Raw genomic sequence first — 576,716 nt, 5'->3', positions numbered from 1 at the left:
AGCCCACAAGAACACCACGGGACCTGTGTGGAAGCTCTGCTGAGAATATCCAGTGTGACTCTACACTGAGCAGACAGACACATCGGAATAAAGGATGTGAGCTTCCATGAAGATCACAAGTGAGGGGTCCAAAAGTGTTAATATTGTGCAGGGTAAGAAAGGAAAGAGCCAAACAATGCTCCTAGTTTAAAGAAGATTAAAGAAAAAAAAATATATATATATACACACACACACACACACACACATATATATTTAATAATATGTATAACATATATAATTCTTTAATTATATATAATTATATATACATGCATACATACATACAGAGTATGTATATACATATAGAATAACTCCAGTTTTGATATATCCTTCAATTAAGTTTTAAAAGAGGTAAACATTTGTGAATTCTTTACGATGCCCATGGGAACACTCCAAAGCTCTGGTATTATGCCTGTGTCCTCTCTGATCTTACTGGAATCATTAACTAGTTTTCAGCTCCATATTAAGGTTAGAGGTCATGAAAAACAATAAGAGAAGCATAGTGAGAAAAATGTCTTTAATAAGAAAATGAACCATGAATTGCTGCTTGGGGAATGGGATGTGGACTGCCATCATTTTAAGTTTGTCTCCGAATGTTTAAAATTAAATAAACTAGCATAACTATGTAAATTTTGGAATTAAAAGGTAATCATAGGAAAGCATGAGTATATACTGAGGCATATTGGCAAACTACAGATGGAATAACATGTATTTTCATTCTTTGCACTCTTAGTAATAGTAAGAGAAAGCTTCCTTAGATGGTATTTGTGAAAAAATATTCTACCTGAGGGAAGATATCAAAAGTAAAAGTGTGAAGTTCATAACAGTTATATGATTAGTAATTATTAGTGGTTTAGCCTATCAAATTAAATGTAATATATGGTTATTAATTAGTCATCTTTGTCCCAAGAAAGGAAAACTATAAAGGTCACTCACTCTATTAAGGAAGGTGATATGTGAACTTTGGTAATTACAAAAAAAAAAAATCTTAAACGTGGACTTATGTAATAGGAATGATAGAATTGATCCACAGATACATGTATTAACTAATGCTTAATCTTTGTACTAATTTAGAATTATTGTGAACTTGTGCCATGACACTCACATTGAAATTGGAAAAAGCTTCATAGAGTATGTACCTCCTGGACCCTACAGATTGAACTTGGGACATTGGGTACATGACAAACTCTTTTACTTGATGAGCAATCTCACCAGCCTCCAGTGTTCAATCCTGTATACATTGACTTTGCAACACCATCTCTGAATTATTACTGCCTTAAGGATTTTTTTGTTTTTATTTTAAATTTATAAGCATTTGTCTGCATGTAAGTATGTGTACTATATGTATGCAGTGCCTGTGATAGCCAGAAGGGGGCACTGATTCTCTGCAAATGGAGCTACAGATAAGCCTCCATGTGGGTGCTGAGGACCAAACTTAGTCCTTCTGCAGTCAGTCCTTTTAACCACCAAGCCATCTCTCCAGCCTCAGCTTCTCTCTGAAATATTTTAAAACAAATCACAGACATCCTTTTTATTTTTTATTTTTTTTTTTTGGTTTTTCGAGACAGGGTTTCTCTGTGGTTTTGGAGCCTGTCCTGGAACTAGCTCTTGTAGACCAGGCTGGTCTCGAACTCACAGAGATCCGCCTGCCTCTGCCTCCCAAGTGCTGGGATTAAAGGCGTGCACCACCACTGCCCGGCCAGACATCCTTTTTAAATATTTATTCTTACAGTTTACATCTAAAGCTTTGGAGACTTTGTAAGCATCAGTAAAATATTTAGAAACCGTATTTCTACATTTATTTACCACAATGTCCTGGTACCGGTGGCATGTTCCCTAGGGCTTTAAACAGTCTCTTAGTACTTAAAAGCTTTTCTAATATGGTACTCAGAGATAATACCAATGGTAATTCTGAAAATGTTTTCTAAAGAAATATGCCTGTTTGAGAAAATCTAACCCTTTTGTACTGATTAGATTTATGTCAACTTTACACAAGCTAAAGCCATCTGAGAGAAGGAACCCTCAACTGAGAAAATGCCTTCATAAGACCAGACTTTACTGAAGAAAGATGCTAAAAAGTAATCCCACACTAGCTCAGAATTGAGTATAATAAAAGTTTATTTATTTAGGGGTAGACTCACAGATCACAATCCTCTGCTGGAACCGGGAACAGCAACTGAATCCGCAGCCAGAAAAGAAGCCGATGAATGTTTTACATCCACATATATAGTATAAGAGGCCACACCCAAGTGGGCAGGTAACTTAAAGTCTACTGGTGGTAGGAAATTCCTACAGCACTTCATAAGTTTGCAGGACCTTTTCTTAACCAGAGATTGATGGGGGAGGCTCCAGCCCATTGTGGGTGGTGCCATCCCTTAGCTTGTGGTCCTGAGTTCTATAAGAAAGTAGGTTGCACAAGCCATGATGAGCAAGCTAGTAGACCGCACCCACTCCGTGGTCTCCACATTAGCCCCTGTGTCCAGGTTCCTGAATTGTGTCAGTTCCTGCCCTGATTTCCTTTGTTGGTGAGATAGAAGTATAAGCCAAATAAACTCTTCTCCAACCTGCCCTTTGGTTATGATGTTTCATTGCAGTACAAACACGATACCTATGAACCAACATTTTACAAAACAAAACGAACCCCCCCCCCAGAACTATGGTGTTATGAAACATGCAGGGGTAGAAATATATATTATATTTAACTGCTTGTTGAGCCATAATGTCCAAAGCATGGTTAGAAGGATGAAAAGAAAGGCACACACTAAACAAATTCAGCTTCTTCACAAATACTTTCCATCTGCCATTGATTGATGCAGTGGTTTAATGAAAATCCCATCCTCACCATAGATTCATATATTTAAATGCTTGGTCCCCAGTTGGAGGATCTGTCTGTGAAGATTAGGAGGTGTAGCCTTGTTGAAGGAGGTGTGTCCATGGAGGAGGCTTTAAGGTTTTAAATGCCCACACCATTCCCAGGTAACTCTGCCTCATGCTTGTGGATCAAGATGTAATCTCAGCTACAGCCCTCTTAACATGCCTGCCTGCCTGCCTGCTGCCAAGCTCCCTGCCACGATGGTCATGGACTCTAACTCTCTGGAACCACGAGCCTCAAATTCAACATTTTCTTTTATAAACTGCTTTGGCCATGGTGTCTTGTCATAACAATATAAAAGTAACTGTGACAGTTGAGTTCTGGGTACAAAGCTTGTATATCTGGAGGGTTGAGGGTCCATTATTATTCCTTAATAATTAAAAAGATTGAATTCCTTTGCTTCCTTACTTTATTCCTTTACAGTAATTGTTATTGTTTATGTCTTGAAACTGTTTATCTTTGCTATAAATGGCATACATCTAGTATAGGCTGATGATTGTGTGTTTGAGGCTAGACTGGACTTCATAACAAAATCTTACTCCAAACAGAGAAAACCACAAGCCAAGAAGAATAAAGCAAGTCTGGCTGAGACAGTGACATCAGTGAATATTCTGGAAATCTCTCTTCTCTTGACTCCTGCTCTTCTTTGCTCTGCTGGGTTTCTTCCCCTGCTGTGGATGCCACCTTTATCTCTTTATCAGCCCTTCCTCGTCTGCTTGACCCTGACTGGCAGCAGCATCTGGATGGAGCAGATGTTGTCTTTTCAGTCATTCTCTTCATCTCTCCAAGTCCTAAGGAATTAAATGCTACTGGCTAATTAATATGATTGTATGTCTTAGATGAGATGCGCTCTCCCTTGAGCCCCAGCATTTTACACCCTGTAGACTACTTGAAAGCATATGAAGCATCTGATAGCCCGTGTCCAGAAACAGCGAGCTAGAAATGCTAATGTCCCCAACAAGCTTACCAGGCTGCTTACCTGAGTAAATGTGATTATTATCTATTCACTTCTGATTACAACACAAGATGAAACAACATAAAATGACAAAGAGAAAATCTAGGAGTCACCAACTTACGGGGGCCATAGCAAGCTCTGTTGGTTTTCACACAAAATTCTCCATCTTCCTCTTCCTCTCTCTGGCCTTTAGTCACCTCCTTATTCCAAACCTCCATTCCCTCTCAAGAAGATGACAAATACCTTGTAACAAAGCTCTATTTCCCCTATAAAGCCTCTTCCTTACTCCATATGTCAATCATCCCATTTAAAAAGAAACCATGACTCTTTATAACTCAAAAATTGTAATATAAAGTTTTAAAACTTTTCTAACAACTCAGAATAAAATTAAAAGCACTGACTGGAATCTTCTTCACACTTTTGGTTCTAATGCCCCAGACATTAAAAATGGTCAACTAAGAAATGTTGAAAGAAAGTTCCTTGCCTTAAAAATTATTAATATTAGCTGGGCGGTGGTGGCGCACGCCTTTAATCCCAGCACTCGGGAGGCAGAGGCAGGCGGATCTCTGTGAGTTCGAGGCCAGCCTGGTCTACAAGACCTAGTTCCAGGACAGGAACCAAAAGCTACGGAGAAACCCTGTCTCGAAAAATCCAAAAAAATATTAAAAAAATTATCAATATTTTAAAATAAAAAGTTTTTATTTTTCTTCTACACTTATTAGATTAATTATTAAATATGGTAGGCAAAGCTATTTTGCAAAATCATCTCCTAGTGAATTAAACCGAATTTAAAAAACTAGGCTCCATTAACAATTTTATACCTAGAACAAGTCAGGGTTTTAGGATTAGCACACTTTCAGTTGACACTGCACATTTTAGAGTTGTTTTATTTGCTTTTTTGTTTGTATTGTATAACCAAACTCTAATTATATCAGTTCTTCAGATATATCTCGATAGGATTACTATGGAGGTAAACTTTAGGGGATTACTTTATATGACTGTTTTTAATTATGTTTTATTGGTAAATTCTATTAAATGTACAATAGCGCACAGCAGCACAGTCTAAGTGAAATGGAGAAGCTTGCCATTACTTGCATGGGCTTTAGGCATTACATACTAGGTGGTGTTTGGAAATCAAATCCACACCCACTTCTCTATTTATTATTTAAACACAGAGAGACTTTTATAAAAAGAATCAAAAGTGGACAAAATACATAGAAGTGCCTTGTGGGTGCCTGCTGAGGCGTTATTCTGTGTGACATTTCCTGTACAATGAAGTTACATAAGTTTAGCAATTTCTTATGCACTGAAGCTTGCACCTGAATTAATGAAGATTAATGAGCTGGTCCTGAAAATACTAAGGGATGTAGGTTCCTAATGTGGGTTCCTAATGAATGCCAGTTGAATTGGATGTATATTCAATAATAATCTATCCATTAAATGAATGGCACAATTATTGAGAAAGGCCACTTGTGTATCTGCTTCATAATTTGTTCATCTGTGAGCAGACAGAAAGGTCCTCATGGATTCCTAATGACAGCAATATAGGCATTACACTCTTTCTAAAAGGGAAAAATGGAAGAGTACTTAAAGGGTCCTTAAATCCCAACAGGTCTAAATAAAAACCTACAACTATCAGTTATCGGTTGTATAAAGTAAATTTAATTTCATTAGGGACCAATTACCACTTATAAAATGTTCATAGTAATTGATACTTCTTTGCAACTTTGACTGAGGTCTGCCCTGGCCCCTGCCCCAAACCTTTCTGCCTGTGCCTGTCCATGACTCAGAGTTAGCAGAGCTGAGGAGTCCTTGGGTGCCTTCCTCAGGTTCTAGGATCAGGACTGCAGCCCCTGAAATGAAAATTCCGGATTTCAGATTCTCCAGTCTGGCTTGTAGGCAGGGGATCTTCTAACTGCTTGGTGGGTGCATCTCTTTGCCCCTGATAAATCTTTGATTTTTCTGGGAGAGGTCTCCCTCACAGTGGTCTTTAGCAAAGGAGCCTGTGGGAGTGGACTTCAGTAGACTGCAGGGAGGGCTATGCTGAAGATTCCTGCCTCTTGTTTCTGGAACAGGCTGATTGTCTGCCCCTGTACTGCTCTATGTCCACCTTTACATATTGTCTGCTTAGGTCTTCTGTGCCTACTGTTTCTTAGTCTATGTTTATAAACGCAGGAAAACTAACTCTGAAGTAAGCTACATATATTAACAAAGCCCCTAAGCAGCCTGGATAGCCATGGAGTTCACTGGCAGGTGGAAGGCATGATGTTAATCTCAGGAATCTCTAGAGATGTCTTGGACTCTCCTATGGGGACAGATGGCCTGGGTCAAGGAGGCTAACAGTTGTTAGCAGGAGTTGCTGACCAGGTCGAATGAAATGTTAGAACCTGTTAATAATAGGCAATATTAAAGAAGGACATGAAGCCATAGAAAGTATCGTGGGTGGGGTATCCAGTGCTGAGACATCCATGGGGTATCATCAAACTAAAAGAATAGCAGTGGAGACAGAGGATGCAGATCTAGACCAGCCTCACATCTGTGCCTCCCGTAGCTTCCCGCAGATGTTTGTGGCCCACTCTGGGCTCTATGGCACAAGTAATGCTCTGCCTCCTTCACCTGCACACGGCTGCTCAGCTGGTGACAGGGCTGGCTCATATGTAAGTGCGTCTTTTCCAGTCTTCTGGCTTCTAGATCTCTGTGTTTTCACTAGTTGGTTGACTCCTTGCAGAAACCCAGATCTAAGCTGGGAAGAAAGCCAAATGCAGAGAAATTGTGAAAATAAATCCAACCTGGCTCTAAAGATGGCAATGCTTATGCAATATCATAGGCCTGACTGTTCATTGATTTGGGTTCGTATTTTTGATATAGACATGTTGGTTATATATTTTTAAGTTGTTATTAAATAAATGGCAAAACCTCCAAATTTAACACAATGATTGCAAACACGTTGTGTATATTTAATGAGAACATCATTTTTAGGAGCATAATTATGTGGAATGGAAGGAAACCAGAGTCATGAAATCATATTAAGAGCAGTTAATCCATTCTACTTCAGCTCTGGAAAGCTTTTGATAGTGTGGCTTCTTAAAAGAGATTTATTCATTGCTATTTTTTAGTATTTTTATGTGTACATGCCTGTCCCTGCTTGTTTGCCCGTGCCCTGAGTATATACAGTCCCCATGCTGGCTAGGAGACCATGATGGACCCTCTGAGACTGGAGTCACAGACCCTTGCGCGTCTCCCTGAGGGTTCCGAAGGCTGAAGCTGGGTCTCCCATTATGGCCGTCACTGCCCTTATCCACTGAGGCAGTTGGTCTCAGCCTTCCTAATGCTCTGACCCGTTAGCACAGTTCCCCATGTTGTGAAACTATTTTTGTTGCTACTTTGTAATGGTAATTTTGTTCCTGTTATGAATTATAATGTAGGCATCTGATATACAGGGTATCTGTCATCCCACTGCTGTGAAAGGATGGTTCGAACCCCAAATGGGTCGAGACCCACAGGTTGAGAACCCCTACGCTGGCATCTCTCCAGCCCTTAACTGCCTGACTCTTTAAAACAAATAAATATAATAAATAAATTAAATCAGTATTTTATTCTGCAGAGAAAATTCACAATTGATTGTTTGAACTAATTTCAAGAATTTTATCTGTATATTTCCAACAAATTCTATTTATAAGTATTTGAAAGTATTATATAATAATTATAGAATACATGAAAAAAGGGCCGGGGCCGGGCGGTGGTGGCGCACGCCTTTAATCCCAGCACTCGGGAGGCAGAGGCAGGTGGATCTCTGTGAGTTCGAGGCCAGCGTGGTCTACAAGAGCTAGTGCCAGGACAGGCTCCAAAGCCACAGAGAAACCCTGTCTCGAAAAACTAAAAAAAAAAAAAAAAAAAAAAAAAAAAAAAGAATACATGAAAAAATCAAAACTAGAAAGTTAAAAACACCTGTGATCCTCCTGCCTCTAACATTACCACCTGCATTTTTTGGTGGATTCTTCTAGACGATGTATATGTATGCATCTTCCATCAAAACATGTTTGATGCATGTTTTCTCTCCCCAAATCAAGATTATAGTGACTACGTATTCTGCCTTTTCTAAGTAATATACATATGATATACTGAATACTTCCATACCTTAATAAAACAGAAGGTTCAATGATTAAATACTATCCCTTCATCTAAGTGTACAGTGATTGTCCACACAGCTGCCTGCTTGGGTTATTTAAGTGGGTTCTTACCACAGTGAAACAGGAACTGGCAGTGACTTGGGCCTCTGCTCTTGGTGTCAGATGGCACTGCTAAATACGTCTCTTCAGCTTGTCTGCAGCTTCCTGCACCTGCTGGTCCTGGGCTTCAGTGCATCAATTTTCTCACTTTTCCTCTGAGAATGTGGATCTCAGTATGAGGCGAACATCCTATGAGCTGAGACCGTGTCTGCAGCAAGGACAGGCAGACCTGAGTTCAAATCTTAGCTTTTGGGTCTTCCAGCTCACACACACTCCTTTCATAGGAGTTTAACATGGGGTTGTTGCCCGAGAGAACTGAGTTCAATCCATCTGCTATTTTGTGGATAACAGTCTTGTCAAGGGTTGGTTTTGTTTCCCACATATAGTTGGTGAGCACTGTAGTATGGGAGGCTCTGTGCAAGATACTGAAGACAGAAGCCAGTCTAGTGGTGTCCATGACATCAGGTTTGAAGACAGTTATCACTACAGCCAGTGCTAGGGAGGAGAGAGGTCTGCTCCCATGCGAGCTGCTGTAGGTGACAGCATGTCACAACAGGGGGCTCTGGCATTCTCATAGACAATAAGTGTCTTTGCTTATGATTCAAGGAAAGCAGACAGGGCTGTAGGGAGATTGCTGTCGACCCCAAAACACAGTACATGCTCAAATCTATCTTCTCTCCCAAATGAATAGAAACTACATGAATGAGGCTTTGCAATAAAATGCTAAGGCTTAAGATGAGCAGGGAGTGTCTTTAACTCCTTCCTGCCCACTCTATGTAACTTTGCTGTGCTTTCTTATTTATAACAGCTTTGCTCCCTAGTCTTTCATGGAGTCATCATGGCTATCTCTTTTCCCAAGTGTCCATAGATTCCCATATTTATTCTCTGTCACCTTGGTGCTATCCGGATTTAGCAGGGCACAGGGCATACAGAACTTCATCATATGCAGAGCTGAATAACTTGAAAACACACTTAACACTTCAGGACAGAGAGGGCAACACTGGCTAGACAGAGGCAGATGGGAAGGAAGGAGGAACCTCAGAAAGACTGAGCAGGAAGGAAATGGCCCCAGGAAGATCTAGGGAGGAAGGATGGGGCCACAAACCAGATCACTTTCAATATTTTTAATTGTCCCTGAAAAGGGAAGACAGCATCCCAGATAAAGGAGACATTGTGTGCAAAGAGAAGACAGGATGGAGGGCATTTCTGGAACAGAAAGTGTCAAGACATGGCCCAGCGAGTGGCTGGAGTAAGGCTGTAGATGGGAGAGTAGAAGATACCACGCAGGTTGTGAGAGGCGAATCTGGAAATTCTTTCCTGCAATAACAGAAGATTTCTAATAGTAGAGATAAATATAAAACCATGCAAGCCAAGATAAAGAATAAGGCTTCAGAGATTGGAATGCTGGAAACATGTGGTAGCTCTGGAAAAACCAGAGAGCAAATCAAACCCTCCTGGTGGAGATAACGACATTTTAGAACCTTGATCTTCCCAAGTCTCCTCAAAGGAAAGGAAATCCCGTGTCCTGGGGCACACTGACCATAGAGCACAGAGCTTTCACCTTCTGTCTGAAACTAGACAACCCTTTGCACACAAAAGTATGGCATCTTTTAAAAAAATTGACTTTAGCTTTTCATTCATGTTTATGTGTGCACATTTCTCTGTATGTACCTGTGTCAGCTAGAAAAGAGTGTGGATCCCTGGATGGAGTTACAACACTGTGAGCTACCTGATGTGGGTGCTGGGAACCAAACACTGGTCCTCTCTAAGAGCAAGAAGTGCTCTTGACTGCAAAGCCATGTCTCCAGGGCCAAGTACAGCATCTTATTATTAAAAACAAAAGCAAAACAAAAATCCCACAAACTAGTTTTATTATTCATTTTAAAACACATGTTAATAATAAAATTTTAATAACTTTCTTCTATAAATAAATTTTCTCATTAACGAAGCTCTTTACATACAAACAAACTAAAAATTTTATTTGCAGAGACTATCAAGTTTATGCACGATAGTAAAAAATTTGCTACAATAACAAACGGGTGTTGTGATGGTTAATATCGACGGTCAGTGTGCCAGGGTCTGCCGACCCCTTGGAGACAAACTTCCTGGCATGTTTGTGAAGGAGTTTGTAGATTGGACTAATTGAAGTGAGAGGACCCACCCTAAAAGTGGGTGACACCATTTCACAAGCTGGGGCCTGGGTACCTGCCTCTGCTTCCCTGCTGAGGAGGCTCTGGGACCTCTTTCTGTCGCCACGCCTTCTCACCGTGATGAATTGCATCCTTATACTGTGTGTCAAGAGAACCCATTCCTTTCTTAGGTCGCTTTTGTCGGCTGTTTCATTATAGCGATGAGAAAGCGGAATTAATACAGATGCCTAGTTACCTGTTTTCATTTTGTAATCTGTGGACTCTAGAGCAGTCTTGGGTGGACCACCTGTTCTGCCGCTTCATGTTCACCTGACCCTCATCTTCCAAGATGATTCAGTATGCTAGGATTTCTTTGGCTAAGTTGAATGTTTGAATGTTGATGTGAGTTCTGCAGGTGTGTTAAGTGATTGTCGCCTGGCAGTCTGAGCGAGAACACGGGCTGCAGTGGAAGATCTCAGGAGAAAAAGGTAAAGTCTATGCTGAGATTTTAATGCTTCATTTTGTTGATATTCTTTACAGAGCTGGAGTTTGTTCCAGTCTGCAGTGTGAGGGAGAGATAAGATTTTGCTTTTTAAAACTTTGGTGACCCCTACTCCCTACAGCATTTAGAAGACGAACCAGGCTTTTCCCATTGGCTTACATTCCCTCCAGCTAGCCACCATGTTAACTAACCAACATGTGTCGGTGAGATTCTAAGCTCCCTAATGTTGGTCTATTAGAAATCAGTGCAATATTTGAAATACATCGCTTCACAACCAACTTTGGGGACTGTGTTAGCTTCATAAATCTGTCTATTTTGTTGGTAAATAATCTCTTGTTTACTCATCAACTTGATCTAGTTTTAGAAGTTGTATAATAAAAATGAACTTATAATTCTCCATGAAAGAAATAAAACTTGTTACAATTTTGCCTGATGTTGGATGAATTTATAGGCCAGTTTGGAAAGGACTGACATTTTTATCTTTCTACATAAAAATTAAATTTGTTCATTAGTTACATCTTTTTTAATTCTTTTAAAATTGTCATGATTCTAGCTTATAAAATCACTACATATATTTTGCTTCATTCACTGATTTATTATTTTATTTGGAAGGCTTTATAAAATTAGTAGTTTATATTAAGAAACATCTCTATTTTAAGGGAACAATTTTACATAATTAACTATTACATTTAAATTTTTGTAAATGTATTTTAAGGGGTTGAACAAGCTTTTCAGATGTATCTCTTACTGTGAATAGATATCCAACTTATTGAATTTTTATTCATCTGTTGAAGGTTACACAATGTGGGATTTACACCAATTATTGTTCTGATATTAAGTATCCTCGTATCTCCAATATGCATTCAATGTGAAATATATCTTAGTACATTTAAATTTGGCTTAACAATCTCTTGTTTAGGATATATGTGTCATTTTTTCAGATACAGGATAGATACTAGATGCTTGATTGATAGAAAGATAGGTGAGTGATAGATAGAAGACATATGTTAGATGACAGTTGATGGGAGATAGTTGATATATAGATAATGGATGGACAGATGGATATATATACATATATATATAATCTATAGAAGACTGAAGGTGATGATTGATAGGTAGGTAGGTAGGTAGAGAGAGAGATAGATGATAGACTTGTTAGATGATAGATAGATAGATAGATAGATAGATAGATAGATAGATAGATAGATAAGAATAGAAATGGACACAAGTGATGTGGATAGAGATGAAATCTCATCTTCCTTTAGATTGGCAGCAGTTACTGTATCCTTTTCCTCTCCACATCCAACTCCCTCATCTGAAATGTGCATCTCCCAGCTTTTGAAAACGGCAGATATTTCAAAGGATTTGTTATCTGTAACCAAATCAATTTTAACAAGATTCAAAAAGCAATGTCTCCAACTTCATAATTAGGCACTCACACTAAATATTCCACTTTTTCAGCAATATACGAATTAAAAATCGCCAATATCATTTATTAGTGACAAAGAATTGCTGCCTGTAATGAAATTACACCCCTGAGAAGAATCCACTGCCATAGTTTAGTTGTGAAGAACCTGCTTGAGAGTGCCTGAAAATGTCTCATTTTGCGTTTCTCAGAATTGTTCCTTAACGGAATCTCAGCTCTATTAAAGAGAGATAATGCTCTATGGTAAATAACTCATTGCAAACCTTTGGTGAAGAAACTTGTCAGTCTTCTGTAGGAAGCCATAGTGCTGAGATCTCTACTATCCCAGGGGAATTCAAGTTACAGTTGGGAAAAACATGAGCAATAGAAAAGACCTGGAGAAGAGGCCTACAGGGGCTGAGGAGGACAAAAATTGAGGCTCTGTGCTGAAGCCCCAGGACAGCATTGAAACAACACAGAGCAGCAAACGGGGAACCGTGGCATCCCTTTGGCCTGATGCCTGAGTCTCATGGCCCCTATGTAATTTGTTGGCCAGCCTTAAGGGCTCCTCCCATTTTATCCTCGAAAAGAGGGATAGAGGGGTGCAATGTGAGTCTGAAGACTGGGGTAGGGAGACAGAGATATCCACCTGAGAACAGTCACTAACATGGGCAAAGCAGAACTATGAGACTGGGCATGCCAGGAGATCCTGAAACTAGGTACCAGGATTCTGGACGTTAAGTGCTAAGTGTCCTATTCAGAAGGGTGGTCCAGCTCAGAGCCACCAGGAGGAAGTGAAAGTCTGAAGTTCCAGTATTTTAAGTAGTGCGTGGTCCTTTGGGTCTCTCTTTTGTTGTTATTGTATAAGAAATTCATATGCATTTTCTGTAATGTTCTTAAGCTATCCTGAAAATATGAAGTGTTTGGTGAGTGTAATTTTTATGTTTAAAAATTAAATTAAATTGAATTGTATTTTTTTTTTTTTTGGTTTTCGAGACAGGGTTTCTCTGTGGCTTTGGAGCCTGTCCTGGAACTAGCTCTGTAGACCAGGCTGGTCTCGAACTCACAGAGAATTGAATTGTATTTTAAAAACTTGATCATTTTAAAACTAACAACCAGTGCAGCTAAGATTCAAAACCCAGTTTATTTGAGAAGCCTGAGTCTGCTTTCTCCTCTGCAGATGACTTTCCCGTTTGAGTCTTAAGAGAGACAGCCACAGAAAAGGCTGAGAAACACACATTTTCTTTTCTAGAAAAATAGTTTGGGTGGATTTTCTTTCTTGCTTTCTTATTTCTCATACTCTTTTTCAAGATACATGGTATTTGTTGAGCACAACAGACATCTAATAGACACTTAAGGAGTGCAATCAAAATTTAGGATAAATTAGCTAAGGACTAATGTATAAGTAATTCCCTACCCAATGTAATTACAAAAATGGTGTCTCATGTGGTACAGGGATACTGCCCCTGAAGGAGCTTAGGAACTGAGAATTTGTGATTGGTTGAGGGGAAAAAATGTTTTCTTTCCATAGATGAGCAGTTTTATTTACTGAAAATGGGTTTGGAGATTGTCAAGGGTCATATCTGGATATAAACAATTTGCCACAGATAGGAAAAGCAATTGTCACTACTGTGGATTAATTTTCAGGACAAAGTTTGCATCTCTTTCCTCTAGGGTTAGCGTTGCCATGGTGATGTCATGGCATCAGGTTTTGCACAGAGTGTTACAGCTTCTTACCTGTCAACTTTTCTGTGAGCTGGGTGGGAAGAATTCCTGGACCATTCCCGGGAAGAACTCTGTGTGTTTCAGTCAGTGTAAAGGCTCAGCGGTGGGTTGGAGTATCAGACTCTACCATCCCCTCTATTTTAATGTTCATTCTAATATTGTGAACATGAACGGAAAAGGGGTCACTAAGGAATGGAGCCTGGGATCCCCATCATTTGGAATGAGCAATCCATCCTTTACATTTACCTGGTAGCGCTGGCAGCATCAAGTTTTCTCAGGCAGGCATGTTACAGGGCCAGGGGCATCAGAGGAGGGGTCCAACCTTGGGCCAATGGAAGCTGTGTTAATATTTGCTAAGGAACATGTGTTTGTTGCCAGTTTTATGCAATTTTTTCATGATCATACCAATGATACATGCAATTGATGATGCTTGAGTCTGAATTATGGGCTAAAGCTTAAGTAACCTTGGAGAAAACTGTAAATCAACTGTATAAAAATATAATGGATTGTTCAGTTTAGAGCAATGTGAAAACAATTGACCCCAATATCTTAAAAAAATACACAACCACAAAAGTAGATGGCATCTGAATCAAACTCAGGCAGAGCCCACCCATTCCACCCACAGCTTTTAACACAACCCACTGGCAGTAAATCAGGAACCTGCTTCATTACTCATAAAATTTATTGAATGTGTGTGGTGTGCTGAGCACTGGTTTGGGGATTCAAAGCTCAGTGTGAGCCTCGTGGTAGATGATTAACTGTGCACTGTATGGGCCTATGCCTCCTTGAACCTCCAGGAACTTGTCTGTGAGTTAGTGCATGAAGTAGTATGTTCTGTTAACCAGTTGTTTTGTTTCCCCAATTTTATAAATTTGGGGCAGTTTTACTAGTGAGGTATATTTGTACTAGGGCAGACCCAACACCCCATTTCTATTGCTATGCAGAACCTTTATCATCAGGCTTGCTGATTTGTGTTGTATAAGATGAAGTTTGCAACACCTGACTAGTGAGTCTTAGAAATTAGGACTGCTCCATGCTTTCTTTTCCAAAAAACAAAAATCTGTGTGTGTGTGTGTGTGTGTGTGTGTGTGCGCGCGCTCGAGCATATGTGTGTGTGTTACATGCTTTGGGCTGTTGTTTTATTTTACTTAGTTTAAAAGTAACTAATGTAACTAATGGGCTCATGAGCTTAGGGACACCACAGCCTTCTTTGATTTGAATTTCAGTTATCTCTGTACTTTGGTATGTGGCTCGGTTTCTAGAGTTATATCAAGTTTTAGTATTTATTTGAGGAGTCTTGTGGATGTTAAATAAAATAGGTGTTAAGTCACCCACAGCCACGAAGCTGAGCATCTGTATCTAGACCAATGTGATATTGATTTGCCTTAAGACATTCCAGATAGTTATAAATGACTGACAAATATTTGAGAATATTAAATGGTATGGTACAGAAAAGATATTTTATCTTAATACAGTTTATTTTCTGGAATGGTATATCTGGGGAGGTAAGATATTTTAAAGAACTGTTAGTTATCTCTAGGTGCTGTGTAAAAGCCAATCATAAAGAAGAGTTGGCCTGTAATAGACTCACAGTGGTATCCAGCTCATAGTCTAATAGCTATGGATGTTGCCCCAAACATCATCATCATCATCATCATCATCCTCCTCCTCCTCCTCCTTCTTCTTCTTCTCCTTCTCCTTCTCCTCCTCCTCCTCCTTCTCCTTCTTCTCCTTCTTCTCTTATAATAATCTTGTGATTCTCAAATGTGAAATTTATGGATGACAGTGTGCCGAAGAGAAGCTAAAAGGTTGGCTTTCCCTGTAAGCAAGCCAACAGAAGGATTGTGAGAGTAACTTCAGAGACTCTCGGGCCCAGCAGGTAGATCTCTGGGTTGAGAAAAGGAGTCCTGAAGAGCTCAAGGTAGAGCTGTGATCCTAACTCATGCTCAGGCATGTGTGGAGAATGGGATCATGATGTCAAGAACAATAAAAATACCCAAGAAACAAACTTGGCTCATTGATCAGAAAGACAAATACCTGGAGAGCATTTTGCTTATATTTTATAAAATTCTTAATTTTCAACTGGCCAAGTTCAGGATTGATCCTAGAATTCATTCAAGAGCTTAACTGTCAGGTGTTCACTATCAAGATTTATTAATTTGTGTATAAAATTTATAGATGTCAACCTACCTTGGCATAGAAGAAGAAAAGGATGATGGGATGTGACCAAGACAAGATCATTAGCTGACTTCTATGTTTGTCCTAAGCGAAAGACATGACCTTTAGACTCAAGAGATTTGACTTCAGGACCATCATCACTCAATAGTATAAGTAAATACCGGTGATGAAATAGTAAGCTTAAACTCAGGCTATATAATGCAGCAGGCATCTCTTTCCTTTGCCCAGTCACAATCTTTCATTAATAGTTAACAATGTCAGGGTGAATTTGAACTTCTAAAACAAAGATAAATATGTGTTCAAACTTTCAGTTATCAAAGCCCTCCAGAATCTTGGCATGATTAGTCAAGATGAGCACACACATTTCACCTATTGGTCATTTAATGGCCACAGTTTGCCCTATTCACTTGCCCCTCTTTCAATACCGGTAGAGTCTATAGTAATGACTCCTCTTTTGTTCTAGGCGTTGGTGGCTTGCTGGTATCCCTTCTCCTAGCCCCACACTGCCTTTTCTTGGTTATCCTAGATACTGGCTTATATATTTAATTAATCTTTTCAGATAATTAATTTGGAAGGATTTTCTCTACTGTTTTTCAGTTTCTAGGATTTATACTTTTGTTTTATTGTTTCCTTCTAATTAACTTCCATTCATCTTGTTCCTCATTTAAGAGCTTCTTTATATAGAAAGTTAGATTATTGCTTTTAGCACATATGGCTATGCCTATCAAATAAGGTATTTGATTGGTTTACATTTTCATTTATTAAAAATGCTTTTAATTTTACTTACAATTTCTTTTTCAGAACTACTCTAAAGAACCTCAAATATTCAGAGGTTTTCCAGATCACATTCTTCGCTATTGTTAGCTTTGATTATATTTAATTACATTTGCTTAGATAACATACTTTTGATAATTTTGCCCATTTTATGCTTATTAAGATTTGCTGTGTAAATCAGCATATGGTATTTATTAGTGGAAATTTGGTGCTTATTTGAAAAGAAAATATATTTCTACAACATTTGGTTGAGTGTTTGCTGCATCAATTAGGGCTTCTTGGTATTTTTATGACTTGTTTATCTCTCTTCTTTTTTCTACTCTGTTCTGTCAACTGTTATAAGCATTAAATATAAATGCCACTAAATATAATTATAGTTTTAACGTAATTATGGTGTTATGCATTTCCTCAGTAGGACTTTGACATTATACCACTAATTTATGAATTTTTGTATTCTCATATCTTTTGATAAGTCAATGCTAACTTTCTTATAGAGTTTTATAATAAACATTCCCTTTTGTACCTGTGCCTTTAGATTTAACATTAATTTACTGTGCCTAACATGCTAGCTATGGCTTAGAGATGGTTAGACTACTCTTTAGGGGCTCATGTTGTAGAAGCTCTGTCTCTAGTGTGTCAATGAATTGGTGTGGAAATTTTAAAAAGGGAGACTCCGGAGAGAAGTGATTAGTATGGCCCTTTAAGACATAGAGGGAAGCAGTTGGTTTGGAACCTTTAAGAAGCAGGTTATTTCTGCCAGATAGTTCTTGTTTTGGACCCTTTAAGAGAGTCCCTGAAGGGAAGTGCTTGATATGGAACCATTAGCAGGTACCATGGAGGGAGTGGTTATGTCATTAGGCTACTATTCTTGGAGGAAATTCATGATTAGTTCTTGAAAGGGTTACTGTGAAGGAGCAGGTTTGCTCTCTCCTTTTTATAAGACCTTCACACCTTGTGCTGTCTGCCTTGATAAGTATGATTAAAGAGCCCTGGCAAAGCTAGCATCGTGACCTTTGGTCATACTACTCCTTAAAAGTTATATAAGCAAATTTCTTTCTTCATGTATGGCACAGCCAAAGAATTTTCTAGAATAACAAAATATAGACTAATATATGACACATAGTTGAATCTTTAATTTTCCATACTGATAGTTTCTGTCTTGTAGTTTGAGCATTTAAAATTTTTGTGATGACCTGTGTGACCCAAGGCAGTTCTTAATTTAATGGGGTGCAGGGAAGCCAAAAGGTTGAACACCCCTGATGACTTAGTGTTAAGTCTCCCATGTGGTTCAGTTTTCATGTATAGTATTAATTATGCATGCTTGGTCTGTATTTTCTGTCTCTTTTTAAAATGAATATTTATTATTATTATTATATTTATCTCCAATATTCATAGTTATTTTATTGACAACTAGGATTTGGAGTATGAAATATTTAACTTTGATATAACTATTCAAATGTTATTGTAAACTCTACATAAAATATGACTCCTACAATATCCAGTCTGTTTTCAAATATTTTTTTCAAATATTTCACATGCATTGTGACTATTACTATTTTCACTTTTAATAAATTCCAAGAGAACAACAATCATGAGCAGCACGTACATGCTTACCTGTGTGGACTCAGGCAGGAGCAGTGATGAGGAGTATCACATGCTTTAGAAAGATTAATGATGAATTCAGTGCACACTTCAATCATTTACCACTTGCACTCTCTCGTCAGACACTAGGTCCTCCTTAGCATCCTTAACATGATGTTTCCTGTCTCATGAGAAACTTCCTTCAAAATTTCTTCCAGCAGAGTTCTAGCTTAATTTTCTATTTGTTTTTAGTTTTGAAAGATTTTTTTTCTAGATTGAATGGCAAAACTCGATCCACTTTAGTTCTTTTTTTCCCATATTTACGTGGTTTATTTTTCATTTTTTTAAATCTATAATTGTCTGTACTCTCTTTAAAGACTTTATCTCTTTTTAAAACCATTTACTTCTTTTTATAATTATCTATACTCTTTTTCTTCTCTCTCACAAGCCTACGTATATTTATCCAACATTGTGACTCATTTAGAGTTTTTTTTTTATCTGAATCTGTTTTCATTGTGTATCTGTAGTTATTTTCTTTTTTTATTAATTAATTTATTTAATTATTAAAGATTTCTGCCTCTTCCCCGCCACCACCTTCCATTCCCCCCCTCCCCCAATCAATCCACTTTAGTTCTTAAAAGAAGTTTCTAGTTCTTATTAGACTGCTGTGACTCCAACTCTAAGGGTGTCTGGCTCCCTCTTCTGGCCTTTTTGGAACCTGCACTCAAGCATACATACACATGTTCACATGAAATTTTAAAAATTGTCTGATGAAAGAATGTTTTAGTTATCTGCCTTTTATGTTGCAAAGTCATTTATGTAAATCAGTAGCTGTTTGTTATGCTGAAATAATTTTTACTGTTTTGTATGTTTTCTCATCACTGTTTTTTAGAATTAATTTGTCTGTCCTTGATGTTGCTTTATTTATGATCATTCTACTTGAAATTCACACAAACCATTTTTTCTGTGGCATTATCATATTTATCAAATTTGAATAAATTTTGCCATTGGTTTTTATCTGTGTTCTCCATTTTTTCTGTATGGTTTCCCCATATAATAAATATTGATATTTCCCACAGAATTTGTAACACAGACTTATGTTTAATTATATGTGTATGTGTGTGTGTAAATAGATATGTCCATATGTGAGTGCAGGTACAGGTCAAGGCCAGAAGAAGCTCATCAGGGCCTCTTAACTGGCATTACAAGTGGTTGTGAACGACTCTATTTGGATGTTTGGAAATGAACTAGGGTCCTCTACAAAAGTAGCAAGCCATTTCAGTCTTATGATATAACATCTTTAAAATCACAGATCTTCCAGGTGTCCAATAATCTATTGATTTTATCCTGTGTTTGTTGTGTCTTTGCTGTGTTGAGCATTGCATCCAGGTCCTTGTGTATAGTTCTGAGTTCTGCACTGAGTTACATTTGCAACCCACCAAGCTGGGCGGTGGTGGCGCACGCCTTTAATCCCAGCGCTTGGGAGGCAGAGGCAGGCGGATCTCTGTGAGTTCGAGGCCTGCCTGGTCTACATGATCTAGTTCCAGGACAGGAACCAAAAAGCTACGGAGAAACCCTGTCTCGAAAATCCAAAAAAAAAAAAAAAAAAAAAATTGCAACCCACCAGAGATGTTTTTTATTTCAGATCATTTATTTTTGTATCTCTTTAGGCTGTTTGATAGGCCCCAATTCTCTGATTATTTTCATTTTTATAACTTCCCTGAGTAAATAGAACATTTATGCAAAATGTTTTGGCATCCTTGCCTATTTATCTCATCACTGTCGTGTCTCTGTATGTTTCCGTGGCCTGAATTCTTTCCTCTAGCTATTGCCTATGGCTCTCCCGCTTACATTACCTATCTAGCTATTTTAGTGTGAATGCCAGGCGTTTTCAGTCTTCTGTTTGTGGCACTTCGTTGTTGTCCTATGAAGAGCACAGGATTTTGTTCTGGGTGACTGTTGGGACCATTTGGAGTCCTGGGCTCCAGCTGCTCTTCCCTGCTAAAGATCTTTACTTTCCTTCTGATTTGAGTCACTGAAAGCTGTGTCAAAGTTGTTTACCAGCTCTGCTTCACGAGCACGTGTTGCCTTGAGGATCAGAGGATAAGGTTTTTCACCTGTTGGCCCACCTGGCCGTGTTGGATATCTAAGACTCCGTGGTGTTATCCAATAAAGGGCTTCTTACCAATGACTAGAAGTCCGTGTCTCTGTCTCTCTGTCTGTGTGTCTTTGTGTTTTTCAATCTCCAGCTCCTTGCCCGAAGCTTGCGAACTGTGTGGTAGCGCATAGAACGCAGACAGGCGTCGTGCGATGCAGGTGACAGTGCATTTTACAGACATCATCACTGTGATTGTTTTGAAACTCCTTTTAAAGCTCTCTTGGTTAGGGTAAATATGAAGTAACCTTCATATTATCTGCAATTCTAATGCCTGTCTTTTGTGTAGTTTTTAATTAACACGGTTTGTGATCACTGAGGCTTTTTACTCTGACTCCTGGGAACTTGATAGTTTCTAGGCCATATGCTTCTCTTGAATTTTTCATTTTCCAGTTTTCTGGAATTGTTATTTACATAGACATTTTCCTCTAGACTGTCCTGTTAGGATTTATACATGCACAGATTGGTATTGACCACAAGTTCTCAGTTCCTGCTAGACACATTCCCTTAGACTCTGTGCATTCTCCATCTCAGGGTCTCTGCTCTGGAAAGTGTGTATATCCCTGAAATCTGTATACTTTCTCTGGATTCAGAGTAGAAAATACAAGGAATCTTAAGGTTTGTGACATCCACTTTCTCTCTGCATCGTATTGGAGCTGTACTGCCCACACTTTGATACACAAAAAGGATTTTTATTTTCTGCAGTATTTTTATGAGAGTAGTTTGATCCTAAGTGCTCTTTCTCTTTTGCAGTTGGAAGTCTTCCAAACCAACTGCATTTTCATCAGATCATGGTAATTTTTACAATTATTATATAGCTGAGTAAATTTCTGTAGAATTCACTGGAACATTGAAGGGATTTCCTAATAAAGGAAAGCTGAAGGTGTTTGTTTCAGATAAACACACACACACCACAGAGCATAAGCACATTTAGCTAAGAAACCTTGACTTCTGCCTGCACACCGTGCTGTGCCTGGGTGGAACCCTCCCAGTCTCTATGACAGGACCTGCTTAACCATCCAAGTCATCTTTGGGAAGCCCTTCCCCACCATGGCCTATCAGCAGGAAGCATTTGGGCCACCTATAGCTTAAAGGGTACCACCCAGATAATTTCATATTTTACATGGAAAGCTTTGGTTTGAGAAACTCCTATGAATCCCAACACAGCAACACTTTGATGTTGTTATGGGCACAGTGAGAAGCAGTGTTGTTACGAGTTCATAGTTTACTTTCACAAACTGTTCTTGACTGGAGAGAAGACTCGGTAATTAAGCGTGTTGGCCTCTCTTGTCGAGGCCCTGAGTTCAGTCCCCAGCACCCACATAGTAGCTCACAACCCCTTGTAAGTCCAGTTCCACCTCTTATAGCTTTAGTTCCAGGGATCCAGCACCCTCCTCTGTCCTCCACGGCTACTGAACATGAATGGCTAACATATGCACATGCAAACAAATACTTATATACATAAAATAAAAATAAATATTTTATGAAAGTGACCTACTTAGAGTTTACTCCCCTTAGGAGCAAATGGACTAAGGATAAAACATAGATTACAGAGTAGGATGCTAAAGTAGAGGATGAGAGAGCTTGGAAGGAGTGGATATAAGTAGATAACCAGTAATATGAGTAAATATGCTATAGCAGTTCTATAAATAGATAACTAGTAATAATAATAATAATAGACAATAATAAGCAATGAGGAGATTTAAAGTATGCAATTCACGGCATAAAGATTTCTAACATCTCAAATTTTGAGCGTGTTAAGATGGAAAATTGGCTGTAAAGCAAGCTAGTATGAAGAGAGATGCTGAGAGTCAGACATGGAACTGTAAACTCCTGGAGATTTCCAGAAATATTAGGGAAGACATTTAAAAACACTCAAAGCCCAAGGAATAGAGATTTAGCAAAAGTTGACTGCAGCTCTACCCAGCTAAATGTGTTAACCCCAGCTCTATGCTGCCGACACCATAACCACTGTGCCAGTCACGGGGAACCAACCGTTATTAACTTGGGCTTCTGGCAGTGATAGACTTCTGCAGGTAAATTGTATAGATAAAAGATCCCATTTTCCCCTTGACTCTTTTTTGGGCAAAGGATTAGGAAGAAAATTATCTTGAGCAGATTTCATATGAATGTGTTGACTAACTAATGTCTCTTCAGTGTGTTCACTCTGTGAGAATGGAACGGTTGTGAGCAGGAGCTAAGCTTTTTATTGCTTAAAATAATGAACACGCTCTTATTTTTAAAACAATTCAGCCACCCAAGTTCTATTTTATTCCCCAAGCATTAAGATTCATGCTGCACACACTGCTTTCCTAATTCGGAAAATCTGAGTATTAAGAAAATGTCTTTGTGCAGATTATGAGAAAGCTCCTGCAGAAGTAGTATTTCTCCATTCCATATTGAATGTTTTGTGTTGTGTTTAATTTCTTCAGTAGTTAGATATACACCTGTAATAATGGTGGCTAGACATAAATGTGGGCAGACAGTATGTTATCCAGCATCCTGTCCAGTCAACAGGTGCTTTTATCCTCCAGCACATTTACATGGTAAAAATGAAATCAATAATGCACATACCTAGAAGGTATTAATAAATGTTCTGAACCATTTGCTGGTATGTGATTAATTTATATCTGGTCTTTTGTAAGAAAGGGGATGTGATTAATGCAATTTTCAACAATAGTATCTTATCATTGCATCTACTGTCTCATTTTAACCCTAACAATGAAATTTAGGAACAGGCTTAAAATCCTTGGCTGCCTCTTAAAATGTCATAACTGTAAATATACATAGAATTAATATGCATGATTTGATTTAATTTTCCAAAGAATTGACACATAGATTATTTGAACAGTGAAGCAGAACACAGACAAAATTATATGATTATCATTTTAACTTATAGACATATTTTAGGATTGAAATATTTTAGGAATCTTCCCGTGGCCTAAAGATACCATTGGATAATGATGCTTAAACTTTGAAATCTGCTAAAGTTAAATATTGTAAATCATTGTCTTTGATGTCTCATTTTAAATTTACTTTTTATATTTATTCATTTTTATATATGTGTATTTTCCTACCTGTATGGTTGTGCACATGCATGCAGGAGGTTCCAGAAGAGGCAAGAAGAGGGCACTGCATCCCCTAGAACTAGAGTTACAGATCTTTGTGAGCCATCACGTGGTTGCTGGGAACCAAACCCAGGTCCTGGAATGGCAGCTAGTGCACTTAACAACTGGGCTGTCTCTCCAGGCCCTGAAGTTTCCCTTTTGTTTGCATTTGAAAATGATCACACAGAGCTCAGAATTAGTTATCTGGCATTCAGTAAAATCCAGTAAATGACATAAAGTCAATCAAAGCAAAAGATACCACATACTTTGTAATGTTACAATGGGGTATTCATTGGTTGCTTTTTCTCATTGCTAAGCAAAGCACCTGGCAAAAGCAACTTAAAGGAAGAAGGACTTCTCGTGGCTCACAGCCCATCATGGCAGGGAAGGCATGGCAGCAGGAGGGGGAGATGGCTGGTCATACCGCATCCTCAGTCAGCAAGCAGGGAGAGACATGCTCAGCTTGATTTCTCCTTCTCATTCAGTTCAGAGACTCAGATCACGAGTTGGTGCCATCAACATTCAGGGTGTGCGGTACCACCTCAGTTATTCCAGTCAAGATTCCCCCTTACAGGTATGCCCTGAAGTGTGTCTCCTAGGAGATGTTAGGTCCAGTAAAGACTAAAATCATGATTAACCGTCATGTGGTAGAAGAATGGCTTGGTGAATAAACACTGCCGGTCCTGGAGATCAGGATTTGATCCTTGGAAACACATGGCAGAAAGAGAGGATGGCCTCTCAATAAGTTGATCTCTGACCTCTACATACAAACCCTTCGCACATGGGTGCAAGCACTATCCCCCCACACACACAAATAAATGCAAAGCATGAACTATTAAACATGGCTACATGTGTTAATATCATGTAAATTTAACTTATTTAATTACTGATATTTTTATAATTTGAGTCTATTTTTGAAATAGCGTCTCTCTATACAGTGTAGGCTGGCTTAGGACACAATATGTAACCTGGGCTCTGAATTAATTCTTTACACTGTTTTCTTTTCCTAAATTTGTCTTGACTATCATGCAAAAGAAAATTATACATGTGGTGGGAAATTCTGGGCTAATTGTTTCAAGACTTTTAAATTTCACAGACTAGCGATATTAGAAAGAAAATGAATGTTGGGATTGTTTGGGGCATTTGGTATTTACTATTGCCAGTGAGATCATTAAACCAAACAAACTTATTTGGAGTTATTTCAAAAACAAAAGAGAAGAGGGCCATACACACTCTGAAGGGGTCTTCTATAGACAGACTTTATAACACAGAGGCACACATTTTTTTTTTATTTTATATTCTATGTGATGAGCTTCCAACCAAGATTTCAAATGGGCACCCAGAGAACAGAGTTCTCAGCCCTTACCCAGGCCTCACCTTTATCTCCCTGGCCAGATTCTTGCCTCTGACACCTGATTCTGCTGTCTTTCTATTGTTTAATCCTTCTCAGTCCACTCCTGGCTCCAGCAATGGAGGTTGGCTGTGATGGTTGAGGGAATGCACTTAGCCCTTTGCTTCTGTCTGTCTCTGGAGCTTCACAGTGATTGGCCCATGAACCTTACTTACAAATCCTCACTGTGACTGTGATAGATCCAAAATTGAGAAAACATAGACGCATTTTCCTCCAGCCGACTTCAGAGATGCTGGTTCCAGCAGTATCTGGTACCTTTTGCCTTCTGGGTGTCAATGTACCCTTGTTGCTGCTGGCATTTAAATAAGAATGCACTATTCAGTAGTGTAACATGGTTGTCTAAAGTGATGTATGGAAGAATAATTAATGCATTTGCCTTGTGTCCATAGAGGCCCGAGAAGGTTTTATTAAAAATCCTCAAGAACTTGATCTACAAACAGTTGTGAGCTGTCATGTGGGTCCTGGGAATCAAACCTGGCTCCTCTGGAAAAGCAGCAAGTGTTATCAATGGCTTAGCCATCACTATGGCCCTGAATGAAAATTTTTAACTTAAATAATATAATGGGGCTTGGGGAGTAGCTTAGTGGGAGAGCACCTACCTAGCATGTGCATAGAGTTGTACTTCCATGAATAACACCACAAAAAGAAAATTAGGTGTTAACTAAAATGTTATTAAGGTGGATTTGGAGAATAATGTATTTCTAACAGATACATTTACAGTTTGTTTCATAATCTGAAATTTTCAATATTTTATGAATGAAGAAGCCCTCTGAGTATTCTCTCTGTGGGAGGACAGCAGTCCCTGTTCCGTTATCCTAGCTGTCAGGTGTGGAGTGATGGCAGACGATACGGGTAGCCACCCAGCCTTGGCTCTGTGGTCATGGCTGCAGGGTTTCTCTTTCTGTTATTGCCCATCAATGTTGGCAGATTTTGTACATGTGTAAGTGTGTGTGTATGTGTGTATGTAGGTCGGAGAACAAATTTTTGGAAGTATTTTTTTTCATCATGTGGGTTTCAGGGATTGAACTCAGGTTATCAGGTTTGGTAGCAAGTGCCTTTACCTGATGAGCCATCTCTGAGTCATCTCGTTGACCTGAGAGGCAATTTTATTAAAATTATTTTCTATGTATGGGTATCTTGCCTGCATGTATATCAGTACTCTATGTGTGTGCCTGATAGAGGCCAGAAGATGGTATTGGGTTCCCCGGAAATGGAGTTACAGATGGTTGTGAGCCACCATGTGAGGGCTAGAAATGAAACCTGGATCCAATGCAAGAGCTGGGTCATCTCTCCATGCCTCAAGTTGATTATGTTCATATAGCTCCTCACTTTTCCTACTGGTTGACTCAACGTTCTTAAAGTGTTTAAAAAACCAAACATAGGTTGTTGCTTTTGGCAGATCATTTAGGAAACCAACTCTTCTTAAGACATGGATTCTGTGATCAAATAATATCCCATGATTTGTTGTTGAAGTCAGTTCTTTCTACATAATTATCAAACATTTGAATTTCTCAACCAAAATGTGGGGTTTCAGATTGATAAGAGCAACAGTCAATAAATATCAGTATGTGTGTGGAGACAATGAAAATTATTACGAAGGGGATAATTTAGACCTCCTTTTCCAATATATGTATTTATGCTAACATTTGCACAGTATATTTTCTTGGTAATTTTTATCTTCTGTGTTTGTGTGAGTGTGTATGTATGATGCATGTGTGTATGTTGTCTTGGTGTGGAGATCAGAGGACACTTCGGTGTACTCAGTTCTCCTACCACTACCACAATGGGTTCTTCGGATTCAAGTTGTGTCATGTGGCTTGTGGACCAAGTCCCTTTACCTGCTGAGTCATCTTTCTGTGCCCTGTTGACAAGTTTTCTGTCCCACCAGGTCCCACATCCGCTTAGTCCCACATAAACACACACAGGACTGCATTAATTATAAATTGCTTGGCCTAGTAGCTCAGGCTTCTTATTAATTAATTCTTATAACTTATATTAGCCCATAATTCTTATCTATGTTAGTCATGTGGCTTGATACCTTTTTTTAGCAAGGCAGACACATCTTGCTTGCTCTGTGTCTGGCTTCCTCTGTGTCTGGGTGACGACTGCAGACTGGAACTTTCCTCTTCCAATAATTCTCATTGCCATGCCTCTACTTCTTGCCTGGTCAGAGTCACCCCACCTATACTTCCTGCCTGGCTATTGGCCAATCAGCATTTTATTAAAAGTAATACAAGTGATAAAAGACCATTGTCCCACAGCATGCTCCTATATATTTAGTTTTTAAATGATTCTATGTCAATGTTAAGCCTTAAAATGAATGCATGGAAGGACTGTCTATTTGAGACTTGCTGTCAAGGCAAACTGCCATTAAATCTTATCATTTTGTTATAGTTGTTGAAAGACATAAACCCCATCAAGCATGTTTCATTATTTGGCATATGATTTTCTACAAGGATATTACTGAGAAATCTGTTACTTTAAAATATGTAACAGAGTCTGAAATAACACATCAAACATAAAGGACTCAGCTTTAACCTGTCATTTTGCTTTCTGCATGCCTATTAGAATTTCTCTATCATAATAAAAAAATAATATCCTGGAGTTGAAATAGTGGTAGAGCACTTGCCTGGCATGGGAAGGGCTTTGTGTTCCGTCCTCATCACACACACACACACACACACACATGCACGCACACACACACAATGGGATGGGATGTGAGTATTGTCTGTTTATAATAAAGTTTCTTGGGCTGGATCTGTAGGAAGCAGAACCTTGGGTAATAAGTAAATTGTTAATACCTGGAGAAGTGTAAACACATGTTGTTACCGTGCTTGGAAAGGTAGAAGAACAATACACACAAGAGATGGGGGAGTGGACAGGTCCAGCAGGCTGCTTGGAGGCACGCCACCTGGAAGCTGGAGGATCTGCAGAGGGTTGTGAGAGGAGCCATACCTCCAAGTCGTCCGTGGAGAAATGTTAAAATGGATACAGATCCCTGCCTTCCTCCCTTGTTTCTCATCAGTCACGGTTCACCTAGGCTGACTTCCCGTATGCCCATCATCCCCGCTCTCCTTCCTCTTAGCTTAGACCTTGCCTGGGATATTGGTACTGGCCTTGTACATAGTTATGCATGTTCAAAATGCAAATGTGTAGTTGCACCAGGCATAGTCATCTGCTTTAGCAGCAAAGCTTACTTCCTACAGTTGTAGTGGCTAGCACCCACCACACCAAGGCAGAGCCTGGCCAGGTTTGGCTGAGAGCTTTATTTTTTCCTTGCAGGAGGATCACTTTATTTCTTCTTCTTATAAAGTCATCAGTTCCTTCCTGGTGGTTTGTCCTTATGACCCTATCTTATGCCCAATTATCAAAGATCTCAACTTCAAACACTACCACATTGGGGATTAGAACATGAAATTTGAAATAATCTTGGTCACGCGTTCCTTCTCCACATTCACATCATCCGTGCATGTAAAATACATCAGTTCATTTCCAATAGTCTCCCTATTATAATTCAATCTAGTATCAAGTCTAAAGCCCAAAATACTGCCAGTTGTAGTGGTGCATGGCTATAATCCTAACATCCAAGAGGCTGAGGCAGGAGAATCATGAGTTTGACCAGCTTGGGGCACACAACAAGACTCGATCTTATAGAAAAAAATTCCAAAGTGGCCTCATATAAATATAAATCAGACATGGGTGAGAGTAGAGGTAAGAATCACACAGAAGCAAAAGTACATTTTTGCTGAGAATCTGTGAAACCAGACAAGGGCCCCCAATATCATCAACAAGCCTAAGGGATATTCCCATGCCACCGTGGGACATCACATAGAGACAGCTTAGACTAAGCAGGTCCAAATTCTAGTTGAGCAATTCCCATTAGATGTAAGACTTAAGAACATCTACTGGCTCCATGCTCTGCCACCTGGCATGCCTCTGGTAGTCGCCTCCCTTCAAAGTCACTGCACCACGTTTTGTTCTTCTGCTCAATATCATAAAGGATGAGACAGAAATGGTACATGCAGCTAGCTGTATAAATTAATACAATCTGGTGAGCAGCTTGGCAATGCAAATTCAAAGCCATAAAATAGTACATATCCTGTGACTCGATATTTTGAGTGTTGGTTGTTCATCATTATGCTGCAGCCACGGGTGCACAGGTAATTGCACAGAAGAATGTGCATTCTGATCTGGATCTTATAACACAGAAGCTGAGATGCTGAAGGTCAGAAATCAGAGTTTTATGTTAACAGTCAATAAACTGGTGTGCAGCCAGGAGTGGGAATACCTGCTTAAAGAGCTCAATAGCCCAGGGAAAGTTCAAGGTATATTAAAGAAAGAGAGCAAGGCACCAAACCGTGGATGCATGTGCTTAACCTACCCAGACCAGAGGCACCTTCTTCTCTTGATCTAATGTTTCTTTAAAGGGTAGAGGGGCTGGACAATTCTGCCTATTCGATAAGCACTTGCTATGCGAGCTACATGGACTAGCACGCAAGGGCATTCACCCCTACACTGAGATAACTTTGAGGTCCAACTTTGGTACTGGCTCTCACTGGGAGTACCTCCAGCTACCAACTGTAAACATTTCCCCAGGACTTTCCATTTTTATCTGCCTTTCTGTTTGTACATCTTCTCTGCCCCCCAGCTGTGACTCCTGACATCACCTAATTAAACTTGAATCTTGATGCATTTGAATCTTTCTCTCAAGTCTCTTCCTCTTTCCAGAAAATTCAACTTGGCACTCTGATTCCAACAGAATCCCATTTAATGTTTCTACTCATGGAAAATTGATGGAAATGGGCATCTGAATTAACTATGTCTACTTCTACTGGGGGTGGTTGTTAGAGTTGATTATTTTCTTCCTCTTTGTTTATATTATATTAATTATCTTTAATGAGAAGTCAATTCACGCTTTTTCCCCAATCATCCCCCCTTTCAAGCCCACCCTCCTCTCAGTTTCTTTGAAGGAAAACTACTTGAAATGACTCCCATGATTTATGTCCCAAACCATATTGCATAATTATGTAATGGTATCCGTGAAAGGAATATTCAAGGAAGTACAGGCCCAGGGCAGTTCCTACCTCATGTGAATTTCAGTTTAAACTCCAATATTCTTTCTGCCTTGTCTGCATTCTTAAATATTTTAGACCTAAGAATGTTTTTTAACCAGTAAAATATTGGCCCGAGGAAAACAATGCTGTCCCTAGACTCCCGTATAGATTTCTTTGAGGAAATTCCTTTAAAATAAATAAGGGTATAGAAAGCCTGCTTGGTAGTTAAGAGTACTTACACCCACTGCTTTGGCAGAGGACCCAGGTCCAGATTCCAGTGCTCACATGGTGTCTCACCGTTGTCTGTTACTACAGTTCCGGGAGATCCAACATACTCTCCCACCTCTGTGAGCACTGCATGAGAACAAAGCAAAGGAGTGGGTGAGTGACATGTTTGGGGAAGAAACAGGGATGTGGTGTGGAGAGCGGTCTCATTGGATCATCTCTTATCATCAGTTTTTGGTGAAGACTCAGAGGCTGAGTCTTTTTCAGCCTGATAGGCATGTCGGGTGAGCAGTTGCATGGCTGCCTGTGCTGGTCTGAAAGAAAGGCTGGTGTCCACAAAATGTCACAGCCTGGCTGGCTTAAGAGAATAAACCTGTTTTCTCATGGTTCTGGAAGTTGAAAACCTATGTTGAAGTCTCTCCAGGCTTCGTTTCCCCTAGTACCATCCTTTGTCTTTTTGATGGCCACCTTCTCACGGTGTCTGCCAGGCCTTTGTTTCGTGTAAACCCATGTGTTTCCCTGGTGTCTCCTCTTCTTGTCAGGGCCCCAGCTAATGTTCTGTTACAGCCTCACCCTAAAGACCTCAACTGAATTCAATCACCTTCTAAAATGCTTTCAAAATTCACTTTCTCTCTCTCTCTCTCTCTCTCTCTCTCTCTCTCTCTCTCTCTCCCCCTTTCTCTCTCTCTGTCTTTCCGTGTGTGTGTGTGTGTGTGTGTGTGTGTGTATTTGTGCATCTGAATGCAATGCCTGAGGAGGCCAGAGGAGGGTGTTGAATCCCCTGGAACTGAAATTACAGGCAGTTGTGAGCTGTCATATGTGGGTGCTGGGCAACTGATCTCAGTTCCTCTGCAAGAGCAGTTCTTGCTTTAAACCACTGAGCCATCTCTCCTGTCCCTCAATCACTTTTTAGAGACCATCTCTCTTAAAGATTTATGTAGAAAAATACAGGGACTTCTTGCAAACTTAGGGGAGGACAATTCAGCCCCCAGATAACAGAAGTTAGAAAGTATAATGTCCTGGAGGCTGAAGTGGCAAGAGCCACTGAGCATCATAACTTGATCAAGAAAATTTATTTGAATCTCAGGGCTTCTTTATCTTCACATGTCTTTGATGATATTTATCCACAGTCATGTTCTAGTTGTGCTTATTTTTTTTTTGAATTACAAATGCTGGTTTACTAAAATATTGTCCCATCTGAAAGTAACTTGACTATGAAACAATCACACACAACATTGATTCCTGCATATTAGGCCGGAATAAAATTGTCAATAAACTTCCATAGGAAAAGTTATGATCCTAGAATTGAAAATTTAGAAATCTGTACATAAAAGGTAATTTTTTAAAAAGCAAAAAAGACAAGGAAACATCATTTTTACTTGTTTTGTTGTTAGTGGTGGTATTTGTTTGTTCATTTGCTTGTTTAGAGACAGGTCTCTGTTGTTCAGATTGGCCATATCCACTATGTAATCGAAGATAACCTTGGAACCCTGGTCCTTCTGGCTCCACCTCCCACACAAGGAATATTGACCTGGGTCACTATGACTTGAAGAGAAAAAATTTAGAAGATACTTCTAATAATTCAAGTCAATGAAACATGTAGATCTGTATATAGACAGGAGTAGTAAAGGAAAAAAATCAACTCTATTTTTTCAGTACAGAAATTAATTTTAAAAGATTTATTTTTTTATTTTAAATATTTATTTGATTTATATGCATGTCTTAGCTATGATTTCCATTGTTGTGATGAAACATCATGGCTGACATCCAGTTGACGAAGAAAGGTTTCATTTCATCTTACACTTGTGGTTCATTATCCAGGAAGTCAGGGCAGGATCTCAAGGCAGGAACCTGAAGGCAGGAACTGACGTCAGCCATGGAGGGGTGCTGCTTACTGACTTGCTCCTCATGGCTCATTCAGCCAGCCTTCATCTACCATCCAGGACCACCAGCCCAATGGTAGCACCACACACAGTTAGCTGACCCCTCCTACATCATCCATCAATTAAGAAAATGCTCCACAGACTTGCCTGCAGGCCCCATCTTGTGCAGGCATTTTCTCAATTGAGGCGCCCTCTTTTCAAATGACTAGCTTGTGTCAACTCGTCATAAAGCTGGCCAGTACAGTGTATGAGTGTCCACCCACATATATGTCTGGGCACTGTAGGCAAGCAGTGCCCACGGTGGGTCGGAGAGGACATCAGATCTCCTGAGACTGGAGTTAGGGATAGTTATGAGTTGCCATGAGGGTGCTGGGAATTGAACCTGGTTTCTCCAAAAGAGCAGTAAGAGCTCTAAATACCTGAAGCAGCTGGAGAAGTCATCATATTACTATGCTAAATCAGTAATAGATGCAGGCCATAGACAAGCCATGAAAGTTAACATAAAAACATAAAGCTAATTGTTTATTAGTTCTAATTCTATCATGGATTTTTTGGTTTGGGTTGTGTATAAGACACATTCAGTGTTGAAAGCATGAAATACTGAACACATGATGTCTAATGTGAAGTTCCACTGCTTTCATCCCAAATGCCAAAGCTAACTCTACAGAAGTTCACTGAACTGCATAGACTTTGAGTCTTAATTTTGGTGTGTGACTTTTTTTTAAAAAAAAATCTATTTGCGAGGCTTTATAAATAAAGATTATACAATTAAAAAAGTAATGAATATTTAAACTGTATGGCATTGAAAATTCATTGTTTTCAAAAGAAGGTGATTTGAAAGTCCATGCTATCCATCTCACTTCAGAAGTCTGATAAATTGCAAAATAAAGAGATAAAAACATATATGCAAGTAGGGATAAATAAAACAGAATGAGAATGCTGTCTCAAGAGCGGTTACTTTGAAAAACATCCCGTCCCATTTCCCCTTTGCCCCATGCCACATCACCCGCAAGTTCCCAGTTTTTGCCCTGCAATCTTGTCTACTTCCCTTCTCCATGCGGATGACTATATGATTTTCTTTGGGTTCACTTTCTTATTTAACTTCTCTAGGATCACAAATTATATGCTTAATGTCTTTTATTTATGGCTAGAAACCGATTATGAGTGAGTACATCCCATGTTCCTCTTTTTGGGTCTGATTAGACGCTCACCTTCCTGGACGTAGATAGAAGACCTTCGTCTTCCCGCAGGGCAGAGAATTTGGACTGCTCTTCAGTATCGAGAGGGAGGGGGAATGGTGTGGGGGGAGGAGAAGAGGAGTGGGGATAGGGGGAGGGGAGTGGGGGGAGGGGGCAATATTTGGGAGGAGGGGAGGGAAATGGGAAACGGGGAGCAGGTGGAAATTTTAATTAAAAAAGAATAAAAAAAAATAAAAAATAAAAAAAGAAAAACATCCCGTAGGCAATGCAAATGCACACCTCACTAAAGAGTATGGATTGTATGAGTGTATCAGTCAATTTCAAAAGGAAGGTAAAATAGCTTGCCTGAAAAAGCAATTTGAATTGATGAATAGTAACCAAAGCATTTTGTCCCCTGCTTCACCCATGACCTACAAGCCCTAGCCCCAATATCTGACCCATAAATTCAAAGCAATCTGAGATACACACAGGAAATTAAGAACTATAAGCTCAGGGAAGATATGAATTGATTATTAGCAATTTAGCCAGTTCACACAAATTATCAGTTCAGTCATAAAAGTGGCATGGTACAAGTTCTGGGTATTTCAGAAGAAATTCATATGAATAGACAACCCAAGGAAATTTATTTATCTGTCTTGATATATACAGTAGGCAGCTGAGGCCACACTAAAATGTGAGGTTTCCCATCACATAAAATATTTACAACATTTTGTTTTGATGAAAAACTCTTATGTATAGAAGGCCTTCTCTCCATATTATGACTTCCCTCTTGCTCCTCACTTTCTCTATGGATCACTGAAAGACACCTTATATCCAACTTTTTATTGATTTTGGCGCCTGGAGCCACTCACTGGAAATCAATGGCTTTCTCTTCAGTAGGTGTGAAAGGGCTGAGTAATTGACAGGATGCGCCAGGGTTGGGGGAGAATGTTGGCTTTGGGGACAGGCTCTTTTTCTTAACTATCTCAGATGTCAAACTGTCTTGCCACTCTGAGGGTCAATCTTCCTGCCTGGCTGGATCCTTCAGATTCTGTTTCCTATAAAGCAATGATGTCTGCATCCTTCTAAGGCAGTGGTCCTTGGATACAGTTCCTCATGTGGTGGTGACTCCCCAACCATAAAATTATTTCATTGCTACTTCATAACTGTAATTTTGCTACTGTTGTGAGTCATAATGTAAATATATGATATGCAGGCGATCTGAAATGAGACCCCTGTGAAAAGGTCATTTGACCTCCCCAAAGGGGTCACAACGCACATGTTGAGAACCACTGTTCTAAAGTGTAGTCATAATCTTCATAGTTATATTGCAAAGCTTTGTTACATCCTATTACCAAGGAGTACAAAAAGAGCCAGGATACTACTCTCTCTTCCAGAGAAGTTTCTTTCTTTTCTTTTCTTTCTTTCTTTCTTTCTTTCTTTCTTTCTTTCTTTCTTTCTTTCTTTCTTTTGATTTTCAAGACAGGGTTTCTCCGTAGCTTTTTGGTTCCTGTCCTGGAACTAGCTTTTCTAGACCAGGCTGGCCTTCCAGAGAAGTTTCTACTGATCCCTGCATCTATTTCCAGGTAGAGAGAGGGGCATGGAGGTCATTGCCATAGGCTTTGAGCTCATGGCATGAGAAGGTGATAATCCAATCCCTGGGTAAGTCAACAGAAAACACAGCCAAGGGCCACTTGAAATGGTGCCTGCCTGTGGGGCTTTAAAAATTTACAAAGACTACTTTAAAGCAAGGAAATATGAACTGATCTACTTAAATTACTCCTGGGTTGTCTTTCTTAGATAGAGGGTGACTGCTGGACTGTGGTACCTGCCACACTGCTACAAGGATGGAAAGAGGGCACTATGAGACCTGGCACCTTTGCAGCTTGTCAAAAAAAAAAAAGAATTTTTTCTTTTTTGTACCCCTTAATGTACAAGACTTCCCTACATGGAAAAATGTTACATATGCAGAAACCACACATCTCTTTTTGTTTATACCTAGGGAATGTAATCTTTCTTTTGGCCAATCCCTGAAAAGATTTAAACACTAACATGGTGTGGATGGATGGAAGTAACCTGGATGCTTTGACAAAACCCCATCGTTGGGATTGCGGGTTTGCTATTGAGAGTTTTATAGCGTTCCTACTAGAAAACCTGTTTCCAAAACAAGAGTTATACGGATGAGGGCTGGAGAGACAGCTCAGTGGTTATCAGAACTTACCTTTCTAACAAAAGATGCAGGCTTGATTCCCAACACCCACAACCCTCCCTGTGACAGCAGTTCCAGGGAATCTAATGTCTTCTTCTGACCTCCACGGGCACCAGGCATGCACAAACACACATGCAGGAAAAACACAAATACACATAAAATAAAATTCATAAATATAATAAAAATAAAAAACAGTCGTTATGAAGATGAAAATCAAGTTCTGTTAGGTTGGCGAATTAACGGCCTGAAATTAAAAAGATGACCACATGGGGGCAGCACTCAGCTGTGCTCAGTGCCACTTGCTTCAAAAGTAACAAAGTAATTCACACTATCCTAAGGCAAGTATTTGTACACCAGTATATTGGTTTCCAAATTTTTTTCATAAAATTTCATGACTGCGAAAAAATCATTAATATTTATCCCCATAGGGTCAAGTCAATAAAAAGGGGAATTCATCAATACTCCCTGCCAGCTTAATTATTTCCCCTCAATATTAGAATATATATATCCCTTCATAACGTTTAGGAGTCCATGTAGATTTTTCTAAATTTCTTATTTACACAATATCTCTAGTTTTATGAAGATAAATACTTTTGTTTTTTTTTTTTATTATTTTTGTATGATTTTTTTCTCCTAAATTCTTTTACTTTAGAAATATTGGGAAAATTTTAAACTCAAAATTTCATGAGTTGGGGCCTGGATAAATGGTTTCGTGGTTAAGAGCTGGTACTCTGCCCTTTCAGAGGGCCCTAGTTCAGTTCCGAACATAGACCACCTGTAACGCCAGCCCAGGAGATCCGATGCCCTCATCTGGCCTCACGTACTCGGACCTACACATACCCATAAATGAAAATAAAAGAAATCTTAAGTAAAGAAAACACTTCATGAATGGGTTGTGGGTTACCAAATCTCACCTACTAAAAATACAGTTATTTTTCTTCTCTCCTTCCAGCAATGTCTGCCGTTATGCAATAGTAACACATGGGTGGGCTTTGCTATACGGTTGCAGTTCTGCATCTTTCTATTTTCCATTGACTCTGGTAGAGATGTCCTGGCCACGTGTCTAAGGGCCAGGTGTCTCTCCGAAGGTGACAGCAAGAAGCAGAGTCCTTAGCCACCCAGGCCTACCTTCCAGGGACCGTTCATTCCTGGTTATAAACACAACACGTCTCTCTTATTCCATGCCTGCAATTGCAGCTTTCTGAAACAGCAGGAACTTGTCCTGGCAGAAGCTCCTGTTATATTCTGGGCAGGAATTCAGTACCTTCTACACTGCATCACGTGCAATCTGCACAAACCCTCTGTGTGAGGTAGATCTGATTGTTATTTCCATCTGATAATGAGTTACCCCAAAAGAGGTTTAATACGTGGCCAAGGTCACACAAGATAGAGGCCGGCATCGCTCTCAGCCGTAGTCTTGAAGGCTCCATTTCTCCGAACACTGATGCTACAAGCCACTTGAATTCCCCTTCATTAACCAGCTGCCCACAATGTTCCATTCTAATTCTCATTTTTATTAGCACTGAAAATTTCCTCCCCCACATATACAGTTGCTCTGCTTTTCCTTTGATTTCCCTTTCAAATCCTTTTATACAAACCTTTATTTATGATAAGACCTTAATGTCTTTTCTTTCTCTTCACTCTTCTCTCTTATCCTCTGTCAATCTGGTTCAGGACCTCCAGGCTCCTGTGGCACTAACTGAGCCTCCATCTCCATGCCTTGGATCCCCATATTCTTAGTGCTCTTTGGATGTTTCTGGGATGTGTTCTCACTTCCTAGTTACACCTGACCACCTCTCTGTCTATAGAGCATTCTCTATCCCTATCTTGGCCACGCTCCCCACAACAGCAAGCAACTTGATCTCCTAAAATAGCAGTGGTCTCGTGAGCAGAGATGGTCCTGCTTCTTGTGCGGCTGTGTTTCATCTGGACTGGTGATGCTCCCAGAGTAGGTCTTCCATAAATGCATTATCAATGAGAAAATAAAGAAACGAGGTGGAGAGGAGAGCTCCAAAGGCCAGAGCCTCACTTGGTTCAGCTCTAAAGATATGAATTCTAGAAAAGGAAAGAATGCATTTGTTGTGACTTCTTTAAGTTCCCCTAGCATGCCCATTCATCAAGGAGAAATTGGTCCATCCCAAAACGGCATGATGTCTGGGAGAGGCATGGCGGCAGCAGGCCGTTGTGGAGGCAGGTGCTTGCGTCTGAAGACTTGAGCTTTCAATACACATCTGCTCCTTCGCACATGGTATCAGTTTTTATAAGAAACAGGTCTTTCACAGCTGTTTTCTGTGAGTAGGGACATGGGGTGATGCGGGGGTGCTTGCAGAGTGGATGTACAGAGTGGGTGGGCACAAAGACTCCTAATATAGGCAAATTTACAGTGTGTGTTAGGATGAGTTAGGATGACTTCCAAGAGATTGTGGGAACCTGGCTCACTGTGCATGTTTTCAGACTGAAGGCCAAGTCCCTGAGGACCCCCCCCCCATGCATCTCTTTGTCTCTGAGCTCAGTGTGGAAGAGCAGGAATCACAGCAGTAACAGTGTTAGGGAAGAAGACCAAGGCTGACTGGGGGAGGGGGTGGGAGGAGGTGCAAAAGGGAGTTTTTAATGAGTTATAAGGGAGAAACAAGGGGAGTCATGCCAATCTCTCTGAACCTTTTTGAAAAATGACTTTGCTTCACAAGTATTTTTAATTTATTTGCTAAACCAACACAGAAAGTAATGGCTTCCATGATAGAAATTTCATGTGTGTATGCCATTATGCCTTAAACACTTTTTCTTCTGGGAAATGGGCTGAAGGAGTGCGGAAGTGGTAGCCCATGGCAAGGAAGAAGTGGGTTTAAGAACTTCAAAGTGGGTTAGTGTCCTTCTTCATTCTTGCTTCCTGGATGCAGACTGCTGTCAAGATCTTTAAATCCGTCATGGAAAGCTCTCTGCTATCTGTCACTATATTCTGTTTCAGTGGTCATCACTGCGGTGTGAGCTCCTGTGAGCACGAGTCATCAAACTTAGTGTGACAACTTCCTCTCCAAACTCCATGCCTTTAGGCTCAGCATCATCTAACCTGCCCTGCACGGTACAGCTTCTTAAACATCTCTATTTGAGCTGGCCTCCAGTTCTTCATCCTCCCCTGTCTTTCAGAGTGTTCACTGGGTTCTAATAGGTACAGATTCTCAGTATGGGCTCAGTTTTCCTTCCTCACGTTGTCTTATCTGTTCCAGTCAGTTAACGTTCCTGTGACTGTGTCAAGGGGACACATGGAAACTTTTCTTTCTCTGATCACTTTCTTCATCTGGTCAGACTTTTAGAAATGACATCTTTCTCAGCCTTCTGGCCTTTGGCTTGCTCAAGATTTGTAGTGTGGTGTTTTACTCTTTTGGGGGCTCACCACCCAGCTTCTAAATAAATACAAGGAGGCTTATTATTATTTATGGATGCCCGGCCTTAGCTTGACTTGTTCTCACCAGCTTTTCTTAAATTACCCCAACTACCTTTACCCTCTGTCCTTTTCCCTTTTCTTCATGCACCTCACTTTCCCTCTTGCTCCCTGGCTAGCTGGGTGGCTGGATGCCTGCTCCCCGACATCCTCCTCTCCTTCTTCTCTCGTTGCTCCTGTTCTTCCTCATTGTTCCTTCTCTTTATCCTCTCTGCCTGGCATCCTTGCCTATCCTTGCTCCTACCTTGCCATTTGCCATTAAGCTATTATTAGGACCATCAGGTGTTCTAGACAGGCACAGAGTCACAGTTTCACAGAGTTAAACAAATACAGCATGAACAAAAGCAAAACACCTTAAAATACCACTCCCCAACAAAGATTCTTCAAGTATCTCATTCAGTTTTAATCTTTCCTCCCTTCCTTTCTGCAGGTCTCAACTCTTCCTGGCTTCTTGTAGGCATGGTGGTCAATGCTGCCTGGTGTCTCCTCCTCTGGCTCTGTATGCTTTGGTGTGTGGAGGAGGAGGAACACAGTCCAGCTTCTCTTCCTTGAGTCACCAATGTTGTCATCTTCTCTTTTTTTTTTTATTTTTTATTTTTTTTGAATTCTTTTTTTTATTCTTTTTTAATTAAAATTTCCAACTGCTCCCCGTTTCCCATTTCCCTCCCCCTCCTCCCACATATTGCCCCCTCCCCCCGCTCCCCTCCCCCTATCCCCACTCCTCTTCTCCTCCCCCCACTCCATTCCCCCTCCCTCTCCATACTGAAGAGCAGTCCAAATTCCCTGCTCTACAGGAAGACCAAGGTCCTCCCACTTCTATCTAGGTCCAGGAAGGTGAGCATCCAAACAGGCTACGCTCCCACAGAGCCAGTTCATGTATTAGGATCGAAACCTAGTGCCATTGTCCTTGGCTTCTCATCAGCCTTCATTGGTCGCCTTGTTCAGAGAGTCCAGTTTCAACCCATGCTTATTCAGTCCCAGTCCAGCTGGCCTTGGAGAGCTCCCAATAGATCAGTTCCACTGTCACAGTGGGTGGGTGCACGCCTCGTGGTCCTGATTTCCTTGCTCATGTTCTCCCTCCTTCTGCTCCTCATTTGGACCTTAAGAGCTCAGACGGTTGCTCCAAATTGGGTCTCTGTCTCTCTCTCGATCCATCGCCAGATGAAAGTTCCTGTGCCATTCTCCTTGGCCTCTCGTCAGCTCTCATTGTCCGCCACATTCAGAGAGTCCGGTTTTATCCCATGTTTTTTTTCAGTAGCAGTCCAGCTGGCCTTGGTGAGCTCCCAATAGATCGGCCCCCCCTGTCTCAGTGGTTGGGTGCACCCCTCATGGTCCCGACTTCCTTGTTCATGTTCTCTCTCCTTCTGCTCCTCCTTATAACCTTGGGAGCTCAGTCCAGTGTTCCAGTGTGGCTCTCTGTCTCTATCTCCATCCATCGCTAGATGAAGGTAGCAGCATTATTTGTAATAGCCAGAACCTGGAAGCAACCTAGATGCCCTTCAATAGAAGAATGGATGAAGAAAGTGTGGAATATATATACATTAGAGTACTACTCTGCCGTAAAAAACAATGACTTCTCGAATTTTGCATGCAAATGGATGGAAATAGAAAATACGATCCTGAGTGAGGTAACCCAGACCCAAAAAGAAGAGCATGGGATGTACTCACTCATAATTGGTTTCTAGCCATGGATAGGGGCCACTGAGTCTATAATTTGTGATCCTAAAGAAGCTAAACAAGAGGGTAAACCCAAGGAAAAACATATAGATATCCTCCCAGCTATGGGAAATAGACAAGATTGATGGGCAAAAAATTGGAATCTTGGGGGGTGGGGTGGGATGGGGATGAGGGGTGATGGGGAGCGAAAAGTGTGAAGGAGAGGATGAGGGGAACTGGGGGAATCGGGGTGATTGGGGTTAAAGGAAGGTTGGATTGGGGAGCAGGGAAACTCATACCTTAGTTAAGGGAGCCACCTAAGGGTTGGCAAGAGGCTTGAACCTGGAATGGCTACCAGATGCCCAGGGCAATGTCCCCAGTTAGTTCATTGGGGCACCTGAGGATAGGGAACCTAAAATGAACCTATCCTATAATCATGCTGATGAATATCTTGCATGTCATCTTCTCTTGGAGGTATTCTCTGTCTCAGTGTGTAGCATCTGTTGTTAATTATAACCTCTGGAGTACAAGCCCCCAAGTGTTTGTTCTGAAGAAAGTGTGTGAGGCTCCGGGGTGCGCAGGGGAGAGATGTGGGTCCCTGTGGAGGATGTGAGGTCCTGGGGTACTCCACAGGGGGATGCAGGTTCCCCGGGTGCCCTCTGGAGGCTTGTGTTTCTACCTGGGTCCATTCTGAACATCTAGCTGCCTTCCTTTTCTATCAAGCCCCACTCATTGCTACTCTAGTGTCACTCCCTGTCACCTTCAAGATGACTCAGTACATGTCCCTCCAGAATGTCCACGTGACTAGCAGGAACCTCAAGGACAGGAGGCACACTGTGGCAGTCTTGGGAGCTGACCCAGACCGCTTAGTCCTGTACTCCTCTCTCTTTGTCCTTTTATTCTGCCTCAAAACATCCACAAGGCAAATACACTCACCGTTTGCATTACATCCCTCGACTCATGTATTGCAGTGTCCCTTACCCTGTTGAAGGTGAGACCTTTGTGTCCTGAGTTACTTAGTTGAAGGTGCCCTCATTTGCCTTGAGTTGGCTCAGGCACACACTCCTCCATGGAGATGAAAGATGCTCAGAATTCTCCTACTGATGCCTGTTTCCCTGGGACGGAGTGAGAGTTGCAGGGCAGCTGAGGTGCTCAGCTAACACATACCTCTTCAGTGCTGGCTGCCTGACCTTCCAGTTGATAGACTGTGCTGTGGTCAATTGTTGACTTTTAGCTTTAAATTTTAATTCTCACATTGGTGAAATGGTAAAAATTCCAACCTGGCATTCTTAAACGTTCTAGAACAGCATATTCTTATAACAAGAACAGTTAGACTTCAGTACACATTCCAAGGGAGTTAGTGCACAAAGCCCCTGACTACATCTTGATCTGACCCTCCCATCAGCCAGGAGGGTGTACCTGGTTACCTCATTTTATGAGTGAAAGTGACTAAGGCTAGATAAACTATCAGCTGTCCCAAGGCCATAGCACACATGACTTCTACCTGTGCACTCTCAGCCACTGGTGAAGACAGTTCTCCCCCCACCACCACCACCAAATATACCACATAGTTTACTTCTACCCACGATGTTGAAATTGGTCTTAAGAGTTTGTCCAATCGGATATGTCCATCCCATACATGAGAAAACTTATGCCTACAAATGACCGGTAAATACCAACGTGTTTTTCTCAGCACTTCCCAGAAATGTGCCTCCCATCTTTCTACACACATCCAAAGCCTACACAGCCTACTTCCAGTCTCCTTCCGTCCAAGCCCTCGTTCTCTGTGGTGTCATGCCCGCTTGAATTTTATACCAGTGCTGCCAGCACAGCTGCTCAGCACTTCCCCGTCCCCCACCTTGGCATTTCTTTAATCACCTGTGGCTAATTTAAAAGGCAATTTTACAGGCATGTGGCTTTACCCATCTTCTATCTTAAGTGCCCAGAGGAACACTTAATGGTATTTTCTCACGTGGCATTTCAACTCAGTTTAGCATCTGCTGTTGCTATCCTTTCATTTGCAAGAAGGTAACCCATTAAATGGATGGAAAGAGGAGGCCAGAATTCAAACATAGAGAGTGGAGAGGTTGTGCAATACTCTCCTCAGCCGGTAGAACGTCTGTGAGTGATCGAGTGAGCACCTTGGATGAAGGAGAATTTTGGTCAGGTCTGAGAACTGGAATAGCCCGAGACAGCTGTATTATAAAGACAGAGGGAACTGGACGGCAAATCAATACTCTCATGGAACAAGATGGCCACTTCATTTCCAAAGGAGTTAATTTGGATTGCAGCAATTTTGCAGTTGTTTCCCCACATGACTGAAGAAATGGCCCGGCACTGTCTAAATGACATTCTTGGTTGCCAGAAGTGATTTTGTGTGTGTTTCGGGGCACAACCTTCTGCCACCTCTGGTGACAGAGGGAGAAGTTCAGCTCAGGAACCTTCCCGAGAGGCCCACGTGGAGCTCCCATGGGACAAAACCCATCTAGGGTCAGGAAAATCCACACTGCTCCTGATGTGAAAGGATTGCTAACACGAATTAACCAAAATGTCTTTCTGTTCTCATTAAAGGCAAGCCAACGCCTCTCCTTCTCCTCTCTCTCCTCCTTCTCCTCCTCCCCCTCTTTACTTTTCAAAGACATCATCACAAGGGGAGAGTCTGGGAGTTAATGGTTCTGATGAAATGCTGCAGCAGATCCAGAACTTTGCTCCCTACCCTCTCCAATACTGCCCTTACACGTCACTTACAGGATGCCCAAGTGAGTTTTAGGACAACAATGGCTCATGTTTTATATTCATGAATAAAACAAATAACTTGTGATAATCTCAGCATGAAAATTGAAAATGACATATGAAGGGCTGGCGAGATGGGTCAACAGGTAAAGGTGACTGTGGCCAGCCTCATTATTTAAATTTGACCCCTGAGCTCCACTTGGTGGATGGAGAGAACTGACCGTCACAAAGTTTTCCTCTGGGCTAATGTACACTAACGTGGTATATGTGCACCCATGCATGTATATACACTCATGCAAAACAAGTCAAGGGAAAGTTCAGATAAAGAACATATGGAGAGTGAAAATCTCTGAATCGGATAGGGAACAGAAAATTTGCATTTTTCTTCCTATGTGGCCCCAAAGAATACTGGCGTTATCAAACGCTTCCCAGGGTCGGCTGTGTCCTGTAGGGCCTGAGCACAGTGAGATTGTGTCACCAAAGGGTGATGGCAAACCCTCTAAGACCACAAAGAAGTTGTGAGTGTGTGTGAGTGTGTATGATTGTGTGTGTGTGTGTAAAAGAGACGGTGTATGAGTGGGTGCTTATTTATATCCAGTTTGCTTCTAGTGGTGAAGAAGCACAATACTGAAGTTTTGTGTTGAGAGCCTTGTAACAGCCACACCATTGGGTGAAATCAGTTTTAACTCAAGTTGCTGTGAGCTACCTGCTCACCATAGAACCAGCAACCTCTGCTGCATGGACAGAAAGGCAGTGCCACACAGTTATAAGGAAAACAAATGCTAGCAATGAGGATCATGGGAGGTAGGGTAAGACCCTTAGATCCGAGGAGGTTAGGAACATAAAGGATAATGAGGCATTAAGCTTGGCCAAATGTGTATAAACATCCCGCTGCGTGGGCTGCGTACAGATTAGCTAGGGGACGTTTTGGGATATTGAGAGTAATGTCTGGCTCTTATGTTCGGCTACTGTTATTATGACACCAGTATTAAAATTCAACATAATTGAATCTTGATTTGTGAACAGTGTCCAGAATCTTCCATTAGCTCAAGGCTCTTCTTTTATTCTTTTTCTTTTGCATGTGTGTGTGTGTGTGTACGTGTGTGTGTGTGCATTTACAAGCAAGGTACTTTAATTTTTACTATACATTTCAATAAAAAAATAAATGATTATCTTTATGATTTATGCATCTAGAAGTAATTTTTTTCATGTTACCTTTGCTTAGAGTCGTATTATGCTGTCCACAGCTTGGGGTTGTTGTATTATAATCAATCTGAGATACTTCCTGTGGCCCAGTCTTCTTTTTGAGTCTGCATGAATATTCATGTACGTGCTTCATTCTGTAATATCAGAATCCTGACAGAGCATGGGAAGTATTTATATTAGCAGGGCTTAATCACTCGTGTGCTCCTTGAAGGAGAGTCATTTAAACAGTTCTCTGATGCCTCCTGAGAGGATAGATGTAGCAAAAACTCTCGTTGGTTGAAGATGTTTAGTAATGCCCTCCTGTCTTTACAAACTTACTCCTATCATTAAATCAAGGAAACCATTTTGGTTTCTTCCCGAAAAATCTTCCCGAGCTCTGACTGACCGTTTCTACGGAGGTAACTGGGAATTGAAGAGCTTACAACAGTAGGAAAAACACTATTCTGCTGTGGACGATGCATCATCTGTAATACTAGGTGTCTAGCCATTTGCTTTTTATTGCCAATTGAATTTCAGAGCAACTATACAGCTACGACACACAAGAAAACTAACCTGTAAGGGGAAAAAATGAGATCCAGCAAATTACTATTTTAAAAAACTCAAAATGACCGGAATTTAATATACTGCTATGATGCTGCAACATCAGCCTTGGATAAAAGCAGAACAGCTAGAGGGAGGTTATTTCAGGTCATCACTCTGGGAGCCTCAAATAAGAGTGGTCAGCTTTAGCGTATAGCTGTGACTTTTGGCTGCAAACGTTGGTCATGGTGCTGGTCACCCTGCTGAAAATGCTGAGGGGTGGGAAACGGATTGTCTAGGTTTTTCAGTGTAGTTACAAGACCCTTCCTGAAAACTGCCTCTTCACGTCATGCACGAGAGTTACTTTAATTTTCTTATCCTAGAAAGAGTGAGCTGAGTGACAGTTCTGGTCTATCACTTGCCCTCCCATAGAACTGTTGGTAACGCAATGAAATGCCGAGGTGACAGACATGCTAGATGCTGGCTACATTGCTGCTATTTAATGAGGCAAACTAAGCGATTCTCCAAGATTAGATTTTTATGACAAGCTGCCCCGCATCATATCATACAGAACTATTTGTCAAAGAAACCATATTTGATTTTGACTGTTGCAGAAATCTGAGAGGGAAAATCCCCAGATTCTGTTCCATGTTTAAGAAGCACATAAGCCTGAGCACTAGAAAGTTTTAGTATAGGTGTTTGTTCTGATGAGAAAGTCTGACTTCCTCCAAGTATTCTATTATTTGGAGTGAGTATATAAAACTTCAAGATATCTACATTTGTCTTCCAAAAAAATTTTGGGAACTATCTCTAGGTAAAGTCTTTCTATAGGTTTTTGTTTTGTTTTGTTTTGTTTTTCAGTTTTATAATTTTCTGTAATGTTGGGATTCAGAGAAGCAATCATCTAACTACCGAACTATGAAAATAACCCTGAATGTAAATGGTTTTAACCTTCTAATTGAAATACTCAGATTGGCTAAATGACTTAAATACAACACCCAAGAATTTGTGTTTGAAAGAAATATGTCTCACCAACAAAGATACATACAACTAGAAGTAAAATATGGAAGGTGATTTTCTAAAAAAATTAAAAGTAAGCAGGAATATTCTACTAGAAAGACTTCAAGTCAAAACTAGTCAGAAAAGATAGAGGCAGAACATTCTAAAAGGAAAACATCCCTCCAAAGAGTATTCAATGATTGTTTGTTTGTGTATAAATTTCTGTGTAAATGTGTGTATGCATATGCATATATATGTGTATGCATGCATGTGCATATGTGTATCTATAGATGTATGTGTATGTATGCTTATACACGCATATTTCATGACTATATGTGTACATGTTTTTATGTTTGTGTGTGTGAATATTTATGTGTAAACAGAAGTTTCTTGTCCCAGCTGCCTGTTCCCACATAACCAGTCTGAGGCTTATATTAGTGTAAATGCTCAGCCAATAGCTCAGGTTTATTACTAACTCCTTTTTAAATTTACCCATATTCCTTTATTTATGCTCTGCCACATCGTGGTATCTTTATTAGCATGATACTTTTATCCCCTACTCTCTCTGCATCTGACTGGTGACTCCTGCCTCTGCCCTTCTCCTTCCAGTTCATCCTTAGTTTGGTCACCCCACCTATACTTCCTGCCTGGCTACTGGCCAGTCAACATTTTTATTAAACCAATTTGAGTGACAGATATTTACAGCATGCAAGAGAATTATTCCACAGCAATATGTTGTATGTGTGTTTACATGTGTGCATGTGTGTGCATATATGTTTATTTATGTGAGTATGTGTGTATGCATGTGTGTATAAATATATGAGGACAGATCCCCTAATATATAAACAATTCAATAAATTAATACATGGAAATAGAGAAGTCACCAGATATTAGCAGACTCTCTACAGCAGACTTCTGCTCCTCACTGTGGGCTTCACAGTGACTTCCTTTCAAAGAATGAAATATTGAAAAAAGAGGGGAGAGGCAATTTTTCCAGGGGAAAAAGTAGATAAATAATAATCCAGCCAGGTGATAAAGGTGAATACCACCAGTCATAAATCATACTGAGACTCTGTGCCTTTGATGACACCTGATGAAACCGACAGCTCACCTTGGTGACTTTCCTTGCCCAAGATCATAATGCCAATGTATGAAACCCAGATAAGTTACAAAAAGAATAAATTCATCCACAGTATACCTCAACACTGCTTCTCCAAATCCTCAAGGTCAATAAAAAGCCAGAAAAGTGAGATAAATTGCCACAGCTAAAATGAGACCACTGAGTTATATAAATGAAATACCTCTCTATCCTGCATGGAATCCTGGGGCAGAAGACAGACGTCGTGTGGTTAATACAGCTTGCCAACTTGACAGGATCCAGAATCACCTAGAAGATAAACCTCTGGGTGTATCTCTGAGGATTTCCCTGATGGGGTTCATGGCAGTGACGCATCCTACACTAATTGCAGGTGGCATTGCCTCATGGCTTGAGATCCTGGGGAGAAGGGAGATGAGAATGCCAGCTGAGCGTTCGGCTTTCTCTGCTTCCTGAATCCCCGACGCTGACTCCAGGTGCCTCGAGCTTCTACTGCTATGGCCCCTCCTGATGATGCCTGAACTCTCAAACCAGGAGTCAAAAGAAACCTTTCCTTTCTCAAGTCACATTTGCCAGGTATTTTGCCATAGCAACAAGAGAACTAATAAACTATTGACCAACACTGAGAAATCTGAGAAATGAATGGACCTCAGTTACTAACTCTATCCAACATTTGCTCATTCATTTCAACACATGTGGTATTCTATTGGAAGCTATAATAATGGACAGGGATGCAGGCAAGGCCAGTTCCAGAGGAACAGATTTCAATTGTCATCATTCACATCTGGCAGCCACAACTGTCTGTAGTTACATTCCAGGGAGTTTATTGTTCTCTTCTGGCCTCTGTGGACACTCACACAAATGCGGCACACATTAATACAGACATACACATGTATACATAAAAAAGTTTTAAAAATGCAGAATAATGGAAGAAGTTATAGAAAGAAAAAGTTACAGGGATCTTTTTGTACTATCTTCCCAACTTTGTAAATCTAAAACCTGTGTAATGATACAGTTTATTTAAATACTCCTTAAAATCATCTAGAGCCATATATTACTTTACTATGGAATATGATTCTTTATATAATTGGAAATGTGAGGAAATAATAAATTTATGATGACATAATCACTCAGTCTGTTATATTAAACAGCACACTGGTAGAAAGATAATCAGTTGAACAAATGTACCAACTGTTTTATCAAATATAACTTTAATATGTGTTTTTATTGTGTATAAGCATTTTGCCAGCATGTATGTGCACCACATGCATGCAGTACTTGAAGAGATCAGAATAGGGATTTGGATTCCCTGAACCTAGAATTACAGGTGGTTACAAGCTGCCATGTGGATGTTGGGAACCAAACCCAGATCTTCAGAAAGAGCTGCAAGTGTGCACAGTCACTAAACCACTTCTCCACCCCCCCCACTTAAATATTTTTAGTATTTTTTGACAAATATCATAGGTTGACTCACCTATAATCCAAACCTAAGTTCTTTCTCTTTTTCCTTACTATGACAGAGAGCACAAACTTCAAAAAGGCTCCATTCCACAATTTTCCTTATAGCAAGGGTGTGACTATGTGTTTGACCTGGAGCTGTGAGCACAGTGTATTCATTGTTTTCTTATGCTTGCAGTAAGAATATGGCAGCCAAAATGTTTCAACTCTCCCAGACAGCTAGGAAGAAAGTGCTGGACCTCTGGATGTCCTGAGATAGACTCCAGTTACAGAAACAGACTTCCCTTTGTTTAAATCGCTGGGCTATGCTTTGTTTTATCACTAGAAGACCCCTTTCTAAAAGCATTGGATATTTATCATTCATATGTTTGATTGCAATTATTTGTAAACTCTTTATGTTAGAAAACCAATACTTGTCAAAGAGATTAGTACAAATTAACCCAAGAACCCATCACCAGACTTAGTGATAACCAACTTGCAGCGATCTGGTTTCATTTAAGTACGTTTTTGAACCTTGAGTCTTGGGGCGATGGTGTTGCTACTGAAAAATGTAAGGAGTGTGTGCTTCAGGAATTGATGTGGAAAGATAGAGAACTGAAGGAAGCCACTGCAGACAGGACAGCCACGTGTGAGTAACGGCACAAATCTACCCATCGGCACATGCTTACAGAACAGTCATCAAGAAAAGCTGACCACACAACACTGGGGACCACAAAAAGCAAATTCGTTGACTTTAAAAGAGCTGTGCTCCAGCAGGCACAGAGAGTAAGAAGGGTAGAATGGCCTTCAGACACAAGACAGGACACAGAATTCTAATGGGTCAACAAGGTGAGGGACCCCAAATGAGAATTTGTCTTTCTGTTCAGGGGTAAGGCTGCTGTATGACACAGGGATCTCTCAGAACTTTAATGAATTTGAAATTGATATTATAAAACTGGTGGAAAAATTGAATATCATCACGAGTTCAGAGATGGATGAATCCTTCTTGTCTTAGCTCCCAAGAAAAACAAAGGCATCATTGGTTTCTGAGCTGTCTTCATACATTCAATCTTACCAACAGCTGCAGAATGCCAAACTCATTTATACAGGATTATGTGGATTGTGAGTTAGATTTACAGTTTGCACACACTGCGTATACTTTAATTATGTTTATAAAAGATTTCTGAACTCTACATATCATATAAAGTCTGTTTGGTTCTGGCAATTCAATTATCTCTAACCTGAGGGTTCAACAGGATGAGATAATGCCCGAGTCTTTTACAGCCTATTTTCCAAAAAGGCACTCGCCACTACTTATTGATTTAATAATTTAATAGATAAGGAATAATCTTAATGAGGAAAAGCATTATTCATCAGACACCTGTGCATCTGTGATGCTAAATATCTATATGCAACAGTCATACTTGGAAGTAGTATTATGTCATTATAATGCTTGGTGGAGAAGAATGCAAGAATGTATATTCCTTGACTGCATTTTTTTTTTTTTTTTTTTTTTGGTTTTTCGAGACAGGGTTTCTCTGTGGTTTTTGGAGCCTGTCCTGGAACTAGCTCTTGTAGACCAGGCTGGTCTCGAACTCACAGAGATCCGCCTGCCTCTGCCTCTGCCTCCCGAGTGCTGGGATTAAAGGCGTGCGCCACCATCGCCTGGCCTCCTTGACTGCATTTTAAGGTGGCCATGTTTCTCCACACACTCTTCTCACATCAACTGTGGAGCCTTTTCCTCAACTGTAGCTTTCCTAGTTGTCACACTCTTTTTCAATTGTGTTAGTAGGTTTTTATTTTTAAAAATAGCAGACAGAGAAGTGAGTATTGTTATGGAATTTCCATAATCTGTCTGATGTTGGTCCTCACCCCTCCTCTTCCTCTCCTCCCTATGTTACTCTCCAATCTCCGCCTTTCCCACAGCAGCCCCAGCTTTGATGTCTCATGCGCTCTCTTTGTTCCTTACAGCCCTGAGGCTTTCCCTTCTCATGGAAAAGAAACCTTTCTAGCCTTTTAGCTTCATGGCATGTACTCCCTCATATATGCATATAAACACACACATACACTAAAATTCTGGATTCAGACATGAACAAAATATATGGCATTGGTTTTTCTAAGTCTGGGTTACTTCCCTTAATATAGTAATTTCTAGCTGCATCCATTTTCCTTCAATGTCAATGCATCATTTCTCCATACAGCCAAACAAAATTCCATCGTACCGTGCTCTTTTCCTCGTCTATTGGTGGACATGGACGGATGACCGCCTTTCTTCTAGTAAAAATCCTTTTAGCAACTCTGGCCTTTGCTGCCAATCGTCCTGCTAGGGAATCTCACAAAATCTCACCAGGTCCAACTTCCCTCGGTTTCTACTTGGGGATAGTGCTTCATCTTCCCCCATACACAACTTAAATTGTATATAGCTATGTAATATGCGGCATAGATATGCATAACTTATTTCATCTGAGGATAGGAAAGCCTGAAAATAAAGATGAACACTAATATTAAAATGCTCCTAAGTCTAGCACAGTGTTCCGACATATTGCACGTAAATCTGACTCACTATGGGAGCTGCACAGATACCTATGAAACCAGTTGTAATTTGTTATTTTATGTTGTATCAGCCACGCTTATTTATGGTATTGGTAAAAATATCCCATATGGTCTATTTGCATGCATAGATGATGTATGGGCGTTTTGCAATTTAGAGTATGCTTTGTTTGTAAATATCCATCAGGGAGAAATGCTCTAAAGATAGCTATGGTCTCTGCTTTTTCTCAAAACCGATCTTTTTGGTAATGTTTTTAAATGTAGTAAACTTAGCGACCAATGTGTATTTTCTGTGAATATGAGAAAGCAAGGGTTCTGATGCGGAGAACTGACCTTTGTCTCATGGCTGAGTGATGGGAATTGATGATTTCATTGTCAGGAGAATGCAGATTGTGGAGGTAATGCTCTCCAGAAGTCACAGTCTATCTCAGGGGTCCCTCAAAGCCTATGCCTGGGTTGGTGCTGTATGAGAAAGGAGGCCATGGATCACTGAGCTTGTATTTGTCTTCAAGATGGTCCAGGGAAATGTATGATCTGTGTTGTCAGTCAGTTTTAAGATGCTTAACATACCCAGAAAAATCTTCAGCTTTGACTTTGGGCCTTTGCAAAGCTCACTCTGAACACCTCCTTCCGTGAACTGAAGGAGCAGCCGGTGTCAACACCTTCATCTCTCACATTACCTCTGTTTCTGCCCACCAACTCTTTCCTTTTGGCTCCTCTCCAACATTAGCCTATAAAAAACATTCATGAGGCGCTTGAGAAGACTGTCATGGCTTTTCTGATAACAAACACTATATATACTGCTAGGGCCTTAGAAGCTGCTGAAAACCAAGAATTAGAACAGACAGAAAACTCCATCATTGTGAATGTAAGCAATGGCATATTTAATAAATATAATGAAAAAGTTATTTTGCTTTGACAGAAAGACCAGCATGAAATTACACACTCTTGGCAAGCCTCATTGGAATGCAACTTTTGGGTAGCTGTACTGTGCTGCATTTACTACACAGGTGGCTTCTGATGTTTGCTTTTTTCTCATAACGAATGGTCTAACATTTTTCTATGTTCACTTCTGCCTGAATTTTGAATTATTTTCTTAGAAATAGAGCCATATATTTCAATTTATGTATATTTGTACTGACAAAGTGGTTTTGCAAAACATTTTACTAGTTTCCAATAGTGCCAGAAATTTGAGAGTATGTGATTACTGCATGTAGAGTGTCTCAAAATTCTCATGTAAAACTAGCTGTAACTGGATCTCCCATGTCTTCCCCGTCTTACCTTCTCCTTTTCCTTTATCTCAGCTGGTAAGCCTCATTTCTGTGTAAAGGGGGAAACCCAAATTCAATCTGTCTATCTACAAAATTATTCAGAACTATTGTCATTTTGTCTCCTTCCCATTGGCCTTAGTGCTTGAGATCACCATGTGCTGTTGGCTCTCACCACATCTGAATTTCAAATGCAGGCTGCTTCTCCAGTTTCATAACTGTCTCCCACTCTTTGTTTTTTCCTCTTTGCTTATAATGATGCTTTCTTATAAAGAATTTGATCACTAAAATTCTAATCTAGAGCCAGGGAGATGTCTCAGTGGGTAAAGGCACTTGTAGCCAAACTTGGTGACTTCAGTTTGCTCTCTAGAACCTACATAGAGTAAGGAGAGAATTGGCTCACAAGCTGTTCTCTGCCATCCACCTGTGTGCAGGCACGTGCACGCACGCATGTGCGCACACACACACACAAATGTAATTATAGTAGGGGAAATAATGTTATATAGGGAAGAGTGGAGAGAGCAGCTGACTGTGATGACTGTTGATCACCAGCAAGTATCAGATACTAAGTCTCCTTTTTAGTTAATTTTTTAAGTTAGCTTTTAGGAGGAGAGCCCACTTGTTTGTCCTGGCCGCCCAGCTAACTTAACCCCAAAATAACCACATAGAAACTGTATTAATTAAATCACTGTTTGGCCCATTGGGTCTAGTTTCTTATTGGTTAATTATTACATCTTAATTTAACCCATTTCTATTTATCTGTCTATCGCCACATAGCAATGGCTTACCAGGTAAAATTCCCAGTGTCTATCCCTGGCAGATCCTTGGTGTCTTTCCCTGGCTCCGCCCTTCTTTCTTCCAGTATTTAGTTTTGTCTTTCCTGCATACCTAAGTTTTGTCCTATCAACAGGCCAAGGCAGGTTTTTATTCATTACCCAAGAAAAGCAACACACAGACAGACCTCCCACATCCTTAGCTCACATCAAACACCCTTGTGTGTTGAAGTCAACATGGTTGATGAGATGGATGATACATCATTATCAGCAGAAGCCAAAGACTTATGACAGGAAAAGCCAGGTCTGAAAAGGTAGACAAAGGGTCTTCATGAGGTTTAAGGGCAACAGTGTGTTGTGGCTATGGCATCAAATAATATCAAAAGCAGCAGAAGCTTCAAAAAGTTGGTTCCTAACACAGGGAGGCAACATGGCTGGGGCAGAGTCTTGGCAAGACATGAGTGATGGTCCCAGAGTCAACAGAAATTCTGATTATGTTTTTGATACTTAAAAATAAGGCTCATATAATAGTTTGTCTAAATAGTATCTGTCAACATAGGATAAAATATTCCTCCAAACACCATAATTTGTCAATCTATAAATACTAGTCTGTTTATATTGGAGCTGTATAGCCAATGGAAACTGAATGACGTCAGATCAATTCAGGTTTCAAGTGGTCTTGACCCCAACAGATGTAATCATCACAATTTCCTGGAATAATAAAATGACTCAGCCACTGTTCTCCATCCTTTGAGGACCTCATGGGAAGAAATCAGAAGCACATCTATCAAACACTTTCTAAACATTGCAGAGGATAGTCTCTAAAGAGAAAATTACTTCCATTCTAATTAAGTTGCCAGAATCTGAAATCCAGACAGAGCAAGACAAACCCAAAGAGAACTTTCTTCATTAGTGTAAGATTATCATGACAGCCCCCATGGAACTGGCAGCCACAAGACTGACCACGTTATGTTCTTTTTGTACCAGCACTCTCAACCAAATCAATACAGCACTGAATCCTATCTGTCTGCAAGCTGTCCTTAATAATCGGGCCAGCACGTCTTCTCCGGAAATGTGGGTGGAGAGCAGGTATAAAGAGAACAGGCAGCAGACGGGATCAAATGTCTAAAAATTGCAAGTTTCAGTGGGCCTGAGTTTGGGCAGGAAGTCATGTGTGTGACCTACTTTGGTACGAGTGATGAGCAGCTCTAAGAGGGACCTTGAAGTGTGTGTTTAGGAAAGAAACACTGGAGCTTCCAATCAGGAAAGCTTGGTGTTAAGCTCCTGGGAGCACATCAAGGAAAGAAAATATGATGTACAGTGGAGATGGCGAGATGGAAGAAAAAGAAAGATGAAAACAAACCTTGAACTCAGTGTGTCTTTATCATGAATATCACACATTCCTAATAATCCTGTCTTGGGTGAATGGTTAATTCAGATGGTCAGATACAGTCTTTGGAGTTATGGGTTCACTAGAGAAGTCTTTTCTCTGAAAGGAAACTGAACTCTCCCACCGAGACAAGGAATCAGCTTGTTTCTGCCTCCATTTGACAGCAGTTCCTCCAGCCAGCATTTCAGGAACGGATGGACTCATAGTTTTCTATTTGACTTTTAAGATTAAGAATATTTAATTATTTTCATGTATATAAGTGCTTCATTGGTATGTATGGTATGTCTATGAACCATTTGTGTGTCTGGTGCCCAATGGGGCCTGAAGAGGATGTCAGCTCCTCTGAAACTGGCTTTTAGAGGGTTATGAGCCGTCATGTAGGTGCTAAACCTGTGTCTTCTGCAAGAATGGTTCAGCACTCTTAAGCACTGAGACATCTCTCCAGCTTTGCTTTTCTCACTTATACATGATGTGACATAGACAAAATAATTTTTATAAACATTTATTATAAAAATTTAGAAATCTAATATAACAGAACAATCTCATTCTCCGTTCCATTAATGTATAATATGCTCTTGAAATACTATGGATGAAAAACGAGCAAGATCACCACTGTAGTTCACACCTCGAGTCTGAAGTCCCTTTTGTTTGCCCTCAGTCTATGAGGCTTGCCACCTGCTACATTCAGTAGGTGATATTCTAATTCTGTGGCACTCTACATATATTTGCAAAGTAAGTTATTCTGAACTTGGCAGTAAAGCAGATAATCCTGACATTCAAGGTCTTACGTAAGACCTAAAGTGATCACAAAGTCATGACCGTAAATTCTGAAGTGAACTTTTGCTCTTTATTGGTTATACTTTTGCTCTTTATTGGTTATACTTAGGAACATTACATAACTCTTGTGATGCCTCATTCAGTTCATTCAAAGAAAGAGTGTTTAGAATAATAGTTCTGTGACAATAATGTGGCAATCAGATAAATAAGTTAAACAGTAATTTACATATTGTTAAATTATTTTTTGAACTAATTTTTAATGGTTTTACTTTTATTTTTCTGTATGTGTGTCTGTCTGTGTGTGAGTAAGCTCATATGTGTGCCAGTTCCTATGAAGACCAGAAGTGCATCTCAGATCCCCAGGAGCTGAGTTTACAAATTATCTGTTGTGGTAACTCAGGTCCTCTGCAAGAGCTCTTAATCTCTGTGCCATTTTTCCAGCACTAATTTAAAAACTGGGGGTGAGGGGGGTGGATGTTCATATGCACAGATGTGCATGTGGAGGCCAGAGACTAAGGCTGGATATCTTATTCAGTTGTTCTTCACCTTACTTTCTGGCCTGGATCTCTCACTGGCCTGGGACTGAGCTGACTGACTGAGCTAGGTTGGCTGGCCAGCAAACTCCAGGGATTTTGAGGTCTCTGGCTTCCTATCTTTGGGATTACAGGGGCGTGCTGCTGGGCTCAGATTTTAATGAGGGTTCTATGGACATAATATGAATTCTTGTGCTGGCATGGTAAGTAATTCACAGCCTGTGCCATCTCCCACGTCCTCCAAAGTCTCTTTAATGGCAATAGATTTTTCCAAAGTCTTTGGGATTGGTGCATTTTCAGAAAGGAAATTGTTAACAGATTTTTTTATAGTTTTGGGGAAATTAATGCATTTAATGTGAAGCTTCTTGTTTCAATGTAGGTGTTAAAAATCAAGTACACATAGCACAAACATTACGGAATCAGGATGGAGTTTCCGTTAAAACAGAGCCATCCTGCAAACCAGTCCCACAGTAGCTGAACACTATACAGATACTACTTTGTCAAATATGTGGAGAAGATTCCGTTTTCTGTTATTTTAGACCAAGAAAATGCACCATGCTTTGCAAGTTCTGCCTGGAAACTTATAACTGTTTCCCACAAAGCAGCCAAACTTCTCATCAGCGGGCAGTCAGAACTATTGTTAACACAACACATTTATGTGAGCTGCACACTCCTGTGAGCACAGACATATGCCACTCTGACAATGCAATGCTATATTTATTGAAATTATCAATACATTAGGAGCAGATAGTAAAGCTAGTAGATCATAGCTTCCACTCTGAAAATATGGTTTTGAGCTCATGCTCAGCATATGTAAGCCATTCTAGACTCTTCTATTACTATTTTCTGAAATGCCCAGTCCAATCTGTTTCTCCTTGACACCACAATCAACCCTGCCCAATCTATCAAGTTTAGCGGTGTGATTGGGCAGGGCAAGTGGTCAGCATAATGTAGTCCCACCCACACTCAAAGAGCAATAGCACAGGGTGAATGTACCTTATCACTATTTATGCCTTGTGAGTTTGAGAAGGGGTGAGAAGACAAGGAGAGAAAGATTCCCCAGATTACATGAGCTGAAAGAGAAGCTGGAGACAAGCAGCTATGATTCTAACTTACACTTTAGGAAATTCGATCTGGGGAGATGTTAAATGGGTAAGAAGGAGGACCTGAGCTGCATCGCCAGTACCCATGGAAAAGGTTGGTGTGGTGATCACATCTGTAATCCCAATACTGAAAGGTAGAAACAAGAGGTGCCTGGGGACTCACTGGCCAGACAGTCTATCTCGTCAGTGAACACCATGTTCAGGGAAAGCTGTATCTCAAAAGAGGAGGCTGCTGAGCATCCTTCTACGGCTCCACACACAGTGGTGCATGCACACACATGCACATGCATAGACAACGAAAGAGAACTAACTCTAGTAACTTAGATAGTTATTTAACACTGTAGCAATTGTAACCAATGAACTATCAATGATTTGACATATTAACTTTTCATATTAATAGCTCAAAAGACAAATGACAGATTGACAACAGACGACAACAGATTTGAGGGAACATTTCACAAGTAAATGAATATAACAGATATTTGAAAAACATGTCCAACTTACTAGCAAAAAGTTGGACAAATGAAACAGGCTTGTATCCTGCTTGGCTTACTACATCATTAAATGAATTGCAGAAATGTCCTGAAAAATAACACCTCATAAGTGTGAATAATTATTGTGTATCTATTTAAAATAAAGCAAAGCTAAAGTTAAAAATAAAAATCAATTATGATCTAATATGTCATACTAATAAGTACTTTTTGAATAAAAAGTAGATAGGTTTATGACTATTAGAAAAATACACACATTATTTTATACCATAACTGGAACCTAGGCTATGCCAATTTCTCTTTATTTAGACTTCTTAACTGTCCAGTGGAAAATGGGCCCTCTGTTTAAGATCCTTTTTAAAAATGTTATTCCCCAAATTGTTTTTCACCAAATAGTCATTACAGTATTGTGTTTCTTATAATTCTAAAACAAACATCTGTTATATATTTATACAGAAAAACAGAGATATCTTGGTGGTGGGAAAATTAGCTTTCCATCAGGAAAACATTTAGTAGCATAGGTTAGGCACTATGAAGGTGGAGGCAGGAAGATTAAGTTCAAGGTTAGCATGGAGACCTTATTTCAAACAAACAGAACAATGGAGTTCTCAAGCAGGGGACCATGGCACGGTCCCTTATCCATACATTCTCGTTCCATTTAGAGGGCAGGCTGCAAGGACTTGCCCAAAGACAAGTCTGGTACCAAGGCCAATCCAGTCTACCTCCTCATCGTCTACTTGAAAGGGACCTTCAGTGCTATGAGAGCTCTAGGTCCCTATTTCTGAAACACATTTAATCTTGGGGTTTCTTCCTGCACTTCTTGAGTATCGTTGGAGAACATGTTTACACATCATTTGCTACCTCTGCCGCACTGGCTGTGACTGCTTGCTGGAGTCAGGCACAGCCTTGGAGTCCATCCTGGAGCACCTGCTGCTCCTCAGTCATGGAGGCAAAGATTTGCACTTTTAAGTTGTATTGTGGTTGTGTGTGTGTGTGTGTGCATGCATACATATATGTATGTTGTGTGTGTCTGCCCACAGAGGTGAGAAGAGGGTGTCAGATGCCCTGGAACCAGAGTGACAGGTGGCTATGAATCTCCAGGGTGTGGGTGCTGAGAACTGAAATCTGTTCTTCTGCAGGAGCGCTTACAATTGCTGAGCCCTCCCTAGAGCTCCAAGAAGCTGAATTTTACACTAGCTCCTTGGGTCTTCAAGACAAAGTGTCCACAAACTAAGTTAAACACAATGTTGTCACTTCTTTGAATGGCATGAAATATTTGAGAGAAAACAAAGACTCTCGTGGCCACTCTGTGGTTAGACTAAGGACAATGTGGGTAGGGGTGTAGAGATTCCTCTTCCATTCATTAATTTTTATAATCGCCCAGTCAACAAAAACGGGACCTCAGTGATAGAATCTTGGCTCTTTCTACACCCCACACGATCACTACCTGTTCTAAGACAGTCAGAAAATTGGAACTGAAAGATTTTCGGATTTCATCTTGTGTAATTAGAGTGACCTTGTCTGTGAAACCTCCCAGAATTCCTTAGCAATTGGTTGCAGTTGAAGCCTGAGCTATGAGATGCCTCCCATGCAGCAGGTTCATTGGCAGCGAGGCACTGGGCTCCTGAGAGAAGGCAGCTGGGTTGCATTGCTGGCTCCAGAAGAAATGTGTGAGTGTGAACATATCAGTTCTTGGAGGGACCATGTTGTTATCAATGGTTGCTTGATAAAACCTTGATATTGCTGGCAAAACAGAAACAGGTACCCAAGAACTCATGAGAGAAAGGGTTAGATTAAGAGATGTATGACCCAGGGGTAAAGAGGCCACAGAAGGGATTGACACAGTAAAGGACTCATCCTGTCCGTCTTCCATCCGATGTCACTCCTCCACACACTAACCATTCTTCCGTATTTCCCTAGAGGGTAAAACAGGGGATCAACAGAGCATATTCAAAACAAAACTAGTATTTGGTAAACTTGGCTGTTTTCACTGACTTTGAGAAAGAGTACTTTTAAAAATTATTTTCGCTATTAAAGGAAGTCACCGGTGCTGCTCTGAGATCATGTACAGAAGGAAAGGTTCTTGTCCAAGGTTGATCAGCTTGGCATGTTTTAAGTAAGTTATCGTCGTTTCTAAGCAGTAGGAGCAGCTGGGCCAGGAGACTTCCTGATGCAAACTGGGACTCCAGGGGAAAAACTCTCCAGTAGGATTTTATTTTCTCAAGGTGGAGATAGTTTTTACATTATTTTTATAAGAACCATGGATGTCTTGCTTTCAATGCTGACTTTTGTTTGTTTATTTGCTTGTTTTGTTTTGCTTCTCAAAGGCCCTCAGGTGCAGAGGCAACAGGGATTTCAGGATCTGAGCACGGGGCTGTGCATGCGGTCTCCCTGGCTAAGCAGCAGCTCCAGGGAGACCTGCAGGTATTTGGCTGCAAGCCCAGTTGTCTCCCTTGCTGTCAACAAACTCAACAAACTGCTTATTTCTCTACCTAGTTTTTTTTTTTATCATCGTCTTGTCACAAGTCACACATAGTCGCAGTTTTTAACAGTAGTTTCGGTTAAATCAGAGCTAGGATATTAAGCCCACCTACACCCACACGTTGTTGCTTTGAAATTCTACCCCCTCTCTCTCTCTGCGGAGCATCAGTCCATGACCTTGATATTTTTGTCCCTGCCTGGGTGAGTCATCTTATGTCTGTCCTCTGAAATGACAGCCAAGTCAAGGCTGAGCTCGGGGAAGGTCTCTGTCCTTGTAGCTGATGTTATACAAGGACTGGGGCTCTAGGAAGCCCTGCACTCGTGTGGCCTAGTGACTGCTGGTCTCTCGGGAACTCCAGAACTGGCTGTTCTCCCAGGCACAACTGGTGCAGTATGGATGGAGACACTGGAGGCTCTCCCTACACATGCCTGCAGCGGGAGTGCTCTCTACCCCACATTGCGGAGTCTATCTGGTACTGTTTGTTCATCAGGGGCTTGGAAATGGCGGTAGGTGCATGGCAACGAGCTGCAGTGCATTTTATAGAGATGAGATGTGAGCAGATTTTCGAGTCACAGAACAAGCATCTCCTCTGCTCTGAAGAAGGGACGGGCAGACAATGGCTGTCTTTCTGCCGCTTGTTTGTTCTGATATACAGAAGCAGAAGAACTTAGTTGTGCAAACGCTCCAATGCTGGCCGGGTGTTAGTGTTTGTTCATTTGCCAACTTCCCTCTGAGGTTTTACAAATCCCGCATTCTCAAAGCAGCCTAGTGTGATGATTAAATGTTTAAGTCCCAGGCTGATTTCCATGCTTTGGACATAGGCTCCGTAGTCACTTTTCCTCCATTTCCTTCACTAAAACTTGGGGCTAGTATCACAGTTTCACCAGGGGGGCAATGTGAGGATGAACTGGAGTGGACTGTCGGTGAGCGTTGGGTGTCCTTCACACATCATCAGTGAGTGTGTCGGGCATGGGAATGGAGAGAAGAAGCCTGCGAGGGTTCCTGGGGACCACGTGGGTCTCAGCGAAACCCAGCTCTGTGGGCGGGTTAAGAATTAACTCCCTGATAGGATCCAGAGCAGAGCCCTCACAAGGCAAGTTCTTGGTGCTAGGACAGTGTTAATTCCCAAACCTAAGGAAACTGAATCCCCTTAACTCTAGGTCCACAGATGCCACGATGGATCGAGGCATGGCGGACTGTTCAAGAACCTACTTAGTTGTTAACCGTGGTTTCCCAGTCCTCAAGTAGGGCTCTATGACTCGCTTTTATTTCAAAGGACAACCCAGTAGGTCTGTACACAGGAAAGCATGCTACGTGTAGCAGGGTCCTGTGTTCTCAAGGTAGAAAATTCAAGTTTAATTTCAGAAGATTCTGTATCGGGCTGGGGAGATGGCTCCGTGGGTAAGGACACTTAAGGTACAGGCACAAGGGTACCTTAAGTACAGCTTACGTCTAGGTAGACCTCTCACCCTAGCACGGGGGTCAAAGAATCATGGGTTCAGAAAACTTGCTGGCAGCCAGCCTCACCCAAACTCCAAGCTTCCTGTTCAGTGAGCAAGCCTCTCCCAAGGAAATTGGCAAAAGTCTGTCTATGGAAGACAGGCTTCCTGCTCTGGTCTCTGCAGATGTGTGCATGGGTATATACAGCTGTATGTTCTAGTGCAGCGCACACATCACACACAAGTGAATTCAGCATTCGAGTACCACTCTATAGAATGGCAACAGAAGGTTGAAATACTCAATGTCTTTCTAATACACTACGTTGTCAAGCAAGTTTTCTGTTTCTGGGCGATCCATGTTCATGGGGCCCCAGGTGCCTTTGTGTTAGAAGGCCGGAATAGTTTTGTTCTTACCCATTTTGTCTTAATTTAGTACATTTTCTTTTTGTAACAAAACTTGTTCATTTATTCATCTTGATGCATATGTAGAATTCTACCTGCTGATAGAGGTCTGAGCACGTGTGGCTTCTCTCCTACTTACCTATCCCAGCCACTGGGTTCTCTTCCTGTAACATACATTTCTTATTCATTCATATTACAGATTAGATAACATTCTATAAAAAGCATTCCCCTCGTCTTTTTCATTTTTTCTCTGGCTTCTGAGTTGTTTCTGTATTATAATCCCACTAATGCCTGAAACTTGGCAAGGAATTCCTTTATATTTTCTTAGATTCTTTCCTTAGGCAATTTTTTTTTCTTATTGCATTTTTCTTTCATTTCTTTTTTGCTTTTCCTGTTTTTTTCTTTTATTTACTCTTTTTAATATTTCTTTGTTGTCCTTTTTCGTTTTTCAATGTCTAAAAATAATTCTAAAGCTTAATTCGAGAGCACACCAGCTGTCAGTAGCTGTTTTACAGTAGAGTTTCTAACTGTTGGGCTCACCACACTTTTCTATTAGACCACTGGTATTTATGGCACTTTAAGTGTCGTAGCCTCAGAAATGAAACTCAAAGGAGGTCATGCATGACACATGATAATCTAGTGGGTGGAGTTTTCACCAGAGCGGGATTCTGAAGCATTGACTGCACCTTTGACTTAGCCTGCACTACATACTCCAGGCCCCGTACACGGGAAAATGAGCAACAGGGCGTGGCTCCTGTGCTCTTAGAGTTTGATTCTTGAGATGGGGTATTTTAGTGAGCATATAAAGAGATAAATCACACTTTTAACAGTAAAGCAACACAAACTCTGCATATGCCAGAAATAGGTAACCACGGGAGGGAGGAGGTGAGAAGTCCAAAGAGTGTTTCTGATTGTGATTTATGTATAGTTTAAATAAATAGTTTGTTTTTTCTGTAGTTTTTGTTCGTTTGATTGTTTTCTGTGTCTTGCGGGTGCATTTTTGCCTTTTAGGCAGAAAAATCAAAATGCAACAGTTATCTTCCTAATTACCTAAACAGTGCACATCATGATTGAAATCAGGGCCCTCATGATGCCATCACCTGGCTACGGTCAAAATCAAAAGTCACTTGCTCGTGGAAAACAAAACAAAACAAACAAACGAACAAAATCCTTCCGCTGATTTTGAATGTCAGTGCACCTGGAGCGAGTCTCATAAACTGTGCTCAGAGTTGGGCTTTCCACCCTTTTAGCCTGCCTGTAGTGTAGAACCCCAGGTGAGAGGAGAAGGGAGCTGTCCTTTGGAAATGGTGTTTTTACAGCTGTTCTGAGCCAGACGTTGAATCGGAATACGGCTTCAGTTAATAGTTTTTTACAAAGAAAGAGTAACATTTAGTTTCAAGAGACAAGGTTCCAGAAACAGGGGAAATTGTTTGCACTCTGCCTTTCTTTCAGTGCAGGGCCTAAATGTCACCAGGGGATGGGGAGGATCCACAGCTGTTCAGGTGGCTTGAGCCATTTCGTTCTGATCTCTGTCCTGTGCAGCTTTCTAATAACAAAAAAAAAACATATATACCTTGCCCCAGCAATTCTGTTTATGGTGCAAAGGGTAAGACACATAAGCTACATCAAGGAAAAGTACTCTAGACACTTTCGTTTGGGCTCTGTCAAGATTTCAAATCCCCAAAGGGTCTGTGTTTGGCACTCAGTCTCCTTCCCCAGAGAGAGGCCTGTTTTCAAGGTGGTTGTTAGAGCAGCTGAACAGCCGGCTTTGGGAGGAGTCTGGCGGTGAGAGGAATCACACTCGAGAGGCTGGGCGTAAAGCCCCTTGCTTGTGTCACCCAGAAACACACCTGCTTTCTGTCTGCTTTCTGTTCTTTAAGTTCCTGTGCAGGCAGGTAAGGCCTTTTGTCTGTTGTTTTAAGACATACACCTTTCCCAGCCTATGCTGTCGCAGGCTCTGGGAGTCTGGCTGTCTCATTTAATTTACCGCGTCAGGAGAAACAGTCCCCAGCGCACCATGAACGGCAGACTATTATTTACCAGGGACTCTGGCTCAGTGCCTAATAGTCAGATGTTTCTAAAAACTATTTTGTAAGGGAGGATTTTCCTTGTTCAGTCTCATGAAAAAAAATCTTCAGACCTGGACAGACACTTTGTATTCACGGATGTTCCTGTGTCTCTAAAAAATGGTGTCTCAGGTAAGGCCTGGCTAAGTGGCCCCAAGGTTCTGGTACCCTTGAATAGTGTGTGTGTTGTGTCCAGTGGGACAGTTGACTGAGAGTTTTCGAGACACTTGCAAGTAATGATGTGTTGGATCAGGGACGATGCTATGCTGTGATTGTTAGTTCAAACTAGACAACTTAGTTGTCTTTCCCTGCCTCTTCTGAGAGAAGCTATGGCAAACAGTGCTGCCATGGGAGAAGCATGCATTTTTCAAAAATATTGAAGTACAGATGCTTATTCAAGATGAGGGGATGCAATGTCACCCATTTTCTTGTGTAATATAAAATTATATGTTTGGAAAAGAGCGTCTGTGGAGATGAAAAATGTATTACATGCCATTTGCATTTGAACGCTTTAATAACGTCTGTGTTATCCTAGCGAGGGGACCAGTCAAGTACTTACAATGTTTTTCTTTTATTTTGTGAATCAAAATAAAAGTGTATGTATTTCATAGTACTCCCTATTCATTGGAGCAATGCGGTATGGTCACTACCAACCTCATTAGGAGAAGACAGAAAGGATGGTATATTTACATATACATAATTATATATGATTATCTGTTGTAGGGTCAGAATATAGCTCAGTGGTAAACACTTGCCTCAAATAAGTCCCAGCACTGAAGAACAAAAGGGAGAATAGTCACTGTGTTTTACCTTCTCTGGTAGACAACATACTTAAGATATAGGAATACAGAAAATAGCCCTGCCCTCATAAAGCACGTCTGATGGAGAGGGTAAAGCTTCTCAATCACAGACATGGGGGAATGTGGTGGCTGGAACACAGACCTCAAAGCACCAGGAACAGGGAGGGGTAGCCTGGCTTGAGTGAGCCCAGAAGGACTTTATCAAGAAGAGGCTCCTTGCCATTCTGTGGCTTGAAGGAGTGAGGAGCATTCAGCCTGCACTCCAAGGGGAAGGGCAGCATGCATGGAATGGCATGGCAGGGAGAGTGGACCAGTAGCCACTGGGTACTGCTTTGCTGTGTGGGGTAAGGAACCCCAAAAGCTTAGGGAAACAGCTTCCTTGGTCTGGAGGGTTGGTTGGGTGAGCAGTGTTCCCTGGAGAAATGATGCTAAGCAGACACCACAGCCCTTCAACACACACTTATGCTCCGCCTTCTGTGGTTCAGATCTCAGCTTTAGCTGCATTACTGCTGACTCATCTTATCGCTATAACAACCAGGTCAGGTCGATTATAGCTCTTTATCTTGAGAGGAAGATGAGGCAGGGAGATGAACCAGCACTCACGAGCATGCACAGCTGCCAGGGAGGGAACCAGGGTTCAACCCAGAGTCTGGATTTCATGTTCTGAACCACACAGAGGTTCTGTATTCCAGATCAGTCCTTACTTGCAAAGATTGTGCTGGCTAACAGGCAGAGAATGAATCTGAGAAGAGAGAAGGATCCCTGCAGTCAGGGAAAAAGGAGAAGTGAGGGCAAGAGTCAGAGAAGAAACAAAGAATCAGAGAGGTGGGAGGGAAAGGAGAGGTGTGAAGAAAAGTTAATATGGATATTAGTGTGCCGACTGACTGCAGATCCAGGAAGAGGAGGGACTGGGAGTCTTGCGTCAGAATGTGGAGACTCAGGAAAAGAGGGGCTGAGGGCCTCAGTTTTCAGGGTCGCTAATGATTCCATTAGTGAGGCAAGAAGAGTTGAGTAAAAATGAAAAAGAAGCAGAGGGAATTTTGATGTGGCTGTGGAGAGACATTATACAGTTATGTAGTTCAAAGGTAGCGCCTGAGCCTGGCACTTACTTCGGAGAGTCCAGTCTAGAAGCCATGGTCCCGTGTGTGATCCACCAGAGAAACAAACTCTTATTGGTTTAGGCCATTTTAAAAACACAGACATTGGATTCGCATCATTTAGCATAAAGTGAGAGGTTTGAAGAGAACTCCAGAGAAACCAGCTGCCCAGGCAGTCTTTAGGAGTAGAGCAGGAAGAAGCACAATAAAGGAGAAAATGGGTGGAATCTCCTTCGCCTGTCTGCAACCAATAAGCTAAGACAATCAAGTGCAACCAGCTAAGGATGGAGAAACTCGGTGGAGAATTTTATAAGCTGTAAGGATAAAGGCTGCCCATGAACTTAGAACTTGAGCATCTAGAGAACAAAGGGACATTAATTGTGGGGTAAGGGTACGTAGGGACAGGGTACATTATGTAAGTACACACAAGTTACCTCATGCAACCCTGTGTTATAAGTTTATAAATTGCTTAGAAAAGTACATAAACACAGAGAACAATGGGAGGAGCCATAGATATGAGTTTCGAAGCTTGGACATGTGCTCTTAGTTTGGGGTTTATCCTGCAGGAAAGGCCATGGGTTAAAGTCCTTTTCCAATCATTCCTATCTACTTCTTGTGCTATGGGCTACTCTAGGTAGCAGGTACATGGCAATTGGCGAGACCCAGGGCTTTCCCTCAGGGGACACTACAGTGGGGTGGGCAGTCAAGAGCAATGGAATCAGCACTTCACCACTGACTACCAGGCAGAGGGTTGGTCTTTTGCTAAAGAGTTTCCAGTGCTTTAGCTTGGTGACTCTTGGTTCAGTTTGGGGGATGGCCACAGGCTGTCTTAATATGAGATCCTTTAGTTGGGTTATAAGCTAACATTTGTCCATCTTTCCAAATTCTGGGCCACTTCCTTCTTGTCGGAAGGGAAGATAGACATGTTTTAAAAATATTCTCTGAAGTGATTAAGAAATCTTTAAAAGTTTCCCTTGGATTTTTGATACGTTTACTGTTTTAGGAAGAAATGGAAATCAAGACATAAATGACTGTAGTTTTGTAGAATAGTTTCTCAGCTTTGCTAATTATGATCTAGGAAACCTTGTCCATATTCCCCACCACACCCCTGTGGATACCATTAGTGCTTCTCCCTGTGCAGTAGCCATCAGCTCATACAGCTCAGGCTTGCAGGCCTGTGAGGACTCCTTATTCTGAACTAAATCCTGAGCAGAGGGCTTGGGGCATTGGGACATTTATACATTAGCATATATTGTACAAAATAAAGGCTCTTATGCAGGTACCTCATGTATTTGACATACACCCCATAATTTTTTTCTCAAAGCACCCTCTCAAGCTAAATCAGTTTGTGAAAATCCCAGAACTGTGCTCCAAGTATATCTAATCAGATTGCATTTAGAGGGCTTGAGAACTGCATGTAAGTCCACTCCTCGAAGGATTTTTATGTACTCCAAAACCTAACAAGTATGTAATGAAGACTAGGTAGAAGATCCTTTGTTGACCTCACATCAAGAACTTAATTATTATTATTTTTGGTGGAGACAGCATTACAACAAAGTTAGGTTTAACAAACATTGTGTTTGACTTTAAAAGATCCCTGCAATCTATTTTTGTTCTTTTTGTATTTTTGGAAATCCTCTCCTCAATGTCAAAAGCACAAGCAGGAAGAAGATGGAAATGTCAACACACAGGAAATGTGTCTAAGGAAACACTGGCTGTGCTCTAACCCTGCCACATCATCTCAGAATACACCAGGGAAAGAAATTCAGGCTAACTCAGGAAGGTGACTCAAAGCAAGCAAGACTGTTTCTTGTCAGTTAAACTTAGACTGTTCACACAGTAGCAAGCACATTATATCCTTAGTCAGTGGTTCTCAATCTGTGGGTCACAACCCCTTTGGGGGCTGAATGATTCTTTTTCACAGGAGTGCCTAAGGCTACCAGAAAACACAGCTATTTACGTTAAAATTCACAACAGTAGTAAAATTATAGGTATGAAATGGCAGCAAAAATAATTATATGGCTGGGGGCCACTACAACATGAGGAAATGTACTAAAGGGATACAGCATTAGGAAGGCTGAGAACCACTGTCCTGATTTCAAGGCTTATTAACCTGGCTGTGAGGTCCAGAAAAAGCTCGGTCTCTAAATACAGGAGATATTTTTATAAAATTGTATTGCTGAAACTTCTAGCCTTCACACATATGAGTACGCACATGCATGCACTCCCCATGCATACACACACACACACACACACACAGTATCAGCAGTAACAAAAACCAAAGCTAACAAAGTTTTCTGTGTCTGTGGATAGTATTGATGCTTGCTAGATGATTAGTATCTAATTCAATGCTTGTTTTTTGAAGCATAATTCTTCACTATTCTACTTTTGTAGTAATTTCTCACCTCTAGCAAGCAAAGACAATAGTTCGGAAATCAAAGATGTGATTGACATTCCACAGATGTTTTTAAGATTAAAAAGATATGTACATGCGTGTGAAAGTGTTTATAGGAGTGTACACCACATGCGTGCAGATGACCTTGCAAGCCAGAAAAGGGCTTCTGATTCCCCTTCAACAAGGCCACACCTACTCCAACAAGGCCACATCTCCTGCTTGTGTTGCTCCTTCTGCGCCTACGAGGACCGTTTTTATTCAAGTCACCACAGATACTAATGCAGTTAGTAAATAGCCCAGCCATTTCTTGGATGCTCAGCATGTAAGCTACCTTGAGTTACTTGACAGATCTAGTAATCTCCATTATAGAATCACCAAAAAGTGTTCGTTGTAATGCTGTTATAATTGTTCTCACAGAAATGTTCTGGTTAGAGGAACAAATTCATTCCCCTACAAAGCCATTTTGAAGTGTGCATTCATCTTTCCATCCTGCAGATAAGTCATTGTCTCTTACGGGTTAATCACCTGCTTCAAGTAGCACATAGCAAAGCCAGGATGCAAGCTCTCAGTTCCATTTGATGCCCAAACCCATGTACTTGTTCTGAAGATCCAACCTGGATCCTCAGGCTTGGTTGTAAGCACATTGACTTCTTGGTCCATCTCACCAACCACAACTTCAGTTCTTTTATCTTTAACGTAGTTTTTAATTTAATGTGTATGAATATTTTGCCTGCATGTATGTATGTGTACCACATGCTTACAGTGTGTTTGGAGACCGGAAGAGGACATCAATTCTCTTAGAACTGAAGTTTATAGTAACGAGACGCTGTGTGTTTTCTGGGACTGAGACTTGGGTCCTCTGGAATAGCAGCTGTTAAACTTAACCACTGAACAACCACTCCAACACGTCACAGACTTAATTTTTTTAGATTTATTTATTTATTATGTATACAGCATTCTGTCTGCATGGATGTCTGCAGGTCTGAAGAGGGCTCCAGATCTCGTTACAGATGGTTGTAAGCCACCATGTGGTTACTAGGAATTGAACTCAGGACCTTTGGAAGAGCAGCCAGTGCTATTAACCTCTGAGACATCTCTCCAGCCCAACGACTTAATTTTTTAAATATCTATGACACCTTATTTTTTAAATGCAGATACCCTTCAATCCTAGGACACCGTCTTTATGCTAACTCAAACCTATCGTGTTGCAAGTCAAAGTGATTCCTTTGGCTCTGTCCCAGCTGAGCTAGAGACCAGCTGGTCACAAGATTTTTATTTTTGTTTAAGGTATGCTCATCCCCTAAGACTCTGCAAATGGAAAACCTTGACTACAAAGGACAAAATCTGGAGGCTGCACAGGACAGTGAGTGTCTCTGGCTTCTCTGGGTCCTGCTGAAGGGTGTGAGAGTTCACCGATGCTGAGCCTTTTGTGGTGGAGTCAGATGGTGTCTTAGGTAAATGACACGGGGATCACTTATTGAGAAATAACTAAACTGGGAAGACAGCGGGACTCTTTTTTAGAGAATAGGGGCTCTAGAAAGATGGTTCATTGGTTAAGAGTATTTCCTGCTCTTTCAGAGGACCCAACTTCAGTTCCCATAACCCATGTCAGGAGGATCATAACAGCCTGTAACTCCAGCCACAGGGGACCTGACACCCTCTTCTGGCTTCCCTAGGCACCTGCTTTTGATGTGCATACCCTTCTTTCACATATATAATTATAAAGGAAAATAAATATATCTTAGCTTCTCATGATGGCACACTCCTCCAATCCCAACTCTCAGGAGTTTGAGGCTGGCAGATCTTTGTGAGTTCGAGGCCAGCTCGGTATATGTAATGAGTTCTAGGATAGCCAGATCTAAATAGGAAGACCCTGTGTCAAAAGCCCAAATTTTTAAAAGGGGGAATTCTTAAGAGCCTGGACTTGTAGTCTGGAGCTGTAGAGTCAGTGGACTTGTTAAGAAACGAAGGTAGCCCTGCTGGGAAAGACAGCCATGTTGCTTGTTATGTCAGCCATGTCTTTATTGCACAGCCAAGAGACCATCCATGCAGTGTTTGCCTTTCGTGTTCATTGTCACACAGGAGTCAGCTAGACCTTGACCTCGGAGTTCTAAGTGAACATAAGCCACTCATTGAGATCAATTTGACTAGGCTAGTAGTTTCCAAATGTAGATGCCCACTTGAAAGACCTCGAAACCTTAAAACACCAGCCTAGATATTGTGGTTTAACTGGCCCCGCCTATCACCTGGGCTTCCAGAAGGGTTCAGAGTGTAACAACGTCAGTAGTATAGGATGCTAGCTCTTGGTAGGAGCTAGAAGATCAAAGCAAAATTATGCCCTTTAAAGTTGGCAATGAAAAGCTGGAGAGATAGATCAGCAGTTATGGACTCTTACTTACTTACTTTGGATCCCAGCACCCACAAGTAGGGGCTCCCAAAGGCCTGTAGCTCCAGTTACAAGGGATCCAATGCTCTCTCCTGGCAGCTGTGGGTACCCACACATGCGTGCATACAGTACAGACAGGGCATGCACACACACAAAAGAATAATTGGTTGAGCGTTGGCAGCGAAACCAAGGACCTAAAGTCCATCCAAAAGAAACAAAATAACCCACAATATTCAGGTGTCCAGGGACTATGCAATAAAAAATTTCTAAGAATTGCTAAATTTTAGAGTTTGGACGTCTGAATTTTTGAGAGGATTAGGAAAAACCATGGCAAAATAGAATAAGTTTTTCCCCCCTGGGGTACCTTGCGTTTCTCTGAAGGATAACATATGGAATGCAGGCCTCCTTATGTTTATACGTTAAGCAAAAAGTGGCTATGAGCAGCCAGGCTGTCACTAAATTAGCTCCTCCCCAGGCTTCCCGTTATATCATGCTTCAGGCTCAGATTTAGGAGAGAACCTGAAGATGTGCTTTGAGAATTTTTCTTTCTCCTTGATGTCTGTGTCTAATTGACCACAGATTGTAATTTAGGTCTACACAGAGAGGTAGACAGGTATCTATTAGCTTGCTACAGAACAGAGGCCCCTGACTCCCAGGGGACTAGGGAACTGATGTTTTCCTCTAAGCCTGTGGTAAGTGAGATCGAGTTAGGTTTTTCTGGAAGGTAACTCTGTCTGGCATTCTGTGTGTCTTCCCTCAGGGGTGCCCCCAAAAGTCAAGGCACATTAGCATTGGTCCCTGACTTCTGTCCTCAACCTTAAGGAATATTTAGACCTGGATATATTTATGGAACATCAAAATGAAAGCATCACCCGAGAGTATCACAAGACAAGCAAAATAAAGATCTCTCCCAAGGACTCACATAAAGCCTAAATAAATTTGCTCTAAAAATGGATGCATTATAAATTGAGGACAGTTGCCCAGTGGCAACAACCAGAGGCAATGACTCAGAGGCAGAGCTGATATTTGGATGGAGTTTGCATGTCCAATGACATTTGTCATTATGCATGCCACCACATTATGTATTAATATTATCTGGGAAAACATCATTGAATGGAATTTGGAGAGACCCCAGGGCTTTCCACTAAATTGCCAGTAAGTCATGTAGGATTGACCAGCCTGATCATCACATGTCTGTTTTCATTCTTAGATTCCCTGGAAAGGGTGTCAGTGCAGTGTCCACAGATGCTTAGCAGTACACAGATGCTATGACACAAGTAGACTTGCATGGTGGACACACTGCAGCCAGATGAGAGTGTGTGGCTCTGGAGTCCAACGGACTGAGCCACTAGGCAGCACAGCTCTCTTGTCTCCATGTCCATCCTTTCTCTTTCTGCATTTCCTACCAAAACTTGAAAAATCTTAGATTTCTCCTAATCATGTTTTGGGAGAAGTGACTGGCATATGACTTATACACATACATCTTACGTAACTAAGCCATCATCACCCTGTAGCCACTGCCTGCCCTATATATGTGACTGCTTCACGCTTATACTGTATGCTATGCCTGAATTTACAATGAGCCTATATGTTGCCCTTAAACTGTGGATTTCTCGAGTCAAAGAGTGTTTTCTTTGAATTGTAACTACTTATCATCTATTTTCACACACCAGAGACTATTATTAAGAATTTGTTTAGACATGTAATGTGTCATGCTTGCCAAGGGAGTAAATACTGAGAGATGCTGAAGTTAGTTCACATATGACACACACACATTTATAAGTTGTCCAGCCTGGCAGTCTATACTCAAGGCTCTAACTTCAGACCCAGGGCTGTTCCTATCATCACAGTCTCTTCAGATGGTGAAGACTGGATGCCACATTACATGCTGGCATACTTATTCACAGCTTGCTATTGATAGCTAAAATCTATCTTCTTGCTATAAGGTTCAAATGAAAGTTACAGATTTAATTTGTCTGTGGCGGAGCTAATAATTTGTATAGTTCCTCAAAACAAGTTTAGGTTAGATTAGGAGATTTCCCATCTGGTTGGTTTATTTGAGAGAGGGAATTCTCAGTGTGAAACTCAGAGGAATGCTATATGAATAATTATAAAAATGTAATGGATATGTTCACGATTCACAGTTGTAATAAAAAGCATACTCGCAGTGCAGTCACATACAGAAAGACTGTAACCATATTCTTTGTCGTATTCATAATTCATGTTGATAGTAAAGTTAAGATTAAAGGCCATATTAATATTATCAGTTAATATTATTGAGAAACTAGCTCAGTTATAGTGCTAAGAGCTGATCAGGCTGAAGCATTTGACAGTTAAGTTATGGTTTTGTTTACAATAATTTGGTGAGTATGTGATTAAACTGGGAACATGTATATATATATATATATATATATATATATATATATATATATATATTTGGATTTTTTCGAGACAGGGTTTCTCTGTAGCTTTTGGTTCCTGTCCTGGAACTAGCTCTTGTAGACCAGGCTGGCCTCCAACTCACAGAGATCCGCCTGCCTCTGCCTCCCGAGTGCTGGGATTAAAGGCGTGCACCACCACCGCCCGGCCCATATGTTTTATATGAATGTATATCCAGGTACAAATAAACCAAAATATTAGTCCACTCAAGAAAAGATAACATTTAGATAGTTGTATGAATGCGAGTTGTTTAAATAGTGTCTTTGAACTCTCTGGGTAGCGCAGATAAATGGTACTGAATGGCATTTGAGGATTTCTGCCTTTTGGTCTGCATCTCAAAGGAACGAATTTTCTACGAAAGGTATACATATGCTTATATATTCATCCTCACTAGTAGAAAAGTCATAATGAGGAAAGAAACCTATAAATAATTTTAAATGAGAATCTCAAGATAGCACACAATTCTAGGAGAAAAGTTTATTAAGAGGCACAACTTTTCAGATGGCATATTCTTGTTATTTTATTACAATGAAGGGAAATAGAAAACAGGGAAAATTCCTGTGGTAATAGGAGCAAGGACATTTGGCCAAAGCACAGAGTAACGTGCCTCTGGAATCCCAGCCTCAGGATATCTAGGCACACCCAGAGAATCCTGTGCAAAAGTCTAGCGAAGGCATGGCGTGACATTGGCAACAGTTCCACATGACTACAGGGGTGTAGAGGGCAAGACAGAGGGGATGCTTTGGGCCTTAAAGATCCAGAGGCTTTACGTGCTTAATCAGTAGTGGCTGGCTCCTTTCCCACCCTGACATGCCTCATGCTGGTCCCTGTGATTGGATTTCACCCATTACAGAACATAGTAGAGAACTGGGGAGGGAGGTCAGGTGTAGGGACTTGTAATCCCAGTTCTGGGGAGATGGAGACACAGAGGGCTCCTTGGTAGTCAACATAAAAAAATAAGCATGTACTAGGCCAGTGAGAGGCTATCTCAAAAGCAAGATAGACAATGCCTGAGGAATGATGCCTAAGGCTGCCCTCTGGCCTCCGCATGCTTGTACATTCCCACCATACAGACCCACCCACACAAAAGAATCTAGAGGAGTGGATTAAGAGCAAGCAAGGATTTGATGCTTACAATACTAGGTGCTCAGTATGGTATGTGATGAAAACTAGATGTGTACCATCATGATCAAATTAAATACTATGTGATGATGACTTAGGTGGGCCGGGGAGATGAAGAATGGGTGATGTCAATGATGCTACTAGGATAAATATGTTTGAAACCTCTGCTGTATATGCTGGTAGGTTGAAGACAAAGTAAGTGTATGAATTGGGATAAAGTATGGGGTTCAAGAGGTGAGAAGTTTATTGAGTCTGCAAATTTACCATACAGGACCCTTCTGCATGTTCAGAGATGTAGGTCTAGTGAGAAGAGACATCAATAAATACCTTCTTGTGAAGCAAACCATAGCAATAATTATACCTTGACTCAAACAGTTTGTTTTGGTGAAGGAGGTAGACTAAGGAAGATCTTGTTACTCATTCTCAAGAAACATGAAGAGGCAGGCCATTGAATGGGACTAAGGGACATACTTAATATAAATTAGGGGCAAGAGACTATGGAGACACCTTTGAACAATAGTCAGCCAATTATCTTTCTTCACCTTCAGTTTAAAAATGTTTGAAGAATTGTGGTCAAGTGGATTGAGTGAGAGTGGCCTCATCTGAGAACGTTCTGCAGATATATTGCAATGTCTTCCTTCTCCAAATATTGTTTTCTGACTCAGTTTGCTTTCTATTGCTGTGATAAAGACTTTGACCCCAAGCAACTTGGGAAAGAAGAGGTTTATTTCAGCTTGTAGTTATAACCCATCACAAAAGGAAGTCAGGACGGGAATTAAAGGCAGGAACTGAATTAGAAGCCATGGAGGAATGCTGCTTGCTTGCTTGCTCTCCATAGCTTGCTTAGTGATGAAGAGGTAGAGGTCTCAAGGCACTCAGGGCTATCTCACCTTGCTATGGCAAGGTAATGACATGGTTCAGACTTTCCAATATCCAGATTTTCCTAGCTTCTTCTGCCTCCTGCCCGACCTTTGCTGGTGCTCATGCGAGTGGCCTAGTTAGTTCAACTGGTATTCCTCTCAGACACTCTAGCTTCGTCAGTTCTGTAAGTCTCTGTTTCATTTGGTTGAGGGGACTCAGATGAAGATTTTCTAGGTTTGATCATTTATTGTTTGCAGGATTACTTGACAGATTGAATGGAAATGTTTGTGAATTAAGTTTTATGATGAGAAACAGATACAGGGTGCAATAGCAGAGTGACTCAATAATATACAGGAGATCATGGTTAATAGAATACATTCTGTGGTCTTTTTCCATAAAGTGAATTTCTATTTACGTTTTCCCGTGGACGGTTTTTGCAATATCTGAGCTTGATATCATTGTAATAAAATAAAGCTAAAGAAGAAAATCTTTACAAATTATGTTTTAGAAGGAAAAAAAAAGCTTATGACATTTTAATAAACGGAGTAGAGTTGCTGGAAGGCAACACTTGGGACTCTCTGGGTATGTATTAGTTTTCTGCTTTAAAAACTTTGCAGTTTATACTTAAAGAGAACAATGAAGTCACTCTGTTACCCTGGTTCCTGTGGACACCTAGGAAGGGTACAGCCTCTGAGGACTTGGCCATCATGTCCCATTTCATTCAGGGACTAGAGTCTCACTTTCATCTTCCTGTGTTCTTAGACAGTGTAATGGTTAAGATGTTAGTTTTAATTGTCAACTTGACCCAATGTAGAACCACCTGGGAAGAGTGCTAATGAAGCAATATCTAGACTTGGTTGTGTTGCATGGAGAGCAGGCCCTTGTTCCTTCCTGGCTGCCTGGCTAGCTTATACTGAAATAACCACACAGAAACTGTATGAATTAAATCACTGCCTGGCCCATTATCTCTAGCCTCTTACTGGCTAACTCTCACATCTTAGTTTAACCCATTTCTATTAATCTGTATATCACCACAAGGCCATGGCTTACTGGGAAAGATTCAGCATGTCTGATTCTGGCGGCTCCATGGTGGCTCTCTCACTCTGCTTTCTTTCTCCCAGGTTTCAGTTCTGTCTTCTCCACCTACCTAAGTTCTGCCCTATCAAGTAGGCCAAGGCAGTTTCTTTATTCATTATCCAATGAAAGCAACACATAAACAGAAGGAACTCCTACACCATGGTTGGCCTGTGAGGAATTTCCTGTCAGAGTATCAGGAAATTGAGAGTATCGCCCACTCTAGGAAGCACCATTTCCTAGGCTTGGGATTCCTAGGCTTATACTGTGTAAGGGTGGAGCAAGGAGCTGAGACTAACTAACCCATGGGAATTCTTTTCTCTCTGTTCTTAACTATGGATGAAATGTACATAGCTGCTTCAAATTCCTTCCACCTTGTCTACCCCACAGTGATGGATGATAACCTGGAATAGTGAGCCAAATAAATTCTTCCTTCCTCCCTTACATTGCTTCAGTCTGGGTATTTTATCAATGTTAAATGAAACCAAGAACAGCAGAGGTGAAGTCTCTAAGTCTTGGTTTCTTTATTTGTGTAACATTATACTCCTGCCTTTAAGACTTGTGTGAGAGCCTTATATGACTCTCTAGCAGGCTAACCAAGGGCAGAGCACAATTCACTATTTCTTTCCTCTAAATGGTACCTTTAGTTCTACAGGATCCCAAGAATGGAACCAAACATCATTATTCTCCAAGAGACTGTACTTTTTTTGTTGTGTTTATTGTTTAGCTTATCTTTTAAGTTTGTTAGTTCACCGTTTAATAGAAGGCTTTTAAAACCATATGCCCAAAGCTTTCTTGGAACTTTTTATAAAGTAACACCAATACAATTTCTTATTTAAAATTATCAAGAGCACGTGCTGTGCAAATATGAAGTAAGAATGTGGCCTAGAAATGATAGTTTAGTTACTCAATACCAGCTAATCACTCTGACAGTCTCATTGCTGTGTAGACTGTCTTTGGAGGGCAGAATATAAGTTGGTCACTATAAACATCTAAGTATTCAACTCTCTGACATGACATTATTTAACCCTAATATACCAGATTCCCCATCAAATTACAGTTGATACTTTTGTCTTCTTAACAGTGCCCTTTATTTTCTCTGCGTATTGAATTTCCATTCCCATATATGATCTCCTCAATTCACATACTATATAATTAGCAAAAATAATTGCTAAAATAATAACAATGCATATTGAGTGATAAATTACAATATGACAGTTTTAAAAATGTGTTTACAATGTGTGCTCAAGGCTCTATGTGTGTTCTTATACAATGAAAAGATGTGTAGAAATCTACCCTCTGAGTAACTGCCTGTTTTTTATATTGTCTGGGTCCCTTTTCAATGCCTGAAGATTCCATGCAGATGAAAAATTGCCTAGAACTCTCAATGATCACCCCAGGCAATGGGGCATCAAGGGCTAAAAGATCTACTCAGCCTAAGCCTTGAATTTCCCAGCTCCCAGCCATCCTTGGTAAGGTCACCAATTCTCCAGGAAATTCCTCCTTCCCTACATGAGGAAAGGCCCTATTTTCAGAGGACTGCACAAGACCTTAACTTCATGATGAAGGATAAACTATCCCAGCACTTTAGAGCATTGGAGTCACTGTGCACAGTTGTTAAGAGCAGGTTTGAATCAAAATGAGCAGCAGGCAGTTTAGAAGCTTGTCTATCATCTCGAATCCCTCATTTTCCTAACAGTAAAAGCAGAAAAAAGTGAGGTTATTAAGAATATATTAAGTCATTTGGTATATGTGAATATGTGAAGGGTGGTTTTTATCTTTAGTGGTCTTACTGCCATAATAAAATAGACATCCCTGGAAAAAAGAACTTATCTCTACTCCCTGTCTTTCATATACATGAGGCATTCCATCTGCTGAAATGCCTGCCCAAGTACTTGCTATTTGCAGAGCCTTTCTCCTAGATCAGCAGCACAAGAAACCTACATCCAACCCAATACCGAGAATAGGTATGTCAGATTTCTTACATATCATTTAGTTTTTTCTTAAATGCTTTATTAAACTTTCTGTGTATGTTTTCAAATTTTTGGAGTTACTGGAATATTAAGCTGTAGGTTCCTAGAAGACAGCTCTTTAATTTTTTTCTCCCTTTAGAAATTTAGGAACTTGGACTTAGAAGGCTTAAATTATTTTAATCTCTGACATTGATATATCAGTAAATTAGATTTCCGCTCATATTTTCATTAAATTCTTTGTTAATACTGGACAAAGTGCAGCAATTTTCTGGCTTAATGAATTTTATTTTTTCACACTGACAACTTTAATGAAAACATTAGACTAGCTGATGTGCCTCTCTTTGAAAAATAGAAGATGAAGTATGCATTTAATGATACTACTTTGGTAATAATTTTCAGCTTTTGCAGTTTTAATATCCTGGCCATATTGTATTAACTGATATTTTATACATTCTCTCTCATTATAAAATTATTTGTTCAAATCAATTTGGAATATATATATATGCCAAACCTATATATATATACACAATGCACATGCATATATATATATATATAGTCATATATATGTATATGTGTATGTGTGTATGTATCCACAAACATGATCCCCTTAGCTCCAGTGGACCTGTAAATGACAGTGACATTCTTTCTGTGTCAGGAAGCAGGTGGACCAATGTGCTGAAACTCTTCTTCTCCTTGTTGTACAGGCATCTGGCTGTGGAGGAGAGTCCCACACCGTCAAAAAGGAGAGGGGCATAGTCTGCCAAAAATGTCAAGGTTTTCAGTGTCTTTTTCCCCTTAAGACATAAGATGCAATCACAGAGGTAGAACTTCTGCTCCATTTAATTCTTTTTTTTTAAGATTTATTTATTTATTAAAGATTTCTGCCTCCTCCCCGCCACCGCCTCCCATTTCCCTCCCCTCCCCCAATCAAGTCCCCCTCCCTCATCAGCCCTAAGAGCAATCAAGGTTCCCTGCCCTATGGGAAGTCCAAGGACCACCCACCTCAATCCAGGTCTAGTAAGGTGAACATCCAAACTGCCTAGGCTCCCACAAAGCCAGTACGTACAGTAGGATCAAAACCCAGTGCCATTGTTCTTAAGTTCTCAGTAGTCCTCATTGTCCACTATGTTCAGCGAGTCTGGATTTATCCCATGCTTTTTCAGATGCAGGCCAGCTGGCCTTGGTGAGTTCCCAATAGAACATCCCCATTGTCTCAGTGTGTGGGAGCACCCCTCGCAGTCCTGAGTTCCTTGCTTGTGCTCTCTCTCCTTCTGCTCCTGATTTGGACCTTGAGATTTCAGTCCAGTGCTCCAATGTGGGTCTCTGTCTCTGTCTCCTTTCATTGCCTGATGAAGGTTAATATTCAGGAGGATGCCTATATGTTTTTCTTTGGGTTCACCTTCTTATTTAGCTTCTCTAGGATCACAAATTATAGGCTCAATGTCCTTTATTTATGGCTAGAAACCAAATATGAGTGAGTACATCCCATGTTTCTCTTTTTGGGTCTGGCTTACCTCACTCAGGATAGTGTTTTCTATTTCCATCCATTTGCATGCAAAATTCAAGAAGTCATTGTTTTTTACTGCTGAGTAGTACTCTAATATGTATATATTCCATACTTTCTTCATCCATTTAATTCTTTTCTCTGCTAGAATGCCATTGTTCTCCCCTGCCTTCCTCAGAACCACCTGGTCACAAACAACCAGCACTCACCTGCCTACTCTTGTACATGATACAACCCCAAGTCTTTAGGAATCACACCCAGTTGGAAAGAAAGCATGACAGGTGTAGTTGTATCTTTCTTGGTATTGCATTTTCCAATGCTGTCTTATGGATGTCTGGAAGTCTATTTTCTTTTTTAAATTGATTTTTTTTATTAAGCTCTACATTTTTTTCTGCTCTCCCTGCTTATCCCCTCCTCCTTCAACCCTCCCCCAAGGTCCCCATGCTCCCAGTTTACTCAGGAGATCTTGTCTTTTTTTAGGAAGTCTATTTTCTAAAGAAACGTCTTACATTTCTATTGTGATGAAGTGGTGTGGGAGGTCCTTCTGTCCATGTTCAGCTTTCATTGGTTAATAAATAAAGAAACTGCCCTGGCCTATTGATAGGGCAGAACTTAGGTAGGCGGGGAAGATGAAATTGAATTCTGGGAGGAAGAAACCAGAGACAGAGAAATGCCATGGATCCGCCATCAAAGTAAGACATGCTGCCTGCCGAAACTTAGCCAGTAAGCCACTGCCATGTGGCGATACACAGATTAATAGAAATGGGTTAAACTAAGATGCAAGAGTTAGCCAATAAGAAGTTAGTGCTAATGAGCCAAGCAGTGATTTAATTAATACAGTTTCTGTGTGATTATTTTGGGGCTAAACTAGCCGGGTGTCTGGGACAAATAAGCAGGTCCTCCTCCTACAGTGAAGAGACACCATGGCCAAGGAAACTTATACCAGAAAAATTTAGCTGGGGTCTTGTTTACAATTCCAGACAGGGGGTCCATGGCCATCATGGTGAGAAGCATGGCAGCAGGCAGGCAGGCAAGCATGGCTGGAGCAGTATCTGATCCCATCTCCTTCAACAAGGCCACATTTCCTAATCCTTCCCAAACAGTTCCACCAAGGGGAGGACAAAGAATTTAAGTCTATGATCCTGTGAGGGTCATCCTCATTCAAATCATAAGAACAAAAATGAGTTATGTTTCAATCATTCTACAATAGGTTCTTGGCCTTGGACAGAATGTGTCCTTGTAACTTTGATGACTTGACACATAAAATTGTTTACATGTAATGAGTACAACACAATGTTATTCAGTATAGAGAACAGTACAATCCACACATTCCACACTGCTGAAGTCAAACTATCGCAAACTGCAAATATTTAGGAGAAAAATAATCAATAATTGAAAATATTTGAGGGGAAAAATAAGAAACTGTCTATATAAATATCTTCACACCCTTTCTCCTAATTATCCCATAAGCAATACAATATGATGCCTATTTTTATATCATTCCATTGTGTGAAGTGTGATAAGTCAACCAGAGATGTTTTCAATAAAGCATAAGAGCATCAGGTAAGCATAGGTCCTATGAAATACTGAGCCATGCTATCTCTAAGAAATTGGAGCAAATGAAACTTTTGGTGCCTGTGTGATGCTGTTCTGACCCCGGCCCTGGACATGTGTGCAGGATGTGCCCACATATGTACTACAGGCTGAATAAATACAGTCAGTAAACGATACACTTTGCCTGGATTAGCTGTAATTTTTGTCAGTAACACCTTGCTTATGATATTTTTCAAAAGCAAAATAAATTATTTGCTGCAGTCAAGCTATAAAACAATTTTCTTGAGCTTATTTCTTCTAATGATCATACTGTATTCTTTGGTTTCAAATGTCCTGACCTTTCCCACCAGTGTTCTCAGTCCTTGATAATCACCATTTAACTCTCTCGTTCTGGGCTCAGATTTCTTAGATTCTGGATCTGAATGACATCGTGCAGCCTTTGTTTTTCTGTGCCAGGGTTATTTTATTGCATGTCAGGTCCACCCATGTGGTGACAGAGGACAGGATTTTATTCAGAAGCACCAATTAGATTTACCAGCAGGGGGCAGGCTTTAGCCACAAGAAAGGATTAGTCTTACAGATCCTGCATAGAAGAAAGCACACATCCACCCCATGGGAATATATTTTAAGTTCTCAAAATGATCATGTGTATAGGTCTTCTGTTACATATAGACCCTCAAAACTCTCTTCATGACTTATTGATATTACAATCAGACTTCTTTTGTTGAAAAAGAAGAAAGAAAAGAAAAGATAACTTTCAGCTCAGGAAAGGCAACATGTTGTAATGCAGTGGGTTCACTTTTGCCCTGAGTCCATCCTTCTTAGGTTTGAACCCATGGAGATGAATGACATGATGTATGAAGTGAACTTGAACTTCATTAGTGAATTGGGAAGGTGGAGGGTGGTCCCTACCTCATGCTGCTGTAGAGACGGCTTTAGGAGATGGCATGCTATCCACAGGCAACAGGCAGAGAGAGAGATTGGGCCTCAACTACTGCTCTAGAGCCATGTCTGCCCCATGCTCCCCACAATGATGGTTATGGACTTACCCTCTAAAGTTATAAGAAACTCCCCAATTAAATACTTTATTTTATTAAAATAGTAATAATAATATCACATAGACTAAACTGGTTTACTGACAGCCATATGGTAAATGTGATTATACTGTCACCTATTACTAACTCTTACAACAAATCCTAGGGAAGAATATGCATTCAGGCAGGAACCATGCTTGGGTGGATTCATAGCCCCTTATAAGAAGACCGTGAGGAGATGAAGGGTATGAGACTCAGAAGGGGTGCTGCTCATTCAGACAGTGGAGGTGAGCCTGTGAAAGATGAAGCCAATGGCTGAAGCTCATGGTTCACAACCTTAAAATAGCTAAAAAATAAATAAAAAATCAGGGGAACTGACTGTCTCACTTGGGACTGGAAATAAAATAAAACAAGGTGGATAGCTTTATATCCAGAAGCATGACTTAGAGTCAAGCAAAGGAGAGGCTTCTCTACATCTGTCTGGTACATATGTCCCAGTGGTTTGATTTGGGAAAGATCCTGCCTACAGGGTCTGCAGGCTCATGTATGAAGAAAAGTAGTCTTGAGCCAGTGTGTATAACTTGGAGGCTTGGAGATTTGAGCTTGGTTGAGCAAAACACAGGTTACAATTTGAGGAAAGAAAGGATGCCGGGGGTTAGAATAAGTACTGAGAAGACTTGTGGGGAAGGCTGTCTGTTTCCACTTACAGAACTGTCTATCGAGGGACTTTCAAATCAAACAGCTTGGCAAAAAGGCTTGCACAACACACCAACAGCACAAGGGAGTCCTCTGGATAGTAAGAAGAGTCAGTGTGACTGTGCTGATTTCGAAATAAATCCCAAGACACTGTGGAGACAGTGTTTTTACAGATTTATTTATTATTTTATATGTATATTTAGTTTGCACACATAAAAGTGTAATGAGTGCATGCCTGATGCCAACATCAGATATTCGGGGCCCAGAAGAGACATCAGATCCTTTGGAACTAGAGCTGCACAGGGTTGTGGACCACCGTGTGCTGCTGGGAGTTGAGCCAGGGTCCTCTGGAAGAGTAACCAGGGCTCTTAGCAGTGGCGCCATCTCTTCAGCCCCAAGAGAAGAGCTTTAAAGCTAAGACTGTCACCCAGGAAAACATTGTGGACTTTAGAGAGCTCCTCCTGTGAGTATCTGTCAAAAGTAAGCGAGAATGGCCTCTTTTTCGAAGTGCATATTTCTCATTCTCCAAGGACACAAGGGTACTTACTACATCTGAGTAGGGCAGATTCTAAAATGATGCTCATGTATAAAAGTGAGGTGTTTAAATCGGCATAGAAGATGACCAGTGACACTGTCATCTAACCCAGAACTCCATCACCCCTGGCCAAGACTGTACCTTCATTGTTAAAGATGATTTATGAGGTGCCATATAGAAAAAGGAAATTCTGAGGAAGGTGGAGGGAATTGCATCTGAGCAAACAATCTTAGCCTTTTGGCACCTTAAGGGGATGACAGCAGCTGCTGTCAGTGGAGAGAGTCATGCTGCCAACCACAATCAGCTATGTACAAGACACATAGAGATGCTTCTGAGTTCCATGGGTTCTGTGAAGGGATTTTCTTGCAAAAGATATTCTCCTCAATCAATGGTAAAAACACACCGATCCTTAACAATGTAGCTGTCATTGCAGAGTCCGCAAGATTTGTGGTTGGTTGGCTTGGTAAACTACATTCACCATCAGTCATGACTTGGTAGACATATTTAGAAATAGTCTCTAATATTTTTTCATGTGTGTGTACCTGCACACATGGAGAGATTATCTGTGTATGTGTTCATGTATTGCATGCTAATGTTATGATAGCTAGAGGTCAATGTATTATTTCTCTATCACTGTACACCTTATGTATTTTAGACAGAGTCTCTCACTAAACCTGAAATTCATGGATTTTGGTAGACTGGTCAACCAATAAGCTCCAGGGATCCTCCTTTCCCTGCTTCCCCAGTGTTGGGGGATCAAACTCGGGTCCTCATGAGTATGCAGCAAGCACTTTACTGACTGAGTCACCTCCCCAGCCAGTCTCTGATCCTTTAAAGGCTGAGATGGCTTTGGCTCAGCTCTGCTCCCTAGTTGTACAGTCTTTTAGGTAAGAAAACTCGACTGTAAAGGAAAGTGATGTTAATAGGATAAGCTTTCTTCTTGGAGTCTGCTATGGAACCCAGATAATTTATATTTATAATGGCTTAGAAATAGCTGTGCACTACAATTCCAGGCAGCACAGCATAAGATGATCTGATTTATTATATACAGCATGATGCATAGAGGAGGTAGACAGATTATTATAAGGAAGTTGGGAGATTTTTGAGATGATTACCCCAATACCAACCATTCCTCTGTACCTCTCTTTTCTTCTCCATACCCTGTGCTAATTTGAAAGCAAACTGCAATTACCATTTCACTAGTAAATACTTCAGCATGCGTTTTTAAATATTTCATTATTTAATGGAACCTTCTACACAATTACTTCATAATCAGCAATGATTCTATAATCCTTAGATATCCATTTGAATACACAATTACTTGATAATCAGCAATGATTCTATAATTCTTAAAGAGCCATCTGAATGTTTACCTTCCCAGGATCTCATCACAATACCTCCACCCCCTTAATGAGATTTCAGATAATTTCTGTGATGTGTTCTTTAAGTGTATTTTTATTGTAAGGTTTCCACTCATCCCTTACTCATATCCATCCCCAGGTCTCTCTGTCTCTGTCTTGCACCTTTGTCTCTCCTGAAATGCTGGTGGAGGACCTGGAAGGGTCACCTATTGTATAAAGTCCCCGCATTCTGGGCTTTGCTGACCAGACTCCTATGGAGTCAGCACATTCTCTTAGATAACTTTTGTGGCTCAGGCATTGGACTCCACCACTGAGTTAGATTTGACCTCGATATTCTTTGACTACGTCCCCTGTAGCTCTATGTTCTGGTCAGAAGGCACATGATGTCTGACCGCTTCTCTTCCTTGTGACGTTGACAGCCATCGGCTCTCAAAGCGACCAGCTTTCAGGCCAGTGTGCCCTCACAGCACTGACTTCTGAATTTTTATAGTATAATAATCCCCAGGAAAATATTGCAGGAAACATCTGTATATTTAAAACTGGTTCTATTTGCAATCCTTTGACGTCTGGTCATGTGAAGTCATTTTTCTTTAAGTAACTACATTAATATTGTCATGTTCTTGCCTTCAGGCATCAACATTGTGAAAAATCTGAAAACTGGTTTTTCACCCCTTCTCAACAGCTTCATCTTCATTCAGCTGTCCAGATGACTGGAGCGACCGTGGCACTGCTGTGTATTCCCAGGCGTGCAGGGCACTCTCTCACAGACTCTTTCAAAGACTTCGTTTTTTTGTTTTGTCTTAATTTTAGTAAATGTCCCCTGAATGAAAATTTCCATATTTCTTTCTCCCTGAGAGTTTTCATTTGTTTTGTTTTCTTTGCCTAGTGTCCAGAGCTGTCGTTTTATTATAAAATATTTTAACTACTTTCTGTGTTTTCCATTTAAATATTTTACTTAATTTCTTCTAAAGTACTGTTATTTTTATAAACCATTTTTTTGCTTCTGAATCAATGTTCTTTTTATTTGTAATTTCTTTCTGAATTCTCTCATTTTCTAAGTTTTTAATTTGAGTCATTACAATACTTACTTTTATTTATTTATTATTTATTTTATTACAATGTTTGCTTTTAATTTAAGCTATTAAAATATTTATTATATTTTATCTTTCATCTTTAAAAATTGTAATATATATTTGAAAGAGTAGGTACAGTGTCTTAGAACTCTATTCCATGAACTTGCCTTTATGTTGTTTTTTTTTTTTCACGATGTTATGGTACACCTTTTGTTTCTGTTAATAACTTTGCATGTAATTTGAACACATTCCTCTCTTTTTCTCTCTCTATATATAATGTAATTCAGCAAAATATATAAATTTAGGCAATATATAATTCAGTTGTGTATTATATATTTGTGTAATATGTTATGCAAATGTCAATATTTATAGATATTATTTATAAATATTATATATATATATTCATTGATATATAGACTCCCTGAAAGTGCTCCCAAACTGAAGTATCTGTTGTTGTTCTCCAGGCTTCTTGGTGACTGTTGTTAACTTGGGGCTAACCAGTTCAAGTCTTTCCCTTACTGATTTCTCTTTCCTCTTTCTAGTCTTCATCAGTTTAGATACTGCGGTCTTGTAGGTTCTTTGTATGTTGCTCTCATCAGGAATCCTGTCAGGTACTTCCATGTGCTGTCTGTGGGCAACTGGTGTTGCTCCCCCACTTTATCTACCCAGCTCTGCAGATGTTTCCTCAAGCTGTGCAAGACAGTTCTTCACACAGGTCAACATATGTGGAGAAGTGCCTTCCCCTGTTTGCGAAGAAACAATTACACAAACATGTCTTGATCTAGGCCATGGATGATTTTTTAAATTTCTCAGTATTAATGCATTTCTTAAAATAACCTAGGTTAGCATTAGAAGCTCAGTATGAAAGCAATGACCACCTCCAATTACAGTGTCGAATCACTGATTGTCTGGACGCTAGAACTGGCCTGGGGGGAATAAACTGATAGATCTCTTTTGACATTATATGTGGAATATTATTTCAAAAAAGTAATTTAAAAGATATTAAAGGCTTCCAAGCAAGCACATTTGCCAAATACTCCATAGATCATGGGTCTAATATCTTTCAAAGTATGGAAAAAGATAATCCAAGCTTGATTGACATCATTCATACTGACACTGCAGGTGAGAACACGAGACAGGAAATTAGGCAATTAGTTCTTTGCCTTGAGGGTAAGTTAGCAATATGAGGCTGGGGTTGGTTTTAGTTCATTATAATTTCTTCCTTTCTAAACCGGTTGTGGGAGATGGAGGCTGTCTTTAAATCCTGCACCCAAGCTTCATATTTCCATATGAAAATGGAAATAAGCTTGGTCTCTTGCAAGGACCCTGGGAATCTTATTTTGATACATGGAAGTTTTGCCTTCAAATTGATTCTTATTTACCAAAGCAGTCATTAGCTATCAGGTCATGATGCAACTGAGATCATTACAAACATTTAGCTGCTCAACAGATTTGCAGGGATGCCATGTCTAATGTTCTTTGATTATATCTTTTGTTGGACAGAAAGGGGGTAGAGGTTTATCCTTTGTTAAGAATCCAGAGGCTTGGGAGAGGTAGGTGGATAGATGCTTCAGTCTATCTAAAGATTTAGAGTCTTTCTTGCTCCTGCAGAAGACCAGAGTTAGTTAGTTAGTTAGTTTGTTTATTTGAGAGAATATCTCACTGTGCAGACATGGCTGCCCTGGAACTTCTTATGTAGATCAGGCTGGTCTCAAATTCAGAGTTCTGCATGCTCTGTCTCCTGAGTGCTAGTATTAAAGGCTCTACACCACTACATCTGACCCACTGTTCTAATTTTCACTTCTTTACTAACTAATCATAACCGTAGTACTAACTAATCATTTTCACATTACTGTTGGCTATTAGTGAATCTTTGCAGAAATATGTATTTGAATCCCTTGTCCACTTTATTCAATTATCATAGCTGTTTTGCTGTAGTCTTATTTGTTCCTCTGTTTTCTAGACACTGATTCCCATCCTAAAGAGTGCCTATGGGAGAGCCAGCAGTGTAAGAAAAGCAAAACCTAGTGCCCACACCATCCAATGAATGCCTTAGTATTCAAAAAAAAAAAAAAAAAAAAAAAAACAAGATGTCATTGTTCATTTTGGAAGGAAAGAAAACCCAGGGACCATTTATCTCCCATTGTGTCGAAATTTTATCTGAGACATTGATTCCTTTCCTTCCTGGACAAAATAGCTCAGTTTATAAATGAGCTTTATTTTCAAGTATGTTAAATGTCTGCTGCGGGGACATCTCATGAGCAAATCTCAAACCATTAAGATTATAGATTTTTTTTCTCCAGAAGTGGTGCCAAAAATGACACAAAACAAAAAGCAAAACACAAGATCCTGTCGTTAGGCAACAGGAAAGGCCTTGGATGAAGTTCACTGTCCTTTGAGTACATCAAGATCCATCACATCAGCCTACAGTACTCTCCATCAACTCAGGAGGTCTGTGAATCCTTAAGTCATTGCACCAATAACATTAGAAAAGCTAGGAAGAATGGCTTACCCTTAGCTTAAAAAGCAACCAGACCTAACTTTCCAGGTTGGGTTGTTTCACCCCCCACTTGTTAAGAGTTGAAGACTTTGATCTCTTCCACAACTAGGGGTTTTGATGAGTGAGTCTCGGGGGTTTGATGAGTGAGTCTTGATGACTTGATGACTTTGATGACTTGAGCCCATTACTAGTAGAACCATCACATGTGCTTAACTCAACCCAAATATTATCAGATATCCAGTGATGAAAGGCATGCCCTCTGCCAAAGATCCAGCAGAAATGCTAGAAAAGGACCCTTAGAACTTCACCTTTCGTCCAGGTACCAATCTTCCTTCCCCATATCATACTTTGGCTCTAGGCCCAGAAACACAACTATCTTGTGGGGGATGAGTGGTGACTTCCTTGTGGGGCAAGGGGTCTGAGCATTACTGTTGAAGAAGAGAGGTTCTCAGGGAAGTTGAGAACTAAGAGACAGTTCTCTCAAGGGTAGAACTAAGTGATGTTATGTTCCTGTTGTTTCTGTGGGTGTTGTGGATGCGATCCTTTGGAGAATGCAGAATAGGAAGTGATTATTGCCAAGCCTAAGGATTAAATCCCCCACATTCTGTATGTCAGTGATATGAGCAGGTGAGAAACCCGTGCTTGGGATTAGACTGCACAGCAATCATTTTGAGTGATCTGTATGTGATATGAGTTTAGTGTTTCTATTCTCCCGTTCTTGGAGTCTGGATGGTTTCTCCAAATTTGTCACCAGCAGTAGATAATGAACGGAGGCAGTTTGAATGTGTATGAATGACTTCATTTTCACATTTGGATTCCACTCAAAGAGTCACCATTTACTTTCAAGTGTTTCTGTGTGCCTGAAGTATGAAAAGAAAATATAATAACTTAAAAGAATACAGAGAAAGTTTTGGTTAGTTTGATTAGAAAGTAATAATTATAATAGATAACTATCTTTTTCTGGTTTTCAGAAATATACAATATAAGGAAATTAGTAACAGAGAACTGATTACAACATACCTAGCTGGGGACAAAGGTATAGTTTTTATTTTTGTCATAACTAATTGAAATTCATGCTTGAAAACTCCCTGGATGACCTAAAAGAGAACATACTACTGAGTCTACAGCACATTCAAACACAGAGCACTAAGACAAAGTGAAGTTACACCCATGGAGTTGGCCATGTAGGGACCCTGAGAGCTGTGAAAGGGAGAGACGCCACTTGCTACTATAAAATTGCTTAAATTAAGACATAAAATATTAAATTAGCTCCTGACTACATCATAATTACATACAGAAAGCAGAAGTGGCAGTGACATTTGGCTGGAAGGCTGGATTATGGTTAGCCGATGTTTGTTAATTAAAAACTCCTGCAGGTAAGCCATTGTTGCCTGACGGAAATCATCTCACTTCAGCATTAATGAACAACAGCATTAATAATAGCGATCATCTTTTCTTTCCATTTTGCTTTAAGCTTAAAACAACTAAGCTCAGAGAGGATAAGAAACATGACCCATGTCAGAAGGAGGTGTAGAACCCAAACTGGAAACCAGCCTCTGCCTCCATGTCATAGCCAAATGCTGCAGCTACAATATCAAGAAACAAACTTCCCTGGATCAACAAGAGCCTAAGTTATCAGAGAATGGAGGGTTTTAACTTATTAACTTGGTAGTGTCCAAATGTTCTTTGTAAAAACTCAGAAGCTCTTGCTAAATACCTGGCAATTTTCTGAAATATAGTGCGGATGCTAATTTTATAAAGGGAAATATGAGAGAGTGAAGAGTGCAGATGCTGTCAACCAAGAGCATTGACTACCTAATGACCAGTACTCAAAATCTCATGGCCATTTCCCAAGGAGAAAAATGTTTTAGAAGAGTATCTTCCTTCATAAACTCACTACTTTTAATCATTAATTTTAAAACTTTTAGATTCTGCCATCTAGAATGATGCCAGCCTCATAATGGAACCAGTTTAGAAGTGGAGGTTGAAGTCCCAATTTTTAATAGCGTCTCCAGTGTCCCTAGTTCTGAGAATCAGGCTCACCAAGTAGCCTTCCTATGTTTATTTGTTTAATAAGGGGATAGTGATCTTCAAGGATTGATAGGTAAATATCGGATAAAATCTCCCTAATAACCCTTAGATGAAAGTTTGACATTGGTCACTGTGATGCAGGCACAGCTTTTGGAATACCAATGCTAGAGGGTTTATTTATACAGACCTTAGTGGAGCTGGTTTTGAGGATCAAGTGGTACCATTTGAACTAAGAAATAGAACTGATTAGTCACAAGGAGACTCAAATTGGGTCTAAAGCTTATTAGCTATGTACTTTGCTAAGCACACTGATAATCATTCAAACATCCTTCCCCCACTGAGGCAGGGTTTCTTTGTGTAACAGCTCTGGCTATCCTGGAGCCCACTTTGTAGACCAGCTGTCCTCGAACTCACAGAGATCCTCCTGCCTCCCAAGTACTGGGAACATCCTTTGATGAGCCTGGCCTTCAGCAGGACACTAGTGACATAAAGATGATGTGTTCTCTGCTCTCAAAAGGATCACTGTCTAGCAAAAGCAGGTAGGCGGATGGGCAAGCTAGCTACACTTATTGATAAGCCAATGCTACAGTAAAGACTGCACAAAACAGCTGAGAGTACAGATGATCTTACTGCCGTCGTTGGCAGACTTACCTTGTGACTGGATTGGTTGAGCCTAAGATTTTTCTACTTAAAACAAATTGATCCATTGAAATTACAAAGTTTAATAACAGAGGATGTAATTGCCGCTTTTAGATTTTGAAAGGTTTATTAATTTATCTAATTTATCTTCCGATGCTCAGAAATTCAGGCATAGCATACTGAGGCGTTTAGCAAAGGGTTCAGGCAGTTCGTGGAGCCTGATAGTCATGGTTGTAGTCCTTGGACCATGGTCAAGTTTCAACATGGCTCCTTTGGGTACGAGGTCCCCATTTCTGCCCAGATGTGGCAGAAACCTTATTTTCTAGCCAGTCACTTCCTTCTGGGCTGCTTGAGTGTCCCCAGGACATGGTAGCATGCTTGGCTCACAGTAAAACCAAGAATGAGGGTGAAAATGGAGTTGCAGTATTTCTTGACTCCAGCTCTGCGGTTATACTCCCAATCCGGCTCAGAGTTCACTGTTGCAATGACCCAGACTCTTTTGAGAAGTGTCAAGAACAGAATTTAATGTATGCATTAATTGCCACCATGCAACTTACACCAAGCAAATCTTTTTAAATTATGCCTTTTCAGGTTGTTCTTCCAAACACTTATTTTTCTCTACATTATTCTCTTGCTTAGAGCTAGAAACATCAACTTCCTACTTTAAAATTGCTTTTGCCCTCAATCAGCTTGCCAATAAATCATTTTGCAAATTCATTTGTGTAGACACCAAATGCCATTACCTGGCCTTGAGGACTAGTTGTACATGTGTGCTTTGTTTTTTTACTTTTTGGCAGCTCTGATTGGTTTACTGTTCCCCAAATGGGGAGCTTCTAGACAGGTGAAGGCATGATTCAGTGTGCACAGGGCCTATTGATGCTTTCTCTAGACTTCCTCTTTTAAGATGTGCCCCATGCCTGTAATCCCAACTATTTGGGAATCTGAGACAGGAGGATCACAAGTTAGTGAATAGCCTGGGCAACTTCCCAGGTCCCTGCCTTAGAGATACAGCTCCTTGCAGAGCCCTTGTCTATTATGTGTGAGGTCTGTGGTTCCGTCTTTGTTCCACAATCAATCAATAATTGTCACAATGAGATAAATAATCCAGGTACCTAGGAGGGAAGACTCTTATCCCAGAATATCTTCATTTTTGATTTAGTGAAGTTTTCTTGCTAATAAAAAAAATAGTTAATAACTAGGCATCTTGTCTTTTATACCTCCCAAACCATAAATAAAATCAATCAGTTGGTTCCACATGTCTTAGAAGATGGGAATTTCTTGGTGCCTTAAAGGTTTTATCCCTGAAATCTCTTGAGAGCAGAAAGAGCTTCATTATTGAATCAATTTGGGGGTAAGTTTGGGGTTATGTACCCGTTGATCAACCATCTGGCAGTTAGTCATTTCCTGTGCTGTAGTAGTATTCCATTTAACTTCTCTCAGGGCCTAAAAGGCACGTTGCAAACTTGGAATACATGTTAATAAGACTTTTTAGGACTCTAAACTTACCATTGGACTCACATTCTTGTTACATTTATTCAAAGCAGACATTCAGCAGGTTTAAACTGCCCAGTAAGAGCCAAGGAAGTTCTGCTAGGGAATCCCTGCAGACCAATAAAGTCATGGAACACCAACCACTCTTTGTATAAGTTATATAGTTTATTAATATACTATGTCCATCAAATCCATGATTCCTGCCACATGTAGAGATGTGAACCATTTCCATTTTGACTTTGGCCTGGCATCACGATCAGGCCAAATATATATTTGGTCAGGATATATATATCAGCTTTTCAACAGCCTCAAATTCTAACTTCTTCCCACCACCGAAGACTGATAGTCAGTACATCCTGTAGGAGTAAATTTGCGGTGTAGCAGTATTTTCTGGGCTCTTCACTGCACAGGCATGTACATTCTATAGACCACACACAGTCAGCATCATTTTAATATTTCCAGGTTTAAATGCTTAATGGCATCGTGTCGCAATTGGCCGAGGACATGCATTCATTATATCATGTTGGGTGCTGAGTGTTCTCAGCTCAGCTTAACTGCAGCATTTTGGTTTGGTTATTGTTCAAAGAAGAAAGTAGTCTGGACACATGTTTCTCCTTTGTGTCAAAGGACAACTTTCAAGACAATGTGTTGTCAAGCTTGGCTGCTTAGATATTAAAAAATCAGGTTTTGCCCTGTCATGCATGCACGGTTAGAATTCACCAGCTTCCCCTTGCTGCTCTCAAGTGCTTACAGCCGAGGGCAGCAGAGCTTTGTCCTGTCCGCCTCTCCGATGAGCGCTGCTGGAGGAGAGTCCAAGGCCCCCGCGTTTGCCCCTTCTGCGGTTCATTAGACCTTGAGCAGCTGCTCGTGTCCATTAACAGTCACTTAAGCAGCAGGTTGGGGAAGCTGTGCTACTATGAGCTAGCGCTGAGGCTGAGAGCTAAGAAGAGAGAGGGCCACCTGCCAAGACCTGGCATAATACTATGTCAAACATTTGTTTTCAAATCACACAGTGTTATTTACTGGCTGTTATATACAGTAGGGGCAATATGCATGATTATCTATGTGTTTGTTTCTGTGTGCTGGTGTATGTGCGGCTGTGGGTGGGTGCATTACATGTTTGCATGTGCATGAGGAAGTCAGAGGACATCCTGGGATGCTGTTCTTCAAATTCCTTCCAAAATTTGTTTGAGGTAGGTTCTCTCAGTGGCTTGGAACTTCACCAAACAGACTAGGCCTATTGGTCAGTGAGTTCCAGGGATTCTCCTGTCTCTACTTTCTATATTACCTTTCCTGGGATCACGAGACTACATTACCAGTCCTGGCCTTCTGTGTGGATTCAGAGGATCTGAACTCAGGTCCTAAAGCTTGTAAGGCCTTTTTCTGCACTGTGCCACTTTCACAGCCAAGAGTGTCCCTTTATACATTTTTCTGGTCCAAAATTGTTTAAATAGGCTTAACTGTTCCCTTTGCTGCCGCTATTGCATGTCAGATGTTGTTGGGAGAGTCTCGTCTAGGGTTCTCCACCTTCCCTTACATGGACTGAAATAATGGCTTGTAATCAGATAGGCACTTCCTACACTACATCTCAGCCACTGGCGGATAGGTTCATCGGTTGGAAAACATCATCCTATTCTCCTTTGTGTGCATGGCTGTTCACATCTGTGTACCCACCCCTGAAAATGTGTGCCCTTATGTGTGTGCGTGTGCGGACCAGAGATTGATGACAGGTGTCTCTGTCTTACTCTTCACTCAGCACGGAACTAGGAGATTCAGCTAGACTGACTGGCCTGTGAGCTTCAGGAACTCTCCTACCTCTGAGTCCCCTGCACTGAGGTTGCAAATACATGCATTCTTTGTGTGAAAGTGCCAGGGATCTGACCTTAAGTCCCAGTGCATGTGTGGCCAATACTTTAGGGATTTAGTCATCTCCCAGCTCCCACCCTCCCATTTTCTACAAAGCAAAGAAAATAAAATAAGTAAGCCAGAACACCAGATGCAGCTTAAAGCCTACAAATTATTCCCAGACTTGAGCTTCTTTCAGGCTCTATTTTAAGACGCAGCACTTTTTATATTTGTTTCAACAGGAGGGTTAGAGGATTAAAAAATGCTTAATTGATGGAAAGTAGGAGTGGTTACTCCCCCCACCTCCTCTACTCAGCTAAGCTAAGAAGGAAAGCAAGCCCATTCAATCCTCAGTCAGATCTGGAAGACATTATTGCCTGGGAAAGAAAATCCTTCGAGCCATCATGTTCCTCCCTTGCCTACTTTGAAATGTGTATCTAATTCTAATGTGAATCAGCCTTCAAATCTACAGCACCACTTATTTAAGAAAAAAAAAACAAAACAGAACAAACAAACAAACCAAACAAACACAAAACGCTGGGACAAGGCCAGCATATTGCCTCTCTCTAAACAAGGGTCCTATTAAGGGTCTCTTGTTGCCTGCTAGGACAAGGGACTTTGTATGATTCCAAGCACAGCCAACAGCATCTGAAATAATAATAATTAAATAGAATAATTAGTGTAATAATTGTCTGTTATACTAAGGCAAGTAGCAACTTGACCCTACAATGGTCACCAGTGTTGCCCCCCCAGGGATGCAGGGAACACGGGTTGCGGGAGGTGGGGCATCCTCAACCATGCATTTCTTCGGCAGGAAGCTGTGACCCTGCTAGTGAGGTGTGGGTGAGGTGGTGATGACCACACCTGGCAGCAGAACATCTCCAGGGGACCAGGGCTGAGGAGCTTTCTCACAGAGCGGCTCTATGCAGCTGGCACAGCAGAGGGAGCCTGGACTCCAAAGGAGGAGGCTGGGAGCTCAGGTCTCTGCTGCAATCAGAGAAGCCCAGGCTGCAGCCGCTATGTGAAGTTCCCAGCACACACTCAGCCGCCACTCTGCACCGCCAATTGTGGGTGAGCCAGGACAACAAGGAGAGAGATCCCATTTTGCTTTCTTAGAGAAAGGGCTGAGAAATGAGCCGCCCAAAAAAATCTGGCAAGGAGAAGAGTGAAAGGCAGATTCCTGCCAGCAGCTAAGTTGTAAAATTGCTTTGGAGGCTGCCCAGGGAGCATGATAGAATTGATAAGAGCAGCGCAAGCCGGGTTGCTGAGCAAAGGCATGCCCGGCTGCACTTGAGTCCGGGCGCAGGAACGCTGCCTGTGCCTTCAGCAACTATCTGTAGCTGAATGAAGGAATAAAGCCTAGAAAGACAATTGCAAGGGGGATTCCTGAAAGGAAAACACATCCACCCCTAAAGAAGGGGAACAACAACCCAGCTGGCCTGTGCATCTTAAAAAGGAGACTCCCTCAGGTATGTTTTCTCTACCTCCCGCTGAGCTGCCTCATCTGCATGAGATTTAGCCTCTGCCTTTATTTCCGTGGTTCTTTCTCTCTGCACTTTGAATCACGATCGTGCGGTTCTCTCAACTGGAAGATGCCCCTGTAAAGGCTCGCTTTTCTAGGTTCATAATCGATATGATTATTCGGGAATCATGGTCTTCTCGAGTCTTACTTTATTTTGAATGCAGCATGATAACTGTTTGTTTACTTCGCGGTCAACTTTCAGAGGAATTACTGCATAGCAACAAACAAGGTTGGGATAAAAGTCGGGGTTCCCTTTAGTACCTTGAGGCTTGGGGCTGGGTGAAAATGAAATTCAAATAGAGGTGAAAAGTTGATAGCTACTAGGAAAGGGTTAAAAGCTAAGCCTGGTGTCACCTAAAGTGTCAGGTCGGGGCCAATTGAGCTTTGGGATGGTTCTGCCTATCCAAGGCTCCCTTGGGTGATGATCCCAAGGATTTACTATCAAGAGGTGAGACTGCTCGGTTCTGTTTTACAACTGTTCTATGGCACTGAATGAGGCAGTCTTAAAAAAAAAAAATAATCCTGAGATCCAGCTGCATGAGTAGAACCAACTTCTGCAATTACGTCATCAGAGACTTGTATAATAAGGAGAAAGACCCAGCACCAATCACACCTAGGCGATGTGGCAAAGCTGAAATTCTTCTTTCCCGGGAGGGTTTTAGAGAACAACACGAAAGAGGTGGGTGGAAAATGTGGAGAAAGATGAGTTTTTAAAAACCTTCTGTGTTTTGGAGTTCATAAATGAAATGTTCCTAAGGAAAGAATTTGCCGGTTTTGGCTCTTCAATACTTTCAAAAGAAGTGGCTGAAACTGGCAGCAAATTGTATGTGTGCATGTGCCTTTAAATGAGCTTTTCCAAAGAGAAGGGGAAAAAAGAATGAAAAGTTTTATCATGGGTATATAAAATGTTTTCTAGATTTTCTGCGTCCTTCTGTTAATGTGACTATTTTCTTCTAAAGCTTGAGGGTGTTGACTTTGAATTGCTGTTTCTATTTTTTTATGATATGTCAGCTGCTGTGGATTAGAGTCAAGTAGGACTTAAATGATCCGTTATGTACCCTTTGCTGTTAAGGAAATCATCGCTCGGCTTTTGTGAAACTCAAAGATCCTCTTGCTGAATGGCAGTGGTCTGGGTTACTGAGCTGAGCTCCACACCCAGGTAATGAGTTGTTGTGAGGTGCTCGTGGCTTTACTAGAATATACTAGAATAGGGTGGATATCTACAGGCAGTCATTGAGATAATAAAGACAGAAAACAGACAAAGTGTTCATGTGTGGGAGTGAAAAGCACAGTGCATTTCTTCTATGTTGACATGTGTGTGGCACAGGTTACCCATCTGTAGATGAGCTGTACCAGAAGAAATGTAATACCATGTAGAGCATCCTATGAAGAACTATTTTCGAAACTAATGAACTGATGTCAAAATGGATAAAGATTGTTTGAATCTCATAGGTAAATGAGAACTGCCTTCCCAAACTAAAAAAGTTAATTTGCTTTCAAACTACATGGAATTTGGTGGGGGACTCATTTCAGTAGAATTATGGGCTTAGACCTGACGGTGGCTAAGAAGATGAAAGTTTGTCCTCTCGGTAGTTCTTTGTTGTTGGGCTTTCATTAAAGAAATTTGGAAACGTTGCTCACAAGCGTTTACCCCTGTACACCAGGACAAACTGGTAAGCAGGCAAGTAAAGAGGAGACGTGTGTGTTAAGTAAGCCTCAGGAAGTCGCTTTTCATTGTTTCTTATTAACCACATCAAACAATTTCTTCCTACACCCTATGATACCCTTGAAGGTTGCTATTCTTCCAGTATCTAACAATGAACTATACAGCAAACAGAATGAGTTGCTTAAAAGCCCATGGATCATTGCAGACAGGAGCAAGTGTGGAGGTTCCTCTTGCAAAGACAAATTGCTCTGAGCATGTTTGTGTGGGGCGAGGAGTGATGGATGGTGGGGTCAGTGGAGGAGAGAACATGTGGATGTTTCTGCTCATTTAGCGCCAGCCAGTGTCTTTGAACACCAGCACACGATGCTCCAGCACCTTCACCTCCTTCCTCCTCCTCAGCCAATGTAGTACACACAAGCTCCCTGAGTTCTCAGAAGCATGGGGCTCTCTGTATTTTGTGTTCTAGTTTTAATACCCTCTGCTTCTGGTGTGTATTTAGTGTTTGCTATACAAGGACGTTCCCAAAATTATTAAAAGTATTGAAATTGCCTTGCCACGTGATGATATGTGTGTGGGATCCTTGATTTTGAAGTGGGAATTTGGGGAACTTTAAGAACATGCTCATTTTATTCCTAGGATACACTTTTACAGAGAGGAAGCTGCTGTCTGACTGTACTGTAGCTGACACCAATACCAACTTACTCGGTCATGTCTGTCTATAACACTATCACTCAACACTATCACTCAACACTATCACTCAAGTGCTGATTGTGAATTCACCAGCTTGAATTTGTATCTTTTGCTACCGTTATAAATCATTTCTGGACCCCCAGTTGGCTGTGTTTGGATGAAAAAGCTCTAATTCTTTTCCAGCTGTTTTTAAAAGCAGGTTTATTAATAGCCCCATCAGCCTGTAGCTTTGGAGCCTGCAGAAGCCTGAGTACCTGGTGCAGGAGCTCCACAGATAACAAATAGCCCAGCAGTGTTTGTTCTGCTAAGAACCATCATGATGGCTCTGCAGGTACACGTGCTTGCCAGAAGCCTGAAGACTTGCATTTGATCCCTGAAACTCACATGATGGAAGGAAAGAACTGACTCCCAGAAGCTGTCCCCTATGGACATGCCACATTATACACAAGTCCCTCCTCCCGCACACAAATAAAGAAAATGAAAGCTGTTATATAAAAAATAGTGAGGAAGACAGGAGAAAGTCTCCTAACCTCTAGAGTAGAAGTTTCCCAAAGGAAACGGAAGCACCGTGAGGACACCCAACGCCATCCCTCCTTTACTTGTAAAGCTGACTGTGAGTCAAGAGACATATATACTTCCTGCCTCCTGCATATTTTAATTATGGTGCATGTGTTAGGCTCAGCAAGCAAAAGCTCATTATAGGCTACATACACAACATGCTTTATATTGCTGTTCCTGCATAGAGTTAGAAACTGTTTTGTAGGGATAAATCCCAGATTATAAGATCAATTCAATATAATAAATCATAGTGTGTTTTATGTTCAAAGGTAACTGTGTAATGTGAGTTGGCTTCTCACATGGTTTCTTTGCCCCTGGGAAATCTGAAGACTCACCTTGTGTCTCACAGTCAGTCTCTGCTGGCTCCTATCCTGTTCTGATAAAACACAATTTATTTCTTAGCATTGAGAATCCTGGAATCTGGATGCAATCTGTCTTTTTTTTTTTTTTTGATAGAGAAAATGTGATTTGCATGAAACTATTTTGCTTAGCTTGTTTATACCAAGAAACAATATTCTCTAGGAATAGTTTTTCTAGACACATGCACGTACACAACACTCACACACAGGCACACACCCACACACGGTGGGGGCCAGTATTGACAGAGATGGCTGTGGGTGTTAAATTTTATTTATTTATTTTTATTTACATGTATACAAGTACCTGTTTGTCCTGGTGTGTACCAAATGAAAGCAAGAACAGCCCAGAGAAGGTATCAGATCCCTTGACCTGAAGTTATAGGTGGGTTTTGATCAGGCTGCTGTGGGTCCTGGGAGCTGATCTTGAGTTCTTTGCAAGAGCAGTAAATGCTCCTAACTGCTGGGCGATCTCCAGCCCCAGCTGTATTGTTTTACATGTAGGAAAAGCTGATAACTTAGGTGTGGCCAGCAAGGGCAGTTTTCAAGGGGGACACAGCCTCAGGACTGCTGGCAGATGGTCAGTTGTGTTTTGAATTCTGCCATTGTTAACTAGCAGATACTTTTAAAAACTAATAAAAGAAAATTGTGTTATTTATCAATAAGAAATCTCCCATAGCGGTTTCAAGTGGGGTATTCTTAGATGACTAATTACAAACTGTTTGACCTATTACTTATTACTAGCTAGCTCTTCCAGCTCAAATTAACCCATAATTCTTATCTATGATATGGTACCTTTTCTCAGTAAGGAAGTTTTATCCTGCTTCCTGTGTCTGTTGGCAACTTCTGATTCTGCTCTTCCTTTTCTCAGAATTTTGCTAGTCTGGTCTTCCTACCTATAAACTTCTTGCCTGGGTACTGGCAAATCCGCATTTTATTAAACAAGTGACTGTACAAGTGATAGATCTTTACAGTGTAAAGAGCATTCTTCCACCGCAGGGGGTTTTATAAGCTCATCATTGTGGAGGTTCTGTAAGGTGGACTCCATAGGATCAGGTAGCTATGGAGTTTCTTGGCTCTGGTTTGAGCTTCCTAATAGGCTGGAGATAGGTAACTAGCACATGCTTGTCAGGTAGAATAAGAAAATGCTATTCTTTCATTGAGGTTTGGGTTGAAAGTTTATCAAATTATTTTCCTTCAAACAACTGGGCAAAAATTAGTGGATTATAATATAATAAACCACATGAGGTTAGTGTCTGAGGAGGAGAGTTTCAGTGACCCAGCTGGCTCCACCAAATCTACAGGTGTGCAATCTCCTCATGTAAAATGCTGTTGTATTTTTCTATAACCAAAATACATCACAAGACTGTCATCATCGGTAGTTTTATAATATGAATATAAATGTTATAGGAACTGTGGTCACACAAGATTGTTTAGGGAACAATGACAGGAAATCAGTTGTGCCTGCTCATTCCAGGCAAAAAGTTGAAATGCTTTTGGTCTGTAGTCAGTTGAGTCTATTGACAGAGAAGCTGTTGATGCAGAGAGCCAGCTGGGTTTGGGAGAAAACTCTGGATCTGTGAGTCAGAACACATTTGCTACATCTTCAGCCGATGCTGAAATGAGTCTTCTGGCCAACAAATGAACGGTAAGCCTGGTGTGCTGGTGCATGCTGTGATCTCAGCACAGGGTGTTGGGGTCAGTAAGATCAGGAGTTCAAAGTCAGTCTCAGTTATATCGTGAGTCCATGGGTTGTGAAAATAAAAAAGAAATATTGGTAGGACATTTTGCTACTTTGTATTTGTATACTTTGTATACTAAGTAAAATGACACTTTACATTTAGAATCATTCATAAAAAATGACTTCTAAAGCTGAGATATAATAATGTATACTCTGTATAGTCTTCCTCCTGGGTGTGCACACTCCACGATAGAACACAAGAAAAACCACGTTGCAGAGTCTTGTTGCTAAGGAGGCAAACTTAGCTAAGAGAGCACCTGAAATCTAAGGAGAATTCATATTTCCTATCAGTTTTATAGGGGGTCGATGGCAGGACACAAAATACATCGATCACTTTATACAGGTAAAAACTAAAATACAACTCTTGGAGAATAGTCTGAGAAATAGGAAAGTGTGCTTAGTTATCCAGTAACATGCTGATGTGTCCTCGGAAGATAATTGATGGCTATAACGGCACAAGTATTAACTACCAAATATCCTGTTTAGTTACACAGAACTTAGAGTCACTGCATTTGTTTTCTGTCTGTGTCCATTTCATCTTGAACCTCGTCCAAGCATTCCCTGCTTGTCCCTTCTTCTAGACTGGGTGGCCTGAATTTCAAAATTGGCCACTCCATTTCTTTCTACTGACAGTATCTTAAGAAGTGAAGAGACGCGGCTGCTTCTCCTCAATGATTCCTTTTCCTGGTTTCCTCCTTTCTGCAGGCTCCAGTTTCCTTGTTCTCGGGACACTGTTCTTCCTTGTGGCTCACGAATCCTCATCAACTTGTACTTTCCCTGCTATGCTTCATTTTTGCTGTCACCACCCTGGACCATGTCCTCATCACTTTATTCTTAGAACACTGTCCCGATCTCCCAGTCTTTCTGTCTGCAACGACACCTCTTTTGAGCATCTGCTCTGTGTGTGCCTGCCAAGTTCATTGTCCTAAAAAAATGTCATGACACACATCACTGTCCTCAAAAGTTTCCATGGACGCCTCTGTGTCTTTAAAATCAATCTTGAAGGCTAGATAAAAGGCACAGCGATTAAAGTACTTGGTGCAAAGTCATGGGGATGGGAGTTCAGATCCACAGAGCCTAGGTAAATGCTGCATGAACATGGAAGTTTACCTGTAATTACAGACTTCAAGGAGGAGACAAGGGATCCCCAAGTCTGGATTTTATGGAAAGATCTTCCCTCATTCACTAATGTGGAAGAGTAAAGAAAGATGTTTCTGGGCAGCTCCCTGGGGCCTCTAAATACAGAGAAACACTTTGCCCACACACACACACACAAATGCTCTCTCTCTCTGTCTCTCTCTCTCTCTGTGTGTGTGTGTGTGTGAGAGAGAGAGAGAGAGAGAGAGAGAAGAGAGAGAGAGAGAGAGAGAGAGAGAGAAGAGAGAGAGAGAAGAGAGAGAGAGAGAATAGAAAAATGGAATAAATCTAAAATCCTTAGTTTTTCAAGAAACCCCTTTTACAAGCATTTCCCAGCTTGCCCTCCCAGACTGATTTTCTTCCATTCTTCCCCTAATCTCTGCCTCAATTATACAGATTATCCCAGCTTCCAAATACTGGTATGCTGTAAAATTTCATGCTACTAAGTAACTCATCTAATTTATAACAAATCAAATACTTTATCATGAGGTTTTTATATGGTTTTGACTTGAAGTTCAAACTTGTATGTATTCATGTAGTCTTCATAAAAATAGTAGTGGCTTTATTGCAGACCTCTTCAGTTTAGAGTTTATGGAAAATTTGGTCATTGGTTTGTTTGTTTGCCAACATAAAGATCATTGCTCCCCAGAGTGTTCATGAGAAACAATTAAAATAAATAGTCAGTGTTCAATGAATACCAGCCAGAATTCACTTTTCTTCATGCCTTTAAACATCTTTATATAGAATGGTCTACTCAAAGATGTGTTTGATTTCCTATTTAATTTACATTATGTATTATTATCTGTTATTAGCAAGAAAAAGCAGTAAAGAAAGGAGAACCCTGATACAAAGAGTAGGAGATGGTAAGACATGAAGTCAGCAGTAAAACTCAAGCTCTACTGTGTCCCAAGATAGTCATGACCTCAGAAGCTGCAGTTAGGCCAAATTGGAATAGTTTTGAACAGCCTGCTTTTGAGGAAATCTATGGCCCTGAGATCCTTACAGAAGTTTCTATATGCTTTTCATATGGAATCAGCAAATCCCAATGGCAGTATAGAAGCAGCTGATGGGGAAAAGTCAATCCTGTAAGCTGCCTTTGAAAACCGGAAGGCTATGAACAGCAATCCTGATCGGATCACATTGTTTGGAGCACCCGACTTCAGGAGGCACAAAGTAACAATGGTCTCCTGAATACAGCTGCTGAACCCCAAAGTGGTACAGCCGTGTGATGGGTGGAAGCTGAATGGGTAATGAGGGGTGCTTACTTAGCTCTGTCTAGCTCAGAACCATGTCACCTTAGAGACCCACTACCCCTATGGTGTTCATTCTCCTCTTCTTTCATTTTCAGTTTGATTTTTATAGTAGTAGTGTTTTCCTAACGATTCCATCCTGAATGCCCCACCACCTCTGGCTCTAGCTGATGATGTCAGCTGTAGTCTAACTACTGTTCTGTTTACTTTCACCTCACACCTTCCCTCCATGTCTCCTGCTTCACAGCACACATTTCCCTGTGTGTCCATCAAGAGCCACAGTTGCAAAAAAACATGCAGGAGCCCCCAGTATTCTGCTTTATTTTTCTGGAAGAAATTCTGAGAGCATCTGCTTATTCTAAAATAGAAGGCAGTGGTCCTTATAACAAATATATGAAGTTTGCTCTGGTATTTCCATTTGGGAAGAATTTTTTTTTTAAAAGGCAGCTGAAGAGGTTGAGAAAAATGAGGTCTGAATTCCTCACTGGAGCTTGAATTCCAGTCAGAAAGATCTAGGACTAGAAGCTACTGGGACAAAACTCGTTCGCATCATTCAAAAATTTTTCTTGTATCTGAATTTCAGAGTCCTTGTGTCTCAGATACTTGGCCATGCTGACCCTCAGGTCCTCTAATGGTTGGTTGTTTTTGCCTCTATTTCTGCCTTTACCTACAGCATACACCTTGCTGGTTGTTTATGTTCAGAATCTGAAATCTATTTCTATGAGAGTAAAAAGTATACTTTTCCTTTTAGAATGCAGAAAAGAGGAAATTCCACAAAATGTGGAACAAATTTCAAATCCTGTTAGAATTATAAAATTCTAGACACAGTGTTTAAATTTTTCAGGTAATTTGAAATTTAATGAAAAATGTTGTGAACTAATAAGGAATTCAGACTCAGTGAACTGCTAACCAATTTGCCCCAGGAGCTTTAAAAGAAAGATAAAATTAATAGGTATTTATGGGGAGGTTACTATTAATAAAATAAGACCCAAGGATTGCCTATATGGCTCAGTGGGTAACAGTGTTTGTTGCTAAGCCTGTTGTTATAAGTTGGATCCCCAGATCCCACATGTAATAGGAGAGAAATGATTCCTTCAAGTTGTTTTCTGACCTCTGTGCACATGCACAAACAGCAAAAAATGTTTAAAAAAGATTTGGCAGCTTACATGTAATGTAACATTGAGCTCTCTGTATGTACGTGTTTACATACATATATATATATATATATATATTGGTTTAATGGCGTAGTTTATTCTCAAGACTTCTCCTTAGTGCTACATTGTAAAATATCACTTTATTCAAAATTAATAACAGTCTGCTCAATATTTCTGGTGCTCAGAAATTGATTAGCATATACATTGGATAAGTTAAGCATTCCCTATACTGTTTAGTAATACGTTGTCAGTGATCAGGGATTGTTGGGTGGCGGTGGCAATTCTATTTCATTTGGGAGCTAATAGAGATGATCCTTTGGAAAGTAATTTATCATGTATGGATTGGATGTCAGCACAGAGGAAAATACTCTGTCTAAGAACCCACAGCTGGGTTCACACATATCCTTAAAGTAGATTGTAGTCATGCCAAATTCATCATTTTCCCCGAAAAGCAATTCATAACGAGTGTACTACTTAGGGGAAACTGGAGCTGAAAGCCTTCACTTCTCATAGTCTTGAGTGGCAGCAGTTCTGAGAATTCAGCAGCTGGCTTAGGGAGTAGATGTGGCAGATCTATCATGGACCACGGTAGGAAGTCATGGGTGTGAAACATGACCACGCAATCTATAGAGTGTAGACCCCAGCAAGTTAAAGGGACGGTATTCAAATTTCCTCTTGCTATAAGCCTTAGGTTGTTAGAGGGGCATCTCTATACCTTTCTGACTGAGAAATGTACCTCTGGTCTCCAGGAAATGAAGTACTCTGTTCTAACCCAGAAGCTTATAGTCACATGGGAAGAAGAAGACACAGATATCAGGTCTGGCCTCAGTGAAGCATCACAAGATAAACTGAGCTGTTTCTGCAATCAAAAACTGCTCAGTATTTTGGAATCTGTTAAATTCACTATCTCCAAATTGTCATTAGATATTTCCTATCTGAATGCTGGATCTTGGTTTGCACTCATCAATAAAGGCAAGGTTATATGACCTCAATTACAATCCTGAAAAACTGTCTGCAGCATCTGATTGATGAGCGTTGCTTAATAGCCTAGGAAAAAAAAGATCTATGCAATCATTCTTGGTTCTACCCAAAAGAATAACTCGATAGGAAATTCAGAAATAGAATAGGGGAAATACCCCCCAAGAAGTCTTAAATGTACCCAGTAGTTGCGTAGCCTTTTTGTCCTTGGTTCATGATGCTTTGCAGAGCCAGCTTTTTTTTTTTTTCTGTTTGGTATGAAATAGTCAACTACACATCGGACAGTGAGAGAGTTTTGTTGTTATTATTGGGACATTTCTTAATTTATATTAAGAATTTATATTAAGAATTTATATTAATAATTTATATTAAGAAATGCATTATCAATTTATTTCTTAACTGCAAAGATTTGCAAAACATCTCCAACTTAACACTGTTGTCAAATTCCCTGGAAATATGTCTTCTTCCAAATTGGGTAAAATGCATTTTTAAGTCGGTAACCTTATGTTAATTTACAAGTTTGCAAAAATATAACCTTTCTCAGATTAGTTCATAGCTGGACAGGTCAGTCCCGCATGGCTTCACTGTTAGGTGCCTGGTGAGAGAGCTGTCCTTGGTGCTGATAAGAAGCACTGTGGTGGTCTTTGACTTCATCTTCTATGGCTGTGATAAAATACCATGACTATAATAACAGCTTGGGGGATAAAGAAGATTTATTTGGCCTATATAGGAAGTCCACTGAGGGCAGCCATAATAGGATCTTGAAGAGGGCAGAAACCTGGAGACAGGAGCTGATGTGGAGACCATGGGGGAGTGCTAGTTATTGGCTTGTTCATCATGACATGCTGAGCCTGCTTCCTGATAGAATCCAGAACCAACAGCCCTATTAAGAAATGTCCTACATGCTTGCCTACAGCCTGATCTCATAGAGGAATTTTCTATGGAGAGTCCCTCCTCTCTGATGATTCTGGATTGTGTCAAGTTGACATTAAGACTAATCAGAATGATTTCATATCAGAATTGTGGCAAATATGACTTGCCTTTTGCCAATAAGGAACTCAGAGGGAGCACTGGGCTTCAGAGTTTAGCCACATTCTTTCTCTATTTATGTGTCATTCTGTGAGCAGGGAAATAAGGCAATGGTTACTTAGCCGTGGTGGAACTCATTCAAAAGTTTAGCAGACATGACAGCCGTGATATGGTTGGTCCTCATGTAGACTTAACCCTCATATAGACTTGTCTTTTCATCTTAAAGCAATTCTCTATGCTTTACAAAAGTTATTTTTCTACTAAAGTGCTTCATTAAGCCTTCTATCCCCATGCCAGTGTGCTGCTACTCTCAAAATCTTACATAAATCTCAGAAAAGTAGCAGACCATGTTGTAGTAGCAGGGCTCATGGGCTGTTTGCATGCCATTAATCACATTCTTGCCTTACTTTGGCAGTAGACTGGTTAATACCTGAGTACCCTGAGCACTTGGGGCAAAGAAAAAAGTTACTAAGTAGGACAGGAAAAGCATACCTGGGAGATGAAGGTTTGGAGATGAAATGTCTTGAAATGTGTTTTGAGAACCCATCCCCTTCACTTCCAACTTTTAGATCAATGAATAGGAGCACCACTAGTGACTTGTGGGCATTTTATTCAAGATGTTCACCCACAGGTACAGCACAGCTGTGAGTTGGTGGGTCCACAATGGAGAAATAATTTTTAATAGATATTTAAGAATGCTGAAAACTGAATAGAGAGGGTATAACTAAGAATTAAATAAAATGATACATTTGCATGAAAATATAATAATGAAACTCATTACTTTGTATGGTGATTTTAAAAAAAACACTGGAGCTAGAGAGATGGGCCAGTGGTTAAGAGTGCTTCCTGCTCTTGTGGAGGACCTGGGTTCCATTCCCAGAACTTACATCTGAGGCAGCTCACAACTGTCTATAACTGCAGTACCAGAAGATCTAAAACTCTTTTCTGGCATTCACATGCACATGTACTCATGTGCATATACCCACTCACAGGCACATAAGTACACACATAATTGAAATTAATATTAAAAATTAAAAGGTTATAAATTTATAAAATAAAGAATTTTTAAATTAAAGCTTGATAATATCTACTCACAATATGAAGAGCCTTTTCATTATGATATTTATTACGTTTATACTTCATGATTTAATAGTCTATAAAGTGGAGAATTAGGCATTTTAGAGTCACTTTTTCATTTGTAGATAATACCAGTTAACTCATCTTTGGAAATAGGTATTATCATGTTAGTGCTGGGGAAGGTGTTTAACGATGCCTGGCCACAGTTCCTTGCTGTCCACAACCGGAATAACTATAGCATACTCCCCTACACTTCTACACACTACATACACATAGACTTTACTGTTAGGGGTAGGGTTATGTAGCACAATCAGCAAATATACCATGGCAGCTTCCAAGTCTACTTCATCAGCCTGGAGTCAAACAGCCTCAATCGCAAACTAGGATATGATCAATACTGAGAATGTAGAAGCTATGAACTAAGTCTGTGCTTGGTGGGGAATGAAAATTCACCCAGAGAAATGACCCAGAAGAGTGAGTTCTGTTCTCTCTCTCTCTCTCTCTCTCTCTCTCTCTCTCTCTCTCTCTCTCTGTGTGTGTGTGTGTGTGTATGGTTTCTTGAACTCTCTGCCTCATTTCTGCAAAATTTGTTGAACTGGATTAAAGACTCTATAATTACAGTTGCCATCATAGCCACAACTTATAGACACCCTGTGCACACATGTGGCTTTCATCTTTATTGAGCTGCATGGCCTTCCCAATGGAGTGACACAATCTACAAACCCTGTAGGATCTCAACCTTGGGTTATCCTGCTGGTTTTTTTTTTTTGGTTAAAATTAGGCAAGGGGAGTATAGAGTTAATGGCTGATCTGAGTATGCACTTTCCTGTGTTATTTTGCTATTCCAACATTCTCCAAATGAGCAGAGCCAATACTTCCTGTAATAAGTCCAAAATGAAGAGGTCCAAACATCCCAAGACAGCATGGGATGTTCTCTGTGTCTCCTGGTAGAAGCAGTTTGTCCCTGGAATCCAAGTTCTGTGTAATCACAAGAATGAGAGTTGTGGGTCTGTGAAATGCAAATAAATGTGAGATACTGAGGGTAGTAGTGAATAGGGTGAACCTTGTTTCTGTTTATGGTTCCTTGACTGTCATTCTATCTACTGGATATATCATGGTCACACTCTTAGAGAATGAGCTGCATTCTTAGCTATGAGACTCCATGCTAGCAGGGTGTCTGCAGTAAAGTTCCTCCCTTGGGTGCACCTGCAAAGGTTGTTTGTTTAGCAACCTGGTCTCTGACATCATGTGACCTGTGTTAGAGGTCCAAGACCATACCTCCACTACTATAAAGTAGACTCCCAGATCCAAACTGAAACTTTGTGGCTGGAGAAGGGGGCAAACTCATATTTGGAATTAGGCTTGTCTAAATTTTAATGATACAGTGTCTTTATCTGAGTAGATATTGTCCAATGTGGCAAATGTCTTACCAAATAGCTGGAAATCTTCTGGAAGTCTATGGTTGGGTCTCAGTTTCTGCAGGCTGGATATTTGGCAGTAGCATGGATATCTAAGACTGCTTTATGAATTCTATTAGAAAAGCTATTTTTATTTACTCATTTATTTATTGAGTATTTATTTTCGTGTTGAAGATTGAAGTTATAGCTTCACACATGCTAAGCAAGTATTCTATTCCTAGTTCAAGGCGGCTGCTCTCGATCATCTATTATTTCTTGTGCTTCTATACATTAAATAATATAAACCAATATAGAAATAAATTTTTCAGTATTTAAACTTATATCCTTTCCCATTCAGAAACAACTGAATTCATTTTCCCTTTCCACGCATGTTGGTGAGACACTAAAACTTTTTTTGTGTTGTCTCTTACCTCAATTAACAGGCCCTGTGAATTGTTGAATAATTATGGGTTCAAAAAAGCAAGTACAATCAGTAGGGATAAATCCTGGTCTCATTGCCAGTGGCCCCACATACATCCCCAGCTACATCCACATTCAGAGGGCCTAGTTTGGTTCTATGCTGGTTTCCCCGTTGTCAGGCCAGAGTTAGTGAGCTCCATTAGCTCAGGTAAGCTGTTTTAGTGGGTATTCCCACCATGGTCTTGACCACTTTGTTCATATTATTGTTCTCTCTTTTCGACTGGATTTGGGGAGCTCAACCCAGGGCTCTGCTGTGGATCTCTACCTCTCCTTCCATCAGTTGCTGGATGAAGGTTCTATGATGATATTAAGGTAGTCATCACTATAACTACAAGGCAAGGCCAGTTCAGGCACCCTCTCCACAATTGCTTAGGGTTTTAGCTGGAATTCTTGTGGATTCCTGGGAATTTCTCTAGTGCCAGATTTCTTGCTAGCCCAATAAAAACTCCTTCAGTCAAGATATCACTTTCCTTGGGAGTGAAAGCTATTGAATTGGACTAAAGTCTCTATAATTATAGCTGCCCTCAAACGTAGAAAATTGAAATTAATTAACAGAAATGTTTACTCCCATGACTAAGAACCCACCTGTGGCATGGTCAAACTGCTTAAGTTGAGAATTAAACCTTACCTGAGGTCTTATCTTTCCTAATGGTGAATTACTTTGCTGGATACTTAGCCTCTCCAATATCTGCTGCAAGAAGTGGAGATTTGTTTATTTGGTGACAAAGATGGTTTTAGAATTTCCCTTTAATTAGAAAGAAATTGCTTCTAGCTATTCATTGTCTTTCTGCTCTGTATCAAGAGACTCCAGCAATAGTCATTCTATCTCACAGTGCCAATCACTGATTCCCTTGAGCCTTTCAAACAGTCAGGATACTGTGTGTACTGGATAACTCCCTCCTGCTGATGGAACATTGATGTCTATAGCTGTGAGAATGGTAATTTTGCCTGTGATATACCATGGGGTGTGTTATTTTGCAAAGAATCAGTTGTTGGATCCTTATAGATGTATACTATCTCATGCAGAGTCATCCCTTCAGAGCTCCCTTGGTACCAACCTTCTATAGCTAGATTCCCTGGGACACAGACTATGAAACAGAAAAGTACAGAGTAGCTTTTGGCTTGTACACATGAAAAGCTAATCTGCAAAGTGTTTACAAGAGAGGTCTAAACAATTCTATAGAGGTGCTGATGTAGGGAGTTTCCCTGTATTGAAGAAAGAGAGCCAGGCATATGAACCCCCACAATCGTTAGTCACTGGCAACAAGCAACCTAAAGGAGGGAGAATGACCACCCCATACAACCCATGCCAGGAGGCAACATTCTCAGAGAGTGACTCAGATGAGCCTAGGGGCTCATCCAGCAGACTGGAAAGCAAGAGAGAGGAGTAACAATCTTGAAGGACTGTTTGAGTGACCCAACTTGATGCCAGGCATCCCTACAGTGATTCTGGGGGACGGGTGGGTAGAGGCTGGACTGAAAATGATTGACTCTATCATAACAGTGTTCAGAAAGTGTCTGTGCTCAAGGATGCCACTTGTCTATGCTTCCTTCAGAACCAGAGAAATTTACTCAGAGGATAGTCTGATATGCCTGTGAAAATCTGGGGTGTTCAGAAGATTATCACGTTGTGGTCCCTCAGGAAAAATACTGTGTTGGCTGTGGTTATTCTCAGGTATCTCCGAGGCAACATTTGGCTGATGCTAAGTGTGTCTTAGTTTTGGACTGAAGAAACGTTGCCTGTATATCCAAGTAGTCCATAATAAGAGTACTACCAGTTCCCAAACATCTGGATTGGATGCTTGAATTCTTCATCGGGAATTTGTATTAATCATCTTCTATAGAATCTGGTATCTTCACTGAAAATTTTAAAGGAAGTCTTGCTACTAGGCATTTTGAAGTAATGTCTTTGGGGATTTACTTTAAAAGCATCTCGTAATTTAGGAAAATAGTGAAATTGCCACTTTGTGTAGTGACACTAATCTAAATTTTCATAATGAGTGGCACACCCATTTTTGCTTGAGTGCTTTGAAGCATAAATATTTGGCTTTCAGCCAAGAACTAGAACCAATTGAAGTTCCTCTGTGTGAAGAGAATTGCAGTGGACTTAATACTCTAAAGAGGAATCTGGGAGTGGACAATGTGATTATGCAAGCCTTTAAATTCTGTGCTGTGCAACCATCATTAAAAATTTAAAATTCTTACTTTTAATACAGAACAGGCCACATCCAGAGCTACACACGGGAAGGTGGGAGGAGCCTTAGGAAGCCACATCAGAGCCAAGGGCGGAAGCCTGTGATGATGATCAAATGAACTTAGGGTTTTCTGTTAAGTCTTCATTTAGTATCACTTATTCATCCTAACCAATGTGTTTTTCTGGCTCACAATCCTAAATTACAGCAATTACTGTGGGGAAATCAGGCAGGAGCTCAAGGCAGAGAGTCACATCACATCTGAGCAGGGAGAGAACCAAAGCATGGTAAGTTTAGGGCTTAGCTAGCTTTCTCTAACTATCTCTACTCCTAGATGGTTCATGGTCTCTTGCCTAGGCAGGGGTGTCACCCTCACTACATGGGTCTGCTTAAACCAATTAACAATCAAGACTGTCCCTCCCAGACATGTCCGTAAGGACAGCCTGAGTCAGACAATTCCCTCACTGAATCTCTCTGCCAGGAGATTCTAGACCGTGTGAAGTAGGTGATTAAAACCAACTTTCACACCCTTCTAGTCCCATTCCTGTTTGATCATTTTAGTATCTATCATCTATTGATTGTGATTTTAGAAAGACACAAAGCCGGCTGGGTGGTGGTGGCGCACGCCTTTAATCCCAGCACTTGGGAGGCAGAGGCAGGCGGATCTCTGTGAGTTCGAGACCAGCCTGGTCTACAAGAGCTAGTTCAGGACAGGCTCCAAAGCCACAGAGAAACCCTGTCTCGAAAAACCAAAAAAAAAAAAAGGCACAAAGCCAGTAGCTTCCTAAGCATGTGATACTGTGGAGGGTCATCAAGGTTTCTGTTACTATAACAAAGCAATTGAAATAGTCAAGTTTATAAAGAGAAAAGATCTGTTTTGGCTTGTGTCTTTTGGCTCTTTCATTCTATGATGGCTGTTCCCTGGGCTTTGGGTCTATGAGAAAGTGCTTTTTGTCAGGAAGACATGGAGAAACACAACAGGCAAAGACAGAGGAAGGGATTAGGCCTCGTAATTCCATTCAAGATCATACGTTGAATGACCCTCTACTATACATCACCCTTTCCAGTAATGTCACCCCAGGGACCAAGCCTGAAACACGTGGGCCTTGGGGGCATTGATATAAGCCACAGCACAGTGTTCTATGCTCTCCCCATGGTTGTCCCTGTTACTTGATCACTTCACACACATAGTTCTTTTGCCCATTCTTATGAAAGCATTTTTTAAACCTATAAATCCTCATCAACTATGTAAAAACATTCTAGACTGTTTGGACACTTGCTCTTTGATTTTATCCTATTTACTCACCATCTGCCTTTTCCCGGCTTATGCAAGCTATGCTTCCTCTCTGTTCAACTCATGTGGCTCTTTTTTGCTATTGGCAATGCTAGCTCACATTCCCATCTTCAGACTCCCTGTTTTTCTCCTATGTAGTGATTCAAGGACCCTACTTATGAAGTTACCTAGGCAACACACTGGTTAAGTTTACCTCTTCATGGAGATTTCTCTTTAGATGGACTTGGTAAAAGTCCCCTCTCCTCAACTCTGCCATTCTACCAGACAGGAAGTGCCTTTGAGTCAACTACTTTCTAAGTCACCCCAAACTTTACTGTTAAACAGATATTTGTAGGAGAATGCTAGTTAGTTCCTGGTCACTTAGCCCTGAAATAATCACACAGAAACTGTATTATTTAAATCACTGCTTGGTCCATTAGCTCTAGCTTCTTATTGGCTAACTCTTACATATTTATTTAACCCATCACCTACCAGCAAAGTTTCAGCACATTTGTCTCTGGTGGTGGCTCATGGCTTCTCTCTAACTCCTCCTCCTTTCTCCCAGTATTCCATTTAGTTTTTCATGCCTAGCTCTGTTCCCCTATAGCTCTGCTATAGGCCCAAAGCAGTTCCTTTATTAACCAATGATATTCACAGCATACAGAAGGGAATCCCATATCACCTCTCTTTTCTGTTTAAATGAAAAGGCCGGTTTTAACTTTAGAATAGTAAAATTACATGTATCTACTTTATCTTTTTATCATAACTAAGGAAACCTACATTATTACTATCTATTCTTCAACTCCAGCAAAGACTCCAGAAGGGTATAATATTACCTAAGAAAACAGGAAGTGCATTGTAAGCTACTTCTAGAACTCTAGAATTGACAGAGATATCTCAATGCCTGGACAGTCACCCAAAGTTGTTTTGTACCATTGGGGCATCCGTCTTCAGCCTATAGGCCCATATTATACAGCAGACTTTTCCGTGAAGCAGGAAATTTCAAAGACAGTTTTGCCTATATTGGCAGTTTGTCAGTCACATTTTTCTGTGTCCTGCAGAATGTCTAGCAGACTCTTTCATGAAGAAGGAAAATTTCACCTTTAGGCAAGTTCAGCAGTCATTTCTCTGTGGGTCCTGCATGTCCACTTTATGCAGTAATCTATAAGCCAGACCAGGCAAGAGCAATTTCTTGCCCAAATTGCTAACAAACTCCATAAGGAGCTTCTTCGATGCTCATCTTCCTCTTGAATTATCTTGGTGCTGCCAGGATGTATCTCGCTGTCATGAAAAGTCCTAAATTCTTAAAACACTTTAAATGGCATATTCTGAAGGTCTCCAAAAGATATGAAGAATATGTATCCATTTGAAATACAGCTCTGTATATATAGAAAATCTAACTAACATGACGACAAGCTTGACTATTATAGATGATTATCTATTAACCTGTATTTCTTAATTATACATTACATTTTAAATGAAGTGCATAAACACAATACCTTAATCAAGAGCAGAAATAAACAATACACAGTGTAACGGGTCCTTAAATTTGTATCAATAAACCAAAATCCACACCAATGCAAATCTCTATAGTGTACCCCCTTTTAAATGTAAACAAACATAAGCAATATTTAGGAACACGGGCCTGGCTCTTTTCCAAACTGCTTCCTGATGTTTATTGGGCAAAGTAATTTTTTGAGGGGTGTTCAAGGCAACCTTTCAGGGGTTCTTGGTCCATCAAACCATATTAGTCTGGAAGCAATCCACAGGTTTTTATCCTCTGTGGAAACATGAGAAGAACCTCTTTTCCAAAGCAACATATCCTTAGACCCAAATTCTGAAGTCAAGATACCTTTATAATATACATACTGGTTTAATTTAGCAATCCTCAGAATCAAATGTCTCTCTGTAGCCAAAAAAATTAAAGAAAACATTATAGTATACATAATCCAGACTCTTTTTGCACATTATATCTTTACATGGCCTATTTTTCTTTATTCCTTTTAATCCATGACTGTCTGTACTCTGTCTCTTTAAAGACTTTGTTTTATTTTTTTATAAACCATTTACTTCTTTTTATAACTCTCTATACTCTTTTTCTTTTTTTTCCTCCCAAGCCTATGTACATTTATTCAACACTGTGACCCATTTTGAGGATTTTTATGTCTGAATCTGTCCTATTGTTTATCTGTAATTCTTTACTGTCTTGAAGAGCTTTTAAAATGGTAAGCAGCTTGGTTGCAGTGGCTCTGGATGTTGGTTCCACTTCTCTCTACTTTAAGAATGGTGGATGTACCATTACCACCAGCTCTGGGACCACCAAGTAGGAGCTGTGCCCAGCACTCTAACTATGAGAATGAGCATGCAGCACATAAACCCTTTTTATTTGAGTAATAGCTAACTATGCCGTGCAGAGCATTACACAGCCTTGAAATATTTCTGTGTATGGTGGCAGGAATCTGCCATGCTCTCCTGCCTATGCACTCCTAGCAGTCCTGATCCTGCCACCTGCCTGGCTATAGGGGGTGGTAGTGCTGAGCTGTGGGAATGGTCTCAGCTACTTTCCCAAGTGGGCATACAAGCACCCCAGCCCACAAAACCCATTTAAGGGCTCCATAGCCAGACCTCCAGAAAGAGTCAGAGTTCGTGCCAGCAGCACGAAACAGAAATAAAATCAACATATCTGTCTAAAATTAAGCAGATAATAGAATAGTAAATAGAATATCTGAAAATCAGGTGATATGCTTGAGATTCCTAAGCCAGGGTCAGGGTCATAACTGAGTCATCTTTATGTTGAAACCCTGAGGCTGGGACTTGTGGAGGCAGCTGGTCTGCATCATGACCAACCCCACCTCTTTGTCTTCCCTCATGCCTATGAAAGTTAACTCTGAATTCTCAGTTCTCTGATTTGAATGCTTTTGGTAAGAACCATAAAATCATGTCTTGACCAGAAACTGCTGAACTCAGTTGAGGTAATACTCTAACAGTGAATTGCTATTTTTTAAAAAACGTTGATTAACTTTTTAGTCCACTAGGATTATCCAACTTGAATCACATTGAACAGTTCTCTTAAAAAATGACTGTATTAACCAATAAAAATGATTTCTTATTTATTATTAAGGCTAGTTTCAGAGCTTTCATATCTTAATCTAAATCTGGGGCTCAGAGCCAAATGGGATATTTCTTATTAATTGCATGGTCTAGCACAAAGTTCCCAAAGCTCAACACCTCAGCTTCCTTAATACAAATATTATACAGATGAAAAATAAGATAAATTTTCTAGTGGTTGGTATATAGTAAGTAATAATTAAATGTTATCATTAAGACCTTTCACAGCAACAGTCCAGTATTTTAATCTTTAAAGGCTTGCCTTCCTAAATCTTAATTCTTACTCTCAAATTTTATTATATAATATAATGTGTGCTGCAAAATTAAACATAACAAAGGCAGAGACTATAGGGGAGCCCTTAAATAGCAGTAACTGAGAATTAGATAACTACATGCTGGCTTTGTTCCCTGATACCCAGCTTCCCTCTCCCTCTGTTGATTTTTGTCCTGACCGGAATGTATTTTCATTTTGCCATTAAACTTCAAAACACACATATACACATACATACATACATACATACATACATACATACATACACTCTAACCTGTTGAGCCATCTGTCCACCACACACACACACACACACACACACACACACACATATGGGACTAGAGAGATGGCTCAGTGGTTAAGAGCACTGCCTGTTTTTCTAAAGGTCCTGAGTTCAATTCCCAGAAACAACATGGTGGCTCACAATCATCTATAATGAGATCTGGTCCCCTCTTAAGGAAGAGACACATACATACAGTGGTCACTGGTCATCATCAACTTAGACCATGAAACTCAATATGTACAAGTTTGACAGAACCAGCGTATATACAGGTTGCCCATGCGTGCTTCAGCATTGGCAGAGCATAAATTTAATTTCATTCATATATGTGTGTGTGTGTGTGTTGATCCTAAGGGCTGGGTCAGCACCACAGGTACTGCTTATATTAGCTGCAAAGTGTATCTAGTATGGATTACTGTGCTCATTTAAGTTTCTAGAGCATAACATATGGTAAAGATCAGCTTTCTTTCCTACCCTGGTCCCATGTCTCAAATGAGTCTCATGGTTGGTATGTTGGATTCAGCAGCACGATCCTGATGGACTGTGATGGGCTTGTGACAGAAAAAAGTAGAGGAGAGGGAGAGGGAACGTAGTAACTGGGAAGCTGAAACCTCCGGAACCAGAACGGACACTGGCAGAAGAAGGTGTAAGGATTTCCTTCCATTTGCTCAGCTGGAGTGTCTATCCTTCATATTGTTTTTTAATCGAGAAGGACTCTGGAGCTGCATCTCACCCCTGCCTCAGTCTCCGTGGATACCCACGTAATCTGGTTGTTTCTCTCTCTCGTCACCACCCTTCATTCTCTGGGTCGGGCTATGTGTCAGACACCATTCTCAGAACTCCACCTTACAGTTCCCCCAGAGATGATGTTTCCACCCCAATATCCTAAATGGATAAACTCAGGCAAAGAAGCCTGGCCACTTTCTCAGGATCAAATAGTAGGGTGTCTAAACAGGGATAACCGTGCTGGAAATATCTATCTAGGGCAGTACAGGAAGCAATTGACAATTAGCACCTCCTCACCAAGTGGAACTTAACCTACATTTAAGACTATCAAGATCCTGGCTCGGTTTCTCCACCCACTGGTCCCTGTTATAAGCGTTTCTCCCAGGCCAAGGGAAATATTCTTCCATCTTTGGACATAGCTTATGTTTCTCTGGTAATTGGGCTTCAGATCAAAGTTGGTGACTTTTTTTTTTTTTTTTACTTTTACTATCATACTGGTTGCTTTTTAAATTTTGACAGTTTCTCACTTGTGTACAATATAATGTTTTTATACCCCCATTATCTCATTGCCCTTCCGTTCCTACTGACCCCGTTCTTCTTCCTAATCTAGTCCCCATCCAGCTCTCAAGTCTCTCTGTGTGTATGCATGCACACACACGTGCTTTCATGGCAGTCTTATACAATAGGTCACAGCTGCTGTGTGTTCATGATTGTAACAACCACATCACACCCAGAAGACAGAATTTCTTAGTACTCTCCTGATGTTCCTGCTTATAGTCCTGCTACCCTATCTTCTACAAAGTCCTGTGGACCTTAGAGTGAGTAACAGAGATATCACATTTTGTACTGAGCACAGACAATTTTCAAATCAGTGACTCTGGAGCCATCAAAATGCTTTTATTTTTTAGACTGATTCTCACTTCTTTCTAGGCTTTCATGGATGGAGATCATTATGTATCACAGCCTGGCTTCATACAGTGATTCTACTGTCTCATCCTTCCATGTTCTGGAGTTATAGGCATGACCCACCATGACCGTCTTTCACATTGCATCTTCTCTGGATTGTCTGGGTCAAGTTCAGTCACTTCTACCTTCTTTGAACCTTTATTCAACTTATGAGTTTTTTTTTTATTAGTGAATGAGTTTTCCTATTTATGTTTTCATTCAACTGATAAGTATTGGGAAATATATTGTGGCAAGCAATATGAATATTTAAAGCTAAATAGAACATGGCCCTTGCTTGCCAGCAGTTCACAGTCAAATTGGAAAGGCAGATACATAGGTAAAATAATTCATGTAAGTTGTTGTTGAGAGACTCTCTTATTGATAATGCAGTCAAGGTATCATGGGAGAATAGAGGACAAAGTGTCAAAGTCCAGGGATAAACCAGACTGAAGCTGAACTTTTTCAGGTTTAAGAAACATGGGGAAAGTGTAGATATTCACAAGAATGTGGTGGGAAGTGCAAGGGGAAGGAATTGAGGACAATTTAATGTTAGGAAGATATATTAGAGTGTTGTAGGAGGCCACTTGTTTGTTTCCCAGCTGCCCAGACTCCCAAAATAATCACACAGAAACTATATTAATTAAATCACTGCTCAGCCCATTAGCTCTAGCTTCTTATTGGCTAGCTTTTACACCTTAACTTAGCCCATTTCTAATAATCTGTGTATCGCCTGATGGCTGTGGCTTACCAGGTAAAATTCCCAGCATCTGTCTCATGGCGGAGGCTACATGGTTTCTTTCTGACTCTTTCTCCTTTCTCCCAGCATTCAGTTTAGTTTTCCCCATCTACCGCTATTCCCTGTGTAGGCCCAAGACAGTTTCTTTATTCACCAATGGTAATCACAGCATACAAAGGGAAATCCCACATCATTAGAAGTTTGTACCACTGGGATAAATATCTGACATCAAAAACTGAATGGCAGACGCATTAGCGGTTTAGTCTATGGTTACTTGGCTCTGTTTCTAGCCTTGTAAGTGAGGCATGACACCATAGAGGTGGGAGCTGAGGGAGGAAGAAGGGGGCTCATATCATGACTGCCAGGAAATGGTACTCAGAGGAAGCCAGGAAACCAGATAGTACCAAAATTTTATTTCCCACTGACCTGCTTTCTCCTGCCAAGTCCTACCTCCCATTATGCTAACATGCAATTATGCAAGCTTTGTGTCCATCAATAGATTACACTGTGTATTAGGTCTGAGCCCTCAGAGCATTGAATTCCTAAGGTACAGATGAATGTTAGTTAGGCTATAGCAACTAAGCCACTCTCTGTGGGTGGAATGCAGAGCAAGGGGACTCCTCTGGGAAGTTCCAAACTCTTGCTCTTGGGTTGTGTCTGGTGGGACAGAACTTTTCTTTGGCGAGTACTTCTTCTATGTATTCTCATCCATAATGACAATTTGGAACTAGCAATGAAGGTCATGCAGACCAAACGTGAGAACATCAGGCACATTCACAGAACTACTGCTTTTATTTCAGCAAAACACAGACATCCATGTGTGGGCTTAGAAAGCAATATTTTAGATTGACAAAATTGGTAGAACACTTCATTCTACTGAAACTCACTGAAAATGATTCATCTACCCAAGTATAGTTTAACTTTCCAAAGTCTTTCTTTATAAGGAAGGATCACAGACATGCATGATAAAGTTTTTAGCACATTTAATTCAGGAGTCAACTGCTCAGCCCCATTTATTAGTAAAATAAGGAGTCCTGGCTTGTAATTGTGAATGAGTCAGAAATCTTCTCAGAGAAGAGCACCTGCATTCTCAAGGCGGGAGTCCTGTAAGGCTTGGACATTTATGGCTTCTTTTGCTGCATCTGTTCTCCTGCCTTGCTCAATTCCATACCCCTTCCCTTGAGAAGCTTGGCTTCCTGCCACAGTGTGTATTCCCAAGTCCCTGCAGAGCCTGAATGAAGTGAGACTGGCAGGTTTCCAAGTGGAGGGAGACAGACAAAGAGTCAGTAGACTCCGAAAACTACACGAAGATTATGATGTATCCTTTGGTGAATTATGGAGACTGTTTATCCACCCAAATACATTCTTCAAAAACAGCAAAGGCTTTGGTGTTACTGTTGTCCTGAGATGAATTCCAGTGATAAAATAGTTCACAAATCATTTGAGTGTCTACCATATACAAGTCAGTGTGCCATGCAGGCAGTGGCTCGAAATACAAACCTTGTCTTCCTGTTGTCTAAGAAGGAATGTCATGAAGGTGCCATGGTTGTCTGTCAGTCCTACTTCAACAAATCGCAGGAATAACTCTGGCCCATCATTTGTTGATTATCTGTATGCTTGCTCCATCTGTGGTACATTTTGATTTGGTTATTTGAGAGTTCATCTCTGGTGATATTCCTAATAAATCCCAATGATGATTTTTCAGTCATGTGTCGGCAAGCTACACCAGTTGTTTAAGCTGGTGCTGCTCTTTCAAGCCATGAACATTTACATTTTGCTTTTGTCATTTCTAGTTTTAAAGCTATTTTACCATTCTTTTTATTGTTTTCTACTTCTTAATCTAATACAACCTCAAAATGTGTTTCAACCCATGAGAGTCCATTTGATGTCTACATTGATCTCTTAGCTTTCATTCGTCATTGGGAATATTTATTAATTTTGACCATTTTAATCTTTGTTTAAGGAATGCCCAATCATTGAATTCCTACAAGAGCAAGAGGCTATTTCTAGTGAAAAAAAAGAATGGGCTCCATGGAAAAAGTCTTAACACACATGGATTATATGAATGTGGTGAATTCAGAGAGTCTAGGGAGAATATACTTATATCCTCATAGTTCTGTTAGTAAATAAGAATTTAGAAAAAGATATAGCGTGGGAATGACATAATGACCATGTTTAAGTTGTCATTTTATCAATGCTTAAAAGTAATCTTACCACCCTCTGTCACTATTTCAATAGAAACAAGTGATTTAGGAAAAGGCATTATAATTCGTAATGAATACATTTTTATTTAGACTCAGAGAATCACATTTCTCTTCTGCAATTCTGCACACTTCGTATATCACAAATGCCTTGGGATATGTAAATGGGGGGAGTAGGGACCTGCATTCTGTTGCTCATTATAGCATTCCTTTCTTTTCAGACACGCCATGAAGTTAGATGGACATGATGCAGTCATGAAATCCTCTTTCCAGAAAAGAATGCCTTTCACAAGTGGAAGTGCTTGGCTAGTGGATTCCACAGAACCTTGACTCCCAGGTGGGGCATCATCTGCCTTTGTGGCTCTGTCTGGTGGTGGGTGGCGCCTCTGAACAGTGATGCTGGCCTCGGCTTTACAGGCTGCCATCCCAGTGCCTTGTCAACTCCCTTGGATTAGAAAAGCTCTCACTCATTGCTCTCCATGGTGGCCAGCCTCTTCAAGAGCTTGATTTTAGCTTATCTACATAAGCTTTGCAAAGGAATGTTTACAAAGAAACTGGGAAATACAACCAAAAAGAAAGAGAATTGTCAGCAGAAAAAAGATCAAGATTTTTCTACCGCTGGCCACACGAAACCCCCTAAATTGTCTAATGCCCTGAAAAGCACTGTAAAAAAAATTGCAAAGTGCTCATCCTCTCGTAACTTCTCCATAGAAGACGACGAAGGTCAAAAAGACTTCTCCCTGTCACCCACATTCAGTTACCGAGTTGCTATCGCCAATGGCCTGCAAACAGCTGTGACCAACAGTGATGAGGACCTGCCGCAGGAGCTATCCTCCGTTGAGAGCTCCTACTCTGAATCCTTCAATGAGCTAAGGAGCAGCGCCGAAAACCAGGCCCAGTCAACATACACCATGCCTGTCAGACGTAACAGGAAGAGCTCAAGCAGCTTGGCACCCTCCGAGGGCAGCTCAGATGGGGAGCGCACCCTCCACACCTTAAAACTGGGGGCTTTACGGAAACTGAGGAAATGGAAGAAGAGCCAAGAGTGTGTCTCCTCAGACTCTGAGTTGAGCACCGTGAAGAAAACCTGGGGCATAAGAAGCAAATCTTTAGATAGAACTGCCCGCAACCCAAAGACCAATGTCTTGGAGCCAGGGTTCAGCTCCTCTGGGTGCATTAGCCAAACCCATGATGTCATGGAAATGATCTTTAAAGAGCTTCAGGGAATAAGTCAGATCGAAAGCGAACTTTCCGAACTCCGAGGGCACGTGAATGCTCTCAAGTACTCTATCGATGAAATCTCCAGCAGCGTGGAGGTTGTCCAGAGTGAGATCGAGCAGTTGCGTACAGGCTTCGTCCAGGCGCGGAGGGAAACTAGGGACATCCACGATTACATTAAGCATTTGGGTCACATGGGGAGTAAGGTAAGCCTGAGATTTTTAAACGTGCCCGAAGAAAGATTTGAATACGTTGAAAGTGTGGTGTACCAAATTCTTGTAGATAAAATGGGTTTCTCGGATGTACCGAATGCTATTAAAATCGAATTTGCCCAGAGGATAGGACAGCAAAGGGATTGCCCAAACGCAAAGCCTCGGCCCATCCTAGTGTACTTTGAAACCCCTCAGCAAAGGGATTCTGTCTTAAAGAAATCGTATAAGCTCAAAGGCACGGGCATTGGGATCTCCACAGATATTCTGACTTATGACGTCAGAGAAAGGAAAGAGAAAGGGGGCTTACCTTCTTCCCAGACATACGAGAGCATGGACATGAAGTTATCCATGCCAGAGCCCAAAGCCAAGAAGAATGCTTGGCTGTCACCCAACGACAGTGACAGAGATCTGGAGTCTGACGCCAGCAGAAGCAGCTATGCAGACTCTCCTGCAAAAGGAAGCACTTCTAAGTCCAGCTCAAAGTCACACAGTGCTCGTTCTAAGAACAAAGCGACCAACAACAGAACATCACATAAGTCAGACTCGGATAAACGGCCCTCACAGCTGCCGGCCTCAAACACCCCTGAAAAGCAAACAGCCCACTATGTGGAAGCCACGCCACTCTGGCACTCACAGAGTGACTTTTTCACGCCTAAACTTAGTCGTTCTGAATCAGACTTTTCCAAATTGTGCCAGTCTTATTCAGAGGATTTTTCTGAAAGCCAGTTTTTCTGTAGAACTAATGGGAGCTCCCTCCTTTCCTCTTCCGATCGGGAACTTTGGCAGAGGAAGCAGGAGGGCATGTCTGCCTTGTACCACAGTCCTCAGGACCAGGGCGTGGACGGGAGGATCTCAACAGTGCAAGGGCAGAGTGAAATCGAGAACACGGAAACAGTGGAGAGTGGGATGAGTAACAGCATGGTGTGTGCATCTGGAGACCGCAGCAATTACAGCGGCTCCCAGCTGTCGCTGCATGAGGACCTGTCTCCGTGGAAGGAATGGAATCAAGCCGAACAAGCCACTGATGTTGGTTTAGATTCCTCCACTCAGGAAGCTTTGGACTATGACACCAACAGTTTGTCTGACCAACAGCTGGATGGCTTCAGCAAAGACCTAGATGACCTGGGAAAGTGCCACAGTGACCTGCAAGATGACTCGGAAAGCTATGATTTAACCCAGGATGACAACTCTTCTCCGTGCCCTGGGTTGGACAATGAACCCCAAGGCCAGTGGATTGGCCCATACGATTCTTATGAAAAATCCAATTCAAATGAGCCGTACCCCAACCAAAGCCAGCCATCTATGATGTACCGAAGCCAAAGTGAATTGCAAAGTGATGATTCGGAGGGCGCCCCGCCCAAGTCCTGGCACAGTCGGTTAAGCATTGACCTTTCTGATAAGACCTTCAAGTTCCCCAAGTTTGGATCTACACTTCAGAGAGCGAAGTCAGCCCTGGAGGTGGTGTGGAATAAGAGCACACAGAGTCTCAGTGGGTGTGAGGACAGCGGCTCTTCCTTAATGGGGAGATTTCGGACACTATCTCAATCCACGGCAAATGAGTCGAGTACTACCCTTGACTCTGATATCTACACAGAGCCTTATTACTACAAAGCTGAGGAAGAGGAGGACTACAGTGAGCCAGTGGCAGACAGTGAGACGGATTATGTGGAAGTGATGGAGCAAGTCCTAGCTAAACTAGAAAACAGGACTAGCATCATGGAAGTCGATGAATGCATGAAAGACTATGACCACCCTTCCTATGAAACTCCTTATGAGACCCCGCAAGACGAGGGCTATGATGGGCAGGCAGATGACATCATTAGTGAAGGAGAACTAGAAACCTTGAATGAACCAGCAGTTGAAATGGAATTAGCGGAAGATGAAAACCAAAACCTCCCTGTAGACCCCCCGGAGGTCATGAAGCCAAAGAGAATCCGACCTTCCTTCAAAGAAGCAGCTCTAAGGGCCTATAAGAAGCAGATGGCAGAGTTGGAAGAGAAGATCCTGGCTGGAGGTACTCGAGTTTAAATGCTAAGTTATGCGCTATGTCTTAACTCTTATTGTAGCTGTTGGACAGGATGGTCTCGGTTTTCCTGGGAGAAGGAATTTACCTAGAGTGAATTTGTGAGTGTGTGTGTATGTGTGTGTGTGCTCTGAGAAGAATTTCATTTTGTTCAGGTAGCTCTCTCAACAAGGTGGGAGTCACAAGGAAAGGAAAAATAGATTTCAGATAGTTCATATTGAAATGAGCTCAACTCTAGCCCTGTACATGGTGGATCAAGATTCTTGTCCTAGGTGCAGGATTCATTGGGGGGAAAAATAGACAGGCTCTTGACCAAGCAGCCTGGCACCCATGCCCTGGTTCCACTAGGTTCACAGGGTAGAGGTGAAAGTAGTATTTCATTTTAAAATTTGGAGAAGATAGATGGTCATATATAAGCATTCCTTTGTAGAGTTATGATTTGAAGCCTGGTGGTAGGAAAAGGTGGGGCTACACAGCTAATCTCAGCCAGACCTGTGGATGACTGCTTGGTGTTATCAAGAAGTGAGAGTGGGGGAGCTTCCTCAGGAGTGGTTGAGAAGTTGCTTCTCTAGTGTGAAAATCAGAAGAATTGATCTAGTTTTCTTTTTTTTTTATTTTTATTTTTTATTTTTATTTTTTTTTTGATCTAGTTTTCTTAATTTCCTAGGGGAACAAATTTAGATGCGAGATTTAGTAACTGTGTATAGATATGAGTTCAATGACTTTGCTTATTAACTAAACCTCATTTGTACTCACTTCAATTATTTACTTTATTTGCATGTCTATAGTATCTTGTGATAGTATTTTAAAATCTCTTTTTAATGCAATTATGATATTTTCATGTGGTCTCAGATTAGTTTCGGCATCTTTCATTAAAATACATTCTGTATAATATTTTTAGAGGCATATGTGTATGTGATTGAGATTAATCTGCTATTCTGAAATTCTATTATAGAATAATTTGTGTAATTGGTAGCTTATTGTGGCTTCCTTGCCTCAAACCCTCCTAAGTCCCACTTTCTCACTGAAAGGACAGGCTGCTGAGTCAGCAGCCATCTTACCATCCAACGGCAGACCTAAGACTATTAGCCCTCTCTCCTCCTAAAATCTTACCCATAGGAAACAATGCAGCCTGTGTACTTAAAGGAGAGAAGTCTTGGGAGGAGGGTGCTGGTACATTGCCTGTGATTCTGTAATGAGTTAGATTGAGAGCTCTCAACTACTTAGAATTGATTTGAAAATGCCGAACAGTTTACTGGTATTGTTACGTGAATATAATTATATTAGAATAATAATATCCCCCATCAAAGTAAGGTTTGGAAGTCCTTGTCAGTGACATTCAGCTGACAGTTTTTTATGTAGAATCTGGAAATCAGACTTTTTTTTTTAATTTACTGTAGATTCAGCTAGTTACTTAAAAGATTAAACTGGTTTGTGTGTGTGTGTGTGTGTGTAGTGCGTTGTAGAATATTATTTTAAGATGTGTTGCAGTTGTTTATGCTGTGGAATGTTTGATGATGCAGAGATGTGTTGCCTTCCTTTATGTTGCATTTGTTTAACTCTGTGAAGTGGTGTTACTGGGCCTGTTTAAAACACCTGATTGGTCTAATAAAGAGCTGACAACCAATAACAAGGCAGGAGAAAGGATAGGTGGGACTGGCAGGCAGAGAGGATAAATAGAAGAAGATTAGAAGGATCAGAAGAAGGAGCAAGAGAACAGGTAGAGAAGGAGAACGCTAGTGGGCAGTCACCTAGCCACACAGTCGCCATGGGAATAAGGGTGAAAGTAAGATACACAGAAGAAAAGGAAAAAACCCAGAGGTAAAAGGTAGTCAGGGTAATTAAAGGTAGGGAAAGTTGGCTAGAAACAAGGCAAGCTAAGGCCGGGCACGTATAAGAAAGAATAAGCCCCAGTCTGTATTTATTTGGGAACTGAGTGGCAGGCACCCCAAAGAGTAAAGAGTAGAAAAACAGCCAACTACGTGTGTGTGTGTGTGTTTAATGTGATATAATGGATATTTGTTTATAGTCAACACATTAAAGGTATCAGTTTGAAATATTAGACAACAAAAACACGGCAAGTCCTTATATTTCAGAAGCAAAATGTGGATCTTCAATGTAAAAACTAATGTTACTTATATGTTTATCAGTGATATTCATGCCCATACATTTGTGTACCACCCGTGTGTCTTGTGTCCTCAGAAGCCGGAAGAGAGCATTTACATGGGTTGTGAGCTGTCATGATGCCAGGAACCAAATCTGGGTCCTCTGCAAGAGCAGTCGGTGCCTCTAGTTTTTAAAGAAGGAAACTGATATATATATATAAACAGGGAATATTGTTTGGCTTTCTGAAGGGATATCTTTCCATTTGTTACAGCATGGATGGGCCTTTAGGTTATCATTTATCAAGTGATGTAAGACACAAGAATATCACAGGATACAATTTATATGAAACATCCTAACAAAAGCAGTCAGGGCTTGAGTATAGCTCATTGCTACAGCAATAAACTACCATGTGGGAGAAGCTCTGGGTTCCCTCTTGAGTACTTAGAAAGGAAATCAAATTTGAAGAGAAAGACAGTAAAACAGTGGTAAACAGGAGCGGGGAGTGTGGAGGAGGAAACAAGAATATGAGGGAAAGGAAACAATGATAGACACATGGGATGAACCAACTCTGGAGCCAATGGCCCAGTGATGACTAAAGACGACTATAGTTATTATATTCTGTATTTGTGTTCTTGACACACACCAAGGCAGGACCATGTGAGGTAATGAATATGCCGATTTGTTTCACTATAATCATTTTACTATCAACACCTATCTCATTATATTTTAGAAATATATATATATATATATATACAGTTATTTTAAAATTAACTTTAAAATGAAAAGTCTACATTAGCTGGGTTCTACAGGTTAGATTGCTATGATAATGACCCTTTCATCCCATCATCAGTGGTACTTTTCAGAAAACAGATTGGTGTGCCTGCAATGATAAATAAAAAAGTAAGATGAAGTGGATACCTGGGTACCTTTCATTATGCCCTGCCAAGGTATGCCACTAAGCAAACACGCCAAGGCAACAGAGTTAGTGTAAGAGGTTTACTGGCGAGCAGGGAGGGGGAGAGTGAAAGGCCATGTTGGAGTGGGTACATGAAAGAGGGAGAGAGAGAGAGAGAGAGAGAGAGAGAGAGAGAGAGAGAGAGAGAGAGAGAGAGAGAGAGAGAGAGAGAAAGAGAGAGAGAGAGAGAGAGAGAGAGAGCAGGAAAGAGACAGGAGGAAGAAGAGAGGCAATAAAGGTGCAAGAAGCAAGAGAGGCAAGTGCCTGGCGGACACTTTTAAAGCGTGCACATATCCCGTAGTTGACAATGGAAAGGCACCTGGCACCCGGTGATGATGTAACTTAAAGCTGCTTTGGCGGCAGAGGCAGGCTGCTGCACGGGCGGAAGCTAACAGTGCCTCAATCACCAACATGAGAATTCTGAATCGGAGAAAGCGGGGCCATGTACTGCAGGCGGATCTGCAGATGACTCAGAACCCTCTGTAATCTTGTCTTAGTGTCATCCTGTGAGGCGGCTTTGAATGGAACCTGAGGGGACGCACTATACCACAGGAAATCGGCACGCTCTTCCTTAAGTTCCAGTCTGGTTCTGAGAGGCAGCAGCTTGATGCCCCCAGGAGGCTGCAGTAGCCTAGATTTCAAAGGGCAGCTCAGCTCTGCTTGGCAGTGACCAGGCATTTTCCCCATCCTGTGCTCCCAATATGCTTCTGAGGGAAGGGCAGCCAGAGAAGGACTTTTCCAGGCCCTTTCCTGCTCCAGGCAACCAACAAGGTGCCAATCATGATGGTGGTTTTGTGCCCGTGGCCATCTGCTCGCTGAGCCTTGGGCAGGTGCCTGCAGGCTTGCTCTCCATGGCTGCCTGGTTCCCATTAGGCAGCTGCTCTGTCTTTTTTATTACAAACCAGGCCAGAAGGATCTTGCTGGACATCTCTGTGGAATGTAGAACCCTAAACATAGTATTATAAAATTACACATCCAGACATTTGAATGATTTCAAGCTTTCTCCTCATAGCCTAGAGGACAAGAAACCTTTAATGATTGTGGCTACATGGTGATGATATTGTGAAGAAAAAAAAAAAAAACTTCATCCCATCAACATTCCGATAGTATAAGTTGTCTTAGACTCTATATGGCAAAAGAAACAAACAAACAAACAAATAACCTGGCCCCATGGAATTCAAATCATCCCTACCATTGGGCCCTGCTGGGTGGTGTCATTTGCACAGCTCACTCAAACTCAGTGTTATACTACGAACGTTTTGATTTCTCCCTCCAGCCCAGGACTAGCCAGATTCACTCCAGTTTCCTTTAAATTCCGGTCTATCTATCTCTGTGGTCCTAGAGTGCACCTTGGATTTGTGCATGCTTCTTGTTTCTCTTCCTAACCCTAATCCAGAATCCCAACTGTGCTCTTTACACAGAAAGACATGAGTTAGGTGTTGGCTTCATGCTTACATAAAAAAGAGAAAACTGAATGACAAGCACCATCTCCAAAGTAGAGCTTGATTTCAAACCTCCATGGCGGTCAATGGCTAAGGTCATGACTTTATGAACACTCACCACCCCATATTACTGCATGTATGTATGTATGTTTCTATGGATAAACACATGCATACACCTATATAAATATCTAACTTGGGCCAGTGAGATGAAGTCTTACAAACTCATTTTTTTTAATTATTCAATAAAATTAGTATTTCTTGGTCATATAAACTTCAAGATAGTGAAAAACAATTATTTGGCTTCTACTGTGAAAACTACAAGCAAGTGACAAGTCTCCATTTTGGCTTGAGACCTCTTATCTTTGAGAAGACTGAGTGTGTGGGATGCTCTTTCAGTGATGACCTGGCTCACAGATCACCAAAACTATGCTATTTTACCTAAAGCCCAGCTTAGTATCTAAAAAGAATTAGTATTTCTGTCTTATTTCCAGGACTTTCTGTCCCCAGTTATTAAGTCACCAAGGCCCCACCATGGAGTCCAGGCTAGGACTGGGTCTCACATCTCACCCACAGAGTCCAGGCCAGAGCTGGGACTCACATCTCACCCATAGAGTCCAGGCCAGAGCTGGACTTTTAATAAGCTCTTGCTGATTGTGAGGCAGGTGGTTATCAGGCCCATGTGAAGAGCACCACTGGATGCGGTCCTACAGTACTTACACATAGTATGCGCTCTAGTTTCCTGTTCCTTTTAAACTAGTAGAGAATCATCTAAAGAAATATGTTAATGGTTTTCTAAACTTATAAAGAAAAGAAACACAGCAAAACAAGTGATTTTTCTAGAGTAACAGATTTTTAAATTTCATGAAAAGCATTTGGTAATATCTATACACTAAACTATAGAGAAGTAAAAGGAGTGCTCCTTAAAATTGTGTGTAAATTGAGAAGTTTAGAAATTATCTACTTTGGGAGCTGGAGAGTTGGCTTGGTTGTTAAGAGCACTTGCTGTTCTTGCTTAGGACCTGGGTTCAGTTCCCAGTGCACACATAGCAACTCACAACTTCTCATAACTCCAGTTTCAGGGACTCCTATACCCTCTTCTTGCTTCTTCAGACACTGCATACATACAGTACACATACATACACTCAGAGATACCAATATGTATAAATAATAAATGTTTTTTAATAAATTGTTTACTTAAAAATACTGTAAAACTTTTCTTTAGAATGGAGTGAAAACTTGTACAGCCACTTTGGAAATCAGTATGGCAGTTTCTCAGAAAACTGGGAATCAATCTACTTCAAGCAATACTGTGCTTTGGCATATACCCAAAGGATGCACACTCACACTACAAGGACATTTATTCAACTATGTTCTAGTAGCATTATTCTCAATAGACAGAACCTGGAAACAATGTAGGTGCCATTCAACTAAAGAATGGATAAAGATAATGTGGCACATTTACACAGTGGAGTACTCAGTAGAAAGGAAAACAATGGCATTTTGAAATTTGAAGGCAAATGGATAGAACTAGAAAAAAAATATTCTGAGTGAGGTAACCAAAACACAGAAAGACAAACATGATATGTACTCACTCATAAGTGGTTATTAGACATAAAGCCACAGATAACCAGTCTTCTGTTCACAACCCCAGGGAAAACAGGAAACTAGGCGAAACCTAAGAGGGTCATACATGGATCCCCCAGTGAAGGGAAAGTAGACAAGATCTCCTTAGTAAATTGGCAGCATGGGGGAGGGAGAGGGCAGTAGGGCAATGGGGAGGGGAAAAGGGGAGCAGCAAGAAGAACATGAGAGATTGAAAAGGTTGAGTTTGGTGAAGGACAGAGAGGAAGAGTAAGAAAAAAGATACCTTGAAAGGGGGAGGCATTATGGGGTAGCCAGAAACCAGGCAGTAGGGAAATTCCCAGAAATCTGCAAGGATGAACCCAGCTAAGAATCTAAGCAATAATGGAGAGGTTACCTTTACTGTCCCTCCCCTGTAATCAGATTGATGACTATCTTAATTGTTATCATAGAACCTTCATCCTGTAACTGATGGAAGCAGATGCAGAGATCTACAGCCAAGCACTGGGCCCAGCTCCCAGATTCCAGTCATAGAGAGGGAGGAGTGATAATATAAGCAAAGGAACAAAGACCATGATGGGGACACCCACAAAAACAGCAGAATGTGGGCACTCACTGACTGACGTGGGAGGTGATGTATGCTGTGAATATGTTTTATTGCCATTGGTTAATAAAGAAGCTGCTTTCTGCCAATGGCTTAACAGAGTAAAGTCAGGCAGGAAATACAAACAGAGATGTAGAGAAAGTGTAGGCAGAGTCAGAGAGATGCCACATAGCCATTGAAGGAGACAGATGCCGCTGGAACCTTACCAGTAAACCATGAAACTTGCGGTAATATAAAAATAATAGGAATGGGTTAATTTAAGATATAAGAGTTAGCTAATAAGAAGCCTGAACTAATAGGCCAAGCAGTGTTTTAATTAATATAGTTTCTGTGTGATTATTTCAGGTCTGGGCAGCTGGGAAATGAACAAGCAGCCTTAGCCTACAACTGACTCCAGACTGACAACTGGGGAACCTGTATAAGACCAAACGAGGCCCCTCTGAATGTGGGTGACAGTTCTGTGACTTGGACAGTTTGTGGGGCCACTAGCAGTGAAACTAGTATTTATCCCTAGTGCATGAACTGGCGCTTTGAAGCCCATTCCCTATGGAAGGATACTTTGCTCAACCTAGATACAGAGAGAAGGGCCTTGGTCCTGTCTCAAGTGATGTCACAGACTTTGTTGACTCCCTCTGGGAGGCTTCACCCGCTCTGAGGAGTAGATGGGAGGTGGGGTGGGGAGAAGGTGGAGGTAGCAGGAAGATGAGAGGGAGAGGGAACTGGGATCAATATGTAAAACAAAATTGTTTTAAAAATAAATCATTTAGTACATAATTTTGCCCAAAAATACCTCCTATTATCTGTTATCTGAAAACTCAAGGAAGTTTCTAGTCCTTCCCTCCCCTTCTTACATACATATACACTTGCATCTCTCTCTCCATTCTCTCCTTTCCTCCATTCCCTGAATCCTCCTCCAAATCAAGCATCTCCATATTGGGAACAGTAGATGTCAACTAACTCCAGGTATGAAATATAGAATGAATTTTGGCCTAGAAGGACTTGCTCTTAATATTTTAGAATTGTCTATAGTGTAATTATCCTTTCAAATGTTTCTAGTTAACAGCACTGTATTTATGAAATTCATCATGATATTTTGATCTAGACACAGCAGTCAAGCTAATTAGCATATCATTCATCCTATTGACTTACCCTCTCTGTTAGAAGAATATTAAAAATACATTCCTTTAACATCCTTGAAATTCACACTGTCACTGTGGTCATCTTGTAACATCACATTCCTGAAACATCCTACCCTTTTGCAACATCTGTTCTCTGTTGTTTTTCCTCCTTGGTCCTGTCAGCATCTGATCACCTGCTTTCTGCTCTCTGTCTCTATGAGATATACATTTGTGGAGTTCAAATACATGGAACAATACAGCTCTCATTTTTCTGTACCTGGTTTATTTTACTCTGTACAATGTCCCCAACATCAACTCATCTTACCACCATTGACTGAATTTGATTTTTATGGTAATTGATGTTCAATTTTATAGATTTAGTATAGTGTATTTCTTTTAAGTTTTCCTTTGATTTTTAATTTCTCTCTCTCTCACTCTCCCTCTCTCTCTCTCTCTGTGTGTGTGTGTGTGTGTGTGTGTGTGTGTGTGATTGCCACCAGAAGAGGGTATTAGATCCTCTGGAAATTGAGCTACAGGCAGTTGTGAGTGGAAGGCTGCTTGTCTGAACACAGGGCTTCAAATAATTTTTAATATGCTGGTTTAAATTTTTTTGCATGTCTCCAGAATGGGACTACTGGATGCCAAACTCGTCCATTTGATGTTTTTGCTGCTCTTTTCCAATGTGGCTACCCATTTCCCACTGGTAATGGACAATGTGCTTTTTCTCCTTGTCCTCCTTAGTGCTTATCATTCATCTTTCTGATAACAGACCCTGTAACAAGCAGAGGTTTCAGCGGATCTTGTGCTGGTTGTTAGGGTATTGAGCAGTGTAACTTTTGGCCATTTGTATCTTTTCTTTTTTTAAGTGTGTGTGTGTGTGTGTGTGTGTGTGTGTGAATGTAGTTGAGTGCGTATGTGCTTGTACATGTGGAGACTAGAGACTGATGGACAGGTGTTCTCCTCTATCATTTCCTGCCTTTCTTTTCTGAGGCAGGGTCTCTACTAAACCTGGAGCTCACCGTATGTGCTAAACTGCTTAGCCAGCAAGCTCCCAGGACTTGCCATCTCTACCTCTGTGCTGGGATTAGAGGCATACACTACTGACATGGCTTCTACATGGGTTGTGGAGATTCAAACTCAGGTGCTCATGCTCATATGGCAATTACTTTATCCACTGATTGATCTCCCCAGCTACCTAGGACAAGCATTTGTTAAAGGAAATAGTATGTACAGCAGAGGAGCTTGTTGAATGTTCCATTCATCAAGACTAGTTCTTTCTCGATGTTAGCTAATCTAAAGGAAGTCCTCAAAATGAAAAAACCCTGCATATTAAAAATCCACTCTTATGTCTCTGGAGGTAGGTATTACCAACAGGCCCAAAGAAGGCATAAGAAATGTTATTCTCTCTCTGGCTTCAACTGTCTTCCCTACCCTCATCTTATCATTTAGTTTTTTCTAGCTTGGACTTGGTGTGATCCACTCAACTTCCTGTCTCTACACCTTGCCCTTTCCCAATCTGCCACTTCTCTGTAGTAGAGGTTAGAGATGCAAACAAATTTGCAAAACTATCAAGATATCAGTTTTTTGTACTATTTTTAGCATGGGGCCCACAGTACTGGCAAAACAACCATCCCTGCTCCCTGCTGCCTCTCTAATCAGGCTGCAAGGCCCTGTCCCTTTATCATTTTTCCTAGTGATCCCCAGTAGCCAACACTGAGGCAACCATATATGTTGGTTAAGGGCACAGTGCCTGCAATCACCCTACAAGTTGTGTGATCGTTGGCAAGATGATTAACTTCTGTGTAGCCCAGGCTCCATATTTTAAATGCAGATAAACCACGTTTTCTGAGAAATAAAGAAAATACGTACTTAACAGCGAGATAAGCTTTGTTCAGACCACAAATTAGCAGCAGAAGCCAGCCTACCTAACAGGCATGATGATTTCTATTTCAGATCATAAACTTTTTCTGAGAACTATGAGGCAGAAGCCAAATGCTCTGGTTATCTTCCAGTGAATTCTCCTAGAAGCTAAAATAATGGCCCAGAATGCATTTGGGAAAGTGATCAATTGTATGATTGCTTCCGGTATTTCAATCTCAGAACAGAGCTGTGTTCAGGCAGCTGTGGGGACATAGACTGGGCCTAATAGCTGTATTTCTTAATGTTTTCATAAGACACAGGAGTACACACCTGCCTGAACCATCCAGGTTGTTAATATCTCTGGGGGTGGAGGGTGCAGTAACAACAAAGATAAACCAAGGCAAATGATGCACTATTCAGTGAGTCTCCAGGAGTGCATTGAACTCTGGGTAGGTGAACGGGGAAAGACAAGACAAAAGAATATGCATCCTGAGCTAGGGAGGTGGCTCAGCCAGGAGAGAGCTTGCTTCACAAACCTGTGGGGCTGAGTTGGGATCCTCAACACTCATTTAATATCTGGACATGGTGGTTTGCACCACTGTAAGCTCAAAACCAGGGAGACAGAGGATGGGGGATGGTTGGGTCTTGGTGGCCAGCCAGTCTAGCTGGATCAGCAAGCTCTGTGTGCAGTAAGAGATCCTGTGTCAAAAAAAAAAAAAAGGTTAAAAGTAGTTGAGAAGACACCTGATACTGGCCTCTGGCCTTCACAATACATACCCATGCATGTATGCATTTGAACACATGCACACACACAAACTTATACTCGGAATATAATATGAATTCTTTACTTGATACAATCAAAGTCCAAGTAAAGGTTATTCAAAATAATTTCCCGGGCTTCCTGTTATGGGAAACAAGTGGCTCTTCAAACTGTAATTCAACGGTCTCAAAAGCCGTTTGTTAGTACCAAGCTGAATGTATAATGTGGTGATATTGTGGTTAGAAATAAAAAAAAAAAATCACAGGAAAAAAGTTATTATCTAACTGGATGACTTAGAATATAGTCATTTAATTATTTTTGTTTAATAATTAGATATTACTAAAAAGAGGTCATAATAAAAAGTCATAAAATCACTTACAATTAATTCACTCTGAACTCTGCAACAGTGTCAGGTACTTACAATTCTGTGACCCAACTCTGTGCCCCAGCTCAGGAGGTGCTGAAGATGTCTCCAGAACCCCAAGAGGGTTCCTCACACCTCAGCCCTCAGCCCTCCTCAGCCCTCCTCCACCCTCCTTAGTCCCTCCTCAGCCCTCCTCATCTTCTCCTCAGCCTTCCTCATCCTTCCTCAGCCCTCCTCAGCTCTTCTCAGCTCTTCTCAGCCCTCCTCAGCCCTCCTCAGCCTCTCCTCAGCCCTCCTCAGCCATCCTCATCTTCTCCTCAGCCTTCCTCAGCCTTCCTCAGCCTTCCTCAGCCTTCCTCAGCCCTCCTCAGCCCTCCTCAGCCCTCCTCTGACTGCAGCCATAACTGCAGTGTACCTTACCCCACGTCCATACTCCACCCTGCCTTTCACTCAGGTAGGCACCTTCATCCTTGCGGAGTTCTGCTTCAGTCTCTCCAATGTCAGGCAGACCCCTTGGCCCTATTCATTCAGCAAAGGTCAGCAGATTCTGCGTGTCTGCAGCTCCCCACCCTTCATTGCTATCTGGGCTGGTTGGGAACCCTGAGCAGTCATGGCCAGGCCAGCAACACTGTCTGCTACAGCCGTCCCAGGAACACTACTTACCTCATGCTTTGTACCCCAACTTCCCACACCTCCTCACCCCCTTATCTCTGCTTCCAGGAACTATGTACACACACACACACACACACACACACACACGCACCAAAAAAGCCTAATTAATATCATGCCCGTGCCTTATTACTGTCTTTGCTGTATAACAGGACCAAAATTAAGGTCACTCGCCAAGACTATCAATGCCCTCATTTTACTGATAAGAAAGCAGATCCTTGGGCTGTGAAGCAGAGTGTAGCCTGTCTGGTGACCTCACCTAAAGGGGAGCGAGGGTGCAAATATCTCTCCCTGCTGTGGTTTTTATACAGCCTCTCCTGAACAATGGAAATATGACTAAAATGATGAAGCTAATTGCAGTCTGGATCAAAGCGGACTTTAAACTGGTCTAAGACACGAAGGTGAGTCGAATTAGAAATTATTAGTGGGCCTAGAGGGATGGTTCAGCAGGGTTCTGGAGAGAGGGAGGTGACTCAGCAGTTAATGAAGAGCACTTACTGCATGGAGGGTTACAACCACTTGTAATTCTATGAGACCCAGAGTCCTCTTCTGACCTCCGTAGGCACTACATGCATATGGTGTACAGACACATGTAGGAAAGACATTCATACACACAAAATAAATATAACAAATAAATTAGTAGCAGTAGCAGTAATGAGAAAATCCCCATTTGTTTGTATCAAAAACACTAGGCAAAAGGAGTGGTTGTAAATGGGGTTTCTAGCATCTTATCCTTGGGCTTAGTCTTTTACATTGCTAAGAATAAAAAGTCCTTGAGTCTGGTTAATTTATAAGGAGCAGATATTAATTTCTCTCGATTCCAAGGCTTGGCATGCAAAGAAAAGGTGCCAGAAGATTTCAGTGCCTGGGGAAGGCTACGTTTTATTTCCATGATAGAAATGGATGCATCCACCAGACAACAGGATTACTCACTTATCACATGGCAAAGGGGCAGGATGAGAGAGGAGAAAGCCAATCTTTGGAAGTCTTTAGTAAAGGTGACTAATGCCACACTTAGGCAGATCCCTCATGGTCCAATTACACATTGACGACTACACCTTAGTCTTGTTTCCTTGGGAATGAAGTCCCAATATGAATTTTATTGTTTTAATATACTTACTTGGTTTTTGTGTTTATTTGCATGGCTATTTTGCCATGTATGTCTGTGTACCACATGCATTCAGTACCTGAGGAGGCCAGAAGTGGGACTAGAGTTAACTGGCATTTATAAGCTTCCATATGGGTGCTGGGAATTGAATGTGGGTCCTCTGGAAGGGCAACCAGTGCTTTCAACCACAGAGGCATTTCCCCAGCACCCCCCACCCCAACACAGACTTTAAAGGAGCCAAAGACACATGCTAATAGCATCTCTTAGATATGATCCCTTTGACCAAAGTGCCGTGTCTGGTATTGTCGACTACATTGTTCACCCCTAGAAAGCAACACTCTTTTCAGTGTTGTTGGCTAAACTGTTTCTCTCTCTTTCTGCTGTCCCCTGCCACATCAGACTTCTCACCCTTGCTTTGTAGAATATATGGTATTTGTCATAGTTACCTTCTGTTTATAAGCTGCATTTCCTTGGGGATTCTTTCCGCTTTATGCTTTCTTTCTTCCTGTGTGGAATAAAGGGTTTCCTGTGGTACAGCCATGTTAGACCTGGAGGAATCTTTAGGGTATGGTTTTTGGATGTCTGACCTTGTCCAGATACCCCCAAATCACCCCATTTTAGCAGATGAATGCACATAAGAGTAGGATTGAATGAAATGTGAATTGAACAATTTGAAGTCTCTACATTCTGGGGCATAGTGGGGCACAGAAATAAGCAGAATGTTGGGTCTGTACCATATATTCAGAAAGAGCTCCAAGAGATGTGCCCCCTGTATGTGTTCATAATAACCTAAATCTGCAGGGATCTTAGGCTAATGGTTTTCCTTGATGTTTCTAGAAACAAGAGTAACAATACCATGAAACTGATTATTTTAATTTAAAACTAGCCATAATTCAGTCATGTGTATTATGTGGTTGACCTAGTCACATTATTATTAAAACCAGTTACTATTAAAAATAATTGTATGTAATAAGTGAACTTTTTATGTGCGCTATAACATAAATGCTGACTCCTGTTTAATAAAATACCTCAGTTCTCTTTATCTCCAGGTCTGTTCACTAGAAGTATTTGCTTTTCTCTTGACAAAGACTTGAATGTGTGAATCACAGAGACTCATAATGATTATAGAATTTTTAAAAAATGCATCTACTTCCCAGTTCAGGTTCACGTGGTTGCTATATCTTGCCTGCTATTATGCTATTATGAGTGTAATTGCTCTTAATGTAATTTAATTCTACGGTTTGTTTCCTTCTCTGTCATGGTTCAGTTTTAGTATATATATAATTTAGAAAGAAGTGCAGTTTGTATGGAAAGCAATCATGTTTATGTCAAGAAACAACCAAGTCAACTGATCAGAAGGCAGTCTGTTGGTTACAGGACCAACCAACACGAGGGAAGCTGGAATGGGCAACTCTCAAAGGAGGGTTTCCCATGTTCTTGATGTCCTCCTTGCAAGGAGGAACTCAAGCTCAAGTGTGGTGTGTGGATAACTATTAGGGAACTATTTGTTCTTCATAAGTTGATACTTGTCAGAAGACTCCTGTAAAAGGGCAGAAACAGACCGCAAGGGGCTACATGTGCATTCCATGTTGAATGACTTCAGGTCAGGGCTTCTTAGGGAGCATGGATCTTATATTAACTGTTGAGGGAGATGAGGACCTGGAGGGTGAATATTGCACAGGTCTTTGTTCTGGACAATTTACTAGTAAAGGATTGCTGAGCAGGAAGCTGGGGGCTGGAGGGTGATTCAACAGTAAGGAGCATTTGCTGCTCTTGCAGAGGGCATGAGTTTGGTTCTCAGCACTGACACTCAATGGTTCACAATCTCTTATAACTCCAGCTCCTAGGAATAAGACGCCTCTGACTTCCTGTCTTTGTTAGGTTTTAGTCACTAGGATAAACCCTGTAACCAAAAGCAACTTGAGGATAAAAGAGCTTACTTGTCTTACACGCCCCAGGTCACAGTCCATCTCTAAAGAAAGTCAGGGCACCAACCTGGAGGCAGGGACTGAAGCATAGACTATAGAAGAATGATGTTTAATGACGTACTCCCCAGACTCATATTCACCTACCTTTCATATACCTGCCAGAACCAACTGCTGGGGTGGGGGGGCACTGCCCACCGTGGGATGGGTCCTCCTGCATTCATCATAGACTTGAAAATTCCACCATAGACTTGCTTACAGGCCAACGTGAAGGAGGCATTTTCTCAATTGAGATATTCTCTAGCTTGTGTCAAGCTGACATAAACTAAACTATTACACCCCCATAGGCATTGCATTCATATTAATACACACACACACACTGAAAAAAATTTAAAAGAATCTTTAAAAATATAAGGGTTACTGGCACAAAATAGCATTCTTAATGATAGTATAAAAGTGATGGATAAAAGAGCTTGCTTTCTCAGAATCCAGCTTCTAATATGAACAAAGAAACACAAGTTCAAAATATTTTGTCTATTTCTGCTTCCTCACACTGGCTTGAAAACACAAAAATAAAGGACTAAGGTTAAATTTTTTTGCAAAAGGTTAGCAAGTCACTATGGCCAGATGATGGGACCATAATTATTTAAGCCATCTTCCACCTTTCTTTCATTATCTTGCATTGTGTAGGTGGGATGGGTCTTAGTAGTCAAGAAGACTTGCTGTATTTGCTGCTCTTGCAGAGGGCATAAGTTTGGTTCTCAGCACTGATGTTGGATGGTTCATAATCTCATATAACTCCAGCTCCAAGGAATAAGATGCATCAATCAGTTAGGTGAGGACTTCTGTGAGAATGTTCTGTGTTCTGAAGATTGAGATATTGAGGACCCAAGAACACATGTGGCTGGTAGGATCTCTGGGATTTCTGCCAACTGGCAAAACTGGAGACTTCAATCTAACGCACTCCTACCATTTCACAAGTAAGAAAAGCCATAACCCAGAGATACCTCATTCCCAAGCTCCCATTGCTTTTATTTATGTAACAGCATATAAAGAGGGAGGTTGCACACCTTAGGAAATATATCCCAGTGCCAACTTTGTAAAGACTTTTCCTGATCACTTGGTTGAATACAGACACTTGTATGCCCTTCCGGTCTTTATTTTCTGTATGCTCAGAACAGCATGCAACTACAGCAAGCATTCTAGCATGACCCTTCTTTATGCTGTGGAATCTCATCAAAAGGTCCTGGAATTTAGTCGAACTCTACTGGAAGAGAAGGAAAGACACAGAGAATAATTGAGACAGTGCCACCAACTCCTCCCCAATGCATTCGCCGAGCTTTTGTTCCAGAGTGTGCTTGTCTGGTTTACTCTCTGCCCCTGCAGACTGACCTTTGCCATGCTTATTATGTTGTCCAGGTTCCTATGCCAGCAGGCTGCCAGTGCATTTGCAGGTGTTATCTGTCAGAGCAGGGTGATCAGGGTGTCTTTCCTCACTCCCTGTTTTGCTGCTTGCTGTAACTTTAATGCTGTCTTTCTTGCAGCCACTAAAGTAGCTTGTCCTGAGTGCATAGTCTTTTTCTCTTTGTCCTTAAGTGCTAAGCACAGTGATTATTCCTGGGTAAAAGCTCTGAATCTTGCAATCCCTTTTGAATTTCCTTCCTTCTTTCCTTTCTTGTTTTTTTGTGTTTCTTTTCCTAGGGGTGGATCTTTTTTTGGTTTTTGTTTTTTCTTTCAAAACAGGGTTTCTTTGTGTAGCCCCCACTGTCCTGGAACTTGCTCTGTAGACCAGGCTGACTTTGAACTCACAGAGATCCACCTGCCTCTGACTTCCAAGTGCTGGGATTAAAGGTGTGCACCACCACTACCCAGCTCCTTTTGGGTTTCTTACTGCAACTCACACTTCTGCAGTTTGCCGCTTTCTTAAGAAAATCCTTCTGAACTCTGCTTTAATTCTGGTTCATTTGAGCATCAATATTGCAACAAGGAATGTTATTATTTGTCTCAGTAATTTTAAACTCTCTAGGTCTTTTTAAGAGCCAGCATCTCTTTGAGCCAAAGAAACCACTGGTTTCTCAGGATACAGTGATACAAAATTTCATTCTTTGTGGTCACATGGTTTGCATTGCATATTACCATATGCCTAATCAATTTTATATAGAACTGGATATGTGCATTTGATATATAAAACTATATACAATGTAGTTTCTGAGCAACTTAAGACATTCTCTAATGTAATTTGACTGTATGGGCTTTCACTCCATAAAAACTGACTTCAAAATCTTATTTTGTAATGTCTGAGTACAGCCTGTATTTCTCACAAAAGATGTTAAAGTTAGGAGAGAGACTTAGGACAGTGAGAACAAACTAGAAAAAAGTTCAATTGATCTAGTTCCTGTGATGTAAAATTTGCTATGACCTAGGAGTCTGAAACTTTTCTTCATGACTACTTCAAAATGCCCCAAAGAATATAAATTGCTGTAACTGTCTTTAAGAACAGTGTAATGGTAATGACCAGTTTTAATTGGAAACACCTTTGCTCTCACATACCGATGGATGTGGCTCTTCTTACTACAGTGTCCTGAGAATTATACACTGTGCTCTAAATCCACAAAGAACACTTGCTAAAAGTGCATAAGAGGACTGAGGGGATGGCTTAGTCAGTTAAGTGCTTGCCTTGCAAGCATGAGAACCTAGGTTTAAGACCCACAACCCTCATTAAAGGGGTCAGCATGACCCTTGCCTTCCTGCATCCTTCCCAGTCAGACTGATCCAGACCTGGTTCCCCATCCACTACACTGCCTAGTCTGGACCACCCTACCTTTGCTACAACCAACCTCTAGGCTTCTGCCAGGATCTTTCCTCCATACACACAGACCACTTCCAACCTCTACACCCGGTCAGAGCAAGCTTGGACCTGGATGCATATCCAGCATACCTGCCCAGTCCCTTTATCTACTGTATTCTACCTAAGCCATTTCCAATCTTGAGTCCCAACCTGCCCAAATATCCCCATTTCTGCTTCAATCATAAGAAGAGTAAACCTCTGAGTTAAAGGCATAGATAAGAGAGAATTCCCAAATCAGTGGCATAAACCAGATATTCAACAAGATCATAGAAAAAAAAAAAACCTCCTCAAACTAAGGAAATAATGCCTATACAAATAAAGAAGAACACAGAACATCAAATAGACAAAACCAGAAAAGAAAATCCCTGCAATATATCCTAATTAAAACACTAAAAATACAGAACAAAGAGAGAATATTGAAAGCTACAAGAGTAAAAACAGAAGTCACTTATAAAGAAAAACCCGTCAGAATTATAACTGATTTCTCAGTGGAAACTTTCAAAGACAGAGGGCCTGGAGCAGTGCGTTCCAAGCCCTCAGAGACCAAGATGACCAACTTAGGCTACTATACCCAGCAGAATTACCTACCATAATCAGAGGAAGAAGAAAAACTTCCCATGACATAAACAGCCTAAAAAATTATATTCAACTACTCAAATCTAAAGAAAATACAAAACACAGTATATTGGACTGGAGAGCACAACACAAGAGAATGTGGAAAGAAATTCAAAGCCACAATTATGAAAACACAAAGTACTACTGAGAACACAAACAAATGCACTAAATGAAAATGAAAACACAGCCCAGCAAAACCTCCAGGACATAATGAAAGCAGTCCTACGAGGGAAATTTATAGCTCTAAGGGCATGCGTTAAAAAAAAAAATCAGAAAGAACACAAATAAATGACTTAATGGTGCAATTCAACAATTTGGAAAAGCCAGAACAACCTAAATCCAAACCCAGTCAATAGTAATAAGAAATAAAAATCAGAGCAGAAATTAATAAAATAGAAACAAAGAAAAAAAATGCCAAGAGTCAACAAATCTAAGAAGCGATCCTTCGAGGCAATGAACAAGATTGACATACTCTTGGCCCAACTGATCAGAACAAAAAAGAGAGCAGATCCAAATTAACAGAAGCAGAAATGACAGAGAAGTGTTACAATAGACACAAAGCAAAACAAATTCAGAATATTATATAAAAAACCGGTACTGCCATAAACCAGAAAGCATGAAAGACCTGGGTAGATTTCTAGTTTCAATCAAACCACCAAAAATAAACCAAGAAGTCAGTCATCTAAACAGACCCATAACTGAGAAGATTAAAATAGTAAAAACAAACAAACAAAAAAGCCTTCCAACTTTAAAAATTCTTTCAAAGATCAACATTCAATCCTTCTTCAACTACACAACAGAAGCAACACTCGCTCCCAAACTCCTTCTATGGAGACAATATCACTTTAATACCGAAACCCAGTAAAGACACAATTGTTGTGGGAGGTCCTTCTGCTCCTCCAGCCAATAGCCACTGAGATACCAGCCCATTGGGGCATGGTCTCTCTCTTTAAAAAAGTGGCCACTTCCCTCCTCACTCTCTCTTTGCTTCCTGCTCCATTTCCGGAGACTAGACTCCTTCCTGGTTGCACAGAGGGCTGTTGTCTGGGACGGTGATCTGTAAGTTTTTTCCCCTTTAAATAAATACCACCCTATTAATCATAATTCCAAACTGCTGTGGGATTGTTTGTGACTTACCCCTTCACACAACACCAAGAGAAAACTACTGCAGGCCAATATCACTAGTGAACAAAGATTAGAAGTGCTCAATAAAATAATTTCAAACAGAATAAATACATATATCAAAAAGATTATTCACTGTCACTGAGTCGGCTTTATCCCTGAAATGCATGGCTGGTTCAACATATGCAAGTCAATAAATGTATCAATCCTCATACATGGATTGAAAGACAAAAGTCATATGATCATCTCAATAGGCACAGAAAAATCCTTTGACAAAATCTAACATGCTTTCATGATAAAAGTCTAGAGAATGTAGGACTAGCGGGAACCCATCTCAACAAAATAAAAACTGTATCTGAGAAATTCACTGCCAACATCATCCTAAATGGAAAAATCTTGAAGCAATCAGACTGAAGTCACAAATGAGACAGAACTGTCGACTATCACCACTCATTTTCAAAGCTCTGCTCAAGGCATTGGCTGGAGAAATAATGCAAGAGAAGGAAATTAAAGGGATTCAAATAGGAAAAGAGAAAGTCAAACTATCCCTATTTGCAGATGACATTATATTACACATTAGGGATCCCAAATTCTACTACAAAACTCCTAGAAATGATGAACAAAGAAAGATCTAGAGAAGGACACTAGAAAATGGAAAGCCCCCCCTAAGCTCATGGATGGGCAGAATAAGTTCTGTGACCCATGTACCAAAGCTTTTTTACTGATTCGGTGGGGTCCCCGTTAAAATTACCATCTCTTTCTTCACAGGAATTGAGAGAGCTATCCTAACACTCACATGAAACCATAAAAGACTCCAGAGAGCCAAAACAATCGTGAGCAGACAAAACAGTGGAGGAATTAACATTTATGGGGCCATAGTAATAAAACCAAAGCAGCACAAAAACAGACACATAGACCAATGTAACAAAAACGAAAACCCAAACACGAGCACATGTGACTTCGGCCATTTAATAATTGAGAAAGATGCCAGAAATATATGCTAGAAAAAACAAAACACCTTCAACAAAAGGTGGGAGGGGGACTGGATGTGCACATGCAAAAAAAATGTAGATAGACCATATTTATCACCTTGCATAAAAACTGACTCCAAATAGATCAAAGACCTAAACATTAAACCTGCAACACTGAGACTGCTGGAAGCAAACATGGGCAGTGCCCTTCATGGTGTGTGTAGGAAAGGACTTCTGAAAAAGACTCCATCTGCCCAAGAATTAAGACCAACAATTGACAACTGAAATTTCATAGAACTATAAAACTTCTGTACACCTAATGAAACAACAATTGGATGAAAAGGAAGCTCACAAAATGGAAGATAGTCTTTGTCAGTTATATATGTCTCTGACAGGGGAATTAATATCCAGAATATATAAAGAGCTCAAAAGCAATAAAAAATGTAATAGAAAACAAATGACCCATTCAAAAAAAAAAATGGACCTGAGACCTAAACAGAGAGTTCTCAAGAAAAGGAAAAACTGACTATGAAATATCTCAAAAAAAATTAATCATCTCTAGCTGGGAAAAGGGAAATCACAACTTTGAAAATTTATCTTACTGTAGTCAGAATGCCAAAGTTCAGCAAAACAACTGGTAACCAATGTTGCAAGGGATGTGAAGAAAACAGAACCTTCATTCGCTGTTGGTGGAATCGCAAACTGGTATGGTTGCTCTGGAAACCACTGAAGAGACTTCTCAAGAAGCTAAAGCCAAATTTATCATGTGACCCAGCTAGAGCTCTCCTTGGTGTTTGCCAAAGGACCCCGCATCAAACTCTACAGACACTTGCTTAGCCACCTTCATTGTTGCTCGATTCCCACTAACTAGGAAATGGAAACAACCTACATGTCCTTCAGCTGACCAATGGATAATGAAAATGCGGTACATAAACTATTCAACAGTAAAGAAAAATGGAATGGGTGGAACTAGAAAAGATTATACTGATTGAGGTAACCCAGACCCAGAAGGACAGATGTCACACTTTTTTTCCCATGAGGCTCCCATATCCAAGTCGTGAGATGTGAGTTCATATCCTGGGGTAACAGCGGAAACCAAGAAAATAAAAAGGGACCATTGTTGGGGGGCAGTGGGAGAGCAATAGAGAGGAGAACAGCAGGGTTACAAGTGACCTGATGGCAGAAACAGGAAACAGACAGATGCTAACTAGAGAGGGAGGGGGAGAAATGCAGAATTAGGGTAAAATGACAGTAAGGATGTCTGAAAAAGTCATGGGATCATACTATTAGCAACCTACCTAGAAATGCCTATAATACACATTAGTCTGTGTTTAAGCATACATATATAGTTTAAATGAATATTTCTTATGTGGGCTGACAAGGCTCTCTCTAAGACCTAAAATCCATCTAAAGAAAATCTCAACACCAGGTGTGAGAACACCTCTTTTTAATTGTTGTTAAGTATTGTTCAAGAGACTCTCAAAACATTATAGACTATTGCAATTGCTCTGGGTTGTCTCCAAAGGTGGAAGGCAGTCCTTATCCCTGAAGACACCATGTACTTCAAGCACAGGATTCAAACCCCACTGAGCTGGACATGACTTGAAAGTCTCTTCCCTGAGTACTAACATTCATGGTTCCAGAAGGCACCACGCAAACTTCTAAAAGAAGACAGCAGCCAATAGTCCTACCCAGCTTTGATGCCTATGAACCAAAACAATGACTACCACAGTATAAGCCCAAGGGAGTAGTAGTAGCATGTATACCCTGGCAGTAACCAATAGCTCTCCAACTGGACTTAAGATCTGCTCAACAAAAGAGAAACCATGAACTAGTGGAGTCATGGAACTTGGAAGAAAAGCCACAACTGCTTCTTTACCAAACCAGTATAATCCTTGATTGCATTCTAAATATATTTATTCTTATATCCACAAGTAAGAGTAGTCCTCACCCTAAGCAAAAACAAAACAAAACAACAAAACCCTTTTCTTTTACAACAGACAGAAACGATTACAGAAAACCACAAACAATCAAAATTTAGAGTTGTATAGCCCTGTCTCAGAGGATACATTGACAATACAACCTCTGCACTTAAGGCTCAGGGAACACTGATTGTAAAGGAAATGGCAGAAAGATTGTAAGAGCCAGAGGAACAGGGAGTTTGCTCTGAGATTGTGTCTCCTAAGAATGACAGAAACTACATGCATAACATCTCACCAACATAATTGCCTAAACATGAGCTGAACAGGGATAGCAACAATAGACATGAAAACTTGGATTTGGACAAGCTTAGGAAGCCTAAACCTCACACAAAGAATACAGGCAAGTAAGGAATGCTGAGAGCGAGAAGGAGAAATAGTTTTCCCTGGGTAAGTCAGCCAATTGGTTAGCAGAACCAGCCCTGAAAGTATACTACAAATGATATTACGCAGACTAACAAGGTTAACATTATTTTTTTAGTAATATATATGCATATACATATACATCATATGCACACGTAACAAAAAGTAATAAAAAAATATGCCATGAGTTTGACAAAGAACAAGGAAGGGTATAGGGAAAGGCTTAGAGGGAAGAAAGGGAAGGAGAAAATTATGTAATTCCATCATAATCTCAAAAAATACAGGAAATATTTTTTTCAAAATAATGTCTTACATAGTGGTGCACACAGGTAATCACAGCACCAGGGAGGTGGAGACAGGTAGAGCCCTGGCGCATTTTGGTCTGTCAGTCAGTAGGAGACCATGTCTCAAAAAAAGAAGAATGGATAGACAGCAGCATAACACCCAAGGTTATCCTCTGGCCTCCACACACACTCACACGAAATGAATGAATGGATAAAAAAGTATAGGGAATTCATTCACACAGTGAGTCACTCCATTGTCATCACCAAGAGTAAGCAGTATCTACCGAGAGGTTGCTTTGAAATGAAGTCAAGGAGTTCAGTAGAAATGTCTTGTTGCCACAGTATCGCATGTACACACATACACACACATGTATACACACATGTTCTATATCTAAGCAAATTTTCATTCTTTCTTTCAGTTTCTTTTTAAAAAAATGTAGGCTCTGATGACGTGCATAACAACAGCAAACCATATCCTCTAGTGGGTTGGGGGAAGAGAAACTGTATAGTCATAGTAAAGGAACTGACTTCCCAGGGCTCAGCCCCACCCCCTGAAACTTCTATGTGGGGTGCCCCCTTCAAATGCTACTGAAATTCTCCCAAACAACTTTAAATCTTAAGCCAACTGCTGGATGAATGCATCTTTGTCACTTGGTGATATTCCATGCTCTGACATTATTATAGAGAGATAAATGTGGGTTCCCTAGCACCATCGCTCAGAGAGGAATGTGGAGCCAATTTCCACAACTGATGGATATTTGAGATCTGGTGGGCTGGAGAGAAACCTCCAGTTAAATTCATGTTCCAGGGTGCCTGTGATATCTGGTCAGCTAGCCTCACTTTAAATTCTAGTTTCCACACATGTAAGAAAAGGAATGCAAAGGATGTTTAGTCACACTGTCTTGCTCTGGGCTAGGCCAACTTCTTGCTTCTCTGGTCTATTGCAACTCTCTTTGACACTCACAATATGAGTTAATCCCATCTATCAGGCTTAAGATGGCTGTCCTTTGATGGAGTTAGAAAAGTTTACTAACCTGTAGTGAAGTTAGGACTGCTAGAAATTCAGAGCAATCCAGAGGACTCCCATGCTTGATACTTACACTTTGAGTTTCTGTGACAGTTTGGACTTGGACAGTCTCCAGTGACTCTTTTAACAAGACCCTGGGTACAGTATGCAGAGATGGGAAGATAATGAGGCATCTGTCTTAAGTTATCAGGCTCTGGCCACTTAGGAACTAGAACTGCAAGAAACAGAATGTATGAACTCTTACTTAACTTTATCATTCTGATATCAGTTGTCATAATTCTTTATTTCAAGCTGTCCAAAGTAGTAGGGCCGTCATGACATAGAGAACAAGTCATTGAGGCTGAATGTCCCATGGGTCTTTAACTCAACAGGCATAATGCTAATGACAGGAAACACAATTGCAAAGACTTGAAATCTCTGGATGTGGACACAGATACTGTTGACTTCAAGCATAATCAGCTTCTAGTTTCATATGGTTGACCCAGTCTAGGACCGAGTACTTAGATTTTTTCTTTCGTTTGCACTTAAACTTCTAATGGATTTCTTGGACTTTACACATGGCATATACATGTGCTGATGACCACATTTATATTTCCCAGCATCTTCTCCAAGCTGCTGTAATACAACTGTCCACTTCATAGTTTCACTGATATATATATATATATATACATACATACATATACACACACACACACACACACACACATATATATATATATGTAGAGAGAGAGAGAGAGAGAGAGAGAGAGAGAGAGAGAGAGAGAGAGAGAGAGAGAGTCTGAGTCCTTTTTGGAGTTAACAAATCTGATTCCTTCCAATCCTTGACAATGTTCCTCTATCATCAGTGTCCTGTGTCTGCATTGACCTCTGATTGATTGCTCTGTTTCTGTCATTAACCCTATCAACACCCAGAAAAATCATTAATTTACCTGTGCATATTATTCTCCACTCAAGACTATAAACACCTTTAAGTTTTTTAATTTTATTCTGAGAATAAATCTGATACCACAGAGTATTTTTGTATGCTCTTCCTATCTCTGAAATATTTTCCTTCTCCTCTACTGACCTCATCTGTTGTAAGGAGGCCACTTGTTGGTTCCCAGCTGCTCAGCCCTGAAATAATCACACAGAAACTGTATTAATTAAAACACTGCTTGGCCCATTGGCTCTAGCTTCTTATTCACTAACCCTTATATTTTACTTTACCACATTTCTAGTAATCTGTGTATCACCACATGGCTGTGGTTTATGGGGTAAAGTTCTGTCTGGCTCCAGCAGGGCTACAAGGCTTCTCTCTTGACTGAGTCTTCCTTCTCCCAGCATTCAGTTTAGTTTTCCCCGCCTACTTAAGTTCTGCCTTATCAACAGGACAATGTACTTTCTTTATTCACCAATGGTATTCACAGCATACAGAGAGGAATCCCACATCACCCATGCATTCTGGCACAGGCAAAATAGTATCCACTGATTTGAACAAGCTCAACACACATGTTGCTATGATGAGGTCTCTGCCAGAAGCAGATCCTCAGCTTCCATGAATGGAACTAGTTTATTTTATGGGAAACTCTGGAATTGCACTGTGTGGACAAGAGGAAATGAGTCATTGATCCCCCCAGGAAACTGGTCGATGCACAGGATGCTGTGCGTGGGTGGTACCAATCCCACAGAACAATTCTACAACCTTGCTATTTAAGGTATAGCCTAAAAGTCCCCTGCATTGGCTTTGCCTAGGAGTTTGTTAGAGAATCCCAAGACTCCCCTGAGACTTACCAGCTCAAAATGTGCACCTGATCAAGCATTACAGAGGTTCCTTGCCCTAGTCAGTATTTGAGAAGCATGCTCCCACAGCAATGAAAAATCTGAGTAGACAGCCCAGGGTGCTTGCTCAATGATTCCTTAGCTGATTAGGTGATTCCTGTTTGGGGGGGCCATTAAAGGATGCAAAATGTAGGGCTTAGTGTGATCTCTGGTCCAGAAACAAAGGCCTGCAGGAATTGGGCCACAGGTGTTGCAGCAGCCACCTTCAGAGCTGTGGAGGTTTTATACTCAGGACCAATAGTATTTACTGCTGAGCCTTAACTCTCTTTCATTGGCTGATCTTCTCAATTAAACTACTCTTCCCTCTGGTATTCATGTAGTAAATCTCACCTCTTTTCAGTCTTTCTGAAATCTCACAGTCTCAGTGAGATTTACCAGTACTTGATTTTGTTAGCAAACTGCATGAACCAACTCAGCGTTCCCCAGTCCTCATCACCTTGCTCTTCATTTGCCTTACTTAATTGTACTTGGACTTTCTGATTCATGTATAATCCGTTTACTTAATGTGCTAGCTACCTGCCACAGAGTAAGTTTAGCTTTCTCTGCATCAGAAGGGAATACAGATAACCAGAGTTTGTTTTCCAGCACATGTATGCTAGCTCACAACCGCCTGTAACTCTAGTTCCAGGGGATCTGATGCCCTCTTATGGCACCCATTAGTACTATACTTATATGTACCCCCACACACAGACACACACACACACACACACACACGTACACAATCAATAAATTTTTAAATAAATACATATTTCCATGTCATGAATGTCTTACCTGTGATTTTTTTAATGCAAAGTATGTCTTTACTTACAAACATAGTTAACATGTACTTGGTATTTAGATTGCTTTCTGGTTTTGACTTATGATTATAGATAATGAGGACATAAGCTTTTCTCTTTAAGTCAGTTTTATTTGAAATATTTTAAGATATATTCCTAAAAATTAAAATGCCTAAATATGGACTCAAAATACAACTGCCAGGACTCTTTTAGTAAGATGTTTCTCATTCTTTGAGAATTTTGACTGCATAGGTGATAAGTTCATCTTTCACTTCTCACTTCCACATCTTCTGGAGTTTGCTCTCTCCATCCCCACTCCATGTTATCCTTTTTTTCTTTATAACCCACCAAGTCCAATTGGTGCTCATATAGTGAGAGGGAGCATCTACTGCAACATGTCAACATACCAGTGGCTAAACTCCTAAGGACAACTTACTCTCCCAACTCTAGCAGCCATCGACTGTCAACTACTCCTCTCATGTAGGTGGAGAAACATGAGATCCTCCCTCTCCATGCTGAAATGTCAACTGGCTTGATCTTGTGCAGACTTTGTGCAAGCAACCATAACTGCTGCGAGTTCTTCACAGATACATACAGTATATGTTCAACAGATTTTGCAAGTCCGTACCTCTAGCCAGCCATGAGCAAATCTCCCTGACCTTCCCTTAACTAGAACACTGCTGCAAAGATAGAGAGTGGTTCTACAGCAAACTATCCACAATGCTGCAAAGATAGAGAGTGGTTCTACAGCGAACTATCCACAGTCATGGCTTTTGAACACGTAATTCTGTAACTGTGGAGGGGATACTTACTGCATTTCTTCTTCTTTATTTGTTAAGTGGGATGACTACAGTAATAGTTAATGTTATAGGGTTATTTTGAGGGTACAGTTACTTAATATAGATTGAAAATTAAGATGGGAAAATGTGATTTAATAAATACCCTACAACTTCTAGTTCTTAAGCTATTGAGATCATTTTTATTATGGTGAGTGAGTAAAGGGTACCTTGACTTTCTTTTACTTTTCATTCTTAAATTTTCTTTTTTTTAAATTAATTAATTTATTTATTTATTAAAGATTTCTGCCTACTTGTTGAAATTTTCTCTTTGTATTTGACCTTTGTATTTTATCTTGGACAATTTTTTCTATTTGAGTTTTCTCATTGAACAATATAATAGTAATTCTTTATTTTGTAGAAATATTTTCCTAAGTTAATGCTTTCTATTTATTTATTATTGTGCCTTTAAATTATTTGTTCTATTTAAATTCTATGTATTATGTTTATATTATATATACATCTATATAATACTTTACTGTAAATTATTTTCATTTAGAAGATTTTTTATTTAAAAGGAGTTTATCATAATAAGGTATATATCAGAACATCATATGCCAGTAATATACCTCACTATTTTAAGTAAGTAATACATGTTTTTAAAAAATTCTGGATATATATATATATATATATATATATATATATATATCCAATCAGAATGAGAAATGAGTTGTTACCTTTGGCATTTTATACATGGGTCATGGGTCATGGATAGCTTGTACACATTTAAAATAAATATTAGTGGCATTGAATAAAATTAAGCTTTGTTTTTGGAAGTTTGAAGACTTTTTTAAACATTGCTAACTATTCTTCTTTATTTTTGAATTTTTTTATTCATTTTTATTTTTTAATTTCATTTTACATTCCAATCACAGTTCTCCCTCCCACCCCTCCTTCCACCCACCCCTATCTACTCCTCCCAGAGGGTAAGAGCTCCCATAGGGAATCAACAAAGCTAGGTAGCAAGGAGGACCCGAAGAGGGACACATGGATTGCTGTGGGAAGGGGAATTAGATGAGATCTCCTGGGTAAACTGGGGGTGGGGGAAGTGGTAAAGGGGAGGGGATGGGGATGAAAATATGAAGAAATGGGATAGTCAAGTTGGGGGGAGGGATAGGATTTAGAAGATTTTTTATTAAGATAATCAGAGAGAAGGTTCCCTATGTTTTAGATTTTGTTTTTATTTTGATGGTTTATTTTGCTGCTTTATCTCCTTAAAATGGATTATGGTATATGTGGAGGCCCAAAATATGAGCCCATCCCCACCTTTTATGAAGGTCAGAGAGTTTCAGCTTGCTCAAAGTTGTTAGCATTCTACCCAGACCAAAGGTCAGTGAGTTGGAACTTACTTCAATTCCTTCAAGGTTAGTATCTGTTTCTACCTCAAACAAAGGTCCAACCTAGATTTAGGTCAGAGTTCTGCTTTTTCAAGGTTATTGTCAACAGGTGTGGCTAATATCCAGACCTTGTATTTCAGGTATAGAGAAGTAGACATACAAAATCTAAGGATCCAGCTAAGTTCTTACTCTCTTAGGGAGATAACAAAGGATTCCACCCAGGCAGTGGTTTGCCTCCAGAATGTTTTGAGCATTACTTGTCTTGTTATCACAACAGAATGTTTAACTAAGAATGTAGCCCACAATCTTCAACTGGTCTGTTCAATTTCCTTGTATCATGTTAATGCAGTTTTTTATCTTGCTTCTGCCTTTTGGGGTCAGGGTATTTTAAGCAACTAGAAATTAAATGCAGGCAATTTCAGTATTCGCTGGAACTCCCTCCTGGTACAGTCCTGGGCTTTCTGTTTTATTATTTTCACTTGCATCTTCATTTTCTACTTACTTTTCTAATCTCCATGCCCCTACCCTGGTAAAGTGGTATTTTAATCAAAGCTGATCTCTGATAGGTATACTTCTGATTTTTATTTTCTGTACATGATATCTTGCCTACATATATGTAACCACATACCATGTATATACCTGATGCTTGAGGTCAGAAGAGGGCATCAGATACCCTTGAAGTTACAGTTGCTTGTTAGATGCCATGTGGTTCGGGGACCCAAACCCTGGTGCTATTAACCACTGAGCAATCTCCCCAGCTCCTGTATAGAACAATTATAATACCTAAATTCTAACTCAGTCTATGCCTCTACATTAGTCTGTGCTTTTTTTTTTTTTTTTTTTTTTTTTTTTTTTTTTTTTTTTGGTTTTTCAAGACAGGGTTTCTCTGTAGCTTTGGTGCCTGTCCTGGAACTAGCTCTTATAGACCAGGCTGGCCTCGAACTCACAGAGATCCGCCTGCCTCTGCCTCCCAAGTGCTGGGTTTAAAGGCGTGCACCACCACCGCCGGCTAGCCTGTGCTTTTGAGGGAAATTTTACTGAGAGAGAAAAAGAAATCAGATGAATTTTCTAAGACAGCCAGCAGAGCTGTGGAGACTCAGGAAGCGCATCTCAAAATGCTTTTCAAGAGTACTATGATGCTGCACAGAGTTCCTCCAGACGGTTCTAATTGCCAGGGGGATTATCTCTGGCTCCTAATATAGTTTTTACTTTGAAGGCAGGCTATGAGGGAGGATGTGCAATAAGTGTCTCAAATAAGCAAGCAACATCTGCTCCATGTGAATTACTTGATGTCATCTGTGGAGGGAGGCTGTGCTGGGCACAACATTTCTAGCACTTATTCTCGCCGGAGCATGTCTGTGTCTGTCCTGAGGGTATACCACTGTCAGTATGAAGAGGACTAGCCAGCAAGATTTATGGACACGGTGATGTTTTCACAGCCCGATCTTGTACATGTCAATTTAGCGTGATGGAACTGAGGCTGAGCATAGGAAGAAACACGGTACTGCTGCCATGTGTTGAAGCCCTGGATCCAGATCTTTCCCAGAACATTTTTCTTATTTTCTGAAATTTTTATTTTTTGACAGTAAAACACCCAATGGAAATAAACTTGAATTTTTCATGGCCAAGTTCTGAACTTGCCACTGAAAACTGCCATTTTGTAGGCTTGAGTCTAACCATGATTGTTGAATCTCAGAATACCGGCTTTAACCAAGGGGTTAAATATGCTATGAAACTAGGGACCAGAGTTATTATTTTTTTTTTTGGAAGCAGAAAGATACAAATATATTATATCCCAGCATGTCCCAATAGGTGCATCTCCTCCATCCTCCCTTCATTCATTGACTGATAAGCTGCTTAGTGAGAATCCCACTGCAGGGGGTAGGGCATCAGCCCCACAGTGAGCCTTCAAGGCCTTGCCCCAGAGAGACCCCCTGGACTCTGCCCCTTTAGTCTGGGAGGCTGACTCTTCCTTCTCTCTGTATGGAAAAAGCTTGCAGCTTGCGTTTGCTTCTCCTGGCTCCCCAGCTGCTGCTAGAGAGTAAGCCTTTGGGGAATTCACTTTATATGTGCAGCAACACACAGTCAGTCTCTTTCTCTTTTTATTTTTCAGTTTCATTCAGCTTCTAACTGTTGAGTTGTAACTGGTTTCTGTCTATTTTAATTAGAAGTCCTTTTTCAAAGATTCACGATTTGAACTATTTTCTCCCAGTGTGTGAGTTATTTCGCCTTTTGGACGGTGTCCTTGGAGACAGGGGAACTTTAATTTTGATAACATCTGATTTATCTTCCAGCCTGCCTTTTGTTGGTGCTTTGTACTCTGTTGTTTAGTCCGCTCTGCATCTTATTTAGGGGTGTTACCTATTCTTGATGAACTTTGAATGTGGTGTAAGATACTGGTCCAACTTCATTCTTTGGCATATGAATACCTTATTTTCTCTACACCAGTCTTAGTTATGTTTTATTTTATTTTATTTTTTATTTACTGTGTGTTTGCGCCTGCTTGTCCATATGGACACCAAATGCATGCAGACATCTGAGCAAGTCAGAAGAGGGTTTAGTAACCCTGGAACTGGAGTGTTACAAGTGGTTGTGAGTTGTGTCCTGTGGGTACAGGGAAGCAAAACCAAGGCCTCTGCAATAGTAGCAAGCACTCTGAATCACCAGACCATCTTCTCAACCCTGCATCTATGTAATTTTTAAAGAAATTTGTCCCCCCTGCCTCATTTAATTCTCTTGGGAACTTTATTGAAAGCACAGAATGTTTTAACCTTGCATTCTTTCAGAACAGATATTTATGGGTAAATTTTTATCTCTTTCCAATTGGCTGACCCATTGTTTTCTCTACTACGAATTTTCTATGCAAGCATTCATACTAATAAAAAATATCTTCAGGACACTGCTTCAGAAGGCATAGTAGAGAACATAGACCAACAAAAGGCTGTGCTGGCTTCCTTCCTACACTCCAGCTGAACTGACAATTCTGCAGTGAGTCACACTAAGGATGAGGGGTGTCATAAAATGTTGAGCCAAGGCAACCCAATTTCCTAGCTAAGCACACACATGAGCCTTTCCCTGGAACAAAAGCAAAAAAACTGTCCCTAATAAATAATCTCTGGAGAAATATTCTGAGCTTCCGAAACTATCCTATTTTGCTCCTAAACTGTTTATCATCCATTGGGAATTCTCCCTTGAATTGCTCAGTACCATCATGGTTGCAGCTCATCTTTCTTGTCATTTTTTTCACATCTCACCTTTTCCTCCATACACATGACTTGTTTTTCTAACTCCTTTTTTTTTTTAAAAAAAAAAAAGCAATTCAACTATCAATACGGACATTAGATCTAATTTTTATTTAGTGTTATTATTCTTCTTCATTTCCCTTATCCCTTGCTTTGATTTTTGTCCCAAGTTTGGAGTGTTTGTTTGTTTTGGCTTTTTCTCTTCTTTTTACCTAATAGTCTTCCTTGGAGACTCCCAGGTTCTGTTTCATAGTTCAGTGCTCTTCTCAGAGAGATGTGCTACAGGGAATGTCTGCCAGTTTCTCACATGTGGGTGTCTTGGTTATTTCCTGCATTTACTATTATGAGGGAAGCATGGCATTGCGGGTGTGTTTTTCTACCATAGAACGTAAATCTTCTTGGTAATTCCTTGAGGAGGGATTTGGAGATCTTTCTGGTAAGTTACCCTTCTTATGGCTAGTATCACATTGGACTCCTTGAATGTTATATTAATATGTCTGCTTATCCTGAGCCTCGCCAATAGTGTATGTAGTCAAACTTTTATTTCTCTGTCAATCAGTGGGTATATGTCAATATATTTTTATGTAAGAAAAACAAGTAAATATTCATTCAACTTATTGTCAGCTACCCACTCATGGTTTTTGGTCATTTGACTAGTAGGATTTTTTTCCAAAACAATCTTATTTTACATACCAATCCTAGTTCCCTCTCCCTCCTGTCTTTTTTTTTTTTTTTTTTTTTTTTTTTTTTTTTTTTTGTCTCCCTCCTGTTATTTTGGGTCTGAGCTTCTGGGTGGTAGGGAAATGAACTAGCGGCCTCCTACAACACATCTAGGCTGAGCAAGGTGTCCCTCCATAGAGAATGGACACAAAAGAGCCAGTTCATGCACTCGGGGTAAATACTGCCGGTGGCCTCACAAGCTGCCCAAGTCATACAACTGTCGCCCATATTCAGAGGACCTAGGTCTGTCTTATGCTGGTTCCCTTTATCTAATAGTTGGAATTTTAAATATTATGAGGGTTTTTATATTGTTTATTAGACCTTTGGTTAATTGAAAAGATCCATCTCTTAGCCTTTTTACCAGTGATTTTAAAAAATTACATTTACATTTTTGTGTGTGTGCACGTGTTCATGCATGTGCGCATAATATGCATTTCTGAGTACACCATTACTATGTGTGAAGGTCAGAAGACAACTGAAAGAGTCAGTTCTGTCCTTCTGCTCTCCAGGACTGAACTCAGGTTATCACCAGTCCCCCCCCCCCACTTTTTGAGGGGAGGGAGAGTGGTGTTTCTTGCTTTTGAAGTCATGAAAAACCTTTGTACTCAGATACTCCCACATACCAATATCTCCCTGCACCTGGACTTCCCTCATAGAAAGTTTGCTCACACTGAATCTGTTCCCCTAAGGAAAAAGACTCCTTTCCTCTAAGCTTTTATGATTTCATGTGGTTCATTGGTAATCTTGACTTGTTTGCAGTTTACTGCACTGTGTGGCAGGAAATCCAATTTTATCGTTTTCCAAGTGACTCTCCAATGTGCTGGCACTATTAAAACCCTAGTTTTCACTCCACGAATTGAGCTGACACTGTTATAGCACAGTAAGTTTTCATACCTTATATTTTTTTCTGGACTTTTCCACACTGCTTCTCTGTCTATTATAGAAAGCTGTATCCCTGTTTTTCAAATGCAGACCTTCACAGGTGTTGTAGCATCCAGGGAAGCCGGAAGTTAGGGTTTCGTTTTCTCTACCCATTCACAGTACAATACATCAATTCATCAAATAGTTTTACATACTCATTTTGCTTAGTTAGGATTATAGTCTACCTAGGGACAGATACTGGGCTTGGTTTGTTTTGTTTTGTTTTGTTTTGTTGAGACAGGGTTTCTCTGTATAGCCCTGACTGTCTTGTAACTCACTTTGTATATTAAGGCTTGTTTTGAACTCATAAAGATCAGCCTGCCTCCGCCTTCCAAGTGCTGGGATTAATGGTGGGCACCACCGCTGCTGGCCAGATATTGTTTTAAATGTGGATTTTCTTTATGCCCCTATAGTAATGCCTCTGTGTACGAGGGCAAACTGAAGTGGAGAATGGCACGAATGATAACAAAATGTAGTGAACCATGTGAATGGAAACGCCACAGGGAGAGCAGTTACTATGATTGCTAACTTTAAAAATGGGGGAAAAAACTTTGAAGAATTTTTCAAAAGCAGAATTATTTCATTAATCTTAGTACGGACCAATGCCACATAATAGTTTTTTGTTTTGTTTTGTTTCATAAGCAAGAAAAGTTTATTAGAATGTAAGAGAAACAGCTACCTGAAGTAGGGAGGGGTCTCAAAAGTGAGTTGCCTGATAACACATTCATGATAATAAAACATTCAGTGCCTCATTTAGAAAATGATTCTAGAAACTCATTTGTGGCATGGGAACATGCTCCTGGTGACATCACCCCTCATTCCCGACTTTGCATGAACCACTCCCCTTTGATGGTCCAGTTTGGTCCTGTCTTTGCTTCTGGTAGACGTCTAGAACTAACCCTTGACATGTACTTCCGTGAACACTCATTTCTAAGATCCCATTTTCATTGTGATGCCCATTCCTGATGTGACCTGCTACACAGCACACAAACAAGTGCTATTGTGTGTTGTCTGAGATTTACTCCATGCCTTCAGCTAAGCAGCGAGGGAGTTTTGGTGCGAAACAGTGTCTACGCTAAATGCAAACATGAGAGTCTGGTTTATTTCCTGTCGATGTTTATTTGTGAAATTTTCAGCATAGCCCTATGAAGTCCTGTTTCAAAGAACTAATTATGGAGACTTTGTGTTGTAATAAAAGCGGCAGGGCTGCGTCTCCGGCACCCGGCCGCCCACAATGGCTAGCTTATGCCCCGAAATAATTACACGGAAACTGTATTCTTTTAATCACTGCCTGGCCCATTAGTTCCGGCCTCTTATTGGCTAGCTCTTACATATTGATCTAACCCATTTCTAATATTCTGTGTAGCCCCACGAGCTGGCTTACCAGGGAGGATCTTAACCTGAGTCTGTCTGGAGTGGGAGAATCATGGCGACTCAGTGACTCAGCTTCTTTCTCCCAGCATTCTCTTCTGTTTACTCCACCCACCTAAGGGTTGGCCAATCAAATGGGCCAAGGCAGTTTCTTTATTAGTTAACCAATGACCTTCCTCCATCATTTCCCCTTTTTCTGTTTAAACAAAAAAGAAAGGCTTTCACTTTAACATAGTAAGATTACATATAGCAAAACAGTTATCAGGCAAGAATTACAGTTATAATATTTATATCTATTTTATCATAACTAAGGAAAACTATAACTATCTATCCATTCTTCAACTCCATCAAAGACTCCAGAAGGATATAATATTACCTAAGCAAACAAGAGATCCAAAACTCTAGAAATGACAGAGACATCTCACTGCCTGGACAGTCACCCAAAGTTCTTTTGTACCGTTGGGGCATCCATCTTCAGCCTACAGGCCCATAGTATCCAGCAGACATTTTCATGAAGCAGGAAATTCCAAAGACAGTTCAGTCACTTTTTGCTGTGTCCTGCAGAATGTCTCGCAGACTCTTTCATGAGTCAGGAACCCCGAAAGACCATCTCACCTTCAGGCAAGTTCAGTAGTCCTCTCTCTGCGGGTTCTCTGTGTCGTTTATGCATCAGTCCAGGCAAGAGCAGTTTCTTGCCCAAATGGCTATCAAACTCCATAAGGAGCCTCTTCGATGCCCATCTTCCTCTTGAAGTAGATTGGTGCTCTCAGGAGCAGATGTGTCTCATTGTCATGAAAAGTCCTAAGTTATTAAAATATTAAATGCCATATTCTGCAGTCTTTGAAAGATATGAAGAATGCCTATCTGAAATATATCTCTATATATCTAGAAAATCTAACTAACATGACTACAAATTTGACTATTATTGATGATTATCCATTAGCAACCTACATTTCCTAATTATACATTACATTTTTAAATGAACTACACAATCACAATACCTTAATCAAGATCAGAAATACATATAACAAAATTGACCTTAAAATCCATACCAATGCAAATTAGTCACATCTATATCATATCCCCCTTTAAATGTAAAAGAACATTTATAACCCATATTTGGGAACATGGGCGCAGTTTTTCTCTCCAAACTGCTTCCTGCTGAATGGGGGCGTCGTTAATTAGGTCTTTCATGGTGTAACCTGTGTGCCAGGGTCATCTCAGTTGGCAGTTGAGTGAAGTAATTTTCTGAAGGTGTTCACAGCAACCTTTCAGGAGGGCGTGGTCTATCATACCATATCGGGATAGACGCAATCCACAGAGTCTCATCCTCTGTGAAAACAAAAGAAGACCTTCTCCAAAGCATCATATCCTTAGACCCATATTCTGAAATCATAATACCCTTATATCCATTCTGGTTTAGCTTGGCAGCCCATATAATGAAATGTCTCTCTGTACTTAGCTCCTTTACAGTCAAAAATTTTAAAGAAAACACAATAATACAAAGAATCCAGACTCTCTGTGAATTTTCCATTTTTACGTGGCTTATTTTTCTTTATTTCTTTTAATCTATAACTATCTGTACTCTGTCTCTTTAAAGACTTTACCCTCTTTTTAAGACATTAACTTTATTCTTTATATATATTGTTTTCTTTCTCTCAAGCCTACGTACATTCATCCACCAGTGTCTGAATCAGTTCTATTGTGAATCTGTAATTTTTTTACTATCCAGGAGCACTTTGTTTTGCGCTTTTAAATCGCTAAGCGCTTATCAATCTAAGCTGTGTCATTCCTAGGTCAAAAACAGGCACTGCCTGCTTGCCCCGCCCAGTCCAACATGGCGGAGCCGCTCGTGCCTCTGATTCTTGCACATTGCAACAGTAGCATGGTGGAGCTGTTTGTGCCTCTGAGCCGCAGCACAAAATGACTTCCTTTTAGGCACACAGTGAGTCTAGTTGCCATCAAACAAATCGTAGCACTTTACTCCAAATGCTCCATTCAAAAGCTCTGTCTCCTGCAGGAGCCAGACAGAGATCGCGATGGCGGCACAGCCCAGAAAGCCGGCATTTTAAAACAGCCAGTTTTTTCCTGTTGCTGAGTCAGGACAATTTCTTTGTGGCATGCAACCCACAAACAGCAAAAAGCTGTCTTAAATTCTCTCTGTGTCCTTTTTAAGCCCTCTCAGGTTTTACGTGGAGTTCATTAGCACGTTGGGTGCCACTCTGTAGTAATAAGAGCAGCGGGGCTGCGTCTCCGGCACCCGGCCGCCCACAATGGCTAGCTTATGCCCCGAAATAATTACACGGAAACTGTATTCTTTTAATCACTGCCTGGCCCATTAGTTCCGGCCTCTTATTGGCTAGCTCTTACATATTGATCTAACCCATTTCTAATATTCTGTGTAGCCCCACGAGCTGGCTTACCAGGGAGGATCTTAACCTGAGTCTGTCTGGAGTGGGAGAATCATGGCGACTCAGTGACTCAGCTTCTTTCTCCCAGCATTCTCTTCTGTTTACTCCACCCACCTAAGGGTTGGCCAATCAAATGGGCCAAGGCAGTTTCTTTATTAGTTAACCAATGACCTTCCTCCATCAACTTTGGAAGGGATTTTGGATGATACCTCTCAAATTTATGACAGGTCTTTGCTTGTGTTTAATTCTCTCCAGACAGGCTGTAACAGACACACCCAGAAATGTGAAATATGAATCCCCCAGGGGCTCTTTAATCAGATGAAGCTGACAAGCAGGACTAAGTAGCATGGGACTAATATTTTGGGAATAGTGTATCACTATGTCTTCTAGGAAGATACTGCCAGGGTTTGTCTTCTCAGATGGATCAGAATGAATGAATGTGATAGGAACAGAAAGTGAAAGCGCATGTGACTTGAACCACGTATTGCTTCTAGTGGGTTCCATTCTTACCGACACCTTTGAATTTTATTAGGACAACTAAATAAACAGTTGAAGAGCAGTCCCCAAGATCTCTGTCAGAGAGCTGTGAGTACTCTCCCCATAGACACAAGACATCCCTAGCTTCTGGTTGTATGATGTCACCTGCTAAGGATAGCTCAGAAATGCCGAGAAAGGGAGTGCTCCACCAGCATCTGCTAACTGATGACTAGAGAGAAATAGTTGGTTCTCTACACCTAGCGAGAGCAAGTCAAGGTGTACTCTGGGATATTTCCCACGGTGCAGCCCCCAGCTCCCCGTGGGGGCAGTTTTTCTTCCCTGTCTTCCTTTTCCTCTCTTCCCAACACCTTTAGCTATCTGCCTCCTTTCTCTCGAGTAAACTAACTGTATTACAACCTGTTTCTAAATCTGATTCTGGAGGAATACAATCTAAAATGGTGATCAATGAGTGCAGTCTCCCAGAATTTAGGTCACTAGAAAGAAGTCCTCTGTTCAGTGTGGTTTGGAACACATCATTGCTCTTGGAAACCCGCCTACCCAATCTTCCTTCAGCCATGCTCCCCACCCGCTTTGGTTGGATTATTGCCTAAATATGCTTCAAACGGAGCTTGTAGTTGCTCGCAGAGCATTAAAGTCTTCGTGGAAAAGTTCAGTGTGTGGCTCTCTGGGGCTCTCTGGGACTTGAACTAAAGTCAGGTAAAAAGAATTGAGGAAGTACATCAAGCTCATCCCCTGCCACAATTTTTCTCCTGTCTAGATTTTTTAGATATGTGACTTTTTGTGTTCAACACCATCTTTTGGCTTCACCCCTCTATTTCTGTCTACAAAGAGACGAGTTGGATTTGCATGCACATAGTCAATTTTTACTTAAAAGTTTATAAAGAAATGGTCACAACTTTAAAACGTGAGTAATATCCATAGTTCCTTCGAGGGGACAGGATGATAAAATTGTCCCTCATGGTATGAGACTAGTATACCAATATCTCAGATTTTCACCATTCCTCTTAGGACCAAAAGATAATAAATGCATACTGCATCTACACAGCTCTGTTCGGGATGCAGATGGGAGCAGAGACACCAGTGCAGAGTTGCTGATTTCCTAGGAGAGTCTGCTAATGAGCAGGAACTCATTCTAAAGAATCAAATGGATATCTTCAAATATGTATCTGTTCACACCCGTCCTTCCCCTTCCCAACTTTCTGTCCTTCTCCCTCCTCAGCACTCAAACATCAGGAGCCACTACATAAAAGTTTGTGGGGGACATTTAAGTGATGTGAGATGGCTCAGCAGGAAGACACCTGTCACACAAACCTGGCCACTTGCGTTCTATCCTCTGAACCCACATAAAATGAAAGGAGAGAACCATCTCCACAAAGTTGTCCCCTGAATTCCATACACCTACCCTGGTGCGCACACACACACACGCACATGCACACACACATACGCACACGCACACACACACGCAATGCACACACATCACTTATTAATAAAAGAATACTTAAGAGGGAAGTAGATACTGTTCAGTGGAGCTTCAGAAAATGAGCGTTCATGAAGAAACCCCTATCTTTTGATGTCATTTGCCAAAATGGAGATTTTTAGTTGCCCTTGCTGAACATTTTTAAGAATTTTGGAGACTCCTGTGTTTAGTTATGAAAATTGGAGTGGGCGGGCAGACAGTAAAGTGAAGTTTTGTTCTTCAAAGATTTCTTGCTGACTCCTATAACCTTAGTGTCTCTCTCTCTCTCTCTCTCTCTCTCTCTCTCTCACACACACACACACACACATACACACACACACATACACACACACACATACACACAGTAGTCTAGATCAGTGGTTCTCAACCTTCCTAATGCTGCTACCCTTTAATACAGTTCCTCATATTACGGTGACTCCCAACAATAAACTTATTTTCCGTGCTACTTTATACTGTAATTTTGCTACTGTTATAAGTCATAATGTAAATATCTATATATTTGGATGGTCTTTTTACACGCCCCCCCCCCAAAAAAGGTTTACCACCCACAGGTTGAGAACTGCTCGTCTAGATAGACAATTCATTTGCTCCAGCTCCTTGGTACCTTTGGAGTGACTATCTAGATTCCAAATTAGATATGCGGTTCACACAGCTTGTCTCAGAGCCCCTACTGCACTATGCATTCCAAGAAGTCTGGCTAGTCGGAGCTCAGCTTCTAACCTGGAGCCGAGAGATAAGCACAGGTGCAGCCTGGGAGCTCCTCCAGGCCTTCCTCCCTGATGGTGGCCTTCCTTGCCACCCTAAGGAAGGAGCCAGCTCCGGTTCTGTTTTTGCCCTCTGCTGCCCCTGTAATTGCAGGCACTTTCTGTTTTCCTTGACTGTATTGTACTCTGCCGCCTCCCCTAGTTCCCTGTGGGATCGGAGACTGTCTTCCAGGGAGAATGAGCCAGGCTAAAGGACTGGGTCCTTTTTTATGTCAGGGTAACGCTGGCACGTTCTTAACAAAAGACTACAATCACATGAGCTTTCTACAACAAAGATTTCCCGACTGCACAATAGCCCAGTGCAGGCTCGGGGGCTGTCTCCCACATGAGGGTGTGAGCATGTAGGCGTCTGGATTTTCTTTAGGATGGCGTTGTTCATCTTAGAGTTCCTTATTTGCTTCAAGCTAGTGAGGTAAACGTCAGTACCTAAGTGGAAGTCTAGAAGGTCAGGTCTCTGCATTGGCTGGACTGAGTCCTATAGCGCTAATCTTGTTGCCGTCGTCATGTGTTGGAGAACACCTGGTCTGCTTCATACCATATATCATTAAATGACAAATCGGACTGGCTTCCAGTAAAGGTGGTAATTATAGTCTCTACACTGGGCCTTTAACATGTCCCCCCAAAAACTCAAATGTTGGGACTATAATCCTCAAGTTCATATATGGGTGGTGTTTGAAGGTGGGGCCTTTGGCTTGTTAATAAGGTTAAGGTGATCATGAGGCTACCATCACTGGTAGCTTTAGGGAAGGATTGAGGGAGACCTGCTTTTGCTCTCTCTCACTCCCCCCCCACACCATGAGTCGTCTCCCTGTGTCTGGATGCAATGCCAAGGCCTCTATAGATACCAATGCCTTAATACTTTATAGCTCTAGAACTTTAAGATAGGTACTGTTTTGTAAAATCCACCAGTCTTTGGTGTTTGGTTATAGCAACACAAAATACACTTAGGCACCTGACACAGAGAAATCAAAGCAAGCGTGAATTCTTCAATAAGTAATTCACCACACCACGTGTCACCCTCTGTCAGCGGCAACACTCCCACAATTCTGAACGGCTAAGTTGCTTTATTCTTCAGTGTGGCGCTCTGATGTTCTCTCTCGGTGCTGTTTGAGCAGATTTAAGCAAATAGAAAGTAAACACTCTCTTAGTCCAATTAGCAAACTCAAATCTTAAGTATCTTCTAGGAAGAGTTTATCTTACTTACACAATTGGTGCAAAAGAAAAATACTTGTGGGCCATCTAAATTAATCAGTGTGCAATTGTAGATGAATTAGGGCTCTTTCTGGGGTGCTTTCTGTCTCCTATCATTATGGTAGCTTAGCACCTACTGGGGTTTGAATAAAAGTTTGTCTTTGTCCCAGATCCAGTGAGTCATTTCTCTGTGAGTCTGAAGATGGGCTTTTAAATCCTTTCTTAGTGATTTCAGGGTTGATGTTTGTTTGGTGGTGGCCCATATTGCACTGATGTTTTGAGACATTTTTCTAGGCTTAGAAATCTACCTACACTTGAGGTCCTCTGCTCATTTCTTTAAAAAGTCACAAATCAGATTTGTGAGCCCAGATTTCACTTAGCCTCAGGCCCTAGTCTTCCAGGGTTCTTAGAGTGCTCCTCCGTGGAGGAAACCGAGGCTCCTCTGGAGTTATTCTTCATTGCAAGTTGTAATTTATCTAGAACTCACTTTTTTTCTGTTTTTAGCATTTTGAATTACATACATTTACTAATTTAATGTGGTTTGTGAGGAACATGTTCTATGGTGCACATCTGAGAGAATAACTTGTAGGGGTTGGTACTCTCCTTCACCCTGTGGGTCCCAGAGATCAAACTCCGGTCATCCAGTCTGGCAGCAAGTGCATTTGTTCACTGAGCCATCTTGTCCTCTCCATGAACTTTCAACGGACCATTTCTAGGAAGTAAATGACTAAACTCAAGAGAGCACATCCCCCCTTCAGAATAGAAACCAGACATGAAGCCAGTGGGTTGGGAATCAAGGGCAACAGTCCTAGGAAGGGCCAACTAATGTGCTTGTGGGATTTGTTGAAAACTGCCCAGGAAACAAAGCCCTCAACATGGAAGTGCCCAGAGCTGGCTAGCTTTTAGGGTCAGTGCTGACATGGAAACAGGAGCTGGGCTTGTTGGTTTTAAGTGCAGCCAGGTTGGTCCCTATGCCAGTGTGAGTGCTGACACACTAGGTCTTCCTCGAGCTTGGCTGGCTTTGACAGTCATTGAGCCTGAAGTCTTTGGCTAATGCTGGCATTTTTCAAACTAAATGAATTTCTTAGATTGTCAGGGTGGCAATTCCTCCCAACCCCCTGCCTAGTTCAACTTGATGGCTATTTTCTTGATTGCGCTGGAGGATTCCTGGAAGCGACACTATCTTCAGGAACACTGGGCTGTTTCACTAAAGACACTATTGTGTATTTAGACCAATGTCAAGTATAATGCACTTTTTTTACTCCTTTGCTTTCCCTCCCAAAAGCACAATTGGATCTCTTACACAGTCTTTCAGGAAAAATCACTTTTTCCCTATCTCTAGACTTTATGCTCTCATATTTAATTGGTGTCCTTATAAAATTGTTAATTATTTAACCTCACGTTGATATTTTTAAGGCCTCTTTCTCTGGAGGAAGACTCGTTGCTTCCACCGGTAAGTCGTTCGGTGGCTGCTGAAGACGCCTTTACAATCCGTTCGAATGACTGGGCGATAGCTGTAAATAGAACAGCGTGTAAATAAAACAGAATGGCAGCGGGGAGTTCAGACTTGTGATGTGTATATCTTTCTTTATGAGTGATGGTTGTAGAACACAGATAGCACTTCCACAATGAACTCGGCATTAAATATCGCTCCGGTGTGACTGCTGAACATTTAGGGCCATTTATCAGCGATCTGCTAGGCTTGAATAATTCATAAATCCTGGAAGTCCAGCCTTTTCGTGATCCAAAGGAAAGCAATGCATTCTGTGCTCAACCAACATAACGCCATGCAACAATGAAGTCAACGTGTGGCAAACCCTTGTGTGAAGATGCACGCAGTCTGACTTCCTTTAATTCAGAAGCTAGACAAGTATTTTCCATAAGATAAAGCATTGAACCACAGGTGACTCATATTTGGTACATCTAGGATTTGTACATTGGGGTTCTTGGCAGTCTCTGTTATTTTCCAAAGTAACCTACATTGGTTGCATTTTTTAGGAGGCATTTTTGAAAGCCCATTAATTCCATATTCTTCCAAAAATCCTTGATTAACATTTCCAAACAGAATGTTGGTGTGGTCTGATGAGCACACCCATAGTCACGAGAGGTTCCCAGTGTTGACTCACAGATGTGGAAGATCAACTAAAGACTGTGCAGTCTACGTAGCGAGGAGGAGTCTGGGGCAACATTGTGATGTGACTTGTTGCTGCCATAGAGTTAGGCAAGCGAGAGCCTCATTCTCCCTACCTCCTTTGCTGTGCTGTTCCTGGGAAATATATCAGGTTGTCTCCTGCTTCTGTTGTTGAGATGTTATTGGGAACACAGCCATGCTCCTCTATTTATGTATTGTCTAAGGCTGCCTTGAGTGTACAGTGGCAACACTCAGTTGCATAAGAGACAGTGAGATTGGCAAAACCTATACTTACCATCTGAGAAGTTATTAAAAGCATCTTTCATCCACCGCTGTTTCCCTTCATAGTTGTGGGGTCATGACTGGCTTCCCTCCTCTCATTGTCACAGCCAGAACTGGGCTAAATATATAATTTCCTTTTCAGAAATGACAAAGCATGAAATGCACAAAACCAAGAATGAGTTTGTAGATCACCATGAATGAACCAGTCATTGACAGTGTCGTGAATGAACATGTAAATCACCACGAATGAAAACAGTTACTGGAAACCAGCAATCATCAGGACGGATTATCTCTTCCCTTTACATTCTCCGTCCCATAATGAGAGTGAATTCTACAATTAGAGCACAGTGTTTATTCAGAGAACATGTTGCCGAGCATTCTGCCTGCTTTAGATAGTCTCAAATAAGGTCCCACGCATGGGTCCATCGGATACATTCTGTATTGCCTAGTATTTATCAAATAATTCCAGAAAACTGGGGAGATGTTTAGTACTTACCGATGCAGGTGGGAAGCTTATACACCAGCCTGTTTGAAAACAATGAAGCAGCTCCTGCATGAGGAGGAAGCTGCAGAGGTAAGGGCAGGACCGGGTGGCATTTAGGCGCTTTCTGCTACACGAGTCTGTGATTGGCAGTGTGATATGTTGTGAGACCTGTTCCCAAGCTTGGAGCCGACGTTTCTAACATCACAAGTATGCTGGTGAACACTGGATCCCAGAACGTTCTTCCTTAATGAGTTTGTTTGTTTCATGAATTTAGTGCCTTCCATATAAAATAATCTTGGGGGACCACACTCTGAACTACAGTGTTCAGATACAGATATAATTCTGCATTTTGCTTAATTTGCTTCTATCTCTCTTTAGTTTGTGTTTTATTTCTTATATTATTTACTGCAAGAGTCCGTTTTCTTTCCTTGACTAGAGAAGCAAGGAAGAGAATCTGTGGTGGCCAACATCCATGCCATAAAGTGCATTTAATCTAGACAGGAGCTGAGTGTTGATACTCTTCCATTTTACAAGTAAGGTCATTTGTTCACATTGTTTGAAGCAAAAGAGCTGACCTTCCTGCTCAGATATGTTGAATTTCAAAGTCTCTTGTTGGGAAATTTTTCCACAGCATCTCTCATTGATAAAGGAGACTCTAAGGAATCAGGGTGTGAGCGTTCTGATACATCGGAGCTCTTTATAGCCCATGAGTACAGGACTCAAAAGTTTTTATTAGCCCTTCCTGTGCTCAAGGCTCTGTGAGGATAGTTGCAGAAACTCAGAGCTAATTCTCCACTCTCCAGAGCCCTCAAGGATCTTCTATTCTAGTTAACAACAAAGGACATAAAGAATGAAGAGACAACCAAATATAGACTCTAGCTGCTCTGATGGCTGACAGCTTAGCATGTCAGCTCTGCAGGGGTTTCAAGAAGGTAGGTCCAGTTGGGAACATGGTTAAGTGGATAAATCACTTGCTCCACAAGCCAGAGGACCAGAGTTTAAATACACACATACACACACACACACACACACACACACACACCACACAAACACACTCACAAAAAAAAATGTAAAATCTGGCATGCATGGTAACCTCTTGTAATCCCATCATTCAGAAAGCAGCGATTGAATCCCAGGGCAAGCCAGATAGCTAGACTAGCTGGAATATGAAAACTCTAGGATCACGGAGAGACCCTGACTCAATTAATAAAGTGTAAAGTGATAGAGGATGCTATCCAATATTAACTTCAGGCCTCTATATTTCCACATATGCACACATCCCTCAACATACGCATGTGCCCACACATGTGAACATGCATGCATGTACACCATGTACATACACACAATAAGTGAACAGTTTGTGTCCCACATATATACCTGGAAGGGAGCAAGTGTGTAAACAGTATTACAGCCCACCATTCAGGTGAGTCTTGTAGCTGCTATATGGCAGTTAGTTTACAGACTATCTTCACTATCTTACTTTTCTGTTTTCTTAAATTTAGGTCAGTGCACATGGAACCATATTTTGCTTTGCTCAAGTATAATTATACCTAAGGAATGTGTGCTCACCTGGCAAAAATCAAGACCTGTTCTTTCCAGTGTCTACAGCTTCTGTCTTTCCTGGGTTATCTCTGCACTGACCCATAGTGTATGACTCTTACCTGACACAACGCGCATTGGCAGTCACTATCCCCAAAGGAAGAAACTGAGATCCAGGCATAAAGAAGTTCTGTGTCTGTGTGTCTGTGTGTGTGTAGGACAAAAGTCAATCTCAAGTGCTGTTCCTCAGTATACTATACATCTTGTTTGTTCCAAAAAACAAGAGTCACTAGCCTACAACTGACTAAGAGGTTCAGGTCAGCCACTTGGCCAGAATTCCCCAGAGGTCATCCTGTCCTCATGTCCACAATCCTAAGATGACAAGTGAGATCTTTGGATTTTGGAATTAAATTATTTTTAAAGATTTGAGTTAATTAGTAAGAAGCTGAACTGGACCCAAGAATCCTGATCAGTAAGCTAGCTTTTTTCATAGAAAACAATACTCTCACTCATGAAGGCATGTTCAAACTTCCACAGAAAATGTGGAGTTAAAATAGGTATGTAATCCATTATCCAACACCCATAGACCTTGAAGGATTTGAAACTTGGAGAATTTTAAAGTTTAGAAGATGAACATTATTCATATATAAATTATTATAGCATGAAGCCAGACCACACTTGATAATCAAGCTAGTATTTATGCAGTGGGGTTTGAAAACACCCCTCATAGTGAGAGAATTAAAGACTATGCATTCCCATCAACCTAGGACATACTTTGCTGTAAATCTGGAATGATTTTGTTGGTGAACTTTCAGAAAGTGGCTGGCTATAGATCTGAACACCCTGTGTCTGAACAACCGATGACCCCAGTTCTCTTATCAGTAAATTGAGGGAATAATGCTTTATGCTTTGTAGATTTTTAATTACAGTAATTACAATTTTAAAAAAGGTCCCAGAGGATACTATCATCTGTGTACGTTGTAGTAATTATTTTTATTTTTTCCTTGGTATTTGGTTGTACAGTATGCCATTCTATAAGTCAGATCTTTGAATTTTTCTTTAACAACCACTTCCTAAGTATCCTTTTGTGTTTTTGTTTGTTTGCTTATTGAGACAGGGTTTCTCTGTGTAGCCCTGGCTGTCTTGGAACTCACACTGTGGACCAGGCTGACCTTAAACTCAGAGATCTGCCCGTGTCTGTCTTCTGACTGTTGGGATTAAAGGTGTGTGCCGCCACCAGTGCCAGGCCTAAGTATCCACTTTTAAGTGCATGAACCACAAAACAGGAGGCACAGGGAAGTGAAGGAAGTTGGAAGGAATGATTATGAATAGCCCACCCTGAGCCAGGCTTCTGAAAACAAACAACAAACAGTCTGTTGCTCAAACCTGGCCTGTCATCCCTTGTAGAAACAGCAAACTAAATAAGCATTTTGCACTGAAATGAATGATGACAATATTTCATAACAACTTAAAACTTCACATAAAACTCATATTTTGGTGTGCATGCATAGAATTGGAAGCAAGACCACAGCCACCAATATGCTGAGTTTGAAGGATAAATGGCAGAAGTGAATAGTCACCAAGGAGGTCACCGTCCTGCAAGGACAAGTCACCTTCCTGTGCTAGCCTGCCAAAGTTAGGTCACACAGCCCCTGCTGCTCTCGACATCTCTGGCTTCTGACTTAATTGCTGTATGCCTTTCAAACCCGGCCTTGCTAAGGAAATCCATTCTCCTATCTCCCAAGATGACATTGGACTTGTTGGACTATTTTGGCTCTCCCTTCTTTATTGCAGAATTTGACCTTCTCTGCTTCCCTTATTACTTCTTCAATACATGCTATCTTCCACTTTTCCCAGTTCCAGGCTTGGAAGCCAGGTGCCCAATTTGTGGCTGATGTTGTAACCCGAGGGAGACAGGGCTGTTGGAAACTCATTTCCTTTCCGTTGTTATTTTAGCCATGTCAAAGGTGCCAAAATCCGGCAGAAATAAGGTCTGCCATACCTGTGTCAAAATCTATTTTTGGATTATATGCCCCTCACCTCACTTTACTGTGCATAGATAAATCTGGGAATGACTCTGAGGCAGCCCGAATTCTTCCAGAGCTACTGGATTCTGGTGGAAAGGTACAGAGTGCCCAAACTGGGAGTCTGTCACCGCCCTATCACAAAGGTCTTGATTTACATGCACAAAACTAGGTCTCTTTATCTCCCCTGCCCTGAAAGATACTAAGTTTTTCTTTCACCCCACGGTTATTTTAATGGGAAGTTCAGCTTGGGGTAGGGAGAGGTACATTGAGAAAAGATTTGAGTTATCTGAGAACTTATAACAAAAGAACATTGTTCTTGATTCTCTTGGGTAATACACACTTTGGAGTCTTTCAGAATGGTATATAGAAAGGAAACATATTTCCACTTGTGAGCATAATTATATAATTAAACAATTAATTGTCTAGTCACACCTTGACCTTGGCAACTGCTTAAGCTGCAGCTCCATGGACTCTTATTATTCTTATTCTCTGATACTGATCACCTTAAACACTCATCAGTGCAGTGTAGGCTAACATGCGTTGTTGCGGTCTTTGCTGGTCTGAGGCACAGCTTCCTCGTCACTAAGGGATCACCTCAGAGCAGTGACAGTAAAGGAAGAGTGTGGAAACTCTTTGATCCACCGCCTCCAAGCTGCTGAGCATTCCCCAATGAGGACGGTTGGAGCTTTCCCAAGTATCAGGCAGCTAGTCAGACCCATCAGCTGTGCTACACTCTACTATAAAAGAGTGCCCACCCAAGGGCTGGAGAGAAGGCTGCTCACTAGTCAAAAGCACTGGCTGCTTATGCAGAGTACTGGAGATTGGTTCCCAGCACCCATGTCAGACAGTTCACAACCTCCTATAACTCCAGCTCCAGGTGATCTAACACCTTTTGGCTCTATGACCCATAAGTAAACACACACACACAATCGCACACACACACACGGTAAAATCTTTTTTAAAAAAAAACCCTCACCAATAATGTAGATATGTTCAAGAAAGTCTCTAGCAGTATATTATTGATGCATCCATGACTACACATGTCTTTAAACAGGTATCTGCAGACATAATAGTATCATAAAGTAACTTTCACACATTACATACCAAAGCATGCTAATGAAAACTGGTTTAAATCTGAAGGTTTGTGGGAGTCTTAGAGACTTGGAGCTGATTGTCTAGTTTTGTAGATGACAGGACTGGGCCATTTATTTACTCTCACAGCCAGCATGACTGCAACATCCAGGTCAAATGGGGTCTGCAGCACTTTTGACTCCCTCACCTGATTCTTCTATCTCTGTAATTTCCACTAAAATACTCCTCGCTACCACACCACCCTTTCAAATTTGTAAATACAGAAAACATTTAGGGAGATAATTTCCAAATGCCTACAGCTCTCTGGAAAACTCCACTCCTGATAAGTGGTTAAACTAGGTCAGTGGTCTGCTGATGGCGCAGACTCTACGTCCACCCCTAGATGGATACAGGGAAGCTGGGAATGAAAGATGCTGTCTTTACCTGTGTTCCCACTCACATGACCCAGCACACAGAACTTGAACTCTCAGGTTGTGTGTTGTAGGTCTAGACTTTATGGAAATATTCATGGCTATAGAATCTGGTTCAAGAAGAAAGTCTGTGCATCTGAGCCTGGGGTAGGGAGGGAGAGTTTGGGGGGTTGGAGAACTGGGGAGGCTGGGGGTTAGGGAGTGTTTCTATTCCTTTTCTTTCCCTGAGAGCTGATCATTGAGTCATGGTACTTATAGATTATGCTAATGTATTGTTCTAACCTGAATGACCAGCATCGTGATTTGCATAATAAAACACGATCTGAGAGATAGATGGGTTAAGGTAGCCATCTGGTTAAAGCGAAACTCAGGTTCTGAATTCATCATCCTAACACCCACCGGGAGTCTGTTTCCTTTGTCCTGGGGTCTGAAGCAACCTTCTAGTCAACAGGGAAGAAAGGAAGAGAACTACCTCCTGGAATGACTATTTTTTGCTAAATTTCTTAATTTTCATTTTTAAAATGAATTTTTAAATTTTATTTTATGTGTGTGATTTCCCTGCACATTTAGCTATCCACTATATGGATGCAGTTCTCACAAGAACCGGAAGGGGACATTATATCCCCTGGGACTAGAGTTATGCATAATTGTTAGCTGCCATATGAGTTCTGGAAATCTAACCGGTTTCCTCTGGAAGAGCAGCCAATGCTGTTTACCACTGAGCCATCTAAATATACATTTTAAATACATACTATTAAATATTTTTCTAATGGTGCATCTTAATGTATTTCTCATTGCAAATTTTATTTCTTCAGCAAGAGTCTCCTTCCTAAAATATCTAATTCTATAATTGTCGCTGCTTTATTGGTCCCATAACATCTAATTAAATTAAATACAATAGTTACAGACTAACTGGCTAAATCAAAAATTGCTACCTAAACAAGTAAGCCTGTGTCATTCCCTTTCCCCATCACCTTTATGCTGTGGTTTATTTCATGGACTTTCAATTCTGTTTCTTAACTAACGACAATTTTAGATTCTCTCAAAATGTGTGTGTGTGTACATGTCTGTGTATGTGTTATGTGTATATTCATGAGCATGTATGTGGTCAATATTTGTGGTGACCTCTTCAACTATTCTCTACCTCATTTTGATTGATGGATGCAGGGTCTCTCAGTGAACCTGGATCCAGCTGATTTGGCTAGACTAGCTGACCAGCACACTCACGGGATCTCTTCTTTCTGTTCTTCCTGTGCTGGGGTAGAGGCACGTGCTGCCGCTTCAAACTCAGGCCCTCATGCCTGTGTAGTGTAACGGCCCGTGTTCAACTTGCCACAGTCTAGATTCCCTGGAGAAGAGAGGATCAGCGAGGGCTTTCCTCTATCAGGCTGGTCTGTGGGCATGCCTGTGAGCAGGACCGTCTTGATTATTAATGTACATAGAAGAGCCCAGCCCACTGTGAGCACCGCCATTCCCTGGGTTTGTGTCCTGGACTGTGTAGGAATGGAGAAAGTGAGCTGAGCAGTAGGCATGAGTGCATTCATTCTCTAACTTCTCTTGCCTGTGGGTGTCACTAGATACTTCAAGCTCTTACCTTGAGATCCCCATAATGATGGACAGTCAGCCAAATAAGCCCTTTCTCCCCGCTTCAAGGGGTTTAGTCAGGATGTTCTATCACGTCACCATCACAGAAACCAGGACCCTCAGCCAGCACTTTGCTCACGGAGTCATCTTTCCAAACATTTCTGCAATTGAGTGTTAAGGTTTATGACGTCTACAGCTCAGGGGAAATGGAAGTAGAGGTGTACTCACCTTCTGTCCATCTCGAATAACTTCAAATGAATTACGTCTTTCCGAGTCCTCAGGCTGGAATCTGAATTCTTTTCCACCTGGGTTTAAAAGCTGGGTTTTTTGGTTTGATCTTCTCTCTATTACCTGTTTCTAGGAATGGGTTATACTAATTCTCTGAGCCTCATACATCAATGTTAAAGACATCCTGTGTGATTGGTTGGTCTGTGCCACCATTTTATTGAGATACAGCAACCTGGAATCCTTGGACTCCCAGCTGCAAGCTTTTGTATCTTGAAGTGTCCTATAATTGGATGGCTGGTGTCTAGCTGTCCCTAGGTAGTTTTTAAACAGAAGCTAATCCTAGAAAAAAAAAACCTAAGAGGCTGAGACTTTTAACCTCAAGCTCCACATCTGTCAAAGGAGAGGGATGAAGATTCAATTAGTGCCTTACCTTTCAGCTTTTCTAGGTCACATTGTCCCGTGCAAGGTTTGTACTCAGGAAACAAATAGCTATCTTACAATAGAATCACTGAGAAGAAGGGAGTCTTTTAATGTTCTAGTATGTTTGTGATTTTGTTCTGGGCTGTGTGTGGACCAGAATCTGTCAGCCTCTTTAAACAAAACTCACATAAACCTCAGAGGAGCATCTGAATAGCTGAGCATCTGACAGTTCACAGTGAATGCTGCACCTAGACCCGAGGGCTCTGTCTCTTCCCCATTCTCCCTGTGAGTCTCTTCCATCACCTGCTTGTATGCACCCTTTGTAACAGCTTTTGCAATACAGCAGTTTTTTTGAGTCACTTGAAGACATTTTTCAAACCAAGAAATGGATCGTGGGCACCTTGATTTATGCTCTTAGTCAGGAAAGTTCCCAAGGTCTAGATTTAGCCTGCCATCTAAGGTAGGCAGTAGTTTCATGGCCCTGAGCTCAGGACATTAGAGGTCTTATTCCATCTCCAATGGATAAACAGAGCTCAGTGGAATTAGAAAACCCTCAGCTGCTGTCTATTGGAGAACCACCATTGGTTGCAGGTTGGAAAAAGCCTCATATTTTGTGTCCACTGTACTATAATAGAAGAGAAACTGTCTTAGTTAGGGTTTCTGTGCTGTGATGAAAACATGTTGAGGAGGAGAGGGGTTATTTGGCTTACAGTTCCATATTGCTGTTTACCACCACAGAAAATCAGTACGGGAAATCAAACAGGACAGGGACCTGGAGTCATGAACTTATACAGAGGCTATGGGGGCTGCTGCTAACTGGTTTGCTTAGTCTTTTAGAACTTGGGACCACTGGCCAAGGGATAGGACCAACACAATGGACTGGACCCTTGCACATCAGTACCTATCTTTGTTACAGTTTCTATTATCAGTGCCCACATGTCAGCTCACAGTCATCTGTAATCCCAGCTTCAGGGGATCTGTCATCGTCTACTGGTCTCTGCAGTCACAGCATGCTCACAGAGCAGACACATGTGTGCAAACAAAATATGTAGACCTATACACAGAAGTATCTGTGTGGACAGTGAAAGATGGTTGAACAAAGCAAAACAAATCATTGTGGAGCCATAGTGAGTGAGTCTGGAGGTGTGGGTGACCTTTCTTTCTTGGGGACATTCATTAGAAACATATCATGGAGCATGTAAACAGTGGTTTGTGGAATGCACTTCTAATAGGCTCAGAAATACGATTCCTATCTTCTTAAGAGTCACATAACATAGCTCATTTTTTTTCAGCAAAATTCTGAACCCAAAGCTTCTCACAGTAAAATGTCCACCAAAGGACCTGGAGTGTAGAGGATACATTTGGTACAAAGTAGAATAACCAGTCTCCCCTCTGCTGTTATGTCTATCCCATAATTTCTCTGAGATGAGGGCTCAAAGGACAGGAGTGGAGTGGTGAAGAGAACAGCCTTAAAACTGTCCAGCTGGAGTGACACATGACTGTGGGGATCCTCATTTGCAGGAGTCTGAAACACCCCTGCCCCCTCCACATGCACCCTGAGTGCTCCTAATTTCTTGTTTCACTGCTGGTGAGCAGTGGGAGGCAGCATCTCCCTTTTCTGTAAGTTGTGTTCACCTGATCCAGACAAATGCCACTTACTTCCTAGTCTATATCTTTCTAAATGTTCCCATTGAGGACAGATTTTCAAGGAAATTCTTCTTTAGGAGCTAGAACCAGGTTCAGAGCTTGCCATCTACCTATGAAGTGTTATCGCGTTAGTCCTGACATCTTGAGTGTGCGTCATTTCTTTCAGTGTGTGCCACACTTTGATTAGAAGGCAGGAAGTCAACATAAATTTTTATAAAATCAAAATGCATATTAAAATGTAGAGAGCCCTTAGAAATAACTAGCTGTCCACTGTTGTTCCTTGATTCATCCCCACACCCAAGATGAGTGGATCGTCCTGTGTTTGCACACTGTTGGTGTTGGGAGTCCTTCCCTGATAAGGTGGCATTCTGCATGGTTACAATATTCTATTTGTGAGAACGCTGTTTTCTGTGAAGTTGAAACCTGTAACTCCATGATTCCCACTCATTCTTAGCCACTCCATTTCATCCATACTAGGACGTGAGCATTTTCATTTCCTCTTTGGCAATCAGCATATGCTAATTAGCACATTACTAGGGATTCCCTGAAGTCTATATAGCTGTGTGGGCTTTAGGCTTAACTTAGCATGAACACGCCGTCACAGCAGGTAGATTTCCCATGTGAAAGCCTTGCCTTCATCCCTGGGGGAGTCTAGAGCTGCTAGAGACATCCTTCTCTACACCAGAGGGAAGAATCATTACAGATAAGCCATGAAACTGTCTAAAAAATGGCTTCCTCTGTCATGTTCTTCAAGACCCTTCTCTCGGGTGAGCAGCTTTCATCCCTACCAGGGGCCTCCTTGACTGAGGAAACCATGAAATTACACCCTGTTGAAATCAGTTCTGAGTGGCCCATGTATTGGAAGGAAACGGGCATCATGGCACTTATCTTATACTGGTGAAGACAAAACGGGTGACATAGAGACCAAGGTGGAAAGAATGCAAATTGATGTACTTACAGCCTCACCTGATCCTTCTATGGAAGAAATGGACACAACATTCACGTGAGAGCTGAATTTTGATTATCACATGTATTGCTTGGTTTTGAGAGTCAGGATTAATCTGTAAAATGAACTCTTATGGCACAGCTAAATTGCCTATCCCTCTGTTGTTAACTTTTTCCCCCTAAGACACTACAAAAAAAAAAAAAAAACCCTGGAAACAGCTGAGCACCTCTCCGCCCACTTGCTTTTCACCACGTCACTGAGTTCCTCCTCTCCTAGACCTCATTTTTCAGACTGCTGTCCTCCCAGGTCACCTCGTACACACCCAGCCTCTGTCCTCTTCCAAGGTGACACAGCCCATCTTTCACTTGGAAGAAATATTTGGGCAGAAGGAACACAGATTATTCTAGCTGCGACTAGAGAGAAATGCTTTCAGTCAATGTTGGTTAAAGTGTGACAGTCTATGGAGTTCTAAAAATACATGCTTTTAAGTGAATAGGTGATTGAACAGGTGATTAAAGTGATTTGTGGGAGTTTTAATCTTTTCCCACCAGCACAATATTGTTTTCAGTCTTTGGATCAGGGCTCACATACAGACTGTCTGCTCCCAGGCTGTCCTTGATGAAACATACTGCCTCCCATCTGTAATTACTTCTGTAAGGTTAGAACTGACATGGAAAGGTGGGATCATAGATAAAAAGGAACATGACTGCCCTCTGCGTATCCTTGTATCTGTAATTTTAAGTATATGCAGGGCAGAGGCAATGTCGAGTATGGCTTGACACAGCTGTCACTTTGAAAGGGAGACTTGGGCATTTTATGTTTTCCTTGCCTACTTTACTATTTTTTTTTTCTTCCTGTAGAGTTGGGGCAAGGAGGGGAGTCCTTGAGAAGGAAGATCTAATTTTGCAGCATTGTGATTAGGACAAGCTTGGTCAGCCCTTCCTGGCCTTGGAGTCAGATAAGTAGGGCACAGAAGCATCATGAATTTTTCAGAAACTTGATGTGAGGCCCAGAGATGGCACAGTCCTCTCTTCTACCATAGCCATGACCCTTCGTGCTCAGCAGCCCTGCCCAAGTCTTTTACTGAACTGCTTAGTAAGGACGAAGGTCTTGCGTTGTTATAGACTGAAATAGGGTATCTGGGTGGTTTGGGTAGAGATGGAAGAGAGTTAGGGAAACTGGACAGAGAAGCAAGACTTCAAATTTCTTTCTTTCTCTGTCTCTCTCTTTCTTTCCTTTCTTTTTCTTTTTGTTTTTTTTTTCTTGAGACAGTGTTTCTTTGTGTAGTCTTGGCTGTCCCTGAAATTTGCCCCAAAGACCAGGCTGTCGTTGATCCCACAGAGATCCACCTGCCTCTGCCTCCTGAGGGCTGAGATTAAAGGCGTGCATCATCACTGTCCGGGTAAGACCCGAGACTTCAAATTTCTTAAGTGCAGATGCTAGCTAATAACATTTCTCAGATATTGTCCTCTCAAAGGTTAGGTATGTGTGTGGGAGTGGGAGTATAGATGTGGGGGTGATGTCTGAATGGCCATTTGGAAGAAATTCTTGAACTATGCTGAAAATATTTATAGTATTTCCATATTAATTCTTTTTCTTAAAATTTTAATTAATTCAGTCATTTCCCCCACATCCCCTGCTCCTCCAATCTAAACGCTTATCAGGACTCTGTGTCTGATGACGCTCACATTTGAATTCTGATTGTGTTAATAATTTAAACTGCCTGAAAAGAAAGCTGAATGCACTGAAAAGCTACTCAGAAACCCATCTTCAGTGTGTAGAACGAGATGCTGCAAACAGCCTGGGGTGTACATGTGTTTCCTTTGCAGAGTACAGGAGAACTCTGACGCTGGCTGAATTTCTCTCTCTGGGGACATGTGTCACCTGTAATGTCAAATGGTTATCCTCTGCCTACCAAAGGAAGTCAGCTCCTTGAAAATGGAACCACTTGCAGGGAATGGTGCACCTGCTTGGGCCTCTGCGTGCAGGTCTTTCCCTCAGTGTTGAAGATTCTCTTCAGGCACTGTTTGGGAATAGACCTTTCAGTTATAATTCATTTCTGTAGAAAAACAAAAACTATCAGCAAAAAGACTCAAAGAGAATGAACGAGAACTCCTGCTTATCCAGACAGATATCCAATGTAAAGGAAGAATAAAGAACCGGACAGATGGCTCAGAGTTCAAAGCACTTCTGCTCTTTCAGATGACCTGGATTTGGTTCTCAGCACCCCCATCAGGTGGCTCACAACTGTGTATCACTTCAGTACCAGAGGCTCTGATGCCCTCTTCTGGCCTTTACCGGCACCTGCTATATTTGTTGCAAATGAAGTCAGGCAGACATAGCACCCACATGCATACAATATAATGTTATGCATAGTAAATCTTTAAAATAAGAGAAAATATGTTTTTAAATGTTTTCGTGAAATTTTGCAATCCTTTAATAATCTTATGAGCTACTGACGCCTGCTTACTAGATGGAGGAGTAGAGACTATTCACATCCAGAAGGTGGCATAGTGAGGGCGCCCATCCTGCTCGCTGGTTCACCTTCACACTCTTAAGAATTTGTGTCATGTGTAGTCAGCCATCAAGGTTATTCTGCATATTGTCAAGCTGAAAAATATGGAAACTATCAGGATAGCGATTCTTCCACCCTTTCTTCCATGTAGATATTTATCTGAGAGATGAGGGGTAACAGACATTTGATAGAGCAACCTTGAAGTCTTCATTTTTGTGCTAAGTTGTCTCTGATTTATCGGCTCTGAGAAGTGAGACGTGATTCTGTCCCTGGATGACAGAGAGGATAGTGAAGCTGTCATGTGTCACTCAGGAACCTCAGGATAACTACAGATCACTTAGAAGAATATCAAATCTAAGTGTAGGGAGCAAGTGATGCCGTTGCTCATAGTTTGTCCTGTGAGCTCTGAAGTCATCCCCACAGGCCTGGGAGTCATATGCCTGTGGAGGCCAGAAAGGGTGGCCTGAAAAGTCACCAATGCACCTTCTGGAAGCAATATCTTTGTCCTCTGCCTTGTGCTGAATTGTTTCTAATTCTCGATTTCCATTCTGATTTTATTGGCTTAGATGTCGCGCTTCCTCCCATTGTTCCACCCCAACCTGTTCCTCATGGCAGGAACTGTCTGGGGGTACAAACCTCCTCATAGTTGTGCCCTTCACAGCGTCCGTCCTGTCTTCCGGCTTCTTCCAGAGTTCTTCCGGTTCTTTCAGGTCCTTTCATAGGTCTTACACCAGCTGGAATTTATCATGGTCCATTCGAAATGTGTTAACCTGGGACAAGCCGCAAAGCTTAAAATGATGAATCTATTCAACCCATTATCCTGTGTTTTGATTTTTGAGATTTAGCTTCTCAATTTCTGTAGCATTTCCTACTTTGTAAATGAGGCTCCTGAATAAACATTAATATTTATTTCAGTACTTTTATATTGGATTGCTTCCATGAATATGACTATCTTATCTTTTATAACTAGGTAGTTCTATTTCATAGAGATGCCATCAATGTATAAATAGATGTAATATATTTATGTATATAAATACATCATTTGAAAACAGTCTTATTTTTGAAACCTACTATTAACACAGATTTTTAGCTGATTTTTTTTCCAGAAAGTGTTGTTTTATTGAGTTTTTCTTGTCCAGAACTTAAAATTCTCAATCTACCTTGGTCACTGCTACCCAATGAGGTTCGTTCCTAGATCTGCTCTTTGACAGCTCAGCAATTTGCTCATTAGATATTAGCCATGTTTGTTTCCTTGGTATTATTTTTAAAACATGAAAACAATTTTTGAAAATCTGATATCAGTATTGCTCATGGATTCATATTTATGTCAATATTTAGGAATTTTGGTGTGGTCATATTTTAGGAGCCATGGAATGGATTCTGTCTTCAAAGCAATGTTCCTTGCACAGTCTCTCCCTTTGTGGGCTCAGTGGTGAATTTCGTGTCTCACTGGTCAGAGATCTGATCCCGGCAATCTCTGAAGGAAGGAAGTGGTCTCCTGTATTGAGCCTCTATAATCACCAAATTTGGGATTTATTCATGGACTTAAAAGTCACAAGCCACATACATACAATGAATAATTATGCATTATGTGCTGTACATTAAAAATGATATCAAAAGAGATATTAAAATAATAGTCATGTTTTATAGTTATAAATACAAATATAATGATAGAATATATTTTGTGATATATAATTTTACATAGCTATATAATCTATATAATTTATGTTATATCTAATTATAAATTATATCATACAAATTATAATATTCTTTTGTCAGTGTGACCTAAGTTTTTGCATAGTTTTTATGCTTATAAGATTTTGAGGTAAGAGTTGTAACTTGAATAGGATAATTAACTTTTTCTTCAAAACACATTTATCATTGAAGTCAAGAATTGAATTTAGCAAAATCCTTCCTCTTAGCTGTCAAGAACAGTACTAGTTAATAGTGATGAAATTGAAAAGGACCTAATGCCTTCATTATGTTTAGAACTCTATTGTAGAGAGAGTAAATAAATAACATGCATTGAATACTATAAAATACACTCCTATTTTAATTTTGTGCATAGTTTTATTATTTTATCTTTTCCTTTTATTAAAAGTAGATTCTTTTCTCATACAATATATCCTGATTACAGTTTCCCCTCCCTCACCTCCTTCCAGTTCTTCCCCAGCTCCTCTCCCACCCATATCTACTCCATTTCTGTCTCTCATTAGAAAAGAACAGGCTTCTAAGAAATAACAGTAAAATACATAAAATAAAAATATAATAAGATAAAATAAAACCCATCACATCAAAGTTAGAAAAGGCAACCAAACAGAAAGAAAAGAGCCCCAAGAGAAGGCACAAGAATCAGAGATCTACTTTTTCACACATTCAAGAGTCCCATAAAACTACTAAACTGGACCTTAAAATATATATGCAGAGGACCTGACGCAGACTGCTGTAGGTCCCTCCTTACTGCTCCAGCCTCTGTGGATTTGAAGGAGATATCCCATTTAGAGCTGTATGCTGCAAAGTCCTTCTATTTGTACAATGTGTGGCTGTGGGTCTCTGCATTTACTCTCATCTGCTGCAGGAGAAAGCCTCTCTAATGATGGTTTAATAAGGCACTGATCGATGAGAATGTCAGAATATCATTAGGAGTCATTTTATTGTTACTTTTTTTGCCAGTAGTATTTGGTTTTACCCTAGGTATCTGAGCTATTGCGTCTTTGTACTGGCCACTCAAGTAATGCCAGCTATGGTTTCCTTCTCCTGAAGTGAACTTTACGTCAAATCAGACATTGATTGGAAACTTGCCACCATTGCCCTATTATGTTTTGCAGTTGGACAGATTGTAGGTTTTGTGGCTGTGTTTGTGTTTATATTTATCTTTTGGTTGTCTGAAGACAACCTTTCTATATTAAAGACACTGTGCCAACAAGTTCAAGGCTATTCACCACTTTCTCTTCTATCTGGTTAGTAATCTAGTTTTATGGTGAGGTCTTTGATCCCTTTGGAATTGAGATTGTACAAGATAATAAGTATGAATCTATTTGCAACCTTCTGCATGCAGACATCCAAAAGACACTTGTAAATATTCTGCTAATAGAAGATACATGCAGGAGTGATGAGATTGCTGGGATAGAATTTCCTACGACATCATCGCCTGTTTGCATGGTAACATGTGTTTTGGCATTTTTTCATTATAGAACCCAATATAAAACATGTTCATGGAAGGATCCTCATGTCTTATTATGTAGCTTAAACTGGCTTAAAACTCACAGCCTTTCTACCTCCACTTCCTACATACTAGCATCACCAGTGTGTTACCACCATATCCAGAAATAAATACTTTTGTGTTGGTGGAGTGGCGCCACTCTGTAGTAATACGAGCGGCGGGCTACGTTCCTGGCACCTGGCTGCCCGCACAGCTAGCTTTATGCCCTGAAATAATTACACGGAAACTGTATTCTTTTAAACACTGCCTGGCCCATTAGTTCCAGCCTCTTATTGGCTAGCTCTTACATATTGATCTAACCCATTTCTAATATTCTATGTAGCACCACGAGCTGGCTTACCAGGAAAGATCTTAACCTGTGTCTGTCTGGAGTGGGAGAATCATGGCGACTCACTGACTCAGCTTCTTTCTCCCAGCATTCTGTTCTGTCTACTCTGCCCACCTAAGGGTTGGCCTATCAAATGGGCCAAGGCAGTTTCTTTATTAATTAACCAATGAAAGCAACAGATTAGAAAGAAATCACTCCCACATCACTTTTGAAACTGCCATTTGTTTATATCAATGATAGAGATGTTGTCCTTACCTAGGGAATAAATATCTGAGAATATTTCACTCAGAGAGAGATGAAGTAACAGTCTAGAAAGACTTTCCTTTGCTTTGCCATCAAAGTGCCCAGTTCTTTTCATTCACCCCTTGGGATGCTGGATTCCTCAGAGTCCTTCACTGTTTGCATTTATTTGTCTTGATTATCAGCCCTGCTTTGTGTAGTTATGTTGCTATTATTCTACCTTAAGGCTGTGTGAATCTTCTCTGTTTTGCAAATATAATCAAAAGCTATTTCTAAGCCAAACTTGCACCATTCAAATATGTTTTTCTTACTTATCCCTCTTCATGAGGATAAAGTGATTGACAGAGTTAAGATTTTACTTTCCTGGGGGTCTTTTTTGAGTATATTTGTCTAAGAATAAATCCATTCATACCTGCTATGTTCCAGCCCTATACCTTAAATTGACTTTATTTCTAGGTAAATATGTTAATTATTAACAACTATTAAAATGCACAAATTTCCATATTGTCAAGCTGAATATATTAGCATTGCCTTACTGAAAACTTTAATGAGAACATCTTTATATAAATGATTTTCTTGTTATATTAACAGGATGGAACAATTTATAGCATTGCCTAGTGTCATTCTGATATGTTCTGGATATGGTGTGGTTGCCTTGTGCTGTGGTTGAGAACACGCCAAAAAACTTATCAACCATAGTGTTTGTGAATCTTCATGGTGCACATACATAATTGTATAGATTATATACATAGTGTGAGACTCAGATCACAGACACAGAAAAATCAATTCAATAAACATTTCTATCTCTCTAAATAGTATTCATTTTTATGTGTTGGGATTTTTGTGTTCTTCAAGTAATTTTTAAATATACCATAGGCAGTTTTAACATTTTCCCCACTCTGCTCAGGAAGAACTAGAGATAATCATAAAACTCTTTTCTGTTCTCTCTTCCTTTTCCTCTTCCATTTTTTTTAATTTTTAAGTATTGTTTTATGTGTACATATGCTTTGCATGCATGTAAGTCTGTCTGTGTATTATGTGCTTGCAGTGCTCACACTGACCATAAGAGGGGATCAGATCTCCTGGATATAAAGTTACAGATAGTTGAAAATGCCCTGTAGGTGCAGGGAACTGAACCCAGATCCTCTGAAAGAACAGTCAGTGTTCCTAAGCCCTAGAATGTCTCTCTATCCCTACACTTCCAGTTTCTGTTCTCCAAAATCCATTTTCCTCTATGAGGTTAACTAATCAGTTTCCACAACTGTATGAGAACATGCCATGTTTTTATATATATTGAGCTCATCTTTCTGAAGGTACTGAATCCAGTTCCATCCATGTGGCTGCAGATAACTGAATTTCAATTTGTTATAGCTGAATAATATTATATATACATATTGCCATCCCTTATCTAGTCCTTCTATGAAGGACGTCTGTATTAACTCCATATTTTATCTACAGCATTTGTCATTTGGCATAATGAGTTTATTCCCAGTAGAAGAGTTGCTGGGATTTAACATGTTCTACTTGTGGGGTTTTGGTTTTACTTGATCTTTTGGAATTTCTAGATTGTTTTCTGTAGAGGCTGCACTAATGTGCACTTCCACTGACACTGGCTAGGATATAGGAGTTCTCATGTCTGTATCTAACATTGCTTATGTTTTGTCCTTTCGTTTGCAGCTGTTTGAGCTGCCGCAGCTTGATATCTCATTGCACCTTTGACTTGCACTTTCCAGATGACTAGAGAAACTGAGCATTTCTTCCATGCAGTCAATGCTGTTTTACACTTCTTTTGAGAAAGGCTCTTTGACCCATCTTAATTGGATTACCTGTCTTCTATGGTGTTCAGGGCTTGAGTTTAAGGCTAAATTGAATATCAATCCACTGCCAAAGGAACATTTGGCAAGTATTTTCTCCCATTTTATTGTGGGCCCCTCGATTCTGTTACTTTCTTTGTACTTCGGGGGTCTCTTAATAATTCTCCCCCTTGACTATTTTTACATATTTTGTCCTAGGCCTTTGAGTTTCTTTCTACACTAAAATTTTTGAAGTGTTTCCTGGTATATGTTCTCTAGTCTATAATAACTTTGTAGTTTCTGGCTCAGCATTTACATTGTTGGTCCATTTTGAATGGTGTGAATGTAATGAAGAAGGCAGGGCTATAGTTTTACTCTGCCCATATGTATCCAATTTTGCCAGAAGAGACAGTTATTTGACTGATTTGTGTTCTTGGTATTATTGTCAATAGCAGTGGGTTGTATGTCTTTGGGAAGGGCTTGGTTCCTGGGTTCTCCTTTTTGGTCCATTGGTTTATGCATCTGATTTTTATGCCAGTGTCTTATTTTTGGTTACTGTAGCTTTGGAGTGTTTTTTTTTCACAGCAAGTACTATCTTGACTTTTGATTGATTAATCAATTAATTTTCTTATGTATCCATTGGGAGTCCATGTGACTGGGAGAATTGAGTTTTCTATGTCTGTTAATAAAGTTAATTCTATTTTAATTCAGAGTTCTCCATTGAATTTACAGATTGCTGTGAGTCTGCCATCATGTCCACAATATTAATGTCTCCACAGATAAGGGGTTGCTTCCATTTTTGTGTGTGCCCTATATAATGTCTTTTAGCAGTATTATGATTTTGCATGAATGTAATGTTTTTACATTTGTTCCATTTATTCTTAAATAGTTTATCTCTATATCTCTCATGCTGTAGAAGGTGGCTTTCTTAATTTGTTTTTCAGCTAGTTTATTATTGCTGTACACATGGTTATTTATCTTGATTTCACAACCCGTAATTTTATTGAATCCATATCAACATCCTAACATATTACTTTTTTCATAATATATTTTATGTTTCAATGCTTTTAAATTTTAGAATTTCATATAATTTTTTCAGTATGCTTTTGAATGAAAATCTCATCTTGGACTTTTTTCCAGCACATTTTCTTTTTTTTTTATTGATTTTTATTGAGCTCTACATTTTTCTCTGCTCCCCTCCCTGCCTCTCCCCTCCTCTTCAGCCCTCTCCCAACGTCCCCATGCTACCAATTTACTCAGGAGATCTTGTCTTTTTCTACTTCCCATGCAGATTAGATCTATGTGTGTCTCTCTTAAGATCCTCATTGTTGTCTAGGTTCTCTGGGATTGTGATTTGTTGGCTGGTTTTCATTGCTTTATGTTTAAAAACCACTTATGAGTGAGTACATGTGATAATTGTCTTTCTGTGTCTGGGTTACCTCACTCTAAAGTGGCTAAGAGCACTGGATGCTCTTCCAGAGGTCCCGAGTTCAATTCCCAGCAACCACATGGTGGCTCCAGCACATTTTCAATGGTCTTATAAAACATCTCTCTTTGATAACTCTGCTACCTAGTTACCTAGTTAACCCATTTCTGTTTCTGTCCCTTTTACTTTTGACTTTTAGTTACCTGGCTAATAACATCAGTAAGCAATAAACTTACTTTGATTTATAGTCCATGGCTACTTTTACTGCCACCTCTCTATTGCCATTTTTCTGCCTCTCAGTTTTACAGCTGGATTGAGTTATATCAGAATAGACATACCTCTCCCCATTATTTATAGATGTAATTTATAAACATTTTAAAGCAAAACCAGCTATGTGTTTCCCTAAATAAAAAGGGGAAATGGGGCTGGAAAGATGATCCATGTTTAAGAGTACTTGCTGCTCTCATAGAAGTCTCAACTTTGGGGGGCTAGAGAGATGGCTCAGAGGTTAAGAGCACTGCCTGCTCCTCCAAAGGTCCTGAGTTCAATTCCCAGCAACCACATGGTGGTTCACAACCATCTGTAATGGAGTCTGGTGCCCTCTTCTGGCCTGCAGGCAGACACACAGACAGAATATTGTATACATACATACATATATACATACATACATAAATATTAAAAAAAAGAAAAGAAGTCTCAACTTTGGTTCCCAGTATCCACATTGAGAAACTGACAACTGCCTGTAACTCCAGAAACAGAGGATCTAACACCTTCTTCTGACATCTGCAGGGACCACCACACACATAAAATAAAATAATAAAATAACCTGTTTTAAAAGTTATTCATAATTCCAAATGCCCAGGAAGACAAATTGAAATTTCCTGAGATCAAGGATGAGACATGAAGTGTATTCCATTTGTTTCTCTGGAGCTCCTGCCTTGGACACACACACTGAATGCCTGGCCCTGACATGGGTATATACAGTGAGACCATGCACCTGATATACATATGTACACTGAGCCCTCTCCTGGCACACAATGAACCCCTCATTCTCTTACACACACACACACACACACACACACACACACACACACAGCCTATGCAACCCCTGCATCCTTTTTCCACTGAACTCTTGGAGTACGGCTTTCCATGTGGAAATACTTTTATTATTCTGAATAGTGGGAAAGAAAAAAGTTAAAAATTACAGTATGTACCTTTTGTTGATATTTCCTACTTGCTCCCTCTAAGATGTCTTCTTTCAAATGTCTAAATTCTATACTTCAGAGTGTCTGTTCCACCCAGTCTCCTTTGTGTCTCCTTGCTTGTGCAACCCTCCCTCACACATTAAGTACATGACTCCTAGGGTGGTTGCTAAGTCTGGTGACTGAGACCTCAAGAGAAAAAAAAAAAACAGCAAGGAATCTGATTGGTCAGAAAAACATCAGTCTCCTGCAGTGTCCTTGGTATTGCTGTCACAACCCAGTAAGGGATGTACATGCACTCTTGTTTCATGTTGGAAGCTTGTCACATGAGCAGAAGACCACGCTTGGCTGAGGCATTCTGGAAGGAGTATGGACGCCGTGGCCGAAGTTTTTCATTGTTTTCAATGAAAAATGAAGACTAGTTTTTCACTGTTAGAGCAGAACAACAAATTCCTTCTTTCCACACTGTTTTTTCTTAGAAGTATTTGCTTTCTCCCAACCCACTCTTGGGATCCATCACAACACTTGTTTAGTGATTCACCCATACATCTAGGCATGTGATCTCATGATGCAGAAAGACAGAGATCTGGATATCATTATCTGAGAGCTGAAGTTTTATCATTTCAGAAAGGAAGTCCAACTTTTCTTCTGACTAAGTCACACGTGGCAGTATGCACAGTCATTTTATGCCTGAACAAAGTCCTTTCGAACCAGTCTTATTTGAAAGCATAACAGTAGAGTTCACTTTTTATAGGGTAAAGAAAAATAAACCTAAGCTAAGAGGCATTAAGGACAGGACAGGAGACATACAGCTCTTATATGAAAAATATGTTCCTCTTGCTCTTTTATTTTACCCTATTTAGGGTATCTTAAGACAAATTAGAAATGCCTTTGCAGCTAATAGTTCAGATTCTGAGGAAGAATACAGTGACTGCATGTGCACCTGCCGCCACTTGAAGAAACAGAATATTATGCTTATAATGGGTGAATAAGGAGTGAAGATGGTGAGTTTGAGGCCATCACATGCTATATGCAGCAGAGCCTGTTAAATTAAAAAAAAAGGGGGGGGACCTGGAATGGGGAGGGAGCAACAAAGAAAGAAACAGAGCATCTTGTATCGAACCACTTATGTCTGTCTTACCACCATGTTGCTCTTAAATATTTCTTTGAATTTTTACAACCTATATGGCACTTCCTTGCTGTCTTAGTGTTCTGTTTCTATGACTACATGGCAGAAGACACCATGACCATAGTAACTCATATCAGGGAAATCTTTTAATTGAGGCTTATGCTTCCGAGGTCTAGTCCATTATCATCATGATGGGGAGAATGATACGCAGGCGTGGTGCTGGAGAAGTATCTGAGAGTTCTATATCCTGAACTGCGTGAAGGGATCACCATGGGGCCTGGCTTGAAACTCTCACCCTGGTGACACCCTTCCTGCAGCGAGGCTACACATACCTCAGCAAGGCCACACCTCCTGATCCTTCTGCCACTTACTGATAACTAAGCATTCAAATCCATGAGCCTGTCGGGGCCATTTTAATTCAAACTACTACACTAACAATGTTTGGCATACAGCCTGACAAGATTGACATTTCTTCTCTATTGACATCCGAGTTTCTCAACTTGAAAACTGTATTAATACTTCTTGATTAGGCTGCTGATAACACAGATTTTTAAAATGCTTGACATTCACAGTGAGCTTATCACATATTAAACCTTGTGTGTAGCTTGCCATCCTGTTTTTCCTAGAATAGTTCATAAGGTTTGATATTCTGGATGTTTATATACATAACACATTCATTTCTCTTGCTCTTTAGTGTAGACTATTGTTTTAAAATTAGTTATTTAATTTAATATGTTTATCTCTACCTGAGTGTATATATGTATACCACATGCATATAGTTCCTGAGGAGGCCAGAAGAGGGCATCATATACCCAGGGAGCTGAGTCACAAATGGTTGTGAGCAGTCATGTTGGTGCTATGAATAGAACCTGGGTCCTCTATAAGAAAAGCCAGATCTTTTAATCACTGAGCCACCTTTCAAGCCCCTCTAATTGATTATTTTATGTAACAATTTACATTTAGATTTGTATGCTTTTTTTTCTGTTTAAAATATTGCTATTCTAAACCTTCTTGTCCATGTTGCCATGAACATGTGGAGGGGAGCCTCCAAGAATAGAGGGAAATACAGATGGCCAAATTGTTACCTATTATCAAACCCAACAACATGTCCCTAGCAACAGATGACAGTGTCATGATAACGGCTGTGCCCCACCCACTTTTTATAGCTTGCTGACTTCAGGCAGTCTGACAGATATTAGTATGAGGGCCAACTTTCACAATTACTTTGGTCACTTCCCCACCTTCTTTTCTGAAGTCTCATTCACACATTTCTGGTGTCCTCTGTCTAGGGGACTCTTCACACTTCTCTGTCAGGTGTACAAATTTCCCCTGCTCCCCGAATCTTGGTCAGCTCCTCCCCCAGCCTGTGGTATGACATCATTGCACTTTCAGGTTCAGTTCTGATGACCAAACCCTTTACAGCTAGTGTCACCGAGCCAAGCTTTCTTTTCTTCATGAGAAGTATCTCTTGAGGACTTTACCAAGGGGAGCATCCCCACGCTGAGGCCGTGGAGTGTCCTAAACTTTCTTCTGAAACCTGTAGACTTTTGTTTTGGAGGAGTCAATGCTCTAGTTCATCTGAAAATGATCAAGTCATGCTTGAGGTAGAAATCCACATCTGTTTATCTGGTCTGTGCTTGTGCAAACACCCTGCACTGGCTCATTCACTTCTCATTCCTTCCTCCTGACCTCTGTCTGTAAGGAGAACATGGGCAGGCTGGGCTCCCTTCACCTGTTTCTTTGCTACATTCATTCTAACCCAAGTCCCAAACCTCAATGACTTTGAGTTTTATATATATGTGTGTGTGTATATATATATATATATAAATTTAATTATTAATTTATTTTTTTAAATTTAAGATAAAATTAAAATTTAACTTTTATTGCTTTGTGGGAAGTCTGCAGTTCTGTTCTTTCATAAAAATTCAAAAATTTGATATTTTTTTAAAAAAACTTGTGTCCTTCTATCCTGTTTTCTACTTTTCTAATTTAAGTTTCTATTTTGTAGAATTTCAACCCTTCCCTCCCTACTCCAAGTCTGGACTCCCATTCTCTCTTCTCTAATTATTGTTCACACACACACACACACACACACACACACATAATACATACACACATACATACACACACACACACACAAGCCTGCTGAGTCCATTTTGTGTTGCCCATGTGACTACTTGGGACCGGATAACCTGTCAGGTGGTTCATTCTTAGAGAAGTGTTACTTTTTTTCTCAGTGATATAATTAATCACCTATAGTTCCTCATGTAGGAGAGGGGCATAGTGACGTTTCCCCTGTCCACACTGGTATGTTAACTAGTGCCAATTTGGGGTTAAGGGTCTACAGGGTTATGAATCCATCATGGTGGGAGGGGCATGGCAATAGGAGTCCGAGAATTCACATCTTGAATGGAAGCTTTCAAAGTCCCCTCTAGTGACATCTCCAGCAAGCCTCTACTCCTAAACCTTCCTAGATAGCCCCACCAACTATAAACCAAGTGTTCAAATGCCAGAGCAGAGGGGGGGCATTCTTCACTGAAACCATTACAGCAGCCATATTGCTGACATTTCATAGGCGTCATCTATATAGAAGACACAATCTCATAGCTACCATCCTGGTCACCTAACATTTATAGTTATTCCACCTCCTTGTTCATGATTGTTTCCTTAGCCTTGGGTTGAGGGGAGGCTGTAGACCCACTTTTTATGTAATAAAGTCCTTCATTATTTCATTAACTTTTTTGTAAGATTAATGACATTATGATTTTGGTCTTCTTATAATGAGGTCAATATGGAGTCTGGATTTGGAGCTTTTATGTTTACTAAGTGGAAATACCCAATGCTTGGGATGTGGATTGAGAAATCAGGTCACTAAAAGCCACCATTTCCATCAGGAAATTCGGTTCAACCAAGATATTAAGGACTTCATTGTCACTCAACTGACAAATGTTCTTGCTGATGGATCATACAGCCAGGGTTGTTTCCTTCTTAGTATCGTCCAAGCTTGCTCTCTGCCCCAGTTATGTCTGTGCAACTCTGAACATCCTCTGACTTGGTACCCGCCCACATTGACTTGGACCTGACAACTTATAAATTGATGAGAAATCTTTTTTCTCTTACTTTTTCTTTTTTTAAAATAAATAAATTTATTTATTTTACATCACAGCCACTGTTTCCCCTCCCTCTTCTCCTCTCCTGCCAGTCCCTTCCCCAACTGCCTTTCTGTTCCCAGCCCTCAATCCACTCCTCTTCCATTTCTGTTCAGGGAAGGGCAGGCCTCCCATGAGTATCAACAAGACAAAGCATATCAAGTTATGATAAGGCTAAGGACGTCCCCATGTATTAACACTGAGCAAGGTGACCCATTATAAGGAATAGAGTCCCCAAAAAGCCAGGAAAGGGTCAAGGTCAGCCCCTGTTCCCATTGTTAGGAATCCTACAAGAGGACTAAGCTACACGACTGTCACGATACACAGAGGGCTTAGGTCAGTCCCATGCAGCTCCCTCGTTGTCAGTTCAGTCCCTGTGAGCCCCTGTGAGCCCAGGTTAGTTGAGTCCATGAATTTTCTTGTGGTATCATTGACCTCTCTGGCACCTACTATATTATTGGTTTGAGTTTTGGTTTATCTGTAAGTGAGAATAAAAATATAAAGCTTAGAAGGTTTGAGTAAGAATAGATGATTAATATGAAATAGCACACTATCTGGTATGTCATAGGTGTTTAATGGAGCCTTAATTCCAATCCCCTTAGTAAAGGTAATATCAGGATGTTGTTCCCAAAGCTATGCAGAGTGTTAGGAAGTGTTTTGTTTGCAAATGATTTGGCTTTCTATTAAGTAACAATGGTATTAACCTGATAAATTCAAATGAATTTTCTTCTGATGCTCAGTCAGATTCTAAGATAAATTTTGGAATTTCTTTGTTAGAATCCAGGCTTTACTACTAGACAGTTATAGGGTCTGGAAAAGTTAATTTTCTTGATGATAATATGTGGATAATTCCTCCAAAGTCTTAATGAAAATTGAAGAAAGTAAATCCAAACATCACCTGCTATGCCTGCTACTGAGTTTTTAACTAGCTGTCATTTTTTTTTTTTTTACAATTTCAGGTTACTGAGCTTTCAAATGCTTAATTACAATTAGAAGAGAAACTTCATAGATGACAGATAGAATGATGCTAGATGTGTGCTTGTTTATTCCAGTTATAATCACACATGCTTTAGAACCAAGCCCAGACTCAGCAGGAAACCCGCAGGGATAGGCAGGGAAGTGTGTGGTGACAGACCGTCCACTCAGGGACCAAGAGAGCTGAGACCTCAGGACTCACAGGGGCTCCACGGAAGAAGCATTCTTCTTGACAGCAACATCAATAAGATTTGAAGGCCGGGGCATACACAGGTTTTCATAACCTTTTCCATTGGAAAGACAGAGAGGTTGATGATTTTGGAAATCTGATGGAATTTCCATTTTGAATAAGCTACAACCAGAAAGCAAACTGCAGAGGACACATTATAAGACAACCACTTGGCCCACACAGTACGAGCAAAGTCTGACAGTAACTGGAGTATCCACAGCATCTCTCAGTGAGGAGAAAATCACTATTGGCTTGAAATTCTGATTCACAGGAAGCAAGGTGTGGGGAAATGTAAGATATGCTGGATGGCTCACAGCCTCCAGCCCTCCAGTTCCAGGGTAAGATATGCTGGATGGCTCACAGCCTCCAGCCCTCCAGTTCCAGGGACTCCCATGCCCCCTTTTGGCCTCTAATGACACCGACACTCACTCTCATGTATCCACACACAGACACACATATACACAAAAGAAAACTTTTTGAAGCTTTAGGAAACAATGTGCTTAAACTACCAATCTTCAAATCTCACTTCTAACCTTCATATATTAATTTTTAAATAGTTATTTATTTATTATTTATACACGTGTGTGTGTGTGTGTGTGTGTGTGTGTTGCCTGCTCGTATGTGGTCAACATGGGTACATGCATTGCTTGCAGAGGCTGGGAAATGATGTTAGAATCCTTGGAATTGGAATCACAGATGCACGTTAGCCCACATGTGGGCACTGGGTATCAAACCTTAGTCCTCTGAAAAAGCAGAGGGTGCTCTTAACCACTTTGCCATTTCTATGGGCCCCCCACATATTCATTTTTAATCATTATTTTATATTGATTTGAGAGGGGCTGTGGTTCCATGCTCCACAGCATGAGTGTGGACGTCAAAACAATCAGTTCTTTACCTCTTCCTCATGTATCTGGGGCTTGAACTCAGCTCAGCAGGTTTGACAGTTGTCACCTGTACCCACTCATCAGCCTGTATATCAGTTTTTATTCTTCAACATCTGCCTCCATTCAAGCATCCCACTGTTCTATATTTTACATTTTTATTGGACTGGTTCTTGTTAATTTATGTTTTCTGTGGATGTGCACATAACTACATAGGTATAGCAAGCCCAACGGAGTTCTTCCAGTGAGCGTCCTTACTTGTGGGTATTTTATTTTCCTAGTATTATTGATTGCCTTGTTCCTTCCCTTGCTTAATTTCCATGCCTCTGATAATTATTTCCTACATGCACCATTAGACTTATCAGAACACTTTCATTATTTTCCAAGCACATAGACCTTTAAGGTATCACTGCAGAGTACTTGGAGTCCACACAGTGCACATGTTACCCAGAGGTCATTGCTCTGGACACCTGCTGTCCCTGTGTCATTTCTCATCCTGTCACTAACTGGAAACTGTTCAGCCCTTTGCTGTCCCTGTATTGGTCCCTGGGTTCTGTCTGTTGCTGCTTCCTTTTGAAGGTTAGTAACTTTCTGAACAAATCTTTGTGAGACTCGCTTTTTAATGTCTTCTTTTTCCCCTAGAGAGCATCTTTTCTTTTTTTAAATGTGTGTGGTTATATTTACATGTTTCTGTTGACATATGCATGTACACTGGCAGTGTGTGTGCACATATGTGTGAATACAGAGGCTAGAAGCCAATGTCAAGGCCCAACCGTATTTTTTGAGATTTGGCATGTCACTGAAACTGGAGCTCACTAATTTGGCAACACTGGTCTACCTACTGAACTCCAGGGATCCTCTTGTCTCCACTCTCCCAGCTTAGATGTTTAGGAATGTGCTGTCATGCTTAGCTTTTATGTGGTGCTGGGGATCCAAACCCAAGTCTTCATGCTCACGTGACATGCAATTTACCACTTAGCCACCATCCCAGCCCTTTTCCTTGGAGACTATTTATAGTTTTTTATGTCCATCTCTGATAACTTTTAGAAATTAAGTTAAAATTATCTTTATTGATTTTATTGAGGTGAATACCTATTTAAATAACATATATGTCAGATAGCAACAATAATTATTTTTGAAATGTAATGTTGTTTTCTCTATACATTGCTCTTTCCCGGATTATACAAGCTTGAGACTGGTCTTTGAGAATTAACCTCCAACTTCTTATTTATCATTTTCCAACTTTTTATTTATTTATTGTTTGACTTTGACTTGGAAGTGATTTTCTGACATCTGGATTTCAATACTTTGTGGCTTTATATCAGCTACTAGATTTTAATATCCTGAAGTTATTTCTCACTTAAGATTCATTTTGTAACATCTCACTCATGTTTCTGAGGTGATAAAGTTTTGAATGCATAATGAGTTACAGTTAAAGTTCATTTTCTTTTAACGTCCTGTTGTCTTTTGACAGAACCTTCTGTGGTTTAGTTATGGTCGGTCATTGGACACCTTGGCTCTAGGTCCCCATAGTCTTTCAGTCCTTGTCTCTTGGCTCATATATAACCCTGGGGCACGGGAAAATTACTACTATGTATTTGAGGAGGTTAATAACTGGTAGATTGGCAATTAAGAAACAAGTCAAAATTGATGTGTGTGTGTGTTAATGTTTTCTCAGGCTATCTTGTCTCCAAGCCTTTTTTCTGTGTCTAGAAAAAAATACCCATTCTCCTTCCTGATTCCACAGAACCACACCAGCCCTGCAGTTCTGGAAGCAGGTGTCCATAGAGACTAGTAAGTCAGCAAGTCACATACACAGGATTTAACTTTACTGCCCTTTCCCCTTATTCTGTCTTTTCTCTATGGTTTTGGGTTCATATCTGGGGTTCTGTGCCACCTAAACCTCCCCTACTAGGAACCAAGTTGTTCAAATGCCCAAGACTTTTTAAACCACCACTGAAGTCAATATTCCTGGCCGTGATAGAGGTAACAGGTAGAGACTGTGACTGTGAGTGTTCAAGCAGGGAGTTTTTGACAAGCCCACTTAAAGAAGCAAATGGAATAATTGTAAGAAATATGATAAAAGAACCAACTCATCATTTTATGGCTTTTTCCTGAAGTGGGTGGGAACCACTGACACATTCGGCAAAGGGAATAGAGAAAGAGGAGGAGAGATCAGATTGCTCTATTTCAGATGGCTAGGGCTCACCTGCTGGGTAGTTGCCTTCTTAGAATTTGGAGGGTGGTGATCACCACGCCCTGTGTGTCAGAACCATCCTTAGGGCTGGTACTGGAGTGGGTCTCAGTAATCCTGTTTGTCAGTACAACAGTTTTCTAGCTGCTTTGACTCATTTCTCAGAGGTAAGAATCGCAGTCACTCCTACTGGCAGTGCCTGCCTTTCTGTAAAAATAGGAAAGACTCACTAGAACTCCGTGACTCCTGTGTATGGATGCAGGGACGCTCCAGAGGTTGGCATTTGGACTATCAGAGCACATAAATTTATCTCCTATAAAAAAAATAGATCATTACTAATTCTCAAGTCATCTTGAGAATAAATATCAAAGCAAGAACTCAAGATGCCCTAGTGACCGCTTACCTCTTCCAGACCTTGAAAGAGTATCTTCAGCTGGCTGTTCAGAAGTGACTCAGACATGAGGCTGCCTAGAACGCCTTACACTGCATGAACTCGTTATCCGTGTTTCCTGTGTCGTTCTTACCATTGTCCTCACCAGATCACTTTCCATGCCCATCCCTTCCTTCACTCCATACTCCTCGACGTCATTTCATGGATCCTGGATCACTAGGGTTGAAACCGACCCAAACAGCAAATCAACCAGCAGGCTAAGAGGGCAGATGGGCTGTGGTAATAGTTGAACCACATGGGAGTGCCAGCAATTCACTGTGGTCAGGGAAAACAGCAAGAGTGTTTTGTTTCTTTGCTTTAAGACTAAAGTGCTGCAGAATAATCCTTCTGTACACTGTGTGAATATGTGTCACTATGATTGGTTTATTAAACAAGCCGGCTGACCAGTAGCTGGACAGAGAAAAGTTAAGTAGGAAAGCCAAACTGAGAATGATGGGCCGAGGAAGGGCGGAGTCAGAGGAACCAGACCCAAGGGGAGCAGGAAATGAATGGGCCATGCTAAAAAAGGTCCCACCACGTGGCAGAGCATAAATAAGAAATATGGGTTAACTTAATATGTAAGAGCTAGTTAGTAGGGCCTGAGCTGTTGTCTGATCATTTGTAAAAACTAGTGGCCGCAAGACAGGAAACCTCTGTCTGCACTAAAGACTCCTTTAAAACCTGCTGGCTAGTGTGGAAATCGCTTATCTTTGTGTCTGCCTGCTTTACATAACTAGGGTTGTTTAAATGTGGGACTAAACTCAAGAAATATAAATTTTATAGATTAGTTTCTTCCACAGTTAATATGCAGTAAGCATTATTTGGCCATCCTGGAGTTAAATATGTTCATAGAAAGGCGATATTATAAAAATGACAAATGCTTTTATTAACAAACCTCAATTTAATTGTTATTAAAAGAAAATTACAACTAATGTTCTTTGTAAGGGTTTTTAATTATGTGTATGTGTATGTGGCTGTGTTTCTGTATGCCACACAGGTGTAGTATCTGCAGAGTCCAGGAAGAGATTGTCAGATTCCCTGGAGCTGGAGTTGTACCAAGCTGTAAACTGCCTACCACAGGTGCTGGGATCTGAATTCAGGTCCTCTGCGAGAGCAGCATGGGCTCTCATCCATTGAGCCAGTCCCTTAGCCCTGTCAGTAGTGTTCTTTGTTTTTAGTCTTAATACATATTACAGTTGTGCCTATCCTTTAAATAAGAACACACCAATAAATAACTCAGCAGAATACACCTGAAAATAAAGACCTTAAGAGACGGGGAAAGGCTGTAACAAGAGCTTCAGTTCAGAGGCTAAATGAGTCCCTGTCCTGTGTAAGGGCCTATGCTTTACCCCTGGTAATTTGAAGAGAAACAAAAGTAAATTTTGTAAAGTCTTTGACAACCAAGGGTTATGTTTTTAGTTTGAATGTCTTCTCTTACACATCCATGTACACTGCTCTAAGCCAGTGCCTTAACTGGGTTTTGCACACACTTGAATTATCATCCTGTGTTGCTAATAGACACAAATAGATATGAAGCACGAATTAGAATGTAGTGTGTAAAAGAAAGATGGCAGGTGACTGCTCATCCTTCAAGGAACCAGAGTCTGCAGGAAACACAGAAAATGATGCAGGCTTTCAAATTTATGATGCAACTTTAGAAGCCAGTTGAGAGCAGGGACTCGATTGGTTTCGTTGCTGCAGTTTCCCCTCAGAATGAGGACTCAGCTATTAGTTCAAGGGGAATTAGTGTGATCGATGGCAGTGCAGGTGGATTGAGTCAGCTGGAGCTTTGATCTGAGTTAGCATTCCCCGCCATTACCTAGGGGTGGTTTTGCTATCTACTTAAGGAAAACAAGAATGAATGAGATCGTCCCTCCAAGTCCATTTATTTTCATCCTAGAATTTTATAAAAAGAAACACCCTTTGGCATGAGAATTCCTGCTGAAAGGTTAGAGCTGGATTGTGAGAGGATTGAGACCGTAATCATTTTTTTTTTCTAAATCTTCCTGAAACTAGTCTTAGCTGAGGCAAACGGTAATGATACTTGTGACTTGGAAGCCATGGTATAAAAAATACCGAAACAAAATTTTGGAGGGGAAAAAAGTTCTATGACCTTGAGTCCAAGGTGTATAAATTGGGAAGAAAAGAAAACAGAAAAAATTCTAAGCGGATAACAAAATGTAAGGATTAACTGACTTTTATTTTGTGTGAGAGAAATGTCTGTCTTCTTTGTGGCTCTCTATAGCAAGTATTTGGAGATAATGGCTTGGTACAGTATTCTCTCTGAAATAACATGTATTTTACTAAATACTACTTCAGAAAACCACCACAATATAGCAAAACAATAATCGCCTTACAAATTCATGGTGTTGTAGTAGGTTTGAATTTCAAGCCTCAGATCCCAGAAAGACCCTTTAACTTTTTAAAAACTGTAGCAAGTAGATTTCTCTGTAGGGCCAGATAAGAATAAGTGAACTGCCCTGTTCTGTCGTGTGAAATATTTACTCCACCCTTATGGTATCATTTGAAAGACAGAGGAGGGGGATTAAAAAGCCAGGTGAATTCCTCTCTGCTGGTGGATTTAGCAATGACAAAGAGGAACTGCTGTTGAGAAGACTACAGACTCAAACTGCTGTTCAGACAGAATTGTTCCTCTGCGCACTCAAAGACAAAGCATTCTCTGTGGCTGTTCCATGGGAGGGTGGTTTGCATACCCTCAGAAGAGAGAGCTGCTTCTCTTCCCTTTTTCTGAGACAAGGTCTCACTATATAGCACTGGTAGATTAGAACTCAGTATGTAGACAAGACTGACCTCAAACTCAAAGAGATGCCCACACCTCTGCCTCCTGGGAGATAGGTGATGGGATTCAAGGTGTGTGTCACCACACCCATCAGCCTGGTGGTTTCTGATAGAGACTGAATGGAGCCAAAGTCTGGAATCTGGACACAAGCGTCTATGCCTTTCATCTACTATGGGGGGCTGTATTCCATCCCTAGCAACATGGAAGTTCTGTCTGCCATCACGGTCTTCATCCTTGGCACTTCCTGCAGAGACAGATGTTTCTTCCTTAGAATTACAGGTGGTTTTATCTGTAGCTTCCTAGTCTTGAACTCATGCTTCATAAAACTAAAAGTAAACCATACTGTACAACTGTCCTATAAAATCATAGCTTTTTATAAACCACACACTCACATACAAAACACTGAGACACACATATATTTGTATTGCTGCTTGTGTGTGTGTGTGTATCCACAGATATGTGGGCTTATGTATATGGGCATGTGTGTGCATGGATGTAGGGTTAGAAATTGACATTGGGTATCTTCATCAATTGTTCTCTATCTTATTTTTTGAAATGGAGTCTCTTAGTTAACCTGACACTCACCAGTTTATCTAGACTGCCTGCCCAGAGTGCCAGGGATCCTCCTGTCTTTGTCTCTCTAACATGGGGGCAGTGGGGATATAGGCTCAGGTCTTACTGTTTGGGGAGCTAACACTTTACCAGCTGAGTCATCTTCCTTGACCCCAAACTGTATTTTTTAATTTAAATAAGCTTTTTATTCAGAAAAAATGTGCCCTTCATAAACTACATGTAAAGTGCTTCTTAACAAGAGGAGAAATCACTAAGCATAAGGTTGGACTGTGAGTTATGGGATAGGGTTTAATGTACGCAGATCTCTCACCCCCTACAATAGACTTTCAAAACCTTTTCCCTGCCACACTTAGCCAAAAAAGAAGAAGAGGGATTAAAATGCCACCCAGGACTGTCACCTTGCTGCTAAGCCTGATGACCAGAGTCCTATCCCCAGAACCATCATGTTGAAAGAGGAAAACAGACTCCTACAAGCCGTCCCCTGATCTGTATACATGTGCTATGGCAAGTATATGCCAGCCTCCTTTCCAATTAAATGGATACATTTTTTAAAATTTTAGAAAACAAAATATCATCTCAGGTATGGTTACAAGTATATCTATAGACAATATCTTGCCTTGCCTAAGGAATACTTTGGAAGATAGACTTTTCAAAGACGCTGTTACCAGAAGGAACCAAGAGAAATACTGTGGTAAAATTCCTGGGGTGAAATGGGATATGAGTATAAAATTGAGCTCTTTCTCGAGTGCATACACTTGTGAGTGAGATTTCCATCTGTGTCTAGAAGACTTCTCATGAAAATATTATAGGTGAAAAAAAAAAGCTTTTCCTGGTAGTTGCTTTCAAATTGATTAAAAAGAGGTTTTTAGCACCATAAGAAAAATGTATCTTATGCTCTGTGGATGTTATTGCTCTAGCTGTGGCGCCTTTTGTGACAATTAATGGTTATTAGTTTTTCAGATCATCAAGCCAGAACAAACAGTAGGAATAAAAGTTGCCTGATTTCTCTTTCTCACAAGCTATGAGTTCCAATAAAATCCTTCCCTTAGTACCCCCACTACTTGAACAGAAGCACACTCCCAACCCCATCAAAGATCAGCAAGCTGACCAAAGCAGGAAAGATATGGAGCTCAGTCCTTCCTCCTCCATGTGCAGACAGCTAAATGATGGTTTTCCAAAGATTCATGCACATGATCTGTTTCTCCAATGAGCACTTCCTGGAATATTGCAGCTCTGGTTAAACAGCCCGACTGCCATCCTTGCCCATTCGTGGGGAATTTTATTCTTCTAACCAACACAGTGTACAATGCTAACATTTTTGAAAGAACAAATTCCACCTTCTCCTTCCTGTGATTTGACACCACAATTGTCCCGCTGATAAATTGGACTTATTCTTTCATTTCTGTGTTGATATTGGGAGGCGCATCATCCTGTTCTTATAGTTGAAAGTGATAGATGACAGAAATTATCAGCCCCCACAGATCTTCTATTACATCTTCCCACAGTTCTGGGAATTCCATAAACATTAAATGAGTTAAGTGTAGAAAACCCATGAGACCTGTCTATTCAAATAGCTAACTTCGTTTTATTACCTAAACACAATTGTTGCAGTCTCCTTTTTAAGAGAGACATTATTTTTGTCAACAAAGTCATATTTAAGCCGGGCGGTGGTGGCGCACGCCTTTAATTCCAGCACTCGGGAGGCAGAGACAGGCGGATCTCTGTGAGTTCGAGGCCAGCCTGGTCTACAAGAGCTAGTTCCAGGACAGGCTCCAAAAGCTACGGAGAAACCCTGTCTCGAAAAATCAAAAAATAAAAAATAAAAATAAAAAATTAAAACAAACAAAGTCATATTTAGAAACCCAGAAAGATGTGGTGTAAGCAGTACCCTAACAGAAAGCTCTGACTTACCCTCTGATGCCTCCTCAGCACAGCCTGGGCAGTCCAATTTCTCAGAGACCAACTTTCTGAAATTACATGATTCTAGTAAATGTTGCCAAACATTTTCATGTTATTTGGCTCAATGCTTTTCCATAACTCATGGATCATTGATGAGAGAGGTCTCTGTCATCACAGGATGGGGAGTTTTGGCTAATAGGAAATTTTGAGGGAGAGTATTCTTTGGGGGAATAAAGAAGTATTCATTGTGAATGGTGAATATGAAAGTGATGCTGTTCTTCCTTATAACTGAAAACAAGAATGCCAGCTGTTTAGCTGGGCGATGGTGGCACATGCCTTTAATCCCAGCACTTGGGAGGCAGAGGCAGGTGGATCTCTGTGAGTTCAAGACCAGCCTGGTCTACAAGAGCTAGTTCCAGGACAGGCTCCAAAAACCACAGAGAAACCCTGTCTCGAAAAACCAAAAAAAAAAAAAAAAAAAAAAAAAAAAGAATGCCAGCTGTTCAGAAGGAGCATTTAAAAACCATCTTTGAAGGGCTAGAGATAGCTCAGAGGTTAAGAGCACACACTACTTTTGCAGAGGACCTAGGTGTGTTTCAAGCACTCAGACCAGGTAGCTCATAACCACCAATTATTTTAGCTCCAAGGATCCAACATCCTCTTCTGAGTACTGCAAGCACAACATTCACATGCACACACCACACTGACTCTACCTTTATTTTTTTTTTAATCTTTAATGTACAGACATAGTAATAGCCCTTTTGCTTCAGATTTTGTGGCCAGGGTGTCATGATTAAGAGAACTGCCATCAGCATGTCATTATCTTACACTGAAGTCACTTAGGTAGAAATCTATTCCTTTAAATGTAGGGCCACAGGAGTAGAGTAGAACCTACAAAAAGAAAAATTTACCTTCAAGCTCGTCTTTCCATATGAAGGACAAAGACTTGGTGAGCCACAAATTTCTTCTTCTGGAGACTACATCTTTCTGCTTAGGACTAGCCCTGGCTATAAATTGAACAGGTGGGCAATGACATACCCAAATTTGTCTTTCTCTTCTCCCATGTGTCCACATTAAAATGAAAATCTCTTGAGATTCTTGACTTGAAAGAAGATCACCTTGAACTCAGCAGTGGGTGGAATCATGGTAGGAAGGAACTGTTACAAATACATGCAGAAAACTGGGATTACACACATGGAGACTCCAAGTGTTGGGTCAGTAAGCAATCACAGATTTCTTTATTGTGTTGTTATGTCTCAGACTCTGTGCTTACTGTCATGTGGGATTCTGCTCCGTATGCTATCAATACCATTGATTAATAAAATAACTGTCTTGAGCCTGTGATGGGGCAGAGTAGAGCTAGGCGGGGAAAACTAAACTGAATGCTGGAAGAAAGAAGGCAGAGTCAGAGAGAAACCGTGTAGCCCCACCACAGACAGACACTGGAACTTACCAGTAAGCCACAGCCATGCAGCAATACACAGATTACTATAAATGGCTTAAATTTAGATATAAGAGCTAGCCAATAAGAAGCTAGAGCTAATGGGCCAAGCAATGGTTTAATTAATATAGTTTCTGTGTGGTTATTTCAGTTCTGGGTGGCCGGGACGAGCAAGCAGCCTCTTACAATATTACTGCACGGATAAGAAAGGAAGGTGGTAGGTTTATATGTTCCTTACATAAAATAATATGGACAATTCATTCTGTTAGTGCTATTAAAAGAACTTTATATTTTTGCTGGGAGACATCTTCTGCTTATTTGAGTAGGTTTTTTGTTCTAGGTGTACTATATTGGTAGTATGTTTTTGTGAGTAGATTTTCTTCATTTGTTTTTCCTAATCAAATGATTGAGAATTTAATTACAGAGTGAGAAGATAGCTCAATAGGAAAAACATTTGCCATCCACACGGGTGGACCTCATTTTGGATCCCCAGCAACCACAGAGAAGCTCAGAGTGATGACGCATGACTATAATCTTAACAGAGGCAGGATGATTGGTAGAGTTCAATGGTTAGCCAGTCTAGCCAAATCGACAAGTTTCAGATTCAATGAGAAACCCTGCCTTAAAAAGATAAGGTAGATTGGGACTGTAGAAATGGCTTGGTGGTTAAGAGAACTGGCCGTCCTTCAGAGGACCCAGGTTCAGTTCCCAACACCCACATGACAGCTCTTAACTGAAACTCTGGTTCCAGAAGATCCATTGCCTTCTTCTGGCCACTGTGGGCAATGCATGCATATGGTACACTTGTAAAACACTCACGGACATAAAATAAAAAATAAAAAATGATCAAACCCAAGGTAGAGAGTGAATGCAGATACCCTTTGTCAACCTGTAGCTTCCACATGTATCCCTTTCCTCATATGCATACACCATATGTGTGTGCATACACACACATGCACACACACACCATAGAGAGACAGTCAATATATTACACATTTTAATTTAATGATAAAAACAAATAAAATAGTTCCAGTCCAGCTGGCCTTGGTGAGCTCCCAATAGATCAGTCCCTCTGTCTCAGTGGGTGGGTGCACCCCTCGCGGTCCTGACTTCCTTGCTCATGTTCTCCCTCCTTCTGCTCCTCATTGGGAGCTCACCAAGGCCAGCTGGACTGGAACTGAAGAAGCATGGGATAAAACCGGACTCTCTGAACACGGTGGACAATGAGGGCTGATGAGAAGCCAAGGACAATGGCACTGGGTTTTGATCCTACTTCAAATTCTGGCTTTGTGGGAGCCTAGCCAGTTTGGATGCTCACCTTCCTAGACCTAGATGGAGGGGGGAGGACTTTGGACTTTCCACAGTGCAGGGAACCCTGACTGCTCTTCGGACTGGTGAGGGAGGGGGAAAGGAGTGGGGGGAGGGGAGAGGAGTGGGAGGAAGGGGAGGGAAATGGGAGGCTGGGAGGAGGCAGAAATTTTTTTCAATAAAAAATAATAAAAAATAAAATATAGGCAGAATATTGAACTTTTTATGTTAATTTTTACAAAATTCTTGTATTATTGTACAGTATTATTGTCCATTTTAATAGCTTAGCAGCTATTTTGGACTTCTCACATAGCCAATATTATTTAGCAATTACTTAACATATTTCACAACTAGTCTCTAAACAAAACTATGTGATTTTCCACATTATTACCGATTACTTTTTCTCATTACTTTAGTAAGAGCTTTAGAGCATACTCAATTTCTATATTTTAGAAATGATAACAGTAATAGTTGTGTTGTTTGTGATATAAAGTGTACTAATTTATTCATGATAGACTGTGAAATAATCTTTTTGTACACTGTGAAGATGTGTTTTTGCCAAAGCGCCTTCTGATTGGTTTAATAAAGAGCTAAATAGCCCATATATGGCTAGGACAGAGTTATAGGCAGAATTTCTGGGCACGGAGAGGTCTCTGGGAGGAAGAGAGGCTAGCAAGGTGCAGAATAAGTCAGACACACAAAATGGTGTAGAAGTAAAAATAAATCACATGTTAGAATATAGATTAATAAAAATATGAGTTAATTTAAGTTATAGGAACCAGTTGGGAACAAGCCTAAGCTGAAGGTTGAGCTTTCATAACAATAAGACGTCCTCGTGTCGTTATTTGGGAACTGGTGGGACAGAGAAAGACTCGTTACAGTAGAATTCTATCTACATTTTTATCACATTAAAGAAAAAGTTTTTAAAAATTAGTTTGTTACTATGGCTTTGATTTGCTTTTGGTTTTCTATTTGTATAGAGAAATTACCAATAGAAACTTACTTTCATCTTTTTAAAAAGTCTGTTTTTATTACCTGTATTTCTGGAGTACTTCCAGAAAAAACATCATTTGTACAAGTGCCTTGAAGTGTTTCTCTCATGATGTCTTCCAGTGGCTTCAAATTTTGGTTCTTACTTAGGTTTCTTATGAGTCCTGAACTTTATGCAGAAGGAGAGGGTAAGGAGGCAAGTTCAGTGTTACTGACTCTGGGAATCTGTATTTCCCAGCAACATTTCTTGAAGAGGCTGTCAGTCCACCTGTGATGTATGTTCTTGGCAACTTGTTTGGGAGTCAGTCAGCTGCAGAAGGGCGGTTTTCTTTCTGTTCCCTCTGGTGTGTTGTGTTGTGTTGACCTGTGCTATTTCCTGCCAGTGTCATGTTCTGGTCCCAATGCTTTGAAACCGAATACTTTGAGGCTTTTAGCTTTGATATTCTTTGTCAAAATTGGCTTGGCTATTCCAATTCCTCTGTGTCTTTTCTTTGTTTTAGTTATTTGAAGATCATGACTGATATTTTAGTATAAATTACAACGATGTTTTGAATCTTCAGATCATATATAGACACTTCAAATAAATTCTTCTGGTCCCTGAACATGGGAGGTCTTTCCACATCTTGACGTATTCTTCTATCTTGTTGATGAGTGTTTTGTAGGTTTTGTTGGTTGTATTTGTTATTTAATGCATTATGTTTTTGTAACTATTGTCAGTGGGATGATTTTCATGGTTTCTCAACAAATTTCAATTTATTATATGTATATACAGAAAAATCAGTGCATTGTGTATGCTGATTTTGTACTCTGTTTTATTCATGAATTTCTGTGGGATAATGCTCTTGTACAATGTAAAGATTTGTTATTCGTATTGGTTTAATAAAATGCTGGTTGGCCAGTAGTCAGGTAGGAAGTAGAGGTGAAGCAACCATATTAGAAGAATTCATGGAAGAGGAAAGGCAGAGATGCAGTCATAATCTAGAAGCAGAGGAAGCAAGATGAGAATGCCTTACTGAGAAAATGTACCAAGCCACATGGCTAAACATAGATAAGAATTATAGATTAATTTAAGTTGTAAGAGATAGTTAGTAATAAGCCTAAAAATATATCAAATAGTTTATAATTAGTATAAACCCCTGTGTGTTTATTTGAGACTGAATGGCTGTGGGACCAGGTGGAACAGAGACTTATATCTACATAAATTGATTTAATCATTCATTTTTTGTATACTTCTCTAAGATTGCAGTCATCTTAAATCCCCCTTGTCTCTACTCATCCTGCAGAACCCCATGTATGGGTTGTGATTAAAGGATGTCCTTGTTCCATGTAGTATCCTTGGGTTGTAGTTAATTTGATTCAGGACTCAAGGGTTTTCATTCCTTTCTCTTCCAATGGTAAAGGCATGGTACTCTACTGCAGATTCCCTTAAAGGGAGTCTGGAGCTTTTCTCATGTCGATTTTAGAAGTCTTTCCTTCTCTTCTGCCTCTGACAATTTGAATGTAAGATTCCGTGGTGATGTCTTCCTAGTCAAGCATCTATTGGTCTTATTGACCTCTGTACATGTATACCTGTACTTCTCCAAGAACAATGAAATGACTGCTTTTCTTTAATTACATTAAGTAGTTTTATATTCCCTCAACTTTGTTTTTCCTCTTTTTAGGGAGTCAAAAAATAGATATTTGTTCATTTGATCACGTCTCAAACTTCTTAGATATTCTATATTTTATGTCTTTATTCAGCTTTTTATTTTGTCTACTGCTGATACTAAAAAGGACTCTTCAAATTTGAATATTCCCTCTTCTCTTTATTCAGTTTGATTTTGGTGCTTTCAAATACCTACATACGTATGCACATGCATGCATACATACATACATATATACATACATATATAAACACACTGTACATTTGACTTACTGAGCACCTTGTTTCTAAGTTTCTGTGTGGTTCCCTCTCAAAAATCTCTCTTGACTAATCGCTTGTTCATATTGCATTAATCATTAAATGATTGTCTGATTTCATTAAATCTCATTGACATTTTTATAATTATTTTAAATATTACATATTTTATCCATATAGATGTTTGTAGCCTGGTGTTAGAGAGATATTATGTTCCTCTGATGTAACATAGCTTTTTGCTTTCTTCATATTTATTTTGCTCTTATGGTATAATTTGTGCTTTCATTTTGTTAGTTTTGTTTATATTTTCAAAAATACAACTCTTAATTTTACATATTTTTCTGTCTTCTTCCTAGTCTGATTCATTTTTTCCTGCTCTATCACTTAGTTTTAATACTTTTTCTGATAACTATGAGATTAGTTTTATTTTCTACTTCTTTAAAATGTAAAATTAGTCCATTGTGGGGCTTTTTTTTCTTAACATGGCCATTTTAAATGGTTCTTCTATGGTTTTCTCTGCCTTCTGTGTGTATTGATGTATAGCATCTACCTTTTTAGCCTTGAGGTGTTTTAAAATTTCCTGTATGATTTATTCATTGACCCACCAGTTGCTCAGGAACATGTTATTTAATTTCCATATATTTGTAAATTCTCTAGAGCTCTTCCTGTCACTGATTTCTGACTTCATGAATTGGATCATGAAACTTCAATCAAAACTTCAATCTTTAAATTTGTTAATATTTGTTTGTTGAAACATTCTATGTTCACTCAAGGAGAACATGCACTCATTTCTATTGGGCAGATATTATGTCACTTTACAGTTTGCAGCAGTATCATCACCAGATTAGCACAACAAAGAAAGTACAAAAAGAACAGAAAATATATTCTATTGTTAGAATATTGATTGTTAGTATGGTGATGTTTCTTCAGAGTCTCTCTGTGTTTAACTTTTCCTTTAATATAGTTGTTACCTTGTCAGAATGATTTACTGTTATTTTATATGCCACAAACATTCCCTACAATTTATATACTATCTAAATGCAGTGATATTAGTGGTTATATTTTTCATCTATGTCACAGAGCACAATTTTCAACCCATACCTTGATACTAAATCATGTGTACTTTCTCTATCATTTGTTGCAAGTAACAGTTCTTTACTTGATCTCTATACAAGTTATGTTTTAATATTTGAAAACATATGACGTACCGAGATTTATCATCCCATTGCACTACAAATGAAAATTGTCTAAAATATCTGGCATTGATTGTCTCCAAGCTCTGCAGACAGGCAACCTGAGGTCAAGATCCTGATAGGGACCTGTATCCTCTACAGATGCTAACAGAGGACCCTCTGCCTCTCGGAGGTTCTAATAGTTACTTGAGATGTGTCCCACAATGCTACCTTTGGTTTTCTGAGGTCTGTGTATGTCTGTGTCACCACATTCTTTTTTTGTTTTTTGATAAGAAAAAGTTTAAGTCTCATCTCCATCTGAATAAATCATACCTCCTATGACCCCGTTTTCACAGGTAGCTACATCCCACCATCTTTGTGCTCAGAACTTCATAGAAGCCTCTGGGCAGACTAGCTCATCCACAACAAAGATTTCCTCAGCATCAATATTCCAAACTATAATACCCTGTCCAAGCATCACAAACAAGTTGACAAAAAGTTAATCACAATTTTTTTATAAGTTTTACTCTCATCAATTATGTATGCTACTCTCTGACTGATGATATTCTCAATATCCTTGGAAATTAATTTGTGATATTAAAATTAATCTCTATTCTATTTCATGTTAATTTGTAATCATCATTAGGCATAGTTTTAATAAACTGGATAATTTTCACACTTAATTACCATTGTGGCATTTTAATTTGTGAATTGTCTTTATCTCAGTTTTTAATATCTAATTTTTCTTTGTATCTAATTTTCTTCCTTTAATTGTTTTATATTTAATTCTGTAATGGACATGAACTTTGTGAAATATGTATAAAGATAAAATAAATATTCCAGATACATAATGTATTGCTGAACACTATTCACCTACTCATGATTTTTCTTGTGACAAAAACTTCTTTCATAAAGAAAAGTCCCTTCTTAGTCATTACTTCTTCCATATCAGATTATGTTGGTTTATTGGTGTCTCCTTTATCTTCTCGCCTATTATTTTTCCATCATCATACCATTTCAGGTTTGATACATACATTTTTAATATTTCATAGATCACCTGAATTTTCCTTTTAAAAAGTCAAAGATTGTTGTAAAATAGCATGGGCCCCTTGTTCTGTCCCACATGGCTAGCTTAACCTGAAATAATTACATGGAAACTGTATTCATTTAAACACTGCCTGGCCCCTTATCTCTAGCCCCTTATTGGCTAACTCTCACATATTAGTTTAACCCATCTCTGTTAATGTGTATTGCCACTTGACTGTGGCTTACTGGCATGAGTCTAACCAGTATCCATCTTGGAGAGAAGAGCTATGGCGTCTACCACACTGCCTTCTTCCTCCCAGCATTTTGTTCTGTCTACTCCACCCACCTAAGGGCTGGCCTATCAAAAGGCCAAGGCAGCTTCTTTATTTAACCAAAGAAAGTAACACATAGACAGAAGACCCTCCTACCCAAAAAGATGGGGACTAGAGAGATGACCCAGCAAATAAAAGCTTTTGTTGTTCCTACCTAGGGGTCCTGATGTGGTTGCTAGAACCCATGTCAGAAGGCTCTCACATACTTGCAATTGTACCCTGGGTGAACGAAAAGTTTCCAGAGTATAGAATTGACTTCAGACAGGTTTGCAAGAACAGCAAGCTGTCATCTGGATGAGGAGAGAGTGTCGAGGTTTGAGGAAGGAGGAAACAAAGGTTTCAAAGACAATGCATGCAGTGGGACTTGTGTCCTGAATGTCTGAAGATTAATTGTAGGAGACAAAAGAGTCAGAAAAATGCAGTAACTTAGGAAGAAACTTTCACAGGTAGACTGGATATTACTGGTGGGTTGTGAAATGTGGGGGAACTGGTTACATATGCACTTTAGAAAGGTTTTGTGGCAAGGGGATGTAATAGAAAGGTAGAAAAGGCTTCGAAAAGAACAAAAGGGGCCGGGCGGTGGTGGCGCATGCCTTTAATCCCAGCACTTGGGAGGCAGAGGCAGGCGGATCTCTGTGAGTTCGAGGCCAACCTGGTCTACAAGAGCTAGTTCCAGGACAGGCTCCAAAGCAACACAGAAACCCTGTTTCAAAAAACCAAAAAAAAAAAAAAAAAAAAAAAGAACAAAAGGGGTCCATTGATAATAAATATGTGTTGAATGAGTGAATGAATGAATGAGTGAATGAATAAATGAATGCACAGTGAGTGTACAAGATTACCAGCAGTGTAGTAGCATTGACCTTGGAGGGTGACTCTTTCAGTTGCATAGTTGACGTGGGAAACATATATCAATAGGAAACATCTAGTATCAATTATTCACTCAAAATATCAACTATTTAAATCTGATCTTTTAATTTGTTTTTCAAAGCCAACTCTTGGTATTATGTAGATAATAACTTTTTAAATGACTAGAGCGTTGATTTCTTTGTTCTTTTATTAATGATTGCAGTTTCCCAATGATTTTGTTTTACTTTGTTTAGGTAGCTATAAAATTATAAATCCTGAAAAACACAAAAAATTTTGTACCTCAACTTCTAATACTTGCATTATTTATTTACATATTTGGATATCTATTGGTCAGGACATCTAGAGATAAGCTAAACTGATAGTAAGAACTTCTATTTTGTGCTTGATGATGGAGGTGGGCTAATGTATAAATAAATGATTTCAGTAACATTAAACTTAAGCAAGACACAGTTCAGTCCTATTTTAAAGTGATCTCTAAGAATTATTAGGAAATTTGGGCAGACAACCTTTAGTTCTCCCTAAAGTCCTGGGCAGATTGTGTGACTCACAGACGTATGATCCATTCATGTGTCACATGACATTAGTCATTCCATGCTTTGGAGTCATCTGTGGGATGGAAATCATTTGGATAGGATATTATTCTTTTTAAATAATACTTAAATTTATTTGCTACATTTACACAGATTCTAAAAATATTTATGGCACAAATAAGTTTCATATTTTATTACTTATTAAAATATTTAATTTTATCTTATATTTATAGACAATCCTGAGACACTATAAAATCTATGTAAAATATTTAGTTATAGCCATCAATCCATACCATACTTAATGAGTCAAAAGATGAACAAATTTCAGACTGTCATCAGGAATGACGGTTGTTAAGCAGCGTGACTTTGGGGACATTGTCTTACTGAGGTTCGTCTGTATTTAAAAGTAGGGGTTGGACTGAGTGAACGACAATGTAACTCCAGCTCTAGTCCCTACCAGTCTGTGTAGAGACACCCTTTCAGCTTTATTCTACAAGCAAAAGTGCATAAATCTAAGAGCAATATTCCTTGTAAGGCCCAGATGACCATATCCTATGGTCTTGGAAGCAACTCAATAAACACCCCTGAGAGCTCACAGGACTTGGTGCCATGATCAGCTGAACTGGAATATATTAGGCCCTGATTTGTCCTCAGTTGCACTTAAAAGCTGTAGATGCACCAGTCTGGTTGCTTTGTGTGGTTCACCTAGAACTCTTGAGTCTCCAAAGCACTGTGTGGAGGGCCAGAGGCCCTGGATCTAAGCTTCTATTGGCCACATACTGCTTTTGTAATCCACAGTCATTTCATCTTTGCAGACACCAGTCTAGATATGTGTAAGAGAGAGTCTTCTTATTTAACTCAAGTTTCATGATGTCCGATAGCTCGGATGAATACTCTGATAAAATTAATCCCTGTAGTCATTATTCCTTAATACAACTGCTAGAATATAGCTTGAATTTTGCCAAGTATTTAGCCTCTCAGCAGTATTGTGAACAAGAGGCATGTGTGACCTCATTCAGATTTGGGTTCAGACTCTAGAGAGCTGGGTAGCTAGTCCAACACATGTAGTAAGTGGCAGAATCTCAGTTGAACCCCAGGCCCTCTGATTCCTCAGCTGTCTTCTTTGTAGAACACATTTCCTTTCATTAAATCTAGAATTCACACTGTTGCTTCTTAAGTATTCTCATAATTATAGCAATTTACATTATGAGATTCAGTGGTCCCTCATTCCCTTGGGTTCAGCCTCGGAATGGGTCCTTTAGAGTTTTTAATAGTTTCAATGACTCAGTTCATGTGTATGTTCAATAGTTTCTGGAAAACTCCATCTAACATGTATCCCTTCTTCTCCCGATTCTCTTCCAGACAGCAGCTCTGTGGATGAAAAGGTTTTAATCACACTTTTTTTCTTCTCTCCTGACGGATCTTGTCTTTTGTACCTGTTCGTTTGTGACCTGTTGGCCTTGTTTTGGTTTCTCTGCTGGGTTGTGGAAAATGCATGTCCCCCTGGCTTTCCATTCTTTGTCCTTTAACTGTCCCCCAGTGTGTCGCATTTATGAAGGGGTTACACCTTGCCAGCTGCGCTATTTAGCTTATACTCGCCAACCCAGGGGTCTGCTACGGTCAAACATGGCATCTGTTCTCAGGTCTGGCTAAGTCCTGACCTTCCTGGCTGATTCATGGTCTCCCCCGCAACCTGTCAAGTGTTAAGGGCAAAGAGTACTTGGAACATGATGCATTTCCAGTGCTTTTGTTTAAATGCAGTTAATCTCAAAACTGCCCCCTACAAAACACAGCTTTGACTTGGAGCTGACCCTGCTTAGCATTCGTCATCATAGGTGCTCCCCATCATCATAGGTGCTCCCCGTGTAGTGAAGTCAGCCTGTGTCCCCCAGTCTGCCACTTGTACCTGTACTATGCTAAACACCTGTTTGTTTTGTTTTTCTTGTGATTCGTTTAAGGCTCGCATAGTAAGTGGCAATGATTTGGATGCTTCCAAATTCTCCGCACTCCAGGTGTTTGGTGGGTAAGTACATCTGAATCTCTCTAATTCATTCCACACACTAATAGCCCTTGGCTGTCTTCCCAATGTAGAGTTTTGGAGGCAAGGTGTTTGCATGATGATGGTGGTGGTATGGCCAGCCTTGTGGATTGTTTTATATATATATATATATATATATATATATATATATATATATATAAACAGTAATAGCTTTGCCTATAACCATCTGTTCCTTTTTAATGAAGTTTTTTTAATTAATAATATACCTGACTATATATGTATGTAATTTCATGTGGACATATGCAAGAAGGAGAAGATTGATATTACCACACCACCGTAGATCCTAACATCATCATTTCATTCATAAACTCAGCCATGCCATCATACACTGCTGGCATCTGACCAGCTTTTTATTCTGCTTCTTTGCATGTTGCCTATGCATGAATATTTTTGCATATAAATAGCCCAATGGATATAACCATTGTTTTTCATACAACAAAGGATTGCATGAATGAGCTAGCAAGTGCTTAACACGTAATCATAAACTTAACAAATATCCAAATAAGGATTGTCCTCTTTGAAGCCCCAAATTTCATCTGGGCATCTCTCTACACGTGTTCCCTGCACTTCCCCTGTGCATGAGCCTTCATATCTCTTCCTGTAATGTCAGTACTTTGCCATTGTCGTAATCCCAGATTTTAATGTAAGTCACGTCATTCTACCTGTGAGTAAGTAAGTACCAAGTAAATGTTGCCTTGTCCTGAACTGTTAGAATTGCTTCATTTATGACTGGTTCAACCCTCACAGTGGCCTAGGGGATAAGTACTATTCTGACATTCACTTTACAAGTGAGGACATCGATGTATTAAGTACCTGAGGTTTCCCTTAATGGAGAAAATGGCAAAGTCAATATTTAAACCCAAATAATTGAATTTGAAAGTTCATGTGCTCAATCACTGTTCCAGGTCACCTTGCAGCTTGTATTTTTCTTTTTTTCATTTAGCTGTGTGCCTTGCAAAACATTATAGTTCATTAATTCTAGATGAGGCGTTTATTTCAAAAATGTATATAACAGTACTAATGATTTCTCCTGTAGTAGTCTCAAAGTTGCTTTATAGAACATTATCACAAATGTTCTGTAACAAACATATTAGACTTTTTCCCTGTAAAATATTTTTAATTTAATTTTTGAGATGTTCATGCATGAGTGCTGTATTTATATCATTTTCACCCCCCCCCACAACTCTTCCTGTGCCTACCACTTCCCTCTCAAAATTTGCTACTCTTCCCATAGACTCAATTATTAAGTTCATGTAATGTCGCTCATGTGGATATGGGCTTAGAGATGGCCACTGAGGATTGGGTGACCTATCAGAGGGCTCATCCCTAGATTCTCCATCTCTCAGTAGCCATTACCTGCCCATATTTCTTCATGGAGGAGTGAGGCCTTGTGAGATTTCCTGCATCCATATGGGCATATGAGCATATGTGCAGGTATGGTTAGATTTTTAAGTGTAATGTTTGAAATAAGATGGAGACATTGCTTATGTAACTATATACATGTATGTAAATGTTTATATACCTGTGAACATTTGTTAGGTGTTAATATGTTAAAAGTTTAATATATTTGTCTACAATATAAAGAGAAACAAAAATTCCATATAGATTTTGAGTTTTTTTAAAACAGGTTTTTATAGGCCATTGTTTTACAATATTCACCTTTCTTTAACTGATTTCTTTAGTTATATACAGTTACATGTTAGCTGCTTTAAACTGAGGCTTCAGGCTTAAACTTCTTGTAAGTGTGTGTGTGTGTCAATATTTATAACATCTAATTTTCCCCAATAAAAATGTCGAATAGGTATTTTGTTATGTATATATCTTAGCTTTCACCTGTGGCTATGATGAAATATCTTGAAAAAAAAGCAACTTATGGGAGAAAAGGGTTTATTTGAACTCATAGTTCTAGGTTACAATTCATCACTGTGGGAAGTCACAGCAGCAGGAACTAACAGCTGGTCCCTCACATTGCATCCCCGGGGAGGCAGAGACCCTGAGTGCAGACACATTAGCGTTTAGAAGACTTTCTCCATTTCATTCAGTCCAGGATGGCCAGTCTAAGGAATGACGCTGCCCACAGTGAGCAGGTCTTCCCACATCAATCAAGGAATTGAGATAATGTTTTAAACCTTCTCAGATGCTGTTCTGTTGTCGACTTAGAGATGTGCCAATTGGAAATTAATACTAACCATCTCAGTGTGTATTAAATTATGTCCATAAATATGTGATAAATGGCTCCCATTTCTAATGTCAAAACATTAGGGAATATCCATAGGAAGTTCATAGATAATCTATAACAACTCAGTTCCTCACTAGCCTATAAAAACTATTTCTTTGTTTACTAAAAATCTACAGAAAATTAAATAAGAGGTAAACTTCAAAAATCATGTAAGCTGTATTCTAGTTTGATTGTGAAGATGCGGTGTGGCATACTGTCATGATACGGGATGTGGGTAATCCCACCTGCCACGGTGCCCATCTTATCATAAACACCTTGACCCCATAACTCATGTTGGAACATGGTTCTTTTTCACTGTGACAGCAACAGAGTTCTGCACTCATATTTTTATTATATGTGTTATATATAAATTTATGTGTGGGGGTATGAATTTAATAGTTACGTGTGTGTACACGTGTGCTATACTGCATGGAGGTCAAATGCTGATATCTAGTGCTCTCTACTTTATTTTTTGAGGTAAAAATCCTTCTCTGAGTCCAGAACTTGCTGACTCCATGAGACTGGCCAGCAAGGCCAGGCATCTGCCTGTTCCTGTCTCCCTAAGACTGGGGCACATGCTAGAAATCAGTCCTCATATATAATCAGCATGCTTTCCCCACTGCCTCTGTGTGTGTATGTGTGTGTGTGTGTGTCTGTGTGTCTGTGTGTGTAGGAGAGAAGGGGGAGAGAGAGAGGGAGAGAGAGATTTGTCTCTGCCTGAATGCTTATTTCCTTTTAGAAAAAAAAAAAAAACACAAAAACCCAGAGAGTATTCTTTCAGAAATATTTGCTTATTTTACCTTTTCTGAAAACAACTGACATCTTTCCTGATACCAGGCAGTGTGGCTGTCATTCTTCTTCATCACACACGTTGCTGTCCTAGAAAACTCAGAGCTAATCCAACTCCAAAAGTAGGAAGACATCGCTCCTTGATGGCTGTATATGTGTCCTTCATGTGCTCTTCTCACCCCTTATCCATTCCAGCTAAGCTATACCCATCCTTCCCTGCTTTCCCTGGAATTGGTGAAAAGCAGCACACACTTCCTGAAACTGGATCAGAGAGCTAACGATTCCACATTCTGGTTTTCACTCGGCTCTTTAGACATCCTCTCTCGGTGCTACCAGAAAGGATACGCCAAGCTTGATTCCATTTTGTCACTGTGAAGATTCTGAGAGCCTCTGGGAAAGGAACCAGGAAAGAGAAAATACGAAGAAGGAGAAGGGCTGGAAGGGGTCACACATCTCAGTGAAGTCCCTAGCATCTAACATTTTGATAGTTTGATAAAGTTTGGGTAATTTTTGTCATGAGTGTAAAGAAAACAATCATACAAAAAGCATGTATGGGCACTTTGTTAGTTTGCCATGAGGTGCCCAGGAGGAGTGCCTCTGTGATAAGTGCAAGGGAGCAGATTTAGACAACAAAAGCCCATTATGCAGTTCTAACATCTGGAAAGGCAGCAGGCAGTTGGAAGAAGAGGGCTTACGTTTGAGGAGCCTGATACCAAGCACAAGAAGGACCTGTTGGACAGAGCTGCAGGGAGCCACAGGCGGAAGGCTACCTCCTTGGAGAAGCCCTGCTTGGGGTAGGCGGCTGGCTGCATGATCTCCACAGATCCAGTCTTAACTGTGAGGAAGGCAGCTCAGGGATGTATACTATTGTGGGTTCTGGAGATGCGGCAGCACAAGGCTGATATCTGACTACCATGTTCTCACCAAATCATCTCTAACAGATATCATAGTATCTGAATCTACCTTCCATGGGACCCAGCCACAGCGAAACAAAACCACTTGAGTAAATAATTGTGGATGAGATGGTATGAGACACTTTTCCAAATATAAACCCTCATTTTAATTAGAATGACACCCTTTGGAGTGTCCTTCTTTGGACACCTGTTGTCAGTCTCCCTGACTGCATCAGGAGCAGTTCAGTGGTTGACTGTGCCTCACTCCCCAAGGACCAGCCTTGTCTGAAGGAGAATTAAAGAAATGTTACAGCTTGTTCCTCTCCAGGCATGCTGCTTAGAGGCACTCGGAAATGTTCACACCATCTAACACACCATCATAGGCTCTCCTACAACACAGCCTTTCAGAAACTAGGCTGTCCCGAACCTCTGGTAATAGGAGTCTTTACCTTTATACCAAGTAAGTGGGAAAAGCACCAAAATCTATGTGTGGCCTGTGCCCGGCCATACTTCAGGGGGTTCCTGCTATAAGCCCAAAAGTCTCGATGAGATTGTCTAAAACAGAGAAGCATACCAGCGGGTCTATGGTGGTTCCACATGTGCTACGTGCATCTGAGACAGGATCAAGCCTGCTTTTCCCGAGGGAAAAGTTGTTGTCCAAGTGTTGAAGGTGCAAGGACAGAGTCAGAAAGTGAAAAAAATAGGAAGCCTTTTAAGTCATAAAAATCAAATGCCACTTCAAAGAAAATGCTGCAGCCTAGAGGTAAAGAAAGACAGTTTCAAAATGGAGATTTCTCTTCTCTTCTTCCTCCATTTTTTTCTCTGCAGAATGCTTCTCAAGATGGCTGCTTCTTTAGCTCATGTGGTGGCAGTTTCATGGTTCTGAAATGGCCTGCCTCTGTTTCCTTACACACAGCTATCTTCCAACACCAGTAGCAGGATTCTTCATCCTTGTTAGGAAAAAGGCCCTGGTGAGAGGAGGCAAATCAGAGCAGGAAGGAAGAAAAATGGAGAACAGCTTTTGAGAGACTCTCAGGGAGGGGGAAAGGGGGCGTTGTAGTCTGACTTCATTTTTAAATGATTCTCCTGGGAGAGAAAAAAGAATCTCAGATTTCCAAGGCTGCTCAATTGTTTCCATGAGCATGACTTGCAAATGCACACAAGTCAATGCTTCCTGGTGTTTTTGTTTTCTGACTCACCTGGATTGCAACAGTTCTCTTGTTCTATGATCTACCTTGAGTCAGGGGCATACAGTATTCATTCAACTGGATGAATTTTTCTGAATTCCTGGCAGAAGTTTAGTATTGCTTTTGTGTTTATATTTCTCCACCCCCTGCTTGAAGGTCTCCAAGAGTTTGGCAGTGAGACCACATCATACAATCTGTGCCAGTCACACTAATACGGGTCATGGGATAAGGAAAGAGGAAACCCCCGACTCTAACTTCCAATTAGGTGCTTCTCAGGGTATTTCCCTTCCTTTTAAAGCAAAGAGCTTGCTTTAGAATAGGACTGGATTAGAGATAGTTAACTTCAGGAAAATTCTGGGATAGAAACAGAGACCAATTTCACAGTTCATTGTTGCCCAATACTCTAATCATAAATCTATATTTTTAGCCTCCGTCCACACTGCCATTGACCTCAGCTATGGTTTGTTTCTTCAGCTCATGTTGTGTCCAGGCTCTGTGCTATTGAAGAGTAGTCTCCTTTTACACACTCTTCTCCTACTCAGAAGCGCATACCAACCCGTCTTCATCTGCGCCGTGAAACGCTGATCCTTCTGTGTGAATTCGAATAGCTTTCGTGATTTCTGTCTCTATTTTATAAAAAGAACGCAGCATTCATCCTCCCATGCTCTCATTTGCCTTTTTCATTCATGTAGCACCTATTACTTTCTAAAATTGAATAGTCATTTGAAGGAGCGTAGCTGGATTAAAGGATTGCAGAGAAAACATATCAGCCAGTTCCAGGCACAGTTATGCCAGAGGTAGAGATGGAAGCTGAAAGAGGTGTGTAAGGAAAGAGCAACTCCTGGCTCTGCCATACACTCACAGCACAGACAGCAGATGCCCGCTGGCTTCCATGAAGTACTCCTTCAGAGCGGGCATACTTTATCCAATACACCAATCAAGTTTTACCGCTGTAATTTATGACACCCATGAATGGGGATAAACGCAACCCGGAATTTTTTTTTTTTTTGCATGAAAATTCTTTGTCGCTTAAGGAAGATACATACAGTTTTTAGATGCCGTGTTCTCAGAGGGTGACTCCACACCCATACTAAATCCTCTTCCCTTTGGATGATCACAACCACCTTCAACACTGCTGGCATAATCAATATGCACAGCACGGTTAGCTCAGCTAGGGCCTGATTTTTCTGTTAGGTAACTAAGCGCCAGTCTAAACCACACCCCAGAAACTTGGGATGTGGCTCATGTGGTAGAGTGCTTGCCTAGCACTCACAGTCTTGCAGCTGCTCCCTAGCAAGACCTGAACTGGACGTGATGGTACACACCTGAATTCCACATAGCCAGGAGGGTCAGGAACTCACGGTCACACTCAGCAAAATAATGATTTTGAGGCTAGCCAGGATTATACAATATCCCATCTCAAACAAACAAGCAAATGAAAAATCCAACAAAAGTTTCATTTTCCCCTGCTTTGTAAGGCTAGTAACTCTTGTTAATTTGTTAGAAGATAACTTACGTCTTGTACTTTCCAGACTGGGTGCTTAGTAAAATCCTGTCAGTTTCAGTGATGTCAGTCATACCCTGTACAACTCGCAAGGCTGATCCCTTTTCAGAAAAATCAAGGCCATAAACATAATCCTCAACCTCACCATCCTGACCCCATTCAAAGATTTTCTTCCTCGGGATCAACAACAAAAAAACCCGACTTTATCCAGTGCGGGCCATCTTCTCTTTGGCCTTGGAGCATCATAGGAGGTCTACCTAACACAGCAGCCTGTGGGAAAAGTTCATCCTTGGAAGACTTAGATTCTTTGTTAAGGAATTTCAGGAGAGTGGCAGCTATAGTAACCTCCCTGGTCATCCTTTCAGCAGGCTGAAGAAGGGGGGGTGGGTTTGCAAACGTGCAGCCAACCTGCGCTACACAGCAAAATATTACCCCAGAGAATCGCCAGATAATAGCCTTGAGGAGAATATGCTTGTTGAGGGAAATTACTACTAGACACACCACATTTTTCCAGAAGCTTCTCTGTGATCAACTTGGTGAACATTTACATATTCAAAACTTCAAGGCACATCTCTCCATCTCTGGCTTGCCTCACATTCATGAATAAATCTGAGAGTTTAAAATACATCACACAGAATCCAGCTTAATCTTCTAACACCTTCTAGATGAAAGAGAAGAAAATTCCATCTTCATGAAATCAGTATTCAGGCGCTCCTTAAAAGGGGTCAGTTATATAACTGTAGAAAATGTAACCTGTTGTGAGGAGTAGAATGACCCATGTTCGAAACTGTGTTCATTTCCTTTCTATTGCTGTGACAAAGCACCATGACCCGCGCAACTTATAAAGAAAGCATTTAACCGGGCTTACAGCTTCAGAGGATTAGTATCCATGACAGTGTAGCAAAGGCACGGCAGCAGGCAGCTGAAACAGCAGCTGAGAGCTCACATCTCACAAGCAGGAGTCAGCAAGCACACTGGGGGTGATGGGAGGCCTTTGAACATAAGTTTACCCCTGTGGTATACCTCTTCAAACGAGGCCATATGTCCCAATCCTTTCCAAACAGGTCTACCAACTAGGGACTGAGTATTCAAATATATGATCCTTTGGGAGGCATTCTCATTCAAACAACCACATTCCATTCCCTGCCCCCACTGATTTATGGCAATATCATAAATGCAAAATGTACATAGTCCAATTTTAAATTCCCCCATAGTCTTTCAGTCTCAACCCTTTTTGAAGCCCAAAGTCCCTTCTGAGACTTCAGGCAATCTCTTCAAAGGGCCCTGTAAAATCAAAAATCAATGACACAGAATTATATATGTCTCTGTGTGTATGTATATATATGTACACACACACACACGTGCACGCACACACACACACAAACATACACACACACACACACACATTTCAAAAGGTAGGGTTATAGACATAGTGATAAAATACTGGACCAAACAAGATGGAAATCCTGCAGGACAAAATTCAAATCCTACAACTTTGTCTGGTATCAGAGGGTTTATATGGTTCTATCCTTCTGTCTTTGCTGCCGTCAACATACCTGGACTAGTTAAACTCCCTGTAGGCAGCTTTCCTTTGGCAGATAGCCCATGATTCTGGCATCTCCAGCATCTTAAGGTCTCCAAGGGAATGCAGAATTCCCTTTCACAGCTTTACAGAGTGGCCTCTTAAGGCTTCTTGCCCTCTCAGGACCTTCATGAAGGAACTGCCCTGCCATACTTTCTGGCCTCATCAGCTCTCCTTACCTGGGGAGGATTCTAGAACCCCTTTCCTCGTGTGCATTCATGACTCTAGAGTCACGGCCATGTGAATGATGCTGCCCAATTGGGAAGGGTCTGGTGCTTTTGATGCACATTTGCAGCAGTTTTTGTCTATTGTTGCTTTCTAAGAGCAGACCGTTTTTTAGGTATTTACTCTCATAGTCTGGAAGCCTAGTTGGGTAGGGTCTTGCCCCAAGAGCACCCCTCCCTTTATTCCAATTCAGATAGGGCCTCTCCTTTATTCTTTCAGCACAAGTCCTGGTGACAACATTAATTTTTTTTTGTTTTTTAAATCTCTTCAAACTGTACATTTTGTGTTTCTTTTTGCCCTACTTGCTCTTTTTCATGGTAGCTTGTTTAAGCATGATGACTAATAACCACATGACAGGGTCAATAACAAAGCTTTCTTGAAATCTCCTTTGCCAAAGAAATTAGCCTATTACTTTTAAATTTAGCCTTAGGCAAACTCTTTGGACAAGGGCAGAAAGCAGCCCCCACTGTTCATCAAAATGTCACAAGAAATATATTGGGCCCACATGTTAATATTGCCCCCTCCGAAACCTCCTAAGCTGATCTCCACAGTCTGTACTGTTCTCTGCACTACTGTCTTCTGAGAAATTACTAGCATGGCCTACTGTGTTCTGCTCATAGCCTTCAACTACTTTTCTAGTCCAAAGTCCCAAGATCTTCCACATCCCACAAAAACAAAACAGACAATATATATATGGTCAGGTTCTTTTAAAAAAATCTGACATCCTAGCACCAACTTCTATATTAGTTTATTTTCTATTGTTGTGATAAAAACATCTTGATCAAGATACATTATAAAGGGACACATTTAACTGGGCTTTTATAGTTAGATATTTTGGTTTCAGATGACAGCAGACAGCTGCAGCAGCAGCTAAGATCAGACCTCTCACAAGCAGGAAACAGAAGATACAATAGAGATGACAGAAGGCTTATGAAGCCTCAGAGCCTGCCCCCATGACACACCTCCTTCAACAAGGACACACCTCCTCATTCTTCCCAAACAATTCTACCAAGTGTTCAAATGTATGAGCCTATGGGGTTCATTCTTATTCAAACCACCACAATGACCAAGCCAAAACACAAGTGTGATCCCACCAAACAAGAGTAAGTTATGATGCAGGCCCTAGTTCCTAACCCTGCTGATTCTTCCCAAAGTGTCACATTAAGTATAATTAATATTTAAAATGCCAGAAGAAAATTCAATGAGGAGTAATTAATAATTCTAGAGTGACCATTATATTTCCCAAGAAAGCACACAATTAGCATGATTTTCAGTCTTATTTAATAAACATTTTTATATCCCATGAAGGAAGTTAACAGATTATCTCTGTAGCCTATATAATAATGATACAACAGAGCAAGAAAATAATCACAGCTCATAAAATAATATGCTTCTGCAGTCTTATAATATTTCACTCCTCATTTAAAGTACCAAATTCCCCAATCCATAGCACCTTCTTAAATATTTAACAGCCTGCTGCTGGAACAGCGGTGTAATTCTCAAGACACATTGGTTCTATCTCCAACTAGCAGATGAAGAAGCTGCTTGCTCTTAAGCCCCCTTTACTATTTGGAAACCATAGTAATATGATAAGGTCATTACAAAGAGGCATTTTAGATGGTGTTGTAAAAAATGGAACAATGTCTCATTCATAATTATCCTGATGATCCCATCACTAATACTTTTTGACATGTTATACCCAGCCCATATTGAAGCGCCATGTAGCACTCACTTTAATTCTCATAGCAAATTTTGAATCAGGTAAAAAATGATAATGTTACGAATAAAATAACTGAGGTTTAGAGACTGTGCTGCATGCTCAAGCTGAAGTAAGGTCTAAATATCAAGCTAAGATTTGACTGGGACTGCATGACTGCAGGACTTCATGGCTTCACTGATGTCAGATAGAATGTTGATAGAATCTTCAGATAACTATAGTCACTTCTAGATCGATTCTGTTAAGCATTATCCGAAGTATTATACACCCTGTGGTTTACATTCTTGTGATATTTTGGCAAACAATGGGACTGCTTCATGTCCTTGCCCAAAGAATTGAAAAGTAATAGACAAGGTATGTTTGGAGAGGTAGTTGAACATCTGAATGTCTGGTCACACATAGGAAGCATTGCAGTAGCCTCTGAATATCATAAAGTAGTGAGTGCCTGAGCCTTTTAAAACAATCGCAGTTGAACAAATCTTTGGAGAGGAAAAGGAGAGGGAAGCCAGTGAGCTTCTATTCACAGCATTGTATATTTTTGTACAACTAGGGCAGAGTCATCTGTCAGAAGCATGAAAGACATAATGTTTGGAGAGACACTAGTCTCCTCCAGCAGGTGCACTCAGACATGCCTGGCATGGCTTTTGCTTTGAGGACTTTCACACAACTCTGTCAGCCATGATAAGCATCACTGTACCTCCAGCTCATTATCCTGATGTCGTACTCAACAGTGCCAGGTAGGAAAGGCCAGAGCCTGAGGTTTGTACAAACTGTCGCTATAAAAACAATCCAAGTACAAACCTTTTCAGAAAGGTGACAGTGTCACGGTATAATCCATCCATATATAAAAGTGGCTGAGGGATACGTATTTGAAATAGGTAGATTCGAAGCCACCACTACAGAATCTCTGTCTCACTGACGGATTTGAAAACCACAGTCAATGAATTTCAGTCACATTGCTTTATATTCACAGAATCATTTAATGTGTCCCAACTTCGTATCCCTTGGAGGGGGCAGATAATTTTATACAGAGTGCCAAAAAGATACAACTTTGTGATGCTCAGAAGTAGAATATTCTGAATACAAAAGAGGGATTTTCCAAGATGCAGAATTCTAGACATCAAACCGGAAAAATTCTAAGTGAACAGATTACTGTCCACTCTGGATGACCTTGGAGAATCTGACTGGCCCAGCTGAGGATTAGGTTGTTTCTGTGAGATAACACGTGTGTCTAGCTCACTAAATCCTCCCGAGCAACACACTTCCACTATGCAGCCCCTCTTCTGGGGCTCTGCTGAAGAAGACGCATGGTCTCATGCTTGGGAAAGTAGTCTCTCAGTCTGGGTCCCTACCCGGTACATTTCCTTGGTTGTAATTGTCAGTCCTTGCTGCAACTCTCTTCTGCCTGTCACAGGGAGCTACAGCCTGGGTAAAGTGCTGTTTCCTCATCTTCATCAGGATGGCCCACTTGTGTTGTTACTTTCAAAGCTGGACCCAGATCCTTCCACTGATTAGAAAATCTTTCTTTCTATTTCCTACCACTGAGCATTTCCCTACTGGCAATACATCACACTTATTATACATTAATAGCTAGCAATTTTGTGTTTGCTATCAATCCAGCTACAGTAGAAACACGCTGATAGGATACCTAGAGTGTCTCTAGCATCTGGACTCTTCAGACCAGTGGAGCAGATAGCACAAGCTTAGTAAAAGTCTGACAAAATATTAATGCTAATGTCAATAGACTTAAAAGAGAAAAACTCATAGAAGTAGACAATAATGTGTCCCATGGCATCAAGTCAATAGGTTTGTTCAGTGAAAAAGCCCTGTCCATCCTATAGGTCCTTAGGATCTGGGTAGAAGACGTGATAAAGGCAGCCATCTTTCTTCTTGGGCTTGTTTCGTTTAGCTAATAAAGTGATCGAGAGGATGGCATACACAATATATAGGACTGGAGAGTAAAAACATGTCCTGTGGCTGGCATATATCAAAGGGCACTTGATACACTGATTGGCTTTTCTTACTACACTTTGGTCAGGAGCAATCACTTGAATATAAGAACTGTCTTTCCTATTTGGTAGATGTACTAGGTTCGTCACTGGTGTGATGGATTTTGAAGACAGGCTGGTGCCAATTGGAAATCCCTAAAGTATTAGCTAACACTATGGGATTGTTTTCGCTGTGATTTTATACCTGCCTGACTTAGTCTAAATACTTGAAGGATTAGTATCTCACTCCAGTGCCAATGGTGTCCTGGAGTGTTTCCTTAAGTATTATGGTGTTCTGGGAATGCAGAACCCAGGTAGCCTCCATCTTCTGTTAGATACCATTGCATTATGGGAAAGCAAGATCCTAGTGGCCTCTGCCTTCATATAAGTATCATTGTATTGAGAAATATTACCCTGGTAGTCTCACATTCCCTTAGGTATTATTGTATTATGAGAAGACATTATCCTGGTGACCTCCAATGTTCCTCGTGTATCATTGCATGGGTGCATGCCTTGTCCGCCTTTGAAAGCAATACTTCAGTTTCCTGCTGGGTGAAGCCAGCAAAGATATAAACAATGGTTTGAAAAACTTAATCTTTGTTGCATGAAGTGTGAGGCAAAAACAGGGGCTTTGCTATATTTGGAAACCTAGCAACTGTAACGTTTTTGGAATGCTATTGAAACAGAGGGCCAGACAATGACCCCAGCTTTTATCATGCTAGGTTTAAGAATAATAGGAAATGATTGTCAATTAGAAATGTTAGATGGATAACCAGGGCGGTCGGCCCAAATCATAGGTGAAGCTTTAGTGATTTGAAATTCAATTCCACAGAAGTTGTAGCTAGGGGAAAATGACATAAAACCTAACAACCTATACTAGTGAACCAGAAATAAGGACACCATTATACCTTCCTAACAGTACACACTGCCTTGTTTAGATCAGGAGCAAGGCAGGTAATTATGTCATAGAGACTGTGACAAGATGTCAATCAATCCTTAGGAGAGCTTTAGATCCATTGTGTGTTAATATGTAAACAATAATAAAACCCTCATTTACTCTCTTTTTAAATTTAAAAGTGGAACTCAATAGTTTGGGATCTTATATAAACTCAGAAGTCTCAAAAACATTTTAAACTAAATATCCATCTAAATTATAGCCATGGGGAAAATACTTTTTTCTGCAGAAGTGTGCATTTTTAAATTTTCCATTTTATTTGGTTGCTGTTAGTAGAAAAGTAATTGATATGTGTGAACATTTAACACAGGCACACAGTAAATAGATGTTTATCACATTGGTAACTAGTAAATAGTCTTATTTTTTCATTAATATTCTTTTTATTTTGTGTGTGTGCATATGTGCATACAAGCACCCATGTGCCACAGCTCGCACATATAGGTCAGATTCAGTCCTTTCCTGCCTCCTGGATTCTGGGGATCGAACTCAGGCTGTCAGGATTGGCAGTAGGTAACTTTACCAACTGAGTCATCTCACCGAGGCTGGTGTTGGTTTTAATGTCTTTTCAATATTTCTATAGCTCTGGTAGATTCCTGTTAGTGGATTTAGATTTTAAAAAACAAGCAGTATTTTGATGAAACTTAAGTGTTCATTATGAAGAGGGAAAATATCTTAATTTTGACATCTGTCAGTCAATAGGACAGAGAGAAGCCATGTTGGGTAACAAATAAACAAACAAACAAACAAAAAAAAAAAAACCAACCCAGATAATTCACATGCTGTGGCTTGTCGTGAAAACACAATCTACTCCATCTGTATTTCATCTAGAGGCCATGTCTACAAGCTGAATCATCAGTAGAAAGACCAGGCTGGCCAATGGAGACCTGGGTAGTGGAATTCTTGAATTTGCATGTTAGTCACAGCACAAAGATTCACTTCCCAGCTACTTGCCTCATTTGATGGTGGTGGAAGACAAACCAGGGTCAGTGATCTTAACCAGCTAAACCATAGCTGGAAAACTGAAGTATTTATTAATTTAACCTTTCCCCATGAACAGGAATAATTAAAATCCATCCAGATTTTTCTCAAAATGGAACAAATAACTCAGTATTTATTTCTATCAGTTCAGAGCTTGCCTTTTTGTCTTGGTGTATTCTTGTTTTGTCCGAGACTGAACCCCATATGCCTTTTCCTGGTTATCCTTGAGCTTCTGACTTTCCCAGGCAGTTGCATGACTCTGTCATCAAGGATTTGCAATTCGGCTGAAGCACAGGCTCCTGCTGATACCCAGCATTCTCCTTTCTATGCTTCCCTGCTCCTGGGCAATTAGGAGGGCCAATGGGAGAGCCTTATTGGTGCTGGTTCTGAATCCGCATGTGCCTTGCCTGTGTGACACCACTACCTTTTTCTGGAGACTTTGATTGTTATTCTATCCTTTAACAATGTGGGTTTAGAAACATAGAAATTATATTATGCAGTAATATTTACTATAGAAATGAAAATATTTTCATGAAAACGTGTTAATAACAATAAACAATACGTAGTTCAAAAAATAATGAGGTGGCTCTAGACAGTGACCCACATAATGTCTACCTACAGTTACAACTATATTTAAAACTGTGGTCCTTAGTGATTTCACTACTGAGAAAAGTCCACCTCTTTGGTTTAATATCAGGCTCACATGTAATGACAGAATCTAGACATGCAACAACTTGGGCTTATATTACAGTGAGTCATGGAAGGCAGACCAGAAGTTATCCTTAATTACCTAGGTGAGTCCCACGCTATCAGAGGGAAGACATTTGAACTTTAGTGACTTTACTCTGGAAAGTAACCCAGCGATAATACTGAAAAGTTCTCTCCCTCTCAAACTCGCTTTATTACCCTCTATTGTTCAATCAGGGTACTTCTTTTTTTTTATGTTTTAATCAGACAGAGCCCTAAATTTTAATCAACTTCTTTTATTATGTTTTTGTCCTTTGAGACCAGTTGCAATAATTAGATATCCCCTGACTGTTAGATAATAAATTGCCAAGTCTTTCTCTACACATTGTCCATACTTTTTAGCTTACATTTAGTTCATTAGCTGATTGTTTTACACCTCTCAAAAATAACTCTCTGGTTCCCTTTCCAATCAGATTTTGACACTGGTTTCAGTGGTTGTAAAGGAGGAAGAATACTCGAAGCCTGCTTCACACCAGTGTAGTCCGGTATAGAGCATCGGGCCAGATTCACACCGGCTTCAGCTTTTGTAAAATATAGAGAAATGTGAATCTCAAACAATAATGATGATAATAATAATAATAATTTTTAGAGTCTTCTTTGGACTTCTGCTTGCTCCAAATACTTTGATGATTTTATCAAAGTTCAACAATATAATGTATGCAGTTTGTTATTAGGTTAGCATATATTAATATATAATTGGTTTCGTGACATTGTTATACATGCATAGAAAGTATTTTGAGCCTATGCAATTCGTCACCCTCTTTTGATCCCCTCATTTCCATCGATACCCTTTCTATTACCAAATAGCCGCATTTCTCCTTTCCTGTGTTTTTAAAAGTCACCCAATGAGTTTCACGAGGGTTGCCCATAGGAGCATGGGTGGGGCTATTTACAGGAGCACAGGCAACCTGCCCGTGCCTACACCCCTGAAAAAAAATCTCTTCTCTCGCAGCTACCACTAGCTGCCTGTAGATCTTCAGGGGGTGTGGGGGCCTCTTGAGCCCCCTGCCCCAGCTCTGTGACAGAATACTAACAGGCCCAACTTTATACAGATCATGTGCACACTGGAGCTGTTTTGACTTCCAGAGTACAGTGACTACATCAGCAATACAACCCCTTCCTTCTAGCTTACAATTTATAAATGTATTATTAATTTTATTATTATTAAAATGTGTATTTACAGTTATTGTAAATTCGTTGCTGGACTGTAGCATGAATAATAAAAACCCAGAGACCGATATTGGGGTTCAACCCGAAAACCAGGAAAGCAAAGCAACCAAACCACCAGAGAAGTCTTACCTCTACCAAGACTGAGTAGTCTAAGCAGACTAAGTCTCTCTCTCCTCCAGTTTTATATTTTCTCTAGTGCTGGGATTAAAGGTGTGAGCCACCACCATCTGGATTTGTTTCTGCATTGATCTTATGTAGCCCAGGGTAGCCTTGAACACACAGAGATTCATCTGCCTCTGTCTCCCAAATCCTGGGATTAAAGGTGTGTGTCACCATTACCTGGCCTCTAGTGATTTTAGCTTTGCCTCTGGTCATGATTTATTTATTAAAATACAAGTAATATACCACTATACTAGACACTAACTATCTCCGGCTCCTTGACTGGTACCTCACACTAACTTTCTATTGTAATTGGTTTTGCTTATACGGATTTTTTTAAGGGTGTTCAATCTAAGTAGTGTCAGAGCCGAAGGAAATGCAAGTTTCTGCCCAGTAGACAAGGGAAGTAGTTTTTTTTCTTGAACAGCTCATAAGTGGCTTACTTTTGTGCTTAAATGGCTTAACCTGCAACCCTAATTTTAAACTATAATTTATAAATATACATACTATAACCCTAACAAATTTATTAAATTCAAGAGCAGGAAAAAAAAAGAATTTTACAGTTTAGAATTTTAAATTTTACAATTTTAGAAATTTAAAAGAAAAATATCTAAGAAAGCTCCTTAAAACAATATTCTAGGCGGTGATGGCGCACGCCTTTAATCCCAGCACTTGGGAGGCAGAGGCAGGCGGATCTCTGTGAGTTCGAGACCAGCCTGGTCTACAAGAGCTAGTTCCAGGACAGGCTCCAAAACCACAGAGAAACCCTGTCTCGAAAAACCAAAAAAAAAAAAAAAAAAAAAAAATCAAAACAATATTCTAGGATAAATTGTGGTAAACAACATGTAACAAGTGACTTGTCTAGTCAACAGTGGTCACCAAGAATCAGTGAAAGTGATGACTGTAAGTTGTCACAGACTGAGGGTCCCACCCGGTGGATACAACATCAGAGCAGTGGAAAGCAAACGTCTGCAGTCACTACAAACTAGAAAGGCATCAAGACTGAAAGAAACAGAAACATTACAGTAGGTCTGCATAGTGAACATGGAGAACCCGGTAGACAACAGCAAAAACGTGGACATTTGCTAAAGAAAGAACTTCAGCATGGTTGAAAATGGTCTTTTCTAAAAATCCTGAAAGATTGATTAGGAGACCTTATCTGGTTAAAAGCTTTGATGGACAGCTCACAAGCTTGCTAGATGGAAATACATGTAATGCCCACACGCTTGACGTCCTCTTAGCTGTTTTGAGTTTAGACACTAATGAAATGTCAACAGATTTCATAATTCTCAGCCTTTTTTTAAAGGGTGAAAGTTATTCTTTATGCGCTTGTTTATTAACGTAGTAGCTGCCCATTCCACCTTTTTCCTTTCTTTCACTGATCCCAGCAGTTTCCGTTGGCTACTGGAGTTTGGGGATACATTCTTTGTGAACATCCATTGGTCCACGTGGTATTGAGAAATGCAACCCAGTACAGTTAACTGGGCACCTCTCCACCCTCTTCTCCTGCCTTCTGTCACCTCCTGCACTCTCCTCGGAGGTGACAGTGGTACTTCAGAGGGTTAGGAATTCAATCTTTCTGCTGTCACTCCTTGGAGTAGTTTCTGGCACACACTCTCTGTTTACCAGTCCCTGCACACACCACAGTCCCCTGCTTATGGGACCCATCTTCTCTGCATGGAAAGTTGATAGCAAGTTCCCTGCTCACTCTCATAACAACTGCTGTTTCTTCCTCAGGGAACACGTCACAGTTTCAGTCTGCCTGCTTTATGTGATAATCTGTCTGATAGCCATCCCCTCTCCCACAAGGTGACAGTTTTCCTATCAAAGAGGGTCATACCCTTGGATTTTAATCACTGTATTCCTGCACCTGGCTTAGTGCACAGCCTATAACAGGAGCATCATAGATATGCTTTTTGAAAAATTTTATGCTGCTAGAACGCATTCCTGTTTCTTTTAGATAATGCCGTGCTGTCAAATATCTGTTGAAAAAAATAAACAACTACCTGTCTCTGTTGTGATAGCCACATCTGATAACCTCTTAATAGATTTCCAGGGGGCAAGCATTTATACATGAAAAATATACATGTTAATGGACTAGAAAGAGTTTCTAATAATGGAATTCTCAGACAGAATATCTCAGGTAATATGGAGAAAATGGGAAAAACAAAATCATTTTACTCATGGTGCATGAGTACTATCAGAACCAAGGGTTACATCTGGTGAAGGGCAAATCCTACTACAATATAAACACTATAGAAGCAATAGAAATACATTATCTGGCTTTTAGTAATGCCGTCATTATTATAAGTAAAGCAGAGAGACTGTCAAATATCCCTTCTTATATAAAAATATTAGTAATGGTTTTTTGGTCTGCTTTTCCCCTAAAATGTCATTTTTTTCCTGAGGAAGAAACAGCATTCATTGAAAAAGACTACAAGTCCTTGTTTTAATATGCATTCTATACATTAAACTATGTTAGATTGTTGATACTTTGAATGTACATTCTATGATTGCCCATGATTTCCTCACAGATGATCCCCAATTTTTCTACAAATACCTGATAAACAAACTACATTAATAAACTAGAACTAGAGTGGAATAATAGCTCAGCGATTAAGAGCACTTGCTGTTCTTACAGAGGACCCGAGGTCGATTCCCAGCACACATGTCAAGAAGTTCACAACTGCCTGGAGCTGTGGGTCCTGGGGGATCTAACACCCTCTTCATGCCTCCACTTAGACTGTACTCATGTGCACAAACCCACAAACAAATGCACTTACATGCACATAATTAAAATAAAAATTTAAATATAAGTTACGCTTAAGAGCTGGGGACACAGTTGAGTGGCAGTGTGCTTTACTCCACAATAAAAGCAAGAGTTGTCGGTCCACTGTGGCCAATGTAGGATCAACAGCAGTAGCTTACTTGCCCACATACATGGTTAGCCCAAACCTGCAGTTTTGAGTTGAGTCTCCCTGATGCAAACGAATCCTCTTTTCCCAAGCTGCTTGAGTCAGAGGTTAATGGAGGCAAGGCATTGTTCTTTCAGGAAGGACTTCGACAACCATGTCAATTCATCAATTAAAGTATCAATACTCTTTATTACTCATTATAATATTTCAAGGTCAACTTTATTTTTAATGATGTGGGGAGAAGGGCATATATGTACAGAGGCCCACAGAGGCCAGAATCATTAGAAATCATGCAACTGGAGTTACAGGTGGTTATGAACAACTGGTGTGGGTGTTAAGAATCAAACATGGGTCCTCTGTAAGAACAACACATGGACTCTTGAGAGAGAACACGAGCAAGGAACTCAGGACCGCGAGGGGTGCACCCACACACTGAGACAATGGGGATGTTCTATCGGGAACTCACCAAGGCCAGCTGGCCTGGGTCTGAAAAAAGCATGGGATAAAACCGGACTCGCTGAACATAGCAGACAATGAGGACTACTGAGAACTCAAGAACAATGGCAATGGGTTTTTGATCCTACTGCACGTACTGGCTTTGTGGGAGCCTAGGCAGTTTGGATGCTCACCTTACGAGACCTGGATGGAGGTGGGTGGTCCTTGGACTTCCCACAGGGCAGGGAACCCTGATTGCTCTTAGGGCTGATGAGGGAGGGGCACTTGATTGGGGGAGGGGGAGGGAAATGGGAGGTGGTGGCAGGGAGGAGGCAGAAATCTTTAATAAAGAAATAAATAAATTTTAAAAAAAGAACAACACATGTTCTTAACTGCTGAGCCATCCCTAGAGCGCCATTTATTTTTAAATTATATTCAATGGCATCTTGGTTGGTAAGTTTGGAAAGTATTAGATCATATTTTCCATCAACATTTCTTTGTATGGAGTTCTAAGTTGCTAATAAAAGCAAAGTATTACTTCCTTAATACCTAGACCTGGTCTATGTTTCAGGTGAAATTCCTTGGAAAAACTAATGTTGAAGCAGTAACTTAGAAACCTAAGTGTATCTCTCTATATCTTCCTGTAAAACCTATAAATATTTTAATCACACTGTCTTTTTGGCTTCAGTGGACTGTTAACCTGGGTCCCCCCAAAATGGAGAATGTTAGAATAGACTGTGTAGGACTTGAATTCACTAAATCAATAGCTTCCAAGCAGCAAAAATAAGGGGAAAGTATAAAGAAGGAAGGATAAAATGTTCAGGGGAAATGCCACTCCATGATGATACAACCACAACATGAAAACCACGACATCTGGTCCAGAAGAAGGCCAGGCTGTTATAACATAGGGGGCCTTACACTTTGAACTTGACCACTGCACAGGTATCTCCTCAGTTAGCAAGGAAATGAAGATAATTGTGAGCAGAGAGAAGGGCACAGGGCATGCGTGGTTTTTCGCCACAGATGCTGTTGTGGTTCAGTGACTTTCACCCCTCCCAAGGGAAATGTGTAGAAACCGAAAGCAGGGTCAAACATCTTTATAGGGACTCAGCACTACTCTGACACGTGAACTCATGAGCAGGGCTACCCACCTAACCGGACTTCAGATGACATGGTGAAGTATTGCTATGATTACACATGATATGATCATATACTGAACCGTATTGAACAGGAGTATAACCGTAATGAATTTCACCATTCACTGAAATTTTCTTGATTAGGGAGCACATTTAGCACCAAAAATAATGAATCACATGTATTGAATTCTCTTTCCATACTCCTTACTTTGAAAACCTCTCCTTGACAGTGTATACTTTTAAAAATTTGTGTTTCACCTCAACTTCATGGAATAGAATCAATATGTATTAAATGATTCTGGAAGGATATTCAGCTTAAATTCTTTTTAGCTGTAATACTTTTGAAATATTTTTAATTTATTTTTGAGCATTTCATACATGTATAGAATGCACTTTTATGGTATCTGTCTCTTCCCCACCTAATTCTCCTAGACCTCTCCATGTCTAGTCCCCAAATTTGTGTCTTTCTTTAACCCATTGAGGGCAACTAGTGATGCCCATATGTGTATAGTCTGAGTCATTCATAAGAATATGGACAACCTACTAGGGTACACATTGCTCAAAAAAATAGACTTTCTCTCTCCCTCAACATCCATCTTTTAATGCTGTACAGTTTTATTTCTTTGGCAGTTTTGCTAAGTGTTTCCATAATGCATAGGTCTACTTTTTCCCCTTAAATCACACCATGAGTAAATGGCTCCTGAAAGATATAAGAAGATTCTATTGAAGTTTCTGGCTTTATTATCACCTATCAAATATTAAATTCTATACCTTTTTACATTATACCTCTTTGAGTTTAGAGAAGAGCGTAATCGTGGCCGCATTACCGTCGATATTTTCTCTAACTTGTATTCTCACCTCACAGTACTGTTTCTATAAATATTAGATAACAGCATATGAGGTAAGAACATGGCTTAAACGACTGAACTTTTTCCTTTATCAGGAAGTTCTTAAGGACCAAGATAGAATTCTAATAACGTGTATCCCTATAAGACCAAGGAGAAGAAAAAACTAGCTTGAAAAGCAGTGTCATGAGAATCTGACACTGAGAATAAATGTAATACTACAAAATAGTTTTAAAATACAACTGAGGTAAGGTGCTTTAGTGTACTAATATTTTGGGACAGAGATGTCAGACCAAAAGTGAAGGTTTGTATTAGCCACACAGTTATGATCTCCAGGGTGCTCTGTGGAGCGAAAAGATGAACTATTTGTAGGAGCTAACTTGCGATCCTATAGAACCACTAGTGTGTCCAGCAGCCTTCAGGTTAAGAGGAAGACAGTTTAGAATTCCCTGTCATGGGATCTTCAGTAGCACCGAGACCAATATTCTACTGTTAATCCACCTAGAAATCTGCACATATAAAGTGCCTCAAAGGCATTCCAGGGGATAATCTTAAAGTAACTATATTTGACAATGCTAACACATATTTAGGTTACCCCCTCATATATCAAGGAAATTGTTCGGGCTGCAACACTGTTATGTCACAGTATTCCTAGAGATAAATGAAGAGATAAATCCTCACCCCAGACAGGGAACTGATGACAGGCCGAAGTGAAGATACCACAATGTCTGATTGGTGAACAAATGCGTTTCATTGGAGTTGCTTACCGTAGTATATGTGAAGAGTTACCTATAGACATAGAAATGACTCAAGGTCAGCTCTATCACCAAAGCCTACTCCAACATGGGTGATAGATCAAAAATGCTAGAAACCGGGTCTCAATACACAGCTTTCAGGCAGCTCCACGGGTTGGGCAGTGCATCTTTTAAGTCTTGGCTGATCTGAATCCCTTCTGAGTAGCTCGTTTGTCTGGGAGTGTCTCTCATCAGTCCTTACTGCATAGAAAAACTCGGGAAGTAGCTAATGTGCATTGGGTCTATGCCATCCTTTTCTGTTTCATATGAAAGATTTGAGAATTCAAGCATTTTGTTAACCAGCAGATTTGTGGAGCAAACCTGAAGCAGGTGACTGTACAGTGGATGCTAGCATAGTCACCCCACTGAGAGGTCAATGGGGGACTGTAAAGCAACTCAGGAGAACAGAAATCATATGTGCATTTACTTTGCTTCTCTGTATAATCATCTATGCATCTGTTTCCTGGTGATTAACTTGAAAGCAGTTTTTACTATTAATTTAAATGTGACATGCACAGTCTCAGGCATGTTGAATTACCAAACAAAGCTTGCAGAGTGCTCCCTCAATATTATAACATTACACAGAGTTATTGCCATGTATATATAGTTATTATTACATATTCCTTCTCTTCCTGAATTAGTAATGTAGAACATCCATTACATTTCATCCTCTAGAGAGTGATTTTTCTATTATAACAGACAAAATCCTATTCCCTTGACTGTATTAAGGCTGTATTTAAACATTCTCTTTCTTCAGCATCCCCACCCTTCTTTTCTGCTTTGTTCTTCTCTGATTTGTGGCCTGTGCCTCTACAGGAATATTTTATTACGAATTTTTTGCTTATGCTAAGTTTCCTTGAGTATATTATTTTGTTTTTTAAAATTCACAACAGTATTTAATTTTTTAAGAAACAAAACACTATGTTTTCAACTGTACTGAGCCAAGTACTGGGCTCTATACTAAGTGGCATGCTGGCTCCAGCTGTGTGTGTGTAGAACAATTTAAAGCCAGTTTGGTTGGTTTGAAATGGGAGCTAAGTTTCCCTAGAAGGAGACAGAATCTCCTTCTCATCCTTTTCCCACATGGTCTTTCTCAACCCAAGTGAGGTTAGCCTGCATCTCACGAATGGCTTCAAATTAAGTGACTCGAAGCAAAGTTTGTCAGCATGTACCCTGCAGAGTAACTGTTAGACTCTTAAATAGCCTGGGTTTCATGGTAGCATCTACAAAGGGAGATGTTGACTAAACAGAATTTCCAGGAGGGATAGGCATGCTCAAGGGATAGGCGTGTTCAACCCTTGATCCTTTTCTTCTCTGGAAGTAGTTACCCATTCTCAGTGTAAAGGGTCAGAATTTGCTCACACATCGGAGTAAAATCACTAAGATTTGTATGCAGAGGTGCAGCATGTTACTGTACTAACAGCCCAGGAGCCTACAGTTTTCACTCATGGCCATTTGCTAAATTTGAGAGTTAGGATAAAACCAGGGACTGTACCATAGGGTTTCATGTCCATATGCTACAGAAATGTGGGAATGATATTTTACTTAAGGAGCAAATCTGTCTCAACACATGATTGTCTCTGCACAAGATATTTACCAAACTCAGAAGACCAGATAGCAGACCTCAAGACACACAGAAACTGATCGTGGAGAGGCAGAGACAACCGATCTCTTAGTTAGAGGCCTGGGACATGGCTGAAGAACAAGCAAGGAATATTAATACATAAATTCCAGGCAGTGACCCATCTCAGTCCACAACTGAGGAAAAATAAATGATCACTCGCTTCATCCCTGTCTCTGACCTGGTATTCTTCTCCTTTTTCTAGTCCTATTATTCTTAGATTTGGTCATTTCAGTGTCCCGGATTTCCTGGATGTTTTGTGTCAGGAGATTTTCAGATTTAACGTTGTCTTTGAGCTGATGTATTCATTTTTCTCTCATGTCTTCAGTGCCAGCGATTTCCTCCTCACTCTTGCACTCTATTAGTGAAGCTTGATCTGTAGTCTGTAAAAATTCCTAAATTTTTCATTTCCAGAATTGCCTTAGTTGGGTTTTTTATTGACTGTATTTCCATTTCAGGTCTGGGCATCTGGGACTAGGAAGATTATAGTTCTAGGTGCTGATATCTGATTTTGTTGGGCAGGTATTTTTGTCTTGTTTCCTGTTTCTTCTCTGAATCTTAGGAGTGTATGGAGTCTGTGTGTTATCTGGCAAAAAGTCTTCTGTGAACCTGATAGATGTGTCCCCTGGAGGCTCCAGGAAAATGTGTTTATGGGAGCTGAAACTTTGCTATTCCTTGACTCTAAATTTAAATTGTTTTTAGTGGAATGTGATGTAGAACATGAATTCTGATAGATACAGTTGATAAACTATGTCTTCATCCCAGAGTAAATAAAATCACGTGTCATAACAGTGAAACATTTTCTTGGCTTTATAACATATTTATGGATTCTAGAACCAAACTGACCTGTAAATTTTATATCACACACCATAATTTTTATTAAGACAACTTATATTATAACTTTATAGGTGGGAGCAAACAATTTCCAATATGAATAATGTATAGTTATGGTTTGTACTAAGGAATAAACTCAGTTTAAGATTTTTAGGTTTTGTAGGAACCTTTATTTATGTGGTTGAGAAATACATGTATTCTGGTGTGCGCATTACTCAACATATATTGCTCTGAGTTATCTGGTTAATGTGTTTGATAACACACACACAGGAATCACAAGACTGGTAACATGTTTACACATGAGAGTTTGCATAGCTCTTATACATTCTTTTCTGGAACTGATCTTTTAAATTGAATCAATGTTCTAAATGTCTTTTAAATCTCTCTGCTTCTGTTACCACCAATACTCTTGCCTAACAAGGACTTCATGCTCCTCTCCAAAGCAGGATGCCTACACCTAGTCCTTGACCACAACAAGCCATTCTATCTACATTAAACCAAATAATTCAAAATGCATTTAATACTATGTTACTCTAATATTCATAAAAAGGCCCTGACAGGTCCCCATGACTTTTTTAGTCTTGTTGTTTGTGTCCTAAGAATAATGGATTTCTGGTATCCGAACTGTTTCTGTCTCTACCACTAGTCATTCATCATGGGTGCACTTCTGCTCAAAGCAGTCTTCTGCCTTCTCCCTTTACGTAGCTAACTCTGCTCATCTATCCAGCATGAGTCAGCACCTAAGGGCAAGGCGTGTTGAATAATGCCCATGCCAAAAGAATATATCTATCCGTCAATCATAGAAACAAAATTTCCTACAGAACTCAAAAGTATGAAGCTATGGTTCTTTGAAGAGGTTGTCCACCTTTGTACAAGTCAGGGTTTCACATTCCTCATACTGGAAGCAGTATGTTTTCTTTGTTCCTGCTTATAAAATCATAACTTACTTATCTTAAAAATTATGTTGCATGATATAATGATAAAATCCATTGCTAACATCCGAAGCAGTGGTTTTCTTTCTTTCAGGTTAGTTCTTATGGACCCATGAGAGTCTCCTGAACCCTGCCAGTCAGCCACTGTGCTTTCATCCTTACATAATCTGAAATCATCTGGAAAGGCAGTCTCCACAGATCCTCCTCCTCTAGATCAGGGTCGCCCATGGTCATGTTTGTGGGGGATTGCCTTGACTTTTGTAGGGGGGTAAAAGTACCCTGAATGTGGGCAGTACCATTTCACCGGCTGAACCCTGTACTGGGTAGGGGGGAATACAGATAGCTGATTAAAAGCCCCAAGCAAGCAAGCATGTATTCTCTCACTGCTCTTAACTGCGAATGCCTTGTGACTAGCTGCTTGCATTCCTGCCTTGGCTTCCCCTCACTGATGGACTAGAACCTGGAACTGTAAGTTAAATAAATTCTTCCCTTCTATATATTGCTTTTGATCAGTGTATTTTACCACAATAACGAAAATTAAGCTAATACAGCTACTTTCCATCTTATTTACATCAGAATTTGATGAACATCTCTCTTCTAGGTGATGAACTCTACCAGAACATAGACTGTTTTAATTTACTTGACTCCCCATGACCCATCAGAGAGTATTTAGTACTTAGAACATAATAAAAAATTATTTCATCATCTACTTATTTAAATTAAATAGAGGGTCATGTTAATGTTAAGACCAACAGCATAAAATTGATTTTATTTTAGATAAGCATACAATTTAATGAACATTAAGTTGTAAATGTATACATATAGAAAGATATACTTTTGTTGAACTTACATAATGGAAATATAAAATAACAATTGAATAAAACAAAATTATAATATTACAGTAGAAGATGCAATTTTCATAAAAAGAATTAAATAAGACGTTTTTTAATGATACTAAGAACAGCAAATTTCATTTGTTTTGAATACCTTAAATAAGTGGAATTACAGTAAACAATGCTCAAATATTATCTTATTTAATCCTCATAAGATCGGCATTGAATGGTATTCAAAACAAGATTGCGTGGCGCCAGAGAAACCCGCTGTGTCAATCTCATGCAAACATTAACCATCATTTTCTGGCCACCTGCTATGTCTAGACATTCTGTAAAGGACTTAGGCACACTCTCTCATTCGACTGTCACGAAAAGTAGTCATTATACTTATTACATACTTTCTTTGGACAATTCCATCAATCAGAAATTTAAAACTGAAGAGTCCACCAGCTCTAATGCTGCTCCCATGATGTCTTTTCCAAATGACCCCCCGCCTTGTCCCCATCTGTGAAAAGCTGAAGCTTGCTTTTCACTATTACCTATCCTAAATTCTATTAGTTATAGTGTGAATTCATGCATCAGCCTAGTTTAACTGTATTAAAAGTTAAGTCTGTTGTTGCTTGGACTGTCAGTTTTGAGCATATAATATCCAAAAGGTGGTTATTATCAAGCAATGAGACTTCTACACCCAAAATAAGTAAGCGTGTGCTCACAAGAAGCTACAAGCAGGTCATATTCTCAGCCTCCCAGGCTATCTTAGCCCAGAGTTGGATAGATAAAAGAGGATTAGAGAAACCCAGATCTCAAACAGGAGGTTAACAGTGCCAGGGCACACAGGAGAAGGGAGTTGGTGAATGTGGGTGTTTGGCTTGACTGTGCAGAGTCTCTTTAGAATTTTGGTTCTTATAAGTTCAGCTCTTTGATGTTTACCATTTTTAAAAATTCAATTTACCTTAATAGCACTTTCCAGAAAAGCAGCATCTTCACAGCACCAGCTATTCACTGAATCTTTAAAACACCATTAGGAAAATGAGCTCCGTGGTAGTAATGACTTCTTTTGAAGTGTCTGGGACATTTTCAGCGTGGCTTAGAATGTGTAACTGTGTCCTCAGAGGCAAAGAGACAGTTTAGATAATTTTCTAGATACTTCAGGTAAACAGAAATTACATGTAAGATAATTGGATTAAATTCTGTTTCTCCTTTAAATCGACAGCTTTACCTGTCATGAGTCAGTGTTAATGGTGGAAAAGTTTATAGGACTGAGTTCAACCAAGTATTCATGATGGCGGGAAACGTCCTCAAGCCCTGCAGTATTTTGGCATCCTTATTTTTCATGCCCTCTTATACTACCAATTTCAATAAAACTTCAATGTACTGCAAGATTAGAATTAGTGTCAATAATTGGGAAAATAGGAAAGCCTTATGTAACATTCCAGGTAGACAATCCTCTTTCAGGTAATGTTTTTGGCATTCAGGGACTGAACTGTTTCTATGGACTTGTCAAATGAGGTTAGGGCTAGCATGCAGAAGGTGTTTACAGCCTAGGGTGGAAGATAAGCCTTCCTAGAGCTTTGGCCCCTTCAGGTGCCTGAACTTTGAGTCAATTAAAATACCCTTAACTCTACAGCTATGGCTAGAAAGTATATTCAGATTCTGTAACCAGCAACCAGCAAGACCAAGATTCTAATCATAGTTACTGACTTGGAAGCTATTACTCAAGAAAAAAATTAATAAAATTGGTAATTTATATACACGATAAAAATTTAAATGTGTAAAATATATATAGTAAATTGGGCCAAGCAACTGCAGATTCAGTTCCTCCGTGATGAAAAATTCCATGAAAGAAAATCATAGCTGTAATGAAATGAGTTTCATTTTGTCATTAAAACTAAGAAATAGGGGTCAGAATGATCACTCAGTGGTTAAGACACTGGTTACTGTTCCAAGGGGACCCGGAAAGTCCCCTTCAATCCCCAACACCCACAGGGTGGCTCACAAAGTGAGTGTATAACTCTAGTCCTAGGGGAGCCAAGGCCCTCTTCTCGCTCCTGGGGTCACTGCAACATGTGGTACGCAGATAAACATGTAGGTAAAACACTCATATACACAAAATAATAAAATAAAAATTATAAGCAAGATAAACAAAATTTAAATACAATTCAGGCTGTTTGTGGTAATATCAGTAATCTAGCGATATTAGAAAGTATGCAGGAGAAAATAGCTATTTGCAAATACTAAGTCATTTCTTATATGACACATGGATCAATGGCATGAGGGGGTAGAGTGAACCCTGAGACAATCTCCCATGAAGATGACCGTAAGAACATAGATTATCTCAGGATCCGCTCCACCCCCTCACTCCTAACCATCTGTCCTTTGACTGAGATTGACGATCCATTCATCTAAGGATCCATTCATCTAAGAAATCACATAGAATCACCTACCTTAATCTAAGTAACCAATCACATTCCTTCCCACCACAGCTGAAACTTTAGGTATATCCTCTACTGTGGAAAGTAGCAAGAAAGACGTTTTTAATAGGTGAAAAATGAGGTGGGGGGCAGTGAATGGTTTGAGCTTCAAAGACAAATAATATCATCTCTTTTTCTTGCGCTCTAAATCCCACCACTTTCTTTCTCTCATTTCCTCATTCACTTCTGTTCTATAAGCTTCTGCCTATGTTGAGCCACCTACTTATCTTGATAGTTTTGAATGCTTCTCTAGTTCCTGTCACCAAAATGCTATACTCATATATCCTGGCCCCAAAGTCCAATTTTGCCATTTAAAAAAAAAACACACACACACAAAACAAAACTCTAGACAGGTAAATTAAAGAAAGAGCCAGGCAATCTGCCATCATTAACTTCATCTTACTGGAAATGGACCAAGGTGAGAAGAGGTGAGAGGTTATCTAGCCTTGCATCTGCTTGTCATTGCTCTTGCTAGCAAGTTTGTCATGCCCTTTCTAATGTTAAAACTAGATTCTTTAGCCTTCCAAAGTAGAATTAAAAGCAGCAGCTCTCCAGGCATCCTACAGGCCTTCAGTACCAGGCTGGGACTGCTTAGACCACCAACCTCGTGGACTGAGCAAGCAGCAGGTTCTCAGCCTCTCCAGTGGAAGACAGACAGTATTAGAATACCTAGAACACACTGTAAGCCAGTCTGTTGCTCTAGAGAATCTGACCAATACATATTTCACTTAAGGGAAGTGAATTTTTCCCTGTTTCCGGAAAAGCTTTGATTACTGGACATACAAATCTTGACTTGATTTCTCATCTACATTTTAAGTATTCCAAAAAATGAATGACTAATGAGTTTCCACACAAATAAAAACTACTTTAAAACGTATCCATTCAGCAAATGGATATGAACCACCTACAATGTTTCATGAGTTCCTCGAACCCTGTCATACCTGTTAAAATGATAAAATCTCTCAAGTGAGGTGACGTGGCTCAGCCATCTTTGAGCACTGGCTTCTCTTTCAATCACCAGGTTTGATCCCAAGCATCCACCCACATGATGGCTCACAATCATCTGCAACCCCAGTTCCAAGGGAGTCAATGCTCTCATTTGGCCACTTTTGGTAGCAGATGTACAAGTGGCAAACATACATATGAACAGGCAAACGCTCATATAAATAAAATAAAAGTAACTAATCTTTTTTTTTAAAAAAAGAACCTTTCTCCAAAATTAAATATTTATTTATTTATTATGTATACAATATTATTTCTGCATGTATGCCTGAAGGCCAGAAGAGGGCGCCAGACCTCATTACAGATGGTTGTGAGCCACCATGTGGTTGCTGGGAATTGAACTCAGGACCTTTGGAAGAGCAGGGAATGCTCTTAACCGCTGAGCCATCTCTCCAGCCCATTATTATAAAAACAAAATATCTTATAGAAATTGAATTTTATCATGTTCAGAAAAACAAATAAATCAGCAAGAAATGAACAGACAGACATTGCTGAGAGCCTTAAAAGACTATTAGACAACAGTAGGGTTCCCAGGTGGCTTCCCTGACACACCCTGCTAAGTAGGTCTCCCTGCTCACACAGGCAGCCTTCTCCCCACAGACATGACTGAATGCTTTTGAGTGCACTATACTCTTATAATTAAGCACAAAAATATTTAGCATATATATGCCTATTTAAAAGCACCATTAAACATTAGTCATATTTAATGAGACCAAAAAAGCCTATGTCAAAGTCCTCAATGAAACGCAAGTAGGATGTGATGGTACAAGTCATAATCTAAAGTCTCTGTCTGTAGATTTTTATCAGTTTTCATTGAAACCATATTTCTTGGGCCTGGAGAGATGGTTCAACCATTAAAAGCACTTACTGCTCTTCCGTAGGTTTGAGTTTATTTCCTGGAACCCACATTATATGGCTAACAACAGCCTGTAACTCCAGTTCCAAAGGACCCAGTGCCCTCTTTTGGACTCTTTGGGTACTGCGTTCACACACACACACACACACACACACACAATTTAAAATTAAGATAAATGTTAAAGGATAAAAGATTTTCCTACGTGCATTCACACATTGAATATTGAGTTCAGTTAGCCTTTGAATAAGGAGCTGTATCTGCATGTATTTGTAATTTTTTCATTCTTTCCCATGATTTATGGTAGTACACTTGTAGGGAAAATACTGATTCTGCTGCGGTTAGTAAAACAGCTGAGCTACCTTGGAGAAAGGGTCACTGCTCATGACAGGAAGCAGGTGTGCTCAGCATCTTAGTATCTTGATCTCAGACACGTTTATTAAGAACACAGTCATTTGATAATTTAATGATTCTAATACCACCACCCAAAGATCCTTACCTGTGGGGCTTCGTGTGGCATCACAGGGTAAGCAGTTCATTTGTTTAGAAATGAGCCAGGGTGAGTAGTTCTTTAGACTCCCAGAGTCGGTTACATTTCCGTTACTGTGATGAAAGCACTCTGGTCAAAAGCAATTTAAAGAAGCAGTTTATTTTGGCTTACAATTCTAGAAGGATGAAGTCCATCACAGCAGGTAAGGCTTGACAACGAACAGGAACCACATGGCAGCAGAAACAGGGATCAAGCTCATCACATTTTATCAACACACAGGAAGTGGGGGTGAGGCTAGAAGCCCTCAAAGTTCACCCCCAAAGTGATGTACTTCTGCCAACAAGGCTCTGTCTTCTAAAGGTTGCACAACCTCTCCAAAGAGAGACACCCATTGGAAAGTAAGTATTTAAATACATGAGCCTACATTGTTCTCATTCAAGTCACTGTGCCCTGTCAACGGTATTAAGTAGCCAACGCGGTATGTTCTGGAAAGAGAGGAGATAGTCGGCATGAGGATGGTGGCAGCCCCTGGGGTCCTGTGGATGGAGCAGGCACTACAACAGGAGATTGTGGAGCTGCACAGGTACGAGGCCAGTCAATCTCCAGTGCTTGATCAAAATATATGATTCCTTGATATATTCCTCAATCTCCATCCTCTTAACAGAGCAAGCATTTTCCTTATCCTTCTGCCTACACTTTCTTTTCATCGTCGCTGGCAGAGGTGTTTCCTGTAAGGTGTGCAGGATGAGGTTTGGGGGAAGTGGAACAAGGAATGCAGATGGCTTCAGAGAGGGCAGCTGGTTAAAGTTGTCCTAATTTCCTTCAAATGCATCAGATGCAAATTTTAATTTAAAGTGACCTGTCCATCCTATGCTCTTGTAACTGTGCTGTTGTTGTTCTTTTTTTGTCACACTGTGGTTATTGTGTGTATGCACAGAATTTCTGTCTCTCCTAACCATTTCATAACAGCCAGCTCTTTCCTGTAACCCTGCTGACTCTATCAGTATTTTCCTCTCTCTTCCAGAAGAGTGTGTTCCACTATTTGGGAACTCTCTCCTGTTCTAGATTCTTATTTCCTTAATAATTTTTTCTTAAAACTTCATCCTGTTAAGTTATGGTTGATTTTACACAAAATAATTGAAATTCTTGTAGGTCAGACAGGAAGCAGCAATGTGACTACAGGAGGAACAGTGGGAAGCATTGAACTGCCTGGGGGCGTGTCATGATCTTCCTGTTTACAGGTCATAGGAGAGAAAAATCTGGGTCTTCTAAAAATGAGGCTCTGTGATAGAGATCCATACAAAAGCCCTATGCCAGAACACAGGCTCATTTTTACCCTAAATAAAGTAAGATACGTTTTCTAATCTAAAGCAGTATTCTAGAACATAGGCTCATTTTTGCATTAAGAAAATAATATACCTTTTCTTATCTATCTGCCAAACTGACATGAACTTGATATGACCTTTGGATGGAGAGAATAAAAAGGAGAAAGGTTTTAGACCACACTTGAGCACAATCGATAAATTACTAAATACAATATTGCTCAGTACCCACAATGTAGGACAAGGTAAAACAATTATGATTGAGCTACGTTTATCCAGGGATTGCCAGCTTAACAGAAAATATGCTAATCTACACATCCTGAGAGTATGCACATTTATAAATTACTTAAATAGATTAATAGAAATCAATTATTTATAATTAAATAGAAAAATAACCATTGAAAATAAAAATAAATTTGTGATTTTATAGGAAAAATTTCCAGAAAATTCAAAGTCATCTTAACCCAAAAAATTCATCTATTGAAAACCTATAGAAATGTGGTGTCTAATGGAAAACAATTGAAGTATTTACAGGGAGAAATGAGATAAAGAGTTTATATCATAACACCAGAATCTTTCAGCATTATTTTAAAAATTCTAGATAACATCATCAAAGGAGAATAGCAAAGGTTTAAGGTTTTCAAGATAGGAAATCTGCCCTAGCGATTTTTCTAAAGATGATTAGTAAAACCTTGTTTATATGAAGTTGCTTTTGAGTTTCTTATGTAGATTGCGATATAAAATGCAAAAAGCAAGAATTTTGTTCCTGGAATGTGGAAACAGGAATCTTTTAGTGTTGATAATAATTATCTTTGCAGACTACAAAGGATTAACTCTTATACTGTGTAATTTTCCCCATCTGAGAATTAAATGAAATGTCAAGGCTGATGGTGACAATGATGAAGACAGAAGGGATGATGATAGACGTGGCGATGATGGTGGTGATGATCATGCTAGTTACTTTCTGTTGCTGTGCTAACCCACCGTGACCAAAGGCAACTTCAGAAAGAGTGCTTATTTAGGATTATAATTCCAGAGGGTAAGTGTCCATCATGACAGGGAGGTAAGAAGAATAAGATAAGAGGGAGTGAACTGGAGGTAGGAGAAGGCAATATTCTCTCATGGACCCCAGGGACATACTTCTTCCAGCAAGGCTACACCACCTAACTCTCCAGGCAGCGCCACCAATTAAGACCAAGTATTCGCAATACTTGAGCTGAGTGTGTATATTTCTTATTCAAACCACCACAGTGGTGATAACGTTGGTACTAACAGTGATGGTAGTGGTGATGATGATGATGATGATAGCAAAGATGGTAATTGTGGTGACGGTTGGTGGTGATGATGGTTGTGGTGGTGGAGATGATTTTGATGATGATGATGACGACAATAGTGATAGTGTTGATGATAATGACAATGATGGTGATCACAGAGATTGGTGGTAATGATGATGGCAGTGACAATGATAGTAGGGGTGATGGTAATGATGATGTCACGACAGCAATGATGATGATGGTCATAACTGTAATGATAGTGATGATGATGGTAACAATGATGATGATGATGGCAGTGATAGTAATGGTTACCATGGGAAATTGGAATAGGGTAAGGACAGAAGCAGAGCTGGAAGGGGAGGAGGCAGGAAGAGTGAGAAGGCAGAACTTATGACCTGGAAATACAACGTCACATAGTAGCATTCCAAAGCTGCTCAGGTTCACGAGGGAGGGCTAAGTTGTTGAAACCATCTAGATAACTGAAGTGGCTATTACAGATACCTTAAAATTAATATTTTATTAAGTATATTTATTTAAAAATGTTCACACATCTCTGCCCTCTTAAGATGTTCAAAGAATAATTTATAAATTTTCAAAAAACGGCTCAGTTGCCATTATGAAGGACCATTAACCCTGTGGTGGTCATAAACGGGCTTTGTCATTAGGCTGTATCTCTGCATTTCATAGTTGTGAGGGCTTTATGACAAGATACTTACAGTCTCATTACTGTGGTGTGCTAATTAGTAGTAATAGTTTTGTCTCATAAACTTTGAGCTCAGTGACTGGATTGTGCATTGCATGTGTAATAGTTTTTGCAGTATAATAGGGACTGAAATAATTTTTATTGAACAGGTTGGAATTCTTCATTTATCCATCATTTTAATATTTATTGAGTAGCTGCTGTGTTTCTGGTCTTGTTCAAAACAGCTGACAATAAACTAAAGATGAGCTCTGAATTTGAATAGAGGTGATGGGGAAAGCATGAATATAAGTGAATTGGATAATGTATAACGTAGAAATAAGAACTATGTAAATAGACAAGGTAGAACAATGTAAGACTAGGGCTAATACACAAGGTACAATACAGCATAGGTGGCTACAGTTATATAAGCCTGAGTGAAAATCGGAGGGGGGGGGAATCTTATGCATCATATACAATAAATATTCCTCAACCATAATACTTTGCTTTTGTATATTTTCTTGCAGGACAAAGGTGAAATTGCTTTTGTTTTTCTTATTTATGGGTCATTTTGAATCAAATTTATGGGCATTTATCAGTTGATCTATACAGGCAGGCCGGAATGAAGCAAGGATCACTTGCACTGTGTGACTGACAATTTCAAAAGAAAAAAATACTTACAAGCAAATTTTGGCTTACAAGGTCCTTGGTCTGTAATCATCTTTCTCTACCTTCTCCTGGCTCAGGAATCCTGAGTGGTCCCTCACTGGGGTGCTGTGTGTTGCTCTGCAGCCTCATCTGTCTCCCACCCCATTCCACTCTCTCTGCTCAGATACATGAAAAGTAGGTGTGAAGGAAGGCAGTATAAATCAGGATGGAATAAATCTAGAAGCCGGAAGGAGAGAAAAGACCCTTCTGTCTCCACTACTGTTCATGTTCAGTTCTTTGGAAAGAGACAGGCATACTGAAAGCATGGTTCTCTCACCCTGTGATGAGCTCTCCAGAATGGCTCAGCAGCACAGGCAGATGCTTCCTCCGCTGACACTCGGATTTAAGTAGATATTTGTGCACAGGCCTTTAAGAGGCCCAAGGAGCAGCCATCACTGAGTGAGCAGACCCCAGACATTTGCTGCATATATGATCAGAAATATGAATGAAAGTCATTAGAACTGAGATAGACAATGAATGTATGAACTTAAATTAAGTGATGTAAAAGGAGATGGTACACAAAAAATTGCTTGGAAGATATTCAAAATGTGTTTATTTGATTTAAAGTATTTCCTGGACACTGTTCAATTACTTGATTGATTTTTAGAATTAATTTCTGCAATAATAACTTATAAGCACTTAAAATTTAAGAAATTAATCAATTCTTTTCCAAATCACACTTGTTTTCCTTTAATTTAGAAATGAGGGGGATGAGGAGATGGCTCATAGTTAAGAGCACTCATTCTCTTACCGAGGATCCACGTATGGTTCCCAGCACCCACACCACGCAGCTCCCATCTGCCTGTTACTCCAGCTCCAGGGGATCTAACACCCTCTTCTGACCTGTAGAGGCACCCGCATGCACACACACAAACAATCACTTATAATGCACACATATACATAAATTGAAATAAATCCTTCAGAGAAGTAATATTTCCTGCTTGCAACGTTTTTATAAATGTTACAATGAGTAGTTATGAATAACTTGTAATATCTGTCATTGCTGATATTCAAATGGAAGAAATATTTATTTCTATTTAATACATTTGGCAAGAAAACCTACTAAAATATATATTTTTGTCTTAGAAAACAGGTGTTATTTTTTTCTTATTAGTGATTATGTTTGAAAGTTATTTACAGTTGATAATTGCTTGATTCATAATCAGATGAGTAACATTTCAGTCTAGAAAGCATGACTGCAGATTAGGATGATAAGACAAAAATAATAGCTTTATGTCGAAGCATGTATCAGGCTTCCTTTTGGGCCACAAACCAGTTCCCAAATAAAGACATGGAGACTTAATAACAGCTCAGCCTTAGCTTATGTTTGTCCCACTAGCTCTTATCACTTATTTTAACCTGTTTCTCTTCATCAAGGTTTTGCCTCAGAACTTTTTACCTTTCTTTCATTCTGTATGTCCTACTCCATGTCTGGTTGGCTGTTGTCTCCCTCATTCTCTTTTCTCTTCTCTTTCCTGAGCCTAGAGTTTGCCACCTATTTATTCTCTCTGCCCACCAGCCCTGCCCTACCCCTCTAATGCCTAGCTATTGGCTGTTCAGAGTTTTATTAAACCAATCAGGTGCCTTAGGCATGCAAGGTGAAACAGCAACCTATCTTTACATAATTAAACAAATGCAGTGTAAACAAATGCAACACATCTTTAAATATTAAAGTAATATTCCACAACAGAGGGACAATGGTATATTATAAATTACTTCACTAAGAAATATAAATCCATTATGACACAAATCTCCCCCTTTTGTGCTATCTGACATAGCTTTAAATGTTTCATTATTACATAATTCCTTGCTTTATCCCCACAAATCTACCTAACAAGTTCATATGTTCCTTTAATGACAAGAGATTATTTGCTTGTTTATTCTCTGCATTTCAAGAACTGGGAAGAGTCTGATATGATACTCCCAAAAATTTAAAAGATAGGCTATATAGTTGTATAGACGCTAGCAGAAGACACCAGACACCTCGGTCAGAGGGGAAGGAATATATTGTTCATGACTGAAGAGACAGCAAGAGGTCCATGCTTTCATCCGTTTTCCTTCTCCTTTCAGTGTTTCAGGGTGATGGAAAGGTGAGCCTAGGTACAGAACATACGGTGTATTGGGATCCATCTCCATGCTTAGGACAGTCTTTCAGAATGGCGAAGCCTAGGGCGAGGGATGGAATTCAGTTTGTCCAGTACTTTCCCAGATTGCACAAAGCTGTGGTCTCCATCCTGAGTACTCTATAAACCAGGGATTGTGTTTATATTATACACCTGTAATATCAGCGTTTTGGAATCAGTAGGAGGAGGGGTGGGTATTCAAGGTCATCAGTAGCTACATAGAGAGTTTGAATCTAGCCTTGAGACCCTGTCTTAAGAAGTAAAACAAAACAAAAACAAAACCACTGTCTTAGGTTTTCTTCTACTGCTGTGAAGAGACACCATGACCAAGGCAACTTACAGAAGAAAGCATATAATTGGGGCTTGATTACAGTTTTAGAGATTTTGTCCATTATTATCACGGGAGAGAGCGTGACAGAAAGCATGGCATTGGAACAATAGCTGAGATTGTGCATCTGATCCACAAGCCCAAAGCAGAGTTGGGGGAGCTGTCTAGAAATAGTATGGGCTTTTTAAACCTCAAAACCCACCCCAAGTGACACATCTCCCCTACCTAACAAGGCCACATCTCCTAATTCTTCCCTAACAGTTTCAGCAACTACAGAATAAACATTCAAATACTCGAGCCTATAGTGGCCAATCTCATTCAAATCTCCACAGTAACAGAAGAAAACTTTGTCTCACAGAGACATATTATTTATTGTATTGATCAGCAGATAAACCCATTCTCTACTGTAGAGAAGCAAGCATCACTCAGTGGCATTATGAGCAGGATACCCAGAAACACAAGAGAACAATTTCCTTTCAAACTTTACACTTTCGGACCCTGAGCGTAATATAGGAACATACTCAGTGCTGCAGTGACTTCAATCTGGGAATCATTTTCAAAGAGCACCACACTGAAGCCATTATCAAATCACGTGACCAGACTGTTTCACTGGAACTTCTCAGATACATCTATCATATTCATTTATTTTAGCATGTGTGTATGCATATGTACCATATTCCATGTATGAAGTTAAAAGATAATTTATATGGGGTGGTTCACTCTATCATGTAGGTCCTGTTGATCAAACTCAAGCCATCAAGCTTTCTGTCACTATCCTTTACTCTTTGAGCAATCTTGCTGACCTCAACATGCTTAATTTTAAGAACGTGGAATATTTGTATGAACAAGATGTAGAAAGACTTTCAGGGCCTGTGTCAATCAACAATAGTCTGAAGAGGACAAAGGAATTAGGTGTTCGTGACATAACAAGCTATAGCAACACAGGAGTGGCTTTAGCCAGAGATGTAGTCATAGGTGTGCTGGCAGATAGCTTACAACCTGCTCTCCATGGAAAGACCCTCATCTGTAGCATTTAGCTGTTTCCCTGGTGTGTCTTATCTGACTGTGTTAAACTGCAAGCTACGGCTACAGCAGGTAGGACCTGGAAGTGAGGAAACGTGTGTTTGGTCTGCTGTCCAGGGCTACAGGGCCACCAGCAATACACCGCTGGGTGAACTATGCAACGTGGTTTTTTTTTTTTTTTTTTTTTTTTTTTTTTTTTGTTTTGTTTTTTGGTTTTTCGAGACAGGGTTTCTCTGTGGTTTTGGAGCCTGTCCTGGAACTAGCTCTTGTAGACCAGGCTGGTCTCGAACTCACAGAGATCCACCTGCCTCTGCCTCCCGAGTGCTGGGATTAAAGGCGTGCGCCACCACCGCCCGGCTTGAACTATGCAACGTGGAACCACCTCCCCCAGGATCCTGCTTTGTGCATTGCTGTGCCTCACTATGAGCAGAACTGATGCAAAGATAGTTGGCTTCTTAGAATAGTCCACATTTGGAAAAAAGGGGGAGGGGATGAGAGTGAGTCCTCATCATTGCTGTCTACCCTATGACCAGAACTGCAGGTCCGAGGTCATCTTGGTTTTCATGACCTGCAATGGCACTGGAACAGCAGCCAAAAGTCAGCAGTTTCTGACACATTGTCCTCAAGTTATAAGACAGGGAAGCGCTGGCATTGCATCTTGTTGCTTTATTCACTCCCACAGCCCCACTATTTAATATAAGTTCCCAATCGGCACTGTTTCAAATGCTTTGCTTTCCCCTGAGGGCCATGTTACTAAGTCATGACACCAGGGACTTGCTGCTGGTGGAAGGTGACCATACTTGTTCCCTTACTAAAATGTTTACAGTTAGCGAATCAGGCTACCCTGTGTCTTCCTTACATCATTTCCCAAGGGAGGGTAATCAAGTGATGAAGCCTTCAACATGCCAAACTGCTGAGGAGGGAGGTGCGTCCTAGGGGGTCTGGGCAAACAGCAGGCAGGTTGCTGAAGGGGCACTTGTGTAATCAGTCGATTGGATTGCAGGCAGGCGTACATGCCAAGGAAAGCCTCAGGTTAATTTTTGTTGTGTGGCCATGTCCAGGAAGTCTGCTTCCTAGAAATCACATATATCACTGGCAGGTGTTTCTTCTCTAAAATCGGGGAATCCTATAGTATCACTGAAAGTCGCTCTTCCATCTAGACACGCGGAAAAAGGACTGTAAACTGAGGGATGTGGCAGGTGTCTCCTTGGCAACTGCCTAAAGCAAAGGTTTCCTCACTAGGTGTCTTCTTGTGTCCTTTCCCCATTCATTCTGGTTATGCCTATGTTGGTATTGTTAAAGGCTGGTTTTGAATAAAAATTCTAGAATATTAGTCGGCAGCTTGCTAGCAGAGTGATTCCTCTCCTTAATCTCAACATAGATGGGTTTGTCATTGTTTAAATAGCTGTCCTCCCACCATGAGGTGGGTGTGAGCTCCTAGCCACTCTACCTGAAGTGCCAGGTGCCTCTCTAAGGAACACTTCTCTTTTGCCTCTGATTGTCAAGAGGACAGAAAACACCCCCATGGAAACACCGGCAAGAACATATGGCCTAGAGAAACAACGAATTGACTTCTCCATTGACCACACAAGCATACTGTCAACAACAATCATCTGAACGCTGAGACGGAGAAGAAATCTGGGGCAATCTTTAACTTTAGAAATACCCAACCTCCAGGCACATTCACACCTGGACATGTTGGCTTCAATATATAAAGAGTAGTTTAAAAAATAATTCTTCCATTCATTAATTTTCTTATTTATTAAGAAATATATGTAAAGCCCTATTCTAAATACTAGAAATGAAAGTAAATATGTATAGCTTCTGGTTTTGACGAGTCTCTCATCTGAGCAGTCATATGCAAAGACGTAGAGTTAGCTCATCATTTAATGTGTATCTTAAGAGGAACGAAGTGGACACAATGGTAACATGATTAGTTGGTCTTTGCCTCTTCAATCCAGGTATTTAAGAGCCTACAATGGGAGTCTGTGGACTAAGCTTCTTGTCATTTGCACAGCCCTGGGTAATCTCTTTCTGGAGCACAGGCATGGTTTGCAGATGAATTATTTTGTAACACATAATTATTTTTGTAGTTTGCCAAACAGACGAGGTAGTCAACTCCAAACCTTCAGGGAAAAGAGATAATTCTATGTTGCACAGGTGCCAGAACTCTGTCAATCACAGGAGTGTCCATCACTTACCCAGGAAGGTGAAGGGACAGACTGAATGGCCAAGGTGAAGCATAAGGGGGGAGGGGTTCCTGCTCATAGGAATGTTTAAAAACTGTACTGCCGTGATATATTATGGCAAACTACAGTATAGTCTATCTTTATGCACTGTATTTATTGCATACACTCATACCCCATAGCACTCACCCCTGGTCAACAGTGGATTAAAACCACAACAGGGTATATGTGATGTTGACTGTACCCTAAGAATCCTACAGTCTCCTTGCAGCTCTGCCATAACCAGCATGCCATGCATAACCAGGACTTGACCTGTGGTCTTATCTGGGGACACAGGGATCCCTGAAATGAGTTTCTGTTTTTCTCACTCATCTTCGGTCTGTCCTTGAGGTGAGCAAGCCAGAAAGGCCTTGCCCTAGAGCTATTCAGAAAAGATGAGTGTGTCTTCTGTTGGTGGTGGGGTGCCTCACCAGCAGGAAACCAGAAGCTCCGAGAGAAAGGTTGCTAGACACATGGTCTATGAAGAGGAGGGAGTTGGGCTGAAAAGGACAGAAACCACCTAAGAGCTTTCAAGCTTGCCTTGGGGCTCAGCTGATTCTCAGCACTAATGGGAGAGGCTTTGATTGTTAAAATTTTCAGGGATTAAAATATGCGGCAGGCATCTACCAAACTATAATTAAAGGGAATCTACGATTTCAGGTTTTAAGAAATACAGTTTCTTTGCTATTGGATATTTGATTCCACTTAATGACATTTGAGTCTAGCCTATTAAGCAGCTGGCCTTTCATTAATTACAAATGATTGTATTCTGCAAATTATGTGTAAATGGAGCCAGAGATTTCCCCGAAAAGATTACTAAGGAAATTAGCTCCAAGCCAAGGTACAAAAGCACACACAATTTCACAGTTACTACGGAAGTTTGAACGTTGGCTCTCTAAGGGGAGACCCTATGCAGCGTGAGTTTTAATTTAGGGGAAATTGTTTCCAAATAGTAATTGATGCTTAATTGTGATAAAGTGTGTGGGTTGCATATTTTCTGCTCAGCAGCGTACAGTGATGTATGAGGGTTATTTGGGTACCTATAAACCACAGGATGGGTAAAAGGGGGTGATATGGGGAACTGAAAGTTCTGGAAAAGGCTACATTGTCTACTTAACAATGTGCTAGATAATGAGGCTTGAGGATATATGGATATAGTGATTGAGTGGTTAGAAGTTAATCTTTAAAAGCTGACATTGTTCTAAATTGTCCCAACCTATGAAAACCACCAAAAGCCGCGTTTAGGTTTTATCTCATAAAAATACAGAGGACCATTAGATTATTTTCTTTTCCTATGTCAGTATGGTGATTTGGAGGGGGTTATTTATTATTGCACATGCCTGTGTAAGAGTGTGTGCCTGAGTATATGTATGTGTGTATTTTGTATGCAGGTGCTCACAGAGGCCAGAGAGGGTTCCAGATTCCCTGCATCTGAAGTTACAGGTGGCTGTGAGCCACCTGGTGTGGGTGCTAGGAACTGAACAGAGGTCATCAAGAAGAGCGGCAAGTGCTCTAAACCACTGAGCCGTCTCTCCAGCCCAGCTTTAGTCACTGGAAATATGATGCACGTTCCCCTTTCCCACCAGAATCATAATCTTTCATAGCCTGAGTATCTCTTTTAAAAACCTTAAATGCCATTAGCTTTTCAAAAATGATGTAAAGATAAATAAGAAGGAAGTCAATGCTTCAAAGGAATATGGATTTGACAGAAAGAGAGAGAGGAGAGAGAGAGAGAGAAAGAACTAGATCCAGAGGGCCCTGTCTAAATTGTTAATTTAGCATTATGGAGCTTTATGAGGTCAAATGACCAAGAAAGGAGAAAGTAATTTAGTAGAATACAAAGTGTCTGTGACATAGAGGCCATTTATTCTTTAAAATTTTATAGCGGTTCAAATTGGGGTTTTTTACCAAAGTTCATAAAGTGGAATGGAGGGTTGGAAAAGACAGTGGAGCAACCACCTCTGAAGTGACCCTCATTAAAGAATCCATCAAGATATATGGCATTACCTCGACCGTCCATAGACCATCTCTATGTCCTTGATTTGTCCTCCTGCGTGTAAGGAACAATACTGCTGGGCTGGTCTTAAAAAACACACCCTATCACATTGGCGTCGTGGCTGAATACTTAGAGGAGGGCAGATGCAGTCACTTTGTTCAGGGTAAAATGAATCAAGGAGCCAAATGGAGAAGCTGGGTAGTAAAAACATCAGTGAAAAGATTACAGGAACAATATTAGAATATTTACAACTAAAAGATGTGGGGAGAGGCAGGTGAGAGAAATAGCCAGCACTAAACTCTCTCCTTCTGCCATGCGGGACTCTGGCATTGAACTCAGATTCTCCGACTTGGAGGCAGGGTCTTTGCATCTGTGTCAATTCATTGCCCTACTGTTAGACTGTAGGAAAAGATGGACTACCATATTGTCTGAAGCCCTGAGCATCTCTAGTTTGTGAGCAATAATATGAAGTCTTAGGTGTGATTAAATGTGACCTCAAAATGCATTTAGGAACTAGTGTTTAATCCTGTATTAGGAGTGGGTCTTCAATTACACATAAAGACTCTTTTTAAATTTTTATTTATTTGTTTCTATGCTTATTTATTTATATTTACTTTACATACCAATTGCAGTTTCCCCTCCCTCCTCTCCTCCTGTTCCCTTCCTCCACCTCCCTTCTACCCCTCCCCATCCATTCCTCCTCCATCTTCATTCAGATGGGGTAAGGTATCCCATGGGAGTTAACAAAGCATGGTATGTTAAGTTGAGGCAGGACCAAGCTCCTCCTCCTTGCATCAAGACTGGACAAGGTATTCCACAATAGAAAATAGGTTCCAAAGAGCCAGCTCATGCATCAGGGACAGGTCCTGGTCCCACTGCTAGGAGCCCTAGAAAAGACCAAGCTATACAAGTCACCCAGATGCAGAGCACCTAACTCAGTCCCATGATGGCTCCCTAGCTGTCTGTCAAGAGTCCGTGAACTCCCTCAAGCTCAGGTCAGCTGTCTCTATAAATTTCCTGTCATGATTTTGAACCCCTTGCTCATATAATCCCTCCTCCCCCTCTTCAACTGGACTCCCGGAGTTCGGACCAGTGCTTGGCTGTAGATCTCTACATCTGCTTCCATCAGTTACTGGATGAAGGCTCATTGGTGACAATGAGGGTAGTCACCAATCTGATTACAGGGGGAGGCCAGTTCAGGTACTCTCTCCACTATTGCTAGGGGTCTCAGCTGGGGTCATCCTTGTGGGTTCTGGGGAGTTTCCCTGGTACCAGGTTTCTTTCTAACCCCATAATGACTGCCTCTATCAAGATATCTCTTTCATTACGCTCCCCCTCTGTCCCTCCCACACACCCTATCACATTGGTGTCATGGCTGAATACTTAGAGGAGGGCAGATGCAGCCACTTTGTTCAGGGTAAAATGAATCAAGGAGTCAAATGGAGAAGCTGGGTAGTAAAAACAGGAATAATATTAGAATATTTACAACTTAAAGATCTTGGGAGAGGCAGATGAGAGAAATAGCCAGAACTGGATTCTCTTGTTGAATCCCCCAACTTGGCCATCCTGATCCCTCATGTTTCCATCCCCCCATCCCCTTCCTTCTACCCCCAGTTTACCCAAGATATCTCACCTATTTCCTCTTCCCAGGGAGATTCGTGCATCCCACTTAGTGTCCTCCTTGTTATCCAGCTTCTCTGGTGCTGAGGATGGTAGCCTGGTTGTTCTTTGCTTTATATCCAATATCCACTTTAAGTGAGTACATACTCTAAGAGCTATTCACTCTTAACAGTAATATAAAACTTTGGTAGTGTGGGAAGGGAACATGTTGGCTAGTTTACATTCAGAGAGTAGGGACATGCATGATTATTGTCAGAACAGTTGTGTTAAATGGGTGTGAAAATTAATACTAAATAAAGAAGGGAATCATTAACCAGCAAAGGATTAAACTGAAGGGATTTAGAACGACTCGTTATTAATCTCTCACAACTTTAAATGTTCCTTGACTCTAAGAAAATGAATCATACAGCTATCCCAACAACTGTCTTGGAGGATTAATCGGAAGTGCTAGGCATTGTTTTTTAGGAATTCAATTAATTTAACATCTCTTTTGTATAGAGTCAATCTGTTTTCTGTTATCTGACAGAAATCAGCCATTCAATGGACATTAGCCTATTAGTCATCAGCTATCCTCATATGGAAATCAAATCACTTCATCTTATATTCAAAAAGATCAACCTTTAGGAAAAATGCTTCCTATTTTTCTCCTTGTAGATAATCTTATCTCTGATTATTATATTTTAACCAACAGAACAAACTACTTGTGCTTTCATTATATACAGTGACGAAGCATATATGTGTGTGTGTGTGTGTATGATAACTATACCTAAGTAATATACATTATATAACATGCTTAACATTTTTTAATAAAAATGCTTAATATCCACCCAGCAATTTGTGAAAAAAAGAAAGATATATTAATTATACTCATCATGGTGTCTGTATCTCACTTAGACTTCATATCCTCTAACCAGTATTTCTCTGGTTCCACCTGTGTGCCGCCCAACCCAGATCCTGATAACTGTCATTTCACAAAGTCAACATTTTTAAATTCCTCCTCTAGAGAGACCTGGTATCTTTCACAGTCATCCTCATTGTCACAAGCACTGGGATTTCCTCTTCTATAGCCAGACAGCATTCTGTGACACACCACATTTCCTTTGTGTGTCCATCTGCATGTGGAATCTACATTCATTTCATCATTTCTGCTCTTATGTGTAAGGCGGCAATAAACGAAGGGGCACAAACATCTCTTGGCGTGTTTATGCCACCTCCTATGGCTAGATAGCAGTAAGCAAGTTTTCATTCATTTACCGTCACTGTGCTTGTTTACTGTCTGAGGACTCCTCGTACTATTGCACACACACAATGACTATTCTAGTTTACAAGCCACAAAAGTGTGCAAGTTTTTCTTCTCCAATGTTCCTCACAACACCACTCTTTTCTCTTATTGATAACAGCCATTTGAGCAGGTGTAATGGACTCACTCCTCTGAGGATACTGCACGAAGCCCTGGTAATGAGGAACACTAAGCAGTTTTCATATACTGTCTGCTGTTTTTCATGTTGTATTCTCCTAGCATCTTCCTGGAGTTCTTTTTCCAGTCTCCATGTGTTCAGTATGTTATTAGGTCTATTCAAGAACATTATTAGAGCTAGAAAGATGGCTCATCAGTTTAGAACAATGGCCGCCCCCGCTCTCACATGGTGACTCGCAACCAACTATAACTCTCCCCGGGGATCTTATTCTCTCTTCTCTCCTCCATAGGCACTGCATGCCCATGGTACACATGCACAAATGCAGAAAAACATCCATACATTTAAAATAAATTATATATTATCATATATATTGCATACTTAATCAGAATACTACACTGAAGCCCACAAGGTACAGTTACTGGCATTACAGTTAAAATAACATTCATTTAAGCCTTTTACAATATGCATTATAGCACATGCCTGTAATCTCTTACACTTCAGAAGTGAAGATCATACATTTTAAGGCATTTGGGGGCTACTCAGAGAGTTCTAGAAGATCCTAGGCTCCATAGTAACACCGTATCTCAAAAAGCAAATAATAATAATTTCAAGGCTTGAATAATAGAGCAAATGTCCTTCCAGGAAACTTTCTGCTTGATTTAGGTACAAAATAACATTCATTTTGTCAGGTTCGATTCTTAATTTTCTTGAGAGTTCAGTGGTAGCTTGTCACCATGGACTTTACCCCGTTTGTACTGTCTGCAGTCTAAGCAGCTCCCATGTCTAGCCACAATTCTTGTGTACTAGAGGGAGCTATTGGTGGAGGACTGGGGCATTTATGCTATGGAGTGTATTTTCTAATCTGAAGATAATAACTCTCATGAGATATTTTGAAAATAACCTAAATATTACCCAGAACTCTGGCTCGGCCAGGCAGACCACTTACCTCATGCTGGCCAAGGCCTACTTGCCCATGAGGACTAAGGCAGAATAAGCCTGCAGTAAAGTCAAATTCAGTGCTCTATCAGCTGTGTGATCTAGACAGACAGGCTGTCTAACTTCAGTGTCATGAACTGTCAAATTGAATTTGCTGTGGCCTTCCTCATCACCGTGATTGATAATGGGATGATCCTGTCTTATTGTCATTACAGCTTGGTATGTTTTCAGGTCTGGGCTCAAATTCTACCACTGTCATTGAGTAGTGCCTTCCAAATGATTCTGAAGGGTTCTAATTCTCCATTTCTTATTTCTAAAATGAAGGAAGTAGTTATAAGTACTACCTAGTAATCCTTTAGAAGAAAATGAAATCCACATGCTTCGGATTATATGCAAATGTCAATGTCAATTGTAATTGTATTCATTGTTCCTGGCACCTAGTAAGTCCCACACTAATTGTCAATCGTCTTTTTGTTTTGTTTTGTTTTTTCGAGACAGGGTTTCTCTGTGGTTTTGGAGCTGTCCTGGAACTAGCTCTTGTAGACCAGGCTGGTCTCGAACTCACAGAGATCCGCCTGCCTCTGCCTCCCAAGTGCTGGGATTAAAGGCGTGTGCCACCACCGCCCAGCCTTGTCAATCGTCTTTAGCTAGTTTGTTGGCCACAGTCAGAGTCACAGTAATCCAATCAACAACATCTAAAGTGCTGTCATTAAAATGCATCTACCTAAAATGAGTCTTCTCCTTTGCTTACTGGTCTACCAGATGTTTCGGCATCTTCTTCTGACCCCCTCTCGTTATAGAGTCTAGGAGTTGCTGGACTCAAGAGTACTGCCATCGACCTCCGATCTGAAAGGCCAGGCCTTTGCCCACTGTTATGTTCAGTCTTTCTCATTTTTAAAAGTTTAGTCTTCCCCACCTCTTTCCTGGTGAGATTGCTTCTGCATTTTGTAGTTACAGGAGGTATCAAGTACGCTCATTGCATTGTGAAGCCAGTGAGCAGACTTTATTATTTTTCACTGCTGAGAATCTAGCCCTCATCTTCATAGGTAAGAACTCTACCATCAAGCCACACACCTAGCCTGGGGTCTGAGTTTACAGGAAATCTTTATTAATGCTAGATGGATAAGCCTATATATATACATATGTATATATATAATTTTAATATATTATATTTAACCTTTTTATAGTTATGATGAAATTGTAAAAGTAAAAAGAAATAGATACTTGATCCTAAATGAAATCACAGGGGCCTATCTGTGGGGGTTACGAATCCATTTTGATAGTCATGATGTAATATATGAGAGAATAAAAAAATCCCCCCACACACACACACAAATGAATTTATTTCATGGGCTCAAGTAGTGGCTCAGTGGTTAAAATTGCTAACTGTTCTTACAGCTTCCCCGAGTTTTGTCCCGACACTCAACACTGGATGGCTTTAAAACTCCAGTTTGAAGGGAACTTGGTCTGGCCTCTAAGGTACCAGATTAGGTCTTTATATGTCTACTCTTTGCTAAAACAGTCACAAGACAGAAAAAAAAAAGGCCAAAGAAGTGTGTGAAACTTATTCTCAAACGTCTGTCAGTTTAGCTTAAGTTTCTGAAAATCTTCTGGCAATTTCAATCATACTCTGTAAGAAAACAGGGCAAAAAAATTAATGACAATTGATAGGAAATAAAGCACACAACTCGATTGCACAACACAGCTGTTAATACAATCTCTTTCTCAATCATTGTCTTAATTGACCGTGTTTCTTGATATGGCCATGGCAGTTATATTATTTAGAAGTCAAAACATTTTGAGATATCTGAAGGCAGTATTTAGTATGATGGATGTGCAGTGCTGTAGAGTTATTAGTTAATGTATACTTCATATTGTTATGGCTCACGGGGAGATGTGGAGAGATTTCTTAGAATCACAGCCTAAAATTGGAGTGAATGATATAGAAAATACCATTAAAACTGCTTGCATAGCAAGAGATCTCTGTGCTTGTGAGCTGTGGAGAAGGTAGGAATTTAGGGACTTATACTAAGAGCTCGTTAGTGAGCTTTATGAAGATGGCTGTGAAGAAAAGTAAGCTTATGGCTCTTCTCTTTCCTAGTCTGCGGCTTTCTAGTATTCAGAAGAGCACTCAATATTTACACCACAAACCACAGGTAGAAAGATGGTGGATGCCAACCTGATTGAAAATTTCTGTGATTTACATATAGATTAAAACAATATGCTTCATGCCAAAGTATTCACAATTAATATTAGTCAATTAAAAGCAAATGATAAAGCAGAAAATATGAAGAGAAAATGCTATTCTGGTATGAAAAAGTGAAGAAAAAGAAAAGGAGCAAAAGGAGGAGGAGGAGGGGAAAGAGAAGAGCAAGGGGAGGAACAAGAGGAAGAGAAAGGGAAGAAAAAGTTGCTGCCACCAATACCGCTTTTTTTGTAACCCAAATCTGAAGCTCTGACTCACTGTGACTGTTACAACCCATGGCCTAGAGTGCCCATTTTGAATTATTCTGGGAAGTAGCTAAACATTATCTAGTTTGGGGGACTTTGGGGTGGGATCTTTTGGTTTTTCATTTTTCTTGACTTCAGTTTCTTTTCTTGAATTGGTGTCTCATTCTATGTTGTCCAGAATTGCTTAAACACCTGGGCTCAAATACACTGTCCCTCCATCAGAGCCTCCTATCATCTGGGACAATAGGCTCAGGCCACACAACTGGCTCACGTGTTAGCATCTTCGCCACGCTGTGAAAAACAGGATCGTGGGTCTCATGAGCGAAGCATGTCACTTTCCTCCTCGTCTCTCTTCTTCCATCCATGTTGTCTCTGCCCACATTCACCCCTCTCCTTTACCCTATGACTTAAGTTAGGCATGTCCAACCTTTTGACAGTGTGACTGACTCAATGTCATCTACAAAGTTCACGAACTGTGCAGTCCAGTTGTCTTTTAAAGCCTCATATTTTTAAGAAAGCACACAATTCTGTGTAGGGCCACATTCAAACTTCAGCTGCCAATGGTCAGAGCAGCTCTCCAACACTGGCGCGTTGCTCTCCCTAGGAGCATTCCCCGAGCTTCACATTCACTGCATCGTTTGATGCTTGTCTCTAAGCTTAGCTGTGCCTCTATGATCCCTTCATCGCTGCTTTATCATCATTGCTAGTTTACTTTTAGTACTATTTTATGAGTTGTACAATAAATTTGATGACTTATTTGTCTACAATTACCAAACCAATCATTGAATCTATGGAAGGTATTGAAACTAAAACTATGACAGCTGGGGGGAAAAATTCCAGGAAGGCAAAGCTGTCTTCTGTCAAGCTAAATGTCACAGCAGAGGCCATTTTTGTGTCAGTGGAAATGGGCCTCTAAAATACCAATAACCTGTCATCAATTCTTATAGTCCATCACGGAGGCAGAGCTGCCAGGCCACTGCGATCAGCAGGAGCTGACCTGAGCTGCTTATGTGAGGAGGCTGGTCCTCAGATGTACAAGGCATCAACAGAGGTTTATAGACCACGTCCCCATAGGGAGACACTGTCATCAGATTTTAGAAGTTAATTGGCAGTTCAGAATGACTTGATTTGGTGCAGTGAGAAACCGACATTGGAGCAAAGGTGTAATTCAGTTGGTAGAACAAGAGTAGACTATGCTTAAGGTTTGATCACCAGTATCATATAATCCAGGCATGGTGGCACAGACCTGTCGTCCGGCACTTGGGAGGTTAAAACAGAAGGATCAGAAGTTCAGAGCCATCCTTGGCTACATAGAGAATTGGAGGCAAGCCAGGGTTACACACAAACCTGTCTCAAAGTAGTCAGAAACAGAAGTGAGGAAAGGAGGCCAAGCTCAGTGTATCAAACTCACTTTTAACGAAACATTATAAGGCAATAGTAGAGAGGATGCCTGAACTGGCCTTCCCTGTAATCAGATTGATGGCTATGTTAATTGTCATCATAGAACCTTCATCCAGCAACTGATGGAAGCAGATGCAGAGATCCACAGCAGAGCCCTGAGCTGAGCTCCCAAAGTCCAGTCGTAGAGAGGGAGGAGTGATAAAATGAGCAAAGGGGTCAAGACCATGATGGGGATACACACAGAAACAGCTGACCTGCGCTAATGGGAGCTCACTTCCTCTGGACTGACAGCAGGGGAACCAGCATAGGAACAAACTAGGTCCTCTGAATGTGAGTGACAGTTAAGCAACTGGGGCAGTCTGTCGGGCCACTGACAGTGGGACCAGGATTTATCCCTATGACTTGAACTGACTTTTTAGAGTCCATTCTCTCTGGAGGGATACCTTACTCAGCCTAAATATGGGGTTGGGGGGAACCTTGATCCTGCTTCAAAGTGATGTGCTAGACTTTGTTGACTGTCCATGCATGAATGCCCTACCCACTCTGAGGAGTGGAAGGAGTTGGGTGAGGTGAAAAGTGGAGAGAGTCAGAGGAGGGGAGGGAGTGGGAACTAGGATTGGTATCTAAAATGAAAAAAGATTGTTTTTTAAAAATAAGTTAGTTATTATTGTGAGTTATCCTGAGTAGAAAACAGGTTGAGTTTTAGTCATTTCAAGTAGTCTCAGTGGAGACAAAAAAAGGTAGATGCTGAAAAATTTTCAATGCTTTCACAATGTTAGTAAAATTAACTCCTCAGGTTTCTTTTTTTTAATTAATTAATTTATTTATTTATTAAAGATTTCTGCCTCCTCCCCGCCACTGCCTACTATTTCCCTCCCTCTCCCCCAATCAAGTCCCCCTCCCTCATCAGCCCTAAGAGCAATCAGGGTTCCCTGCCCTGTGGGAAGTCCAAAGACCACCCACCTCCATCCAGGTCTAGTAAGGTGAGCATCCAAACTGCCTAGGCTCCCACAAAGCCAGTACGTGCAGTAGGGTCTTGTTATCTTTCCTTGAGTTATCCCAGAATCAGACTCTAAGTCAAAAATTGACATGAATTTAACGGTAGAGATAAGAATGGCAGTGCTGTGGGAGAGTGACACAACAAAAAGACACAGTCCCCAGATGAGCAACCTCAAAGTGAGTACTGAAACTAAGTCCTATTTATTTAGAGACTCTCGGAAACAGCGCATTACAGAGCGATTCCACCAGAGACAGAATGGCATATTGGTGCATTAAATCTTACAAGCCAGTGATGGAGAGTTCTTTTAGTTTGTCTCACACAAGCAAATACAGATTATCTGGATCACACTGAAGGGAGAGAGTCCAGGAACCATGAGCAGAATTACTACAACATCTCCTATCCATCATAATTCAGAGTGTTTGTTCAAAGAAGGATTTGGAAGATCCCAGTAAGAAGTATAGTTCTGACTAACTGATATTAAATGACAGTCTGCATGTGGTAAAGGAAAGCAGAATGGAGGGAGGTGAGCACTGACAATACAACTTGCAAATACTCAATGTCTGATTCAGCCTGAGCTAAGCTTCAGTCTTCGTGCATTATCTGTAATCATCATAATCATCACGGCACCATAGAACTAAGATGGCCATATGCCCATTTGTTCAGGAAATCACACTTCACACTCAGTCCAAGTACAATTATTAAGGTCATAGTCTGTTTGCTCTCTATAGTTTTATAAGTTGCAAAACAAATGAAATGGTCACCCTGCAAACAATCTGTTTAAATAAGAAAATAAAGTTGAGCAAATGACCTAAAAAAAGTTAGTTAATTAAAACTGTATTTCTTAAAATTATTCTAACCACTATACATATATAAAATGATACATTATTTGAAAACCATTTATCATTATGTGAGCCTTCTCTTCTCTTACCTGCTTTCATTCTATACAGGTAACTGCACTTTGAATTTGAACAAGAGCCATCTATATATTTTCTGTGCATACATAGTCAAACACACACATACACACACATACACACACATACACAGAGGATTGTACTAGCTTATACATATTCAATTTTGAAGTTTGCACTTGTTTTTTTGCAATTAAGTTTTTAAAGATATATTTTATCTGTCTCTCTCTGTGTGTGTATGTGTGTGTGTGTGTGTGTGTGTGAGCATGTTCAGAGTGTACATGTGTACACACACAGAAGTCAGAAAAGGGACGGGCTGTCCTCTGCTGAACTTCTCCACCTATTCCTGTGAATCAAAGTCTCTCCCTAAACCTATGGCTTCCACTTTCAAGGCAAGCCTTGTCCACCATCCTTCTGTCTCCATACCCCACCTTAGATAGGGGGTTGTAGGTGTATAGGGGACATCTAGCTTTTAGCAGTGCTGGAATTTGATCTCTAGTCCTCATGCTTAAACAGTAAGTGCTCTTAACCACAGAGCCATGCTGCCAGCCCCATAGTATTTCCCTCACTTGTTTATTAATTGCATTCTTAGAAGTTCATTTAATCAGTAGTCTTGAGATGAATATTCAGCTGACCTAACCTTTGTTACTGTTACAAAATAAAGGACAGCAAATCTTTTAATCCCATGTATTTACTTGTGAGAGAAATTCAGGTAAGAGAAGCCAATGGTTTAGTGCTTGAAATTTTTCCATGGTTCATGAAACACTATTGTGGAGCTGAGGGGCTGACGATGTAGCATGCAGAACAACAACAAAATGGAACTTAGGTGACAAAGATGTCTTCATTACTCTTGTACCAGGAATGCTTTGGTTGTAATTTCTGCTGGCGACAGCAACTTCTGTGTGTCCCTAAAATTTTGACTCTACTCTCAGTGATACTGACAGGAGAAAAACATGTCTACCCAGGCCGTGTGCATTTAAAGTTTCCACACATGGGGTCTCCACACACACCGTCAGCAGGTGCACCAGCTGGAGTTTCACCCTGGACAAAAACCTGGAGTCTTGGATCTTTACCATTTTACAAATGAATTGAAAACAATGATCTCCACTTGATATTTTCACAGCCTTTATATAAACAGTAGGGACTTTTTTTTTCCTTGTACAATGTCATTTCAACTGTTGAAATCATTGCTTTTTTGTCCCCACTCAGGGCTGGGCGTGGACTCTATGGAATAGATAGCATGCCTGATCTCCGCAGGAAAAAGACATTGCCTATTGTACGGGATGTGGTGAGTTACTTCTGCTTAATTCTCCCTGACTGCATGCCTTGATGTTTCCTTTGTTAAAATGTAAAGCCTTTCTCACTGACTACCTAGCTCGTAAATATTTCATGGGGTAAAGTATGCAAACCAAGAGTCTGCCTAACACTAACACATTCATTGTTTTTTTAAAAAATGCATCTGATGAAAGAAATGACTCTAACCTTTCACTGCTTTTTTTTTTTTTTTTTTTTCTTCCGAGACAGGGTTTCTCTGTGGTTTTGGAGCCTGTCCTGGAACTAGCTCTTGTAGACCAGGCTGGTCTCGAACTCACAGAGATCTGCCTGCCTCTGCCTCCCGAGTGCTGGGATTAAAGGCGTGCACCACCACCGCCTGGCTCAACTGCTTTTGACATCAGTGGAAATTACACATTTTTAGTTAAACCGACTTTAAAATTGAGCCAAAAGAAATAGCAGAGAAGACCAAGTAAGCTGTTGGAGCTGGTCTTTAATGTTCAATACTGTGAAGGATTACAAGATTAACTTACAAAGTTTAAAGCTTGCTTTGGGTTTCTTTACTTCAACACAGTAGACTCCAGACTTTACAATGGAAACAGATGGTGCTAACCAATCTTCTTACATGTGACAAACGAGTCTAGCTAGATTACTAAGCTCTTCCATCAAAAGAAGATTGCTGTTTCCAAATCATTAAGGTTTGTGTTGGTCCTGAAACATAACTCTGAAGAGCTCGCCCTCCTGCAAGGAGGAATTCTGAGACCACTCAGAAATGCCAAGACCTGACTGTGGGACAGTGGTCTGTGTTCTATCATGAGAAGCATGCTTAGACCTGGAGAGATCTTTCAATGGTTAAACACACTAACTGCTTTTGCAGAAAACCTGAGTTTTCTTGGTTCACAGTATTCAAGTTGAGTGACTAGCAAAGACCTGTTAACACTAGCTGCAGTGGATCTGCTGCCCTCTGTAGGTCTCTATTGGCACATGCATACTGTGGCATACACACACAGATGCACACATACACATAATTGAAAAGTAAATCTTAAAAGGAAAAAACCTTCTGAGTGTCAAATACTATTGCTCTATCATCCAGACTTCTTACAGGCTAGGTGTGGTGATACACAAAACAAGATTCTGGGCCACGAAAAGCTAAATTTTTCTATGGGTGTGTAATACTCTTAGTAATTTAATATCAGAATTTACTTTATACAAAAAATTAATATCATTTTTAACACCAATGTGAATAATTTTTATATCAGCAACATTTGATTTTGCTAAGAAAACCACTAAAGGCCGTCACTTTAATTTTGAAATGAAAACACAGGGCTAGAGGCTAACCTCTGTGGTTAAGAGTAAACGCTACCTTTGCAGAAGACCAGAGTTTGGTTTACAGCACCTGTACCAGGTGTCTCACAAGCACCTGTAACTCCAGCTCTGAAGTCTGGGACCCTTTTCTATACTCTGTGGGTACCTGCATTCATGGGTGTGCATGTGCACATGCATACACGCACACGCACACACACACACACACACAAACTAAAACTAATTCTCCAAAATGATAGTTAATTAAGATGGCATCCTGTGTGATCCTGCAGTGGAAAGCACGGCACATGATGGAGTTAGCTTGAATTCTTGTCAGGACAGTGTGGGAATTTTCTGTTACACTAAGGAAACATTCTCATGCTTTACCCATTTCTCATATGTTTAATGACTTAAATGTTGTTTCCTTTTGCTCCTGGAATCTTCAGGCCATGGTAAGTGCTTTTCAGTTTGTTTCATCATTCTCTGATCTTCTCACACACACACTCATTTTATTCACGAGATAAAAAGAGGGCAAGGTGGTGAAACAGAGCTACTCTGAAATAAGTTTTAGTTCCCATATGTGCTGAGAGGGTAGAGAGGGATGAACTGTGTATGAGTTAAAGGCTGGCTTGGTGTACATAATGAGTTCTAGGCCAGCTAGGGCTACCTAGTGATACACACATATACACATGGGATCTGAGTGTACTGTTAAATTCTCCAAGACTCTAACATCAAGCTTAGTTCTGTGAAGCTAACATCAAGCTATATATCAAAAATGAGCACAAAAGAAATGTAAGAAAAACATAAAATTAGAAGCAAGTACTTCATGCTGGTTAATTTTAACTATTCTTGGTATAACCTAGAATCACTTAAGAAGCGAGTCTTAATGAGGAATTATGCAGATTAGGTTAGCTTGTGGACAATTAATTGATAAGTGACAGATGGAAATCCAGCCCTTTGTGGGTGGCACCATTCCCTAAGTAGGGGAGTCTGGAGAGTAAAAAGGAGGAGGAAGCTAGCAAATCAGGCTGCCATTATTTTATCTCTGCTCTTGACTATGGATGTGATGTAACTAGCTTCTTGAGTTCCTGCCTTGACTTCCCCAATACGATAGACCTGGAATTATAAGCCAAATAAACCTTTCTTCCCTAAGATGTTTTATCCCAGCAACAGAAATGAGTAGGCATAGTTATTGGGGGTGAAGAGTACAATTATCATAGGTAAAACCTTCAAAAGTGACCCTCTTCAGGTTGACACTGTGGGTGAAAGATGGACACGAGGTCACTTATTTATTTACATGCATGTAGCTTCATCCGTGTGGCGTCATTATCCTGACAGTTTCCGAGCAGGTGGGGCTGAAGAGATGCATTGTTCCTACCTGACTTCCCTATGCTCCTGGTAGGATGGCGTGTTCATATCTCATCTAGGCTTCCCGATTTCTAAATTTCTCTCTAGCAGTGATGTTTCTGATATCATGGTGTTTGGGTAGGAAGCAGATAGTGACAGTTCAGTTTATAAGAGTGGAAATGGAATGCTACTGAAGATGATGTCCATCTGGGTGCTCATTCACTTGATAAGGGTGTGAGAGAGACATATCCCCACTAGACATGAAGAATATTCTAGGAAACACCCCAGGAGTCTTGTAGTGCCAGGTACAGCTCGGATCAGCTCTCCAGTCAGGCTGGGTCACATCAGTGCACATGTTTCTTGACAGATTATAACTGTACCCCAAGGAACAGCAAACTTCTAGAAGCCTCTTTCTCTCCCAGAAACTTTTAAGTAGTTGTATCTCTTGGATGGACTTCAGTTTCATGAAGGCTCAAATGCCAAGTTTAGGGCTCTCTGTTTTTAACAGTCATTGAGTTCCATTCATAGTGGTAGGATGGCAAAGCCCTTTTCTGCTAAAACAGTGACAGCTAGCATTATTACATCTTTGCCTTCTGAAATGCATGCAAGCCACCTTTACCATATATTAATCAGTCATAATCTTGTCTATTTCAGACTCTGGCTGCCCGGAAATCTGGTCTGTCACTTGCTATGGTCATCAGGACATCATTGAACAATGAGGAGCTGGTAGGTGCCTTGCCAGTTACTAGCTGTACTGAGCAGACCCCCAGGAGCATAGCCATTCTATTTGAGATACTCATGTGTCATGTGTGGCCAAATGTCCACGAGTGACACAAGGAAAGCCTGGTTGGTCCCAACTAAACTTACTGCGAGCTCTGGCTTCACTACCAATGATGCTCATATACATTTTGGTCTTATGGCTATTATTCTACGCTGAAACCATTTATCTGTTTTGCTTCCCCTGGAAAACCCCTAAAGGTATTTTACAGTGAAGATTCCCTTAAGTTAAAGCAGCATCTTCCTTCCAGTTGAATTGCTAGTTTCCTCCTCCAACATTTCACTGTGACCACTATGGTATGATATGATATGATATGATATGATATGATATGATATGATATGATATATGATATGGTGTGGTGTGGTGTGGTGTGGCGTGGTGTGGTGTGGTATGGTATGGTGTAGTATGGTATAGTATGGTGTGGTATGGTATGGTATGCTATGCTATGCTATGCTATAGTCAGGTTACTAGATGCCAGAAAATGAATATTCTTATATGTAAAGTGAAGTAGTAGCAAAACAGAGAATTAAGGAATGCATGCGTGCCTATCATTTGGCTAACACTAGCTTAGTGAAGAACACCAATGAGCTACTGTTCTGTTCCTTATTACAATGGGTATAAGGATTTTGCATGAACTTCTCCGCATGGACTCTGATGCTCTGGAAGGCAGTTGTGTGTGCCATTCATTGTTCTCATTAAATTCTCATCACTATTACTTGGAACAATGCTGGGCACAAGGTAGATGTTTTATGAGGTCTTGTTGGATGTACAAACCGTCCTGCTTAGAAGACACAAGGAGGATGCCAAGATCTAGGTCAGCGATTCTTAAATCTGGCTCATTAGAAGCCCAGAGGGAGCTCTGAAACCTGCTGAGAGCTGGTCACTCCCAGCAGTTCTGGTGTAATTGGCTCTAGGTATGGCCTGGGGAGAGAGGCCTAGTTAACAATGTGTGCCTTGGCTGTCCTGTAGCAGGGACTCAGTCCTGCTCACCCAGACAGGGATTGGCCTGAAATGTTTCAGGGTCCTTTCTTATAGGAACTAATATTTCTAACTTTTCTCTATCTGCCATCTTTACAGGACAAAAATTCTGTGAGCATGGCATATCACTTCTTACTGTCATTATACTTGACATTTACTAGCAGCGTATTTCATATTTTTCTCTCTGCTTCCTGCCATTGTCTTCTTGCATCTGTAAATTCTTTCCTGTATCTTTCTATAAGATGTAGTCCCTGCACATGCACACACACACACACACGTATAATGCATACACACACACACGTATACACACATGTACACACACAACTACCCATTCAGAGGTGTAGAGAGATAGACTATTGCTATTCCTCGCACACATTCATCTGAATATCTATGGGTTGCAGCCCGTTGATGCACTTTCTCCCATCCAAGCACTAACCAGGCCACTCCCTACTTAGCTTCAGTTCAGAGGAGACCGGGCAGGGAGGTATGGCTATAGTCTTGATAGATTTTTCTGTTGTGGTACATGATTAGATATTCCATGTTTATATTCTCAGGGACTTTTATTTATGATACTCTGTAATATTTTGAGTATAATTTAGATACAACATGAAATTCTCTGCTTCCAGTATAAGAGAAAAACTCTTATTGAATTTCAAGCGTTTTGGTCATTTTCTTCTGAGGAAATAAAGTTGAAGGATTTTGCTAAGAAATTCTGCATTTTTGTTTTCTCTTATTTTAAAATATGACTTCCTTCTACTATTATAACTTGGTGGCAGAGTATTTACCTAGCCATAGACCCTAGATTCAATCCCTGGTAAAACACACACACACACACACACACACACCACAATCAAAAAGCCTACTTGTGAATCCTTTGGTTACTACAATATACCATTTTATTTAAAATGTGAATACTTACTACAGTGAACAATAGAAGTGAGTTGGATGCCTCTGAATTTCCTGAGACCCAAGACAAGGAAAACATCTTCCTTTCAGAAGTAAATTACCTATCAATCTATTTGTCAGCAATCTAAAAATACTGCTTTTCTTGGTGAACAGAGCCCTGAGCTGAAGACCTGTCTGGGGTGTTGGGCAGATGAATAGACTGCATTAGCTCCCTCTCAAATCCACCAAACTCATTTCCCTGGGGCCCCTGTCTTGAAAAGTAATGAAATATGACTTGTGTAGAGCAGGCATATTAAATGTCACTCCTGACAAGCTGTCGAGTTCAGTCATTACACGGGCAAATGACATAAATGCTGAAGTGAATGATTTCCACGCTGCATCTCTGAAGTCCTCCTGGGCACTCTCAACCGGAAAGCCAGGGCATTGCCTGTACACAAAGGGGATGATCTGGGGGCCTGGGAAACAGCAGACAGTGGCATTTCAGTATTAGAGAGAGGGATGGTCAAAAGCACAGTCATCTCTTCCAAGATAGGAAATGACTCTAATGTCTACAGTAACACAACACACGGGACAGTCAGCTTCATGCACAGGAACACCTCCTGTTCTCCTTGCAGATGAGACTTAGAGTCCTTTCTCAAAGTGCTGATATGGAAATTAGCAGTTGTGACACAGTTCAAGATTATGTCTTTTTCACAAGCAGTCTTACTGGTCTGACTTCTGTTCTTAAGCACGTGTTTTCTAGGGACCAAACTTAGGTCCTCTGCAGGAGCAGCCAGCACTCCTTATCTGTGAGACATCTCTCCTGCAGCATCCTCTGGTCCTTAGGAGCACAGTCTTTGGCTTGAGGTTCTTGGGAACCCAGTTTCCCAGTTTACTAGCTCTAAGACCTCAGGCAATCCACAAACACTCTCCTGGCCTTGAATTTTTAATATGCTTACCAATATAAATCTATTGTTTTCTGTATATATTATATTACACAAATATGCAATATATTTTATATATTATATATTCACACACATATATAATATATGTGTGTATAGGTACCTTCTTATGCACATATTTACATTAATAAATCCAAATAACCTTTGTTTTGTCAGATTCTTGAACACTCATGATACCTATACTAAACTAGCTTCAAAAAAGCAATCGGGAGCTTCCCTTTTTCCAGATCTAGGACCATTTGCATGAGTAAGGTGTTGTGCCAAACTTGTCTTAAATCACCAGAGCTGGATGCTTATTTGAGGGTGGTTTATGGCTCTTGCATTTATTCATTTCATGTAGCAACTGCAGCCATGGTCTTTAAATGTTGATTCTCGACTTGGCTTTGATGATGACTGTTTTCACCCCAGAATCACTAAGTCTGCTTTCAATTATGCATATGGATAAACTATAATGCAATTATAGAGTCTATAAGGTGTAGCCTATTGTCAATAAGCGGCCTCAGATGGTGTCAGTCTCCTTCCCTTGCCGACTTTAGGCCTCCTCTTTGGGACCCTGAACTCCACTGTAGCTGATTGTTTTCAGTAGATGTCAGGGAAGGGGTAACCATCGCTCTTAGGAAGCGTACATCCTGTCCTATGTTACACAGCAAGGGTTTAAAATAATGCATGAACCATGCATTTATTATTGCCAAAATGAATGCATACATGGATGTATAATTATTGATGTTTACTTCCTTTATTTTATAAATATCCCCTTTGGACAGTTAATAGAAGCAATTAAAATATAATATAGGTTCAACTCTATAAATTAGGAAATCAGTTTCAAAGTAAATACAAGGCAAGTAAAGAATGAATCAAAACCAGCTAACAAAGGAAATAAATTTGATGGTAACAGGTATGGTAGTTCAGCCTTTCCATTCCATCACTGGGGAGGCTGTGGCAGGAGGACTCACTCCTGTTAAGTATGATGCCAGCCTGGCCTATAGAGATGAGACCTTGTCTCAAACTTAAAATAAAATAAACAGGAAAGGGATGGAGGAAATCAATTAAAGATTGGATTGAAAACAATGAAAAGAAAAGAAAGAAAACTTTGAGTAGTCAAAGATGAATTTCTTATAGTGCTGATTTTACAAAATTGAGAAAATACAAACAGATAATAATAGGACTATCAAGACACATGTCTTTACAAATCCTAAGTATACACTCAATTGACTAGTATTGGATTCTCAAATGTAGAAAAAGGAGCTCGGAATTGTTAGTCAGTGGCAAAGCGCAGGCCTAGTGTGTGTGAGGCCTGGGGATAGTTCTTAGCACAGGCCACGACAGCAGCATCAGGAAAGAAGACAACCTCCTACAACTGACATGAGCATAAATTCAAAGCCATCGTCACCATCGCAATTTTCTTAAAGCAATGGAACAGTGAGCTCAGTGACTATTTATTGAGAGGCTTATTGTCCCCTAAGACTCAGAAACCCAGCCATGTGCCCTCTTACAGTTCCTCCTGAAAGCTCTCAGCCCTTGTGGTCAGGAGGTGTCAGACACTGAGTCCTGAGAAACAAACCTGTAAGTGCGAGTGATTTGCATTCCTCAAGGGGCATGATTTGTACCACATAGCACAGCAAGCATTGAGTTGTTTCCTAATTGCATTCCTGTGTGCCTTAGTCTTATGATACCGGCCTGCTCCCCTCATACACTCCCAAAAGAAGAAGGTCCTGACATCTTACTCTTTTCCATTATACCATTGCATTGAGTCCTTCAGTGTATACTCCTGATGGCAGAGGGGGAGCAAGCCAATCTAACTTCTTAACAGAATCTGTTCCTTGTGGGGCAGACCAGATCTTGCCATTCATCCAGTAAGCCACTGATCCTGGACATTATTCTATACTTACTAACTGAACTCTTACCTTTAATGACGTCAGGCTCTGAGTCTGGGCCCACTGTGTTTCTTGATTGGGTGCTTTTCATCCTTCGGATCAGGTATGCCCAGTTAGTAAATCTTTAACTTTCCATAATGGGGGAGGGGGAGAGTGGGAATTCTTGTGTAGGGGTAGGCAGAGTTATCTTGCTATCTGGTTCCATGGAGGCAAGAATCTTTTCCAAAGAATTACTTTGTTTAAAGATACTGTCATTGTTTACACTTTCATCCTTCACCAAACTCCACGCAAATTTCCCAAATGAAAAGGAATAAGGAAACTCCCCTAGCATATAGTGAGAACCATTAATAATAAAAGCACAGAAGTGCTAGAGAGGTGGGATTTGCAATGCCGAAACGCTGGAGCTTTGCCAAGCAGCCGTGGTCACCATGTGGTCCACATCAGACCCTTTCTTCATTGCCTCTGTCAGGTGATTTGTGAAAATTCAGTCTCTGCCAAGGAGGTAAAACTTTATAGTTTCCACAATAAAGTGACTACAGTTTTTCCTTGTGGAAAAATTCAGACAAGGTTTGACTCCTTAGCAAGTCAGTTTTCTCTTGACACTTTAAATGTGCATATACAAATATGCATATGTGTGCTTGGAATCTTGATTTGGAGAAAGATTGGCATTTATAATACTTGAAAGACTTACATGAATTTGCTTTTGAGTTATATCCCATGTGGAAACAGACAACAGATTCTATGGTGTGTTGTACTGTCCTGTGGCCTTCACATCACCCAGTGTACCCTCATTTGGAGTAACACCCTCAAATTCCTTTGGAGTATGATAACTAACATCTCTACTGTAAGTAAATCATCTCTAATATAAGTAAAATCGTATTATTTGCAATCTTTCCTTTACACAGACACACACTACGGGATGTAGGTTTGTTTTTTAACTCTACTAAAACTTTATTTAAATAAATATCAAGATCTCCAGCCATGGAGCTTTCCATGATGATTATACTAATAAGTTTATTATTTCACTCTGAAATTGTGTCCATTTTTACACTTGTAAACTTGTAGGGGTGTTGAGTCTTCCTGTACAAAGGATATTTAAAAGGTCACATTGTACACAGTGGTTGCTCTGTGGACCCCACTAATGCTTGTGCCTATGAATAGTAAATACGTGTGTGCCGCAGGACAGCCATGCCCTTCTTTCTGGAAAGGTATGCACTGAGTGCAGGAACATTGCTTCAAACAAGAATCTTACTTTTATTTTGGAGTATATAATTAATTTACGTAATCTCGCAAGGGAACCCCATAGAGTACCATGAAAACGGACCTTCACCAGTTAGCACGATAGCAGGAGATGGAGGAGGAACGTGGCATGGAGGCAGCTGAACTGAGCTCCTGATATGTCTATTAACGTTGGCAGATGGCAGGCTAATGGCGGCTTTCGACACCACTCGCTGCTTTTGGCGAGAAGCCTGACTGCTTTATTTTTCAGAGTCACTTTATATTCTTCTGATACTTATAATAGCAAAGGCTATTTATTCCTGTCCAGTGTCCTGACACTTCAAAAGATAACATATTAAAGGAACACCTCAGTTTCTTTCTCAGCATGGAGATTTTCAACCCAATACTGACTTAGGGTCTGAGCAGCGTATTTATTCTTCAAGGCTTTTTAAGACACAGATAGTTTTTACTCCCCTTTAGAGAGTCAAAGGGTGTTGAGGGGAGCTGCGGGCTGGCGTTCCTGCCACCCAGCTCCCAGCTTCCTGCCTCCCAGCTAGCTCATGCCCCAAAACAACGACACACAAACTGTATTCTTTTAAACACTGCCTGGCCCATTTCTATTCATGTGTGTAGCACCTTGAGGTGAGCTTACCAGGAAGATTCTAGCCTATGTCATTCCTGGGTCGGAGCTTCATCGTGTCTGCTCTGGAGCACAGCAGCATGGCGTATGCCCCAGAGAGGAGAGGAAATGGCATCTTAGCTCACTCCCTCTTCCTCCCAGCATTCTGTTCTGTTTACTCCACCCACCTATGTTCTAACCTATGAGGCCAAGCAGTTTATTATTTAACCAGTGACCTTCCTCCATCAAAAGGGTTGTCTGAACACACTAAGAATGGCCTTATCTGTTAAGAAACATAAAAATAATATTATTGTTTTCCTACTCTTACATAGATAAAACACTGGAAGGGCAAGCATCAAACCGTGCCTAGTTCAGAGAAAAAGAAACGTAACTGTGTAATTTTTATTATTGATTTCAGTGTCTTTCTAGTTCATAAATTATTTTATGGGGCATGTGATTTATTATGATTTGGAAAACACATGTCTTTTAGAATGTAATGTCTGTTGTAAAAGGTTTCAAAGTTTTAAATAGATTAGCAACAAGCCATTACCCAAAGGAATCTTTTTAAGTATTACATACTTTTATTAAATCACTCTGGCTAATTGTTCGGTGATTTTTTGTGATTCACCAATGGCTATTATAACCACCTGCTTGGACAGTACCAGTCAGATTTAACTTTTATCTACAGCAAGACTTTTCTTAAGAATTGGTGATTTAAAAAAAAATGTTTCTAAGTAATGTGTGTTGAAAACCATTCCTTGCAGAACAAATTGCATAAAGCATTGTTTGAAGAGTGAAATATTAGCAAAGTCCCCCAGTCAGGAAAGAAAGGTCTGGATAGAATCTGAAGTGGCATGGAAATACTTCTAGAGGGTTGTGGCTAGCATCAAGAATGCCATCCATATACTTAATGATTTTACTATGAGCCAATAAGGTTAGTCATGTAAATTAGTGTTTCAAGTTAGAGAGTCAGGGACTAGATATGGCTCTGAATACTGCTGAGGGTAATAAGATATTCAACCCTGCCCTCCTTGAGTTTGTGGTATAGTTATGAGCAGGTGGTTAGTGCTGTGGGGAGCTGTGGAAGAACCTGGGTGAGAGCAGAACCGCATCCAGTCTGGAGGACTATTAGGGATTTATCTAGCTAAAATCATCAAATTGGATCTTAAAACAGAATAATAGGCAAGCAGAATGACTGCTGAAAAATCATTACTTTCATCAAAATCAAAGGTTCTCTTTCACAAAATCACAAGTTCAGATAAAATGGTCTGTTTTGTGTTAACTTCCCAAATCCCCTGACTTGCTTTGCCTCGTTTCTGCTCTCCTTCTCACAGAAAATGCATGTCTTCAAGAAGACCTTGCAGGCGTTGATCTACCCCATTTCTTCCACCACCCCACACAACTTTGAGGTCTGGACCGCTACCACGCCCACCTATTGCTACGAGTGTGAAGGGCTGCTGTGGGGCATCGCAAGGCAAGGCATGAAGTGTCTGGAGTGTGGAGTAAAATGTCACGAGAAGTGCCAGGACCTCCTCAATGCTGACTGTCTGCAGAGTGAGTGCTCAGGCTGAGGAAGCCAGCCATGTGTCTTCACCCTAGACCTCCACACCCCTGTCATCAACATACTGCATGTGCTTTCTCCTCCCACATATGCAAAGAGATACTCATGGCCCATCTAGTCATAGAGGTGATGGTATATCCTCCACTCTTGTTCTCTTCTCTCTTTTGATAAAACACTTTGACCAAACATGGAGAAGAAAGGGTTAGGTTCGCTTTGAAGATCACAGTCTATCATTAAGGGAAATAAGGATGGAACTCAAATAGGACCTGAAGCAGAAAACAAAGAGGAATGTGGCTTTTTAGATCAATCTCTGGATTTGCTTAGCTAGCTTTTCTAGAAAGCCTAGGAGCACCTGCATAGGGAACAGTGCCACCCAAAGTGGGCTTGGCCCTCCTATATCAGCTAACCACGAACACAGTCCTTCACCAATATGTCCATAGACCTAGATGATTGAGGCAATTCTTCAACAGAAGTTTCTTTTTCCCAGGTGACTCTAGATTGTATCAAGGAGAAAATGAAAACTAACTAGGCCGTCCCCCACAGGATTGAAGTAGGAATTACACACCACTGGAATTCTTAGAGGGAGTTGTCATGTCGAAACAGTATCAGTATCCTCAGCTATGGTAGACCCTCAAAGTGACCTCCAGTCTGTTCTGCTAACAGTTCTGTGATGTGACCAGATATAATGTTACTTAAGCTGTGGTCAGGACACACTTCTGACATTAGAGCTATGAGATGCTTTTCCCATTCTATCTGTTGCTCCCTGATGGGGTATTCTTTTGCATTCCCTGTATGGATGTTGGAAATGGGGCTCCTGTTTTCGAATGTTAAAGGTAAATGCACCTAGGCATATGACCCCAGTGGTATTTTCTTAATTTCCCACATGTAGTAGGAGGGGCGGGCTGCTTCCCGCTGCCTGGCTCCCAACTAGCTTTACCGGAAATAGTTACACGGAAACTGTATTCTTTTAACTACTGCCTGGCCCGTTATCTGTAGCCTCTTATTGGCTAACTCTCACACCTTGATTAAACCATTTCTCATAATCTGTGTAGCACCATGAGGTGGTGGCTTACCGGGAAGGATTCTAGCCTACATCTGTCTGGGGTCAGAGAATCATGGCGACTGACCCACTGCCTTCTTTCTCCCAGCATTCTGTTCTGTCTACTCTGCCTTTCTAAACTGCTTTCCTATCAAAAGCCAAGGCAGTTTCTTTATTAACCAATGAAAGTAACACATAGACAAATGACCCTCCTCCATCACCCACAAATTTGTTTCCTGAATATGTGAATGAATATGGCTAATAAAATTTACCCCAGAGATTTATTGAGAAGGCTACATGAAGTTAGTCTATGCTGTCTCTAGGTATACTCTAGGCCATAAGTTGATAGGCTCTTTATCCTTTGATACTTCTGAATAGACACAACTCACTGTGATTTTTATTACTATTTAGCTTAAATTTTTGTTGCTAAAAACTTATTTATCAGACAGCAGATCCAGAAATATCTGGCCTCTGTACTCTTGACTGTGTATAAATGAGCTCTGTAGCCCTGAATGTTATTTGGGAATTCTCTTTGACAAACTTTATCAAAGAAATCTATTTATGTGTGAGTATTGGTTTGTATTACAATGCCTTTTCATGGCAACATACTGTCTGTTCCTTCTACTTGTTTTTTTTTTATATGAATACAGTTGGGGTAAGGTTCTTGGATTGCCTGGAATTGAATAAAGTAGAAGAAAGTGTCAGGCTGTTGAGAGCTTTGGTGATAGCTGGCTAGCTGCAGTCAGTAAAGGACATGGAGCTTCCTCTTATACTTTCCCCCAAAACAATCCGATCAGACTAAAGCAATGTTAAGGATAAACAATTCACTTATAACAAAACTTTTCTTTTCTCACCCACTTGTAAAATAAACTTTGAGGCAGAATCTCATGCAACTAAGGCTGGCTTGGAAGTCACTATGTAGCTGAGGATGACCTTGGATTTCTTATTATCCTGCCTCTGTATCTTATGTGATTTGGGAGTGATATCTTTCTAATCTGTTGCTTTCATTGGTTAATTAATAAAGAAAACTGCCTTGGCCTATTTGATAGGCCAACCCTTAGGTGGGTGGAGTAGACAGAACAGAATTCTGGGAGAAAGAAACCGAGTCAGGCAGTCACCATGACAGACAGACGCAGGTTAAGATTTTTCCTGGTAAGCCAGCTCATGGTGCTACACAGAATATTAGAAATGGGTTAGATCAAAATGTAAAAGCTAGCCAATAAGAGGCTGGAACTAATGGGCCAGGCAGTGTTTAAAAGAATACAGTTTCCGTATAATTATTTCGAGTAAAGCTAGCCGGGTGGCGGGATGCAGCCCCGCAGCTGCTCCAATTACAACACTTATGTGCTGGGGTTATAGGTGTGTATTGCCAAGCACAACTCCTTCTTTGAAAAAGAGATTAGAAATGATCTCTTAAAAGAGGGAATGTTTCAATATTATTCATTTAATTTAATTACAAAACATTATTATTCAATTAAAATTTAATATTGGGAATGGAGAGATGTTGTTAGAGGGAGGCCGCTTTTTTTGCTCCCAGCTGCTCAGTTCTGAAGTAACGACACAGAAACTATATTATTTAAATTGCTGCTTGGCCCATTAGCTATAGCTTCTTATTGGCTAACTCTTACATGTTAATTTAACCCATTTCTATTAATCTGTGTATCACCACATGGCTGTGGCTTACCAGCTAAAGTTCCATCTGTCTGTCTCTGGTGGGGCTCCATGGCTTCTCTCTGACTCTGTCTCCTTTCTCCCAGCATTCAGTTTAGTTTTCCCCACTACCTAAGTTCTGCTCTATCAACAGGCCAAGACAGTTTCTTTATTAACCAATGGTATTCACAGCATACATAGGGGAATCCCACACCAGAGAGATGATTCAGCAGTTAAGAAAATGGTCTGCTTTTCCAGAGGATCTGAGTTTGACTCCAGCATCCACACTGGGTGTCTCACAACCATCTGTAACTTCAGTTCCAAGGTATCCACCACCTCTTCTGACCTCCATGGGCATAGTGCTTATGTGCACACACACACACACACACACATACACACACATAAACATACACATAAAATTAAGAATAAAATCTTTAAAATTTAATCCCTGTGTTTAAAAATGAATTATAAACAGACATTTTGATAAATAAGAATATCAGAAATGTCTTTTCCTTTCCTGCTTTAAGAGAAGTTTAATTAATAGATAATCTTTAAGCCTTCAAATGCTAATTGATGAGCAGTATTTATGAATAATTTATAAGAAAATTATCTAGGATTCATAATTTTCACTTTCCCGCACAAAATAAATAGCTTACTCACCTCTCTGAAAGAAGGAAAGGAAAAGTCAATATCAGAATAAAGAAAGTATTGCCATCTAACAATAAATGTCTTGAATTTATTAGAGAAAAAAAATAAAGTAGTTTGGATCATGCCAAAAAAGGGGGGATTTTTTTTTGTCTTTCAGAGTAGAGATTGCCCCATTCATTAAACTCTAGAAAAATTTTCATGTTCTGTTTCTATTTTTAAATCAGTATTTCTTATTGATATTTATCTTATTGATATTGAGTAAATAATATGATTAAAATTGTCACTGAAGTTATTCATTAAGATGAACTTATATTAATTAAGACAATACCCCATAGACATACCCAAGGCCAACCTAACACAAATAAGTCATCATTGAGACTCTCTTCCCAGAGCATCCTAGGCTGTGTCAAGCTCATAATTAAATTTGTCCATCATATGTATACTTTTGGGAGTAACTAATGTGGGAGAGGCCAGCCCACAACAGGCAGCACCACTCCCTACACAGGGAACAAGGAACTGTGTAAGAGTAGAGAAATTTAATTGAACATTCTCAAATAAGGTGGGAGCCGTGCTTAAGTGTATTCTCTCTGCTCTTGACTGAAGGTGCTGTGACTTCTGTTCTATGATGGAGTGGGCTGTAGCCTGGAATTGTGAGTTAGTACAAAGCCCTTCACATCTATTAAAAAAAAAAAACATGAACTTACATGTAAACTAGAAAAGTTAGAAGAATCAAAAATATCATATAATGATCAGGTAGATGTGGGCATCCCTTCTTTAGTAACTCTGTCTAATATTCCCATGAAATCAGCAGTTTTATACTGGTCATAATGAAGTTCTGCAAATATATGTGTTTAGTATCAAAGTTTGCTATAAGAACTAACAAGAGAATTTGAAATTCTCCCTCCAAAGTCAGTGGTCTTTTTTTAAGAAAAGACTCTTTGTCGTTTCAACCAAGAAGTCAGTGTTTGTTTGTGTTGGTATTTGCCTCCCAAGTGCCAAGATTGCAGGTGTGATCCATTCTGCCTGGTTTAAAATATTTTCTTTGATTGTCCTCGCAATGTAGAAAAGATGCAAATATAAAAGCAATAAAAATCTGTACATAATGCTGGATTCTAAACTAAGTAGCCCAAGAGTCCCACAAAAAATGTGTTTAGTCCATATTCATTCTTCAGAAGTCCAAATATCAGATAAGATCAGAGCGTCTGTTGTAAGTGCTCAGCAAGCAGGTCTTGTGAGGTAAGTCCTCTGCCTCCCCGACTGATGCTATGCCACACTTCTGAATCCTAATACAAGTCCCTTTAAATTCACAGCATTAATAAGACCTGGCTATTTCTGTTGTTTGCAAATTGGATATTGATTCTCTCCTTCCGTGATTCCATTACCAACGTTTGCAGCCACGATATTTTGAGACCATCAGATAGGTTGAATATATTGAGCATCCCCCTTGGGTAGGGAATTTAGTCTTGGAAGAAAGTAAATAATATTTACTTCTCTATAACTTAACACACATGTAAGCCCCAGATATGCTTAATAAATGCAGGATAAACAATTGATAAAGGCATAAAAATGACTGTGAAAAGCAGTTGGGCAGAAGAAGGGGATACTAGAGGGATGGCTTGGTGATATTAAATGGTGACTGTTCTTGTAGAGGATGCAGGTTTGAGTTCCAGCATCCACATCGTGTCTCATAGTCATCTATAACTACAGTGCCAGGGTACCTGATACCCTCTGACCCCTGTGGGCACCAGACATATATATGGCATACATATAAACATATAGGCCAAACACTCATACACATAAACTTTTAAGTAGCCTGAAATGACTGATCATCTTTCTGTACAACCATACATAGTTGGAGACACTAGATGAGTAGATTGAAGAGCCCAGTGGACTACTGAGTTCAGAGGGTCCAGCATCCTGTCAAGAACTGAATGAGAGAGAGAGATAGAGAGAGAGAGAGAGAACAGAGACACACAGAGAGAGACAGAGCATGTATGTGTATGTACGTGGACACGTTGACAATTTGTTGAAGCTTGTCTGATTGGCGCTTGGATGGATGGACATAAAACTTCAAGCCTTTTGTAATAAAAGGTGATTTAAAAACAAATAATCTTTAAGCCTTCAAATGCTAAATGATGAACAGCATTTATGAATAGTTTATAAGAAAATTATCTAGGATTCATAATTTTCACTTCCCCCACAAAATAAATAGCTTATTCACCTCTCTGAAAGCAGGAAAGGAAAAGTCAACAGAAGCATAGTCATGTTCATGCCTTGGTCACCATGCCGTGTCAAGATTAAGACACATAGAAGTATCCTTGCAGAATTGTATGTTGCTGAATTTGTCCTAGGATCTAGAAAAAAGTTCGGGAAAAGAGAAGAGGTGGCAACATTGAGAAAAACTTTAGATGGAAAGTCTATTTCCCTGAAGAAAAAAAAAATCAATAAATCTCACAAACTTTCATTTTCTGGTTTACAACGTTTTCACATTCATCTAGCCTCCACCCCAGACCTAGCCAGACATCACAAAGATTAAGTGGGCAATAGGCCCAGCTGGCTACACTTCCCGGTTAGCCTTCAGTGCTGTTCCAGAAATAGTAGTTACGTTTGTGGTGGACAGAACTGGAATGAAAGGAGAATTACTGCTCTTTGGTCTCATCCAGCAGCTGCATCCCTGAGCTGTGCTATGCACGGAGCTCAGGGCTTGTGTGCGCTCTTCAGCCCCTCCACGGTGAAGGTAGCAGCTGCCAGTTCCTTATGAACAAGGAGCATGTGGTCGCCATGGGCCCTGGCTGGAGGACAGGTTCTTCAAGTCTTTTGTAGAGCCCATTATTCCAAAGCACTTGACTTTATGGAAAAGAACATGGAGAGCATTCCTAAGACTCCCGGGGTTCTGTTTTCTGAGTTTAGTTGATGATGTCTGAACATCAGAATAGACTGTGCTGTATGTATGGAATCAACAACAAAAGTGGAGCAGCAAAGACTAGAAAAATCTGAGAGTCCTCTCCTCCCCGCTATGCAGATCCTAGCCTCTGAAGTATGCATGCAAACAGTTGGACGTGAGAGTAAAGTCCAAAAATCAAGAAAGGAGACCAAGAGAGGTAGTGACAAGTAATGAGGAAGAACGGGGTGGGGCAAAGGAAACATACACAAGGAAAGGGGTCTGTAAGGGGGAGGCTACAAGCAGAGATGGGGGAAAAGAAGATGGCAGAGATGAGGGGAGGGAGCCACATAAGCACCCTTAGTTTAAAGGTATCGAGTGCCGATGAGATAGCTGGTGGTTAAGAACACTCACTGCTCTTGTAAAAGATCTGAGCCTGGTTCCTAATACCCGCACAGAGTGGCTCCTAACCGCCCATAACTCCAGCTCTAGGAGAGCTGACGCCCTCTTCTGGTCTCTGTGGGTACCTGCATTCACATGCTCACACAATACACACACACACACACACACACACACACACACACTCATGCTAAACCTTAAAATGTCATAATGATATCTAGCCCATTATATATTGGTTTTAAAAGAACCTATAAATAAAAACAAACCCAAGCCCCCCACAACATCCTGAAGAACTGCAGGCTAGAGCGGAGTGATATTCTACTTCCTAAAGAAGCAGTGGCCCCTCATCAGTGTCCTGGTGCTTTGCCTAGTGACCTTGTTTTTGTCTGTGCTCAGACAAAATCATGGAAAACCTGTCCATCTCATTACAGCATGACATGGGGAATAAGGTCAGAGATGATAGCCTGGGGGCACGTTTAGATCCCACAGGGAGACGTCATGGAGGAGCAGCAGGACTCCAGCCAGCTTCCAACAGCAGTGTGAACTGTGTGCACAGCTAACTTCCTGGGTGCCGGAGGTTATTTAAGGGAGAAACTAAGCAGAAAGAAATCTGTGTTTAAAGTATTTCATGTATTGTTCTATTTTCTTTAATTTCTGAATAGGATGTGAAGAAACTATATGTTTTTTAAAAAATAAAATGCATCTTTACTGCTTCAATCTCTCCCTTAAGTATTCCTTGACATATTTGAAAATTGAGTGCATTTTAAAATTATTGATTTAAATGATTAAGATATTTTTGTTACTCTAGACTAATAGGGAAATTTCAGAAATTACCCAAGAGATACAGTAACTCATCCCGATTTATTTGCTTATTTATTTATTTATTTATTTTTAGTGAACACGTTTCTCAAACTCATCTTATAAGATTGCATTTGCTGATAAGGATACTTGACTGCAATGGGGTCTGAACAGGCAGAGCCAGCAATGCAGGGGAACTTGGGGTTTGGCTTGGTTTTGGAAGCAGATCCACTGAGAGTCAAATTACTTCTGCAAGAGGTGACTGTTCCTCGGGGGAGAGGGCCCCCAGCCCACATGTCCCCATTTTCCTCACAGAGCCACCTACAGGGTTGGGAGAGATGCTCCATCACACCATGGCTCCTCCAGTTATCCAGGTCTTTGTTTGCAAGAACCGTGGGTTACAAAGCTTTGAGTCTTTGAGGAGGAGGTGGGCTCTGGGGGAGTCACAGGTCTGTTCCACGGAGAGACTGAAGGCAAGTGAAAGAAGGAGGGCTGGGGTTATCTCAGATATAAAGCAGCTGAAGGGAAGGGTGGGAAGATGTCAACTCTGTGCCCACCTACAGGATTCCCTGGAAAGAAAACAGGCATCCAAAGAGGACCACCCACATGATGTCACAGGGAAAGACACGTTTCTATGCTAGAAACCTCAGAGAGCAAAAACGGTGCTCACACACCTCAGTCCCGATACTCTGTGCACTTTCCTCCGGTGTTAACCCATTGCTACCTAGTCTGCTAACCTCAAGTGCATGTAAGGGCTTCTGCGTGTCTAAACACTATCAAACAAACAAACTAATTTTTCCAGTGTCTTTGGACTTTAGCGTCATTTGTTTCTAAACCCTGTATTGACCCCAACTGGCTAACAGCAACGGAAACAGTAGCCCTTGGATGGTACTTGATATGATACTGTTCATGGGTGCTTCACAGTAATTACGGAGCTCAAAGTCCTGAAATTCCTTGTTAGGATGACATGCTTTGATAGATGGCTCTGATCTCTACCTGTTTGACTTCCTAAAATCCTACATTTAATCATCATTAGATGATGATAACTCTCATTATTTATTACGCTACCTAATTATTGCTTAATACTCACCTAACCTTATTTAGAAGAGATAGTACCATTGTTTCCTTTTGCTTATGGATGAGACAACTAAGGATTAGGATAAAGAAGTAACTGTGAGGGTTGAGGTGAAGATCAGTTGGTAGAATGCTTGCTTAGCAATAATCAAAGTCCAAAGGCACAGTAACTTGTGCTTCAAAAAACCAAGCATTGCATGATGTGCTAACCAGCACCCAGGATGCAAAGATAGGAGGATCAGAGTTCACGAGCATCATCAGCTACATAGCAAATTCAAGGTCAGCCTGGGAAATAAGACCCTGTGTCAAAAGAAATGGAAGGAAGGAGGAAGAAAGGAAAGGAGGGAGTGAGGGAGGGAAAGAAAGAGGGAGGGAAGAGGGAAAGAGGGGAGGAAAAGAGTAGGGGGAGACAAGAGAGGGGAGGGGAGGGGAGAAGATGGAAAGGGAGGAGAATTCAAGTGCAACATGCCATGCTGCTATTCTGGTCCATTTGGAACTCTATAGCAAGAAGAGGGTGATTTGTTGAAATGATTATGATTGTCTTTTTACCTTTAATTCCTTCAAGAATGTGTGTAGCTTCTGTATCTAGTAAGCACATGCTATTGTCTATACCGTGTGCTGGATGCTAGGCTATAACTCTAATAGATCATTTGCCCTACCTGATAGGGAGGCAGACATCCACTCAGGTAAGTGGGTCACGTGTAAGTGACCCACACAAGGGGTGATTGAGTGGTTACCAGGTGACAGTGCTAATCATACGAAGATGCTAATGTTACAGATGGGGCTTTTTGCTTTTGTTTTCTGTAGTGAAGGACAGACAACATGATTGTTAGATGTTAGAGGACTGTGTTCTCAGCTAAGGAGAAACTAAAACTGTGTTCTGAAAGTAGAAGATAGTTTACTGAGGTGAGAGTCCTGAGGAGTGCAGACCTGTTTAGAACACCTGTTGCTGGGAACCGAGAATGTTGAAATTTTATATATGTGTATAAATATAAATAAATATATAAGCACACAAGAATACATACATGAACAGTGCTGGACTGAAAGAATGGTGGGAAAAAAAGATGGGGGAGAGAGAGGCAGGCAGATATGCTTATTTGGAAAAATACTAAATTGTGAAATAGAAAGTTATGAATTTCACATCAAAACTTACACCATTCAAATAGTAGATTTTAAAAAATGAAGAAAATAAGAGGTTCTGGTTGATAGTCCTGTGAAATTATGAAGAAAGGAGCGTGTTTCCTTACATGTTCTGTGTCAAGTTGAACTCTTACTGACTGGAGGACGCTTGCCTCTGTGTAAGCTGACTTCTCTACCGGCTGTATTGTGTGTGACCGCATTGCCCTATGAGTGGTCTAAAAGGGGGCAATGAAGGCTGCATCTGGGCAGCACCCCACCTTCACTGGTGACTTCGGTGACTTCGCGGTGGTGTGTTTCCTCTGATCTCAGCTACTGCCGATGATCACTGCTTCCAGGAGCGACCTGAGGACTTTGAAAGACTTGCATAAATGCTTATCTGCAGTTATCACTGATTACTTTGAAATAAACAGAACAAGCCCAAGGGACTGGAAACTTGTGACAAATTGAAGCAATTTAAAGAAAACAGTCTGATTGGAAAATTAAGACGTGGGTCTGATGAACAATAGAGCCATAAGAAGGGCTTGCAGATCAGCTGCCAAATTAATTAGGAATTCGTGTCTGAAACTCTGATGGAAGCTCTTCAGAAACAAAATGTAAACACAGAAAAATCTCTAAGCTACATATCTTCTCTGGAAATGACAGATAAGGGGCTTAAACATAAGTGTCTGACAGCCTTCCCTCCCCAAATTGGCAGTCTCAGTTCCCGGGTCTGACTGTTCCGTACATACTCAAGCAGAAACACAACGAGAGCATCAAAGGAAGAGGTGCGAGAGATTTCAAAGTTAATTGTCAGAGATTTGACACCTTGGGACAAGAACTCTCTTGGCATCTTAGCTTTGAATCTGGCAGTTGCTGCTTCTGTGAGCATTTGCTGTGTTAGAAGCTTAAGTCTAGGGCCTTTCACATCACAGGACTGGAGCATTCTTTCCCAGAGGCTCTGGACTAACCAGTGGCCATGACCTTAACCATGAGGTCATGATGGGGTATGAGGGTGGGAAATGAGCATCTTCAAGCTGCTCCTATCCCTTTGGAAGTCTTAGTGTAACTCACTAGGCACATATCTCCAGGCACCTTGAAACTTGTAGGTGTTTCTACCCATCTCAGACACTTAAGGAACATTTCAATACTAGAAGCCAAATACGCCTGTTAGTTAGTGCAGCCACCCCGACCAACCTAACTATATTTTACTAAGTAAGAATTATACACTATGTAGTCAAGCTGTTACTGGTAAATTACAAACATGCTTAATTACTTAATCGCACATAATTTACAGATATGCAGCTGTTCGAGGGCATGTTGTAACAGATGAGTAGGGTATTTGGAAAGGTCTTTAAAGAGGGATGCATTCTCGTTTAATCTTCTCAATTAAAGACATTTTGAGGGCTGGTGACTCAGACAGCAGAGCAGATAAAGATGCTTTTCCACCAACACTGTCAGTGCGAGTTCAATTCCCCAGGACCTGACTCTGACATCTCCGTGAGTGCCATGACACAGGCATGTACACACATGTACACACTCACATCCCAGGAGGTCACACCCCACAGTGAGGATACCTGTGGTGTATGCAGAAGCTGTGGGCCACAGACATGGTGTTTGTGGAATGCACTTGGGAAGCACAGAATACCCAGAAAGTGGATTCAATCATGCAGAATAAACTGGGCGAACTCTGGCTTACTGGTTTCCCAGGGAAATGTACCCCTTACATCGAATCTAGTTTTGTTTTGTTTAGAGTCATTGAATATGTACATGTGTTTTGTGACACACCTGACTGATTTCATTCATCCTTCGTGTTAATTTGAATTTCTTTCAATGCAATTACTTATAGAACTCGTTATTTATCCCAGTATTGTGGCTGTATGGGTGAAAGAAGTTCACTCAGTTGCCAAGAGCACTAATGAGCACTAATTGTTCTCAGTGCAGTGATTCATTCTCCTGATATTTAACAGAATATCTGTCCCAGCTCCTGAAAACTACATCTCGGATACTTGTGCCTCTCCTTTTGAACCATCACAGAGTGACTTCTGTATGGCCACACAGCCTCTGATTTTCTATTGCAGGAGCAGCAGAGAAGAGCTCAAAACATGGTGCCGAGGACAAGACCCTGACCATCATCACAGCCATGAAGGAAAGAATGAAGATAAGGGAACGAAATAGGCCAGAGGTGTTTGAAGTCATTCAGGAAATGTTCCAGATCTCCAAGGAGGATTTTGTGCAGCACACCAAGGCTGCCAAGCAGAGTGTGCTGGATGGGACCTCTAAATGGTCAGCAAAAATAACCATTACAGGTAGAATACATCTCTTAAGTGTTTTATTTCTTATTGAGGCTGTTTATGTGTCTCAGGAATTACCATTAGTAAAAATAAAATTACAGGTAAACTAATAGGTTTTTTAAATCTTGTCAGTGTTGACAAATCTACCAGTTACTTCAATTTTCTCAAATATATAAAGGATAATTAGAATAATTTCAGTCTGTATTCTCCTACTTTACTCATCAATACCCTAAAGATTTCAAAAGTAAGCTTTTCAATTGCCTCCTACTGAATAATGCCAGTGGGGTGGATGATCTCCTCACTGAGGGTCAGTTTTATTGTGCTTCTTTAAGGAGACTCATTTCAATAGCTAACTACACACTCGTCCACCTGATTATAAAGTAAAGACCAGTGATGGTTTGAGTTCTCTAGATTAAACTCTAAAGTTGGTCCTTTGTATGATAGTAACACACACATTGGTTGCTGGAAAGATGGGTTGGTGTTTATGAGCACTTGCTGCTCTTGCAGGGCACCTGAGTTCCAGAGAATCTGATGCCATTTCTCACCTCTATGAGCACTGAACACATGTGGCATACATACATATATACATGCTGGAAAACACCCATGTATGTAAAAAAAAAACCAAACCAGAAACATAGAGCAATCTTTCATTTTGTTATATAATAACAAAGTATATAATAACAAATAATATTTTTATATATTATATATATTTATATATATATATAATTTGTTATATAATAACAAATAACATAGAGCAAACTTTCATTTTGTTATATAATAAAATAAAGATAACTTTCTTCATTAGATTACACTAATCTATCCTCATACCAAATACATTAAATTTTAAAATCACATAAATTTGAGTTTTGCTAAACAACTTTTTTGCATATGGCTCATGTAACCTTGTCTGAGGAGGCCACTTGTTGGTTCCTGGTTTCTCAGCCCTGAAATAATCACACAGAAATAATATTATTTAAATCACTACTTGGCCCATTATCTCTAGCTTCTTATTGGCCAACTCCTACATATTAATTTAACCCATTTTTATTTATCCAGGTAAAGTTCCGATGTCTGTCTCCAGCAGGGCTACATGGCTTCTCCTGACTCTACCCCCTTTCTTCCAGCATTCAGTTTAGTTTTCCCCACCTACCTAAGTTCTGCCCTATCAACAGGCCAAGGCAGTTTTCTTATTCACCAATGGTATTCACCGCATACAGAGGGGAATCCCATATCATAACCTGAGTCACTACATACATATAAATACTTATCATTGGATATTTCCTTGATTTTTTTTTTAAAAATTTACAGCTATAAGTCTATGTTGCTAGTCATCCACAGCATGGTGTTTTGAGATATGAATAGAGTTCAGAGTGGTTAAATCTAGCTAGCTAATTCACAAAGTATGTGGCATCATCATCACTTTGTCCTGAAAGCTTGTGCGCTTGTGCTACCCATTCTGTGTTTCAAGGATGTGGTGCATGGCATTTGCTGTAGTTGCCTTGATATGTGACATGTCTCTTGAAATAAGTTCCTCCTAGCAAATCATAAGTTTGGTATACACACACACACACACACACACACACACACACACTGTGTTATCTTTCTCTCAGACCTTAACAGCTTTTGCACACGGTGCTGTGGTGGTAGTCTTGCTTTAGGAATAACATCATTTTATATCAGGTCCTTTCACTTAACACAATGTCTTCAGTGTTTCCTGTTGTGGGAAGTGACAGTGTTTAGTTATGAGTTTCTATTTACTAACTTAACCAAAGACTTGAGTCAACATTTATCAAGATGAGATTTATATCTAGCTAACAGTACATGAAAAGAATGTTCAATACCACTGATTATCAGGGAAGTTCAGACCTCCACAGTGAGCTACTTCCTCATGCATTAGAATGTTTATCATCCAAACATGCAAAAAATAAGTGTGGGTAGAATGTGGAGGGAAAGGAGCCCTGTACAGTGGAGAGGGGGATGGGTATAAATTAATACCACTATTGTGCAGAACAACAAGAGTCCTATAAAAACTCAAAATGGAATTACTGCGTTCTCCAGTAGCCCCACTATGGAGTATATGCCCCAAAGAAATCAAACCACAATCTTAAGAAAATAGCCTTACTTTGTGCTACCTGCAGCACAGTTCCCAGCATCTAATATCCATCAACAGATGGACAAAAGGAAAGTGGTAGGCATACACAGTGTTCAGTGCTCAACAGGAGAAAGGACAAGGAAAGACAGTCCAGTCAATGTGCATATTCTGTTATAGATGTTTATGGCGGCTTGTGGGTTGCGAGCATGAGCGATCAAGATGGATCTGCAAACCCAGGACAAACTGACAGAAAACATTTTCTCTAACTGTTTTGTTTCTGGAAGCATTGTCAGTTATTTCTGATTCATTTCAGTGGTTTCTGCACAAGGCTTGCAGGCAAAAGACAAAACTGGATCCAGTGACCCTTACGTGACAGTTCAAGTTGGCAAAAATAAAAGAAGAACAAAAACCATCTTTGGAAACTTGAATCCTGTGTGGGATGAGCGGTTTTACTTGTAAGTATGTACTCTCAAGCTATCACAAGGAAGAAGGGTGTTTGAGAATGACCTCAAGACAGGCTCGTGAAGGCTAAAGAAGCCAGCATCGTGTTTTAGTCCTGTGAACATTAGGCGGAGCTCAGGGAAAGCTGCAGTGGGGGAAAAAGTGTTTTGTTTACTCTTGTGAAATACATGGAGGTGCACGCGAAGGTCCACAGTAGGAGCAGCACTGGAGGGAGGTTGGATGTGGTCTACTGTGTAGTCTGTGGCTTGGGATGTGACTCCTCAGAGTGAGGAAGCCATGAGCTGGACAAGCATTGCACTACCTCTGAAGATTTTTGACCAAGGACAGGAGAGATAATTGGGCACCACCTGTCCCATCCATCCTGGTGGAAATGAGATGAGACCTCTCAGAGGAAATGGCTGGTGACAACTTCATGACTTTTCACTCTCTAAGAGGACATTTATTTATCAAGTCTAACATCTTACATCTAACAGCAAGAAATTGTTTTTCTGTCCAAGATTCTTTCCTTTCTGTAATTCTTTTAGGGGTGGGAAAATTTTAGTTATTATCTGGTACAAAAGCACTGGGGAGCCTAAGTCTATATCATTTCCTTTACCTGTTAAGTAAGCCATCTTGGATCTGTTTAAGTGTTTAACAAGTGAGGTGTGGGGTTTTGTTGTTACTTGCTTGAATATGGACCAATGAGAAAGTGTTCAGAAATTGGTTTAGAGAATCCTTTGGGATTGTGATCTATGGAATGAGTGATGAGGTTTAGATGGTCTCTTTTCAGAGGGAGGGGCAGGCTAATCGCTAACTCTTTTTAAACGGAAGACAAGAAATCAATGGGTTGTTACAAATTGAGATTCTACTGGAGTCAAGTAAATGAATAAAACCGATTAAGGACAATAGGGGAGAGAGATGGAAACTAAAGAAAGCAAAGAACTCTGTGCTGAGGAGGCTGGACTGGCGCAGCATCCGGCGGACAGGATGCTGCTAAAGCCTCCAGACCCTTAGTGGGAGATGCACAAACAAAACTTCTTTTAAACTACCTTGACTGAGTAGTCCTCATTGTCCATTATGTTCAGCGAGACCGGTTTTGTCCCATGCTTTTTCAGTCCCCGGCCAGCTGGCCTTGGTGAGTTCCCGATAGAACATCCCCATTGCCTCAGTGTGTGGGTGCACCCCTCGCCGTCCTGAGTTCCTTGCTTGTGCTCACTCTCCTTCTGCTCCTCCTTTGGATCGTGAGACTTCAGTCCAGTGCTCCAATGTTGGTCTCTGTCTCTGTCTTCTTTCATCGCCTGATGAAGGTTAATATTCAGGGGGATGCTTATATGTTTTTCTTTGGGTTCACCTTCTTATTTAGCTTCTCTAGAGTCACGATTTATAGTCTCAATGTCCTTTATTTATGGCTAGAAACCAAATATGAGTGAGAACTGAAGAACAATGGCAATGGGTTCTTGATCCTATTGCATGTAATGGCTTTGTGGGAGCCCAGGTAGTTTGGATGCTCACCTTAATAGACCTGGATGGAGGTCGGTGGTCCTTGGACCTCCCACAGGGCAGAGAAACCTGCTGGCTCTTTGGGCTGAGGAGGAAGGAAGACTTGATTGGGGGAGGGGGAGGGAATGGGAGGTGGTGGCGGGGAAGAGGCAGAAATCTTTAATAATTAAATTAATTAATTAATAAAAAAAATCAGCAAGAAAAAAAAAAACTACCTTGACTGAGACATCGTTGACAGTTAAAGTTTGTTCTGTGCCTGCTTCTGTGAAATCATCACCTCAGAGAAGGTGGTGAGCTTGTCTCTTACTCCTAAAAAGGTTTGTCATGCCTCACAGATGGCTTTCCTCCTGATTTTCCTTGTGCTGAACAGAAGCCAGCCTGGGTACTGATATAGCATATTTGACAATCCTCATTCTACATTTTCCATGGATAGAATCATGAGGTATGCACCCTTCTCCCATAGAGTTCCATTCGCTCTGTATATGTGTTTTGCGTTTTAGAAAGCATCTCCAGTTCTTAACTTATTATTGCTGTGTAATATTTCAGTACCAGTTCCTATTTATCTCATAAATGTACAGGAGTACATTTGAATCTAACCCAAACTTCTAGTACTTGTATATAAATCTTATAGATCTTAGCATTCTACCTTATATACAATAGCACCTTACGTAGATTTCTTTGGTTTAAATCTCTAACAACTAAGAATCGTAAGCATTGCTGGGCCTATATGCTGTGTCTCTTCTTTGATTTAGTGCCTATTCAAACATTCTGGCATTTTCAGAGTTTAGTATTTTTTTAGTTGCATGTGCTTTATAGGTTTACATCTAGACCTTGATGCATTTTTAAGTAAAATGTAGTATGGTATAAGTTATACCTATGAATATTTGAGTATTTGTCATTTTGAAAGCATTGTTTGTTCTCAGCTAAATTGCTTCTTTTTTTGATAAAATTCAGCTGTGCCTGTGTGGGTGGCTGTATGTTAGGACTCTTTGTTCTGTTCTGTTGGTCTTTTTGTACTCAGGACTTTGGCGTGTTGATGGACCAAACCCTTATTTAAAAAGTCTTAAATTAAGAAGGCATTAGCTGTGTTCACCCATTTTTCAAAGTTGTGTTGACTACATTAAGACTGAGTCATTATTTTCATATGAATTTTAAAATCAGTTTATCATTTTCTTTACAAAGTAAAACAATGAAAGAGTCAACTCCAGACAGAATTTTCATTGTCTAATAGCCCTGAATGAGATTCTAGTATTAAATCCAATGGAAATAACCCAGCAAATATCTCTGCCTCATTTCTACCTTACCAAGAAGTATTCTTGCCTTTGCTAATTCAAGTCCTAGCAGTTGCTTTTTTGAGGCTGCTATTTCTTCATTTAGGAAAAACATCTTCCACTTTATTCTCGATATACAGAGAGTTTTGATAAGAAGGCAGACATTGGATTATGTCCTGTTCTTTTTCCTGTTTTGACATATCCACATGGGTTAGATTATCACGATGAAAAATCATTTTCAAGATATATTCCATTGAGTCTGTGTTCCCACTGTTCACTGGAGGAAGTCTCTCGTGACCCTCATTTTTGTAGGGCACATGTGTATTCCCCCTTTCTGCTGTTTTTGATGTTATTCTTTCAGCTCATTTGTATGATGTCATTGTGATGTGGTATAGTGTCCCTTTCCTAGTGTTTCTGCTGCTTAGGATTTGTTGAGCTGATTGAGATTACAGATCTGAACTTTTTGTCATATATGGAAAAACTCCTGGTCATTATTTTTGTAAAGATTATTACTGCTTCTCACCCCAATCATCGAAATTCCATTAACACATGCCTGAATTCTCTTGAATTTTTCTGTTTCTTGATGCTCCGACTCAATTCAATTTAATTTTCTTTGCTGTACAAAATGTTTTGGTTTTGCTTTATAAGAGTTATTTTGTGTTCTATGCATGTTTGAGTGACGGCATGTATGTATGTGCACCATCTGTGTGCCTACTGCCTGCAGAGATCACAAGAGGGCTTCTGAAACTGAACTGATTATGGTTGTGAGGTACCATATGTGTGTTGGAAACTGTACCTGGGTCTTCTATAGGAGCAACCAGTGTTTTTAACCACTGAGTCATCTCTTCATCCACACTGTGCAGAATATTTTAATGTAATATAACTTCATATGTCAATTCTTGCCTTATTTCCTGAGCTATTGGAGTCTTACTCTATATGTCTCTACCTAGTCTAAAGCCCACTGTCTTTTCCTTTAATACATCAGTTCCCAACATATGGGTCACAACCCCTTTGGAAAACCTCTGTCTCCAAACAATATTTACATTATGATTCATTATAGTAGCAAAATTACAATTATGAAGTAGCAATGAAAACAACGTTATGGTTGGGGGTCACCAGAACCTGAGGAACTTATTAAAGGGATGCATTAGGAAGGCTGAGAAGCTGTGCCCTAGTAACTTCAGATTTCAATTCCAAAAGTAGTTTATATGCATATGAGGTGAGTGATATTGATCAAGTTACAATCTTCTATATGTAATTATCCAGTCTTACCATCATCACTTTTTGAAAAGGCTATTTTGATCTCACGTGTGTTTTGGTCCTTCTTTTGGGGACCATTAGGTTAAGGTTTCTGTGTGTATTTCTGGGTTCTCTATTCTGTTTGATCCTGTCCTATCCTATTCCAGTCTACTGGTTGCACTTCTGCTCTTATCCAGTGTCATGTTTTGTTACTGTGGTGTCATGGACCTGTGCCCACTGGGCATGACCTTGCTGTTCCTATCTTGAAATCTGGACTAAGTGCATGAGACCTTCATACGACTTCTCCTATGAGCCTCTGCTTCTAGAAGAATGGGTGGGCCATTAGACCCTCGCTTGAGATTCCAACTCCTCACTCCTCCCTGCTTCCCCATTATCCCAGCTGTAGGTAACCCTGCCCCGCTGCAAAGAGTCTGTGGTGGACACGGGAGTAAGCAGGAGAGGAAAGGCTGACTGTGACTGGAAGCTCCACGTAGTCCAGCTTTTGTGAGTGGCCATTTAGGGTGGAGAGGAGTTTTTGAAAGATGCGGCTGGCTTCGAGTCATCTATGCTCCCTTAAGTAAGACTGCTACATGCATTGTTTCACAGAGTTGTGAAGAGTACCATTGCTCTTTTAATGGGATTACATGGAATTGGTTGTTTTGGTTGCATTGCCAGTTTTATAAACTATTAATTTGTTGCGTCTTCAGAGTTTCTTTCCACTTCTGCATAACTTTCTAGTTCCACCTTGGAGGCCTTTTTACCTCTTTGGTTGAGTTTCTTCCTCAGTTTTTGTTGGTTTTTCTTTAGGGTCAAATCAGTGGCCTTCTTGTCTTGCTTTCTTCCTCAAAGGATTTGCCATGGTGTGTAGGTAAAATAACTGAAATTTTAATATGTTGATTCTGAATTCTACTACTTTGTTGGATTTTTTCATTGGTCCTAAGAGTCTGTTAACTTTTGAGCCTATGCAATACCTATAGTAAATGTTTGATGCCCTTGACTACCAATCTGAGAGTTTCTGTTCACAGCTTAGCTTTGTCTTCAAGGTTTGCTCAGTCTGCAGCAGATTTTTCTATTTGCACACCTTTAAGTCTATATTGTGTCTGGAAAACATCGTAAAGATCACTTTGTCTGCAAATGGGTATTATGACATTCTATAAATACTCTTACTCTTTGTCCTGAAAATTGGTTATATAGAAAAGTTTCGTTTCTTTTGATCTTGCTTTAAAATCTGCTACATAGAACTGAAATTGGGCTTTAGGATAATCACGCTGTTCTCTAAGAAGGCCAGAGCCTTAAGTGCACTCTGCTTACTGACTCTTGAATTCTTAGGTTTTTTTTTTTTTTTTTTTTTTTTTGTCAGCTTAGTGGAAAATTGCTTCTTACCTGGCCATGCGTGGGTGCTGGGCTCTGTTGCTTCTGTCCCATCTACTGTTCTTAATCAACCCTTGAGATGTCATCTCAAATACACCCTCACCATCATTCAAATGACATCTCAAGGAATCCTCTGCAGACAACTGGAATCCTCCTTCTGTTCTGCGTCCTTCAATAATGTATCCTGCAGCCTCCAGCTGCCTTGTTCTTCCCAGAGTTCAAGCTTTGTCTTTTCGGCTCAGAGAACCAAAGTGACTCTACATTTTTTGGACAGTGGCTGGGACAGTCTCCTAAGACAAAAAGCTGAAGGAATCATGAGGCTCACTTGGGGTTTGTTCTTGCAGGGATCAGATCATTGAATGAACTCTTTATGTTTACGTGTCTTGTAGGCTTTTTCGGGTTTTCATGTAGAATAATATCCTTGTTAGTCAGTGTTGACTGGGATGAAAGTCTGAGAACCTGAATTAAAATGACCAGTAAAGGGGAAATAGAACAGTATAAGAGCCAATGCAGTGCATGCCAGGCAAAAACACTTCTAAGGGATTTGATATGTAGGTCACCAGTAGCAATCTGAGAAAAAAGCAATCCACCAAAACATGTATTGTCATATTTAATATTATAAAGATTATCCATTAAAAATCAGCCGAGTAATGATACTCTCTCTCTCTCTCTCTCTCTCTCTCTCTGTGTGTGTGTGTGTGTGTGTGTGTGTGTAGAAAAAGTGCCCCCATCAATGTCAGGATCATACAGAAAGTCTAAATATGCTAGTGGCCAGTGTTCACACCAAGAATAATGTAAATCCCAGACAACCTAGAAAGCATGGGATAAGCGCCCAGAACTGTATAACTGTATATCCAGATTCTGGGAATTATGGAGACACAGTGGTAATATTCTCATGTGCAAAGTGTTCCTACCTGGTAGCAAGGGCAGGTGAGCATCAGAGCATGTCAAACTGTAACTCTAGTGAAACAGAACGAGAGCAGAGGCTGCACAGAAGACCTGCAAGGTTGCTAGGCCCATCGCTTTCATTCTGTTGATGAGAAAATTGAAGTTCAGATGGGTTGTGGAAGAGCCAGTTCTAAAAAGCAGCCCCCTGCTGTGAAGCCAAACACATGACATAAGTGATGATGGCCAGATGTGCCTTCTCCTGCAGCCAGACTCTCTGCTCTAAAAAGCTGTTAACCTGGAGGAGGCAAGCCAACACAAATCTCGTGAAAATGAAACAAAATCTTTGTTCAATTTTTGGATTTGGTTATAGAGTTTAATTGTTCCTCTGTTAAAGGCCCTTTGATGCCCTCTGGAGATTTTTATAAGACATTTTCATTTTAATTTTACCTCTCTTACACAGCTTAAATTGAGAAATTTTAATTTTTAAGAGAGAGAGCGAGTGCAAGCTCATGAAGCTAGAAACAGAAAATGGAGAGAAGATCTCACAAGAGAGGAGCAGAGAAGGGGACAAAGAGAAAAGTTCAATGGAGCAGGTGTAATAGGAAGGCAGAGAGGGGGAATGAATGGGGCTAGCCAGAGGAACAAAGGGCTACATATACAGCAAGGTCTATATGAAAATTCCGTGAAGAAATGCAATCTTTTGTATGCTAACTTTAAAATTAAAGAAGATATGAATGGCAGGTGGCTTCGGAGTGGGCTGTTTTGGAGAGAGACGCCCTTGCTTAAGCCTAGAGAAGGAAGGACCATTCAGTTCACACACCTCTGATTTCCAAAAGACCACATAAGATCAGCTGTGATAATGCAAATCATAGTCCTTTGGAGAAGGAATCTATCTTATACAATTAAGGTGCTCTCATCTGGGCTCTTTGATGAACACTTGGATGATCCCTTTATGATTAAGTGTGGCATCTGATTCTAGTTCTTTATGATAGAGTAATCTTTTGTGCTTATAAATGGAGAAGAGGCAACTCCCTCCATTGGTATGCAGAGAGTAAACAATGTTGAGGTGTGTCCATTTGACGGTAAATGCAAGAGCTAAGAACCTTGCATCTCATGTATCTTTCTGTTAGTGGGGTGCTCCCAGAGGAGTTTCTAATCTGTCCTTCAGGCCTCGTTTTCCCTTGTTTGTTTGTTTGGTTTGTGTTTGTGTTTCTTTTTCCAGATTTCTGAAACAGAAACAAAATTCTGTGTTGGCTCCTTGCTAGAGGGGAGATGGTCATAAGATTGTAGTAGGGCTGCTTTGTGTCATGTCATTTCATAATAAAGACTGTGTCAACAGAAAGCCTCGTCAACACAGCCCCTGTGGTGGGAAGACAAACAGCATCCTATTACTGTGCTACCGAGCAGGACTAGTGTGTGGTTAGACATTCTGCTCACCCACTTCACTGGAAAGCCAGCTCCGCCCTCTTCACAGGAATCAGTCAAACCTCACCTACTTCCTGAGTGTCCCTTATGTACAAAATAATGTGCTAGGTGCCATTAGAAGAGTTAGTTTAAGGAGAAATTTCACCTTGTATAAAATATCATCTGTTCTACAAGATTGTAAATATGACATCTTGATGATTCTTGATGTCTAAAGAGCCCCTAAACTCTTTAAATCATGAGCTATTGTTCTATTTACTTATTTTCTTGATGCTGGGACCAAATGCCTGGCAAGAAGTTGCTGTAGGAAGTCTTACAGCCAGTGGTTACCTGCCCATTGGGGCATGGCCTCTTAGACTATATATGCCTATTTAGAGCCTGCGTCTGGCCTCTTTTTTTTGGCTGTGGGATTCAGCTTCTGATCTCCATTTCAGCAGAGGATTCTGATTTGTGAGTCTACTCCTAAATAAATAACTGTCTATTTCTCAGTTCTGAGCAAGTGTGGGATTTCTTTTAAGCGTCCTTTCATAAGAAGTAACTTAAGAGATGACTGATATATTCTAGTTTACAGTGGGGGAGCAGAATTCATCCTTGCAGGAAGGGACAGTGGTGGGGGTGTTGTGACCATGGTTAAGAGCCAGACACAAACAGGAAGCAGGGTGGGTTATGAAGTTTGAAGTCTCACTTGTAAGAACCTACTCCGGTGAGGCTACACTTCCGAATGCCTCCACAGCCTTTGCCCACCGAGCCACCAGCTCACGACCAAGTGTTCAAACACAAAAAAAAGCCACATTCAAACCATTTCACTTACGTACAAGCATCATTCTCCACTTCAACTCAGTGCTACTGCAGGAGGCCCTGTAACCCAAGAGCACCCTGAAAATGTAACAGTGTTGTTCAGGGAGGTGATTTCCTTGACCCCTTTGAAGTGTCTGTCAACTACATCTATTCCCAGACACCCAACTGTAGTAGCAGACAGAGAGCCACAGGCATCTGACTGTCACCAAGTCACGTGCTGCTCAGGCGGGGATGAGTGTGAATTAAACATAAACTATACATACAAGATGATTTATTTAACACTACAATTAAATAAAAATATCTGCATACCACAGCAGGTTAATATTTTAAAATGACAGGCGGAAAGCAATCAAGATTTGATTTATTGCCTGGATCGCTCACACAGTCCCTCTTAAGTCTGGAGGGAAAGGCAGCATTTCCTTAGCTGCCTAAGCTAACTCGCCATGCTGGGATCTGCATTTGCATGTCATTTGTCATAGAAGAAGCATCCATGATTGTTGGAAGCAGAAGGGAGTCTAGTCACCCTTTATGAGCTTAAATTTTTTGTTGTCTGTGTTTACTAATCACAGACCACATTATGAATGTGCCAGAAAGGGAGATATAGCAGACAGCATTGTCTTTCACTCACGGATGAGGTTGAACCTTTGTTACTGTCGATACCCAGAAGAGACAACAGACAGTGGTTTATTTTGATTGCACTAGAATCTATGAGTTTTGCAAGGACAGGAAGGAGTATGGAAACTGGACTGAATTTCATGAAACACAAACTTGGAAACCCAAAGAGAATTAGTGCACAGCATACCACGAAAAACAAATGCAATGCTAAAGACCGCCCTGCTGTGCTCTGCAGGTAGAGGTGGAGGGGATCCTGAGCTCCGCTTAGTTTCAAACTGAAAGTGAAGTTGGGTGTAGTGGCCCATTGATCCCCAAAATTGAAGTGAAGAGACGGGAGGATCAGCAATTCAAAGACAGTTTCATCTCCATAATGAGTTTGAGGCCAACCTGGACTACATGAAATCAAGTAGAATTCTAAAATATGATTCAAGTACTTTGTAAATAATAGAGTTAAAAACAGGAATTTATAGGGTGGTGGGAATTTTACTATAGGAAGCCTTCTTGTGGGAAGGAAAAGACCCTTCCTCGGGACTGAATGACTTAGTAAAATGGAATTCAGAGATAACTTGTATTGTGTGTTTTGTTTGTAGATGAAACTCACTCATTTGTGGGTTAAAACAAGTTTCCCTGAGGGCATCTTCTGATGAGAATCCACAAGAGATAGGAGAGTGAAAAACGCTAGTAAAAAACACTAGTGAAAGGGTTTGAGAAAATAAGTTCATTCTTTCCCAAATTTGATCAAAATTAAAAATGTAAACCTAAGCGTAAGAAACAGATTTGTGCCTTTAATCCCAGCACTCGGGAGGCAGAGGCAGGCGGATCTCTGTGAGTTCGAGGCCAGCCTGGTCTACAAGAGCTAGTTCCAGGACAGGAACCCTGTCTCGAAAATCAAAAAAAAAAAAAAAAAAAAAAAAAAAAAAAAAAAAAAGAAAAGAAAAAAGAAATAGATTTATATCACACATAATTATTAAAAAGGTGTTATGACACTTGTACAATGTTCTTGACAACAGAGCTAGAACTGTATTATTGTAAGAGTCTTAAACTATGCAAGAAAAGGTGTATTTTAGATTGTGATTTTTTTAAATATCTGATATTTAAAATAACTGAGAAAATGAGAAAACAAAATGTTATGGCTAAGAGATGGCAAAGTAGAGGAAGACCAATGAATAGATAGTCAATAAAACTTGTAAAACTCAGAAAACCAAAAGAGGCGAGAACAAAGCCCACGGTGACAAAGCCCATGCTTTGCTCTTGGCCATTGATGGTCTCCGGAAATCAGCTTCAGACCTAAACCCTTTTGAATACCAGAGGAATCCTCATGTCGTGGGTTTTAGTTATCATATTTACAGAAGATAGAAAGGTGTTCATTTTCCTGAAGGCACACACAAAAAGAGAGAACCCCAGCCTTCGGTTTCTAATTCTCAGCACATCTTCCTAGAGGGAATATAATGTTACTGCCACCTGTTCACAGCTTGCAGATGGAGTCTGAAAACTCTGCAGCATAAATGAGTGTCATGTTGGGTACATACACGTTTGTATATCATTTTCCCATTTTCATGGCAATTTAGCATTTTTTATAGATCCTCATGATGGCTGTTTTTATACGTGTTAGTGTTTTTTTCTCAGTGAACTTTTGAGGTCATTTTGAACCAAGACCTTCATACATAATATTGGATACAAATAAATCTAAAACTTCACGGTCATCATCAGAGGAAGCTTTCTGTTGTTGGTCTCCCACCAGTGGCAGCATCTTCCTCGTTAATTTCCTTTTTACTTTAGCCTCAGTTCGCAGTTGTTTTAATGGCATCTGTCTTAAAAGTTCCCAACGCAATCTTTCTTCTCTATACTCACTACCAAAAAGTAGTTTTGGTTAGCTCAGATGTCCATTTTTAGTTCAAATATCCAAAATATTGTCTTGCCTGAAGATGGCCAAGTCTTCTCGATAGTTTGCTGTTTTCTTTCCCATGTGTTCAATGAACTTCCATGCTGTTGGCTAGAACTAGAAGCAGGGGAGCAGAATAGAAGAAAAACCTTATTTTGACTCAGCTAAAGTACAAAAGCAGAAGGAAGAAATCCCTTGGGCTTCTGTCTGAAAAGATCTGAGCAACGCTTGTTCACTTTCTTCCCATAGAACCTAGAATAATACTGAAGGCACAGTAAGAAAAACCAACAGTGATTCTGGGAGAAACTGGTATAGCTCCATTTCAGGGTGCTGCCCAAGGCTTTCACTGGCATCCAGCAGCTATTGTTCCATGGAACTCTATTGTGCAGAAAGATATGCTGGGAAAATTACATAAAATATAGAATATCCTTTTTAATCTTGGTAACACAGAGACTGTTATTGCTGCACTAAGGATCAGTCTTGAGCAGCTCAGGGATTGAGGGGAATCCACAAAGTTGACCAACTAATCACTCAGCTTGACTTTTCTATTGAAGAAGTAAAACTTAACTTTCTGGAGCCAGATAAAAAGAGAAACACACACACATCTCCAACACATCAGGATTTAACAAACCTTTAACAGGTCAGAGAAACTGAAGAGGAGATGAAGAGCAAGTGAGCTACTGTACAGACACATGACGACTTTCTGAGGAACAAAGCTTAGGTTTCTATTTTATTATTTTTGTTTGTTTGTTTCTTGTTCTACTCTATTTCTTTTCTGTTCTGTTTTGTTCCCCTGATGTTTCCCTTCTGTTGCTCTTGATATCGTTCTTCTAGTTTTCTGTCTACATCTTTCCTGGTGTTTTCCTTCTCTCAAGTCTTTATTATTTTTCCCCCTTACAGCTTATATACCCCAGCAAAATCTTTCAGGTAATATAAAGATTAAAATATTGTTTCATTCCAATTTTCAAGTGAATGGTTACAATGAATGCAAGTGAAAAACAATTTATTTTTCCATGAATAAACATTTTACATATTACAGGTGAAAAACAAGTTGTGAGTTCTTGGGACCAGGAAAGACAGCTAGAAGGTTCACACCCAAGCAACCTGATAGAGGTTAACAGAGGGTAAGCAAGTAAGGTTTTTCTCTCTGCCAGTTCTTTGGTTGGCAGTTTACATTTTGCAGTTACAAAGACAGGATCATTCACTTTATTATTTATCTCAAAAGGAAATATTATAAAAAAACTCAAAAGAATCACAAATCTAAACTTTTATATATGAAAATCAGTCAGCTTTACTTTAAATCCTCAGGGTGCATATCCATTTATCAGCACTTTTTTTTTATGTCTGGAAGCTGAGGGTACAAAGAATTAATCACCACTCTTGATCACCAACCCATCCTAGTCAGAAAGGTACATCAGCCAGCAATGGCCAGCTGTCGTTGCTCTTGTTTCTTGACCTCAATGAGTTCCTCACTCAACTATGTGCCTTTCTAAACTTTAAATTGTTTGATAAAATTTTCTACCTCAAAGCCATTAACAACAACACCTAACCTAGCCTTACGAACAATTCTACATGTCTAAATTCTTTCTAAGGGTCGTGGTTGAATCATTGATCCATTCCAGCAGCAATGCTTGGAAAAACTGAATGACTATTATTATAAGTACTGGTAGCACTGCCCAGAGAGGGCCTAGAAACCCCCTGAGAATCTTCATACAATCCATAGATTACGAGGGATGTGGTGACCATAAAGGCAACAATCAGAGCTGTGCTCAATAACAACATGAGGTCCCCAGGACAACTCAGGGCTTTGCCACTCCAAGGTTCACTCATGCATGACTTTACCAATGGCCCACCTGTGTTTCATGAGTTCCAATGCTACCTGTTTGTCCCCTTGCATGGTCCATGACAGGCCATGTTTTAATGGGTTTAAAGCAGGCTTTAACTATTAAGTTGTTGCTTATTTATATTTTACCTTTTCTGTTTGTTTGTTTTGTTATGTCATGTTGGTTTCTCAAGACACGGTTTTTCTTCATAGCCTGGGCTGTCCTGGAATTCATTCTATAGACCAGGCTGGCCCCTAACTCACAGAAATCTGCCTACCTCTGCCTCCTGACCATTGGGATTAAAGGAATGCACAACCACTGCTGGCACTTCATCCTTTTTATTCCATTTATTTATCTTTTGGAGAAAATAGGCGGGTGCAGACATAGGCATGTGGAAGGCAGTGGTTAGCATCTACTGTATGGGTCTCTGGGATCAAACTCAGGTCATCAGCCTTGGCAGCAGGTGCCTTAACTCAGTGAAACTTCTTGCTGGCCCTACCTTTTTTAATTCTAAAAAGGAACTGAAACAAATAATTCAGCGATATTTTCATATATATATTCAGTTACAAAGATTGAAACGAAACAGATTTTGTTGACTGTTTTATACCATCTGTACAGGGACTTGGAATTTTGCTGTTTGGTTTTGCATTGTCTGCTATCATTTTGCATGATACCCTACATTTGTCTAGAGAGAACGGAATCCTAACCAACACTGCTGCTCATGAATTCTGAAACAGAACTGCTCTATTCCAGATAATTGTTTAAAGCTTACATTTAAGTAGAAAAGTAATTGGAATGAATTCCCTATGGTTTGTCTTTCACAGTTCCTTGGTGATTAGTGTGCACCCTTCTCTGAGCCAATGTCTGTGTCCTGGTGTCACTGATGTTTGGGAAGAAGGGGGATTAGTTAACAGTGTTTACCCTTGAGATTGCCTCTACTGAGTCAAGCTCTGCATTCATATGAAGTCTGGCTAGGAGACTGCACAGCTGTCACTTGTGACTAAGATTTCCGCTGTCACTTTAGGGTTTCTTGGGAAGATGTCTTCTTCCCTTCCTAGCAAAGACATTGGGGGAGAGTCTAAGAGAAAGGACAGTTAGGTGACTGCAGAAATAAATGTTATTCCAAGAGGTAAATCTCAGCTATCCAACTCTTTTTCTCTGGTAAGAAATACTCAGAGCTGCCAAGAAATTTCCAAGAGATGAGAGATTTTATGAGGTTGACGTTGTTGTTGCTGCTGCTGCTGTTGTTTTAAATGCACTGGATGGAAAAATGGAAACTTGCATATAAATACAACATACATACATACATACTGTGTGTGTGTGTGTATGTGTGTGTGTGTAGAGATGATATATAATAATGGGTATGTTCCCTAGCATGTGAGTATAGTACAAAAAGGTGGATTTGCTGTTACCTGACTTTAAAGATTAAAGTGTGATCATTCTTACTATTATAGAATAAAGATGTAGAGATTGAGTGTGAGGGTGAGCACATGTTTGATCTCTAGAAGATATCTTGGTAGCATGGATGTATGTATCTGTGACACTTATAGGTTCATAATTAATATGTATAACATTCAACCTATAAAATTCACTCTAAACAACTTGACTAAAACACTCTCAGCACATGCATGATGTTATGGATAGGGCTATTTCTGACAGAAGAAGGGAGGCCATCTAAGTACCACTTAACTGTACACGAAGGCTGATACAGACAGTTAAGGCACACACACAGGTAATAGGACATTAATAATGAAAATATCTAGATGTCCACCAGCAGATGAATGGATAATGAGCAGAGAGTTGTCTTTGTTTTCTGTTGCTGTGAGAAAACACTGGCCAGGAGCAGCTTGGGGAGGAAAAGATTTATTTCAACTAACAGTCCAGGGCAAGAATTCAAAGGTACCCAGAGGGAAAAAAACAAAGTATTCCTTCCCTGCTTTTATGGTCTCAAAGAAAAGCACCAGTAAAAGTTTCCTCATGGATGAAGCCCCATTGCAATTGTAACTCAAATGTTTCAGCTCCTTCCCCCTTCCCCCTGACTCTGGTCCTTAAGGTGCCATGTTCTATCACCATCCTTCCAAGAGCGGTGTTTCAAGAGAAGCAAGTTTCCTACTCTACTCGCTTCAGGGTCCTTTACTCATGCATTTGGCTTCAATCATTTTATCATAGTGTGAGCAATTTCCAGTGTTAAATTCCCTGGACTATTTTATGAGATTGGGTGAGTCTTGAAGCAATTATCACATTCTGATAAATTTATTTGTGTATTATCTTTTCTTCATTAACTGGATTCTCATAATCAGACAAGCAACCCTTCCTCCTGCTCTGAGGTGACAAAGAGGCGTCCCTTTTCTCTTTACTACTCATGCTCCAGTTAAAGGATTCATAAGCTGCAACTGTATACCAAGAAAAAGCTGTTAAATTCAACTGCCGGGACTTAGTGTCCTGTACTGTAGTGGTCTCAATGCCCACAATGTTCCTTGGGTGGCAGGCTCCTAGCCATAAACCAGGGTTATATATAAACGATGGTATGGGCCCTGCTCACAAGGAAAGTTCAGTTTTAGTCTCCTTGTGCTTACTAAGTGAGTGGGAGTCTAGGGAGTTCCTAGAACTTATCAAAAAAAAAAAAAGCAGAACTTATCAAATAATAGAAAGAGCTCAGTGTTGAAGTCTCTGTTCCCATTGTAGGAAAAGTTCAGACCTTGATACAAGGTCTTCATCAAAGAAAGAACAGAGGGAGCTGGAGGGATGGCTAAAGGGTTAAGAGTGTTTGCTGCTCTTGCAAGGGATCAGACTTCAGTTACCAGGACCCATATGGGTGGCTCACAGATGTCAGTATCTCTAGCCCCATATGATCTGATACCTCCTTCTGGTCGCTACAGCTACTTCACTCATGAGAAACACACACACACACACACACACACACACACACACACATACATACACAAGTAAATCTTTTAAAAAGGGGGAAAAGAGAGAACCTTACTGCCTAAAGCCAAGAAAGAAAGATTCCCTGCTATAATGGCCTCTCTGTCTCTAGAAGGCATTTTTTTTCCTTCCTGACCATTATGCAGTCTGAATTTACTTAAAATGTTAAGTTCCACCTGCTTTTAAAAGCCCACTTACCATTCTTCACTTTTGATCTTCCACCTCAACAATAAGGCTAAGTAAGCTAAGTTATAAAAAATAGCCAAGTTAAGGGAACAAAACTTACTGACTAAGGCAAACTGAATTGAATCTGTACATGACATTTTCTTAGAAGCAGCATCCTTTCCTGGGAGCAAACTCTTTCTCAGATGATTCATGGAACTCAGCATCAAGAGAAAGTCTGAAAATGAACTCTTCCCATGAGACAGAATGCTGAGAGAGGCTCACACATTGACTCAACAGAGGTTTACAGTCAGCACACATAGTGGCTCTATTTCCTCAGTGACAATCTGCATCATACTCCCAAATTCATGGACACAGACAAACACAGAAATGCAGAAACAGACAGACTCACACAGACACATACAAACAGACACGTAGTCACACAAAGACATGTGTTCTCACATAGACAGACACACACCCACAGAAAAACACACAGACATGTGATTCTTTGCAAAGGTCTGAACTAACTCTTAATAATATATTTTATGCTGTTTTTCAATTAAAAACTATAAAATAATCAGTGTAAAACATCTTGTTATACCAACTTTAAATTCATTATCGTATAAATATATGCATATATCTATCTCATGCATATATATAGCTATCACTTGTCATACATGTGTGTGTGATTTCATATATATTCACTCAAATGGGTATATCCTTATGTAAATATGTATATAATCACATATATACTCAAGTATATTAATAATTAATATACAGGCATGCATTGCTTAACAGTGAGTATTCATTCTGAGAAAGTCATCCTTTGGTGACTTGGGTTCTCTCAGTGACCACCAGGCTATAGTATCACCAGGAAACACAGTCCTACTGGATCAGCGCTCTACAGACTGACATGGCATATGACATGTAACATACACTCAATTTATGCATAAGAAATCATCATTACAAGCTGGGCGGTGGTGGCGCATGCCTTTAATCCCAGCACTTGGGAGGCAGAGGCAGGCGGATCTCTGTGAGTTTGAGGCCAGCCTGGTCTACAAGAGCTAGTTCCAGGACAGGAACCAAAAGCTACGGAGAAACCCTGTCTCGAAAAATCCAAAAAAAAAAAAAAAAGAGAGAGAGAGAGAGAAATCATCATTACAATTGCACATTTTAGGATACTTTTCTCTTAACCTATAGTACAAAATTATGGCCTTATAAAATGCATTCATAAAGCAATATTATTAGTAATTACATATTATTTTTACATTGATATTCTTCTTTCTAACTGAGTTTTTATCAGCTTGACACAAAGCTAGAAATATCTTGGAATTGAGAAAGTGCCTCCGTAAAATTGGGCTGTAGCAAGTTTGCCTTGATTGTCTTGGTTAATGGTTGATGTGGGGGACCCTATCCTATGGGGGTAGCAGATGGTCCTGGGCTGTATAAGAAGCAGGTTGAGAGAGGGATCTGTGAGGAACTAGCCAGTAAGCAGCATCCTTCCATCCCCTCTGCTTCAGTTCTTGCTTCCAGGTTCCTGTCTGAGCTCCTGCCTTGACTTCCTTCACTGATGACTGTTAATTGGATGTGAGAGCTGAAATAAACTTTCCTTCTCCAAGTTGGTTTTTGGTTATAATGTTTTATCATGGCAATAGAAACCAAACTAAGATATTCAACAATTGTTTAGTCAACTGCTTACATTTTGGTAAGGACAGTAATGAGAATTGCCTTGCCTTTGTACCTGTGCTAACTTCTTCTATTGCTCTTAGACTCAGAATATTTTATAAATATGGAGTTTAGGATTATAAGGAATAATTGGTCAGCTATAATTAAACCACTACCAAGTATCAGCCCAGTCACAAGCATATGTCGTCTGCCATCCTCTCAAAGCTAACAACATGTATTCTGACTTTCTTTATTGGACATGGAGTCACTTCCTGTGACTGAGCGACTTGCCTGGGGTTGCATTTCTAGTCAGGCACTAAAATAGAATGTGAGCAGGTGCTTCGTGAAACTTCTTCTCCCATACTATAAGCTCTAATCATAGACAATGGGCGTAAACCATACTATGTGTAATGGATCTTGGAATACAGAGATGTAACAGGACAACACAGAGCAGCCCCTGCATGGTTGGTTATATTATTGTATTTGCTTCGCATCACATCTGAAGTCCTCAAGACCACCGTGAGATGCTTTCCATGCCTCGGACAAGCAAGTTCAAGCCAAAATTATATAACAACACTCAATGTCAGCCCTCTTAATATACCTCTTATTAATGACTCTGAAAGGTCAGACATAAATTCAGAATTTATTTACAAATTGACCTGAGTAGTCCAAATTTATGGACAAGAATCATACCACTAATTGCAAGTTGCAAATTTATCATGTTTAATAAGGTCCAAAAGGAAGAGTTTGGTCCTTCCTGTGCTATTTTTCTTATTCATTCAGTAAGAAAGTTTTGAATAAAAAGCTTGATGCAGGTACTAGGGTTTGGATAACCAAATACAGAATCAAGAGCTCAGAGAATGTTTATTCAGAGAGAAAACATCTTGTCTCTTATCTGAGTCTTGAAAGACAAGTAATTGTTTACCACATAGAGGAGAAAAGGCTCCTTACCCCTAAGAAAGCCAGTGAGTCACGGGCAGAGCAGGAAAGCAGTTTGGTGAACTGAGAAGGAGCAGAGCGTATACCAGGCACCCATAGGCATGCATAGTCACAGCACCCATCTCTTCAGAAGAAGGCATGGCCATCATCCCCCTGGTCTCTCTTTTCCTGGACTATCTCTTTTTCACATCAAAATGTACACTAAAGAATTTTCTTGATCAAACCAATTTATCTTTATTCTTTTAGTAGTATAAATGAATCATCAATTGATTTTTTAGAATTGGTAATATAGTGTTATATTATTAAATATTTTATTCTGGGGCTGGAGAAATGGCTCAGCAGTCAAGGGAACATGCTGCTCTTGCAGAATATCCATGTTTGGTTTCAAGTTCCCACACATAGTGGCTTAAAATCATGTGTTCCACTTAGCTCCGGGGATCTGAGGTCCCCTCCTGGTATCTACAAGGACCTGCATTCATATGCACAGACCAACCCACAGATGCACAAAATTTAATATTTTTAATGAAAAATAAAGATTCTGTTCTTTGTATTTTAGAATTATTTTATTTTGAATATTACTTTACTTCCTCCTAGGACAGCATATTCTGCTGCACTAGCATCTGAGGAGAAAGCTTTAGATACAGAACCCTGGAAGGTTTGAGGTACATGAAGTCCAATTCTGAGGGTTAGCAGGGAGTGTCGGGGACTAGGTGTATGTGAGAAAGGTCCCCTTTGTCTTAGGGGTCTATGACATGTGACTACTCAGCCTTCTCCCCATCAATGTCAGAGTCATCCCTTGGCTTCCGCTTCTCCTTTCAAAAATTCATACACAGAAACAGACATGTATACCAAAGGAACATAACAGATTGTTCAGATAGAAACCCACACAACTATAGCCTCCTAGATTTTGACAAAAGGATCAAAAATTATACACTGATAGAAATATGTCACCTGTTCAACAAGACGGGCCAATAAAACTAGATAGTCACCTGCAGGAGTATGAGATTAGAACCCTATCTCTCGCCCCCCCCCCAAAAAAAATCAGCTCAAGATGGATCAAAGGCCTTAATTTCAAACCCAAAATGCTGAAACTTCTAGAGGAAATCCCCTTGACTGTATAGATATAGATGAGAATTGTCTGGACAGGATTCCAGAAACACAGCAAGTAACCCCAAGGATTGTTAAATACGATCACATGAAATTAACAAGCTTTTGCACATCAAACTAAATCATCAAGAGAGCGAAGAGACAAAACCACACAGTGGAAGCAAACCATTGCTTGCAATATTTCAGGCAGTTAAAAATCTCGACTATATTGAGAACTACAAAAAGTAAAGTACAAAAAAAAGTCAATAAGTGAACTAATCACATACTGGGAAGGGGAATAAAAGGAAGGGGATAGGGGCAGGAACATGAGGACTCCAGATGGCCATGTTGGGGGAGGGACAGAGAGGGAGAGCAATGAAAGAGACATCTTGATAGAGGGAGTCATTATTAGGTTAGGAAGAAATCAGGGACTAGGGAAATTCCCAGGAATCCACAGAATGACCCCCAGCTAAGACTCCTAACAATAGTGGAGAGGGTGCCTGAAATGGCCTTCCCCTAAAATCAGATTAGTGACTGCCCTCATTGTCATCATAGAACCTACATCTAGTAACTGATGGAAGCAGATGCAGTGATCCAGTCAAGCACTGAGCTGAGCTCCTGGAGTTTAGTTGAAGGGAGGGAGGAGGGATCATATGAGCAAGGCAGGTCAAGATCATGATTGAGAAAACCACAGAGACAGCTGACCCAAGCTATTGAAAGCTCAAAGACTCTTGACTGATGGCTGGAGAGCCTACATGGCATTGATCTAAGCCCTCTGAATGTGGGTGACAGTTATGTGATTTGATCTGTGGAGGGGCCTGGCAGTGGGACCAGGACTTATTCTGAGTGCATGAACTAGGTTTTTGGAGCCCATTCCTTATGGTGGGATACCTTATTCAGCCTTGATACAGGGGAGAGGGGCTTGGTCCTACCTCAACTTGGTATACCAGACTTTGTTGACTCCCCAAGGGAGACCTTACCTCCTCTGAGGAATGGATGGGGGTGGGATGAGGGAAGGTAGAGAGTGTGAGAAGAAGAGGGGGTATAACTAGGGCTAGTATGTAAAATTAATTTTTTAAAAAATAAGAAAAAGAAAAATATAAGCAGTGTTTCACTGTATTGCCACTGATATTTTTAACATATCAGTTTGTCTTCCCACTTCAATAATTTTAAAGAATTTAGATATAGTAAGATGAGAGATATTGATTCAACAAAAAAAGAACCCAATATTTGAATGACGGCAAGTTTCATAATTCACAGTAACTCGCTGAAAGGAAGTGTTGAAGCCGAATCTCTCATCCTGTTTCCAATTAGTGAGTCAGAGTTCAGGGAATTGGGCTGTAAGTTGAGAATGTAATTGCTTGTGGAAAGGTGGCCTCAGAATGGCTCTTACAGCACATTCCTGCTTGTAGAATTTTCTGTCCCTGCCCTCCTGCCCAGCCTGAGTTGAAGTGAGATTGCTTACAGACTCTAGAAGATATTTTAGAGTGCAATTATTACAGCAGAAAATGATGAAGAATAAACTAAGGGTCTTCAGAAATCCTTCTAACTGGATTTTGATAGAAGCACTCCACTGATTTCAATTCAGGTGCAGAGAGAGATGCATTGGCTCATTTTTGTATAACCTACCTCTTGTCAATGTGTCTTCTACTGGGTCCTGATATGATACTGGCTAAGCTGTTACAGCATCTTGTTTGGTAAGCCAACACACATAGCTAGGGTTTCTGCATATTCTCCACAAGCATGATTTTCTTAAATTGATTTTTAGAGCTCTACATTTTTTTCTACTCCCTCCCTGCCTCTACCCTCTCCTTCAACCTCTCCCAAGGTCCCCATGCTCCCAATTTACTCAGGAGATCTTGTCTTTTTTCTACTTCCCATGTAGAGTAGATCTATGTATGTCTCTCTTAGGGTCCTCATTGTTGTCTAGGTTCTCTGGGATTGTGATTTGTGGGCTGGTTTTCTTTGTTTTATGTTTAAAACCCACTTATGAGTGAGCACATGTGATAATTGTCTTTCTGGGTCTGGGTTACCTCACTCAAAATGATGTTTTCTAACTCCATCCATTTGCCTGCAAAATTTAAGATGTCATCATTTTTTTCTGCTGTGTAGTGCTCCATTGTATAAATGTATACATTTTCCTTATCCATTCTTCGGTCGAGGGCCATTTAAGTTGTTTCCAGGTTCTGGCTATGACAAATAATGCTGCTATGAACATAGTTGAACACATGTCCTTGTGGCATGATTGAGCATCCTTTGGATATATACCCAACAGTGGTATCACTGGGTCTTGAGGAAGGTCGGTGGCAATTTCTCAGAAAATTAGGAAACGACCTTCCACAAGCATGATTTTGAATGGTGACCCCACTAGCTACAGCCTCTTGCCTGAAACAGAGTCACTGAGTGGGACATGAGGAGTAGACGGCCTCGTTCTGCCTCAACTTCCAGTGAAGCTTCCTTTTAACATCTGCTTAGATAGGCCCTTCACAGCAGGGATCAAGGGAAAAGATTGAGCACAAACACGGCTACCAGACTATCAGGTTTTACTGATGCCATGACGTCTCTTAAGTAGAGTAGGCCTCTAAGACTAGGATCACCTCTTCCAATGTGGGTTAAAAGGATTTTTTTTCTTTTGAGTATAGTCATGAGAAATACATATTTGGATGTTACTTAGAAAACTAAATCTAAAATACGTTCAGTGAGACTATTTGCAAAATAGTAATAAGTAATTATAAAGAAATTAGTCATTTTGGATGGCTACCAAAATACAAATGTCCCAATAGTGATTGACTGCAAGGTATTATAGCACCTATGGATTAAAACCAAGAGAACACACATATAGTAATCCTGTTGTCCTGACTAAGTTTATGTCAATTTAACACAACCTCCAGGCATCTGAAAGGGGGGATCTTCAACGGAGAAAATGCCTCCATAAGATAGGACATTTTCTTATCTAGTGATTGATATAGGGGAGTCCAGCCCACTGTGGGGGGGGCATCTCTGGGCTTGTGGTCCTGGATTCTACAAGAGAGCAGGCTGAGCAAACCATGATGAGCAAGCAAGAAATCAGAATCATTCCATGGCCTCTGCATCAGCTCCTGCCTCCAGGATCCTGCCCTGTTTGAGTTGCTGTCCTACTTTCTTCAGTGATGGACTCCAATGCAGAAATTTAAGCCAAATAAATTCTTCAACTTGCTTTTTGGTGGTGATGTTTCATTGAAACAATAGTGACCCTAACACCTGTCAAAATAAATAAATAAATGTGTGGGTGGTGTGTATAGAAGGGTGGGGTGTGTGTGTGTGTGTGTGTGTGGTGGAGAGGGTGTGTGTGTAGTATGTGTGTACATGTGGTGTGCATATGTGGTATATGTGGGAGTTGGGGGAGTTGGTGTGTGTGGAGAAGGTTGGTGGTATGAGTCAGGTGTGGTAAAGTAGGATGTGTGTGCGTGCATGTGTGTGTGTGTGTGTGTGCATGCGTGTATGTGTGTGTGTCCATGTATGAGCTTGTGCATGGTAAAGTAGGATGTGTGTGTGTGTGTGTATGTATTTAAGTTAGCAAGCTATAAAATGCATAGCGCCCTTAGGAACAGCACCAGCCCTTCCTTTAACAATGAAAACATGTAAAGCTGGAAATTTACTTCACTCTTTAGGCAGGAAATTATTTTTAACTAAAGAAAAACTACAGAGCAAATCTTTTGATTATAGCAGTACTTGGCTTACTTTTAATAAAACGTTTTGGCAACAAAATATCTTGCTAAAAAGAGCCAAATCCATAAACTGAAAAATAGGCCAGAAGCTCTGGCTAGCTGCTTAACCAGATTATAAATGGCTGCAAAGGTTCGGGTTTATTAAAATCGTGCTCCCCTCTTTGTTCTGTGTGAAAGGTGTTTTTCTTTTGTAGGTGATATATTCTTGTTTTCAAGTTCTTTTTATAATGTATGTTATTTCTCATAAAAGCAAACCTTTGACTGTCAAAGTGATGAATCAGATCGTAAGTAGCTAGAGAACTCCACAGACCACACCAAACTTATCTTTTTACACTTTTTAAAATTTTTATGTTTTTAAAAAGAAAACAAACTATCTTTTTTTCATTTTATATACCAATCCCAGTTCCCACTCTCTCCCCTCCTCCCATTCCCTCCACCTTCCCTCAAACTTATCTTAAGTCATTGAAGATATTAGTAAACAAATCAATTTCCTAGGTCTTTGTATTGTTAATTGTTTGATACTTTACTCAGTTAGACTTTCTGACTTAATCCTGAGTGAGGAGTATATTGGCAAATGGTGGCTTTGATGTTTTCCAAAATTCAAATTAGAATCAGGCTTGGTTTTTCACATCAAGCTTCCGTGGTGGCTTTAGTCAAAACGGAAAGTTATGCAGCTGGGGTGTAGCTCAGTTAGCTGCGCGCTCATCTGGCACTCACAACGCCCTGGTTCACTTTGCAGCACTGGTGCCTTTGATTACACCTGTCGCCTTAGCACTGTGGGGTGGTGGCAGCGGAGGACCGGAGGACCGTGGCTCAGAAGGTCATATTCATGCATAGCTGCATTGGAAGAGAATGACCTATGATAGCTGAGCTTCCGCTCTTGACTATTTGAGTCTCTTCTGTCTATAAACCAGCAAAGTGAAGGAATACATAGCGGGTAGCCAAGGAGCAGTAAACAGCACGGCATCGAAGCAGGTACTCAAACTCCAGCAGAGGTGACTGCAAGAGACTGAGACAGAAAATGAATGGTTGTAGCCTCATGTCAGGGCTTCGAAAATACTGCAGAAAACCAACTTGGGAAGCAGCCCACTGGAGTTCCAATCTAGAGCCCCAAGGCAGAGCAGAGGTTCCCCTCAGATGAGGCTTCCAAGCAAAAGAGCAAATAGCAGCAGCTAGAGATGACATCATTAGAGTGGGAACAGTTCTCCTCCAGCAGAAGAGACAGGGGAAGCTTTGAAATAGTCATGCTGGAGTTTCAAGTCCAGAACTCCCAACTTCTACTTCCCTAGGCAAGATAAACACCAGTAACCAGTTACAATCTTCACCTTCCAGATCTTCACAAAGCTGTAACTGTGTTACTCTTGAGCTGTTTACTGTTTTTCTCTCCCCCATTACAGAGCCGTGCGGCCAACCTTACTCATGTCAGGGTCTTTGAAGGATAATTGACATGAACATGCCTGGGTCTGAAGTGCAGGTGGGGACACCTCCTCCCACAGCCAGCTTTTCATTGAGCTAAAACAGAACAGAAAAATTTATCACCATAATGTGTGTTAAAATAATAAATTCAAATCTAGATTGGGATACATGAGAAGCTCTGTTTAAAAACAATGTAAGTTTCTTTGAACAAGAATTCCAGATACATCCCTTTTAGGAATGCTGTAGAAACCTGAGCGCCCCATCCCTGTTCTCATTTTGCTGTTCTAAAGACTTTTGAAGTAAGTTCGGACTTAGGATCTGGGAATGAAATGAGGAAGGAAAAAGAGAGGAGCGCTGATCCTAGATCAACTTCAAAGGTGTGTCAGACATCCCTCCACAGTTGCGGGGTAAAGGGGGTGGGGGGTAGATGAGAAAAGTTAGGAAAGCAAGGCGGGGTATAAGCAACCAAACAGCCTCTGCCTTCACCCATCTCTGAGGACTCAGTGACCATATTTAGCGCTCCTTCTCCTGGCCTCACTGAATCACACAGTGCATCCTCTCTCTTGTCCAAGACCACGCTCATCTCAAAGTGAAAGCCACCTTGTTGAGTTTATTTCCAAGTCTAGTTTTGGGTAACCCTTTTCTCTTTCATAAGCATCTAGCCGGGTTCTTTGTTTATCTTGTGACCTAAATTAAGAATACCTTGTCTTCCTCCCACACTCCCAGCGGTTATCTGCGGAGAAAGAAGAGAAGGCAAGTCAAACCTTCTCGCTAAGTAAAAAGGAAGATTGGGAATAATCAAGCTTGTTAGTTCAGAGAAAATTAATAATTTGGGGTAACAAATCTATGCTATGCTTGCCTTCTCTGTTGTATATCTAAAGAGGTTTCTTGGTCAACCGATTCTGCAGCCTAGGCTTTTCCTTCTTGATGAATCCATTCTATCATTTGACCTCCAGATCATGGGGTATACCAGACGTCCATTTAGACTCTCATCTCCTTTGGACAGGATTGCATTGTTCTGAGTGACAGCCAAAAAGAAAAGGTCATCCCAGGAAGTACAGGTGTGTGGTCTTCCTGTGGCTGTGAGTTAAGTGATTCAAGTTCCCTGCAGTCAAAGCCAGACAAGCCAGAGGCATATTTGACAGTTCTATTTCCTGGAAAATTTACCAGGCTTCCAGGAAATGGGCTCCAAAACGATTTTATGAATAAGTAACTACATAAGCCTAGAAATTGTACCTCTTAGCTATTGAATCCACTGTCTTAATTCCTCTCCCGCTACCAAATGCTCAGCAGCCTCAGGGGAAGGAAGAGAATGTATCACCTTTCATCTAATATCTGCCACTAACTACTCCATCACTGTCAGCTGGAGAGTTAAGGAACCAGGGAAAGGAAGATGCTGAAAGCATCCTGGGACAGCACTTTATCTCTGAAGTTGTACTTAGAAGTATCTATTCTTACACAGAGAGAGAGAGAGAGAGAGAGACAGACAGACAGACAGACAGACAGACAGACACACACCTAAGAATAACTGAGCAGCTGGCTTTCTTCAGTCTTGCATGGTTCCGTATTCAATGTTCTCAGCCAAGTTACCAGAGGGGTCGAGGAGGCATACAAGCAGAGGGAGCCTCTGTTAGTCTAGCCCTTGAACCTCTACCCACAGTCTGACCAGCTCTAAAGTGGGTGTCAACCTACTATAACACATACTTGATAAATTTTAAACTTATTGCAAATATATCTCAGTTGGCAGACTGTGTACTTCATCGATAAACCAAGCACAGCTGGGCCAGCTGTTATACTCCAGTGCTTAAAAAATGCCCTGGCTTTTCATCTTGTGGTGATGAAAATCTCCAAACTCTGCCTTGTCAATGTCGTCTCCTCTACAAAGTTAACTACATATTTTAGATGTACTACCTGCCGCTCCTTCAGGCTTTAAAATCACCACTGCGGGATGGACACATGAGTCATGAAACAGGATATAAAACTAATTGTTTTTCTGGTTTTAAGATTTGTGTATGTGGTAGATACGTGCATAATAACATAATTGATAGTGAGAAGCCTAAGATCCAATGTGAAACTCCACGTCTTCAGAATAGCTACTCTAAGCGCATGTTTCTCTCACGTGTGGTTTCTAGGTTCTGTATAGCTACATAGATACACGTGTATATGACACAGAGAAAATGGTGAAACTATTTAGGGGGACAAGTGGGAGGGCAAAGAACAAAGGCGAAGGTAGCAAGAGGCAATGGGAGGGCAATGGGCTCAACATACGTCATACGTGCTTGCATGAAAATGCCTTATATAGCCCTTTATAATAAATAATACCATAATAAATAATAAATTGAGACCAACTCTATAACATTAAAAGTGTTTGACTAGTTAAAAAATTGAAGGATAAACTTTAAGGTAAAAGGACCATCCAAAGAAACCCATCCTGGCTCTGAGACTTGAGCCAGTGAAAGAAATGCTTTAGCCCTGAACCCAGAACCAAAGAAATGCACCCTGACTCTGAAATCAGTTTCAAAGAAACATGCTTTGTCCCTAGAATCAGAGTCAATGAAAGAAATTTGTTACATACCAAAAACTAGAGCCCAAAGGCTTAAAAAGGCCAGTGAAAGAAACACAGTTTGGCTCTGAAATCAGCCATCTCTACCCCTGACCAACTAAACTATCCAATCTCTGAGCATGGAAAAACTAACCAATTCCCCTTCTCCCTGGGAAAACTCCGCCCCTAGGAAGCCCTACATAAGCCCTGTGCCTGTTCAGTTTGCTGCAGCTCTTCTTACAGCCTGGTAGATGCAGCCACTTTCCTGGATTCTTCCCTCCCAATAAATCTCTTGAGTGAGGTTTGGGTGAAGATGTCTTTCTTTAGAGCAGAGACAGAGCTGAATTGTAACACTTTCCCTGGGGAAGCCTTTCCTTAACAGATGGGAGTAGTTACAACTTCCCTGGGGAAGTCAGAAGCGGAGCGGAGTTGAGCAGGGCTGGAAGCCTTTGGCTAGAGAAACCTTTCCCTAGCAGAACAGAGTTGTTATACTCTGGAGCGCCAGAGCCGAGTTGTAACAAGTTCCCTAGGAAGCCCTTTCCTGGGTAGTAGAGTTGTCACATTGGGGAAACCTTCCCTAGAGCAGGGCTGTAAGCTGCTATGCTTACTGTGGTCTGTGCTATCCCCTGGCTCCCGGCTGCCAGAGCGCCCTTCCACACGAGCTGTAACACTCAGTATTCCCTGGTTCCCAACAGTGATCGCTTTTCCATCTGAGCTGTGAACCTTACATAAACTCAGAAAACTTAAGTGTGAAACAAAAGGTTCAAGTCAGTTGCAAAAGAAGATTAATAAAAGATTAAATAGATCTCAGAAAATAAAAGGTGTACTACAGACCAATGAGAAAAGAAGAGCCAGTTATCAAAGTATCTGTGATGTAGCCTGTAAAGCAGAGGGGACTCTGAGAGGAGCCGTACATGAGATCTCTGTGAGCACTGTAACTGCTATAAATCCGAAACCCTTCTCATGTATGAACACAGTAGAGAAACAGAATCACTAAGAAGTGCAGAGACCCTGGCTTTCCTCTGCAGAATCACAAGATTAGAATTTTTTGTGGTTTCTATAGTTTTCTTGCCATTTAATTTTGAAATAAATTTAAACTTTTGATCAAAACTAAAGCTTAAAAAATCCTACAGGCTCCAAAAAAAAAAAAAAAAAACAAAAAAAACAAAAAAACTTTGCTTTCTATGTCTGGAAATGTCTTTGTCCCAGGCCATAGGATTCTCCAGTTGGGCCTCCCAGGAATTAGGATTCCAAATGTGGATTGCCAAACTCAGCCCAGTGATCCCCCTTTTTTTTAATTGATTTTATTGAGCTCTACATTTTCTCTCCTCCTCTCTTTTATTAAAATTAATTTTATTGAGCTTTACATTTTTCTCTGCTCCTCTCCCTGCCTCTACCCTCCTCTTCATACCCCTCCCAAGATCCCCATGCTCCCAGTTTACTCGGGAGATCTTGGCTTTTTCTACTTCCCACGTAGATTAGATCCATGTATGTCTCTCTTAGGGTCCTCATTGGTGTCCAGGTTCTCTGGGACTGTGATTTGGAGGCTGGTTTTCTTTGCTTCATGTCTAAAAGCTTTTTACACTTCTTGCACTTACACTTCTGAGTGAGCACGTGTGATAATTGTCTTTCTGGGTCTGGGTTACCTCATTCAAAATAATGTTTTCCAGATCCATCCATTTGCCTGCATATTTCAAGATGTCATTATTTTTTACTGCTGTATAGTACTCCATTATGTAAATGGGCTACATTTTCCTTATCCTTTCTTCTGTCGAGGGACATTTAGGCTGTTTCCAGGTTCTGGCTATGACAAACAATGCTGCTATGAACATAGTTGAGCACATGTCCTTGTGGCATGATTGAGCATCCTTTGGATATATACCCCAATGTGGTGTTGCTGGGTCTTGAGGAAGGTTGTTTCCTAATTTTCTGAGAAATTGCCACACTGATTCCAAAGGGACTCTACCAGCTTGCATTCCCACCAGCAATGCAGGAGTGTTCCCTTTACCCCACAACCTCTCCAGCATAAGTTGTAATCAGTGGTTTTGATCTTGGCCAATCTTCCAGGTATAAAATGGAATATCAGAGTTGTTTTGATTTGCATTTCTCTGATGACTAAGGATGTTGAGCATTTCCTTAAGTGTCTTTCAGCCATGTTAGATTCGTCTGTTGAGAGTTTTCTGTTTAGGTCTGTACTCCACTTTTTTATTGGACTATTTGTTCTTTTGATGATCAGTTTCTTGAGTTCTTTATATATTTTGGAGATCAGACCTCTGTCTGATTTGGGGTTAGTGAAGATCTTTTCCCATTCTATAGGCTGTTGTTTTGTCTTGTTGACCGTGTCCTTTGCTTTACAGAAGCTTTTCAGTTTCAGGAGGTCCCATTCATTAATTGTTTCTCTCAGTGTCTGTGTTACTGGGGTTATATTTAGGAAGTGGTCTCCTGTACCAATGTGTTCAAGTGTACTTCCCACTTTCTCATCTATGAGGTTCAGTGTGGCTGACTTTATGTTGAGGTCTTTGATCCAGTTGGACTTGAGTTTTGTGCATGGTAATAGATATGGATTTATTTTCATTCTTCTACATGTTAATATCCAGTTATGCCAGCACCATTTGTTTTTTTTTCTATTTGATATTTTTTGCTTCTTTGTCAAAAATTGGTGGTTCAAAGGTGTGTGGATTAATATCCTTGTCTTTGATTTGGTTCCATTGGTCCTCCTGTTTTTATACCAATATCAGGCTATTTTTAGTAGCTCTGTAGTAGAGTTTGAAGTCAGGGATTGTGATGCCTCCAGAAGTTCCTTTATTGTACGGGATTTTTTTAGCTATTTTGTACTTTTTGCCCTTCCATATGAAGTTGAGTACTGTTCTTTTGAGATCTGTGAAGAATTTTGCTGGGATTTTGATGGGCATTGCATTAAATATGTTGATTACTTTTGGTAAGATTGCCAATATTTTTGTGTTTTTTTTTTCTTGTTTTGTTTTGTTTTGGGGTTGTTTCCCTTGGTTTTTATTTGTTTTTTTGTTGTTGTTGTTTTGGGTTTTTTTTGAGACAGGTTTTCTCTGTAGATTTGTAGCCTGTCCTGGAACTAGCTCTTGTAGACAAGGTTGGCCTTGAACTCACAAAGATCCACCTGCCTCTGCCTCCTGTGTTCTGGGATTGAAGACATGTACCACCACTGCCCAGCTAAGATTGCCATTTTTACTATGTTAATTCTACCTACCCAGGAGCAGGGGAGATTGTTCCACTTTCTGGTGCCTTCTTTAATTTCTTTCTTCAACAATTTAAAGTTCATGTCATACAAGTCTTCCACTTGTTTGGTTAGAGTAACTCTGAGATATTTTATGATATTTGTGACTATTGTGAAGGGTGATGTTTCTTTGATTTCTTTCTTGGCCCATTTATCATCAGTATAAAGGAGGGCTATTCATTATTTTGAGTTTATCTTGTATCCTGCTACATTACTAAAAGTGTTTATGAGTTTGTTGTAATAGGAGCGGTGGGACACTTCCCACCACCCAGCTAGCTTTACCCGAAATAATTACACGGAAACTGTATTCTTTTAAACACTGCCTGGCCCGTTAGTTCCAGCCTCTTATTGGCTAGCTCTTACACATTGATCTAACCCATTTCTAATATTCTGTGTAGCACCACAAGCTGGCTTACCAGGAAAGATCTTAACCTGCATCTGTCTGGAGTGGGAGAATCATGGCGACTCACTGACTTGGCTTCTTTCTCCCAGCATTCTGTTCTGTTTACTCCACCCACCTAAGGGTTGGCCTATCAAATGGGCCTAGGCAGTTTCTTTATTAATTAACCAATGAAAGCAACAGATTAGAAAGAAATCACTCCCACATCATGAGTTATACAAGTACCTTAGCAGATTTTTGGGAGGTCGCTTATGGAAACTATCATATCAACAGTAAATAATGAGAATTTGACTTCTTTTTCTGATGTTTATCCCTTTGATCTCCTTTTGTTGTCTTATTGCTCTAGCTAGGACCTCAAAAACTATATTGAATAGATATGGAGACAGTGGGCAACCCTGTCTTGTTCCTGATTTTAGTGGAATCACTGGGAGTTTCTCTTCATTTAGTTTGATGTTGGCTATTGGCTTATTGTATATTGCCTTTATTATGTTTAGATATGTTCCTTGTATTCCTCTCTTGAAGACCTTTATCATGAAGGAATGTTGTATTTTGTCGAAAGCTTTTTCATCATCTAATGAGATGATCATGTGTTTATTTTTCAGTTTGTCTATATGGTGGATTACATTGACAGATTTTCGTATGTTGAACCATCTCTGCATCTCTGGGATGAAGCGGACTTGATCATGGTGGATGATGGTTCTGATGTGTTCTTGCATTCGATTTGCCAGTGTTCTATTTAGTACTTTTACATCAATGTTTATGAGTGAGATTGGTCTGTAATTCTCTTTCTTAGTAATATCTTTATATGGTTTGGGTACCAGGGTAATTGTACCCTCATAAAAAGAGTTTGGCAATGTTCCTTCTGTTTCTATTGTGTGGAACAATTTCAGGGGTATTGGTATTAGTTCTTCTTTGAAAATCTTGTAGAATTCTGAGCTGAAACTATCTGGTCCTGGTATTTTTTTTTTTTTTGATTAGGAGACTTTTGATAACTGTTTCAATTTCTTTAGCAGTTATGGGTCTGTTAATTTACTTATCTGGTCTTGATTTAATTTGGGTAAGTGATATTTATCCAAAAAGTTGTTCATTTTCTTTAAGTTTTCCAACTTTGTGGAGTATAGGTTTTCAAAATATGACCTGATGATCCTCTGTACTTCCTCCATGTCCGTTGTCATGTCCCCCTTTTCATTTCTGATTTTGTTTATTTGGATATTTTCTCTCTGCCTTTTGGTTAGTTTGGATAAAGGTTTGTCTATTTCATTGATTCGAAGAACCAACTCTTTGTCTCATTGATTCTTTATATTACTTTCTTTGTTTCTATTTTGTTGGTTTCAGCTCTCAGTTTGATTATTTCCTGCCATCTAGCTTTTTGGGTGAGTTTGCTTCTTTTTGTTCTAAAGTTTTCAAATGTTCTATTAATTCACTAGTGTGGTATTTTTCCAGTTTCTTTATGTAGGCATTTAGTGCTATGAACTTTTCTCTTAACACTGCTTTCATTGTGTCCCATAAATTTGGGTATGTTGTGTGGTCATTTAAATTGACCTTTATTTCTTTTTTGACCCATTGATGATTCTGGTGAGAATTGTTTAATTTCCATGTGCTTGTGGGCTTTCTGGAATTAGTGTTGCTTTGAATTCTAGTTTTAAGCCATGATGGTCTGATAAGATACATGGGATTATTCCAATTTTTTTGTATCAGTGGAGGTTTGTTTTGTTACCGAGTATGTGATCAATTTTTTAAAAGGTTCCATGAGGTGCTGAGAAGAAGGTATATTCTTTTCTGTTTGTATGGAATATTCTATAAATGTCTGTTAGGTCCACTTGAGACATAACCTCTGTTAGTTCCCTTATTTCTCTGTTAATTTTTTGTCTGACTGACCTGACCAGTGGTGAGAGTGAAGTGTTGAAGTCTTCCACTATTAGCATGTGGGGTTTAATGTATGATTTAAACTTTAGAAGAGTTTCTTTGACATATGAGGTGCCTTTGTATTTGGGGCATAGATGTTCAGTATGGAGATTTCCTCTTGATGGATTTTTCCTGTGACTAATATGATGTGTCTTTTTTTGTCTCTTTTGATTAATTTTAGTTTGAAGTCTATTTTGCTAGATATAGGGATAACTATACCAGCTTGTTTCTTAAGTCCATTTGATTGGAAAATTTTTTCCTAACCCTTTATTCTGAGGCAATGTCTGTCTTTTAGGTTGAGGTGTGTTTCTTATATGCAGCAGAAGGATGGATTCTGTTTTCATATCCAATTGTTAGCCTGTGTCTTTTTATAGATGAGTTTAGTCCATTTATTTTAAAGGATATTAATGAACAGTGATTGCTATCTCCTGTTAATTTAGTTTTCATTGTTGGTGATATTAATTTGTGCGTTTTTCCATTCTTTAGGATTTGCTGCTGCGAAGTCATCAATTTTCTGTGTTTTGTGGATGTAGCCAACTTCCTTGGGTTAGAGTTTTCCTTCTGGTACTTTACGTAGGGCTGGGTTTGTGGCAAGGTATTGGTTAAATCTGGTTTTGTCATAGAATATCTTGTTCTGTCCTTCTATGGTAATTGAAAGTTTTGCTGAGTATAGTAGTCTGGGCTGGCATCCATCATCTCTTAATATCTGCATAGTGCTTGACCATGACCTTCTGACTTTCATTGTGTCTATTGAGATACAATAAAACTGATAGGTCTGCCTTTATATGTTACTTGGCCTTTTTCCTTTGCAGCTCTTAATATTCTTTCTTTATCCTGTATGTTTAGTGTTTTGATTATTATGTGGCTAGGGAACTTTTTTTTGTTTTGATCCAGTCTATTTGGTGTTCTGTAAGCTTCTTGTATCTTCATAGGCATATCTTTCTTTAGGTTGGAAAAGTTTTCTTCTATGATTTTGTTAAATATATTATCTGTGTATTTGAGTTGAATTTCTTCTCCTTCTTCTATACCTAGTATTCTTAGGTTTGGTCTTTTCACGGTGTCCCATAGTTCCTGGATGTTTTGTGTTAATATTTTGTTAGATTTAATGTTTTCTTTAATGGGTGAGTCTATTTCCTCTATTGTATCTTCAGCGCTTGAGATTTTCTCTTCCATCTCTGGTGTTCTGCTGTTTATGCTTGAGCATTTGTGGTTCCTGATCCTTTTCTCATGATTTCTGTTTCTATAATTCCCTTGGCTTATGTTTTCTTTATTGTCTCTATTTCAGTTTTCAAGTCTTGAATAGTTTCTTTCACATGTTTGATTGCTTTTTCTTGATTTTCTTTAAGGTATTTGTTGATGTCTTCCAATTTCTTATTTGTCTTTTCCTCCATTTCTTTGAGGGAATTTCTCATTTCCTCTTTAAGGGCCTCTAACATTTTCCTGAAGTTACTTTTTAGATCATTCTCTCCTGCTTCATCTATATTTGGTTGTTCAAGTCTTGCTATTGTAGGGCCACTAGATTTTATTGGTGTTATGTTGTTCTTTGTGGTATTGTGTGTGTTCTTGCCTTGTCTACCCATCTTTTCCTCTAATTGGTGTAATTGGGGCTGTCTGTGACTCTGATGATCAATCTTACAGGTGCCAGTGGTTCCAAGCCTCAGATGGTTGTTCCTCGTGGTGCATTCAGTGCCATGGTTCCAGTTACCACATTCCCTGTTTTTGGAAATCACTCAGCACTCTTGGGGTTTTCTCTGCTCCCATGGAGTTTGCTGTTCTCAGGCCTGCGCTGGCCTAGGTTTCTGGCTCAGACCTGTTTCTGTAAATGTTCCTGGTCTGATTCCACTCCTGCAGAGGTCTCTGGCTTGGGGTTCATCCTGCAAAGGTCTCTGGCTCTGATCTACAGCCTCAGAAGCCCCAGACTTGGGTGTGCCTGAACTCACAGAGGACCTGGCTCAGGCCTACTCACTAAGAGGTCCAGGACTCATGCCCAGACCCACAGAGGTCCTGGCTCAGGTTTAGTTCTTCAGAGGTTCCTGATTCACACCTGGACCTGCAGGGGTCCTGGCTCCGATCTACTCCCTCAGTGCTCCCCTGTACCTGCTCCTTTGGAGTTTGTTGTCTTAGGTCTGCTTTGACCTTGGTCGCTGGCTCAGTCCTGTTTCCATAAATGTCTCTGGTCTGGAACCACTCCCACTTACGCAGAGTTTACTGTCTCAGGCTTGCTCCAGTCTAGGTTTCTGGCTCAGTTCTGTTTCTGTGGAGTTTGCTGTCCAGACCTGCTCCAGCCCAGGTTCTGGCTCAATCCTGCTCCTGTGGAGTTCACTGCCTCAAGCCTGCTCTAGCCCAGGTCACTGGCTCAGTCCTGCTCCTATGGAATTCAACCATTTCAGGCTTGCTGGGGCCCAGGTCGCTGGCTCAGTCCTTTCTCAGTATTTCTATAAATACCCGCTAATATGGGTATTATCACCCTCAGTTTATAGCTAAAAATGTCACACAACTTGAATCAGATAGGAAGGAGTCAGTTGTCAACCCTGTTAAAACCAATAAACTATTTTCATATGCAATTATCCATTGTGTACCTAAATTAACATATAATTTAATCTATATACTGACATATGTGTAAAAATAAGTAAAATGTTACAGTTGTAATATAAAGAACAAAAAGGAGGGTTGATATATATATATATATATATAACCACTCCACAACTCACCCTCCTGAAGCATGTCTTCTCAGCCTGTTAGCAGACTTAATAAGAATGTAGGTAATTCAAATGTAAATGAACACAAATTATTTGATTCAAATAATTTGAATGATTTGTTTGGGGCATTTTTTGCCTTCTTTCTTTCTTCCTTCTTTTTCCATTTTTTTTCTTTTTCCCTTTTTATTTTTTCTTATGTGTATGACTGTTTGCCTGCATTTGGACTATGTGAGTGGAATGTCCACAGAGGTCAGAAAAGAACATCATAATCCTTGGAATTGCAGAACTGTGAGTTGCCCTGTGAGAGCTGGGATTCAATGCTGGTCCTCTATAAGAGCTGCAAGTGTTCTTAGCTGCATGGCTTGTCATCTCCCTGTCTTCTTTTCTATCTATCTATTTCTCTATCTATTTCTCTATCTATCTATCTATCTATCTATCTATCTATCTATCTATCTATCTATTTTAATGTTTTTAGACAGGGTCTTCCTATATAGACTAAGTCAGTGGCCTTGAATTCACAATCTTCTTGCCCAGACTCTTTATGTACTGAAGCTGTAGGAACATGGGTTGAATGCTCTTCATGTGGGTGATGTAATTTCTCTAAGTTTAAAAGAATTCATTATAAAAGTTCTAAACAGCAACTACAAAAGACAAACAAAAAAAGATTCTCTCTACATTAACAGCTAACCTAAAACCTGCTAAGAAATCACATAATAAAGTATGCAAAAGACAACATTTTATGCAAAAGAGTTATGAACTGAGCTGAGCTATAAATGATTTAATTCATGTACACTGTCCTGCTCATGATGGGCATCTTAAACTCTGGTCTAGAAGACCAAGTGCTGATCATGCCTCAACATTTCTAACAATCCCACTGTCCTAGTTATTACTGTAGTATTCTGATCTGAAACTTCCCACATGGACTCAAAATTGTGGGCTACAGTTTGCACACAGGCATGTCATACCCCAGTTGTTACTCTTATTTGCACTGCCTGGTTTTGTTTCAAAGACTGATGGGAAGCACATAACGCTTTCAGGAATGGTTAAGTAAATGTTGCTCTTTGAACTCATTCTGCAGTCTAGTAGAGACACAGATGCCTTCCTAAATAAGGTATATGTTTAATTCATTAAATAAAATATTGAAACAAAATAGTAGATCAATTATATTGAATATATATTCATATATTATATATTGAATAAATAATTTTAGCATAGTATAAAGTGAAGTAATATTTTATTTCCTTATACTCTGAATGTTATATGTAAAATTGTCTGTCACTTTATTAGGGACCAACTACTGTTGTGATTTGTTGCCTAGATGTAAAATTGGGAGAGAGTAAACTGAAATAGTTTCCTTTTGTTTTCAAATGCAAGTTCAGGAATGCCCAGAACTTGCCCATAAACCCCAGGTTAAAGATTACTACACTGGAGTGGATGGACGCTGAGAGTCAGGGAGCACAGATTCCCACTAACTGATTTATCAGCCTTAGGGATACACACAGCAGGTAACTAGCTCTTTCTCAAAAACTGGTTGGTTAGAGAGAGAAAAACATGGAAGACACCACCAAATACAGTCAGGGAAAGACCCAGAAGCACAGCTTTGGGTAATATTGGGTAGCTGTTGTCAACAAGAGGAGATGGAAGAAATGTGGAAATCAGTGACATACTGGAACTTACGGGCTGTTCTCAAGTCGCGGGGATTTTCTGCTGACCAAATTTGATTTCACGGTTTCTTCTGTGTACTGATACGGTGTATATTGTGTATACTGTGTACATATTGGGTGCTATTGTTTGGCTATGAGGTATGTCACATAGTAGGCTTGTGCTGTGTGAGGACATGGCTCTATTGAGAATCAGTTGAATCATGGGAACACAAGTGGCATCAAACTTTTAGTGCGCACATAGCTGAAGGGGCTGTTCTTAATAAAACACAGGGCCTTGTTGGAAGACTGCCCAGTGGGGTCATGCCTTTAGAATCTAGATCACGTCCCTCCCCTCCTTCCTATTCCCTTCTGTCTCCCTTGTCCCCCTCCCTCCTCTTCCCCACCCTGTCTCCCATGCTCTTCCTATATTCTCCCTGCCTCTGCTTCCTAGCTAAGACTCCTGAGCACTTCTATTCCACATCCTGCACAGAATGATGCTCAGCTTCATCTCAGGCCTGAAGCAACGGGGTCCACCATCGACTGGAATCCAGGAAGCCAGCAAAGTTTATCCTTCCTCCTTGTAATTTAGCATAGGCACTCTGACACAGAGACCAGAACCTTACACACTGAAATGATCAGCGTGTAAAATACCTGCCTGTAACTGTGACGTCGTTTCCTACTCTGACCCCTTTCTCAATGTCCTTGCCATGAAATTAGCTTATTGTCCATATGAGGGATTTCTAGAGCGTGGGTATGTTGTCCAAGAAAATGTTGCAAATTGCATGTTTGACTCTGCTGTCTCCGGTACAGGCAATAGACTGGAACGGGATATAATTTTGCCTATTTGTTGTTGAGCGAACCACACTTTTCTCCCATCTACCAGCACTGGATACCTGCAACACCCATGACTGGAAGGGATCTTGAGGAATCCATTTATAACTCAGTAGATATCTCTTTATTAACTGGTCAAGTTTACAGTCAGCCTCCAACACCATGTGCCCTTCAGAGCATCAGCCAGCAGTCACTGACCTGTGCACGTTTGTTTACAGTGAATGCCATAACTCGACAGATCGAATCAAGGTCCGAGTATGGGATGAAGACGATGACATTAAATCCAGAGTGAAGCAGCACTTCAAGAAGGAGTCGGATGACTTTCTGGGGCAGACGATCGTGGAAGTCAGGACTCTGAGCGGCGAGATGGATGTCTGGTACAACTTAGGTGATTATTTTTATACCTACTTGAAAATGAGTTCAGATTCAAGAGTCTCTGTGACACGGATCCTATTCACCTAGAGTTAAAAGTCAGATGTCTTTGTAGATCATTCTGCCGACCTCTTAGCTGAGTTAGTTTTATTAGCAATGAAGGGCAATTGTAGATGAAATTTTTGTACAGTCGAAATACATTGTTAAATCTAAGATGAAAACAAAAAACTCAAAGAATCCACTGAATGTCTTTTCAGAGAAAAGTTTACACCACTTTTGACTTTAGATTCATAATATACAGCTTCAAAGACATTTGTCTAATATTTGAGAAATTTATGGCTGCTCTGATTTATTCTGCTCACTTATGAAAATATAGTTGGGAGGCTAGAGAGATAGATCATCGATTAACAGCATTTTCTGTTCTTCCAGAGGACGCAGGTTTAGTCAAGGGGCTCACAACTACCTGTAACTCTAGCTTGGGGGTATACAAATGCCTTCTTCTGACCTCCATGGACTACCACAAATGCATGGCATGTGTTCACACAGACACACACATGCACATAAATTAAAAATTATTTATTAACAAATTGAAAAGAAAGATAGTTTTTTATGTAGTTGGGATTTCTTTCAAATGGTAATATAAAAATAGTCTTTCATTAGCAAAGACAAGAAATAATGTGGCTTTAACATGGGTTTCAACTATGAAGACATCAATAATAAGTTTAGCTGGCATGACGTTTAAGTAATCTTTTATTGTAGAAACAGAAGTATGACAAATTTGACTTCAGCTTTTACTTGAGTAAAAAATAGCCTGGGGTCTTTACTGGTATCCTAATAATAATATAAATTTATAATTATCTCAGTTTTCATAAAAGATGGGGCCCAAAGATTTTTTAATGACAGCCTAGGAAATGATAAATTAAATTTTTGAGAACCAGCTGGTCATGAACAGAAGCTGACATAGCCCATGGACCACAAAGAATTACCACTTAGATTCACAATGTACTTTACCAACTTACAGAATGTTGGTTCTAAAACAAACAAACAAAAACCCTACAAACTTTTAGTAATATAATAGTTGTCAAAAAAAAAGAAAGTCTCATTGAGTTAATAAAATTCTAAATTATATAACAACTTAAGAAACAGGAAATTTAACTTAATCTAAACACAAATGATTCAGCTTTGCTGGGAACTCATTACCAAAAATAGTTGAAGAATCTTAATTAAAGAACGTTGGTACTTCTCATTATTGGAATCTGAGCTTGAGACTAAGCTAAACTCCCACATATTGTTTAAATTATTAAGTAACTTTACATATGAAACCAAGATGTTAAAAGAAGAAAACTTCAGTTCCTGTGCAGTACTCAAAAAAAACTCAAAAACCTTATTTTAATTAGAGCCTTGCTTTTGCAGATTTTTTTCTATAATAAATTACCATCCTCTTGAACTAAAGAATAGTGTTATGTGTCAGGACAAAAATTCTTTTATTTTATTTTTTTGGTACTACATGCCTGGTTATAACCAGTTTGCTATGGAACTTAGCTATGCCATTTGGTTAAATGGCTGCCCATCTTTGATGCGAAACTGCCCTTTAAACTGTGAAAGAAACAAGGAGCTGGGATACTGTGTAGAAAGCCTTATCTCCAGCACCTACAGCTGCCCAGGGGGTACTTTTGTCTCCTTCCTTCCATGTCCTTTGCCTTCTAGGAGGGAAGGGGAAGGGAGAAAGGCAGGAAAGGAAGGAGGAGAAGAGAGATGAAATTCGTTTGCATTTCTTAGCTTTGTAAAATCCGTCATGATGTCCAACCCTTACAAATAATTTACTTTATCCTTCGTGTAAACTCTGTCCTTTCTCACCACTTGTAGTTCACCCTACCACCCAAAGCAATGTTTGCCCCAAAGTCCTGTGTGTCCACACAGAGTCTCCTCTATTTGAGAGATAGCAATAATTCTAAGCTTCCTGGGAGCTCTGGAAAGGGGTGGTTGGTAAGGACACCCCAAGCTCTGTGTTTCACTTACACCTAACTGAAAACTCCATGTATGTTGAGAATAAAGGGACTCCCAGCCAGGTTTGCTAGGCCAAGATTGTAATTCTATTTTCTCAGAAGACAGAAGCAGAAGGGTCACCAGATCAAGGACTGCCTGGACAATTTTGCAAGAACCTGTCTCGAATTAACAAGCGAGGACTTGGCTGGAGATACAGCTGAGTGGCAAAACTCTTCCTGTATAAGTATGACACCCTGAGTTCAGTTCCTTGTACAAAACACACACACACAAAAAAAAAAACAGGTTGAGTGTGGTATCCTAGCAAGTGGGCAAACCCCTGATAATTCTGTACTGCTGAAGAAAGAATTTTCACAATTCATTCCTACAGGATAGCAAGGATGAGAAAGTCAAAAGGCATCCCTCACAGAGAAGGCAAGCTTCATAATCTTACGTGGGTAAAAAGATGGATAGGTTTCAGAAAACAGCCAATTAAAGAAGTCTTCAGCACTAGCCTCCTGCTGTTCTGTTTAGCTCCTATTTCTTATTGTAAATGGTGAGCTTCTCTCCATGCATATCCTTTGGGAAATGATGACAATCTCACATTCCCCGTCTATATTCACACTCTAGGAGTTCTGTTACTGTAAGTTTCTCGCAAAGCTCTGATAGGTGTGTGTTGCTCCTCCTGACTCAAATCCACTTATTGAATAAACTGATAGTATTTTGATCCCGTTCGAGTACTTAATATCACATTTACAAATAAACACAGGCTGTGGATAGACAATATGAAAACTGCTTTCATCTTGTTGTTAGCCAGCATTTGTCTCCTCTTTCGTGAAAGATGAAAGAACAAGAGGATGCTCAAGAGGAGTTTTTCAAGTGAGACAGTTTCCTCCTGAAATTTTATGTTCCGATTATCTTGCGTGTAATTGCCACACGATGAATTTAATTTCACTGTGTAAGGGCAGGGAAGGGTCCTTTGATCGTCTGTCTGAACTCTCTACAGGCTGTTTAACAAGAGCACAACAGGCAGGCATTGTCTGTGGGGGTCATGGTTACTTAGGAAATGAGCTGTTCCTAGGTAAGCTTCTCGTTAGTGTGTGTGTGTGTGTGTGTGTGTGTGAGAGAGAGAGAGAGAGAGAGAGCGTGCAGATGTGTGTGTATGCATATGTATGTCTGTGAGTGTATATATGTATACATGTATATGTGGTTAATTTAGATTTCATTAATTATATTTATTTTGAAAGATCTATTATTTTTATTTTATGTGTATGAGTGTTTCATCTGCATATGTATACATAGCATGTACACACCTGGTATCCATGGAGGCAAAAAGAGGGCACTGAATCTCCTGAAACCAGAGTTAAAGATGATTATAAGCTATCATGTGGACACTGGGATTAAGCTTCTATGCACTGGGGTTTAGCCACTGGGGCTGACACTGGGGTTAAGCCTGTTCTCCTCTGCAAGAACAGCAAGCGCTCTTAACCATTGAACCATCCCTCCAGCCCATAAATTTGTTTGAAATCAATTTTACACATGTGTGTAAAACATATAAACCACTTTCACCCACCAGTTATCACCCCTACCAACACTCATTCCCACACACAAATCTCTCTTTCATGTTTACGTCTATTTATTTTGTTTTGTGACCCACTGAGATTAATAGAACCAGTCCATGTGCCCATGTCCATGTCCTTTGCAGTTTGGAGGGTGGCTCATCAGTGAATATCAAACTAGAGACAGTGGTTCCCCTCTCTCCCAGAGTCTCTCAATAGCCGGTAGTTCAGAGATAAAAGGTAGGGTCCCATGAGCCCCTCTCCCTTGCTTGACTGATTGCTGATATGGCCAGTCTTGGTTAGGCCCAGGGTAGGGTATCTATGGTTGTGGTGAGTTAGTACATTAGGGAACTTGAATTAGAATTATGTTCCTGTTGGAATAACTGCCCAAGGGCATGTTTGCTTTTCCTCAGAGAAACGGACGGATAAGTCAGCAGTGTCTGGGGCCATCCGACTGAAAATCAACGTGGAGATAAAGGGAGAGGAGAAGGTGGCGCCTTACCACATACAATACACTTGTTTACACGAGGTAACTAGGAAAATAAATTCTATTCAAAGTGGAACTTAGGGAGGTCGTGCTTGTTATGAGTCACAAAACAAACCCTGGCTTTTGAAAAGTCATGGAATCGGGTTTCTGGAGTTCAGACTGCCTGTGGTAGCTGGGGCTGTGCTGAGCCTGTGGTAGCTGGGGCTGTGCTGAGCCTGTGGTAGCTGGGGCTGTGCTGAGCCTGTGGTAGTTGGGGCTGTTCTGGGCCTGTGGTAATTTAGGCTGTACTGAGCCTGTGGTAACAGGGGCTGGGCCTGTGGTAGCGTGGGCTCTGCTGGGCCAGGGGTAGCTGGGGCTGTGCTGACTAAGCCTGTGGTAGAAGGCGGTGCATTGAGGTGTAAAAACTTGGCAGAAAGGTGGCCCTTTAGTGGGATTTCAGAATGAGCCCTCCAGGCAGGTAGCATAGAGCCCACTTACCAATTCCTGTTCGGTCCTTGGTGTGCATGCACTGACCAGTTGCCCTGGGCCACTGCAGGCTCTGGAGAGGTAACAAGTGTCACTGATGACATTCTTGGGTGAAACGATACTGTTTCCAAATGTGTAAAGGATGAGATGGAGCTGAGGACTGTCCCTTGCCCTGTGCTCTGGGACAGAAGGAGAAAACACTTTCCTCTCTAGAGGAAAGGCCATCAGGACAGCTACCCTGGTTCCATGCCTGTCCCTGTGATCAAACGCCTGACAAAAAGCAGTTTAGGAGAGAAAAGGTTTGTTTGGGATCACAGTTCGTGTTGTAGTCCATCACTGCTGGGAACTCTAGGAGGCAGGACTTGAAGGAGTGGCTTCCATCCACAGCCAAGAGCAGAGAGAGAACAAATGCCCACTGCTGCTCGGGGCTCACTCTCCTCTGTCTTCAGCCCAGAGCCCAGCCTGAGAAAGGGCACTGCTGACATTAGGAGTGGGCCTTCCCTCCTCTAGTGAGTCAGTTGAGGCAATCCCCCACAGACATGCCCACATGCCAACATGACCTACCCGGTCTCTCACTGAGAGTCTCTTCCCAGGCAATTCTACTTGTATCAGAGTGACACTAAGCTAGCCACCAAATTGCCATGGCTTTTTCACACATTAATTTTCCTAAATATGTTTATGAAAACCCCTATCTCTAAACAATTGACACGGAAAAGATTTGCATACCATTTTTACTAAACAAAGAATAAGAAATGATGTTTTAGTTGTCCACACAGTAAACAGGGTTTATGATGAATTTTATGGCTGATGCACTGGCAGCATTACATCAGTAAGTGGCTTTCTGTTCTCTGACTAATAAAAAGCAACCATCACCACAGGCTTGGCCAGGATCTCTGGCCTCGAAAACCCAACAGAGAAGATGTGTGCTTTAGGCTGTACTTTCTCTAGTCTTTTCTTCTAGTTCAGGAAGGTGAAGACTGGAGAGATAGCTCACTGTAAAGACATGGGATTCGCACAGTGTAAAGAGAAAGACAGCTCTGACCTCCATACGCATCCTGGGCCCACTGCCCTACCACCAAAGGCAAATTGAAAAGGAGATGGAAAGCTCTGTAACCAATAGAAAGGTTCTAGGCTGCAGCACCTGTACTTGTTAGATGCAAAAGGGATTCAGCGGGGTGCTTTCTTTAATTATCAAGTTTATTTATTTATTTTCCATCTCAACTCTTTTCCTGGCTCTTACCATTCTGTTTCTGAAGCCTCCTGGCATATTTGTGACAATCTGTATGACCATGGCCAACATCTCATTACCCAACCAGGACACTGTAATTTACTCAGAGTCCACAAATGAAAAACTATATTATCTTACGTAGAAGCATTCACACTGAAACATGCTTGCTTCCTTCTGGAAATGGCTGGGTGTGCACAAGCAAATGAATTATTGATTCTGCAGACTCCCAGGCAGAAGCAATGACAGATTTCCTATAATAAATTCAGTTTAATATAATCTAAGATATTCCCAGTGCGTTCAGAGGCTGGTGACACAGACGTGATAACACAGTGATATTCTATAGAAAGGCGTACTTAAATATTCCTTCAGTATGTCCTGAGGAGTCCCTAAAGAACTGTAAACTGCTTACTTTCAGAACCTGTTCCATTACTTGACTGAAGTGAAGTCTAACGGCCGTGTGAAAATACCAGAGGTCAAAGGCGATGAAGCCTGGAAGGTATTCTTTGATGATGCTTCTCAAGAAATCGTGGATGAGTTCGCCATGCGTTATGGGGTTGAATCCATTTATCAAGCTATGACGTAAGTACTGAGGATATTGGAGTGGGCACAAATCTTGGTTGAAATTTAGTGGAAACAAAGGGGGGAGACTTCATCTTGATTCTTTAGGTTATTACATTTACTATTAATATTTGCTTATTGTGTGTGTGTGTGTGTGTGTGTGTGTGTGTGCGCGTGCGCGCTTGCCATGACATGCCTATAGAGGCAAAAGACAAATGGCAGGTGTCTCTCCTTGCACTAAGTAATGTAAGCAGGACTACACTCAGGCCATCAAGCTTGTTGGGAAGCCGTCTTACCTGATGGCCATTCTGCCAGCCCTCATCTCAGTTCTCTAGCCCAAATGCATTTGATCAAAACAGAGAATTTCCTTGCATTGTGCCTATGCTGCGAAGGGCAGCATTAAGACAGTAATTATCAGAGCATCTATCATCATCATCCGCCTTTGTTCCCTTTTGAGCTGAGAATCCTTCACTAGCATCTTTAGCGCGGGAGACTTAGAAACATCCACCTGAGTCCACTGATGGAATGCAATATTCTGAGAGCAGGGTCAACATTCTGTAACGTGAACCTCTTTCTGTATCTGAGGAAAGCAAAGTCTTGGCATGTCTAAGTATACAGAGCTGTTAGCATCCGAAGCATCAGAAGTCATTGTAGCATCTTAGGTAAGGCACTAGGCTGAGTCCTTCCTTCAGTGTGTATATTATTACTGTTAGAAATAAAGCAAAGATGCCTGTGGTACTGATAGAGCCCACTGCTGCAGTGACTGGGGTAATGATGAGGAGTGGGCTTACACACAGACACCTGACCCTAACAGGGGCATCAGCTAGGACTTAAAATTGGGTCACTTATTTTCCATGGTGGATGTTTTCATACCTGGTCTATGTTTGTAAGTGTATTTAGTTTATCATCTGTGCACAATGTATAATAGTAAGGGGTTTATAGGCATATGTTAATATAAATGCATATATTAACAGCAAGGGAATATTCTCCTGTGCAATGAACAGATGATGCACCAGGTAATCTATTAATTCTATTCATAGAAATGGTAGGCTTTGGCCTACTTTCATTTCTGTTGCTGCGATTGAAAACAACGAGATAAAACGCAACTTATGGGAGAAAGGATTTAGTTCAACTCACGAACTCAGACTATAGACCTACAAGGAAATCAAGGCCTCTCCAGTTTGAGATGACTGGCCACACCCACAGTTAAAAGCAGAAAGAAAACGAATGCATGCATACTCGCTTGTGCTCAGAGCAATCTCTCTAGTCTTACACAACTCACGAGCGCCTGCACAGGGCATGGTGCCATCCCAGTGGGTTGTCTTCTTGCATTAGTTATACCAATTAAGACATTTTTCTGCAGACCAACCCAATGTCTACAAACCTTCACCGAGACTCTCTTTTTCAGGTAATTCTAGGTTGCCCTAAGTAAACAAAACTAGCCATTATATATAATTTGGAGCAAAATCAATGCTCTTCTCTAAACTAGAGCATTCATAGCGTTTAATTGCCAGTCATGGTTCCAGAACACAGTTATCTAAGAATGAATGCATGTTTGAAGGACCGAAACAGAGTGGCTGGGGAGATGGCCTAGTGGCTAAACTGTTTGCTATACAAGCACAGGCATCTGATTTCAGATCCCAGCCCTCACATTACAGAGCTGGGCAAAGACGCCTGATTTCAGATCCCAGCCCCCACATTACAGAGCTGGGCATAGACGCCTGATTTCAGATCCCAGCACCCACATTACAGACCAGGGCATTCATAGATGCCTGATTTCAAATCCCAGCCCCCACATTACAGAGCAGGGCATACATAGATGCCTGATTTCAGATCCCAACCCCCACATTACAGAGCTGGGCATCGACGCCTGATTTCAGATCCCCAGCCCCCATATTACAGAGCTGGGCAGAGCTGCATGCCCCTGTAACCCTAGTACAGGGAAGGTGGAAACAAGAGAATCCTGGGGCTCAGTGGTCAGCCAGTAGAGTCAGCTTGAGAGTTTTGGCAACTAGATATTGAACTCTGGCCTCCATATGCGTGGGCACTAACACCTACCTACATTTACATGAACATACACTTTGGTAGATGGTGTTTCAATTCATATAATGTTCTGGTTCTGAATAATAATGATCGCACTTTTAGACATACCAGAGATCTTAGAGGTCACAAAATAGAAGCTTCCTGCACAATCTAGAAACTCAGTTTTTATCTCTCTGACTAATGGCCACCCACTTCTCCTGCCCACATCTTGCAGCAGGGACTCACTGTCAGGGCAATCTATTTTACGCCCCGGTAGATGTAAGGGAATCGGTGACTTTGACATCTGTTTTATCCCATGCCAAGTGCCATGTGACTTATCAGAACACATAATATAAAATTGAACACAACTAAAAAGCAACTACAATTAGCAAGGTAAACAAACTGTTTGATTTGGGAACACTCCGCAGCAAAGGACAGAATCCAGTGGAGTTAGAGCAAACAATCTCTGAGTGCTGACATCAGGGTCATTCTTTCCTGTTTTCTATATCCTGAGAAAAATGGCTACAATACTGGTAACTACCAGGTAGCTGAGGAGAGACAGCACTCCTTCTTCTTAGGTATGCTGTCTCACCTCTCAAGCTCAACAATAAGAAGTTAACAAACTCTGGATTCTTGTCTGATAAGTGACCTGCAAGTCAAGGAGGTGTTTTCCGATTTGCACTCCACTTAACAAGCCCCTGTTTACACGGGGTAATGTCTGAAGCTAGGACTGGAGACTGTTTCCTTCTGTAATGCCCAGACAGTAATTACTGTGTGGGTTCTGCTGTCTTCCTGCGGTGCGCCATCCTGCAGTCCTAGTGTGAAATAGTTCAAGACTAAGCAAACACACAGGGGTGGCTATGTTTTGCTGAACCGTCTCCGCTTCTGCCCACATCTTGCAGTTAGTGACTTCGGCGTCTGTTTCATTCCAGTCCAAGGGAGTTACTGATTTGGGGGTTATTGTTGTTCAGTTTTAATTTCCGTGTGCACGTGTGTACCTCAGTGAGTTTTTATGCACCACGTGGGTGCAGGAACCCACAGAAGCCAGAAAAGGTTTCAGATCCCTTGAAGCTAGAATTATAGATAGTTGTGAGCTACCATGTGGGCTGCTGGGAAATGAACCCAGGTTTTCTGCAAGAGCGGTGAGTGCTCTTAACCTCGGAGAGTTTTTCCCAGCTGCTGCTGAAACTTTTTCTGTTCAGAATTGATTTGAGAGCTACAGACTGTAGCAATTTATTGAGATCAGAGGGCAACTTAATGGAGTCAGTTTTCTCCTTCCACCACGTGTGTCTTAGGGATCAAACTTGGGGTATTGAGTTTGTTGGCAGGTACCTTTACCCACTGAGCCATTATTCAGCTCATTAAAATCTGTATCTATCCCTAGTGTCACACTTTTGCTTATTAACATTGCCCAGGATAAATTTTGCTTTGAAAATGGAAAATATTCCATTATCATGCAAGAAGAAAAATCTATTGATTGATGATCTAATTATTTCTAAATTACAGTCTCTTTGCTTACTCTTATTAGTTATCTGTGATTGGTGCTAGAAATTAATTGCTGTTATAGACTGATATAAGTCTCTAATTGTGTGTCAATATGTCAGAAAAGTTAAAAACCTATACTTAGATTTAAGAAATATAACACAGTGAGCAGCTTGGAGGTGACTTGAATTCTAAATAAAATAGATTGAAGTCTTGGTCATCCTCACTTTTGCTTCACTGCGTTGGAAGTTCTGGATTCAGACTGGAAACTGAATACATACTTGCAAATAGAAGGAGCTAGAAGCAGAGGTTTCTATCAACTTTATTTTTGGATCTCATTTTCTCCTACACTATCTCTGAATGTCAGTAGTTTTTCAATTGCCAAAAGCAAATAAAGGAGAAGAGATGAATTTAATGAAATTGATGTATGTGACGCCTTCACTGTGTAAGGTGTATTGAAATATTTTGGTACGTACCACACCGGTCCCGTGCAACAATTTGAAGATAAACTTTCAGATACTAACACTTGTTGTCAGGGATTGAAAATAATTTTTGGAGAGAGTTTAGGCATGCTTCCAAAATGCTATTTTGTAACTGAAATGTTAGTTAATTTCTAATAGAATGTTGGCAAAGCAAAATATCTCCTGGAAAGGGGAAGTTTATGAACGCATAATTACATGAATGAAATAGTTAATCAGTATTTCTCAATTGTTTCTGAAATCAGAGGGGAAGTAGCTTGTGAGCATTCTCTATAGTCACAAGAACAGTATAGCTGGAGAAATAAGTAATGGGTCTTTTATGTCGCCAAACCAAACTTATTTGAAAGACTGCCAATGTCACACCTTGTCTTCTTACCACATAGAAGGCAAAAGGTTTTCCAAAACAGGACTTCCCAAGGCTGAAACCGACTCATTAACACTTTAACTTTTGAAAGCTGCTGGTTAAAGGTTTAGTCAGACTTGATGTCAGATTCCTTTCCACACTGGTTACTGTACAAATGTGTTTACAAAGTTCCTGCTTTATCAAGTAAGGTAAAGAACAAAACCCTCATTCCAACAACAAAAAAAAGTAAATCCTGACCTGCCACATCAAGAATTTCTAAGGCACCTTGGTTGTTATCTGTATTTCTTGTGGGCCAGGGCTTCAGAAAGAAACCCAGGACCGCTGCATTTTAATTTTTTAAGTCACCATGCAAAGGAGTAGATTTCATCACGGCATTTTCTTACATTTACATCATCATGCTTTGAGTTTATTTTCTCCCCTCCCCGACTCCCCTTCCCCATAACACCTACTGGTCTTTCTGGTACCTTTTCTCCCCCTTTCTACTTGCATGTTGCCTGCATTCCATTGCCTATTTTCCTCCCTCTCCTCTTCTTTGAAATCTCTTCCTTCTCTGTGATTGTCCTCATCTTACTTTCATGATCTACACATACATGTTCATGCATGCACACATACATGCCTGTATACACATACATACCTAAATGTAAATCAAGAGTCTGCATATGAGAGAAAGTGGGGTATTTGTTTTTTCTAATTCTAGCTTATTTTGCTTAGCACAATGAATTCCAGTTCCATCCATTTCCTGAAAATGGCATAATTTCATTTTTTACAACTAATAAAATTCTACTGTGTATAAAAAATAATGTATCAGAATATGAACCAACAAATCATAATGACCGAACAAGCAAACAAAACACCTAAAACTATTAGTTTCAAGTTTATTTAAGAATTTTGTCTTCTTAATATTTAAAATTTATAAAGTTGGGGACTGGATAAATATTTGGCTCAAGATGTTAAGAACACTGGCTGCTGTTCCAGAGGACCTGGATCTGGTTCACAACACCCACATGGTTGCTCACAACTGCTCTAACTCTGGTTCTAGGGATCCACTACCCTCTTCTGGCTTCCATGTACATGGTGTACATACATACATGCAGACATGTGAAATAAATCTTTTGTTTTCATAAAGGTTAAAAAAATCACAAAGTTGGGACATACGCTTGAAGGGAGAAGCAAGCCCTATCTGTGTAGTTTGTACACTTGCAAGTTTGGAAAAGAATAGAATGGCTTGACTCTTCTGAATTTTCCTAGCAGTTTCTTTCCATACTTAGAGACTATATGCTTAGCCAGATCCCTCTGTTACATCATTATCTTCCTCCTAATGGAGACTGATCAGTTTCTCATAGTGCATTCATGCTTCTTTTGAGGATAGACTTGGAGATGGATAATTGAGGGGAAGCATTATTAGTCAGAGTCTGAGTGTATCGTCAGATCTCTCTCCTGAGTAGTTCTCAGAATATAGGGGAAGCAGATGCTATTCTGCTGGTAAATAACCTAAACTTTAAGACTCAGCTTCCCAGACCTCTCTACTACATCCTGCTGCCTGTAAACACACTCCCCTTTACCGCAGGCCACTTCCTATCAGGGGCAGTTTGTCTGTCCCATCTGTTAAATAAAATTGTGCCCTTGCTGTTTTCTTTGAGTTTTCATGAAAATAGAGATTGTATCTCTCCTATTGAAACAAGTGAGCAATTGAAAACTGAAGACTATGTGCCCATGTTGCTAGTCAATCGTCAATTCACAACAGAAGGGACATTCTAGCTTACAGCAATGAGCACAGAGGTCTGCCCCCTCTGTCCAAGGAGCACACTATTCTATGCATATTTGTGTATTGCTTCTCAAGGTCAAGCATACTACCATTTCCATCACAATAGCTTGCCTTGATATTTCTCATTTGTGTGAGCTTATAATTTTTTGCCGTTTAATGTTCTATCACCTCCAAGAACATGAATGGGATTTCATTCTATGTAGTGAGATGATTGATGTATGTATTCGTCCATGTATATATGTGCCTGTGTGTGAGAATACATATGGAGGCCAATGGTCCATGTTAGGTATCTTTCTCTGTCACTCCCCACCATATATATTTTTTTGAATTTTTTTTATTTATTTATTTTTATTCTTTTTTAATTAAAATTTCCACCTGCTCCCCATTTCCCATTTCCCTCCCCCTCCTCCCACATATTGCCCCCTCCCCCCACTCCCCCCCATCCCCACTCCTCTCCTCCTCCCCCCACTCCATTCCCCCTCCCTCTCGATAGTGAAGAGCAGTCCAAATTCCCTGCCCTGCAGGAAGACCAAGGTCCTCCCACTTCTATCTAGGTCCAGGAAGGTGAGCATCCAAACAGGCTAGGCTCCCACAAAGCCAGTTCATGTATCAGGATCGAAACCTAGTGCCATTGTCCTTGGCTTCTCATCAGCCTTCATTGTCCGCCATGTTAAGAGAGTCCAGTTTCAACCCATGCTTGTTCAGTCCCAGTCCAGCTGGCCTTGGTGGGCTCCCAATAGATCAGTTCCACTGTCACAGTGGGTGGGTGCACCCCTCGTGGTCCTGACTTCCTTGCTCATGTTCTCCCTCCTTCTGCTCCTCATTTGGACCTTAAGAGCTCAGACCATTGCTCCAAATTGGGTCTCTGTCTCTATCTTGATCCATCGCCAGATGAAGGTTCTAAGGTGATATGCAAGATATTCATCAGTATAGGATAGGGTCATTTCAGGTTCCCTCTCCTCAGTTGCGCAAGGTACCAGCTGGGGACATCTCCCTGGACACCTGCGAGCCCCTCTAGAGTCAAGTCTCTTGCCAACCCTAAGATGGCTCCCTTAGTTAGGATATATACTTCACTGCTCCCTTATCCACCCTTCCTATATCCCAACCATCCCATTCCCCCAAGCTCCTCCCATCCTCCCCTTCTCACGTTTCTCACCCCATTTCCCCTTAGCCCCATGCCACCTCAACCGCAAGTTCCCAGTTTTTGCATGGCAATCTTGTCTACTTCCCCTATCCAGGCGGATGACTATACATCGGAATGGCTGAAATCAAGAACACCATTGATAGCCTTTGCTGGAGAGGTTGTGGAGGAAGAGGCACACTCATCCATTACTGGTGGGAATGCAAACTTGTGCAACCACTTTGGAAATCAGTGTGGCGATTTCTCAGGAAATTTGGGATCAATCTACCCCAAGATCCAGTAATACCACTCTTGGGAATATACCCAAGAGATGCTCTATCATATGACAAAAGTATCTATTCAACTATGTTCATAGCAGCATTGTTTGTAATAGCCACAACCTGGAAACAACCTAGATGCCCTTCAATGGAGAAATGGATGAAGAAAGTGTGGAATATATACATATTAGAGTACTACTCAGCGGTAAAAAACAATGACTTCTCGAATTTTGCATGCAAATGGATGGAAATAGAAAACACTATCCTGAGTGAGGTAAGCCAGACCCAAAAAGAGGAACATGGGATGTACTCACTCATAATTGGTTTCTAGCCATAAATAAAGGACATTGAGCATATAATTTGTGATCCTAGAGAAGCTAAATAAGAAAGTGTACCCACCATATATTTTGAGGCAAAGTTTCTCATTGAAACTGGAGCTCAACTACAGGCTGGCCAATGAGCTCCATGGATCCGGCTTCTCAGCCTCTGCAGTAACAGGACCGCAGGTGTGTGCCGTTCCACCGAGCACTACATGGGTTCTGGAGCTATGAACTAAGAGCCTTGCATGCGTATGGCAGGCACTTCACCACCTGAGCCGTCTTCCCAGCCTCTCTGGTGGTTTCTATCAAGTTAACACCCTCTAACTCTTCAATTAGTCATTATTTCATTGTAAAACAAAGCTGAAGCTGTTTTAATGTGAGATTCTGCTAAACTGGGACTGGCCCATCTGGTGCCAAAGAGAACAAGCACTGGGTCATGGCTTTTTGCTGGGATTCTATTGGCTTGTGCCTTGGTGTTGCTGTCATAAACTTGTCTCTAGACAGAACGGTGAGGTTAAAGTTCACCTTCATCCTAGTCTGTCTCAGCTGCTAAAGCCACAGAGGCCTTCTGAGGAAACTGTTGAGCAACTGACTTGTTAGCTTACAACCTATTCTTTTTTTTATTTATTTATTAAAGATTTCTGCCTCCTCCCCGCCACCGCCTCCCATTTCCCTCCCCCTCCCCCAATCAAGTCCCCCTCCGTCATCAGCCCAAAGAGCAATCAGGGTTCCCTGCCCTGTGGGAAGTCCAAGGACCACCCACCTTCATCCGGGTCTATTAAGGTGAGCATCCAAAATGCCTAGGCTCCCACCAAGCCAGTACGTGCAGTAGGATCAAAAACCCATTGCCATTGTTTTTGAGTTCTCAGTAGTCCTCATTGTCCACTATGTGCAGCGAGTCCGGTTTTATCCCATGCTCTTTCAGACCCAGGCCAGCTGGCCTTGGTGAGTTCCTGATAGAACATCCCCATTGTCTCAGTGTGTGGGTGCCCCCCTCGCGGTCCTGAGTTCCTTGCTCGTGTTCTCTCTCCTTCTTCTCCTGATTTGGACCTTGAGATTTCTGTCCAGTGCTCCAATGTGGGTCTCTGCCTCTGTCTCCTTTCATCGCCTGATGAAGGTTAATATTCAAGAGGATGCCTATATGTTTTTCTTTGGGTTCACTTTATTATTTAGTTTCTCTAGGATCACGAATTATAGGCTCAATGTCCTTTATTTATGGCTAGAAACAAAATATGAGTGAGTACATCCCATGTTCCTCTTTTTGGGTCTGGCTTACCTCACTCAGGATAGTGTTTTCTATTTCCATCCATTTGCATGCAAAATTCAAGAAGTCATTGTTTTTTACAGCTGAGTAGTACTCTAATATGTACATCCATTCTTCCATTGAAGGGCATCTCGGTTGTTTCCAGGTTCTGGCTATTACAAACAATGCTGTTATGAACATAGTTGAGCATATACTTTTGTTGTATGATAGGGCATCTCTTGGGTATATTCCCAAGAGTGGTATTGCTGGGTCCAGGGGTAGGTTGATCCCGAATTTCCTGAGAGACCACCACACTGCTTTCCAAAGTGGTTGCACAAGTTTGCATTCCCACCAGCAATGGATGAGAGTACCCCTTTCTCCACAACCTCTCCAGCAAAGGCTATCATTGGTGTTTTTGATTTTAGCCATTCTGACAGGTGTAAGATGGTATCTTAAAGTTGTCTTGATTTGCATTTCCCTGATTGCTAAGGAGGTTGAACATGACCTTAAGTGTCTTTTGGCCACTTGAACTTCTTCTGTTGAGAATTCTCTGTTGAGCTCAGTGCCCCATTTTATAATTGGGTTGATTAGCCTTTTACAGTCTAGTTTCTTTACAACCTATTCTTAAGGGTCCATACAAGGGAGGAGTTGTTTCAGGAACAGAGGGCCAGCAGTAAACAAGAAGTCAAATCCAACAATGTTCAGACCCAACATTCTAGAATGTACAATTAGTTTGTTCAGTAGATATTTGTAACATGAGGGTCCTGCTTGTTTGTTGGGGTTTTCTTTCCTGCCCGTTTCCACAGCTGTTTAGCCCCAAAGAAAATCACACAGAGATCTCTATAAGTTATAAAGCTGATTGACCAATTAGGTCAGGTTACTTATTAGCTCTTGTAGCTTATATTTACCCATTTTTCTTATCTATCCTAGCCACATGGTTTGGTACCTTTCTCAGCAGAGCAGCTTACATCTTGCTTCCTCGGTGGTCTGTGCAGGACTGAGAGGAATGGGCTTTCTCTTTCCCAGAATTCTCCTGTTCTTTGCTTCCTGTCTGGTTTTTTCACCTATACTTCTTGCCTGGCCAATCAGCGTTTATTTAAAACATGATTGACAGATTACAGACAATTCTCCTATACCAGATATTTCCTAAGTATCTAGGTGTGTGGGCTTATGCAGAGTGCCTTTAGCCTATGAATGTTACTATAACAAATTGTCATGAACTGGATGACTTATAAACCACAGGAGTCTATTTCCCACAGTTAGAAAAGTGAAATCCATGATGATGGTTGTCCTGTGAAGGGTATTTTCCTGATTCATGGAAGACTCTTTCTGCTGTGTTCTCACAGTATTTTCTGGGTGACACGGTCTCTTTGGACCACTTTTTATAAAGCTACTATTGGGTTAATTGTGAGAATCCCAATGTCTATCTTAAGTACCTCTCAAAGACCGTACCTCCTCAAAATGTCAAATCATTAAAATAAAAGTCTCCTCATAGAAACGTCTGTTCTCATAGGGGACAGATTTAGGCCACAGCAAGAAAAGATCATTAGGACTCAGTATTAGGGATGGCTTCTGCCTCCGCTGGGCTCCTAGTTTAGGATGAAGAAGAAATGAAATACAAAGAAGATCATGATGAATATGCATTTGTGCTAAATGCTTGTGTAAGTGGATGGGGCAAATCTAGGTATGTAGAGGGAGGAAAGACAGGGAATAGCTGGTGGGAGGGGAGTAGCTGATAGGAGGGAATTAGCTGCTGGGAAGGGAGTAGCTGCTGAGAAGAAAGTAGCTGCTGGGAGGGGAGCAACTGTTGGCATTTTGCTAAATTCTCCATCTTTCTGTGATCTGCATGTTCCCCCTCCCATTCTCTTCTTCTTCACCCCATGATTGAGATCTAGTCATCCACAGCCTCCATTGAGGAGTCTTTGTGCTTTAGAACTAAGAAGAAGCAATTCAAAAATATTTGAATTTCTCTTTAGTAAGAGACTAGAATATTTAATGCTGATCACTTGAGAAGGTTTCAGTCTGAGTCTTAGGGAACAAACTGGTTTTAGTGTATTTCTACTATTTTACCTTTTATCTTTCGTTTTCTCACCAAAATCTTTTCCGAGAATCTAAAAATTGTTAGCATTGTGTCATTCTAGTCGCCTTATATACTGTTCATCCACAAAATACTGGTGGAGTTGAAGTGATGGGTCAGCTGTCAAGAGCATTTGTTGCTTTTGCAAAGGACCTGAGTTTGTTCCCAAGCACCCATGTCAGATGACTCTCAACTTCCTTTAACTCCAGCTCCAGGAGATCTGACCCTTTGTTCTGGCTTCTGTGGGCAGTGAACTCAGGGACACAAACTCCTACACATACACATAAATAAAAGTAAAACTTTCATAAAAGTTGGTATACTATGTCCTTAAAACAAAGACGGTACATCCTGTAATGCCTGCAGTTTATGTAACTAAGAATAACTTCTCCCAAAGGGGCATGTAAAATTTTGATGTTATTCTTCTTTTGCAGTGAAATGCAGGAAATGCAGTGAGTCCAGAGACAGAATCTGATACGATTTCAGTAGTCCATTGGTGTCAGAGCATACCAGTATCTCATTAGTTCGTTTAAATGTTGCCTCATACATAGTTGACAGATAAAATTATATCCACTGTGTGCAATCTTAATTGGACTTGCATTGGTAATGAGTCAATCTGTGTGCGCCGAATACAAGGTCTGCCTTATATACCTATCATTTTTCTGTGAGAACATTGTCACATTTTCTCTTCACATCCTTTTAGAATACAATACAGGGGCTGGGGAGATGGCTCAGTGGTTAAGAGCACTGACTGCTCTTGGAAGGACCTGCGCTTAGTTCCCACCATCCACAATCCATGAATTTTGTCTTGCTAAAGTGATACATGAAACATCGACTCTCGTCTCTGGAATCTGCCTTTTGCCAGCCCTCTCTTACCTTTCACTCTAAGGAGCTTCCTACCCCTGTGCCCATCCCCTATTACACAACTGCACTGTGTTAGGAGTTGTATCCTCTTCAGTGTGTATGGACAGAGTGGTGTGGAAAATGAGAAAATACTCTCCGCCGCAGGAGACAGTTACCATGGTCTAGTAGAGTCTGTTGGGAAGCCTTGCTGAGATGTAGTAGACCCAGATCTCTGCTGCAGAGACATACAGTGAGAAGCCTCTAGCCATGCCAGTCTACTTCTTGTTGGTCAACTAATTCTTAAGAGCTAAGACACCAACCTGTCATTGAGTTTTTCTCAGTCCAGCAAGCTTCCTGGTAGTTAGGGAAAGTTGCTCCTTGGTGCTAGAAATCATTAAACGGTACTCCTACTTTCCAGGGCTGGTAGGATTTGACTTCCCTCCTGGTATCATGGGAGCCTTCGGGAAGATTTAGAGGGTAGCTCCTGTGCCTCTAGCTACTGTCCGTCATACCCCAGAAATTGCCTCATTTCAGTATTAATCAAAGGATAAGATATTTCTGTCAGTTCTTTGGGATGAATGCTTGCCTAATGTTCTGGATGATTTAAAACATCGCTCTCAGCAGAGCACTGATGGAGTGTGGTCAGCATTACAACATTACTGCCATGTACCACAAGCAAACGCTCCTGAAGTAATTGTATGTAATAATCAACTGTCCTATCAGGGTAGCTGAGCACTTGTCTTGTTCCCCCTTAACTCTGTGTAGACGCCTTTAGCTCCTGCCGTTTTATTTTCATTAAGAAAAGCCCATTGGTACACCCTCGGGTGTGGAAAATCCCTGTATTAAAAACAATCTCAGCAAGGACAGCATCACTGTACACTCAGGTACAGCCACAGCATACAGTCCCAGAAAGAGAGGAAGGTGATCTCAATGAGGTGAAGTCAATGTCTTGAGAGACATCTTCCACTCATGCAATTTGACTAGACACCATAATGAAACCCAAATAATTAAGTCTATCTGCATGCCATGTTCACAACAGCATCATTAACACAAAAAAAGGTGGGGAGGGATGCTCAGGTAACTTCTTCCTTGCTGGACTCTTTTCTCCCTTCCTCTCTCTCCAACACATACTCCTAAATACACCTACAGTAACCCCTTAAAAGTGTAGATCTGATGATGTTGCTTCCACTACATGGAGAGGGAGTTTGACTTCTGGAAAATGACTTTATAGCTTACATCCTCTCTGAGAGAATTTGAGCTTTATTTGCTAAAGCCCTCTGACCTATGAAGATGTGACGTTGTAGCTGACCTAACTTATGGCACAAAACTCCACATAAACCCACAGGCACACAGACACACAGACAGACCTCTGGCCATACTGGTCTGGCACTCTTTCCTCATGGTCAATGGAGTTGACTGCATGCAATTGTATCTTCATTAGTTTGTACTGTTTCCTTTCCCTGAGCAAATTCTTTCTCCATGAAATCAAGTCCTTTGCATGGCTTCAGGATATCTTCGTCATCACTAACTCATAGCCCAGGCTCAGTTATGATGTCTTTCCTGAGCCTCTCCAGGCTGGGTTGGGCATATCTCACTTGGTGTCTCTACAGCACTCTGTCTGGTTCTCACAGTCGCCTCCCGTCTGTTATGTCCCCGAGTCCCTAGCAGTGTGCAAGGAGGCTCACTGCTGTCAACCAGAGCTCACCTTGTACATTTTCATCAACCATGGGGACACCAGGCTTCTCATTCTTCCCTGTTCACCGCCTGGCCTCTCAGCCTAAGCCCCTCTGGCCGTCCTTTTCCCTGATTGTGGACTGAACTTGTGGGGCTGCATCCTGTACCCTAATTTTGCCTGCTCTAACCCGTGGCCCACCCAAGCCCATGGCGGGAGGCCTGAGCAATCTGGCGGTATAGGTTTGCTTTAATTTTGATTACATTTTTTTCATTTATTGCAAGAGTGCTTGCCAGGCCATGTGTGCAAAGGTTGGCGGGTAACTTAAAGAAGCTGGTTCTCTCCTGCCATGTGGGTCCTGGGGATTGTACTTGGGTCATCAGGCTTGCTGGCAAGTACCTTAACCCAGTGAACTGTGTTGCTGCCTGGGTATATTATTTTGAAACCAAGAACTACATTGCTCTTGTGACAACGTCCAAATGACACACTCCCAGCTTCAGAGTTTCAGTAAAGTTTATTTTGGCAATTGACTATGGTGTCATGTCTCTACTTCTTCCTGGATATGCCTATTTTTCTATTATCTCCCAAATTGTCATGTTTAGGCATTTAGCATTCTATATTTCTTGGTCTATGATTAGAGTCTAATAAATCTAACTTTATGAAATTTGGGGGTCAGGGAAAAACATGATGGCCTCACTTTGAGGTTTTAAAATTTCTTCCTGAAATAATTTTTCTATCATTTGTGGTATTCTGTGTGGGCTAAGTGCATTAATGATTAACTCCAACTCACCAATAATGCATCAGTTTCGCATTAAGGAAAGAAATAAAAGCACTTCCCCTTGGAGTCATTTAGCCAAGAGTGGGCACAGATTTGAATTATCTACTTCAGGCTCCCCGTGTCTTCTGTACCCTGCCAGTCTGTTGCATGGGTCTGAATTTGTGCCTGCCTGAAGGCTGTCTTGTGAATTAGCCCTTGTGCCTTTACCTGTGACTATCCCTGTGTGTCTGTCTTGTGTGACTGTGTCTATGTGTGTTCATGTGTGTCTGTCTGTAAAAGTGTCATGTGACTCTCTATATCTGTGTTTATGCATTTCCATCCCTTAAATGGAGAATTTCTCTCTCTCTTTTTTATTGACCATCATAGAAAGCATCACACGGGGAAGGAATGGGATAGTTAACAGACATCTTTAACAGTTTTACAGGGATTAAGACACTGACTCCAACTGACCCACAAATGACCCAGATGACAACCAGCATTAAAGATGACATTGTCTATTAACCAATATCCAAGTGCTGTGTTTAACATTATAGAAGATACTCATTGTTAGAAAATTGCTTTCCACCTCTGGATTTGCTGCTGTCAGCAAACGGGACAAATGCACTGTTCTGGGTCAGGGCATAGAAGAGCACACAATTTAAGATTACAGCGTGCATTAGCTTACACTGTAAAAGTTGATTACACGGAAAATCCAAGGCAAGTAAGGTTAGTGTTACATTGCCCTCTTGAAAGCAGGTTAAACAAACAGGCTGAGAACACAGTGGTATAACAGTCTTCCGTCTTCTGGGACTTCAAGATGTTCTTAATTCTATCTGTGAGGTCTAGTAAAAGTTCCAGTCCTGTAAGAGATATAAAAGATATTTTCGTAATTTTGTATTACTACAGCATTCATTTTTAAATTTTTTGATTATATTTATTTATTTACTATGTGTATAGGTGTATGTGTGTACAAATGTGTGTGGGAAATCATGTGTGTACCATAGGGCATGTGTGTTGAGGTCAAAGGACAACTTAGTAATCAGTTTCTCCTTCCACCACGTGGGTTCCAGGATGGAGCTCAGTTTGTAAGGTGTGGCAGCAAGTGCCCTTACCCACCGAGCCATATCATTGACTCTCATTTGTGGTATTCCTTGTGGATATTAATAAATTTTAATCATCTCAGAAATAATTTAAAAACATAAATACATTTATATTCCCATGATTAAATGACAGACATCATATAACTCTTAGGACATAAATTGTCACTTCTGATTCTCAAGGACCACAGCTTCAACCTACGTTCATCAGCTAGGGTCAGGAAAGAGGAGGTAGATAGGAATCCAGCCCAGCTGTGAGCTAAATGCTGCCACAGATACCGGCTTGCTTTGTGGGATGCCACTCATGACGTGCCTTTACGTACACAGCCCACTTAGGCATTCAATAACATACAATGCCAAATTGCCGAGATGGGAGACAAATTACTAAAATATCTGAGCAAATGGGGTCAAATTATGGTAAGAAGACGCTTTTCTGCCGTGTGCATTTGGTCTTTCAGATTTATCACAAGCTACACTTTCAGCGTGACAATCTTTTGATAGAGTTCACACAAGACAGGTTTCCTTGAGAGAAGAGATAGAAAAAAAGCTCTTGGTGCTTTTGATGTCGTAAATGACTCTATTATTCGAGGTTTCAATCGAGAACCTCTGTGCCCAGGCCTGGCATGATTCAGTTGTTTGTCTAATTGAATCCTGTCTATAACAAAGCGCTTGGAAAGCAGAATTGCTGATAGAGGCCCCTGGAGCCTGGGAAACTTCAAAAGTGCCACTCGAGTCAGGTGTGAACCAGGAGTGAAAGTGGAGCCGCTTGCTGCAAAACAGAAGGCACCGTGAGGAGGAGACAGAGGCCAGTGAGTGTTTGGGTGGCATGTGGCATTTTAGGCTCTTAAATAGTTGAAGGTAGGGTAGGGGCGTTGGGGTGACCCTGTGCCCACAGCTGTTGTTCCAGCATGCTGAACTTTGCAAGGACTTGGCCTTGGCTTTTAGCACCGAGCACCCATGTAGTTCAAAGAAACTGCCCATAACCCCACGAGAAGTCATTTTCTAATCAAGCTGCATCACCAGTGTGAATATGAAATTTCTAAGAGGCTGAACATGTCTGCTCTCCCAGAAACTGTTGGAGCGTTTGCGACAGTTGAGGAATGACTTAATGGCGGCATGAAAGGATGGGCGTGTCCGGGAACTAGCTTCCACTTTTAAAGAACTGTGTGTCTTGTGTTTTAAAACATTGCAGGCACTTTTCATGTCTGTCTTCTAAGTACATGTGCCCGGGTGTCCCTGCGGTCATGAGCGCCCTGCTGGCCAACATCAACGCTTTCTATGCTCACACAACTGTCTCCACTAATGTGCAGGTTTCTGCCTCGGATCGCTTCGCCGCTACAAACTTTGGGGTGAGTGTAATTATTTTTGGAGCTCTACGCTTTCAGCTAGTCTATGGTTGCTAGATTTTCAAGGGACTTCAGACCCCAGGTATTCTCTTCATTCCCACCCTACCCCCAATTAAATTGTATCTAGTATATAATGAGTCCCCATAACCTAACATGGTAAAGAAAACAAGTCTGATCTGGTACCTTAGGAAAAAAGAATATGAATATTTAACCAAAGAAGAAAACAAATCAAAAGAAAAATGGTTACATTGAGGATAGCATTGGGGCTGTGGATAACAGATTTGATAATGATAACACCATCAAGTCCATTGTGCCTTCTGAACCTTAGTTTCTCAACCTGCTCAGAGTATGATGAGTCTTACCCTGACCTTATTCCAAAATGTGAGGTAAGGATCTAATGAGATTTAAGAATCTATAATCTAATATGCAAAATATGAGGATTCTAGAATTCTATGAGGTATGAGAGGTTTGTCCCTCCTGGCTTACTATACTATAAACAATACACTGTCAGTGTTATAGATTGTAATGTTAGATAGATCAGCTTTTGCAAGGACCAGGACTAAAGAACATTCTAGAGCTAGTTCAATAAAAATACTGTGATGGTCAAATTCCAGACCAGAGAAGACTTTTGTAATAAAGGCATCACCTTGGAAACAGAACCTGTTGTCTTGGGACTTTGCCTATAATGTAAACCATGCTGTGTTATGAAATGGCTCTGTTTCTATTTTGCCTGTGTTCACTGTGGAGAACAAGCCAGGCTTGCAGAACACTGTGCCTTTCTGCCTCCTAGAAGATGCAGTTTCGTGATTAACATCTGCCATAAAAAGCCACCTGGAGGAAAATTGGATGCCACGCTTTCTACTTCACACTGACCCAGAGACAAGAAAACACATTGACTTGGGCACATTTCACATCTCAGTAGCAGCGTGCTTACAGCAAACTTCATTTTGTAAATCAAATAACATCTTGTGGGATAGAAACAAAAAAAAAGTGAGACATTTAATCAAATCATAACTGGATTAATTGGAAGTCGAGCATGTGGCTGTGTATTTTTCTCTCACTTTGGAGTATAATCCTGTTTCCTAAACCAAAGATATCAACTATACTATCTCCTGCCTCCACTTTGGAGCCCTGAGTTCTGATTCACCTGAGTACTAAAGTAGATATTCCAGATACTATGATAGGTATACAGTCATTTCTTTAACCTTCTTTAAGGTATAACCCAGATTTTTCAAATCCCCCCACCCAAACATAGTGTATTTGAAAAAGCTTTCTTCAAGCTGAGCATGGTGGTGCACACTTTTATTTCCTGCACTCAGAAGGCAGAGACAGGCAGATCTCTGAGTTCAAGGCCAGTCTGTTCTGCATAGAGACTTCCAAGACAGCCAGGATTACGTAGAGAAACTCTGTCTTGAGAAAGAAAAAAGATAAAACCTTTTCTGAGTCTTATACTCCCTAGGCACCTGCTCCACTGCTTAACCCTGCCTCCAGCCCACCCACCTGTCCATTTTTTTGCCTTCCTGTTCTTCCAGCTTATTTGGCAAGGCCTGTAAGCTACTGTAAGCGCAGATACAAAGGAAGATACACTTTGACTTCTACTCCCTGAGGTTTAGACTCTAATGAGATAATCACAAAAACATGGAAAGTAAACACAATAGCTCTCAAATATAGTAAGTCTCACAGAAGTTTATGCAATATTTACAAATGCTTGAAGGCTGAGAGTCTTCAGGAGTGCCTAGAAGCTTGACAAAAGAATGATGGATAGTAAGCTCAAAGTCCAAGAGGTACCAGGTAAACAACCACAGGCTTAATGAGACATTTCAGTAAATACAAAGGAAATTTAGTGAATGTAAAGGAAAACTGAAGATACAAAATAGGATGAAAAGTGTACATAAGTGTCTGAAGAAGAGGCAGGCGGATCTCTGTGAGTTTGAGGCCAGCCTGGTCTACAGAGCTAGTTCCAGGACAGCCAGAGCTACACAGAAAACCCTTTTTCATAAAAAGGGTGGGTTAAAAGAATGTACTTCTCTAGTAGAAGACCCAAGTTAGGCTCCCTGTACCCATGTTAGATACTGGGTGAGTCATAATCATTTATAATTCCAGTTCCATGTAGATCCAATGTCTCTGAGATCCCCAGACACCTGAATTCACAGGCATATGCACAAACACATGCATACACATAATCTAAAAATAAAGAAATCTTTTTAAAATATGTATAAGGTAGTCCTTCCACTCAATAGAACAGATAGAATAAAAGATAGTTACTTAAGGATAAGGTGGTTAAAAGATTAATATTGGATTACTGAGGGACTTTAAAGATGCTAAGATATTTGGACTGTATTTTCAATATACAGGATATGTTGTGGGGTTATAACATATAATGTGGGATATGAAGTAGGATTTCTGATGGAGAAGGACCTAGTGAATGCTGCAGAAGGGAGAGATTAGATGCATCAGACATAGGTTTAGTTGCGATGTGGACACCGTTTTAGAAACTTTAAGTCAGAAAAGCACTTAACCAAAAAGTAAGTGTTTGTCATGTCATCTGAAGGACTTCAGGGAGCCTCCTCCATGATAATTCCAGTGTCTTGATTTGCAAGACAAGTTTTCATAACATCAGAAATATAAGGAACAGGGAACTGTCTGTCATGTCATGTCTTCCCAAAATCACCATGCCGGTAACAAGAGACTGGAAAATAGGTGTCTCTGTAACCTGACCAGTTGTAGGAATAAACCAAGAAACAGGTGAGGGCACATTCCATGTCTGCTTCTGAATATGGGAGCCAGTACACATACAACTGGTGGGCAGAAGCTAAGATCATTATAGAAACCTGGTGGAAAGGACTCAGAAAAGAGAAGCATAGGTGTTGTGTCTCTGAGCTGCAGGAAGAAGCAGAATCAAAGGGGAGAGAGAAAGAACCCCAGTACTGGTCATGGACAGTGGCCTAGTGAGGGGTCAACATGCTGATGACCCTGGTGTGGCAATGTGATACCATGTCTAGCCACTAGCGAAATGAAGTGTGAGGCAGAAGGGCATAAATGTGCAGACTATTTAAAAAAAAAATTGTTAGATTGTTCCTCTGAAAGTTTTTATTAAAGGGTATGCGTGTGAAGCCAGAGAAGGTCTCAGACCCCCTACAACTGGAGTTACAGGTGGTTGTAAACATGGTTGTTTGAAACAAAAGACTGACCCTCTTATAAGAGTAACCAGTGCTTGTAACCACTAGGCAGTCTCTTCAGCCTCATCATTGTTTCCTCATGACTTACCATGTCATTTGTTGAGACAGACACAACCAAGTTCTTGTTTACAAAACTTACATAGCTTGACAGGATACTCTTAAAGAAGAATGTAAGTTTTTCAGCAGGAAATCCATTGTAAAATTAACGATTGTGGCAGACACCTTTTGCAGCACAAACTCCAGGAAAGGAAACTGAAGGTTTTCATTCCCTGCCTCTCACACCATGGAGAGTTCTTCTATGGGTTCTGACTCTATGTTATTTGACCATTTTGTTGTATGATAAAATTTTGAAATATTTTTACAGGAAGGGAAAAAAATCATTCAGTCTTTCACATCAGAGAATATCATGATTTTTAAATTCTAATCTAGAATTCGTCTTCACAGTTCCTTCTTTTTCATTTTATTATTTTTATTCATCTATTAATTTTCTTCCCAGACTCAGCCTCCCCCCATCCTCCACTCCCAGAACTGTGCCCCCTCCCCTGTATCAACTACTCCCACCCCCTAATTTCCAGCTCTTCTGTCTCTATCCAGGAAAAGGAAGGTCTTCCATAACTGTCAATAAAATATGCATATCAAGTTGCAGTTAGACTAAGCACCTCCCAATGTATGAAGGCTGGGCAAGGCAAACCACTATGGGGAGTAGAGCCCCAAAATCCAGTGAAAGAGTGAAGAAACGGCTCCTGCTCCCATGGTTAGGGTCCCACAAAGGGACCAAACTACATAACTGTCACCTATATGCAGAGTGCCTAGGGCAGTTCCATGCAGACTCCCTGGGTGTCGGTTCAGTCTCTGCGAGCCCCCAGGTTGATTATGTGAGCCTTCCCATGGTGTCCTTTACCCTTCTGTCTCCTACATGCCTTTCTTCTCCTCCTCCGTGAGATTCCTGAACTCCTCCTAAGGTTTGACTGTGAGTTTCTGCATCTGTCTCCATCTGTTGCTGGACGGAGTCTCTGATGACAATTGGGCCAGGGATCAGTCTGGTCACAGGAGATGGCCAGTTCAGGATACTTATCCACTATTACGAGGAGTCTAATCTGGGGTCCTCCCTGTGGACTCTTGAGAGATTCTTCCACCCAGCACTGAAATGTCCCCCCAGCAGTCCCCCTCAGCACTCTTCGCCTCTGTTGCATCCCCCCAACCCTATCGCTCATGTTCTTATCCCCCATCCCTGTCCTCAGTCCATTCACAAAATCTCCTCTATTTCCCCTTCGAGGAAGATATGGGTGCCCCCCCACCATGAACCTTCCGTGTTATTTAGTCTCTCTGGGTCTGTAGCCTATAACATAGTTATTCTCTATTTTACAACATCCCATGTTTGTCTTTCTCAGTCTGGGTTACCTCACTCAGATTTATTTTTTTCTAGTTCCATTCATTTGCCTTCAAATTTCCTAGTGTGCTTGTTTTAAACAACTGAGTAATACTGTGTAAAATTTGCCCCATTATCCTTATCCATTCCTCAGAAGGACAGCTAGGCTGTTTCCAGGTTCTGACTATTACAAATCAAGCTACTCTGAACATGGCTGAGTAAGTGTCCTATAGTATGGTTGAGCCTCCTTTGGGTATACGCCCAAGAGTGGTATTTCTGAGTCTTGTAATAGGTTGGTTCTCAGTTTTCTGAGAAACCTCCACACTGACTTCCAAAGTGACTTCATAAGTTTACAGTCCGACCAGCAATGGAGGAGTGTTCCCTTTGCTCCACATCCTCTCCAGCGTGAGCTGTCATTTTTTTTTTATCTTAACCATTCTGATAGGTGGAAGATGGAATCTCAAATCAGTAAGAAACACAAAGGCGCCCCCCCACTATATTTTTATGATTAACAATCATACAAAATTATTAAGATGCCTTAAATATTCTATTTGAAATGCTTTCTTCTTACCTAGTTTTTTATTTTGATGAATCTGGATGGAGATATTTCCAGCCCATGTCAGGATATTCTTTATCTTCTTTCTGATATTCTTTCACAAACCTGAGGTTACATGAGTACTTCCATAGGCGGGATCCCTCCAAGAGATGCTGAAGCAAGTGAAGGCCCTGAAATTCGAGCAGAGTCAGTTTCCATCTCAGTTCAACTACACTGTGACCAAGACAGAGATGGGAATGGATAAAGAAGCTGAGGCTGCATGGAATCTGGTACCCACTCATAACAGGAACTTTTCTTCCCATCATTCCCAGAACCCTGGCAGGGGTGCTTTTTAAACATGTACTCATGAGGTAACCATTTCCTCTCCCTGAGTCTTCCCTCTGCTGATGAACCCAGTCCAACCCACCTATTAGCTTTTATATGGCTCATGAGTTAAGAATGATTTTTATGCATTTAAATGTTATTTAAAAAACAAAAGAAGATTATGAACTTGTGGTTCATGAGAATTACATAAAATTACAATTTTACTGTTTACCCATAAAGTTTTATTGAACAAAATGGCCATGTCTAAAACACTGGTATCTCATCTAGCAAAGGCTCCCATGCCAGTGTCAGATTGGAGTAGTGAAAGAATCCCCAAAGTCAAACACAATTACTCTCTAGGATGCTCAGACAGCTTGCTGGCTACTGGCCTCGGTATTTTAACCACCTAAGTAAAGCTGGGGTTTTGATAAATGATAATACCAAGTATCGTTATGATGACTTGCCTACCAGACAAGTATGGCCCTTACCTACTACAAAGAGATAACTAATTTGGCTGTTCCCAGTGTGGTGCCGTGACCCTTGGGAGAAACATGTTTTAATCCCCCTGCCTCTTATTTACTCCCCAGATCATGCCATGCAGACAGTCGACCCCTCAGCTGTCTCACAAGCAATCTCACCCTAGTTAACCAGAAGTACGGTAAACAAAATTACATCTCAAGCCGTCCCTGCTGTTCAAAGAATCTCTTTGAAAATTCAATCAACAGAACGCTTTTAATTTTGCTTCATCAGATGTGATTTGGGAGTCAGTGACTACAAGCCCAGCAGATTTCTCTCTCCAGTCTTCTCTCTTCCTTGCATGTTAAGTTTCCAGCAGAGCCCTGGAAACCAGGGTGGGGAGAAGAAACCTGAGAGCTGCTTCAGTCGGAATTCTGAGCATCCCCACAAGACAGAACCTCACAGACACAAGTCCAGCTAAATAGACTCCGCCATACATAACCTAAGTCTAGGAGCAAGAAACACTGGGTAGTGTAGCCCAGGGCTGTCATTTTTGAAACTATAGATAGGGGCTGAAGAGATGGCTCAGTGCTTGCCTTGAAAACACAAGGACCTGAGTTTGATCCTAGAACCTATATAAGATGTCAAATGTGGTGGAACATGTCTGTAATCCCAGTGTGGTGGTTTGAATGAGAATGGCCCCCATGGTCTCATGTATTTGAATGCTTGGGTCTCCAGTTGGTGAAACTCTTCAGAAAGAATTAGGAGCTGTGGTCTTTCAGAGGAGGTATGTCACTGGAGACAGGCTTTGAAGTTTCAAAAAACCCATGTCATTCCCAGTAATCTCTCCTTCTCCCTCTCCTCCCTCTTCCTCCTCCCTCTCCATCTTCCTCCCTCTCCCTCTCCCTCTCCCTCTCTCTCTGTCATGGTTATCTGAGATGTAAGCTCTCAGCTATGCTCCAGTGATATGCCTGTCTGCTCCCCATCATGATGGTCAGGGACTCACCCTCTGAAACTGAAAGCCCCAAATAAACTCTTCTATAATCTGCCTTTGTCATGGTGTCTTATCACAGCAATAATAAAGTAACTAAGAGCCAGGCAGTGGTGGCGCACGCCTTTAATCCCAGCACTCAGGAGGTAGAGGCAGGTGGATCTCTGTGAGTTTGAGGCCAGCCTGGTCTACAAGAGCTAATTCCATGACAGCTAGTGCTGTTACACAGAGAAACCCTGTCTTGAAAAACAATAAATAAATAAATAAATCTAAGAAACCCAGTATTAAGGTAGAGGAAACAGGTATATTCTTGGGGTTCTTACACGCCAGTCTAGTCTACTTTGTGAGTTCCAGGTTAGTGAGAGACCCCATTTCAAAAGAATGGCAAATGGTGAGGAATGAGTAATGATACCCAAGATTGTCTCCTGGCCTCCACACATGCCTGTACACACATCAAACACAGATATGTACATGCACACTTATGGATAGGTAGGACAGACATGGGAATTCAATAGCATATGGCTCTCTCATTTGCTTAGCCTCTTATCTTGTAGACAAAAACTAGGCTTTATCATCTAGACTTTCTCAACTAAAGAGAATCACAAAGAACAAAGAAAAATAAGACTAAAATCTGCCCTCAATAAAGGATTCTTTTTCAAATACTGCTAACATGAGCAAATCTTGCCAAGCCTTCTGTCTTAGGTCTTTTCAATCAGTAATTAATTGGTAAGAGAAAACTGAGTTTTTCCTCCTTAACAAACTCAGGCTGTCTCGTTGTCCAAGACTGTGCTCTCGGCATGGCCCTTCTCTAATGAAGTCTGGGAAGGTAAGCGTTTCCTGCTGGGCACACGCACCACATGAAACCCTCTTATTGAAGAGCAGTGGAGAAATGCTGGGCAGCAGCCAGCTCAGTCAGCCCTGCAGAGTGGAATGGGATCAGTGATTCGGGGCAAGGCACAGTGCAGCCGTCAGGTCAACGGTCTTGATGATTTGTGCCAATCACAGAGGTCAGGCCCAGCTTCCAGAGATGTGACATGAATCAGATCAATGTTTATAGTCACTCGAGTGATTAACTTTACTGTGGCCCTGAACTCTCAACTGTAGCAACTTTATTTTCATGTAAAAACTGGAAGGAAATGTAAGGGGCCATAATAAAGTTCGACATGGCTTATTGCCTCCCTGGGAACATGTGGTTGGGACAGGCAATGGAATATGTAAGATGCTAAGTTCATCTTCATGTCTCCGTAGCTTTGCTACACAGGGTGATCTTAGCCTGCTTCAGAAGCTTCTGGGAGGCAAAGTTTATATGTTCCGCTTCCACGTTTACTCCACAGGAGTTAGGACAGGGGTGGTGCTTCGCCTCTGTTCACTAGTGTGTGGTTATGATGACGATGGCACTTCACTGAAAATTCTAAATACTTCATCTAGTGAAAAGTGGCCAAAAGTCTTCAACTTGTGTTTCTATTCAACTGTGACTCCATTAAGATCAACGACTTCAAAGACTAAGACCTATATGCCCCATATAGCCTTTTCCCAAGGAAAGATTCTCGTTTGCCAATACTCTGCAAAATGCAAGTTGGTATTTATAGACTACAGATGTAGACAGAAAGCCTTGCCCCCAGTCATTCCTGCACCCACTCATTATTTTGTAAGGTCAAATCAGCTGGGAAAGAAGTATAGGCATTTCAGTACGAGGTTGTGTAGATCAGGCTCACCTGTAGGCATGTCTGTGGCGGGAGAGCGGGAAAGTCTCTTGATGACATCAACTGATGTGGGAAGACCCAGTCTAAGAGTTGGCAGCATTGTTCCCTGGGTTTGGATCATGAACTTAGGAAATAGAAAAATGTTAAGAAAAAAAAGAAGAAGAAAAAAGAGAAGGAGAAAGAGAGCTGAGTACACATGTTCTCTGTTCTTGACTACAGATGTGGCCAGCTGTTTAAACTTCATGTAACCTTGGCTTTCTTGCAATGGTAGACTGGAACCTCCGACTGTGAAGTAAATAAATGCTTTCTCCTTAAGCTTGTTCTGCCAAGTGTTTATTTTATCACAACGACAAAATCAAAGCATTGCCTATAGTGTGTGTATGTGTGTGTGTGTGAGAGAGAGAGAGAGAGACAGACAGACAGACAGACAGAGACAGGACAGAGACAGAGACACAGAGAGAGAGAGAGTTTGAGGTTTTCTCCTTGCTTGTATTAGAGGCATTTGATTACAATCTTATATTTACTAAGTCAACTCCATCCTCTCCCTAGTAAAATACTTCATTGAAGAAACTAGTCCCATACTGACATAGCCCCAATGGCAGCCGTAAGAACTCAATTTTTATAGTGTTTGCAAGGATAAATTATAAAATCCTTTAAAAACAATTGATCCCTTCAGATTATCATGTCTTTATTTACTTCCCAACAGAAAATGTCTTTTAAAAGGGGGGCAGATATTTTTATACACACACATACCAGCTGTTCATTCCCATGGTTAGAAATTAATAAATCTGTCAATAATTTTCTGGGGGTCCATGGTAGTAGGCAGGATTAAAACAAGGGGTGAGCTGTGATTTCTTCTGCTGATGCACTGCAGTACTATGAGTCATTCTAGAGAAAAATGACGGAAATTCATTTTTCTGCAGAAAAACTCCAGACACTCTAGTAGGACCACTGCACTCTTTCTTGTCATTCACAGAGGAAGAGTGACTTCCCTGGAGAGTAGGAATGGTGCCAGAGGCCCAGAGATGGAGTCCGAGCCACTGTTGTGTCCTGTAGTTTGTGCATGTCTGTGACTTTGGACAGTCGTTGACATCAATGCTCCACCGTCTCTGTAGAATGGGAACAGTAACTCTCATGGCTGAGGGGATTGCATTGAGAGTGGTTGCTTATTTCCATCACTCTGTCTTGTGTTTTCTTGGTACAGAGGGAAAAATTCATAAAACTGCTGGACCAGTTGCATAACTCTTTAAGGATCGACCTGTCAAAGTACAGGGTAGGTACAGCATGATTTCCCTTACGGTGGATCACTGCCTTCACTCTAGGGGGCTTCTCCACACAGTGTATCATTACCCACCCTGTAATGGAAAAGCAAACATGCTGATTTTGAGTCTGACACATTGGAAGCAATCCTCAAGAGAGCCTTTGTTGTTCTCAGACTCTGCCTGCACATAAACCCTAACAATAATAATACTTTGTGTGTGTACAACTCAATCTTGGAATTTTTAATAAGCATCTGGTGGAGTATCCCTGGGCTAATTCATCAAGTGAACACAAAGTCCAGTCTAACTTTGAAATTCATTTTGAAAATTTAGTTACAAGATACATCATCATAATTGTAGATGTTTTTATATATCTTATATTTATCAACAGTTTATTTGAATATTTTTTATTTGTATATATGCATTTCCTGCTTTCATTTTAATTAGTCCCTTAATGATTGATGAATAGATAAAATATAGATAGATAGACAGATGATAGATAGATGATAGATAGATAGATAGATAGATAGATAGATAGATAGATAGATGATAGGCAGACAGACAGATGACTAGGTAGACAGATAATTACCTATTTCTGGAAATTACAACCTAAATTTTATCAAGTATAATTGTATATTGGAATTAACCACATTACAAAAAAACAGTCGCCACCCATGCCAGCCTGCTGTAGAAGCTATTTCAGGGCGAGAGACAGAACACAGCTTATTGACCGTCATTAGGCACCAAGCCTCCTCAAGGTCATAAGAAATATCTAGAACTCCCTTTGGAATTTTCTGCTGACTGTAGAACCCGTATGTGAAAACAATCATCAGTTAATATGAGAACTGTCTCAAGGTTAAAACCCTTTGTTTCTTCAAGTATTTTCATAATGACACTTCTGCCTTTCCCTCCATAATTCTGAATATATTAAAAATGTAAGTGACCTGTCTCCATGGACCTCACTAGGGAGAGAGCCATGTGGAATTCATCATATTTGAGATCTTGAAATACAGTCTTATTTTCTACTTTTAGAAAGTTTCCTTGTGCCTGAAAAGTGAATCTTACCACCTATACCACTTTCAAAGTAATTTTTGAAAATTACAGCAATCTTTGGGAAATGATTAAAAAGATTTGAATACATACTAACCTCCCTTCTTTGAAAAATATATTTTATAAGCAGGAATTAACATGTTAGCATTGCAAAAACAATAAATTTAGTAAGCTTTTAAAGCTTTTCCTTTATTGTATGAGGTTACTCCACCGATACGATGAATTTAATCACTTCATTTTCACGCCCCCGTTGTCCACTCTCGCCACCCTCTTGCCCCTGACGGAGCCCTTCTCCTCAACAAGCCCCCCTCCTACGGTCATGGCTTCATCTTGTGTGTGGCCCACTGAATTTAATTAGGGTTTTGTGTCACAGTGCGGATGGGAGGTTATTTACTGGAGCACAGCAACTCATCGGTGGCTACACCACTGAAGAAAATGGCACCCCGAGGACGAATAAAAGTATATGACTTCCTAAGACGGATAGCAGAATGTTTCAAATCTTCTGTTTCTCAGAATGTTCTGTGATAAAACACTAAAAAAAAAATTAAGAACACTCTAGAATATTTTTAACTGCAGTGTGACCCACCTCCTGCTTTTAATTTTTTTCGCAGTAAGCTTGTTTTATTAATTTCCCCACTGGAGGTCCAATATGAGCAACTTTATCCATCTCTATTTCCTATTTAACCAGGAAAACTTTCCCGCCAGCAGCAGTGAGAGACTGCAGGACCTGAAGTCCACTGTGGACCTGCTGACCAGCATCACCTTCTTCAGGATGAAGGTATCTCATCCCATGCCCACGATGTTCCAGTGTGACATCAGAACATGTTTGTCCCTCGATAGCTTTGCTTTATCCTACTGCTGGCCAGTGCTGTTCAGCTCCAGCCGGTAATCCTGGGCCACACGACTTGACCAACACAGGCTCCATCAAAGAAGCAAGTTCCCTGCCACTTAACATGGATTCACTGGGTCAGAACTAAATTCCCATTAAACTTGACTCAAAAGACATGTTCTTAGTGATGCTACAAGACATGTTAAAAAGTAGCAAAGAATGTTAAGTGAATGCAGAGCTACTTTTAAGTGGTAGCTGGGATTTTGCTGACTTTTCATTGTTGAAGACCTCACTCCTGTTCAGCCAATGGTGCCAGCGCAGTGACAGCCTTGGCAATGTTTGTATGGGAATTGGTCACCTGATTCTTTGGTGCATTTGGCTATGGTCTGCCAAACTCTCTAGGCATTTCTGTTTAGAAATAGCCCTTCTTTCATACCGTTTTCTAGACAGTCATAATTTAGGGCAGTATGAAGCCTTTCAAACACAGTTTGCTAGGATATAGACTTAATATTTTTTTCTTTCTGAAATAGAGTATTATGAGAGTTAGTGAGCAAATTCTGAGGTAGCGAACAAAATAAAACAACACACCAGGTTATTTTTCTCAGTTACCATGAGTTTGTCACTTACGGCACTAAAAGATAGTATTTTTTAATTGACAGAAAGCAAAAGCATGATATATGGATGATCATTAGTTTCTGTAATGTCACTTAGCTTAATATCAGGACCCATTGATGACTGGAATAAACAGAATTTAATGTCTGTTCTGATACACTGGTATCAGTGTGTAGGTAAGGCAGTGAGACCCACTCAAGGCTTGGTGGGAAAAGTGATGGGCTCAGGTGGGCAAGAGATGGCTGCCACAGCAGGGAAATGAGAAAGAAGCAGCAAGAGTGACACTCCAGTGATAGGCATCTGCCCGTCTCCTTCCCGGGGTGACTGCCAAGTGAGGATTCTTCTGTGTACTTCTCTAGTAAAGGGAACAAAAAAGAGAGAATAGCCTCTCGTGACTATGGCACAGCCCTGCCACCTGCCATCTCTGTATTATTTACACTCTTCTTTCTTTTGTATTATTGACTGTCACCCGAAGTCTGTTTTCTAGAATTGATGGCCTCTGCCACCTTCACGATTGATTGATTACCTTCCTCTTAGAAACCAGCAAATTAGCTAGATTCCTGCCTACAGTACTAAATCATCAGCTTCCCTCTTCCTTATTATCAATCACGCTCTTAATTTTTTAAAGCATTATTTGACAGGCTGATGAGATGGCTTATCAGGAAAGAATGCCTTTTGCTCTTCCACAGGATCTGAGCTCTTTACCTAGCACCTACATGGTGGCTCACAACCAGCTACAACCCCAATTCCAGAGGGTCTCACGCCCTCTTCTGGCCTTTGTGAAAACTGCACACATATAGTACCTAGACTCTGTCCACGCAAACAACCACACATTAGTCAATCTTTAAAATACTGCTTGACTCCACTTTACCCCACTTCCAAAATGTTGTAATATGGAGCGGCAGGGCTGCGTCCCAGGCACCCAGCTGCCCGTATGGCTAGCTTATGCCCCGAAATAATTACACGGAAACTGTATTCTTTTGAACACTGCCTAGCCCATTAGTTCCAGCCTCTTATTGGCTAGCTCTTACATATTGATCTAACCCATTTCTAATATTCTGTGTAGCACCATGAGCTGGCTTACCAGGAAAGATCTTAACCCGCGTCAGTCTGGAGTGGGAGAATCATGGCGACTCACTGACTTGGCTTCTTTCTCCCAGCATTCTGTTCTGTTTACTCCACCCACCTAAGGGTTGGTCTATCAAATGGGCCTAGGCAGTTTCTTTATTAATTAACCAATGAAAGCAACAGATTAATACAAGACCCACCTCCATCACCAAAACTTTTCAAAAGTTGTTTCTTTCTACTATATTTTTCTTTGGAGGATTATAATTTAATTACAATATCTCTCCCTTCTGATTTCTCCCTCCAAACCCTCTCATACACCCCTTCTTCCCTTTCTGCTCTCTTTCAAATTCATGGCCTCTTTCTTTTTGGTTATTAATTGTGTGTGGGTATAGGTGTGGGTGTGTTCCTAAATATAACCTGTTCACTCTGTGCAATTCTACCAGCATGTGTGTTTTCAGGACTACTGGTTTAGCACTGAACCACCAATTAGTGTGCTCCTCCCTAGGGACAGCCTCCTGTCCTTTGCCACCTTTGCTCAGTTTCCTGTAGTTCTTTATGTAGGGTTAAAACCTCATGCGATTTTCTTCTTCCAGTTTGGCATGTTCATTGGCATCATTCTTGTATAGTTCATGTTTGGGCAGCCATGAATGTGAGACTCTGGACATAGCCTCTGATATTGCTAGGAGACACAAACTCACAGCAAACTCCCTGATCCTCTGGCTCTTGCAATCTTCCCCAAGCCTTAGGTGTGGGAGCATTTAGATGTATGGGAATGGGCTCTTCCACTCTGTGGTTTGACTGGTTGTGATTTCCTGCAATGGTCTCTTCTGTTGCAAAGAGAAATCTCCTTGACGAAGAGTGAAGACTGCACTAGTCTTTGGTGTAGGACAAACGTTTATAGGTTGTTCTTAGGGATTATACTGACCTAGTACATCAGTGATTGTAGATTCTCCTCCAATAGCCATGACTTCACCAGCACTAGTTAATTCGCTGTGTCTCCCATACCAGGCATGCTAGCCCTCTTGTTGAGTTGGTCTTAAGTCCAATTAGAGAGCTGTTGGTTCATGCCAAGGTATTGTCTTCCAGTTATCTTTTATTCTCACCATAGAGTGTAAAAATCATCCTTTAAATATGCAATTCTAGTAATTCTCGGAAATGTGTAGCTGCATAGAGACAGTAGCAATATTCACAGAGCGGCTCCATAAGCCCATGCAAATTCCCTTTCCAATCAGGCCCTCTCCACCACTGCTGGCAGATACTACAGTTCCTTGCATAGAGGTTCTCCTTTCCTAGAAGGCCATGCATGTGGCATCATACCCTGTGTAGCATCCTTGTGACCCACGCATGCTGTTAACGAATCTACTATCTGCATCTCTTGTGACTGACTAGTGGTTATGTGATATGGACAGACCACAGGTTCTTTGCTCATTCACTAAAGGCTGGACATTTTGACTGCTCTCAGTTTATATTGATTACAAATAAAACAAACATAATGAGTATAAGCATTTGTTCAGGCACATTTTTACCTTCTTGGGAAAATCCCCAGCCAGAGTGTATGGTACCTACATCTGCTCTGGGGCTCCTAGTGAAGTTTTGTTCACTCTCTATCTAACCGCTGTCTTTTTTATTTTCTTTTTTTTTTAAATATTTATTTATTATTTATACAATATTCTGTCTCTCTGTGTGTCTGCAGGCCACAAGAGGGCACCAGACCTCATTACAGATGGTTGTGAGCCACCATGTGGTTGCCGGGAATTGAACTCAGGACCTTTGGAAGAGCAGCAATGCTCTTAACCACTGAGCCATCTCTCCGGCCCGTCTTTTTTATTTTCTATTGGGAGTGAAGTTGCATCTTATTGTAGTCTTTAAATTTCCCATCTTGCATAAAAACAAACCCCACAATGTACGAAATTAGAGACAGGGTGGTTTTTGTATATTTAGAGATGATAGATTAAAAATTATTTATTGAAAATGTATTCTTATATTTTTGGTTGAGAGCCTAACCTTTAAAAGCTGAGCCATCACACGCCTTTAATCCCAGCACTCGGGAGGCAGAGGCAAGTGGATCTCTATGAGTGCGAGGCCAACCTGATCTAGAAAAGCTAGTTCCAGGACAGGCTCCAAAGCTACAGAGAAACCCTATCTCAAAAAACAAACAAACAAGAAAACAAAAGGAAGGAAGGAAGGAAGGAAAAAAGAAAGAAAATACATTCTTTTCCTGCTGATTTCTTTGTGCTTTTGTGAATAACCAATTGTTTACAAATGATATACTTTAAAAAAAAAATCTACACACTTACTAGCACCATACTGCCTTGATTATTGATGCTATAGAGAGAATCTTAAAATATACATTTTGTGCCATTTTCTTCTTTGACCCTATAGCTTAAGGCTTTAAAGTATTGTTGAGATTTTTGTTGAAATTGGGTTTTCTGTAAAGGCTGACTGATAACAACGAGTTGCTTTCCTGTTTTGTTAAACCTTTGTCTACCTTGACAGATCATAAGGCTCTTACAACACTCTTCATGCGGTTCTCCCGTTCCCTTCCACCCTCCTACCCTTCATCTGCTATTTCCATCCTCTGCTCTTTCTGGGTCATCAACACTTCCCAGCCTCTCACCATTGCCTTGTTTCTCTTTTCATCATGGGTTGCCGTGTAATGTGTTTAACTTATTTTTTATACATTACCTCTAGAATTTAAGCCTATGAGGAAAGGTATTCTTGTTCATCCTTCCACTTGCTCCTTTCAGTATTATTGCTATCAGACACACAGTGATTGCTTCTCATTTGTCAATTGATGGAGCTGAGAAAGTGTTGTTCCTGGTCATGCGAAGTGCTTCTGCTTGGGTGTTTACAGCCATGAACATTTTCAGAAGATTGCTATTTCAGAAAGCTAAATTACACACACACACATAATCATTTAGCTTTAATATATATATATATAGATATAGATATAGATATAGATATAGATATATAGATATATGTACACACACATATATATATACTCATTCACTATATATATTCATGATATATATGCTGTATATATCCCCTATGTGGGTTCCAGGGATTGAACTCAGGTCATAGGTTAGGCTACAATCTCCCTTACTCACTTGGCCATATAACCCACCTTGCTTTAAAGGCCACGCTTTTTTTAAAACATAATCTTACACAGTACTGGAACATAGTTTCATGGTTTGTAGCATTCTATTGTGTTAAAGAAAATACTTTGTCCATCAGGTTCTGGAGCTGCAGAGCCCCCCGAAGGCCAGTGCGGTAGTGAAGGACTGTGTCAGGGCCTGCCTGGATTCTACATACAAGTACATCTTCGACAATTGCCACGAACTCTATTCTCAGCTAATAGACCCGGTAAGAAGAGGTGTGGGGCCTTATGATCACTGCCATTCTGTTTCTGATGTCTGCTTCAATACATTCAGAAGAGCAGAAAATGGGGAAGAATGCTCATTTAATTTCACATTAACTACAGGTTTGAGAATTCCCAGCCCATGTCTTCACATTTGGAACATCATTTCCCTGTGCTCGAGCTAATTCATTCTTCACAATAGCTTCGTGTGGCAATGGCAAATATTATCGTTCCTGTTTTTCGGGTGCATAATTACGTTTAGAGGAATTAAATGTCCCGCTCCAGTTCACAGAATAGGTAGCAATTCCTTCGAGGGAATCTGACATTAGGCCAATAAGGCATCCAGTGGAAATGTATTCCACTCTTTTCTGTTTGTTTTTCTTCTACTACTTTTAGTAACCATCTAGAGAAGGAACAAAGCTCCCATTGAAAACTCAGGTACTGTGGCTGGGATGTAGCTCAGTTGGTAGGCTGCTTGCGTCCCATGTTCAAAGCCATAGGTTTGATTCCCAGCACTGCATAAACCCAGCATCGTGGCTCACACCTGTAATCCAGACAGTTGGAGGGTGAAGGCAAGAATGTCAACAGTTCAAGGTCATTCTTAACTATGTAGTATATTCAAGGCTTATTTGGGTTACATGCAACCTTGTGCCCCCAGAATAAGGAAGAGGAAAGAAGGGAAAATAATCAGTTATGTAAACAGCTACATCATATTTAAAACTAAAAGGTCTCCTTCAAAAGTCTCCTCTTCTGTGTTACTCTCTAAGTTTTAGACTCCTCCTTCCACCTTCCCAGAAATGAAGAGACCCTTGTAGAATTCTTTTACAGAGCTTAAGATGTATATGATATAACAGTGGTACTGCCGAATCTTTACTTGAGCAATTAAGGTCACAAGATAGATAATTTGGTGACACAGACTAGAGCCACTAGCAGAGAAGGAGGAATTCTGTAACTCTTGTCCACAGTGAATCATCCACAAGCAGCTTAGCGTGTCACACATCACGGGCATCCTGCCAAGAGCAGGAGACGCAGTCACGATTCCTGTTTGTAAATGCACACAATGAAAGCCTTAAGACTGATTTCAGTGTGTGTTCTGATGCCTACACATTAGAATTAGTGGAGCAAGGCCTCAGTCGGGGCCTTCTCCTCTCTAAAACAGACAGAATGCCTTTCCCGTCTACTTCAGAATTAGGTTATAAAACCAAGACACGCTGCCAAGCATCTAGCAAATCAGAAATCAGTGCAGAATCATCAGTAATGACAAATGTTTAAAAACACACAGCATAGAAGCCAAAGAAAGACTCTCAATATGGTAATTTTGTTAAAAACACAGACCTATATTGAAAGGCAAATGCGAAATTTGAAACGATGTTATTAGGAGCTCGGAGCCAACTGAAGAATTCCTGCATGGTTAAGTGTGATGTGTTTTATTCTTAAAGTTACCATTTAAAACCTTCCAGTAAATACAGATACTATTGCCTTAATTAACTTGACTCAATTTATAGGAATAAATATTATGTATAGTCATTTATTTTTAAAGTAAATTGCTTCTTTTTAATCTATGAGCAGCACTAGCAACATGAAGGACATGATGGCGTTGCATGGATAAATGTAAAGTCAATGCTAGACAGACTTGTTGGGGAATATTATTTTAAGGTGTGTGACTTTTGTTTATGCTGCATTTGTTTAACTCTATGAAGCTTTGATTCTTTCCCTGTCTAAAACACATGATGGTCTAATAAAGAGCTGAACAGCCAATAGCGAGACAGGAGCAAGGATAGGCAGTGCTGGCAGGCAGAGAGTAAAAACAGAAGCAGAAATGAGAAAAAGGGAGGAAACGAGAGAACAAGGAGAGGAGGACATCAGGGGTCAGCCACCCAACCACCCAGCTACTCAGGCAGCCACGGAGTAAGAGTGAAAGATACAAAGAAAGAAGTAAGGAAATAAAAAAGCCCAGAGGCAAAGGGTAGTCCGGATAATTTAAGAAAAGCTGGCAAGAAACAAGCCAAGCTAAGGTCGGATGATTATATGTAAGAAGAAGTTTCTGTGTGTTATTATTTGGGAGCTGGGTAGCAGTCTGCCCAAAAGAACAAAAAGCAACTAACAACACATACTTTCTTAGAAAAGTCTTATGTTTAGTGGCAGATTTCTTATAAAAAATAGTGTTGAAGAGAAGGCCTAAGATAGATAAACGTTCAATAAATTATCAAATGTCCTACCACCAGCTTGGCAGTGACCGGTAAATAGAGTCTGTCCACACTGTAATCGGTGGTTAGCAGAGGTGAGTAGATTGCAGTAGCCCTTGCTCCAATCTCTGCATATGTCCTCTAGACATCAAAGGACAATAGAATCGCAGAAAGAAATGAGTCAGTCCCTTTCTCTAGTTTCCTTGCTGCATTTGTTTTTCTCAAATATTCTCCATGGTTCTCTATGACTCTGTTCTGTTTGACTACCGTTCCTCAAATGTCTTATTGAGAACGTATCCTGCTATGCTGCTTTCTTTGAAAAAAAAAATCTCTTTTAGATACTTTGTTTGCTTGTTTGACTTTTTCAAAAAGGGAATGGTAAAGATATCCAAGGAAAAGCAATCCAAATTACACAGGATAATTGCTTCTGAGGTTCCATCCTATGTAGGGAAACGTGTTTAAAGCCTTTAGTAAATTCACAGATACGTAATAATTAATGTTTTGTCTTCTGTTTTGTACCAGATAGTGTAAAAATAAGGGAAAGAAAAACAAATAAGACAAACACAGCCACCATCCTTATGGGCTTAGTGTCTAGCAGGGGATAGACAGTGAAGCCATAATTACACCAATAACCAAGAGAGTGTCGGGTTCCAGGGAAGGAAACACATGACGCAGTGTTAAAATACATTAAGGAAGAGCCCCTAGACAGTGGGACATGGGGAGAGGTTAGTTTACTACAGCTGCTCCTGGAAGCATGTCCCTGGGAAGACTGGGATTAAACACAGAAAATTAATGAAGCCCTGTACTGCCATCATTCAAGACTGCAGTGTGTAGGCTGAAGAGATGTAGGTTACTCCTACAGGGCAGAATCATTCACAACCACCTGTAATTCCAGTTCCATGGGATCCAGTGCCCTCTTCCAGCCTCCCTGAACACTGCATTCACATAATGAACATACATACACGTAAACAAATCTTTTTCAAAATGTCACAGCTTGGTAGGTCCTACCCATCAAGCCGAGCCCTGTGATTGGACTCATTACTCACAACCTACTAAAACTATCTTTCCTGTGTTACCAAACACAGAGACTTGGTCTAAATCACTCAGTCCTCTAGCCTCACGTAGGTTCCCGAAGCATTTGGTATCCCGACCATTTCCTACTTCTTAAAACACTGTCTATTCTAAGTGGCCAGTCGCCATCTTTTCTTACTTTCTCCCATCTCACCATCTGTTCCCCCTTGAGATTTTTGTCCAGTTCTTTGCCTCCAAGGATCTTGAATGTCACAGCCCTGTGCCCAGGTTTTGCCTTTGCCTCTACCTATGCACAGTGATTCAGGGCAGAATGTCAAACACCCAGTCAATCTGCAAAATTCCTGAAGGATACCAACTTGTTGAAAACAGATATTGGATATCGGCTGGGATGTATCGACCATTTTGTTCACTTTACAGGCAGCTCCCATGAGACCTAGCTGAGAGCAGGCTATCCTGCCTTGTTCAACACAGACCCCTGTCCCTGATTTGACTAGCTCTAGAGAGTCTAGGAAGTGCTGAAGCTTTGAATGGAAACCCCTCTGAACTCAAAGTGAAGTTCCCATCAGTAGGAAGCAATTGAATTTTGGGCAAGTCCCTCTAAGTTTGATTTCTTTGTTTATTAAGAGGGGATAGTGTTAATTACATGTGCTGCCAAAATTGCCGGGAGAGCTAATTGAGCTAGTGTTTGTGAGTCGCCTTGCTCGCAGATGCCCAGGAGGTCATCCTGAGATCCATTCCAGCAACACCCGCCTAGTTCTTGATTTAAAATTAGGGATGGAACTTGACGGTAACAGGCATCGAAAGGGAAACTTTGGGTCAGTGCTTTCCTTATGGCACCTCCTGGTTAGTTCTACAAGGGGTGACGTTTACAACACGCAAAATCCAGTTTTCTGGGCCCACCTGGCTCCCTCTGAAGCATGAAGGTTGTTATTCCCCATCTGCTCACAGTGAATCTTTCAGGTGTTTGGAAGCAGCGCAATGTGTTCTGTAATTAAGCCTGGCACCAGAGCGCTATGGAGATCGCCACTTCTGCACATGCGCCTTGCTGCCGTCTCCTCTGCAATGGCTTAGCTTCTGGCACAGGTCCCTTTCCTAACTGGTCACAGCAGCAAGGCTGCGCCAAGCCAAGCCATCATCCTCATGCACAGGGAAATCTGAGCTTTTGCCATCCCTCAAGGAAAGCAGACATGACCACCCAAATTTTTTCATACAATTAGCATAATAGGTGGCTGCACTTACTGCTCTTGCAGAGGACAGGAGTTCGACTCCCAGCGGTCACAGGGGGAGGCTCAAGACCAGCCTGGTCTACAAGAGCTAGTTCCAGGACAGGCTCCAAAGCCACAGAGAAACCCTGTCTCGAAAAAACCAAAAAAAAAAAAAAAAACCACCTGTAATTCCACTCGAGGGGACTGAGGTTTGTTCTGGCCTTTGCAGACACTGCATTCACACATGCACATATACACGAACATACATAATTTAAAATAAAAGTAAAATCTCGGAAATTATATCAATATTTATCACTTTCTGGGCATTCTTTTGGAGAGTGTATCTCTCAGAATTCTAAGAGATGTATTTGATTGATGGGAAACAAATCTTACAATTTTAAGAGATATTAGCAAATTACCCTCCAAAGAGATTTTAAAGTAATTTAGGCCCTGCAGTAATCTATACCAGGATCTTTTATCTACAGAGTGGCCACATAGAGTTCTACCAAAGCTGGTGTCTCAGGCCATCTGGGCTGCTCTAAAAAATAGATTGCATGATTAATAAACCAAACAATTTTACAGTTTTATTTCCCATCATTCCAGGGTCTGAATAGGCCCAGATTGTGACCCTAGCAGGTTTGGTGTCTGGGGAGACTGGCTTTCTCCTCCCCAGGCTTCACCTCCTTGCTGTGCCTCTCTTGGCAGAGGAGCAGGGCTGTGCCTGCTCCCTTGGTAAGAATATTGTTTCATTTCTGGGAAAAGCTCCTCTGAATGATCACTGCCCTAAAGGGTCTGCCTCTCAATGCTGTCTCACTGGATTTTCACTCCAACATATGAAGGGGTTCTGATGGACACTAACATTAGCACATAACATAGAGGTTATTTTGGTTATTCTTAATTTGATAGATGTAGAGACTGCAAAACTGATGGAATTTTTAATATGCATTTATCTTATTGTTAATGTTTAAGCATGTTTTATATGTTAAAACCCCAATATTTGATCAAAGTTTATGACATTTTTGATCAGTACGATTTTACTCTATAGTAAAGAAATTGGATCTTTGTTCTAATAAGAACTATAATTAGAATTTCTTTAAATTATGTTTATTAGGGTATTTTATAATTTGTACTATCAACCGTATCAACATATAATTTGTTTAGATGTTATGTCATGATGAGAACTGTCTTCCCAATTGTAAGATTACTTTTTAAAACCTGGTCACATTTTTTTTTGTCTGTAATGTATGAATGTAGACCTTCTTAACGCTTAAACGTCTGACTCACCCAAAAGTTATTCTGGTATGGAGTGTGGTGAAAACATTCCCTTAACATAATGCTTCATCGAAAGTTTGGAAACAAAAGCATGAATTATAGAAGAGAATTAAATCAACAAATAACATTTCTGCCTTGCCTTCCATTCATCCTAAAACATAGCCTAGGGAACAGTGAAAAGAGTTTCTTGTTTTCTTCCACCATCCTGAAGGCCTTTCTGTAAATTGGCTTCATGAAATATTAAACTTGAAAACAGTTGTAAGGCTCAGCATTAGGAATAAAGTGGCCTTCTCAGTTCTGAACTCACCCTTGAAATCCTTCTTAAAAGGGAAATAGTCAGCTATTTCTCTTGGAAGTATAAAATTCTACACTTTCTGTACACTAATAAATTTTAAATTGTAAGGCAGAAATTAGAAGTTCTCACTTAACTCATTTGTCAGGGAAAAACAAAACCTCAGAAAAATGAACTAATTGGCAAGTGTAAAATTTCTAGAAGAAAATCATTTGAGAAGCTACTCACCGAGAAAGCAGCAGGAAATCTGTGCGAGCAATTCTTCAGGGACTGTCCTTGCCCTGAACATCCCCCTCGCTCTCAGAACTGCACTTCTTGCAGGAACTGTGTTTTCCTTTTCAAGAGAATATTGCTATTCCTGTATTGACTTTTCTCAAAAACTATGCAGTCTTGGCTGTGGCAATGGTAGTGTCTCCCAAGACGCCTTATTTTTAAAGTAAAAAAATTAAAAAATCATTAAGAGGATTTATTTTATATTCAATCAGCATTCTAGACTCTTCTTGTAGATCACTCAAATCCTGACATTTGACCAAGGGAACGCAAGGTACTGGAATAGATGTTGACGTACAAGGAAATACATTAGTCAAAATTAAGCTAGGGTTCTAAATGTGCACCTACATCCCCACCATCTGTTTGTGCCCCACATACAGATGTGTACCTATTCGTGCAGCTCTTCCCTGGGTTCTTCCTGTTCCATGTGAGCATTAGACTAGACACTCTGGGCCAGAGCAATTAACTCACTCACCTTCCAGGTTCATTTCCTATTGCATTGTTTGCAAAATGGAGTCAGGGCCACTGCATCAGCAGCTCCTGGAGATTCTTTAGCAAAGCACATTCTCCAGCCCCACCCAGAAACTTCTGAAGCAGGAGGTTTTGAGGGGAAAGAGGGCCCACCAACCCACTCAACAATCCCTGCTCCGTCATGGATCTACTCTGGGACTCAGAGAAGTAAAGGGGGCAGTTATAACAACAGATGGAAAGTGTCCTGGGAGGGAAGAGATGAGATGCATGGGAGCCCAGAGAGTCAAATGCTATGTCAGAAGGCTTCCTCTGCTTTCCCAGAGGATGTACAAAGTGTAATTACATAAGAAGGATATATTGTGAATGGCTGATGGCTAAGGTCCAGACAGAGTGTTAGAAAGAATAAGTTCGCATCTCTGCACTATCTCTGACTTATGAGAGGGTCTGATGCACCCAGAAAGCACATCTGGGCAGCTGTTACCGATCTCAAAGCTGAGATGACCCATGAGTCCCAGCTAGAATGAAGGTGTCACAATTTATTTGGCACAAGTTACAGAGCAGTGACTTCTGTGAGGATGACAGCATGGGGTCCCTTCCCCGGACACATCAGGAAAAGAAGTGAAGCAGATGTGTAGAAAGCTGAGTTAAGTAGTTCTGATTTGTCCTGAAAGAACGGTGGAGCCTCTAGGAATTTCAAATGGGAGCTTTGCGTGACCAGATTCACATTTATAAGGATAGAGTTGACTGGGGGAGGGCTTAATCGGAGGGGCAAGATTGGGAGCATGGAGAGCAGCTCGCAGGCTATTAGGGTGATCTTTCTCCATTGCAGACCCTAATAGAACCCGATTTAGATGATTTGTTCTTCCTCAAATCATTCATCTAGAAAACTATGTCAGAGCCCCGTGGTGTGTGTTGAGGCATGCTAATATATGCAGAAGAGAAACGTCTCAACTCTGAGACAGAGATTTCCAGTTTGGGAATCCTAGGCAACTATGGGTATTTATAGAATGGATGGTGAAAATAAGCTATTTTGAGGATGTTTAAAAATCCATAAAGAATCATATATTTGTGTTGAGGCAAGTTAAAATTAATGTTTTTACATTTAGGCTGAAATTTTGTCCATTTGGCATAGATACTATACTATATCTCTCAATCCTTATTAGAAATGCTATCTGGACCTTTGTTATCGGTGAGAAAAAAAGAGCCTTTTACGTAACTGATAAGATAGAAATAAGAATAGAAAAATAGAAAGAAGAAATGGGATCCAGTAGAAGAAAATAAACCGCATATTTGTGTTGTGAAAGACTGCAGAAATGGCACATTATGTTAGTGATGTAACAGACATGAGCAAGTTAGGTGGTTACCCAGGCATTCACTAGAAAAAATTACCTAAAATGAAAAGAAAAATTGAATTCCATGAAAATAGTTCAATTTTTAATATATAAGTCATATTTATTTGTAAGTAATTGTACTGAGAGCCCTCTGGCCCTGGAATCTAGCAATTCAGTGTCTTTTTTTTTTCTTGGACATAGGTGGCCTGTGGGGTTTAGTGACATTCTATACAATTTCAAATTCAATTCAGTATCAAGTGTCAGGGGCTTTTGTGATTTAATTGAGCTGATAGCAGTTCATGCTTTCAGCGAGGGACAATGAGATTTCAGTTTAGTAATACTTCACACGGGACCAAGCCCATATGAATCTAAAGCAAACACTTCAAACTTCGGTGGAAAAGATGGCCCTGTATCTGTTTCATGTCCATCCACCAGGAAGGAGATGCGCACCTGATTATACTTCCTGTGTGCTCTCAGTAAGTGTCTCAACAGACCTTGTCAATGGAATTGATGTCTAGAAAATGCTAATAGCACGCTTAGCTAGTGGTAGATTCTCGCTGATGGGTAATGAGTTACATGGCATAGGAAACCATGAATGAGCCTAGTTGTACCATGCTAGAGCTAGTGCCACTGAACATCAATACAGTGGGTTGTCGCCGCTGTGCACACTCCTCCGTGACCCACGTTGTGCTCAGGGAAGTTGCTCAAATTGGATTGCAAGGACTCCGGTTACAGCCTTTTGAATTTCGTTCACCTTCACTCTCCAGAAAGATCCTTTCCAGGGAGCTCACAGTCTATCTCAGATGTGCAGAAGTGCATAACACGGCCATATGGCGGGATGCCTTCTCCTTTGTCCAGTCTCTGACTACGTGGAATGTAGACTCCACTCAGAGGTCCTTCACATTAGAACAGGCTTCCTCTTCATAGCTCTTGCTCACTTAGAAGTGTCTTCTGTTCCATGGTACCTAGGGGGAAGAATGTTTCTCTGCTACAACACGTGACTGTGTTGGGAGAGACTTCCCTTTTTTGGTGACTATATATATATATATCACCAAATTTTATATATATATATAAAATATATATATATATATATATATAATTTATGCACATGTGTATGTGTGCATATTTGAGTGCAGTATCTGTAGAGGCCAGAAGGGGGTGCCAGAGCCCCAGGAGCTGGAGTTAACAGGCCTGATGTGAGTGCTGGGAACTGAACTCAGATCTTCACATCCTCATAATCCCTGAGCCATTTTTCCAGCCACTAGAATTATTTGTTTAACTTACATACAAGTCTGTACTGTACATTGGGCATGGTCCCTATGCCCTGTTCTTCCCTCACCTTACCCACTCTCTTTGTCCTCTTTGTCTTCACACTTTATATCTTATATGCATATGAGATTTTACGTATCTATCTAAAAATCTAAGACTAGCCAGCAGTGGTGGCCCACACGTTTAATTCCAGCACTCAGAAGGCAGAGGCAAGCAAATCTCTGTATGTTTGAAGCCAGTAGATTTTACAGAGTGAGTTCCAGAACATTCAGGGCAACACAGAGAAACCGTGTCTCCGCAAAAATTAAAAATTAAATAAAATCTAGAATTAACCTTTTAAGGTATGGTTGAGATAAATAAATTTATAAGCATACATCTCTCTCTCTCTCCTCTCTCTCTCTCTCTCTCTCTCTCTCTCTTTCTCTCTCTCACTCACACACACACACACACACACACACACCACAGGCATCCCAGTGAATTTGGAGATAAGCAGATACCTATTAGTCCATCACCACCACTTTGAAATTTCCTTTTTTGCTCATCCACATTTATTTATCTTATATTTGCAAGATATCCTGTGCACTCCATAGGAATCTGGGATAGATTAATGACCATGTTAACTTGGGATTTTCCACATCAGCCGTGACTCCTCCTAAGGAGAGATGGACTTTGTGGCAGAAGCGTCCGAGACTTTCTAGTTAGTCTTCATATGGTAAACTTCCTACTTAGGCTTCCCATTGGCCAATCCCAGGGAAAATCCCGACCCTGTAAATAACACATGTTGGGAAGACGGTGGAAATGTTCCTGAGAATTCCCCAGTGACACTGTGGTTTTCCTGGGGACTTGGTGCTTGAAGCACTCGTCCTCATCACCAGTAGACTGTCCTGGGGTTTAGAAAGGATGTGATTGCCTGTCTTGGAAACCCGAGGGATTGAGTGGCTTTTCTGAGCTTGGGACTTTGTGATTGTCATTGTTCCAATGCAGACAGTTTTCAGTATCACCCGTGTAGGTTATTCCAGTCCCTGTTTTATCAATGACTCCCTTTAAGATTAAGCACCTCTCTCCCAGATACAAAGAGACTTTGAATTGATTTTAAAAGCGTCAGGCTTGTTGTAAATAAGCCCAGAGTCAGCTGCCAGGGCTGCATGTGCCGTTACTGTGCTGCCTTTCCTCCCCACGGACAGCGGATTCTCTCCCATGCCACGGCAGAACGTCACTAAGAGGCCAGCAGCTTAGCGTGCTGACATCCGCCTCCTCGAGATTTCCCTCGTGGCTTTACTGAGGTGGATTTTAATCCTGCTTTGTATTTTGCCTGAGATTTAGTCTTCTAGCCCGATGTCAAATCCCCAGGAAGAAAAGGCATCTTTATCCAAAAACATTTCATTTATTTATGTCACAAGAGACACACGCTGACGCACAGAATTGCACATACACCCTATACTGTGTACGTTGAATTAAGCATAGTATTCCTTTAGTTTATTTATTTACCTGTGGGAGGTGGAGGTGTGTCCACGTGAAACTCAGAGAACAACCTGTGGGAATCGACTCTCTCCTTCCACCCTGCGGGTCCCTGGAACTGAATTAAAGCTGTGGGGTTTCACAACAAACGTTGAGAACGAACCTGTTGAGTCCATCTCACTTGGCCTAACTGTGGTTTTTGTTGAGAGACATATTTGATATAGGGTCAGTTAAATGATGGAATGGTATCTCTTAAATAACTTCCTAAGTGTTTGACTCAGGATATTGGTTATAACTGAGCAAATCAGGGTTGGTTAGAAGAAAGGAATCAGACACAGGGAGAGAAGGGAAAGCTTCCTGCCAGTCTTTCTCCTCAATACCATCTAAGCACTGGGTGTTTTGTTATAGCGACAGGCCTGAGTGTTCCCATATATCCTGACAGCAAATCCATAGAAGACATCTTTCTTGTTTTCCTGAGAAACGTCTGCTCAGTTTTTAAAATACATTTAGATGTCTCTTGTGTGGGTGCTTAAAATATACCCAACCATCCAGTGGGTGTAAGACTCTAATGTCCTGTTGGAACAGAGCAGAACACTACTCCATGAGACCCAAGTGGATGCTGGATTCTTGGCTCTCCCAACTGTATCTTTACATAGGGAAATCTCAATGCCTATCAACAAACCTCAGGGGGGAAACATGACCCTGCAATTTACAAAGTTGAATGATGTACAAGGGAACCTGTTAATGGCATTACTGTTTATGTATTCAGGTCCACTTATATTAAAATTGCTTCTCAGAACCTGCCAGAACAGAAAGAACCAGACAGCCAGCTAAGCCAAGCTTCACACACTTTATAGCCTGAGCCATCCAGGAAGTTCTTCCACTGCAATGCTGAAATTTCTCAGCGTTGCCTATCCCCAAGCTCAGCGTACCTAGCTACTGGCCAATCAGCATTTGAATAAACCAATATGAGTGACAAATCTTTACAGTATACAAGAGCATTATCACACAGCATCTAACCCACATTCATCTTCTCCCTAACTGTGGGTAGCATGTCTGCTCAGTTCTCAGTATTTATAGGATATGCAGAAGTTCCATTCAGCACGGGAGAGTTTCCCCCTGTATTGCAGAATAGGCCCAGATAAACAATTAAATGCACCCTTTTAGGGAGGGGCTGTTATGAGTGTGAGGGCTCTTGTTTCAGTCTGAGACAGAACTGATGCTCAGTAAATGTTAACTTTAGGATTATCCTCTCTATCATTACTAAGCTGCAGAATCCATCTCATAAAAGAGAATGAGCTCATTAGCATGACATTATTCTCTTAAGCAATGATGAAACTGTTTGTGACTGCTAATTAGGGGAAATAATAGAATCGCTTCTGCTGAGAAGGGATTAGCTCATGTGTACATGAAAAGACCCTCCAGAACTCCAGCAGAAGTGAAAGAATGGGTTCTCTCTACTCACCACCACAAATAAACTTGAACATGCCTGTGTTATTACATCTATAAGTAGATTGGCACAGATTTTATTGTTGTTGTTTTTGTTGCTGTTAAGGTTCTGTTAGTTGAATGGAACCTGTTGAATGATTTGGCATCTTTTTACAATTTCATTTGGACACTGTTGGGTTGAGCTGCCATTACTTGGGATAAGGTTAATTTGGAAATTTTATTATCAGCCAAGTATCACCTTTGCTGACTCTCCCTCTTATGCCTCTGTACCGCAACCCAGCACGAGGTCCACATTTCCAAACTGTATTGGTGACTGACTGGTCCTCTGGATCACTATTCCATATGTCACATTAATCTCCTAAGTAATGATTCCAGCACTGATAAGAAGATGTGTAACTGAAAGAGTAAACCAGTGGGGCAGGAGAGATGGCTTGGAGCTTAAGACTGTTTTATGATTACAGAGATTTGAGTTCCATTCCCAGAACTCACAACCGAGTGTAACACCAGTTCCGGGGCATCTGATGCTCTCCTCTGGTCTCTATGGTTACCCAGTGGCACCTGTGCCTGGATGCAAACCCACACACATGCATACACATTACAACATAGACAGACTTTTAAAATACACTAAAATTTTAAAAGGAACGCTGCATCACAAATTTTGTACTTTCCCAGTTAATTTCTAGATCTGAAAGGAAGTTCTAGGTGGATGTTATTGGCTATTCAAAGATGTTATTGGCTATTACAAACATGGAATAAGGAAACACAACCCCCTGTCTACTTACAGGTACATCACCAAGTTGAAAAAGTGGTTAGTTTCCCTTTTCTCATTTTAGTTTTTTCATAATTTTCCAAATTTATTGTTTTACTATAAGTTGAGAAAATAGCAAAGAAAAGTGACAGCGAAGTTCATGTGTCCAAAGAGGGCCTGTGCTTTGCTGAGTCTGAGACAAAGGAGAGAGCCACCATGGTATGAGGGCCCAGCTGGTTCCTGTTGTCTCTCCTGATTTTTAAGGATATGAGCAGTGGTACACTGAAATCTTCAGTTAGTCAGGAATCTTCAGTTAGTATTGACTGTTTCCTCCTCTTCTGCTTCTTGGGGTAGGGGAAAATACTGGGTAAGAACTTTCTGTGAGTACACTGTTCATCCAGTGATGTCATTAGCTGAGTTTGCCCATGCCACTGTATAGAGCCATCCCTTGGTATTTATAGCATTTAATATTTTCAGCGTGTTTATTAATTACTCCCATCTATACTCAAACTGGGGAAAGCAGTGACATGGTAACATGTTGCATCTACTCAGACACTCAGCATGTCAGAAGTGACCGTTACCCAATGCATTGACTGGCACCAGTCAGTGTTTCTCTGCAACACAGAAAAACAGTTCAGAAAAGCTCTGATAACGGTCGTGACCACATGGCTTCATCTTTGGAAAATTTGATCATCTTGAGTAATTTCATTCACTATATAGTATCAAGAAATGCCATATGATAATAATGCAGACTTATTAGGCATAGAGAAAAATAGGACTCAGAATCTTTAAAGCCTTTTCAAGCCTAAAACATCAGACATCAGCAACCTGCCATTATGTCCTGATGTGATAGAGCATGCCAACAGAATCAGGCTAACTCATGTTGAATTGCAACACCTCCATGCAGCTTTGGTCCACTTCCGAGGAACCCAGGATGTAGGGCCTTCCAGTGAATCATTCTGATTTCTAACTTGACATCTTATCAGGTTTTTATTTATAGGTTCCAAGCAGGTACTCCTACTATTTATAGCTTTCCAGGGTTCTGACCTTCAGAAAGGTTCCCCTCAGATTTTCAATATGATATGAGAGTTTCCCACTGACACAAGGAAACTAAATTTTTTTATAAAAAATCAATGAGTTATAATTATAAAAAAAATAAACTGGCCTTCATTAATGTGTCAAATTTTACTAGCCCAATTTTAAATTAATTTTGTGTTATAAAATGTATTCACTTACTGTGTAGAACATGATGTTTGAAGTGTATGCAGATTACAGACTGACAAAATCTATCTTATTAGGATACATAATCTCAAGTAATTATGAATTTTTGTTTTCATTCTTTGCAATGCTAGGAATGAAACCTACAGATGTATGAAAATTAGACAAATGCTGGACAACCAAGTTATATCCCCCACCTCACTTGTAAGGGGTGGGAGTAGAAGATCGTCTCCCTCAGCTCTGCCTTGATCTTGCACAGGTCTTGCACAGGCAGCCACAGCTATTCTGAGTCTCTGAGTGTGCCCGCTATATCATGGGAAGAAGGCAATGTTTTCAATGTTGCTTTTCTTCATTCTTGAGAATTTCAAACATCTATCCAATAAAATATGATCATATTTAAGCCAATTTTTTCCTACAATTTCACACACACACACACACACACACACACACACCCTCCTGACTCCACATGTTGGTTTATTCTTAACAATGCACTAAGTGTAATAAGAATTGCCCTTCTGCATGATTGTGGGGCATGCACTGAAATGTGGGGATCCTGTCAGTGACCCATCCTCAGAGAACAGCAGTTATTGCACCCACAGCCATGTCAACTGGCATCTTTGTATTTTTCTGAATTCACTTAGAAAAAAAAAAATATGAGCATATTCCTTTCAGCTGATCTCTCCCTGTAATTCTACACAGCTGTGAGAAAGCCCGTGTCTCTCCCGGGATTTCTCTACGTACATTGTTCTCAGCTGTCCACACAAACTGCAGGAGACAGCATTGTCCACCTCCTCCCACTAAATAACAGGTATCAACTTTGTCTAACAAAAAACAAAAACAATTATTTCACATTGTCCCTACTCCTACAAACAAGTCTCCTGATTCTCCCCACCTGCCGGAAACCCCTTGGTCTTCTGCCTACTTCCACGCAGTCTCTCACTAACACTCATTTCATTGTTTATATTATATATACTTGCAGAATCCTGCTCGGTGTGCGTTAATCTATCGAATTACAACGCACCTTAAAACATAATGGTTTTGAAATATAGTTTATGTTGTCCATAGATCTATATAATTTGCAAAGGACTGTATGGTGAATGCCATCTCTCCTGCACGTGGCTTTGACTGGTGTGACTGGACTGAACTGAGGTCCAGTCTCTAGCATCTCAGGGGACAGGCAAGTGACACCTGTTAGCTGGAACCTGACTATTCTTCATGTGACCTCTTCCAAACTCCATGAAGGAACTCACAGCGTGATGGCTGTAAGAACAGAAGTTCCGGGAGACGTGGTTGCCTTTTAAGACTTGGCCTACACACAGATCTGTCTCATCATTTTCCATATCTTGATCACAGCCCTCCACATTCATGGGAAGAAAGCATTATTCTCCACTGAATGGTTTGTGTGTAAAGCCATCAGTAACTTTGCCCTGTAGCGTAGCTGTGTACCCAAGGAAAGGGAAGAGATTTTGTGAACACCTTTCTCATCTCTAGTTGGTTATAGCATGAAGCCATTTAAATCTTCATTTATTTAAATCAACATTCTATCAAGTGTTCAACTTAGTTGTTTGGGACATCCCAAATTAACATACCCACAGCTTTGGTATCTATTAACTTGGCAGCATGAGATTACACCAAACCCTAACATGGACAAAAGAAAAACTCTCTCCATAGATGCAGGGTCAGACGAGGCTGTGGAGCATTTTAATAATTAACTGTTGGAGTGGGAGATCCCAGCCCATTGTGGGTGGTACCACCCCTGGGCTGGTGGTCCTGGATCCAATCAGAAAGCAGGCTGAGCAAACAGGCCATGAAGAGTTGCAAGCCAGTCAGTAAGCAATGGTCTCCTTGGCCTCTGTATCAGCCGCTGCTTCCAGGTTCCTTTGCTGTCTGAGTTCCTGCCCTGACTCCCTCTGAAGATGAAGAGTAAGTGAAGTAAACCCTTTGCTCCCCAAGTAGCTTTTGGTCATCGTGTTTCATCCCAGCAATAGAAACCCTAAGACATTTCTTTTAAAAAAAATACTGATACTTTACGTATTTTTATCGTGTATGTATGAGTGCCTTGCCTACATATATGTCTACCACATAAAGGCATTGTCCTAGGAGGCCAAACGAGGCCATTGGATCCCCGGGAACAGACATTTGTGAGCACCATGTGGGTGCTGGGAACTGCTCCCAGATCTTCTGAAGAGCAGCCCCAGTCCTCTTAACCACTGAGCCATCTCAGCAGCCCGTTTGGTCATTTTGTTGTTCTCAGTCATCAGAAGTGCACAATTTGAAGATGTCCGTGATTGTACTTAGTGTATATTCATCTGAAAAATAAAGTTTTATACAAAGATTGTAACATGCAGACAGCTGTGTATGTAGGGGAGGCTGTAGAGCATTTTCTTAATTAATGATTAAATCGTCAGCAAGATGCGCTGCTTCCTCCCACAGACAGGGACCTATGTGTATTTGGAAACTTGTCAGGCACAAAGGTAAAACCAAAGACTTTTGTTGTCATGATAGAATGCAAAATCTAGCAAATGTCTGGCTGATTCTGGTATTCAGAAATTGTGTCACACATTTTCTTTAAATGAGGGCTCTTTTGCCTGACTTAAATTACTAGTTAGTGGTGGATTCTTCCTATGAGCATAAAGACTTCATAGAACAGTGCTGTGTAGGTAAGTCCAGGTTCCTAGAAATATTTTTGATATTTTCTGACTTAACAGGCCCTCCACGAGGGCTGTAAGAGCTGTATCTCAGCGTGCACCCAGGTGATGGTGATGAAGCTAACCAATGCTTCAGGCTTAGAAAAGCATTGGCCAACAGCAGTTCCTAATACAGGTTCATTTCATAACTCAAGATGTTTAAGATTCCTTGCACGGAAAGGGAAAATGTAATACATTTACACAATGGAGTACTACATAGCAGAAAAAATATTGACATCTTGAATTTTGCAGGCAAATGGATGGAGCTAGAAAACATCCTTTTGAGTGAAGTAACCCAGACACAGAAAGACAATTATCACATGTAATCACTCATGAGTGTTTTTTAAACAGATAGCAAAGAAAACCAACCCACAAATCACAATCCCAGAGAACTTAGACAACAATGAGGAACCTAAGAGAGACATACATAGATCTAATCTACATGGGAAGTAGAAAAAGACAAGATCTCCTGAGTAAATTGGGAGCACGGGGACCTTGGGGGAGGGTAGAAGGGGAGGAGAGAGGCAGGGAGGGGAGCAGAGAAAAATGTAGAGCTCAACTAAAAAAAATGGATATGACTCATAGCTTCCCAAAACACGTCTAGTGTGGATTTTAAAATGCATCTTTGACACAGGTGGGGAGAGTCAGAATGTTGACTCTAACTACACAAGAAGACTAAGGAGCCACAGGTTTGGCTGTAGCAAAGGGAAACAGATTTTCTCACAGACTGCTGAGGGCTACTCAAGCGTATGCTCAATCCGGTAAAGGGAGTCCAGATCTGCTTCGTCAAGCATAGCTGCCCACTCTCCCTTCATGGGCAGAGTTTAAGTGACTTCCCATGTGCCGGTAAAATCCAGGCGATGAGGAAAACCATCCTTGACAGTGGCATCACAGATCAATAGCAGCAAGAACCTTTGAAGTAGTGAGATCAAAGGTGAAGACGTTGAGAGTGGTCTAAGAGGTGGTGATCGTGCCGAAGGCACAAGAAGTAAAGGCAACAGGGCTGCCTTTCAGAGGAGACGCTGCTTATGGGGCTTTAAGATCATACAGGGGACTTCTCTTAGCCAGCACTGAGAGCAACTTCAATAACATCCTCAGGATGCTTTCTCTCCAGGTGAAGAGAAATGGATTTTTTTTTTTAAAGTGATTCTGGGCGCCATGACAGTAAGAAAGCTACTGTTTTCTGGGATTTTCATTTTTACTTTTTCACTTGGAGTATGTTCAATGTCTACAATTTTATTCAAATGACAGATAAACTTGATTGAACAGCTTTTGCTATTGGTGCACAGCATATTGCTGCTATTGGTGTTTTTATGTATATATGTAAATGTGTATATATATACATATATGTAAATGTATACACACACACATATATATATAAATATATATATATATAATTTGACCTCTTGGCAATTTTAGCTGTGCTATGAATTTTGAAAATAAACATTTACCGTGTTGAGCTTGCATTGTGTAGAAACTAACAACCACATTGGCCTAGAAATATCAAACTTGATCTTTCCCCCAATTGTACAGGAGTAATGCATTATTAACTATATAAGGTCCTACCTACATGAGTTTGATTGCAAAAGGCCAAAAATATTCTCTAATGAAAAAGCCTAATATTACTGTTTATCAACAGTTCTGAAAATGCCCAATTGTTCTATTAAGAAATAGCTTCATCTGCCTTTTTGTGTGCTAGCAAATAAAATATGACTGCCTTCTACTATCTTCAGCAATTTTTAGAAAGAAAAGTGATAACAGACACTCTTCAAAGCATTGAATTCATAAGGTATAGTTTTCTAGCTTTTCTGACCTTATGTGACCCCAGGTGAACCTTTGTAAATGATCTCAGGGTGATGCAGAAGTCACAGTAGATATTGTCTGTGCAGCTATTTCCAGGACCGAAGTGTGGTAGAGAACAAGGGAAATGTTCCGCTCTGTGGGATCAGCCAAGAACTGCTGGGCAGCACTGAGAACAAAATTTGCCTTAAGTTCTACATTGATTTTAACTTCAGCATCGTCTCCTCTTTTGTATTGCCTGTGGGAAGTTTCCTTGCTTTCACTTGAAATGCAAGAGTCTGGATTCTAGTCTGTCTCTGAGCTGACCTAGAGCCGGCCCTATACTTCTCTGCTGTACTTGACCAAAAGACTTAGACCAGATTAAAACACCTCAACAACTCCTTCCTGTCCTTGCTTTTCTGCTCCTAGACAGAGACCCCCTCAGGGTATTTCCTTATCTTGCTGCATTGCTCAAACCAAAATAAGAGATTCATGTCATTTTGCTCAAGTGTAATTAAGGCATTGTTAGTCTTTTCAGTTTGCCAAGATGATGCTCTCCATGTCGTCACAGATGCAGTTGTGTCGTTCTGATGTCATTCTGTTTGGGGCAACAGATTGGGCAGTCTATGAAAAGCTGAGACTGGAACCTGGAACCTCCTGGATCTCCCCATAGAGTCCTGATCCAGTTTCTCATGACCCTCAAAGCTGTGCAGAATTAATTCAGCATTAGTAGGAAAAGCAAATGAAAAGGCCCTGGCAATATGAACAGTACAAATTAGTAACTTCGTAGGAATCTTTGGTTTAAAAAGAGTGTGGAAGTTAAGTGGGAACATTCTAAAATTTAGGAGAAAAAAGGTCAAATGGAGATAAACTAGCCCTTGGCCATGCTTATCACTCTGAAACTGCAGATGTGTGCTCAATAGCCATGGTGGTCAAGATCTCAGAACAGATGCAGGGATTTCACCAATAGCTTTGGCACTGATAAGTTTGTTTATTGAAAGATTTCCTTATGATGTGAAGCTCAGAATAATTAGTCTGATCATTTTAGCATACAGTATTCATTGTTTTATCTACGAACTGTATAACTAAGACCTGAAGTTAATGCTAAGAAGGAACCAGAAAGGCTGTACATTTTCAGGTGTTACCTATGTTCTTTTGTTTTGTTTGTTTTTTTAGATAAGAACAGGAAGTTGATATTATGCTAGCTCTCTGTTCTCATATTGTTAGCATGTTGAAATGATAAGCCCTTAATATTTGGAAATCGTTTAAGACCATGTAAACCATGAAAACATGGGGTTGAAATTCAGTTCTTTCTATAAATAGTAAGTAAATCAGCCATGATCACTTCATTTAGGCAAAGACTCAATGGCAAACAGGGAAGTTGGAAAACCTCACCCAGAGTGACCACAGGAGAGTCCTGTGTTGATAACAGAAGACATTAGAGGAGAAAAGGTGTGGCAGAGAACCTACTAGTAGAAGTGGATTTGAAGAGCATATGTGGTTTTCTCTGGTCTTGATTTGGGAACACGGGAAAATTCTCTGAGGTGCTTCAGTCCCCAACTAGTCTGGCTCAGTTGCCACAGAAGCTGTGGTTTCACCATCTAGAGTGTTTGCTGCCGTCCATGGGTCAGAATTCTGTTGTATGCGGTCTAGGCATTGTGTGTCCAGTCTTCAAGACTGGCAGGTGCTTTATTTCAACGTGATGGGTTGAGAAGATCTCTCCTGTACAGCTTTTGGAGACAGAAGAGATAATGGGCAGAAAGGGAGAGTTCGCATGTCTGCAACAGAAAAGCCAGAAGGCTGTTTCCACAGATGCCAGGGCTGTCAGAGGTTGCCTTGGAGATTGGAGGACACTCAAGAGATCCTCACCCTCAGTCCAGTCTAAATGTAGACCTGGATAAATGCTCTCCTTTTTCCTAGCCAATAAACTGCCTACCTTAGATTCCCGAGTGTCTGAAACTTCTGTCCTATTTCATAAGCCAATTACAGAGTTCCTATTTTTAACCTGCAATGTGTTGGAACTAAGATTTCTTTATCTCAGAAGTTTGAGGAGTTAAACAACTACCTCAGCATGAGGAGAAGTGGCAAACACAATACTGGTTTTGAATTTTTTCTTCCTATGTTTTTATTGCATATTGAAGCTTATTATTTTTATATCGCTTTACTCCTTTTGCTGTCCGGGTCTTTCACAGTCTCAGCACAGCTATAACTTGTTACCAAAGTCTTTCATGGTTGCTTCCCTGTCTTGAATGAGGGCCATGTCAGTCACCATTCCTTCACATGCACACATAGAAGCACACAAATTCTGGATGTTTCATTTGGAGACACATCCGCGTTGTCTTACATAAAGATCCAGAGACATTCACCTGAATCTTCTCTTCCATCCCATTGCCAAACTAAGTGAACTCTGCAGCTGTGTTTTCACTGAAGTGAAAATGGTAATGAAGGGATGACTCATTGAATCATAGAGAAGTTGTAAGTCCTGGAAAACATCAAAATATGAACACACAGGGCCATTCATCGCAGGATGCCTGGAATTCTGGTCCCAACAGAAGACACAATGACTAGACGCAGAACAGGCCAAACTGGGTCACATCTGATACACAGTTTACATCAGTTTTCTTGAGCCACAAACTGAGGTTTCAGATAATTCTGGACATATCAAAATGACTTAGAAAGAGTAGTCATAGATGCTGTGTGTCTTGCTTATTTGTATTCTTGAGTGGAAATTATGTCTCCCTTTATATTTTCTGCCTAAATTTAACAAATGAATGTAAAATGAGGACTCTAAGAAGGATATTCAGTAAAATAAATAATAAGGATAATTTACCTGCATGTTGGAAAGAATTTTGTATATTGAAAATGAAATTCATATATAAAACATTCACTATTGGTCAGGCAGTGGTAGTGTATGTCTTTTATTCCAGAACTCAGGAGGCAAAGGCAGGCAGATATCTGTGAGTTTGAGGACTGCCTGGTCTACAGAGTGAGTTCCAGGACAGGCTCCAAAGCTACACAGAGAAACCCTGTCTTGGGGGGAAAAAATTACCATCACTATTGTACTCCCTAACCTTAAAGTGAGTTCAGATCATTCCCAGGTAAGAATCTGCCTTCTAGAGGTGATCCTTAAAGAATTCAGACAGTGTGTAGAACTGCGAAGAAATTAAAGATGGTTTAAGTAAAAGAAGAAAAAGATGGATTTATGAAAATGAAGCTTGTCAGATAAAGTTGTGATCAGGACCAGGGTCATAGATGAAGCGTGTGGCAGGTGCTAATTGAAGAAGCTTTCCGTGGTGGTGTATAGCCAGACAGCTTTGAGTTTCTTAACCTGTCCCACCATGACTTAGGACAACATACTTAGGCTTGAAAAATACCCCCACCCGCATGCGCACACACATACACACCTTTATGCGTATAAGCTTGGATCTCTGTCTTTGGAAAAAGCCACATTAAAGGGATAGTCTTCACAACAATTCCTAAGGTTGTAGGCTTGCAGCATTCGGAGAGAGGAGTGGCCAAATGAAAGGCTGATGCTGGCTAAGCTCTAAACAAATGTGAGACTGGAATGAGGAGGCTCGCTGCTGACTTCCTCCTACTCCGTGAAGAAAGGAAACCTGAGCTCAATGGCTTAATCTCCCCCGATCTACACATGTTTTCAGAATTGCTTCTCTGATCTCTGGTGGACAGGACAGTATATGCAAACTGCAGCCCTCCCTTTAACTTCTCTTTCGCCTGTTGCTTGTCTTGTGAACAGAGTAAGAAGCAGGATGTCCCGCGGGAAGACCAGGGACCAACCACCAAGAACTTGGACTTCTGGCCACAGCTGATCACATTGATGGTTACTATTATTGATGAAGATAAAACTGCCTACACCCCTGTTCTCAATCAGTAAGTACACTGCATGCACGAGTTGGCAGACTTCGTTCTAACATTGAAAATGCATTACCTGGATTTATGTGCTACCTATATTCTAATGACGACAAAGTTTTTTAAAAAAAATAAACCATAGAAATTATTTTCTTTACTTCTATCAGTAAATATCAATTCAGTGGTAATAAAAAAATTTTATTTAAACTCCAAGGAATATAGTTGTTTGGTTGTGGAGTCAAATATTCACCCAGGATTTGACTTTTGTTTAAGGCGAAAGCTTTCCTGTGTCCTCTTTTTTGTACCATCTTAACAATGGTGCTAATATCCACACTTACTGTGGAAAACTGGGTTGATTACTTTATTGTATTTTCTGGCAAGCAAGCCTGAATCATAATTTGTTAGGTTATCAATTATAATTTCAAGTACAAGAAAAATGAAGTGTTCCAGTTCCACCTTTTTGCCTCTTAACTACCCACTCATTATAAATTTTACTTTTAAATAGTGATTTAGTTTTATCTTCTCTGTATGAGTTTTGCCTGCATGTGTATATGCTCACCATGTGCCTGCAGTGCTCATGAAGACCAGGGGAGGGCATCAGATCCCCTGGAACTGGAGTTAATAGATGGTTGGAGGCCACCATGTGGGTGCTGGAAACTAAACCCAGTTTTACTGAAAGAGCAGCAATTGCTCTTAACTGCTGAGTCATCTCTCCATGCCCCTGTTCATTTAATTTTTTTAGCCCACTATATCCAATTAGAAATGTGGTCTAATCCCCTAGGGCTTGAGGCAACCATAGTGCACATATTCCTAAAAAAAAAAAAAAAAAAAAAAAACACCTGACTCTCTGTTCAATCAGCTATCAACTGCAATGGTTCCTTAGCCATGGATGGGGCCTCAGTAGTTCTTCTCTACTCCATGCTGGAATTTTTAATGACCTTGTTCACATGCAGGCCTGTGCAGGTAGACATTGTTGCTGTGCGTTCATGTGTGCCACAGTCATGCATGTCAACAGATGGTATCTCAAGGTGTCTCTTCTCATCCCCTGGCTCTTACCACCCTCCTGGCCTCTCTCCATGATCCCTTAGCCTTGGGGCTTGTGATTGGTATAGACGTTCATCTCCAGCTAAGCTCTTGGAGTGGCATTCTCAGCACTTGGAGTAATGCAACTCTACACTAACCACCATCCCTTCAGCAAGAAACTTTTCTGACCAAGGTTGGGGGCAGCACAAGCCTATGGATATAAACACAAACATTTAGAAGGCATTTGGCAACGTGACCATGTAGAAAAATAACAGTAGGCTCTCCCCTAGGGTACTAACCATGTCTGTAATACCAGGCACAAAATCCCCTTTGTAGGAGCAGGCCTCAAATCCAATCAGGAGAGCCTTGCCACTGTTGCACCATGTGGCACATCTTGCCTGGAAGATGGGTGTTGTAGTCTGCAGGTTGCAGTGTAGACAGAGACTGCACATGTGTTTCCCAGTTGCCCAGGCCCAAATAATCACACAAAAACTACACTAAGTACAACACTGTTTAGCCAATGACTCGGGCATATCCCTAGCTAGCTCTTACATCTTAAATTATCCCATTTCTATTAATCTGTGTATCACCACGAGGTTGTAGCCTACTGGTAAAGTTCTGGTGTCCTCCTTCAGCAGCTACATGGCATCCCTCTGACTCCACCTACTCTATCTCTTTCGGCCCGGCTATATTCTGCCCTGCCATAGGCCAAAGCAACTTGATTAGCCAATCAACGCAACACATATACAGAAGGACATCCCACATCAGTGCAGTGTTGGATACATCCATTGATGTGGTTTTTTCTCCCCCAGTAGCTTACACAGCAGCCCTCCCAGCACTCAGAAAACTAAGTCAGCAGGAGGAGTTCAAGATTTATTTCTCTGTGTTCTGCAACTAAAGTGTGTGATGTCTTCAACAAAAGGATCTTGCCATCTATTAATAATTCATCTCTCTCATGCCTCAGATTCCTCCTATTTCTGAACAAAGTAACCTTATCTTTTATGTGTAATAGCTAGAGTACCTGCTTTCCCTATACACTGTTTCCTCCTTGTTCTCTAGACCTCACCCTTGTTCTCATCTTGTTTCTTTCTAATGCCAGAAGATTCTGAAAATTTCCTACTGTCAAGAATTGGCTTCTTAATTCTCCTCTGTTAGAGTGCCAGGCTCATAATCCACAACCAGCCCTCATCTCAGCTTGCAATGTGAGCCTGCCATTTAGCTCTTGGCCAGTTAGGTTTTGTTGTTGTTGTTGCTGCTGTTGTTATTGTTGTTAATTTGACACAAGCTAGAGTCATCAGGGAAGAGGGACTCGAAGTTGAGAAAATGCCTCCACTGGGTTGGCCTATAGGCAAGTCTGCAGGGCGTTTTATTGATTACTTATTGCTGTGGGAGGACCCAGACCACTGTGGGTATACCACCCTGAGCAGGTGCTCCTCCACTGTATAAGAAAGCAGGCTGAGACACCCAGGAAAAGCAAGGTAGGGAACAGCATTCCTCCATGGCCTCTGCTTGAGTTCCTGCCTCAGCTTCCCTCAGTGATGAACTTTGATGCTGACATTTCAACCCAGTAAACCTTATCCTCCCTACATTGCTTTTGGCCATGGTATTGTATCTGAGCAATAAAAGGCAAGCAGGAAACACATATACACACACACACACGCCAGAGTAAAAATATAATTTAGTTTTGTTCTGCATTAAGATTGTGTAGTAGAGAGTACCCAATGTCAGAAATGAGTCAATTTTAAAACAGTCACTGTGTGTGTGTATGTGTATGTGTGTATGTGTATGTGTAGTATGTTCCTTTAATGTTTTTCAGAGTGAGGGATAACCCAGTATATTCCTTTTAAGTCATGTGTTCTAAAAGATTCCATTTGCTCTGGTGGAGAAGCCTGAGTGTAAGCAGAACTGACATGTTGTTCTGTTTTGAGACCAGTGTTCAATGTGTTAAAGCTTCTGGCTTCTGTGTTCATGTGTGGCTTTGTAAAATTACTTTTTACATTAAAAATCATTATGAACAGGATCTTGATATTAAAAAGAACAGATAACCACACAAGAGAACATGTCTCTATCACTTCAATTTAATAATCATTAAATTTTATTACTTTTTTTTTTTTTGCTCATATGCTCTTGAATTTTTGTTATCTGGCGGAATCACCATCAGCTAATCTTTGACATCAAGCGATTTCATTTTTCTGTATGTCAGCACCCACCTTGAGAAATTGTGGTAGTTTTAATCCCACCAAAGTAGCGCACCCCAGCCAGGACAGCGGCATCAACACCCAAGTCTTTCAGAAGCCCCATCCTGTTAGTCAGCTGTTCCTGGTTGTCTTATACAATGTCCTTCTTGTGGGGCAGGTATGGTTTGTTTCAGTCAGGATGTAAGTTAAGGCCATACATTATATATGGTTCTTATAGATCACTGTGTCTTGATTCTGGTTAAGTGTTATCTTTGTTCCCTTCTACTACATTATGGAGAAAACTACATGTCTGTCAGATGCCAGCTGATGCTAAAACATCAGCTCGTACGTGTGACTGCCAGTTGCACAGAGCATAGCCTGCTCCTTCTTAAAGAACACAGTTTTCTTCAGGCCTGCTTTGTACCTCACAGCAGAACTCCAAACTTAATGGGTTCTAATTTTGTCTGCTATGACTAATGAGTCCAAATTATCAAATTTGGCAGATTATGTTTTCCTGATTCGACTAAGACATTTTTGAAATAATAAATTGGTTTGTTAAATTGTTATGTCTCAGAAGACTCGAGGTTTAAAACATTTATGTTCTGTATTAATTGCTACAAATTAAAAAGAGGAGGCAGACTGTAATGGAGGAATGAATTGCTTCCTTCATTAAACAGCCCTACTATAAATTATCAATTAAATAAAACTGAAAATGCTTCACTGAAAATGCAGAAGTGTCTTTAACATGAGAGAATTTAATCTGTATATAAGAATCTTCAGGTTAAGCTAAGAAGAGACATTTAAATATGTATATGTGTATGAATATTTGATGTACCATGTAAGATTTAAGTTTTAAATATGTGTATAATAGCTTCTACATAGCAAGGTTAGTGTTCTGGTTTCATTTCAGTGGCTTTGATAAGATGCCCCAGCAGTAAGCAGCTGAGTGAAGAGAGGGGTGTATTTTCCCTTAGAATTTCAGGTTCTAGCCCTTGAGAGTGACTGAACTTCAAAGGCTGGTCACGCCTTTGACCAAGAGCAGAGAGAAATGAACGTGTATCTATTCACTTGTTCACTGGTGCTCAACTCGATTCCTCTACTGTTATTAAACAGCTCAGGACCCCCAATCCGGGGAATGACACTTCCCATTCTGGACTAGGTCTTCCCATATCCGTTCACAGACCTGCCAACAGGCTAACCCAATGTAGATGGTGATAATAGCTTGATTCGAGCCACTATTAATGCTAACACTCTTTCCTCCAGTTCTGTTTCTGTTAAGGTTTGGGTACTGTTTCTAATTAGCATTTGAATGGTTGGCGTGCCATCTGAGAGTTCAGAAGTCTTAAAATCTGTTTACTCCTGAGTATAGAAAAATTTCCTCTGCTATTTACTTTCTTGCCATTAATTTTATTATCATCTTACTTTTCTTGAAGACAACCAAATATAAAAATCAATTCACTTTCTGTGATAATTATTTTTCCCATTAAAAATCAATAGATAATAATATTTTTCTTTATGTCTCATTTCTGGCTAGGATTTTTACTCCCAACAGCAGCAAATGCTTGTTGACTGCTCATGATGAATGAGTGAGTCTACAAAACATTGGTATAAAATCTCACTTAACCCTCACAATGGCCCTCGAGAAGCTCGTATGTTACACAGTTGTTATCAACCCCATTTGGCAGATGAGGCAATGGACTTAAAGAGACTAGTCATTACTCTACTGGAGAAATTAGTTAAGCTTCAGAGGAAAACTCAAATCTCTTCTTTTGGGTCATGCTGAGATTTAGCAACAGGATTTGACGGCTATTATTTGATAAAGAAAAGCCAGAGATGTGTTAAACTGAAAATGTATAGATCCGATCACTATCCCAAACTAAAGACAGAAATAATCAACTGCAGAGCATGTTGGAAGAAGTTCTGTCTTTAAATAACATTCCTCAGTTCTGTAAATGCAGGGTAAATTCAGCATTATAAAATTTGGAGCCAAAGCAAAATATTCCCCAAGTCTATAAAGGAAACAATACAAAAAGGAAGCATCGTGGGCTTGTGATTGTTTTCTGACCTCTGAAGAATTTGAGACTGAGGCTGGAGAGATGGCTCAGTGGTTAAGGGTACTTGCTGCTCTTCTAAAGGACCTAAGTTAGATTCCCAACATCCTCATTTGGAGGTTCAAAACTGTCTGCAACTCCAGCTCTAGGCTACTTAATGCCTTCTTCTGGCCATATGGGGTACTGCACTCATGGGTACCTATTCACACAGAGACAACAAACAATAAAATAATAAAAACAAATATTTAGTACTAAAATTGAAACTTAAAATTTTTTCCAAGAGAACAGAGCCAATGACAAAAACTGTGAGAGAAGCGGACTGGCTCTTCTCAGAAAGAATGGCTTACATTTTCCATCTGTTTTATTTTGCTCATAATTACATATTTTTCTTCCCTTTCTTCCCAAGATAGGAAAAAAGCAACAAAATTACTTTTGAAAACCTTAAGCTTGCATTTATCACAGGCTACATATACTTTTGCTCTTAAGGTTTCCTCAAGTGTTCCAGGAAATTCTCATGTATAGTCGTGGTAATACTTTGTGGTAGAGAGATGTTAGCAGGAGAAGCATAGGAAGGATGCGTCGCTTTCTTCTGCTCTTCTGAGTTCTCCTCTGGGGTCTCTGCAAGAGAACAGGCTGACGAGTAAACTATATAAATGTAGTTATAGAACTTGTTATAGTACACGGAAGAAGTCGCTGAGAGGGACAGTGCAGTGGTTAGACCTGAATGTCTTCGTGGTAGTGATGAACAGAGTCATGGAGGAATGCCATTGAGCAGTAGCAGGAAAGTGAGAGCATAGTTGCCTGAGAGAGACAGCAAGTCGTCTTCTTGGTTTATGTGTCTCCCAAGAAATAAATGCCCCTTCTCTCTGAGTATAGGGATGGCCCCTCTCACCTGTCACATGAGGGTCTTCCAACCGATTCCCAGAGCAGAGGAAGTCCTTCTTACCTGTGACATTTCCCAAACTGCTTTTCTCTTAAAATAGGCAATGCAAGGAAGGAAGAGATGATAGCTCAGAACTCACTGCTCTTCTAGAGAACCCGGGTTCCATTCTCAGCACCCATTCCTGGTGGTTCACAAGTGCCTGGAGCTCTGGATCCAGGGGATTTGACACCCCTTTTGGCCTCAACAACTCTCACACACACAGCATGCACACACTTGCATATGCATGCGGGCACACACACATTTGGAAAAAAATATTTGATATAGCAAGTTGTCATATTTGGATGTAGCATGCTCCAAATCCAAAAGAAATATTTTTGTAACTCTAGACAAAAATTGAGAAAGAGAGGTGTTATTCTCAGTAGTTTGAAACCTAAAGGTAATACCATAAAACAAAGCTAGAAACTTCAAGCCCATGTCAGGAAGAAACCATGGAATTGCACATTTAAAACATTACCACCAGCGGTTCTGTCTTTCCTCCTTAATATCTTCTTATTATTCCACAGTGTCAGGTAATGTGAGGGTGATGGAGCCAGTAGGCAGGAGTCCAGGGTGCAGAGCTGAGAAGGGAGCCGTGTGGCAGCTTGGGTGTCTGCCCTGTGTAAGAAGTAAAGCCCTTGAGAGTAACAGGGAGCAGCTATGACACAGGCTAACAAATTGTTATGGCTTCTAGTCTGAAACAACATATTTCAGCGTCATTTTAATTTAAATGTCTGGGAATGTTGATAGAGTATGCTATATTTCTTTTCCTGTATTATTAGATTTTTGTGATTTTTTTTCTTTAAGTCTACTTTAACTTTAATTATGGCGGGGGGGGTGCACATGTGTGTGAAGTACCCACAGAAGCCTGAAGAGGGTGTATATTCCCTGGAGCTGGAGTTACAGCTGGTTACGAGCCACCTGATGCAAGTTCTGGGAGCTGAACTCTGGTCCTCCTCAAGAGCAGTGCTTGTTCTTAACAGCTGAGCCTTCTCCCCAGCCTTGTTTTGTTTGTATGCCTTCCTTCCAGCCTTGGTTGGTTGGTTGGTTGGTTTGGGTTGGATTTTTTCTGCTTTTTTATTTTTAATTACTTGCTCGTCAAGTAATTGGACCGTCTGACTCAGACCATGTCTTTTCATACTGATATTACCAGGTTACTTATTATGTAGCTTGTGAGTGTTTTTCCAGCGCAGCTCTATTTTAAATGGCAGTTCCATTTACACTGCATTTGCCAGGCTGCAGATTCAACAGTGTCCGTCAGCTCCCTTAAGCCATTAAAAAATAATAATAAAAAAAATAAAGATTAGAACTAAGCCTTGACAGTTTGTGTACCACTGTGAAAACCCTGAGAAGTCACAGTTGATTTTTAGATTCTTTCTTTTGAAGTTTTCCGATTCAAACTTCTAGATTAAAGACAATATTTTTTGAAGTCATTTGGGGAGTCTGTCCTATGGACACTGCAGCCTCCCACTGCTATGCATAGCTTCTTCCTTCTCACGCAGACACAGCTCATCCTCCCTCCATCTAAACTACAAATGGCCAGACTAGGCTGCTCTGTATTCCAAACTATGAATGGTCATAACCAGTGTGCTCTATATCCTAAACTATGAATGGTTAGACCAGGGAGCTCTGTATCCTAAACTATGAATGGTTAGACCAGGGTGCTCTGTATCCTAAACTATGCATGGTTAGACCAGGGTGCTCTGTATCCTAAACTATGAATGGTTAGACCAGGGAGCTCTGTATCCTAAACTATGAATGGTCGTAACCAGGGTGTTCTGCATCCTAAATTCTAATTTACATTGTAGCTACAATGTGTCCGCCTTAATCGTCTTTGTGTTTCTACACACTGTGTCCTCACAGGAGTAGAAAACAAGATGAAAAAACTCTCAGGAAACCTGGTTTACTCTGCTCAGACTCTTTGCCCCTAGCTCCTCAGGGCCTTCTCCGCTTCTGTGGAATTCTGACCTCAATACTCTGCAGTTTTCATTGCATGGATATTATATACAGACTCCTAGATTTATACCTAGATACTTAACACTGTTGTTGCTATTGTAGATGATATTCTGATTTAGATTGCCAATGGCTTGTTGTTAGTATATACAAATCCATGGTTTTATAATGTGGGACCTTTCTTATAGTGGCATTTTATAGTGATAGGCTAAGCACTTCCGATGTAGAAATTTTGTTTTTATTTTGTTAGGCATGCTGTTGTTTGTTTTTAGTTTTAAGACAGGGTCTTATTGTATTAGCCCAGGCTGCTCCAGACTTGCAGTCTTCCATGGTTCATGCCACCTCATCAAGTGGCCAAGTGGCTTGTTGGTAGCACATTGAGCATTCCTTATGCAGGGTGTCATGGTATTTACAAATCCAACCTTCTCTCCTCCCTTCCAACCTCTATGCCTCTTCTTTCTCCTGCTTCTTTTGCAGAACTTCGGAACTTTAGTGATACCAGGAAAACTGAGAATAAATGTCATTGCCCAGATTATGGCCTTTCTGTGTGACTGACCATTAAGCATGAGGTCCACAGGTTTTGTTGTTTGGTTTCTTGAGACACTATCTTTATCTTTAGATCAGATTTGCCTTGAACTTGATTTTAGTTCAGCCTGGTCTCCAACTCACATATCTTCTGTTTCTGTGCTCAAGTTACTGAGATTATAGAATTGTATCGCCATGCCCAGGAACGTGGCGAATAAAATTCACTTCAATTTTAGTTTTCAGAAAATGTTAACTTTACGTGAATGGACGTTAGAGTTTGCCATATGCTTCCTACATTTGGTGCAATAACCATCATTTTTTTTTCTGTTCAGTCCATTGGTTGGTAAATTGCATTGTTCAGTTTGGGAATGTTGAACTAACCTTGCACTTTCACAATAAACCTTTTTGATAGCAATCTTATTGTCTTGTGTGTATTGTAAAGTTGGCTATGGTGGGTGCTGGAGAGATGCTCTGTGATTGGAAGCTCTTGCTGCTCTTGCAGAAGACCAGACTTTGATTCCCAACATTCTCATTGGGTGGCTCACAACTGTAGTAACTCCAACTCCAGAGGAGCTAGCATTCTCTTCTGGCCTCTGTGGGCGCCTGCACACACATGTACACACGCACATGTAGACACACACAGATACACAATTAAAAGCAAAAATGAATCTTTAAAATCGATTGAATTCAACTTTTTATTAGGATTTCATGAAGTGATGTATATGAGAGATATTAATTTTTAGTTTTATTTTTGCCCTTTTTGTTCAGATACTATGACCTGATATGCTCTTACTTAAGTTCCAATTCAAACAATGAAAATGAATTATATATAATTATCCACATCACATACACATCCCAGGAAATCCCTGGGCTCTGCCTCTTTGGTGCCAATATAGTAACGTCTATTTGACCATTCTTTCCTTTGCCACTTATACACCCCCAGTTATTAAAGTCAGCAGAAAGAAATTGCATAATGAAAATATACATGTGTGTATGAGCTGTGTAATGAGAACTGCAGTTCTGAGTGAAATGAGGCATGTGGATTTTCAGGGATGTTACTACTTTTGATTCACTAATATGATGTCTTCTGTTTTAGGTTTCCCCAAGAACTAAACATGGGAAAGATAAGTGCAGAAATCATGTGGTCTCTCTTTGCTCTCGACATGAAATATGCTCTAGAGGGTAAGTCCATTTCCTAGAATAAATGTAAAGTAAAATATAGATTACTGTATTTAGCTAAGTTTTAAAGCATATTATGAAATGGTAGAAGATGAAGGTCGCAAAAATATTTAAAAGTCCTGAAGGGCACATTTTTCACCAGACAGCCCAAGCTGCAATGTTCTAGCATGTGTTCTACCTATAGAGACATACAGGGGCAGAAATTTTCTGTGGAAAACTTTCCCCAAAGTGAGTCACGCCTGAGGATGGGAGAACAGTACTGTTCCTGCTATTTGTCTCTATAGATATGGAAATAGCAACTCTAGACAGATGTGGTTAAAGTATGGCCAGCACTCACACAGAGTCAATAGGAAGACTTTTCACCAAGAGCTCTACCTCAGCAAGTGCAAATCAAACAGTGGGGAATCAGAGGAAAACAACCTTAGGTTGACTATGTCTATACAGGTTGTTTGAGCATCCTTCTACACATAATGGTTGTGATGAAACCATCAACCAGGCAGCCATGCTTGAACACAAAACCTAGTAGAAAGCTTCTTGAGATATAGTCAGCAAGTGTGCAGTGAGCCAGGGGACACCAAGTGGTTTCCACCCCATTCTGGGTGAGGCGGGACAAAGGGGTAATAGCTGCAGCCCCTTTCTTGAGCAAGACTACGAAGCAGAGTTACGAGCACTGCTCTGGGCAGGCGATTGCCATACGGCAAGGACAGAGCAATAGCAATGGAGATCTGGGGATGGCTCTCCTAAAGCAGACTTGAGGTAGAGGCACCACAGCTTTCAAGGAGCTGTCAGTAAGGAACATTTCCTTCAGAATGACCTGCATAAGAAATGGGAACAAAAAAACTTGAGGTAAAGGACAAAAGAGAAATGAAGTCAACGGAGATAGATTTGAGAAAAGAAAAGTCAGTGCCTAGCAAGAGGTAAGTTTAGAGACTGATGGGGGGAGAGTTACAGGGCCCAGAGGGCCATACAAGAGACTTGGCTAAGAGGAATGCCAAGAGACTGTCTTCTTCAGATGTACAACTTAGGAAAGTATTTAACCATTTTCTAAGACTGACTGATGGAGTAGGACCAGCTCAGAGTACATGCTCCTGGAACCTCTGCTTTTCAGCTTTGCCAAAACATAGTGTGATGACATCAGAAAGAATACTGAAGATAAACAAATGGGATGGTTTATAATTTGGTTTTCCGGTAAATCAAGATCTGCCATCTACAACCAGAGAGCTTAACCTAATCTTTAAAATTATCCTAGCACTGTTCACAGGCAGAATGAATGAGGTCTTCCTCTGCTAGCGTGTGACTGACCCATCTGATCCTCTCAGCTCTCCTTCCTCCAGTTAAACACTTTACAACACTTTGACTTGACTGTCTGTGGTCTAAAAGCACTCATAAGAATAAGACAACAGCCAGCAGGCTACCAAGCACCTAAGACTCCCCAGGCATCCTCTGCCTCCATGGTCTATTCCTTGCACTCTTCAGTCCTGCTTTGGACATCTAAAATGTTAGAGTCCGCTGTAGAATTCTCAGACCCCTCTGTCCAAACTTGCTCCTTCTCCATCCATCCTTCCTGTAGCTCTTGGCACAGCATTCGTCTAGTGACCTAAGGTAATCGAGTAAGGTCAGCACTGATTCCGTCATGACCAAAGCTCATTCTCCACTGTCACTGTCCTCATGGCTGGGCTTTTCACCCTACGAGTCTTCTCATACAGCCATGCAAGATGCTTCCAGTGTTACACCCTCAGACGAGACTTCCCCTAACAAAGTAGTATACTTTTATGATCTATAATAAACCATGGAGATTACAATAACTACCTAAGGCCATCTTAATTTAATGGAGCAATAGATGTAGCCATGAAGGACATGCCCATCTATGGTATTGGGGGCATGTTCATAGTTTTGTTTACCTGTCCTTCCCTGTACAACTAGAGGATCACATTGGCTCAAAGGATCAGAGAGTGGGACAAAGTGGCTCCCCCACCAGACTCCGTAGGAATTGATGATTTAGATCTATTTCAAGGTGATACTACCAGTGTGTCCCCACGTTTGCTAGTATAGAGACTTACTGATATATGTTTGGTTATTAACCTTATTACATACCCTTCATTTATCAACTTGGCAAACCCTACAGACAGTTGAGAGAAGAAGCCTCTGATGGGGAATTATCTACATCAGATTGACCTGTGGGCATGTCTGTGTAGGATTGTCTCAATCACAAATTGAAGTAGAAGGACCTAGTCCACTGTGGGAGACACGTTTTTATATAGGCAGTGGTTTTTAGCTATCTAAGAAAACTAGCTGGGTATGAGTCTGTGAATGAGCCAGCAAGCAGTATTCCTCCATGGTTTCTGCTTTCAAGACCCTGCATGACTTCCCTCAGTAATGGACTGTTATGTGCAAGTGGGAGCCAAATAAATCATTTCCTCCCCTAAGTTGCTTTTTGTCAGTGTTTTACAACAGCAACACAAAGGAAATTAGAACAATTATCTTTATTTTAAAAGAAGTACAAATCCAAGTGTAGTGAACCATGCCTTTAATCCCAGCACTTGGGAGGCAGAGGCAGATATATTTTTGTGAGTTCAAGACCAGCCTGGTCTACATAGTGAGTTCCAGGACAGACAGAGCTGGGTTGTGAGACCCTGTCTCAATAAAACCAAAAATAATTACCAGTTTTAGACAAGTAAATATAATATATCCAAAAATATAAAAGTTGAGATTTTAATATCTTTGAAACGTTAAATTATAAATGCTACAATAAAATTTACTTAGTTTGGATCAGAAGCTTATTAATTATAGGTTCATAATTTTATATTCAGTACAAAAGCAGTAACCTAAAATTTTGAGATTCTATCATCAAAAAGTAACCCAAGATCAATCAACAAATTAACAATTTATGATTTTCATAGACATTGTGAATAAGAATTGTCTGAGCAAGAATTTTTGTTCATTTGACTTTCCAAAAATAGACATATCTCACCTATCATATAATCTATCCACTTAGAGTATATAAGTCAGTAGTTGTTGGTATTTTACATTTGTTAGTGTTTTCAGGAAGACATGCATATGTAGTAATAAAGGGGAATAACTTGGATGGTGCATCTGCTTTTAAATGACAAGGCTTTATGCTGTATCACTATTATATTTGACTCCCCATATTCAGAAGTCCTTAGTAGAAACTAGTGTATGCATTTGTGTGAGGGATGTTGTAAACAGAACAACCTTGTACAAGACCCTTAAGGACAAAGTCAGAGTCCTTCACCATTGCAGCTGAGCACTTGTGGGATTACAAACTGCAAGGCAATAAAAGATTTGAGAGTTGAGGCAGAAGGTGCAGAAAGCTCCATCACTTACTAGTGTGTGAGTTTGAGCAATTAGCACACAAACTCTCTAAACATTAGCTTCTTTTCTAGGAAATGCTTGGTAATAACAGGTTAAGGGTTGCTGTAAATAAAAAATAACTGTGTGTGTGTGTACTACATGCATGTGAGGGGTACCCTAGAATGCCAAAAGAGGGCATCAGATCCCCAGCAGCTGTGGTTACAAGTAGCTGAGAGCTGCCTCTCATATCCTGAGAACTGAACTCAAGTCCGTTTGAAGAGCTACAGAGGTTGAAGCCTCTCCCTAGCCCTAAAATGAGTCTTTAATAAGTCTTGCAAGCTCTCAAGAATGTGGCTAAAGAAAGGAGAATATTTCAGTTACCATACAAAGATTTAAAGAGTCCCTAGAATTTCCAAGGGTCTCTGTCAGAGGTCAGTTACAGTGGAGATTGTTATGGACACGTGACAATGTGGATCTTTCTCTCCCCTTTTCCCATTTCAACCTAGTAAGTGTCTTCAAGAAACATCTCCATCTCTTTCTTACAGTTCATGGGTAATAATTAATAGCGAAAGCTTAGGACTAAGAGCGTCTCAAGAATTGAAGGTGTACACTTAAGGACAGTTCCCAGGCAGGCTCCTTTGCATGTTGTTACTCTGCCTCTTTGCCTCATAAAACATTGTTAAAATTAATTGACTGTGGAGCACTGCTTCAATCCACTGACCTAGACAGGCTGTGTTGTTCTTACATAATGTGCCTTGTGGCCAAAGTGTCTGAGTATGACTCGTGAGCTGCTCAGATGTGGAGTTCAGGTCAACACAACAGAGCTGGCAAGGACCTAAGGACTGGATGCTTTGGGGAGCAGCATTTTGCCCTTACTCCAGGGACTCACCAGCCTCTCATTAAAAGATAAAACTACTCTATTCCCATCTTTGCTCAGCCTGTTTGAGGCAATACATTTTTGCATTCATGGCTGGCATAAACCACCTTTCAAATTCAGTATGCAATGTAATTGATGCCAATGTAATATTTGTTGATTTGAGCCAGGTATCAGAAGACTCTTTTCCTGAAAAAAAACACTGGACTTAAATAACCTGAGGGAGGGATGATTTATCTTGACTCATATTCCAGAGGATTCTGGCCATCATGGCGGGCGAGCGTGATAGAACAATCACATCATGACTTCAGGAAGCAGAGGAAATGCGGAGCTAGTTGCCTTTCTTTCCCACGTTCAGGGTTAGTCTTGCCTGCTTCCTCAATATTCTCTGGAGAAACCCTCATGAACACAACCAGAGGTGTGCCCCCCTTATCCATGCCTCTTTCAATCAGACAGCCAAGGTTAAGCTTCTCATGAAAACATGAGGAAAGCAGTACAGGAAGAGAGAGGTGCTCAGATCAGATGTGTACCTCATGCCGGAACACAGTTGGTCTGCAGCATGTCTTCCAAATATCTCTCGAGACAGCAGTCAGGCCAAGCTTTAATATGGGGGTTTACTGCTCTGTGTTTGCTTCAGTGGTACAATTTGTTAAACACACCAAACCTCAGTTTCTGTGTTTGCATACTGACTAAAATCCTACAGATAAAGTGTTAAGAACAGAGCAACAGGCAAGCATGAGAGTGAGAGGAAGAGGTGCTCACAGTAAGGACTCAACAAATGTTAACTATTTATTGATAACCATTGTGGCCTGTTAAACAAGAAGCAGGCATTTAATTGCCTTGATATGCATGTTACTGAAATGTTTGACCAGTCAGAAAAATCAATGGACATTGTGTTTGTCATTGTATTAATTAAGCCTGACTCCCTGGAGTTCTTAACCTGGCAGCTTCCTACGTGGTGTGACAAAGACCTGTGTCTTCAAAGTTCTTAAGTGGCAGCTTTTGCAAGATCCAAAGATAGGAGTCAGATGTTCAGGGTCAGGTGTTGGGGGCCCAGAAGTTAGGGGCCAGGCACTGAGGGTCAGACTTTAGGGGTCAGGGTGAGGCTTTAGGGCCAAATGTAGAGAAGGTCCAAAGGATTCAAGTAGTTTCTAAATAACAATCATATGAAAGACTGCTTAGGATTCCTTAAAATATTGGTTCTTAAAGAGACTATGGCTGAGCCTCAAGTCATATTAGAAAGTGCATCCATACTTGAGAATGACAAGGGTGAGGAACAAATGTATTGCAAGGAGGGTCTGCTTGTTCGTCCTGGCCGCCTGGCCAGCTTAGCCCCAAAATATAACCACACAGAATTGTATTCATTAAAACATTGCTTGGCCCATTAGCTCTAAGTTCTTTTTGGCTGATTCTAATATTAGTTTAACCCATCTCCATTAATTTGTGTATCACCACGTGTCAGTAGTTTACCAGGTAAAATTCCCAGCTTCTGTCTCTGGTGGCTTCATGGTGTCTCTCTTTGACTCTGCTTTCTTCCTCCCAGAATTCAGTTCCATGTTCCCCACCTACCTAAGTTCTGCCCTATCAACAGGCCAGGGAAGTTTCTTTATTCATTAACCAATGAAAGCCAAACATAGACAGAAGGACCTCCTACACCACAGATGTCTGATGTTTCTGACAAATTCACCACATTCTCTGCTTGGTGCCTGAACTAGGGACTGAAGAGGTTGTGCCCATGACCCAGTGTCTGATCTCATTACTTACGGGGGGGGGGGAGGTGTTACTGAGAAGACAGCAGTTTGTCTAAGAATTATTTTATTAAATTGGCCTAGGCAGAGATGAAATTAATTATAATGCAAGTTGACTTTTCACCTTGCTTGAGTCTCCTTGATCAAGGTTGTTTACTTTCAGTAATTCCAAAAACTTCTTGCTTTATGTTTCTGGAGTAGTCAGGCAGGATAAACAATGTGTGTGATTAATTTAGTGACTGTCAATGGAGATATTTGGCCTTCAGATTACAGGAAAGCAAAACAGACATCCAGGAGGACCTGCGATGCTGCTGTCCACCTGAACCTTTAACTGGCCATCATTCACCTTATCTAGTTCAGTGAAGGATAATTAAAATATTATGACCCACATGATATACTGTGTTCCTTTGATAGGCATCAGAGTAAGTCTATAATTAACCCATTTTCTCTGGGTCCAAATGAAAAGATAACTAAACAGCAAAAACAAGACTAAGCTGCTTAGACTATGAATGTCTCTCTCACTGGTCATATCAGCAAATCCTTTTGTTGAATATCCCCTTGTGTTCTAAAATTATGTGGTGACCCATGAATCTGCTTTCCACATTGACAAGTGTAGAATCCCAAGCAAATAGAAATGAATTTCTAGAACCCCAGTGAACTCTTCCATAGACCTGGCAGGACCCACATTGTCTGTTCAGATACTTTTCATTGTAGTCTGGTCAATATTTAGAGAATACATGAAGGTCTTGATGAATGTGTTCCTTCTGCCTCTGAGGCTGTAACAAGAAAATTTGAGTTATAGCTCACACACTCTGTGTGTCTACTTGGTTTTGAAATAAAGAGCAATGAGTACCAACAAAGCACGATTTTGTCTAATTTTGTATCCTGGTCCCTTGTGCTCCACAGAAACACTGAACTTTCTGGAATTTTCCACTTGAGATGCTATTTGAACTTAAATCCCAGAGCTGGAGAGATAACTTAGCAGCTAAGAACACTTGGTACAGGACACAGAGATACATAGCCAAACATTAGGCAGAGCTTCAGGGAACCCTGCAGAAGAGGGGAAGGAAGGATTGTTAGAGCCAGAGGGATCAAGGACACCATGAGAACACAGCCCACAGAATCAACTATCAAGGGCTCCCAGGGGCTCACAGAGACTGATGCAACAATCACAGAGCCTGTGTGGGTCTGAGCTACATCTTGGATATGCCTAACAGTGGGGGTGGGATTGTCTCTGACTCTGCCTGCTCTTTGGACCCTTCTCCTCCTAATAGGTTGCTTTGTCCGGCCTTGATATGAGGGTTTATGCTAGTCTTACTGTAACTTGTTATGCTGTTATGCACACATTATCAGGTAACTCATAGCTCCCTATAACTCCAGTTCCAGGGGATCTAACACACTCTTCTGGCCTCCACAGGTACTGCAAGCTCATGATGCATATATAGACAAGCAAGCAAAAATATGTCTACATATATACAAATTAATTGATAAATTTTAATTTTTTTAGTAAAAGTGTTTAAATCATGTGTGAACTCAACCTGCCCTCTTGAGGTAGTACCTGCTGGAGAGCCACCATTTCCCTTTTTCTTTCATGTGTTAAGCTCGTGGGACACTTCATGGCAGGGAGCTGGACTCTCTTTCGCTATCTGTTGAAGGGACTGCGGGCTGCGTTCCTACCACCCATCTCCCGGCTGCCTGGCTAGCTTATGCCCCAAAATAACAGCACACAAACTGTATTCTTTTAAACACTGCCTGGCCCATTAGCTCTAGCCTCTTCTTGGCTAACTCTCACACCTCGACTAACCCATTTCTAATAATCTGTGTAGCTCCATGAGGCAGTAGCCTACCAGTAAGATTCTAGCCTACGTCCATCTTGGGTTGGAGCTTCATTGTGTCTGCCCTGGAGAGGAGCAGCATGGCATCTGCCTCACTTCCTCCTCCTCCCAGCATTCTGTTCTGTTTACTCCATCCAACTATGTTCTAACCTATCAGGCCAAGCAGTTTCTTTATTAATTAACCAATGAAAGCAACAGATTGTTATGACACTCCCACATCAGCTGTCCCTTATACAGATGACACACTTTATTAACTAACCAGTTAACTAGCTATGATAGTTAATGCTCATTGTCAACTTGATGTAATTTAGAATTGTAATGAAAATGCACCTCCTTTAAGTGGCTCTGGTTAAGTGTTTTGTCACAGGAATGAACAAAGCAATTGACATGCTGACATCATCTTAGTGGAATCATAGCATCAAAATAATAATAATAATAATAAGCTGATCAGATAGCTTTCACGGCACTGCAATCGTAAATGACAAACTCTCAGATCAGACTGCTGAAAGTACATCAGTCACCTATCATGTGACTTTTTATCCCACAGCACAGGAACAGAGCTTATGCATGTGCTGCATGACTGACTAGCTGGAGGATGCTGTAGATAGCCAAGCTGCCTAGCTGTGGGCAGGGACCTCCATCAAAGCTGGCTAGCTAGAAGATTCTGTAGGTAGTCAAGCCACATGGTTGTGGATGGGGACTCTGGCCAAGGCTGACTAGCTAGAGGATGCCCTACGAGGTCAAGCTACCTGGCTGTTGATCTCAGTTCTCAGCAGGAACCTCACATAAACTGCTTGATGGTCATTGAGTCTCAGCAGCTAGCTTATCTCAGAGTAGTTCAACTAAAGGGACTAAAGCTTCCAAGTTAGTCTAGACATGACATAGCCACACCACGTCACTTCTACAGTACTTTATTGGTGACACAGCTTAGTAAATTACAGACATTGCCTTTGTTCAATGGCTTTCTCCTACATTTCCACTGTCTCTAGAACCACACAAATCTATAAACAAATCATTTCTCTTCTACCTCTAAAATGTATCTACTCCTCCCTTCCCTTCCTCTTCTCTCCATTCCCTCTAGCTATTTCAGCCACAACCCCTCCACTTTGCTGTCTCAAGAAGCCCTGAGTAATTTGCCCCTTTCCCTTCTTGCTGTCCCTTAGCTACTATTATGCAGACTGACAGCCATCAATTTAAAATAGGCCCTGTCTAGTCCCAGTTCCATTTTTTCTGGCACAGACTGGATTAGAACTCCCTAAGTAGCCTAGGCTGGATTTGAACTCTGCCTCAGCCTTCCTGTGCATGGCTTACAGTCTCTTACCACATGTGCCGCCCTAGCTCCTCCTCTGCAGCTGACTTTTTCTCGCTGGATTCCTCCTCTGTGTTCCTTCATAGAGATGCCTTCTTTCTCTGCAGTCTGAACTCTTAACGCAGCTGTAAGAAAAAAGTGAGACAGTCTCGTGTCCTTGAGAGTTTTTACAGGTGGTCCACCCTTCACCATAATCCAAACTTAGATTTCCATTACTGTGGACAGAAATCTGTTCCCATCAGCCATCATGCCATGCCAGTGGTACTGTGGATTTTGAATAGGTGAAACTTATGGTGTTTAAATTCTAGCTTAATGCAGTTGTGATAAAAAGTGATTTGGAAATAGAACTTTATACAAACCTTTTTTAACTATTAAGATTAAGAGAAGAAGAGAAGAAACTATGAGACTAACAATTTGAAGCATGATTGGTTTTGTTTTATAAACCTCCATAGTCCCTGGTCTTTATGTAGTCAGTAGTAGTATTGATGGTCAGCATTGTCATTGTTATGAGACAGGGTCTCATGTAACCCAGGCTGGACTCAAATTTGCTATATAGTTGAGGATGGCCTTGATCCTCCTGCCTTCACCCCGAGAACTAGGATTACTGGCATGTTCTACCACACCTGGTTTATTCAGGGCTACAGATTAAACCCAGGACTTTATGTGTGGTAGGCAAATGACGTACCAACTGAGGTACATTTCCAGCCAAGTGATTCCTTCTTTATCATTTTATTTATTATTTCTTCATACCATAATAGGTAATTGTTTTTCCTGATCTATAGAAGGCAACTCCTTGTAAAGAAACCATGGTACTTAGAACACATCTATCCTTAAAATGTTGGCTGTACCTGGTTAACTATTACCTTTATCAATTTTCTTTATCATATTCATTCATATACAGCATAATGCAGATATAGATAACTTCAATTATTAATCAATATTGATATTTTTAATAGTTATTTGTTTTTTAATTGTTGTTTGCAATTGAATTCTACCCAAATTTATTACTTTCAGATTAAAAACATATTACATGTTTTACTTATTTATTTTTTATGTGTGTGTGCTGAGGCACGTGTATGAAGGTCAGACAACTTGCAGGGGCTGGTTCCTTCTTTCTACCATGTAAATTCTGGAAATTGAAGCCGAGTCATCAGGCCTGATGACAAGCACCATTACTCACTGAGCCCTCTTGCCAGCCCTGATTTTCATCTACTGGTTCTCATCCTTTATCTCTATGGGAAACTGACGCTGAGACTTTAAAGGCAGTGTGACAACAGGATTGCTCTTCTGCCCTTCCTTTAACTGATTTCCAGTTAAAGGAGATAGGTGTTGAGCCACCCAGGAGTGTCAAGAGGGACAGTGTCATGTCCTTCTGAACAAATGTTTTGTTGTTGTCTTTTACATTGTGCAAATGTCATGTCTTGGTACCCTACCTCCATTTCTGTGAACTCGCCGAAGCACCTTGACAACTTAGGGGAGAAAGGGGTTTTAATCCCAAGACCCAGTCCATCCTATCAGGAAAGTCACAATAGCAAAGGCTTGAAGCAGCCGGTCACATCACAGTCAAGAGCAGAGAGAACTAAGCACATGCATGCTCACTCACTGGCTTGGCTGCTCATACACAGCTCTAGACACTCTGGCTAGGGAATGTGCTGCCCACATCCAAGGCGGGTCTTCAGACCTCAATTCACATAATCAAGAAAAATACCCCACAGAAACGTCCCGAGCCAGCTGGATCAAGACAACTTCTTACTGGGGCTCTTTCTTCGCCCAGCAATCTTAGGTTGTGTCAAGCTACCAATAAAAACTAGCCATCACGCTTGGTTAATACTTGATTAACCAAACCAAGCTGATATCAGCTTCAAATTTTTAGATAATTTGTGTTATAATGTAAATAACTGTTAAAGGTTTGTTAGCAGTCTTTTCCATCTTCTTTGTGCTGAGTTTAAGCTTTCACTTACAAGTTTAGATTTTTTTGAATGTGCTCATTTCGTAGTCTCATTAGATTATTAAGCTGCCCAACATTTTATACAGTAATTCAGTATTAAACAGGACTAACAGAAATTAAGGTGCCCAGAGGTTAAATGGCTTGTCAGACCTTATTCCCTATGCCAAGTTGAAAGTGTGAAGAGTTATCTTGTTTAAATTTGTGCTAACTGAATAAAACTGTTTGCGTGGGGATTTGAATTTCATTTTCTGTCCATTATGGGGAAGACATAACCCTTGAGGTTAATAGCTGCACTCAATGCTCATTAGAAGCTAAGAACATTAGGAAGCAGAATGAGCACGCTGGGTGACAGGGAGCTCTGATCCATCTCCGCAGGGAAGGTGTGGCATTTGGTAACAGTATGTGGATTTCTAGTGTAGCGGGAACAGCGGTGCTTGGATTTGAACTGACCTTGCCCACTTAGTGAGGCACATTTCCTAGGGGAATGTTAGAAAGTATAAACCATATCACAAGTTCTTCTTGGAGAAATGCTGGGCAGAGTGATACTATTTAAGAAGGCACGTTTCATAAATTTGTGTTTCTTATTGCCTTTACATATAAAGTTATTTGAAAAAAAATCTACACAGGGTGGAAGATTGCAGGCAAAGTACTGGGTTTGGGCCTTTTTTAAATGAATGTTTGGTTTTGTTAAGATTTATTTTCTTTTCAAAATTATGTATATGTGTCTGTGTGTGGATTCGTACACAGGAGTGCAGGTGGCTGCAGAAGCCAGATGGATTAGAGCTTTGGGAGCTGGAGTTACAGGCAAATGTGAACTGCCTGACAAGGGTGCTAGAAACTGAACTTCAACCCTCTGCAAGTGCACTACATGCTCTTGACTGTTGAACCACCTCTCCAGATCCTGGTTTTATTAGATTCTATTTTTAAGAAAAATATAAAGTGAATTCTATTTGGGTTTATGACACTATCAATTTTCCTCAAATACTTCAAAGTTTTATTTATTTTTAATTTAATGGTGTGTGTGTGTGTGTGTGTGTGTGTGTGTGTGTAAATGCCCTGTACATATATAGAAGTCAGAGGACAACTTTTGTGGGTTCTAGGAATGGAACTCAGGTTGTCAAACTCATCTAGCAAGTGCTTTTACTAGGTGAGCCAGCTCACTGCTGAAAGTATTATGGCTCTGAAGGGAACGGTATCCCAGCAGTCAGAAGCCAAGGATCACCTAAAACTTGAAAGGGAAAGGTAAGCTGACAGTTGGAAGCCAAAATAATAATAATAAATACCTAAAGCTCTGAAAAGTTTTCCAATGGAAGTGTTACAACTCTGTTCCAGAGAGGGGCGATTTCTCCAGCAAAGTGTTGCCGTCCTTGCTCCAGAGGTTTCACCTAATGCAAGTGTAATAATCTTCTCTAGCAGGGGAGGGTTTCCCCAGTGAGGTTGTTACAGTTCTGCTGCAGAGAAATGTTACTCTGCTCAGCTCTCCCCAGAGTGTAACTACTCTGTTCCAAGGGAAAGTTTCTCTGGTCAAAATGTTAGAGGTCTGGTCTGGTAAAAGTTGTTACGTCTCTGCTCTGCCAAGGGAGTTTCCCCCACTGAAATGTAGCAGTTCGACTCCACCCATTGAGAGTTGTTACATCTCTGCTTTGCTCAACTACAGTGAAAGAAAGTCGTTACAACAAACCTCACTGGAAATTTATTGAGAGAGAGGAATCCAGGAGAGTGGCTGCTTCTGCTAGGCTGGAAAAAGAACAGTCCCTAACTGAACATGTACAGGGCTTATATAGGGTTTCTTAGGGACAGAACTTTCCAGGGTGAAGAGTTTCAGGATGGGAATTGATAGGATCTTAATTCCTGAGCTTGTGACAAGCTCAGAGACTGGCTGGATTTTGTGCTCAGGGACTGGTTAGATGTCGTGCTCTGGGACTGGTTGGTTTGTATGTTCTGGGGTTGGTTTCCATTCTCAAAGACTAGTTAGATTTTAATTCCTGAGTTGGTTAAGGACAGTGTGTATTTCCTTGTCTCTGGGTTCAGGGCCAGGGCATATTTTTACTGACTCTTTTTACCCTACAACTGCCCATTAGATTTCAAGATCTTCTTGCTGATTAGGCCAACATACTAGGAGACACCGTATTGAAGGCTGCCATATTGGGGACTAGCATATTGAAGAATCCTTCAATCTTGTTGCTCTCATCACAAGTTTGTCTTCATGCCTGAGAACCTAGAATGTTTCCTTTGTCCCCACAAGAACTCTTAGTCTATACCTCTTTCTTCAATAGCCCCATGTTTAGAATATCTGATACTATGTCACACCTTGTCATGAACGGCAGGATATTAAAGGGCATATCCATCCAGCTTTATCAGTTGTAAGCGCTAACATTCAATGAAATTAATTTCTTTATAATTCCTAAGAATATTTGATAGAACTTATTTTTGTGCAGCAATGTATGTGTCATAGTCTGTGTAATGCCTGTGTGAATTTATGACACACAAGCATGCAGTTACCCGCGGGGGCCAGAAGAGGGTGCTGGGTCCTCTGGAGCTAGAGTTTCAGGTGGTTGTGAACTTTCTAACATGGAGGCTGGGAGCTGAACCCAGTTCTTCTGCAAGAACAGCAAGTGCCCTTAACCACGGAACCATCTCTGCTGCCCCGATGACTGCTAATTTCTAATTCTGTGAATTATTTCTTTCAGTACAGTAGAATTTTTGAGAATCCCTGTAGTTCTGGGACATCCTGCAGTTACAGTAACTATACCTTTTAAATGTCATGACATGGCTTGGAAGTAAGAGAGGACAGTGACGAGAACTGTGTGTAGAGGAAACTGCTTAGACCATGTGACTCTATAACTTCATTACCTCTCAGTACGAGCCTTTCTGCAAGATGTCAGCTAAAACTGACGTTAAAACCATTCTTCAGCTGTCCATTGATCTATACCTTGTTATTAAATATACCTAACTATGATTTTTTTAAAAAGTTACTTTTCTGCCCATCACTCAGTATGCTAACATAAAATATATAATCTATATTAAGGACTGTGGTAAGTATATCAGACTAACATAGACAAAACCTCTGCCCTTGGGAAGTTTAACCAGGAATCAGGTACTAGTCAAATATTCACAATTACTTAGGCAAAGGTGAACATAACAACTTCTATGGAGATGAGACTGGGCTTGAGGGAGCTGCCTTGAGCTGGCTATTCTATTTTGTCAATAAATGCAGAGAAATTTCCCCCAGGGAATTATTTTTTGTAACTGATATGCCAAACAAGAAGGAAAAGGATGACAGAAAGGGGTGGGAGAAGCTATTTTGATTTACAAAATGCAAAGTATAATACATAGCAAAATATTTGCTTTTAAACTATTAAATTTAAATATTCAAGAATGGTCCTGGAACTGTTTGGAGTTTACATTTCTCTCCTGGCTACCCACAGTAAGCGTATTTGTTTTGTGTGTATGTGCTCATTCATTTGGTGTCTCCCAACAAACACACTTCTTTCCTCACCATAAACTGGCTTCTCTTAGACAACTGCTGTCACTGGTCACCATTTAGCATCAACTGCTTTTCCTGCTGGCAAGTCCCCAGAAAGTTCCAGAAGAGGAAACACGCGTCCTTCTTTAGCTCTTTTATTATGCTCATGATATTTTAGTCACGAAACACTCTCTAGCTGACAGGCTTGAAATACATATTCAGTAGCATCTAAATGTTGTTGTTGCATCAATTATATAAGCTGAAAAAAATAAACCCTACATTTAACAGATGGCTCCAAAATTTATAAAACTTATAATTCTCAAAACATTTGGGGGTTTTATAATGAAAAAAAAAAATCCAAGTTGATTCTATGAGTGATTTGATTGCTCACAAAGCAACTCCCACCTCCTACTCCTCTTTTTTTTCTGATTTCCTGGCCTCATTACACAGGGCTCAGGCACTCGCAGACGTCAGGCGTCAGGTGAAGTTTACTTGCAGAGACGTTTATATGGGGAAAGCATTGCTGTATTTGCTGTTAAAAGTTTTCCAGGGGACAGTGAGTTCAGTCAGTCCTGTCTCAAATAAACAAAGGTGAGGAGGTCATCAGAACATAGCTGGGGACTGAATTCTTGTCCTCAGACTCTGCTGTTGGCTAACGCCCATATTCCATCTTGTACATGTGTGGTTAGAGTTGATCTCTGAAGCCTGTGCATTAAAAACAGCTTGAGTAGGAAACATATAAAGTACATGATGGAGAAAAAATAATCTCATGTTTATTGACAGTAAAACCAGTAAGTTGCTTTAGTTGGTAGGGGTAGATGGGTTCATAAGGGAAACACAGGGTAAGTTTCAAGTGATCTGCTCAGCTCCTAGACTGTTTGATGGGCTAGCATTTAGTTAAAGCCCTTAGACTCTCCCATGCAGTGAGTGGGGAGAATAGCGTCCTATTACAACCCAACCCACGGTGGCTTAGGGAGTCAAATTACCCAACCAATGGCTGGAGCCGCACAGAATCTCTGAATTGTGTGAAGTCTGTGTCTACATAAATTCCTTGCCTGTGTCTTTTCATGACCCCAATTCTTCTTCTAAAATATGTATAGAAAGAGATTCCAGTATAAGCCATCTGTTTGCTTTTCTTCTAGAAAAAAAATCTTTCATGTCTAAAATGAAACTGAGACCTAAACATAGTTTTCCAGTTTCTTAGGCTTTGTACTCACCAAGTGTAAGCATGCATATCTTAAGAACGTAGACTTTAAATGGAGATTGATTACTCTAGTCTAGTCAACATACAGAGTCATTATTCTCAGTTCCTAGATTTACATAATCCCGTTCTTTATGCTGTCTCTAAAATGGTAAGTAGAATTACCGCAGTGTTGGTACCTTTTTTTCTTAGAGGTGTACATACCCCTTGCTTTGATGTATGTCTACAATTTCCCAAACTCTTGAATTGCTTATGATCCACATGTCTTTGATGTATAACCATCTTCTAGAGACAACTCCTGGAAACATTTTTAGAACCTGCCAGAACTTCAGGAAATTGTCCATTCTCCAAAGCCTTTCTTCCTCAATCTCCTGTGCCTTCAGGGACCCATGACTCTGACCCTGGCATCTCTGTCAGATCCCAGGACAGGCTGTGTTCTCCTCCTGCCCTCAGTCCTAAGGTGCTGCCAAAGCTTTGTCTTCCCACACCCTCAAGTTCAGAGCATCATTCCATGGGATCCTTAGTAGGCAATGGTCTTTACAAATGGCCTCTCTCCCATGACCTAAGATCTGTCCAGACTCAAAACCTCCCTCTGCCCACTCTGCCAGCTGAAGTTCCTCTCAGTATAAAAATCCTTCCATAAGCCTCACTCATTGTTTACATGAAGAACTAGCTGGTCTTCAGGAAGGTGTCATCAACATGGGCTGTTACTGCTCTTCAGAGAACAGGAAGAACCCAGCACCTTGACACTTGTCATTAGGCATAAGTAATTCAAAGCCTGAATTAACATCTATAAAATGGTTTCTTGGCTTTCTAGAAACATGGTAACTGCTTCACGACTGGCCAATTTCAAGTGTGTGTGTGCATAAAATTCCAAAGTGACCATGAGCCTCTGATTCTACCTTCTAGTGCTGTATATGCACATAGAATTTTTATTGTAATATATTCTGATCATGGTTTCCCCTCCCCCAGTTCCTACTAGATCTTCCCCACCTCCCCACTTTCCCAACTCTACACCTTCTGTCTCTCTCTTTAGAAAACCAACAATGCAAACAAAAAACCAAACAAGCCAGAGTATATATTTTAAAAAGAAAACATGCAAAAACACATACACAAAACAAAGCAAAACAAGAAAATACACAAAATCAGAAATAATAATATACAAGGAAAAGACCGCTAAGTGAAAAATGCCCAAATAAAGCATTTTAGACAAAAACAAACAAACAAAAAAAACCTACAAAAAAATACAATTGGGTTCATCTCATGTTGGCCATCTACTGCAGGGCCTGGCCTTAATTTTGTTAATACACCCAGTGAGAAGCCACTGAAGAAAGCCAATTTTTCTTTTGCAAGCTGTTATCGCTTGGAGATAAATTTTTGGTGAGAGCACAGATCTTCTTCCACCTTTTATCACTCAGACCCAATCTGGCTGGACCTGTGCCAACCCGGTACAGGCTGCCACCCTCACTCTAAGTTCATATGTGCATCAGTCCTGCTGTGTCTGAAATACACCGTTTCCTTGGTGTCCTCCATCCTTTTGGACTCTCATAATCTTTCTGCCTCCTCGTGCACTAGTTCCCTGAGCCTTGGGAGGAGTGGTTTGATGAAGACATCCCATTTAGTACTGAGTGTTCTGCAGTATCTCACTCTCTGTACATTGCCCAGTGTGGGTCTCTGGGTCAGTTCCTATCGACTGCAGAAGGAAGCTTCTCTGAGAATGATGACTTAATGTCTTTAGGAGTCACTCATTCTCAGTGTGCTCAATCTCATTTACAAATAGAATTTTATATGATGGTAATGCTGGTATTGGTGCATTTTAGTGTTGTTTCTGCATTTTGAAAGATCCTGGTGTGTTCATCATTACATAATAAGCCACTGAACTGGAACTATCATTATTTTCCTTGCTTCCTATTTTTAGATAATCAGGCTATTAGTATTCTTTAAAGTATAACGGATAATGCTGCAACAAAAGGCATATTGTATTTTGTTTTGTTTTTTTCCTTATTTTGTTTATACCTTTGGGTGAATTACTAGGAATTACTGACTCAAAGAAGATGAATGCTGTATGCCTTTGGGACTCATTGCAAAATTATTTCAAGTGTGTGCACTGCCACAAGCAATAGATGGCTGTTCTTCAGGGCACTGCTGGCTGAACAGAACACTATAATGACGTTAAGTTTGCTACTGTGGTTACAAAATTGAAGCTCCTGGCCTCGACTTTGAATTTATGTCATAATTAAGGAACCGAGCACCTGTTTTATATGGGTTGATTGATTTCTATTTCTTCCTATTTTTATTTTGTTCTTGCCCTTCAGTGTTGGTGTTCAATTCATTCGATACTGTTTGAAGTTTCAGTTTGTATGGATGATTTACAAACTTTAGATTTTCATTTTTAAAGCATTTATCCACATATAATTTTTCCTCGAGGAATTTTCCATTGGATTCACATTTTTGTTATAGAGGTTTATATAACCTGTCTATATTTTGATTCATGTCGCATAAGTGTTATCCAGGAAAACAATCATTAGTCTATAATTTGATTTATATATCTACTGTGTTAATTCTCTAATCCCTCTGCTCTTCATTTTGGTACTGAAAACAACCCTCTCTGTACAAACATGAGGACCTGTGTTTAGATCCCCAGACCCCGTGTAAAGAAAATCCAGATGTAATTGGTTGTAACCTCAAAGCTGTAGAGAGTGAAGACAAGAAGATCACTTGAGTTTGTTCATCCCAAGCCTAGCTACCAGTTCAGTGAGAGATCTTGTCACAAGGGAAAAAGACAGGGAGTCAGAGCAGGACTTCCAACTCCCTCTTCTGGCTTCCTTATGCACACAGGCATGAGCGTGCTTAAGCATACAGACATACTACTCAGACAAGAAGTCGTCTAGCAGTTGAACGTGTATGGAAAATACAAGCTTCGATCATGGCAGTAACCTCTTGGCTGTTGGAAGGAGGAGGAAGAAACTGTGGAGGAACCCTTTCACATGAAGAACATGGTTTGCAGAGGATACCAGAGAGAAATGGGACGATGCAGGGTATTGGGGTGTCCGAGAGCAATGGAGCCTTTCTCAGCTTGGCTACACATAGTTCAAGAGGCTGTGTTTCCAGAAATTCAGAGGCCATCAGAATCACCCCAACTGAGTGGTGTTAGAGTCCTTTCTTGTAAATTTGAAGAGTGAAATTCACAGCCCACCAAGGGTGAGTTTTGGAAAAAAGTATTTTAATATCAGGAGACTGATAGAAAGGCGCAGAACTCCTCTACATGGGGAGAGGGATCCCCAGGAGCAGGCTACCACTGACTTTCATGGCCTTGGAGTTAATAAGGCTTTAAAGGGAAAAGCAAAGGCAGAGGGGGTAATTCAGATGAAACAGGTTTGGTTTCCACCCCAAGTATGCAGGTGCCTCCCAGTGATGTCATCAGTGTGGACTCCAGGGAGGGGTACCCTATTAAGATAAAAGAGGTGAGAGAACATAGATCCTCCCCTATCTAGCTTTGGCCATGCTAGAACCAGAGACCTTTTGGATTAAATACTCTGGCAACTCTGACCTCTGCCCAAGGAAACTTGAAGCTTTTAGTTGAGAAATAAAGTGGTTATTTTTTGTGGGGGGGGTCTTTTTTACCCTGAAACTTCCTAATCAATTTCTTCCTCCCACTCTCATCAAATCTAGGATTTTATAAGTAGGAAGACGCTTTTCAAAGAGTTTAAGGTTCCAAGCAGATAATTGGAAAGAGTGGTTTTACTGCTAGGTGTTGAGTCCCAAGAGGGCTCAGCTGAAGGGGGGAGAGCAGAGGATATGAAGGGCAGAGGCCGAGAGCAAAGTGTGAGGTCTGCCATCTGCACAGCTGTCTAGTTTGGTGTGTGTGTGTGTGTCTCTCTCTCTCTCTCTCTCTCTCTCACACACACACACACACACACACATGACATGGAGATAGCAGAGATGATTAAAACAAAAAGACAGTGTGCTGGAGAGTACGAGTCAGTCTTAACACAGTAAGAATTTCCAGTAAGCTGTGTCATTTAGGATTCTACTTAAGCACTTGGACAGTACCTGCCTGCCTATAACTTGGCAGTACTGGGCTCTGTCACTGTAACCTTTAACAACTCCCTGTGAAAAACAGGAGTGTAGAGCGACAATATTCCTTTTTGAACACTTCACACAGCTTAATGAACACTTTATACTATAGTTGTCTATATTGCTTATCTCTTCCATGAGCTTTGTGCTGTTTGCTGCTAGTGCTAGTTCATATTACTCTTTTGAACACCTGAAGATTTCCTGCAGGCATAGCATGTGTTTTTACCACAGTCACCTTCACCTCTTCCCTTCTAACTCTTCCCTATCTCTTTTCCCTCCCAATTTTACTTGTTCTCACACAAAGGACTGGAGTTCAGCTCCCAGAATCCCCTCCAGCACACAGCAGCTGTCAATAACTCCAGTTCCAGGGAATCCAATTCCCTCTTCTGATTTCTGTAGGAATCATACACACACATACACACACACACACGCACACCAGACCCACAGCAATATCCCTCTGTTGGAACTAAGTAGATGAAATCCCAGCATGTTCAGAATAATGATTATAAGTATATTCAAAGAAATCAAAGAAGAAAAATGAACTCATAGAAATTTCAAGAGAGTACACACAGACAGCTAAATGAAAAAGAGAAATTGATACAAGATGTGAAAGAAAAATTCAAGAGAGATACAGACATGTTGAAGAAAAACCAAACTGAACAGACACCGCTGACTCTTATTTATTACGTAAAATGTCAGCATAAAATGGCAGTAGCTAGTGAGTGACTGAAACTAGATGAACTGGAAATGAAGATGGGGGATTGAAGCATTTATCTAATTAATCCTTATCAATAAAACCTCGGGAGTCAGATATCAAGACAAGAACATAAATGGTCAGAGAAGCTGCAGAGAAGTGACCAGTGACCTCCTCTCTCGTTCCTCCATCTGAGAGCCTCTTTAAGCCCTTCCCTATTACTCACTATGTCTCTCCATCTGCCCCCACTCCTCCAAAACCTCAGTCATTAATTTCAGTCTGCTTTAGCTAGCTCTGGCCTCTGATTCAAAGCAAATTTTATTGGCAGTCTCCAAAGTATCAGAATGCAATCAAAATATCACACAACAGGGAATAACACAGCCAATAAGAATGTATAAAATTAGAAATGAGGATGATTCCAAAAACACAGTCAAACTGTAGTGCTTTAACATAACAAATTCTCAGGGACCAGAACTGGGGCACACACTGATGTTTGGGGACTGACTCAGAAATACATGAAAGTATGGTATCAGAACTGGACAAGAAACTTAGCAGGCAGTGATTTCACAAAGAGCTTAGTTAGTATCCCCTATGTCCTCCTGAAGCCTGGATTATTTCTAGAAAAGTCCAAACTTCAGTACACAAAATATCATCTGAGATTTTCTTTAAAAAAACATGTGATCTTGGGCTGAAGAGATGGTTCAGTGGTTTGGAGTACTTGCCACTCTCGCAGAGGACCTGGTTTCAATTCCCATCCCCCACGTGGCAGCTCACAACCATCTGTAAATGCCAGTTCCTGGGATTTGGTGCCCTCTTCTGGTCTCAATGGATACTTCATGCATGGGGCACATATAAATTTATGCAGGCACATACATAGATACATAAAAATAATATTTAAAATGTAAGGGAACTCTAGTATACAAATTACTGATGGGTGTGGCAGATAGACATGTCAGAGACCAGCTAGCCCCTGCATGTGCCTGTGGATTCAACTGTCTTTTGTTGAAGTTAGCATCAAGCCAAGAAGCTGTTTCTATAAGATGAAGTAGTACATGTGTAACTAATTCTTTTACTTAGGCAAATGCAAACAGACCACACACATACATGCACACATGTATGAATACACAAACACACACACAGAGGTGCACACATGTACCTGAGTTGTTTTTATCTCAGGAGGGGGGAAGTCTGGTCAGTATTCTAGGAGCATTCAGTAGATGGGTGGTGTTGGAAGACTGTTTTTTTGTTTTGTTTGCCGTGTGTCATAACAAGCAACATGACTTTAGTAATTGTAAAATTACCAAGTAAAAGTCAAAAAGGAAAAACAGCTTAGTAAAGGTTACTCACAGCTATGAAAGTAAGAAGTGATAAAGAATAACAAGTCAGTAGACAACCTTTTAGTGATAATTTGGGAATCTAATATTTGGTCATAAAATTGCTAGAGGACCCCTGAATTTCTACCCACTCTACAGAGAAATATTATTCTAGAGATGTGTTCAGAGCATTACTGTGAATTGGGACCAGTGGTTACAGTTGTCATGAGTTATCTTTCTGCTTGTACCTTGTAGTTTTGACTTTTAGTATTACATCCATCCATTAATTTTTGTGTGTATGTGTAGGTACATGAGTGTGGTGAATGTGGAGGTCAGAGACAATTTGCAGGAGTGGGGTCTTTCCTTCCATCATGTAAATGTTGGGTATTGAACTCAGGTCGTCAGGTTTGGCAGCAAGCATCTGTTCCCACTGGACCACCTCACCTGTGAAATCACCTTAGTGTTTAACACCCAGGATTGTTGGATTTGGAGTTCCTAGTAAAAGTGTTTTCAATGGTTTGTTCTTCAGAATCTTCAGCTTCTGGCTCCAAGGCTCAAGTTAAAGTTTCCTTCTACTTTACAACTTGCTTTTCTGCTGTTTCCTCAAAGAACACTCTGTCCATAGCTTTCAACAGTTTGGTGATGGTGTGGATGATGGTGTGTCTTGGAGTGGGCTTCCTAGACATCATTTGACTGCTCTAACTTCCTGCATCTTGATTTTGTTTTCCTTGCCAAGACTGGGGACATGTCTACCATTCCTTCTATACTCATTCCTCTGTCCCTCCCTCTGTCTCTCCTGCTCCTGGCACAACTGATGGTGTGTCTTAGGCTGTCTTCCCTCAACTTCATCTCCACTGATCTTTACTGCACACATTGAATTACTTCTGGTGACCTTTCCTCAAAATCATGGATCCATCCTTCTGACTGATGTAAACTTCTGCTGAACCTCATAGTGATTGGTTTTTCCACTCACTTTAGTAGCCATCTAGCCTTCACCTCTCCAATTTCTGTTGGGTACGTTTTATTCTTGCTTTTTGTTAAACTTCTCTTTGTTCTTGTTTTTCCCCTGGCTTCGATGAGCATTTTTCCTACCATTACTTTGAAATCCCTGTTGAGTAGTGTTCTCCCCAACTCCTCTGGCAGAGACACTAGTAGCTATCAGCGGTTTTTGTTTGTTTTTTTCCTTTCCTGTATATAGCCAATCTTGTCTCAGCTTTTAGTGTCACATTGAAAATTGGGGGATATCACATCCTGTTAGTATCCTATGACCCCCTCCCCAAGATACATCTGAAAAGATTGGGTGTTCTTGCTGGAGTAGATTAGGGTGTTCTTCTTGAGGTGAACCTGAGCACAGGTCTTTCCACCCACATCTGCTCTCTCTCTGCACTAAGATCAGCCTGTATGTTCTCATTCTGGGGACACACCTTCTGCAGGGGGCTTATGTGTCTGCCTGATTTCTGAGGCCTGGGCTCACTTGAGGATGCAAAGCTCCTCTGACTCTTTAACACAGGTTACTACGGAGACAGCCCCTGCGTGGGAGCAGCAGAACTAGGTGCCAGGTGTATAAACAAGCTCCTTCTAGAGAAGATGAGGAGACAGGCCTGTGCTTTCCTCTGCGTGGGTCAGAGGAGTGCAAGAGAGGCTCATCATATCTGGCAACCATCTGGAAGTGAAGAAGTAGCAGCAAGGTATAGAAGCTGAGCCCAGACTTACCTAGCTCACACTCACAAGTGAGATAGGGCAGGCATTTTGAAAAGTCTTCCTAGATTTTGGACATGGTTCTTGCTCAGTTTTATTTTCCAGAGTTATGAAAGTATTTGTGTGCCCCTCTCTGTCTGTCTGTCTGCCTATCTGCCTGTCTGTCTGTCTCTTTCTCTCACTCTTTGTGTGTGTATGTTTGTCTGTCTGTGTGTGTCTCTCTCTCATCTCTGACTCTGTCTCCCACTCTCTCTCTCTCTCTTTCTCTGAGTGATGTGTGTGTATATATATATATATATTTTCTTAAACAGAGCTTTCCATTGCCCAGGTTAGCCTCAAACTCCCTACTAAGTTGAGAACAACCTTGAATTTCTGATCCTTCTGCCTCAACCTACCAAGTGTTGGGTTTGCAGGTGTGTTCCACCACACCTGAGATGAAACCCAGGGCTTCATGTTCTACCCTGAACCCCAGCCCAGGCCTGCCTGAGACTGAAGCAGGCTGTCCTAAGGTGTCCTGCCCCCATGTGCTGTTGTTGCTTTGTTGTTGTTGTTGCTTTTCAGGACAGGGTTTCATACTCAAACCTATCAGTGCTAAACTAAATGAGAAAGAGAAATTGAATTTATTAGGCAAAGAAATTTTAAATTTTAAAATGACATTAAAAATAAACTCAAAATCATCAAATATTTAGTATGCCAATTACTTATAAACTGTGAACTAAATGAAGCTTTCTTTCTTCACTTTATCCTCATGGTCTAGTGGAAACTACCATCTCCTTCATGAGCAATAAGGAAATGACAACAATCACAAAACGCTAAGGGGAAATAGTTTATTTTAAATATACCAAAACCAGAATTTCTTTCTTTTTGCTTTTGGATATCATAAATAATTGATAAACATTGATTTCTTTTCTAAAAAGGTGTCTCAACTCCAGGTTATTTTTAAATAAGTAATAACAAGTGTACAGGAAATTACAAGAAGTTAAGTTCTGTAAAGATTTGAGTCTTTTAATAAAAAATATTTTAAGCAATGGTTTTGCATTAAAAAAGTTGCAAAGTCTGAGAAATGAAAGCAATTGATTGTTTGTGAGCAGCTTATGCAAACTGTTAAAGGGGAAAGAAATCACTTTTGTATTTTATTGACAAGTCTTAATAAAAAATGGAAGGCATAAGCAAGGACTTCTGTTGCATAAAATTGGGTGTTTGCAGTTTGACAATGAATTGCCCTTCTAAAAGCTATAAATCAAAATATGTATAAACCAAGACTAGTTTTGATTAGACAACCCCTCCTACAGGGTGATTGAAGACCCGTTCCGATCTTAGCAAGACAGATAGGAAAATGTGTAGGAGAGAATATGGCAAAACATATGGCCTTTACATATTATTTAAAGATTAATTTATTTTTATGTGCTTGAGTGTTTTGCCTACATGTACGTATGTGCAACATGTGCATGCAGTTCCCATGAGGGCCAGAAGAAGGTGTCAGGTCCTGTAGAGCTGGACTTACGGGCAGTTGTGAACTGCCATGTGGGTGCTGGGAACCTTCCAGATCATCTGTAGCCACTCTTCTTGATTACTGAGCCATGTCTTCAGCCTTCCCTTTGCATGTTTTGACCAATCCATTTTTTGTCCTCCATATGCCCAACTATGGTTCTATGCAAAAGTGTTAATTGGGGCAATAAACCACCATTTCCTTCTTTAGAGCTCTAAGTCTGGAAGGTAAGGGGTGAGAGGTCAAGTTATATACTGGAAAGATTCAGTACCAAGAGTATATCCTGTCCCTACCATGCCCGACCACAGCTACCACAGCCTTTGCGTGAGTGCCCACCCAAGCTTGCTCTACCACAGCGGCATTGCCTGCCCCTCTGCCTCTGCTTCTTCATTCTCCCAGAATCTCTTTTTCAGGCTGGAACCTGAATGGAAAAAAAAAGAGAAATATAAAGGACATGACTGCTTCTAGGCATGGTGGAGGAGAAAGTTTATTGGGGATATGTGGGAGAGCCTAGCCAGAGGCAGGGGTACCTGGGGGAGTCCGGAGTAGACATGACCAGACTGAGCTGTCCCAGTTCGAAACCTGACAGAACCAAAGCGGTGTTTTACATGTGTAGATTAGACACAAGTCACCCAGGGCTAGTCAAGGCACAAGAGAAGAAAGGTCTTTCTCAGGGGTTCTTCAGACCTGGTCTTGGGGCCTCGCTGAGTTCAGCTCAGTGCCTTGCTCCTCTATGCCAGTCACAGGGGCCGCCCTAGGCTCGCTGGACTTTAAACTTCGTTTTCTGCTTTAGTCTGTCATTTGCTCTGTCCCCTTCCTAAAACACTTTCTGGGAAATGGCTGCATGGATCGCGCTCTGACTGTTATCCTCTGCTCTGCCTTCCTCACATAGAAACTTTCCCCAAACACTCTGCTGAAAAAGGCACTCTGCCCTCATCCCCTTCTCACCCACGCCCTTTCCAGCCTTCCACACGACCTCCATCAAGTAGTGTTTGTCTCTTATCAGAAGCTATTGGGAGTGGAGATACCGCTTACTTCCGTGTTGTGTTCTCTCCATATGGAATAGTACCTGGTTCGTCGTAAATAATAAATGTGTTCATGTCGCGTACATGAATGGAATCTACATTTCAGTTCCCAGTTCTGACTCTCATGAAATATTCTGTCTGTGGTTAGGGTACTGATGAATAGAACTATATATTGGTTGGTGAGGTATCTCAGGTACAAGCTAGACAGCCTGAGTTCAACCCCAGGAACCCACGTAAACGTGGAGGGAGAGAACTGATTCCACCAAATTGTCCGCTGACCTCCCAAGTTAGCAAGATCTATGCACCATCCCCCATGGCATATACACAGAGAATAATAATTATTATAATAAAATGCTTTTAAAGGAAAAAAATACAAGCTAAGAGGAGTCTATGTCTGTTTCTTTTCGAATGCCTTTCCTAGTTCCAAGGTCGCTCAGTTCATGACAGTAGCTGCTTAGGTGCCTGAATTTTACCATTGTGTTTCTGACTGATGTTTATCTCTGTTTTGAACACTGCTCCATCCCCAGCATGCTTATTTTACTCCTGGCTGTCCATCTTAGCCCAGATGATAAGGACCTCTACCCCTGCTGTCCCCAACATCCTGGGGCTCTGACCCAGCCTTCTCCAGGAGGATTTCTTGCTGTGAGCCTTCCAGTCCAGTTGTGACCAGAAAGTCTAGACCAGAATTCTAAGTAGATATATCAGAGGATCTCTCAAGGAGGCAAATATACCCACACTATGTGCAGTTCTGGAAACCCAGGAAGCCTAGGTGTTTTCTGGGGCTTTTGCTGAGGAAGTTGTTGGAATCCTGAGCAGGCTGCCTGTTCCTTCGAGCTCCCAGCATTCATCTCGATGGCCACAGAGAAAGGCATATTAGTTTTTTTTTCCTTAGTTTCATTTCTTTGTATTGTAATTGGCTTGTCAGGAATGTGTCACAGTCAGCGATTATTGAGAAGCTTCACAAACGTGAGCTGCTTTCCTGGTTAAGCTGTGCTCTTTGCTCTCATTTATGGAGGATTCGCCTGAGACCAAGCTTTTTTTTTTTTTTTTAACATGGTATGTACAGTTTTCTTTTCTTTTGTTCCTCCTAGAGTCTGCCTTGCTAATACCATACCTCACTTCAGCAGCCAGAATTTTAAGTGCTACCTCACCTTCAGAGATGCACCAATGGCATTAGATCTTTATCAGGCTTTTCCTAAATGGCTTAATTTTCTCAGTGTATGAATGAGAACCCACAACCTCTACCTATACATACTTACTAAGGAGTCACAGAGAGAGAGAGAGAGAGAGAGAGAGAGAGAGAGAGAGAGAGAGAGAGAGAGAGAGAGAGAGAGTCTTTACAACAACAATCTGGTACTCATTTCTTTTAGAACCAAGTTTCTGGGTAATAACCTCTGCTTCTTATTTAATATCCCCTCCAGCCCTTCATCTCTACCTCTGGGAAACACAGAATGGTGTCAACCACCGAGGAAGAGGTTTTAAGACTGTATAGAGAAATATAATGTATGCTAACCATCTCTCGGGACAAAGCAAAGTGTTTGTGCAGCCAGTAATATCGCAGGAGCATGGTGATGATGATGGGCATTTGCCTTGTCAGGAAAATGGGTTGAATGGCTGGGTTCTGTGTTAAACACACCTATAGTTCCATGATATTAAGGCAGAAGCCTCGGGGGTTCAAGGTTATCCTTCGCTATATAATGAATTCTAGAACAAGTTGCCCTACACAGGACCCTGTCTCAAAACAAAACAAATCAGAAAAGAAAATTGGGTATGTGTGTGCCACCCCTACCATATAAGCCATAATATAATAATACTTCTACATTGTGTGTAAAGTTTATGCATAAAACACTAACTCCCTGAAAGATATACATTTCCAATTAAATGCTAATAAATACATTTTTACAGCCAGTTTTTTTTTCTAGGCTGCCAAGTCCTTTTCTCTGTGTAATTTTAAGTAAGCATTTTTATCCTGCTAGTAAAATATTCATATTTCCCACTGAAATTCAAAGATTGAATTCTGTACAAAAATTAGTATATTGCAGTTTGGAAAATCTAATTAAATGGTTTGTTTTGTAACTGTAATGAGCTAGCCCAGTCTTTGTTGGCCAAAATTAAAAATGTCGGAGGATTGGTGGCTGAACAAATTTAAGGGGCATACATGTCATATGAGCACAAGAGAACTTTATTAACATAGTCAGCATTACACATAAATAATTGAGTGGGATTCAAGATGATTTGACGTATATTTCTGAACTTGATATTATAATCTCTGCCGTCGATATTTGGTAGGGTGTACTGCAGATGTAATTATGGTTCTTTTTGAAAATTTTTCGAATACGAGGTGGAGTTATACATTATGGGGGAAGCACACTGAGGAAAAGCAAGCTTGGGTGTGATGATTCCTAAGCCACTGAGGTCATGGTGGTTCCCTAGAATACACCAAAGAACTCCACATGTAAACTGGTCCAGAAGGTCGAGGAATGGGTAACAGTCCATATAGAAAACCTGTGACTTTTTCTCACATGATTATTTTACATCCAAGAACTTTACATCTTGATTTTAGCATGAGTTTAGTAAGTGGGATTGAATGTTTTCCCATGCGGTGGTGAATCAGACCATGAGATGTCAGAGGTAATGGGGCAAATTCCACAAAGCAGTGGGACTGTCTCCATGCACGCATGTGCACAGATGTGCACAGACACGTGCACATATACATGTATGTGTGTGTGTAATTGTGTGTGATCAAGTGTGAACCTTCATAATTATAACAAAATATCTGAGACAGGCAACATTGTAAAAATAGGAAGTTTGATTTATCTAGCTGTTTTAGAGACCTAAAGTCTTCTGTTTAGCATTTGCAGATTCTGATAAGAGCCGGCTCTAGTTTGTTGTTCATTGCTTTGATAAGACTGACCAAAACCAATTGGAAAAGAAAAGGGGTTGTTTGGCTTACAGATTATTATCCATAATCTAGGGAAGTCAAGGCAACAGCCTGAAGGGAGAAATGTTGTTTCCCGGCTTGCTTCCTGGATTTCTCAGTCTGTTTCCTTACACGACCCAGGACCATCTGCCCAGGGGTGGGGCCTTCTATATCAGTTAGCAATCAGGAATATGCTCACACCATATAGGCCAGGCTGATGGAGGCAATTCCTCAACTGAAATTCCTTCTCTCCAGGTTGACAACCAAGAGTAGCCATCCTAGGGGGGCCCCTTTTGCGTACATCACACAGGGGCAGGATCATGTGTGTCTGCATGCCTGGAGCTCTTTTTAAAGCCTCTGTTTTCCAACGGTGGGCCTGACCGCTAATGGCCTTATCTAACGCAATCTTCTCCCAGAGTCTCTAGCTTAAACACCACAGATGTATTAACTTTCCATCCATTTAATGCCCCACAATGGGGATTACATTTAAACACGCAGAGAGCAGAGAGACAGATTACCTCCAAACTATAATAGTTTGAGTACATTTTTTTGTTTTGTTTTTTTTGGGGGGGGTGTTATTTTACTGTTTTTATTGAGCTATATATTTTTCCCAGTCCCCTTCCTCCCTTCTCCTCTTCCGCCCTCCACCCTGTCCCCCACACTCTCAATTCTCTGGAGCTGTGGATTATAGTCTGCTTTACATTTCCTAAAATCTATACTGCCCTATCCAGTTACTTTAGATAGTTCTAGAGTGGTTCTAGTGACACCAGGGTCCTGGGCTTGACCTCCCTGTGGATCAGTTGATTTCCATCCTTAACCAAGCCCTGTGGTGCATGGCTGAAATTCCAGAACCTGGGAGAGGGAGGCAGAAAGATCAAGTGTTCAAGATCATTATCAACTACATGGTGAGTTCAAGTCCAACCTGGACTACTTGAGACCCTGTGTCAACCCCACACCTATCCCCCCCCCCCACACACACACACACAATAAAGGTACAGTAGCTGGAATAGGAGTCAGGGTGATAATAATTGAGGAGTAATAGCTTTTGAAAACCTTTCTGTGACATAATGGAATGTAATACCATGTGACCCAACTCCACAATGGACAGTATAATAATATAACTTTTGGCCGGGCGGTGGTGGCGCACGCCTTTAATCCCAGCACTCGGGAGGCAGAGGCAGGAGGATCTCTGGGAGTTCGAGGCCAGCCTGGTCTACAAGAGCTAGTTCTGGGACAGGCACCAAAGCTACAGAGAAACCCTGTCTCAAAAAACTAAAATATATATATATATATATATATAAACTTTTGCTTAGGTTTTACTTATCTAAGTCAAAGTTTGAGCAGCTCTACCATGCTTCATGGCTAAGGGACCCAGCTTCTTAGCATTTGGAGTTTTGCTAAGGACCTTGGAACTATCTGCCCTGGATATCTCCATTTGACCAGCATATAAGGGGAAGTGAATGGGGAAATTTCACAAGAGTTTCTTTATAACAAGCCTAGACTCACCATGCTCTTCATTCCTGAGTTCATGCAGCAAGCAAGGCTAGCACATGGAGTCTACCTGTGTGCCTGGCCTAAAAAGGAGAAGGTCTGGCAACTAGTCAGAATTACCACAGGAGGTTCTTGGTGTTCACAAAAAGTCATTGTGAAGAAATAAAAGGACATAGATGAAAGCTTCTGTTTGTTCCTGCTGTTTATGAAAAAACATCACGGGGGACCTTAGATACCTTTTCATTCCAGTTTCTCTTTACCCTGTCCTCAAGACTGGAGCTCCATCACAGACTAACTCAACAGACTACAGGTCGCTTGTTGGCTCAGCTGAGGAGCACAGTTCCTGGGGAGTCACCAATTACTCTCTTCTTGAACCAGCAGAATGCAACAACGGCTGGTGTTGTCAGTCTCCCCTTTTCATCCACAGAGAGTAGCAAAGATCAGCTGAAAATGTGGGAGAAAAACTCATCTTCAAAGATAGAGAGATTCGGTAGGGTTGGGATGTCACTCGCTCGGTGGCTTCCATCTGTGTAGGTCAGGCTAAAGCTGAAGTTACGGGTGTGGCTGGATAGAGAGCTTGGCTACAATGCCTGAAGCCCCGAGCTCTATCCCCAGGTCTGCACAAACCAGGCAGAGTGGCTGTCTCAGTCGCTTCTCCGTTGCCGGTAAAGCACCGTGACCATGGCAGTTTAGACAGGGAAGAGTTTATCCCGGCTTCCGGTTTTGAAAGGATAAGAGTCCATCCCACCCTGGTGAGGAACCATGGCAGCAAGTGGCACGCAGGAATAGCAGCAGAAGCAGGAAGTTGGCAGAGCTCACGGGAAATAGTTCAAGGTTTGGTTTGGTTTTGTATCTAAAAGCCCACCCCTAGTGAACTACTTCCTCCAGCAAGCCTGTACCACCTAAACTTCTCCAAACAGGGCCACCAAGTGTTTAAAACCTGAAACTATGGAGGACTTTTAGCATTCAAACCGCTAACGTGACACTCAGCTGCAACCGTACTAAAGAGGGACGGACAGAAGGATCTCACAGTTCAAGGACATCCCACCCTAGATACTTAGCAAGTTTAAGGCCAGCTGCCGCTACCTGAGATCCTGCCTCCACAGAAACAAACTTTAAATTGATAATTCTAAGAATGTTTTTCCAGAAAGCCATGATAGCTTCATGTTATTTCCTAGGCTAATGTTTAGGGATGAAAATGGATAGTTCCCAGGTAAGAACAAAACCTTTTAGTCTTTTAGAAAGGTCAGAGATGCCCTCTCTCTCCTGTCCCATCTCCCTCCTTACTGAGAGACTCAGTGATCAGGCAGAAGAGGAAGAGGCCTGACCAGGGCGGCTACAGTGAATGAGGTTGATGGGCACTTTCCCCTGGGGCCCTTGAGGCTGGGAGACGCTGAAGGAGGGTATGAAAGTGTAGGGTTCAGGAACTCTGTGAGCTATGAATTGAGTACAGACATTATCAAGAAGAAAGAACTTCTGTCCTTTTTTAATTTATTTTTTTTTGATTTTTATTGAACTCTACATTTTCTCTGCTCCCTCCCTGCCTCTCACCTCCCCTTTAACCCTCTCCCATGGTCCCTATGCTCCCAATTTATTCAGGAGATCTTGTCTTTTTCTACTTCCCATGTAGATAGATTAGATCATGGATGTCTCTCTTAGGGTTCTCATTGTTGTCTAGGTTCTCTGGGATTCTGATTTGTGGGCTGGTTTTCTTTGCTTTATGTTTAAAAAACAACCTATGAGTGAGTACATATGATAATTGTCTTTCTGCATTACCTCACTTAAAATGATGTTTTCTAGCTCCATACATTTGCCTGCAAATTTCAAGATGTTGTTATTTTTTTCTGCTGTGTAGTACTCCATTGTGTAAATGTACCACATTTTCCTTATCCATTCTTTGATCAAGGGACATTTAGGTTGTTTCCAGGTTCTATCTATGACAAACAATGCTGCTATGAACATAGTTGAGCACATGTCCTTGTGGCATGGTTGAATATCCTTTGGATATATACCCAAAAATGGTTTTACTGGGTCTTGAGGAAGGTTGTTTCCTAATTTTCTGAGGAATCGCCACACTGGCATCCAAAGGGGTTGTACCAGTTTGCATTCTCACCAGCAATGCAGAAGTGTTCCCTTTACCCAACATCCTCTCCAGCAGAAGTTGTCATCAGTGTTTTTGATCTTGGCCTTTCTTATAGGTGTAAGATGGAATCTCAGAGTTGTTTTGATTTGCACTTCTCTAATAATTAAGGATGTTGAGCATTTTCTTAAGTGTCTTTCAGCTGTTTTAGATTCCTCTGCTGAGACTTCTCTGTTTAAGTCTTTACTCCATTTTTTATTGGAGTATTTGTTCTTTTGATGACCAATTTCTTGAGTTCTTTGTATATTTTGGAAATCAGACCTCTGCGTGATGTGAGGTTAGCGAAGATCTTTTCCCATTCTGTAAGCTGTCGTTTTCTTATTGACTGTGTTGTTTGTTTATAGAAGCTTCTCAGTCTCAGGAGGTCCCATTTATTGTTGCTCTCAGTGTCTGCTACTGGGGTTATATTTAGGAAGTGGTCTCCTGTGCCAATGCATTCAAGTGTGCTTTCCACTTTCTCTTTTATGAGGTTCAGTGTGGCTGGCTTTATGTTGAGGTCTTTGATCCATTTGGACTTGAGTTTTGTGCATGGCGATAGATATGGGTCTATTTTCATTCTTCTACATGTTGATATCCAGTTATGCCAGCACCATTTGTCAACTATGCTTTTTTTCCATTTGATATTTTTTGCTTCTTTGTCAAGAATCAGGTGTTTGAAGATGTGTGGATTGATATCTATGTCTTCAATTTGGTTCCATTGGTCCTCCTGTCTGTTCTCATGCTAGTACCAGGCTGTTTTCAGTACTGTAGCTCTGTAGTAGAGTTTGAAGGAACTTCTATCCTGAAAGAGAAGTGCAATTCAAACTGGATAAGCAAATAGACAAGTATTCTGCCTGAACACTTTTTTTCTTTTCTTCAGGGTATAGAGAATGCAACACCACAAAGGGCAGATTAGTGAGATACTTATGGTTCACCCAAACTACCACTAAATCATTTCAAAATGCAAGAAACAAAAAATGGGGGACAGGGTTGTTCGTTGGAACAGTTATGCAATTTCATTAAGGAGACTGGGGGTGTGAAGTTAGGGCTTTTCAAGGGCAAATGGGTCCTGTTTTTGGTAATACATTTCTATTGATTCCTTTCTCTCCATTAATCCACTATAGGAAATTATGCCTGTGGCTGTCTAATAGCTGGGCTAAATTCATCCCCTCCAGCAGACTACAGCATCCTATAATTCACACACTTGTCACGCTGTTGAACCTGTCACTGCTCCTTCTTGCCCTCATGCACTTCAGATGGAGAGCACAGCACATGTGACCTTCCTTTTGGAGCTTTTGTTGTTTGGTTGGTTCGTTTGTTTTGTGTTTTGGTTTGTTCTTTGCTTTGGTTTTTTTTTTTTTTTTTTTTTTTAGAACTGTAGATTTCTTATTGAGTTCTTTTTTAATTAATTAATTAGTTTTTTCAGGCCCTATCACAGTTTCTCCTCCCTCCCTCCTCTGTAAGTACCCCCCACCTCCCCTTGAACCCCCACCCCCATCCACTCCTCCTCTTGCCTCCTGTGGATATCAGCTAGCTGGTGTATCGGGTTATATCAAGTTGCAGTAAGAGTAACCTTTCATTTTCATTCCCAGTGCCTCATCTAGGATCTGGCCTGTGCTTCATAAACTTCTCCTCTGTTAATGAAATTGGGAGCCCTTACCTTCAGAATTCTGCTAATATAAGAACACACTTGGAACAGGTGGCCCGAGACCCTGCTACCATAGCCCTGAAATATGTTTAGTTTACAAACAAGCTCATGAGCTTCACTGTGTTCTTCCTTCTGCCTTAATGAACACTTCTCTCTAGTGATGATAAAATTCATGTGATGTGCCAATTTTTCTTTAGCTTTGTGGAAGATGGCAAATTTAAAATTTAATTTTCAACCTGTAACATGTGGGTCTTCTACTTTGATTGGTAATATTTAAATATTTAATTTATAGAACCAGAATTCGTTATATTTTCCTTCTAGGAAATATATTTTATCACCTTCATTTCCACAAAATTACATGCAATGGTAATATAATTTCAAGTCACTTGTATTCTTCTTACAAGCATGCCCGACAGTATGGTGTTTTCTGAGTTATGCATCCTCTCTGCTCTCACTTTTTCCTACTTAAAAAATGCAAGCACAGTTTTGCTTTGAGATTTTTTTCTTTCAATCTTTTTCCTTGTGTCAGCTCTACTTGCAAAATCTTCTTTGTCTACCCAATCTGAACGTGTACTCCTTCATGTTCTTAAAGAATAAAGAAACAAATTTATCTGCAAATCACATAGTTTGAACTTATAACTCATTAAAAGATAAGCTTTTCATGTCAGCTTTTAATTGATTACTATACAATTTCATGTAAAATATTTCAATAAAGCTAAAATCCAAAAAAGTCACACACACAATTTTTATACAAAAAGCACTTAAGGTTGTCATTTATAGGTATAGTTCATCTAAAACAAATCAAATTCTATGTTATTGCTTTTGCTGTGATGTTCTATACATATGTATACTGTGCTATAATCAATTCTACCCATCCCCACTAACATCTTGGAGCCTTTCTTCTCTCCTCTTAGCTCTTGCTTCCTACCCTAATCATTCTAATCGTCGCTCTTTTACCTTCAGATTTTTTTCCTCCATAGGTTCTACGGCTGTGAAAAAAAATATGCAATACCTGTCTCTGGAAGTCTGTTTAGCTCCACATACATACTGGGCACCTCTAAATGATATGACACTCCTTTCATTTTGGAGACCAAGTAAAACCCCGCTGGGAACATACACAATTTCTTTATGCATCCTCTGATGGGTATCTACTCTGATGCTGTAACTTTGCCTCTGTGAGCACTGTAGCCAGCTTCATTTCCTCCCTGATACCTCTGCATGGTCAACCTGGATCATGTGGTGTTTCTATTTTTAGGTTTTGAAATAAGTTCAGTGCTGTTTTCCACAGTGGCTGTATGGCTTAAAACTTCCTACCAGAAGTGTAAAGGGTTCCTTTTTTTTTTCCTCTCTAGCTGACTGCCTTTGTGTTTTGGTACAACCATTCTGAATGGGACAAAATGGAATTTTTCTATGCTTTTGGTTCATATTTCTCTGACAGCTGAAGGTATTGGGTATTCTTTTACACATTTAATTATCATTTGTATTTCTTCTGTTAAGAAGTATCTGCTCAGATAATTTACCCATTTGTTAACTAGACTGCTTGTTTTCTGTTCTTCTATTGGTAACTTCTGTGAGCGCATTGTGTGTGTCTGTCTCCAATCATCCCTCCATCCCTTCTCCAGTGCCTTAGATCAGTTTAGAAAAGGATTTTTCAGACAAGTTTATCTCTTTGTTCCATTGGTCTGTTGCATTGGTCTTTTAATTTCTATTTCTACTCTGATCATTATCCCTTCTTTCTTCTAGATTTACTTTTGTCTTGTTCCAATTTTCTAAGACCTTGAGCTGTATTACTGGGGTACATATTTTAGCTTGCTTTGATTTTTTTTTTTAATGTAGGAACTCGTAACTCTAAGTTTCCCTCTCAAAACTGCTGTGACTATAGGCTGTGTTCCATTTTCATTTGATTCTGTGAATTTCCAGAGTTCTCCCCCTCGCTCTCAGCTTCTCAGAAAGGACACTAACTCTGTGGCCCGGGTTGGCCTTGTCCTAGTGATACTCTTCTCTCATCTTCCATGTGCCTGGAATTCCTGGTAGGTGACAGTTCTTCATGGTCAGCTAGTTGTCAAAGCATCAGTAACATTGTTTATGTACATCATGCCTAACATTATTCTTCTACGAGCCTGGGAAATAAGAATCACCCAGAATTCACCGTCTCAGGTAGCCAGCACATACATACACTTGGAATCATGAAAAACTTCTGAAGAACTTCAGTATCAAAGCCAGAGCCAGATTTAGAAAATGTGAAGTTGTTCATTTGAAGATGATATTCACCACGCAATAATCTATTGCGTTTCCGCACCCATACTTAGAGCCTGGCAAGTCAGTGTGGTGCCTCCCTCAAAGGCTCCCACACTGTAACTTGGATATGGGCAAAATGTGGACTAGACTGGCTGGGGGCCTAGTGGTTGTCAATCATAACCATAGTGATAGAGTCACAAGAAGAAAGGCTTAGCCCACTTAATTTTCTTACATAAACCATTTACACTTGTTGTTATATATTGTTTCTTGCTCTGAGACAACAGCAAATGCTGGATCCCAGGTAACAGAGGAGCCCATGAGTGACTTCTGTATAGCATCTGTACAACAACAAATGCACGAGCCCCAGGGCAAGAGTCTCCCAATATTGATGTTCCGGGTACTATTGGATTAGTTTCCTATGTATGAAAATGATCAATAAATATTCCTCTTAAAAATGAAGGAGCACTAAGAATCTGGAAGAGGAGGTTGTAAGAAGGCAGAAAGAGTGATGAAGCTAGAGATGGCAGAAGCAAAGCATCTTGTTCACACTTTGTTTAATGTTGTCCTTGAAGATTGACCACTTCTATGTGAGAACATCTCTCCCTGCTCCACAGCTTCTTGAATTAACCTTGTTCAAATCATTTAAAGGTTTGGTTTGAGTTTGTAGTCTCTTGTGTACTCCATTGGGGTTCACATCACCCCATGATCAGGTTTTGAGAAGTAGGCATGGCTTCTGTTTTTTTCTTTATTAACAATCTAATTACTTCAGTCTACATTTTTATTATTTATCAAAGAATGCAAAGCATGGGGTGTTTCTGTAAAGATGCAAAGCCCTCAGCATCACTGAGAGTGACAGATTCCCAAAGGGATTTCTCAGCAGCTGCTTTCATCCTGAAGAAAAACAGTAATATTTAGGATTTGGTTGTGTTTATTGTTATTGCCAGATTTGGCTAACAGGTTTATATTATTGAGACAGAACCGAGTAAAACATATTCCAGGGCTGGGGAAATGCTTGATTAGTAAAGACTTGCTGTACAGGCAGGAGACATAAATCTAGATCCCCAGAACCCAGGTAAAAAGCCAGAAACACTGCTGAGAGTCTATAAGCCCAGCCCTGGGGAAGCAGAGGAGGGGCCCTGTTTCTCCCTGATCAGTCAAACCAAATCAGTAAGCTTCAGGCTCAGTGAGAGACCCTGTCTCAATAAAATAAAAAAGTGCAACTAAAGAAGACACGGTCTTCTACCTCTTCCCTCCTCACATGCATACACATACATACACACATGTACACATATGTGCACACATCTACATAAACACAAATATACAAAACACACAACTCAGCAACATTTTATATGTCTCTTCTACCCAGCTCCATATGCCTACATCCTGTAAACAGCCTTAGGCTACCCTCTTTAAATCACATATTAGAAAATCCCTCCAAGGAAATAAAAAATATAATATGACTTAGAAGTTAAATATATTTTTCTATCCTCAACCATCTTAATTCTTTAAGTGTTAAAATTAGGTTGAAATGTGACTGCCCATGCACGTGACACGTGTGTCTCATGTTAATTGGTAATTATGGCTTCTACTTTAAGTCATATTTGATTCCTTAGAATGCTAATTCTTCCTGTCACTGTATATTTGGCTAAAAGCAGCCAAAGTATGAAAGCCTCCAGATAAATGCAAATTTTACTATGTTGTTAATCCTTCTCCATCAAAATTCTCATCTGTTTCCAATTGAGACATAACAGAATACTCAAACCATTTCATAGTGTATCACTTGGCCTTTCCTTATAGGATCCAGGATTATTTTATCTTGTTTAGTATGTGTGTATCTGTGTGTGGGTATGTGCACATGAGTGTATATGCCCTCAAAGACCAGAAAACAGTGTAGGTTCCCCTGGAATTGGAATTACATGCAGTTGTGAGCCACCCAACGTGGATACTGTGCCCCAAACTCCAGACCTCTCTAAGAGCAGCAAACATTCTTAACCACTGAACCATCTTCCTTGTCTCTTCAGGATTATTTTCCCATGCTACAGAATGTTAGGTCTGCCTTCAGCAACACACTATGCCTGGATTACACAATTTTCTTCTTTATAGAAATGCCGATAACAAAGGTCAATTGGAACCCAGTGGCATTGTCTGCAAGCCACACTTTATTAATTGTGTGATTTTATCTGTTACAGAACATGAGAAGCAGCGGTTATGCAAGAGCACCGATTATATGAATTTGCATTTCAAAGTGAAATGGTTTTATAATGAGTATGTACGAGAACTTCCTGCCTTCAAGGATGCTGTTCCGGAATATTCCTTGTAAGTAGTGATTTTTCACTCTCTCGCTTTGTCCCGAATTCACAGTGTTGCAAAATTACAGCTGAGTGGTAAAAACCAAGAGCTCTTTCACACGCTTCTCCTTTGAACGTAGACGTTTCTGTCGTAAAACTGCTGTGGGAAGATTGGCGCATCTCTGAGGCCATGAAGATGCTGATGCATATTTCAGTAGTTAGACATTCAAGGAGAAAGAAACACCAAAATGGGCTCTGGTTTAGATGGTGAAATTATTTCCTGTAAAAGTGCCAGACTGCACAGTCCTGGGGAGATAGCTTAGCAGTCTAAACATTTGCCACACAAGCTTGCGAACCAGTGATTGAGTTCCCAGAAACTCACATAAAACGTCAGGTGGGCGAGGTGGCTGCCCTGTCAGAGGATAGAGACAGGGGCACCCCTAGAACGAGCTGATTACCAAGACTAAGCACATCAGTAAGCTCTGGGTTTGATTGAGAGAGTCTGCTTTGGTGACAAAGGTGGAAAAGTGAAGGAGGACAATTCCCAACAACAACCTTCAACCTCCACGTGCATGCCCAAACAGGTGCTTGAGCACGCGTACACATACATGCACACTCAGGCAGGTGCATGAGCACCTACACACATATGTAAAATCATTCACATACACGTATGCACAGCACACACAGAGAAAGTAAAAAAAGAAAAAATTAGAATGCTTTCTCTGGCTTTTAGATAACCAGACTTTAATTTTAATACAAGTTAGAACTGCCTTTGAAATTCATGTATCTTGAATAGAAACCATGATTTACCAATGAAATTTTCCTCTGAGTTCTTTTCCATCTTAGTTTCTTTTCTCTCGGCTGTGATGGAAGACCTTACAGAAACAATGTAAGGGAGACTGTTGATTTTGGCTCACAGTTCTGGGTTATACTCTATCACAGGAGGAAAGTCACAGAGGCGGGCACTGGAGGCATCTGTCCCATCATAGCCAGAGTCAAGAAGTAGATGAACACTGTACATAGCTCACTTCCTCCATTGTCTATAGTTCAGGGCCCCAGCCCTGGTAATGGAATCTCCCACAGCTGTGGGTCTTCACATCTCAATTAAGTGAATGAAGATGCTCCCTCAGAGGCATCCGAGAGGCCCAAGATGATTCTAGACCTTAGTAGATTGATAGTTGAGATTAACTGTCAGAGTGTCTGTCAAACACATTTGTAGTCACACAGCCACAGAGAGTATTCTGAATTTAATGTGCGTCAAAACTCCATTTAATTCTGATCAAAGGGGTCTTCCGGTCTATAGAAGATTAATGTATGAGATAAAGACTTCTCCCTGAAGAAGCATATTATTCGGACAATGATTGTCACAAAAGTTAAAAAAAAATCACAACATCTTGAATTTTGCAGGCAAATAGATGGAACTAGAAAACACCATATTAAGTGAGGTAACCCAGACACGGAAAGACAATTATCACATGTACTCACTCATAAGTGGGTTTTAAACATAAAGCAAAGAAAATCAGCCTACATATCACAATCTCAGAGAACCTAGACAACAATGTGAACCCTAAAAGAGACATACATAGATCTAATCTACATGGGAAGTAGAAAAAGACAAGATATCCTGAGTAAATTGGGAGCATGGGGACCTTGGGAGAGAGTTAAAGGGGAGGGGAGAGTCAGGGAGGGGAGCAGTTAAAAATGTAGAGCTCAATAAAAATCAATAAAAAGGATATAATAAACCAGAGCAAAATGAAACAAACTAATTTAAAGAGCATAAAAAATTCACAAGAAGGGTGTTACTGCATTTGAAGGACTGACGTCTCCAGATGGAGTATCATCTATGGTAGGCTTTAAAAACCTCAATCAGGTCAGCGCTCTCTCTCTCTCTCTCTCTCTCTCTCTCTCTCTCTCTCTCTCTCTCTCTCTCTCTTTCTCTCTCTCTCTCTCTCTCTCACACACACACACACACACACACACACACCAAAAATAAATAAATAAATAATAAAACAGGAAAGTGCTGATACAGAAATGAAGGCTGAGAACTTGGACTCCGTGGGTTGTGACACATTGATACTCTCGCTCTTCTAGTGAGGTGTAAGGTATTTTTCCCAGAGCAGTAGGAAGTGGTAACAGAAAAGCGGCTTTCAACTAGACTGGTACAAATAGATGCCGTGAGGCCGCACCAGTCACTAGGCGTCATGGGAACAGGAAGCAGAAAGTGCGGACAGAGCAGAGATTTGGGAGTTAATGAGCAGTGTAGTCACGGGATACTAAGAGCTCAGCGTAGTCTCCTCAGAGAGGAACATGAGGTGGAACAGCCTGGTGACACAAGTCAACAGTCTACACCGTGAAGGATGCATGGGGGGATGCAGGTCACAGGATGTGCTGGGGAGGTGGCTCAGCAGTCAAAGCATTTGCTCCTCAAATGTTAGGAATGGCATTCCAAGGACCCATGTAAATGCCACATGGGCACAGAGGGCTACCTGTAAATACAGCCATTAGGAATCGGAAAGGGAGGATCCCTACAGCAAGTTGCCTGGTTAGACTAGGCAAGTCAGTGAGCTCTGGGATCATTGAGAGACTCTGTCTCAATGAATTTGGTGAGAGCAACGATGGAAGACACCCAGGATCTACATCCAACCTCTATACACACATGAAAAACAGAACAAGATAGAACTTCTAGAAAATTGCTGAGAACTGATTTTATGTGTTCTGACTCCAAATTTCTTAAGTGTGCTAGGTAATGTATCTTTATTAATGGTTTAATTTAGCATCCAATGCAGTGGGGTTTCTATGTCATTTATACAGGCTTTGTTCCTATTCAGTTATACATGCTAATTGGCATGCTTATGTCATCTTATATTGGCAAGATATGCTTATGTCAAAGCATGTATCAATAAACATGTATACTTTATAAGAGTTAATAGTAAAATGAAATAAAACCATGTGTTTTGTCATAAATAAAAATTTTACTATATAAAATTAAAAACAAAAAACACATAAAATGACGTGCTATATCCTAAAAGCTTACTATTATACAGAACAATTGAAATGAGAGCAGGAAGGGTTAAGACACATGAAAGAAAAATTTTGAAGAGAGAATTTATAGAATTTGTGCAACTGAAAACACATGAGAAAAAATGAACACAAAAAGATTTGGACATGAAGTAAATGCACATAAAGCAGTTGCTGGCATCTTGATTGAGCTTAGGGAAGTAAACCAGGGGCTGTCTGCCAGACATCTGCTTCTGGCTGTCTAGACTTATTACATTAAGCTAAAATCACACTCATGCTTGCTGAATGCCAGCTAAAAAAGTGAGCAAGATTAAACAGAGTCAGAGAGCAACCAAGGCAGCTGGGACTGAAGGATTGGTATCCTTAAGGAGAGAGAAGCATACAGAAGTCTGTACACAGCAGACGGCCTGCACACAGAAGACGGTCTGCACACAGTAGCTGCACTCCATGTTCCACCCTCATGTCTGCAGACCAGCTGGCAGTTCTGCAGACTTGGAGATCAAACACATGGCCAGTGGTTCAGAGTGTAGAGCAATCTCCCTAGAGAGAAGCAAACGCTGATGTCGAGGATCAAGAAGGCTCGTTATTCAGGTAGGATGAAAATCCCAGGAAAAGGGAAGGACAAGAAAATGAGAACAAAGACTCCACGAGCATGTTCCCCAGAGGTCGGAAACTTACTGTCTTCCTCCATACCTCTCTACCTATTCACTGGGGCAAGGTCTTTCAGTTGATTCCAGTGCTCACCTCAAAGACTGGATGAAGCCAACTTATCAGCTTACTCCAAAAACCCCCTTCCTGATGGAGGTGGTTCTTGTATCTTATCTGTTGCTTTCATTGGTTAATTAATAAAGAAACTGCCTAGGCCCATTTGATAGGCCAACCCTTAGGTGGGTGGAGTAAACAGAACAGAATGCTGGGAGAAAGAAGCTGAGTCAGAGAGTCGCCATGATTCTCCCACTCCAGACAGATGCAGGTTAAGATCTTTCCTGGTAAGCCAGCTCGTGGTACTACACAGAATATTAGAAATGGGTTAGATCAATATGTAAGAGCTAGCCAATAAGAGGCTGGAGCTAATGGGCCAGGCAGTGTTTAAAAGAATACAGTTTCCATGTAATTATTTCAGGTAAAGCCATGTGGGCGGCCGGGTGCCGGGGACACAGCCCTGACGCTGCTCATATTACAACACCTTCCACCTTCTAAATGTTGTGACTAAGAGTATACAGATGTGCTGCCCACTCTGGGGATCTGAATTACTTCCCACTAGTAATCTACATAAGTGTGAAGACTGAGGAAGAAAACCATCAAGTAGAAAGTAGGCACCAAGCATCTGTTAACTAGGTAGAGTCTTCAGCAGCCCTGCTGTGCAAATGGAACAGCAGGAGTACAGGGACCAGACTTCTGGTGGGGGGAGGGGGGACGGGGGTGCATTGTAAACTGCCCTGGCTCTAGGTGGGATCTGGAGGGCTCTGTCCTTTAAATAAGAACAAGCATGAAAAGAGCAACTCAGGAGCCAGCCTTGTCCAAAGGGAGCTGTTCCCCCCAAGAGCAGCTCAGGAGCCAGCCTTGTCCAAAGGGAGCTGTTCCCCCCAAGAGCAGCTCAGGAGCCACCCTTGTCCAAAGGGAGCTGTTCCCCCCAAGAGCAGCTCAGGAGCCACCCTTGTCCAAAGGGAGCTGTTCCCCCCAAGAGCAGCTCAGGAGCCAGCCTGTCCAATGAGAGCTGTTCCCCCCAAGTGCCTCTTCAAGGGAAAATTTAACCCTCCCTGGAGTAAGTGATCAATAAAAAGTCTGCATGGGACAGGAAAGATGGCCCACCAGTTAGGAGCACTGGCTGCTCTTGAGAAGGATCTGGATTAAGTTCCCAGATGGTTCACAGCCCTCTGTGACTCCAGATCCAGAAGATCTGATGCCCTCCTCTGACTTCCAGGGGCACCAGGCATGCATGCTGTACACAGTCAGTCAGGAAAACAATCTCTCAATCTCTCTCTCTCTCTCTCTCTCTCTCTCTCTCTCTCTCTCTCTCCCTCCCTCTCTCCTCTCTCTCTCTCTCTCTCTCTCTCTCTCTCTCTCTCACACACACACACACACACACAAATATACAAAACTCTTAAAGGGGAAGAAACAATCCCTCATAGGCAGCAATGTAGCATTCAACAAACAAAATTAGGAGCTACCTCACCAGAGGACCCAAATATCTAGAAGCCAGGAGAAAACACAAGTGCTAATATTAGTTATCGACTTTGGCTTATGATTTAAAATATTGGAGGGTTTTAACAGAAAAGTTTAATCTATAAGAATGAATTAGAAATTAAAGAACTGAGGTAAAACAAGCTAGAACAGATAAGATTAACGATAAGCTATATAGAGCATAAAAGGAACAAGAGCAGCTTAAACGTAGATTTAGAGGGAGTGTCTGTATATGAAGAGAGAGTATAAAAGCAATAAATTATAACCCCCAAATGACAAAAGGTACGGGAAACAGTGTGTACAATTAAGGTACCAAAACCTGAGTCCTGGAAAATGAGAAAATGGGAGAAATGGTACAATTAGTCACAAAAATAACTACTGCATTAAAAATAGAAGAAAATTGCTGGGTTTAACTGTGTAGCCCTGGCTGTTCTGAAACTTACTGTGTAAACCAGGCTGGCCCCAAACTCAGAGATCTGCCTGACTCTGCCTCTCAATTGCTGGGATAAAAGGCACGCACCACCATGCCCAGGTAAAATCTATCTTAATCCAATAAAATAAACCCTAAAACAAACAAAACAGTGTGAAACAACTAAGGAGTCTGGGGTCATAGTCAGCAGTCGAGAGCACTCGAAATAAGAGTGAACATGAGAAGAACAGCCCAGGAGCCAGCCTGTCCAAGGCTGTCCACACTACTCTCACAGAGTACCAGACTTCAGTTCTTGGCACCCACATCGGGTGGCTCAAATACTTGTAACTCCAGCTTCAGAGGATCCAAGGCCCTCTCTGGACTCCAAGCACTGCGTTCACATGCACAAAGACACACATAATTAAGGTATTCTAAAATCGTTTTTAAGAAGGAAATGACTAAAGAGGTATGATGTGGATCAGCAACATTTCCAGAGCTGCTCACTGGGAAAAGGCCTAGACTTACCTAGGAACGGGTGAGGTTGAAGGTAAACGTTAAAAGCTGGGGGACTACACTATGCGTTACCAAGGCTTATTTAAAAAGGTTTAGAAGAGTGGAACAGATGTACCAAGAGGACAGAGTAGGTTGGAGATGCATCCATACATATGCCACTGCCTGATCAATGGACTTTTTGATACATAGTGCTAGAATAACTGGGCATCTTCGTGAATAAGAGGGGGGCCTTGAAACTTACCTCAAACTAGCCACAAAAACCAAAGCAGGTAGATCATAGGGTGTATTAAAAAATTGAAGGTAAAGCAGATTGCCTACAGATTTATGGGTCTACATAGCTCAGTGGAAAGGAATTATGGGATGGTGGGGTGGTATATCTCAAGGCTCAGCACAGGAAGTCTACAGTCAACAGAAATTGGAATCGTGAATAGGAGGGATTTGCCCGGTGGGTTTTGGGAACTAAGCATATTTGAGGCAGCGTAGGAGTACAAAGAAAGAGAGATTCAAGGTGAGGAAGACACATTTGATGATGTATAACCCTCAATAGAGGATCAAAGCTGAAAGAGATTTCTGATCCTGAATCACCTTCATAGGGAGCAACACAACTTTTCATCACAATTGATGTCCTGGGAGGTAACATGTTTATTTTTTTTTTCGTAGGTGGTTTGAGCCTTTTGTCATGCAGTGGCTAGATGAAAATGAAGATGTGTCCATGGAGTTCCTTCATGGAGCACTGGGAAGAGACAAAAAAGATGGAGTAAGTCCAGGCAGAGCCAGGATTCATTTATCTTTCTTACCTCTGAGCAAGTAGAATATGTGGGGCTCATTGTTTTTAGTTTTGTTTCATTTTAATTCCTCAGTGTCCTAAACAGATTTAACACTATTTCAAAAGGTTGGAGGAACTGATTGAATAAAAAGGAAAACAAGAGAAATCAATCACTCTTTTGCCCCGAGATTCTTCTTTATTGTCTAAGTCTGACTCTACCAGGTCCCCTCGCTCATCCAAAACCTCTGTTTTCATGGAAGACTCTAAAATTAAGGAAGGAGTGATGAGGAAAACACTCAACATTAACCTCTGCTCTCTAAATGCGTGTACAAAACGCACACTACACAAAGAGCCATGGCTTTAGCAGAAGAAAATACATTCCTTTAATGGACCTCAACAAAGCCCTTATATCTATCTTTTGCATGGTATTGTAAATCTTGGAGATGGTCTGCTATGATCTTTTTTTTCCCCTAAAATGACTGTGCTACCAGGGATCTGTGAGGACCAGTACTTATGGTTTTGTTTGGATTTGCTCTTGAGAATGGTATCATATAACCCAGGCTGTTAGCCAAGGCTGATCTCGGACTCCTGATCCTCCTGCCTTAGACTCTCAAGTGCTCGTCTTACAGGTATCACCACCACGCCTTGCCAAATCTGATTGTTAAGTAAAAGACAGAGCAAGTCTCTGCAATCTAGACCAGCAGGTCAAAGAGGTCAGAAAACCTGTCTGTGGACGACAATAATAATAATAGTGACTCTACCAAGTGTGGGAATCTTCTACCCATAACAACATAAATCATTAGAACATGTCCTTTCATAAATTAAAATTAATTTTCCTTGAGCCTTTACCCCATTCCCCTAAGCCTAAGCTTGTTTGTAAAACCGTCTGCTTCTTCCATCTCCAAACCATCGCCCTATGGTTTGGTTCCAAAGGGGTTACAGGCTATAAGACTTCAGCTCTCAAGTTTGCAGGCTGCTGTTTATGGGGAGGGCTCATCCTCAATGACTTTCAACCCTAACTCGGGGACCAGAGGATCTCTGTTTAGAAATTTAGTGACGCCCCTTTCCCTCCCTTCCTTGCTCAAACAGTCTTTCTTCTTGCCCCTCAGTTCCAGCAGACATCGGAACATGCCCTCTTTTCTTGTTCAGTGGTTGATGTCTTCGCTCAGCTTAACCAGAGCTTTGAGATCATTAAGAAACTGGAATGCCCCAATCCTGAAGCCTTGTCCCACTTAATGCGAAGGTTTGCAAAGGTAGGTGGTATCGGGTGTGGCTTCTCTGGGACAAGCCAACCTAGACATCTCTGCTGTGTCAGAGGGTTAGGATTTGATGACATTTGGAATCCAGCCCCCCCCCCCCCCCCCCCGCTTTTAGAATTTTGAAACAGGGAAGATGCATCACACTTAAAAATTTGGCTACATGACTACACACTTCTGTGTGTGAGGGAACACTGGCCAGGCTCTGGGTTGGTGGGGTGACACCAGATGCTTATCTGAGAGGCGCTCTCTGGTGGTTACTGCAGTTACTCACCCAGCTGCTGCTCTGAGGGCACTATCATGAAGGAACATAATCTGTGACTCCAAAAAACTCATTGGTGATGTTAAAATTCTGTACCACAGCAGCTTCAGCTGTAATCATCAAGCCATCAGGAGCTGAAAGAACTTGTGGTTTCTGAATCTCGTAAATAGAGAAATAAACCCTATTCTCCTAATAAATAGGCACAAAACTTTATCTGTCTTGTTAGAAAATTAAGAAATGCCAAAAACCCACTTTAAATTGTGAAGCATTTAAGGTCTTAGTTTGTTAGTTCTACTGTAACAAACTGTGCTAGCATCCTTGAACATCAGAAATATCTTTTCTTGCAGTTGGAAGATTGACAGTTCAGAGTCCTTGTATCCATGTATTTGGTTTCTTCTGGGGCCTTGCAGTTTGCAGAAGGCTACCTTTCCAACATGCCTTCACAGGGACTGTGTTCTGAGCACTCGTGTGTGTGTGTGTGTGTGTGTTTGTGTGTGTTTTTACAAAGAAACCTGCCAATTGCATTATAGTGTCCACCATAGAAGTTTCGTTTTAACTTAATTGCCTTTACTGCCTTTTTAAGGTCTTACCTCTAAATAAATTGAAGACATTCCATCTGGATATTTGTCACATTTGGGGCTCCTAGTGATTAGATCTTTTGACTGTCAAGTTTTGAGAAAACCACTTAGCTCACAGCAGCTGGGTGCACTGAGCATGTACCTGCTCTTACTGCAAACATAGCGTGTCTATAACTTCATTTGTCATTACCCCCAACAAACTGTGGATGGCAGGCTCAGCTCTGCCCTGTTATTGGCCCTGCCTCTCAGAAGAAGGTTTACATTTTCTTCTAATTAGTGAGGACATCTTCTAGCAGATAATATCTTCTTACACTGTGTCAAAACAGATCATCCTGTGGTAACAATTGCATCTGTAAGCTCCATGGTTCACAGAGAGTTACTTCTGGGTCACGGAACACGAGACAGCTTAGGTAACCCTGGGAGAGACCTCTTCACTGTTGTATGACTCAAGAGCTTCTGCCTGAGAGGGCTGACAAGGGAGAGCAGGGGTCTGAAGGCTCGAAGAGCTAACTGAGAAAATCAGCTGTACGATGTGAAAAGATAGGAGAGAAAGTCAAAATGGCTGGCCTGACGTGGCCAACAGCTAGCATTCCACGAAGGATTCCAGGCAAACTGTCAGCCAAATTCTATTACAGTATTTATACACTATTAAATGCATTAAACTCATCTTTGTTAATTACGATGACTCAGAAAACTCTTTGCTTGTTAAGATACTAGCTGAGAGTGATTTATTTAGGTCATTCCTAGACAGGATTTTCCTGGTGATTATAATGTCTTAATATGGTAAAAATCTGTAGAATTATCCCTAAATTTCCCAAAGCCCTTTCTTAACTAAATATTAGATAGCTGTCCCTCAAAAAGAACAGGGTGTGATCACTAGGAAGATTGTGTAGGGGAAGATTCATAGGGAAATAAAGATCATGGAGGCCCCAACTCCCACTTCACCCCCAGAAGTTCTGACTTTCCTGCACTTCTCAAGGCGATCCAATATGAGACAGGTGGAGAGCCACAAAAGAGGTTTTAAAAGAATATACATAGGAAAACATGTTGCCTAAGCTAGATGAAAAGTAGTAGCATCTTACACGTATCACTGGGAAACATGTATTATGTTGGAATAATGAAATTTTCAATTAAATATAGCATGTTTAATCCCTGGAAAATTGGGCATCCTAGTGATGACAGGTTCTTATTGCAGGTACTATTTCCTGGAAATACAGCAATTAATAATTGGCATTGAAAAAGAAATTCTATTTTTGATGATTATTTGGAAACCGTGTAACTCTTTGTAACTCTCATGGAGACTGACAGGGGAAAAAATTAAGGGCTGAAAGAATGAATTCATTACATGACTGTGAAAGTAAAACCCTTTCGAATCCATTACCAGTATCAGCCTCTTAATCCACAGTTTGCATCTTGAGTAAAAGAGTTAATAAAGAATAAGGGTTGGCAGTTCTTGCAATAACAACAGACTATCTGATTTTTGTTTTATTTCATTCTAACATCAGGTGTGGCCTTTGGTCTTGAAGACCTGCCCTTCTTATTTCCATGCATCAAACCATACTGAAATCGCAATGCCTTAAAATACTTTAAATAGTACTTTAAAATCCTTCTGATAAGAGATGGTAATAATATCCCCAGACATCTCAGAAGATATAACAATCTAAAATGAGTTTCACAGGAGTGATTCCCCTTACTAAAGTGTGCACCCAGCTTTACTAGGTACTGAAAGAATCTGCACGTTTTAGGATGTTGACGCAGAGAGGTGCCAAGTCTGTAAGCGTTTGTAAACTTGATACATCTGAACTTGATATTGATGTGACTGTCCTACTGCTCTGGACAGCAGATGATTAAATTCTTTAAAGAAATATGGGGATTGGAGCTTTGGCTCAGCGGCTAAGATCACTGGCTTCCTTTATAGAGGACCCAGATTCAAGTGGCAGTGGTCATGTGGTGGCTTATAACCTCCTATAACTGGTTCTAGCGAATCTAATACCTTCTTTCTGTGGGTACTGCACACATAAACATTCGTACATAGAGGTATACAGCCATAAACAGCTTAAAAACATGTGAAATAATTATCCCTAAAATTACTTAAAAACAAGACATCCTCTTTGGTCCCTGGTGAACATTGAGGTGTTTGACAGATGTAGGAGTTATGGAATATGAGACATGCATATTGTTCTTCCTCATGTTCTGAAACCTAATCATAACTTAAAAAATAATAATGACAATTCATCAAGAATAATGGTATATTAATCATTTTATGCATGGTACAGCACCTCTCTCCCTAAAACCCCATGAGGTACAGACTGCTGCCCTCCCATGGTGTTTTATGATGACATAGGATGAAAGGATGTGGGACTGAGATGAAGCACCTCAGTATTAATGTCCTGGAGTGATACTTCAAACTATTGGTCATCCTTCCATCTCACCCCAATGTGATCTGATACCCATTGTTGAGTTGGAGATTAGAATCTCATTTACTGTTTTTACTCTTAAGACAAAGCCTAGGAATCTTTGGCAGAGTAAATGGGAGAAATATCATAAGCAGAATGTATTAAAATAGACCGAGGACACAGACCTGGAGTCCCTCTTCTGCAGCGGCTGAATTGATATAAGAATCTCCCTCTCCTCAGAGAGTTTGTCAACACTTAAAATGGGGTTAAGAGGCTTGGAGAGGACTGCCAAATTGATAATTGCTGAGAAAGCATTAGAACCTAAATTGTGATTCCCAGCATAGGTGGAGAAAGTTGGGCAAGGGGGCATGTACCTGTAATCCCAGCACTGGACATCCAGAGACAGCATGGTCCAGAGTGTTCAGTCAATCTAGTTGAGGAGAGCAATCGAGGAAATTTTGCCATGTCAACCTCTGTTTTACACACACACACACACACACACACACAAACAAACAAACACAAGCGTGTGCACGCGTAAATAAAGAAAGCATCTGAACCAGAATTTCTGACTTACAGATCCTAAGATCAATGCACTAGATAAGCCTACCAGGTAGGCTGACCCAATATTAGTTCAGGAAATCATAGTACTTTGCTGATGTTGATGGCCAGCCCCTTCTATATGCCAGCAGTGGCAGTGTGTTACATCAGAACTTTCCCAGGCCAGAGGACATTCTTGTCATCCTGATTGGTCCTTTAAATGTCACAGACTCTCGCTTCACTGCCGCAATCCCATTAGGACTCAATGTTTTTAAGTCCGGAGTTCTTTGACCATCTGTCCTTCTGGGGCATTAATCGCTCACCGTCTGTTATCACTTTTTTATATAAACTGTATTCGATTATGAGCAGGATGCAGACATTCACCAAGAGGCTGCCTCCATGAGTGCACCTTCCCCACCTTCTCTCCATCCCTCCCCCATCCCCTTGACTATTACTGATTCTATATAGCACAGAATGCTTTAAAGGTAAAACCACACCTAGAAACCCCTGTGTGAGCCTTTCTAAGGACTCCTTTCCCAAACAGCTTCTCTCTGAATAGTGACCTCTACCCTGCAGGTCACCAGTTCCTCAAGACCATGATTCTGAAGTTTTGCCATGCAACTTATTCAGTCGAAGGTGGTTTGGTGAAAGCAGAGGCTTCTGGAGACAGCTCCAGAGGTGCTGACTGCACAGATCTGAGGCAGGCTGTGAGAATTTGCATCTCCCTGTTTGCAAACAATGCTGATGACAGTTCCCAGAGCCACACTCAGATAAGCAATGATTTAGAAGGCATGCCCTAAAAAAACCGCTAATTTGAAGAAAAAAAAAAGACCAGATTTAGTTTATTTTAGTGAATAAATTAGAATAGAATTGGAGTTGGCCCTCATATGTACACTGAAGCTCTACACTCAGATTGATGCAGTAGTACCGGATCCCCAGGGCTGTTACAGCAGCACTGTAGAGCGCCATAGGTATACATATGGTCTCTAGCCACACCCAGCATGGCCATGCCTTTCCTCACCCACAGCCCACCTGTGTTTTGACTGTTACCATCAGCAGGCTACTGAGTGTGAGGGTCAGGAGCAGTTTTCTCCAATCGGGCAGACACAGGGATGGTGGTTTTCTCCGAAGTAGATCACAGTAGCACAGCACGGGGGATTCGTACAGAACAATTCTAGATAGCCATGCCCTTCTTCTCCAGAAAAACAAGTTAAAGCTGCCTAGCAGACGTCTAAATTTCTAAATGACGCTGAACCGTGCAGGGTATTTTTCCATCCACATCTCACCCCCAGCGTTTTATGTCTGAGATACAGCAGGCAAGGACATAAGGACTATGGCTTATGGGCATGAGTTTGGGGGACAGGGTATGATCATTGCCACAGTCTGCACTGCCAGTAAGAAACTGTGCGTTGAGAGTTGCGCTCACAAGCACAGAAGAGCAGAGACTCCCCAGAAATCCCACAGTTGCTCAGCAAGGCGTCTAGAGGGAAATATGAACAGCTTCTCTTGGAAGAGACTTCTGTCTAATCAGCCGTCTGTTTCCGTGGATTTATTGATCTACTGCTTAATGAGATCTTCTGGTTTTTGAGGCCAAATTTCTATTTAAACTGAGTCTCATTATCTCAGTACCATGCACTTCTGTAGAGCATCAATCTCCTGTCGACACATTATCCCTAATTCTCGCTGCTTATTGCGAACTTAAAAGTCAGTAAAACAAGTTTATAGTCAAATTTGGTGGATTCAGTCTGTGGGCTAAATATTCCCCCCCTGAGCTTAACTCTTCAGAATATTGCTCCCCGTGCATTGCGAACCACTGGGGGGAGGGGTATTTATATGTGTGTGTATCTGTGCATTGGTGTGGGTGCATATGAATGCGAGTGCAGGAGCTTGCAGATGTCATAAAAGGGGTGGGGGTGGGGTCAGATCCCTGATAGAGTTATAGAGTAGCCTGATGGGAATGCTCAGAATGCAACGTGGGTCCTGTAGATCAGTGCAAGCTTGTTCTTCCTGGGACATCAGTCCAAATATATTTTAAAAGGGGATGATTTGGGTCTTTGATTATTCTACAAGTAAATGACGTACTTCAATCATTACTGTGACTTCACCCTTTTTAAGAAGATGGCATTCACAGTTGACATGTTACTGTACTTGAATGTAAAAGCCGAAGAAGGCAAACTCCGTGGTGTATCTTCACACAATTATAATATATTTAATTAACACAGTTCACTTTTCTCTCTTCTCCATAATTAACAGAAGCAGGGGTTATAAGTAGTTTTAGAAAGAAAAGAAGAAAATATCAAATTTGGGTACAAAAGAGAAGTAAGTCAGCAATATATTTAGCAAATGATGTGCTACTAAATAACAGTAAATAAACGATGTATTGCTGTATTACAGTAAGCAGGCAAACACACAGATAGAGAAGGAAAGACTGAAATAACAAAAGCTGAGTTCTCACACTTTAATAGTAGTGTGTGAGAACATACAGTGTCATTTCTTATTGTTGGAGACAATCACTATTGAATGGCGGTTTAAGAATGTCTAACCTCTCTTGTAAATGAGGTACCGAGGAATGGTGGAGAAAGGGGAGGAAAGGGCCACTGCAAATAACTTTAACATGATAGATATGGGGTGATGAAAGGGAGGTAGAAGCCTAAGAGAGCACTCTAAGGTGGCAGTCTCCAGAGAGAAAGGTGGGGAGATGTGCGATATCATGAGGCATTAAGTCCCTAAGATGGGAAGAGATTGCCACATGACAGCCCGTGCATCTTCTGAGCGACTTTAGGAAATAGCTATGTGATAGAATGGGTTATGCTCTGATAAACTGGATCTGTGTGGTGTGTTTTAAATGCCTTTCAGAACGCTGGCAAACTCATGCAATGATTTGTGATTTCTCCTTGGACATAGATATGGGTTGGGCCCTCCTGTGGTTCTCTTTAGCCTGGATATTATTGTCTCTGTGAGATGGCACACTTAACTCCATTTACTGACGTGCATTGTGTAATATTTTCCTTCTCAGACCATCAATAAGGTTCTGGTCCAGTACGCGGCCATTGTATCAAGTGACTTCAATTCATACTGCGATAAGGAGGCCGTGGTAAGTAGAATCCCCTGCTTGTGAGCATCCCTAAGTCGAGACTTGCATTTTCTGGCAGCAGCTAAGTAAGAAAAATCATCAATATCTGTTTGATCAGAGCTAGGGATCTCAGGGCACTGCCTACAAATCTCTCCAGTCATCGTGAGCAGGTGTCTGCAGGATTAGAGAGAAGGCCACTGCTTGCCGAGTTATGGTTTCCTAGGTTGTCAGAAATGAGATGATAAACCATGGAAAATACACTCTTAAAGTACTGGAGCTGAAAACAAGGGAGTTCAGAACTTCAGTGTTGACATCAGCCACTGTTGCCTTGTTACCCACCCTAAAATAAGTATAATTTAGCCTTGATTTTCAAATCAATTGAGAAGGGGAGTAAATATACAGGGCACTGATGCTTCCCCCATGAATTATCCATATCCCCTGTTTTGCGATGATCCAGGAAATACTTGTAAAATTCAAAATGGTATTGCAACTTACTTAGCAAAAGGCATAAAGAAAGTCGAGATAAACTGAAGCTGTTTGGAATGTAATCAGAGCGAGCTGGTGATGAAAAGGGAAAGGTGTTCTTCTATCCTTAGTAGTCAGAGAAATGTGTGGCCAACACTGAATTTTTAAAAAGAGTAATGCTGAAACACATACACAGGATTTTCAAGAGCAAGCTTTCTCTTCCCCATCCAAAAATAGAAATAAAAAGGGAAACCAGTTCACACTGGTCTGCAAGGTTGAAGGGGAACGATGAGCTGGGCTGCAGCAACCCCGCTCACCCCGGGCTGACAGCTCATGAAGACAAGTCAGTTCCGGTGATGCTGGAAGATTGCAGCAGACGCCTCTTTCCCTTCCGTTAATATGCTGCCCAGAAATTTGATTATAACTCTCAGACTATCTCAGTGCTGATTTCCAGCCACCTTTGGCTCCAGCCCTCTAGCAGGCAGAATATTTACTCGATAGAAGCATCTATTTTCATTTAAAGGTGAAGAGATGATGCACGCCTCCAGCGTTATTCTGCAGATCAGAAGGGTGTGCTGTAGTTTCAGCAAATACTCTCTTGCTGTTAAGATGGCAAGATGCGGATTTGGTAAGCTGGCTGTGAAATGACTGATTTCTGTCGGCCCCATACAGCCTGGGCAGTCTTCCACTTCCCATGCTAACATCCTGAATTCTGAATCCTAGGGAAAGCCCTCAGACAATTATAAGTCAATATTTACCGTATTATTTTATGTAATTCATATTGAAGTTGTATTTTTCAGAGTCAGCTTTTTTTTCAGTATTTTTTGTGTGTGTGCACATGCTAAGTAAATAAATAAAACAAAATTTTCAAGAAGACATGATCCTAACACATTTGATGTGTTAGGGATCAGAATTAAAGTTCACACTTAAAGAAAATGTCCACTTGAGAGTATTTTTTTGTAAAATGACATACTGTTTTATTAGCATTTTTGAGACAGGTTTCATGTAGCCCAGGATGACATTGAACTTGTCATTTCCTCCACTTTGGTCCATCTGCCTCCACTCCCTGAGTGCTAGGATTACTGTCATGACAACCAGACCACATCTTGCAGTGACAATTTAAATTAGAAGGGGATCAAACCACTTTTATGCCTTTTGTCCCCATTCCAACCAATGCCAAAGCACCCTTTCCTAAATCAAGATTTCTTTATTTTAGACATTTTATCTTTTTTAATTCAAACACTTTAGCCATACAGGATTGTCCCTAGTTTGAGCAAAATTAGTATTCATCATATTTGAGGTTTACAACTGTTCTCGGTTAAGATAAATTAAAATGTATACAATATGTTAATAAGGAAAATTAAAATGTACACACACAGAGTTACAGCTATACCCAAACTTTCCTTTCATCTCCATAAACTTTCTAATAAGTAATAGAATTAGATTCAGATAATATTTCTTTTACTGGATATTTCTCTTTTTTTCTCCCAGGTTTTAAAGATAAGGTCTTGTTCCATAGCCCATGCTAGCTTTGAACTTTGAGTCTTCCATCCTTGGCCTCTCCAGTTCTGGAATTCCAGGCATGTGCCATGGATGCCTAGATGGGTTTATTCATACATTTATTTATTTATTCTTATTCATTGACTACATAATTGTTAGAATCAAGCTGTTTTATGTTTGAGGTATAATTAAGCAATAGCCTAGTTCTTAATGATTTGATAAGCCAATATAATTAAAGTGAAGTTTATCTAGAAAACTCACCTCCATGTCTTGTTTCCCAATAGTCTTTATATGGGGTGAGTAGCTATTGTGCAAGGGGGGTCCTGTCCTCTATGTCCATTTTATTCTTCCTAGGTTTTTTACAATAAGAAAAGATATTTGAGTCAGAGTATAGCTTTTACATAAAAAAAAAAGTGTTAGTCTAGTCCTATTCTATGTGCTGAGTAAAAAAGGCTTAAAGGCTGGCATCAAATAAATCACAGAAGGGCCCAGCTAACTTGGGTGTGGGAGAAGCAGGTGCTGATGCTGTCTACCCAGGTAGTCTTCTACTTCTCATCAGATGTCAAGGTCATACTTTGACCTTGGCTTTCTTTTTGATAGGCTTTCCCACATCCAAGGCACATCTCCTATACCTGCCTTTCTGCCATATTTTCCAGTTGAAACTGTGTGTTTCTTCCATTTGTGGAACCACATAAGTTTTGAATCCTCCTGTAAAACTAAAGATTTGAATACATCTATCAAATGGAGTGTGCCTACATTAAGGAGTACTGACGGTGACTTGGGGAGTAGGGGGATCAAAACTGTTTCTGGAGCATCCAACTGAGCAACTGGAAATTCTGTAGCATAAATCACAGTTATCTGTGTTTAAAAAATAAAATATTTAAGTGGCCAGAATCCAGGGAACAGAAGTTTAAAATTGTTTTCATAAATCAAACTTAGATTGTGGTCACTTTGAGTCAAGTACAAAGTCTCTCAGAGGTCTGTGATGTGGTTAAGGTAAAATCTTTCCACTGATGAGAGCTAACGCCTCTTTGATGTCCCATGAGTCCTTTGTCTGACCTTCTGATTCATTACTGGCTCACTTCCCAGCCACTTGGAAGACGTATCCACTTCCTGCCTCTGTCATCTCCAGCTCTGAGCCACTAACTCTTCAGAATCAATGCGGAGCAACTATCCGCTGATTTTGCAACTATGCCAAAATCTATTTTCTGATTAGAAATTCCAAATTAACACCTAGTCTTGTCACAAAGTTTTATATCGCCATTGCCCTTTTCAGTTCCATGCGGGCAGAGTACACAGCCCACCCGAAGCTTCAGTAGCGTGCGCAGTGTTTGCATTGAGTTCGTAATGACAGTAAAGAATAACCCAATGCGAAGTCTTAGAAAACAGATGCAAAGTAGGTGATAGAAAAGTCAAAAGCTAGGAAAGAAAATCCTAACCTAAAGGATGGGAAAGGGGGCCCAAATAAGCAAAGAAAAAATGAGAAGGAAACACACTTGCTCTGGAGCTAGATAACGAAGAGACTTGAGTCAATAACTTCTGGGCTTTATTGATAACTAGAGACTCCATTAAAGGTTTTCTAATTTTTGTAAGATTTCCTGAATTTCTTTTTAGAAAATTACAGGTGTTCTTTTGGTTTTTAAACAGCAAGATTACCGGAGAATTGAAATTAATTGATTTTCTCAAAATAAAAGTTTTCCAAAATAGAGTATGGTAGGTTGGGGATATGGTTCCTTTGGAAGAGCACTTGCAATGTGTATATGAAATTCTAGGTTCAATCCCCAACACAGCAAAAGCCAGGCCTAGTAGTGCATGCATGTCACCCTGGCACTCTAGAAGTAGAGGCTAGAGAATCAGAAGTTCAAGGTCATCTTCAGTCATCTAGTAAGTCTGAGGCTAATCTGGAATACATGAACCGTCACCTCAAAAAAAAATAATAACATATAAAACATGGCTAATTCCTATGTTAAAGCTACCACAACATGAGGAAGAAAGGGTGCTAGTAGCCAGTCTCCGTGAGCTACTGCATGAGTTTGTTCTTAAATTGCGTTCTCCCAAAGGACCTTCTAGTTCCTTTCTATTCCAAGCCATTAAAGCCCTCATTCAAAGTAGCAGGTTTATTATATGTAAACTGTATCATAAGCCACAGGTAACAGCTACAACCTAAACAAGTACAACCTAAACTCACTACAGAGGTAGTATGGACAGGATGCTCACATTCACCTCTCGTTCTCTTTGTGTAAGCCCTGCATCTTGATGAACAACATCCAACAACTGCGGGTCCAGCTGGAAAAAATGTTCGAATCCATGGGCGGGAAAGAGGTGAGTGTGTGACCATTCCTACCTTTAACAAATACATCTCAGGTGGATATTAGTAGCATTCTGCTTTGCTTTGGAAAGTGTCTTACTTTCTTAAATTTTTTTTTTTTTACCAACAAGCAGGAAGCATTTTTAATCTCTAAAATCCCATTGACAATTATGGCCATCACTATGACAACATTTTAATCAGTGGAGGTATACTCAGGAGCAGGGAGAGAGCCAGCTGTCTTATTGTACAATTAAAATGTATGCATATGTGATAATGTTTACTAGTACAATGAAGATTACACTTTATAATATTATATACTGTCACCTTGGAGTTGACGCTTGTGTTAGAATCCAGATGTGGCAACAGTGGGTTTTGGCTATGTCAGTGCTTAATTTTTCACATCGTGAAAGCTGCGTCAAATGTGCTCTGTGTTGTGTCCGTAATGTGTCATGTCTCTGTTCAACATCTTTGTCTTGCAATTCCACGAGCAGAAGAAGGAAGGAGAGAGGTTCTCCTACGAGGTTTGTAATGGCAAGCATTACCGCTTCCCCTGGCTGTTGTTCTCACCCTCCAATTGAAATGAAGATCATTGCACGGCCACGTGCTCTCTCATCTGCTTGTTAGGATCAGGCAGAGAACAATACATTAGCTTGCATCCGCCTCTTCTTGCTTGCCAAGGTCCTTGTCTTTTCTTACAAATTGATGTGAGCATCTGGGGATTGAGGAATGGGGAAGATGTTGAAGGCGAGAGCCACAGAGCAGCTCATCTTCCACATCTCATCCTGATCACCGCCAACAGCAACAAGAATCAAACAAACCCTTGGTGCTGGAAAGATGGCTCAGCAGTTAAAGGACCTGGCCGCTCTTCCAGAGGACTTGGGTTTGAGCCCCAATGCCTACATAGTAACTCCAGTTCCAGGCCATCTGATTCCCTCTCTGGCCTTCTCAGGCACTGCATACACATGGCACATATTATGCATTCAGGCAAACACTTGACACATGAAGTAAATATTTTTAAAAAAGAAAACAGATGCAGTGGAGCTGTATCCAGGGTGTTTCTAACTCACCTACATTAGCCTCTCTGTCTAGTAAGCTGTGGGCCCATGCAGAAAGCTAGGTTAGGAATCAAAGCAAACTTTGCTTTTATTTGTAAATGTTTGAGGCTGTACAGTCCTCATTTAATGTCAGCCCTCTTTCTGTGAAATGAATCTTTAAACCTAAGGAGAAATTGCTCCGCTTCCCCCACCTATGTCTCATTTTTCTTCTTAAAAAAAAAAAAATAAGACTGCTATCCTGTCTCATATAAACAAGAAATTCTAGAATATACTTTTAAAAAAATGAGTTTTGTTTTTTTTTTTTTTCTGAGCTGTGCTTCCCTGGTAGTCTCAGTTCAGTTTGTGTGAAAGAAGACCTTAATCCCTGCAGCACAGTAGTACCTGCCCCAGGCTTTGAGGGCATCAGTCTCATTTCTGGATTCTTCTGTTGAAATCGATGGGCATGGCAGCTGGGGATCTTCACATAAGATTCCATTTCTAATTTTCCTGATGTTGCATGTTCAGCCGTTTAAAACTATTTTATATTTTTGGAAGTAGTGAAGAAATCACTCACTCATTTCTTATGAGAAATCTCATGTCCAAAATTCAGTGAGAATTAAATATCAGGAATCATTTAAGAATGAAATTATATACTAAATGACCTATTTCTAGAAACGTCCCCCTCTGCTCCAAATATTTCTCTGCTGTTCTGAGTTTGAGCTCTACTGTAGATAATATTTGCTGAGCTGAGTATTAACTAATGAATCAGAGCCCATAAGACCAAAGGCACATGAATGCCTGTGGCTAAAGGAAGCTTCCTGGACCAAGCCACCTGCTACCTAAGCCCCTATCAAAGAGACTTCTTTACCAGTCAGAAATGAGTTCTTGCTTCTGCTGCAGTTTCCAATTTGAAAGGCACACATTCCCATTATAAACTGGATGTAAGTATAAATTCTTCCTTCATAATGCAAGCTATGCCTATTTACTGAGTGCCTTGCGCAAGGCACACGAGAAAAACGCAGTTCAGTGAGTGAGAGAGACGAAGGCCTGGTTTCTAGCTGTATAATCTATGGGATGAATCACAGTGGCTTCAGTGGCTTTCAATTCTTTCTTTGAAATACTTCTGACCCCTCTCTCCTATATTCAATATCCTTCTGTCTCTCTCTATATATACAGAGTTTTCCCCTTTCCCTTCCATTTTAATCTGGCTTCTGTTGCTGAGAAAAACTCAGAGCTGGCATAAGGATTTGTGAAAGCTAAGAAGAAAATAAGACCCAACCCAAGGCCGAGTGCAACACACAACTTTCCAGGACAGTCTTGCTTAATTAATATATGTTAGAGCTGCTATGTTCGGCTTCCTTCATGACTAAGGTTATGAAGATGATCTGCAAATTCCTTCCAGTAGGGTTATCTGTGAGTGACAATCATTTAAACAAGTTCCTTCACTTGGGGCTTTTCCAGAAATCAGAAAGTTTTTTATTGAAACTTGGCTTGAAGGTATATGGCTGCAATCCCAGAACTGGAGAACTGGAAGTAGGAGGATGAGAAGTTAGCTGTTGTCCTTGGCTATGCAGTGAGGTCAAGGCCAGCATGGGATATGCGAGACCTTGTCTCACCCTAAAAAAAAATATCCAAAGGAAAAAAAGATGATGGTATAGGCTGTGACCAGGAGTCGCCTTTTGCTATAAGACATATATACAGTACTTGGTACAGGCGTATTCAACAGCCTTTGAAAGGCTTTTTTACCATGTGAGGCTAAGGAGATGCTCATGGGTAAGACCATTGGCCGTAGGCCGGGCAGTGGTGGCACACACCTTTAATCCCAGCACTCGGGAGGCAGAGACAGGCAGATCTCTGTGAGTCTCAAACCAGCCTGGTCTACAAGAGCTAGTTCCAGGACAGCTAGGGCTGTTACACAGAGAAATCCTGTCTCAAAAAAAAAAATCATTTGTCATAGAAGCATGAAGATCTGATATCAATTCCACAGAAGCCATGCAAACATCCAGGCATGATCACATTCACAAATACACGCCTGTAACTACAGTATAACAGTGCTGTAGTAAGGAGACACAGGAGGGTCTCTGGGGCCTGCTGGCCACCAACCTAGTTCCAGCTTCGGTGAGAGACCCAGTCTCCAGGGAATAAAGCAGAGTAATAGGGTAAGACACCCACTATCATTGTCTGACTTCTACATGCATGAATAAGCACATACACACACACACACATACACACACATACATCATACACATGCAACACACATACACATATGTCATTTTTTAAAATCATACATAAGTTCTTCCCTGTGAACTAATCTCAGCTGTCAATTTCTTCTCCAAGTGCAGCTGTATAGGGAATCTTAGCTGATACCAGTGACATCCTCAGTGCCAGACCCAGTTTTTCCTCTCTAAGGAGTCTATTATGTTTACCCTTTTATGCTGGGCTGTGTATTTCTCCCTACAAAAGTCAAATTAGCAGATGATTGCTTGTGCATCTGCTCAAAGTAGTCTTACATGTCACGTGTTTGTTAACGAGGCTTTCCCCACCGGCCGCTTGCCTCAAGCACTGTCCACAGCTGGCTGCTTGCAGACACGTCTGCATGATGTTGCTTTGACTTGAGCACTGCCAGGATAGCTCTTCCCTCACAGGACAACCTGGACACAGAAGTGTTTCCCACTTGGGGTTTGGTTTTGCGCTGTCTGTTGGTGGAAACAGCTACCTTCTGCATGGGGTCCTAAAGGAAACACTGCCAATCAGCCTTAGGGGTTGGTCATTGTATTGAAATATATACAGCCTATATTAGAATCTGACGTGGGACAAAGTTAACCATTTGCTCCACCGTCACCGTCCTGTGTCATATGGTGCTCCTGTGTACCGCAATAATAGTAAAATCATCATGGCAATGCCATTCTGTAATAGGTGGAATAACTCAAGCAGAAACATTATACTCTATACTAGTTTGTTTCTTGAATATAACTCCATGTATGTCTATTTCAAGTCCCTTTGTGTTAATTTCCTAACATGAGTGGATTGTAATGACTCTTGGAAGTGACTTCGAATTTTTCCTTTGATCTGAAATCTAATTTGCATAAGTATATGAAAAAGAAAATTACATCATTTAAAATTTAATTTCTTTGCAGGAAGTCATAATATATTGATTGGGATACTCCATGAAAGTTACATAAGTTGGTTTAGGAGAATTCTGTCTGTGCCATGTGAGCAAAGACTGTCTGCGTTGTGGTGTAACCATTTGAAATGGTGGTACCTATTCATCGGCTTAGTGACCATTGATGGCACCCCAAACTCTAGACCAGTGGTTCTCCACCTTCCTGATGCTGTGACCCTTTAATACAGTTCCTCATGTTGGGGTGACCCCAACCATAACATTATTTTTGTTGCTACTTCATAACTGTAATTTTGCTACTGTTATTAATCATAAATATCTGATATGTAGTATATCTGATATGTAAACCCCCTAAGGGGATCTCGACCCACAGGTTGAGAACTGCTCTAGGAGTTCTTATTGAGAAATGTAGAGAAAGGGAAGTTTTTACTAAGCTACATTTCCATTCCCCTTACCATAACGCAGACCAAGTTAGCGCCATGGAAACGTGATTTTTATTAACACGTCTCAAATATAACTGAGTTTCGGACTCTGGTCACAGTGGGGACTTCCCTGTAAGAATAAGTTCTGTGTTTGTCCATGGAGAATAGAGCCAAGGAGTCTGTAGCATCTGCTATGTCTCTTGTGTTTCAGTCATTTGTATCCATATGATTCTAAACTTTAAATGCTGAGCTAGCATTTGACTGCTCCAGTGTATGGTGCACAACTCACTGAAGTTCCTCCCCAAACCTATAACCACACAGACTCGGCGAGTCCTCTAAGCAGTTCCAGACGAGACAGGAAACAGGGAACCCAGGGAAGAGGCTCATTGCCTAAACACAAGAGGCCTCCATATAGGTAGTCACTGAACTTTCGTACATACCCTTGCTTCAGGCTGAGGTTGTGAAGACACTGCAGAACTCCAGCTACAGAGGATTCGGTTCAGCAGTTCATGGGCAGGATTGTGTAGTTCGTGTTGATAACAAATCTCCAGGTGGTGACGCTGAGGTCACTGGCCTTGGGACCCTGAGCGCCACTGCCCTGTGTTGGTTAAACAGAAACAGGGTGATTAAAAACAGCTCCCAGGCCGGATGGTGGTGGCGCACGCATTTAATCCCAGCACTCGAGAGGCAGAGACAGGCGGATCTCTATAAGTTTGAAGTCAGCCTGGTCTACAGAGTAAGTTCCCGAACAGGCTCCAAAGTTACAATTAAACCCTGTCTCAAAAAACCAAAAACACAAAACAATAACAACAACAAAAACCAGCTCAAGGACTGAAGAGATGGATCCACAGTGAGAATATTTACTACTCTTCCTGAGGATCCAGCTTTAGTTCCTAGCACACACAGGGTGGCTCACAGATGCCTGTAACTCTAGTTCCAGGAGATCCAGCACTCTCTTCTGCCTCCCCATATATCAGGCACATACATGGTGAACACACATGCATGCAAACAAATGTTTGCACACATAAACTACAATTAAAAAAGAACAGGAAAAGATAACAGCTTAGAAGCTTTTTGTCTTACCTCTCCCTGCACCACCCTCAACCAGCCAACTTTCTGTTCACTGAGTCTTGGTTCAAGATGTTTGGATGGAATTTGTGACAGTACACAACAGTTAATCAAATGCTTGTATTTAAAATAATAGCTCTGAAAGAGGTCAAGACCATGATGGGGACACCCACTAAAACAGTCTACCTGAGCTAATGGGCGCTCACTGGGAAGGAACAAGCATAGGACCAAACTAGTTCCCCTGAATGTGGCTGACAGTTGCATGACTGGGGACGACTGAGGGGCCACTGGCAGTGGCACCAGGATTTATCCCTACTGTATGTACTGGCTTTTTGGGAACTCATTCTCTGGATGGATACCTTGCTCAACCTAGATATAATAGGCAAGGCCTTGGACCTTCCCTCAAAAATGTGCCTTACCCTCTCTGAGGAGAAGATGGGGGATGGGGTGGGGAGGGTAATTAGAGGAGCAGAAGAGGAGAGGGAGTGAGAACTTGGATTGGTATATATAATGAAAAAAGATAATTTGTTTTCTTTTAAAAAATAAACAAGAATTCAATTACAAAAATTAAAGTAAAATAATACCTCTAAAATATAGGTAACTATTTTGAAGCCATGTACAAAACCCCAGCATTTCTTAAAAACATTGCATAGACTTTTCATTTATATGCTATGCATTGTTTTACTTAAAAGTAGCATTTGTATTTTTAATTTATAATTTTAAAGATGTTAAGCTATATATTCAGCTCTCCAGGTGATATGATTGATCTTGACTTTCTAAGAATTTTGTGTTTGTCCATGCAGAATATATTATGTTTTATAGTTCCCCCGGGATATAAATAGAAATGTCACGTAATAATAAATTAATGAGGATCAATATACTGTTTTTCACTTTTCAGTAATTATAAATAAATTGTCAAATAAATTATAAAGCATATATCAGGCAGCTCAATAATAAAACAGACTATTCAATTAATTATAACTTACTTTCAGTTCTAAAATTGTCTCCCAAAGCAATTTCAAAACTTGGGAAATTAAAAGGTTTAATTATCCATTATGCCTACTTGGAGCTATTGTACCTGCAGGGTGCAGGGCTTGGGGTAGGAAACAAAACAATCTGTCATTGTCTTTGGCCTCCAGAAGTCTGCAAAGAACAAGTGCTCATAAGCCAGCAATTAAGACCCAGGCTACCTTTCCGCACTTCAAACAGTGGCTCTCCACCTGTGGGCTATGACGCCTTTGGGGATTGCATAAAGATAGCCTGAATATCAGATATTTACTTTACGATTCATAAAGGTAGCAAAATTACAGTTTAAAGTAGCAATAAAATAAATTTGTTTGGGGGTCACCACAAAATGGGGAGCTGTATTAAAGGGTCCCAGCAATAGGAAGGTTGAGAATCACTGGTCCAGAAAAAGACACATTCAGAAGCTCGGCCCCCATGCTACCTGGGCCACTTTAAGCATCTCCTCCCATCTCTTCCCCTCAAGCTTGACCCATCATCACATGGCTCAGAGCCCTTTAGACCTTACCAGGCACCAGAGATACAGGAGTGCTAAGATGGCACACTTGAAAAAATGTTGGGTTTATTCAGGAAGTCAAAATATGAAGAGATAAGGAGTCTGAGGGAAAAGCAACAACTCTTTCTAATCCGGAAAAATGTCCTTCAAAAGGAAGTTTGAATGCTGTATTTTAATCTATAGGAAACTCAAACTTCTAGCATCTCGCCGTTTGGCTTTAACTCAAAGGTGAGGTGGCACTCAGCTAAAGTCAGAGTACACAATCAGTTATTAGTTTTGTAGCAACAAGGAGAAGTGAACGTCGGACATGTTTGCCTTCGTTTGCAGATATCTATTGCCTGGTTTCTGTCTCCTCCTAGGCATCTCTGTAATTAGGCTTTTGAAATCTGATTTAATAGAAAATTAAGAGAACAATGAGCTAGAAGAGCAACCTGAACTTGGCGTGATTTAACGAATATAATTGAGTCCAGAGCGACTCCCACATCCAGGCTGGTTCAACAGCTGAGCTTGTGAAAGTCAAGTAACTAGGAGACGATAGGGTCCTGTGCTCCCGCCATGTCGGAATGAGATGCAGTGCCCAGGTAGGGACTGCTTGTTAACCTTGCCCCCCAGAGCTCTGGCAGCCTGCAGGGTCACCCACATTCTGTCAATTCTCTTTTTAAACTAGCATCTCTCTTAAGAAACACACATGCCACAGCCAGGACGGACAGATGCTCTATTCTGCCTTCTACAATAATTCATACCATTATTTCATCACCTTCGATTGTTTATAGCTGCCCTGACATAGCATAAACCAATGTAAGCAGCAGTAAAAAAATAGTATGTTCTTGTCACCTTTATTGTGTTTATTTTTTATGTCCATGCAAATAAAAGCACAGCTTCTACCTTAAAGCAGTGGTTCTCAGCCTGTGGGTCATGTCCCCTTCACCAGGGTCTCATATCAGATAGCTACATTATGATTCATAACAGTAGCAAAATTATAGTTATGAAATAGCAATAAAAATAAATTTATGGTTGGGGATCACCACAACTTGAGGAACTGTATTAAAGGGTCACAGCATTAGGAAGGTTGAGGCCCACTGCCTTCAAAGGAAGAAGAGATAATTTATTCTAGAGCAAAGTGCAATGATCATGGTGAAGAAATATGGATTTAGGTTACCCCAAATTCCATGTTCCCACCTGGAAGCAGTTTCATGAAGTTGGGTAGTTATACCGAAAAAGAAAGTCAAAAGGCAAGGCAAGTATTTATAAGAGAGATGGTTACAGCAAGATGCTAGAAGGTTTTCTGGAGAGCTCAGATGATAGCATTCTTAGCTTACAGGTTGGGAAAGCCAGTGGCCTGCTAAGTTTAACAGATTCCAAAAGGGTTTTAACTATTAGACACAGGATGTTAGCTCTGATACAAAGATGGGTACGGATTGACTATCCAGGGGGCTAAAGCTAGCTCAGATATGATAATTAGCATCTGGACTTAAAACATTCCAATCGCTCCACATCACGGCAGTCCTAACCAAATAATCGGTGTGTGCAGACACGGATTTCCTTCAGGAATTTTTGTTGCCAACTGACAGCTAATCAGTAGACATACTTTAGGGAGTGGTGAGTTTTGATGCCTGTATACACTGTAGTGATCGAGTTGCAACACTTGGCACAGTGTGGTGTACTTTGGTCATTTCATTTCTCTATGGATAGCACAGGCAAATGCTATCCTTCGGTATTGTTCTGAATAGTGTTGTGCAACACTAGAAATTAGTGCTACTATCTAATCGTTATAGTGGCCCGTTGACTGACTCAACCCTCCCCTCTCTCTAAACTTCAGTTCTTCCCAGTCTTCTTTTCCCCTGCTAGTCACAGTAGCCCTCAGACATCCCATGTATACTATTCGTGGAGGGTTCTGCCCTCAATGTTCAGCTTGACAACTGTAATGCTGCAATAGAAGCAGACAATGGGTAGAAACTAAGGGAGCCTAGGCAAAATGACCGTGGGTAAAGAATAAAATCTAGGCAGAACATGACCCGTTTTCTTTTGCCCCTGACTCATTCTGGATCTGCACAGCCCACAGCTAGTCCACAGCTGCAGGTGGGAAGCTCTAAACCCCTTCCAGCCAAATTCTCTGGAGGCGTGTGCTTTGCAATAGCATTTTCAGATAGGAATCGCTTCAGATAACAAATGTCTTAATTTTTCCCCAGTCTGATCACAGTCCCCTCCCCCAGTTCCCTCCTCCCAGCCTCCCCTCTTCCTGCCCCATCCACTCCTACTTCCTCTTCAGAAAAGTGCAGGGCCTCCCATGGTTATCATCCATCCATGGCATATCAAGTTACAATAAGACTAGTCACCTCCTCCCCTATCACCACTAGATGAGGTAACCCAATAGGAAGGGTTCCAAAAGCAGACAACAGAGTCAGAGACAGCCCCTGCTCCCTCTGTTAGGAGTCCCAAAAGAAGACCAAGCTACACAATAGCAATATATATGTAGAGGGTCTAAGTCATTCCCAGGCAAGTTGGAGGTTCAATCTCTATGAGTCCCTATGAACCCAGGTTAGTTAATTCTGTGGGTTTCCTTGTAGTATCCCTGATCCCTCTTTCTCCCATAATCCCTTCTTCCACAGGATTCCCGAGATCTGCCTAATGTTTGGCTGTGGGTCTCTGATTCTGTTTCCATCACTTGGTAGATAAAGCCTCTCTGATGACAACTGGGCTAGGTGACAAGTAAGGCGTCTTGTTGATCTCCTTGCAGCTCCAACAGCACAATACTTAACTGAGCCTCGGGTTTCCCGCCTGTAATAAAAAGAATTTGGACTATGGTTTTTTTTTTTTTTTTTTTTTAAAAAAAACTGATTAGTGTGTGTGGTGTAGAAGGAAGGGAAGTAATGTTATACCGAGAGGGAAGACTGTTGGATGGTTCTGATAGGGATGTACTCAATGATGAACAGCACAGAAAAGTGGAAATAGACCCAGAATGTGCTATTTGTTCACCAACTCAAGACTATAAAGGAAAAGCAATGATGAACTATTCCCCCTCCAGCTGTCAAAGCTGAAGAAAGAGCCTTACTATATCTGAAGGCATTAGTTGATCTGAATTACAATAACAGTGGGTTCTACGGCATACACTGTTTAGTTAGGATCGGTGGACAGCCACTGAGGCCCTTCAGCTTTTGGAAACCAGAGTTCAAGCTACGAATTTCTGCACAGTGACTGGCATGTCCAGCCCATCATCCATGCCCTTCTGGGTGGGAGAAGGAGCATGCGGCACTGTGCCTCTGCCTGTGATCATGCGAGCTCTCGAGGGGGCCTCTCCAGAAAGAAACAGGAATAATTCTGAGAACAGCACCAGCATTGGGGCTGCAGCATCTGTGATTAAGTATTTACAGTACAGACCACATCTCTTATTCCTGACAGCATACCACAATGTCCAATGGGATGTTATCACTCTATAAGGAGATTGCCCTAATGCCAGGTTCTCCATGGAATTTTCACCAATTTCCTTGTTGTATTTTTGGCTGAACTAGGCCTCGTAGAGTAAATAGGCTCTGAAAAATAGAACATTTGGAGAGAATCATCCTTTTTAAAACAAAGAACCAGAGCCAGAAAAGATTGTGAAAAATTGCTGGAAGCCCTTCCTTGTTGAGAGCCAGCTTGAGGGGGTCAGCAAATGCTGAGTCAAACTGGAGTTTATTGAATCAACTCCAGAAATAACACATTAGGGTACAGAAAGAGAAATCAGAAAAAAATGGTATAACTTGTAAATTAGATGAGAAAATTGCTAAGTCAGGAACTCAAGAGGACAAGAGAGGTAGAGATGTTTCAGAGACATAATTGGTCATATCTTGGTAACCAAGTATAAATGGAAGAATATAGAAGTCAAATATGACATCTGCATTTTACCAAATCAGAGAAAACAAGAAATAAATTAACCAGAAAAGATGATGAGTTCCGTACTTATCTTCTCTGATGGAGGTACACGTGGGTCCTCAGAAGGAAAACTAGACAAGATTTCCAGGCATGCTGCTAAGGATGCAGAGAAGAGAATGGGGGTCGTTAGCACAGGAGAGGTAGCTGAGGCTATAGGCTTGAGCGTGGTTGCTCAGGGGAAAGCAGAAGGCAGAATAGGAAGGGAAAATTGCGGGAGACTAATAGTTAAAAGATACACAGAGGACTGGAAGTCAATAGGGAATAGGACAAACCATGGGAGACCAGACAAGCAAGAAACTAAGGACTTGAGAGGGAAACAGCAGTATGAACAGAGGCTGACCAGGATGGATAAGGTCATCAGATTGACAGTGAAGAGGTCATGGTGACCTGTATTGTACAGTGCAGTGGAGTGTCCTGACCAGAAGCTTTGCTGCTGAGGACCGATAGATGTTTCAAAGATGTAAATATGGCAAGCACTTTCAGGCTCATGGTGGGAACAGTTCGGAGGTCAAAGAGAGGAATGAGAGCAGCCAGATGTTGGTGAGAAGGTTCGTTCAAATAAGTTTGGCTTTTTCTTCCTTTATTCTACTTTTTTGTATGGGGATTATCATCAGAGTACATTCATAGAGCAGGGAAGTAAAATCAATATAATAGAGTGATTCAATATGAAGCAAGAAGAGGGGTTAAAGGAACAAGGTCCAGACGGAGGGGACAAGTCTTTAACTGAACAGAGTGCTTCTAGGAAATAAGACTTCCGTTTTCATGGAAATGGTGATAGACCTTGCCTTAGCAAAAGATTTAAATAAAGCCATTAAAAAGTCCAATGCAAAAATAGCAAAGGGCTTAATGCTGACATATTAAGGGATTCGATGCAAAAATTATTAAGGGTTTTAATTATAAAATATTAAAGAAGTTAACTTCTAGACAGTCATGTCCTCGTTTTCTGGTGAGATGAGAGGCAGACATGGCCTTCCCTCCTCAGTTGTACTTCTGTCGATGGGTAGTTAAGGGCACCCTGATACCAAGGCAGGGCTCTGAACACAAACAAAGCAGTGCAGCCTAGAGGCCTGTGGGAAAGAAAGGAAATGGCAGCAATGCACTGTGGGAAGTAAATAGAACACCCAAGAGCTTTAGTTCTTCCATGACATCTAGTTACGGGTGACTTTAATGAGCACCAGAAGCATTTCAGTGTCGTTTGCAGCCTTCTGGTCGGAACTCCGGCAGGACTTTCATGATCAGTTCAACTACCCATGCTTTAGAGAGGGTAAAGGAGCATATATTCTGATTAGATCCACAGAGAGAGAATCAGTACTAGAAAGGAAAAGCAGAAATGCATGCAGAGTTGGTACGGTGACTGAATTCTGAACCAATGTCAGAGTGTAATTTGGCATGGTCTAGCTAGTAGTTAGATAGTTGAAATCAAGAGTAACTTGATAAGTCGGAATTTGTTGTTGCTGATGAATAAGAAATTTGATTTTAAAAGCAAAAGTATATTATTAATAGTAAGTACATCCATAGAGAGTCACGCTGGCCATCAGGATGATTCCTGTGATGGTTCTGTGTATCATTTCCAGGTATTTGGTACATGCACGTCATACAGGACACTGGAAAAGATACACTGACTTGCACAGTGAGCTAAAGTTCTATAGAAAAGACAATAAAAAAGTTTTGAATCACAGTAATAGGAGAAAGCAGAGTTGATGTAAATTCTAGAGCTACTGACTAGCTCTAGGAAGGAATGTTTGCAAAAGGAAGTGAGAAATGACTTGTATTTTAAAGAAAAAAAATTAAAAGCCAGATGTGGTAGTCCATGGCTTTAATCTCAACATTTGGGATTCAAATGTGAATTCAAGGCTGGCCAGGTCTGCATAGCAAGTTTCAGGATATGTAAAGAAAGACCAAGCTATATAAAGAGACCCTGTCTCAAAAGAAAGAAAAGGAAAGGAAAAGGAAGGGAAGAAAAAGGAAGAGAGAGAGAGAGGTGAGTCTAGGGGAAAGAATGTAATGAAGGCTTGCCTACTAACAATCTTCCTCATAAGACTTTTTTCAATTATGTGTATGTATCTATGTGTGTGTAAGTACAGTGCCCATAGAAGCAATAAGAGGGCACCAGATCAACTGAACCTTGAGACCTTGTATAATATGGAACTGTGAGGTGAGGATGTTGGTGCTCAGAACCAGACTCTGGTCCTCTGAGAGAGCAGGAAGTGTTCTTAACTGTTAAATCATCTTCCCAAGCCCCTGCTAGCAATCTTAGATGCATTCATCTCATCATCATGTCTCAGTGCTATTGAATACTGCAGTGATATACAATGTTATTATCTACTTACGACTAGAGCTTATTCTGCACATTAGGACCAGGTTTTACCAGGCTAGATTTGGAAATTCCTTAATCTTCTTATAAAGTATGTATGAAATATGTTTCAGTAGCTCTAATATAAATTCAGAACTTCATAAATTGCTTTTTAGCATACTCCCCTTTGCATAGCAGCTTAATTTACATAACCAGCTAATTAAACTCCTCAAATACATATGCGAATTTAGTTACTAATTTATTGATTTATTTTCAGTATTCATTTAGGACTGTTTTAAACTTCCAACAATAATCTTAATAATAAAAATCAAGTTTGCTTTCATTATTTTACCACTCATATAAGTAGGCTAATGTGGAAGGGTTTATGAAAATATTACATATCTTTTTAACTTTCCACAGTAGCCAATCATTTTAAAAAATAAGCTATTGATAATTTAAGCAATGGGTTCTAAAACACAAGTATACCATTTCTTAAAACTGTAGAGCATTTATAAGAATGAGAATTTTTTCTAATTTTTTCATCATGTCCCATAGGTTTGAGTATGTTGTCTCTTTATTTTCATTAAATTCAAGGAAGACTTTAATTTCTTTCTTAATTTCTTCCTTGACCCATGTGCTGTTCAGTAGTTGACTGTTCAGTTTCCATGAGTTTGTCGGCTTTCTGGGGGTAGCATTGTTGTTGCCTTCTAACTTTAATCCGTGGTGATCTGATAAGACACAGGTGGACACTGATATTTTTTTGTATCTGTGGAGGTTTCCTTTGTTTCTGAGTATGTGGTCAATTTTCGAGAAGGTTCCATGAGCTGCAGAGAAGAAGGTATGTTCTTTCCTATTTGGGTGGAGTGTTCTATAGATGTCGGTTAAGTCCATTTGCTTCATTACCTCCAACAATTCTCTTAATTCTCTATTAGGTTTCTGTCTGATTGACCTGTTCATTGGTGAGAGAGGTGTGTTGAAGTCTCCTACTACTAGTGTGTGTGATTTGATGTCTGCCTTGAGTTTTAGCAATATTTCTTTTACATAAGTGGGTGCTTTTATATTAGGAGCGTAGATATTCAGGATTGAGACTTCATCCTGCTGAATTGTTCCTGTTATGAGTATAAAGTGTCCCTCTCGATCTCTTCTGATTGATTTTAGTTTGAAGTCCGTTTTGTTAGAAATTAGTATGGCCACACCTGCTTTTTTCTTAGGACCATTTGCTTGAAAAACCTTTTCCCAACCCTTTACTCTGAGTAGATGCCTGTCTTTGTGGTTCAGATGTGTTTCTTGCAAACAGCAGAATGTTGGTTCCTGTTTTCGTATCCAATCTTTTAGTCTGTGCCTTTTTATAGGTGAATTGAGACCATTAATATTAAGTGATATTAATGACCAGTGGTTGTTTACTCCGGTTATTCCTATTGTTTTTGGTAGTAGAGTTTGTGTGTCTCCCTTCTTTGAGTCGTGCTGGTGAAGGGTCGCTAGATGCCTGAGTTATTGTAGGCAGTGTTGGCAATGTTGGATTCCTTGGGTTGTAATTTTCCTTCTATTACTTTCTGTAGGGCTGGATTTGTGGCTACGTATTGTTTAAATTTGTTCTTATCCTGGAATGTCTTGTTTTCTCCATTGATAGTGAACGATAGCTTGACTGGGTATAGTAGTTTGGGTTTGCATCCATGGTCTCTTAGTTTCTGCAGTACATCTATCCAGGACCTTCTGGCTTTCATGGTTTCCATAAAGAAGTCAGGTGTAAGTCTGATCGGTTTACCTTTATAAGTAACTTGCCCTTTTTCCTTTGCAGCTCTTAATATTCTTTCTTTAATCTGTATATTTTGTGTTTTGATTATAATATGGTGAGGGGATTTTTTTTTTTGATCCAGTCTGTTTGGTGTTCTGTATGCTTCTTGAATATTCAAAGGAATATCTTTCTTTATGTTGGGAAAGTTTTCTTCCATAATTTTGTTAAAAATATTTTCTAGGCCTTTGAGTTGTGATTCTTCTCCTTCTATCCCTATAATTCTTAGGTTTGGTCTTTTTATTGTGTCCCATATTTCCTGAATGTTTTGTGATGAGAATTTGTTGGTTTTGCTGTTTTCTTTGATCAGTGCATTTATTTTCTCTACGGTGTCCTCCGAATCTGAGATTCTTTCTTCTATCTCTTGTATTCTATTGATTATGCTTGTTTCTGTAGTCTCTGCTTGTTGACCTAAATTTTCCATATCCAGCTGATCCTCAGTTTGTGTTTTCTTCCTTGCTTCGATTTCCGTTTTCAATTCTTGAACTGTTTCTATTACCTGTTTGATCGTTTTTTCTTGGTTTCACAGGGTATCATTTATGTATTTACTCATTTCATCAAACTTTTTGTTATACTTCTCATCCATTTCTATAAGGGTGTTTTTTACATGTTGTTTAAGGGACTCTATTGCTTTCATAAAGTCAATTTTTTCCACTTCTTCTGTGTTAGGGTGTTCAATTCCTTCTGTTGTAAGATCATTGGGTTCTGGTGTTTTCATGTTGTTTTTCAGCTTGTTGGGTGAATTCTTGCCTTGGCGCCTGCTCATCTCCTCCTATCAATGCTATCTAATGGGTCTTTTAAGTCAGGAACAGGTTTCCCTGCTAGCCAAGGGCCCCTGCTTACAAAGTGCCCTCTGCTCCATTTCCTGGCTCCCGCCATGGGCCAAGATCTCACTCACCACTCAGAAGGATCTTCAAGACCACGACCAGGCTTCCCATTTGCCAGGGACCTCGCCAACAAAAGGCCTACCCCTCTGTAGGCCAGCCACCAAAACAGAGAAACTCCTGCTGCCCTCTGCCCCGAGCTCCCGACCCAGTGCCAAAAACAAGCTATACTGGGTGATCCCTCTGCCCCGCAGAAGGGAGGGGGAGTGAAGGAGGCCCCTGGGCGCAAGCTGGGATGGGCCAGGAAGAGAGAGGTCGCCGCCGGGAGGAGGAGCAGCCCCAGCAGGAGGGTATCAGCCCTCGCAGGCTAATGGGGGGGGGTGAAGGGGTTCGGGGAGTGCTCCTGCTCCATTTCCTGTGTCTAGAACACTCTTCCCCACTCAGGAGGGTCTTCAGGGACAGGACCAGGCTCCCCGTTTGCCCGTGGACCTCGCCAATAAAAGGCCTCCCACTCTGCAGGCCAGGCCCCAAAAAACCTACTTGATTTAATTGTAGTGGGGCGATCTGCTCTCAGTGTGGGCTTCACTATTTCAAGCCTGGACTATCCCCCATCTGCCGCTTCCGACTCGTCTGACAGTTTTGATTTTTATATACTAACCAATTATTTGATAAGGAAATGTCTGTTCACAAATACCTAAAGTAAATGAATGGGAAAATGTCATAATTTCTTCTGAGTGGCCCAAGAAACCGTTTGGTATGGCTTTCAAAGTAATGCCTTAAAAGCTGAATAAAACTACCTCAATATACACATTACACTGATAAGAAAAGCAAACATACATTTTAATAAGCAGGCCCACCCTGTCTTTTGATGCAAAGTCATTTTCTTAGATATAGTGAACAGGTGTGTGGGAGCTGCCCTCATTGTATTCCTAGGAATGCAGAGCCTAGGGGAAAAAAAAACAAGAGTATTTTTCTCCCTACAGCTTTATCCAAATGAGGCCAGGAAAGGTTAGTGCTAAGGTCACTGAAAAGAAAACAGAGGGGAAACATCCAGCCCCCATGTTTCCCTGTGGCTGGAGGGGCAGTCTACCTGTGTCTCCTTTGCTGAAGGTTAGGAAACTAGAATAGCTTAGACTGACTGGGTTTAAACAGGAATCCATGCAGAGGAACTTTGGTTCTGCAGAGGGGAAGAAACCAACAGTCCTGTTGGCTTTGATAGGATTGGGAAATCTAATACAACAGATGCATATTTAGGTTTTAGTTCCACGATGTCATATTTGGTCATGTCCACACAATCCAGAGCTAGCCACAAGCAGGGGCATGTAAAGAATACTTTTTACAGGGCTAGGGAGATAATTGGTGGGTGAAGTATAAAAATGAGAGCCTGGGTTCAGGTCCCCAGCATCCATATAAAAAGCTGGCTGTGCTTCTATGATCTCAGCCCTGGGGAGCTGGAAACAGGAGGATCTCTAAGGCTCACTGGCCAGACACTCTAGCCAACTGCTGAGATCCAAATCCCATCAGAGACCATGTCTCAGAAAATGAGATAGCGAACAATTGAAGATTATCAATCTCTAGGCTCTACACAAATATGTATTCTGCATGCACAGAATCTCACGTGTGCACATGGACATACACACATACACAAACATATATTCTGTATGCACAGCCTCTCACACATGTGCACATGGACACACACACACATTCTTGCTAGCAGTTTCTTACTTTTAAAAAAAATACCCTTGGAGTATTGCAAGTTATCACGTTCTGGAGCATATTCTGGTATGCTTACAGGGACACGTCTTTGGATAAGATCCTAGGTGTTTACATTACTAGCAGATCTCACATTCATTTGATACACTTCCTAAATCTTTGGTTTATATGTCATGAATTTATTTGTTTCACTTCAAGAAACTGGCTCCATTCCAGCCTCTTTTCATTAGAACACCAGTTTGTCAAAGAACTACACACAGTAATGAGGGGAAACAATTTCTGAAGGCTCGAAGGAAGGTTGACATTTCAATTTCAGAGACCGTGACACATTATCCCCTCCATGACTTTATCTCTGCTTTACGGTGTACATCTGTCAGAAGGTTTTGTTTACAATTCAACTCTACTTTTAATGTGTAAAAACACAAACAATGGGATAAACTTCTCTGGATGACAAATTCCACTTTGATCCTTTGCTGTCAGTGCAAAAATGAATTCTTTTTTTTTTTTTTTATTCTTTTTTTTTTTTTGGTTTTTCGAGACAGGGTTTCTCTGTGGTTTTGGAGCCTGTCCTGGAACTAGGTCTTGTGTACCAGGCTGGTCTCGAACTCACATAGATCCGCCTGCCTCTGCCTCCCGAGTGCTGGGATTAAAGGCGTGCGCCACCACCGCCCGGCCAAAAATGAATTCTTAAAACAAAAAAAAAAAAGTGCAAATCTTACTCTGGGTTTCACAGGATACCCTGAGAGAAAAGTCAGACCAATGATCTCCAAAAAAAAAACCAAGGGCTTGGGGAATTGGCTTGTCCTATGGCCTGAAATTCTAAAGTTGAAAAAACATATGCAAACACCCCAGTAATATCTGGAGCAACACAGGTTTAGATCCCTCAAGTCTGAAGTGCAAAATGCTCTAAACATGGAGGGTTTTTTATTTTTCTGGAGTTTTTTGTTTGTTTGAGGTTTTTTTTGTTTTGTTTTGTTTTGTTTTACATTTGAAGCTTCTCAGATTTCAGGGGTTTAAATAGCAATTGTGTTTTAGCAAACTCCCGGCAAAGACTCCAAAATCTTATGAAAGATTTCTAGTCCCTGGTTTTTCAGATTTGAGATACTCGGCCTATCCTCAAAAGTTAACTTTTTAATTCAATGTTATTTTTTTAACACACCTATTTATTTACAGCTGTATTAAAGACTGAAATATATTCTGAATCAAAGTATATTTTCAACTAGTGTATTACAAAGTATGAAATTATCATGTTCTGGGGAATATTCTTGGCATGCTTTGCATCCCATCACAGTAACCAAGAAGAGCTTTGCCCTCTAGTTCCTACCGCATTCAGCATGTCATGTGAAGCAATCAATATTCTCATCTATGAGAATCCTTTCTGGTTTCTTCAGTTGCCTAAGCTTTTGCATTTTAAAGATAAAAAAAAAAAAACAGGGAGAGAAAGGTATGTCTCTATCAATGTTTGGAGATACCATATTGCAAGCAGAATGCTTCTAAGAGAAGTAGACATGAGCGTCTTAAAAACTCCCAAGTGATGTTGTTTATGGTCTCTCTGCAGCTAGACCCTGAAGCCAGCACCATTCTAAAAGAACTTCAAATTAAACTCAACGGGGTTCTGGATGAGCTCAGCGTCACCTACGGAGAAAGGTAAGCAGCCTAATTAGTTGTCTGACTATATCAGGGTTCATTTATAATGATCACTCGTTTTGAATCAAGACCTGGTTTCAAAGCCTCACCTTCTCTTAAGTCTTCCTTGACCCCAGGATCCAAGAGCAATGCCTTGCTGAAAGATGTCTATGCATCCTTCACTTTAGTGGTCCTTATAACACCGGGCCCTAGGTTTGGTGTACTCATTTACTTCCCATGCTTTTCTCTAAGGGCAGAAACCTGAGCTCATAAGCATTTGCAAAGAGAGTGTGCACTAGAGAGCAGGGATTTGTGGAAACAATGGCAAGATGGAGGAAAAGTGAACGCTTATGTAAGAAGCGTACATTCTGCTCAAGCCTTGCATGTCACTGTACTTGCCCCTCAGAAGAGCAATACCCAGCTCCATACCCGATTGCATCAGCACTACTTAGGGTTCATGACCCCAACTACCTCATGAGCAAGAGTTTAGAAACTATGAGAAACTTAAGGGCCTCTATAATTTTAAAAGTCAACTTGCCTCATCTGTGGTATGTTTCTAAAGAATGAGAACTTACCTAAATGATCTTTATTCTATCCCTGAATGAGAGAGTAATCATTTTCCTATCAATTACCAAAACAGGTGTAAATTAAATTTATCTTTGAAGATGTTCATTAATTTAATATAAAATTTGTTTAAATATTAGATCAGTAAATGTTTATCAGTTTAAACTATGAATTCACTTTCCCAATGTAGCTATAAAGTTATCTTTAGGGCAAAAGCTTCCTGCTTGGATAGTCTTCATCTTCTATTGGGTTCCAGGAAGACAAATGATTTGTAAGCATTTAATGATTCCTAATGCCACATTTAACAAGAAAGACCGAAGGGACTCTGCTGGCCCCGTATCTCTCAGACATTAGGATGAAGAAGCACAGAGAGCTCCAGTCTGAGAGTCCTCTTGAGTCCGAGGCATGTTCTCAGGTTCTTCAAGCTGAGTAGTGTTGCCTTGATGGACAACGCTATCTCCACAGGTCAGATACAGGCTGGGGCATCCTGGCTCTGTGGATCAGCTCCACAGACATTTGTCTTCCCTCTGCTCTGCACTGAGCTCAGCGCATCGCCTCTGTGCTATGTTGCTAGTGACCTTCACGAGCCTGTGGACTCAGCCTGACTGTGAATCAGCAAGATAGAGGTTCTCTCTGCTCTGAGTCTGAACAGCAGTTGTTTCAGAGATGTGGGCCTCAGCTGCTCTCCCTTGAGGAGACAGTGATGGGGCTTTGGTTCAGCCCTCTTGGGCTTGCCTCTGTTCTAGTTGTGAATTAAAGTGTTAGCTGAATGTTAAATGTTAAAGAAAAATGTTGTAGAAAAAATGCAAAGAAAAAAAGAGGTTGCCTTCAGCTACAAAAGGCATCAAGAAATTATTTAGCAAAGTTTGAGGAAGGAAAAAGGAGCCTAATAAAGCAAGACCAGCTCATAACTTTATGGAAAATAAGATAGCTAAACAGAGCAGAAACCAATGCTTGACTCTTACATTTGCTTCTGTAAGTTGTCTAAATCCTCTTGATGAGAAATATTTGAATTTGTGTTTTGTTTAAGAGAGCAGAAAGCTGAATATATTAGCAAGATTTATCATCCCATTGGTGCTCTGAAGACTAAATTATGTACACAAGACTTGGAAAAAAATCAAGACAAACTTTGGTTATGAAGGAAAGATTGGTGCTACCAGGGCTCTAGAAGTACATTATTTTTATAAGATTAAGGAAAGTTGTATTCAAATTTAAAAGAAAACCCCAGGGAAGGCGAGCTGGAAATCACAGCAGTTGTCTGGAGGAGGAGGGAGAAGCATGGAAGTCAGCCATGTGGTAGGAAGCATGAGGAACCCCGAAGTGTTAGGGGAAATGTGCTTAGAGCAGGGATGGAAAGAAGAAAGGCGGCGGTTGTGCTTTTCTGGGTAATTCAGGAAACAGAATCAAGAAACTGCAGCTGTATTGCTGCAGCCCAGCAAGCTACTGTGTGGGGTTATGCTGGAAAGGAAATTAATCCAGCATTTATCCTACCTGTCTCTTCAGCAAGGCTTAAAGTGAGCTCACCTTCCTAAGGGGTGGTCTCTCCTCCCTGATATGATCTTTTAAGGCAAGTCACTGACCCTGCACAACTGGAATGTTAGATCTCCATCCAGGCTGGAAATTTCTTCCTCTTGACATGGTTTTTTCCTTAGTGTGTCTTTACGGCTACTGTGTCATCCCCTAGAACAGAATATCATTTATTTTTATCCTACATACCAAAACTCACTGTTGCCCGGGACCCAATCTTTCATTATTTTTAAAATATCACATCAAATTGAGTTCCATTAAGGTCATTTATGTTCTTGAAGAAAACAGGCTACCCATCATGCCTGCCTTGTACAAAGAATAATTATTCTAGGCTGTTGCTATGATACGTCACACACAGGTGAGTGGGAAGTCCATGGCAAGCAGCATGATCATGTCACAAAGTCAATCTGGAGAACTACGTGAGCCTGCTCCTTTCCCCCCTCAGCAACTGAGGCTGGAGCCTTACAAATGAGGGAAGAATTTACTCCAGGAGCCAACTGCATCTCAAGTCATTAAAAGTCTCAGCCTTTCCTTAGTACTTTTGACTGTTAGGTTGGCTTTGTGATCATGTCAGGATGGAGGCAAACCCCAGTCTGAATGAAGCCTTTCATGGATTCCTAGCCGCTTCCAGTTCATCTACCTCCTTCACAGACCAAGTGATTTCATGTCAGTGATAAATTAAAGATGGTCTAAGAGGTTCCAAACTTGTGCCCCTTAAATTTCTGCTTTCCCACACATTGTTCACTTATTTTGGTTCAGTCCTTTTCTTTCCTGGAACCATTAGTGCCGGAAACTGGCAAGATTAGGTATAAATAATTCAAGGCTGTTTCTTAGGAACTCTTAGGGGAGTGTTTGGTTCCTTGGGTGCCCGAGGAGACTGCTGTCATTATTCCCTTGTTCTATTTTTAGTCAAGCAGGTGAATAATGTTCTTTCCAAACAAAACGGAATAAAGAAAAGACCTCGTAGGTGAATTCACTAAGAATGGGTCCAGAGGGGTTTTCTGGTGAAATTGTGGTTTGGTTTATGCTAGACTCATGCGAAAGTTGAATGTACATATCATCAGCACCATGAAGTCTTCCTTCAGATGCCTAATCCCACAACCTGGCCGCTAAGTTCACAGTCTAAATCTGCTCAGGAACATGCTTCTCACACATTGGAAACATAAATTCTGTGTGCTTTGCTCAGTCTATCCCTTACCTCAGTTTACTGGCTTGAGAATGGGGGCAAGAAAAAGCTAACTACTTAAGAGGTGGCTACAGCTAGGATGATCATTGGTGCAGCTGTGGTCAGTCAATCAAGTAGGGGTTTCTAACATTGCTTGTATTTTATCGTGGTCACCTCAAATATCTGTGACGATTCCCCTATTAAATACACACATTGCCACAAAGGTCCATGCCTGCCCTATGTCTTCCACCAACAACAGATCTAGCCACATAGAATTGGTGAGGGTTTTGAAATGATCAAGATGAGAGGCTGGAGGAGGTCATTCCAATGTAATATAAACAGGTACTGAAGGAGCCACAGTCCTAGGGACCAGGAGCCAAATGCAGATGTCAACTACAGAATGGTGTCATGAATAGTAAAAAAGCCCAGAGAGAAGCCTGGACCCCCAAAGACAGATAAGGACTAGCACAATGATGGATATAGACCCCGACCTTGAGATATTTAGAATTACAAATAAGTGTTTATAAACCCACTATTAGGAGGCCAGGAAAAGAAAATATACCCAAATTATCTATTGAAAGCTATCCTCAGTAAAACCAAAACTTTAAAAAATTATATACTTCATAGTCAAATAGCTAAAACATTTCCACATTGTTAAAATGAAGGAAAGGTCTCATGTGTTATGGGAACAAGTAGTACCTTTTTTGTTCATTTGTGTGTTCTAAACACTTGAAACCATGATTGGCACATAGTATGCATTTATTGAATATTTGTAAATGTGTGTGTGTGTAAAAAACACATGTATTCCATTTAACTCAGACAGCAAGCAAAAGAGAGCAAAGCTACAAACCTCTATGGTGTATCTATAATCTTTCAGATAACACCCTGGGTTATCACTGTGTGGGGGAGAAGAATGGGACTGGCTTGATTTTGAGGCTGAGGTCAAGCCTCCCCACCCGCCCTGCCCTCCTCATTATCACCCAGTAATTGAGCATTTCCCAAGCTTTTATCTCCAACGTGGTTTTCCACACCTCAATGCATCTGTCTTCTAATTATCCCTCTTGTTAGAAGCATCTTGGTCATGAATGCCAAGCTTATCCACCATTTTAAATTCCCCCTCACACTCACAGGTGGAGACCACAGCATTCATACCAGAGATACAGAGAATGAACAGAAACTACAGTATGAGGCAGACTCTTCAGGCTCTTTAAATCTGAGTGATGAGACAAGAGGCAAGCGGAAGGAAGCACTCCAGGGGGACATTCAACCAATCCTTGCTTCTTAATAGCTCTGCTGTGGTGTCATTGATATATAAAACCTGTGTACATTCAAGGCACACAACTTGGTGTTTCTGGATATGTAGAATTATGAAGGCATCACCACCTTCTACCTAATTCATATATCTGTCACATCTTCAGGGCTGCCATTTGTTTGTGTTGAGAAAACCTAATTTAAGATCTATCCTCATATTTTTGTCTGTATAATACAGCATTTTAAACTACTGTCCCAATGCTTCCTGAACCAACTACTTTGTCCCAGGCATAGTAGTTTCTGCCACTGTGCATGGATAGGTTCTTGCTCTGTAAGGATTTATATTTAATAAGGATAATAGGTAATAAACAGATCACTGAGTACATACTATGCATATGCACAAAGATCAAGTAATGTGCAATACAATTTAAAATATGCACAGTGATTAGAAACTGGAGGGGTTGTGACTTCAGTTTGAGTGTTCAGGGAAGGATACTGCAGAGGTGACAGCTGGGGCATGCCTCAGACAAATGAAACACCAGGGAGACCATTAGAATTTCCATTGAAGAAGGACTCTAACAGTGACCATAGGAAAATCAGGGTGAAGTCAGACCCAGGAGTTAACAAAAGCTCCAGGGATGCTCTTATGCCTGGACAGCCTCAAAGATCAGGGAAGAGTGCAAGCAATGATTCCCTGAAGTCACCCACAAGCCTCTCTTGTCCATTGCCATCCTTGAGATGGTTTCGGATTTTTCTCTAGCTGGCTTTGGAAGCTACTGAAATCTCATAACATGGGCGGCAGACCTGGTCTCTGCTGTGAGATGACCTGTCAAGACTTGGACAGTGACGGTTGTGAAGGCAGGTGATAGGTTGGTCAAATGCGCACATTTGGGAGCTTGTAAGTCCTCAGATTTAAGGGCACTCTGTGCAAGTTTGTGGTTGTTCAGGTGTTGTCGTAAGGAACCCAGACGTCCACATGAAACAGGTTACACAAACACACAGCTTAATGATGTGGTATGGAGTGAAGGGTGTAAACCAGGGCTACCCTTGCAATCATCAAGAAAGGGGCTCTTGGGCCAAAGATCAAGTCTCTGAGAATCACAATGCATGATATCTAAATAGAGCAGAGTTCAATTTTAATCCCACATAAATAGTCATTTTTAATACAATTTTATCCCAAACCGTAGAATGAATACATTTACACCAAAATCATTACTATCTAAAATTAGTGGGCATTTTGTGTTTTCCTTTAATGACTGTGAGAACCCTAGATAGTAATAATCAACGCACTGGAAGGAGTTGCCAGAAAGACTGGAGAAAGCAAAGAAAGTGTGGAGTTACAGAAAGTGGGGAAGAGGGTTGGTCCCAATACCCATAATCTCTCTAGAGCACCCATTTCTCCAAATGCAGTCAGGAACATAGCAGCTGTCAGAGACAACAGCTGAATGAACAGCTGGGTGCACTGGCCCTCCTGAAGAGCATCCCTGTGGTCTGCTTCGCATCCCGGGGTTCAAAGTATGTGTTTATCACAACCTAAGATCTTACAATGGTGCAGCCTCCTGGAAGTTGATCTACTTCTCCTCCAGAGTTTATGTTCTTGCTTTTCAGTTTCCAACTTGTAATTGAGGAGTGCATAAAGCAGATGGGTGTTGAGCTGAACCAAATGAGAGCCAACGGCACCAGCACAGCCAATAAGAACAGTGCGGCGATGGATGCGGAGATCGTCCTGAGACCGCTCATGGACTTCTTGGACAAAACGTAAGTTACCAGCCCGCTTTTACCTTCTCTTGACCCGAGTCCTGTATGTGACTAATAATTCTGTAGGGGAAATTTTGGTTTTCTCTGTATAAGGTTACTTTAAAAGGACTTCTGGAAAGATGGCTCAATAAATAAAACATTAGTCAGACGAGCATATGGACCAGGGTTTGATACCCAGCATTCATGTTAAACAGTCAAAAGAGATGGCTCAGAGGTTAGGAGGACATGCTGCCCCTGCAGAGGACCTGAGTTTGGTTCCCAGCACTCATGCTTGGAAACTCACAACTGCCTCTCACTGGCGCTGTAGGGACCTATACCCACATGCACATATCCATACATAGATATATACAGACACACATAATTAGAAATAAATAAATCTATTAAAAAACAGCAGCATCTGGGCATAATCATATGTGCTTTTAATCCCAGTTCTGTGTGGATGCTCCTGGGTCTCACCCACCAGTCAGCCCAGCATTATTTGATAAGCTCCCGGCCAGGGAGAGACTACCTCTCAAAAATAAAGATGGGTAGATTTTGAGGAATGACATCCTGAGATTGACATCTAGTCCTCCCATGCACTTACACATGTGTGCATGCATCTACACATACATACACATTCACACACACACATGCACACACAGATATATGCATACAAAAAAGGGCAGAATACTTTTAATTTATTAATATTTGTATGAGCAAGAAAAAATGAGAGGAAAGTAGTACTGGTGGCTGAGGGAGCTGCTGTTCCAAATCAGAGAAAGGTTTCAAATTTCCTGCTCCTCAGTGAACACATTGGTTTCCATTCTTTTGGGTATAGAGACCAAATTAAATCCAGAATATTTGATTTCTCATCAGAAACCCGCAGGAAAAGAAAATTGCATATGCGTGAATACTACGTCAGCAAAGTCTGATAAATTGGATGTCCTCCTGTGTCCAACCAATCTCTAATCACTGGAAAGCATTAAAAAGAAAGCCCAAGCCCCCAGTGCCTTTGAGATTACAGTCATCTGTCCAGGGAGTGGGTTGGCATTGAGTGTTCTTAACAAAAACTCTGCTTGGTTTGCTGGTCGGTTGCTGGGTATGTTGTGTTTTGTTTCCTTATCTCTATGCTCAACATTCTAATTTAATAAGTTTATGGTAGGCCCAAGAGACTAATATTTTAAAATATATTCACAGCTCAGAACCACTTACTTTAACAACTAGCTAAATGATTCAGTAATAGGGATCCCAGCTGAACATCCCTAAGTCAAAGGTCTCAAATCTGAAATATTCTAGAATCTGAGCCCCAGTTTCGAGGTTTCTAGTCTGGGGAGATAGCTCTGTGGTACCAGCTTTTCTACCAGGTGCCAGGCCCTGGATTTGCTCCCCAGCATTGGAGAAAATAAGATTGGGATTTTGAAGCATTTTGGATTCCTATATTTAAAAACTCCCCAAACTCAAAATTCAGAGATGGTGGTGCTTACAGACATTCCAAAAGAGGTACAGTTGAGCTGTGCTCAGGACCAGAACTTACGGTGGACAAGAGAAACATATATTAACTTTGAATGTATATGAAAGATCCATGTTGTATATGTAGTTTATATACATTATCTCATTTATAGTTGTGGCAAGTTAACATGAGGATAAAAAAAATAGAGATCAAGTCTAGCAGGAATGAGTAGGAAGAGCCTCTTCTACACAGTCATGGCTTCTTCCTTAACTCTATTTCCCTTTGGTTATAACTGATATAAGACAGATTAATTTCTTAGTTAATTTCCTGTTGAATTAATTTTAGTATTTGATAGAAAAAATTTGAGTCTCTCTCCCTGTTCCCTACGGGTAAGAAATACTGTGGAAGACAGCAAGATGGTAGTACAGTATGCAGCAGGTAAATAGGCAGGGGGACGTATAGAAAAGTAGAAAGCAAGGAAGGAAAAGGAGATGATAAAGAAAGGGGGACAGGGCCTTTTCATATTTTTAGTTTCTTAGTGCAGAATTTTGTTATATTATACTCTAAATGTCCCCTTGGAATTTATTTTACTATGTAGCTCTTCTCTGGCAATACAGAGTTCAGCCCCTACAACCAGTAGCATTTGGTTACTGAATACAGTGGTTATAGACAACAGGACTGAGAAATCCTGATTCTCTTACACCTCGTGTGGGATTCCTTTACGTTTCAGAATGCCAATCAATGGTTTGAGTCATCAAATAGTAAAACTATGTGATTTAAATACTCTTAAATACTATTAAAAGTTGTAGAGTATATGGAATATCTAGGTAATTCCGATAATACCAATAGGCTGGCTGAGTAATTTTTGGATCTATATTACCAGTTATAAGATACATGAATGGAAAAAGTGAGTTCACTATTATTTTAATACATTTAGATAAACATATTCTTTTAGAAATATTTATTTTGTGTATATAAATATATTTACCTGCATGTGTGTGCATGTACTGTGTATATGCAAAGTCTGTGGAAGCGAGAAGAAGGTGTCAGATCTCCTGGAACTGGAGATACAGACAGCTGTGAGCTGTGCTGTAGGCGGTGAAAATCAAACCTGGATCCCCTAGAAGAGCCATCAAAGCACTTAACCACTGAGCCACCTTTCCAGCCCCTATTTTACATGCTTAATATTCCACGTGTAATTATAGTAGATTGTAGCATCCTATGTGGCCTTCCTTATCATTCTTAGCAAGATGAAATTGTATATAATTAAGTCAGAAAAGAGTTACAACCTTTCAATAAAAAATAAATAAGTTTTTTAAAAAAGTTACAACCTTTCAAAATATGTGAGAATTATTTAGCAATATTTGAGAGAGAGGTGGTTGCATGAAACATGGAGAGTTGGAAAGGTTCTTTGGGCTCTCAGAATGCATAACTTTAAATTGTTTGAAATTGTTTGGAAAATGCTCTAAGGTGTGCCTATAGCCCAATCTTATGGAGGCATTTTTTTTTTAATTGAGATTCCCCCCCCCCTCGGGCTGTAGGCATGCCTTAGAGCATTTTCTTAATTACTGATTGATGGGGGATGTCCCAGTCCATTATGAGTGATGTCATCCTGGATTGGTGGTCCTGGGTTCTACAAGAAAGCACACTGAGCAAGCCATGTGGAGCAAACCAGTAGGCAGTATCCCTCCATGGCCTCTGCATCCGCTCCTGCGTCCAGGTTCCTGCCCCACTTGAATTCCTGTCCTGACTTCTTGGATGACAAACTGTGATGTGAAAGTATAAGCCAAATCAGCCCTTTCCTCCATAGTTGCTTTGTTCCTGGTGTTTTGTCACAGCCATGGTGACAGTAACAAAGACAGAGAATATGTTTCATAGTGAGACAATAATTCTGCTCTCAAGGCACTGACAATTTTGGAAGAGAGAAAAAGAAATGTACATAAACAACATAAAGAGGGGCAGAGTGACAGTTTTCAGAGAGTGGGAATGTCATTTGAGCTAGGTATTTAAAGGTGGATAGGATCTGAATGAACACAGCCGGGAACAGGCACGACAGGAGTCGAGAAACGTGACTGGGTACATTCTCATGAGAAGTAGGGCCAACTATATAATGAAAATTCCCCGTCGATTGTACGCATGGCATTTGAAAATTGTCTATTTAATTGGTTCTCTATCCAGTCAATCTAGAAAGTTCAAGTCACAAAAATCTGTTTTATGGCTTGTGTTGTGAAGTTGACTATATCGGACTACATTAAGGAAGCGGTTGCTGGATTCCTCCTTTGGTTTCATTATCTAAAGCAAACAACGGGGGCCTGAAAGTCTTCAAGGTCATTTTGAGAAAATCCCTGTAGAAATCACGTTGTACTAGGCTATGCCTCTATAAATAAAACATTTCTTCACATTTCCCTTTCTCTGAGCTCCAAGCACTTCCTAAAATGGGCTGTGCGCTCCATTTCCAACCAGCAGAAACCTACAAAGAGCTACACATGAGCCTTTGGTTTTATCCACTTCTTCTCTGGCTCCCATCTAATCAAGATGAGTTAGCATGCCCAGTGCATGAGCTAACAAAACAGCATCAGCTCTTCAGCTTCAACCTTTTGAGGCTAAAAATTCTAAATCCTCAGCATAATGGGCTCCCGCTGTGCTTAGAATGTCTGTGAAGATGTGCAGTAGCCTGTGTGCTTAGTTCCTTACTGTCTAGACCCTCAGTAGTGACTGACTGAAGCTGATACCCTTGACACCAGCCTCCACTCACCCACAGGGGGTTGTTTTCAATTACATTGGGTTTCTATTATAAAATAGAGCTAGGAGGAAAACTTCTAGAAAAATACTTATTTTAGCAATTTCCCTGTTTGTATCAATTTTAATTAGTTAAACGTCATTTACTCGTTTTTGTCCATGTCTTCTAGTGTGAAAAATGCTCAGTTGTGCCTATAAGAATCACCGCCAGTGTTGTTATTTCTGAGCCCAAAAGCACTAAGAGAATCAAGGGGCTACCATGAGACACATGCCTATGTCAGCCTCATTGTATCAGGGTCAAATCTCTGCCACTAAAGAGGTCCTCAATGAGCCCAGAATCATATTATAGGATATTTTCATTGCTGTCTCTCCTCTTCTCTGTGAGGACATGCAGGATGGATGGTACACGGTGCTGAAAGATGCACTTGTCTTAGAAAAAACAGCCTAAGTCTTACACCCTAGTTTTGGACTAGCTTTTTTCCCTGCTTTGGACACATCTCTAAGTCTCTCAGGGCCTATGTTTTGTAAAATGAGCATATTTAGTTAAAAACTATGTTCATTAGATTCTTGTAGAAAAGGATGTGTTTAACATTATACAAACACCAGAGAATGCTACTCCTAATCTCAACATGAGGAAAGCTTACAAAACACAACTTGCCTGCTGGTGTTAGCAAACTCTAGATCCTGGATGAATTGAAAGGTGTGTGTGTGTGTGTGATATTGTCACACTGGTTCACAGCCCAAGAATGACAGAAGCAAATCCTGGTGTGGATATGGGGAAAGGGAACCCTGTTGACGGGGTTTCTGTCCTGTCCTGTTCCTGCAATCGTTAAGTCCCAAAGAAATCATACAGATGTCTACATTAGTTATAAACTGTTTGGCCTATTAGCTCAGGCTCTTATTAACTCTTATAATTTATATAGCCTATTATTCTTGTCTATGCTAGATACGTGGCTTGGTACCTTATTCAGCGAGGCAGTCACATCTTGCTTCTTCTGTGGTGGGCTCACAACTGCAGAGGAATGGGCTTCCTTCTTCCCAGAATTCTCCTGTTCTCATTGACCCACTTCTACTTCCTGTCTGGTTTTCCTGCCTATACTTCCTACCTGGCTACTGGCCAATCAGTGTTTATTTAAAATACAATTGACAGAATACAGACCATTCTCCCACACCAGAACCTTTATATACACATTGCTAGTAGCAGTGCAGACTATCCAGCCACTATGAAAATCAGTAGAGAAGGATTTGCATGTACTCCAGCTATACCACCTTCAGAGACATACCTGTGAGGACCCTAGTCAGCATGCCAGAGGGACATATATGCATCTGTACTTGTTATAGCAGCTTCCATGGCAGCCAAGTTATAGGACCAGTCCAGGTGTCCAGCAACAGGTGGACAGAGGAAGAAAACGTGACACACACACACACACACATGGAAACACACTATGGAGGTTTACTCACCAGTAAAAATAAGGTTTTTTTTTTTTATTTGTAGGAAAATAAATGCAATGATTTTTTTGGTTTCAGTTTTCTCCAAATAAACTGGATCATGTCATGGGTAGCATGGCTAATATATTTACATATTATTTATAATTATGTATAATATATGTTTTCCATATATATATAAAATACTTTACCATACATGAAATCTAGTATTTTAATCATAAGAGGCCTGTGGAAGGATTCCTGTGTCAGTGGTAAATGTCCATATCTGGTCAACCTTGTAGGCTGGTACATAGCTGAGACTCAAGAGTGAATGACCATCTAATCTTGTTTCAGATTAAGTCTTTCAGCAAAAATCTGTGAGAAAACGGTCCTGAAGCGAGTTCTGAAGGAACTCTGGAAGCTAGTTCTTAACAAGATAGAGAAACAGATCGTCCTCCCTCCGCTGACAGACCAAACAGTACGTACCTACAGTGTGCCGTCCTCCCACGCTCAGCTTCCTATTTGGTCGCCTTTTGTTCAAATGAATAGTTTTGGCCCAGCTGAATATGAATTACATCATTTTAGGGAAGGTTTTCCTTAGTATATGAATTTTTAACAGCGGTTGATCAAAGAACATTTTTCTTTCTAAATCAATTTTAAAAAATGAAAGTAGCTATCTAAATTCATATTTAATTGCCATTTCAAACTTCCATCTCTTAATAAAAATTAAGTCAAGGGGTCCAGCAATGTGGCTCAGTTGGTAGAGCACTTGGCAAGTATGCACAGAGCCCTGGATTCCATCCCAGCACCACATAAATTTGGGTGCAGTGGGGCACATCTGTAATTCTAGCTCTGTGGAGGCAGAGGCAGGAGTATCAGAAGTTCAAGGTCATCCTTGGCTACTTAGGGTGTTCAGGGAAGGGAGGGAGGAGGGTGGAAGGGAGAAAGGGCAAGCCTAACTTTAATTTGTAAGGTTATCTAGTTAGATATGTTTTCAATTATATTTAATATAAGACGATAAGAACAATACTTACTATCTATACTATTACATATAATTTAATATTGCTGCAAATCCGCAGAGAACATACAGGGTTCAGATATAGCCAGTGTGCTTCTCAAATGTTACCGCTTAGAAACGAAGGTCTAGCCAGTACGGTCACGCTGACTGTTTTTCACCTCTCCTTTCAACTTTCATGTGTTGCCTCCCTGCTTGGAGGTTAATAGAGGAGATGGCTTTCTGTGGGTTTGAAAGGTTTGATTGTATTGCCCGCAAGAAAAAAGAAAACAGAAAGATCAGCCGGCGTGGAGCGAGACAATGGTCAAGTGGCCACACAGTGCAGACCTTTTCAGTTCACACATGCTGAACCAAGCAATTAGGGAAAAAAACAATCAAGCTAGCATTTGGGGTAATTGATTTTTTTCCTGTGTTTGACTAAGAAAGATAAATAGATGCAAATAATAATTATAAAGTACACTAAAACACATATCAACACTATTAATCATGTATGCCTGATCCATATGTGTCCTATAGTGGTATATATGCAGAAAATGTTTTCTTGTAAGGTGGGCCAAGATGTAAGATAAAGATGTTTTTGTTGACTTAACTCTTAGCTATGAATGTACAGTTTCTTCATTTGGAGCCTACATCTGTTGACAGCCAAATCACGTACAAATATTAAAACATACAGAAGTCTTATATATAATATAGTTATTATGCTATAATAACTAGTATATTTAATAATGCCACAATGCAATGATGGCCTTGGTCAGCAGGGGAGCGATAACAGTGGGGTGGTGTCTGTATAAGTTCCCTGGGATCAGAAACATGGGAGAAGCTCTCAGTGCAGCTACCACACAGACCTATATTAAGAGAACAAATATGGGGCCTCTTCCGTGTAAAAGGATGCACCCAGCAGGGCATCTATGCATGGCAGACTATCTGCTGTGCTTGGAGAACCACTGCACACATACAGCCTTAGCTGCATCCAAGTCCCCAACTGGACTTGGATGTTTGTTTATTTTACATTTTAATCATTCCCTAAGGAAACCCACACTTCAACCTGTCCAAATAATCTCTTAAAGGAACATCTTTTTAAAACATACAATTACTTACTTACTTATTATATCTGTGTATGCCTTTGTGGAGATCAGAAGACAGTGTTTGGGAGTTAGTTCTGTCCTCCTCCATGTGGGTTTATGGGGATCAAAGTTGGATCATCAGGCATGAGGAGAACTTCCGTTACCTACTGAACTGTCTCACTGGCCCACAATTATTTTTAATGCTTCTTTGGTGGAAATTTCCTTGGGCTTATGTTATCTTGTCCACTGTTACATGAGGGCCACTACACTGGGAAAATTTGAAGACTCTTGGGTTTTTCAGAATATACATGTCATGTTGCATTAGAAAAACCACATGTAGCATTTCATTTTCCAGACAGTCTTTCCTGGGAGAGGGTATAATGATCCCAAGGATCCCTAGAACTGACATCTGCAAGTGTGGAACTGTTTCACTATCATCATGACCAAATAGTATCCAGGCTTCTAATTAATATGTTCTAGGCATTACACTTGGTACTGAAAAAAAAAAAATAACAGAATTGTTCCTGTTCCTTATGACCATGCACTCTGCAATGGAAAAAGAATATAGAAGATAGTTGAGAAGAACCTATTCCCTCACTGGGACTTTATTCCCAGCCGCTCGTGAATTTGGCCAAACTTGGTAGTTTTCCAGTCACATACAGCAACAGCTGATGTGGGAGTGATTTCTTTCTAATCTGTTGCTTTCATTGGTTAATTAATAAAGAAACTGCCCTGGCCCATTTGATAGGCCAACCCTTAGGTGGGCGGAATAGACAGAACAGAATGCTGGGAGAAAGAAGCCGAGTCAGGCAGTCGCCATGATTCTCCCACTTTAGACAGACGCAGGTTAAGATCTTTCCTGGTAAGCCAGCTCGTGGTGCTACACAGAATATTAGAAATGGGTTAGATCAATATGTAAGAGCTAGCCAATAAGAGGCTAAAACTAATAGGCCAGGCAGTGTTTAAAAGAATACAGTTTCCGTGTAATTATTTTGGGGCATAAGCTAGCCGGTGGCCGGGAGCTGGGGCGGCAGGGAGGCCGCACAACAAACAGCCTTGCCACAGCTATCTCATTTAGGAGTGCTCTGGATGGCTAATCCAGTAATTTCCAGATCGGTTGCTGTTGTTTGTTTTTGTCTAGGAGAATCTGGAGTTGAGGAGGAGTTGAGGAGGTCTCTGACAGATGCCACACTGTTTTAGGATGAACACCCCTACCTTCTGCAGCCTAATGTCTTAGGATTGCACACACATGTATTTTGGGGAGTGGAGTGAGGGGAGAGCCTCAGTAGAAAATACTTAAAAGTTTTATCCATGTGCTTCATTAAACTGATTACCTGCCCTTCAGCTACTTCCATAGCCCAGACTTAGCGCACTCAGAAGTGGGACACTAATGCTGACTGGCACGCTGCCAGCCTTGCCAGATAACCTCTGTTCCATCTTCAGAATAGACCCATTATGCACCTCTGACATAAAACCCAATATATCATAGTGGAAATTTTAAAAAAGACTCTGCTTTGAAACTAAACTCTACTACTGAAGATCTAGTGACCTGGTCCTCCTTTTCTTGTTCTCTGTGTTTTTCCAGGGACCTCAGATGATCTTCATCGCAGCTAAAGATCTCGGTCAGTTATCCAAACTGAAGGTAAGAAGCCTGAGGAAACTGGTTGGCCTTAAGTGATGACCTAACTATGGCTTTGCAGACACCACCCTCCTGTAGGAAGGGCACCTAGCAGAGCAGGCTGAAAGTATTCACACCTATAACAATACATTTGCTTTAAGAGGGGAGGACAGATTGTAGGAGCCAGAGGGGTCAGGGACATCACAGGAAAACCCAGAGAAATGGCTTGCCTGACTCATGGGAACTCACAGTCTTAACCAACAATCAGGAAGCCTGCAGGGCAGCAACCTAGTGCTCTGCATATATGTGGCAGGTGAGTAGTGTAAACTGAGACTACACGTTCATTTTCCAGATGCCCAGACCCAAATAATTACACAGAAACTATATTATTTACAGCACTGTTTGACCAATAGCTTAGGTGTATTCCTAGCTAGCTTCAACTCTTAAATTAACCCGTTTCTATTAATCTGTGTATTGCCACGAGACTGTGGCCTACCAGTAAGGTTCTAGCATCCTTCTTCAGCAGCACGTGACTGGCATCTGCCTTCTTTCTCCCTGCATTCAGTTTTTCCACCTAGCTCTATTCTGCCTTTCCATAGGCCAAAGAAGCTTCTTCATTAACCAATGGTAATAAAACATATTCACAGCATACAGAGGGGAAATCACACATCAAAGTAGCTTGGTCTATATGTGGGATTCCCAGAAATAGGAGCAAAGACTGTCCCTGGTTCTTAGGCTGACTCTTTGGAATCTCTTTTTCAAGCTGGATTGCCTTGCCCCAGGGGAGGTGCTTGGTCTTTTGGCAGCTTAATATGCCATGTTTGCCAATGGGATGCCTGCCCCTTTCTGAGTGAGTATAGAGGAGGGGTAGATTGAGGGGGAACAGAGAGAAAGAGGGAGGGGAGGCTGTGGTAAGGATGTAAAATTAATTAATTAATTAAGTTTTTAAGAAGTCTCTAACTTTTAGGGCTAGGGAGATTAAGTGTTAAGATCAGGGGTTCAGAGCACTAGATGCCCTTGCAGAGGACCTGGATTCAATTCTCAGCACTCTTAGAGTGGTACACACTCATCTTTAACTCCAGTTCCAGGGGATCTGATGCCCTCTTCTGGTCCCTATGAGCACTGTACATATGTGGTACACAGACATGCATACAGAGAAACACTCATATGTATGTAAAAGTAAAAAGAAATTTTTTTCAATAAATTCTAACTTTAGAAGCAAGTAAGAGGAGATATTTGCATTACTATATTGAATATGCTTTGGATAAAGGCGAGATGCAATACTGCACAGAGCCAGTGAAAACTATAAACGTCTTGAAGTCAAGAAACACAATAAAGGAAAATGAAATTCATCAAAAAGGAACTTAAACTCACAAATATGTTCACCTCTCCATTACAAGTGAAAATTTATTTACAAAATAATCTTGCCCTTAATTATCACTTGGGATTTATGAGCTCTTGAATATCTGTAGGGTACAAACTTCTCTGGTTAAAATACATGCTACTTCTATTCTGTTCCAAGCTACTAGAATACAGTTCAGGATGAGCTCCAGACATGGAAGGTGGGTTTAATGTTTTTCTAAACTGCATTCCATGACCTAAACACTTTGCTTTCCAGTTTGTAAATGTACTTTTTAAATGTAGATTTTAATTTTATTATTATTATTATTAAAAATTTCCACCTCCTCCCCTCTTCCTATTTCCCTCCCCAACCCCCCCACTTCCCCTCCCCCTCCCTCTCCAGTCCAAAGAGCAGTCAGGGTTCCCTGCCCTGTGGGAGGTCCAAGGTCCTCCCCCCTCCATCCAGGTCTAGGAAGGTGAGCATCCAAACAGACTGGGCTCCCACAAAGCCAGTACGTGCAGTAGGATCAAAACCCAGTGCCATTGTCCTTGGCTTCTCAGTCAGTACTCATTGTTTGCCATGTTCAGAGAGTCCGGTTTGATCACATGCTCCATCAGTCCCAGTCCAGCTGGCCTTGGTGAGCTCCCATTAGATCAGCCCCAACATCTCAGTGGGTGGGTACACCCCTTGTGGTCCTGACTTCCTTGCTCATGTTCTCCCTCCTTTTGCTCCTCATTTGGACCTTGGGAGCTCAGTCCAGTGCTACAATGTGGGTCTCTGTTTCTATCTCCATCCATCGCCAGATTTTAAATTTTAAAATGTAAATGTTTTTAAAACTAAAAAAAAATATATAATACTTGATTTTTAGAAAGTTGGTGAGCATCATGCCACCTCCCACACTGCCTCCAGCTAGAAACTCAAAGATAAGCGGCATGGGTATTGTTTTATATCACAATACCAAGAAAAGATAAACAGCTTGCATAATTATTCACTGGGATAAGACGCGTGCTTATAATTTCAGTATCTTAATGTTATCATCTACATTACATCTTAAAAAGACATACCCATAACCTAAAATTGCTTCCTACAAGTGCTCAGTGCTATAGATGACTAAGACAGAATATGTAAGTAGATATCAATTCTAAACTGCTGTTTAGATTCTTAGCTCTATCTCCCTTTATCATCTTTATTTAGCACCCTGGGGTTTCTGGACCCTACCTTGAAAAATAGATTAATAAAGGTCTAAAGTTTCTCATATAAAACCATGAATACAAAACAATTTAAATCTCATTACAAAAGAATTTCCCCTAACCATGTGTCCAGCGTCCTTGTATTTTGAAAACACTCTATTATTGCCCAGGTTTCTGTTTTCTGAGTAGAATGTTATATTGGCTCTGTTTGCGTCAAGTGACAGAAAGGCCATATAGTGTAAGCAGAGAATGGAGTTGTTAGGCGAGATCTGGTGGATCATGCTGACTCTAGTTTCCATGATGCTTGATCAGGGATTCTAACCATGTCGTGAGACCCTGTACCTCACCATCTCTCAGTGTGGCACCTTCCTCTGTTGGATGGATCACACACACACACACACACACACACACACACACACATACCTTCCCAACTCTGTGTCAGGAAATGTCTTCACCAATTGTTTTGTCCTGAGAAATGGTATGGGCCAGTTGTCTTAACTCACGTACCAGACCCTAAGATAGAAATGCAGCGAACCAGTCCACACCTTATCTACTTTGTTTAAAATATAGATTGGCTCCCCAGAAAGGCTGTGTGCCTTCTGGGTGGGAAGAGAAAGGGTGCTTAGACTAGAAAACAAGCTAGTAGCCCCCCAGTCATTTGCATTTTGGTGAATACTCTTAATTACCAAAGGGGAATTATGGGTAAGCGTTATTACTTCAAAACTGAGGTAACGTAAAGAACTATAGCAACGAGAGGAAACCTGGTTCCTGCTCTGATAGTTCTATAAATCCTCTACAGTCTTATGCAAAACAACAAGACTGCAGCTAACAGGAAGCGCTTCATACACGGCAAAGCTAATCACCCCAATATTACTAAGGAATCGTTTCCTCCAAAAAAGAATTTAAGCTGCTTATATTTTATTTTTTAAGATGTTAGTTTGAAAGCAAATCCAACTGGAATGACGCTAGCACAAAAAGTTGTACTGATGGGTAATTTCAAGAATTCATTGAGAAATAGACATAGATGGGTAACTATTTCATTTAAAAGAACCCAAAATCAAGAAAAATTGGGCCAGGAAATAATTGTTTTTCTGTATTTACTGATCTTCTGTACTAGTTCCCCAGTTCAATTTGTCTTGATTCTAGTTCTTTCCATCTAATCTGTATGATTTAAATTTAAACTACTAGGTATTTACTGCACAGTTGACATATGATTTTGTTATTCCTACTCCGAGACGTTATGTGTGTTATGTTGGCTTTGCTATTTAATAGGATCAGATTTATTTGACTGAAAAATAAAATGTCCCCCAATCTTTTAAACTGTTGATACAATATCAAAATCACTTAATAAGATACACCTGAAATTATAAGCTAATCACAAACCTCTTATTTAGGCAGCCAGAGACACCTTTGCTTGAATGAGCTATAATTATAGCTTTGTAGAAACAACATATATTATTCGCTAGTATCTGTTTTAAAATACTGGCAAGCGCAGGTGTTGATAAGTTTGCTGAGCATTGCTGAATAGAATGGCACAGCCCTGCAGATAGCACCAAGGTGTGGCAGCACTCGTTAAATTTTTCTCCTATAAAATTTTTTTGAATTATTATTTTCTCTAACTTCCTATTATCATTTTCACAAATAATCTTTGAATAATGGCTTGAGATATAGTACAACAAACAATTAGGAAAATCTAGTTAGAAAATCAGCCCAAAGCATTAAAATTACTATAAAAGACTGACCATCTCTACAGCCCAATTTGATTTAGTCTTTGAGGCTCTTCCCAGTAAGGGACAGACATCAGGAGGATCGGGGAAAGAGAATCAACTGGGATGTTATACGTCACTGTATCTGTGCTGATTGCAAAGCTCAACTTGGCCTCTTTAATCCCCTTGCTGTCCTGAATCCTTCAAAGGGACAGAACGCAAATCAAGGAATTAATGTGAAAAGCCTTCGGGACACAGTTTTTAGGTTGCTTTATCTTTTCATTTAGCATTAATTTGGAATGTAAATAAAGTACACCTCTGCCAGAGTTGCACTCTAATCAGGCAGCTTAGCTCTCTTTGACAAATGGATATTTATCCAAAATGTGACAAAATGGCCAAGATTTCTTTTTATTGTACTATGTATGAGTGTTTCCCTCATGTATCTAAGAGTACCGTGTGCATACAATGTCTTCAGAAGACTTAAAAGTGCACCAGATACCTGGAACTGGATTTAGATTGTTGTGAACTGCCATGTGGGTGCTGGGACCAGAACCCAGGTCCTCTGCAAGAGCAATAATTACTGTTAACCTCTGAACTACCTCTCCAGCCCCTCAAGAAGGTATCTTAACTGTTTCTATTTGGGAACAGTCCAGATTTTGTTTGAAGGTAATTAGATAAATGCATTTGTCACCTGCTGAGGGTTTTTTTATTTTTAACCTGTCTTTCAGGAGCACATGATTCGAGAAGATGCCAAGGGTCTGACGCCAAGACAATGTGCAATAATGGAGGTGGTCTTGGCCACCATCAAGGTAAGATATGGTATTCCTGGATATTTACTGAGGATACCTCCTCCTCTCCACAGTAAGGTCCCCACTGTGCAACTGTCCCAGCTGCGATTGGGAGCTAGCCAATTAGATGCATTCCAGCTAGCTCCAGCTCATTCATCTCCCCTACTTCATCCATAACACACTTTTCTTTTATATTTCTTGTTCTGTGTCTCCCTAGAAAATGTGAATGAGACTTACATCATCACCTGTGTTCTCAGAGAAAGTTATGTAACCTCCACCCCCGCCAATGCAGTCAAACAGATGGTTCAGGAGAATTTTAGTTAGCATACTTTGTACTTAGAATTTCTAAGGTTGCAGAAATTACTTTTAAAACATCAACCTCCTACACTCTCTCTTAGTAATACAACAAAATTGCATTTTGTATTCCACTGAAAACCCAGAAGTCTGGTACTCCAAACATTATTCCCATATAGCAAGTATTGTAGCAAGAGTCAAACGTATATGGGTTCCAATATATTTTCTTTCTAAATAACATGTGTTTGATTCTGTGTGTATGTGAATGTGTTGTGCTGTGTGTGCATGTATATATTATATGTAGCATGTATGTATATGTGTGGTCTGGTTACGTAGGTATGTGTTATGTATTGTGTTGTGTGGGAGATTGAGACTCTTGGGGGTGCATGAGAGAGAGACTGCACATTTGTGGTCTGGATGTACATATGTGTATGGAAAAAACAAAAGAGAATGTGTGTTATATTTATCAAAGGATTAGAAAAGTAAATTTACTTCCTAAACCATGTCTACTGATTCCACTCCTCATTGGAAAAAGCGTTGATCGTATAACCTATCTCGTAGAGTGAAGCTCTTTGGCTACTTTGATAACCTTTGATGTCCTGAGTCCTGTGCCACCTCCACTTCATCTGGTATTATAAAATGATATGGAAAGGTGACAAAAAAATACAGGAAGAATTTCAAAACTAATTTTTTCTGAAAGTTTTCAACAATTGAATAAGAATTGATGGATATGTGGAATTGGGGGAGTATTTGGCTATCAAGAAACCAATTCTAGAAAGGAGAAAACATGGTAGAATGTATTCTGAAAAGGAAAGAAAATTTTAGGGTTTGAGTCTAGCCCCTCCTGGTGTTTTCTAGAGATCATCCTTTTGGGTGAGAAAAATGGAATGTGTCCTGTGGAAATGCAGTGTAGATCAGTGTATCGATTAGTCTGACGCCTGCCTCTAATCTTATCATCTTCTAATTTTTCTGACTGGGGCACCACTTGCAGACTGAATTCTCCCTCTGATGAATCCCTTCTGTCTACATTGCAGTGTTTCAAATATCCTAGCATTTGTAATTGGTGTAAATCTTTTAATCCAGCTCAGGTGGTGCTGTGGGTTCTTTAGAAACAAAACTCCTACGTGTTGCCCATGACCCTGTTAGCTGTTTCCAAATCATCATCACTCTCCAGGACTGGAGTCTGACTGGTCCTCTAGAGCCTGTGGCTTCCACGTGCCTTCATCTATAATTTCTATGATGCCAATTCTTTCTCTAGGAATCACCCTGTTAGGACCACTGTGTCCGCTAGGAGAGTCCCCTGACCTGGTGGTCTATCTGCCTCAGTTTTACCTAAATTCCATCATCAGTCTTCCTAAGCTGTAACTTCACAGGCTAAAGCTTCCATGTTTGTCTAGAACCCAATCAGAGAAGTCTACAACTGAGCCTCAGGAGAAAGATGGTTTTCTAACAAAGCAGCAGGTACCACTGGGTTGACTCCCAAAGGTTGCCGAAGGGAAGACCCTTCATCCTTCCTTGGGTCAGTTAAGTCCAGTAAGCTAAGGACGGAAAAGGAGTGTTGAGGAGAGCGCTGTGGAGTTGGTAAAAGCCAGGCAGAACTGGTGTTGGCATTTGCCAAATCTTTCTCATGTGTGTGCTTTGCCTCATCAGATTCTCATAAATGCCATGCATGTTAGACTGAACAAATTTCTATTCCCTTTTCCCCCAGTCCTAGGCAACTCCATTATTTGTATTCAAGATCCAGTACAATAGCTAAGCATGGGTTCTGAATGACACTGCACGCCTCTGAAATTCCATCCATTACTCTTCTCCATTATCCAATTTTGGTGACAACTTCTCAGCATCTTTTTTTTATCATTGCATGGTTTTCAGACTCTACATAGTCCGTGCAGCATTTAGAATTCAGCTGCTTATGGGAAGAATATAATAACCTACCTCATCTGAAGCACTGCAATTCAAAAGTCATTACCTGAGAGCTCACTGTACATGGAAAGGAGGTGAATGATGAAGAAGGAAGTGGAAACCAAGGCTCTTTGAATTAGGGACAAAAATAGCAACAATCAAGAAATAGAAGTATTTGGTCAAAGTCCAGGGAACACGAAAAGGGTAGTGAGTGAGTTTTCTCTTGAAGTCTATGGCAATGCTTTTCGCGGGGAGGGATGCTGGTGGATTTAGGAACTGAAGAGAGAATAAATGGAGAGAAATAATCTCTCAGGCCTGAGAGGACAGGTGTGAGTGCTCAGAGGGAGCGTATCACCAGCCTGAAATCCTTAGACAGTCCAGACGAAGGATAAACCACAGCTAGCCAAGTATCACAAAGCAAAAAGGGACAGTAGATTGAGGCTAGAATGCCCAGATTTAAACACCAAAGTCAAGAATCTCAACCTCAGTTTGTCAGGAAAAGGGAAACTCTGAAAGACAGTGAAATAAGCAGTTCTGATCTGATGCATAAAGAGGAATCAAGATGAGCAGAAAATAACCTTAGAATATCAAGCAGGGCCTAAAAGACCCTCTCCAGAGAAAAGGGAGGCAAAGCTCGTAGCTAAGTTTGTGTAGGGAGTTACCTATGTGAGTGAGCTTGACAAATGTATGTTACAGTTTACAGTCAAAGTTGTGGTGATGAGAATTTGCAGCCAAAATAGCACATGGATCTAAAAGGAGAACACTCCTTGCAAACTTGTGAAAGAAAAGTGTTTGCATGTTCCAGTGCATCAGTACAAACAGACTGTGAGCAGTCAACAACAAAGAGCCAGAAGGGGTCACGGGACTTTATCAGGATTATGAAAACGGTTTGCTCCACACTCCAATGACATTTTTCCTGATTTTATATTTAGCAGTATGATTTTCTTCCCACAAAACACAGCCAGGTCTGAAGTGCTTTGCTTTCTGCAGTTTCTGAGAACAGGGTGGTAGGGGATCTCCAGCTATGTGTAAGATTGAGGACATGGTGCTTCAACACTAGTCAGCTTCTAGTCAGTGAGGATAGATCCGCCCACCCTGGTGTCAGCGAAGCCGCAGTTTTAAGGTGTCTGAGAGGAAACTGTGTCGGAGGATGGCTATGGAGGTGCATACAAATAAAATGTTTGGAATCCTGGAGGAAACTAGGTCGCTGGTGGGTAGAATATCAAGGTAGTGGGTAACTCACATCTAATAGTCCCACTGCCTGCTGCCTGGAGGTTCAGTAGGAGACTAGGTGGGTTCTCTCTACAGGGTTCAGGGTGCACACTCTTCATAAAGGTTGACTTTTCTATCCCCCAAGGGTGAAAGTGTGCTTTTATTTATCATCAAAGCCAGGGTCCCACACATTCCATCCTTTCCATCAGGGCCTTCCATCTTCCCGGAGGAACTCCTATTAAGTCTGATTCTTTTACCAGGCAGTGGGTCAGGGTCTTAGGGTCTAGGTCACTGGCCTTCTGATTTACTACTCACCACAGCACATTCTTCCTATAAGAGCACAAACCAGTAGGGTCCATTAACCTCCCTCACTTTAGAAATGCCCCTTTGGGAAGCCCTGCTGTCCCTACCCTGAGGGATTGTCTAGTCTAGGCTAAAGGGTGAAAGAGGCATATTGGAGCCTAATGTGAGTGGATGTTGAATTAGGACAGGGTAAGAGGTGGGGCAGGTGGTTCAATGATAAACTGAGCAGCACAGCAAAAGTGCTGAGGGCCCTGCAGAAATGGCGCTGTGCTTAGGAGCACCTGTCTCTTCGAGAGGCTCTGAGTTTGGATCTCAGCACCCACTTTGGCTGCTTATAAACATCTATAATCCATTTTGAAAGGCTCCAGTGACCTTTCATGTGTAGACAGACAGACACATTCATAAATAAAATAAAATCTTCTTTGAAAGGGAAAGAAAGTAGTCATGATTTAGAAAATCTCTTCGACCAGGAGAGGTCAAAAGTTTGGGGAGAGCTGCTGTGGTCTGGAAGGCTGTATGGGAAGCCACTGGGTTGGCTGGACATTTTATGTGGGGGAAACTCATGGCCTGAACATATACAGGAAGAAAGGAGTTTCCATAGGCACAAGCGGGAGTGTGGGGTCCAAAGGAAATCACTTAGAGGCCTGGGTTGGACCTTACTGGGAGTTGGTCTATTGAAGCAGTGTAAAGTGGGATTGGTTGACATTAAATGCCTGGGTTGAAAGTCAAGTCATTTTGTGTTCTTGGTATATTTATAAAAAGAGGACTCATTGATGGCCTGAAAATAGGAGTTCCTACAAGTATCATTGCAGAATAGTGTCTTAAGGAAATGTGTAAAATAGATTATATAGCTCAAGATCAAGTCAGCTTGATCAGTTACAGCTGGCCATAGATTAGGGCAATCGTTAAGAGGGTTGTAGAACAGCAAACTATTACAGTATGATATAAGTGCCATGATGAAAGGAGAGACACTGGGGCTTGCAATGATCTTGGGGACAAGGGGGAAAGTATCCTAAGCTAACCTGGAGGTTTAGGAATATAGGTAGAGCCATGATCTTTCTGCCATTTTATTTAGTAAATACAGACTTATAGTTTCAGAGTATTATGATTTTGCTGTTATAAGAAGGCTGCTTGTTCATTTCTTGGCAGCCCAGATTCCTGTGGGCCGCTTGGACGTTCCAGCCACCGGGCAGCTCAGATCTGAAATGATCACACAGAAACTATATTATTTAAATCACTGCTTGCCCCATTGGTCCTAACTTCTTATTGGCTAATTCTTACATCTTAATTTAACCCATTTCCATTAATCTGCGCATCACCATGAGGTTGTGGCCTACCAGCAAAGTTTCAGCATGTCTTTCTCCAGGGGAGGTGCCATGGCTTCTCTCTGACTCTGCCTCCTTTCTCCCAGCATTGTTTAGTTTTCCCCACCTATCTAAGCTCTGCCCTATCAACAGGCCAGGGCAGTTTCTTTATTCACCAATGGTATTCACAGCATATAGAGGGGAATCCTACATGTTGCTGCTACCATTGTCATCCACGTAATAACGCTGAGATTTGCCTCAACCTCAAGGACATATGTGACAGGTGTGCTTTCTTCCTTTGTCACCCCAAGTACATAGCAGAGCATCAGTCAACACAGGGTCAGGCACAGGAAGTGTGGAACCTAGCTGGCATCTGTATCCCTTGTGCACTTTCCCACGGTGCCCCAACAGGGATTCAAATTTTCTTTTGTTTAATAAGAATGAACTTGCCCTGAATTCTTTTAATTATCTTTCCCGATTTGTTCCAGTGTAAACAGAGAGTCTTAAGAGGCCAAGTTGGAGGGTCTTTGGTCATGTGGCTGGTCAGACCATAGAAAGCAACTGACCCTCTGTCTTCTGTTTATAATCAATGGAAAAGAATCTACTCCTACATGCATGGGGGAAACCTCTAGAAAGCTTCAAAACCTCGCATTTTCAAATTTTCTTCCAGCATATAATTCCCCTGCAGCATGTAATTTCCTTCTGGCATGTAATTCACTATAATGAAAGGAGAGCTGAGCTGTGCTGAGCTGTGGATGTTGGCATTTGTTTAAGACTTAAGGTTTTCACTCTCTCACAGATGTTCTTCAAGCCTCAGCCAAATACACATTCCACTCTTGTTCCTTTGGGGCTAGCAAAGGGTCAGGACTATATGAAATCTCTTGAGTGTCAAGGTTTGCACTACAACTGTGACCTCTTTCTCTTGATGTCTTTCTCTTGCATGTTGTCACCCAGCTCCAACTAGGAATGAAAGGCTTACATAAAAGCATGTCTCGGGAGTCTGTACTTCCATAAGCACAGAAGTCATTTCCTTCACTGTCTGTGAAGCCAGTGGCTATGCTGTTTGTTTCTCTGGCTGTCTCTTTCCCTGCACCTCATGGCTTGGATCCTGCCTGACAGCATTACTGTTTGTCCACAATGCCAGTCTTGCAGCAACCCCTCCTACAAAGTGCTCCATCCAGTCTGCTTTTTAAATGCCCTACCTGCCAGGCCCTCAGCAGAATTCCTAATGAGACTCTGGTCAAAAGGAAGAAGCCAGTTAAGCATCACTGAAAACCCTAGGGAGACCCCGGCTATACTCAGGAACAAACCCGGAGCTTATTTCTATTTTTGTTTCATGATTAGATTCCCAATCCTTCTAGGTCTACAAAATAATGCCTTAGCAAAAAAGCATGTCTTGCTTTAGAGCTATTATAAAGGGGTCAAGGATGAACACATAGCTTATGTCTTCATACATTAATTCTTGTTCCCTTCCTCCGTGGACTTCTAGGCCTTTAAAAACCTATCATGTCAAGTCTGACTGTGTTGCTCTTTCCCAGGTTTGCAAAATCCTGTCCTTGGGACATTTCACCCTCAGATCTGTTCATAAAGGTCTATGGTGTAGATGATTTATGGAATCCAGGACTTTTAAGAGAAGGTCAAATAGATGCCCTTACCAAGCCCCAAACCCTTGACTATGACAATAAGCTTTCTGCAGCTCTGAGCTTGTGATCTCTCTTTGCTTTTCTAGGACTTCCTCTACCTCAAATCAATGTGTTGATTCTAGAGGGTACTATTTAGAACTGAGAATAGAAGAAAAAATGGCAGCTGGTATTTGCAGTGCTGGGGGGAGGAGCACAGTATGAGAACCATTAGGTCTCACAGTTCTTCTTAGACATGTGAGACGCCCAGGGTTCCCGGTGGTGATGTAGCATGACTATCTATTGTCTAGCTCACTGCCGTTGACTATCTAGTGGCTGCTGAAGTTAAAAATAGTACTGAGTTGGGGGTGTCACTCAGTTGGGAGAGACCTTGCCTAGCTCACATGGATTCCTGGGTTTCACCTACAGCAAAGCATAAACTGAGTGGGGTGTAGCACACTTGAAATCAAAGCACCCTGGAAGTGGAGGCAGGAGGATAAGAAGTTCAAGGTCATCCTCAGCTAAAGATGAGTTTAAGCACATCCTGAACTATGGGAGACTATGTCTGGAACATAAGAACTAGCATAAGGAAGAGATTTATCACTCCTTCAGAATTTCATCAGAAACTTTTACTGCTACTCTCCATTGTAGGCCATTTGCTCTCCTCTGTTGGGTATATTGTCAAATAACTTTTTTGTGAAGTTCCAAGACAATTTTATTAGAGTTTAAAAGAAAACCACCATGACAGGCAATCTGAAAACTTGAGCAGTTCCTCAGAGAGATGGGGGTAAAGAAAAGGAAGAGGAAAAAGCTTTGGCATTTGAGTTAATGTGGCATAAAGGTCAGTCACATGGCAGACAGGTATCCACATAGTGGGGAGCGGAACTTTAGAGAAAGAGTAAGAAAAGTTCAAAGTGCCAGATTTCTCTTAGGCTCTGGCCAGCATCCAAAAGAGAGATAAAGAAGATAAGAAAAAGGGAAAGTTGAGAATTTCTGAATTAGGACTCAGAAAGACTGACACACCCAACAAAACCTAATGGCAACTCTCTATCAACTTTATAGAAAGCAGGGACTCTGGGAAAGAAAAACACTTCTCTTGCTAAAGAGATAATTATTCTTCCCACCTCTTCAGCATGACTTACAAAATATTAGCCTTCTTATGGGATAGTCTCTGGGCCATGTGATAAACCAGCCCAACTTGATTGACTCTTCAGGGAGGAGACATGGTACGTACTGTCTCCACCCACAAGTAGTGTCTGTTCTTTGGACCAGAAGGAAAAATATTTCTCTTTGTGAACCTTAAAGCCTACTCAAACAATTTTTACAACCATAATTTATTGTTGATGGCCTGTTAATATTTCCTCATTAAATTATAATCTGCTTCAGAGAAAACATAGAACCTGCGTTGTGTTATATTCTTGGAATGTAACATTAAGTCCAGTTTATGGTATAGATTGAGTGAATTTTTCCATAAAGAGGGGAAAAATAAGCAAGAATACAGATAGCACCACTGAGGATGTCCAGACCCACTGCCCATGGTCCTTGCTTCTCAAGCAACATACTAGGCACTTTGGTTGATCTCATAAAGGCAGTCACCTATGTGACTACTTAACAGAGTAGTTTCTAGAAGCTAGCATAATGGTATAGTTATAAAAAAAAAGTCCATAATGTCATTTAACTCATTATCTAGTGTACAGACCAGTAAAATGTTGCAGTTCATTCACGGTAAAATTTCAAGAATGAAATGCATAGAAGCAATGGCGAAGCTAAATGAAAAAAAATCAGTTGTACAAGTAGAGGCAGAAAAGGGTTGGGTACAGAACGGTGATCACCTGTATGCAGATAGAAGTAATTAATTTGCATTTCCATACACAAAAGTATTCACAGTATTAGTCATTTTCTACAACCATATTTTTAAAAATAGATCAAAGACAACAGAAAGGGAACATGGCCTGGCGGGTATTATAAATATCTTGTATCAATAGAAAGTGTCTATAGTTCCATCACCTTCTTCGAGACATTCCATCTTTCAGAAAGATGCCATGCATAGCACAGCACAATAGGAAGAATGCTAACATCCCTCAGTGTCAACAGTGATGGTCAATAAGTATATATCTACTTTATTATGTGTAAAACTGAGATGTTTTGAATTTGCTGGGTGACAGCATAGAAGAATAAACTTGATGTTTTAGGTTTCCAGAGAGCATTGTGCTACCTCAGATTGGCCCATATAAGCACAGTAAAATAATTAGAGAATGAACAGGGTGGGCTAGTGGGTGCCTGGTCTGCACTTTGAAAGAAGTGTCTGTGGAATATGTGACAGGGTCTGCCTTCTTTATAAAGTATTGATAACTTTCATTATTCTTTGGAAACAGAAACGAATAATCAACTTGATCATGGTCACTGAAGTCTGTCATTCTGGAAGGATTTTTACCACTGTGCCTTCAAGGTTCCATTTATATAACTGACATTTTATATGAAAAGAAAACAGCTTAGACCTCTCCAGATCTGTCTAAGCTCAAGTTAGCTGATGATGAGTTATCATTGAACGAATGGTACACTCTTTCTGTGTACTTACCTGACAACTTATCTAATGGAATTGTTTTAAACTCCACTATTAGAGTAATAAATTCCACCAATGTTTCCTCCTAAATCTTTTGCTCTAATAACATTGCTTTTCTCCTTTTTAGCAATATTTTCATGCTGGAGGAAATGGCCTGAAGAAGAATTTTCTGGAGAAAAGCCCAGACCTTCATTCCCTGAGATATGCTCTCAGCCTCTACACACAAACTACAGATGCTTTGATCAAGAAGTTCATAGAGACGCAAAGCTCACAGAGTAAGTAGCTCTTGACCTGAGAGCAAGGTGCACTCATCAGCCTCACGGTTACCTGAAATAGCATGCAGAACATGAAGCATGGTTAAAAATAGAGGGTTTGCATGAGCAGAGAATACTCCAGTTTTCAGCATGCTTTATAAATAAAATGAACAGAAAGTTGATGGCTTAGACGAAAGAAGATATTTCCTCAACTGTGATGTTTGGTCTCTATGAGTTCCATGAGAACAAGGCTCAGGTCCCCTCAGAGGCGGCTGCCTGATAGCATTCTCCATTCTAGCTTCCTTATCAAGTGTTTCGAGGGACACCTCCCCAGTTAGACTCCCTCAGGACCATGTGCTGTGGTAGCGCGCAACTCCAAGTAGATTCCTTCCCATTCTTGAATGTTTGTCTCAGGTTCTGTTTATGGAGGAACTCAAGCTCAAGGTTATTTCCTTAGAAAGGGAAAGTCAGATCCCATTTGTCGAGTTCATATCTAGATTCTGTACTCTCAACTCCTATACATATTCCACCTTGACGAAAATTGTGGCAACCACATGACTCCACAGAGATCTCTCTCACTGATTGTCTTTTATCTTGGGACACCTTAATTTAACATGGAAGCAATTAATGAAATTCAACTGTTTTTCTTTTCCTTTTTGTAAGATTTATTTCTCCCCTATATTCCCTGTCTCTGTTAGATAAACTATATTATATTGAAGGAAAAAGTCAATTACTTTTGATGTAATAATTTCTTTGGGCTATGTTCAAGTTGGAAGACATTCTTCCTTTTAAAAAGATTATTTGAATTAGCTTTTTCATAAATTGATTTCTCTTGCTCACTTTTCCCTTTGACCCTATTTTGCTTGCCTCTTTCGTTCTTATTTTTATCCTCTTTTCCTTCTCTGTTCTATATGGAACACATTTCAAGCATTATCAGTAGTAAACAAGGAAAAAGCTAAAAAAAGAGAGAGAGAGAGAGAAATACGGATTCTTTTTCTCTTTGTCTCATTAGTAATTTATGAGCCAGAGTTCAAATGAAATCTACCATATTAGAACAACATTTTTTTTCTTTCTATCTCAACCACATGCTAGAAAATAAATCCTAAATCCAAAACAAATATAGGAGAATTCCTAAGGTCTTACATAAAACTGAGCTCAGATGATGAGTACTTAATATCCCAACAGTGCACTGCGATGCCTAGGCACCATCTTACTCTGTATTCATGTGACAAATGTTTACTGAGCATCACCTCCAACCCAGTCCATAAAGTGAGCAGCATCCTGCAGGGACTGTGAGGTCATGAATCGGTTCATCTAACACAGTGGTTCTTCATGCCAAGGAGATTGTCCCAGAACGTAGGCAGTGTCTGGAAAGCTTAGGTTGTCCATCAGAGAACAGGTACTGTGTTTTAAGCTTCTACTTGTTAGAGATCAAGGATGCTGTGACCATCTTACTATACACAGAACACACAAAAGTGAAATCAAAAGCAAGCACATCTCTATTGTTGTGACCAAATACCTGACAAGAAGTAACTTAAGGGGGGAAGAGGGGTTGTTCACAATTTGAAAGTGCATAACCCACAACGGTGGGGAAGGCATTGTAGCAGGATCGTGAGGCAGCTAGTCATGTCTCATTCCTGGTCAGGCAACACAGAGCAGACAGAGAATGGAGCTATCCGACCTCAGAGATGCCTCCAGTGATTCGCCCTTTCCACGTAGAATCCACCTGAGCCCCCCCTTTGCTGGGGATGAAGTATTAATGAGCCTGTGGGGCCACAGCACAGAAGCTTGGAGCCCTGGTTAGTGGAAAAAGGAGAAAGTAAATCACTTGGGTTATGAAGAAACAAAAGGGGTGTTTGAAACACAGAATGTGAAGGCAAGCAAACATTTGCACTTGAAGCCTTAAAAATTCCCACACAATGACCAGGTTGACAGTAATTCTTTTAATTTGGCTCTTTAGGTGTAATGCAGTTGCCTCGTCTTTCTCTGCAGAATTAAAATGTATAAATACTGCATCATGTTTGGAGTGAAATTTGTAGAAATCATTTTGATCTTTGTATCAGTTTTTGATAATTTCTTCATCCAGGAGTTGACTTGGTGGTTTGAGTTGGGTGGTTGGAATTGAAAAGAAAGGGAGAGAGAGAGAGAGAGAGAGAGAGAGAGAGAGAGAGAGAGAGAGAGAGAGAAGCCCTTTCTGTCATTGTCGCTCCTACTCAGGGATGCATGGCTTACAGTTTTAGAAATTGGTCCAAAATGCATTTCTTGCATCTTGATTACAATATTCGTCGGGAAGAAAGTGCTTTTCCTAACAGCTATTTCATTAAACCAGGAACCCTTTAAATATTTCATGGCACCACAGACAGTAAAAAATGAATAAGCCTTGAACATATTAAGTGGAGTTTATTCAATGGGTACCATGGTCTGGAAGGAGGCGCGGGATGATTCATTGCTCAGCCATCCTGAGCTGTATTCTGTTTTCTTATCTGAGATTTTATTGTGGCACGATGAACGTGCATCACAAAAGCTCTTCACAGAAAGAGAATATTTTATGTCTAAGTTACAATTGTCTCATAAAGGAAAATAATCTCTTCCAGTTAATGACTGTGTGAATTAAAATCCATGAGCGGAAGTGCTTTTATTCAAAGGACCTTTTTTTGTCTCTTTTGAGTAAAATCTTTTGAGTTTCTGCTTATTAAAATGTCTGAAAACATAGATAATTTTCAACATTTTACCAATTTATATTCAGCAGAAGGAGAGTCTAGTGTCTTTTCTTTTGAAGTAGAAAGTAGGTAGCTTTAAACTCACATCTTGGATTCTATGAATTGACTTCAATATAATCTTTATATTGCACTATGATTGCATAGTGTCAGGTCAATTATAGTTACATTATTTTTATAATATAGTATAAATTGTGTTATTTGTAACAATATATGACATTAAATATGGAAAGTTTGAGAAATTAGTTACCTCAGCACATTCTTATTATTAACAGAAAAAGTTGGAAGCCTCCCAAATACAGGCTTCTGGAGTCGTATCACCTAGAGGAATCATATTCTCTTTAGTTATTTTCCTCGGGATGTAAGAGACGTGCCCAGAGCAGTAAAGAAGCCATCATCAGATGTGGTTCATTGTGAAAAGGATTTTTTGGTTCTGTTTTGTTTTGTTTCTTACCAGAGATAATGTAAGAACTTAACCTTTAAAGTACTTTATTCACAAAACAAAAATAGTCATTTAAACACAGAAATGAGTTTTGAGTCCCAAGGGCCACAGTGAGCCTTCCTCTGATGGTCAGCTCTGGAAGAACACTGGCATTGTCTTCAGTATGTGGGGAGATACCACGAATGTACACAGCCATTTCTACCAGGATGTTTTTTTTTTTCAAGTAGTTTCTCATTTTCAGCAGATAAGCCCTCAGAAATAACCAGAGATCTGACTCCTTCCAATAGGTCTATCATGTCCTGTCCCCAGAGACCTCTTAAGTGGCTCAACCTTTTTCTAGAGGTACAAGCAGAGAAGAGAGGAGAATATCTGAAGCTTGTCTTCTCGACTGTCACAATACGATGACATTCTCTTCACAAAAAGCCCAAGGGGCGTCTTTAGTTGGATGAAGAGCTGAGCACAGATAGCTTTAATAGAAGTATGCTGGGACCGGCTCTCAGCAGGAGACCTGCTTTCCAAGAGTAGGAATGGCAAACTCAGTGAGGTTACAAGATGGGCACACATCTGTTATCACCCAGCAAGCATCTATGATGTTTCTCCTCAAATTCTGCAGAACTAATGACACCTCACACCTTCCAGATGAGAATACCTAATCACACATGAGTTCAGAAGTGTGATCAAGTTCTGAGGTGTGTAGTTCTATAGCAGAGGAGATGTCCCTAAACTGCCATCACTCATGCTATGTTAGGGCACAACCTTCCACCTCATGTTAAGTAACTAGTGCTGCTTTATCTTCTGCCCTATTCTGTATTTTAAACATTTTATTACACTAAGGTGTGTAGGGGGGTACAATTGTCCCTAACTTATAGACAGCTTGTGAGACTTGATTCTCTCCTTCTATTATATGGGTCCCGGGGAATCGAACTCAGGCTGCCAGCCTTGATAACAAGTGTCTTTACCCTCTGAGACATCTCATCAGCACTAGTGTGCATTTTAGTATCATTAAGATCTCCTTCTTGCTCAGCAAAGTCGAAATTGATAATTTTGTTTTCGCCCCAATGACTCCAAACTTGCTAACTTTGCCATTTGCTTTCCAGAGTCCTCTCTGTATTAGGGTTTCTACTTCTGTGGTAAACACCATGAGCAAAAGCTACTTGAGGGGAAGAGGGTTTATTTGACTAATGCTTCCCATCACTGGAGGAAGCTAGATCAAGAACTCAAGGCAGGAACCTGGAAGCAAAGACCAAAGCTCATTGTTTTGGCTTCTCATGGCTTGTAAAGCCTGCCTTCTTTTATGTCCTAAGCCCACCCACCCATGGGTGGTACCACCTGCAGTGAACAAGGCCCTCCCACATTAATCACTAACTCCACTACAGACCAATCTTACAGAAGCATTTTCTGAGTTAAGATTACCTCTTCCCCCATACATCTAGGTTTGTGTCAAGCTGACAAAAGCTAGCCATCCCATTCTCATTCAATCTAGTTACTGGGCATGCTCAGGAACCAGTATACTTTTTTGTGTGTGAGAAAAGGTTTCTCTGTGTATTTGTGGCTGTCCTGGAACTCACTCTGTAGACCAGGCTGGCCTTGACACTTTTAAGTACTGGAACCAGTCACACCATGGGAAGCCAAGTTAAAAGTAAGGGAAAACTCCCTGCCGTTAGGAAACCTTTTTGTTTGTAGCCTGGTTTCCTCCTTCTGACTTCTACACATTTGTTCTTATGGGAGATGTTGCCGGTTCATCTCCCTTCCCATCCTCCCCTCTTCACCCTCTGCCTCCACCAGCACAAGGATTCCTTTTGTAGTATTCACATGCAGGATGTCATATCATAGTTGCTGAGAAGGATCCTTCTCACAAGGATTCTGTTCATTCATTCTTAAGAATCTCAATACTTGTCAATCTTGATCAACAACCATACTTGGCCAGTGACAAATCACAAAATCTTAGGACAAATAAGGGTTCTTTATATAAGTATAAATATTTTAAATTGTGTGGCATAATGGGGTCCTAATATTTAAATTTATGCAATTATAAGCTATATAGCAGCCCTCTTGTTTGAGTTATCTGATCAAAATCTTCATTGAGGGCTATTATCCATGGTCTTATGCTAGAAAACTATGGCAAACTAGAAGAGACATAGTGACAGAGACAGGCAGAAACAGAGAGAGAGAGGGGTGTTTGGATGGGGGAAGCTTAGAAATTTATGACTGATACTATTTATTACATATCATTCAAGGGAGGAGATAGTGCCACTGGAGGGATAGACAGAGTTAGATAAAATTAGATTACTGATTTTTATCCAACTCTTAAAACCAAGTTTTATTCAATCTGTCACATAAAACTCAAAAGCAACTAGGAAAAAAAATGGTTTGCTACTGGTTTAGTTTGGGTCCTAATAGGAGATGAACTTGCCCTCTTATTTCAAACATTTTTAAGAGCTCAGTCCACCTCTGTGCATGGTGGTTTCCTTTGCCCCTCTTTGTCGCATTCCCTCTCTCCATTAGGCTGAGCTCTGTGTGCTACACTATGTCTGTGTCCATGTGTTTGCCTGTGTGGTTCAGACTGTGAGCCGCCTCTCATAAGACCATGAAAAGGAAAAGCCAAACCAAGAGTCTTCAGACCCATCCAGGTGTAGCCTCAGAGCTGCCTGCACCCTCAAACTTCAGGCCCCCCAGTGGTACTCTCTCCTCTGAACTCTGACCTTCTAGACTCCATAGTCAAACTTTCTAGAACAGGGCATCTTTCCCTGGCCCCATCCAGACTGTGATCAACCACAGTTACCTTCTAAGTCATGCTAAGATGACTCTCTAATTTGAGTTTCTGTCTCTTTTCCATTAACATGATTTTGCTAGATTTTTCTTAATTGGTGACAACTCTCTTTCATTTGAATCATAAAAGAGTAATACCTTTGATGAAGCAGGTCAGGCTTCAGGGTGACTCTCATTAGAGGAAGAAAAACCATTGGGTTTTGACGCCTGAGTTATCTAAGAGCTTCCCACAGGAATGTTTTTGCTTTGGCCAGAACATAATAATTCAATTGCAGGAGGGCTGCTTGTTGGTTCCCAGCTGCCCAGCCAGCTTAGACCCAAAATAATCACACAGAAACTGTATTAATTAAATCACTACTTGGCCAAGTAGCTCTAGCTTATTGGCTAACTCTTATATTAATTTAACCCATTTCTATTAATTTGTATATCGCCATGTTGCTGTGACTTACCAGGTAAAGTTTCCAGCATCTGTCTCCAGCAGCTCCATGGCTTCTCTCTGACTCTGCCCTTCTTTCTCCCAGCATACAGCCTAGCTTTCCCTGCCTAGTTCTGTTCCTCCCTGCCAAAGGCTCAAAGCAGTTCTTTATTCATTACACAAACAAACAGAAGGACCTCCCACACCATAATCCCAGGTCCCATTTTCTCATAGACAGCTCCCCTTGCCCAGCATTTCACCTGGGATGGAAATATGAAATCAGATTGAAACATCTGGGAAGCTTCAGAACTATTTTAATGTCTGAGAATTTCAACAGTGTGAACTGAGCAGTGCACTGTAGATGGGTGAGGACATTAGCCTTCCTGATGCACTGGCTTACCACCTCAGCCATCCTCCTGCCTCGTCAAAGTGACATTCCATGCCTTCTTAATTCTGTGTTTTGTCACAAATACCTGAAAGATTAACATTTTATAACACTCCCCACCTACATTAAATCTGTGCTTCTTTGATTTTTTTCATCGTCCCCCCCAGCCACCAATGCAAGGCAGATCTCATTCTCTGGTTATACTCAATTTTACTGGCATTGGAATTGCCGACTTCTTGACTTACAGTCTAGAGATAGATCAATGAGAACTCACTGGTATGGCAGTTGGGAGAAAACTACAGAGTATGTATTCATTCAGAGGGGATGAGAACAGCATGCCTAGGAGATGTCAGCCCTCCTAAGCTCATTACTGCACTCTTCACAGTAACTAGGAAACAGAAACTATGTGTCCATCCTATGGATAAGCAATACTGGCCATATGAAGTACAAAGTCAAGTACTATTACCATGAACAATCCAAATTTTAAACTACTAATGTGCTGTTACTCTAGATTCCTTTTCTTCCTTCTTTCCTTCCTTTATTATTTCCTTCCTTCCCTTGTTCCCTCCCTCCTTCCTTCCCTTCCTTCCTTCTTTCTTTCCTTCTTTCCTTTCTTCCTTCAAGACAGGGTCTTACTATGTAGCTCTGACTGTCTCTCCGTGTCTGGAACTCACTGTGTAGACCAGGCTGACCTTGAACTCACAGAGATCCACCAGCTTCCCATCTTCCATCTGTCTAATGGACACGGTCACTTAGAAGTAGACACAGTGGAGAGGAGACTGTGTGCAAGACAGGAGGACAGCCCTCAGCAGAACAGAACCAGCTGTCTCTGACCAAAGAGTGTACAGTCTCCAGAACTGTGAGAAATAGACCTGTGTTTCAGCTTCCAGGTTACAGTACTTTGCCATGGCTCCCTAAGCCCACTGAAACTTAGGACAGTGCTGAGAGTCCCTCCCTCCATCCTTCCCTCCCTCTAGCTCAGGTGGATGTTGGTCCTTGCTTGACATAGTATTCACTGCTGTACTTGTCAGACTGCCAGTCCAAGAGTCACCAAAGATTATTCTGTCTCATTCCTCCAGCTCCCTGTTGGAGCACTGGACTTACATATACTATCACATCTGTTTTGTGTGAATTCTGAGGACTCAAACTCTGGTCTTTATGCTTGTAGCAATCCCTGAACCCACTGAGCTGTTACAGCTGTTACAGTCCGTGTTCTGAAATTTTTCTTTATCCACTTGGTCTAGGGTGCATTTAAAGGTCTCTGCTTGTTTTCTCCCCATACAACTTCCTACTGCTGAGAGTCAAGGGCTCATTCCTTCTCCTGTCTCTACCTCTAGATCTATTCATTTCTCTTTGTGTATGTATGTGTTTTAATGTTGGCTGCATATATATTTATTCATAATTGATACATGCTCCTTCAGGACTAACCCTTTGATAGTTTTACAGTGTCCTTCTTTGTCTCGTTTTCGATCCATTGTGTATGACATAAACATGGGTGCTCCTGTTGGCTTTTGACTTCTATGTGTGTAGAATGCTTCTGTCCCTCACTTGACTTCATACATGTCCTTAGAGAGTCTCTTGGATGCAGCATGAGTAAGGTCTTAGCTTTTTGTCCATTTAGTCACTCTCTGTCTTTTAATTGGCCAGTTCACACTTGAGATCACACTGCTAAGAAAAGCCTTTTGCCAGCTTGTCATTTGTGTCCTGGTTCTTCATGTTCTAGTTTGCCTTGGTCATCTAGTCCTTCCCTGTTGCACAGACTTGATTCCTTTCTCAAGTGCCATTTTTCCCCCTTTGGAGTTCATAAGTCCAAGGGATTTATGTATTAAATCTTCCATTTATAATGGAGCGTTTTAAGACTGTAATTGCAGTCTAGATTTATTAAGCCCCATTTTTGTTTTTCTCCTGTTAATTTACATGTTCATTTTATTTTAGTGTTTTCAAACTCATCATAAGCTTCTCAGTTTAAGATGGTGTTTTCTCTTACAGGGATAATGAGGCTTGCTAAGCCCCTGTTGTCCTGGGCTTGTATCCAATAAGGGGAGTCATCATGAATCCTGTATCAGTCACAAGTGATAATCAATAAAACATGGAGATGACTCAGGGACTCAGCCCAATTTAACTGAATATTTCTGGGAACTTAGGGGGAAAAAGTCAGAACAGAATTCCCTAACTACTCAGTGATGTAACTCATTCACTAATTCACCCTCCATTCATGAAGTCATCACTTGAAGATGGATTTTTCACAGCACAATGACTAGACACTATCCAAATAATTTATTTCCTTATGGCAATTATTTACTTCTCCTTTAGATTTTATGAAAATATTCATTAGGATTCAAATTTAGATCTCAATTACAGTTGGTCATTATGTTTTTTTGTTTGTTTGTTTTGTTGTTATTTTTTAATTGATTTTTAAATTTTTTCTCAACATTTTTCTCTGTTCCCCTCCCTGCCTCTCCCCTCCCCTTCAACATTTTCCCAAGGTCCCCATTCTCCTAGTTTACTCAGGAGATCTTGTCTTTTTCTACTACCCATGTAGATTAGATCTATGTATGCCTCTCTTAGGGTCCTCATTGTTGTCTAGGTTCTCTGGGATTGTGATTTGTGGGCTGGTTTTCTTTGCTTTATGTTTAAAAACCACTTATGAGTGAGTACATGTGATAATAGTCTGACTGGGTTACCTCATTTTAAATGATGTTTTCTAGCTCCATCCATTTCCCTACAAAATTCAAGATGTTGTTATTTTTTCTACTGTGTAGTACTCCATTGTGTAAATATGTTTTTTTAAATGTCTCTTTGAAGCCCATGCTAGCCATGAACTTGAGACCCTCCTGCCTGTCTCCCAAGTGCTGAGATGACAGTCATGTGACACTAAAGGTAACTAGCTTGAGAGGATGATTTTAAGTAAGCACCACTTTAGTGAAATAGAGGGATTTTTCTCCTACTGGAGTGATTCAGAAGCCACTGAAACATCATGTGACCTGAGCTTTCCTATTGGCTCAGAATCTATAGAGGAAAGAAACATTACTTTCTTCCCCAGTTCTCAAAAACTACCACTAACCAATTATTGTAAGATGATTTGCTCAGAACAACTAGTATAAAAGACATTGAGGATAAAGTATAGATTATGGAATATTTTAAAGATTATATCATTTTTATACCTTCTACACTGAAATAATTTCACAATTAAGGCCTTGGAGACTGGCCCTAATGCCTCTGTACACCTCCATATAGCACATACCCTCTCTCTCTCCTCACCATTTATTCATTTACACATTTCAGATAGGGTGGGAGTTCTTCACCAGAGCCCTTTAAGCAGCTGGGAGGGAGGAAGAGTTACAATAATACAATAAATTCACCTCCATCTGGCTCTCCATATCCACCATCTGATACTTACCTATCACTTGTTTTTGTAGTGTGTATTTTAAATATAATTTCATAATCCCCCCCTTTCAATTTCCTCCCTATAACATATCTCCAGACCATCCCCACTCCTCAAACTCATGGCCTCTTTTTCTTAAGTAAGAATGTAGAGTACATAAATACAACCTGCTAAAACCATTTAGTGTTGCTTGGCATGTTTGTGATTTCAGAGCTAACCACTTGAAATTGGATAACCATTTAGATGCTCGACCTGGGAACAATGATTCTTTCTCTCAACAGTCAACAGTTTTCTTAGACCGTTGTGTATGGGTGGAGCCCCTTGAGATTTTCCCCTTCCATGATAGCATGTACATTGGTGTTTTCTTTGTTCAGGTCTTTTTCAAGTTACCACATAATTGAGATATCATGGATATTGCTTCTCTGCCATTTCAAGAAGGCAACATCTCAGACTTTTAGGTCCTCTGGTTCTCACCATCTTTCTACCTCTACTTCTGTGATATTCCCTGAGCCTTACTTGCAGGAATTGTGTTGTATGTGTATCCACTGGGTCTGGGTACACCATGGTCAGTTGTACCTTGTATTTTGACCAATTGTGGTTCTCTATAATGGTCTCTGTCAACTTCAGAGAGAAGCTTCATTGCTGAGGGGAGATAGGCATACTCACCTATAGGTATGGAGTAAGTATTAGAATGCAGGTCTGAATGTGAAATAGCAAGCATCTTTTTACTTCTGTTATATAAAAAGTAGACCTTCCTGTGTACAATATTGCTATATTCGATAATAAGTTACCAAATGAGTCAAGTTGGTCAAGGCATTCATGAATAATTGAATTATCCATATTTAAGGGAGAAAAGGTGAATCATTGTTCATTTTCCCATTCATGAGAGAATAAAACTGGTCTTGGCACCCAGGATGAATGACTCTTTCTAACTCCAAGAAGATGAGGTTTCATGCTAATGTGAATCAGGCAGTCAGAGGTATAGACTGGAACATCCTGTTGGGCAAAGTATTTTCTTTTGGGGGATTTTCATGGAGAACTTTTGAGTGGTCTTGGTCCATCCAACCACATTAGTCTAGAAGGAATCCACAGGTTCTCATCCTCTGTGGAAGCAAAAGCAGAACCTCTTTTCCAAAGCAACATATCCTTAGGCCCAAAGTTTGAAATTAAGATACCTTTAAAATATATATGTTTGTTTAGCTTAGCAGCATGTACAATGAAATGTCTCTTTGTACTTAGCTCATTCAAAGTCGAAAAATTCAAAGAAAAAACAATAATATACATAATTCAGACTCTCTGTGTATTTTCCATCTTTATGTGGCTTGTTTTTCTGTACTCCTTTAATCTATAACTGTCTGTACTCTATCTCTTTAAAGACTTTTTATTTTTTATAACCATTTACTTCCTTTATAACTATGTTCCTTTTCCTCTCTGTCTCTCAAGCCTATGTACATTTATCCAACTCTGTGACCCATTTAGAGATCTTTTCCATCTGATGTGGGATTCCCCTCTATATACCATTGGTTAATAAAGAAGCTGCTTTTGGCAAATGGCTTAAAAGAATATAGCCAGGCTAGAAAATATATAGAGAGAGAGTAGGCAGAGTCAGTCAGACACTATGTAGCCAATGCTGGAGGAGACAGACACTGAAACATTGCTGGTAGGCCACAACCTTGTGGTGATGCACAGGTTGATTTAAGATTTAAGAACTAGATAGAAATATGCTTAAGCTATTGGCCAAACAATATTGCAAATAATACATATTTCTGTGTAATTGTTTTTGAAGTCTGGGTGGCTGGAAAACAAATGAGTAGCCTCTGCCAACACTATCTTGCCCATGAGAACTGGTGGAGAATCCTAGGATGCCCGTCTCCTCCTCAGTTATTATCTTCAGGGGCCTAGAGCTATTGCTGGGCATAGTGAAGTTCTGCATTTCTATAGAATTCTGCCTTGCCCCTTTTCTTGTTGTACATTGAACAACCATTGGGTCCAAAACATTTTCTCATACTCTAAAGAAATATTAATGCATGCTAAATTTGATCACTTATCAAGTAAGTTGAACTTTCTTCAGTAAATGTATTCTATTATTTATTTAAGTGTGGCACTAACATTTTTAACTATGTTCTATAAGTAACTTAAATTGATGCCTCAGTTTCCTCACTGCTGTGGGAGCACCTTCAGCCAATAGTCTTTAAGATACCAGACCACTTGGGCATGGTCTATTATTCTATAAATGCAGCTATAAAGCCTGCACTCGTTCTCTTGCTTCCGGCTCTCGCTTCTGGCTGCTAGATTTGGTTCCTGTTCCCCGTTTGTGCAGAGGACTGTGATCTAGGACTATTATCTAGGGGGGAGTCTACCCCTAAATAAATAACTCTTTGTTATACATAATTGTGAACTAGGGTAGAATTATTTTGTAACTTCCTTCATCACCTCACCTGAAAAAGCAGGGTAATGATAGAAGCCCCAAGTGTGGTTGGTGAGAAGATTAAATAGATTAATATATAAAGCTCTTCCACAATGCCTAGTATGTAACAAATACTATATATAAAACTTGATTTTTAATCATGAGGTTGTTTATACAGCTGCTTAGATTATGTAAAGCAGTTGTGTTTTCAACTCTTAATTTCACTGTGAAAGCTTCACAGACGCACACTTCCCAGCATCCACATGGAGGGAGGCTTTTCTAGGACAATTGTGTGTACCCTCCCCAGGAGTAATCCCACATTGTTGAGCAGCTTTCGTTTATGTCATTATTGGGAATTTGGGAAGACTCAATTTTCCATTAACATACCCATGATCTCAATTTCTATTTATTTTATTGATTACTCTATCTCTTGAAATTGACTAAATGATTTACACAACATATTTACTCAAAGCATAACAAGAATGAAATAAAGGACTTTGAAGTCCTTAATATTAGATGTGACTTCAACAGTACTTAGGGGTGGTCTATTGAGTGCTAGGCTTGAGTATTTTAACTGAATGAATTGGCAATTTTGCTCAAACATTGTCACAACTGAGTTCAGCTGAAAAGAACAGGATCTAGCTCTTATAGAAAAAAAAATGTTTAGTGTCTCCACATTCAGTATGTTAGCTGTTGCTTTCTAAATGGCTTTGATTACATGGAGGCATATTCCTATTTAATTTGTTCAGTATTTTTAATCATGAAAGGATGTTGGAATTTTATCCATTGACTTTTTCAAAAATCCATTGAGATGACAGTGAGATTCTTGCCCTTCATCATATTTGTGCACCATTATTTTTATTTGAGTATATTGAAACTTGTTTGCATTCCAAAGATCTTTAAAAAGAAATTCATTTATTTTATGTATATGTGGTTTTCCTGCATATATATATATATATATATATATATATATATATATATATATGAATCACATGTGTGCCTGGTGCCCATGGAGGCCAAAAGGCAGCACTGGATCCTCTGGAACTAGAGATACAGATGATTGAAAGTCACCATGTGGGTACTGGGTACCAAACCCCAGTCTCTTTCAAGGGCAACAAGTACTCTTAACCACTGAGCCATCTCTGTAGGCCCAATATCCCTAAGATCTTTTTAATGTGCTGGTAAATTTTTTTATGAGGACTTTGTTGACTTTCACATCAATGTTTATCAAATATATACCCATCATATTTTTGCTGTTGTTGTTGCTATTTCTTTCTCTGGTTTTGGTATTGGGGTAACACTGACCCTACAGAATGTGTTTGGAAGAATTTCTTTGTCTTCTGCTTGGGAGAATAATTTAAAGAGGATTGGTATTAGCTCTTCATTGGATGTTCAGTGGAATTTAGCAGGACATCTGGTCCTGGCTTTTCTTTGAGTTTTATTTCTATTGCCCTTTCAATATTGTTATTATTGGTCTGTTTGGGTTTTTCTATTTGTTCATCATTTAATCTAGATAAGGAACATTTTTAGCTTCTACCAGACACTAAAAATGCTGTGTACAAATAGGCTCAGCTATGGAGTGTCCTTTTCCTTGCCTGATTTTATTTTCATCACCCTCCCTTTTCTTAATCTAGCTAAGGGTTTCACTATCTGTTTCTGTGCACAGAGTACTAGTTTTTCCTCCATTTGTTCTCACACTTCAGGGCATCCATCTATACTCACCTTGCCAAGGGCTTTTATCATTGTTGAAATTCACAATGCAAAGAAAGATGGGGAAATGTGGTGCCATCCCAGCGCCACCAACATTGATGTAAAGTTCCATTTTCTCTTAAAGTTGGGAAGTGGAAGCAAGCAACATCAAGGACTTACTAAGAATGAGAACTATTTGGTCTCTGTATTCTACTGGAGAGAAAGACAGCCAACCAATGCCACCCAGAAGCATGCAGGTGTTTTCTGTCTCTTCCTGGTTTTCCTCTAGACTTCAGTGATACAACCCCCGCCCCCCAGCCAAGTCCCCAGCCTCTGCGCCCACTCTTCTCACTAGCTCTTCTCTTTGCTGGTTTATCCTGACTGATACTTAATAGGCAACTCTTTCTCCAACAATTAATAGTGGTTGAGAGGAGATGAGCTTCTCATTGGCCTCCAGGGACTATGGGGTCATCTCAGGGGAGCAAACCTGTAGGTGGTTACCATGGAGCTCCAGCCTGGAGGTAGAGGAGACAAATACATTTCTGAAACACTTTAATTATCATAATATCTAATTAACACAGGACCCAGAGTAATACATACTATTTTTTCTAGTTTTCTGTGAGAACAAAAGATTAATTTGATTGCTTTTGAAGTGGCATGAGAATAGGAGAATTGCAGAGGAAAAAGAGAATCATCACCCCAAACCCTACCAACTTGCCACAGAATGGAGACACAAGAATGTCCCTTAAGAGACCACCACAGCCAAGTGTGGTTGCCAGGAGGCAGAGGCAGGAGGATCTCTGTGAGTTCCAGGCCTGGTCCACATAAATTATAGACCAGCCAAGACTATATAGAGAAACCTGTCTCAAAAAAAGTTAGTGTGGGGAGTGTCACGGATCACAGTTTGTATGTAGATTATTTCAGCGTTTTGATTTGAGATTATTCTGTCAACAGACCTGAAGCTTAAACATTTTCACTTTCTATATGATAAAACATAAGTCTATTTTAGAACATTTTGACATTATTTTGAAATTGAAATATCATTTTCACCATTATTTATAAAATATTACATAGAACACAGAGCCACAGGAAGTAAAGGTAGGGACCCTTGGTCCAACAAAGAGAATTTTCCTCGTCAGAAGTTCCTCTCTGTGCTCCATTCCAGCCCTAGACCCCATATTTGCTTCAAAGACAGCCAGTACCCTTCTGTTTGATTTCTGCAGGATTGTTGTCCTACTTTAACACACAAGAAATAGAGAACTATGGTTTCTTCTTACCTCTCTCTTCAACTTGATGTCAAAGTCCTTGCTGTTGACATGTTTCTCGTCTGTCTTTTCCATTTGAAGAACATGGATTGGTAGACTGAAGAGTCTCCAGTATCCTGGATTCCATTAGTGTAGACAGGCATAGTTTAGAAGTCCTATTTAAATACTGATTTCAGAAAGAGGGCAGATTTGCCTTTGATCTTTTTGTCTTTGATATCGGCAGTTCTGAGAGTGCATTGTTTCAGACAGTGTAATACCTACTTCTTTATACTTCCAGGACAGGGCAGTATAGTATGGTAGTAAGGTCCAGTGGCCTTTTAGTTACTCAGAGACAGTATTCTGACAGGCCATTGAAGCCTAAGGAGCAGTCTGAACTCAGGTCTAAATAAACCAAAACCAGCTTCGTCCTCTCTGAATGCTAACAACTTATCAGGAGACCCTGAGTGTTTGCCCCTAGCCTAGGGCTTGAAATTCACTGCCCAGGAGACATCCCATGCTACCTGTTTGGTGGTGGAGCTGTGGAAGCTCATAGTGGCTCAGAGAGGACCCCCAAATCACCAACAGATTCTCACCATCTGGGTAGGGATTCAGTCTTGTTCTGCCTCAGAAACTGATGTCTAAGAGGTGGGTGTGGGGAAGGGCAGTGACACTGTACAGAGGGATCGTTGGGATTTGGAGTTTAGCCTGGGAGCCAGGTCTCCTGTGAAAGTAGCCCAGCGCTGAGGCTGTCCACACAGTCGCAGCTCTCCTCGCCCAAGGCTTCCACTGTTCTCTCTCCCCCATTCTTCATTGCACTGGTCTCACTGGGTGCTGACTGCCTGTCATCAGCTCTGCTCCTACAAATAGATTCTTACAACACTTCTGTGCCTTGGTTAGGAGCCCCTCTGCCAAGGGGCTGCACTGAACCTTCCAACCTTGACTCCATATGCAATCCACCTTTGAAACATTTAAAGTATGCAGGCATGCACCTAATAATTCGGTTACTGGTTTAGATGGGCCCACATTTACATCTGAAAGTTCCTTGGGTACCTCTAACACACGGTGAGAGTCAGGAATGACTGACCTAAGCAACTTTTAGTTCCTAAAATAGAGCTACTAAATATTTGATGCACACCTAATGAATAAATGAATGACTGAGTCCTGTGTTCCATCAGCTGAGATAATGTTTGGCCAAGCAGGAGCTGGAAGGGAACAAAAAAGAGAGGAAGGAGAGAGAGAGAGAGAGAGAGAGAGAGAGAGAGAGAGAGAGAGAGAGAGAGAGAGAGAGAGAGGACACATTGGACCTCAATTCCCAGAACTTTTTTTTAAAAAAATCCTTTAACAATTAGATACCAAGCCTGAATTGTTTTCAAGATGAATCATTACACAGTTCATAGTAAATCCTGCGCTATCTGTGGCAACACTGTTAGGTTTCCGCAGAAGGGGATGAATTGAAAGATAGCAGGTCCCAGTTGATGACTGGGCCATAAGATGCAGAGAGACACAGAGTCTAGAAATTACTTAGGATTTAGATGTCTTCAGAATATTGTCTCTTATCTCTGCTACTCCATGCATGCTTGTTAGTTTTCAAGAGAAAATGTGCAGCATTTTCTTTAGGAAGAAGGAAAATAATTTTAGTGTGCTCTACCTGGGGAGTTCTCAGTGATGTATGAACTCAGAAATTTGTTAGTCATGGTAGTTGTGGAGAATATAGTCTTTAGAAGTTATTTCTGCACCTTTGTTTTCTGCGTCTTCCTGATGACTTCAGACAGTTCTGGGGTATTGTGTGTGGGGTGTGTGTGTGTGTGTGTGTGTGTGTGTGTGTGTGTGTATTCTGCTTCCATCCTTAAAAAAAATTAACCATTTTTCTTCGGTTACCAGATGGCATGAAAGATTTTTGGATGAAAATATGCACTCCTAGTTGAGAAATTATTAAATTTTCAGTTTCATCAAATCCAAAGGTTACCTTAATTTAAAAGAAAATATATTCCACATATTTCCCTCAAAACAACATAATACAGATATTTCTGTACGAAGAGGTGCTTTAAGACAAATTAACTAGATCATTCTATCCACATCAAAACACAAGGACAAAGGGGCATTAATGTTAATAGCCCTTAATATGTCTGAGACAGTGACGGCAGCCAGGGTGACCTCCTGTTTCCATCTATGATGGGAGTGGCCTTGTCTCAGCTCATCAGGAGAAAAAGATTCTTAAAATGCTGAAATGATTGCCTGAGCCCACAGCTCACATGAACCAAGATCAAAAGCTAAATCCATGAAATGGGAAAATCAGTGTCTTCCGGTGGTTATTCTCGGTGATTTTAGTCTCCTCCTCTGTCGGTAGACAGGCAGTGAGCTCAAGTAGGAACTTCTTCTGTTTGTGTGTTTTCATTTTCCATAACACTCAACTAATGGTAGGCTTCATATAATGATGAGATGAAAGAATTGTGTTTATTTCCTTCTCCAGTCTTTGTTTTTATATATTCAAAATTCCATGCTCTTGTTTCGATCATAATGATCAATCAATAGGATAGACAGCTATACGTGGGAAGGAAATGGGGTTTCGTGGTGGTCACTTGAGATTCTCCACTTCAGCTGCAGAGTGGGGTCCACCCTCCTATTTCTCCTTTGCCAAATCTGCCTTATTCAGTTCTTTGCATTTCTTTTATCTCGTGTTCTATGCTTGCCAATCTCTGTTGGATTAGCCCAGCTTTGGATGAAGGTCAGAGCACATTCAGAGGAGTTGATCTGTGGATATTATCCACTTCCTGCAGAGAGGCTATATCCAAGAGCAGCCACAGCATCCTGTGTCACTTTTCTCATGGTAGCTTCTTGTTTTCTGGCTTTTTGTTTTTCTTTAATGAGTCCTGAGTGTGGAGAGAACTGTGCTGCACACCTGGAACCTGGCTCCTGCTGTGGTCCTCTCTGGGCTTGTTAGCATCGTTATCCACAGAAAGGCTAGTTTCTTTTTGATTCTTTTAAGTGGCTTTTGACTTGAGCACTCAGCCAGATGAGCATTTTGGGTTGATGGCAGGAGGGAAGTCAGTCCTGTCTTCCGCCTTCACTGGGTACCTATTATCAGATCACTGAAGACACGGCTCCATCCACCCATCACCGCGTGCCACCAATTTCTCTGTAACGCTGCTCAATTACTTGCTCCCATGCTGCAGTTAGCAATTTGAACAGACTGGGTATGTTTGGCATGGTAGGTGGCATCCTGGTCAAAGTGACAGAGCCACATGAGGAAAGCCTGTATTCTCACAGAGGGGAAGAGCACAGGATTCTCATCAGTGGACTGAGGTATCATTTCTGCTATCTTGTGCTTCTCACCTGCTGGCTTATTCATCCTGCCATGCTGTTTGACTTTTTGTGTTTACACATTGCTTATAACTCGTGGACAGATTCTCTTCATTCTTCTCAATACTCATAGTATTCAGTAAGAACTAAGTCATGTTCATTGTGTTAGTCTTTACTGCACCTGCTGTCTCATTTTTAACCCTTGTTAAAATGTGACGTGTCTTTGTGCATTTATGCAATTATTTTTTTTTATTGATTTTTATTGAGCTCTACATTTTTCTCTGCTCCCTTCCCTGTCTCTTCCTTCCCACCTTCAACCCTCTCCCAAGGTCCCCATGCTCCCAATTTACTCGGGAGATCTTCTCATTTTCTACTTCCCATGTAGATTAGATCTATGTATATCTTATGCAAGTATGTATGTAAGATAGATTCATAGGAAAGAAATTTCCAGGCCAATGGGGGTAACAGTTTATTTTTAACATTTCTATTAATTCCTTGAGAATTGCACTTCTGTATACAGTGTATCTTGATCATATTCACTCCCTCATTTGCCCCCAGACTCCTTCCTCATCTACTCTGTACCGCCCCCAACTTCATGTCCTCTATTTTGTTCATTTTTAATAACCTACCAAGACCAATTTGTGGTACCCATATACCCATACTTTGGGACCATCCAAAGAGCATCATCGACCTACCAGGGACCACATACTTAAAGCTTACACTTTCTCCTTCAAAATCCATCATCTGTCAATATCTCCTTAACAAGGTGTAGGTAGGAGCTCATGAGTCCCTCCCACACTACATGCTGAGATGCTGACTGGCCTGATCTTATTCAGGCAACCACAGCTGCTGTGAGTGTGCGAGTGTTGTGGTCCTGGAATGCCCAGAGGATGCTGCTTCCATCTGATCATCCACAATTCCTGGCTCTTACAGTTTCTCTGCTAAGAAATCTCTTTCAAGATAGTCCCTAAGCCTAAGGGTGCAGAGTGATTTTAGTGTTAAATCTGTAGCTGAGCATTCCAAAGACACTTATTCTCTGTCCATTAGCCAGCTGTGATTTTCCACATTAATCACCATCCAATTGTACAAAGGGACTTCTCTTATGAGGTCAAAGATCTATACAAACATATTGGTATAGAGAAAATGAATTTAGAGGGCAAATTGAAAAAAGAAGTAGTAAGTAGTAGATAGGTTCATGAGTTGTGGCCACATTTACAGTACTAAGCATACATTTCCTCCATTGGAGACAGCCTAACATCAATTTTTTTAAAAAGCAGTTGGTTAACTCCATAACATTCTTGCCACTATTGCATGCATGAGCTATTGTATCACACCAGTCATCATTTAGCTCATAGAGTTCATAGACAGATACATAAAACTGCCATGGTAAGAATGTTCAATATTTACAAACTACTTTCTATTTATTACATAATTTTGTAAGTTATATACAAGTAATAATTTGTCTAAGGTCTACAACTAAAGGATAGAAGTCCTGTTATTCTTATTTTGTACCTAAGAATTTGAAGCACAGAGAGACTTAGTGATTTGCCCCAAGTCATCCAGCTAAAACATGCTGGAGCCTGGATGTAAATTCCAGGCGTGTACTGGAGAGACTGAGCTGCTGACTAGTTGGGGCATCTCTGTCCTTGTAAGCAAACAGGTCTTAGCAAAAACAGGTTTTAGGCTAAGTAATTTTTTTCCTTTTACAAAACTTCACACAATACCAAAACCTCAGGTCAATGTTTCCATCAATGTTTTTTGTAGACAAACTATATAACTTTAAAAACTCTCTTTGCCTTCTTTTTTCATGGTAACTAGTATCTTGTTTTCTCCTACATACCATATTGAGTAGAACTCCTCAAATACCTATGATCTCAACTCCTGTCTCCCTAGACGTTCATAAAGGACTTCCAAGGGAATTTATGTACTGCCACAGAGTAAATCTTAGATTATGAGAACATTTATCCAAATAATTGCTTTTACAAACTTGAATGCACAATTTTCTACATGTGTGGAAACCTGCCCCTACAGCTAAGACATTTTAAGAGAGAAATCCCTCTGGATTTAGAGGCCAGGCTGAGACCAGTACTCATTTAATTAACTATGGGAAATTTCTAGTGGAGTGTATTATTTAACCACTGAGTAAATTACAAAATACTTAACGTTAAATCCAAGAGAGCAAAAAATATATCCCTCCTTGATATCTGTTCAACCTACCCATAATCCCTTGCTTCACCTACTCATCATTCCTGTGCTCCTGTTCAATGCCCCCATTATCCCTGTGCTTCTAGCCCTCTGTTAAGCCTCTTCTTTGTGCCAGGTGCAGAACAGGCACATGGGGTATAAAGAAAGCTCAAAAGCTGAAGTTGAGGAGGGGAAATGAAACCACTAATATTCACCTGATAGTGACAGTACAATATATTCTTGTCCTTAAAAGTCATCATTGGAGCTGATGAGATTGCTCATTGGTTAAGAACTCAAACTGAGCTGGGCAGTGATGGTGCACACTTTTAATCCCAGCACTCAAGAGGCATAGGCAGGTGAATCTCTGTGAGTTCGAGGCCAGCCTAAGTCTACAAGAGCTAGTTCAGAACAGGCTCCAAAGATAGAACAAAACCCTGTCTCAAAAAAACAAAAACAAATAAAGAACTTATACTATTCTTCAGAAGATCCAAGTTTGATTACCAGCACCCGTGTGAGTAGCTTAAAACTGCCTATAACTCCAGCTGAAGGGAATTCAGAACCTTTGGCCTCCTCAGGCACTCATACATACTTGTTGGTTGTTTTACTTTTTGACACTTGGGGACCTGCCACCCAGGTTCCAAATAAATCACATAGAGACTTATTACTTATGAATACCTGGCCTTAGCTTGGCTTCTTTCCAGCTTTTCTTAAATTATCCCATCTACCTTTTACCTCTGCTTTTGCCTTTCTCTAATTCTGTTTATCTTTTATTTCCTTCTTATCCCATGTTTGACTGTGTGACTGGGTGGCTGATCCCTCGTGTCCTCACTCCTTTTCAAATTCCTCAATCTTTTTATCCCCAGATTGCTCCTGCTATTTATTCTCTCTGCTTGCCAGCCCTGTCTATCCTTTCTCCTGCCTTGCTATTGGCAATTCAGCTCTTTATTGGACCAATCAGGTGTTTTAGACAGGCAAAGCAACACAGCTTTGTTGTAGGAAGGCCGCTTGTTGTTCCCGGCTGCTCAGCCCCAAAATAACCACACAGAAACTGTATTAATTAAGTCACTGCTTGGCCTCTTAACTCTAGCTTCTTTTTGGCTAGCCCTTACATCTTAATTTAACCCATTTCTATTAATCTGTGTTATCACCATGTGGTTGTGGCTTACCTCCAAGGTTCAGTTCAGCATCTGTCTCTGGTGGGGCTACATGGCTTCTCTTTGACTCCACCTTCTTTTCTCCCAGCATTCAATTTAGATTTTCCCACATAGCTCTATTCTACCCTGCTATAGGCTCAAAGCAGTTTCTTTATTCATTAACCAACAAAAGTAGTATATATACAGAAGGACCCCCCACACCAAAGCTTCATAGAGTTAAATAAATATAACATAAAAGAATACAACACATCTTTGCATCGTTAAACAAATATTCCACAGCATACACAAATGTAACACATTGTAAAATAATATTCTACAACACTTACTCACATACACACATTTTCACATAGATACTCATACAGGTAATAAAATAATAATAAAGGTTTTATGGTCACAGCCATGCTTTGGACCACAGAATGTTGCCAGCCTTGGGTTATTTTTGTTGACATGTCTTGGAGTCATTTTTCTGGCACAATATTAAAACATTCCTGAGCTTTTGAAATGTCATCTATACATAAATACATGAGAAGCAACTGAGTAAATTTAAAAGTCTAGGGTCATAAATTCTTCCATAACAGCAGGTCATACTTCATTTTCTTCTAGATTTCTCTTTTAGAAGAAAAAGTAACAGCCAATTGAACTGTCTCTTTCTTCGAGACTTATACTCTAGGACATTTTACCCTATATCTATGAAATTTAACATTTGACCTAGTCAGATATTGGTGTAGTTTGTACTTCATTAATTTTTCTGAAACAGATTTAATTTTTTTATTCTTAGGATATAGGGCTCCACCTAGAGAAAAATGCTTTTATTATGCTTTGATTCTGGTTCCATAGTTCATTCTGGCTTTGGGAATACTATTTCCAAAGGGAGGCATTCTTCTCTAAGCCTTTCCCCTGTGATTAAAGTTCTTCTAGTCAGTTTTTCAAAAGCCCCTTATTATACGTCATGTGTTTGCTCATCCTCAGGTGAGAAGACTCAGTGTATGACTAACCCGGTTATCCTTACCCACTTCTCAGTTGTCTTTGACAGAACCAGGGTTTTGAGGCTGGACTTACAAAGCTCTGAGCCTCGGTGTGCTCACCTGGACTGGTCAGCTCTGCCTTCTATTGTATTGATTAAGATATCTGTCCAGAAGGAAAGAAATCCTAAGGGGCTCCTTCACAGTGAGTCTGCCTAGCCTATCATGCCTAGTAGAAAGGAAAGTATGGGGCCATTTGGAGTAATGCTTAAGCATCACACACACACACACACACACACACACACACGCATGTTTGCTAGCTATCGTGGTAGGCTGAAGCAGACCATGGCTGGCTGCACACAGACAGTTCTCAGATACTAAGCAAGGTTGAATGATTAGGTTTCTGATTTTTTTTTTCTGACTTCCAACTTTTCAGGTATGAACAAATAACAGTGATTATTGAAATTCCCTGGCTCCCGCCTTCCAAATCCTGTTTTATTGTTTCAGGGTTGTGGGGGAAGGTAATTTTTGTTTTGAAAGTCTGTCCTTTTGTTTAGTTTTTAAGAAAGCCTTCTGGGAAATCAATCTATCTATGGTAAGAATGTTGGACTAAAAATAAGATCTGACTCTGCCCAGACACAGAAAATTTATATACTAGCCTCAGTTTTATGTCTAAAACAAACTGGACCTCCTTGTTTCCTGGTCTCCCACACATTGTTGGAGTGTTGTATATTTTTTCAATCTTAAAATAACAAAAGCTAGGATAGCTAAGCCTTTCAGAGACATTTTTATCTTTGTGAGTGTGTGTGTACCCATAGAAGTCATTATAAAATGGATGGATGGATGGATGGATGGATGGATGGATGGATGGATGGATGGATGGGCAGGCAGAGAAAGAGTATAGATCCCCTACAGCTAGAAGTCAGTAGTTGCTGCCTGATTGTCACTTCAGTCCCACAAGATAATTTCAACTCAACATTCAGAAGCCTCCTTAGGCACTCCTTTCCCCATGGCACTCATAATGATGGCAACTACAAAATAGTGTGTTTACGTTTATCCCCATGTTCCTTCACCAAAGGAACGCGTTCATTCATCCATAAAAATCTTCTGTAACAGTTGGGAGTACATAGATGCTGTAACTCTACAACCAACAGGAACAGCCAAGTTAAGATGGATTGGAGAGTAGTCAAGGTATACTACAACCAGAAGGGGCAGGATGCTCGCCTCCCTTTAGCAAAAGCTACACAGGAAGGGAAATGGTTTAGAGTTATAAAGAAGCTGGCACCTAAAATGGGCTGCTTGTGGAAAATTTTTGTTGCAGGATCTAGCCATCAAAGCAGCCCTCACAGGACAGACCTAAAGAAAACACCTGGCATGACCTGCTCCATTCTTTTTCTCGCCAGGATTCAATGTCCAAACCCCGCTAGATACAGGAGTGTAGGGCCAATGGCTGATGGTATAAACCCATCTAGACACGGGAGTGTAGGGCCAATGGCTGATGGTATATTCAGATTATCAGCCTCTTGGAGCAAAGAGGAAAGGGTTGATGATGAATTGAGAGCCCAGTGGAGAATAATTAATGTCTGCTTTTAACATTATCATGCAGTGCAAGTAAAGCCAATACATCTGGACAAAGTAATCAATAAGAAAGTTAAATGTCCCCTTTATTACATTAGGTTATTATGTCATAGGCATGTTTGTATATTTGCAAGCTTCAAAAGATTAAGTGGAAATAATCCATTAAAAAATGTCATTGCTAAAATTTTCTAGTCCTCCTAGTGAGATCAGTAATAGAAAATGTGTCTGTTTTTAAATGGAGTAAGATAAATTACAAGAAGAATAAACTTCCAATAAGTACAGTATATACATAGACAAAATGTGAAATACAGAGCTAGAGAGATGACTCTGTGGTTTTAAGGGCACTAACTGCTCTTCTGGAGGACCCAGGTTCAGTTCTCAGCACATACGTGACAGTTTGCTAAGGGGATCCGATGCCCTCTTCTGAATTCTGTGGGTACTGTACCCATGTGCTGCATGTACATACACAGAGGCAAAACAATACTACACATAAAGTTATTCTTAAACGTAATCAGTATGCAAAAGTCTTGAGTCATTGAAAGGGGAATATCTACAGTTTTGTGTTTATAGAAGAAAAACTCAAGTATAAAGTCAGAGAGCTATCCATCCTGCATAGGATAACTCTAGCATAGAGTTATTACCAGTTTAGGGATTAAGGCAAGCCTTAACAATTCTAGCCTTTAAGGCTTCCATTCAGGTGAATTAAAGGTACATGAATAGCTAAGGGAGGGCTAAAAATCTGAGGGTAAAGAAGTCAACTCACAATGGAAATCATCTGTCCATGTTTCTTTATTCTTCTCTATATCTATTACAAATGTTCCCAGTCATATAGACCCTTAAAACCAGCAATTCCCCAGCGCCAGAATTCTTTTACCCCAAAGAAAATCAGATAGGGGCTTTCACACACACACACAGAGAGAGAGAGAGAGAGAGCTAGCACATGTTTTTTTGGTACCCAAGGCCATGCCCAATCTGGATCAGCATCTCAAAGGCCATTGGCTGAAGGAGGTTTCCCAGCATCTCCCCCTTTTGTGTAAATAAGAGTTCCAAACCCAATGCAAAATTATATATAATAAGAATATATATCAAGAATAAAAATTAGAATAACAACCAGCATAAATAATATTAAACAAGAAACATAGGCTAAATGTTTTAATAATTATTTTATCCTAAAGAGTCAAAGTCTTATATTAGAAATAGCTTGGCTAAGCCATGGAAAATAACTATGACTATTTATTTTTCAACCCCATCGAAGACCTGAGAATGGAGATAATATTACTTGAGTAGGCAGAAAGTGCAATAAATGACAGAGACAACTGGCTACCTGGGCAATCACCCAAAGTCTCATTTGTAACATTGGAGCAACCAACTTTGGCTAAGGCCTAGAGTAACTGACAGATAATTTTCAGAGGCAGGAAATTTTTCAGAACCATCTTACCCTGTCTTGGCAAGGTTTGCCAGTCTTTTGTCATGTATTCTGCTTGTCTGATCTGAACACCGTGCATTTTGTCAGTAACCAAGGTATGGGAAGTTCCTTGCCCAAAATCCAGTTTTGCCAAGAAGAAAACAAACTTCAGAGTAGAGTGTCTTTAGTGCCCAACATTCTCTCAGGAATAGATTAGTGTTGCCAGGAGCAATTGTGTCTCATGTTAACAGAACCCAAAGTTATTTAAATGCCATGTTCTACATGCCATGTTCTACAGTTATTTAAAGTGGTTGAAGATTACCTATCTATGCAGAATATAATCCCTATGCATCCAAAGACTTGATTAGTCTAACTATAAGATGACAAACATGGATGACTATTAACCTATGAATCTTAATACCTATATAACTTAAAGACTAACACTTCATATTAGAATATTAAACAATCTTTAAACAACTGTGCAGTAAATGAGCACAATGACCTCAAAATGTAAACAATGTATAAGAATCTTGATCAGAGGGAGAAATGTATAGTGCAACATGATAAATATATCCTAAAATTGTATCAATATATAAAATGTCTTAAATAAAGGTAGAAACATACATGCATACAATATGACAAAATAACTTTGCATAGATGTACAAATATTATAAACAGAAATAGCATATTCAATGTAACAAATATAATTTGAATTTGTATCAATATATGAGAATCTATACCAGTGTAAATTACCTATAAAAAATAGCTCACAAGTAACTCTATTACTATTATTATTAGTGTAAGTGCATACTAATCTACCTATTATCCCATTCAATTTTCTTTTTTTTCAAAGAGATCCTTGAGCCTACAAAACTTTACCCCAACCCCCAACACTATACCAGTTATAATCAACAGGTAATTGATGTCTCTAACCCTGAGGACAAACTTTGTTGGGAGAGGGGATGTCATCTTTTCCCAGGCTTCTAAATTATCAGTTCCTGGGTATGCTGTTATCAGCCATTCTGTTCATGAGATAAAACCAGAACAGCAGCTTGGGCAAGTAGTAATTCTATGTCCTTCGATATCTGTGACTAATAATCTTAGATGGAACCACTCTATGCCTGGACCCTAAGCACTGAACAAATGCCTGCTATTAGAAATCATTCACGGGGAGAGGCTTCCTCCTCCTCCTCTGAACATTTACTCACATGATTCAAAACTCCTCTCAATGCCAAAAATGGATGAAAATGGGGCCCCTAGGATGGATGTTCTGGTGGTGAACAGGCGAACACACCCTAATCTGATTATTCACTAGCTGGAAACCCAAAGACCCCTTTGGCTTCAGTTTTAAGCTCTAGGAATTATTTTATGTGAACAAGGCTCTAGCTCATTGCATACATTATGAAAAGGTTACAAAGTGGTGTGCCACACAGTTCCACTTGTGAAAATTAAACGGTGAGCCAACTAGTATGTGGAGATGACAGGTAACAGAAGCACAGCCTTAAATCCCCTTGACAGCAGTCAGAGATTACTACAGATATCCACCATTGTGGGGTTATTAGTTTGCAAGAAATCAGGTTTCATTATGTCCCATTTCAAACAAAATTTGGGTTTTGCTTGCCTCCTTCACCTTTCCCTTCCACCCCTCCCCACTCTGCCCCACACAATAACTCATCTCCTTCCTACTTTCATGTCACACATGACGTCCTCCCCGTCACCTCAATGCTATGCCTACCTTGTAATCACCCACCTAGCTTCAGAGTCTATACTCACTCTCAAACCCAGTATTTAAATACAAACATTAGAAAAGCCAGAATCCGCATGTGAGAACATGTGACCTTCTGTCTTGGAGACAGGCTCACCTCACTCAGTGGCAAACTTTTCAGTTCCATCATTTCACTTTTCTTAACTGCTTAGGAAAATTCTGCTGTATATTTGTGCCACATTCTCACTGATCATCCTTCTGTTGACTGGCAGCTAAGCTGGTGCCATGCCCTGGCATTATGAATCATGCAGCAATAAGCAGAGTCATGCAACTATCTCTGTGGTAGGGTACAGACTCCTTTGGGCTGGCATGCGGTAGCTGTGTTTTTAACTTTCTGAAGAACTTCCATGCTGATTTCTGCAGTGATTGCACTACTTTGTGTAGTAAGGAGGCTGCTTGTTGGTTCCTGGCTGCTTAGCCCTGAAATAATCACACAGAAACAATATTCATTAAATCACTCCTTGGCCCATTAGCTCTAGCTTCTTATTGGCTAACTCTTACATATTAATCTAACCCATTTCTATTAAACTGTATATAGCCACATGGCTAAGGCTTACCATCTAAAGTTCTGTCTTGCTCCAGTGGGGCTACATGGCTTCTCCTGACTCTGCCCTTCTTTCTCCCAGCATTCCGTTTAGTTTTCCCCCTCTAGTTCTGTTCCCTATAGCTCTGCTGTAGGCCCAAAACAGTTCCTTCATTTATCAATGGTAATCGCAGCATACAGAGGGAATTCCACATCACCTTTGTTCTCCCACCAGCAGTGAACAAGGGTTCCCTTACCCCACAGCCTCTCCAGCAGTTTTCTCATTTGTCTTCCTGATCATAGCCCTTGTCATGGGGGTGATGTGGAATGTCAAAGTGGCTTCTGTTTGCATTTTTAAGTACTGACATTTTCTATTTTCCCTTTTGAAAACTTTCAGTTTATTAGTGCTGTGCCCTCCACCATTTATCAGCAGTTTTGGGGTTTTGATGTTTAATTTTTTAATCCCTTATTACATAATCTAGATATCTCTCTGAGGTATAGCTGGCCAAGATGGCTTCCCTAACTGTGCAATAACTTTGTAATTTCCTATGGTCTTATGTGTTGATTCTGGAGATTGTATCCTGAACAACAGGAGTCCTGCTCAAATGTTCTTGTCCATACCTGTAACTTGATTGTAACTTCCTAGGTTTTCCTCTATCAGGTTCAGAATTTCAGGTTTTAAATTCAGGACTTTGATACATTTTCAGTTGATTTTTAAGCAAGTAAGACATGTGGTTCTAAGTTCAAACTTCTTCCAGTTTGCTATCTCTTTCCTGAACTAATTTTCTTTTCGCCAGTATGTCTTTGATGTCCTTTATCAAAGATCGTCTGCCCATAGTTGTGTGGGTTTATTTCTGGACTGCCCTTCACCTGCTTTTCCTGGCTAGTACCACACTTCCTTTGACTCCCTAACACACAGTATGGTTTGTAGTCAGTTACTATGATGTCTCCAGCAACACACTTTCTCCTTAGGAATGGGTTGGCTGCATTGTCTTTCATGTTTCCACATACATTTTTAGATATTTTTTCTAGTTATGTGAAGACTGTCATTGGATTTTATTTTTTGACACAGGGTCTGACTACATAACCCTGGCTGTCCTGGAACTCACTACATAGGCCAGAAAGACCTCAAATTTACATTCATCTGCCTCCCAAGTGTCAGTATTAAAGACATGCACCACCACACCCACAGTCATTAGAATTTTGATGGCATTAAATTTTGATTACATTAAATCTGTAGATGTCTTTTGATAACAATCATTTTCCCAGTATTGATTCTAGTCAGTGCCCTAAATTTCTCACTGCATTAATCTTCCTCCTATGGGAGGGTCTATTCCTGGGAACTTTACTGGGGACTGTTATGAATGAGATGGCTTCCCTGCCTTCTTTCCCAGCAGGTTCATTGTTGATATGTATGAAAGCTACTGAGTTTTGTATGTTGATTTTGTTACCTTGCAACTTTACTGAAAATGTTAAATCTAAGCATTTTCTAGATGAGCTATAAGGTCTCTTAAGTATGGAATCATGTTGCATGTGAATGAGGGTAATTTCACTTAAGCATCTCAGTGATTCCTTGCACAGTTAATTTGTAGTTGGCATGAGGTTTCAGGTCACACAACAGCTACTAGCAACTTCATGTACACTGTAGCACGAAGACCACCATCATAGTATTTTAAGTGAAAAGATTTATGATAAATTTGAAGTGTGCATGCTTCAAACTGGTGTGTTCCAGAAGTGTGGGTATAAAAAGTGGTTGGCTTTCTCTTCATTTTACAAATGAGAAGACTAAGGCTGAAGAATACTGTGAGGGGGGTCACCGAAGCTTAAAAATGAAGTGATGGTTTGAATTCATTTATCTGCCCCTAAGTGGCAAGCACTCTTCTAGCTATGTTCAACCCTTAACTCGTGTGACCGTGGTGGACTTGCCTACCCTATAGATGATGTGAACATGTATATTCTAAGGTTACCATATGGCAATAACTCTTGGTATCATTTAGTCTATCTTGTCCTGTACTGAGCTTCATGGAGACTAGAGTTGAGCATTCAGGGTCATCTTTTAGTTTCCAGGGCTCTGCTGTGTCATGGTGTAGATGGCCTAACAAGAGAGTATAAAGCAATGAGGCAGTCTGTAAAGTGTTATTAGTGCTGGGGGTGGGCACTAAACCTTTTCACTATGGTAGGAATTAGGCATCTGGTGAATTTTTACTGAGTTTATGGCATTTAGCTTTTGTACTGACAGGTCTTTGGATAGATCTACCATGTGCTATGCCAACATTGTGAACTCTGAGCATTAATCAGTGTCTAGCACGTGATATTAATAGAAAAAAACAATATTTAATCCTTAGGCAAAGAAAATAAGGCATGCAACCTGAACATTCAAGCTAGTACATTTCTTCTGTTTGCAGGTCGCTCCTCCAAAGATTCTGTAGGTCAGATCTCTGTCCATGTGGATGTCACCACCACCCCAGGGACTGGAGAGCATAAAGTTACTGTAAAAGGTACATTTGGGGTTCAGATATTGTAATCTATTAATCTTTAACATCTACTATACTTCTCTTGTATATATTTTTAAATACAAACTACTATAGGACATGATTAAATTTCTTCAGAAAAACAAATTCTTAAAACTAAAGACTTAATATATTGGGGACTAAATTTCAAAAGTGGATTTTATAATTAAATATAGACCAATATATTCTTACCACTCACATAATCTACTTATTTTATGCTACTTTTAACTGGTTTTCCTTGTTGTTAATAAAATGGCTCAATATTATGAACACAAAACCCTGTTTTCCAACTAAAAGCTTTCATTTAATAGCCAACATTTTACTAAATAGTCTTGTAGTCTATTTTTATTATAGACTTAGTCATTTTAATATCCACTTTGGTTAAAACCATCGTCTTCCAGTGTATGCTTGAATTGCACCATATTCCTAAGCTGTTGTGGCTCAGAACAAATTATGTGACAAGTACATATGGAAAAATTCCAAGTAGTAGTCATGCTTATATAGGATCAAAGTTTTAAGAATATATAAATATATATCAAGCCCAAAACCTTAATCTTTTTTTTTGATTCACTAAATTTATTTTAAAAATCATAAAACGTTTCTTACAAAAGAGCATTACATTCTGCACACTGCTCTGAACAAATGCCAGGGACATGTGGACTATTACTTTCCTCCCTGCCCCACCCCCCCAATGTTACAGTGACCACAAAGCAAGGTGTTCGCAATAATTATACGGGGGGGGAGGGAATTTTTAAAACCACCAACAATAAAAAATTAAATTCACTCACTCTGCTGCGGTTTCAAATTTTTAATGTTTGTTTTTGCATGCCCTCCCCCCAACCCTGTAATGTTTTAGTTACTTACAGGGTTGGGGGGAGAGCCAAAAGCTTAATCTTTAGCAGTAAAAATTTTAAGACTCTTTCTACTGGTAGCCAAAACTGAGCAGGAACATATAAACATATCTGTTTAGAATTGTTTTATGTGAGTCCTAAATTAGGAAACAGCCATAGCATTTAGTATATGATGGAATTAGCAACTGGGAAAGAAATAATAAATTAGATAACTATGATGAAGTTGTAAATAATACTGATTATAAGAATATTTATAATACACTATCATCTAATTTTTGTATAGCTATTAAAAGTATGTACAATAACATAGAATCAACTTTATTTTCTAAATATTGCATAATGGAGTTTCCCTAGTGGTTAGTATGAAAAACCACCAGGGTTTTAACCTTCATTATAACTTTTCATTATAAATGTCACTCACATGAATGTCAAGTTGAACTTTCCATTACCAAGGCATTCCCAGGTATTGAGTATTTCAACCTGTGGAACGTTTCCTTGTGGGTCCAGTCAGGGCACACTCAAGTACAACTTCTAGCCATGGGGAGGAAGCTAGTTTCCACAGAACAGTTTGCTGAAACTTGGCTTCTGCTTTTCAGTGATTGCTATCAACGACCTAAACTGGCAGACCACGGCCATGTTCCGCCCCTTTGTGGAAGTTTTCATGCTGGGACCAAGCCTGGGGGACAAGAGGAGAAAACAAGGGACAAAGACAAAGAGCAACACATGGTCACCGAAGTACAATGAAACCTTCCAGTTGTAAGTCAGAAACAAAACACCACTCATTTAACTGGATGAACTTACTGGAAGATTTGGGGTGGAAAGTTAAACCCATGGGTGGTCTCCCAAACAATATAGGCTTTGATCCCTTTACTCGGCAACTGTGCATATCAGGCAGTGTCAGAGACACTAGGGACAGGTAGTAGATGGCCTTTGCTGTCTTGGAAATGTCTTTCTAGAGATGAAAGATAAAAATGTGTGATTGTCATGGTCAAGTAGAAGAACCCCAAGATAGGAGCTAAGCCAATATGTTTAAAGGAATGATACACAATGAGAAAGAAGGCAAGAATGAATGCCTTTGGGGAAGCATACACAGGGATGTACAATGATCACTTCTTGACAGGGCCCAGAGGGTTTCACCAGGTAGATGTCTTTAAATGATAGTGTTGATTGTATTGAAAGTTCCAATAGTCTAGGGGTCTGTCTTGGTTGGGGTTTCTATTGCCGTGAAGAGATATATCATGAGCACAGCAACTCTTTTAAAAGAATATTTTATTAGGTAGCCTACATTTCAGAGGGTTAGTCTATTGTTACTATTATGGTGCAACATAGTGGAGTGCAGGCAAGAGGAAGTGGTCCCATACTCTCAGTGTGGCTTGAGCTTACATGAGATGTCAAAGCCCACCTCCACAGTGACACACATCCTTCAACAAGGCCACGCCCACTCCAACAAAGCCACACCTTCTAATAGTGCCTCTCCCTTTGGGCACTATTTTTTTCCAAACCACCACAGGATCTGAAGGCTAGGCATGAAAGAGTATTACCAAAGTTGGGAAAGTGAAAATTTAACAGTCCTCTTATGAGAATCGGTGGTCTTCCATGAAGGGAAACTGCCTACTCAAAGCAGACACAGCAGGAAACCAATGTAGCAGAAACTCTGACCTCACCCTTACCTTTTCTGATGTCCTTATGGGAGGGCTTTTTTTCCCCAAAATCCACTGGAAGCTGAAACATGGAAAACTCTTAACATTGTGGTGCCATGGGTCAGCATTCCATTGTGACGTGGAGCAGATCCCCTGTGAGGAGAAGATACAGGACTACAGGAAGCAGGATTCTGGTTTGAGGCCTGACCAAGAGGTCAGGTGGATGATGATTGACTGAGATGGTAAAAATGGAATCTTGGTTTTAATATATTTGCTTGGAGGTCCCTTGAAATGTTAAGAGGATATATCAAATACATGATTGGATAGCTTGAGAGTTTTCTATCTACAAATCTTCTCAGTCTAAATGAGCTGACCTAGAAGGGCGAAAGGAAAATAGGACAGAGCCCAGGAGATTTCTGTGCAACAAAAGAGTGCTGTGCTTTGACCAGCTCACACCTTCAATTCCAGCATGCACAGGCAGGTGGATCTGTGAGTTCAAGACCAGCTTGGTCTATATAAGCTTCCAGCCAGTCAAAGCTACATGGTGAGCCCCTGTTCTCCTGCCATGTGCATCAAGAATCCTAAGAATTCCAGTAATTCTGTTAACAAATCAACTCACAGAACTGTAACTTTCCACTTCAAATCAAACAAGAACCTTGATCTAATTTAAATATCTTCAACATATACATCTATTTTCTGTAAATAATTTGGACAAAGATTCAACTGTAGTATCTTGAGACACCGTAACCAGATGTCCAGACATCTGGCTATGTAATTCCCTGCACTCCACCCTTCACCTCTCTAACATACCATCCTACACAGAGAGCTTTCTTTGGTTGTACTAGTACAGGCTAACTGTTGTTAGAAAGAAAAAAATGATGTGCCCTAGAGATGCGCACCAATTTTAGCATCTTGGGGGTGATGCTTTTTGCCCATTCTGAGTTAAGGCTCCTTGAAAGAAAAGTTTTGCTGGGAGTCAGAAGATTCTTAGTTTCTGACAAAGAAATAGCACAGAAATTCTCCCAACAGTATACCTTACCCAGGTTCTATTACCCATTATCAATCCAGAGCCTCTGTATCTAATAACTAAATGTAACATATTTTACTTCCCACCCCTATTGATATACTCACCATCAATGCAGCAATCAGATGCAGGCATCTCAAGACATGGGTTTGACACCAAGCACCATGAGTAAAAGTTTGGCTCATTTCATACCTTTAAATCATGTTGTGTCTTTAATTCATGCAGCATTCTGGGAAGTGAGAACCGTCCAGGAGCCTATGAACTTCACCTCTCAGTTAAGGATTACTGCTTCGCCCGGGAAGATCGAATAATTGGGATGACAGTCATTCAGTTACAGAACATCGCCGAGAAAGGGAGCTATGGAGCGTGGTACCCTCTTCTGAAAAACCTCTCTATGGATGAAACTGGCTTGACCATCCTTAGAATACTCTCTCAGAGGACCAACGACGATGTCGCTAAAGAGTTTGTGAGGCTTAAATCTGAAACAAGGTCTACTGAAGAGAGTGCCTGAAACAAATACTTCAAAATGCCGCCTTTGAGAATCCATAAACTCCCACTGTTTGACCCTTCCATGCATGTGAAAACACACGGGAATGTTTAAATTCACTGTGTTTTGATGTTTGCCACTAATCAACCATAATGTCTACAAGGTATGTGAGAAACTTTTATACCAATTCTGGTCTTTGAGAAATCAATGTTCCATGAAGTGCCAAAATTATGATGTAAAGTGAACTATCGAGACTACCTTTTACAATGTTCTTCTCATAACCAGTTTCTCCACCATGAAGCAAACTAAAAAATGTCTTGAGTTTATTCATTGGTTGTCTTTGTTAGATCTCTTTAGAGTGACCTATCAGACAGCACCTATGACTTCCCTTCTGTTTGGTTTAACCTCACCTGACTGTAGCCACCCTGCAGCTCCGGTTTTCTACCACACCTAGTAACGCAGCAACTTCTAGAAAGTTTGTAATTTTATAGTTGCAGATATATTGTGATGACTTTTGCATACAAATTACAATAGAAAAGGTGGGAAATATTTTATGCTGACCACTTCCCATCCTTTCTAAAATATCACTGTGAAGAAATGCTTTCGAAGCAAACTTACACAAAGCAATGCTAACTAGTTTGTTAATGTTTGATAATATTGATGAAACTGTGTTCTTTAAAACTGCCAAGGCACCCCCCACATCACATTGGTAATTTAAAAATAAAAAGGAAAGGAAAGAGTGGTAACCTGATGCATTTGCCATGAAGCAGAATGTCTCAGCTTTACCCGATTCCATTCTTTGGAAAGTCATGGACTGCAAAGACAGTTTGTCTAAATTTCCTGTGATAAGTAACTTGTTGGCCAGAAAAACACTAACGCATTTATGACTACTTAACTCTACAACAAGATATTTCTTTTAAAAATATTCAATGGTTTATGTTGAATGCAGCATTATTATATATATTGCAGAGAAACCAAAAGTCACATCTTCATATATCTTTAGGAGACAAAAATGTAAAATAAACTCAAAGTAAATTGCTCATGATTTTGTAATTCGTGTTCTTTATATGCCCCAAATGCAACTTGGTTACAAATACATGCATTGTCTGGACTTTTATGATTTGACTTTCCAGCATCTGTATCCGAATATTTGGCTGCAGAACATCCTTTGTCATTGTCACTTACAGCCACAGCTGTGAGTGGACTCCCAACACGTGCAGGAACACGACACTGTTATGTTGACTATGTTATGTAAACACGCTGGTCCAGTATGTGAGGAGCAGGTGTCATCCCCCTCAACCATTCTGCTACTGGGTCTGGAAACACACAGGCTGGGGAGATTGGCTAATTTGTGTTCAAATCTTAGGCGACTGCTTTGTTAATGACTTTTCCAAATGCCTCGTATGATGCAATCTCTGGCATATGCATTAATAAATGGATGTGTATTGAGCTCATGCAACACTTTCGGGTGTTTTGCCTACTTCTTTCATTACCTGATAATGATGAAGCACACTCGTCTCTCACCACTTACAATCCTCTTCTACGAGGATTTAGAAGCAAATAATGGGATGCCAACATTCACTCTGCTTGTGACAATAGAAACAACTTGGAACTAGGAAGAACTAATACAACTGCCCAGGGTGGGCTGTGTTAAACCTGTGAAGAAAATCACCATTCAACATATTCAAAGTATCAGCATTACCAGAGGAAAACTTCAACTATAGTTGGTAGTCGTTTTATAATTGAAGAATTCATTCTAGATCTCTCATGACTTAGCTTTGTAGAAGCTCACTTATGTCAGAGCATGAAACATTAGACTAAGGGAAAGACCACAGCTACACTGATCAATTCACAGAAACAATGAGCTAGGGTACTTTTCATATTAACTAGACCACTTGTTCTAAGTATTTAATTATGTGTGTATGTGAGGCTGTGTATGCTCACATGAGTGCCCCTGCTCATGAAGTCCAGAAGAAAGGAATGGATCCCTTGGAGCTGGAGTTACACGCACTGTGAGCTGTGTGGTGTGGGACATGGGAACTGAACCCAAGTCCTTCAGAAGAGCAACAAGTGCTCCTAAACACCAAGTCTTCTCTCAAGCCCCTCATTCTGTCTTTTAAATTTATGTATGTGTATTAAATATGTGTATATATACATCCATATGTATATATACAGTGTGTATTAAATGAGTAGTGGTATGAATTAACTCTAGTTGTTACTATCATAAAGTGCAGGTACTAACTTTAAAGTGGTTATAAATTCTTTTTTTCTATAAACCTATCCTCCAAAGACAATGGTATTTCTATTATCTTCACTTCTCTAAAACATTATAGTCACTGCCAAGTTTGCTGTGATCTCTTTCAACTCAGTGGCTCTGTGGTTGTGTGGCAGTTTGTTCATGTTGCTCCAGACAAAACACACAAAGGACAAGTCCAGTCATTCGTGTGCTGGTAAACCTCACAAGTGCTCAAAAATACTCATGTAAATTAAATCTGACCAAGATAAAATGCTGAAGACCTTAATGTAGCAGCCATCATCCACAGGCATTCAGATGAATTATTCAAGGTAATCAATAAATTATCCCAGTCACATCTTTCTTGGAGTCATTCCCTTCTGGATTACTTTATAGATTAACTCTACTTTTAATAAGTCACATTTATAAGTGACAGTCCTAGCTTAATGTCTTGCATTTGATCTCATTTTAATGCTTGAAAGGACATTATTTTATCCTTTTAAGATTTTGAAATTATATAAATAAATGACTATATAACCTAGCCTTTTTAATGGACTAATTTAGTGCCTTTAATCTTTATGCTCAAATAATGAAGAATAATCATACCACTAGGAAACTTAGGGAATATACATGGGTAGATCTGATTTTCTCCTCACCACATGGAAGGTTCCTGAGTGCACAGGACTCCCTGCTCCTGGATTACCTGTGCTGACACTCACTAACTCACCTTTGAAGCAAGTCCTTGAAGCTCAGACATCTCTGGTCAGCAGTCTCTCAGGCTCAGACATCTCTCAACAGGTATGTCTCTGGCTCAGGCATCTCTGGTCAGCAGTGTCTCGGGCTCAAGCATCCCCGGTCAGCTGTGTCTGGCTCAAGCATCTCTGACCAGCAGTCTCTAGCCCAAGCTTCCAGTATTTGACAGGCTCAAAACCTGTGGTATGAGACATGGAAGAAGAGAGGTACCCAGTTTTTTTTTTTAATTCTCTCATACAATACATCCAGACTACAGCCTCCTCTCCCTCCTTTCTTCCCAGTTCCTCTCCGCAGCCTCCGCTCTCCCCCAGATCCACTGTTCTCCTAATTCCCTTCAGAAAAGAGCAGACCCTCCCAGGGAGATATCACCACTTTTAATAAATATTTTAAATGTCCATTTTTTCAGTTTGTAACAACTTTGAAATGATACATTTAGATCCACCTTCCATGTTGCAGATCGCCTGCGGGTTGTGTTTGTTTGCTTGTTTGTTTTCTCCCATGGTATACAGAATGATTTTTTTAAGATCCATCTATTGTTATTTTGCTTCCTCTTTCCATCGTGGTGATTACAATTAAGGATTTGACTATTTGATTAATCACTGGTCTATTGGACTGATGGGGGGAAATGTACGTATATAACTGTGGACTGCTTTAGAGACAGAAGGGAATCCTATCGCTAACCTAGGTAGGTTTACCGAGAAAAGTCAGGTGGAGAGAATCCCTGAGAGTGCTTACTCACGTGCACAATTTGAGAGAACTGAACTCAGGGAATAGAGAACAAAACCATGGTTACTAGATGCTAAGGGATGGGAGTTCAAAGGAAGTAAAATGGGAGTTAGGAGAGCTAAAACCAGGAGATCTATTATATATAATGGTAAATGTAATTAATAAAACTGTATTCTATACTTACAGATTGCTATATTCTAGACTTTTACAAATTGTAAACGGTGGATTTTTAGCGTTTTACCATACCAAAAATAGTTTGTGAGGCTACACATGTATTCAAAATCTTGACTTGGTAATTCTACACTGCAGACATAAATCAAAACTCATGTTGTACACTGTGAATAACTTTTACTTGCCATAAAGAAAACATGATAGTGTATCAAATCTACAAAACTGAAAATATTTCAATTTATAATATAGAGATAGGATTTCTAGGAATTACCTTAATGCCAATGAAAAGGCTTTTCTATTTTAGAATGTAAAGTGAGAAACTAAAATTTTGTAAAATATTAGAACTCACATTTGGTCCTACTAAAAGAAAAAGAATTTTGTAAAGTCTCACCAGCATGACTGCCCTCAGACATGAGCCAAACAGGATGGCACAATGAACAGGGCAAACTGGGTGGGTAAAAGCGCAGAAGGTTTTTCCATAAAGAACAACAGGACTGAGAAATTGGGAGTGGGAGAGATGGCCTTCCCCATGGAAGAGCAAACCAACTGGTTGTCCAATACCAAATGGTCAGTCCTTAAAACATACATACAAGTAGCACTTTATGGACCAAACAGATTATATTCAGGAATGTACATGTTTATATACCTATATGTGCAAGTTAAAACAATTAGTAAATAAACAGCTCATGAATATGAAGGGGAGTGGGGAAGGATATATAGGAAGGTTTGGAGGGAGGAAAGAAAGAGAAGAAATGTAATTAAATTGTAATCTCAAAAACTTTAAGTGACATTTTAGGTGAAAATGAAGTATAATAAATTTAAAGAAGGCAGTGTTGAATAACTTTCTTTTAAAATGGCTAAGCTATATCAGGAAATTTTGAACATGAAGAAAATAGAAAAAAAATTAAAGGTTTTTAAAAATCATTTTAGAATGTGTAAGTGTGCATCTGTGTATATGTGCACATAAATACAAATGCTTGCAGAGGCTAGAGGCGTCATAGTCCCAGGAGCTGGAGTTAAAGGTAATTGTGAGCTACCCTATGTAGGTTCTGGGAATCTAGCATGGGCCCTTTGCAAGGTCAAGAAAAGAAGCATTCTTAACCACTGAGATCTCTCTACAACTCCCAGGAGAAATTATTAATGCTAGCATAGAATTTATGGCACAAAGCATCAAATTATCATCCTACAGAACAGAGTTCTCATGCAGTATTTGCAAGGACTACTTACTGACATGATCTAGACTCACCAACTAAAAGATGCAGATTATTCAAATGAGTTAAGAAAAACAAGCCTCAACTATATGTTGTCTCCAAGAACCACATCTCAATAAAGTCATTCAAAAGCACCATCAATGAAAAGACACCAACCTATGAAGCAAATACAACCAGCTTGAATGCCTATTTTCAGGTCTGACAGAATATGTCTCAGAACTCATGGAAAGATCAGGAAGGTCATTAGACAAGGAAACAATTCATTAAGAATAATTCATTGTAAATATGGCCGAACCAAGTGTTGGGTCATCCAATTAGTAAAGCAAACAAAAAGGTTATGAAAAGTAAGCCTTCAAACAACAAGGGGGAGGAGAGATTTAAATACCTAAGTCCTTGTATCTTATCAGCTTATAATGCAAAAAACAAGCCAACTCCAAGAGTGACCACAGAAATTAGGCAAGTTATTGAATACTGATCATTACATATTTTTTTAATGAACAGGGAGCAATTTTTAAAAATCAGAGAAGAAATTTGCAATTTCAAAGAATCAAAGTAAAATGGCAGTACAGCTTACCCAAATATTTGGGTATAGCGTAAGCAGTTCCAAAAAAAGTTTAAAGTTGTCAGGAATTATGTTAAAGTAACAGAAAGATCTCAAATAAACAACCTAATGATGTGTTTTAAGGGTCTAGAAATCCAGGAAAACAACAAACCCAAATGCAACCTACAGCAATGACTAGTACAGGTTAGTAACGAAAGTGAGTCTTAGATGAAAATGTGGTACATCTACACAATGGAGTACTACACAGCAGAAAAAAATAACAGCATCTTGAATTTTGCACGCAAATGGATGGAGCTAGAAAACATCATTTTGAGTGAGGTAACCCAGACACAGAAAGATAATTATCACATGTACTCACTCATAAGTGGTTTTTAAACATAAAGCAAAGAAAATCAGCCTACAAATCACAATCCCAGAGAACCTAGATAACAATGAGGACCCTAAGAGAGACATACATAGATCTAATCTACATGGGTAGTAGAAAAAGACAAGATCTCCTGAGTAAATTGGGAGCATGGGGACTTTGGGAGAGGGTTGAAGGAGAGGTGGGAGGCAGGGAGGGGAGCAGAGAAAAATTTAAGAGCTCAATAAAAATCAAAAAAAAAATTTAAAAGAAAAAGAGAGTCTTAAAGAGCAATATTTAGAATTAAGGAAAGAAGGAAGAGATTCTTTAGAGAGATAGATGGACAAATTAACAAAAAGAAAGATAAAACCCAAATTAATAAAATTGTTGACTAAAAGGGAACAATGCTAGTGAAATATTATTAGCAAACTATTATTATTTATTAAATTTATCCATTTATGTTACATCCCGACTGCAGTTTCTCCTCTCTCCTCCCATTTCCTTCCTGTACCTCCCCCACCCACTCCTGTTTCTGTTCAGAAAGGGGCAGGCCTCAAAAGGTGTCAACAAATCATGGCATAGCAAGTTGAGGTAAAACTAAGCTCCTCCCCATCTATTTAGGCTGGGCAAGGCAATCCAATATGGGGAATAGGTTCCTGGAAGCCTGCCATAGAGTTAGGGACAGGCCCTGCTCCCATCAGTAGGAGTCCCACAAGTAAATCAAGTTATACAACTACTCAACTGTCACACATAGATAGAGGGATTAGGTCGGTACCATGCAGGCTCCTAGCTGTAGGTTCAGTGTCTGTGAGTTCTTATGAGCACAAGTTAGCTGGCTTTGTGGGTTCCCTTGTGATGACCTTGACCCCCTGGCCCATACAATTTTTCCTCCCTCTCCAACAGGATTCCTCAAGCTTGGCCCAGTGGCTGGCTGTAGATCTCTGCATCTGTTTCCATCAGTCACTGGATGAAGGCTCTCTGATGACAACTGGTGCAATTACAAATCTGATTACATAGATGGCCAGTTCAGGCTACCTACCCACTAGACAGGAGTCTTACCTGGGGTCATCCTTACAGATTCATGGGAGTATCCCTTGCATAAGGTTTCTACCTGATCCCAAAATGTACCCCCAACAAGATGTCTCTTACATTTCACTCTCCATCCCTCCATCACCCAACCCAATCAATCCCTCATGTTCCCATCCCCACCAAAACTATTCTTAAGAGTAGACCATTGTATAATCTGCTCTCCCTAGTGCATGAACTGGGTTTTTGGAGCCCATTCCCTATGGAAGGATACCTTGTTCAGTCTAGATATAGTGGGGAGGGCCTTAGTCCTGCCTCAAATGAGGTGACAGATGTTGACTCCCCATGAAAGACCTCAACCTTTCTGAGGAGTGGCTGGGGGTAGGAAGAAAGGAGGAGGGAGCAGGAGGAGGGGAGGGAGAGAGAACTGGGATTGGTATAAATTTTTTTAAAAAGGAAAAAAAGTAGACCACATGACCCAGCAGTAGACAGCCAACAGAACTCCAACCTAACACTCAACAGTGTCTTTAGAGGTTCCTTGTCTCATAATGTTGTGTCGGGGCTTTATTTTATTTTTCCCTACAAGTTTTGTGTGTGTGTGTGTATATATATATATATAATGACTTCTAGTTTTGTGTTTCTATGGGGCACCTGAATGTGTCTCTGCATTTATATCTGTTTCTTATACCTTTTTCCTGGGCTCATTTCCTTCTGTTTGTTTTGTCGTATTCCAATTTGGTTCTTCTTTATCTTATCACATTTTATTTTATTATTTTTATTCAGGTGGCCTGTTTGTTTTCTAATGAGACAGAAAGGGTGTGGATATGTATGAGAGGGAGTTGGGACAAGAAGTAGAAGAAACCATATTCAAAATATATTGAACAAAAAAATCTATTTCCAATAAAAGAAAATATTTCCAACAAAAGAAAATCTATTTCCAATAAAAGAAAAATATATAAAATTATATATTATATATACTCTAAGACAAAGATACATGATCTAACCACTTGAAAGTAACATATAAAATAAGGAGTGGGGTAAGAAATGGAAAATGAAGATTTGAAAAAATTGAAACCTCATTATGGCTCCCTGAACAAGAGTAGTATAATGACAATTCCAGACACCTGCCAACACAACAAGGCAAATTCTCCATGGTCCTACACCAGATGAGGAGTGACAGGAGATCCAGTGGTTCCTGAGAAAGGGAAAATTAATTGTATCCAGGGACAAGGTTTCCCAAGCTCAATTGGTCAGCCCTGGACACATGTATATGTGACATGCAACATTAGATTCTGGAAGTAGCTTATACATGTATACCTACATATAATAATGTACATACATGTAATAATAATTAAAGAAGAGCTCATGAATTTGGGAGGGGGAAACACAGGAGGAATTGGTGGAGAAAGGAATAGTAGTTTTATGTTTAATAAAACATTATTAATAATGTTTATGTGTAGATTCTCAAAAAAATTAAGAAACTTTAAATATTTTAGAAAGAAACATGTTTTAAAGCAGTATAAATTACTCCTCATCCTTTCTATAATGTTTTATTTGAATCACAAGATAAACCCTAGGTTTGAAATCACTTTTAAAAGAAAAAAATCAAACAGAGCTAGTGGCATTCTAATTTTAAGATCAATTATCTTTAAAAAGGCTTACTCACAAAAGCTTTGGCTCGTACCAATAGTCTCCCTTTCAAATATGAACTAATCCTGAGCACTATCAGATGGAATGGCTTTCTTAACAAGTTTTATTTGAGAAATTTTTCAAGTTTCACAGAAGCAAATTCCAAGGATTCATGGGGGTTTTTTAATCCCATGATTCATTTCTTCTCTCCTGTAGAGTTCATCTTGGCAATGCAGATGGGAGAGAACCAGATTCTCACCATTCAGTTCCTACTCCTACCGTGGTAAACATAGAACATTATTTAGCAATGTTATTAGTTTGTTATTTTGAAACAAATGTTACTTAAAATTGATTATTTCCATTGTAGTTGTTTATGAAAAATGAAATACCAAGTTGCAGTAAGATGAAAAATACTGAAATACTTTTTTGTTCAAAATTATTTTATAATCCTTTCATTCATAACACTAGTCTAAAGATAAGTATTTGTGAGACACGTTTTTAGCATTTTACTTCCTAGAATTAGACAATGAGGCACCCAGGGATATTTCACCTTCTTTCATACCTATAGCTTCAGTTACCATCTCCCCTCTCCCCCAAGGACCTCAGAACTTTTTACTACTTGGTTCTGAACATTTCTATGGCCCTCAGTGTCCATGGCCAATTGGTTACCTGTATTTCAACATAGAAAACTGACTTCAATAGCTTCTCTTCATCCTGGCAGCCTCAAGTCTTTCTTTACAAAGAAATTACCTCTGGTGGACTAAGCAAGCCAAGAGCTCAGTGGTGAAGGGTGGGCTGTCTTCTTGAACCCAATCAATGGTCAATATTTATTTATTTAGGGATTGCAGCCGCCAAAATGAAGTTCAATCCCTTTGTGACTTCTGACCAGAGCAAGAACTGCAAATGGCATTTCAATGCACCTTCTCACATTCGGAGGAAGATCATGTCTTCCCCCCTTTCCAAAGAGCTGAGACAGAAGTACAATGTTCGCTCGATGCCCATTCGAAAGGATGACGAGGTTCAGGTTGTCCGGGGACACTACAAAGGCCAGCAGATTGGCAAAGTGATCCAAGTGTACAGGAAGAAATACGTCATCTACACTGAACGGGTGCAGCGAGAAAAGGCTAATGGCACAACTGTCCACGTGGGCATCCACCCCAGAAAGGTGGTGATCACCCGGCTAAAGCTGGACAAAGACCGAAAGAAGATCCTGGAAAGGAAAGCCAAGTCTCGGCAAGTAGGAAAGGAGAAGGGCAAATACAAGGAAGAAACAATTGAGAAGATGCAGGAGTAGGGGCGTCTCATACAGTTTTCATTAGACTGCTTGAGTAAAAAAAAAATTATCTATTTAACCGTACTGGACACCTTTCAGACCTGCCAACATTGTCAGCTCTCCACACTTTGTGTTGCTACCAAAGTCTTCAGCCCTTTCCTCTTGAATCCATGCAACCTCTCCTTCAGTTCACTCCACAACTTTGCTGCTTTGTCCAAAAAGTCATTGCTTAAATACTAACACACAGCAGTTTCGCATTGCCACACTGACAAATGTAAAACTAACCCCGTCTGAACAGGAACCCCTGCCGGCCCCCGGCACCTCTCACATTTTTCCTGTTCACACCCCTCTCTCATACCTCCCACTAAGGATCTTGGCATAAGCTGCTCCCTCTGCCTAAAAGTTCATTTCCTCCTTTGAACATATCACATTTCCCTCATTTAATTTCTCTTCAGCTTTGAGACCTCATCACAATTCTTCGTTAAAGAGGAACTTTACCTGGCTCCCAGTTATCGAACAATAGTTTCCTCTTTCATGTCTGTGTTAGGTTATTTTTCTCATAGCACTAAAGAGCAGAGGCAATTATATAAGTGTGTGAATATCTGGTTAATATTTGTCTGCATGTTCTCTGTCACCAAATACACACTAGATGCTCAGAAAGTTAGACTAGTTTTGTTCTGCTCACTGTGTTTCAATACCATACCCAGAGAATTCCGGCTGTCTTCTGGACATGATGCGGTTGTTGTACGGATGACAGCACTGTATGTAGCTGGGAGGGTTTATGAGAGCCCACCTCTCTCAGAGGTTAATGGTTGCTTGGGGAGGGGTTGTCACTTTCTTCAGTGGTATAGCCCCTGATAAGTTATCCATGCCCCAGTAAATAGCCTCCCACCTATACTCATGAAAGAAGCCCTACTTAAATTCAGTGGGCCACACATACACAAACCCATACACGTGCATGCTTGCACACACACACACACACATACACAAACACATGCATGCATATACAAAGACACATGCACACACATGCCAACATGTGTATACATGCACAAACATGCAAACACAAGCACATGCAGATGCACATTCAAACATACACATACAAATCACATGCACACAAACACACACATATATACATACAAGCACACACATGCATACAAACACACAAGTACATACATACAAACACACACATATACTCACATACATATACACACAAACACACAGAAAGACTCAAGAGAGGATGATGGAGACTTCTCAGGAAGAGGGGCTTCCACAGGGGAAGGGAGGACGAGGGAAGGAAATCTGTGGTGGAAACTAAAATTCATTACATACACATATAAAACTATCAAACAATAAACATTTTTAAAGTCTCAACATAGCATACAGCATCTAGATATTATCTCAATATTCATAGTTTAAAAGCTGTCCCAAGGAACATGCCTATTTCCACTACGAATCTTTCATGTGCACCTATCATGTTCTTCCCTCCATGGTGCTTCTGGCTCCAGAGCCGAGTTTGTTGCTCATTGGACCACAAAGAGATCTTGCTACAAAAAGCATCTAGCTTACCCAGTAATTGTTTTTACTGTGAGCAAATATTCTGCACAATATTTTAATTTTGTTTTTAATTAGCCTACAACTGTATGTCTTTATGGGTTATAGTGCAATGCTATTTGCAAATGTATGTATGCTAAAGCAGGTATTTAGCATATTTTTAAGTGATGGTTAATAAAGTATTTAATCATCTGTGGTAGGGGAAGAAGGGTCTCACAAGAATGCTTACCCAGTTTTCTTACATAAATACAAAGACTTGGGGAAATTTTTTAATTTGTAGTTCTTATTAAACATGGTATGAATTCAAAATCCCTAGTAATTCCATGACTCCTGATGAGAGCACTAATTGATTCGAGCACATGCCTCCTCTAAGCATTGTATCGCAGTAAATATCATTTGTTTTCATTGCTATATTTTTATTTAATTAGATAAGTGAAAGTTATTTCAAAACCACCCTTCCTAACTGTCTCCAGTCCCATGCTTTGTCAGAGGAATGAAGATTACACTGAGATGGAGGGGAGGTCGTGGGTAGGGGGTTGGGACTCCTCTGTTTGATGGCAGCAATGGTACAAACTGCTTCACCATTTTAAGATGCTACCTGCTGAGTTCCCTCTGGAAACCTGAATCTATAGTTGCTGGGAATCATGGAGATGGTTGGCCCATGGCTCTAGGGGCACCATGTGCCTTTCAGTTCCTGAGAAACTGAGGCGCCCCCTCAGATGGTGGAGCATTCCGGCTGCCTGTGTATCTCTGTATTCCCTAGAAGTCAGCAAAGCATATCAAAGCTTGGCTGAACAATTAATTAGTCTTAGACATTAATCCCATGTGCCCCACCTAGCGTGCAACCATCATTGTATCCTGGAAACCACCACCCTGTTTTGTGTACAAAGTCTGATTGCTTGAAATAAACTTATCTCAGCCTCAGTCTTGCTAAGACCTCTCTGGCCCAGCTGATTGGCATGCCTCTCCAGCCATAATCAGATAAGCCTGACTCAGTAAGAGCTGGCATTCACACATAGAATACTTTCCTTTGTAGTGAGCGAGTCCATGGAACCTACTGTTTTGGATTATCTTCTGTTCAGATAGCAAAGCCTGGAAGAATAATGAGGAATATGATCTGAACAACATGGACACCCAAAGCCGGATCCTGGCTCAGTATTAACCTTCATGTTTTGGATTGTACCTTGTTGACAGACAGCAGAGCCTTAGACGCTGAAGTGGAAACTCCACCGAGACCCAAGCCCAGATCCTGGCTCAATACTAACCCTGAATAGTTGTTTCTGATTCTATTTTCTGATTTCTAATTTCTGAACTCTGGTTTCCACTCTGTTTAAGTGAACTTAAGGAATTGATTTCCTAAGAGTATTAGGAGACATTAGCCTATATGATGCCCTAGTATACACAGGTACTCTATTAAGTACTAGTGCCCTCCTCCCCTACAGAAAATTACATTTGAGTAATATTAAGGAAAGAGCTTTGTGGGGTTGAAATGGAGATTTAGACATACTCCTGGTTATTTTATCAAGAAAGGCTTGGGTTATACAGAGAGGAGATGGTCAGTTAGAAAAAGAAAAGCTTGTGACATTGTCTGACTGATAGCTTGTCAAAACCACGGGGCTTTGGGAGTTGCAGCTGAGTTAAACATGTGATAAATGACAGTTCTAAGAAGACCAAGTGTGCTGCATGCTCCCAGGCATCTCAGGGGAGAGTATCACCCAACATCCTCGAGGCGGTTTTCGTCTACCGCCATGATGCTGGCCGCCACTGAGCTTCAGATGGATTTGTCCCTGATGAGCAAACATGGGAAAATCAACCACACTTCAACAGACTTCTAATGTCACTCATAAACTGCTGAAGCTATTCAAGGAACATACACAAGCCTATTTCCCCATGTCGAAAACGTTATGCTCCTTTTAAGCGATAAGTTGTATATGTGTGTTTTCATATCATGTGGGTACATACTCATGTGTGCAGGCCAAAGGGTGGGGTCCCTGGAGTTCGCCAATTGACTATATCTGCCTCTAGCCCCCTAGCACTGGGATTATAAGCATGCACCGCCTAGTCCAGCTTTTAGGAGTCTTCTCTCTCTCCCTCCCCCACCAGTATGTGCACAAGTGCAGGTGCCCAGGCTAGACCATTAAATCGCCTGGAGTTCCAGTTACAGGTGCTGGTAGGTGCTGAAAATCAAAAAGCGAGAGGATTTTGATGTTGTTGATGATGATTGGTTTGGGGGAATACCAAGGATAAACCTAGGGCATCTGTCTGCAAGGCAAGCACTCTACCACTGAGCTTCGCCCCCAACCCTCAGGCTTAGCTTTTACATGGCTGCTGGGGATCCAAACTTGGATCCTCATGTTTACGTGGCAGGCAGCTTACTAACTGAGTCATCTCCCCAGCCCCAAACTGATGTGGTTTTTATGACTTATGGAGGTACGCAGTACTAGCTCTAATTTTTTCATATGCGGTTACTGTTTAGATTGCACAGATTCTGACACAATAACAGGAACGGAGCTCATGGGAGTGGCGTTCTTATTACAATACTTTTCTGGGCTCAGACTGCTCACTGATGACACTGGTTAGGGAAGCGGGATGCATGGGTTCCACAGGGGACCGCCAGTTCCTAAACCCTTCAGTGCGCATGCCTCTTTGCTGAACCTACCAGTGAGGAATGTAGATATTGCTGCCCAGTGAGAACGGTTGCCTTTGGGGAAAAAAATGGATTTCAAAGCCCACAGAGTACTGTCTAAATACTTCTTTCCCCTTCAAAAAAATCTTCTAGCTGGTAAGCCCTGAAAATGCAGACTGACCAGACCCTCCAGTGTTCTTTAGATGTCCTTCAGGCTACTACACAAGACACCCAGCTCCCTTCTCAAGACAGCGTCTTCAAGGGCCATAGTGCGTGCAGTCGTGTGTATGTGTGTTTGTTTTGTTGTTTTGTTTTGTTTTTTTTCAGACAGGATTTCTCTAGTAGCTCTGGCTGTCCTGGAACTCACCCTATAGACCAGGCTGGCCTTGAACCCAGAGATCCACCTGCCTCTGCCTCTGGTGCTGAGATAAAAGGTATGCACCCCACGCCCACCCAACTAGAGGAAAAGTATTCTCTTAGTAACTATCTTTCAAATGTACCGACTGTGTAAACATTTCCCTTAACTGTTAAAATGCACACTCGCGCACTCGCACGCACACACACAGATGTCTGAGATGAAATTTATTCCAACCTCTGTCTTGACCTTGAGTCCCTCGGCCTTTGTGTCTTTAGCTAGCTCCTCCTTTCCTTTTAGCTCAATGGTCACAGGAAACCTTAGCAAACCCTCCCCACCCCCTCATCCCCACATACATACTTACCCTTTGGTAACCCATGTGCCTGCCTGCTTACCTATTTCTCCCAGTGCATCCATGGCAAGCCAGAGCAAGGGAGGCACAGTCTGGACAAATCAAATGCCAGCTTAGAGCTGTACCAATAGAGGACGGGTATGCTTTTAGCTTGAAGAATCACTTCTGTCCATATTAAATTTTAATAGCCCTAAGAATGAACTACATCTCCCATCATGTACAGGAACACTCCACTAATTCTCCACACAGACAGAGCCTGCTTTATGGCGATTAGTAATGTGAGTGTACTGGCCTGCTCTCCAGTTGTTCCACGGTGACTGAAATAAGCTGATGGATGCTTCAGTAAGGAAAAGGGCACAGTAGAAGACTCCTCTCTATAAAACACCCACTGAAGATAAAACATGTGGTGTTTGTATCGTTGAACAGGAAAGCATGCTTTTTCTTGTTTGCTGTAATTACTGCTATTTAAATAAAACCATGCACTGAATAGTAGCTGCAAGTTTTTGTACCATGGAGACTCAAGATTCGAGAAATGAACAACTCACACTTACTCCATACCTGCAGCAAGTATGCAGTTAGATGCACTGTCACGTGACTGTGTTGACACCTAAAGCAAGCCCATGCAGCAGGTGCTGCATTCCTTTACAGATATATCCACTTATTCTGCTAGGGCCCCACCAAGCAGGTAGTGACCAGCACTCAACAGCTAATGGTACAGCCTTCATCACCACAGCTGCTGTGTGAGCCTTGATGTCCTCTTGAGGCTGGGGGTTCCAATGGCTGTGAGCCAGTCATCCTGATGGCTAAGTCAGGCTAACCCAGTTTAATGTCAGTCTAGGTGGCCAAGCGACTTCATGAAAACCCACACAAACTCAGCATAGTACAGAACAAGACCCTATTCACGGGAAAAGGTTGGAATAAGACTCTGGATTGTAGCCAGTTAAACTTAATATGGACCAGACACTAGCAACCCCTATCCCATGACTGCCTGTCCACACAGCCTCTGGAGCTGTGCCCATGGCCATAGAAAGGCACATAACCCTTACCTATCGGATTTTTTTCCCAGCCAATATCACCCATGGCTAGCTGCTGAAGTCTTGTTCCTTGAGTCTTCCTCAGCGATAGGCAGTCTCGGTGACTGTGTGCCTTGGTTCCTCCAAGTTTTCTACTATTCTTGGTGGCCTGAGGGCCCTAAGCATGACACAGCAACACACGTGGCCACAAGTATAACACATGAGTAGCCCTCACAGTTTTAGTTACTCGGCCCAGAGACAAGCAGAACTCTGCGGTGCCTGCCTACTAGACAAACACTGTAAATGAGAACTATGAATCTATGCCAGCCTAGGAAAAGGCTGCAGGGACAAATCTTTCAAGGTCAGGCTCTCGGGTTCAATATTTACAGCACAATGATAATGTATTAAGGAAAAGCTTATGCTTGCCGTGGTATCCACCTAAAGGTCGCCGTATAGAACGTGAAGCAGTGACAATAGAACATGGATTCATGGATTCACAGTGCGATGGCCCTGGGTGATATCCAGTGTTAAAGTAGAAACTATAGGGTAGAAATAAAACCAACCTGCTTAGAATTAATAGAAGGACAGGAAATCTCCCATACCCACCATCAGAATAAATGCCTCACCTTTAAATGCCTAGACTGTGTCAGATATCAACAAGGACCAAACCATGAGCTCCTTCACAGTGAAAGCAGGTGTCAGAAATTGAGCAATAACGATCAACGTGGCGGGACTGCCAATGAATTTAAAACACCTGCTTTAAAGAACCTCAGCAAGCATGAAAAAAAAAAAACAGGTATTTCAATATCCCAATAGAAAAGCATAAAGATAAAGAGGTAATAAAAGCCAATCCTTCAGGTATACACTCAACAAACCTCAGGTGTACCTGCATCCTTATAGATGAAGGGGGGGAAGAATTAGTGAGCTGGAAAAGGAGCTGTTTTACAACACAGCTTCAGAAGAAAGAAAAGGTGGAGTGGTAGGGATAGTTATCAATAAAGAAGAAACCTCATAGTCGCTAGAATAAACCCTGAAAAGGTAAACATTCACTTATTTGGTGTGTGGAAGAACTAGAGAATGCCAAGGAAGACAAAGCTACTCAGAGAAATAACAGATAATTTCCCAACCTAAGGACAGACATCCAACTGTCCTGGTCTACTTTCTGTGGCTGTGACAAACACCAGGACCAACGCCAATGCAGGGGGAAGGGGCTCATTTTAACTTACGTGTTACAGTCCTGCACTGAGGGAGGCCATGGGAGGAAGCTGGAGGACAGCAAGTGAGTCCGAGACAACTCCCATGAAAGCTGCTCCCTGGCTTCTTTCCTGTGACTTGCTCAGCCTGTTTTCTTATAAATCCCAGGCCCACCTGCCTAAGGATGGCACCGCCCATAGTGGGCTGGGCCTTCTCACATCAATCATCAGTCAAGGAAAAAAACACACGCACAGGCCCACCTGCCTAAAGATGGCACCACCCATAGTAGGCTGGGCCTTCCCACATCAGTCATCAGTCAAGAAAATACTCACAGGCAAACCCAACAGAGGCAATTTCTCCATCAAGCTCCCTCTTCCCAGGCTTGTCAAGTTGGCAGCCACGTAGAGAACACCAGGTGTAGAAAAGTCCACGGTCATTTAACATATTTAATAAAGTTTACTGCCAAAACATCTTAATTCTCAGAGAGAAAAGAGGATATCACCAATGTTGCAACAGGAAAGAAACAACTCAGAGAGAAAGAAGTCACAATTACTGACAAAAGGCTATGCACTAGAACCTTGCGGGCCAGGAGAGAACAGACTGAGATTTTTATTGAAGGGAAGAGAAAAGTTGAACCAAGAATATTGTTCCCAGAAAAGCTGTCATTCATACATGAAGGAGAGAGAAAGGGAGTCACAGATGTTCAGAAGCTGGGGAAGGGGTCTCCACCAGCCAGCTCTACAAGCCATGTGAAAGGAAGTTCTTCAAACTGGAAGTCCTGTGAGTAAGAGAGCACAGCTCAGACCGAGTGCACATTCTGAAGGTCTGTCTTTGTAAACGTGCTGTATACACTGTTCACGTTAGTAGGATAACTAAAGAACAAGACAGCTAAAACAGTAACTGCGTGAATGTGTTAAGAAATGGGCAACATGGCGAATGGAGCGATGACCCAGTGGTTAAGAGCACTTTCTGCCCTTGCAGAGGACCTGAGTTCCGTTCCTGGCATGCCAGTCAAATGGCTCACAACCACCTGAAACTCCAGTTCCAGGTGTTCTGAGCCCTGCCTCTGGCCTCTGTGAGCACTGAACTCATTTGCACACACTCACACAGAGACACGTAATGAAAAATAGACTGAAGGATATAAAATGGAGGAGCTCAGTACAGATGAGGTTTGCGTTCACTCACCCTATACCAAAAAAGTAAAATTTGTTGGGGCTGGAGATGTGACTCAGCAGTCAAGATCACGTACTACTCCTGCAGAGGCTGCAAGTTCAGTTCCAGACAATTTTATTTTTCGAGACAGGGTTTCTCTGTAGCTTTGGAGCCCAGGCTGGCCCCGAACTCACAGAGATCCACCTGCCTCTGCCTCCCGAGTGCTAAGATTAAAGGCATGCACCACCACTGCCCAGCTTAACTTGGCAGTTTTAACTCATTGGTTGAGAACAAATGATCACTCCTTGCTTGTTGGGGGCACAGACTGATTCCAACTCCAGGAACAGAGTTATGGTGTGTGTCCACTGAGGAGAAGTGGCTTCGAATGACGGAGTCATCTGACCTCTACCCTATAACACTTGCTTTTCAATGCACCACCAAATGTTTGGTTTAGTCTATATATTGCTAAGTATTCCCTTACATAATACTACTGTAAGATGGTAATTTTCACTTTCATTTTCTCATTGTCTTCGTTAGGCTATGGAGTGGCACTCATTTTTGAAATATTAAAAAGAAATGGACTCCTACAGAAACATTGCTTTTAATTATGTTCTCCTTCCGTCTTGACTCATACCAAAGTACTTTCTGAGTCCCCTCATGGTGTACTCTTCATCCTGGGAGTTAGGAGAATCATAGTTTGATTTGTCTCCAAATATTCTTCCTGTTCATTGCATCCCCGTCTTCCATTAGTGTGTAGTCCCTCTAAGATGGTAACCTCGCAGTCAGTAACATAGAGTCTGTCACTGAATGATCTGATTTCTAACAGACATCCGTGGAAGCTGACAGAGATCATGATTAAACCAAGTACCCCCTTCTCTCACGTTCATCTTCATAGAAATGATGTCACTGTAGAAGAAAGACCGCTCACTCCAAAGAAAGACGAAAGGGTCTTTAATAAAGAGACAGTTCCCAAAAGGTAGACAGGGCTAGGGTAGGCTACGAGTGATTATAAAGCTTCTTGACATAAGAAGTTACAGACAGCAACCCTGGAGAATGGGTTACTGGGGATCATAGACAGTTCCAACAGGAGCTACATCTTAGGCGGATATACACATCATGGGATCGAAAACAAAGAAAGAAACACCCTTCCGTCTCCATCTCTTCCCATATTGTAAACTCCTGCTTCCTCCCCTTAGCAAATCCCAACCCAAAGCTGACAGGCACTGGGGCATCATGTACACAAGACACAGGAATCAATATCCTAGAATGCAGAGCAAAATAATGGCAGAAAAGACATCTGGAAATGGAGACTGGTAACACTCGGGAGAAAAGCATGCTGGGAAGTTCTACGCATCCAGTTTAGACATTAGGACTGAAACCACCAGCTTTGAACAAACTGAGTGAGATTTCTTCTATGAGTAATTCCTTTAAACTAAGACCAAGTCTACCGGGAGCTGGCAAGATGGCTCTGCAGCGGATAAATAGCACACTGCTTCCAGAGGATTCAAGTCTGTTCTGGAATACCTACGTCAGGTGGCTTGCTACCACCTGGATCCCCAGATCCAAAGGAGCTGATGCCCTCTTCTGGCTTTGATGAGCACCTAGACTCATGTGCACATACCCACACACAGACAGACACACTTAAATAAAAATAAATATTTTTTTAAAAGGAAGAAAAAGATGGAATCCACAGAAGAAGCTGTGCTTGCTGGGGGTACTACTCTCAGGAACTTTCCCTGTGTGACTCGGTTCTTAGAATAGTAAGCCTGGCTGATTGACACAGAAATCTGAAGTGTAATCCTACATGGCATTTACTGTTCCTTTTAAAGCAGCTTAATTTCAGTCTGGGAGGCTATGAGTTCTCCCTGGGTTCACTAAAGAAAAATGTCAGATAATAATAGTCAAACTTCTAACAGCACTTGTGAACTAGGTGTGGGCATCAGGGAATTCTGAGGGACTGGGGGGGGGCACTCTGCACCATAATAACTTTACACATCTTACAAATGCAGAATTCCCAGGAAGCAGAGAGTGTGTAGGACCACCATCCCAATGACTGGTCTAGTAATTGTACCCAATGCAGTCTAACTCCTAACACATGCAATCCTTTCTGAAAGCCACAATTAGCAAAGGTCTGTTTTTAGCCACTGCCAATCAGGTTTTCCCAGTAATGGGGTGCTAATCAACACTGGCTTTTCCTTTAGGATGAAAGAAAATTAAAGGAAGCACCAGCAGTTAGCTCCAGATGTATTTTAACACATTCCCATTTGAAATACTTTTGTCTCCCCTCTGCTTTAGTAAGGTTTGGGAGAAAAGAAAAGCAACTGAGACTCAAATCCATGACAAAGAAAAACAAAGACAAAGTCCAACTGTGTCCTCCAAAGAGAAATTAACATTAAAACCAAAATTAATAATTTGTTTAAGAAATACTTATGGTGCATCTCTTAAATGCAAGGCAAAAATCCATATTGAGTACTAAAGTAAAAACCGAGAGCCCTCTCCTAACGTTCTAGCCAAACATAAGGAAAACTTTGATGTTTTAATAAAAGAACAAAGAAGTCCCCACAAACAACATAGAGGATGGTAAATACTATGAAGAACAGGATGTAATACCAAAGCCAGAGAAACCCCTAGATGTCATTCAGACAGGGTGGGGAAAGAAGAAAACCTTACGCACTAAAGCATAAAAAATAAAATGCAGGGGTGCACCCACACACTGAGACAATGGAGATGTTCTATCAGGAACTCACCAAGGCCAGCTGGCCTGGGTCTGAAAAAGCATGGGATAAAACCGGACTTGCTGAACATAATGGACAATGAGGACTACTGAGAACTCAAGAACAATGGCAATGGGTTTTTGATCCTACTGCACGTACTGGCTTTGTGGGAGCCTAGGCAGTTTGGATGCTCACCTTACTAGACCTGGATGGAGCTGGGTGGTCCTTGGACTTCCCACAGGGCAAGGAACCCGGATTACTCTTAGGGACGATGAGGGAGGGGGACTTGATGGGGGAGGGAAATGGGAGGTGGTGGTGGGGAGAAGGCAGAAATCTTTAATAAATAAATAAATAAAAATTTTTAAAAAAATTTAAAAAAAAAAGAACACTTGCTTCTCTTACAGAGGACTGGAGTTCAGTTCTCAGCATCAATGTTGGGTGGCTCAAACCACCTCTAACTCCAACTCCAGGACAACTGATTCCCTCTTCTGGCTTCCACAGCACTGCACATACACCGTGCACATACCAACACAGAGATGCACATACACACATAGAAATAAAAATAAATTTAGAAAGAGATCCTATCCAATGTGGTGGGAAAACCCAGCAATCTGAGATGCTTACGAGATAGTAAAGTATGCAAGTCGTTCTTTTAATGTGATGCTTAGTACAAGGTCTAGTGTGGATTTTTATACTACCCAAAATGTAGGATTCGAGAAGGTTTTATTTGCTTTGTTTGTGGTGGGGATGTTGAAGATATCTGACTATGTAGTCCTCAAACTCATAGTCCTTCTGCCTCTGCCTCCATAGTGCTGGATTGCAGGCATGTGAGCTGCCACGCCTAGCCAAGAATGAGTGTGTCAATGATCTCAGAAAGCAAATACAGTACACACTATGGGCCTAATTTTATTTTTCCAAATACTATCCAATAGTCCTAATTTCACTGATTTTATTTTAAAAATCCCTCTGTATGATGGTGGAATGTGACTTTCATCATACACTAGAGTCACCTTGTGTGTCATTTCTGGGTCCTCATGCCACTGTTTTATGTGTCTGTTCATGTCCTCTGTAACATCCATGTTATTTACAGGGCTTCCCGTGCATACGAATATCTTATGTGTTAGTTCCCAGTCCGGTTTTCTTTTTACTGTTTTCCCGACTTTTCCTGGTTTGTTACACAGTCCCTCTCATATCCGCAGTGGACAAATATTTGTCGCTGTCTTATTTTTAAGGGATAAGCTTTAGAAAGGTAATTCGCCTAAAATTTCCTTTCAAATATCTTGTTTGCACTTGATCTACTCATCTGCCACATTGCAGGAATTAAAATGCAGCCTCTGTGGCTCAGAGGTGGGGGTGTGGTCCACAGACCGGGGAGAAGGTAGTGAAGCCTCAGTCTTAGGGGACAAAGGCAGGGAATGTCCTCTCTCAGGATTCCCTGAGTGCACAGGACAGAGCTAAGCACTTGGCCCAAGGAACTTGAAGGCAGACTGTGGCTCCATTACCTCCCAGTTCTGCTATCCTGGGAACCAGACCTTTAAACACACACACACACACACACACACACACACACCCCTTTTCAGAGAAACATTTGTTCAGATCATATCAAAAGCAAATGAAGGTAAATGATTGAAATTCTTACATGCATGTGATAAATCACGATGACAGCTTAAGGAAAGAAAAAAAAACCTACTAGTTCCCTTTAGAGGTTGCCAAGATTCAAAATAATGATAATGAGAATAAGAATAACCCAAAAGCTAGCCGAGGCCAACAAATTCTAAAAGTTGAACGAGTACATGTTGATTCTGTCTTTCCATATGAGCCACATTTCAGACTAAACAGATCCCAGGAACACACTGCCTGACTGAGTATGTCTCCTTGCCTCTCTGAGTCTTCTTGTCTCTCTGTAAATGAAGAGACATACCTCACAGTGATTCTAAGAGGATTACATCAGGCAATATGCAGAAAACTCCCAGCTCAAGGGCTTATCTCCTTGGCACAGTCATAATGCTTCCCAAGGGCTTCTGCATAATTAACCTGTCATGTACTTCCTTTTTATTCTTGTGACCTTTCTCCCATTCAGCAGCTCGTTGTAAAACTTCATCTATCGAGGGTCAACTGTACGTCAAGCACTTTGAGTCCAAATATAAAGACTAAGACACTCTTGATATCCAAGAACTTCTGAACTATTAAGAAGACTGAGAAAGTAAGCAGAGAGCCACAGACTGCTGTAGACTCAGGAGCTTATCCAAGTGGCTTTTATCACCCGAGTTCCTGTGCTACTAAAAAAGGGGTGGGAGAAAGAAGAGGAAGAGGAGTAGGAGGAAGAAGAGGGAGGAGAGGAAGAAAAGAAAGGGAAGAACAGAAGGAGGAGGGGAAAGGAAGGGGAAGAGAGAAGAAGAAAAGAGGAAGGAGGGGGATGAGCAAGAGGGATAGGAGCAATAGGAGGAAGGTGGAGGAGGGGAAGAAGTCAAAGACAGAAACCGTGGAAAATTACCAAGAAAATGATGACAGAGATAAGTTAACAGCAACAAAATAACAAAATGCATAGATTTCCCATGTTCTGGATTTACAGGTAACAGTGTCTGGGGTCTTTCCTGTACAGCCTGCCTGGCAACACACAGTCTTGTTAAGCTATTCAAGGCACGTTCCCTGTGCAGGACAAATAGAGCAAGAATCAAGATTAATGAAGACAAATAGCGTGAGCGATGGTAGGATCTAATTCAAGGTGAGCTGCCCCAGAGATGACAGCTGAGATTCACTCAGACCCCAAAACTATCCCCAACAGCAATTCATTATACGCACGAAATGAGATGAGAATCAATGACCCCAGCGTGTGCTCCTCTTCCGGGACTCTCCTGCAAGCAGGCGCTGAGCCAGTTGCAAAAATCTATTTGACTTGGGATGGAGAAGTTTCTGTTTTTAAAGAAATGGGAAGAACCAGAGCCAGAGGAACTGAGCAAGCCTGAGAAACTGGGCTGAAAACTGGTTCCTTGGTCATCCGTCAGATTCGCTATAACCAGTTGTGGACTGCTTTTTATTTACATGTTTGAATAGGAAAATAACAACAACAACAAAAACTGGGATTAAAGCAAAGTTAAGCACAAATATATGACTATACCACACTTTTTCAAAGGTGGAACAAACTGTTCCTCAGGTGACCAAACCCTCAAGTGTTTGAGTGGCATCTGTAGCTGTAACTGTTTATTAATTTTTAAAAGATTCTCATTTATCTAATATTTAGTATTTATATGTATGTGTATACTGCATGTATGTGCTCATATGTGCATGTGAGTAAGGGTGGAGTCCAGAAGATGGGGTCAGATCATCTGGAATTGGAATTATAAGCAATTCTGAGCCACCTGATCTGGGGACTGGGAACTGAACTCGGTCCTATGGAAGAGCAGCAAGGCTCTTAATCACTGGGGCATCTTTATCTTTGGCCAGCCGTTATCTTATGTGTATGTGTGAATGTCTGTGTGTGACATATGCATGCACACATGTAAGTACTATCGAAACGATGGAGACCAGAAAAAGGAAGCATTGGTTCCTCTGGAGACAGAGTTACAAGAGGTTGTGAGCTGCTAGGTATGGCTGCTGGGAATCAAATTCAAGTCCTCTGCAAAAACAACAAGCACTCTTAACTACTAAACCATCCATCTCTAACCTCCATCACTGCTATTTAAAAAAAAAAAAAAAAAAAAAACTTAAATGCAAACTCTTGGGCCAACGTTTTCATTACTTTTCCTATCTTGTCACATGGAAACTGGTAATGTTTTTGCAAACTAGACCACTGGAACATGTTGGTGCTATGCTATCCAGGTCCCACTTAGTTCTCCTGAGAACTACAGAATGAATGACCCTAAGTCTCCCTCACACCATCAGCACAGGCTCTGCTTTTCTATGCACTGACTTTTAGGTAAACCAGGGGTTTGTAAAGAGAAGGATAGCCAGTCTATGAGTTTTGAGATGGGATCAAGGGACCCTGGTTACATAGAACTCCATACCATCACCCCCAAAGCAAGTTTCTTCCTCTTTTGCTCAAGAAAACATTACCCTGGAGAAAGAAATAAAGGCTGATTTGAAAATCATTTCCTGCATCCGGGAACACTGAAGTTGAAATTTTTAAGGGGGCTTGGAAACTAAATATACATTTAACAGTGATGTTTCTCAATTCCTTGGTATTTCCTGCATTGGCATGGCAAATAACTCACTAAAGCAACTCAAGTCTATGTTGTAGTCACTATAGTGTACAGTCTGTTATGGCAGGGAAGACAACGGTGGTAGAAGTATGAAGTTACTGGTCACGCTGCATGGGCAGTCCCAAAGCAGGTGACAGCACAAGCCAGTGCCCAGCTACTTTCTCCTTTTTATTCAGTCTAAGACCCCAGCCTAAGGAATGAAGTCACTTACATTCAGGGTATGTTGTGGAACTTCAGTTTAACTATGTAAAGATGTGTGCATTTGTCTATTCTGCATTTGTTTAACCATGTAAAGATGTGTTACTGTTTTACCTACATAAGGCATCTGATTAGTCTAATAAAAAGCTGAATGGCCATAGCTAGGCAGAGAATAGGGATAGGCAGGGCTTCTGGGCAGAGAGAAAAGGGGAGCCAGGTAGTCAGGAATCAATTATCCAGACATAGAGGATGCAGGAAAGCAGGATGAACAGTACATAGATGAGGTAAACAAACCTCAAGGCAGCACAAAAAAAATTAGTAGAAATGAATTAATGTAAGCTAAAGAAAACAAACTAGAAACAAGCCTAAGGTAAGGCTGGGCATTCATAATTAATAATAAGTCTCCATGTCTTTGGGAGCTGGTTGGCAGCCCAAAGAATATTCCAACTACATGGCTGGGTCTCTCCTTTAACTGACCTCTCTAGAAACACCCTGGTAAAGACAAGGGTTAGTAGTCCAGGTGATTTTAAATCCAGTCAAGTTGACTATCAAGATTACCCATCAGAACTTTCATGAAACAATGTCTGGCTTTTCCCCCAAGGAGTCAGAATCATCCCTGGTTTAGATGAAGCATCTGATAATATTTTAAAACCTCTTCAAGGCTATTGGCAGGCAACAGCTCTGGGAACGGAAGCATCTTTGACTGCTGAGGGTGTGGCCACTGGTAGGTTTATTGCAGTCCAGTGGATGGCTCCATGAACCATTCATGGGCAGCACTAACTGAACTCTGTGGGTTGCCAAGAAAGAAGAAGATGCAAACTTTGGAAGAGCTCATGTTAGGAGACACGGTCAGAATTGGAGAGGCAATATGGAGGTAGTATATATATGTGTGTGTGTGTGTATTTCATTCTATATATGTATGAAATCCTCAAGAATAAGGAAAATTATTTTTTAAAAAACTTTTTAACATAATTTTTACATGTATCGAGGTTTGAGAACCTCTGTATTAGAGGGACCTACTGGTCAAGCAGAAAGGGTCCTGTAACGGAAGTCTGTTGAAACACACATTCCTGTTTCATTTACCAATTGCAATTTGTGTGTCTACATCCTAATCTCTTAATTAATAAGAAGGTGGCAGCCCTGTTGATATGTTCTTGTGAGTTTTGCAAACCAATACATTTTACCCGGGAAAAAGAACACATCGGTACTAGCAGATGTGCGGACTGCAGCCTGGGAAGACAGCTTCTTGACTTTTTAAAGTCGTGGAACAACTCAGCAGCATAACTGAAACTGTTTGGTGAGGACTGAGCATGCTCAGATCGTGTATGACCCCTCCCTCTCCCCGTCCTTTCTCACTGTCATGGAGAAAGACAGACATTCAGGTCACTTGGAAATAGAAACTAATGGAACAGATGTACAGATCTGGAGCTCTCGCTCAGGACAGAAAAGCGGAGAAAATGGAAATGGAAATTGAGAAAGGCATGAAGGGAAAACACTCGAAGATCTGAGCCCATTCCGTTCTCTAGAGTCCTAGACAGAGAAAGGATGTTACAAGAGACAAGGGGGAGAAAATCTGCAGGTTTCCCCCATCTTAGGTACTTTAGGAGTCAAAATGTCCCACAGAACACTGATTAGTGGTGGACAATGTCTGAGAGCTGCAGTAGAAGGAAGTGGAGGCCCAGCATGATTTTTCTTTTCATTTTCTTTATGGGATGAATGAGGGTTAGGCTATCTGAACAATTAATTTGTTTTATCTAACACAAATTTAAGTACAAGCTGTCAATTTTCCATCTGGTCATACAAGGACAGTGAAATTAGGCCAAATGACAGAGGGATTAATCAAAGCTAAGCGATTTCGACTTAGAGCAAGATAAAGGTTAGAAAAGCTACATTTTGTGGATTTAAATAGAAAATAGAATTGTACATTTAAAAATCACAGCTATTTTGCAAATAAGTTCACTTCAGCTCCTATTGGGGAAAAGAGCATATGTGCTTTAAACTGTCAGGTACCGTGTAGCAATAAAGAATAGTCAGGAAATTGTTCGTGTTCAGAGGTCAGAGGTCAAGAAGGGAAAGGCCCTACAAAGCAGACAAACGGAGTCCGGGGAAATGCAGGGCAGTGCCCTGTGAAGCACACTGTTGGGAGGAGCTCAGAAAAGGCCAATAGGAATGAAACCTAGTAAAGGCTTCATGCTACCCACACGGGCTATAGATAAAATAAACCCGCACTGAGAACATTCAGCACTGATCTTGTAGACACCGGAACAAGGACAGAGTCAGTTGTTCGGTCAAGTAGCCAAAGGAAGGAAGGGTGAAATGATTTCTTCCTATCCTGAACCATAAGCAGACTATATGACACTGAGGTATTAAAACTTACCAAACTATCTACTCAATTATTATGGAATCTGTAAGTATATGAGAGATATACACATATGAAGTATGGATTCGCACATAAGTGTGCAGGAACACTTTTGTTTATGCTTGCATGTATGAGCTAACAGCAATGTCATTGTCTTCTAGTTGCTCTCTCGCTCTCTCTTTCTCTCTCTCTCTCTCTCGTTTTTTTTTTTTTTAGAAAGGGCCTCATTCACTAGCAAACACACTTCCATGAGACCCAAGAGATGCTTGACAGATTTACTAAGGTCAGAACTGGGGAGAAAAAAAAGGCCCTATTGGGGGACACACACACACACAAAAGCATGCCCATGTTCCAAGCTGACTGCAGCCATGGAGGGGGTTAGAAACCTAATTAGCAGGAGAAAGAGAAGAATGGCTGCAGAAGCTGCTTGCTGCTGAGGAAGGAGTGAATTATGGAGAGGCAGTCCCCACCATGCCTAGACATGCCTAGTGCCTGCTGCTGAGGCAGGGGTGAGGTGTGGAGAGAGAGTTCCCACCATGCCTGCTGCTGAAGGAGGGGTGAGGTGTGAAGAGACAGTTCCCACCATGCCTGCTGCTGAGGAAGAGGTGAGGTGTGAAGAGAGAGTTCCCACCATGCCTAGAAATGGGAATTGAGTGGCATTGAGAAAGGCTCCATAGGAGCCTACTCCCCACACTAGACACAAGGCAGGAGTGCTGCCCGTAGGGAAACATCAGAAAACAGAAAGATAACAGAACTCAAACCCAACTCAGCCCTAACTGACTCAACACCCCACATCCAAGACTTCAAAGAAGGTTTAGGGAGAGTGTGAAGCCGGAGAGGACCACAAAACAAATTCTGTTTGAAAAATGCCATAACAACATATCTTTGTCAAGCAACAAAAAGGAAAATATCCACAATAAATCATCTTTTTGTCTTGTTTTGTTTTGTTTTTCGAGACAGGGTTTTGCTGTAGCTGTGGAGCCTGTCCTGGCACTAGCTCTTATAGACCTCGAACTCACAGAGATCCGGCTGCCTCTGCCTCCCAAGCTTAAACAATCCATTGAAGAAGGCAGATGATGTGGGACGGGTGGGGAAAGCCCATCACAAGGATAAGCCTTCTGGAGAGATAATCAATAAAATGCTGAAAATTCTAGTAGATTTTATAGCTGTAATATGTATTCCTTTAACTTAATCATTGACAAAAATAAATATCTAAAGCTATAGATACACACTTTGGTTTTCCTATACCACTAATTATATGAATAAATGCCATGTCCTAAATTTACTTAAGGAACTTTAGAATTCATAGCCTTTATGTCTGACTCTGCCATTTAATCCAGTCGCTCCCAGAAGCACGCTCATTTTCAAAGA

General features: G+C 40.7%; 2 protein-coding genes and 1 pseudogene across 2 annotated transcripts; all 3 read left to right on the top strand.

Moving 5' to 3' along the window:
* The first annotated feature begins 121,615 nt into the window (after window positions 1-121,615).
* On the top strand, window positions 121,616-549,159 carry Unc13c (unc-13 homolog C). The gene is made up of 32 exons (XM_057767059.1): window positions 121,616-124,585; window positions 214,359-214,381; window positions 214,955-215,019; window positions 268,950-269,028; window positions 270,761-270,766; window positions 272,316-272,387; window positions 280,310-280,529; window positions 292,223-292,450; window positions 294,841-294,982; window positions 333,166-333,335; window positions 337,275-337,390; window positions 339,457-339,620; window positions 356,308-356,464; window positions 366,223-366,291; window positions 368,016-368,105; window positions 373,071-373,199; window positions 395,616-395,749; window positions 405,473-405,558; window positions 444,150-444,276; window positions 451,033-451,129; window positions 452,248-452,391; window positions 459,184-459,261; window positions 463,450-463,527; window positions 482,770-482,858; window positions 488,953-489,102; window positions 495,050-495,173; window positions 498,360-498,416; window positions 503,359-503,439; window positions 512,743-512,890; window positions 543,599-543,691; window positions 545,151-545,310; window positions 547,444-549,159. Exons 1-32 carry the CDS (start codon window positions 121,621-121,623, stop codon window positions 547,727-547,729), a joined length of 6,627 nt encoding a protein of 2,208 aa, XP_057623042.1. The 5' UTR covers window positions 121,616-121,620; the 3' UTR covers window positions 547,730-549,159.
* LOC130872616 (60S ribosomal protein L34-like) lies at window positions 219,286-224,410 on the top strand (annotated as a pseudogene).
* Window positions 549,160-557,215: 8,056 nt separating the features above from the next.
* LOC130873437 (60S ribosomal protein L26-like) lies at window positions 557,216-557,653 on the top strand. Its single transcript, XM_057768274.1, has one exon. It carries the CDS (start codon window positions 557,216-557,218, stop codon window positions 557,651-557,653), a length of 438 nt encoding a protein of 145 aa, XP_057624257.1.
* The last annotated feature ends 19,063 nt before the right edge of the window (window positions 557,654-576,716 follow it).

Source organism: Chionomys nivalis, chromosome 4 (genome assembly GCF_950005125.1).
Source record: "Chionomys nivalis chromosome 4, mChiNiv1.1, whole genome shotgun sequence".
In the NCBI taxonomy this organism is placed as follows: domain Eukaryota; kingdom Metazoa; phylum Chordata; class Mammalia; order Rodentia; family Cricetidae; genus Chionomys; species Chionomys nivalis.
This window is presented reverse-complemented; position numbering and strand designations above follow the sequence as displayed.

Coding starts and splice junctions, on each gene's coding strand:
- Unc13c (XM_057767059.1), top strand. CDS start 121,621: ATGGTGGCCAGCCTCTTCAAGAGCTTGATTTTAGCTTATCTACATAAG. Junction 124,586..214,358: donor AGAGAAGATCCTGGCTGGAG/GTACTCGAGTTT, acceptor ATTCTCTTCCAG/ACAGCAGCTCTGTGGATGAA. Junction 489,103..495,049: donor ATGGACTTCTTGGACAAAAC/GTAAGTTACCAG, acceptor ATCTTGTTTCAG/ATTAAGTCTTTCAGCAAAAA.
- LOC130873437 (XM_057768274.1), top strand. CDS start 557,216: ATGAAGTTCAATCCCTTTGTGACTTCTGACCAGAGCAAGAACTGCAAA.